Genomic DNA, 468682 nt, shown 5'->3' with positions numbered 1-468682 from the left:
CCTGGGCAACAGAGCTAGACTCTGTCAAAAAAGAAAAGAAAAGCAAAGCAGAATCTCAGATCCCATCCCAGAACTACAGAAAAATCTGCATTTTAACAAAAGCCCTGATTTGTGTGTACATTAAACTTTGAGATGCATAGTCTTAAGTGAAACTTTATTTTGCTTTTGTTCTCTGAAAATTAGTACACTTTGCTGAACAAGAGATGTAGCTAGAACAGTTTCTCAAGGAAGTGTTGCTATCATGTGTTACAAATTAATTTGAATCAATTCTCCCATTTAGGAATGGCACAGTTATACATTAATAGAGGAAATAGACCTATTTTCCTTCTTCAATGATATCCTCTGTCTATATGCAAAGGGAAAAAACAAGGTCAGGATTTCAGAAGGGGTTAGTTTCAGGTTTTAATTTTTTACTTTATTAGAGGGAATGATCAGAGTACACTTACATATAGCAAGTGGACAGATTGTTTTAAAGCAGTAGGAGATATGAGATTTAAAGCATATGAGATTTAATGTAAATAAAGTCCTTAAGTTCCCTATAAATTAATGTTTTCATGACAGTAATTTCAGAGCTCCTAGATTCACTCCTATAAACTATATAGTCACTCACTAATTATAATTTATTACTGGCAAAGTTACATAATGCAAAAGAATCTTAATAGTAAATGCCATAAAGAAACCTTAGGCCTAGGGAGGACTTTGAAGATAATCTCCCCAAGTTTTTCAAGTGAAGAAATTGAATGTCTTAGAGTAATACCTTGCAGAAGTCACAAGCTGCTTCATGGCTGAATAGAGACTTCATTCCATATACATGTCTTATTTAGCTGTGCTACATTATCAGCTAAAAGTGATTATTCCTATTTCTGAACTACAGCATTTAATTACTGTTCACTTTGATTCTCTTTCACCTCAGTTTCTGGCTGGCCTATTTGTCTTTTGAGCTTATCCCATGTCCCACTTCATCTATTAAGTTTTCCCCAGCGTTTCCACTAATTGATCTCTACCTCTCCTGAATTCTTATAACAGTTAGACTACAGACTTTTAGTGCTTAATTAATCAAGATAGTACCATGGAGAGAACATGGATTTTAATGACAGCCAAGTGATTACAAGATTCATTTCTGGAGAAATTGACCAACTGAGGAAATCAGACCTTTAGTTACTAACAGTTGGGTGTCCTCATTGAAATTACACAACTGGCCAGCTGCGGGGCACACACCTGTAATCCCAGCACTTTGGGAGGCCGAGGCGGGCGAATCATGAGGTCAGCAGTTCAAGACCCACCTGACCAACCTGATGAAACCCCGTCTCTGCTAAAAATACAAAAATTTACCAGATGTGGTGGTATGTGCCTGTAATCCCAGCTACTCAGGAGGCTGAGGCAGGAGAATTGCTTGAACCCGGGAGGCAGACGTTGCAGTGAGCCGAGATCACACCACTGTACTCCAGCCTGGGTGACAGAGCGAGACTGTCTCAAAAAAAAAAAGAGAGAGAGAGTGAAATGATACAACCACATCATCCTACAGTAAAGATCAAAGTTCCCACCTCTATATCCAAAACTTCCAATCAGCCTCTAGTACCCAACTTTTTTTTTTCAGGGCAGAAGAAGTTGAGGTGCCCAACTATTAAAGATGAACATCTAACCATAGTTCATTCTACATTTAAGAAAATCTTTAATTTGAAAATCAGGGACCAAAACAAACAAAAAAGGTGATTCAAAGCAAATTAACAATGCAGAGAACAGAAGAAAGCTTTTTAACTACAATAAATGTCTTTAGAGAGATAAGAGGAGATTTTGCTTCCACGAAACAAGAATATTCAGAGAACAAAAGTAAGCTGTTAGAAATTAAAAATATGATGCTAAATCTTGTGAAGATTACAGAAGTCCAGGCCACCATGCAGGAGCTGTCCAAAGAAATGTTGAAGGCTGGGATCGTAGAGGAGATGTTAGAGGGCACTTTTGAAAGCATAGAAGATCAGTAAGAAATAGAGAAAGAAGCAGAAATGGAAAGTGACAAAATGCTGTTTGAAATTATATCAGGGGTCTACGGCCATACCACCCTGAATGCACCTGATCTCGTCTGAAATTACAGCAGGGGCCTTGGGCAAAGCAAAGTGACTGCTGTCCTTCTAGAGCCAGAATCTTCAAGAGCGATGGCCGCCTCAGAGGACAAGGAGGAAGAAGAGGCTCTGGAGCCCATGCAGTCCTGGCTGGTTACACTCTGCAGCTAGGGGCTGCCCAGTGGCCTACCTGCTGGGTGCCCACACACTCCCCTGAAGAGCTGCCATTTTATAAATCTCTTGCATTATACTTCTGTCATGAGGACTTGCATTTTAGAAAAGGTTCTGTTTGTCTCTTTTTACTCTCTGCAGAGATTTTGGGATCACAGAGGGATTGTTCTTACACAGGTGGTGTAATTAAATGCACCATTTTTAGGAGTATAAACAGAAATATCTTACTGTGGGGAAGGCAAAGAAATTCATCTTCTCATGAAGTGCTTCTGAAAATAGAAGTCATTACCTGAATGTTGAAGACGACTTTTTTCTGTAAAACACTATATAAATGAATTTTAATAAACTTCTGCCTTGACTCTTGAAAAAAAATGATAATAGGCTGGGTGCAGTGGTTCATGCCTGTAATTCTAGCACTTTCAGAGGCCAAGGTGGGCGGATCACTTGAGGTCAGGAGTTCAAGACCAGCCTGGCCAACATGGCAAAACCCCAACTCTACTAAAACTACAAAAATTAGCTGGGTGTGGTGGCACGTACCTGTAATCCCAGCTACTCGGGTGACTGAGGGAAGAGAATCACTTGAACTCAGGAGGTGGAGGTTGCAGTGAGCTGTAATTGCTCCACTGCACTCCAGCCCGGGCAACAGAGCAAGACTCTGCCTCAAAAAACAAACAAACAAAAAACATAATATATATGAAAAATTCCTAAATGGACTGGAAGGTAAACAGAAAATTTTCCATAAATTAGAGCAAGAAGGCAAAGTTACAGACATAAGGGAAAAAAGTTAAGAAAATTGGTGAATTAAATTTTAACTTTTCTCTGCACCAAAGACAATAGCAGAGGGAAATCCTTGGGTGATAGCTGTGCAGCAGGCATAGAAAGAAGCTAGTTCAAATTGGATCAGGAATTTGGGGTTCCAAGAAGGATGTCACCAAGGGGGAAAATAGACATAGATTACTTAATTAATTTGAGTATACTGAAATATTTACATTTTTGGTGGAGTCTATAGATGAATTGGTGATACGTACATCAAAAACTGAGCAAAACAAAACCAAGACACCTTTAACTACAGGGAAAACAAAAAAGAAAAGAATGTTTTTGTAATATGCACCAAGTCTCAGCTGTGAACAATATTACCATAGTCATAATGACATAAACACCAAATATTGGTCTGATAAAAATGTACAGCAAATACACTGAAAGGAGAGAATGCATCTATATAGTAGGGTTGTGAAAATAAAAGGCCTAAATAATCTTCCACTGTCAATGGACAATTGAGAAATCAAGAAATAACAAGTATGATGATGTCCTTTGGAAGTCTGGAGATAAGTAGAACTAGCAGCAAAACAATTTATAAGTGGTTGCCCCTGATAAGCAGAAACCAGAGTGGAAAGGGAAAAGCTTGCGACTGATCCGTTTCATGATAAGCTTCATATAGCTGTTGTATGTATCAAATCTAAGATGCCACACTTGAAAGGTATATAATTATTTTATTATACTATTATTTTAATGATATTCTAAGAAATAAAATTCTGCCAATTAAATGAAGACATATTTTCTTTCACTTCAATTGTAAAACAATCTGCACTTCAAAGATTATAACATGAAAAAGTATGTCTTAGAATCTGTGAAATACACACACCCAAACATACACAACCCTTGATAAAAATCAAAATTCAAGGCCGGGCGTGGTGGCTCCCACCTATAATCCCAGCACTTTGGGAGGCCGAGGCTGGCAGATCATGAGGTCGAGAGATGGAGACCATCCTGGCTAACATGGTGAAACCCCGTCTCTACTAAAAATACAAAAAATTAGCCAGGCGTGGTGGCGGGCGCCTGTAGTCCCAGCTAATCAGGAGGCTGAGGCAGGAGATTGGCGTGAATCCAGAGGCGGAGGTTGCAGTGAGCCGAGACCACACCACTGCACTCCAGACTGGGCAACAGAGGCAGACTCCGTCTCAAAAAAAATAAAAATAATAATAAAAAATAAAATAAAAATTCAATTTAAAGATAAGCCGTTTCAACAACTTAACTTCACACCTAAGGAACTAGAAAAAGAAGAGCAAACTAAACCCAAAGCTAGCAGAAGAAAAGAAATAATAAAGATCAGAAGAGAGATAGAAAATAGAAAAACAATAGAGAAAATCAGTGAAACAAAGGGTTGGTTCTTTAAAAATAATAACATTGACAAAACTGTAATTGACTAAGAAAAAATAGAGAAGGCTCAGATTACTAAAATCAGACATAAAAATATGGATATTACTACTGATTTTACAGAAATGAAAAGGATAAGAGAGTACTATAAACAATTGTATGCCAACAAATTGGATAACCTGGATGAAATGGTATGCCAACAAATTGGATAACCTGGATGAAATGGACAAGTTCCTAGAAACACACAAACTACTAATACTGAATCATGAAGAACTAGAAAATCTGAATAGACCTATAATTAGTAAGGAGATTGAACCAGTAATCAAAACCCTCCCAACAAAGAAAAGCCCAGGACCAGATGAAGAACACTACCAAACATTTAAGGAAGTGCTAATATCGATTCTTTTCAAACTCTTCCAAAAAATAAAAAAGGAGGGAACACCTCAAAACTCATTCTATGAAGCCAGCATTACCCTAATACACATAGCCAAAAATACTACAAGAAAACTGTGGATCAATATCACTTATGAATATTGATGCAAACATCCTAGTGTTTGCAGAAAATACTAGCAAACCAAATTCAGCAGCATATTAAAAGGATTATACACCATGATCAAGTGGGATTTATTCTTGGAAAAATGCAAAAATGTTTCAATCTACAAAAATCAATCAACATTAAGAAGCCACTTTAACAGAATGAATGAATAAACCACATTATCATTTTAATTGATAAAGAAAAAGCATTTGACAAATTTAAACATCCTTTTGTGATTTAAAGAAACACTGAACAAACTAGGACTAGATGAAAACTACTTCAACATGATAAGGACCACATATGAAAAAACCCATAGCTAATATCATACTCGATAGTAAAAGTCTGAAAGCTGTTCCCCGATACCAAGAACAAAACAAGGATGCCCGCTTTTGCCTCTTCTATTCAACATAGTATTGGGAGTTCTAGTCAGAGGAATTAAGCAAGAAAATGAAATAAAGGGTATCCAAATTTAAATGGAAGAAGTAAAATTATCTCTGTTTTAACATTATATGATTTTATATTTAGAAAATCCTAACTGCACACACACACAACTACTGTTAGAAAGAATAAACAAATTTGGCAAGCTTGAGGATACAAAATCAACATTCAAACATCAATTGCATTTCTATACACTATCAGTGAACAATCTGAAAAGGGAATTAAGAAAACAATTCAATTCACAATAGCATCAAAAAATAAAATACTTGGCTGGGTGCGGTGGCTCACGCCTGTAATCCCAGCACTTTGGGAGGCTGAGGTGGGTGGATCACGAGGTCAGGAGTTCAAGACCAGCCTGGCCAACATGGTGAAACCCCATCTGTACTAAAAATACAAAAATTAGCCAGGTGTGGTGGCACATGCCTGTAATCCCAGCTACTTGGGAGGCTGAGGCAGGAGAATCACTTGAACCCAGGAGGCGGAAGTTGCGGTGAGCTGAGACCGTGCCACTGCACTCCAGCGTGGCAACAGAGCGAGATGCCATCTCAAAACATAAAATAAAATAAAATAAAAACTTAAAAGTAGACTTAAAATAGTTGTACACTGGAAATTATAAAATGTTGCTGAAAGAAATTAAAGACGTAAATAAATGGAAAGATATCCTGTGTTCATGGGTTGGAAGACTTAATATTTGTTAAGATATCAATATCACCCAAAACAAACTACAGATTGAATGTAATCCATATCCATATCAAAATTTCAATGATGTTTTTGGCAGAAATAGAAAAACCCATTCTACAATTCATATGGCATCTCAAATGACCCCAGATAACCAATACAATCTTGAAAAAGAAGAACAAAGTTGGAAGACTCACATTTTCTGATTTCAAAACACAGTACAAATCTACAGTAATCAAACCAGCATAGAATTGGCATAAAGACAGATCTATAGACCAATGGAATACAGTAGATAGCCTAGAAATAGACCTTTGCATATATGATCAAGTGATTTTTGACAAGGGTCCCAATACCATTCAGTGGGGGAAAGAACAATCTTTTCAACAAATGATGCTGGAAAAACTGGCTATCCACATGCAAAGAATGAAATTGGGCCCTTAACTTATATCATATAAAAATTAACTCAAAATGGGCCGGGCGCGGTGGCTCACACCTGTAATTCCCAGCACTTTCAAGGACGAGGCAGGCGGATCATGAGGTCAGGAGTTTGAGACCAGCCTGGCCAACATAGTGAAACCCCATCTCTACTAAAAATACAAAAATTAGCTGGGCATGGTGGCATGTGCCTGTAGTCCCAGCTACTTGAGAGGCTGAGGCAGGATAGTCGCTTGAACCCAGGAAGCGGAGGTTTTGGTGAGCCGAGATCGCGCCACTGCACTCCAGCCTGGCGACAGAGGGAGACTCCGTCTCAAAAAAATAAATAAATAAATAAAACAAATTTAAAAAAATTAACTCAAAATGGATCAAAGGTCTAAACACAGGAGCTAAAATTATAAAGTTCTTAGAAGAAAACATAGGGCAAAAGCTTCACAACATTGAATTTTGCAATGTTTTCTTAGATATAACACCAAAGGCACAGACAACAAAAGCAAAAATACACAAATTGGATATCATAAAAATTTAAAATTTTTGTGCATCAAAAGACACTATCAACAGAGTTAAAAGGCAGCCTACATAATGAGAGAAAATATTTGCAATCATATATTTGGTAAGGAATTAATATCTAGGATATATAAAGAACTCCTAAAACTTATCAACAACAACAAGCCAACATTCAAAAATGGGCAAAGGATTTGAATATATGTTTCTCCAAAGAAAATATACAAACAGCCAAAAGCATATAAAAGATAGCATTACTAATCATTAAGGAAATGCAAATTAAAACCTCAACAAAATATTATCTCATTAGAGATATTATCACCCATTAGAATTGCTACTACCAGAAAAAAACAGAAAGAAAGAAAATATCAAGTGTTGGTGAGGATGTGAAGAAATGGGATCCCTTGGGCAGTGTTGCTGGGAATGTAAAATAATGGTATGGCCACTGGGGAAAGCAGTATGGTGATTCCTCAAAAATTAAAACTAGAATTACCATATAATTCAGCAATTCCACTTCTGAATATATACCCAAAATAATTGAAAGCAGGATAATTCGTATACCTATGTTCATAGCACTATTCCCAATAGCTAAAATGTGCAAGTAAGCTAAGTGACCATTGACAGATGGATAAGCAAAACGTAGTATGCACATGCAACAGAATATTATTTAGCTTTTAAAAGGAATGAAATGTTTATACATTCTACAACATGGATTAACCTTAAAAACATTATGCTGACCGGGCACAGTGGCTCACGCCTGTAATCCCAGCACTTTGGGAGGCTGACATGGGCAGATCACGAGGTCAGGAGTTGGAGACCAGCCTGGCCAACAAGGTGAAACCCCGTCTCTATAAAAGATACAAAAAATTTTAGCTGGGCGTGGTGGTGCGTGCCTGTAATCCCAGCTACTCGGGAGGCTGAGGCAGGAGAATCACTTGAACCCAGGAGGCGGAGGTTGCAGTGAGCCAAAATCGCACCACTGCCCTCTAGCCTGGGTGAGAGGGTGAGACTCTGTCTCAAAAAATAAAAAAAAATTATGCTAAGTGAAGCCAAACACGAAAGTAAAAATATTGTATGATTCCTTATCTGAGGTGCATAGAAAAGTCAAATTCATAGAGACAGAAAGCATAGTGGTTACCAGTGCATGGAGAGTTGTTGTTTAACTCTATCATTTCAGTTTGAGATAATGAAAAAGTTCTAGAAATTGATAATAGTTCTAGAGATAATTTAAAAGTTCTGGATATGGTTACGCAACAATGTGACTGCACTTAATGACACTGAATTGTACACTATCAGAATGTCTAAAATCAAAAATAGCAATAATAACCTCAAATGCTGGCAAGGATATAAGAAACTGAATCAATAATACATTGTGGTGAGAATGAAACATGGTACAGCCACTCTGGAAAATAGTTTGGCAGCATCTTGCTGAACTAAACATCAACGTGAACCAGCAATTTTACCCTTGGGCGTTTATTCAGAGAAATGAAAACTATGTTCACACACAAGCTAATCATGAATACTTACGGAAACCTTACTTATAGTAGCCACAACTTGAAACAACCCAAACATCCTCTAACAGACGAATGATTAAATAAACTGTGGTATATCCATACCACAGAATATCACACAGCAATAAAAAGGAATGAACTGTTGCTACATGCAACAACTTGGACAGATCTCAAGAGAAAGATCCTGAGTGAAAAAAAAAAAAATCCCAAAGGTTACATGCTATATGATTCTATTTGTATAATATTCTCAAAATAGCAAAATTATGGACATAGAGAACAGATTTGTGGTTCCAAGAGTTAGGGATTGGGGATCAAGGAAAAGAGGGTGGGTGTGGCCGTAAAGGGAGAGCACAAAGGAGCCTTGTGGTGATGGGACAGTTCTGTATCTTAATTGTAACTATGGTTACATGAATCTACATATGTGATAAAATTGCATACTCTACACACTACACACACACACAAACATACACAAGTAAGTGAATATAAAATTTTTAAAATCTGAGTAAATTCTTTGGATTGTACAAATGTTAATTTCTTGGTTTTGATATTGTACTATCATTATCTAAGATGCTATCACTGGGAAAAACTGGTTGAAGCTACATGGGATCTCCCTGTACATTTTTTAAAATTATTTAAAAATGTTTCAAAATATGAAAAATTTAAAAACACACAAAATAACTCATAGGTCAAAGAAGAAATCATACTAAACTAAAAAATACTTAGAACTGGATAATAAATGAAAACACTATGATACCAAAACTTGTGAGATGCAGCGAAAGTGGACTTTTTGGGAATTTATAGATTTAAAAGTTTGTGTTAGAAAAGAAGAAAGGAAGACTATTAATGAGTTTAACTTAAAAAAATTAGAAAAAGAACACCAGAATAAACCCCCAAAAAAGTACAAGGAAGGAGATAGTGAAATAAAAGCAGAAATCAATAAAAGAGAAAATCTTAAGAAACAATAGAGAAAAGTAAGTTCAGAGATTGGTCCTATAAAAATATTAACAAAATAAATTTAAAAAATTTTTTCAAGGGGAAAAAAGCACAAATAAGCACTATAACAAATGGGAAAGAAAACATAACTTTAGTTACCCTTGGAAATGAAAAAGATAATTAAAACAACTTTTCAACAACTATATGCCCATACAGTTGAAATAGATTAAGAACTGAGAATATCTTCAATAAGACTGTAGATTACCTACATCAACTTGACTTAGCTGTTTGTTCAAGAAAATTTTACCTGGAAAGCATTATGTTGTAAACAATAAATAACTTCACTGCTTCAGAAAATTCCCACAGATCAATTTTTCTGAGACAATGGACTGCTCACTGTGGCAACTGGCTTGCCGGTATCATCAACAGTTTACTTATCAAGAGTCACTCCAAGACCCTCTCTTCTCTGTGTACACCAATCCTAAATGATTATATCTCAAATTTGCCTAATCCCAATCAGTTCCCTGCCTTGAAAGACTTTGATTCAAAAACTGTATCAATATTCCACTTCTGACTTCCCCTTCTGAGACAGTGCTGAAATTCTGTCAAGGTAGTGTTCTCTTTTATTGCAGTAAGTTCTAGCAACAGCTTTGCTCATATATATATATATATATATATATATATATATATATATATTTTTTTTTTTTTTTTTTTTTTTTTTTTTTTTAAATGGAGTTTTGCTCTTTTTGCATAGACTGCAGTGCAATGGCGTGATCTCAGCTCACTGCAACCTCTGCCTCTCAGGTTCAAGTAATTCTCCTGCTTCAGCCTCCCAAGTAGCTGGGACTACAGGCGCCCGCCACGACGCCTAGCTAATTTTTCTATTTTTAGTAGAGATTGGGTTTCACCATATTGGCCATGGCTGGTCTTGAACTCCTGACCTCAAGTGATCCACCTGCCTCGGCCTCCCAAAGTGCTGGGATTACAGGCGTGAGCCACCATGCCCGGCCCAGCTTTGCTCTTTAGTAACAGGTTTGGTGATGTTTGGGGAGTTCAAAAGGATATATTTCCTCTTTTTGTGAAACTCTTGATATAAAAAATAAAGATCCTAAAGGCTTTCAAATTTCCCCACATATTTACCTTTTCTAGTGCTCTTCATTCTTTCTGATACATTCTATATGGCAAAGCAAGTCACAAGGACTGCCTGGTTCAAGGAGTAAGGAAATATTAATAAACGTCACCTCTTGATTCAGGAAGCTGTAATATCAGTTTGCAAAGAGGCATGCATGTTGGAAGGCATGAAGAAGCGTGGGTATTTTTGCAATCTACTACAGGGATGAGAAAATCATCTAACTCAATCCCTGGCTTTCAGTGGTGAAGAAACCAATATACCTAGGTTAGAGATTAGTTGATTTGCCAAAGGTTACACAACAGTTAAGTGGTAGCACTTCCCTTGAATCTGTTTCTAGATGTTCTTCTTCAGAGCCTCTCTAAGGTGTTTCTGATTCTCACAGTTTGTAGTGCAGTATATTGATATAGTAGATATTTAGCAAATACAGCATTAATGGATATCTACATTTTAAAGGGAAGAGCTAAACCAGTTATTTAGAATATTTTACTCTGATATTCCACTCTTCAATTGAAATAGTCAGATTTATTTGTATAGAATAAATGGTATGAGTATTTGGGGGCTTGAATCCCTTGATTCTCCTCATAAAAGAAGATACAGAAAGAATCACCAAGTATAATGTCTTTAAAATATTCTGATTATTTTATGATTTGAAAGTAACGCAGAGTCAGTGCCACAGGAGCCTTCCTCTCCAGATTGCTCTTTTATTTTTTTTTTTTTGAGACGGAGTCTTGCTCTGGCGCCCAGGCTGGAGTGCAGTGGCACAATCTCGGCCTCCCGGGTTCACACCATTCTCCTGCCTCAGCCTCCTTAGTAGCTGGGACTACAGGCACCCGCCACCACGCCTGGCTAATTTTTTGTATTTTTAGTAGAGACGGGGTTTCACCGTGTTAGCCAGGAAGGTCTCAATCTCCTGACCTCGTGATCTGCCCGCCTCGGCCTCCCAAAGTGCTGGGATTACAGGTGTGAGTCACTGTGCCCAGCCTCTCCAGATTCTTCTTAACCTTTGACCCTATGGGAGCCTCGTGGGTTTCCTGGAGGAAAAGCCCAGGGTGGAGCGGGTAGGGGGAGACCTCCCTTTATGGGACCCTCCAGCAGCTTCACATTCTGGAGCTGGCCTCTTGTTGGCCTCCAGGAATTCATCAAGATTTCTGGTTTGAACTTCCTGGTGGCTGTGTCCCTGTTAAGATGCTGGCCTCCTGACTCATAAGAATGTAAGTTCAGGAGCATATAAACCATCACATTTGAAGACAAAGCTTCTGATAGACTGAGGAAACAAATGTCAGAAGGTCAAGTTTCTTCTCACCTACTTTTAAAAAAAGTGATACATTGTGATTTTTATTTCAACAATTATGTATTTTTCATGTACATATCATTTGTTTGTAATGGTATATATATTAATTTAAAAATTTTAAAATTTTTTATAAGATAATTTCTCATGAACATTCATCATTGTCACTGCATTCTATATTTTTTAAACATTTGTTAAGTAATAATCAACAATCTGTATCTGACAGTTCCAACAACAAAAATCTATGAGTCTAAATCTGTTATTTCTCTGTCTGAAGATGGATTGACTTTTAGTGTATTCGGTATTTTCTGTCTGTGAACCTATTGTTAAATGTTGTCTTAGTCTATTCTGGCCGCCATAACAAAAATACCATAACCTGGGGGATTATAAACCGAAAACATTTATTTCTCACAGCTCTGGGACCTGGAAAACCCAATATCAAGGTGGTGGGCAGATTCAGCATCCAGTGAGGGACTGTTTCTCATAAATGGTGCCTTTTCACTGCATCTCACATGGCAGAAGGTGCAAACAAGTTCCCTCACACCTCTTTTATAAGAACATTAATCCCGAATTCATGAGGGCTCCATCCTCATGATATAATCACCTCCCAAAGGCAACACCTCCTAACACTGTCACCTTGGGGGTTAGTATTCCAACATATTGGGATGGGCACTGTGGCTCACGCCTGTAATCTCAACACTTTATGAGGCCAAGGCGGGCAGATCACGAAGTCAGGAGTTGGAGACCAGCCTAACCAACAGGGTGAAACCCCTTCTCTACTAAAAATACAAAAAAATAGCCAGGCGTGGTGGTGCGCACCTGTAATCCCAGCTACTCAGGAGGCTGATGCAGGACAATTGTTTGAACCCGGGAGGCGGAGGTTGCAGTGAGCCGAGATCATGCCATTGCACTCCAGCCTGGGCGACAGAGCAAGACTCTGTCTCAGAAAAATAAATGTACATATATATATGTGTGTGTGTGTGTGTGTGTGTATATATAATTCCAATATATTAATTTCAGAGGGCACAGTCAGACCATAGCAAATACCTTGTAATCTCACAAGAAACTTTAGAAAGCTTCCTTCCAGGAAGTTAATTTTGCCTATAGTTAGAGTGCAACAGTCAGGGCACTTACAGGCTGCTCTTGGCATTTTGGGCTGGTGCTAGAGTCTGTGGTTCAGCATTCCCAGATTCAGTATTCCACAGCAATGTTGGTATATGGACACAGCAACCATGGCCCTTAACTTTTTGCTCTTTTAGGTAGATTACCTGCTGGTCAGACTTGCTGCTGCTGCATCTTGATTTTCTTTTCTGCAGTCCTGATTCCCCAGACCCAGCCTGTCTTAGCTGCTGTAAACACAACTCAGGTGTGTTTGTTAGTCTGTGAAGGTGGATGCTCCTGGAGAACTCATGCACCTTCTGTGTGATCGGCAGTGCCTCAAATTGTATGGTTTAGTCAGTGTCTAGTTGTGCAGTGCAAGGATCCCTAATCTTTCTTGATTCAATGAGTGAAATTTCCCAGTTATTTCTAAAAAATAACCAACGAAGTACAAATAAATCTGGAATTAGTCCCTTTTAAGAGCTTGAGAGAAATAGGACTAAGTCCAAAGAAGTAACACATATTTTTTGTAAAATGTTTATAAAAATATTTCAAATTTTATTTTAAAGTGTAAGTATAATGAAATTCCTAATATTTCTTTGTGTCCTAAAAGTGCCTTGCTATTCGTTGCTTGAGGATAACTGTGTAAGGTCTAGGAAAACCTGATGATAAGTAAAACTGTTTATAGCCTTAGTTTTTTTTTTAGAACTAAATCTGAATGGCCATTTATTGCACCTGGTAATTCCAGGCCTAATTCTAGCCCTTCCAAATCCTTAATTTTTCCTTTCAATATCCATACTTGTAATGATGGCCAAGATTGAATTAGCTCAACTAACAGAAACAGTTATTGTATGAACAGGATTATGTTGAGCATTAAGTGTTAGGTACAAAGCACTTTACCTAAAAATTGAGTCTTTATCTGGAGAAAACACATATTCTCATAACGTATTTCACTAACACTAATGTTTAGTAGTCAAATAAATTTGGGAAATTCTTATTATACTATTACTCTCCCAAAGATTTACTATAAAAATTAGCACATTATTGTCCTGAGAAATCCTCCTCAGGATTTCTCCTGAGTAGCTTCATGGACTAGCCTTTAGATCTCTCGGTTTCCCATAGGACAAGAGTCCCATAAATGCATTTTGACAAATGCCAGTGTAAAAGAATAATGGAAAATATGTATTGTGTTGCTGATAAAATGTGTTACCCCCGGTCTGATGCGTGAGGAAGTTGATATTTCTTGACAACTCTTCTACGTAGGGTAAATACTACTAATAGGACAAATGAGCAAAAAGCATCATGAGGATGCTGCCTTTAAAGAACCCTAAAGATCTTTTAACTATCTGGTTCTTTTTTTTCTTTTAGACAGTCTCACTCTGTCACCCAAGCTGGAGTGCAGTGGCCCAGTCTTGGCTCACTGCAACCTCTGCCTCCACCTCCCGGGTTCAAGCAATTCTCCTGCCTCAGCCTCCTGAGTAGCTGGGATTACAGGCCTGCCCCACCACACCCGGCTAATTTTTGTATTTTTAGTAGAGATGGGGTTTCACCATGCTGGCTGGGCTGGTCTCAAACTCTTGACCTCAAGTGATCCATCCACCTTGGCCTTCCAAAGTGCTGGCAGGAGCCACTGCACCTGGCCCAAGAACACTTAAAAATCTCACAAGGTATGTTACCTTCCATTTGTAGAATACAGATAAAAACCAAATATTTAAAAATATTGCAAGTGCCGGGCACAGTGGCTCAGGCCTGTAATCCCAGCACTTTGGGAGGCCGAGGCAAGTGGATCACCGTGAGGTCAGGAGTTCGAGACCAGCCTGGCCAATATGGTGAAACCCCGTCTCTTCTAAAAATACAAAAAAATAGCCAGGCGTGGTGGCAGGTGCCTATAATCCCAGCTACTTGGGAAGCTGAGGCAGGAGAATCACTTGAACCTGGGAGGTGGAGATTGCAGTGAGCCGAGATCATGCCACTGCTCTCCAGCCTGGGTGACAGAGCAAGACTCTATCTCAAAATAAATAAATAAATAAATAAATAAATAAATAAATAAATATGAATTTTGTGATGTAGGATAAAAATATGAAAGTTTTGTGGCAAGAACTCAGGTGAAAACTGATGTATAGGTGAGTGGACACATGGGTGGAGATAGTTAGATGTGGAAACAGATCCTACAAAATTGCCCAAGACAAAAGGCTTACATTGCCTAAAAAGTGCCAGGTAAAGTGTGCTATTTTGTTGAAAGCCTGGCCTGTGGATGAGTGAAAGTCTCTCATTGCTGTATCCAGAGCCTAGAGAAGTCAGTCTTCAGTCTGAGCCTTGTAGAGAGATATGCTCCACATAGAGAAGCACTGGCTGATTGCCGAGTCAGATGATTTGATTTTGTCCTGCTCTTAGTCCATCCCATACGAGGACCTCCCTTATGACCCAGATACCTAACAATGTCATGAGAAGTATAGGGGGCCTTGAACTGAGCAAATTCAAGACTCCAGGCTAGGCAGTGGCTCATGAACATGCCTATTACACACACATATAGGAAAAAAAACTCCTTGACCTACTCACCAAAATTCAAGAATCTATCTGACAGGCATGGGGTCTGGAGGATTGAACACAGGAGCCTGGAAGAAAGACTAAGACAATAAAGAAAAGTGAAAAGGTGTCTATTTTATGTTCAAGTGCCTAGGGCAGTGACTTGAAGGAGGTGAGATACAGTCACATGGATATTTAGAAGAAGAGTATATCCTCACACCTATTAGGATGGCTATGATAAAAAAAGACCCCAGAGATAACAAGTGTTGGCAAGGGTATGAAAAAATGGAAAAGAATCTTTGTACACTGTTGGTGGGAATGTAAATTGGCACAGCCATTATGGAAAACATTATGGGTTCCTCAAAAAAATAAAAATAGAACTACCATATAATTTGCAGTCCCTCTTCTGGGAATATAATCAAAGAAAATGAAATCAGTATCTCAAAGAGATATCTGCTCTCCCATGTCCACTGCAGCATTATTCACAATAACCAGAGATGAAAGTAACCTAAGAGTTCTGTCAACAGATGAATGAATAATGAAAATGTTATATCTATCCATCTACACAGATGATAGACAGACAGGTAGATAGATAGATGATAGATAGATAGATAGATAGATAGATAGATAGATAGATAGATAGATACACACACACACACACACACACGCACACACACACAATGAAATGTTATTCAGCCGTTAAAAAAAAAAAAAGGAAATCCTGCCATTTGCAACAACATGAATGGACCTGCAGGACATTATGCTAAGTGAAATAAGACAAACACAGAAAGACAAATACTACATGGTTTACATACACGTGGAATCTAAAAAAGTCAAACTCATAGAAGCCAAGAGTAGAATGGTGATTTCTAGGGGCTAGGGGTGGGGGGTGGGGTTGGAGAGATATTGGCCAAAGGGTACAAACTTACAGTTATAAGAGGAATAAGTTCTAGGGATCTAATGTACAGCATGGTGACTATAGTCAATAGCACTCCATTGTATACTTGAAAGTTGCTGAGTAGATATGAGGTGTCCTCACCACACACACACACAGAGAGAGATAGTAACTATGTCAGGTGAAGGATATGTTAATTAACTTGATTGTGGTAATCATTTCTCAATGTATACATGTATCAAATCATTACCTTGCACACCTTGATTATATACAATTTTTATTTGTCAAGTACACCTTAATAAAGCTTTGGTGTGTGTGGAGGGGTGCAAAATCAAAAGAATTCCCAGGACACCTGGTAAGAAAGCATTAGATCTACCTTGTCCTAGTGGATGTTTTCTGATCTTTTATGCATGTGGAAATTCTTTATTTCCAGGATAAAATGTTTCCTTGGATTAAAAAAAAAAAGAATATGCCACACAGAGGGAAGTCAGTGCAAAGGCCTAAAGTGGGGTTATGTGTGGTGTGTCCAAGTGATAGCAAGTGACCAAATGTGACTGAGTAGAATGAGCAAGGGGTGAACAGAAGGAGGTTTCTTCAGAGAATATTGGGGACCAGACTGTGTAGGACCTTGTAGGCCACTATAGGAATTTCAGCTTTCATTCTCAGGAAGACAAGGAGCTATTATTGGAGGATTTTGAATAGAGGAATGACATGTCATAACCAATTTTGCCCAATCAGAGGCAAAATTGGGACTTGATGTAACAGAAACCAGGAAAATCCATCACCTTCTCTGCTGGATTTGAGTCTGTTGGAATATTGGGTCAGAACTGCTAACCACTATCTCGTTACTGAGTCCAAGAATAAAGTCAAATGGTGGGTAGACTTGGCAGATAGAGCAAGGTCCTGGGGACATTGGACTTCTCAGTTATATAAACCTATAAATTATATATATTTTAAGTGAGTTTGAGATTTTTTTCCAACTGGAACCAAGGAATCCTAGGCAATACAGTAAGGAAATTATAAAACAACTCAAATTACATTTGCTTCAGCCATGTTATTTCTTGGCCATGGAATTTGTCTACTCATTTATGAGTGTAATACAGCAGGAGAGTCTACAGATTTCATTATTGATGTGTAGTTCTTTACTTTTAGGGCATGGGAGCTTTAACAGCCAGAGTGGTTTTCTATGAAGTTATACAAAGAGTCTTACTCTTGGACAAGGAAATCTGAAACCTAGTTCCACTTCTGCCACCTCCTAGAAGGGTGGCTATTCATAGGTTTTTATGTATTACTTCAAAAAAGGTTTGAATAGGGAATCAAAGCCAAGAAGGCTTGACCAAAGAGCTTAATTTCTCTAGGTCTTTGTTTTTTATTTTATAAAATAAGAACACTGAACTACATTGTTCTGTGATTTTCTTCATTGATTCCTTTTTTTTTCTTCTTTTTTTTTTTTTTTAGACGGAGTCTTGCTCTGTCACCAGGCTGGAGTGCAGTGGCGTGATCTCAGCTCACTGCAGCCTCCGACTCCCTCGTTCGAGTGATTCTCCTGCCTCAGCCTCCCGAGTAGCTGGGATTACAGACACCTGCCACCAAGCCCGGCTAATTTTTTGTATTGTTAGTAGAGAAGGGGTTTCACCATGTTGGCCAGGAAGGTCTCAATCTCCTGACCTTGTGATCTGCCCGCCTTGGCCTCCCAAAGTGCTGGAATTACAGGCGTGAGCCACTGCACCCAGCTCATGGATTTCTTTTCGTGATCATCCTTTGTGATGTCCAGAGTTTGGTGACAACTGAACAGAAATAAAGGGACAGTTATTCACTTGCCAAGTTCTCTAAAAGTTTTGCTACTTGGAACACTTAGTATCATTAAGATTTTCTCATAAAATTCATAGCAAAATCTCATTTTATAGAATGGCATTTGAACTAAAATGCCAGTTTTATAGAACAGAAATGATTGCGGCAATCTTACATTTGGATCTGTCAGATGCCCAGAGGTGACGGTAATGTATATCTTAGCCACTTTATGGCAGTTTGTGCATCCTTTATACACCAATGTACCTTGTAAACTTTCAAGTCCCTGTTTAACAGCCTTGCTGGTTTAATAGTGCTCTACTAGCTTTCCCTGATGTGAAAAGTTGCTGAGAAATGTAGTCAATCTTTTTCCTTCTGACAGTTTTCTTGTCCTCCATAGGCTTGCAGGCAATTAGAACACTCTCTCTGATCTCTGAAAGTCAAGACGATATAAAAGAAAGTAAGACAGGACATGGGCGAACTAAGGGAGTAAGAACACAAGCTTTTAAAAAATTTATTTAGGAAATTGGTTTATTTTTTAATTGAGAAACAAAAAGTTGTATATATTCATGGTGTACAACATGATGTTTTGAAATATGTGTACATTGTGGAATGGTTCAATTGAGTTAATTAACATATGTATTATCTCACATACTTATTTTTTTGTGGTAAGAACACTTAAAATCTACTCTCAGGCATTTTCAAAATACCTTACATTATTAATTATAGTCACAATGTTGTTCAATAGATCACTTAAACTTATTCGTCCTATCTAACTGGAATTTTATACCCTTTGGCCAGTATCTCCACAGTACCCTTTCCCCAAACCCTAGTAACTACCATTCTTCTCTCTACTTGTATGAGTTCAACTTTTTTAGATTCTACATGTGGTGAGATCAGACAGTATTTGTTTTTCCCTTTTTTTTTTTTTTTTTGAGACAGAGTCTTGCTCTTGTGGCCCAGGCTGGAGTACAGTGGCATGATCTCAGCTCACTGCAACCTCCACCTCCTGGGTTCAGGCAATTCTGCCTCAGCCTCCCAAGTAGCTGGGATTACAGGTGCCCACTACTATGCCTGACTAATTTTTGTATTTTTAGTAGAGACGGGGTTTCACCATGTTGATCAGGCTGGTCTCGAACTCCTGACTTCATGATCCTGACCTATGTAATACAAGGCCTGCCTCAGCCTCCTAAAGTGCTGGAATTACAGGCGTGAGCCACCGTGCCTGGTCTTTTCCTTTTTTTTTTTTTTTTTTTTTTTTTGAGACAGGGTCACTCTCATTCAGGCTGGAAGGCTGGAATGCAGGGACACAATCTCAGCTCACTGCAACCTCTGCCTCCTGGGCTCAGGTGATCCTCCTGCCTCAGCCTCCTCAGTAGCTGAGACATCAGGCACCCACGACTATACCCAGCAAATTTTTGTATTTTTAGTAGAGACGAAGTTTCGCCATGTTGGCCAGGCTGGTCTTGAACTCCTGACTTCAGGTGATGCACCCACCTCGGCCTCCCAAAGTGCTGGGATTACAGGCGTGAGCCACCATGCCCAGCCGATTTTTCTGTGCCTGGCTTATTACACTTAACATAATGTCCTCCAAGTTCATCCATATAGAATGCAAGGTTTTTTTTAAAAAAAAAAAAGATTTTTCCTCATAAGACTGCAAAGCTTTCTCTTCTAAGGAGTGTGTTCTGGGTTTCTTGAAGGAATACTGCAGGTTTTGTCAACAGCTTTGAGAATGATTATTGTGAAACATCTGCAGTGAATGTCAAACATGAAGTGGTGAGAGGAAAAGGGCAGATGAGGAGCAGGGAAATGTTCTTTCCTTTTTATCTTCATAGTTCATTTTGCCTTTATTGGAAGGAATTTCAGTGTCCTGGAGCTTCTTTGTAGCACTTGCTACATGTTGGTAGGGTAAATCAACTTTAGGATAAGTCAAATTTATCATTAAAATAAAATTTCCTTTTCATGAAATAACCTTTACAACAACATGTTCTGTAAACACAAACCTAAAGTACTATGAAGTCCTAAGTTACAAAATTCCATCTACAGGGATATTGCTGTGCATCAACTTAATAAAGCCTAGAAGTTCTCTAGGAAATAGAGGACCCTTTTCCCTCCCCTTCCCCAATCAAATCCATTATCAAATCACATCTATCTCTAATATATGTCTTGATTCTATTTACTTCTCCCTATCTACACTGCTACCATCCCAGTTGAAGCCATTCACATCTCTTGCCTGAAAGCCTGCAATTGTTTCCTGTCTCCAAAATGTATTTTTGCTCCCATCCAATCCATTCTGTACACAACTGCAAAGCTGGTCTTTTAAAAATATAAACAAGATTATTATCTTCCCCTACTTAAAACCCTCCAGTGGCTATGTATTGCACTTAGAATAAATTAAAAATTTCCTACCATTTCTATGTTATTCTTTCAGTTATTTGTTCCCACCTTGAAGTCTTTGTAGTTGATGTTTGTACTACCTGGAGTTTTCCTTCTTTGGCTCATCTCATGACAGGCTCTCTCTCATTATTAAAACTTCAGCTTAAATGCTAATACCCTCAGAGAAATCTTTCTTGACCACTCTATTTAAAAAACAACTGCCCCCCACCACAAATTTTGCACTTGCTAACACTTTCTTCCTATACTTCCTAGCACTTATCATACTCTCAGATTACCTTGTTTGTTGATTTGTTAATTTCTGCCTTTCCACATTAGAATTGTATGCTTTCAAAGGGCAGAAACTTTGTCTTTCTCACCACTGAATCTGCAATGTCTAAACCAATAAAGGCACTCAGTAAATATTTATAGAATGATTGAATGAATAAAAGTAGCTAAATTTACCTAGAAATATCATAAAAAATGATGAATAGGTCAGGCATGGTGGCTCACACCTATAATCCCAGCACTTTGAGGGGCTGAGGTGGGAGGATCACTTGAGGCCAGGAGACGAAGACCAGTCTGGGCTCTTCACACGCAAATAGCCCAGCGTGGAGGCTTGTTCCCGTACTCCCAGCTACTGGGGAGGCTGAGGTGGGAGGATCAGTTGAGCCCAGGAGGTCAAGGCTGCAGTGAGCTATGATTGTGCCACTGCACTTCAGCCTGAGTGACAGAAACAAAAACAAAACAAAACAAAACAAAACAAAAAATGTTGAATGGAAACAAATATGAGAAGCAAAGAGAGAATCCAAAAGACAATTGTATTTTGAAAACTAGAATTACCACTGAAGCATGAGAGTGGAAGAATGGTACCAGAAATACCACAGCAAATCAGTCAGTGATCAAGGATCATGTACCAGAGTAACATATATCATGGAAAAGAGGAGAATTTGAGATGGACAGGCATTACACAAAATTCATGTTATTCTATTCCATGGTGATGCTTCAGTCTGAGGTTCTTCTTGTTTGTACAAGTTGAACTATAAAAATTGTCTCTGCCAGGGGCCGGGCACAGTGGCTCACGTCTGTAATCCCAGCACTTTGGGAGGCAAGGTGGGTGGATCACCTGAGGTCAGGAGTACTTCCTAGCACTTATCATACTCTCAGATTACCTTGTTTGTTGATTTGTTAATTTCTGCCTTTCCACATTAGAATTGTATGCTTTCAAAGGGCAGAAACTTTGTCTTTCTCACCACTGAATCTGCAATGTCTAAACCAATAAAGGCACTCAGTAAATATTTACAGAATGATTGAATGAATAAAAGTAGCTAAATTTACCTAGCTAAATTCAACACGGTGAAACCCCATCTCTACTGAAAATACAAAATTTAGCCGAGTGTGGTAGCAGGCGCCTGTAATCTCAGCTACTCGGGAGGCTGAGGCACAAGAATTGCTTGAACTCGGGAGGCGGAGGTTGCAGTGAGTGGAGATAGCACCACTGCACTCCAGCCTTGGGCAACAGAGCAAGATTCTGCCTCAAAAAAAAAAAAAAAAATTGTCTGTGCCATAACTGTACAGTGAGCAAATGTAGCCAACATATTAGTGATACTTATTATTTGTGACTTTGAATACTAATGGTGAATTTTACATTATTGTGAAATTTGCACATGTACTGCCTGCTGCACATTGCACAGCTTTAATTTATAACTACCACTTTGATCAGACCCAAAAATGGGATGCCGTTTCTTCTATGACCCATTAATTACTAGATTTTTATTGTTGTTGTTGTTCTTTGAGCAATGCAAAACATTTAAGAATTATTGTATTAACATAACTACAATGTTATTATCATACCTAAACAGTAATAAATCCTTCATAATAATATCCAGTCAACTTTCAAATTCCCCATGTTCATCATTTGGTCCATATTTTGCATGTGTTTATGTCTCTTAAATCTCTTTTAACCTATAGGTTCCTCCTCCCTCTTTATTTTTTTTTCTTACTATTTATTTATTGAAGAAACCAAGACATTTACCTGGTAGAGTCTTCCACATCTGGATTTTACTACTTGCATACTTATAATGTGTTATCTATCCCCTAAACTTAGTGTAACTGGTGAATACATAGAGAGGCTTGTTCAGATTTAGGTTTGAATTTTTGGTGAGGATACGCCATACCTAGTTTTTCTGTATATCTATCAAGAGGCATATATGTCTACTTGTCTCTTTTTGTGTGAAATTAAGATTGCTGGTTTCAGTTGTTGTTACCCTTATCTATTTATTATAAAGTTCTCCATCACCTTTCATCTAACAGTTCTGGCAGCCATTGATGATAACTGTCTGAAGCTATTATTTCATTAGCAGTTGCAAATTGGTGCTACTCTGTCATTCCTTCATTATTTAATAGCTGAAATTCTTCAATAAAAACACTTTCCCTCACGTTCCTGTAGTCCCAGCTACTCAGGAGTCTGAGGCAGGAGAATCACTTGCACCTGGGAGGCAGAGGTTGCAGTGAGCCAAAAATTTTCCCTCACCAACTGTTTAGATCCTTTGAAGTATAGCTTGCTCGAGAAAGGCTTGACTCTTTTACTCTATTAACCAATCTTCAGAATAATGAGTTATTTCCCTGCTATCTTAAAAAGATGACAGTGAGGGTTTTTCCCCCTGTTTTCTGTTATTATTAACTCACAAACTTTAACAGATCAGATGCATTCAAATCCATTGCAGTTATTCTTTCAAAGCTTGGATTGCCCCATCTTGGCCAATGAGTCCCTTCAAGTTGGTCTCTGCCTTCTGACATAACCTTAACTAGTTATTGGTAGCTTCCTTGCTTTCCGGATGTCAAGATGTTCAAGGCTCACCCCTAACCTAAACCTGGAATCAGCATTTTTTCCAAGGACCCTGGGTTCATTTCAGAGTAGAACAATATTTAAAGACTGTAAGCTGGGTGCAATAAGTATGCATTGTTATTTAGTTGGTCAAGATAATTTCTAGGCCTCTTAAACAGACAGAGGTAGGAATTTTTTTTTTTTTTTTGGACAGAGTCTCGCTCTGTCACCCAGGCTGGAGTGCAGTGGTGCGATCTCGGCTCAGGGCAACTTCCACCTCTCGGTTCAAGCTATTCTTCTGCCTCAGCCTCCCGAGTAACTAGGACTACAGGCACGTGCCACCATGCCTTGCTAATTTTTGAAAAGAACATTATGAGTTCACACTGACATTTCGCATTTAAATTTAGGATTACAAGGTTTCTACTGAACTTACTGGATTTTATATTTATATCTTTATCCTATAATAAAAATCTTGGCTCCTAACATCATTACCATAATTACTTATATTCTTATATGTCCTCTAAAATACATACTAGTTTAAGAGAATAGTGTCACCACCTCTAAAAACAGTAAGTCTTTTTTGAATTATTCCACTAGGGAAGTACAATCAAATTACCATGTTTATGTCTTCTCTTCATTTGTTTCATTTTCCTTTCAATGTGGGTATTGGGTATTATTTCATCTGTATTTTTGTTTAATAATTGTGTAAATGATTTATATAATCTTAAATTACTATTTACAAATCAGGACATACTAAAAACATTCTAACTTCTATTTCTGTTCTCTTATTTCTTTTATAGATAAACATTTTTAAATGTTTGATTTTGGCTCCTTTTTTTTAAATGAGAAAATAGGCTGGGCATAGTGGCTCATGCCTGTAATCCCAGTACTTTGGGAGGCCAAGGCAGGCGGATCATTTGAGATCAGGAGTTCGAAACCAACCTGGCCAACATGGTGAAACCCCGTCTCCACTAAAAATAAAAAAATTAGCTGGGAGTGGTGGGTGAGCCTGTAATCCCACCTACTCGGGAGGCTGAGGCAGGAGAATCACTTAAACCCAGGAGGCAGAGGCTGCAGTGAGCCATGATCACGCCATTACACCCCAGCCCGGGCAACAGAGCAAAACTCTTGTCTTAAAAAAATAATAATAAAATAGGTTGGGTGCGGTGGCTCACGCCTGTAATCCCAGCACTTTGGGAGGCTGAGGTGGGCAGATCACTTGAGGTCAGGAGTTCCAAACCAGTCTGGTCAATATGGTGAAACCCGTCTCTACTAAAAATACAAAAATTAGCCAGGCGTGATGGCGGGCGCCTGTAATCCCAGCTACTTGGGAGGCTGAGGCAGGAGAATCACTTGAACCCAGGAGATGGAGGTTGCCGTGTGCTGAGGTCACGCCATTGCCCTCCAGCCTGGGCAGCAAGAGTGAAACTCCGTCTCAAAAATAAATAAATAAATAAATAAATAAATAAATAATATGATAATAAAATGAGAAAATAAAACATGCTATAAGTACAATTCTAAAACTTGCCCTTTTTCACTTAATAATATATCCTGGAGATCACTCCATAGCAGTAGGTAAAGATTGTTCTCATAGAAATTCTATTGAATATTATCATTTCTTATAGATTGGTGTGGAAATTTTTTTTTCCTGTTAGTGGACATGAGCAATCTTGTTAGGTTGCTGTTTCAGTATCATAAGGAGAGCAACAATATCACCTCTCATAAGTTGGTTTCAAAGCTCATAAATACCTTGATCACTAAGTAGAAAAAGAACCACCTCTTTCAAACTTTGAGTTTTATTGCACTTGCCAAATGAGATACATGTCTAAAATATTTAAATTTTATTCAGTTTGTAAACCATTCAATAGTAGAATTTTTTTTTTTTTTTTAGACAGAGTCTTGCTCTGTTGCCTAGGTTAGAATACAGTGGCAAGATCTCTGCTCACTGCAACCTTCGCCCCCTTGGTTCAAGCGATTCTCCTGCCTCATCCTTCCGAGTAGCTGGGATTACAGGTGTGCCCAACGTGCCAGGCTAATTTTTGTAATTTTAGTAGAGATGGGGTTTCATCATGTTGCCCAGGCTGGTCTCCAACTCCTGGCCTCAAGCAATCCACCCGCCTCGGCCTCCCAAAGTGCTGAGATTACAGGCGTGAGCCACCACACCCAGCTGATAGTAGAAAAATGTTTAATACCGCTAATGCCTAGCATTGTGTTTACATAGCATTCAATTAATGTTGATCATAAAATTATAAATACTTCTTCCACTGGGGCCTTCAGTAAACTGAATATATTTTTATTAAGTTATTTTTGTTTATTACAACTCTAATACATAATGAAGTTTTCTAAATTTGTCTTCTTCTAATGAAACCTAAATAACAAAATTTTGTTGCTGTTGTTATTATTTTACTAATTGACCTGTTGTTACTCACAAAAAGGGGTTTTCCACAAACATTATGTGTTAGGTTTTGAATAAATGATACTAATGTTAAAACACATAATCTATTAATCTTCAACCATTTTTCTTGTTTCTGTAGTCACAGTCACATTTTTCATAGGACTGATTAAAAACTTGGCTAAGTAAAAACATGATCTGAATGTTTTCATAATTCTAGTCATAATGATGAATCAGGAAATTGGAGCCTTTGCACACGGAATTAGAGGGTAGTAACCTTCATGTGATGTCGTTTTTATACATCATTTATCTACCAAAAGGAAGCTCTGTAATTCAGCCCATATGCTATTTGAAGAATTATATCCTTTCATTTCCTTCTGTACCTTGCCCAGATCCTAGGCATAATATTCTAGCACCATGATCTAGCTTGATAAACCTGTCTTGATGAAGGTGACTCATTGGGACAATCCCTAAGATAATATAACATGATTATGAAACCTCAAAATGTTAAAACCTCCTTACCTATATTTTTGGCTATTTTAAGAAGAGGAAAAGAGTTGCCACGGCTTTTGAAAGATTATCCTCAGTTTTATGCAGAGCAACACGCTCCTCTATTTTCACCCCTACATCTTATGTACTCCGAATATGAAGAGGAACAAGGCTATTTTAGGTACAGTGTTTCATTTACTTGGTGTTTCCTTTTATTTACAAATAATATCCTTGAATGTGCCCTAAATATTAAAATTAATTAAGCAGGAAATATTTTTCAGGTTGTCCAAATTAATAGTATGAATGTCCTATTTCCAGAAAAGTTCTACTAAATAGCCATTGTAACAGAACATGAGCAGCAGTGGACCCAGGAAAACTCTGGAGTGGTTAGATTCAGAGCAAATCAAATATTCCAGACTAATTCAGATATAGAATATTAAGGGTTATGATCTCTGGGACCTATTTCGACCCTGAGAGATCTTGATTAGTAAAATTTAAAAGTGGTAAGTTCATAAGATCTGGTTTCTCAGATACAGAAACCTTGAATTTGCCATGCTCTCTCCCAACCCAGGCTTTGTTTCACTTTTGTCAAATTCATCAATAACTTCCATATTGCCAAATTAAGTGGCCAGTTCTCAATCCTCATGTTACTCAACCTATCAATAACATTTGGTTCAATTGATTATTCCTTTCTCCTTGAAACACTGTCTTCTTTTGGCTTCCCAGAGCACCCCACTCTCCCATTTTTCTTCCCACCCAACTACCCATTCCTTTACTATCTTCAGCAGATGCACTCCTTTTCCCAATGTCCAAATGCTGGAGCTTCCCAGTGAATCTCTAGTGCTCTTTTCTAACTACATTCCTTTCTAAGGGAATCTCATCTAGTCCTATGACTAGACTATCTGTACATTCTGAAATTTCCTAAGTGTAGTGCATCTTATCAAATGTAAGAAGTCATCAGTTGTTAAACCTCACCATTACTTTACTTAAAACTAGAAAAGGAAAAAATGCTGCCAATTATTAACTTAATGCCTTAATGATAATTCTGCATGATGAGTAAATCAATTACACCATCTTTATGTTATTTTGACATTTCCCTCATCTGCTCCAGGCAATTTGTTAATTTCTCCCACCTTCAGCTGTATGACTTGGCATGTGATAGGCAATTGGACACGTATCTCAGTGCACATATTTCAGCGCATAGCTTCATCCACTTGTGGGTATCTTGATCTCTGAGATCACCGTAAAGTCCCTAGTTGTTGCTTTGTGGAAAAATATGGAATTATGATTGATCCTCTAAGAGCAAATATCTATTCAATGATATTGATTTTTTGCTTCATTGATTTGTTTGAGGCTTTTCTAAATAGCAAATGAATTTTAGTTTCACTGATGAATCATAGTGTACTTTTAAAAATCTACTTAGTGGCAATTAAAATCAACATGTGTAATACCAACAATATACACAATTCAGTTGAAATGATGACAATATAGCAACTATGACCAATTTATAAATAGTCAATGAAATTACATTACTATCTCAATGATGGTGATTTATAATCAGAAGATGCCTCCTAACTTCTAGGAACATATGTATGTCTTCACATTAATGAAATAAGGTTTATTTCCAGAGCTAACATTCACTCCATTGCTCAGGCCAAAAACCTTGTAGTCATCCTAAATTTCTGTTTCTCTCATGTCCTAATCCTTATCCTCTAATCAGAAAATATCATCTCTACTACCAAATATATTCGGAATCACCACTTCTATCACCAGCATCCTAATCCAAAGCACCATAATATCTCACCTGTACTACAGCTGTTGCTGCTTTGTTTTCAGGTTTGCCTACCTAAAGTCTATTTTCCACATATGGCCAGAGTGGTCCTTTTAAAATATTGTAATGCCTTTGCTCAAAAATCTCCAAAGACTTCCCATTCTACTTAAATAAAGCCCTAAATTCTTACTATGGTCTTAAATGATCTCTCTCTCCAAATTCATCTCCTATCACTCTTCCTCTTGTTTTCTGGTTGAAAACCACATTGTTCCTCAAATATTTCAAGTATGGTCCCAACTCTTGCCTTGAAACTTGGTGTTCCTTCTGCCTATAAGCCTCTTCCCTCAGATAGAATAGCTAATTCTCTTACTGTATTCAGGGGAAACTTTACCACTTGGAATTGCCTTTAATCTGGTTGATTTTTCTTCATATCACTTATCTGACATATTGTATTTCTATTTGCTTACAGTTTTTCACTTCATTGACATTAAAGACTGCATACGGGCAGAGATTTTGTCTGTTCGTTTGTTTTCTGTAATTGCTGTGTCGCTGGCATCTAAATCGGTGCCTGGCAGACAGTAGTAAGCAGGATAGATGATTTGAATGAATAGATATACAATTGAAATACACATAACCAATGAGTCTGTATAACAGACTCTCACCAATTAAAAAGATAAACAATTTAACAGAAAAAAATGGGAAAAATATAAATAGGCAATTCACAGGAGATCCAAATGGCCAATAAATGTATGAAAATGCATTCATACTCATTAGTAACTAGGCAAAAGAAATTAAGCCCAAAATTAGATGCCATTTGCATCCATCAAATAGGCAACATTTTTAAATCTGACTAAAGCAAGGATGTAGAGAAGTGAATGATACTTCCAACTGAAGTGTTAGCAGTGGAAGAGATCCAAGAAACCTCCAGTTACTGGTGCCATATACCTACCAGTCCATAGCAACTTCAGCCCTTGCCTCCTCAGAAGAAAGAATTCAACTGAAGGACATAAAACAGAAAAAGAGACCCAGGCAAGTTTCAGAGCAGGAGTGGAAATTTATTTTAAAAGGCTTTAGAACAGGAAAGAAAGGAAAATTCTCTTGGGAGAGACCCACGTGGCACCTGAAGGTCCAAGAGAGAGGAGAAGACAGCAGGAAAAAAAGGGCCTGTAACCTTGATCCGAGGACTTTCTAGGCTTGTCTCTTTCCCCAAATTCTTCCCCTAGGGTGGGCTTCCCGCATGCTGTGCTTTCCTTACCCTTTGGAATTGAGCATGCCACAATGTATTTAGGGAGCTATACGCATGCCCATCTGAGGCTTTTTTCCTTTTTCAGGTAGCAGGTGCCCCCGGAACATCATACTTTACCATTGTGTCTCTTAACTCGCATGCCCAATAAGCAATTTCTCCCTGGGACCTGCATTCAATTAACAATTTTAATGTTAACAGGTTTGGACCATCAGAGGATTGTCTCTCCCTGGCTGCTGAATTATTATTTTTAGAGAGGCAATATGATAATTACCAAACCATCACCCAGCATTTCTAGTGGGCGGGGGGAAAGCCCTCTCCTGCCCTGCTCATGTCTATCTATCTACCTATAACAGAAGTATAAGTTGGTATAACAATTTTGAGAAACCAATTGGCAACAACAAGTAAAACAGAGGATGTGTATACTCTACAACCCAGAATGACCACTTGTAAGTATATTCCCTAGTGAGTGTTCTATATCCATGAAGGGTGATGTACAAGAATATCCACTGAAGCATTATTTGTAATAATAAAATCTTATAAACAATCTGAATGACCATCAAGGAAAGAATGGAAATAAATAAGCTGCAGAATATTATATGGCTGTCGAATGAACAAGAGCAATTTGTATGAGTATGAATAGATTTCAAAAATAAAGTTAATTTTAAAAATATTTTTGTAATATTTTGTTTCAAAATGCTTTCAGAAAATTCATGGCTTATGTTTACGCATTGCTAGAAAATTGAAATCTTTTTGTGTCTTTTTCATTTTTAAATGAATTCTCTTTACTGTCTTATCATCACCTTCTCCTTTCATTTGTTAAGAAATAATTCTATTGCCGTTATAATAGGAAGAAAGAACAATACTTGTTTCCTGGATTGTTACAAGATTGTATTTCCATTCACAAATTCGTCATGGTATATTAAAACACAAATGAGGTAGCTATAATCAATGGCAGTAGAACTCTAAAATACAATTACAGTGTTTCACAATTTGACTGGAAATGACAGATTGTAATTTGGATTACGGCGTATTACAATTAATGCTAAATTGCCAGCAGCAAATACATTTAACCCTCCTTCACACTTGTAATCAGTCAAGCATGAGATAAAGCATATCAGGGAACATAAATCATTACAAAATAAAACATACAGGCCCTTGCAAAAGAAATAATGCAACATCCATTTCTGTTAAAGTCAACTTGTGTTTAATGCTTTTGTTTTGGAACTTAAAAGGCAATTCTTGTATAAACCATTTCCTCAAATTTACTCACCAAAAACAGTTAATTTGAAGGAAAAAAAAACTTCCAATATATCCCATGAAAATAGCCTTACTCTTTACAAAGAATTGGATTATAACATGTCCTTTTTATATGGAGAGTTTTTGCAATTGAAATGTATTGAATATTAACAAAACAAGGTGCCTGTGACCAAAATTATTTAACCTTTGATTAACCATACTTATCTTCAAATGGGTCAAATGTGGCTAAGTTGTTAGCATGCCTGAGGTAGTGCCAGTAAAATTTGTTTATCCTGTGGCTATATTGAATCACAGAATATTGGAAATTTCCCTTAGGAATAATAATACTATACCATGAAACTCATATACTCTCTTTCCAAGATATTAAGTTTCGCTCTATGAATTTCAAATTGCATTCCAAGAACAAATTTTTCTTTGCATTGAATTGTGCCTGTTATAAAGGTTATCATTCTACATGCAATTATCCAGAATTGCTCAATATCCAAGCTCAGAATAAGGATTAAGTTAGCCTCTTTGTGGTGAAAAATGAACAACAGGATACTGTTTAATAAGAAGAATTAATCTACAGTGGTACCATAATCTCCTAATAGAATTCATGCGCCTCTTTCTAATTTACTCTCAGAAAGTAATTTAAGGGTTGAAAGAACTGGTTGATAATTAACCTTTTAGAAAGCTTCAAGGAAGGATTTTTTTTTTTTTACTTTTGAGGTTGTTATTAGTGTCCCATAAACTAACCATTAAGTACTTGGTCTCACTCTTATGTCCCCTCAAGTGGCTGGATCCAATTACTGGTCACAACTACAAAATAACAATAACAGGGACTGTTTATGGTCCCGTATTACTAAAGAGGACCTTAAGCAATTGTTGGGGACAGTCTGCCTCTCTCACTGCATTTGCTTTTATTTTCCCTTGTAGCCTTCCCTATTCCTCAAGAATTACCTATCCCAGTGGTTCTCAACCCTGGTTGCACATTAGAATCATGTAAAGAGTTAAAATATGTATATATGTCTATGCTCAGCCCCTAGCCCTAAATAATACTGGGGGCGTGCCCTCCTGATATCAGTATAGAAACTCCCCTAAATGATTGTAATATGCACTCAGTGTTGAGAACTATGCCTTCTGTTCTTTCTTTGTACTTCTTTCCTTCCCGTCTTTAATTTAAACCTATAATTTCAAACTTACTTTAGCATAGAATTATTTCAAAGAAATCTCAATAAATAATAGAATTTAAAAGGATAAACAGTTTTTTTAGGCAACTTAAATCACCATTGCTTGCAAAATCCTAATATCACCTCTTTGGAGATCTAAAAAGTAGAGTAGAATTTAAAAACTACTTTCTCAGGCCTTTGAGTATCATCCAGAAGCATTTACAAAAGTGCTGGTACCAAGTGAAGTAACTCAGGAGTGAAAAGCCAAATACCGTGTGTTCTCATTTATAAGTGGGAGCTAAACTATGAGGATGCAAACACATGCAGAGTGATATGATGGACTTTGGGGACTTGAGGTGGGAGGTTGGAAGAAGGGTGAGGGATAAAAGACTACATTTTGAGTACAGTGTACACTGCTCAGGTGACAGGTGCACTAAAATCTCAGAATTCACCACTAAAGAACCTATCCCTGCACCCAAAAACCACCTGTACCCCAAACACTATTGAAATAAAAAAATACTGGTACCATAATGACTCCCCATGCACTCATCACTGTCACATTCACCTGCAGCCAGACACTGAGCCAAAAGGACTAATAAAGAGATAAGAACAGCAGTTCCAGTCTTCAAAGGAGTTCCTGCTCTAATTTAGAAGACAAGAAAACAGATCATCACAATTCAGTATTTATTCAGCAAATATTTTGTGACAGTCTAGGATGTGCCAGACATTATTCTAGATGCTAAGGATACAGTAGTGAACAACGTGGACAAAATCACTGTCCTGAAACATGAGAGTTCCCTGACCCCCTTCGCAGGATGTGTGACAGGGATGTGGCTTGTCGTGCTCAAACCCCTTGCAAGAAGGGGGAGCATGTAGATGGGCAGGTGCAGGAGCCAATGAGAGTGCTTTTGGCTCCGGCCCCATGGTAGCATCTAGGGGTGAGTGCCTGCAATTCCTGAAGCCCCAGTGGGCGTGTTATGGTGCTCTTTCAGCTGTGCTCTCCACAGACAGCTTAAGTGTTAACCAGCTCAGTGCCCTCTTGATACCTGGGTTCTTGTCCAGCGTCCAGGAAGAATCAGGTCATACAGACAAATTGAAGGATGGTAAATGTAGGGGATTTTATTGCCAGATGGAGGTAGCACTCAGCAGGATAATTGGGGAGCTGGAAAGGGAATGGAGTGGGAAGATGACCTTCCCCTAGAGTTTGGCCATCCCGTCACCGATCTCTCCAACCGTCCCCAGCCGAACTCCTCTCAATGTTCACACACTCCTCATCTCTCCTTCTTTGCTGCACTGCCCTTCTGACTCCTCTGTTCTTCTGCTCATGGAGCCCAGGGTTTAGGGTTTATTTGGGTACAGGAGAGGGGGGTGTGGCAGACCAAAAGGCAACATTTGGGCCTGAAAACAGAAATGCCTGTTCCCATTTAGGGCCATGGGTTTCCAGACTTGAGGGTGGGGTCTTTGCCAAGGAACCGCCCCCTTGTACCCAGTATCTCCCTACCTCCTGTACATATCACTTCCTGATTTTATCTTCCAACCAGGGAAAACAGACGTGAAAGAATGACTAAAAAGTACACTATGTTAGAGGGAATAGGAAGTGTTGAAGAAATTATAATTTTAAGAAGGGTGAACAGGAAGTTATGGGGTTCAACGGGATGACACAAGAGTTATCAAGAAGAACGTTGTAATTGACCTAGGTAAAAGCAATTTAGTGGAGTTATGGGATCAAGTCAAAAATTGTGGTAGGTTGAGAAGAGAACAGGAGAACATGGAAACAACAGTGTGAACTTTCATAGGAAGGAAGAGAGGTTCACAAAGATGAATTTTGTGGAAGGAACTTGATCATGTTTATAATTCTAGAAAAAGGGCCAGTAAAGAGACAGTTTGTTCAATATACTGTGGGGAAAATGGGAGAATCTATAAAAAGACCACCAGGTAGAAAGGGGTGGGATACAGGTAGTAGAGAGTGTTAACCCTGGAGGGAAAGAATGATATAAGCAAAATCTTCTGTTAATAGCAATAATTGCTAATATTTATTTAAAATTTACCATGTGTCAGAGTATTCTAAGCACTTTGTATGTAATAACTCATTTATTATGAGAAACCTTATAAGGTACATTATTATCCCCATTTTATAAGTGAAGAAACTGAGACACAGAAAGTTAATTGTCCACATCACACAGAAAAATATAAGTAATATTTCAAACCCAGGCATCTGGTCTTTAAGTCCATGGTCTCAATCCCTACTGTATATCGATAAGAGAGAAAGGTGAGGAAGAGGGAGTTCAAAGAGTTTAAAGAATACCTTGAATTTTACATAGATGATGGTAAGAATAGACAAAGGGTTAGGGATTTTCAGAGAATGTCAGACTGAATATATAGCCAGAATTTTGGAACAAAAAGGATCATAAAGGTTGCTCATTTTCCTGAGGCCCAGAAATGCCCACTAGACTAAAAGCTTTATTAGGACAGGGATCATGTCCATTTGGTTTACCACTGTGAACACATGCAGCACCTAGCACTCGACCTGATGAATAACAGGCACTTATTAAATATCTATTGGCCAAATTAAGAAAGTTGAAAGTAAATATGTGCCTGAGGTATCGGGTTGAACCATATGAAATTGCCATTTAGGTTAGTCTTGATTCTCCTGCAAAGCACCTGCTCATCTTTCCTTTTTATTTCCCTTACCAAGCCCAGTGACCCAGCCAAATTAATTTGCTAGTTAAAATTTGCTGTTTCCCATTTCTATGACTTTGCATATATCCTCCTCTTAAAATGTTACTTCTCTTAAAATGTTACCATTGATCCATGTTTCTCTTCTTTCAAAGTCCGTTGCAAATACCAAGTATTCTTAAATGATTAAATTTATCTTTGTTAATTTATTACTCTGTCATTTCCTTTATCCCATTTTTCGTTTTCTTTGAGTAAAAATACTCAGTTTTTTAGTATATGCTGTTTACACCTAATCTTTCTTTAAGTTTTATTTTTATTTATTTATTTATTTATATTTTTATTTATTTATTTATTTTTGTGGAATAGACAATATATTGCATGGCTTCTACTTAAAAAAAAATACAAACAGGGCCAGGCACGGTGGCTCATGCCTGTAATCCCAGCACTTTGGGAGGCCAAGGTGGGCAGATCACGAGGTCAGCAGTTCGAGACCAGCCTGACCAACATGGTGAAACCCCATCTCTACTAAAAATACAAAAATTAGCCAGGCATGGTGGCAGGTGCCTGTAATCCCAGCTACTCAGGAGACTGAGGCAAGACTATCATTTGAATCTGGGAGTTCAAGTGAGTTGCAATGAACCGAGATTGCACCCTGCATTCCAGCCTGGGCGACAGAGTTAGACTCCATCCCCCCGCAAAAAAAAATACAAACAGGTATCCAGTTATTAATAGAAGTTTGCTTCCCACCCTTTCCCCTATCACACTCAATTTCTCACCACCATGGCTCAGATATGAGCCACCATGCCTGGCTTTTTTATTATTTTATAAAAATTAACAAGCTGATTCTAAAATTCATATGAAAATGCAAAGAACCTACAATAATAATAAAAAACAATTTGGAAAAGAACAAAGGTGGAGGGTTAGCACAATTTGATGTTGAGACTATAAAGCTACAGTAATCAGCACAGTGTGGTATTGGCATCAAAATAGACAAATCAGTGGAACAGAATAGTGTTCAAAATATAACCACTCAAAGACAAACAACTCATTTTTTTTAAAGGTGTAAAAGCAGGCTTGGCACAGTGGTTCACACCCATAATGCGACTACTTTGGGAGGTTGAGGCAGGTGAATCTCTTGAGCCCAGGAGTTTGAGACCAGCCTGGGCAACATAGAGAGACCTTGTCCCTATAAAAAATTAAAAAATTAGCCAGGCATGGTGGTGCATGCTTGTAGTCCCAGCTACTCCGTAGGCTGAGGAGGGAGGATCGCTTGAACCCAGGAGGTGGATGGAGGCTGCAGTGAGCCAAGATTACACCACTGCATTCCAACCTGGGCGATAGAGCAAGACTCTGTCTCAAAAAAAAAAAAAAAAAAAGTGAAAAGCAATGCAATGGAGAAAGGATAGCCTTTTCAACAACTAGTGCTGGAACAAAAAAAATGGACTGCAATTCTTACCTTGTACCATATACAAAAAGTAATTCCAAATGAATCATAAACCTAAATGTAAAACCTAAAACGATAAAACTTTTAGAATACATAGGAGAAAATCTTTGTGACCATGAGCTAAGCAGAAATTTCTTAGAAACACCACCAAAACACAATTCAGAAAGAAAAAGATTTAGCTGGACTTCAACTGAATTAAAAACTTTTGTTCTTCAAAAGACACTCGAGAACCAGTTGCTGTGGCTCATGCCTGTAATCCCAACACTTCAGGAGGCCAAGGCGGGCGGATCATTTGAGCCCGGGAGTTCGAGACCAGCCTGGCCAATGTGGTGAAATCCCATCTCTAGTAAAAATACATAAATTAGCCAGGTGTAGTGGCAGGTGCCTGTAATCCCAGCTACTCAGGAGGCTGAGGCAGGAGAATCGCTTGAACCCGGGAGGCGGAAATTCCAGTGAGGAGAGACAGTGGCCACTGCACTCCATGGGCAAAACTCTGTCTCACAAAAAGAAAGAAAGACACTGAGAGAATAAAAAGACAAGGCAGACAAGAAAGAAAGATTTGCAAATCATACATGTGATAAAGGATTTATACCTAAAATATATAAAGAACTCTCAAAACTAAATTTTAAAAAGCCTAATAAATGCACAAATATTTGAACAGACATGTCACTGAGAAGATATACAGAAGTCAAAGAAGCACATTTAAAAAATGCTTAACGTAATATATCATTAGGAAAATGCAAATTAAAACCACAATGATAAATGCATCTATTAGAATGATTGTAATTGAAAAGACTGATCATATTAAGTGTTGATGAGAACGTGGAGGAACTGAAACACTCATATACTGCTGGTGGAAATGTAAAATGGTACAACTACTTTGGAAAACAGTCTGGCTGTTTGTCAAAAAGTTAAACATATACCTACCAAATAATCCAGCCATTCGCCTGATTAATAAAGTAAAAGCATCTGTCTTTATAAAGATGTGGGCACATAAAAGTTTACAGTAGCTTTATTTGTAATAGCCCCAATGGGAAATAATACAAATGTCTATCAACAAGTGAATAAATACACAAAATATAGTTAATCCCTACAAAGGAATATTACTTGGCAACGAAAAGGAATGAACTATTGATACAAACAACAACATGAGTGAACCTTAATACAGTCGTGCAGAATGAAAGAAGCCAGACTCAAAAGTATACATGTTATATGATTTTATTTATATAAAATTATAGAAAATTCAAACTAAACTATAGTTTAAAGAAAGCAGGAATGGGAGGGAGAAGGGATTACAAGAAAGTGTAAGGAAATTTTGTGGAATGATGGATGTGTTAATTATCTTCACTGTGATGGTGGTTTCACAGATCGAACTTGTATACTTCATGTGCAATTAATTTTTTTTTTTTTTTTTTTGAGATAGAGTCTCACTCTGTTGCTCAGGCTGGAGTACAGGGGCATGATCTTGGCTCACTGCAACCTCCGCCTCCCGGGTTCAAGCAATTCTCCTGCCTCAGCCTCCCAAGTAGTTAGGATTATAGTTGCTTGCCACCACACCCGGCTAATTTTTGTATTTTTAGTAGAGATGGGATTTCACCGTATTTGCCAGGCTGGTCCTGAACTCCTGACCTCATATGATCCGCCCATCTTGGCCTCCCAAAATGCTGGGATTACAGGTGTGAACCACTGTGCCTGGCCTGTGCAATTAATTTTATCTTTACTATACTTCAATTGTCTACTATACTTGTTCAATTTTAAAATATACAGTATACAGACTGTTCTGCCCTGGCTTTTTTTAAAAACTTAATATTCCTGTTGATGGTTTCTTTTAAATATGCAAAGCTTTCTCATTCTCTTTTTTATAGCTACCTAAAATTTTATTATATGCATGCATAGTAATTGATTTTACTATTCCCCTACTGGTGTCAATTTACAAACAATACTGCATTGAAAAACGTTGTACAAACTCATTTCCTTCATACATAAGCATATTTACAGGATATATTCCAAGAAGTGAAACTGCTAGGTCAAAAGAAAAGACAATTTTGATTGCTGTTGCCCAATTGCCCTCCAGATCAGTCAGCTTTCAATGCAGGAAACAGAAGCCATTATAGATATTTTAAACAGGAAGGCACTTTTTAAATGGAATTTGGTGCTTATAAAGTTACTGGAAGGGTTGAAGGAGCAGGGTTTAGGAATCTAAGTTGAGCCTATGGGAATGAATCCCACAGTGACACAAACATGATTCACTGGGGGAACTACAACCTCTGGTCACCATGGAGCCCTGCTGGGAACCAGAGGCCAGCCACTACAACCTTTCACTCCTGGGAAGCTGGAGAAAGAAGATGTAACACCACAATCTAGGGGTTGGAATGTCAGATTAAGAAGCTGCTGCCACCACCACAGCCTATCCATATTCAGGAAGCTGAACGATAGACACTTGATCACTGCTGCATGGAAACGTTTTTCACTACCTCGTAACATTCAAGAACTTCAAAACTTGGCCTCTGCTTCACTTTTGCCTTTCAAATCATGAGGAGAGAGCATATAGTTGAGAAAACTTAATTAGCATTCAGACTGCCCCCCCATCTGCATAAAAAGTTCTGGGTAACAGTTTAATAATTTCTCAGCCTCTGCAACTTGAAGAGTACATTGGGTAAATAAATTCAGAATTCACTGTCATCCTTAGCGGTTGTTCCAGTTTACCCCTCTATCAGCAAAAATACTTGTTCCCTCCATTCTTACCAATAATATCTAGAATATTACAATGTTTTATAAAACTAAAAAGTCTTTCTTGATTAATAGGTTAAAAAACTGGTATCTCAGTATAGTTTTGTCTTATACTTCTCTTAGTAATAAAGTTGAACTTTTTTTCCGGCTTGAATCATTTTATTCTTTTCTGTGAAAACTGTTTACAATTTTGTACCTTTTTCTTTTTGGATCATTGGACTTTTTCATTTCTAGGTGTTCTTTATAAATTAAGCAATGCATGATATGATTTGAAAATATTTTTTCCAAATTTGTCATTTTTCTTTAGACTATGCTTATGGTGGTTTTTTGCTGTGAGGAATTTATTTTATATAGTGATATAATTTATTGTTATATGTTGGGCATGGTGCCTCACACCTATAATCCCAGCACTTTGGCAGGTCGAGGTGGGCAGATCACTTGAGGTCAGGAATTCAAGACCAGACTGGCCAACACTGTGAAACGCCATCTCTACTAAAAATACAAAAATTAGCCAGGTGTGGTGGTGCACACCTGTAGTCCCAGCTACTTGGGAGGCTAAGGTAGGAATAATTGCTTGAACCTGGGAGGCAGAGGTTGCAGTGAGCCAAGATCATGCCGCTGCCCTCTAGCCTGGGCAATAGAGTGAGACTCCATCTCAAAAATAATAATAATTTATTGTTACAAATTTATAGTGAAAACATTATCATTTCTTATTGTAAATTCTATTCCAAATTTTATATCAAATTCAGGAAATCCTTTACCACACTAAAATCTTTAAAAATTCTCTGACAACCTCTTTGGGTACTTTAAACATTTCAGTTTTCATATTTAAACTGGAATGCATTTTGGTTTATGAGGTATGAATCCAGCTTTGTTCTCTATAGCTACCCAAGTGTCCTACTACCTTTAATGAATAAACCATATTTTCCCCACTGAGCTGAAACATCACTTCTCCTCCACTAAATTCCCATATCTGGGTTCATTTTCCTTCTGCTTGAATGATCTGTCTAGTCATATGCCAGTTCCAGACTGTTTTAATTATTGGAGCTCTCTTGTTTAAATATTTCATAAGGCCAGTCTTTCCTCATTGTTTTTTCAGTTTTCCTGGCTAGTCTTGCTTTTTTTTTTTTTTTTCCTCAAAGAAACTTTGGAATCAGCGATCTAGTTTTTTTTTTTTTTAATCCTTATATTTTTATTGGGATTGCATTCAATTTAGAGAACTGAAATGTGTATGTTGTCTTCCTATCCAAGAATATGATATGCATCTCCATGTGTTTGAATTTATTTTCATGTGAAATACAAAGTTTTGGTTTTGTGGTCACGCATATAACTTGTTTATTCCTAGGTATCTTCTCTCCTTTGGTCTTACTTTAAATGGGGCCTTTTCTTCTATTATATCTTCTAACTGGCTGTTGTTTTTATAAATGAAAGCTTTTTATTTCTGTGATGAATTTTATACCCAGTGACTGTATTCGTTTTAAGAGACTTTCAGTTGACCCTTTTAAGCTTTGCACTATCATCTACAAATACTAACTTTACCTTTTCCTCCATTTTTAATGGGTCCAAATTCTCTTACCTCTGTTAAATAAATCTTCCAATAGGTTTTTAAGTTCCTTGAGGACATTAATTATAGTAGTACATTTTGTATACCTTTCAGAGCCCCTGTAAAATGCTCCACATAGAATGGTTTATGACTAACCCCCATTATGAAAATGGAAACACGAAGTGTCTATTAAATTCTGAATCTGCTCAATGTATTTATTTCCACCACTTTTCTCAATACCACCCACAAATGAAATAAAAACTAATTTACTTCTAAAAAGAGATTATTCCATTCTATCGCATCTAATGCTTTTTTCCTCTCACAAATCTTTAAAATGTTATGTACTTTTTTTTCCGAACGAAACAGGCTTTTTAGCTTACAAGTCTTTTTCTTGGATTTACATATGAAATTGTAAGCCAAACTAAAGCTCTTAGTCAACAGGTTTGATTAAATGTTCTTGATGATACTCAACATTGTCTCTAGCAGTTTCCTTGAAATTATGTATGATTTCACTTAAAAACTACACACTTATTAGGTACAACATGAGGGGGACAAATGACCAGTAAAGCTTAAAATTAAGTAGATCCAAACCAATCACTGAAATAGAAGATTAAATGCTACAAACTATACAAGATAATAAGTCTTACTTTATAGTCAGGGATCTTATGTTAACGTATTTCCTAATGACACCAGTTTCCTAGATAGGAAGGATAAGCCAGACACATGTCCATCCTAATATTACAGAAAATCAGAAGTTCCACTTTGATAAAGCACATATTTATTCCTCAGGCTATTTGCAAATGTAAGCATTCTAACCTCTAAGTTAATCTTTCATAAGATGAAGTAAAAGCTAGAAATAATATGAAAATTAAGGAAAGTACAGACAAAAAGTAGCTCTTAAAACTGCCCAGCAAAATGGATAAAATTTGTAGAGTTCCCTCACAGGGCCATGAGACACTATCCCAAGAGTAACTCTAAAGCTATTCTCAAATCTCATGATGAGGTTCTCTACTTCAATAACCAATTCCTCCTTGGACCTTATATTTCTTGGATTTTACATTGTCTGTGTGTATACCACAGAGGCTATTCTATGCTTTGCCTCTTTTCCTGTCCATTTCCTGTTTAATTCTCAGAGTGCCCCATCAGGCATTTGCAGAGAGGCTCCTTGTAGCATTTCTTGGCGAGTATGTACATTAGAATGTCATAAAATTTCATTTGAGTTTATATGGTAGTTTTAATGGTTTGCTTTGAATCTCCCATTAGATGTATTAAATTAAGTAACTGGCACATGCAATTTCTAGTTGCAAATAAATAAAAAGCAAAAACAGCAAAATTATCTTGAAAAACTGAAGAAGTAAAAAACTTCACATATACTTTAAAAAATTCCATCACAGACTAAGGATTTTTGGACACAAAATTCTACTCAGTTTTCAACAATGTAGCAAAAAATGGGGGTGAACACCTCCAGTTCTCTAGTTCCAGTGTTTCCAAGAGATGACAGGTATCATCCTAATGAGCTTCAAAAAACCAGAGCAGAGATGTAAGTGAATTCAAGGACAGCATTACTAAAAATTATGGCATATAAAAAATTTAGAATTCTTCATGCAAATACCAGGTAGCTGGAAGCTTCTGTGTAATTTATAATTTACTGATCACAAATAAAGGCTTTTTTTTTCTTCTTTTGCCCAACTCTGAAAGAGGTATTAGTTAACCTTAAATTAGTTAAATTTGTGACTAGAGGTCATAGAAACAGTCATAGTCTTCCCTAATGATGTTTAAGCTGACTTTAAATGTCAGTAGAAGGCATTATTACGCTAGGGACATTCCCAAATTTCTCCATTTTATTAAATATAAGGTTTTGTTCTGTTTTGTTTTGTTTTCAAGCAGTGCTTGGCTTAGAACAGCTGCTGCTGCTTCTTTTTTAAGCACCACTACAAATACCATGATGCTTTGACAATATTTTTAAGGGGCTATTCATGGATTCTTAACTTTTAATATTCTGAATCACAAATCTTGCTCATTTTTATTTCTCTAATGAAATCCATCCATATTCCTAGAATTCATTATCAATAGAAAAGGACAAATAAAAGTCACTTGCCAGACTAGTGGTCTTAATCATCATTGAACTCTTTAGCTCTTAGTTCCATATTTAAGAAAATTCCCCCCAATTTTCAATAATCTTATCCCTGTCAAACATTCCACAGATGAGAATTGCTTACACATGGTGATTACTATGAAAATAATTCGACATCTAGTTAACAACTTTTAACTTTTTTTTTGAGACAGAGTCTCACTCTGTCACCGAGGCTGGAGTCCAGTGGCACCAGGTCTGCTCACTGCAACCTCCGTCTCCTGGGTTCAAGCAATTCTCCTGCCTCAGCCTCCCAAGTAGCTGGGATTACAGGGGCTCACTACCATGCCCGGTTAATTTTATATATATATAATATATATATGAAATATATATAAATTTATAAATATAGCTGGGCTCGGTGGCTCACGCTTGTAATCCCAGCACTTTGGGAGGCCGAGGCGGGCGGATAACAAGGTCAGGAGATAGAGACCATCCTGGCTAACACGGTGAAACCCCATCTCTACCAAAAAAATACAAAAAATTAGCCAGGCGTGGTGGCGGGCGCCTGTAGTCCCAGCTACTCGGGAGGCTGAGGCAGGAGAATGGTGTGAACTCGGGAGCCGGAGCTTGCAGTGAGCCGAGATAGCGCCACTGCACTCTGGCCTGGGACAGAGCGAGACTCCGTCTCAAAAAAAAAAAAAAAAAAAAAAAAAAAAATATATATATATATATATATATAATATATATATGGTTTTGTTTTGTTTTGTTTTTAGTAGAGACAGGGTTTCACCATGTTGGCCAGGCTGGTCTCGAACTCCTGACCTCAGGTGGTCCACCTGCCTTAGCCTCCAAAAGTGCTGGGATTACAGGCGTGAGCCACCATGCCACAACTTTTAACTTTTTTTTTTCTTTTTTCTTTTTTTGAGACAGGGCCTCACTCTGTCGTCCAGGCTGGAGTGCAGTGGTGCGACCTCAGCTCATTGCATCCTCTAACTCCCAGGCTCAAGCAATCCTCCCATCTCAGCCTCCTGAGTAGCTGAGACTACAGGCACACACCACCACACCTGGCTAATTTTTGTATATTTTTGGATAGAGATGGGGTTTCGCCATGTTGTCTACACTGGTCTTGAATTCCTGGGTTTAAGGGATCCATCCACCCACCTCAGCCTCCCAAAGTGCTGGATTACAGGCATGAGCCATGGCTCCCAGCCAGCTTTTAACACTTTTGATTGGAAAGGGCCAGCTTTAGTCTTAGCAGAGCAGCAAATGTCAGCCTCAAGGCAACATACCAAAGTAGTAAATTATTAGCCTAGAACCTAGAACCCAGAACCCAAAATCTACCATCTCCTTCCTTTAACAATGCCCTTTCTGACCATCTTCAAGAAAGTTCACCCAAAATTATGTCTTTCGCATAAATAAATTTCTTATGCCACTACTTTTGGCTAAAATCTTTTGATGGGGATGAATTACTCCTCTCACATCCTCTAGCTTTTCCTTTACAGGACTTTTATGTTTTGAAGAACTCATTAAATCACTAAATTTACTAACCTTTTGTGAACTAGTAAGAATGAAAGTAACTTGTGTATAACCAACTAATGGGATAGTTTGTGTGTGTGTGTTTAAACGGATGATTTCGCTCTATTTTCTAACCAGAAGGGCCAGGAGGACTAGATGATTTAACTTTATTATATTGTAATATCAAAAATATCCTTAAAAGACACTGAAAAGATGTTTAGAAAATTCATATTCATTAAACCATCTTTCTGACCTGTATCTTCAATTTCAGATAGAAAAAAAGGGACCCACACTCTTAAACTGGAGAGTGCATTTAGAATTACACAAACTATCCTACTATGACTCAGGAATGGATTGTGTTCTGGCTTACTGTGTGGTGACAAGGCCACATCTGTCAAAGGCAAAGAAAACAACATGATTGCTTTTTAAATTGTATTTTTTCTAGGTTAAAAAAAATCACCGCAAAACCAAACCAAACCAAACAAAAATGGCTGCTGTCTAAATAAGCAGGAGGCATCAGTTTATTCACTGCTACCACAAAATTTGGAAAAGCAATTTGGGTTAGAGGATCACTTAATTACCCCCTTGAAGCTAGAAAGTAAGTTATTCAATTTTAATCTGGCTTGAAAATGTATTATTTGCAAAATTCAAAAACATTCTTTCCAGCTTTACCTCAAATTCACTGTCAGCTTCAACTACTGTCATTCTAATTATCTCACTCCAAAAGTTTGGCAGGTACATATCTGATCAAACACAGAATGTGAACATGTGTGCACAGGTGACCTTATATCCCCAGATAAATTACTTATATCTTGGACTATGTGCAACAGGTATCAGCTCATCTCTAGGTTCCAACGATAAAGGAAGGCACTTTGGCTATCTGGTTCTCCCATGTATGTACACTGGGCACATAGCAGTTTGTGCACTGGGCATACAGAAGGCACTCAACAAATGAGTGAAACTAACCAAAGTCATAAAAAGCTGAATGTTTTAAAATTTTTTAAAATACAGAAACAATTATTAAACTCACATATATGCTTAACCTGCTTTCTGAATTTTCATTTAAAGTCAAACATGAATAAATGCATTTGTTCTGGGGCACACGTTTAACCTTGTGTCATAGCACACATATGCTAAGCTATAGTCTTGACAGTGCAGAGAAGCTCCTATAAATTGTTGGACACTGTAATGCTCTCCAAGTAGGAAAATACACCAAGAGGATGAGCCCAACCCAGAGTTTTATGTGTATTAAGGAGCTTGGACTTGTACATTGCTCTTTCCCAACCCTATTTCCACAGAGGATAGCATTCAAGAGTTTGACTTGACTTTCCCAGAACGCTACAAGTTTTTAAGCTTGATGTATGGTAAACTTACATCTCAAAAGTCCAGTAAGTAGTTAACTTCTAGTTCCAGAACTATTACTGCTGATTTAACTTGCTTTAAAAGAGTATGATTCTAGGGTGGGCATGGTGGCTCATGACTGTTATCCTAGTACTTTGAGAGGCCAAGGCAGGAGGATCACTTTGAAACTAGTTCAAAAACCAGCCTGGGCAACAAAGTGAGAGCCATCTCCACAAAAAAAACAAAACAATTAGCCAGGCGTGGGTGGTGGTGTTATGCACCTGTAATACCAGCTACTTCGAAGTCTGAGGTGGGAGGATTGCTTAAGCCCAGGAGTTTGAGGCTGCAATGAGCTATGATCATGCTACTGCATTCTAGTCTGTGCGGCAAAGCAAGACCCTGTCTCAAAAAAAACTTCCAGAAAAAGAAGTATGATTCTAGTTGGCCTTGGTAAATTGGTCAGTTGAGGGTGGAATTTGATATAGGGTAGAAGTTCCATTCAGGGAATGGAAAATTTACAAAGGCCAAATATAAATATAAAACTGCATAATAAAGACACAAACCAAACTGTTAACAATGGTTACCTCTAAAAAGGGATGTGGGATGATGAGGGAAGGGAGATCTAAAAAGGAACTTTTGTTTTTACTCTATATTAAAGGCACAGATCAAATACAAGTTTGAATTTTTGGTAGCATCATGTCCTGTTATGGGAGTTGCTGTCAGAGTTGTATAAAGACTTGTTTTAGTTTATCTTGTACTTTTCCCCATCAGTTATACCTTTCCTCTTTTTCCTTCTTCCCTCCAATAAAAAACGTATTCTGATAAAAGAATCTGCTAAAGTTAACTCCTAGATTTTATACACTAAGCAGTCAACCGTCAGCCAAAAGTAATGAACTTCAAATACATTACAAGAGGCCTTCTAGTTTCCTGATTCACATGCTTAAAGCAGACCCTGATTCTGTCTAAGCATTGGCTTGCATTTAAATTCTATGATACTGACTGGGCCTAGTGGCTCACATCTGTAATCTCAGTACTTTGGGAGGCTGAAGTGGGAGGAATGGTTGAGGCCAGGAGTTCAAGACCAGCCTGGGCAACACAGCAAGACTTCCCATCTCTACTAAAAATGAAAAATACAAAAATTAGCCAGGCATGGTGGCTTACACATGTAGTCCCAGCTACTCAGAAGGCTGAGGCAAGAGGATTGCTTGAGTCCATGAGTTCAAGGATGCAGTGAACTATCACTGAGCCACCACACTCCAGCCTGGGTGACACAGCGAGACTGTCTCAAAAAAATGAAATAAAAAAATAAATAAATTTGGATACTAATGAAATCCACCTAACAGACCAGATTCCTTTTCAGGTTTCATGGAGTCAGAGGCTATTTTAAAAAAGAAAAAAAGAAAGAAAAAAAAAAGAAAAAGGCAAGACACATCCATAGAAATGTGGGAGGAAATAAAATGAAAAAGTCTGTATTTACCAAAGAGCTCCTAGACACGTTGGCAAGAGAAAAGGCAAATGGCAAAACACATGGGTAAGACACAATTTATGTGAAAATTTAAAACCCACAACACTATGTATTTCTATATGTAAACATATAGATATATTAATACATAGCAAAAAGATATTTGAGGAGTATATACTAGAGACCAATAGTTACTACCATTTGGGAGCACTACCAAAGGGCACTTTGACAATATATGTTTTTTATTCTTTTCCTAGAACATTTTCTTACATAATTAAATACAAAATGAGGAACTTTCATATTTCTAGGAAGTACCACATACAATGATTTCCTTAAAATAGCTTGCTACTAAAGCTAGAGTTTAGCAGATACCACTTCTTTCTACTTTTCAACATTATACTTTATCCTTGCTATCCCTCACCATTCTCTCATTGATCTACACATGTTCAAATGTAAAGAAATCACCTTAGCTTTTTCTTAAAATACGTGATAGTGAAGAGATGATACAGTTGCCAGAAAGTATCAAAATCAAGACTGAGAACTGGTATAGTGGGAATAAAGGCCACTGAAGTAGGCAACTCCACCTCCTCTTGACTTGTGCCTTTAATATGATGCATTTGAAAATATGTGCAGACTTCTAAAGAAAGATGCTTTAAGAATAAGAGACCTAACTGGGTATGCTGTGTAACATTAACTCATCATGTTTACTCATATATCTACTGAAGAGAAAATGTTGCAGTAGAAAGGTTAATGCGCCAAAGCAGTTTTCCAGAAAAGCAAAAATGTATAAATCCTAGATAGCACAAGAACTGCTAAAGGTCTATCAATTAAGTGGTATTTATTTAGAAGAGAAGCATTTCTGCTTGAAATTGAAAACTCTTAGGAGTATTTCTAAATTTTTTCCAATACATAACACTATTAAAATATTACAACTAGGAAAATTTTGCTCAAAATTGCAACTGTTTTCTTGAAAAGGTAAAGGCCATCAGACATATGTGTAGCACGAATTTTGGTCCAGAACACCAAATATATTACTCTGTTATAGTTGATTACAGATAACAGAACAGCAACATACTAAAATCAATGCATATTATGAAATCAAGTAGATGCGGTTCAATAAATTCCAGCTTTTAACTATTAAAGCCTAGGTAATGCATTTTATAATTTAGAGAAGAGTACTTAGGGATCTACTCAGTTTATATCTTTAGACATTATTGTGAGGCTCCTGCGGGTCACTACTACTATCTATATCCTTTTCCAGAAAATATCAGCATCTTAAATGGTCACAAATTATGTATTCCCTCTTTGTCACACTGAATCTACAGAGAAAACTGAAAACTCTACAGTGGCAAACAAGTCAAAAGATGAATTCTAAAAGTTAAAGGCACAGATCAAACTACTTTTAGAGATAACGTAACGGGTAATTATAAGAGTAAACTATACTATCTGAATATGTAAGATCAACTATCTAGAATCCTGGTAGCACTTATAATACAGAAAATTGCAAATTATATAATTAAAGAAATAAACAGTATCACAATCCATTTTTAAAATGTTCTTAATATTTGGCATAATGCATAGTTTGCCTTAATTAGAAACTCTTTGATAAAAGTAATGTACTTTTCAAAGTGATTTAAAAAACTGTCAGGTTGTAGTTTTTTATTTACTTGACTTCCATTCTATTCCTCCCTATGCTCTTTCCCTATTTTTCCAATTTTATCTTTCACTACTAAAAACCTAAAAGTGAAGTACTACTCTTCTTCTTCACTTTAATGTCAAATATAAAGTACTCCACTAATAACATATGGCTACTATTAAAAAAAAAAAAGATTTCAATGCAGTAACAGCCATAGCTTTAGGGTATTCTTAGGCAACACCCCAGACAAAACAAATCTGAACACTTATATTTCATACAATAACATAATGCTTTTTTCTTTTCACATTACTGCTTACCCCAAAAGCATGGCAATATACATTTTCAAAAACAATCTTCCCCTGTAATTACAATGAAAAACAAGAAGCAGAATACCCATCATCATTACAGAAACAATGATTGTATACTTTTAACATAATATTCAGGTATTTTTAATCACTATCTTAAACCAATTTTTAATTATATAAGTTAACTGTATATGCTTACTGGCTGAAAAAATACTGGCACAACCTACCTACTGCTTTTAATACACAACGTGGTAACTTGTGTCTTCTGCCTAATAGCACAATTATCAGAAAAAGAATGCAAAAGGTATATTAGAGAAATGAAGAAAGCATCAGAAAAATTTCCTCAGCCTTGGTTTATCATCTCTTTGTCTTTCCTTTGTATATATACTGAAGTTGACTGGTCCTCTTTCATTACTCTATTCCTACCCAAAGACCTTTTGGGTTTCAAAGTGACAGCAGCCATATCATGTTGTCTATTGTTGCTATTGAATTAGCCTCAATTACAGGCCCCCACTAAAAAGGATAAAGAAATACGTGAGGTTAAGAAAGATAACACAGAAACCAAAGGAGAAAAAAGAAAAAAAAAATATGAAGAATAGTTATGACCCACCAATAATTATCTGGCAATTCTGGAGCAGAGGTTCCTATCTAGCTGTTTCATTAAAGTAGGATGAAAAGCTGAAGTATAGCTCTCCAATTATCAGGCTTTAGAACGTTTTTTTAAAATAAAGCTCAATTTCATCTCTAACTAGTTTTTGTGCCTTTTACGAGATGGAGGTCTCAGTGTTACCTAGGCTGGATTTGAAATCCTGGCCTCAAGTGATCCTCCTGCCTCACTCTCCCAAGTAGCTGGCCCTACAAATGCATGCCTCTGTGCCCAGCTACTCTAGTTTTTAAAACATATTTCACTGTAATGAGAAAAGCTTATTTCCTATCTACTTCTACAACAGTAAGAATGGAAAAGCTTTCTTCACTCTGTCTGAAAGAGCCAGGAGGTCAAAAACAAAGTACCGTGATACCCATGATTCTTGCTACCTTCCCCCACCCCCACATAAATACTAACTTCACAGGAAACCAAGAGACTACAGAGTACAATTACCCCATAAAAGAAGACAATTTTAGCTTATCTCCCTGACTCTTCCCACCCCAACTTCCTCAAAAACACATAACAGAAAAGTCTGTGTTGAGTTTAGCAAGGACAATAATTAAAGAAGGTAAAGTGAAGGCTCACAGAATGCCTCCCAGTTTAAGTTAAAATTCCAACATCATAACATCAGGGTGTCAATTCATTCAACTTTTAACCCATTTGAGAAGGTTTAAGTTATTAACTTAAAAATATGGCAGTATTTCTTTTGTAACTATAATCTCTTTATAGCCTCTTAATTGCTCATGCTAATAGCTTTATTACATACTACTGCTTCTTATAAGAAGTAAATCCAGGGGCCATTCCATTTTATCTTAGACATAATATTTACTAGTTTTCCAAGCACGACAGAAATGAAAAAATATATATATTAGAACAAGAACAATTTATGTTAATCTCTACAATCTGTGTTCCTTCTGCGAGCAGTGCCTGATTCTACTAAAATTAACACATTTAAGTTCAGTCTTATGCTTAAGAAAAAAAAATCTAATGAGGGACTAATTTATAAAGTATACACAAATATAATTCTTTAATAAATCTTTCCAGTGTTCACTATATCTGCATTACATGTAATGTTTCCATCCACAGAAACTCAGGATAGTTCTTGTAAAATGAAACAGAACATTCTGTGTTCATCTCTGGCAAGCAATGAACAAATAGAACTTGCTCACAAAGGATCTAAAAGTGCTGCCTCAGGAACATAAACTACGTGCTATATGAATGAGTCTTGGTTAACTGGCTACTATCTGGGATCTCTTCCTCTGCTCATACCACTGAACCCATCTCTTATAAAGCCTATGAGAAAATGAAAGCTATTGCAGAAGTGAAATTCAACATGAGCCACCCAAATTCTTCTAAGGTAACCATTCTAAAGCAAAATCAGCAGAAGTCATCTCTTCTATAATAACAAACAAAAAACCCAAAAGGCAAATGCTACTGCTCAATCATCAGATGAACTCACAGAGGCAAAAATATGTGACAACAGCAATAATTCAAGTAAAGTATGTATGAAAATTTAAACACGCCATGTTCAAGTTAAGACAGAAGTGAAGGGGAGCTATGATCTTTATATTAGTCAAAAAAGCTAGGCATAATCACCAAATGTTAATTCACTTTACAGTCATCAATGAGACTATTGTATATATTTTTGCACCTTGCGCTTGTAAAAGCAGATAAAATATTTAATATGTAATTTACAATGTATTTTACCAGCTCAGCATACAGGATGTATACAGATTATATCAAAGTAGTAGACAGTTACGGGCCTGTGCAAACCCTGCAAAAATAGTACTTCAGATATCTGCTAATTAAAAACAAAAACAGTTTGCTGTTTAGAAGTGATACAATTTCAACTACCACAAAATACAAAGGGCTGCAAAAATGTAACCATTCCAACAACATATATAAGTTATTAAATAAAGATTTGATTTGAAAGAATATAAATGAAGACTTTAAGTAGGTCTTTTCTACATGCATATTATTCCTCATTAAAGAAAAAATATGTAAAAAGGCCATTGGTAATTGCTTTGTTAACATTTGTAGGCCGGGCACGGTGGCTCACGCCTGTAATCCCAGCACTTTGGGAGGCCGAGGCGGGCGGATCACAAGGTCAGGAGATCGAGACCATCCTGGCTAACCTGGTGAAACCCCGTCTCTACTAAAAATACAAAAAATTAGCCGGGCGTCGTGGTGGGCGCCTATAGTCCCAGCTACTCGGGAGGCTGAGGCAGGAGAATGGCGTGAACCTGGGAGGTGGAGCTTGCAGTGAGCCGAGATCAAGCCAGTGCACTCCAGCCTGGGTGACAGAGCGAGACTCCGTCTCAAAAAAAAACAAAAAAAAACAAAAAAAAAACAAAAAAAAACATTTGTAGAAAATGCCAATTCTCTGGTCACAAACTCCACTAAGTTTAGCACTTAAGGTCTCTGCAGTGTTATAAACGTAATTTAAAATACTGTTAATTCTATAATTCCATTGGTAAAATAATGTGACTTGGAATATGGCAGTCTTCATGTTGAGGGCAATGATCCACAGTTTTGTTCTGTCTTTTAATTTCTTAGGCGTGAACAGTTATCCAGAAGAACAGCACCCTCCACCACTGGTCTGGGCTTGAGGTTCATCATCAATAATCTGTACACCTCGCCTTGCAGTTCCCGGCTGACTAGAGCCATTGCCTTTTGCTCTCTCATCCACTTGTGCTGTTTCTATCATCCCTAAGACAGAGAGAAAGCAAACATTATTAGGACCACAATATTTGTGTTTTCTCTTTCTAAAATTTCAGTATAACACTATGATAGCTATTTCTGACTTTCGACCAACAAAGAAACTAAATATAATGAACATTGGGTCAGCTCACTAAAACAGCTTCACCTGCATGTTTTAAAAAACTAGTGTCAAAAACTAGTATCAAGTAGTAAGCTTATTTATCCAGTGGTATAATGGCCACAGTGATATCAATAAAGAAAAAAATTTTTTTGCTCTGAACAATTGCCTGCGTACAAGTATAATCCTTAAGATTTTCCAAACACACTTAGAAATATGTCAAAGAAGTTCAAATTATTCCAAGTAATATTTAGGGGGCAGGATTTATTCTTCAACTAGAAATGTAATACTTTTAAGTAAATGATTCTTTTTATTTTAGTTTTGAGAGACAGGGTCTCGCTTTGATACCCAGGCTGGATGTGCAGTGGTGTGATCATCACTTACTCACTGCAGCCCCTAACTCCTGGGCTCAGTTGATCCTCCTGCCTCAGTCCCTGAGTAGCTGGAATTACAGGTATGCAACACCATGCCTGGCTGAGTTTTTTTTTTTTGCTAGAGATGGGGGTCTCACTATGTTGCCCAGGCTGGTCTCAAACTCCTGGGCTCAAGTGATCCTATGGCCTTGGCCTCATAAAGCACTGGGCTTATAGGTGTGAGCCACTGTCCCTGACCACAGCGATATTTGAAGAATAATGGAGTTTAAGATGAGGGAACTTCGAAGAACACAGCAGAAAGACTCACACCACCTGATTGCAAGAACTAGTATAAAGCTACACTAATCAAAACAGTGAGACAATGATAGGAGAAATAGATCAGTGGAACCAAAAAAACACAGTCCAGAAATAGACCCCGTAGATATGGTCTCTTGATTTTTGACATGGTTGCCAAGGTTATTCAATGAAGAAAGAATATTTTCAAAAAACAGTAGTATTAATAGAACTGGACATCTATTGTAAAAAAAAAAAATCAACCTTAACCCACACCTTAACATCTTATGCAAAAAACAACGAAAAATGAATTATACACTTAAATGTAAGACATGAAACAAAATTTCCAGAAGAAAACACAGGAGAAAAATCTTCATAGGAGAAAATTTTTGTGACTTTGGCTTACACAAAGAGTTCTCATGTAAGACATAAAACATGAATCATAAAAGAAAAATAGATAAACTGGACCTCACTGAAACTTAAAACTGCACTTTAAGAGACACAGGTAAGAAAAATGGGAATACACAACACAGACTGAGAGAAAGTATTTACAAAACACGTATTTGAGAAGATGAAGGAAGAAAAGAGGGTGTCCTTAAAATACAAAAGGGCTCTTAAATTAGAGACTGCTCTTGATTAATGGTTTACAATTTGAGGTATGTGGGACAATCCAACAAGAGGAAATAAGAAAACATTATAAATTCTATATCTACTTATTTTTAACTTTCCAAAATTTCTATTTTTTAGGTATGTTTTAAAATGTACATATTAGTACTTGTACATGTTATATAATTTCTAAATAAACATGTGGAGCATGCAAAAATTGTTTTGAAGATGTGATATTTATAACATTTGTAAGCCACTGACTTAGTGCATTGTTATTTAAAAGCATTATCAGAAGGAAGGAAGGGAGGGAGGGAGGGAGGTAAGGAAGGAGGATATCCTGATGACTAGCATCACCACCACTTGGGTGCTTGTAGAAATGAGGACCTCAATCTATCCCACACCTATTAAATCAAAATATGCATTTAATAAGATCCCCAAGTTGTTATGTACAGCATTGGCTCTTATATTTTAGTGTGCATTGGAATCATATGAAGCGTTTGTTAAAACACAGATTCTGGGCACCATCCCTAGAAATTCTGATTCGGCAGGCTTGGAGAGCCCAAGAATTTGCATTTCTGACATATTTTCAAGTGATATTGATGCTGCTGATCAGGGGACATCACTTACATAATCAATATTTTAGAAGAATTATGAATGACTTGAGGGTTTTATAAAACTAATTTATTCCAAAATGTGTGTGTGTGTGTACACACACACACACATATCAATATTCTTTTCTAGAGAGAAAAACCATGATTTCATCAAATTCTCAAAAGAGTCTAAAGTCCATAAACTCAGATATGCATTTTATTGGTAATATAAGAAATGATTTTCAGAATATATATAAATTTATTTTCCTTTTTCTTTAAAACTATAAACTTTTTAATATGGAAAATTTCAAACATAAAGTAGAAAATACAGCATAATGAAAATCCATCACCCAATTTCATGAATAACCCTAAGCATCCCTACCATTATTTTGAGTCAAATCTCAGACCCATAACTTTATTCCTAAATTATTTTAATGTGTCTTTAAAAGATAAGAACTCCTTTTATAAAGCATAACCACAATACCATAATCACACCTAAAAAATTAATAGTATCTTAATATCATCAAATATCTTGTTTCACAAACACTCTTTTTCACTAGTTTGACAAATCAGTGTCCAAATAAGGTCCATTCATTGCAAGAGGTTGTTACAGGTCTTAAATCTGTTTTAATATGTAAATTCCCCTTCCACTTTTAATACTTATGCATATATTATAATATATATTTAGCCCACACCATACTTATGATTTCATAACCATTAATTACTGCTTGAAACAGGGTTAAAGTAGGTATTTAAGCATTAAAAAAAATAGTTACAGCACTTCAGAAATACTACCAATAGTCAATAGTTTAAAAAGAACCAATTCTTTGAAAAGTAACACTGGTGTAAAATACATACTATTTTTTAAAAAATAAAAACCAAAAACCATTTCTAAACAAACTAAATCTGAATATACCTACTTTTACAAAGGTCAAGAAAGAGTTCCTCAATTCCTTTGTTCTGTTTGGCTGAAGTATGATAATGTTTTGCTCCCACAGATTCTGCATACCTTAAAAAAAAGTAACATCGGTGATTGATGTAAAATATTATTCATGATTTTGTCTTAACTGCTTTTTTATAGTAACAGTTTTAGTGACATATTAATTTACTCAAGTTTAGTGAAATTAAGTTTATATAGCTATTTAAATTCTCTATACATTAAATCAAATTTTAAATAACACAAATATAACAAGCCTCGAAATTTTTATAGATTAATTTGGGACTCAAATACTTCAAAAGTTTTTCTGGCTTACTGCCTATTTGATCATGATAGTTTTGTTTTATATCACTCGTATTTTTCACTGAAGTCAAAAAGGGAAGTAAGGGCTTTATTGCCACAAGCCCAGAAATTACCATGTAAACATGCTTCACTGAATCCAACACCTCAATCCATGCTAAGAGATTTGAGTAATACCTAAATGGTAAAGCAAAACGTATAAAGAGGAAGATTTCTACTAGGGAGTGATGGGGAATGGGAGGGTCACAGTACTTACGACTCTGCTTCTTGAATGGAAACATGTCTCTCCTTTTCCAAGTCTATTTTATTACCTATTTTGAAAAAAGTAAATATTTATCTTTATACTGATTTATTTTCATAACAAAATTAAGCCAATTCTAAATATAAAATTGCCATTTTAATTACCAGCAAAAATAATGCAAATCCCCACCAGACTTCTAATGTCTTGAAATTATAAAGTTAAGCCTTGTGATCTGAGGGTTGATCATGCCTCATCCTCCTTCAAATGACTCAATTCATACCTTTCCTGAATCTGCAGCCTCTGACAAAGAAAACAACTTTTCCAAAGAGACAGGCACTCTTTTTTGATTTTGGGGGATACCAGAGACCTAGAGATAAACCTATGATTCTTAGGCAAGTGTAAATGATCAAAAGTAAGAGCAAAATTTTCTACAGTTCCCATTAACTTAGAGCCGGTCAATAAGTATGGCTATCTTAGTGTTTACTAAAATATATTAATCTAGCCTCTTGGATCCTACAAGTATTTTGGTTTCCTGGATGATATAAACCAGTTAAAGTAAAAATTAAAGTGTACAGATTTTTAAGTACTCCACAATCATAAGGGGAAAAACTGTATTCTCTTTTTTTTTTTTTTTGACGGAGTCTCGCTCTGTCACCCAGGCTGGAGTGCAGTGGCGCCATCTCGGCTCACTGCAAGCTCCGCCTCCCGGGTTCACGCCATTCTCCTGCCTCAGCCTCCTGAGTAGCTGGGACTACAGGTGCCTGCCACCACGCCTGGCTAATTTTTTGTATTTTTAGTAGAGATGGGGTTTCACTGTGTTAGCCAGGATGGTCTCGAACTCCTGACCTCGTGATCCGCCTGCCTCGGCCTCCCAAAGTGCTAGGATTACAGGCTTGAGCCACCGCGCCCGGCCGGAAAAACTGTATTCTTTGTTTAAAAAACAATTTTAGTGAGTTATTAAAACTTAATATATGTATATCATGCAGATTTAAATTATAAGTTTAGCTCTCCTTAAACAACAGAACCAAGCTGGGATTATACTTTTAAAAAAAGCCATCAGAACAAAAATGAAGAAACTGCAAAATACTGATTCCTTGAACTTAAGATGAGTTGGCTGGACACCCAGAGTGCTAAAGGTAATAAAAACAGTAGATAACGATAAGGAAAAATACCCTATGGAAGGACACTTCAAACAAACATTTTTATTCTTCTACTATGGCTTTTAGGGAGAAAAGAGAAATCTTATAAATAAGGTTACTTTTTTTCTTGGAACCATATAGATTCTAGGAGACAATTTCAGATAAATTTCAGATAAGGCATTGAAATAAGCACCCAATAAAAGATAAAATGTTTAGCACTGAGGTGGACAAGTCCAAAGGTTCTATATACTGAGGACCTCGAATAATCTGAGAACCTAGTTGCTGGCAACTGCAAGAAACTATCTGCCACCATAGCCTAAGAATCAGAGAGAGGGAAGCAGACAACACTAAAGCTCAGTGGATACCAACAAATTCAGTAACAAACTCTTCCTTCTTTGAACAGCTATCTACCACAGCAAGAAGTTTCATATTAGTTCTAACTTCCTACATTATATTTGTCATTGGAAATTTTAATTAGCTAAATATGACAATGTCTGACAGTAACCAGAGGAAAAACCGTCGTGTTATTCTGTAAAGAATGCAAAAAGCACCACCTGGTGGCCAGTGGCTCCAACAAACAGGAAAAAGATTCTGCCTCACAAAGGCAAAATAAGATAGTCTCCTACTAAAAGTAGCAATATTAATTTTGCTTCAATTACCTAAAACCCTATGGAATTTTTTTCTAGGTATTTAATGGCTCATGTTCCAAATTCCATCAATATCATCAATACCTATAAAAAGAGTGAAGAGAGGAAAAGCAGGCAATCACCTTACTGCCTCAAATGAACATTTAGGAGAAATAATTCAGACACTGCTTTATTATTTGATAATATTTTAAATGACTAATTTTAATAAATCAGGCCATTAATAAATAGCTATCTTAATAACCTATTATTTTAAACTTAAAATATTTTAAATCTAAATAACTATTATTTCTTTGAATAATCAGTGTTCACAATGGATTGACAGCACAGAATACATTGCAGAAACCTGACTGGCTAGTGACTGACCTCTTTCCAAAGCTCAAAAACCCTTTTAGTTTCTATATTTTTTCAAAAGCAAGACAGCTAAGGAGTAAGGCTTTGAGACTCATATCTGCTTCAATACTACTGTGCAGCTACATACGGAACTTTCTGATAGGCTTAAAACACCTGAAAACAAGGACAATAACCAAAGCAAGCACCTACTTAAAAGTATAGTACTATAAAGAATTAAAAACATAAACAAATAGGCTGACACTATTGGAAAGGGAGGGAAAAAGCTACCCTCTAAGTTAAGCAGATCTTCCTTAAAAATACATATTTGAATTAAGAACATAGAAGGGGCATGTCCACTGCTAAGGGCAAATGGCCTAATGATATAGAACTAGAATCATATTATGCTTAGACTGAATGGTTGTGGGGCACAGTGGAAAGAAGCTTTCAGAAAGCTTTTAAATGTGATAAAACTTGTTTTTAAGTCCTTGCTTACTCCATAACTGTAATTTTTTTTTTGTTTTACCTTTTTTTGAGACAGGGTCTTGCTCTGTCACTCAGGTTGGAATGCAGTGGCGTGAACACGGCTCTCTGCAGCCTCCACCTCCCGGGCTCAAGCGATTCTCCTGCCTCAGCCCCGAGTGGGACTACAGGCACACACCACCGCATCTGGCTAATTTTTGTATTTTTTTGTAGAGATGGGGTTTTGCCATGTTGCTAGGCTGGTCTCAAACTCCTGGACTCAAGCAGTCTGCCCACCTTGGTCTCCCTAAATGCTCGGATTAAAGGCCAGAGTCACCACGCCTGGCCATAACTGTAATATTTTGGACAAATTAGTTAACCTCTGTTAGTCTCACTGTACGCATGTGTCGCTAACAAACCTTGCAGGGTTGATGTGAAAATAAGATATATGTAAAAGGCCTAGCATATACTATATGCTCAATAAGGAACAGTTATTAATATTAATGACATTCATCACAGTGAATGATCAAATGGAAAGTCAATATTGTTGTAAGACAATTAAAGTCCATGACAGGTAATACAAACTTACTCCTGACCTCAAATGATCCGCCTGCTTCAGCCTCCCAAAGTGCTGGGATTACAGGGGTGAGCCACCACGCCTTGCAGGTAACGCACTCTACCATCATCCTACTGGCTTCATCTAGCTAACTTAGTTTATCCAACACTTGGTCTAGGAAATGTTCCCTTATCTCCCCCTTGCACCCCAAATCTAGTTTGTTTGCTTTTGTGCTCTCATAGCACTCCATTCTGCATTTCCCTTCCATAGCATTTATTATAACATATAATAGTAGCTTGTTTTCCTCTCTTTTTCCACACAAGAGACTCTGGGAGGACAAGAACCGTATCTATTTTGTTTACTTATTCACTACACTATTCCCAAAGCCTGGCACATAGTAAGCAATGAAGTGTTTATTAAGGATATGGGCTTGAAGTGGCAGGCAGATCTGAGTTAAAATCCCAGGTCTACTTCTAACAAACTATGTGACTTTGGGAAGTTTCAAGGTCTCTAAGCACATTTTTTCATCTGTAAAATGAAATGGTCTTCCCCTCAGCATTGTCAGGAGGCTTAAATGAAGTAAAAAATGTGTACTTAAAACAGTGCCTGGCACTCAGTAAATGGTGACTACGATTAATAATAAATATTTGTTCAAGAAACATACAAATATTAAGGATAGACTAGATGCAGAATACTATCAACCACAGCCAAGGGTGCCTATCAATGGATTAATGACAACCTAGAGGAAAAAGTCTCTGCTATTGAAACATGTGGTTCTCTATTACTGGTTAGCACATGGATATCAGGGACTTAGATAAGGATCTAGGAGGTTAAGTATTCAATTTACACATGAAAATGCTAGTAGACTGTATATCAAACATAAAGATTCAAAAACATGACAAACTGAAATTTCTACTTAGCTTTAAATAGTTACATGAGAACAAGCTGGGAAACATCTGGCTGAATAGCAATACTTATAAAAAAGGACTTGAGATTTTAGATAACTATAACCTATGTAAAAGAGACTAGTTGACATGTCTGCTAAAAAATTTAAGCAATCTCAGGCAATCCTGATAGAAGGCCAGTGTGAGGAGAGAGACAGGGTCTATAAGAACATACTAGCTCAACAACATTTGGATTCTATGGTTTATTTCCAAGTGTGGGAGACATACTGACACAATAAAATAAACCTAGGAGAGAAAATGATCAGGATGATCAGAATGTCTGGAAGGTAGGCCACATAAAAAAACAGCTGATCTAGAGAATTTAAGACTTAAAGTGAGCCGTTTAAGTAGTCTTCAAATGCTTGAAAGGTTATCTTATGTAAAGAGAAAAGAATGAATTCTTGTCAAATGTTTACCTCTATGCCAAGTATTTTTCAAATCATTATATAATCTTCATCATAACCCTGAGAAGTAGTAGTATTATTTCAAAGTTACTAATAAAACAGAAGAGAGAATAAACACTGAACTACTACAACAGAGAATAAAAATCAAGAAGTGGGAAAAACAATGCAAATGTCCATCAATAGCAAAACAGATAAACTGTGGAGTATTCATAGATTAAAGTATTAGACAGCAATCAGAATAAAATGAACAACTATATACAACATAAAGGAATCGTAGGCACATAATGTAAAGTCAAAAAAGCCAGACCCAAAAAGAGTTAATATTATATGATTCCATTTATATAAAATTCAAAACAAAACTAATTCATGCAGTAAAAAGGATAGTGACGGGGGTGGGGAATGGTGAGGGGAAAACAACTGTGAGTGTTGGGATGAAAAAGCAACACAACTCAGGGTCCTTAGGTACTGCTTACACCGTGCAATTTTCATTTTGTGAAAATTATGTTATTGAAGATTTGTACACTTTTCTGTACATATAATGAAAAACTCACTTTAAAAATCAGTTAAGTGAAGGATACAGGGAGTATGATTTCAGCTAAATGTGAAGAAAAATTCGTTTATTGCACTGTGTCAGAAAAAATAAGTTGTTCTCCAACACCAGCGTGTATGTACACTAAATCAGAATTAACAGCACACAGTGCCTGGTACAAAGAAGCCACTCAAAAATACTTGTAGAAGGAAGAAAGATGGGGTGAAAAGAAGGAATTAATTCTTAGTCCCATCCATAGAGATTTTGATTTAGTGTATCTGTAACGAGGCCCAAAATACTTTTTTTTTAATCCTTTAAGTTATCCTAATAAGTTTGGGAAAAGTAGTAAATAAGCTCTCAGAATTCTTTTTTTTTTTTTTAAACGGGAGACTGGAGTTTTATTATTACTCAAATCAGTCCCTAAGTTCTCAGAATTCTCCCAACTCTGAATTCCAAGTAAAATTCCATGTCACACTTGTCAACAGAAGAAAGTGAGAGCTTTCTATACTTCACACTAATAATTAATAAACATTATATAATATTAAATGGGGTATTTGACCCTACCTGAGGCAATAGGCTACCAGATCCAATATTCCTAAAACGTCTTATAATATGAACATTAAAAATATACACTATATAAACATTTTTAAAGAAACCAATTCACTATCTGGCAACCACTCTCTCTGATGCTCCAGTGAAAGTATCTTCCCTGAGGTTCAATTTAATGTTATGCCTTCAACTTTTAGAGAGGGGCAACATAAAAGGTACTTCATTGAACATTAAAAAAAAACAAACACACTTTAAACTATTCATGAGCTTGTTTAACTTAGATGATTTTTTAAATGTTACTTTGTGACCTTGGTCAAGTAACAAGCTCTTGGGGTTTCCTTGACTTTATGTATGTGTTAGTAATTTCTATCTTCAGAAAGATGATCAGAATCCCAAAATATTAAATCTTCAGTCATTCATCTACTGTGGCCACTTCCACTCCTAGTAAGTCCATATACCACACAAAGTTACACAAAACTCAGTACTGATTAGCTGTAGCTTTGGTTCCAAATCTCCAAGTAGCCTACTACTTCAGTGTTCCAGTCTGAAATATTCCTGCCTAGCCTAACATCTAGCATCTAGACCAAAACGCAGGGGAAATCATCTCGCTTTTTTCCCCCAAGACTTGCCCCTGATCTGGTACTATAAAGCTACCAATGTAATGGTGGCAAGAGATAAGAAATGTAAACTCAAGTTAAAAAAAATTCTTGGCCGGGTGCAGTGGCTCACGCCTGTAATCCTAGCCCTTTGGGAGGCTGAGGCGGGTGGGTCATGAGGTCAGGAGTTTGAGAACAGCCTGGCCAATATGGTGAAACCCTGTCTCTACTAAAAATACAAAAATTAGCTGGGCGTGGTGGTGCGTGCCTGTAGTCCCAGCTGCTCGGGAGGCTGAGGGAGGAGAATCGCTTGAACCCAGGAGGCGGAGGTTGCAGTGAGCTGAGATCACACCACTGCATTCCAGCCTGGGTGACAGAGCGAGACTCCGTCTCAAGAAAAAAAAAATTCTTAAGGCTAAAAGCAGAATTTGCCCAAACTGACCATTCCATTCTTTCATTTCCCCAGATACTACCCTTGTCTTCCACTGAAATGATCCTACCCTGGCTTCTCCCATATTGCTTTTAATATTATCAGGTATGTAGAAAGAAAGCGAGAAAACAGCATGAGGCTATACATCTTAAGGATTAGTAACCTAAGAGTCAGAACGACTTCATTTCAAATCCCATCTCTGAAAGCTACCTGACACTGGGCAAGTTATTATCTCCAGGACTCACCTTCCTCTATAAAACCCTCATAGGATTATGAGGATTACATGAGATAATGTCTGTGAGTACACAGCACAGTGTTTAGTATACTTTTATTGTTCAATACTTGTGATATCACAGAAATAATAATCTAAAGAAAAAGGGAACCAAAGAGAAATTCCAGAAGTCCAAAAGTGAGTTGCAGAGTTCCTTTATACCCATTAGGAATATTCCTCCACCCTGGGATCATGATCTACTTGTATCCTTATGGCCAAATCTGACCATTACTCAAAAATGTATAGTTAAATGTACAGAATAAGAACACAAGCCGAAGTCATTTCCTTAATTTTATTTTAAAGTAGTTACTAAACTTTTTTTCTAAGCAAAATCATACAGTGAAAAAGAAAGGTCAAATTGAAGCAAGGCTGGGAAACTTGAAGCCCCAACTGTTTAGTTTCCAATTTGCTCCCCAAGGCATTCCTTAGAGTTTGAATCTCCTGGAAAATCACTTCTAAATCCTAAATTATTCTTTTTTTTTTTTTTTTTAAGACACAGTCTCGCTCTGTTGCCCAAGCTGGAGTGCAATGGCGTGATCTTGGCTCACTGCAACCTCCACCTCCTGGGTTCAAGTGATTCTCCTGCCTCTGCCTCCCAAGTAGCTGGGATTATAGGTGCCCGCCACCACGCCCAGCTATTTTTGTATTTTTATTAGAGCGGGGTTTCACTATGTTGGCCAGGCTGGTTTTGAACTCCTGACCTCAGATGATCTACCTGCCTCAGCATCCCAAAGTGCTGGGATCACAGGCGTGAGCCACTGTGCCCAGCCTATTTTTTTTTGAGATGGAATCTCACTGTATCACCCAGGCTGGAGTGCAATGGTGCGACCTTGGCTCACTGCACCCTCTGCCTCCCGGATTCAAGTGATTCTCCCACTTCAGCCTCCCAAGTAGCTGGGACTATAGGCATATGCCACCACTGTCTGGCTTTTTTTTTTTTTTTTTTTTTTTTTTTGTATTTTTAGAGAGACAGGGTTTCGCCATGTTGACCAGGCTGGTCTTGAACTCCTGACCTCAAGTGATCCACCCACTTTGGCCTCCCAAGGCGCTGGAATTACAGGCATGAGCCACTGCACCAGGCTAAATCCTAAATTATTCTAAAATATTTATATTAATATGCCATTCTTCCTTTCTCATATAACTTTAAAACAAAAATTACTTGTCTTCAATAAAACATTAAGGAAACAGAGGACTTTTTTTTTAGAAAAAAGTAATGATGCTTACCAACTATACATAAACAGATTTCATTTCCCAACATTTTCCGTAATTCTTTGACCCAGTTTTTTACCTGTATATACAAAAGAGCACATATTAAAACAAATCCTGTTGGAATTACTACTATCACAACACCCAAAAAACTCAACACTGTCAAAATACCTCAGAATTTTAAGAGTCTATATTATTTAGTTATTACTAGAAATGATTCACTGAAGAATCATTTATTGCCAGGTTATATTGCAAACTATATACATATAAACATACAATGGAAAAATACACAGAAGCAACTCTAATTATAAATTTGCATCAGTCTTCCACAGAGCCAAGCAAAGCTATTCACTAGAGCAAAAGCATATCAACTCCAGCTTCTGATAACAGATGCTTTAACAATATAGATAACAGTGTCACTTTGGACTTAGGAACATATGGGTTTAAAACAGTCTTTTATACCCTAATTGATTCCTAAATAGAGGGCAAAGGAGCTTCAGTGTCACACACTTAAAGACAAAGAAAAAAAAATGTATATAAGCACCAAAAAAAATTAGAGTGCTAAAATAATTCAATCATTTAGTGTACGACAGGGTTTTGCAACCTTGGCAATACTGACATTTTAGTACAGATAATTCTTTGTTGTGAGGCACTGCTCTGTGCAATGTATGTTTAGTAACATCCCTGACTTCCTACCCACTAGATGCCAAGAGCATCCGCCAGTTGTGACAACCAAAGATGTCTCCAGGCATTGCCATCCCCGGTAGAGAACCAATGATATACAGTAACTCCAGTTATGAACTGATTCTCCAGTATGAGTGAAGCATAGTAGTAGACACAGTTGGCAGTAAACTGGAATTAAGTAGATGAATCTTTTGAACTCATGATTTTAAATGTTGATTATAATAACAGAATAAAAGGCAAACTTGGACACCTGCCTTCATTCTTTTCAATGAAATTTAATCTGGATGTAATCAAATCACACTGAACTTATAAAACCTCCTGAAAAAATACACATATATCTGTAAATTCCAAAAATTACATTAGCTATGTGGTAACCACTTACTGTGCATCTGGTCTTATGGTGTACAAATGTAACACTTCCCCATTCCTATTCTCTACAGAATGAAGAGGAACTATCTTTGGCAACCCAAAATCCTTATAAAAGCAAAGGTAGTTATCATCACCACATTATCTTTATAACAGCACTGAATGACAGTTTTCTCAGTATAGCCCCACCTTTTTGTTTCATTCACATATATGTACAAAGTTTTCAAAGCATTTAACTTCCACTTTATTGATTTCACATAAGAAAAATTTGACTTAAAATTTTATGCCAATACAATTGGCATAAAATATACATCTTCACCACCTCAAAAGAAACACAGCAGAATCCAATTACGTATCCCTCTCTTCCATGTGCATATAGTATCACAACCTACTAATCTGATCAATTTTTTTAAAAAAAAGCTTGTTAGTCATTTCAAATTAGATACCCCTCCACAAGCACTCTATCTATTCTTTACCCCCATACATTTTTGTTGAGTTAGAGATGGTCACAAATTCTTTGCTAATCTTCCCATTAAGTGGTAGAGTCAAATTCCCCACCCTCTGAATTTGGGCTGGCCTTGTAACCTGCTTTGACAAGAGAATGTGGCAGAAGTAATGCTGTGCCAATCTCAGACTTAAGTCTTAAGAAGGCCTGGTAGCTTCTACTTTTAACTCTTGGGATCCAGTTGTCATATAAAAAGCTTAAGGTAGAATACAGAATAATGAGAGAGCACATAGAGAGAGTACTGGATGATAACACACCAGATATAGTGAGAGGCCAGATGGAGAACTAGGCCTTCTTGGATATTCCAGCTCCAGCCAAACTCCCAGTTCAGTGCAGCTCTATGAGTGACTCCAGTGACATCACAAAGAGCAGTGGACCTGCCTGGTCAACCCACAGAATCATGAGAAATAATAAATTATTGTTTTAAGTCAAAAATTTTGGGGGTTTTGTTACACAGTAGTAGACAACTGGTCCCTTTCAACCTAAATGACTCGATCTTTTTTTTTTTTTGAGATGGAGTCTCACTCTGTCACCCAGGCTGGAGTCCAGTGGCGCGATCTAGGCTCACTGCAACCTCTGCCTCCCCAGTTTAAGCAAGTCTCCTGCCTCAGCTTCCCAAGTAGCTAAGATTATAGGCATGTGCCACCAAACCCAGCTAATTTTTTTGTATTTTTAGTAGAGATGGGAGTTCACCATGTTGGCTGGGCTGGTCTCTAACTCCCGACCTCAAGTGACCCGCTGTCCTCGACCTCCCAAAGTGCTGGGATTACAGGCGTGAGCCACTGTGCCTGGCCTCAATCTTCTCTTAATAAAATACTTAAACTATGTCTTTTCATGCAAAACGCGAGAGGGAGATAACAAACAGCAGCACCAAAATAACTTTTAAAAATCATTAAATCTACAAGGTACCTATCGTTTCATTTTCTACTTTTGGATTAAGTTTTTCCATTTATCATTAATAACCCAAGGGCTAACTTGTATATCTGCTCTATCAGATTTAACTGGGAAAAAAAATAAAGAGAAAAAACAAAACAAACAAGGTAAGTAATTTTACCAAGAACAAGCCTGTAACTCAAGGCAAGAAAAGCTTCTTCCTTGGCATTATTCCCTGTAGTTACACATTGTTGACATATTCCAAGAAGAGCTTTAGGAGAAAAGGTCAAATAAGTAACCCATCTGATTGTGATGAAAATTCAGAGGTAATTAAATGGTAACTCATTTTTGGTCCCAAACAACTTTAAGAGTCATACGTATGTGGTGTGTTTTTGAAGGGAAGTAAACTAATGAGATAACTTTAAGACTGTCCTTTTAAAACTTTTATTATATTTGGCAAGGAGAAAGCTTAAATGTGATGTTGTTCCTCCTTTTTCCTCTTCACAATAAAGGAACCCGTCCAGCCACACCAAGTTTAAGAGCCCAATGCGTATGGAATTAAGGAAATATGTGTGATTTTTCCTTAAGAGGGAAAAACAAAAGCCCCCATATTTTTCTGAAGCTCAATTTCAAATATTTCCCTTCCCTAATATTTGAGAAAGCCATGTAATAAGGCATTAATTATTCTAACGTAAATTAATTCATATGAATCAAATATTTCATTAAACATATGAGTACACCACCATGTTGTAGGTGAAAAGAAAAATAAAATGTAAGTGGTCACCAGTTATGCACAAATTATATACTTTATTTTTAAAAAGAAAACTAATCACATTAGTGAATAAAGGTATATTAATGGAAACTTGAAAAATTACTATTGTTCTTCTAAGACATCTACCCATGAATAGAATACCTTCTGAAAAGAATCTTCATCTGTTATGTCATAAACTAAAATCGCTCCATTTGAATCTCTGTAGTAAATTGGACCCAATGCATGGAATCTCTCTTGACCTGCCGTATCCTAAAGAAAGCAACAAATGCTTATTAGATCAGAAGAAAAATACAAATCTGCGATTGCAACTATGGTGAACTTTTTGATTAATTGGAAAATATGGCATAAAGTCAAAGACAACCACAAAACCCTATTAACAGAAACAAAACAGCAAAACAGGCCACACACAAAATTTTTAAGTTATGACCAATATGTAATGTTTTAGTGATATACAAAAGTTACTTTTTCCCTCCCAACCTTCCTCCTCCTCAGCACTTCCCCACCCCCATTAAAATACCAGTTTCAGTTGCCAGAGGGTCAAAACAACCAACACAGTATTATAAGCCAGGAATAGGCTCTGCCCTAAGTTTAAGTTCCCACACTGGGAGAGACAGGGAAATGGCACGTGCATCAAGATCACCAGTCAAGAAGTATCTGCTGCATTATCCTCACCCACCAGCCATTCTCTTAGAAGGCTGGAATATGGAGACACAGGGTGGGGAAAAAAAGGCCAGGCAAGCTGTCCACCCACCCTGTCCTCTCTCTGAAGTGGAACCCCTCTGAGTTGACCCTTCTCCAACTGAAAAGTTATGACAGCAATATTCAAATATACAATTATATTCCAGATATAATTCTCAACCAGATTTTAAGATTCTTTTTAATTAAAAAAAAAAAAAAGTGTTGGCTAAGCTCCAATTAACTTTAAAAAAAAAGAAAAAAGGAAGAAGCCTCCACGCATAATAGTTGAAAAAGTTCACTTACCCATATGGCAAGGTTTACTCTTTTCCCACCAATATTTAACTTCTTTGTTAAGAATGATGCCTAAAAAGAGAAATAAACATTAAACAATGTTTCTTATAAAATAAGGTTCTTTATCCTAACAACTATAGATGAATGAATCATCTCAATGTAAAAGTTATCTGGGAGAAAAAGTAATCACCGAGTTTTAAATTAATGATCGAAATTGTTTCATTAAAGATAAGACATTATTTACATTTTTATCTAAAAAAAAATCTTGTTTTCTGAAAATAGGTTATACAAAACACACAGAAAATAAGTATTTTTTTCTTAATATTTTTCCTTATCTATGTGGAACAAAATTTTCCCTAGAGCATTTAATTTGATGCTACCTTATCACAGAAAGAAAGAGTCTAAGAGATTTCTAAGATAAAATAAATGTTTACTGGTGGTTTACTTAATGTACAAATATCAATATTATTCAAAATGATTCCACAGTTACTTCATAACTCAATTGTTTAACATATATTCAATAATTATCCTAAGTATTAATGTCAGAGAAATGAAGGGACACGGTTCTACCCTTTATACTCTACTAGAGAAATAAAAATAAAGAGAATTACGATTCCATGTGATAATTGCTAAAATGGAGGGTCTTGCCAAATACACTGTAAAGATAGTACTGAGAAAGGAAGTATAACAGTTGTCTGAATGAGTCAAAGAAGGCTTCAGAGAGAAGGTAATGATCTCCCCTTTAGGAGCAGTAGGGACTGTTCCTGATAGATGAGTGAAGCCACTGAAGCCTCAAACACATGACTCCATCCCACAGGGAACTCCAAGTGGGTATGGTCAATACCAGAGATGAAACTACACAGATGGACTTTACCTTGTGGGTCTCAACAAAACCTGTTCTAAGACACCAGACATGTATTTAGACACACACACACACACGTCAAGTATACTTTGGAAATACTATGTATTGATTTTTATACACCAACAATGCACATTAACACATTAGGATGCTGCCAAAAGGAAGGCTAGCTGACTGTATTTATACAAGCATTTCCCAAACTCATTTGAACTTTTTTTCCCTGATTTTCTTCTGTATAGCACTGAACCTTTTTTTCCTGGAAAAATACCAAATTCATCCTAAAGAACAACTGTTTGAAGAAACAGGACTACTGACAAGGGAGAATCACTGAATGGTTTCAAGCAATGGGGAAACAGATCTATATTTTAAGAGAATGACCCTGGGATAGGAAGGGAGGTTGGACTAGAAAAGATAGGTAGAAAGAACACTTACAAAATTGGAGAAAAATATAAAAAAGGAGATCTGAACTAAGACCATGAAGATAGGAAAGAAAGAAGAGTATCAAGAGTTACTGAAGACAAAATATATCCAGAATCCAGAGTCAGCTGACGTGTTTAAAAAAAAGGAATAGAGAGCTGAGTTCAGACCTGTATAGAGATAGTCACATTTAGGTGTTATTTATATAGAAGAAAGTGCAAAGAAGGTGAAACAGATAAAAGGTCAGGATGGTGAATTACTGAAGGAAAGAAACAATTGAGATTTCTTTTACCTCAATTTCAGGAAGGTCTTTTTGCTATGGGCACACCACAGAAAATTAGAACTAAGAAAAGGCCACTGGATGTAGTGATTAACCAAGGAGTCTACAGATAAATATAAATGGCAGAGCTGGGTTCAAACCCATGTATGTCTGCCTTCAAGGCCCAAGCTATCCTCAAGATATTTTGTAAATAAAATAAAAATTATACAGAAAAGAAGAAAAATTAAATGCCAAAACAGCAAAGTAACCTGAAAAATGAGAAGACCAAATACATGTTATGACAATAAATGTCTTCTCCCATTCATGCTAGCATAGGAGCTAAGAATATGAACTTTGGAGCAGAACCTGTGGATTTGAATCTCAGCTTTGCCACATACTAGCTGTGTAATTTATTTGAACTCAATCATTTTCATGGTTTCAATATCAATGCCACATGGAAAAAAAACAAAATCTGAATCCTATCCGAATATTTAATGGATAGGTCAATTTAAGTGCCTCTTTTTCAAACACATGTAAGAAAGACTGAACCGATCTTCTCCCCAAAATTGGATTTTCATTCTGACTTTAGTATTTTGATCACATTCGCCTTCTCATTGAAGTTTAGAAACTTGGAAATATCTTCTTAAGCCCTTGTCAGTCTATATGCCTCCAAAATCTACCAAGCCTTGTCTTCACATTTCCTCTGGGGTCTATGACCACCAGTCTCTTATTATATCGTAACATAAATACCTCTGGTTCACCTTACACCCCGCTCTGCATGCCATATTATCTTCCCAAAGCTTCCCTGGTTAAAACAAAAACAAAAACAAAACAAACAAAAAAAACCCCACAACAACAACTTACAACTCATCGAAGGGTTCCCTAACAGGTTATCATTTTTAATAAGTATGCTTGAACATCCCTGCTGACAGCTAATATCATAACCTTTTGGTCATGAGTGTTGTGGAGATTTCTCAGAAGAAGGGAGTGCATCAGAGTTGGTAAAGCTGCCTCATTTCTTTTCTACCATCCCCTCTGAAATTTCCCACCACTCTCCCACGGCAAATTTAAAGGACGGTATTAAGTCTCCATTAAGGAACTATGGATACACAAAAACACTTGTACGGAAAGGGTACACATGACAACACTGATTATATAGAAAAACAAAAACAATGAAATTATCTGTGTTCATTAATAGGTAAGTAGTTAAAAATTCACAAAAATAGCCATCCATGCAGTAAAAACACTACACAGTCATTTCTACTACTGCTGCTAATACTAGCTAACATTTATTAAATGTTTATTTTGTGCCAAGTACTGTGCTATGCACTTTTCACAAAATCATTCATAAGCTGCTTCTTTATAAAAGTTGGGGAGCCCACATTTACAATTAAAAGTCTCAAAGCCTTATCTTTATATCCAAAGACTTCCACAACGTGTCCACATCTATCTTCTTAGGACAGCTTCCAATATTTCTTTACTTATTCTCCAACTTATATGGCTTTTTTGCATCCTCTTCAATTCTTCTGTCCATAAAATTCCACTCTAATTTGAGCCTATTCTCTGTTCTCTATCTGAATTCCACCTATCCAAATATGGCTCTTTTTCCTTGAAATTTCATGTTCTCTTATACTCATGCACGCAATGCACACAAATTTTTCTAGCCTGAAGAATTTTAGGGAATCAACTCTGCATTTACTGCAGCTTATACTGTCTTATACTATAAATTATCTTTTCATGGGTATAAGTATTCTGTTAACTAGACTACATATTTTTATTTAACGTTTCTACAGCACTTACAATGAAATGGGCAGTGTTCTAAGAGCTTCTCAAATATTAATTCACTTAATTCTCAGGTGCCAATAACACCCTGTGAGTCAGAGATAATTGTTACCCATGTATTACAGATGTGGAAAATGAGGCATAAGGAGGGTAAATATCTTGCCCAAGGTCACACAGTAAGTGACACAGTGCCACTTGAAATCCCAGGCAGTTTGGCTCCAGATATTAATTATAACTACTATGCTACGATACTTCTCAGACTGAGATCTGAGCTCTCTAACACTTCCACTCTTGTGGAAGAAGTGGGTGGAAGTCATAGTACCCTGCCCATAATTGACAATCAAATACTGTTATTATAGATAAGCACATCTACAATATGCCCAGGTAAATCAATGCAGGTATAACTCAATTTAGTAGGAGATATGCTCCTAAGTTTCCTTCTTAATCAAATTATTTTAACTCATATATATGATGCACTAGTAAAGCATATTATCAAAGGATCCCTAGTAAATATTTTTTTCCTTCATAATGAAAAACTTAAGCCCTGCTCTATGGAAAGATTCTGTTTCGTAAATCATCTCATTTGATATAAATCCTAAGTTTTTAATATTTTATAGACATTTTCTTCAAGGGAGAACTCTTTTTAAAAAACTTTAGAAAACTTTTTTAAAAAATAAAATTATGAATATATTTAAGAAGAAAGCTGAAACATCAAGATAGCAACAAACAGGTATAAAAATAGGCACGTAGACCAATGGAACAATAGAGAACGCAGAAATAAAGCCAAATACTTACACTTACCTGATCTTCGACAAAGCATATAAAAACAGAAATTTGGGAAAAGATAGCCTATTTAACAAAAGGTGCTAGGAAAACTGGCAAGCCACATGTAGAAGAATGAAATTGGATCCTCATCTCTCACCTTATACAAAAATCAACTCAAGATGGATCAAAGACTTAAATCTAAGAACTGAAACCATAAAAATTCTAGGGGATAACATTGGAAAAACTCTTCTAGACATTGGCTTAGAGAAAGAATTCATGACTAACACCCCAAAAGCAAATGCAACAAAAACAAAAATGAATAAATGGTACCTAATTAAACTGAAACGCTTCTGCACAGCAAAATAAATACTCAGCAGAGTAAACAGACAACCCAGAGTGGAAGAAAATGTTCGTAAACTAAGCATCCAACAAAAGACTAATATCCAGAATCTACAAGGAACTCAAACATATCAGCAAGAAAAAAACAACCCCATCAAAAAGTGGGCAAAGGACATGAAAAGACAATTCTCAAAAGAAGATATACAAACAGCCAACAAACGTATGAAGAAATGCTCAACATGACTAATTATCAGGGAAATGCAAATTAAAATCACAATGACATACCCCTTACTCCTACAAGAATGACCATAATTAGTCAAAATAACAATAGATGTTGGTGTGGATGTGATGAAACGGGAACACTTTTACACTGCTGGTGGGAACGTAAACTAGAACAACCACTAAAGAAAACAGTATGGAGATTACTTACAGAACTAAAAGCATTATAGATCTATCATTTGATCCAGCAATCCCACTACTGAGTATTTACCCAAAGGAAAAGAAGTTGTCATATGAAAAAGACACATGCACACATGTTTACTGCAGCACAATTCACAACTGCAAAGATATGGAGCCAACCTGAGTGTCCATCAACCAACAAGTGAATAAAGAATATGCGGTATATATACGCCATAGAATACTACTCAGCCATAAAAAGGAATGAAATAATGTCTTTTACAGCAACTTGGATGGAGCTGGAGGCCATTATTCTAAGTGAAGTAGCTCAAGAATGGAAAACCAAATATTGTACGTTCTCACTTATAAGTGAGAGCTAAGCTATGAGGATGCAAAGGTGTAAGAAATGATATAATGGAATTTGGGTACTCAAGGAGGAAGGTTTGGAGGAGGGTATGGGATAAAAGACTACATATTGAATATGGTGTACACTGCTCAGGTGCACCAAAATCTCAGAAATCACCACTAAAGAACTTATCCATGTAGCAAAAAAACACCTATACCCCAAAAACTATTGAAATAAAAATAAAAATTTATAAAAAAAGATAGCAGCAAACAATCAAAAGGCTGAAATTTGTCTTTTCTTTTTTAACCACCTCTACTAGGCACATTTAATTTGGCCAGACTACTGAGATACCACTGTAGTTATAATAATTACTCTGGAGCAGTGGTTCTTAATTCTTACATGGTACTGAGGGGGGAGAAGTAATTATAAACTTCTTTAAGAATATGAAGAAATCCATGAACCTACTCACTCCCCAGAACACCACTCATACGCACATACTAAAAACAATTCCCACGTACTTCCAAGAGATTTATAAATGCCTGGCAACATCTCAGTAAAGAACTCCCAGTCCACAAACGGAAGGAGGGAGAGTAACATTAAACAATAGCCAATTCAAAAGGTTCTAGGACTATAGGAAGGGGAGAAAAATCATACTATGTGCCAAGCACTGTGCTTGGGCTTTTTCATTTAATTTTCAACAACTCTGTGAAGTAGATATTTATCCTTACTTTACAGCTGTGAACCTGATTTTTTTTAAAAAATACAGTGATTCACGGAAGGTCAGACAGCTCAGCTGGGTGCTGCAGTGGGTGGAAGCCTGTCTGACTCCACAATGGTTTTTCCATTGCACAAAGCTAACTATTCTAGGACATACACACATTTCTTAATCTGGCACTCCTCCACTTGGACAGTAAGTGTTCTTGGACCCTAACCTCCCCAAATATTCTCAGGGTAGGCACAAAGTATTACTAGCAAGGATCCATGTAAGTTATGGCACATTCTCCACCCTACCTCCTTCAAATCCTGAGTTATTTCACCAGTACATCTTCTAATCTCAATTATTTCACCTTCTATGCTTTAGTGATATTACAAAATTAACAATCTTATTAGCTCATGTTGTCATCTGTAACTTGTATTAACACCTGATTCTTGTTTATCCAACAGCTCAGTGGCTATCATAGTGGAAGACAAAAAAAGAAAATGCTATTTAAAAAAAAATCGACAGGTAATCACAGGGAGGAGGAAAAAAATTAAAAATTTAAAAACTTAAAAAAAGGATTATAAGAGAGAAATAACAGGGAAAAAATATATCTGCCAAATTAAAGTCTTTTCATAACTTGTTTAATCAATTTTTTGGTTCTCTGTTAGCGGGACCATTTGCTGTGCTTGCTAACTACCGTTCTGTCAAAGCAAACCACCTAAAGTAGTATTTGATAATTATAAGGTATCTGTTGAAAGCAACATAGTAACTACATTGTGAACAAATACTTTCCTGGCTTTATCTAGTATCAACTAAATTCAACAGACTTCATTAATTGGGGGCCTGCCGTTGGGGAGTGTATGAGTAAGATAGTAAGATTGTGTGTGTGTGTGTGTGTGTGTGTGTGCGTGCAAAATAAATATTCTTGCTAGTTGCTAACACTGGTGCAGGCTTAAGTATTTAAATAATGTACAACTATTTGTTAATTTTTAAAATAAAATAAAAAAATAAATGAGTAAAGCATTACCACTTCCATACTTAAGAGATGACAGAATTCAGGCAGGTTAATTTATAAAATTAGCCCTCTCTAGCAAGGCAATAAAAATTAGCTATCAAAAAACTAAGCTAGGCCGGGCATGGTGGCTCACGCCTGTAATCCCAACACTTTGGGAGGCTGAGGTGGGTGATCACCTGAGGTCAGGAGTTCGGGACCAGCCTGACCAACAAGGTGAAACCCCATCTCTACTAAAAATATAAAATTAGCCAGGCGTGATGGTGGGCGCCTGTAATCCCAGCTACTCAGGAGGCTGAGGCAGGAGAATTGCTTGAATCCACGGGGCAGAGGTTGCAGTGAACTGAGATCGTGCCATTCCTCTCCAGCTTAGGCGAAAGGGCGATACACCATCTCAGGAAAAAAACAAAACAAAACCTATCCCAGCACTTTGGGAGGCCGAGGCGGGCGGATCACGAGGTCAGGAGATCGAGACCATCCTGGCTAACACGGTGAAACCCCGTCTCTACTAAAAATACAAAAAATTAGCCGGGCGTGGTAGCGGGCGCCTGTAGTCCCAGCTACTCGGGAGGCTGAGGCAGGAGAATGGCGTGAACCTGGGAGGCGGAGCTTGCAGTGAGCCGAGATCGCGCCACTGCACTCCAGCCTGGGCGACAGAGCGAGACTCCGTCTCAAAAAACAAAACAAAACAAAACAAAACAAAACAAAACCTAAGCTAGGTGCTTGAATATTTTCACATTTCTTCTTAGTTTCTAAAAACAAGGATTATAATTAGTTTAGGAGTCCAAATAAAGACTTTCAAAAGGAAAGTCAAAGAATCATGTTTAAAGAGTAACTCAAAGCACAAAGCAGAAAATGGCAGTCAGATATAGAAATTTGTGGCCACATTCACAAAAACTCATTTCTTAAGTAAAATCACCCAAACTTCTATAAAATACTAATTAAATACTAAGCAGAAAAAGATTTTAAAAGAACTTCAATTATTATACTGTATGAAGATATTATAATAAATCACTTAAATTAACAGTAATATGGTTTTCAAGGATACTTACAAAATACTTTGAACACTCAAAATATTCTTTATGCAAACAAAGAAACCAAGATTCCTAGACCAAGACTATGATGCAAAATGTAAAACCACTGCTACAACCTGAATGCCAAGTGTTGCTCAGGTTAAGGTGTGTTTAAAAAATAAATAAAAGCCAAGTGTCTCAAAAATAAAATAAAATAAATTTTCTTTTAAGAAGTAGTAGACTAGGCCAAAAAAGCCATACCATTTCTATTTTTTAAATTTATTTATTTTTTATTTTTATTTTTTTGAGATGGAGTCTTGCTCTGTTGCCCAGGCTGGAGCACAATGGTGCAATCTTGGCTCACTGCAACCTCTGTCTCCCAGGTTCAAGTGATTCTCCTTCCTTAGCCTCCTGAGTAGCTGGGATTACAGGTACCCACCATCATGCCTGGCTCATTTTTGTATTTTTGTAGAGATGAGGTTTCACCATGTTAGCCAGGCTGGTCTTGAACTCCTGACCTCAGGTGATCCACCCACCTCAGCCTCCCAAAGTGCTGGGCTTACAGGTGTGAGCCACCATGCCCGGCCCTTGTATTTTTATTTTTTAAAAACAGGGTCTTACTATGTTGCCCAGGTTGGTCTTAAACTCCTGGGCTCAAGCTATCCTCCTGCCTGCACTTCTCAAAGTGCTGGGATTACTGAGCCACTATGCCCAGCTGGCACACCATTTCTATTTGTGGGACCTTGGAAATTTAATTCAAGTCTTTTTCATTTTTTAAGAGACAGGGTCTCACTCTGTCACCCAGCTGGAGTGCTGTGGCACAATCATAGCTCACTGCAGCCTCAATCTCTTAGGCTCAAGTGATCCACCAGCCTCAGCCTCCTGAGTACCCAGGAATATGAGTGTGCATCACCATGCCCAGCTATTTTTTTTTTTTTTTAACTAGAGATGGACTCTTGCTACATTACCCATGCTGGTCTTGAACTTGTGTCCTCAAGCAATCCTCCCACCTCATCCTCCCAAAGCATGGGATTATAGGTGCGAGCCACTGCACCCAGCCAAATCCAAGTCTTAGTTTCCTCATTTGCCAAACTGTTAGGATACTACCTGCCTAGCCAACCTTACAGCACTACTTTGTTATTCACCCAGACACCTATCCTAGACTTCAGGAGGCAAGCAGAATTCTATAGTTGGGACTCTAAAAAGAAAGGGGACTGTTGATCTTGATTAATCTTCAATAAGCACCTTCAATAAGGGAAAAAAAAAGGGGTACATAACCCAGGAGCACAGATATAAAGAAGGCACACCAAATTGAGGAAGTGGTTAAAACCAAAATGGCACAATCCTTTAAGAATAAAGTCAAGAAAAGTAACTGATAGTTAAAGTACCTTGCTCATCGTTATATTCCCCAGCTAATACAATGTTTGACATATACCAAGTATAAAATAAACGTTTCTTGAATTTAACTGCATAGATTCAACAGTATTGCCTTCGTAAATTCCAGAGAAACAGTAGTAACTCCCTCACTCCAATTGTCTTTCTTATTTTTCCCAAGTTTATCAAAGCCTCAAATCAGCGAGGAAATCACACGAGAGCTTGGGGACTCTATATAAGTTAAGAGAGCTTACGTACAGGATTACTCCGTAACTATCAGTAACCTTGGAGCAGCTCTGGAAAAAGAGAGCCACACTAAAACACCAAAGTATGGCAAATGTCACAATTAAAAAACAAAAAAAAGAAAGTGAATTCCGGAAATGTAGATCTCAGTGAAAACACTAGAATGGATTTGCTTTGTTTTAAAAATATTTAACCTATAAGCAATTTTAAATATAATGACCCCTCAGAGACAGCATGAGTTCTCAAAATAATTCATGTGAAAATAATCCCATTACCCTTTTTGACTGAATTGCCATGAAAGAAAAACATAAATCCCGCATCATTTATTCATTTAACATCAAACAGCAAACATTTATTAAACAAACATGTGCCAGGCTCTGTGCTAGTAGCTTTACATATGACGGCTGTCTATGTAATAATCCACATAAAGTCCTATGAGTAAGGTACTCCCATTTTAAAGAAAAGGAGCTTGCTTACAGGCATTAGAATATCCTGTCAGGATCACGATGGCTATGAAGTGGGAGTAAGAATTCAAACCCCAGTGTAACTTCAAAGTCCTTTCTCTTTTCACCACATTATATGGCCTCCTAATAGATTTGAGTACTGCAGAAACACAGCCTATCTTGTCTTCTGCAAGAATTTGACAAAGCATCTCATGATAACCTTGTGGGCAAGACAGATGTAGCTTGGGCAAAAAGGAGAACTGTAATGCTGGAGTAAATGTTTACATTTTATTAAGGGATTTGTGTCCACTAGGTAGTAGCCCATAGCAGTCAGTCTTCCATTATCATTAATATGTATAGCACTCCATTAACAACTGTTTCTTACTCAAGGGAAGGAGGAGGGGATGGCCTGTGGCCCATGCATGGCCCAAAAAAGCCCCTAAGATTCTATATGTCTACAGAAAATTGCACTTCTGGTCATGTATCACTGGACTACAGTAAAACTTGCTGCAGAGCTTTGCACTTGGCCCTCTCTCTCTGCTTTCTTTCATAGTCTTTAATAATGACCTGTTGAGAACATTAAAGGCATTCTTACCTAACTTTCAGATGACAAAGTTAAAAAGTAGCTAATCCAGACAGTAGATTCCACACCTTATTCTTTGCCATGTCCAGGACCCAACCCAGTACCTGGCCCAAAGGAGCCCAGTCAGTGTTTTGTGAATTACAGAATCCAAATTAAAAAGGACATTAACAGGCTTAACTATTGGAGCAAATCTACCAAAGCCAACCTTAATGGGTCAAGTATATTAGAAACAAAAGAAAAAGCTTAACTACAATACCAAAGAAAAGAGAATCTGAGAGATACAAATAATGCCTTTTTTTGAAGCAATTAAGACTAAGATGTTTCAGTTGACAGCAAATTCAATATTTATCAAAGAGAAATTCTGAGAGCTTCCCTAAAAGCTCAGAGAATCTCTTCTACTTCAGTGTTGGAAAAGGATTCTCAACAGGAGAGGTGACAGCCTGCACTTCTCTGTTCAGTTCAAACCACCACACCTGGAATTATTTCTACAGCTCAAGGAATCACACTTTAAGGAAAGGACAATGATTACATAGTGCCTAGAAGAGATTCAAAATAGTGAAAGGGCCAGGCACAGTGGCTCATACCTGTAATTTCAGCATTTCAAGAGGCCAAAGCAGAAGGATTGCTTGAGCTCAGAGTTCTACAACAGCCTGGGCAACATAGCAAAACCTCAACTCTACCAAAAAAAAAAAATTAGCCGAGCATGGTGGCGCACGCCTGTGGTCCCAGCTACTTGGAGGCTGAGGTGGAAGGATTACTTGAACCCAGGAGTTGGAGGCTGCAGGCAGCTATGATATCACCACTAGAGCAAGACTCTGCCTCCAAAAAAAAAAAAAGTGAAAGGATTTAAAACGATGTCACTGTCACTGGAGATCCAGTTAAGGGAGCCAGAGTTGTTTACCCAAGAGAAGACAAGATAGCTATCTTCAACTATCAGAAGGAATGTCATATGAGACACCAAGACTCAGTGGGGAGAATTAGGACTGAAAACTACTAAAAATAAAATAGGACCGGAAGTGGTGGCTCACACCTGTAATCCCAGCACTTTGGGAGGCCGAGGCAGGTGGATCACCTGAGGTCAGGAGTTCGAGACCAGCCTGGCCAACACGGCAAAATCCCATCGCTACTAAACATACAAAAATTAGCCAGGCATGGTGGCACATGCCTGTAGTCCCAGCTACTCGGGAGGCTGAGGCAGGAGAACCACTTGAATCCAGGAGGCAGAGGTTGCAATGAGCCGAGATCGCACCCCTCCACTCCAGCCTGGGTGATAGAGTGAGACTCCATCTCAAAAAGAAAAAAAAAAAAATTTAAAAATGAAATGGGACACCTTAGGACAAAGTGAGCTTTCCACTTTCCATAATACCAGTTCATTTCACCTCCAAGATGTTAAAAAAAAAAAGGGGGACAATCACTTGACTAAACATTAGAAGACCAAAATAGTGATCCATACATAACTGTCTTAAATTCCTGTCAATCCTGCAATTCTTTGAAATGTATGAGAATGTACTTTATAAAATACAAAGTAGTTTACATAGACAGGTACTCTGTTGACGAGAAAAAAGGTGAACTCTTCCTCTCATATCTTCTGACATGATTTCCTCTCCATTTGGAAATTAAAAGAATACAAAGTTGTGTCTTACAAGTCACATAAATCAAATTCCTCTGAAAAATTGTTAAGAAAGATGAGGTTAACTGGTATCTCTGAAAGAGATTAGACACATTGCTGTTTACATACATTGGTGTACAACAAAATCCTAAATTCTATAATATAATTCAGATATTAATACTGGATATCTACTATAACTTCATCCTCCCCTCTGTGGAGTACAGTGGCTTTTCATATATTTAAAAACCTTTACTCTGCTTTCAGTTTCAAGAATGTTTTAGAAATTTAAAATGGAAGTGTAATTTTTAAGTTGAAAGGGTATGGCCAGGTGCAGTGGCTCACCCCTGTAATCCCAGCACTTTGGGAGGCCAAGGTGGGCAAATCACCTGAGGTCAGGAGTTCGAGACCTGTCTGGACAACATGGTGAAACCCCGTTTCTACTAAAAATACAAAAAAATTAGCCAGATGTGGTGGCGTGTGCCTGTAATCCCAGCTACTTGAGAGGTTGACGCAGGAGAATCACTTGACCCAGGAGGTGGAGGTTGCAGTGAGTGGAAATTGCTGCACTTCAGCCTGGGCGACAGGGCAAGACTCAAGTTATCTTTTGAAAAAAAACGTGGAGACCTCAATTACAATAGTTTTCTTTTATCTTAGATCTTTGCATAAAGGAAAACACTAGATGGGTTATTTATCAATATACCGAGGTAATGTGATTTAATTGCTCAAAATCTGAAGTCAGACAGGGGTTCAAATTTGAGCTTGGACACTCCTGCCCCATTGACTTGTGGTAATATTACTGCCAGCAAAATTACTCAACTAAACGTTTTTCCTCAGCTGTAGGGCTATCCACTAAACTATCCACTTCATAGGGTGTTATAAGAATTAAAGCAAGCAGACAGAAAGCAAGCAAAATAATCAGCACAGTAAGAACTCACTAAATGTTAGCTATTGTTACTACTTTACCTAAGTAAATCTCTAAACTTCCAAATGATCCTAGGTATTTGTCCAGTGAATTTTCTTGATCTAAAACACCAGGCTCTCACTAATGACACTGAACAATAACAATTCATTATTAAAATTTTGTCAGTGTTCTGGTACAAGGATTTTTTAAAAATGCAGTTTCCTGGCACTCACTTTTTCAGATATGCTTTACATACGAGTAAAATCAGAGGAGTAAAAATAGAACATGGAATCAGAGCCAGAGCGTCTTGTAAATTCTAGACTCAGTAGTTTAATAATAGCATCAAACATCCAATGTCACAACAATTAGGAGATTACGCATTCTATTAAGTAGTGTCGATGTTCTCACATACTACACATTTACTAATTAAGACCTATTGTGCAAGTTGGGGCGGTAATTAAAGGCAGACAACTTACACTGGACCAGGTCATCAGTGCTTTTTCTGTATATTTATCCTGACAACCCTATGAGCTAGATACTACTATTATGGCCATTTTAACAGAAGAAACAGGCACAGACAGGTTAAGTAACTTACCCAGTATGACACAGCTAGTTAAATGGATGGAGGTGAGACATGAACCTGGACAATCAGGCTCAAAAGTCCACTAGACTTTACTGCCTTTGACCAAATTGGTAAGTCAAATTAGTAGGATAAATTTCTCCTAATAACATCAAAACTGATTTCTCTGGGAGAGGTGGGGTGAGTACAACTCCCTCAAAGGCCTGGCTTCACTCTCAATCAATGATAACATTTTAACACCTTTCCAATGTACCTGTGGAAGAAAGCCGACCTTTTATTTTACAGGTAAAGAAACTGAGTAACAGCAGCGGCTTTTAGTCTGGGGACCAATTGTTGGCCAGTATTCACTTGATGTTTCAGCGTGGGTCAATCGACCTCGCAGAATATGAGTGACCCGCAAGTCAGACCCACGCAGGCTGCAATGAAACTGCGTAACACGCCTAGGCAAGCGGTCATTTCAAAAAACCTCCAGAGATGGCTCTTTTGCCATTCCTGTTACTCAGGACAAAATGGAACTTGCATAAACACTTAGTCATCAGTAAGCGCTGAAGTTACAAATCACCTAATTCGCAAAATCAAATACGCAGCTAAGTTCCTAATTCTGAAAGAAAGAAAAGGAGCTAACATTTGGAGACTGCAACACTGACACCTGGGACCCAGGAACTGCAGTAAATGGGAAAAAACAGCCCACGGACGGAGACCACAACGTGCGCAGCCACCACGGGGAACACTGGGGACTTTTCAGGGCCCTTCCACTTCCCTCCCAACAGCCTGTCCTCGCGTCTACAGGCTGCCCCGACCTGGTGATTCCCCAGGGCGAATTCGGAAAGGTAAACCGAAGGCGGAGATGACAGGCCTGAGATTTGCCAGCCTACATCCAGGGGACCAGGGCGGCAAAGTTTCCCCAGCCCCGGAGGGGTAGGGGCCCTGAGGCGCCCCCTCCCGCTCCCCGAGGTCCGCACCTGCAGAGTGGTGATGTGCTTGTCGTTAAACTTGTTCTCGCAGTAGCGCAGCACCAGCGACGTCTTCCCCACGCAGCCTTCCCCCAGCAGCACCACCTTGAACGAGTAGGCTCGGCCCGCCGCCGCCGCCCCGCCGCCGCCGCCGCCGGCCGCAGCCATCCCGTCGCTTCCCGGCCGCCCGAGCCCGAGTGTCGCGCCGCCCTCCCGACAGCCGCGGCAGCGCCTTCACAGCCACGGCCGGCTCAGCCCCCACCGCCCCGGCCCCGCCGACCCGGGCGCTGTCCCCACGCCCTCCTCGGGCGAGGCCTGGAAGGGCTGAGGGAAAGTCCGAGAATGAAGGGCCCCAGCCCACCACGTCAGGCACCGGAGGAAAAGCGAAGAACGATCCCTCTCTGCCTCCCTCTAATGGCGTCTCCTTCCTCCTACGTCACACCTCGGGTCACGTGAGCGCCGGTGCCGGGGCGGCCCCTGCGACTAGCCCCAGAAGAACGTGCCTGGACGTGGGCGGGGCTTCTGGGGCATCTCCCGGGGTGGAGCTGGATGTGAGTCGAGCGCCTACTGGCAATCTAGGGCAGAGCCCCGCCGCTTGCGAGCCACCTCTGCTTTTCAGTTGGTGGGAGCCAGCGGGAATAAGGAACCAGGAATTTGAGGCGAGCCCAGCTCTGGTGAAATGAAGGGCAGAACTTCATCGTTTTTGCATGTTCACAATGCTAATGATCTGTCACACCAGAGGTCACTGTAAACCATATCTGCCAAGGTGCCCTTGAATCTCTCTCTGTGGGATCCCGAATCATAGCGCTTCCAAGTTCCTCTGACCGCCTGGTCAACTACTCCATCATCTTTCAAGTCTCAGCTTAAACCGCGTCCCTGACCACCCAATCCTTCCCCCATCCTTCCATTCCCCCACCTCACAAAATTAGGTATTTCTTACCACCAGTATACCTCCTTTACTAGGGCTTTACACACTCCATGGATATTATTAATACTTTGCTAAGTGTTTATCGACTCTCATTAGACTATAGGTTTGTTGAGGGCAAGGTCTGTATAAGAGCTGCCCACCTTTGAATTCCTAACCCCAAGTGCTCTTCAGTTTTTCTGACTTTCATGAAGCCTCTGACGTTCCATGGTACTCCACCTTGAGGTGGCTTGTTCGATGATTGCTTGTTTTTTCTCATCTGCATCCCCATTCTTTTTTGTTTGTTTGTATTGTTAGTTTTGAGATGGAGTATCGCTCTGTCGCCCAGACTGGAGTGCAGTGGCGTGATCTCAGCTCACTGCAGTCTCTGCCTCCTGGTTCAAGTGATTCTCCTGCCTCAGCCTCCCGAGAAGCTGGGACCATAGGCGCCCACCACCGCGCCCCGCTACTTTTTGTATTTTTAGTGGAGACAGGGTTTCACCATGTTGGCCAGGCTGGTCTTGAACTCTGACCTCAAGTGATCCACCTGCCTCGGCCTCCCAAAGTGCTGGGATTATAGGTGTGAGCCACCACGCCCGGCCTGCCTCCAAGAAACCATACTCCTCCAAGAAATCATACTAATATTTCTGAAAATTTACTGGAAACCTGGTGTCAGGTAAACATTTTTTTAAAAATCAAACTTCTTTCACACTTCAAACCAGGTTAAAAAAAAAAAAAGAGGCCGGGCGTGGTGGCTCATGCCTGTAATCCCAGCACTTTGGGAGGCCGAGGCGGGCGGATCACAAGGTCAGGAGATCGAGACCATCCTGGCCAACATGGTGAAACCCCATCTCTACTAAAATACAAAAAATTAGCTGGGCATGGTGGCACAAGCCTATAATCCCAGCTACTCGGGAGACTGAGGCAGGGGAAGCGCTTGAACCCGGGAGGCAGAGGTGGCAGTGAGCCGAGATCGCGCCACTGCACTCTAGCCTGGCGACAGAGGAAGACTCCGTCTCAAAAAAAAAAAAAAAAAAAAAGAGAGTCGGTTAATTCATTCAACAAATATTTAAATGTGCCCACCATATGCCAGGCACTGTGATCAACAAGATAAAATGTCTCTGTCCTCACAGAGCTTACATTTTATCAGGGAAGACAGACATACTCAATTGTACAATAAATGCTTTCATCTTGATGAAACAGTTCAGAGTATCTTGCAAGCATATATGAGAACCCAACTGATTTAGCATGCTAGAGAAGCTTTCCCTGGAGAAAGTTATCTTTGGGTAAGAGTAACCTAGTCAGGAAGGACAGGAGAGCTCTGCAAACAGAGATAACAGCATGTTCAATGGCTTTAGATAGGAAGGAGCATCTAAAGTTGAGCAACTGTAAATGTGACTAGAATTTAGGGAGGAAAAAAAAACTCCAGAAGAGACCATGAGGAAGTTGGGGATCAATACTGAAAGGGTCTTTAAGCAAATGAAGGATTTTCGTAAGATGACTGACATAATCAGATTTGACCACTCTGGCTATCATTTGAAAAGTGAATTGGAGAAGGATAATATTTTAGATTTGTTTAGAACCAACCATTAAAGAGACTCTATGTTTTATAAAATATCCTCATGATTGTATCTAAAGATATATTTTCCAACTCTCTCCTCCACATTCCTCCCCTTAGGGTCTTTGCACATTTATAGACACTTCCAGAACTAGAAAAGAACTTCATTTTGAGAGAGCACCTTCCATTGTTCTTTCTGAGCACTTCCTCATATTGGATTGAAATCTGCCTCTCTTCACCTGCAATTAATTATTTCTGTTTATATTTATACATTATATATCGAATCCCTATTCCCTATAAACATATGAAGAAGGCTGTGTGTTCTTCCTTTAAGCCTTCTCCTTTCTTCTTTTTGATACAGCCAATCCTTTCAACAACTTTTCAAATTGTGTGCATTTGATTATTTAACAGCTTGGTCATCTTAGAAACTAAATGCATTACTTTGCATTTATCACTAAATCAAAGCAATTAAAAATTTTTTTATTGTAAAACAAAATAATTTTTTTGTGAGACAGGATCTCACTCTGCTGCCCAGGCTGGAGTACAGTGCCACAATCACAGCTCACTGCAACCTCAACCTCCTGGGCTCCAGCAATCCTCCCACCTCAGCCTCCCGAGTAGCTGGGACTGCAGGTGTGTGCCACCACACCTGGTTAATTTTTTAATTTTTTTTGTAGAGACGATATCTTGCGTGTCTTGCTGTGTTGCCCAGGCTGGTCTTGAACTCCTGGGCTCAAGCAATCCTCCAGCCTCAGCTTCCCAAAGTGCTGGGATTACAGGTATAAGCCACCACACTCAGCCAAAATAATTTTCGAAGTTAAAATAAGTTTTTACATTTAGCTTACGTTGACATTTAAGAAGGTAGTGCAAGTTTTCATGGGTTACAATAAGTAGGTTGGCATACTTTTGAGCACAGAGTGGGTAAATATAGATGTAAATTGTAATAGGCTGATAACGGCCCCTAAAGATATCAGCTCCTAGATTCCGGAGCCTGTAGATGTTACCTTATTTGGGAAACAGGTCTTTTTGATTTAAGTTAAGGATCTTGAGATGGGGAGATTATCTGGGTGGGCCCTAACTGCAATCACAAGTATCCTTATAAGAGAGAGGCAGAAAGAGATGCTTCACACCCAGAAGAGGAGAAGGCAGTGTGACCATAGAGGCAGATTATGGAGCAATGTAGCCATAAGCCAAGGAATGCTTACAGCCACCAGAGCTGGAAAAGACAAGAAGCCCCTAGAGCCTCTGGAGGGGGTTCAGCCCTGCAGATATGCTGATTTTAGCCTAGTGAAACTAATTTTGATTCCTGACCTCCAGAACTAAAAGAGAATAAATGTGTGTTGTATTAAGCTACCAAGTTTGTGATCATTTGTTACAGCAGCCATAAGAAACGTACTTAAGTATGTTGTGAGAAAACAAGTAGCCCATAACAGTCAAAGCATTGAAAGAGATTCAGGCCAATTCTGGGATAGATTCTACGCCCTTAAGAATTTAGGTCAGTCTTAGAGTCAACTATGATTGGTCTGTATAAACTTAACACGGACTGCCACAAAAAAAAAAAAACACTAGAGCTCCAGTTCCTCCGTAGAGAAGAGCTGCAAAAATATGGGGACACTTCAGTGAGTGCATAACTCAAAACATATTCCTGAATGGTGAGGACTGAGGCATGATAGGGTGCAAATTCATGTAGCTCCTCTTCCCCCAGTAAAAAACAGGAATAATTATACAGGTGAAATCAAGTTAACAATGAACATGCAGCACAATATCAAATGGGGAAAAATTGTTGCACAGAGGTAAAATGCAGCTTTAATTCTGTAGGCGGGAAAGAACAACCTCACCCATTTTGTGGTGGTTATAAAGTTGAGTTTATGGACTACTTATAATGTATATGAGACCTAGTTTTTGGAATGACTCTTCCTTTCTCCCCCTGTTCTTGCACTACGTTTGTGAATTAAGACCAATGTCCTGGGCCGGGCATGGTAGCTCATACTTGTAATCTTAGCACTTTGGGAGGCTGAGGCAGGAGGATCGCTTGAAGCCAGGAGTTCAAGACCATCCTGGGCAACATAGCAAGATCCTGTCTCTACAATATTTTTTGTTTTGAGACAGAGTCTCACTCTGTTGCCCAGGCTGGAGTGCAGTGGCACAATCTTGGCTCACTGCAGCCTCGACCTCCTGTGCTCAAGTGATCCTCCCCCCTCATCCTCCTGAGTAGCTAGTACTACAGGTACACACCAACATGCCTGGCTAATTTGTTTGTATTTGTAGAGATGGGGTTTCACTGTGTTGCCCAGACTGGTCTTGAACTCCTGGGCTCAAGTGATCCGCCTGCCTCAGCCTCCCAAAGTGCTGGAATTACAGGAGTGAGCCGCTGTGCCTGGCCCTGCAATACATTTTAGAAAATAAGTAGGCATAGTGGCATGCACCTATAGTTCCAGCTATGTGGGAGGATCACTTGAGCCTAGAAGTTCAAAACTACAGTGAGCTATGTTCATGCCACTGTACTCCAGCCTGGATGATAAAACAAGACCCCATCTGCAAGGAAAAACAAAAAAAAGACCAATATCATGAATCCCAGTATGATCATATAACCATGTAGAGACCTCAATTGTTGAATTTTGATGAAATAGCTAGAGTCAAGGAGTCAGATAATTCTTATTTTTCATTTGGAATGGAGGATTGTCAATGGCCTTTGTATATCTCTGGTTCATTCATCCTTCACTCATTCATTTACCATTGAAAAAATATATGGTGAGAGATGAATGTAAAGAGGTAAATAAGATTCTATACAACCTTGAAAGTCATGCTTGGGCTTTACTATAGGAACAATGAGAAGTCTTTTAGGACAGTGTGACATAAAATGCAGTCTTCAGGGCAACAGCAGCAGTTAGAAGCTTGTTAGAAATACAATTCTGCCATCCCCCACCCCCATTAAATCAGAATTTCTGCAACTGAATCCAAGAAGAAACTTTTCTTTCACAATCCCTCCTTGTGATTCTTATTCATGGTAAAGTTTGTAAAGCACTGACTTGGAAGGTAGAGTTAACAAGACTTGGGGAACAATGGTTACGAAAAGTGAGAAAGTTAGAGACAGGGAGGAATAAAAAATGAATCCTGCAGTTTTGGTTTAGTCAACTGGTAAATGGTGATGACTTTCACTGGAATAAAAAACACAGGAGGAAGAAAACATTTTTTGATTGTACTTTCTTGGTTTTGTACATTTTGATTTTGAAGTGCCTGAGGTATTCTCAAGTATAAATATCTAGTAGGCAATTGGTTTTATGAACCAGCAGCTTAGGAGAGAGATCTGGGCTTGAGAAAAGGACAAAGACATCATCAATGCACAGAGAGAAATAGCTTCCACAGGGGTAGAGGAGATCACCCAGGGAGAGTGTATAAAGTGAGAGGGTCAGAGGGCCTAGGACAGAGCACCTGAGAACAATGACTTTTAAGAGATGGGTAGAGGAACAGGAGCTGCAAAGAGATACACAAAGAAATTAGAGGAAAACTGGGGAAGTTAATGTCAAGGAGAGAAGAGAACATTCTAAGAAAAAGGGAATCATGAAATGTTTTGGAGAGGTGAAGTTAAGTATGGACTGGTCTTTATGTGTCTTAAGTATCTACTGGTTTAGCTACAAGAGAGCAATTTGAAATTTTGATTTGAACGGTTTCAACTGAGTGGTAGGAGTTGAAATAAACTTGCTCAGGAACTTAACTAAAGATGGTTGATTTAGTCTACTAGTTCTTAACCAGGGGTAATTATGCTCCTCAGGGAACATTTGGTAATATCTGGTGATATTTTGTCTACTGGCATTTAGTGGGAAGAGGCTAGAGATGCATTTAAACATTTGACAATGCACAAGACAGTGCCCCACAACAAGTGCCCCAGCCCAAAATGTCAATGTTGCCAAGGTCAAGAAACCCTACTTTAGCCTAATGAAGTGTGTATATTTTTACAGCCCGTCATAATTATAAATCCACTGGTTATATTAAGTTATGGAGGCAAACAGAGAGTAGGGCTGAACAAGTAGTAAAAGAATAAGAAACTCAAAAGCTCGAAGAAACTATTTCCAACTTTGCCAGTATTATCTATGCATGTCTTTCACATAGTCATTTAAGTATTTTCTCAGCTTCATTTCTCCACGTAGAATTATCTTGTATCCCCAAGGCACTTTTAATCCTCCATTGAACATTGGTTCCTTTTAGCAACTGTTACAGAAAATACATTCTTATTCTAATTAGATTTTTCCTCAGAGACAAAAGGAGAATTCAAAAACACTTTTATAACTACTTGGAGAAATTCTAGTACTTACAGATGCACTGTTTCTATATCACTTTTCTACAAGTACAAGAAATTTCAAGGAATTTGGGTTAATATACTATAATATGCATCCTTTCAAAAAAGAATAAGTTGAGTATTAGGAGCTAAAGTGTAGAAAAACAGGAGTACAACAGGAGAGATAAACGAACCTGAAGAAAAACAAAACAAAACACGATTCCTGCAGCTGCCACAGTGGAGGGAGCTGAAATTGGGGGTTTGCCAGCAAAGCAGGGATTTTGTCTGCTATGCGCTAGAACTGTGTCTGTCACATTTTTGTATCTCCAGTTTCTGGAATGTAGTGCTCAATTAATATGTGTTAACTGAAACAAAGGAATGAATGGAGCTAAGCCTATAAAATACTGTGTATTAAAAATGAGGTTTGAGAAATACTCCTGGGCATATGGAGCATTGTTAAATAAAATTTACTCAAAGCAGCCGGGTGTGGTGGCTCATGTCTGTAATCCCAGCACTGTGGGAGGCCCAGGCAAGTGGATGACACGAGGTCAGAAGTTTGAGACCAGCCTGGCCAACATGGTGAAGCCCCATCTCTACTAAAAATACAAAAAATAAGCCAGGCGTGGTGGTGGGTGCCTGTAATCCCAGCTACTCGGAAGGCTGAGGCAGGAGAATCGTTTGAACCGGGAGGTAGAGGTTGCAGTGAGCCGAGTTCGCACTACTGCACTCCAGCTTGGGCAACAGAGCAAGACTCCATCTCAAAAAAAAAAAAAAAAAAAAATTTACTCAAAGCATTTTCCATCTTAAGCCTCTAATAAGGGTAATAGAATAGCAGCTATCAACTAATGTGTAATTTCTATGAATGAATCCCATTTATTCCTTTATTGCTCAATCATTCAGCAACCTTTGTTGTTGAGTGCCTGGCAAGATGTCTCTGCCATCATGGAGCTCATATTCTAGTGTGGGAGGCAACACAGAAACAATTACAATATGTGTAGTGATCATGTTTGATATCTACCCAGCATGCACACCCCTTTCTCCTTTCAATCAAAATCCAGTCCCTGCTTAGCTATCTACCCTCCCCGGTGTAGCCCAGGTCCCCACAGCTTTGGGTCAGTTCTAATCTCATTCCCCTAGGTTCTTTGCAGCTTTTTTTTTTTTTTCTTAATAGAGATGGAGGTCTCACTATGTTGTCCAGGCCGGTCTAGAACTCCTGGGCTCAAGTGATCCTCCTGCTTCGGCCTCCTGAGTAGCTGGGATTACAGGTGAATGCCACCATGCCTGGCCTCTGCAGCTTCCAAAGCCACTATTTGTACATCTGAAGCAATCTTTCAAATGCTTCTCACTGGCAATAAACTGAGCTGTAATTGTAGTCACTGGCCACAGAGAGGCACTAGCAGCCCAATAAAATTTACCAGGTTGGCCAGCATACATTTAAAGCTGCCAGCGTAATTCAAAATTTAGGTGTCCTTCAACATTAAAAAGAAGGAAACCATGGGGAGATTTTTTTCTGAGTTGTAGAAAACAAGAATATTCCAAAATCCTATGACTCTTGGGTGGAAAAGGGGAGAAGATACAGTTCACAAGCCATTTTTCCCTAAGTTGTTAACTAAAAGTGTCCCAAGAAACTTTACATATGTTTGTCAAAGAAGGAATTTAAGTCCAATGTTCAGCTTCTCAGATCTTTCCACCAGTTTCTACTAAAAATATACACTCTCAAGAGTTAAAAAGGGAAGGCAAGTAAAGAAACCGAAAACGTTGTTTAGTCATAAATATGTAAAGTCGTTCCTCAGTATTCATGGGGGATTTGTTCCAGGGTTCCTCATGGATACCAAAATCCATGAATGCTCAAGTCTGTTATATAAAATGGTGTAGTATTTGCATATACCCTATGCACATCCGAGTTTCACTCTGGTTGCCCAGGCTGGAGTGCAGTGGCGTGATCTTGCCTCACTGTAACCTCCACCTCCTGGATTCAAGTGATTCTTCTGCCTCAGCCTCCCGAGTAGCTGGGATTACAGGTGCTCACCACCACGCCTGGCTAATTTTTGTGTTTTTAGTAGAGATGGGGTTTCACCACATTGGCCAGGCTGGTCTCAAACTCCTGACTTCAGGTGATCCACCCACCTCAGCCTCCCAACTTTCTGTATACTTTAAATCATCTGTAGATTACTTATAATACCTAATACATTGTAAATGCTATGTAAATAGTTGTTATACTACATCGTTTAGGGAATAATGACAAGGAAAAAAGTCTGTACATGTGGAGTACAGACATTTTCTTTCTTGAATATTTTCTATCCTCAGTTGGTTGAATCCACAGGTGCAGAACCCACAAATGGTGGGCCAATTGTATTTTATTTTGCCTTTAGAAATTGTATTTTGAAATAACCATGGCATGAAGCTTACCTAATTATATCAGATGGAAGTGTATGTTTGAGATGATTGGTAATAGGATGTATAACAGCAATTTTTTTTTTTTGAGATGGATTTTCACTCTTGTTTCCTGGGCTGGAGTGCAATGGTACAATCTTAGCTCACCGCAAACTCCGCCTCCCAAGTTCAAGCGATTCTCCTGCCTCAGCCTCCCAAGTAGCTGGGATTACAGGCATGTACCACCAAGCCCGGCTAACTTTGTATTTTTAGTAGAGACGGGGTTTCTCCATGTTAGTCAGGCTGGTCTCGAACCCCCAACCTCAGGTGATCCGCCCACCTCGGCCTCCCAAAGTGAACAGCAATTTTTTAATTACTAAAAAGTTTCAGTTCAGAATGGTAACAGTCTCAATGAGTCAGTCTGCAGTATGTTGATTTTTAAAAACTAGATGCCACTAGTCATATGAAACTGGAAATTCTAGAGATATTTGTCTATTTGAGATGGGCCTGAATGACTATTCTTTCGCATCTTCTTGAGAAATCAGTCAGTGTAGAGAATTTTAAAAGCCTCTTTAATAAAGAAATTGCTTTGCCCTGGTGAAATAATTTGGCTGAGGATTCTTACAGATTTGTGATGTTGAGATTGGAGAGCTTTGGGATAGCTGTAGTCGAATGGGAAGTTTGTAAGTATTAATACTAGTGTATACTGAGAATTATACCATTCAGTACCACTTATTTGAGTGTTTTTTCCTATTGGTTACTCATTCCTACTTGGAAAAGATTTTAATTAAAATCCAGCTGTTGTTAGGCCAGGCGCAGTAGCTTGCACTGTAATCCCAGCACTTTGGGAGGCCAAGGCAAGAGGATCACTTGAGGCCAGGAGTTTAAGACCAGCCTGGGCAACATAGTGAGACCCCCCCATCATCTCTACCAAAAATTTTTAAAAAAATAAAATCAGCTAGGCATGGTGGTGCGCATCTGTAGTCCCAACTACCTTCAAGGCTTAGATGGAAGGATCACTTGAGCTTAGGAGTTTGAGGCCACAGTGAGCTATGATCATGACATTGCATTCCAGCCTGGGTGACAGAGCAAGACCTTATCTCTAAAACAAAACAAAATCTTACCATTCTCCTATACCCCTTTTTAAGTACTTCCTAGCATGTATTATTGAGTATTATAATTACTTATTTATCAGTACTAAAGATGTAAGTTCCTGAACTAGTCGAGATCTGCCTGTTTTGCTTACCATTATATCCCATGTATAGAATAATGACTGAAACACAGTAGGTGCAAAATAAATGGCTAAAGGTATTATTCTTATGACTTCATTTTCACTATTTTTTTTTTTTTGGCTTTTGTGCAAACTTCCATTTCCTTGAACTTCCAAGCGCAGCCTCCCTCCCCAGTCCATCCACCAGTCCTCTCTTGGTCTCTCTCCCTCTCCCTGACTTCTAGCTGCCTCATACTCCCACGCTGCTCACAACCAGGTTCAGACTCCGCATTGAGTATCTAAACTCTTACCAGCACATTTCATTTTCATATATCCTTATATTTACACTGCATCATCACAAAACACCAACCTTAAAGTGAACTTCTGGAACAATTTTCTAAGCCACCTGAATTTTGTGCATCAATACAAATTCATAGTTACTAACTTCATTCTCAGGGCTATCAGTCCCTATATTCCTCTGGCTTCAGCTTCCTCTCTTATTCTCCTTTACCACTATTATGAACTTTCCTCAGTCTACTTCTGGTCCTAATTAGAGTTGTTCATAGCATACCCTTATTATCCTTTAGTGTCTGTGGGTCTGTAGAGATCTTCCCTCTTTTATTCTTCATATTGGTTATTAAGTATTCTCAGTTTCTTGGTCAGTCAAGTTAGAGATTTATCAATTTTAATTATTTTTCTAAGAGTCCACTTTGGTTTTATTGATTTTTCTCCACTATTTTTCAATTCTCAATTTCATGGATTTCTGCTGTTTATTATTTCTTACTTCCTGCTTGCTTTGGGTTTAATTTGCTCTTCTTTCTCCAGTTTCTTAACATGGAAAATTAGATGACTGACTTGAGATCTTTATTCTTTCCTATTATAAGTACTTAATGCTATATATTTCTAAGCACTGTTTTAGGTGCATCCATAAATTTCAACATGGTATATTTTCATTTTCATTCAGTTAAAAATATATATATTTAGTCAGGTGTGGTGGCTCACGCCTGTAATCCCAGCACTTTGGGAGGCTGAGGTGGGCAGATCACCTGAGTTCTGGAGTTCAAGACCAGCTTAGCCAACATGGTCAAACCCTGTCTCCACTAAAAATACAAAAATTAGCCAGGCATAGTGGCACAGGCCTGTAGCCCCAGATACTCGGGAGGCTGAGGCAGGAGAATTGCTTAAACCCAGGAAACAGAGGTTGCAGTGAGCTGAGAGTGTGCCACTGAACTCCAGCCTGGGTGACAAAATATATATAATTTAATATATACATACATATATTATATATATAATTTAATATATACATACATATATTATATATATAATTTAATATATACATACATATATATTATATATAATTTAATATATACATACATATATATTATATATAATTTAATATATACATACATATATTATATATAATTTAATATATACATACATATATTAAATTATATGTAAATTATAATATACATACATATATTAAATTATATAGAAATATAAATATATATTTATATGTTATAAATATAATTCAACATTTAAAAGATGTATTTATTAATATATCTGTTAATGAATATATTTATTAATAAAATATTTATTAATAGGTATAGTGATATATTTATTACTAGATATCTATCGATATATTTATTAATAGATGTATTTATTGATATAATATTTATTAATAGATATTTATTGATAAAATATTAATAGATGTATTGGCTAATATATTTATTAATAAATATATAATTTATATTAAATATACTATATATAATTTAATTTCCCTTGAGACTTTCACTCTGATGGTTGGGTTATTGTAGAAAGCAGAATAATGCCCTCCCCCTGCCCTGGCCACAAGATATCTACATCCCAATTCCTGGAACCTGTGAATATGTTAAGTTATGTGGCAAAGAGGGGAATTAAGGTTGCAGATAGAATTAAAGTTGCTCATCATCTGACCCTAAAATAGTAAGAGTACCTTGGATTACCCAGGTGTTTCCAGTAATTACACGATTCTTTAAAGTGGAAGTGAGAGTTAGAGATGTGATTACAAAAGCAAAATCAGAGTTATGGGATCCACCATTGTGAGCTTTGAAGATGTAGGAAAAGAACCTATGAACTAAGGAATGTGGGTGGCCTCTGGGAGCTGAAAAAGGCAAAGAAAATGACTCTCCCCTATATCCTCCAGACAGGAATGCAGCCCTTCCTATACTTTAACTTAATTTAATTTAATTTATTTATTTTGATACAGTATCTCACTCTGTCGCCCAGGCTGGAGTGCAGTGGCGTGATCTCGGCTCACTGCAATCTCCATCTCTGGGGTTCAAGCAATTCTCATGCCTCAGCTTCCCGAGTAGCTGGGATTACAGGTGTGTGCCAACATGCCCCACTAATTTTTGTATTTTTAGTAGAGACAGGGTTTTTCCATGTTGGCCAGGCTGGTCTCAAACTCCTAATCTTAAGTGATTTGCCCACCTTGGCCTCCCAAAGTGCTAGGATTACAGGGGTGAGCCACCGTGCCCAGCCCCTGTACCTTCATTTTAACCTAGTGACACCCATGTTAGACTTCTTACCTACAGAACTGTAAGATAATAAATTTGTGTTTTTTTAAGCCACTAAAATCATGATAATTCCATTACAGCAGCAATAGAAAGTGATACAGCGATGTTAAAATGTGTCATTTAATTTCCAAATATTTGGAGATTTGCCATAACATCTCTTTCTGTCATTGATTTATAATTTGATTGTTATGGCTTGAGAACATACTTCATATGATTTTTATTCTTTGATTTGCAGTCTGACCTCTGTATCCACTGGTTCCATATTTGAGGATTCAACCAACCACAGACAAAAAATATTTTAAGAAATAAAAAGGGCAGGTATGGTGGCTCATGCCTGTTATCCCAGGACTTTAGCAGGCCAAGGCAGGAGGATTACTTGAGCCCAGGAGTTCAAGACCAGCCTGGGCAATGTAGTGACACCTCATCTCTAAAAAAAGAAAAAAAAAAAAACCAACAACAACCAGAAAAACAACTAGCCAAGGATGGTGGCATGCACCTGTAATCCCAGCTACTCAGGAGGCTGGGGTGGGAGGATTGCTTGAGCCTGGGAGGTTGAGGCTGCAATGAGCCGAGATTGTGTCCCTGTACTCTAGCCTGGGCAACAGAGCCATACATCGTCTCAAAAAAATTAAAATTACAAATTACAATACAACAATAAAAAGTAATACAAATAAAAACCAATACAGTATAACAACTATTTACATAGCATTCACATTGTAGTAGGTATTATGAACTCTCATTTGAAGTATATAGGAGGATGGGCATAGGTTAGACACAAACACTACTCAGATTTTTGTTTCCTCTCAGGTTCCTGGAACCAATCTCCTTTGGATGCTGACAGATGACTGTAGTTTAAGTGTCTCATTGCCAAGATTTTGATCTATCTTCGTGAACGTTTTAAGTGTATTTGAAAGGAATGTGCACTATGCTGTTGTTGAATGAAGTTTTTTATAAATGTCAGCTAGGTCAAGTTGATTGATAAAGTTGTTGAGATCTTTTCTATTTTTATTGATTTTCTGTCTCCTCAAATCTCCAACTTCAATTGTGGATTTGTCCATTTCTCCTTCCAGTTCTGTTAGGTTTGTTTTTGTTTGTTTTGTTTATCTGTTTGTTTGTTTCTTTGAAGACAGGATCTGGCTCTGTCACCCAGACTAGCGTGCAGTGGTAGGATCTCAGCTAACTGTAACAACCTCTGCCTCCCAAGCTCAAGCTATCCTCCCACCTCAGCCTCCCAAGTAGCTGGGACCGTAGGTATGCACCACCATGCCCAGCTAATTTTTGTATTCTTTATAGAGATAGGGGTCTCACTTTGTTGCCCAGACTGGTCTTGAACTCCTGAGCTCAAGTGATCCACCTGCCTTGGCTTCCCAAAGTGCTGGTATTTCAGGTGTGAGCCACCATGCCTGGCCAACAGTTCTATTAGTTTTTGTTTCACGTATTTGAAACTCTATTTTTAGGTGCATCCACATTTTGGATTTCTGTCTTCTTGGAAAATTAATCCCTCTATTATTATGTAATGTACCTATTTATTCTTGATATTATTCCTTGTTTCGAAGTCTACTGTGTTTGATATTAATATAGATATTATAGCATTCTTTTCATTGTTGTTTGCAGGGTATATTTTTTTCTATCCTTCTACTTTTGTTTGTTTGAGATGGAGCCTCGCTCTGTCGCCGGGCTGGAGTGCAATTGCACGATCTTGGCTCACTGCAACCTCTGCCTCCCAGGTTCAAGGGATTCTCCTGCCTCACCCTCCCGAGTAGCTGGGACTACAGCATGCGCCACCACACCCAGCTAATTTTTGTATTTTTAGTAGAGACGGGGTTTCACCATGTTGGCCAGGATGGTCTCAATCTCTTGACCTTGTGATCTGCCCGCCTTGGCCTCCCAAAGTGCTGGTATTACAGGCGTGAGCCACCATGCCTAGCTATCCTTCTACTTTTAATCTATGTCTATGGGTTTCTTATAGAAAGCATATAGTTGAGCCTTGCTTTTTAATCTGGTCTGAAAATCTCTGTCTTTTAATTGGTATTCCCAGTCCAAATTAAGCCCATTAACAGGTACTGTCAGTAGATGACTTTGCCTTCTTGATTACTAAAAACTAGATTGATAGATATGTTCTCCCTCAACTTTCAATTCTCCTACTTAATAATAATGGCAATGGTTGCAATTATTCAGAATTTTCCATGTACTAGACTTCTTTTTACATGTATTAACTAATTTAATCCTAATAACAATTTTATGAGCATTATTAGTATTGTCCCAATTTACAGATTAAGAAAACCAAGTGACAGCCAGGCATGGTGGCTCACGCCTGTAATCCCAGCACTTTGGGAGGCGGAGGCAGGTGGATCATGAGGTCAAGAGATCGAGACCATCCTGGCCAACCTAGTGAAACCCTGTCTCTACTAAAAATACAAAAATTAGCTGGGCGTGGTGGTGCGCACCTTAGTCCCAGCTACTCGGAGGGAGGCTGAGGCAGGAGAATTGTTCGAACCTGGGATGTGGAGGTTGCAGTGAGCTGAGATCGCGCCACTGCACTCCAGCCTGGCAACAAACCAAGACTCCATCTAAAAAGAAAAAGAAAAGAAAACCAAGTGACAGAGAGGTTTAAGTAACTGGATCAAGATCACACTAAGAAACATTAGAGCAGTTTCCAAATGCAAGCACTAGGGCTTCAGGTATTAATCCCACACTATATTTCTTCACCACCTTTAACGGGGTTTCTTCCATTTCTTCTTCTTCTTCTTTTATTTATTTATTTATTTTTTAGATGGAGTCTCTGTCACCCAGGCTGGAGTGCAGTGCAGCGGCACAATCTCAGCTCACTGCAACCTCCGCCTCCTAGGTTCAAGTGATTCTCCTGCCTCAGCCTCTGAGTAGCTGGGATATCAGGCACGCATCACCAGGCCTGGCTAATTTTTATATTTTTAGTAGAGATGAGATTCACCATGTTGGCCAGGCTGGTCTCGAACTCCTGACCTCAAGTGATCCGCCTGCCTCGGCCTCCCAAAGTGCTAGGATTACAGGCTTGAGCCACCACGCCCGGCCTCTTCTTCCATTTCTAATCCACATTTCAAGAAGGATGTCTTCATGCATTGTCTCTACTTTTTTCACTTCTTAACCATGCCATCTGCTCCCATAGTACTATTCTGATATAATTAACCATAATCTTCATATTGCCAAATCCAATAGACATTTCTTAGTTATTCCTCTGGCATTTTCTGCTGTATTTGACTTTACAAATTTCTCTCCTCTAAACTGCATTAGATATTTCTTCTCTGTGTTCCCATAATGCCCTATATACATTCTTATTTTTGCAGTTATATAATGTATCATAATGAAATGCTCAGAAGTATTATGGTCTAAATGGGCCCCTTAAAATTCTTATGTTGAAACTTAATCGGCAATGTGATACTAAAAGATGGAGTCCTGTAAGAAGTGATTAAGTCATGAGGGCAGAACCCTAATGGATGGGATAGGGCCTTTAGAAGAAGACTTGAGAAAATGGATTCACTCTTCTCACTTTTTCCACCATGTGAAAGGACATAGTGTTCATCCCCCTTTTGCCCTTCCATCCTTTCTGACATGTGATGACACCTAGATGGTGCCATCTATGAGGAAAATGCCCTCACCAGACACAGAACCTTGATCTTGGACTTCCCAGCCACCAGAACTGTGGGAAATAAGTTCAGCTCTTTATAAATTACCCAATCTGTGTTATATTGTGATAGCAGCACAGGTGGACTAAGACAAGGAGCTGGACTGTTCACTGTGTCATAAGCTCCCTGACATCAGATGCTGTTTCTTCTCTATATTTGTATGTCCAGTGCCTACTATAGTGCCTGGCACATTGTAGGCATTAAAAAATAGTTTGTTAAATCAATAAATAACTGAAAACCATTTATTAATAATGGGTATATTATTTGTTGTCACTTTTACAGCAGCAAACACGAAAATCTCTCCAGGCATAGATTTTATGAGCTATATTATTATTATTTTTTGAGACGGAGTCTCGTTCTGTTGCTCTGGCTGGAGTGCAGTGGCACGATCTCAGCTCACTGCAACCTCCACCTCCTGGGTTCAAGCAATTCTCCTGCTTCAGCCCCTCAAGTAGCTGGGATTACAGGCCCCCGCCATCACACCTGGGTAATTTTTGTATTTTTAGTAGAAACAGCGTTTTACCATGTGGGCCAGGCTGGTCTCAAACTCCTGACCTCAAGTGATCCACCCGCTTCGGCCTCCCAAAGTGCTGGGATTATAGGCATAAGCCACTGCGCCAGGCCAGCTGTATTATTTTTTATGATTCAATAAGGAGATAAAGCTTGGCTGAAACTCAACGATTCTTCTCTTCCCCAATAGGACCCCTTATGATGCTCTGTGGAAAAAGGGAAATTAAATATGTTAATTTGTCAATTAACAAATAAATAAATAAATTGATATTATGGCCTTATAATAATACCCCCGGCATGATTTTCATTAGAAAGACTATTGCCATGAACTATGGGCTTGACAGCATTAATATAGCATCTTACTGCCTCCATCCTCATGCGCTTTCTTTCATGTTCAAAAGCAAAGGAAGTTTCATCAACCATTTTCAATCACTGACTCTGTAAGTTCAAGAATTTCAGGGACTGCTACAAAGAATCAGTTTGATTATTAAGTCAAAGCTAGACTTTTGCTTTCATGCTTAAAGAAGTAACTACTCTGGGACTCCTCTCCCTCCTACTGTAGACAACAAGAAACAGGGTGGAGAGGGTGGAATTAAACAAATGGACAACAGGCAGCACAGGACTGTGATCTTTGAGTGAAGGGAAATAATCTAGATGAGCATTTTAACTGCACTGGCTTTCTGTCTGGGGACAATTTCTAACCACAGTGTAGGAAGGTCTCATTAAGATGGGATGATAGTAATTGAAGTTCAGGGGTTCCGAAGCAGCTAAAATTTGTGGGACAGTAAAAAGGAGAGAAAGGAGCTAGAAAAAGAACTCCAGAAATTTGCATAGGGTTTCCTCCCTTGAGTCTTTGAGACTAAATTCAAATCTGTGTGCCTGAAGGGTGAAACTCCATGAGGCTGGGCAAAGAACAAATGCTGTGGAATGAACATTTACAGAGGTGCTGTAATGTAGAAAATTTTTAGAACTCCCAAAAGCCTGGGGATCATTTTAGTGCCCATCAGAGAAAGTAGAGAGACCTCATTGAATAAATGGGCCATTGAGTAGAGATCCCAGAGGGTTTCAGCTTAATAGTAGAGCTAAACTAGTTCTACAGTAAAGGCTACCTCTACTTACCTTAAAACACGTAAAATCAAACCTTGAAAAGATGAAGTTGATCCAAAAGTCACTTAATTACCTTCCAGAATAAAGTTGCATACTCCATAGGAATACTACAATAACTTTAAAGGAATATTACAAAAAACTCATGAAGACAGAAATCACAGTTCGGGGAGATTAGGCTGCTAGAATTGTGAGACAGAGAACTAGAGGGTAGGGCATTGAGTAGAGACAGACTTCTGCAGAACTGTAGAGGGGTTTCATAAAATATTTGACTAAGTACTGATTTGCACGCGACTGAAAGGAATTTTGGAAGTAGACACCGGAAAAGAATGAGCAAAATAATTACCAGCATTCATACAGAGAATAATTTGTGTTCCCACCAGTTGGATTGGAGAGGCCTTGTCATAGACAGGGCATCAGGTACAGCCCTCAGAAGAGTCAGGCCTTAGGAGTGTGGACAAACAGCCAAGTAAAGTCTTCTCTGGACCCACCATAACAAGCTTAATACAAAGCCTCAAATGGTTCAAACTAATCCTCAGGTGTATTAAAGTGAACATCAGAACAAAAATCAAAACTCTTTAAAAGGATACAAAAATTCAGTACTTCACAATGTAAAGTTCACAATGTCCAGCATCTAACAAAAAATGGCTCAGCCTGCAAAGAAGCAGAAAATATGATCCATAACTAGGATAAAAATTAGTCAATAGAAATGGGACAAGAAACGACAGAAGTGATGTAATTGGCGAGCAAAAACATTAAAACAGCTACTATAAATTTAAAAAATACACAAGTGAATTAAAGGAAAATGTGAACATAAGGAGGAGAGAAATGGAAGACATAAAATATGTTAATAAAATTTTTAGAGATAAAAATATAATTTATTAAATGAAAAATAACCGGATGGGATTAAGAGCCCATTAAACATTGCAGAGGAAACAATCAGTGAACTTGGGTAAGAACAATAGAAACTATGCAAAATGAAGTATACAGAAAAAAGACCAAATATAAGTGAATTGAGCCAAGGGGCAATATCAAGTGGTCTAACGTATATGCAAATGAAATCCTAGCAAAAGATAGGTGAGCAAAAATATTTGAAAGATGGTCAAGTACTTTCTAAATTTGATAAAAACTGTCAATCCAGAGATCCAAAAAAGTCAACAGACCCAAAGTAGAAGCGGTATACAGAAAGCTCCATAAAAGGAAATCAGTTTCAAATTGTTGAAAACCAGTGGAAGAGAAAAGTAGCCAAAGGAACAAAGATTTTTTAAAAAGTAACAATTTTCTCATGAGAAGTTATGCAGACCAGAAAACAATCAAATGGTATCTTTAAAGTGCTAAAAGAAAAAATATTCAACCAGTAATTATCTACCAGTGAAAATGTCTTTCAAAAATGAAGTCATGTCCAATCCTGGAAGCTAAGCATGGTTGGGCCTAGTTAGTACTTGGATGAGAGTACTGTTGAGTGATGTAGGTTTATTAAAAACTAAATTTAAAAATTTTAAAATGAAGTTTAAAATGATTTTCAGATCAATGAAAGCTGACAAAATTCATTGCAAGTAAATGTGCACTATAAGAAAGCTCTCTAGGCAGAAGAAAAATTATGAAAATGTGGATCTGTGCAAAGGAATGAAGAGTACCTGGAATGGGAAATCTTTGAGAAAGAAACATTAAATTTATTCCTCATATTTTAATCTCTTTAAAAGATAATTATTTGTAGCAAAACAGACAAGTAGAGAAAACTCACAATGCCAAAAGTTGCCTCTTTGAAAATATTAAAACAACTGATAAACCTGGCAAGAATAAAAAGAAAGAAAACTCAAATTATTAATATGAGAAATAAAAGAGGGGATATCATGACAGATCTTATGGATATAAAATCCATGAAAGAAAATCTCATGTGAATTAATGCCTACATGAAGTGGAAAAATTCCTGTAAAGACAGGAATTTTAAAATTCCTGTAAAGACAGGAATTTTAAAATTCCTTTAACTGACTCAAAAAAATAGGAAATTTGAATAGCACTATAGCTGTTAAATAAAATGAATTTATGATTTATAAATTTTAAGCAAAGAAAGTGTCAGAGCCAGATGACTTCACTGGTGAATTTTACCAAATATTTAATGGAAGAAATAATACCAATCCTACACAAAGTTTTTCAGAGGATTAAGGACAAAGGAACATTTTCAATTCATTTTATTATGTTTTGTATTTTTATTTTTTATGTTTTTGAGTCAGAGTCTCAATCTGTCACCCAGGCTGCAGTGCAGTAGCATGATCGCATCTCACTGTAGTCTTGACCTCCTGGGCTCGTTTTCCTCTCACTTCAGCCTCCCAAGTAGCTGGGACTACAGGCATTTGCCACCACACCCAGCAAATTTTCTCTATTTTTTTGTTGAGATGGGATCTCCCTATGTTGCCCAGGCTGGTCTCAAACACTTGGGCTCCAGGGTTCCTCCAACCCTGGCCTCCCAAAGTGCTGGGGTTACAGGTGTGAGCCACCATGCCTGGCTGCAGCTGATTTTATGATGCCAGCATTACCCTAAAACGAAAATTAGGCAGAAATTACAAGAAAAAGAAAACCCTGCTGGTCAATATCCCTCATAACTCTAGACACAAGAGTGATTTTTTAAATTGGCAAATTAAATCCAGTAATATATAAAAGGATGATACGCTGTGATTAAGTGGAGTTTATCCCAGTAATCCAGAATAGATTTAACAACAACAATAACAAAAATCAAAGAATGCAACTCACTATACTAACAGAATAAAGGAGGAAAACAATATGATTATTTCAATAGATTCAGAAAAAAACAAAATTCAACACACACTCATGATTAAAACTCTCAGCAAGCTATGAATAGAAGGGACTTTTTCAATCTGTTAAAGAACATCTGTGAAAAACTACAGCTAATATGATAATGGTCAAAGAATGAACATTTTCCCTTTAAGATCAGGAACAAAGCAAGGCTATCTGCTCTCACCGCTTCTATTCAACATTATACTGAAGTTCCTAGACATTTTAATACACCAATAAGAAGAAATAAAAGGCAAAAAGATTGAAAAGAAGTAAAATTCTCTTTACTCATAGAAGATAAGATAGTTGATGTAGGAAATCCTAAGGAATCTATAAAAAAGCTAGTAGAACCACAAACTGAAGTTAGCAAGTCACAAAATATAAGTTTTGTTTTGTTTTGTTTTGTTTTGTTTTGTTTTGTTTTTTGAGACAGAGTCTGGTTCTGTCGCCCAGGCTGGAGTGCAGTGGCGCGATCTCGGCTCACTGCAAGCTCCACCTCCCGGGTTCACGCCATTCTTCTGCCTCAGCCTCCCGAGTAGCTGGGACAAAATGTAAGATTTTTAATGTTAAAAAATCAGTTGTAGGCCGGGCGTGGTTGCCCACGCCTGTAATCCTAGCACTTTGGGAGGCCGAGGCGGGCGGATTGCCTGAGCTCAGGAGTTTGAAACCAGCCTGGGCAACACGGTGAAACCCCAACTCTACTAAAAATATTTTTTAAAAAAATTAGCCGGGCGTGGCAACTTGCACCGGTAGTCCCAGTTACTCGGGAGGCCGAGGCAGGAGAATCGCTTGAACCTGGGAGGCGGAGGTTGCGGTGAGCCGAGATCGCGCCACTGCACTCCAGCCTGGGCGACAGAGCGAGATTCCGTCTCCAAAAAACAAAACGAAACAAAACAAAATCAGTTGTATTTCTTTATAATAGCAACATTTGGAAATCAAAATTAGAAAACAGTTTCTGTCTCTCTCTCTTTTTTTTTTTTGGAAACAGGGTCTCGCTCTGTCACCCAGGCTGGAGTGCAGTGACACGATCTCAGCTCACTGTAATCTCTGCCTCCCAGGCTCAAGCGATCCTCCTGCCTCAGCCCCCGAGTAGCTAGGGCTACAGGTGCTCGCCAACATGGCAGACTAATGTTTGTGCTTTTAGTAGAGACAGGGTTTTGCCATGTTGTCCAGGCTGCTCTTGAACTCCTGGGCTCAAGTGATTCTCCCACCTCGACCTCCCAAAGTGCTGAGATTACAGACAAGAACCACTGCACCCAGGCTCTTTTTTTGTTTTTTATTTTATTTCTTTTCTTTTCTTTTTTTTTTTTTTTTTGAGATAGGCTCTCACTATGTTGCCCAGGCTGGAATGCAGTGGCACAATCATAACTCACTGCAGCCTCAACCTCCCAAACTCAAGTGACCTTCCCACCTCAGCCTCCCAAGTAGTTGGGATCACAAGTGCATCCCACCATGCCCGGCTAATTTATTTTTATTTTTTGTAGCGATGGAGTTTCCCTATGTTGTCCAGGCTGGTCTATGTTGTTCTGGGCTCAACTGATTCTCCCACTTTGGCCTCCCAAAGTTGTGAAATTACAGGTGTGAGCCGCTGGCACAGGCCTCTCTCTCTCTCTCTTTTTTTTTTTTTTTTTGGAGAGATGGGGTCTGTCTTGTTGCCCAGGCTGGTTTCAAATTCCTGGCCTCAAGAGATCCTCCTGCCTCATCCTCCCAAAGTGCTGGGATTACAGGTGTGAGCTAGTGTGTCTGCCCACAATCTCATTTATAATAGCATCCAAAAAAATAAAATACGTAAGACACATTTAACAAAATATGAGCAAGATCTTTGTGGAGGCCAAAGCAACTCCATCTTGGATGCTAATCCACCATGTTGACTTCTGATTAACTCCTGTTCTGGGAAGACCTCTACCATTTCGAGTTTATCTATTGTTCCTTGTGTAACAGCATGTACTTACTGTAAATCTTGCCCTTGGGTCAAAACAACCTTGATGTTGGAACGGAAAGGTTCCTTTGTCCCCCTCACAGGGTGTGCGATGCGGGTTTGGCTCACTTCTTCAGTGCCCCGCTGCTCAGACCTCTAGGGGAGCATACAGACTGGCAGGCTATGGGGTTCCAATCCCACGGCAGTGTCTAAAGGTGAATGTTTGCAGCCGGAGCCCCTGTGGGCGTGTTTTACAGGGTGCTCTTTTAGTTTGCCATCTACTGGCGGCTTGTGTTAAACAGCTCAGTTATACCCTCTACTTTGTCGCAAAGACAGATGGCTTTCTGTATCCTGGGTTCTTGCCTTGTTGCAGTGGAATAATAGGATCACACGTGAGCTTGGAGAATGAGTGCAAAGTTTTATTGAGTGGAAGTAGCTCTCCACCGATGGGGGAGCAAGAAGGGGGATGGTTTTCCCCTGGAGTTGGGCCTCTGAGCGGTCTGGCTCTTTTCCGACTTCCTGGGCCAAACTCCACTTCGTCTGGTTGGTCGATGGCCTGCTGGCATGCCAGCCCTTATCCAGCCGCTTGTGTCTTCTTCCACAGATCTGCTCCTCTCCACGTCCAGCAGCTTGTGGGTGTGCCTGCTAGGATCTCGGGTTTTTATAGCCACAGGACTGGGGGCATGGTGGGCCAAGATAGACTTGGGAAATGCAACATTTGGGCTCCAAGGCAGGAGTGCCTGTCCTTAGCTAGGTCCATGGGGGTGGAGCCCTAGTCAGGGACCTTGCCCTACACTACCCAGAACTTTCCTTCCTCCCTTCCTCCCTTCATCATTTAAAGGACCACGCTCTTCCCTTCCCAGAAATTCCGTAACAATGTTATCATACTTCAGTTGTCCCACACATCCTTCTGAGTCACGCTTTTCCTATGGTATGTAAGTCCTGGGTGGTGGGAGTAATGATGCCAGACACTATCTTTTCTCCCTACCGCCCAAGACATGGACATGGCTTCTGTTCATAAGTCTCTATGAAATGTTCCTTTCTGAAAAACTGGATACATCAGCCTCTTTCTTGGCCTCTTAGCTTCTTCTTGTTAGATATAAGTTCTAAATTTATTTTCGAAGAATCAATATGTCAGTATGTTCAATTATTTGCCTTCTGCTTTTAAACTTAACTTCCTGGTAAAGCAACCTTTTTCGATTACATGCTCCACCCTGACTCATTCCGATTACCTGCTCCACCCTGACTCATCCTGTCATAACCATTTTTCCCACCAAACCACTCACCCCCTCACTCTCTTTAAATTAGCCAATCGGAATTAGTTTAGCCTGTGCAGTCTAACCCTAGCCAATAGGGGAACAATATAGCAGCAGGGGCCACGTGCGTCAGGGATAAGAAACCCTTCCCCTCCCTTGTCCAAGTGTGTGCTCACCATTCCTCCATCTGTAAGGGCGCACCCTGCTATAGAAGTACCTTGCCTTGCTGTGAAGTAAAAAGAAAATTTTACATTCGAGTGAGATTTCTTTTGCGGCACTGAAACTTTATTTATAACATTCTGACTTTGGGGATAGGTTTGCATAGACCTGTTCACCTTGGAACAACCTTTTCACTGAAAACTACTAGGTATTTCTGAGAGACAACAAAAACTTAAATAGTGAGACATACAATGTTTATGGATTAAAAGACGAAATATTGTTAAGATGTCAATTATTTGAAAATTGCTACATAGATAAAACACAATCTCAGTCAAAATTCCAGTAGATTTTGCCAACTGTATGTAGCATATTGTAGAAATTGACTGGCTGATTTGGAATTTTGACCATTGAGGGGATTTTTTGTTTTTTATTTTTATTTTTGTCATCTATCATCTATCAATCTATAATCTATCTATCTATCTATCTATCTATCTAGCTATCTCTTTATTTGAGACAGAGTGTCACTCTGTCATCCAGGCTGGAGTGCATTGATGTGATCACAGCTCACCAGTCTCAACCTCCTGAGCAAAAGCAATCTTCCCATGTCAGCCTCCCTAGTAGGTGGGACTACAGGCTGTGCCAGCATGCCTGGCTAATTTCTTATATATATTTTTTAGAGACTGTGTCTGTTGCCCAGGCTGGCCTCCCAAGGTGCTAGAATTACATGTGTGAGCCACCACCCCTGGCCTATTTTTGTTTCTTTAAATTCAAATATGTTTACCATTTCTTGTATGGTTTCAGAGTTTTCATTTGTAGTTAAGAAAGTCTCTCCCCTCCTAAATCGTAAATACGGTATTTGATTTTCTTGAAATATCTAGAAAAAAATGTTCTATCATATTCTATCTACAAATTATATTTGAATATGGTAAATAACTGGTTTAAATTTATTTTATTCCAGATGGGCAACCAGTTGTGCCATGCCATTTAAAAAATAATCCACCCTCTCTCCAGGTAAACTATCATCTTTTTTATATATTTTTATTATTTATTATTTTTTTGAGACAGAGTTTTGCTCTGTCACCGACACTGGAGTTCAGTGGTGCCATCTCAGCTCACTGCAACCTCCGCCTCCCAGGTTCAAGTGATTTCTTCTGCCTCAGCCTCCTGAGTAGCTGGGATTACAGGCACATAAAACCACACCTGGCTAATTTTTGTATTTTTAGTAGAGACAGCGTTTTGCCATGTTGGCCAGGCTCGTCTTGAACTCCTGACCTCAAGTGATCTGCCCACCTCAGGCTCCCAAAGTGCTGGGATTACAGGCGTGAGCCACTGTGCCCAGCCTTTTTTATGTATTAAATTCATATAGAGAGAGGGGGACATTCTTTGTATAGGTTATTGACTTTTTTTGTGTTTTCCTACTGTAATATCATATTGATTTGATATAGTATTTGTATCAAATGTTTAAAATATAATAAGGCAAATACCACTTAATTGTTTTTTTTTTTTTTTTTTTTTTTTTTTTTTTTTTTTTTTGAGATGGAGTCTCGCTCTGTCGCCCAGGCTGGAGTGCAGTGGCACGATCTTGGCTCACTGCAACTTCCACCTCCCAGGTTCAAGCAATTTTCCTGCCTCAGCCTCCTGAGTAGCTGGGACTGCAGGCACCCGCCACCATGCCTGGCTAATTTTTTTGTATTTTTAGTAGAGACGGGGTTTCACCGTGTTAGCCAGGATGGTCTCAGTCTCCTGACCTCATGATCCGCCCACCTCGGCCTCCCAAAGTGCTGGGATTACAGGCATGAGCCACTGTGCCCGGCCCTCATTGTTCTTATTTCTTATATTTTTTGGCTATTCTGTAGCATTTCACCTTTCATATAAATGTTACAGTTATTGTTATCCTTTTCTAGAACAAACATAACTGGATGACAACTATTAATATATTACTTTTGAAAAGACTGCCATTTTTATTCTGTTATGTTTTCTCATCCAAACATATAATTTATCTTCCCCTTTCTCAGGTCTAATGTTCTTAAATTGTGGCTGTCAATAAAATTTTCTTTTTCTTTTCATAGTTTTTTTTTTTTTTTTTCAATTTATTCTGAAGCACTTTATATGGTTTTTCCATTATTATGAATGGAATATTTTTTCTCATTTTTTATTTCTAGGTGCTTATTGCCAGAAAATTGAAAAACCTATTGAATTTAGTATATTGCTTTGATATATAGCCACCTTACCAATTTATCTTGTTAACTCTACAAGTATTTTACTGGCTTTCTTAGGTTTTCTAGGTATATAACGTCATCAGCAAAAAGAGATCATTTAAACTGTTCTTTTAAAATTTTTATGCCAGTTCTTCCATTTTCTCATCTTATTGTATTCATGAAAACTTCTAAGACGGTGTTAAATAAAGATGGTGAAAACATGATTCTATGCCTAGTTTCTGATTTGAACGTAAATTGTTTACTTGGCCTGCCATTTAAAAAACTATTTGCCACTGTAGTTTGCTAAATGGTCTTTGTTATATTTAGGTAGTTTCCTCCTATTTTTATTCACTTAGAATTTTTGTTAGAATGGTGATCTAGTTTGAATATATGTCCCCACCAAATCTCACGCTGAATTATAATCCCCCATGTTGGAGGTGGGGCCTGGGGGGAAATGTTTGGGTCATTGGGGGCGGTTATAATCCCCCATGTTGGGGGTGGGGCCTGGGGGGAAATGTTTGGGTCATGGGGGCAGATCCCTCATGGCTTGGTGCTATCCTCGGGGATCGTGAGTTCTTGGGAGATCTGGTTGTTTGAGTGTGTAACACCTCCCCACCCACTCCCTCTCTTGCTCCTGTTTTCACTATGTGACATGCAAGCTCCTGCTTTGCCTTCCGCCATGAGTCAAAGCTTCCTGAAGCCTCCCCAGAAGCAGATGCCTGCACTATGTGTCCTGTACAGTCTGCAGCACTGTGAGCCAATTAAACCTGTTTTCTTATAAATTTACCAGTCTCAGATATTTCTTTATAGCAATGCAAGAATGGCTTAATACGGATGGCTAGTAATTTAGTCAAATAAATATTTTGGCATTTGTTGATCTCACTGTATATTTTTCTCTCTTTAAATTGTTATAGTAACGGATTATGTTGGTAGATTTCCTGATGTTCAAACATTATTGCATTCCTGAAACAAATCTTGCTTGAATTTTTTTTTAATACCAGACTACAGTTTTTACTTTTATTTAGAAAATGGATTTTCAATTTATTCTGACATCCTAAAATAAATTGGGAAGTGTTACAATCTAAGTAATACCTTAAAAAAAAGCAATTATCTGTTCTTTAAAAGTTGTCAAAGGCTCTGGTACCAGAGCCTTTTTCAAGTGGTAGATTTTATTTTATCATCTTCATACTGGGCATGGTGGCTCATGCCTATAATCCCAGTACTTTGGGAGGCCAAGGTGGGAGGATTGCTTGAGCCCAGGAGTTCAAGACCATTATGTGCAATATAGGGAGACCATGTCTCTACAAAAAAATTAAAAGTTAGCTAGGGGTGGTGGTGTGCACCTGTAGTCCCAGCTACTCAGGAGGCTGAGGTGGGAGGATTGCTTGAGCCCAGGAGTTCAAGACCATTATGTGCAATATAGGGAGACCATGTCTCTGCAAAAAAATTAAAAGTTAGCTAGGGGTGGTGGTGTGCACCTGTAGTCCCAGCTACTCAGGAGGCTGAGGTGGGAGGATGGCTTGAGCCTGGGAGGTCAAGGTTGCAGTAAGCTGTGACCATGTCACTGCACTCCAGCCTGGGTGACAGTGAGACTCTGTCTCCAAAATAATAATTTAGCCAGGCATGGTGACAGGTACCTGTAGTCCCAGCTACCCAGCAGGCTGAGGTGGCAGGATCACCTGAGCCCTGGCTTATAGATGGCCACCTTTTCACTGTGTCCTCACATAGTAGAGAGAGACAGCTCTGGTGTCTCTTCTTTTAATAAGTCACCAGTCCTATTGGATTAGGTCTCTGCCCTTATTACCTTATTTAACCTTAATTACCTCCTTTTAGGCCCTGTCTCCAAATATAGTCACATTAGGGGTTAGGGCTTCAACATATGGATTTTGGGGAAACAAATCAGCTCATAGCACTCCACCCCTAACCCCCAACATTCATTCCCTTATTACATGCAGAATATGTTCAGTCCATTCCAACAGCTGCAAAGGTATTAACTCACTCCAGCATGATTTCTAAAGTCTAAAGTTCAGTCTCATCTAAACATCATCTAAATCTGATTGCGCTATCATAACAAAATACTGCAGACTGGGTGGCTTGAACAACAGAAAGGTATTTCTCAGAGTTCTGGAGACTGGAATGTCCTAGATCAAAGTGCCAGTTGGTTCAATTCCTGGTGAGGACTCTCGTGTAGATGACTGTCTTCTCACTGTGTCCTCACATGGCAGAAAGCAAGAGAGAGCTCTGATGACTCTTCCTTTTCTTTTTTCCTTTGTTCTTTTTTTTTTTGAGATGGAGTCTCACTCTGTTGCCAGGCTGGAGTGCAGTGGTGTGATCTCGGCTCACTGCAACCTCTGCCTCTCAGGTTCAAGTGATTCTTCTGCCTCAGCCTCCCAGTTAGCTGGGATTACAGGGGTACATCACCACACCCAGCTAATTTTAGTAGTTTTAGTAGAGATAGGGTTTCACCATATTAGGCAGGATGGTCTCGATCTCTTGACCTTGTGATCTGCCTGCCTCAGCCTCCCAAAGTGCTGGGATTACAGGCGTGAGCCACCAAGTCAAGCCCCCTTTTCTTATAAGGCATCAACCCTATCATATTAGGGTCCCACTCTTAATTCCCTCCTTATAGGCCCTTTTTCCAAATATTGGGGATTAGGGCTTCAATATATGAATTTTTAGGGGACACAATTTAGTCCATAGCACTATCTCTTTTGTAAAGATTGTAATTTTTTACAGAGTACCAATTTTTGGTAACATATTTAACTAAAAAATTATTCATTTGCTTAAGGCTTTCAAATTTGTTGCTGTAAAATTGGCGGTAGTAAGACTTCAAAAGATTCATTAAAAAATGCATATTACAAAAAAAAAACTGTGCACAAATTCCAAAATTTGTTTCCACCGAAGCAAACTTGTACTAACTTGTTATAACATGTGAAAGATACAACATCAGGTTGAAAAGAGCCCCAATCAAAGCAACATGAATTCTCCTAAAATTTAAGCAAGAACAAACATCAAATTTATGGGGAAGCTTGAGTGGAAGAATGGTGAAATCATTGATGCTTTCCAAAAAGTATATGAGGACAATGCCCCAAAGAAATCAGCAGTTTACAAATGGATAGCTTCTTTTAAGATGGGAAGAAATGATATTGAAGATGAAGTCTACGGTGGAAGATCATCCAATTTTTGAGGAAAATACTAATCATGTTTGTGCCTTAACTGAACAGGACTGATGAATAACAGCACAAACAACAGCCAATACCATAGACATCTCAATTGGTTCAGTTTACGCAATTCTGACTGAAAAGTTGAGCGAACTTTCCATTTCATGGGTGCCAAAACTGTCGCACCAGATCAGTTGCAAACAAGAGCAGAGGTGCAAACAAGAGCAGAGCTTTCAATGAAAATTTTAAACAAGTGGGATCAAGATTCTGACGTACTTCTTCAAGGAATTGTAACTAGAGATGAAACATGGCTCTGCCAGTACACTCCTGAAGACAAAACACAATCAAAGCAATGGCTACCAAGCGGTGGAAGTGGTCCAGTCAAAGCAAAAGTGGAGTAATCAAGAGCAGAGGTCATGGCATCAGTTTTTTGAAATACTCAAGGAATTTTGCTTGTTGGCTTTCTGGAGTGCCAAAGAACAATAACATCTGCTTATAATGATAGTGTTTTGAGAAAGTTAGTTAAAGTTTTGGCAGAAAAAAACATCTGGAAAAGGTTTACCGAAGTCTTTCTCCACCACAATAATGCTCCTGCTCATTCCTTTCATCAAATAAGGGCAATTTTGTGAAAGTTTTGATGGGAAATCATTAGGCATCCACCTTACAGTCCTGATGTGGCTCCTTCTTACTTATTTTTGTATCCTTATCTTAAAAAGTCTGTAAAGGGCACCCATTTTCCTTAAGTAAATAATGTAAAAAAGCCTGCATCAACATGGTTAAATTCCCAGGACCCTCAGTTCTTTAGGGATGGACTAAATGGCTGGTATTATTGCTTACAAAACTGTCTTGGACTTGATGGAACTCATGTTGAGAAATAAAGTTTGTAATTTTTATTTTTATCTTTTTTCTTTTTGTAGAGACAAGGTTTCTCTTTGTTGCCCAAGCTGATCTTAAACTCCTGGCCTCAAGTGAGCCTCCTGCTTATTTTTATCTTTTAATCCATTTTTTTCCATAAACTTTTTGAAGTCTCCTTGTAGCCTCATAATTATTTTCCTCTTTGCTGAATATGTAGTATGTCTTCTTTTTCATGCCTAATTGTGTCTATTTTTGCTGTATCCATTTTACTTTATTAGACACATGAGTTTACTTATTTTGTTTTCAAAGAACCAGCTTATTTAATTATGCATACTTTCTATTCTTTTTGTTTGTTCTCTGTTTCACTGATTTTGGCTACTAGATTATTTTTTAAAATCCTCGTGTCTCAGTATACTTTGTTAATTTTTAATTTTTAAGATAAAAAATTAGTTCCTTTTTGTTTTTCTTATTTAATAATAAATTTATTTAATGGCGAACATTTCACTCTGGATTCAGCTTTCAAATGTCCTGTAAGTTTTGGTATGCAGTCTTCTTTTCACTGCATCCAAAGTAGCTTATAACTTCCTTTGGTTTTCCCCTAATTTTTATTATGTTATTATCTGAGAAGGTAGTTACTAGTATCTCTACTTTTTAAAATTTGTTATTTTTTAAAAAAATGTTCTTCGTGAGAAAATACATGGTATATGTAAATGTTCTAAGGACATACAAAAAAAAGAGAGAATATTGTCTGTTAGAGTAATAAAAGATTCTAAATGTAGCTATTAAAGCAAGGTAATTTATTGTGTAGTTGCCCTAGAATTGATCAATTCTAACAGAAATATATTTATGTCTTCCACTAAATACTTCTCTATATTACGCATTTCTAATGTTTTTGCTTTACATAATTTACCAGCATGATGTTTGGTGTATAGAATTTAAAAATTCTACCTTTTTCAGGCCAGGTATGGTGGCTTATGTCTATAATGCCAACACTTCAGGAGGCCAAGGCAGGAGGATTGATTGAGGCCAGGAGTTCAAGAACAACCTGGTCAACATAGCAAGCTCCTGTCTCTACAAAAAAAGAAAAAAAAAAATTAAAAATTAGTTGGGCATGGTGTCACATGCCTGTAGTCTTAGCTACTTGGGAGGCTGGGGCAGGAGGATCACGAGTTTAAGAGTTCAAGGTTGCAATGAGCTATGATGATGCCAGTGCACACCAGCATGGGTGGCAGAGTGAAACCCAGTCTCTAAAAAAATAAATAAAATAAGTACAATAAAATTATACCTTTTTCATAAATTGTACCTTTTATTTTTTATTTTTTTTATTTATTTTTGAGACAGAGTCTCCCTCTGTCACCCAGGCTGGAGTGCAGTGGTGCAATCTCGGCTCACTGTAACCTCTACCTCCTGGGTTCAAGCAATTCTCCTGCCTCAAGATCCTGAGTAGCTGGGATTAAAAGCACATGCCACAGTGCCTGGCTAATTTTTGGATTTTTAGTAGAGACAGGATTTCACCATGTTGGCCAGGCTGGTCTCAAACTCCCAACCTCAAGTGATCTGCCTGCGTTGGCCTCCCAAAGTGCTGGGATTACAGGCATGAGCCACTGCGCCTGGCCATATTGTGCCTTTTAAAAAGTACATAATGTCAATCTTTATCCTGTTTAGTGCTTTTGATCTTAAATTCCACTTACTCTTATATTATTGGTGTCATTTCTGCTTTCTTGTTTGCATTTGCTTGAGATATTTTGCCTATTATCTTGTTAACTTTATCATTTTAATCTTTTGAACAGCTTTTATATTTACTTTTTTTTTTTTTTTTTGAGACAGAATCGCGCCTTGTCGCCCAGACCGGAGTGCAATGGCACCATCTCGGCTCACTGTAACCTCCACCTCCTGTATTCAAGCGATTCTCCTGCCTCCCAAGTAGCTGGGATTATAGGTGCCCGTCACCAGGCCTGGCTATTTTTTTTTTGTATTTTTTAGTAGAGACAGGGTTTCAGCATGTTGGCCAGGCTGGTCTTGAACTCCTGACCTCAGGTGATCTGCCTGCCTTGGCCTCCCAAAGTGCTGGGATTACAGGTGTGAGCCACTGCATCCGGCCTCAGGTAGTTCTTTATAGCAGTGTGAGAACAGACTAATACATCCAGTATATTCTTATTCATTTACATATAACTATGCACATAGATGGCAGGGTGTATTTTTGCTCATTCTGTTTTTTCTCTCTTCTCACTATTTTGAAGTGCTTGTACATCTCAAAATAAATTGTTGTCTTTTCTTTAATATCTTTCTCAGATGAGTCATGTGAGTGACCCTCTGAATTATTGCACATTCTCAAAGACCTTTTTTTCCTTTGACAGATTAATTATATCTGTCAACCTAAAAAACATGAGATCTATAAATCCAGAAAGGAGAACTTTATTTCTTGAGTAAGGCTGCAACCTGTAGGCTGGGAAGCAGAGCCTCCAGCTAAGACCAAAAGCAGACACTTTGAGGGAGGTAGGGTGGGACAGGAGTTCTATGCTAAATGGGTTGGCTAAACACATATTTAACAGGCTAAAGGAGAAACTATAAATATCCATGAAGGGGGGTTGTGGTCATGCATGGTAAGCAAACATACATGTTACATATGTTTCATGTTCACTTTGGGGTGGAGACTTAATGTTAAAATGCACTAAAATTAGGCTCTATACATCAAAATGTGAAACTTAGGACACAGAGGTGCTGTGTGGATAGCCGCTGTAAACCGGCCAGAAACAGCCCATGGTCAGTGGTTATTTATCAGGAAGGAACACTTTGTGAAACTGGTAAGCTGCCATGTCTCAACTGCAAAAGGGAGGGGAGTCTGGCCATAGTGTCAGGTGGTGGTTGCAGCTGAAGTCAGTGGAAGGGTTTTCCATTCTTTGTTTGCCAAGGCTGCTTTCTGTTTAACTCTTAAGAAAAGATCCAGGGCTGGGCGTGGTGGCTTACGCCTGTAATCCCAGCACTTTGGGAGGCCAAGATGGGTGGATCATGAGGTCAAGAGATCAAGACCATCCTGGCCAACATGGTGAAACCCCATCTTTACTAAATTAAAAAAAAAAAAAAATTAGCTGGGCATGGTGGCGCACGCCTGTAGTCCCAGCTACCCAGCTACTTGGGAGGCTGAGGCAGGAGAATCACTTGAACCCGGGAGGCGGAGGTTGCAGTGAGCTGAGATCATGCCACTGTACTCCAGCACAGCAACAAAGCGAGACTCCATCTCAAAAAAAAAAAAAAAAAAAAAAAAAGAAAGAAAAAGAAAGAAAGAAAGAAAAGATCTGGTAACAGTTAATGAACAAAGGGGTATACTGAGGTGTGACTGACTTCCTGTCTTGTCATGGCCTAGAAATTTAACTTCTAGTTTTTCTGGGTTCTCCTTGGCCAAGAGGGGTCCATTCAGTCAGTCAGGGGGCTTAGGATATACTTCACATAGCATAGCTAGGTAGAGAATCTTGCCTTTTCTCTAAAGATGATATTCCACTGCTTTCAAGTTTCCAACAAAGTACAATGCAAGTCTGATTCTTTTTCTTTTTTGACAACTTTTTCTTTCTAAATGGTAGCAAATAATATTTGCTTTTCAAAGTTCAGGAATTTTACCTGATTTTATATATATCATTTTTCATCAATTTAGTCTATCTTGGATTTCTGGGAGCTCTTTTAATTTATAAAATTAGGTATTTAGCCCTCCTGCAATGTTTCTTTTGTGTATCTAGAATGCCTATATTTTATGTATTAGACCTCTTGACTTTTTCCTCCAGTTGCTTATCTTTTCCCTCCTAATTTCCCTATCACTTTTTTTTGTTGTATGCCTTGGGAGAGTTCTTCTACTTTACCTTCTAGGCCACTACAGTGACCTACTTCTTTTTCAATTTACCTACCAATATATTTAATTGAGGATTAATATTTTTTATATTTCTAGTAATTTTTCTTTATAGCACTTGAATTTCATTATGTGGTTTAAAAATATATAAATATAAAATTTCTTCCCTTTTGGTGGAGATTATTATTTTATGACTTTTTCCCGTTGGGCTTGGGTCTGGTTTTTGGAGGACGTGAATTACAAGAAGCAGTTCTCTTTCTTTGTGCTGGCAATGTAGAAAGCAGGCAGGTTGTCATCTTCATTTTGACTCCATAAATAGAGGTTTGGGAACAGTAGATGCAAAAGAGGACTTAGGAGCCATACTTCCTGAGTTCAAATGCCAGCTCTTCTGTTTATTACCGATGAAGCCTTGGGCAAATTATTCAAATTCTATATCTCAGTTTCCTTATCTATCCAATGGGGGAAAATAAGATTAAAAAAATTTAATTGTATGTAAGAAAATTCTTGAGGGGTTGTCACGACAATTTAAAAAGTCTACCTTTTTGAAGCACTAAGTATAGTTCCTGGCCAACATATTGACTATTGTTAAAACTTGTTTCAGAAAATGAATGCATACATGGTAGAATACAAATTATTAAAACTGTGAGCATTCTAGCTTCCCTGCTAATGGTTCTCAACCTTGGCTCCACATATGAATCACTGAGAAGCATTTAGAAATCCTCCTACCTTATCTCAGACAAGTTAGATCAAGTCTCTAAAATTAGGGTTTCAAGGAAGTAGGAGCTTTCAAAACTCCCCAGGTGATTCCACTTTGAGGCCAACATTGAGAACAACTGCTTTAATACCTGTGCCAAAAAAAAAAAAAAAAAATCAGTGTTTGCCTGTTGATCTACTCGCGTATTAGTCATTGCTGAATTTCCCCAGACAGATTTTTTGGCTTTGCAGAATGAAGATCTTAAAGAGAATGAGGACTTCAGAATGTGGCTACATCTCAGATTCAAGGAGATTTGTAAAAGCTGTCAGTGATTTCCCATTGCCGTAAGATAGAGTCCTAAATTCTGACAAGGCAAAGCTCATCGGTCTAGTCTCTTTCTGCCTGATGCTCCCACCTCCTTGTCTCACTCTCACTATGGCTCACTAGGGTCCAGATAAAAGAGCCACTTTTCCCTTACTTTAACATGCCAAGCTCTTTCCTGCCTCAGGGCTTTTCTGCTGGTTGTGTCCTGTTCCACCCTTGACCTGGCCATTGACCATTATTGCATAGACACAATCTACTAAAACTCACACAAGGAAAAAGAGATAATCGGAACAGGGCTTTCTATTTTAAAAATTGAATCAACAATTAATAACCTTCCAAACAGAAATTACCAGGCTTAGATGGTTTCATTGGTGAAGTCTACCAAAGATTTAAGGAACAAGATACCAGTTCTTTACAAACTGTTACAGAAAACAGAAACAGAGGGAACACTTTCTAACTCACTACTTTATAAGGTCAGCATTTCCCTAATGCCTAATTATAAGAAAGAAAAACTGCAGACCCATATCTCTCATGAACATAGTTTCTGTAGGTCATGAATTCAGGAGCAGCTTTGTTGGGTGTTTCTGGCTTGAAGTCCCTCATGAGGATGCAGTTAACATTTTGGCCAGGCTGGAAGCTTGACAATGACTGGAGATCTATTTTACACAGTGCTGGTTGTTGGCAAGAGACCTCAGTTTCTCCCCATATGGGCCTCTCTGCTGATTGCTTTAGTGCCCCCATGACACGGTGACTGGCCTTCCCCAATATGAGTGATCCCAGGGAAAGCAGGTGGAAGCGGCAATGTCTTTTATGGCCTAGCCTCAGAGGTCACACACCGTCATTTCATCTATGTCCTATTGGTAACACAGACCAATATTTAGTCCCCCATTCAATATGGGAGAGGACTAAAAAGGAGCCATCCTGGAGGTTGTGGATGACATCATACAATAGAATACATTTCAGCAATGGGAAGCCATGAATTACTTATACATGCCACCATGCACAGAAAGCTCTGATATTATAGTGATAAAAGCCAGACACAACAGAGTACATCCTACATAATTCCATTTGTATGTTGTTCTAGAACAGGCAAAACTATGGTCTTGCCTCTGAAAAGAGGAGGGATTGATAGGAAATGACACAAGGGAATTTCTGGGATGATGGAAATGTTCTATATCTTGACAGGGGAGTGCTTCACATAGGCATATCATTTGTCAAAGTTGCACAGTTAAAAATATGTGTGTATTTCAATGTGGAAACATTCACCTCAGAAAAATAGGACCATAAAAAAAATCTAGCTGGGACTGGGAATGAGTGGTGGTCTAGATAAACAAGAATGGCAGCATGCCCATAATGGTTGAAGTTGGTATATTATATTAATCTGTTTGTATATGTTTAAACATTCCAAATGAAAAGCAAAAAAAAACCCAAAACAAAACCCAAACTGTTTTGTGTAATAAGCTTCTTATTCCTTTGTGTAAGAGTGTATCTTCCCTTTTGTTTTACCATGCTAATTAAAAGAGCATTTATATCTTGTGAAGGCTGCATTATTAATTACACACCAACAGGGTCAAGTCACCTTAACAATCTTAATTATAATTGAGAAGCCAAAAGTGGCTTCTTAACCCACTTCTGATAGGTGGGTAGTGAAAAAATCCTCCGACAGCCCAACTCTCCAAAATGTCATATTACTTACGTAAAAACTGGTGAAATCCATTCAGCTCTTAGGGAAAAATGGGACAGCAATCATGGCACAAAGATGGCTCAGAGACCATGTGTCCTCTCAAGTCAGTTGACTTTTCCCCCTTTCTACCAGAGGGAAGCTGAGCAGGCAACACAGTGATCTAGACATTCAGAGAGGATCTCCTACTTTTTTGTAATACCTCCTGTTTCTTCCCTTAAGGGCTCTAGGGGCATTTGGAGGTCGGGGTGGAGGTGAAAATTAAATGAGAGGAAAGGAATTTGTAAACTGGCACACAGGTTAGTTTACCATTCCTGAATCACTCCAGGATCTAATTCTAAATGCAGAAGTACATATACATTCTCACAGACGCCAGTGAACTTTCTGCCAGTACAAAACCAAGAGCCCTCTAAAAAGAATGTGCAGAACAATGTGGTGATATTAGAAAGCACAGAGTATATCCTGGAACCGGTAATAGTCTAGATGGCCTGAATACATGAGGCACGTTAGGAGAATAAATATTGAAAAGGCTAAAGAAGCATAGTGAGCCTTGTGCCTATTAGTATGCCTTATCTTATTAGGAGAAAAATGACCCCAAAAGTTTAAGAATGAGGTTTGATTAATATAGCTTGGTGTAAAAAAATTATCCTTCTTACTTTTTGCGAAATGAATTACACAAACACTTTATGCATATCAGATTGGGACTCATCTTTTTTCACAGAATAGTAACAACAATAAATGTAAAAGGAACAGAAGTACCCTGCAGTTGTATGACACTTTAGTCATGTTGAATAGTATAGTAATGGTAAAACATATTGGCTACTTACTGTCTACTAGAAACTGTACTAGGTACCTCAGGTGACTTAACTGCCTTGATCCTCCCAACTACTTCATGAAGTACTATTAATAACCCCAATTTATGTGCCAGACGTGGTCTTACGCCTGTAATCCCAGCACTTTCAGAGGCCGAGGTGGGTGGATCACCTGAGGTCAGGAGTTCAAGACCAGCCTGACCAACATGGTGAAACCCTGTCTCTGCTAAAAATACAAAAATTAGCTGGGCATGGTGGTGGGCACCTATAATCCCAGCTACTCGGGAGGCTGAGCAGGAGAATTGCTTGAACTCGGGAGGCAGAGGTTGCAGTGAGCCAAGATTGCGCCATTGTACTCCAGCCTGGACAACAGAGTGAGACTCCATCTCATAAAACAACAACAACAAAAACAGGCCAGACGTGGTGGCTCATGCCTGTAATCCCAGCACTTTGGGAGGCCAAGGTGGGTGGATCATGACGTCAGGAGATCGAGAGCATCCTGGCCAACACGGTGAAACCCCATCTCTTCTAAAAATACAAAAATTAGCTGGGTGTGGTGGCGTGCACCTGTAATCCCAGCTACTCAGGAGGCTGAGGCAGGAGAATGGCTTGAATCCATGAGGCGGAGATTGCAGTGAGCCGAGATGGTGCCACTGCACTCCAGCCTGGCGACAGAGTGAGACTCCATCACCGACCCGCCCCCCATCCCACGAAAAAAAAACAAAACAATTTATGGATGAGGAACCTGAGACACAGAGAGGTTAAGCAAACAGGTTCACAAAGCTAGAGAGTGGCAGAGCTAGCATTTGAACCTAAGCAGTTGAGCTCCAGAGTCTGTGCTTCATTACTCTGCCACTCAAAGCTGACATGGTGTATTAGTTTTCTGTGGCTGCTGTAACAAATTACCACAAATTTAGTGGCTGAAAACAACAAAAATTTATTATCTTAGTGTTGTAAGTCAGAATTCCTAAAATCAAGCTGTTAGCAGCACTGTGATCCTTTCTGGAAGCTATAAGGAAGAACACATTTCTTGGCCTTTTCCAGCTTCTAGAGCCCACCCATGTTCCTTGGTTCATAATCTCCTGCCTCCGTCTTCAAAACCAGCATCTCTCTGACTCCTCTGTAGTTGCATCACTTTCTTTGACCATAGTTAGGAAGAGTTCTCTTTTGTATTTACCTATTTTATTTGAATTGTGGTAAAAAAACATAAAATTTACAATCTGAACCATTTTTAATTGCACAGTTCAATAGTGTTAAGTATATTCACATTCCTGTGAAACGGATCTCTAGAAATTTTTCACCCCTCAGTCTGAAACTTTGTACCCATTAAACATCTGTTTTCCCCCTTCCCCTTATCTCCTGGTAACCACCATTCTACTTTCCGTTTCTATGAATTTTAGATACCTCATATAAGCAGAATCATATAGCATTTATCTTTTTGTGACTGGCTTATTTCATTAAGCATAATGTACTCAATGAAGCTTCATCCATGTTGTAGAATGTGACACAATTTCCTTCCTTTTTAAGGCTGAATAATATTTCACTGTATGTATATAACACATTTTATTTATTCATTCATCCATGAGGGACATTTGGGTTGCTTCCATCTCTTGAGGGTAGTGAATAGCAATGCCATGAGCATGGGATTGAGACCCTGCTATCTCTTTGGGACCCTGCTTTCAATTCTTTTGGATATACATCCAGAAGTGGAATCACTAGATCATATGGTAGTTCTATTTTTAATTTTTTGGGGAACCTCTAAACTGTTTTCTATAGTGGTCACACTGTTTCACATCCCAACACAGTGCACAGGTTTCATTTCTCCACATACTTGACCACATTTGTTATTTTCCTTTTTTTTTTTTTTTTTGAGTTGTCATCCTAATGGGTGTGGGTGACATCTTTGTGTGGTTTTGATTTGCATTTCTCTAAAAATTAGTGATGTTGAGTGCATTTTCATATGCTTATATATTTGTATATCATCTTTGGAGAAACATCTATTCAAGTTCTGTGCCTATATTTTAATTGGATTTTTTAATTTTTCAGTTGTTGAGTTGTAGTTCTTTATATTCTAAATATTAGCTCCTTATCAGAGATATGATTTGTAATTATTTTCCCCATTCTATACGGTGTCTTTCACTCTGATTGTATTCTTTGATGCACGACAATTTTTAAATTTAAGGTAGTCTCATTTGTCTATTTTTGCTTTTCTTGCCTGTGCTTTTGTTGTCATATCCAAAACATCATTGCAAAGTCAAATGTCATGAAGCTTTCTCCTGTGTTTTCTTCTAGGAGTTTTAAAGTTTTAGATCTTATGTTAATGGGCTTTTTTCTTTTTTTTTCAGATGGGGTCTTGCTCTGTCACCCAGGCTGGAGTGCAGCCAGTGGCACGATCTTGGCTCGCTGCAACCTCTGTTCCTGGACTCAAGAGATCCTTCCATCTCAGTCTTCTGAAGAGCTGGGACCACAGGTGCACGCCATCATGTCCAGCTAATTTTTTGTACTTTTTGTAGAGACAGGGTTTTGTAATGTTTCCCAGGCTGGTCTCAACCTCTTGGACTCAAGCGATCCACCCTTCTTGGCCTCCCAAAGTGCTGGGATTACAGGAGTGAGCCACTGCACTCAGCCAAGATCTTATGTTAATGTCTTTAACCCACTTTGAGTTAATTTTTGTATACAGCGTAAGGTAAGGATCCAATTTCATTCTTTTACATGCAGATACCCAGTATTCCAATATCATTTGTTGAAGAAAGTATCCTTTGGCATTGTCTATTATTGGTACCTTTGTTGAACGTCATTTGCCCATATGTAAGATAATTTATTTCTGGGCTCTCTATTCTATTCCCTTGGTCTATTTGTCTGTCTTTATGACAGAACACATCCGTTTGATTACTGTCTCATTGTAATAATTTTTGAAATAAGAAAATGTGAGTCATCCAATTTTGTTACTCTTTTTCAAAATTGTTTTAGCCATTTAGGGTCCCTTGAGATTCCATATGAATTTTAGGATGAATTTTTCTATTTTGCAACAAATGTCATTGGAATTTTTTTCCTTTTTTTGAGACAGGGTCTTGATGTGTTGCCCCGGCTCGAGTGTAGTGGTGGAATCATGGCTCACTGCAGCCTCAACCTCCCAGGCTCAATAGATCCTCCCAGCTTAGTCTCCTGAGTAGCTGGGGCTACAGGAGTATGCCACCATACCCAGCTAATTTTTGTATTTTTTTGTAGAAATGAGTTTCACCATGTCGCCTATGTTGGTCTCAAACTCCTGGGCTCAAGAGATCCGCCCGCTTTGGCCTCCCAAAGAGCTGGGGTTACAGGTATGAGGCACTGTGTCTGGCCCCCACTGGAATTCTGATAGGGATTGTACTGAATCTGCAGATTGCTTTGGGTAGTATGAACATCTTAACAATATTGTCTTCCAATCCATGAACACAAGATGTCTTTTAATTTATTTGTGTCTTCTCTCAATTCTTTCAGCAATGTTCTATAATTTTCAGCATACAAGTGTTTTACCTCCTTGGTTAGGTTTATTCCTAAGTATTTTATTCTTTTTGATGCTATTGTAAATTGCGTTTTTCTTAATTTCCTTTTCAGATTGTTTATTGATAATGTACAGAAATGCAACTAATTTTTGTGTTGATTTTGTATCTTGCAACTTGGTGACTTCATTTATTAATTCTAATAGTTTTTTTTGTGAAATCTTTATGGTTTTCTACATATAAGATCATGTTAACTGCCAACAGAGGTAGTTTCACTTCTTTCCTTCCAATCTGGATACTTTTATTTCTTTTTCTTGTCTAATGGCTGTGGCTAGAAATTCTAATACTATGTTGAATAGAAGTGGCCAGAGTGGGCATCTTGGCCTTCTTCCTGATTTTAGAGGAAAAGCTTTCAGTCTTTCACCATTGAGTATGTTAGCTGTAGACTTTGCATAAATCGCCTTTAATAGTTGAAGTAGTTTACTTCTATCCCTGGTTTGTTGAGTGTTTTATTATGAAAGGGTGTTGAATCTTGTCAAATGTGTTTCCTACATCCATTGAAATGATTGTGTGGCTTTTGCTCTTCATTTTGTAAATGTGGTGTATTACACTGACTGAGTTTCACCAGCTGAACCATCCTTGCAGTCCAGAATAAATCTTATTTGGTCGTGCTGTATAATCTGTTTCATGTGCTATTGAATTCTGTTTGCTAGTATTTTGTGGAAGATTTTTGCACCACTATTTATCAGGGATATTGGTGTGTAGTTTTCTTTTCTTGTAGTGTCTTTCACTGTGGTATCAGGGTCATGATAGCCTCATAGATTAAGCTTAGAAGTGTTTCCTCCTCTTCAATTTTTTGGAAGACTTTGAGGAAAATAAATGTTAATTAGTCTTTACATGTTTGGTAGAATTCTCCAGTGAAGTCATCTGGTCCTGGACTTTTCTTTGTTGGGAGGTTTTTGATTATTGACTCAATCTTCTTATTTGTTATTGGTCTGCTCAGATTTTCTATTTCTTCATGATTCAATTTTGGTGGGTTGTATATTTCTAGGAATTCATCCATTCCTTCTAGATTATCCAATTTGTTGCTGTACAATTGTTCATAGTATTCACTTATACTATTCTCTTTTTATCTCTTCGGCATTAATTGTACCATCTCTTCTTTCATTTATATTTAGTTATTTCAGTCTTCTCTCTTTTTTTAAGTTAATCAGCTAAGGGTTGTCAATTTTATTGATCCTTTCAAAAAGCTACTCTTAGTTTTGTTGATTTTCTCCTACTGTTTTTCTGTTCTCTAATTTCTCTCTGCTCTAATCTTTATTATCTTCTGCTAGCTTTGGATTTAGTTTGTTCATCTTTTTCTAGTTTCCTAAGATGTAAAGTTAGGTTGTTGATTTGAGATCTTCTTTTTTAATGTACACATTTATAGCTATAAACTTCTCTTAGTGCTGCTTTTGTTGCATCTCATAAGTTTTGAAATATTGTTTCCATTCTAATTTGTCTCAAGGTATTTCCCAATTTTCTTTGTGACTTCTTCTTTGACCTATTGGTCAAAAGTAGTATGTTGTTTAATTTCTACATATTTGTAGATTTTTCCGTATTCTTTGTGCTATTGCTTTCCAGTTTAATCCATTGTGATGTCCATTTTCTTGAATTTGTTAAGACTTGTTTTGTGGTCTAACACATGGTTTATCTGGAGACCATTTTATGCGCCCTAGAAAAAAATGTATATTCTACTGTTGTTAGGGTGGGGTGCTTTGTATATATCTTTTAGGTCCAATTGATCTACCGTGTTGTTTAATTTCTTTATTTCCTTATTGATCTTCTGCTGGTTGTTCTCTCCATTTTTTTTTAAGTGGGGTATTGAAGTCTCCTACTATTATGTGGCTATCTAATTCTATCTCCAATTCTGTCAAAGTTTACTTCATATATTTAAGTGCTCTGAGGTTTGGTGCATAAATATTAATAATTGTTATATTTTCTTAGAGCATTGACTTCTCCATCACTATATAATGTCCTTCTTTTCCTATCCCTTTTGCTGGTACTCCCTTTTTGGTTTTGGTTTTGTTTTGTTTTGAGATGGAGTCTCGCTCTGTTGACTAGGCTGGGGTGCAGTGGCACGATCTTGGCTCACTGCAACCTCTGCCTCCTGGGTTCAAGCAATTCTCATGCCTCAGCCTCCAAAGTAGCTGGGACTACAGGTGTCTGCCACCATGCCTGGCTAATTTTTTAATATTTTTAGTAAAGATGGGGTTTTGCCATGTTGGCCAGGCTGGTCTCGAACTCCTGACTTCAGGTGATCGGCCTGCCTTGTCCTCCCAATGGCTGGGGTTATAGGCGTAAGCCACCGCACCCAGCCCCCTTCTTAGTTTTACAATAACTTTGGCGCACCCAGCCCCCTTCTTAGTTTTACAATAACTTTGGTGCTGTAGCTTCTCAACTGAACTTTAGCATCCCCACAGAGGTATTCTGGTCGGTATACTGCTATTAACTTGGTGACTCTGTGGGAGAAGGAGGGCCTGTAGCTTCTTAGTCCACTATCTTGCTGACTGGTCCTCCGCTTTGAAGGACTCATGATTAGGTTGGGTCCACTTGGATAATCCAGGTTAATCTCCCCATTTAAAAGTTCTTAACCTTAATCATGTCTGCAAGTCCTCTTTGCCATGGAAGGCAAATATTTACCATTTTTGAGGATTGGAACATGGACATTTTGAGGGGACCCTTACTGTCTACTATACATGGTTTCTCCAAAGGATTTTCACATATATTAACTCATTTAATATCAACAATGTGGTGGAATAGAAATTACAGTACTTTTCCTTACAGGAAGACTAATAGATTTGTTTTTTGCCCCAGGATTATACTAGTATTAGGGCCTTTACAAATGGATCTCATCATACCTCTCTAGCTTCATTTCACACAACTCCCTCCACCTAATTTCTAGTCGCAGTCACTCCTCACACGTCATGCCCCTTCACAATTCAGTCACCAAGCAGTCAGGTAGAGAGGTCTCACTGAACTTTGTCATATCCTCTATTATCATACATATACACTAGTGTATAGTGTTTTGCTACACATTAGCCACACATCATATGTGTACACTGCTAACAAATGGGGTTTTAGGATAGAAATGACTCTAATTGCCTAGTTTTGCTTGAGAAGTGGTATAACAGACAACGGGAAACTGAACTGAGGGTGAGACATACATCTCTCTATGTAGAACTTATAAAAAGAATGGTTTAGACACAAGTCTACAAGGTGTTGCACAACTTATAGACTCCTTAGCCAGGTAAGGATCATAAAATGGAATCTGAGAGGAAAAAGCTTTTGTAAGAGTAGGGAAGAGTTTCTTTAGAGGGAGTGGTAGTCAGGCTGTAAATCTCCAACCTGGGGAGGAGTGGGAGATTGCCGCCTTCCAACATCAGGCCTAGTGACGGGGCATTAAGTGTACCTTTGAAGAGTGTTTCCTTTAGTTGGAGACAGAGATGACTGGTGCCTGACTCATGCCTGAGAAAATTAAATGGACTGTTACCCTGGGGGCTGACTCATGGCCAGGGATTCCAGAAAACACAAAAATGCTTGCCTCTCTGATGGTGAACCAGAAAGGTGCTGCTACACTGAGATCGACTAGCACTCTCAGGGACTGTCAAAGCAAGGGATTTTTCCCATGGAGCATGTGGATGACCCGGTGAAACCCTATCATGAGGTTGTCTTAAATCTTGGCCAAGATCACTGCCGGAGAGGTGAGACTGCCTACCAGAAGAGGATAGATACCCAGGGGCTGAGAAAGCAAGAACGTGGTATAGTGTTAGAATAAGAACCCTCAATCCATCATACCTCTCTGCCACCTTTCCCCTCTGCACCTAACTTTGCTACTGCTTCCATCAAGAAGTGGAATATATTGTCTTATACCTTGAGTCTTCCTGGCCTTGTGACTTTTATGATCAATAACTGCAGCAAAAATGACATTGTGAAAACTGAGGAAGAGAACTGGTATGGGTATTTCGTTTGAGAATATGCCCTCGGCATGAGATCAATGGGTCAAAGTGTATGTGTTCAACTTTAGCAGATACTGCTAAACACTTTTACAAAGTGGTTGTACTAAACATATTCCCTGTAGCAGTACAAGAGTTCTATTTGAACTGCATCTCCTCAACAATTTAGTATTTTCTATTGTTTTTCACTTTAGCTATTCTGGTAGGTGGGGTATCCAGTGTGGTTTTAATTTGCATTTCCCTGATGACTAAAGATGTTAAGCACCTTTTCAGATGTTTATTGGCCATTTGGATATCCTCTTTTATGAAGTGACTGTTTAAGTGTTTTGCTCATTTTTCTATTGAGTTGATGGGTCTTTTCTTATTAATTTGCAGGTGTTTGCTTTATACTCTGCATATGAATCCCTTGTTGGACCTACATGCTGCAGATATCTTCTACTACTCTGGAAGTAACTTTTTCACTCTTAATAGAGTCTTGCTTTAGAAAAAACAAAAACTTCAGTCAGAGGGCAATTAGAGGGGCTGCTGAATGGGAATAGTTCAATTCTCTCAATTCTCCTGTCCCATTAGCACAATTACCCACTGGATTTTTTTTTTGTCTTTTGGAAAATCTCAGTGCTGGCTGAACGAGCTATAGTTTTGCTATTACAACACAAATAATAATTCCCCAACTGCTCAGTATTTTCTTCTATCTTTAGTTAATCTGAGTGTCTATCACCTATGCTTTCTTACTTAACCTTTTTGAGCTCAGTTTTGTTATTGGTACAAAAATGAATAATGTACTTACCTCATATGGTTGTTGTGAGAATCAAGTAAGTTAATGTATGAAAAGTGTTTAAAACAGTACCCGGCACAGCATAAACTACTACTATTATATTCCAAAATGCTTTTCCTTTGGAAGACTACATAGACTGTGCAGTTTTCTGTGTCCTCCTTCAAGATTCATTTCTTAGAAATTAAAAACAGGACACCATTTTTTAATCTAAATGGCAAAGATTAAGGAAGCAATAATATTCAGTGCTGCTGAAGCTGCAGTGAGACCAGTACGCTCATACACTGAGTTATTAGAAACTGCTGAAATCTTTCCAAAGAGCAATTAAGTAATGCTTAACAAAAGCCTTTGATGCAACAATTACACAAGGTAGTCCAAGACTTTTCCATAAACCAGTCATCACTATGCTATTTATTATAACACATATAGAATAAAAAACTAAATGCCCTCAAATAACAAATGAAAGTATGGTGATCTCTAAGCTGGATTGCCCAGCCATTAGAAATATGTTCAAATAATTTTTAATGGAAAGAGAAAATTCTTACACTCTGGAAAAGCTTCTCAGAGGAAGTGTTATTGAGCTGGTTTTTTAAGGATCAGTAAGGGAGTAGAAAAGAATTCCAGCCATAATGGATGGGTATATAAAGGAAAGGAAGCATTCAAGAGTTGGATAAGATTATACTCACCCATATGAGATAGTATATGTATTTTTTAGCTTCAAGTCTGGGCAATGAGGTAAAAAGGTTCCTCAAGGTTCTTTATTCTAGAATTCTATGACAATGTGTTGAGAATCTTGTCATGCAATAAGGTGTTTGCCACGTATTATTCCAAATGCAAATAGCTAAACAAGATCAGAAGAATTTGAAAAATTTGCCAAAACCCCAGTCTCATACCAGATTCGCTACATGGGCAAGAAGATATGTGATACTTACATTAATTCCTACAAGAATCTGAAAGTGAAGGTGATACAAACAGGAAGCAGGGAAATACTAGGTAGAAAAGGGTGTGGTCCCTGGTGAGGGCTCCACCCTCAAGCTTGGACCAGAGGCCTTAAATGAGAACTTCACATCCCTGTTTTCCCACCCAAATGTTGCCTTTTCCAAAACCACCCTGGCCTGTCCCACCCCCTACCCTGTACCCATAAAACCCCCAAGCTCCACTGGCAGGAGAGCAGAGCGGAGCGGCAGAGGAGGAGAGAAGAGAAGCAGCTGGAGAAAAGCAGCTTGACTTCAGAGGGATGGCTTGATGGCAGGACTTCAGAGAAGAGTTTGGCCAGGCATGGCCAAACTCCAGGGGAAGATTATCTGCTCACTCCATCCCTCTCCAGCTCCCCTTCCCACTGAGAGCCACTTCCATCTCTCAATAAAATTATCCGCATACACCACCCTTCAACTGGTTCTTGTGACCTGATTCTTCCTGGATGACAGACAAGAACTTGAGTACCAAGAGGGAAGAGTATAAAAGGCTGTGACCCTCACCCTCCACTGAGGTGGTGAACACTTAGCCATCTGCGAACAGCAAACGCTAAAAGAGCACTGATTGTAACACATGCCCTCTGGGGCTCTGGGGGTCACAGACACCCCCTCCCGGAAGGCAGAGCTAAAAGAGCATTGTAACATGCTTGGACTCTGCCGCGAGGCCTGCTCAAAGCTTGATCCTACCAGAGAGGAGTGACCAGATGGTTCCAGCATTTGTTCGCCCCGGCTCCTGCACCTGCTCACCTGTGTGCTTCCGCTTCTTGAGGGGTTCAGAGCTTTGGGCTGAGTAAATGAGCTACCCCTTCACAAGTCCTGTGAAGAGGTCAAGGGAAATATCCCGTCTTAAAGGTATCAAAAAATTCCCTTGAGTATCCACTGTTACTTTTATGTTATACTAAAATTCCATTTTACTCTTTCAGTTCATTGTTAATAAAGTAGTTTATAAAGAGAAGAAATAAGATTTGAAATAATGAGGAGGGGGTGGAAGGGAAAGAAGGGTGATTCCCAGAGATTATTTTGTTTACTTTGAGCATGTTTTTGATTCATAGAAAAAACAAATTTGATTACAGACTTTAGAAAAAACCTAAAATTAGTTTTGTATGTGTATTTTTAATAGCATTAAATACATCTGTAATTATCTCAGATAACAAGAATATTTTGGTGTACATCCTTCTAATCTTTCTTCCTAGATTTTTATTTTATTTTATTTCTGAGATGGAGTCTTACTCTGTTGCCCAGACTGGAGTACAGTGGTGCAATCTCAACTCACTGCAACCTTTGCCTCCTGGGTTCAAGTGATTCTCGTGCCTCAGCCAGCCAACTGAGTAGCTGGGACTACAGGCATGTACCACTACACCCGGCTAATTTTTGTATTTTTTAGTAGAGAAGGGTTTCACCATGTTGGCCAGACTGGTCTCGAACTCTTGACCTCAAGTGATCTGCCTGCCCCGGACTTCCAAAGTGCTAGGATTACAGGCATGAGCCACCGTGCCCGGCCTTCTTCCTAGATTTTTCTAGGATGTAAGCACCTGACTTGAAGCAGCAAAAAGACAATACTAATTATAACAATTTCATTGAGTTTAAAATGTGTTAAAACACACTTAAACAAATTATGTACAAAATATTGCAAATTTATTTATTTTTATTTTTTAAAGATAGGGTCTCACTCTGCTGCCCAGATTGGAGTACAGGGGTACAATCATAGTTCACTGCTGCCTTGAACTCCTGGGCTTAAGCAATCCTCTTGCCTTAGCCTCCTGGGTAGCTGGGACTACAAGCACACACCACTACACCTGGTTAATTTTAAATTTTTTTGTAGTGATGGGGGTCTTACTATGTTGACCAGGCTGGTCTCAAACTACTGGCCTCATGCAATCCTCCTGCTTCAACCACCTAAAGTGCTGGGATTATAGGCATAAGCCACTGTGCCTGGCCCATATCCCAAATTTATATCAGTAATTAGCTTGGGGAAGATAGGAGGAGCTCAGAGTTGCTGAGGAGATAGTGGGGGCAAAAGAATACTGGGCGTGGTGGTGCACGCCTGTAGTCCCAGCTACTCAGGAAGCTGAGGCAGGGGAATCACTTGAACCCAGGAGGCGGAAGCTGCAGTGAGCCGAGGTTGTACCACTGCACTCCAGCCTGGCCACAGAGCGAGATTCCTTCTAAAAAAAATAAAAAAATTTTAGCTTTATGTCTAATGTTGTAATTTTTATTTATTTTTATTATTACTTTTTAAATTGAGACAGAGTTTCTGTCACCCAGGTTGGAGTGCAGTGGCGCAATTATGGCTCCCTGTAGCCTCCAACTCCCATGCTCAAACAATCCTCCCACCTCAGCTTCCTGAGTGGCTGGGACTACAGGTGTACACACCACATTTGGCTAATTTTTTATTTTTTGTAGAGACGGGGTCTTGCTGTGCTGCCCAGGCTGGTCTCAAACTCCTGGCCTTAGGTGATTCTCCCACCTTGGCTTCCCAAAGTGCTGGGATCATAAACATGAGCTACCACATCTGGCCTAATGTTGTAATTTTTAAAAAGGAATAGTCAGTGTATTATTTAATATTAATAAAAATTTAAAAATCCAAACTTAAAAAAAGAGTTGCCATATTTATAAAATAAATTTTTGGCTGGGTGTGGTGGCTTGCACCTGTAATCTCACACTTTGGAAGGCTGAGGTGAGAAGATCACTTGCGCTCAGGAGTTCAAACCCATTATGGACAACATAGGACATAGTCTGGATTCATCTCTGCAAAAAATTAAAATAAAAAAAAAAAGTAGCCGGGTGTAGTAGTGCAAGTCTGTAGTCCCAGCTACTTGGGGGCTGAGGCGGGAGGATGACTTGAGCTGAGGAAGTTGAAGCTGCAGTAAGCTATGACTGTGCCACCGCACTCCAGCCTGGGCAATAGGGTAAGACCCTGTCTCAAAAAAATAAAAAATAAATAAAAATAAATCTTGTCTAGATTCACGATTAGATCTACAAAAAAAAATTTTTTTTTTGAAGAGGGCAGTTATGATAAATGGAGAGTGAAGTCTTGTCAGAGAAAATAATTTCAAGCCTCGCCCTGCCACTCCTTCACTTCTTCAATAATTTCCTGGCTCATTAGTTTCAAAAGCATTAATATTGTTTTGCATGATTGAAAAATGCTGGAAACATTCCAGTTCTCAGAAATTCAGGTAGCCAAACTGGTTTTTCATTTTGTATTTTCCTCCAGGAATATGGTGCTGATTATCACCTTCCAGTCATTCTTAAAAGAAACAATGATTAGAGTCAAACAACTTAATTCAATGAATACATATTGAATGCTTAAGTATTTTTAAAATATCAAGAACCACTTGGAGTTATAAAAACAGATACTCCATAAAGGAGATTAAATAATTAAGCCACATAATTGTGTTTTCCTTTTTTTTTCAAGATGGAGTCTTGCTCTGTCACCCAGGCTGGAGTGCGGTGGCACGCTCTCTGCTTACTGAAACCTCTGCCTCCTGGGTTCAAGTGATTCTCACGCCTCAGCCTCCTGAATAGCTGGGACTACAGGCATGCGCCACCATGCCCGGCTAAGAGATGGGGTTTCACTGTGTTGGCCGGGCTGGTCTTGAACTCCTGACCTCGTGATCTGCCCGCCTCGGCCTCCCAAAGTGTTAGGATTACAGGCATAAGCCACCTCGTCCGGCTGTGTTTTCATTTTTAAAGCACACCACAATTCACCTGAGATCTGGTGGCTAGTATAGATCATTCTCATTGTGATAGCACTGGGAACATTACATAAAACTTCAGGAAGATCAGATGATTGGGCCCTAGTATACCCACTGTGCCTAACAGGCAGCAGCTGTTCATATCACAGGTATGCGGCAAAGTTTAAAACATCATTTCACATGCTTTTTCTCTATACTAGTCCTTTATCTAATTGGGGCGGGGCTGCTATTTCTGCAGGCAGCATCCTATGTGTACAGCAGCTAGAAACAGGAAAGATATATGTGAGAAACAGATAACTCAAGTAATGAGAAAAGCTAATAATAGAATGACCTGCTGTATCAATTCTTTGGTCTCTTGGTGGCTCCATTTAATGAGTTTTCAACATGCTACTCCTGCAAGTCTTCTTCAGGAGCTGCCCCAAGCCACATATATCTGCTCTCTTCTATCATGGAACAGTATGATAAGAAACAGTACACCTTTATGCTGCTAGGTAGGCAGTTTTATTATGCTGTTACATAGAGCTCTTTCCATGAAAAGTGATTTTAACATGAACTGCCCATTCTGCAAAGAGGAAAAATATGTTGAATTAGTTAAATATCCAATTCAAAAGATGTTACAGTAAAATACATGTAAGACTTAACAAAAAAAAAAAAAAAGGACAGAGACACAATTTCTTATCCTCAATTCTCATCTCCAAAAAGCTATGAAAACCAGTTTATTTACAAAGCTTGGTGACAAAACCTGACCAAACTTGATCTGAGGCTCTTTATGATCTTTAGTTATACTTAGTGGGGATGTTCATAAATCACCACAAAAATAGGAGTATATTTGATAATGAGCTGCCATCCCAGACTTTTTTTTAGTAGTTTTGAGTGAAATATTTTACACAGATCCTATTAGTTTTTGAATAGCTCAAAAATTTTGATGCAAAACACAGCTAGACCTAAGTTTTCAAATAAAGGACTGCAAAGCAGTACTTCCCCAAACTGTTAATGATACAGTGATTCTACTAAATTCAAAGACAGTCCCAATAAATATTTTTGTCCCCTTGTATGTCATGAGGATAAATCTCCAGGGAAAAAAAGGGCATGTCAGAACGATGTGCAGGCTGTGTGAAAACTGACACATGATTTTATAAATGATGTAGCTGTAAGACACTGTGTCATTACCAGAAGTTATTCATCCATAAAGATAACATATTGTGTGGTTGCTAATAGTTATCTCCCTAAAACCGAAAAGTCCCATTCTTTTCAAGTGCTTAGATACAGTGCTTTAGGACATTCTTATGTAGTTCTAGTGCTTAGAATATTCTTTTTTTTTTTTTTTTTTTTTTTTTTTTTTTTTTTTTTTGAGATGGAGTCTAGATGGAGTCTCCCTCTGTTGCCCAGGCTGGAGTACAGTGGTGCAATCTTGGCTCACTGCAACCTCCACATCCCAGGTTCCAGCGATTCTCCTGCCTCAGCCTCCTGAGTGGCTGGGAATACAGGCACGCACCACCACACCTAATTTTTTGTATTTTTAGTAGAGACGGTGTTTCACCATGTTGGCCAGGCTGGTCTCGAACTCCTGACCTCAAGTGATCCACCCGCCTCGGCCTTCCAAAATGCTGGGATTACAGGCATGAGCCAGTGCGCCCGGCCCAGGATATTCTTATTCAGTGCTTCTCAATTTGGTTAAGCATTAGAATCTCCCAGAGAGCTTTGTAAAAATACCCATGCATGGGCCTCATTGTCCAACATTCTGACTAACTTGGTCTAGAAAGGGGCCCTGGCAACAATGTTTTAAAAACTCCTTACATGATGATTCAATGTACAGTCAGAGCTTTAAAAAGTCTCAATATCCAGGCTGTACCTTAGATCAGATAAATCAGAATTTTGCAGTGTGAAACCCAGACATCAGTACTTTTTTAAAAACATGCCCTGGTGGCTGGGCACAGTGGCTCACATCTTGTAATAGATCTTTGGGAGGCTGAGATGGGCAGATCACTTGAGGTCAGGAGTTCGAGACCAGCCTAGCCAACGTGGCGAAACCCTGTCTCTACTGAAAATACAAAAATTAGCCGGGCGTGATGGTGCACGCCTGTGATCCCAGCTACTTGGGAGGCTGAGGCATGAGAATCACGTGAACCCAGGAGGCGGAGCTGAGATCATGCCACTGTGCTGGAGTCCAGCCTGGGCCACAGTGTGAGACTCTGTCTCAAAAAACAAACACATAAACAAAAAAAGCAAACATGCCCTGGTGCTTCCAATGTATACCCAAAGTTTAACCCAATTGTTGCAACCCCCTGATCTAACTGGCTTAAAGGTTAAGGGTGTGATTGTTTTTTCTTCTGTCCTGAAGTAAGTCAGTTCTAGATCATCACCATAGTAGGGCCACCAATAAAGAATTCTAAGCATTATCCACTCTGGTGGTGGTGTATTCATAAATCCTTCCCCAGTTTCTTTAAAAAAGCAAAAGGGGCAGGAGGAAGAAGGTACAGAAATCACATGAGAAACATTTAAAAATACTTTTAGTAAAATACTCTGTACCCTGTCAAAACTCCTTTGGCACACAGTAAATCATAGTGAAGAACAAACATAGCAGAATTGCCTTAGTTGAGGCTACAGTGTAAGAGAGAATACAACTTAGAAGGTAATAATAGAAAAATCATAGCATTTTCCAGCAATTGATATGACAGTAAATTTATAAAGAAATACAATAATTTCCCAGTGACTCTTAACTGTTCAGGATGCCAGTGCTAAACCAGGTTGCCATACATAATTCAAAGAAAGCTAGAAAACACATTCCACATATTAAATTGAAGATAATTTTTGTTCAGAGAGCAACTGAAACATATAGTAAGTTATATATTTTTTAGATATAAGATAAAATTCTTTTGCTTTTAGTTAAAATGATTTTTTTCATACATTCTAATGGACATATGAAAAAGATATTTACTTTTTTTCATCACTAACCCTGAGGAAGGAAGAACAAATGTGGAGTAGGCCACAAAACTCACTAGGAACCAATCTCCACACTTTTCCCAATTGTGAATAGCAATTAATGGGAGAAGTTCAGGATACTACACTTGTTTAGGCTCCCATACACATCAGCTTAAACTATTTAAAATAGATACAACATTTGGGCAACTAGCACAGTGGCATTTCTCTGCTTCAACTGAGAACTATTTTAAATATCATCACTTTTATTTCCTACACTGGTTTAAACAAACAAAACAAAATAAGACAAAACTTGACATTGATTATGTAAGAACTTTCAGTTCAATATATAGTAATATGTAGGGACAATATAGCTTCATTGCTCAAGACTTCCATTCAGCAGGAAAAAAATGCATAAGTTCTAGGAATTCTTCTCTTTCACTAGAAAGACGCTAGCTATTACAGGGGAGTTGATGAGAGGAAAATGTGAAATCCCATCTCAATGGAATACAGGAGGAACTGGCATTTCCGCTTTGCCATTACAGTTATTATTCTTAGGATGAAAGTTGGAATTGCAAATTTAGCTGGACTCACCAGTTTCAACCTGTGGAAATGAAATAAAGTTCACCCCCTGGGCCAAAAACCCCAAGCAGCAGTTGGGAGCAAGAGGGCAATAAGAACAGAAGAAAACAGATTCACTGCGTTGTTATCAAGAATGGGTTTCCCTGCTATGTGCCTTGCCTTATTTGTTGGGCTGTTGACCACCATGCCAGTGCTTTCATCCAACCCTGGAATGGAAAAAGAAGCAAGTGAGATAGAAAACCCAAATGACTTCATTTTTTTTCTTTTCTTTCTTTTTTTTTTTTTTTATTATACTTTAAGTTCTAGGGTACATGTACTTGATTTTAAAAAAAGAACAAAATAGGCTTTTTCCTCCAAAGGAGACAATCTTTGAAAGGTTCTAAGTGACTTGCTAAATGACTTTAATGGATCATTTATATGATGAGAGACATGGGACCCTTGATTACAAATGGCCTCTTTGAATAAATGGGTTCTCAGTAATTTTCTGTCAATACCTCTGGAATTGCTTCAGAAGTGGAAGAGAGAACATGAAAAGCAGAGAGGGCATGAAACTGGCAGGTTGGGCCTGCCTTCCCAGTGGTTCCCCTCCAAGACTGATCTATGACGTCCTTGGGAGTAGGGATCATGTCTGTGGCCACAGTACTGTAAACGCAGGGTTGAGCATGGGGCTGGCACAAAGGAGGCACACAAAGATTTACAAAATCTCCCCTACTGCATGCATTTCTTTTCAACCCACTCAATGCAATCAGAAACTTCCCCAGTTAGAACCCAATTTAGAATAAAACCTACACTCTTTAAAAAACATGTTTACTGTCTGTGTGTGCGTGTAGAGTTATTGACCCTTTAGTGAGAATTAAGATCAGATTGCTTCGTCCTTAAAATCTAAATGAGACTAACAAAATGGAGAACAAATATTCTGACTGATGGAGAGGGGGAGGAAGGGCACATAGATTTTCTGAGGCATGAAGAGTGCTGGGAGGACTATACTGAGAGAACCCTTCTCTAGCCTTCCAACCTCTTCCTGATGTCAATCAAAGGAGAAACATGGTTGATGAGAGTGTGGAGCAAATACACACCTAACAGAATATGTGAGTACACTGATAGGATGGGAGAGCCTTAGAAACAAAGCACAGAAAATTTTGAGAAAAATATCTACCACTCTACCATATATCTTTTTTCTTTTTTTTTGAGATGGAGTCTTGCTCTGTTGCCCAGGCTATAGTGCAGTGGCATGATCTCGGCTCACTGCAATCTCCGCCTCCCAGGTTCATGCAATTCTCCTGCCTCAGCCTCCCAAGTAGCTGGGATTATAGGCAGGCGCCACTACACCAGATAATTTTTGTATTTTTAGTAGAGATGGGGTTTCACCATGTTGGCCAGGCTAGTCTCGAACTCCTGACCTCCAGTGATCTGCCCCCCTTGGCCTCCCAAAGTGCTGGGATTATAGATGTGAGCCACCGTGCCCAGACATCGACCATATATCTTAATGAAGCAAAAAACTCAGGGGCAAGAATAGCAAGCATGATACCACAGTAAGAAAGTAGGTCGTGTGTATAGTCAGATTTGTACAATTACTCCTCAAATGGAATAGGAAAATGAATGGAAGGAATTGTATTAAAATGATCTGATCCCAAACGTCTTGCTTTTCTGGGATTAGGTAATGGCTCACACAAAAACGTCTGTTCTCTGCACTATTGTATCTTCCCCACATGGCTTCTAATCATTGCTGCGCGGGACTAATTCTCTTTCAATTAATTTAATACAAAAGAATAAGAAAACCAAAATTGTGAAAGAGACTTTGCCCTATCATTTCTAGTCCCTCAACACCCTGTGTCTTTGGATTTGTTTTCATTGTTAACATTTTTTTCTTTCTTTTCCCTATTTCTTTAACATACCAATAAGTTGCAAGAATGAAGGAATGTTCTTACCAGTATACTGCATTGTAGCCCCTAAGTATGAGTCCACAATTGATCCTAGTAATCCAGCTAAACCACCAAATGCAATAATTGGCCACTGCGGGGCAGAAATGTCTAAATCATTCACAAAAATCAGCTGTGTGAGGAAGTATGCAATGCCCACAAAGGTACCACCAAGGAGACTGGAGACAAGGCCCACCACTGTAACTCCTCCATTGGTACCTGAAGAAGAAACATGCAGAAAATCATCCGGTTAATAATCAGCAAACACATAAAGGCAAGGACAGCAAGGTACCTATCTAATCAAGACTAATTTAAAGAAAGCATTCTCTTTAATGCAATCTAAAGACTGTAGCTTTTTAGAAAACAGTATTTTCTCCTCGGTAACTCTTGACATTTTAAGCAATGAAGCAGAATGGTTCAATGAAGCCAGACTGCCTGGTTTCAATCTTGGTTCTGCTTCTCTCTCTCTCTCTCTCTCTCTCTCTCTCTCTCTCTCTCTCTCTCTCTCTCTTTTCAGAGACAAGGTTTTGCTCTATCAACCAGGCTAGAGTACAATGGTGTGATCATAGCCTACTGCAGCCTCCAACTCCAGGCTCAAGTGATCCTCCCATCTCAGCCTCTCTAGTAGTTGGGATGACAGGCATGAGCCACCTTGCCAGGCCCAATTCTGCTACTCTTAAGCCATGTGACTGTAGTTAATTTATCTAACTTCTTTGTGCTTTAGTTTCTTTATAAGATATAAATAATAAAAGAACCAATTTATATGATTATTAGGAGTACTAAGTGGCAATCCGTGTAAAGCAGTTAGAATAGTGCTCTGTAGTAGGTATCTAAAATATGCTAGCTGTTACAATGATGATGAAGAAGAGGAGAAAAAAAAGGAGGAGAAGGTGATGATGGGGGATAGGATGGGTAGAAAGAAAAGAAGGGGACGAAGAGGAAGAGAAGCATCAGAGGACAAAAAGAAGCAGTATAGGTTGAGTATTCTCTTTACTTGAATTGCTTGAGACCAGAAGTGTTTTGGATTTCAAATTTTTTCAGAGTTTGGAATATTTGCATTATATAGACTTAACAGTTGAACATCCCGAATCTGAAAATCGTAAATCTGAAATGTTCCAATGAACATTTCCTGTGAGCATCATGTCAGTGTTCAAAAAGTTTGAGATTTTGGAGCATTTTGGATTTTGGATTTTCAGATTTGAGATGCTCAACCTATGTAGTTGTTGATAATGTTGATAATGGAGAATTGAGATATATCTTAAAGCACTGATATCCTAACAGGCCCTCAATAAATATTCTATTGTTCCCTCTCTTTTCCTTCCCTACTGATATGTTTGCAAATCAATCTCTATGTTCCTGTATTGCTTATCTAGGTCTTGCTAACATTTCCTGCAAATATTATTTATTATTACCAATTTAATAGTCGACAGAAATTTTCCAATTATTATTTAAAGAGACTAAATAAAGTTCTTAAAAGGCTCTAAAATACATTACATCAAGAGGTTTTTTGGTTTTTTTAAAGAATCTCAAATCAAGACTCACCAACTGTGTCTACCAATGGGTCAAAAAGAAGAAAAAACTCACCAACTGGAACTTTCTCCCAGGTTGTTATCAGTCTTGGAGAACTTTTACTCAGAACTGGGCCAACTTCTGAAGCCCATGTGTCTCCAGCAGAGCAGGCCAGTGCAGCCAAGAGAGACAAACACATCCAGGAAGCGGAGTACTGCTTGGAAAAATCGACTGGGATTTCCCCGGGGCCATTTTCTATCATGTACAGCAGGGCCAGTTCTGTGGGTACAGCTCCATTACAGAACACCTGAACCCAATTCCTTTGCCCACCTGGAAACAAACAGATGAAAAGGACAAACAAATGATTCCTCCTTAGAAGAAAAACCATGCAGTTATAGGTGTTTATGTTTTAAAGTTTAAGAAAAGAAAAACAACAAAAAAATTTAAAAACAGTAAAAGTGTTATGGTACATTTGCCCAGATTTTATACTGTTATTAACAAATCTGGAAAAATCATGATAGACTCTAGTGCTTCTAAAATTCTGCTGTCATTTCCCATTGTTGTGAAATAAATTATAAACTCAATTTGGCTACTAAAGGAATTCTCATATAAAATTGATGTGTTTTGACAGTTTAAACAACATTCTGATTAAAAGCTTATGTTGGCTGGGCGCAGTGGCTCACGCTTGTAATCCCAGCACTTTGGGAGGCCGAGGCAGGCGGATCACGAGGTCAGGAGATTGCGACCATCCTGGCTAATACGGTGAAACCCCGTCTCTACTAAAAATACAAAAAAATTAGCCAGGCATGGTTGCAGGCGCCTGTAGTCCCAGCTACTCAGGAAGCTGAGCCAGGAGAATGGTGTGAACCCGGGAGGCGGAGCTTACAGCGAGCCGAGATTGCGCCAGTGCACTCCAGCCTGGGCAACAGAGCAAGACTCCGTCTCAAAAAAAAAAACAAAAACAAAAACAAAAAAAAACCTTATGTTAGGATTAAATGAAGTTTACTATTTTGAATGATATCAAACATAATTTTACCTTCCTTATATTCTGAATCTAGACGCTTCTTCACTTCTCCCTTCCATTTAGTGAGTTTCGAAGAAGACAAGAAAAACATCAGCAAAGAGGTAAAAAAGCTGAAATTTGCAATGGTTAGGATAAATCCAACGACTAGCCCTGAAAGAAACATATATAAACACAGAATTATATTCAATTCATACATCAATGCTGTGAAAAAAGAATGGATTTTTTCCATTATTTTTATATTATAACCTGAAATGTACATTTCTAGCAATTTGCATTTTACCAATTAAATTCTTAGCAAGCAGTAAACTGAATGCCATTTTGAGTACACATTTTTTACCATATTTTAATCTCCTTTCAAGCAATGCCATATGAATGTAAGATAATATTTTAGATAATATTTTTAAAATTATCTTAATTTAAAAAAATTAGAAATAGAGATGGGGTCTCACTATATTGCCCAGGCTGGTCTCAAACTCCTGGGCTCAAGCAATCTGCCCAGCATTGGCCTCCTAAAGTGCTGGGATTGCAGGAGTGAGCCACAGCACCTGGCCTTCTTTTTCTATAATAACCCTTTCCATTGCTTAGCTCAAAGTTCAGATATCATAACCAATGAGATAGTTACTCATTGACCCTTCCAGAGATACTCAATTACTGGTATTTAACTTTGGTACCTTTTAATCGAGAGTACAGAAACAGGGTAACTTGATATAAAGTATTAATAATAACAAAGTGCTTCAGCTCTGGAGTTGAACAGTCTAGAGTTCAAACTGTGGCTCCTTCACTTACCTCTTCAAGATTAGGATAAGTTACCTAACCTCCTTAAGTCTCAATTTTGCATTGGTGAAATGAGAATAATCAGAATTCTGACTTTACCGGCTTGCTGTAAAAAGTCAGGGATAATTTTTGTAATATGCTTATTATATTATCCAGGATGTAAGAGGTCCTTAATAAGTGTTACCTAATATCATGGATACTAATAACAGCAACAGTTCCAGTGGCAAAAGCTCAACAATAATAATGATAAATATTACAATATTGTTATCCAACCTTTAAGTTTTTTCAACTGATTTTTAAAACATTACAAAAGTTGTATGCAACTACTGAAGGGGAAAGTCAAAACACATGGAAGTATACAAACTGAAAGTCAAAGTGTCTCCCCTCCTCCTCTTCATGAATATTCACTGTTAACAATTTGTTCCACCGTCTCTAAACAAACCCAAGGTAGAAGAGCCCTACACAACCTACACTGAGATGTTACAAATGGCATCTATATCCTTTTTACTTCAGCCACCTTAAAATACCACATGAAGCAATTAATGTTCATGTTGGTGACAGCTTCAGATTGAGGAAATGAACAAGACAAGCTTTGAGGGAATGGTTTCTTTCATGCAGTGTAAAGATCGCTTGGAACTTTTGGCAACTCCTACCTATGTCTACATTTTAGATTAGTAACTGCTATCTCCTGTTCATACCTTTTCTACCTCTCCATCCTGCAGATCTCTAAATATCATTGATAAGGGGTTCATATATATGACAATAGGGCACTCCCAAATAATTTGAAGACTTGAGGACTATGGTTGCCTTGTGAGCCTAAAACAGGTAAATTCTGTACCTAACAGATAGCATTGGGGGAGTAAAATGACACTGTCTACAAATTTCTGACAATGGGAGTAGAGTTATACCCCAAATTCCAACCAGGGTGACCTGGGTAATCTCCAGGAGGCATAAAAGAGAAAGGCAGGACTGGAATTTCATAGTAATTTAATAAACTCAAAGCTCACCTATTGCTTCATACATATTCTATAATAATTTACTTGGCTAGCCCAAAATGTAGAAAGTGAAGGCCAAAAGAACCAGAGGTTGGCAGACTTCTTGAACCATGTCCAAGGGAGGGGAACCTTTGATTTGTGGATTTGCATAACTGTTTCTCAGACTTTGTACTCACCAAAGCAGCCTTCTAATTATAATCTGACTTCTCAAGTGGCCTGACTACAAGAATAGGGCATGCCTGAACAGTGATGTTTGTGTTCTTCTGCCTGGTAGTTCTTCTATCTGATTAATGAAGTGGCATTCTGGCTCATATAGCAATCCTTTATGACAATGAGCAACACTCAACCAGTTTTCTAGGCTCTAATCAACTCTGGGTACATGACAGAGTGAGGCTTCTACTTCAGAAAGACTGAAACCAGACCCAAAGTATAGTGACCAAAAAGAGGTCAGGCCACCCTTGTGAAACCACACAGAGCACCACCAGTGGCCTTTCCTGACAACACCCCCTCTTGCTGTGCTCTTCCACAAACACTTTGCCACAAATCCCCCTCATGTGACCCTCTCCTTATTCTGGCAATGCTCGCTCTCTCTCCAAGAGACCAGAGCCCTCCACTTCAGTGTGCAGCTTAGAGACTGACTGTGACTGAACCCCTGCCTAATCCTCTTAACACTGAGGTATATGTTTCTGTCATGAATGGTTCTAAATACCCAGATCCTGAGGAAGTTCTGTAACTCTTACTTCTAAATCCTAGACACACTAAAGTCATGATGTAGCAAAGTAAAATTTCTTATAACTGTGTGTATTAGTCTGCTGTCACGCTGCTAATAAAAACAAACCTGAAACTGGGTAATTTATAAAGAAAAGAGGTTCAACTGGCTCACAGTTCCACATGGCTGGGGAGGCCTCACAATCATGGCCAAAGGCAAATGAGGAGCAAAGTCACATCTTACATAGCGGCAGGCAAGGGGGCTTGTGTAGGTGAACTCCCCTTTACAAAACCATCAGCTCTCGTGAGACTTATTCACTATCACGAGAACAGCACGGGAAAGACCTGTCCCATGATTCAATTACCTCCTACCAGGTCCCTCCCTTGACATGTGGGAATTATGGGAGCTACAATTCAAGATGAGATTTGTGTGGAGACATGGTCAAACTATATCACTGTGAATAGCAGTAGTGGAAGGAAAACAGTAATAATAACTAACATCTATAAAATATTTGTATGCCAAGTACTGTGCTAAGCATTTTACATGGATAACACTTCATGATAATTCATTGCTATAGATACCATTATTCCTTCACATTTTATAGACAGGACAAGTACAACACTGAGAGTTTAAGTGACTTGCAGTCATACTCTAGGATAATATTCCCAACTACTATGATATACTTTAAATCAGCATTAGATTTTTTTTTATCCTTAAGGAAACAAAAAGTTCCAAACAGTAAGAAAAGCTGGGTGTGGCGGCGCGTGCCTGTAGTCGCTACTACCCAGGAAGCTGAGGCAGGCGAACTGCTTGAGCCCAGGAATTCAAGGCTGCACTAAGCTATGGTTGCATCACTGCACTACAGCCTGGGTGATAGAGCGAGACCCTGCCTCTAAAAAAAAATTTTTTTTTTGGGACAGGGTCTCGCTCTGTCACCCAGGCTTGAGTGCAGCAGCATGATCTCAGCTCACTGCAGCCTCTGCCTCCTGGGTTCAAGCGGTTCTCCTGCCTCAGCCTCCCAAGTACCTGGGATTACAGGCACCTGTCACCATGCCTGGCTAATATTTGTATTTTTAGTAGAGACGAGGTTTCACCACGTTGCCTAGGCTGGTCTCAAACTCCTGGGCTCAAGTGATCTGCCTGCTTTGGCCTCCCTAAGTTTTGGGATTACAGGTGTGAGCCACCATACCTGGCCATAATTTTTTTTTTTACAAAAAAGAAGAAAAGATAAACAGTTCATAGAATGAAATAATTAGGAAAAAAGCAAAGGTTTTTAAAAATCAGACTACATCTATTCCTAATCATCTATTATGTATCTAGCACTATTCAAAGAAACATGGGACACAGAAGCATAAGATACTCTTTGTCCTCAAGGAGTTTATAATCTAGCAGATTTCCTTTATGCTCAAGCAGATCAAGTGGCATGTTATAGCACTAGGATAATTTTTAGAAACATGCATATTATATTTTTGCTACCTGACTTTAGAACTATCAGTTACTACTGAAAGTAAGTTAAGGACATGCTTCCATCTACTACTACATTTGATCATTTCCAACTCTAAGGGCTGGCAGCAAATAAATGACTTCATGAGATTTGAATCCTATTCAATAAGAATACTTCATTAAGCACTAAGAAGCCTAGAACCAGAAACTTTTTAAGTGAGAATACTTCATTTAATTTTATTCTGCAAGTGTTAGTTTCAGTTTTCTGCAGTTTTCATTGTTTTCTGCCCAGAACTGTCTCTTCATCCTTCAAACCTCTCTATATACTTCTCTATTAATGCAGATGATAATAATAATAATCAGCATATATAATGAGGTAGGAGAGAGGTTGAGGGGGAGAAGTAATGTGAGCAGAGGTACGGAGAAAGAAAGAAATGTTTGTGGCAATGCCAATTTAATAGTCATTCACGTATAAAAATATGGTTGAAACTACATAATCACTAACAATGAACATTTTTGTATAGTTTACAAAGATGTGTTGCCTCATATAATATCTTGTTTGAGATTTACCAATAAGTCCATAAGATATTACTATTGGAGGTATTTCATAAGAGATTAAGAAAGTGAGTCTCCTAGGAGTTAGGCAGCATGCCCAAGTTTGCACTGGTAACAGGTGGCAGTGTTAGGTTTCATATCTTTTAATTCTAATCAACATAGGAGAGGAGCAGATGTCCAAGGGCTACAAGGCAGCCCTTCTAGCAGCAGGAAAGAAACAACAGTAGAGATCGTAAAAGTCAGAGAAGCAGGACAATATACAGCACAGAAGCCCAAGGAAGACAGAATTTCAAGAAGGACTTGACCTTTTTTTCTATAAGAATAATAAATTCCAAGGCAATGATATCTAAGAGCTTTTTTTTTTTTTCTTTTTGACACAGGGTATCACTCTGTTGCCCAAGCTGACTGAAGTGGCACGATCAGCCTCCTGTGTAGTTGGGACTACAGGTGTGCACTACCACGCCAGGCTAATTTTTTTTTTTTTTTTTTTTTTTTTTTTTTTTTGTAGAGGTGAAGTCTCATTATGCTGTCCAGGCTGGTCTCAAACTCCTGGACTCGAGTGATCCTTCTGCCTTGGCTTCCCAAAGTGCTGGGATTACAGGTGTGAGCCACTGCGACCAGCCCAGAAAGAACTTTTTTTAGCAAAGCATAAGTCCATGTTATTATATTTAAGCAGAGATTGTTCAAATTATGTTATAAATGATTTAATACTACCAAAGTGCTAACAGCAGTGCCTGGTACATAGAAAGTGTGACATAAGCATTTGTTAAATAGATAAAATATAACCACTCCTAATACTTATTGATTATATGGTAAAATAAAATTCATATAAAAATATCAGTATGTCTAGTTAACTTTAATTCTCAATTACCCCACAAAAGGAAAAGAAATCTCACAATATAACTTAAACAGTATTTCTTAATTATGAAGAGAATTGGCATGATTTTGAAGAACTCTGCCTAATAATAATAGTTACAAGCACTGAATAAATGTTGGCTATGTGTCCAGGCAATGAGGTAAGGACTTTAAATTATCGCATTTAATTCTCTCTATGCCCTAAAAATGAAATAAGGGGGAGATCCAGGCCTTGTGGAGCCCAAAGTTTATATAATTTGGGGTTCCCTCTTTAAGAAAAAGAGTACAACAGTTTTGACCTTTGCAAAATTGACAAAACCATAGGACCACGAGAGCACATTGCTAGAGTTTATTCAATTTTATCTCTCACTTCTTTTCCTATCGTTACTATTTTCTAGTCAAATGAGCCCTATTATTCTTACTCTCAAATAAGCCTCTAAAATATCTGGACTTTTGCACTTGTTATTCTGTCAGCCTGGAACATGATTCTGTCAGATCTCATTGCTAGCTTCTTCAGATACCAGTGCAAAATGACCTCCGTAGAGAAAAGCACCTGACACCATTTACAGAAGAATGCACTACATCTTCCAACATACACACTTTACAATTATCTTTTCATTTTTCTCATAAACTTCATCATTACCTGAACAGTTTTATATATTTTATTTATTATCTATCTGCCCTAAAGAATATAAGTTCCATGAGAACTGACACCACGTTCTTTTTGTTTACAGATCTATCCCAAGTTTTTAGAACAGTAGTACATACCAGTAAGTGTTCAATAAAAATTTGCTAAAAGAGGGGTCAGGCATGGTGGCTCATACCTGTAATCCCAGCACTTTGGGAGGCCCAGGCAGGTGATCACTTGAGACCAGGAGCTCGAGACCGGCCTGGTCAACATGGCGAAACCCTGTCTCTAATAAAAATACCAGAAAAAATTAGCTGGGCATGGTGGCACACACCTGTAGTCTCTACTCAGAGGCTGAGGCACAAGAATCGCTTGAATCCAGGAGGAGGAGGTTGCAGTGAGCCGATCATGCCACTGCACTCCAGCCTGGGCAACAGAGCAAGACTGTCTCGGGAAAAAAAAAATTGCTAAAAGAATGAATGCATATCCTGTTCTCAACTCAGTTTTGGAAAATTAATCCAGAACACTAAGTTTGGACTGCTCTGTTTTGAGATTACTAACAGCAATTTCCAAAAGTTATTCTCTCCAAATGCTCTATTTTACATATAGGAGGAGTGCTCCAGTGTTTCTGCTGGTAGAAGACTAATCAAACTAAAGGAGCAGAATAGTCAAGGTTCATCTATCCTATTAATCTACTTTGTATCAATCACAGAGTTTAATTTGTATGTTACACTAAAAGTGTACGTTAGTTTCTGAAATTTTGACAATAGGAATGCTGAGCAAGATGTAACTTTATCATTGTCTAAAATATATAACTGTGATTTGTAGTCAGTCTCATATATTCAGAATTTAGAAAACATAAATTTAAATTATATAAGCAAGCACTTAGTAGTTACTGTAAACATTCAAAATAAAAACATACCTCCTAGAGCCCCACTGTGATCTAGACTTTTCTTTTTAAGGCCATTAGAGACGATCAGAACAGGAACAACAACAGAAAACAGCCAACGCCACGGAGAAATAGGTCGTAAGTTACCTGAAAAATTATAAAGGTGGAGCACAAATTGTGTGAAGTTTGCACAGGTTAGTTTTGGCAGTAAACTTCCGTTACTGCTTTTAGACTAAAATACTGTCATAAGTACAAACACCAAGATGAAGTCACCAAAGAAATATATAGTCATGCATCACTTAAAGATAGGGATATGTTCTGAGAAATGCATCCTTAGGTGATTTCATGGTTATGCAAACGTCAGACTGTACTTACACACACCTAGATGGTAGAGCCTACTACACACTTAAGCTATATGCTATAGCCTATTGGTCCTAGGCTACAAACCTGTAAAGCATGTTACTGTACTGAATACTACAGGCAATTATAACGTATTTGTGTATCTAAACATAGAAAAAGTAGAGTAAAAATATGGTATTATAATCTTATGGGAACATGTTGTATGTGTGGTCTGTCATTGACGAAAACATTGTTAGGCAGAGCATGACTGTATTTATGTTGAGACATGCATGCATATTTTCGGAGAAACAGTCTTACTGGAGAATGGCCAAATAGGTTATGTCCAAGTTTTGAAAACCTTTTACTGCTATTTATGATAATAATGGATATCTAGATATTTAAAATGAACCTCTGGTTCATTTTTTTTAAAGGGGGCACGTATTAAATTTCAAGGACTACCTAGAACGAACTCTTTTTGTAACAGGATCTTACTCCTCTCTGCCTGTCAGAGGACAGACACCTCATTCAATGGTTAGAAATTGATTATTCCAGAGGCTGCATCCAGCTCACAGATGTTTGGCTAGCAGAGTGTTTTCAAATAATTTTAGTCAATATTTAAAGATTAGGAGATATCATATAAAAATCCAGATTCTTGGCTTCTGTTTTAAAATTGGGAAGTTCTGGCCAACATGGCAGAATTGACTTAAGGTAAAGAGAGGTGCCCTCCTTTAAACAGGCCGTGGCTTTCCCATTTAAAGTTCCCACCCCTCCTGATAGGCTCCTAAACGCCAAGGCAAAGTGATTTCCTTATGGTAAAGAAAACTGTGAACCACTGCTTGTATCTATGTTTCTATCAAAAATGAGAAAATGGGCCGGGCGCAGTGGCTCATGCCTGTAATCCCAGCACTTTGGGAGGCCAAGGCAGGAGGATCCTGAGGTCAGGAGTTCGAGACCCAGCCTGGCCAACATGATGAAACCCTGTCTCTACTACAAATACAAAAATTAGCCAGGCATGGTGGCAGGCACCTGTAATCCCAGCTACTTGGGAGGCTGAGGCAGGAGAAACCAGAAGGCAGAGGTTGCAGTGAGCTGAGATCGTGCCACTGTACTCCAGCCTGGGCAAAAAGAGCGAAACTCCGTCTCAGAAAAATAAAGGGGAAATGAAAGACAAAGAGGGCCCAAGCATTCAACAAAAGATGAGAAATATCCTATTTCTGGAAATGAAAACTATTACCACAGGTCTAATACACAAAAACGTACACAGATTCATTTGCATTAGGTGACTGGCCCCAGAGGGATATTTCAGTTTACAAATCCTGATTTATTCCATTTAGTTCAAGTCATAGTAAATACTGTCACTAACAAGAATCTTTTCTTACACCCCTCCCCTAAAACTCTGATGCCCCACTGTGAATCATTATGAACGAACTGCACTGAGAGCTTCTGTAGCCTGGAGAACCCTTTCCAACTATTCACATGTCTCTTTGCAAAAAGCCTACAGTCTGAAATGGCAATCCCTTACGATACAAGCATTCTCATTCTCCTTTTCATTTTTCCTTTGTTGCAAACTGACCAGTATTTTGTTTTCATAGGAGAAGGAAGTTTGTGTAAATGGAGGCTTATGCTCTAAAGCACCTTTAAAACTTTAAAGATCTGAGTCCAGAGTACCTTATATTTAAGCAATGTAGCTTTAGGCTTTAAAAGGAGTCTATTCTTTTGAAGCAACCAAATGGCAGATAAGTCCTTCAGCTCTCCAAATGTAAATAGTATACCGTTTTTAATTCTTATTATTTTTACAGAACATGTGAAACTGATAAACTACATTACTACTTTTTTTTTTTTGAGACGGATTCTCGCTCTGTGGCCCAGGCTGGAGTGCAGTGGCTCAATCTTGGTTCACTGCAACCTCCGCCTCCAGGGTTCAAGTGATTCTCCTGCCTCCATCTCCCAAGTAGCTGGGATTACAGCTTTTTTCTAGTTTTAGTAGAGCTGGGGTTTCACCGTGTTGGCCAGGCTGGTCTTGAACTCCCGACCTCAGGTTATTTGCCCGCCTCGGCCTCCCAAAGTGCTGGGATAACAGGCGTGAGCCACCGCGCCTGGCCCATTACTAATATTCTTATTCAAAATTAAAAGCATCACTGTAATTGCTTTACAAAGCTATATTCGCCTCACTTATCTTTTACCAAGACAGATGGAATAGTTACATAAAATATAAAGACATTTTGAAATAGGTGTAACTAGTCCAGAAGTGGTGGCCTGTATTGCCAGCACTTTGGGAGACACAGGTGGGAGGATCACTTGAGCCTAGGGGTTTGAGACCAGCCTAGCAACACAGAGGGACCCCTATCTTATACAAAATAAAAATTAAAAAAAAAAAGAAATAGGTATAACTCGAATTATCACAACAAGCATTTATTAAAGGCATTGTTTATACTATCATGTTAGTAAGTTAAATCAGGCTATGGAAGTTAAGTAAACACAACCATTCATAACCATTCAGAGGATATGAGTTTTGGATTTCACAATGGTATGGTTTTAATTTCCTCTGACTAGATTACAGAGAAACAACTTAGAACACTCAGACTTACCATAATAGGTGCTTGCAGTCATTGATATAATCCAGAAAGCTAACGAAATGCAAATGATCAGGCTCAGTATAACTATATTAGTTATCATCTTTATATATCTTTTGCATATATTGTCGTTAAGATCTGTCATGGAAAATAAGGATATGAGCTCCTGCGGGAAAGAATATTTAGCGTTTCGGAGAGAAAGTCATTTACGATGTGAGCAAGACACTTGTTCAGAGGCAAACATAAATCCCAACATATTCCACCGACCAAACAAGCATAAAAATCACAAAAATTCAAACTCCTTCCGGAAACTCCTACTGGCGGAGAGCTCCAATTCATATGGGCGTGGTCAACGCCTCACCGCAAAAGCAGAGCGCAACCCGGCGGACGGTGAGGGCCGGTCGCCGGCTGCCGGCCGCTTCAGCGCCTCACGCCGGAGCCCACGGGGAAAAGAGAAAGCCGAGGCAGCCAATCCGCGGTCCCGGCGCTGGCGAGTTCCACCCACCTCCCGTCGCAACCTTCTCACCCGCGGGCCGGGTAGGCCAGCGGCTGCAAAGGGGCAGCTAGGGCACCCGAACTTGGGCAAGTCTGGGAAGCACGCCCGACGCGGCTGAACGCAGTCACGTCCCGACAGCTGCGCAAGCCGCCCTAGGGTCAGGTCCAGCCGGCCAAGGCCGAGACCCCAGGAGCAAAGCCCGCGCCTCCCGGCGCCCCCGCCTCTAGCGCCTCGCCCGCTGTGGGCATGCGCCGCAGCCGCTTAGGGGGATGTCGCCTAGCTCACGTGGGCAGGCACTGCTGGCATCCTGGCCGGCTGCGTTTGCACTGCTTCTCCAAAACCACATTATAGGTACTAAACAACATTGTTTAGTACCTATAATGTGCTAGACTCCTGGCTGCTAGCGAGGTAAAGTTAAACATAGTTTCTATTACTGAGCTCTCGTAATTATTGTCATAACACCACTTAGATTGTGGAAATATCTGTCCTCACACCCCTTATATTAAAGGTGTGTGCATTTAGAAAGCAAAACGTCTTGTTAGCATTAAAAATCTGAATCGTGGCTGATTTCTTTTCTTTTCTTTTTTTTTTTTTCGAGACAGTGTCTCTCTCTGCCGCCCAGGCTGGAGTGCAGTGGCACGATCTCTGCTCACTGCAACCACCGCCTCCCAGGTTCTAAGCGATTCTCCTGCTCCAGCCTCCGGAGTAGCTGGGATTACAGGCGCCACAACCACGCCCGGCTAATTTTTATATTTTTAGTAGAGACGGGGTTTTGCCATGTTGGCCCGGCTGGTCTCGAACTCTTGACCTCAGGGGATCCACCCACCTCGGCCTCCCAAAGTGCTGGGTTTAATGGCGTGAGCTACAGCGCCCGGCCTGATTTCATGTTTTATGTGAAATTAACTTGTTTGCCTGGGTTAACAGTAATTAACTGATAATTACATAATATTTATCAATTTTTTCAGTTAATTGCTGACAGTGTAAGAAGAGGAGCCAAATCCATTTCAGACACAGTATGCAATTGTGTTTTAAGCCCCAAGAGTAGTTACTTTAAAAAAGCTCACATTATTTTAAATTTCAAAATACATGCCAAGACAGCTTGTCATTTTCTTTGGTAAGACATCTAATTAAGTAGTTAACTAAGAATCAAATCTGTGAAGTAGGACTAAATAGTAGTGGGCTTCCTGTACTAGATAATATACATATATGGTCTTTATGCTGAAATGTATTATGTGCCTACTTTATTTTTGTCTTAGTCTGTTCTGCATAGGTAAATGTTTGGATTATTTCACCAAGCTGACTGGCCAGTATCAATGTTACCAGACTACTGGGTAAAATTATTAATAATGAAAGCTAATGTTTTGTGGTTTGCACAGTCGCATTGTTTTTGTCTCTGCTTAGACAAAATTATAAACTGGTCTTTTTTTTTTTTTTCTTTTTTTTGCCTTGCTTCACCACAGTCACAGAGTGACCCTCTCTGATTAGTTGGTGTTCGATAGGAAAATCATAGCCTAGTTGTGAATGTCAAGCTATCTCCCAACACTGTGGTGTAGCTGTGTCAGGTCAGTCCCTGGATGTCAGGGATGATTTTCTCATGACTATTAGATCTGGCTAAAAAATGCATATTAAATAGTAGTGTCAGTGAACTGACCCTTTAGATGAATATTTTCCCTTCTATTTTTTTCAGTGACCAATTATAGATGTTTTTCTCCATAAAAGTTATTCTAGCTTAAGACCAAAATAATTTAGAGGAGTTAATATAATTAAAATACAGTAGTTCTTATATGCAATAGGCAGTTTCAGTTACCAAGGGTTAAACATGATCTTGAGGCAGGAGAATAGGGTCTCCTATTGAGGCAGGGAACCTAAGGCCGATTCATGCTGACTTCCTAGAGCTAAATCAAAAGGAAAACCCCAACTTCCCATACCTAAGTAACAAAAGGACCCAAAGCTACGCCCTTTGCAAACCCCTCTTTTTTTCTGCGTGGCAGATAGAAAATTGAAAGTATCTCTGCTTGGTAGCTTTCTGCAACCAATCAGACGTTTGCGTAGGAGTGTAACTTTGTAACTTTGCTTCAGCCTCTAATTGGTTGTTTTTCACAACCAATCAGACTGATTGTGGGCTAGTACTTCATTTACATTTACATAAGGTGTACACCAAGTAACCAATGGGAAACCTCTAGAGGGTATTTAAACCCTAGAAAATTCTGTAAGGAGGCCCTTGAGCCCCTATGCTCAGATGGTTCCCACCCTGTGGCGCGTACTTTTGTTTTCAGTAAATCTCTGCTTTTGTTGCTTCATTCTTTCCTTGCTTTGCTTGTGTGTTTTTCCAGTTCTTTGTTCAAAACACCAAGAACCTGGACACCTTCCACCGGTAACAATCCGAAAATATTAAAAAGAAAATTCCAGAAATATTCATAAGTTTTAAATTGCATGCCAAAGTAGCATGATGAAATCTCATGCCATCCAGCTCCATCCCACCTGGGACGTGAATCCTCCGTTTATCTAGCATATCCATCCATGCAATAGACATTACTCTCTTGTTAGTCACTTAGGAGCCATTGCAGTTATCAGATGGACTGTTGCAGTATCACAGTGCCCTTATTTTAGTTCTATTACAATATATTGTTATAATTGTTCTATTTTATTATTAGGTATTCCTCCTAATCTCTTACGGTGCCTAATTTATACATTAAGCTTTATCATAGGTATATAGGAATTGGAAAAAAATAGTATATATAGGGTTTGGTATTTTCCAGGGTTTCAAACATCCACTGAGGGTGTTGGAATGTATCTCCAAGGATAAAGGGAGTGGGAGGGGCTCTTGTATACTTTTAAAAAATCACGATTTTACTGTTACAATTTTTATAGACTATCAATCTTAAAAATTTCAACAAAGTCTTTGTTTTTCTATTTACTTTGGAAGCCATTTTCTGGCAATGGAAAATTTCTGGTTAGGCATTTCCTAAACTATATTTTTTAACTTAATAGTAGTTATTCTTTGTTATTAGTAGGCATCCCTACCACTCAAAAGATACCTGTGATCAAATTTAAGGTTGAGAAATGTTGTCTCTACATGGGATAGTTAGAGTGTATTATTAATGACTCTAAGAAGTTAAGAAACAAACACATTTGTTTAAATGGTTCCAACAGTTAATTGTCTTCATCAGATTTATTTCCTGTAGAAAACATGCAGTTTGAGACTTACTATAGCAATCATAGAATAAACTGAAAGTTCATTGTTGCGCTGATCTTTAAATTTCACAATATAAATACCCATTTATGGTTAAGTGCTCTTTGATATAAAGTTTGGATTTTTCTATGATAGACATTTATATTCAATACCAATCACAAAAATTATCCTAATGTCAAAAAGCACTTACTGTGTGATAGGAAATTATCAGATTTTATTTACAATCCCTTTGAATCTAATTCAAAGGGATTGGTTTAGATTTTCTGAAATGTGCGAATATTTGAGTGATTTGAGTGCCAACACACATACACCACATGTGTATGTGTGGTGAAGGAGCATAGCAGATGAAAATGGACATGTAGACAATTACATTATAAAAAGATGATGACTTTATCCAAGTCATATATAAACAGGACTCAAGGAGAAAAGCACTTATGTCACTCTGGTATGTTTAGGGATGGTGTCACACAAGAGAGGGGAGCATCCAAGGTAAGAATTGAAAGATGACAAAGAGTTTGCTCAGTGACTAAGCTAAACAAGGGCAATTTGTAAAGGTTTGTTTGGTGGTTAAAAAGAACATGAAAATAGGAAGTTCAAGAGAATGGAGAAGAGTTAGAAATAACACATTTTGGAGTGTTTGCTAAATAATTTATTAAACTGAAAATTCATCTGAGAAATAGACACCTCTTTTAAAAAATTTTTAATATAAAAATAGAGGTGAGGTCTCACTGTGTTGTCCAGACTGGTCCCAAACTCCTGGCTATAAGTGATCCTCTTGCCTTGGCCTTCCAAAGTGTTGGGATTACAGGTGTGAGCCACTGCATCCAACCAGTATATGCCTTCTTGACATTAAACCCGAATATTTTGTTTTTTAAATGTTTGTAGTATAGATTTTAAAAGACTAGGGAGCAATTTGAAGATGGATTTGTTGTATTAGGTTGAGCTCATTCTAAAAGGGCCTTAGGGAGAGGGTGGGGAGCAATTGAGGGCAGGAATAAAGAAATGGAATACTGTTTTCCAGTAACCTTGAGGACGGACACCATGTCTGTCTGGCACATCCTAGTTTGATCAGTGTCTCTTAATGAGTGTTAAGATAGTATTTTTTGGGCTGGGTACGGTGGCTCACGCCTATAATCCCAGCACTTTGGGAGGCCAAGACGGGCGGATCACCTGAGGTTGGGAGTTCCAGACCAGCCTGATCAACATGGAGAAACCATGTCTCTACTAAAAATACAAAATTAGCTGGGCATGGTGGCACATGCCTGTGATCCCAGCTACTCAGGAGGCTGAGGCAGGAGAATCACTTGAACCCGGGAGGTAGAGGTTGTGGTGAGCCGAGATTGCGCCATTGCACTCCAGCCTGGGCAACCAGAGCGAAAATCCATCTCAAAAAAAATAAAAATAAAAATAAAAAAGATAGCATTTTTTGAATTACAGTATTCGAAACAAGTTTTTTTTTTTTTTTTTTTTTTTTTTTTTTTTTTTTTTTTAAACAGTCTCACACTATTGCCTGGGCTGGAAGTGCAATGGCACAATTTCCGGCTCACTGCGAACCTCTGCCTCCCCTGGTTCAAGCGATTCTCCTGCCTCAGCCTCCTGAGTAGCTGGGATTACAGGCACCCACCATCACGCCTGGCTTATTTTTTGTATTTTTTTTTTAGCAGAGACGGAGTTTCACTATGTTGGCCAGGCTGGTCTGGAACTCCTGACCTTGTGATCCGCCCACCTTGGCCTCCCAAAGTGCTGGGATTACAGGAGTGAGCCACTGCGCCCAGCCCAAAACAATATTTTAATCAGAAGAAATTAATAAAATATTACAATCTTTCCCTTTTGTTAGTAAGATAGTGCTTTGATAATGTATGCTTTTTTTTTTTTTTTTTTAAAGAGACAGGGTTGCACTCTGTTGCCCAGGATGAAGTGCAGTGGTGCGATCAGAGTCACTGCAGCCTTGAACTCCTGGGCTCAAGCAGTCCTTCTGCCTCAGCCTCCTGAGTAGCTAGGGTACTACAGCCACATGCCTCTGTGCCTGGCTAATTTTTATTTCATTATTTTTGTAGAGATGGGTGTCTCGCTAAGTTGCCCAGGCTGGTCTTAAACTCCTGGCCTTAAGTGATCCACCCGCCTTAGCCCCACAACATGCTGGGATTACAGGCATGAACTCCTGTACCTAGCCTGCAAATACATTTTTGTGTGAGCCTCAAATTATGGTCAGGATAGAGATAGACTGTTACCATTTTCATAGCCGTTCATATATCTTGTCTAGATTGCCTATTATCTGAAACAGTGCAAATAAACTATAATGTACATTTAGATATAATGTGAGCAACAAAAATGAAAATAATTTCTCTTCAAGGCTTTACATTATCTTTGTTCTACCATTTGCTTCAGTTTAGGGAGAAGGACTTCACAGAAGTCTTTCAGGGGGTCAATGTAAAAGAACTTTCACAGAAATATTTATGTACATTTTTTAGAAATAACAGGCATGACAGTAATTTCCTTGGGGAAAAATGTTTAATATCACCATACTCAGAATACATTTTTTTGAATATGCAATTATTTAGTATACACTACAAAATCCTCAATTTTAGAAAGTTTCCAACTGTCTAAATATCAGAAGAATGCAATATTTTGGTACAAAGATGAACCATTTCCTATATTATAGCAAAATTAAAATCTACCCGTATTCTAATATTGAGAAATGAGATAAAACACAATATTATAAAGTCTACTTAGAGAAGATCAAGTGACCTCAAAGACTTTACTATTTTCATATTTTAAGACACATGATTTATCCTATTTTAGTAACCTGGTTCATACGTTAAACAAAGGATAATGTGAACAGCAGAGAGGATTTGTTGGCAGAAAATCTATGTTCAATCTAGAACTATCTAGATCACAGACATTTCTATTCCTTTTGCAAGTTGGCACACAGTAAATGCCCGAATGAATAAATAAATTGCATTAACAAGGATGTCTTCATGTGTAAATCAGAGATAATACCACCTACCACACAGAATGTAAGGGAAAAGAGAACAAATAAGTACCAAAGTGCTTTATACGATTCTGAGTTATTTTAAAAATCTGTGTTAATAGGTTTGTTATTTTACACAAAATATCAAATTTCAAATGAACTCCAGTGCTGGATTTCGATGTAGTATTTTATTTATAGCTATGTTTTCCTTTTAACAAAGATACCATTAACACATTTGTTCAGTGTTCATTTTAAAGGGTAAAAATGTTGTCTTATAGCTCATTCAATAAAACACCATAATTCAGGTCAAATGCCAATGTCCTTGTACCTCCTTTGCTAAGTCAATATAAGGAGGAATCTGTTTTGTTTCAAGACAAAAGCATTTGATTATAAAAAGGTCTACAGTTTATAGTTCTTACTGAATTCCAATTCAACAGCATTTACCAAAGGACTTTACAGCTATTTCTTTTGTAGCATTTATCATATTGTATTATAAATATTACTTGTTTCTTTCAGGAGATAGAGCAACTTGAGGGCAGAAAATAATGTAATATTCCTTTTTATATCAAGTACCTAGCCTTTGGCTGGTTCTTTGTAGAGGTTGGTGCCCAGTAGACAGAGAACAAATGAACAGAAGATCTGTGTTGTGACCGGGAGAGGAAAAAAAATCCATTATAATTTCAGTTAGTTTATGGTCAGAGTGATTAAAAAAAAAACTATCAAACTGAAAGCAGCATTTTAATAGACTCCTTTTAGGTTTTTCTCTGTGAATAAAGCTAGTTTTAAGGTAGACAAATGTATGTTAATAAAACAATTTGATGCAAAGAGTTTGGAGCATGTTGTCAGGACAGCACAATGAAAATCACGGAGAAAACACAGAAAAGTTTACTCTAAAATTATTGAGTAGTAGTTTAATACTGTCAGGTAATAATGAATGAAGATGAAGTAACCTTGTCCAAAATTTGTTGTATTTTACAATATTTTATTTTTATGATTTTTAAAATTTATTAAGGTTTCAAGGTATTACTGTAGATGGGAACTGGGCTACACAAATAAGTGTTTTGTATCTGGGGTGAAGGGTGAACCACATGACAGTGGTTATACTTGGAAAAAATAGTTTTTATTAAAATGATTATTTGTCCAACTTATTTTGAGTTATAAAATAGATATGGTCAGTGAATGTTTGATGATGATTATATGTTGGCAAAAAGTTATTTGAAACCATACTAGAAAAAAATAAATATGTAATGACAATTCCAAGGAACTACATCTAATACTTAAGATAAAGATAAAATAACTAGCAAGATTTATAACATTCACAAAAAGATTTTCATAAATATCTGTTTTAAATACCTCATGGGCATTCTAAGAGACTTTTCCTACCTTTGCATTTCCTTGGGAGGCATTCCTTAGTAAAGAGAGTGCTAATACTGTAAAAGAATTGTTACTAGGAGCCAAGCAAATGCAATCCTAAATAGCAAAAAAATGAAATTTTTAAAAAAATCATGAAGTAGCTATTACTTTACAGGAAAGATTACAGCAATTTATGACTTGGTTTATGCTACCTTTGTATGTTAGTATCACAAGCTTGAATTAAATAAGTTGAGTTAAATAACTTGATTCTCTATTAACAAATTTTTACATGATTTCAACAAAGCTGTTTGAAGCAAAGGGTTCCTATTAAACATTAGTGAAATAAAGCAAACCCTTTAATTGTTCAAGTGGCAATGATAAGAATAGTTCTGAACTTTTATTTTATAAAATAATTAGCATTTGCATACCACTATCACAGACATACACATATTTCTATAGGGAACATTTAATTTCCCTTATGCACTATGGTTGCTTTATTTTTGTTGTTGCTGTTTTAGAGACAGGAGTCTCACTCCATTGCCCAGGCTGGAGTGCAGTCGTGCAATCACAGCTCACTATAGCCTCAACCTCCTAGGTTCAATTGATCTTCCCACCTTAGCCTCCCAAGTAGCTGGGAACACAGGCATGCTAGTTGCTCTATTTCACTCACTAAAAAAGGAGATAAAAAGCAAGCTGATGTCTAAGATAAACTGATGCCATTTTAAGTTATCAATACAAAGTGTGAAGATATAAGTAGTTTCCTGTGATTAAATTTTACTGTGGGTTTATGAAGAGGAAAAAAAAAGCCCACTATATTGATACACTATTTCTGAGGTATAGTATGCATTTGGAAAGTAGTTAAAAAGAAAACAAAAAACCTTAGGAGTTTTGGTTATCAACAAATATGGAAGCACCAATTTTGAAGTTGGAAATGTAAGATTTTTATTATGAGAAAAAGAGTAGTATACATTTATCTAAGCTAGGTCCTGAACTCTGAATTATTTTACAACACTTACTTAGGTGAATATTATCAGCTACTAGATTTTACTAGTTTAAAGTACTTGAGGCCTTACCTAGTTTGGATGACTCAATGGTACTTCACATTCAAATATTTTCAAAATATTTTACAACCTATTTTAAAATCATTCTTATGAGAGAGGCCATGATAAGCTCACTTTTACTGGTAAAACAAAATATAGAAAGTTTTAATTTAAAAACTTGCCCTGTACCTTTTTTTCTATAAATTTTTCAAATCACAGTGCCAATTATAATTTAATTAATACAAAACCCAGCAGTTTTAAGGTCATGTTGAATGTTGGTTAACTCTTATTTAGCATCTTATTTAGAATGCAATATGCCAACTTTGGTACAGGAAAAAATTCTTCTCTAAGTTAAACATATTACTTATCATAAGCTGTTCTTTTAACAGTAGTTTAAAAAGACAAAAACAAAAAACACCTTTCAAACACACAATTTATTAGCAAAATTTTTAAGTCCGTAATTCTAATGTAAGGCACTTCCACTCATTTTCAAATAAAATTTCCATATGAAGTTTTTTATTCTTTTGTAATCAAGTCTTCACAAATTCAGTAATGTTACTTCAAGTAAAACTTTATTAAATAATGAATTTTGGCATAAGTGCCATAATTATCTTTACTTCTGAAAAGAATGAAGGATAGGCATCAAGCTCTGTGCAAGCTAAATTTAAATGAAGGTACTCTTGGTCTGTTTTAGATTTAGACTTAGCAGTGTTTTATCTTGTTGATCTTGTTCAAGGATCTTAAAATCTTCCAAAGGAAGACTGCTTAAGGCAGTTGGTAACATGTGTTCTGATGTACCTTTAGGTAATACACTATTTGCTTCTAAATTCTTTACCAAACACGTGGCTTTGATCCATCTTCGAGTTGCTCTGCGTTCCTTTTGTAGGCAAGTTTTCATTTTTCTTCTTAAGCTTGCTATTTCTTTTTCCAGTTTAATGATCCTCTTTTTTGCCTCCATAGGATTCCTAAAGGCATAGCTGTGTTCAAGTAGTACTTGCTGACTACTAATGTTTGATTTTAAATTAGATGGTCCAGCTGGAGAACAACTGTTGTTTTTCTTCAAAAGATTCCTTGACTTGAGTTTCTGAGCCGAATAAAATTAGAGGGTTGAACATAAATTATGAAATATCACAAATAAGCACATAGTGTCCAGTTTTGGATAACAGTATTTAAACTGCTCTTTTAAAAGTCAATTTTAAAACTTTAATAGGAAACAGCAGCAGCCATCTCATGTAATCCAAGATTAAGTTTTTTAACTGGTTGAATTAACTCTAGTCACCTATTTCTTTTTGTCCCATATCCAGAGAGATTCAAACACTGATTTGGAAATAGACAATGGACGTCCAAGGTTTCTTCCAAATTATTGACTATGACTCTATAGAGACTTTAAAGATCCTTTGCAATTTACTAAGGTCAATTTACAATATATGTAGATATTATTTATGATATTAATTTGATCCCCTTTTAATTAAATACCCTTTTCTCAATTTGATAAATATTTTAGACCCAGGGTCCTATTTAATGAAAACTGAAGGATCTGTAGAAATGTATTCTTAAGTACCAAGCTTCTAAACAGATTTACCTATTAATTTTTGATGGTTATATCTTCAAGGATTTAAAATCTGGCTAGGAACATTTGCCAAAATCAGGAGACTTTTTTTGCTTTTATCTCTTTCATTCAAATGGTCATCAAGTCCTATTAATTCTACCCACTAAATATTCCTACCATGAATCCTCTCCTCTCCGTCATTCTTTTTTTTCCTTTCTCTGTTCCACAATAAGGCTGAACACTGTCATTCTTAATGTCACTACTTACACTGGGCCCGTATCATATCTGTTCTGACTATATTATTCTTTATTGATCTCTCCACTTCATTTTGATCCTCATTAATCCACATTCTGCCATAAGAATAATTTTTCTAGAATATTTGACTTTTCCATTCTGGCCAAATTATTCTTTGCCTATCTATTATCTAAAGGAAAAATAAATCTTTAGATGGCATACTATACAATTTAGGATCTCACCCCATTCTGCAATTTACCATCTTGATTTATACTCCAGCAATACTAAGCCACTGGGAGTTTCCAGATTATATCATATCCTCATAAGTCTGTGTCTTTAATTCATTAAACATTTATTGAAACACATACTATGCATTCCTGGGGACACAACACTGAACAAATAAGATGATGTGGTTCCTATCCTCATGAAACCTACAGTTAGTCCCTCTGCCTAGGGAATTGACAGGAACTCTTTTTTGATCTTTGTATCTCTAGCACTGAGCTTAGATTCTGGCATAATGGAAAGTTTAGTTGTATTTATTAAATAAATAAATTATCAAAATGTCAAAAATAAGGTGTATTTCAAATTCAGTAAGTATTTGAGTATATACTATGTCCCAGGCACTGTTTGAGGTGCTGAGGATTCACGTGTGAAAAAGACTAAGTTCTTGTCCTCCTGGAGCTTTTCTAACATCAGTGGTAATTAGCTTACCACAACCTCGTCTCCATTCAGATAATAACTCATATACATTTAAAAGTTTAACAGTTACAAACAAGAGAAACAGTAGTTTTTCCTCAGAGGAAAACATGTTTGTCCTCCCTTTCAAAGCTAAACTATTTGTGTTCATTTTACCCTTTCTTACTCTTGGTGACCCTGTCTTTCCCAGCTAGGTTTTCCTCTCTGGTCAGATCTTCCCTAACTAGATAAAACATTGTTTTAATTCATTCATCTTATACCTTTATTCTTTCGTTTTTTTTAATTTACTTTTTTTTGCTTCATTTTTTCTTCATTCTTTCCTTTAAATATCACTTGCTAACATTTCCTACTCACGCCTCAACCCACTCGTTTTTGTTCTCATTATGCAACTGTAATTATTCTGTGCAAAGCCAAGTTCCCTTTCCTCTATTTTAAACTCCCAAGGCTTCAAAAGCCCACCCTGAATGCCCAAGCTCTCTGAAGATTTCTGTCATGCCTGCCTCCCTCTGAACTTACATTCTTTGGTTTAATTCTGGCTGTGTGCTCTTAAAGTACTTTGCACATGTTATTTGTATGTCATTTTAAAATCAGAGCACAGTGATGCTGGAGGTTTCATTACTCATATGATTTTTCAGTTTTACCAATGGTGCAATTATTAATAATAATGGGTAATAATGTAAAATTCCAATATAGTAAAACAATTTGGATTGGGGAAAGAATATTGGAGTCAGGAGACCCAAACTCTGATTCTAGCCTGTACCTTTACTGTACAAGAGGAAGGTCTGCAACTTTTTTGAGGCATATCACTATAAATGAATTTCAGTTAATAACTGCATAAACAAAAAGGAATGAGTTCTAAAAATGGTTTTAACAAAAGGAGAGTAACATTACCTACCATAGACTTTATATGGGTACAAAAATCAAAAATGGTTGGAACAGCATCCATTTTAAGTCGTCGAGTTTGTCCTGTTAGGTCAAAACAGGAGGCTTCAAAGTGCTTTGAACAAAGAAAAGTGTGTTTTCCTGGCACAAAATTTTTGCGCCTAACCAGGCGAACCCATTCTTTTCTTCTTTTAGGATCCAAAGGAAACCTTAAAAAAAAAAAAATGCAACTCAAATTCCAACTATCATAATTCTGGCTGCACCTAAATGATTAAAAGAAATTTCGAAGATGATTAAAAGTGTGTCCCATTTACCTAAAAAATTTTAAACTAACAATATCCAGACACTGGAACAGAAACCAATTCATGGTAATGTTTTATAAGTTTGAAAAACTTAGTCAAAAACTGACTTGAGTCGTTTATTTTTCAGGGCTTTTAAAAAGAGACATTTCTTCCCAATTAGCCCTTAATCTGGGCAGTAAATAAAACATGACTAAACTGATTTAGATCAAGTTTAAGTAGAACAATTATAAGCGGGAGTAATTTCACCACGCTTTAATCTGCTGCTGATATATGTAGTCAAGAAAAATCAGATATCTAAAGATTAAATTTTGTCAAGGAAAGCCTAGGCAGATTCTGGTACTCTTTCCTCTATGTCCCATCATTAAGACACTTACCACCTTGTTTTGTAATTTTTCCATTTTAATTTCCAGTGACATAAAGATTATAAATTTCTTGAGGACAGGGATCATTATATCTTGTTATGTATTTATCTTTGACACTTAGCACAATGCTTTGCAAACAGTAGGGATTCAACAAAATTTGCTAAATTAATACAAATACAGAGTAATAATATACTGTATGTAAACAGCAAATACTTTTAAAAAGTCAACTCTTTAATTATGTAGTGCAGCAGAAAGTAAACTTACAAAAAGGTAAAATGCTTTGTAGCAATGTTTTTCCTTTCATATTTCAAATATAAAGTACAGTTGACCCTTTAACAACATAGGTTTGAACTACACAGGTCCAATTATATGTGTATTTTTTTCAATAAATATATTTGAATTTGAAACAATTGGAAAAAACTTGCAGACAAACCATGTAGCCTGGAAACATCAAAAAAATTAAGAAAAAGGTATGTCATTAATACATAAAATATATGTAGATACCAGTCTATTTTATCATTTACTACCATGAAATATACACATACTAGTCTATTTTGTCATTTACTACCATGAAATATAAACAGATTTTTAAAAGTTAAAATTATCAAAATTTACAGAGACCATACATGGCATCATTCAGTCCAGAAGAATGTAAACAAATGCAAAGATGCAGTATAATAATAACTGCATAAAACCAACTGTAGTACATACTGTACTACTGTAATAATTTCATAGCCATCTTCTATTGTAGTGAGCTCAATAACTGCTGTGAGTACCCACTTAAAGTGCCATGTGATGCTAATTATCTCTGTCTAAGCAATTCGTCTCTCCAGTAAGTTGTGTATCATGGCAGAAAGTGATCTCTCGCAGTTCTCGCATATTTTTCATTGTATTTAGTGCAATACCATAAACCTTAAATAATACCATGATACCCATATGAAGTGCCATTAGTGATGATGGATGTGCTCTAAGAAGCAGAGTCATGACAATACAAGAAAAAGTTGAATTGCTTGAGATATATATATATATATGCCACATAGATTTAGGTCTGCAGCTGTTGTTGCCTGCCATTTCAAAATAAATAAATCCAGGACCACTGTAAAAAAAAAAAATCATCAAGCTGTTGCTACAGCTGTGCCAGCAGGTACAAAAACCTTGCACTTTTTGTGAAATATCTTTCTATTCTGTATTGGAAATGCAGCTTTTATGTGAGTACACAATTGCTGTAAGAAAGCCATACCTGTATTCCAGGACTAGAGGTAGTTTTTTTTTAGAAAGAAAATTTTTTAGAAAAATCATATTAGAGTTTATACAGAACTCTGGAGAAAAGGTGAGGTTGTTATATGATAAAACAAAAGGAAGGTGAATGATCTGAAGCTGCAAATTTAATGCCATCAGAGGATGTTTGATAATTTTAGAAAGAGGTTTGGCTTAAAAAATGTCAAGATAACAGAGAAACAGCTTCTGCTGACCAAGAGGCTGCAGATGTTCCCAGATGCCATTAAGATCATTCAAGAGAAAGGCTGTCTGAACAGGTTTCTGATGCAGGCAAAAGTGCCCTTTCTTGAAAAAAATGCCACAAAGGATATGTATTAGTAAGGAAGAGAAGCAAACATCAAGACTTAAGGCAAGAAGGGATAGGCTAACACTGTTTTGTACAAATGCAGTTGGGTTTATATCAGTTCTGCCCTTATCTACAAACCTGCTAAACCCTGAGCCTTGAAAAGGAAAGATAAACACCAGCTGCCAGTCTTTTTGTTGTAAAATGAGAAGGCTGGGACAATGAGAACCCTTTTTCTGGATTGGTTCCATTGAATTTAGGAAGTACGCTGCCAGTAAGGTACTGCCTTTCAAAGTTCTTTCCATTTTGGACAATGCCCCTGGCCACCAAGATCCAGTCCAACACAGAATGTGTCAAAGTGGTCTATTTGTCCTCAAACTCAATGTCTTTAATTCAACTTCTAGATCAGAGGGTCAGAAGTTTTAAGGATCATTACACATGGTACTCTATGGAAAGGATTGCCAACGCTATGGAAGAAAACCCCAACAAAGATAGAAAACATCATGAAAGTATACAAGGACTGCACCATTGAAAATTGTTACAGAAAAAGTGGTGAAAGAAACCAAGCCCAAAACAATAAATTCCTGCTAAAGAAAAGTGTGTGTGTATGTTGTGCATGACCTCACAGTCTTTGTGACAGAGCTGATAAGGGAAATCATGAATGAGATTGTTGATATGGCAAAAAAGGTGGGCAGTGACAGGTTTCAAGATATGGATCTTAAAGAAATTCAAGAGCTGATTTAAGACACCACACCAGAGGAATTAACAGAAGACAGCTTGATGGAGTTGAGTGCTTCTGAACACTGCCAGATGATGAGGAAGAAGTTGTAGAAGCAGCAATGCCAGAAAAATTGACATTAGAAAATCTGGCAGAAGGGTTCTGATTATTCAAGACTGCTTTTGACTTCTTTTATGACATGGACCCTTCTATAATAGGGTCTCTGAAACTAAAGCAAACAGGGAAGAAGGATTGGTGCAATATAGAACCATTTTTAGAGAAATGAAAAAGAGTAAGACAGAAATTATGATGTATTTCCATAAAGTTAGACTGAGCGTGCCTGCCTTTCCTGCCTCCCCTTCCACCTCTTTCACCTTTGCCATGCCTGAGGCAGCAAAACCAACCCCCTTCTTCCTCCTCCTCCTCAGCCTACTCAATGTAAAGATGACAAGGATGAAGACCTTTATAGTGATCCACTTCCACGTAATCAATAGTAAATATATTTTCTCTTAATTTTTTTTTTTTTTTTTTTGAGACAGTTTTGCTCTTGTTGCCCAGGCTGGAGTGAATGGTGCCATCTCGGCTCCCTGCAACCTCCACCTCCCAGGTTTAAGTGATTCTCCTGCCTCGGCCTCCTGAGTAGCTGGGATTACAGGCGCCTGCCACCACGCACGCTTAATTTTTGTATTTTTAATAGAGACGGGGTTTCACCATGTTGGCCAGGCTGGTCTTGAACTCCTGACCTCAGGTGACCCACCTGCTTCGGCCTCCCAAAATGTTGGGATTACAGGGGTGAGCCACCATGCCCGGCAGGATTTTCTTAATAACATTTTCTTTTCTCTGGCTTACTTTATTCTAAGAATACTGTACAGAACACATATAACATAAAAAATATGTGTTGATTGTTTACGTTATTGGTTAAGGCTATTAGTTGAATTTTTGGGGAATCAAAAGTCATACTCCGATTTTCAACTGTGTGGTGAGGGAGCTTCTGCACCCCTAAACCCTGCATTGTTCAAGGGTCAACTGTACACTGATATGCATCCAGTGTGTACCTATTAAGGAAGAGACAAATATAAGGGGCTGTCTCTAAGAATTCTACTGGTAACTTGGAAATATAAGAATCAACATTGACATGTAGTAAGTTTGTGTAAAACTCTTTAGTTTGACTACATTATCCTTTAAATATTAATTATGAAATGACTAGTGTTTAAAAAGAACCACAAAATCCAAGTTAGAAGATCATGTGGTTCAGAAGACCCAAATGCAGCCTCATTAGGTAACAGCTTTGGGTATATCGCATATACTAGGTTGGCTAACACTACCAGCAATGAGGGGCACAAAGAAGTGAATGTCTGGATTTACAGTCAACACTCTCCCATCTTCTGTCCCCATCCCCCTCAACCCTATACGTACCCTGATCTGAAGATACTAACATCTGTATATCACTCCACAATTCACATATGCATTTTTTCTATTTTACAAGAAAATAGAGTTTTTTTTTTTTTTTTGAGACGGAGTTTCGCTCTTGTTGCCGAGGCTGGAGTGCAGTGGCAGGATCTCAGCTCACTGCAACCTCTGCCTCCCAGGTTCGAGAGATTCTCCTGCCTCAGCCTCCTGAGTAGCTAGGATTATAGGTGCCCACCACACCTGGCTAATTTTTTTTCTATATTTTTAGTAGAGACGGTGTTTCCCATGTTGGCCAGGCTGGTCTTGAACTCTTGACCTCAGGTGATCCACCTGCCTCGGCCTCCCAAAGTGCTAGGATTACAGGCATGAGCCACCGCAGCTGGCTGAATAATTTTCTGTAACTTATTTACTCTGCCTAGTCTCACCTCTTAATGACAATCTAGTCTCATTTCAAAGATCTCTGTCCCAGTATTTGATGGTTTGGAAATATTTCCTAAAGGCTAAGCTAAAAATCAGGCTTTAAACACATTTCTTCTTGTCAGGGCCTCAATAGAGACTCAGAATAAGTACTATCATTGTATTATTATTTGTATAAGACTCTTCCACTATAAGACTGTCTTTCAGATACTATTTTTCAGGTCCTTAATTCTCTCTTTTAAAGCTCTTTTTAAAACTAGCTCCTTAATTAGGAAATCAATGCCTTGAATCAAATCTTAAGTTGACCAAATTCTACTTAAGACTGTTTAGGAATCCTATCTTATTAAGGAAGTTTTCCATGATCAGAGGACTGGGTTAGATGTCGCTATAGCACTGATAGCACAGTTTTTTGTTTACTTTTCTATCTTTCCCACTGGACTGTAAGTTTCTCTAGGGTAGGAGCTGTGTTTTTCACTGCTTTGTCCCTGGGTCTAGCATAGTATCTAGCATAGTATCTGTTAAGCACTCAATGAACTTTTCTGAATCAATGAATGAATGAACTAATGGGGTTAACTCAGCACTACTAGTCTTTAGATTTTCTGTGCTGAACAATATGAATAATCAATGATTTTATACTTAATTTTGGTGTAATGTTTTTGTACAGCACTAACCTTGATCATGTTTTGGATGTGTTGTTTGGATTTTTCTCAGCACATTCAAAGGGTGGGAGATATAGCCCATAAGCTAAATTTAAGTTCACCTTAATTTAATAATAAATCTTCACATAAATACAATAAAATTAAGATGATGGTAACAGGATATATTCTTATCTAGACAGTAATAGAACCAGGCTCTTATAAATATTTGATGTTTTGGAAAATCACTCAGTAGTTTAAACAGTGCTATTCTGTGTGCATCTTCAATAATTAGTTGAATGCCTCATACATTCCAAGCACTGTCCTAGGCACTGAAGACACAGTAGGAAACAAAATAGACATAGGACTTCTCTTCCATGAGCGTATACTGTAATGGGGAAGGTAGGGAATCAAATAGCTGGATGCAATAGAATAGAGTGGCCACTGTCTCTGGACTCAAACCAGGGCACCAATCCTGGCTCCTTTGCATAATATCTGGGTGACTTTAGGCAAGTTAACCTTTTTAGGTCTCCTTTTATCATATGTAAAGTGGGGATAAGAATGGCACCTAGTGTGGTCATAAGGATTAAATGAAAAAATGTCAGTAAATGCTTAGCCCAGTGCACAGTACATGCTAAATATTAAATAAATGCTATTTATTATTATAATAAAAGTAACTACAAGTGTCGATGAGTCTTATAAAAGCATAAGTACAGGGTTGTGTGGAACCGTAAAACAGGAAGAGCTAGTCTAGTCAGGAGGCCTTAAAAATTATAGGAATCAGCTAGAGAAGTTAGGGTGGGACAGTAGAGTGTTAAGAATATCTTGGGGACAGAGAATAGTGTTATGAAACAATGCTGGAGGGCCTTCTAAGTCAAAGAGTAATTTTGAACCTTATCCACCTTATCCAAAATGGCAATGGTAAGCCATTAAAAGGCTGAATTGTGGGAGCTGATTGTTAACAGAAAATCTGTAAGCCAGTTGTTAAACACAGCCATTATTAAAATTAAACTAATATAAAGTTGCAATTAAATAAATTAAAATGAAAGGTAATAAATACCAAAACCCCCAAATTTCCTAGTGATTTTACTGTTACCTTTACTCTTAAGGTTGTCTGTTGTATCTGTATGGTGGAAATACTAAAATAGTGTGAAACTGCACATCTCTTTCCAACTCCATAATCAGTGATGTCATATTGATAGCTTGAAACTAGACTTGGTAGTAGTATTTACATCATAGAAGGTGGGGAAACACTACAAATCAGGGCTTTTCCCCCTCCCTAGAGAACATTTATTAAATATTTAGCAACATACTATTGATTACAGAAGAGTGCCTAGGAGTGCATGGATGGAAGCAGTGAGCCAGTTAAGAGCCTACTGTAATAATCTAATCAAGGGGTAATGGTGAGAAGTCAAGGGAGGAAGACTTCCAAGTTTCCAGATGGGTAGATCTTCATTTACTGAGAAGCAGAGTACAGGAAGTGGGGGTAAGTTTGGGGAAGGGCAGTTTGTTAATATAGATAATGAATCTGGGTAACTAAAAGGAGACCAGAGAAATACTGAGTAGACACTTGGCCTATAGGTCTGGAACTCATTAGACAGAGATGGACTGGAGATACTGATTTGGGAGGCATCAACAAGTAGATGCTGAGACCACAGAACAGCTGAAATTATTCTGATACGAATGTGAAGACCTGGCTTAAGGAGTAGAGAGAAGAGTAGCAAAAGAGATTGAAGACAGGCCAAAAAAGTCAGAAGATAATCATAAAATTAGTGTCATAGAGAGTATTTCATGGAGGAAATGATCACATACCATGAAAAATGAATGTAGAGAGACATTAAGGTCATGTTAGCAAGAGCAATTTCAGAAGATTACTGGGGAGACTTAAGACTTGAGTTGGCTAAGAGGTAAGAAAGATAGAGACAGTAAGTTTAGGCAAAATAACTTGCACATAGAGATACAGAAGTCTACTAATGGCCAGGCGTGGTGGCTTACGCCTGTAATCCCAACACTTTGGGAGGCCGAGGCAGGTGGATCACAAGGTCAGGAGTTCGAGACCAGCCTGGCCAATATGGTGAAACCCCATCTCTTCTAAAAAATATAAAAATTAGCCAGGCATGTGGGCATGCCTGTAGTCCCAGCTATTCGGGAGGCTGAGGCAGGAGAATTGCTGGAACCCAGGAGGTGGAGGTTGCAGTGAGCGAAGATCACACCATTGCACTCCAGCCTGGGTGACAGAATGAGACTCTGTCTCAAAAAGAAAAAGAAAAAGAAAAAAAAGTCTACTAATGTCCCAGTAGAAAAGGAGTGAATCAATTAATCCTTGTTTGTATTTACAAAATAGGAATGTATTTTTATTATAATGAATACTATTTTAAGACCTAAATTTCTGAGGTTACACATGAAAATGTTAAATTCATAGTAGGCAAATTTTATGCATGTTATTGTACCACCATCCATCTCTTTTTTTTTGTTTTGTTTTTTGTTTTTTCTTGAGACAGGGTCTCACTGTATTGCCCAGGCTGGAGTACAGTGGCATGATTATGGCTCAGTGCAGCCTTAACTTCCCCAGTTCAGGTAGTCCTCCCACCTCAGCCTCCGGAGTAGCTGGGACTACAGGCATGCGTCACCAGGGCCAGCTGATTTTTTTGTATTTTTTTGTAGAGACGAGGTTTCACCATGTTGCCTAGGCTGGTCTCAAACTCCTGGGCTCAAGTGATCAGCCCGCCCTGGCCTCTCGAAGTGCTGGGATTACAGGTGTGAGCCACCACACTGGGTTAAACATTGTTATTGGTGTCTGGACTCCCCTCTCTCATCTATCCAATCAAATTACTAAATTCAGTAGTTTCTCCTTGAACATTTCTCCAATCTGTCCCCTCCTCTCCATTTCTACTCTAATATCACCCTAGTCTAGAAATTTGGGTGGACTTTCCTTGTTTTATTTACTACAGCTTCCTAACTAGTTTTTCTCTGTCAGCTCACACATTCCCTAATTCAATGCTGATTGTGCCAGCAACTGAGTAAAGGGTTTAGTTTAGTTGACATTGTAGCAAGATTTCCCTGTGAAGGAAAAAAATAGGTAAATTAATATTCTGTAATAAGTTCCTTTCTCATCAAGTTCATTCCCGATGATGCTTGACCAGCACTTTCAGTAACACTACGATTCTCTACACTGCAGCCAGAGGACTTTTCAATATGCAAATCTAATCGTGCCATTCTTTTTTAAACCCTCCATGGTTTCTCAAGTACTCTTAGGATAAAACAGAAAATACTTAAGTAGCACACAGGACCCAATCTGTCATCCTTTGGTCTCATTTGAAATGTCACATCCTTTGAAAAAGTGTTCTTTGACTTTCCAAGACTAAGTTAGGTCTCTGAATGTTTCTTCTGTGGCACTTAATTATTTATGTCTTTCTCCACCATTAAATTCTAAATTCCAGGAGGGTTAGAACTTTCTGGATCCTTAGCACAATGTCAGGTAATTAGGAACTCCGTACATATTTGATGGATGAATGAACAAAGCACTACATATGCATGAACTAGTTTAAAAACAGAAACATCACAAGATTTTTTTTAAGTGGCAGCTTTTAATAAAAGTACAGTTCGTAATAGGTAGGGAAAAAGGTCAAGGATATAATTTCTACATACTAACATATACGTTGTTAGGTATATAAAATATATAAAATCAGGACTGGTGTCACTTAACTTTTTAATGTGTCTTTTCTTCGGGCACGTGGCAGGCACTTGCAGAGAAGGTAAACATTTACAGAGTACCTGTTATTTTCCAGGCATTGTTCAAAGTGCTTTCAAGAGTTCTGGTTTGACAGAACTAAAGAATTTTGATTTTTCTTCCAGCAAACAAAAGAAAACCTAGGTTCTTTTTATTACTCTATTCTAGTAAGAACAGAAAGGTTATCTTTTGCACTTTAATTAACATCGCTTAATTCCATGGCTATCAAAGATGACTCAATTCCTCCGCAGAATTACTATGTGACTATTAGAAATCTAAATGCCTCCCATGTCAATTCATCTAGTGAGAATTTCCTAATTTTAACGGGAACACAGCAGGCTTTTACGGTGATTGCTGATTGGGAAGATCTCTTTCTCCCTTACGGCGTCATTCATGTCAAGGCCCGGTCTAACAGAGGAATAAAACAGTAGAAAATTACGATATCCTCCTGTTACTTTTTTTTACTAAGGGGTAATGACCAAACAGTACTTGGATTTCTTTTAGAAAATGAGTAAAGCTTCCCCGAAAGCAGAGAACAATTGGGCAGATTTGAGAAACACAAAGGACATACGATGCTTCCCTGCTACCAGCTGGGAAAGTTATTAGAATTAGCAGAATCCTCCTGTTCCTTCCACACAAGCGATAGCCACAATAGGAACTCCAGTTTCCGTCACCCCCACTCCCTGCCCAGGTTACCTGTGGAAGCTGATGTTAATGTGCTTGTTGTAGGTAGTGGCACAGCCCGCCGCAGCGCAATTGGTCGGCATTTCCCTTTCCCACTCATTCAGCGCCCTTAGGTCTCTACTGAGGCGCTGGCTGCTAAGCTTTCTTCTGGCAGAGGCTGGACAATCGAGGCAGGCGTGCCTTAATCGTGAGAGCTTAGTCGTGAGAGCGGAGTGGGAAGAAGGGGTGTGTATGTGGGGGCGGAGGCGAAGGACGGTCAGCCTTCCCTTTCTCTTTATTAATATGGCCGACTAGAGCCCACAGAACTGGCCCTCCTGGAGCTCTAGTCGCCTTCGCTTGACTTCACCAACATGGCGGACACAACCCGTTCTTTCTCCCCGCCCCCAAGAGGGAGCGGATCTACTGCGTTTCTTTGGCAGCGGTCCTCAGAGCAATTAAAAGGAAGAGGTGTTTTCCCCTCCGATTACTATAAATTACAAGAGTTTTACAATAAAACTCTCTCAAGGCTGCAACAGCAGCTCCACCTACTTCTGCATGCACCCAACTGTACCAAGCCAGACCCTGCGGTGGGTGTGACCCTAGGACCGGAAGAGTAAACCCGAAGAAAGACGAAAGACTACAAATCCTAGTGAGTATCGAGTTGGTCTTATTATCGCGTGAACTGGGAGCCTTTGTTTCCTGCGTGTCGCAGGAAGTGACGTTTCGGGTACAGCCGCTACCAGAGTCCCTTTCTCGCGAGGCGGAAGAACCCCGATCGCTGAGGAGCAAGGGGGCGCTAGGAAAGGGAACTGGGTTGCGACGGTCCGGCGAGAGAGAGCTGGGGTGCTGGGGTGCGGGGAAGTTGGGGAGCAGAGGCCGCTTGGTGTCCGAGTAGGGTAAGACCGCACCGACCCAGTCCGTTAGGAAAGAAGGGAAACGAGGCAATTGTCGGGCGGATCCCCGGACGGAGGGCTAAGGTTGTGTGGAAGGCGCTGCTCCCCGGATGGCGACCGCAGATACTCCGGCCCCGGCCTCCAGTGGCCTCTCGCCGAAGGAAGAAGGGGAGCTTGAAGATGGGGAAATCAGTGACGACGATAATAACAGCCAGATACGGAGTCGGAGCAGCAGCAGCAGCAGCGGCGGCGGGCTGTTACCCTATCCGCGGCGAAGGCCTCCTCACTCGGCCCGGGGCGGTGGATCTGGCGGAGGCGGTGGCTCTTCCTCGTCATCGTCCTCTTCTCAGCAGCAGCTGAGGAATTTCTCACGCTCGCGGCACGCGTCTGAGCGGGGCCACCTCAGGGGACCCAGCAGCTACCGACCCAAAGAACCGTTCCGGTCTCATCCGCCTTCTGTACGGATGCCTTCGAGCTCACTGTCCGAAAGCAGTCCCCGGCCGTCTTTCTGGGAGCGGAGCCACCTCGCCTTGGACCGTTTCCGCTTTCGAGGCAGGCCTTACCGGGGTGGGAGTCGCTGGAGTCGGGGGCGAGGAGTGGGTGAGCGAGGAGGCAAGCCGGGGTGCAGACCTCCTCTGGGAGGAGGAGCAGGATCCGGGTTCAGCAGCAGTCAGAGCTGGCGAGAGCCCTCTCCACCTCGGAAGAGCTGTATCCTTAACGTGGCGGTCGGCGCTGGGTGTGTCACTAAAGTTCCCTTTAGCGTCATTACTAGGTCTGTGAGACGAGTGTAACTTTGAATCATCAGAACCGCTTATTTCTCCCTGTGTCAGTATACTTTAAGTTGTTCTTTGGTAATTCCCCATGTGTCACACTATAGCGTTATTCTTAAGACTGCTTCATTGGGTATATTAACGTGCTGTGGATTGGGTTAAGCTTATGAAATCTAAGACAGTTAAGTCTGATTTGTAATAATACCTTAGAAGCCCAAGTTTCATTAGCATTTGTATTTTTGCTGGTACAGAAACTTTGTGTTTTATATGAAGTTGACTTGGATTGTTAGAGAAAAAATATTCATAAACAGTTTAAGTAATATTGTTGCTTTATCATATTGCAGTTTGACGTTGAAAATTGTAAAGTTTTAATCTGCACAGTCCTGCACTATTTTTGTGATTCTGTTTTTATCTTGATTTATTCCGGTTGCTGCCTTTTAAAGTGGGGGGGGGAGGGGTAAAAAAAAAACAACTCTGGTGTCTTTACCAAGTCTGTTTCAGAGCTTTTTGATTCATTTGATCTTTTTGGAACACTTTACCTCCTTTACGTTTCTATCTGTGTTCACTTTTGCACATTGTGTAACTTCGTGCTGACTAAATGAGGGCCAGAGAGAGAAAGATAAACTTATCAGCATTTTTATTTTAATACGTTAGAGTGGAGGAATGTGTATGCGAGGGTGGAGATTACGGGTAAGTTGAGAAAGGAAATAGTAACATTCCAGATTTTTCCTACTTCTAACCTTATTCTCAGTTTTAAACATTACTGAGTTTACTCAGCATTTATACAGAGGAATCAATCATCCGAAGGTTTCCTGTTTTATAATGGGTTTGTAAAACACTATCTTGACTTAATCTGTGATCATTGCAAAAATTGTTTAAAGACTTTCATTACTGGTTGTAATTCACATAGTGTGATGATTTTTAATTTCGTTATTATATATGAAACTTAAAAGTAATGACAGTTATTTGGAAGACAATCAGAATTACTTTTATAGAACACTTAGGTCCAGAATAGGTCTTTCTCAAATGTCATGATGTAAAAGGGGCAAGGAATGTACATTTAGGTGAGAAACAGCAGCTTCTGATGCTAGTTCCCTGAAAAACCTTACTTCTGCAACCAAAAGTTGGGTTAGGAGTATTTCAGGATTGTTTCGGAGAAAATCATGTAGGCGCCAGGCGTGGTGGCTCACGCCTGTAATCCCAACACTTTGAGAGGCCGAGGCGGTGGATCACTTGAGATCAGGAGTTCCAGACCAGCTTGGCCAACATGGTGAAACCTTGTCTCTACTAAAAATAAAAAAGTTAGCCAGGCGTGGTGTTGGGTGCTTGTATTTCCAGCTACCCGGGAGGCTGAGGCAGGAGAACCGATTGAACTCGGGAGGCAGAGTTGTAGTGAGCAGAGATTGCACCACTGCACTCCATCCTGGGCGGTAAAGCGAGACTCCGTTTCAAAAAAAAAAAAAAAAGGAAAATTATATAGATATTTAACTTTTTAAAAGCCAGCAAATGGTTCTTCCAAGAAGGTTAGAAAACCTCTGCCCACGGTGTTTCTTAATCCATGGATTTGTGGTCTATTTTGAATCCAAAAGCCAGAAAGGCTATTTAAGCATATATATGTGTATGGTTTTTATTTATTTATTTATTTATTTTTGAGACAGAGTCTCGCTCTGTCGCCCAGGCTGGAGTGCAGTGGTGTGATCTCGGCTCACTGCAAGCTCCGCCTCCCGGGTTCACGCCATTCGGCCTCAGTCTCCCGAGTAGCTGGGACTACAGGCGCCCGCCACCACGCCCGGCTAATTTTTTATATTTTTAGTAGAGACAGGGTTTCATCATGTTAGCCAGGATGGTCTCGATCTCCTGACTCCGTGATCCGCCCACCTCGGCCTCCCAAAGTGCTGGGATTACAGGCATGAGCCACCGTGCCCAGCCAATGTGGATGGTTTTTAAATTTTTTTAATTAAAAAAAATTTTTATTAAATTTATTTAAAAAAATTTTTTTTTGGGGAGACGAAGTCTTGCTATGTTGCCCAGGCTGATCTTGAACTTGTAGCTTCAAGAGATCCTCCTTCCTTAGACTCCCAAAGTGCTGGGATTTATAGGCGAGAGCCACCAGTTTATATGTGTTTTTTAAAGGTACAAAGATGAAACCTGTAGTTTGTATTAGGGAAACAAATGAAAATAAGTAGTTGCAGTTTAGTATAAAAAGTTGAAACTGAAGTATGTATATAAAAAAGTACTATGGGAGCTCAAAGGTTTTTCTTAAAATTTTTATTCTGTATTAGAAAAGGGGGAGGTGAGTGGGCTTTCTGCTTTTGTCCTCTTTCTGCGTGTTTATTCAATACTATTTTGGGCCTCTACCATAGACCTTTATTAATTGGTAAGCTTGCATGTTTTTATTAGTAAACTGGCATATGATGTTGCAAAAAAAAAAAAGTACCAGAAAATATCCAGTCTGCTTGTGTGACTTTGATTTCCGTAGTAACTTGTCATAAATAAGATATCTTGTTGTTTTTCTTTTCACAGATGCTGCACTTAAAAGGATGCTTGTTTTGATGTCCTGCTCATTGTTTTCCCTATGAAGTATCAGTAATCCATCCTAGAGGTGGTGTTCTTTTTAAGAATTTGAGAAGGAAAACGTAGTTCCCAGCTACTTTTATATAATGTGAGCAAACAAAATATTTGTTACAACACTTCATTCAAATTTATTTAATATCAAGGTTGTACTCAGTTTAATTCATATTTCCACTATGTGATTATAATAATACCTTTTTTATTTTACAAATACTGTATAAAGAAAGAATGCAGGTTACTCTGTGGCATATTTCTGTAATTTAGAAGTAAAGTAGCCTGAGTATAGGGTTTATTTCTATTTTTGCCATAACTCCTTTCACTGTAATAACTAAGATATGCTAGTTGCAACTTTAAAGAAATAGAATAAACTAGATTCAATTGCAGTTCTTATTTTCACCCTTAATTTTTCTTAATGATAGACACTTTGTCAGTACATCTTAGCATGTCTCCCTTGAATGACTACTCTTTTAAACTTTCAAATCTGAGGAGAGCTAACATAATTAGGCTAGTGTCTCTCATCAGTAAAAAGTCATTCCATTTTCAGCTGCAGCTGAAAAGGTTGAATAGCACTTCTTTTTGTTTAAACCAAGGTTCAGTTAGAAATTGTATCTTGACAAGCTTAAAATTAAATCTGGTAAGTGTTGGTTTGATCTTAGGCTTCTGTATAGATAGGGATAGATTTTCTTTAGCCTTGAAGGAGATTAGTCAGTTATAGTTGTAACTCAATTGCTTTTCCTTATTTTTCTATTTAGCATTTTTGTTAGTGTATTTAATCATTTCCCTTTCTTTTCTTTTTTTTTTAATTGCAGTTGTGCCTTTAAATGGCTCCAGTGAAAAGTAAGATGTAAATGCAGATAATTACAGAACTTACATACAAAGAGTGTGTAAGAGGGGAAGGGAGAGTGAGAAACTCAGGCTTCACAGAGGTGACACTTGAATTGGGGTTAAGTTGAAGAACAGACAAACTTAGACACAAAGCTATGCAAAAATTGTGATGAACAAGGAAAAAGTAAGTTTGGAAAGGAAAGCACAGGTCAGATTATATTTATTCTCAGGATTTTGGACTTTTTTATTAGGGAAATTTAAACAAGGGGAATGATCTTATATTTGTATTCTAGAAAGATTACTCTGGCAGCAGCAGTATGAAGGATGGCTTGTAGGAGATAAGAGAAATATCTTATCACCAGGGTAAACTCTCCTGTGGTAGGTAAAACTGTGGAGGTGCATTAGAATGCTCAAAATGAGAAAGAGGCTAAGTAGTGCTCCCTGAAGAGCACCATTATTTCACAAGTTAGAGAGAAAAGACTCAATGGAGACTTAAAAGACAAAACACAAATAGGGAAACAAAGGGAGATGCGGAGTTATGGAAGCCAAGAGAGAAGTGGTTTATGGTGTCAGATTCTCAGAGGGGTCAGGTAAAAAAAAATAAAGTTTGAAAACATTGATAGGGAAACTTAGCCACAGCAGTCTCTCTAGATTAATGGGACAGAAACCAGATTCCATTTGGTAAGAAGGGTACAGAGAAACTAGTTTTCTTTCAGGATACTTGGCTTTGAAGAGATCAGAGAACCAGAGATTTACTAGAACAGTTTTGCTGTAGAACTGTTAAGATTTTCAGATGTACTTATTGCTTATTTTTGTTTCTTAGATGATGGTAATTCTCATTTTTAGAACTGGTCATCAGGAGAGTTTAAAAACCTTTTCTGCTGCTTGCCCTGTGAGGTGTTTAAACAGAAGAACCGTATTTGGGGTACTGTATTTTACATCCTAGCCAACTGAAAATAATCTATAGGCTGGGTGCAGTGGCTCACACCTGTAATCCCGGCACTTTGGGAGGTCAAGGTGGGCGGATTACCTGAGGTCAGGATTTCAAGACCAGCCTTGTCAACATGGTGAAACTCCATCTCTACTAAAAATACAAAAATTAGCTGGGCATGGTGGCACGCACCTGTAATCCAAGCTACTCAGGAGGCTGAGACAGGAGAATTGCTTGAGCCTGGGAGACGGAGGTTGCAGTGAGCCGAGATCGCACCACTGCACTCCAGACTGGCTGACAGTGCGAGACTCTGTCTCAAAAAAAAAAAAAAAAAAAAAAAATCTATAAATGATGTATTAAAACCACAGGAGGTACTGTCTTTTCTCTTGCTAATATCTGGCCTGGAAAAATGAGGTATAACAATTCTCGTGTATGAATTGTTTAGAATAAAAATTGTAGTTTGAAATTTTGTAGCTGTTTCTAAGGAAAAAGTTACCTTTTGTGTATCACTGTGTTAGAGAAGAAAGTAAGAACAGTTGCTTCAGATTATTTTCATAACATTTTCCCTTGTCTGTAGGAGAAAAATAGATATATTTTGAGTACTATTTTAAAGTGTTTTTTTTTTTCTTTTTTTTGAGATGAGGTCTCCCTCTGTTGCCCAGGCTGGAGTGCAGTGGTGTGATCTTGGCTCCCTGCAACCTCCGCCTCCTGAGTTCAAGCAATTCTCTTGCCTCAGCGTCTCAAGTACCTGGGACTACAGGCCTGCACCACCACGCCTGGCTAATTTTTTAATTTTTAGTAGAGATGGGGTTTCACTGTGTTGGCCAGGCTGGTCTCAAACTCCTGACCTCAAGTGATCCTCCTGCCTCGGCCTCCCAAAGTGCTGGGATTACAGGCGTGAGCCACCGCGCCTGGCCCCCTGAAGTGTAAACTATCCGCATCTGTGACAAAGCATTCAGTTTCTCCCCTCTTCCTTCAGAAAATAATCTCTAACATACAGCTAATTATGGACTTTCCTGGCACAGAAGGAATGATGCTATAACCTAACTAGGTGGACTGTCTGTGGATACTACTGGTAATTATGACACTAGTGATTTTGTAAGTGGACTGTTTATATGGTACTTACTAAATTCAAATATGGGCACGTAATGAAAGTGGGCATTAGCTGCACATACATTAAATGGAATTTAGTAATTTAAAAATATCGATTCATTTTTCTTGAAAAATTAAAAAGGGAGAAAATTCATCTATAATCTAAGTTTTTTTGTTAAATTTAACTGTGGAAAATTTTTGGAAACTGGTTTCCTTAATATGCTGTTCAGCCAAAAGTTTTGGAAGGTCTCCATCAAGAAAACAAAATTATTCATCAAAAAATGAAAACTGTGTGGAAGAAACTTTTGAAGATTTGCTTTTAAAGTATAAACAAATACAGTTGGAACTAGAATGCATCAATAAGGATGAAAAACTAGCATTGAGTAGCAAAGAAGAGAATGTGCAGGAAGATCCTAAAACATTGAACTTCGAGGACCAAACTAGCACTGATAATGTCAGTATTACAAAGGATTCAAGTAAAGAAGTAGCTCCTGAGGAGAAAACACAAGTCAAAACTTTTCAGGCATTTGAATTAAAACCACTCAGGCAAAAATTGACTTTACCAGGAGATAAGAACCGTTTGAAAAAAGTTAAAGATGGAGCAAAACCACTTTCCCTGAAATCCGACACTACTGATTCTAGTCAAGGTAATGGAATTAAATATTTCAGTTAGTAATGACTCTTCTTCCTCTAAAGTAGTAACTACTTGTTTTGGCAGTGTACTTCATTGAAATGATTGTAATTATCTGTAAATTCTTTTGTACTTTCTATGTAGACATTCATATCATTGAATAATTACTAATTTTGTTTACTTTTAGTCTTTATTTATTTATTTATTTTTTGCCTGACATTCTGGCCTCTATAATAGAATGTTATACATAAGTGATAATAGTGGACACCTTTGTTTCCTAATTTAAAGAAAATGGTTTTGACATTTACCATTAAATATGATGTTAATTTTTTTGTAGGTATCCCTTATCGGGTAAAGGAGGGTTTTACTCCTATTCCTGGTTTGAAATTTTCAGCGTGAATGGATGTTGAAGTTTACAAAATCTGTTTTCTTCATTATTGGGATGAGCATCTAATTTATTTTAATTTGTTAGTGTAATGAATTATATAATTTATTTCTAGTATTAAACCACCCTTGTATGCTTGCGTTTAATACAGTTTATGATATACCATTTTTAAATCATGGATTTGGCTTGTTTTTTCTTTTCCTCTTTATTAAGATATAATTTATATACAGTAAAATTTATCTTTTAACATTATAAATGAATAAGTGTGTAGTTCTTCAGGTTTTGACAAATGTAGACAGTGGGTAACCATCACCAGCTACCATTAAGATACAGAATTCTTTCATCAACCTCAAACAGTTTCTCCAAGTGTCTTTGTAGTTATCCCGTCCCTCAGCCCTTAGTTCACCTGGTAACCACTGATCTGTCCCTATAGTTTTGCCTTTTCCAGAATGTCACACTAATGGAATCATACAGTATATTGCCTTTCATTATAGCTTCTTTCATTGAGCATAATGTGTTTGAAATTCATTCATGTAATTGTATATGTCAGTAGTTCTGTGTATCCCATCATACTGTAGTTCATCCATTTCCCAATTATGTTTGGGTTTTTCCAACTTTCGGCTATTACAAATGAAGGTTTGCTAGTGTTTTGTTTAGAATTTTTTATGTGTTCAGAGCCTGTAATTTCCCCCCCCTCTTTTTCCTTGACAGTTTTTAGTGTAAGGTTATAATACTCAAATTAGTTGGGGCTGTTTTCATCTTTATTCTCTGTAATAGTTTAAGATTGGAAACATTCTGAGATACTTGGTAGATCTTGCTGATAAAAGTGTCTGGGCCTGGGTGGAGTTTTTTTCTGAGAAAGTTTTAATCTAACTTCGTGTTTTCTATTTCTGTTAAGACAGTTTATGTAAACTCTATATTTTTTGTAATGTGTCTATTTCCTGTAAGTTACAGAAGTTATAAAAATTGTTCTTAAGAATCCTTTACTTTTTTATCTGTAGTATTTATAAGTTGTACCTTTTTTTTCCCTGCTCTCTTCTTTAATTTACCCTGAAATAAGTACATAAGTTTTTAAACTCAGTTTTCAGCCTCTCTCCTATTAAGATCATTTTAGGCCATAAAGTTTGACTTTAGTTCTGTCTCAAGTTGGGTTATTTAACTTTTTTCATTCATTCTGAATATTTTCTAATTTTTATTTTTCATTGACTTGTAGGCTGCTTGGAAGTATGTTTCTTCTAAACATGTAGGTTGTCTAGCAGTATTTTTTATTGATATCTAAGTCAATCATACTGTCAGAAAATAAGATTGCTATGATAACCAATCTTTTGAAATACTTGGAGACTTCCTTTATTGTCCAGTATGTAATCAGTTTTTTGTAAGAGTTCTGTGTATGTTTGAAATGAATTTATAGATTACTTGAGCTTTTTGTGTTGTTCACTTTTTTTATTTTTTGATATGCTTGATCAGTTACTAAGAGGAGTTTGTTAAAATTTGCCAGTATGATGATGGATTTGTGATTTTTACTTTTTGCTTTAAATACTTTGAAGGTGGGTAATTGAGTCATTATGTAGTGACTTTATCTCTGATGTTTTTGCCTAAAAGACTATTTTGTCTTATATTAATAGCCACATCATCTTTCTCTTTATATAATTTCCCACTCTTTCAGTCTTTCTGTATCCTCATGTCTCGGATATTACTTGTACATAGTATAGAGCTGGTTTTAATTTATAATTCAGTATGACAATCTTTGTCCTTTAGCTTGAACGTATAGTCTACTCACATTTTTTATGATTATTGACATTTGGTTTTATTTCTTCTTCTTTTTTTTCTTTTTAGGCTCTTATTTTTCTTCACACAATTTTTTTTCATTTGCTAGTTTGGAAGTTGGATACTAAATTTCTGGTCTTATATTCCTACCAGTGTTTAAAGTTAATCAGGAACCTTACTCTTTCCCCGAAATACAAAGAATGATATTTGCTTAGCTTTGCCTATATATTTAGCACTTTCTTGGCTCACTCTTTGTATCATGTCTGGAATTATATATGTATAAATATATTCTCTGTGTGTGTGTGTTTTAGATAAGATCTCACTGTGTTGCCCAGGCTAGAGTGCAGGAGTATGATCATGACTCAGTGCAGCCTTGACCTCCTGGGCTCAGGTGATCCTCCCACCTCAGCCTTCTGAGTTGCTGGGACCACAGGCATGTACTACCATGCCCGGCTATGTTTTAAAAATTTCTGTAGAGACGGGGTCTCAGTATGTTGTCTAGGCTGGTCTCAAACTCCTGGGCTCAAATGATCCTCTTGCCTTAGCCTCCTAAAATGCTGGGATTACAGGTGTGAGCCACCATGCTCTGTGCTTAAATACATTCTTTAGACTTTTTTTTTAAAAATGTGTTTTTGCTGGGTGGAAAACGATTTCCGTTTACTCTTTTTAAAAGATATTTTCCCTGGGTTTAGAATTCTAGGTTGTTTAATTATATGCTTTTTGTTTGTTTGTTTTTGAGACAAAGTCTTTCCCTGTCATCCAGGCTGGAGTGCAGTGGCACTATCTTGGCTCATTGCAACCTCCGCCTCCTGGGTTCAAGTGATTCTCATGCCTCAGCTTCCTGAGTAGCTGGGACTATGGTACATGCCATTGCGCCCGGCTAATTTTTGTATTTAGTGGAGCTGGGGTTTCGCCATGTTGGCCAGTCTGGTCTCAAACTCCTGGCCTGAAGTGATCCGCCTGCCTTGGCCTCCCAAAGTGCTGGGATTACAGGCATGAGCCACCACACCCAGCCCCTAATTATATTCTTACTGACAATATTTTCTGGCTTCCATTGTTGATTTTCAAAACTCATCTATCAGTCTTAATGGTTTCCAATTTGAAGATAATCTTTTTTCTTTGGTTGTTTTAAAGATCCTTTTTGTCTTTGATATTCTGTAGTTGAACTGTGTGATGTGCTGATTGTAGATTTCTTTTTATGTATCCAGCTTGGAATTTGTTGTTTCTTGAATCTGGATTGGATCTTGCAGTGGTTCTGAAAAAATGATCATTATCTCTTAGAATATTATCCCATTCTCTCTCTTTTTTGGAACTCTGTATAGATGTATGTTATGTTAAGTCATCATACTTTATCTTTCATGTCTCTTCATTTCTCTAAGTTTCTGTCACTTTGTAATTGACAAATTCTGGAAAATTTCCTCTGATACATCTTTCGTTTTACTGATTCTCTCTTCTGCTGTATTCGATTTGCCTTAAGCCCACTTACTGAGTTTTACATTTCAATTACAGTTTTTGTTTTACTATTTCATTTTTGTTTTGTTTTCAAATCACTTTGATCATTCTTTCCACTTTTCTTCTCCCTGCTTATATTTTCAGCTTTATCTTTGTTTCTTTAAACAAATTAACCATAGGTCTGTTTTGTTTTATCTCCTATCCCTGCTAATTTTCAGTATCTCAGGTCTTTGGGGGTTTGATTTCTGATGTTTGTTTTGTTATTACTCATTTTTGGTACTTTCTTTTCTTGAACATTTAGTGATTTTGTTTTGTTGTAATATGAGATGGTCGTTGTTTTTTTTTGAATTTTAGTGGTGGGAAGTTTTTGAGACCTGGGACAAAGATGCATTCCCCAGAGAGAATTTGCTAAAGACTTCAGCCTTGGAATCAGTTCAACCCTCACTGGCTGTCCATATGGTGTGAATTTGGTTGCAGACCTAAGTGATGATTATTTTGGGTTGCACATTCTCAGGGAGATGCCTTTCTTTCCCCTCTTCAATTTAGTACTATGATTCTACACAAGCAGTTTTGAGAAGTATAACACAGAGGGATAGAAAAGACACAAATCTCTATCATGGAGTATAATATGAGTTATGTGTGAAAGCCTGGAGTAACACGGGAAGGATTAAATATCCTCACCTGGATTTAGAAAGGTTTCATAGAGATGTAAATGTTTGATATACATCTGGAAAGATGAATCTTTTCCACTGGGGAAGTCAGAAGGAATCAAATGAGTAGACAGGCACAGAGGGCTTTTTAAGGGCATTGAGATTAATCAAATATGTGTGCAGTGTGAGAGATAACGGTATTTTTTTGGTGAGTGGTTGGACATAAAATTATAAAAGGACAGGTTAGTGTTGGATTGGGAAGGCCTTTAATATTTTGCTAAAGAATTTGAATTTTGTCTTTTAAACGTTGGGTGGGCTATTAAATATTTTTAAGCAAGAAAATGATGTGATCAGATGTGTGTTTTGGAAAAATAACTGGCATCAGTATGGAAGAGTGATTGGAGGAAAATCAAAGGAACTAAAATGTCATCTGAATCAGTAAATTATATATATAAATGTTTCTACATGTATATTTCCCCACCAATCCTCAGCAAGACTCTACTGTCAAACTTATGTTATTGGTGAGCCTTTTTTCCATATCTCTTGACAACTCTTCTATACCTTCATAATTTTTGCAGGCCTTTTACTCAACCTTTATTATTGTCCGTATACAAGCTTGCTTCTTATTGGAGGTGATCACACTCAATTCCAGCTTTTCACTTTCTGACCATAAACTTGTTTGTAATCCATATCAGTTTTCACTTCAGTTCTTTCACCCTGAGGGTAACGACTGTCTTGTTCATGGCCATTTTGTTTTAACTTGTTCTCCTGGCTCTAACTTCTGCCTTCTCTGGGACCTTGCTTTATTTATTCTGCTTTATCTTGAACCATTGTCTCCTTAGGGTGTTCTTAATATATTTGACTTTTCCATCCAAAAATGGAAATCCTCTTCCACCTCATCCTACATTCTCTCTTAAATTATGTCAAGTATTCTTCCTCTTTTCAATAAGACTTCTGAGAGGTCTAGTCGGTACCAGCTTTTGACTTTACTTCTCATTGCCTTATTAGCCCAATACAGTTTGCTTTTCTACCCCCATCACAATACTGAAACTACTCATGGTAGTTTTCTGTGACCTAATTGCAAATTTTAGTGGATGTTTTTTATTTCATTCTTCCATTTATTCAAAAATTAGTTGAGCACTTTATTCCAGGCTCTTGGAAATAAATTGGTGAACAAAATAGTCACTTATGTTTTCATGGGCTTACATTTTAGAAGGCAAAACAGTAAACATGATGTGTAAATTAACTGTTATGAAAGAGAAAAAGTATAGCAGGGTAGGTAGGAAAGGGTTATTGAGGATACAGGTTGCAGCACTAATAGGGTGGTCAGCATGGTGTCTATTTGAAGGTGAGATTTAAAGAAAGACTTTGAAGACAGTAAAGGAATAGCCAAATGGATATCTGGTGGAAGAGGCTCCTATGCAAAAGGAATAACTAGAGCAGTGATTTTCAAAGTGTGGTTCCTGGGGACTGCGTTATCTGGGAACTTGACAGAACACAAATTCTCAGTCTCTACCTTAGATCTATTGAACTGGGAGCTCTGCAAATGGGGCCTAGCAATCTGTATTTAACCAGCCCTTCTGTTGATTCTGCTACATGCTGAAGTTTGGGCATCGCTGAACTAGAGAAATGACCATAATACAGAAAGATGCCTGACATGTTTGGGGAATAACAAGGAGTCCTGTGCTAATACAGGAGAGTGAGGGGAATGAATAATGGGAGAGAAGGGATTAGAGATGGCAGGAGGGGGCAGATCTTATAGACAGAGCCTTGTAAGAACTTTGTTTTTTTATTCCTAATGAAATGGGGAGCTCTTACAGGGTTTTGAGCAAAGGACTGACATAATCTGTTTTATATTTTTAAGGCATCACTCTGGCTGCATTGCTGAGAATATTCTATTGGGGGTAGACATCTCTACTATATTCAGTGATATGTTTCTTCCCTTGAAATTTTGGGATTTCTGCAATGGATTTTAAAAATAACTTTCTGATTTTTGTTTTCTGTCTTTTGTTTGTTTTAAATAATTACTTTTCCTGTGTAATTTCTTAATTCGTCATGTCCTCAGTGTCCCATTTTCTAGGGATATTCTCATTATTATGGTTTTAACTACTACCTGTGTGCTGGTGACTTTGGCTCACATTAGACTTTCAGTTGGTAATATTTTAAATACTGTGTGACAAGAACAGTGTTCATTTTGGAGGTTTTGAGTAAAACTTGAGATAATTTTATTGTACAGACCTATGACAGTGGTAGAACAATGTCTAGCTACCCATTTGATCAGTTTAAACCTGCATTTATAATCTTTGTGTAAAGTTATATTTATTGTCTGAAATTTGTATTTATTGAATTTATTGTATTTATTAATTTTTTTTTGAGACGGACTCGCTCTGTTGCCCAGGCTGGAGTGCAGTGGTGTGATCTCAGCTCACTGCAAGCTCCACCTCCCAGGTTCACACCATTCTCCTGACTCTCACTGTGTTGCCCAGGCTGGAGTGCAGTGGCGTGATCTCGGCTCACGGCAGGCTCCACCTCCCAGGTTCACACCATTATTCTGCCTTGGCCTCCCGAGTAGCTGGGACTATAGGTGCCTGCCACCACGCCTGGCTAATTTTTTGTATTTTTGGTAGAGACAGGGTTTCACCATGTTAGCCAGGATGGTCTCGATCTCCTGACCTCGTGATCCACCCGCCTTGGCCTCCCAAAGTGCTGGGATTACAGGCATGAGCCACCACACCCAGCCTATTGTATTTATTTTTAAGGTAGCAATGTAGTCATAAGGTACCTGCTATGTTAATAGATACTTGCCTCTATGCTACGTTAAAGGGAGGTGCTGCCATTTTTTATAGACAAGTGAGATCCTAATCAACCAGTAGATTTCTCATGACTTAATGAAACTCATAAGTTTCTCATGTAGGAGAATAATTTAGTGTTTAATGTTTCCCTGTTTATTTTTGTATAATAGTTATTACTATTCTGTTGTTTTTAAAAGCGTGATCATTTTTTCTACAGTGGGACATATGCATTTCCCAAAATTACCACACTGCAAAATTATGCAATAAAAACAATAGGGTGTGTGGAGAAAATGGGGTTAGAGGAACAACACTCAAAAACTTTGTCCGTGGCATATAAAAAAAAGATAGGAATAAATGAAAAATGATAGCACAGCTTTGCATGTGAAATGGAGAAAAAAAGTGTGAAATATTAAAGTAAACATGTCAGCATTCCATAAAATAGACCTGAAGTACACCTGTGGAAGTGGAATATTTGCTACTTATGAGTTATTATGAAGTAAAACAAGGAGTGTTACCTGAAATCAGACAGTAAATTGTAATACCAGATGTGGATGGCTGTGGCTTATAACACACGCAATGAACTTGGGTATTTGATAGATGTTTGAAGTATATGTTGTTTGTGTATTCCTACATGGCTCAGATCACTTGGGTGCAGTTTTCTGCATTCTTAGTGTTTCTCTGAGACAAATCACACATAAGTAAATATAAATTTGTGTTATGCTCAAATTCTTTTCTTTTCTTTTCTTTTTTTTTTTTTTTTTTTGAGACAAGAGTCTTGCTCTGTTACCCAGGATGGAGTACAGTGGTACAATCTCAGCTCACTGCAACCTCCACCTCCCGGGTCCAAGCGATTCTCCTGCCTCAGCCTTCCGAGTAGCTGGGACTACAGGCGTGCACCACCATGCCTGGCTAATTTTTTGTATTTTCAGTAGAGACAGAGTTTTGCCATGTTGCCCAGGCTGGTCTTGAACTCCTGACCTCAGGTGATCCACCCGCCTCGGCCTCCCAAAGCACTGGGATTGCAGGCATAAGCCACTGTGCCTGGCTGCTCGAATTATTTTCTAATGTATCAGTCATGTTGCAACAAATTCACATTTATAGACTAAGCCTTTCAACAGAACTCATTTGTCTTGAAATTTGGTCATTGCCTTCTATTTACATTGATTTAGATGCTAGATTAGTCATTTATTTATTGAATAAGTCACGTATTCTTTGGTTCACTTGAGCAGTCAAATTAGGATGTTTGGAACATTGACAGGTGTGGTGTTATGGTAAAAACACCAGACTTAAAATTAAGATCTAGTTTAAATCCTAGCTTTGCAATTTCAGTTTTGTCATCTTAAGGAAAGATTTCTGAGTTTTTAACATAATCTGTTTTAGCTACAAAAGTATCTCAACAGGATTGTAGATATTCTGTAACTTTATCATGTGATGTTTAAAGCTGTTGTAGATTAGGTAATATATAAATGTAAGATTTTGTACATTATTTCATCAGTCATCTGGGCCCAAGGCTAGATATCTGGAAAAAATGTATGGATGGACTTAATTTTATTGATACTTAAGCTGCCTCTACTGATGCTTTTCTAGGTAAATGACCAATTCTCTAATGCACAAATCCAATACAGTCTGTAAACATTGCATTCATTCCAATTTAGAGGACTGGATTAATTTAGTCATCATTATATTCTATCAGTGTGGATAATCCACTTGGTAATTAAGTGTTGCTGCTTGTTTCTATGCTTTATAAATTCTCTTCTCATTTGAAGTGACTATTTCTAGTTCAGAAGTCATTTTATTAAAAGTGTGGCTTTATTTTAATATTTTGAATCATTTTGCCTTATAACTTTGAGGAATGAGGCTGATAAGAGTTTGTTCAGATTTTCATTCTCTTTAATGGTATTTCCTTTTGGTTGAGAGATTGAGAAAATGAGACCCTTTAATGATCTCTTTTAAAATAATTACCAGATATTATATAGGATTATTTTATTTTAGATTGTGGCTATCTTTTGGATTATTCAAAAGATATTATTTTATTTTAAAGGATTACAAGATAAAGAACAAAATTTAACAAGAAGAATTAGTACCTCAGATATTCTGTCTGAAAAGGTAAGATACTGCTTTGTGAGACTATCATCTCTGTAAGACCCATTTTTGCATTGCTTTATTTTGTTCTTTTGTAAGGGAAGTCTATCTTACTTTCACTTATTTTCTTTCATCATTCCTATAACTCCATTTGGACATAAGCCTTAAAGAAATTCTGGATCGACATCTTGCAGTCTCTTTTCCCTGGGTTCTGCAAATTATGTTTAATTAAAGTGTTATATATATTCATACGGGATCTTTTTTTTAATCATTTGTTTTTTGAAACCTTTAATTTTGATCCAGATATTTTCTCCATTTTTTGTGTGTTATCCTGTGTGGGTAAGCTTTTGGAGTAAGGTAGACCTTCACCTGGTGTCAAATTCTACCTCCACTTCTTGTTAACTGAGTGACTTTGTATAAACTATTTAGCCTTTGCTTGCTTCTATATTCTTTTCTACAAACTGAACTTAATGTCTTCTGTTATCTGGGTTGTTGTGAGGTTTCAGTAGAATGAAACACAGAAGCCTCAAGCACTGTGTTTGACGTATAACAGGCACTCAATAACCCAAGCCTTTTCAATTTGTTGAATTAGAGATCTGAAATATCTGTAGTTTTTTTCTTTTGAGATTTCAGTTTGTTTTTTTGCATAAATTGAAATGATTTAAATAGTCTAGGAGCTTTAGGAAAAAGATGGCCCTGAATTTAGAAATGATAATATAACGTACACATACACATTTTTTAATACCCTCACAATAACCCTATGAATCAAGTTGACATTATATACATTTTGTAGATGAAGTAAGAGTCATTTGAGTAGATTAAGTGACTTGCCTAAAGTTACATAGGAATTAAGTGTCAGAGCAAGTAATTTAATGAGCTTGTCTGACTAGTGGGAACTAACGAGCTTAGCTCTGTGCTCTTGCTGTTCAAGTAGCTACCTCACGTAGCATATAGGTGGGTGACAGAATCAGTGGTTTCTTTCATTCCAAAGAGAGTAGTTGCAAAAAGTAATCAAAAGTGTCACTGGGCGTGGTGGCTTATGCCTGTAATCCCAGCACTCTGGAAGGCTGAGGTAGTTTGATCACTTTAGCTCAGGAGTTTGAGACCAGCCTGGGCAACATAGTGAGATCCAAAGTTGAAAAAAATTAAATAATTTAAAACAAGAAAACAAAAAGACTTTGTCTCAATGGAACAGTGAGGATAGCTTTATTTTAGTTAAACTCTGTACATGAGTACTGTTTAATAGAATTTTCTACAATAATGGAAATGTTTTATAGCTGAATTCTCCAATATGGTAGCTGTTAGCTACATGTGGCTATGAAGAACTTGAAAAGTGATTAGTGTGGCTTAGGTACAAATTTTTAAATTCAGTTTTGGTTGATTTAAATTCAGATAGCCACATGTGGCTCATTGCTACCATATTGAACAGCACAGCTCTAGAATTTCAGTACTAGGTAATAGAATTTGATACGTTTAAGTGACGTAGAATTTAAAAAAGAACCATAATAATTTTAAAATTATTGCTTACATGTACTTACCAACAGTGGAAAAGGTAACTGTCTTGGTTTGGTTAAACTGAAGTACTGAAGTGTATGACAGTAGTTTAGGGCTTATAGTAGTTCATATTCAGGTGAAATCATTAGTTAGTATCCACTGTTTTCTTTATGTTTAACAATAGAAAGAATTTAATTGGATTTTAGGAGAAAATATAATTACAATTTACCTATAAGAAAAAGTTATTAGATAAGTGGGCCTTAATCTTTTGGAATCTTTTTTGACTCTTCCTTTCCCTTCCATGCACATACATAAAGAAAAAAGAGGGTTTGTGTTTAACTTCAGGGGTGGGGAAGCCAAAGCTATCCTCCCACCCCTTATTAAAGTCCATGGACTCTAATTAAAAACCTCTAGGGAGCCTGACATTTTTCAGTTCTATTTTTGCTATAATGGAGAGAACAGATTAATTTTTTAAACTATTTCGAAAGTGAAATGCAAAAGTTATTTCAATTGGAAAAAAGTTCTCAGACATCTGCTTTTAACATTATTGTCCTGTTTTAGCTTTCCTGAAGAAAAGTCTTGTCTGTTCAAAATATATAAAATATTCAGATAAATATCTGTAGCCTTAGAACACATAACAGTCAGCTGTAAGCAAATCTCTATAGATTTTTCCCTTCAATAGTAATTTAAAGAATTAAAAAATATACACATAAAAGAAAATTTGTAAGTTTGAATCTTGACATTCAGTGTGTCTGTTGTTCTCTATTACTGGTGAGGCCAGCAAATCACATGATCAGGGAACCACTTCCTTCTTCTTTCCTTACCTCTCCTGGGTCTTGATTTCTTCATTGCATTTGCTGCCATCAGACTTTTACTCTTTCCGGTTTGGGAAGCCCTTTTAAATGTTAGCTACTAACTCTTTTCTTTTTTGCATTATCGTGTTCTATCAGTTGTACCGCCTTACCAACCCTACATTACATATATACACATACCTTCTGCAGACTCATCTTCTATTCGTATTTTAGGAATTACATTAGAGTCTCAGGCTGTGGGAAGTAAATTAGTTTACTTATTTTATCTGTATTTGCCTTGTCATATTTGCCTTCACACTTCAAATTTTTATCATAAAGGATTTGACTTGATGAAATGTGTAAGCTAAATAATAGAATTAAAAAATTTTAGCTCTTTCTTTTTGCTTTAAAGAAACTTGGTGAAGATGAAGAGGAACTATCTGAATTACAGCTTCGCCTTTTGGCTCTTCAGTCAGCCAGTAAAAAATGGCAACAAAAAGAACAGCAGGTGATGAAAGAAAGCAAAGAAAAGTTGACTAAGACGAAAACTGTACAGCAAAAAGTTAAAACAAGTACAAAAACACATTCGGCCAAAAAAGTTAGCACTACAGGTGATCATTTTTATTAAATTCTTGTGTTTTTGTTTTGTTTTCTTTTCTTTTGTTTTTTGAGACAGAGTTTTGCTCTTGTCGCCCAGGCTGGAGTACAGTGGCATGATCTTTGCTTACTGCAACCTCCACCTCCCAGGTTCAGGCGATTCTCCTGCCTCAGCCTCCCAAGTAGCTGGGATTACAGGCGCCCACCACCACGCCTGGCTAATTTTTTGTATTTTTAGTAGAGACGGGGTTTGGCGGTGTTGGGCTAACTGGTCTCAAACTCCTGACGTCAGGTGATCCACTCGCCTCAGCCTCCCAAAGTGCTGGGATTACAGGCGTGAGCCACTGCCTGTTAAATTCTTTTAGTTGAATTTATGTGTAAGTATAGTTTTGAGATTTTAATTCAGAGTTTTGAGTTTGGGGAATTACAGGGCCCTAAAATGGAAGACAATCTTATATAAACAACTTAGGAGCATCATCACTGATTAATCAATAATGAAAATATTTTTTAAGACTCTTATTTTTCTTTTATCTCCTAACAGATGCTAATGTTTATGTGTTTTTTATTTAAAGCTAAACAAGCATTGAGGAAGCAGCAAACAAAGGCATGGAAGAAACTACAACAACAAAAAGAGCAGGAAAGACAGAAAGAAGAGGATCAGCGGAAACAAGCTGAAGAAGAAGAGAGAAGGAAAAGAGAGGAAGAAATCAGAAAAATTCGAGATCTCTCAAATCAGGAAGAACAGTACAATCGATTCATGAAATTGGTTGGTGGCAAGAGGAGATCAAGAAGTAAAGTAAGAAATGCAAAAATATAAAATCAAAACGTTACTCTAAGTTTCCTTAAAGTCATATTTCATAGATTCTGTCAAATAAGGAAGTTTATTTTATAAATAACTCTTGGAAAAAAGGAAGGTAGGTTATAATTGGGAAAGCATCTTTTATAGTTGTAGGTATTGGAAGAAGAAATGAAGGCTAAAATTATTATTAGCAGAGACTGCTTTTAGGTTTTTTACGATTTTCTGTTTAGATGAAAGTAGGATTACTAAATTGTGGTGAAAACTTATTCTGAAAATGGCTGTTAAGTCTTAAGTACAGGGGTAGAATTTCATTAGTTTTTCATTGTTTAGTAATGTAGATTGAGAAGTGTGTCATGACTAGTATGGACTACCTTAATAAATGTTAAATCATGATATAGTAATAACCTTAGTGCATGTGGCTATTTTGTATTTAGTGGTCAAACATTTGTTGAACATTTACTATGTATATAAATATACTTGTCGTCTTGTCTTTTTCTCTCTCCCTCCCTTCTTTTACCCTCTCCACCCAAAAAGAAGAAAAAAGCCCAAAAAGAGTATACTTGAGAATGTATTAATGAAGAGTAGAGGGATATTAAAGAGTAAATTCGTTAATTGGAGTTAGGTTTGCTTAAGCAAGGAATATTGTAAATATTTATACTTTGAAATTTTTTTTTTTTTTGAGATGGAGTCTTACTCTTGTTGCCCAGGCTGGAGTGCAATGGCATGTTTCGGCTCACTGCAACCTCCACCTCCCAGGTTCAAACAATTCTCCTGCCCCAGTCTCCCGAGTAGCTGGGATTACAGGCACCCACCACCATGCCTGGCTAATTTTTTTGTATTTTTAGTAGAGACGGGGTTTCACCATGTTGGCCAGGCTGGTCTTGAACTCCCGACCGCATGAGCCACCGCGCCAGGCCAATAGAATCTTTTTCTAGAGATAAATATGGTATTATTTGCACATTATTCTTTACCTCCTTCTCGAGAGGTTTTGCGAGTTTTTAGTTTATTATAAACTGTCTCTGAGTGAAACATAGTAAGAAGTAGACAAGAAAACAACATACAATAGATAAACACATTTACCCAGAATTTATAGCTTTCAGGTATCATTAATTTATTTATAATTAAAATGTTTTTGAATTTTTGGGGAAATATTCTGTATGTAGTCGTGATGACATAAAACTTGTTTTTGTATTCCTCTAGTTTCTTAATCATACAGAAGTCATAAGTGTACAAGAGTTTGGTGTCATTTTATACAGGAAGAGCTAATTATTTAGTGGCTCAGCTAACAATGGGGGATTTCGTCTGTATAGCTCGTACTTTGGAAATTCCATTTTCTATCTGATTATACAGTTATAAAATGTCAACCAGTGTACCTATCATTTGAATTGAATTTCCCAAAGATGTGATAGGCACATCTAACTGAATCACCATGATTTTTGATACTCTTCCATAGAAGATAACTATCAGTTCTTTTGTGATTTGTAACCCAAGACAGAAAATGCTTTGAAACTAAAAAAGTGTTGTATACTTAGTCTTCAGATCCTGACCTGAGGCGATCCTTAGATAAGCAACCTACTGATAGTGGAGGAGGCATTTATCAGTATGATAACTATGAAGAAGTTGCTATGGATACAGATAGTGAAACCAGTTCTCCAGGTATGAGCCAAAACTTGAAACCTTTGTGTATTTACATGTATTAAATAGAGAATAGTCATTATGGTACTCAAAACCTTTAAAGAAATGTGTAATGAAAGTGAGATTTGCTGATGAACTGTATGGCGATAGACATTATTTGTTGTTGTAAATACTTAGAGAGCAAACCTCAAATAAGTAATATTAACCTTTATTTCCGAGTGTTTCTAGATAGCCTTTAAATTAAAAAACAAATAAATAAGACATTGTTTAAACTCTGTTAACTGTTTGCTCTAGAAAGTGAAGATTGGGCCGGGTGCAGTGGCTCACACCTGTAATCCCAGTACTTTGGGATGCTGAGGTGGGCAGATTGCTTGAGGCCGGGAGTTGGAGACCAGCCTGGCTGACATGGCGAAACCCTGTCTCTACTAAAAATACAAAAATTCGCTGGGTGTGGTGGCATGTGCCTTTAATCCCAGCTTCTTGGGAGGCTAAGGCATGAGAATTTCTTGAACCTGGAAGGTGGAGGTTGCAGTGAGCTGACGTCGTACCACTGCACTCCCGCCTGAGTGACAGAGCAAGATTCTGTCTCAAAAAATAAAAAGTGAAGAATGGGAAAGATGAGAACATTACTCTTTAAAAAAACAAACTCTTGATCTTTATATCCAAGATACTTTCTGCTTTAGTCAAAGAACAAAATTCCTTTTTTGCTATTTGGCTTCCTGTCTCTTTCTAGTACGATAATTTGTAGAAATTTTGAGACAGAAAGTGATAGTACTAGTGGCATCTCAGGAAAGGCTGGTTAGAACTGGTCAGGGCTGTAACTCTCCTTTAGGTTGCATAGTCTAGAATCTGACTTATCTTTGAGGGCCAGAGACTTGATTTTGTTGATGTTCAGGGGTGATTGGCTGTGAGAGACCTATTCCTTCACAAATAATTTAAAACACTTAAGACTGAGGCAGATAACAGAACGCAGTTGGCATTCCAGGAACTGGAGAATTTGGAAGAACACATGATCAGTGTATTTCTCCCTATAGTCACATAGTGAGACCAAATCAAAACTGGAATCCTACTTTGGTGTATCTAGACTAGAGACAAAACAAAATATGTATTATTTGGCTAGTGTTTACCAAAATGCTCATTTTTCAGGTTGTTACTTTAAGCTGGTGTTTGATAGTCTTATATTATGTTTTGATAACACAATTTAACTTGCTTTGGTCAATCTTTAATTTTCTTATTTTCAGATTCTTGGAGATGATTCATTATAATTCCCAAGTATTGACAATATTATTAATACTTTATTTCTATAAAATAACTTTATGATCTATGCTTTTTAAATGATTTTGTGAAACATATAGAGAACATACTCTCTAAGCGGCTTTGTCAAATTTTAATTTTTTGCCACGTTAACTGCGGATATTTATATATATGTATTTTTTTCCATTCAAGATCAATTTTTTTCTCAAATTTTGCCAACACAGACATATTATATTTGAAGAAATGTGCATTAAAAACATCTTTTAATTCACTTTATCTTGTATTAAAAAAGAATGTTTTCCATATAGAGTTTTTCGCCGGGCGGGGGAAAAAAAAAACCAAGAGAATTCAAATACGGTAAAAAACTAGTTTAGGATCTGAGGTTTCAGGCAGTTCAGAAATTGCCAGAAGGTTATTTATTTTTTTTCACTAGGATACCACAGTGGCAGAACAACTTAAAAATCAGAATACTAAAATGATGGGGTGGTCCCGGCAGCTGCCCCTGGCCAGCTGGAGCACACAGTGCCACCAAGGTAGAGAGGCCAGAGGCAGTGGGCATCCCAGTGCCAGCCTGCCCGTTCCCTGTAATGAAAGCAGAGCAGGAACTGCAGTTGCATGGCCTTGGGGGTGGGTGGACTTGTGGAAAGCCAAGCTCTGAGGCTGCAAATACCTTGAGCACCACTGGTGGTCCCAGAGCAGGTTGAGCCTGTATCTGCACCTCTGTTCCAACCAGCCTTCTGGCACAGGGCAAGGCCCACATCTTGGCCTCTGCATCTTGATCTGGGCTGGGGCCAGTCCACCTGGTCTTTCTGGCCAGTGCTCACACTGTAAGCCAGTCACAAGTTCTGTCAGCTTCTTTCCTGTGTTAAAAAACAAGAATGGCTGGGCACGGTGACTCACACCTGTAATCCCAGAACTTTTGGGAGGCCGAGGCGGGAGGATCACCTGAGGTCAGCAGTTCAAAACCAGCCTGGCCAACATGGTGAAACCTCGCCTCTACTAAAAATACAAAAATTAGCCAGTAGTGGTGGCTCACCCCTGCAGTCCCAGCTACTCAGGAGCCTGAGGCAGGAGAATCGCTTGAACCTGGGAGGTGGAGGTTGTAGTGAGCTGAGATGGTGCCACTGCACTCTAGCCTGGGCACTGAGCGACACTCTGTCTCAAAAATAAATACATAAATAACAAGAAAGCTTGACACAGAATCAAGAGCACAATAAAACTGCACTCTAGCCTGGGCACTGAGTGAGACTCTGTCTCAAAAATAAATAACAAGAAAGCTTGACACAGAATCAAGAGCATAGTAAAAGTGGCTGCTGTTAATACTATTAACTGAATCAAACACCAGCAAACACTTGCCTAGTTCTTTGTCCTCCTGGATGATCCTGACATGGTGGGTAGCATGAACCAGCACATAATGGACTTCATCTTTCCTACCACTAGTTTCTAAAATTCATGAATGAAGGCTACTCTTGCTGAGGGCACCCTCTACCTTCCCACTGTCCTTTCAGACCCCCTAGTGGCTGACCCAACACAAAGGTCAGAAAGTCCTCAGAAGCCTCTCCTGGCACCTGGCAGTGAGTCAGGGCTGGTTAAATCTGGATGAGGATAGTGCAGCCTGGAGGGCTTTCCTCGGAGATCACTGCACTCACTAGGTCCACCCTCTCTCCCAGATACTAGGAAGGGAAAACATGCCAAGTCCATAAAACAATAGCACCATCAAGTGTCTGACTATTAAACATTCAAATGTTCATGGGGCAGAACACTGAGCATAGACATAGCCTCTCTTCTCTCTGCCACCTAATAACACAAATGTGACACAGCAGCCACATCTGCAGCGCTATGTAAAATGTTCCAAAGATTAGTGTATATTCAGATTATCTCATTTGGGACTCAAGTCAACCCCATATAAGGCATGTGGATAATAATGTATTGACTTGTGAGACAACTGGGATAAAGAAGAAATGTTAGATTTTCTCTGATTATATAGTTAGTGGGTAGGGTAGTAAGAGTAGTCTTTGAAACTGCTGTATTTCAGTGAGCCTAACAAGTCATTGAAGATAAAATACACAATTATTTTTATCTGCTACCAAGGAAGAAAAATGCTGAGATGCATCAATTGTAATTATTTCAAAATTAAAATGTGAAAAAATGTGCACCTTATTGACTAAATACACTAAGTAATTCTTCTCATTCCTAGTTTTATTTACTTTCAACACAGCTTATATGGTCCATGTCCTCAACTTTCTTTTGCTCCACAAGAAGGGAATAATGAAGTCACCACATCATTGTTTTCCTTTGGCTAGGGCACTTTGGCAGAATTTAAGGGAATTTTTTGTTTCATTATTTCTTAAAAAATATGCTTGTGTTTTTTTTTGTTTGTTTTTTTAAAGTATGTTTCTGTCTTTTCCTGCTTTATTCCCTGTTCTCATCATTAGGTTAAAAGTGGAACAAAGTGAGAGTTTTGAGGGACTAATTATTAGTTTAAAGTGAATGGCTGACTTTATGATGATATGACAATTTTAAATGGCTGGAGGTGGACTCATGAGGGGTTTAAAGATTTTATCAGAGGTTGATAAAATCTAATTTGCACTCCACCTAGATGTATTTCTTCAAACATAACATAAACTTAATATATTCCTGATGAAGTATTTCTGTTATTAAACTCTTAACAAAAAATTTTTTTACAGCTCCTTCACCAGTGCAACCGCCATTTTTCTCTGAATGTTCATTGGGGTATTTTTCTCCAGCACCATCTCTTTCTTTGCCTCCACCACCTCAGGTTTCTGTAAGTCAGAATTGATTTCTAAGAAAATTATTTTGTCTTGTCTTTTCTAATTTGTTTTTAAAAACGAATGGTTAGGTTTGAAGAGGGCTTAAAAAATCAGAATTGCTTACCAAGAATTAATAGCAATGAAATACGTAGAATAAACAGTTGATTATACCAGCAAGCTATCCATTTGGTAGATTTTTTTCATAGCTAATTTTTAATTTCATGTTGACTTTTCGGTACCTATCATGTTTCCTTCTTCACTTTACTCTCAGATAGTAGCTACTCAGAAAATTTATTCAAAAACAGAAGTTATCTACTGTTTTGGACTGTCTCTTTTTTAGGGAATTGGAATTTACATGCATTAGGATGCTTCTAAAAATTAATACTCTCCTTTCTCCTCTTTTCATAAAAATGGTTATTTTTAACTTGAAAATCCAGCAAAAGAAAAGCATTTTCTATGAAGTTAATTTCTTTTCCCCCCCATCTCCAGTCCTCCCACTAAAAATAAAACAAAAAAATAAAAACAATAAAAGGAAAAGGAAAAAAAGGAAGTAGAGGAATCACACATTAAAAGTTTTGACATTATTTTTAGATTGAGAGGACCTAGAGATCAAATTGAGTATCTCTCAGTAGGTGTAAGAGGGAACTTTTCCGTTTCAGGAAAGACGTCTAGTGTCTTTCTAGAACATATATGGTGAGGGGAATATTAGAGCCGATAGTGAGAGAGAAAACAGCACTTTCTTCGTTGTAATGTTTTCTTTTTGGGAATGAATAAATGAACTAAATGCCAAGGGAAATAGTGGAAGATCTTTGATGCAAATACATATCCAAATTTAGGGATTTGTGTAAAATTAGTTTCCTTTATAGATATTCTTTAAGAAGCCATTTTAAGAGAGTAGTGGTGATTCTTCTTGATACTTAATTAATGATTAAAGTACTCTGGACTATTATTCACAGAATCCCTTGGTTTCTAATTTTTATTTTTTACTGAAATATTATGTCTTGGGTTTCAGTACCTCTACTTGCTTTCAGGTAGTCATCTAGAAGGAAGGACCCTGTATAGTTTGATATCTATATCTTCTAGAATGCTAAATGGATATAAGAATTGGAACAGAGAAGTTTCTATAATTTTCCTTGAAGTTAATAAATGTTTCAAATATTGTTGATTTTTTTTAAAATTGTAAAAATAACACTTTTTCGTGGTTGGCTATTGATTTCTGGTTTGTTTTGAGGTTAACATATACTTAGCTTACTATATTTACAGCTAAAATAATAATGTAAAGTTTATTTTTTTCTAGTTTAATATTGCTGCAGAGAGAAGCATTTGAGTTGATAAAATTTGCGTTGTAATTCTTTCTTTTTTTAAAAAATAGTCTCTGCCACCTTTGAGCCAGCCTTATGTGGAAGGCTTGTGTGTTTCTCTTGAACCTCTACCTCCTCTACCACCATTACCACCTCTCCCACCTGAAGATCCAGAACAGCCTCCAAAACCACCTTTTGCAGATGAGGAAGAGGAGGAAGAAATGCTGCTTCGAGAAGAACTACTTAAATCTCTAGCAAATAAAAGAGCTTTTAAGCCAGAGGTAATTTAGGTACCTAAACCTCTAGGTGGTGCTCTTGAGCTTAGCTTTACGGTAGTCCTACTTTTTTCTGGTTACTTGGGCATCATTGGGCTTTTCAGCAAAGTGGGGATAATTCTAACATGCTCAAGATTTTTAAAGGTGGCAGAAATTTATTTTTATTTAGGAATGTTTAATGTCTTTCTCTTCCTTATGTAGGAAACATCCAGTAATAGTGACCCACCTTCACCTCCAGTTCTGAACAATTCACATCCTGTGCCAAGAAGCAATCTATCAATAGTCAGTATTAACACAGTGTCTCAGCCTAGGATACAGAATCCAAAGTTTCACAGAGGACCCCGTCTTCCACGAACTGTGATCTCGGTAAAAACAAAAATTTAATGCTACTTTTATTCAAACAGTTATGATAAATTTCTATGAAGTTTAGCTGTCCTGTTTTCTACCCCTTGGTTTATTTATATACACACATATATTCACATATAAATACAAATTTTTAAAATTTATTTTTAATTTATTAATGATAAAATGAGAGCAACACCTTCACTTGAAAACTGGTAAGAGTTTGGTGATAGTGTGTTGGGGGAGGTATTGTTTTCATCAGAGTGGTGTACTTTCCTCTGACATTTCTTCAGCTTTTTTTCTATAGAAATGGGCTCATTCAGATTTTCTATCTTTTTGGAGTCAAAATTTTAACAAATTGCATGTTTTTTATTTCTCCCATCTCTTTGTATACTTTGTGTATGTTTTCCAACCAATGACTACACTATGATGGAAGAAATTATTTATGATGTTTATTAAGGAGGTTGAAATGATAGTTTGTTTCTACCTTGTTTTGTAATGGCTTCAAAGTAAAATAAATAGAACAAAGACAAGTTGAAATCTTTCCTGTTAGGTAAGCCAGTTTTGGCAATTTACCCTCTATATGTAACCACAAAGTACAGAATTTTGATAATTATTATGTAAAATTAACAAAATTTTTCTTTGGTTTTAAAAGAGTTAATTTAAATTGCATTGTGGTTCTTTATAATAGAAAGTTAGTGAAAATAAAATTTTAATGAGAGTAATTATAGAATAGAAAGTCTTAAAGAATATACAACATTTTATGTCTCAGTCATATAACCAGTATTGGTCGACTCAGTGGATTATGTAATACAACCCTAGAAGGAGCCATAGACTGTCTACTTGGAGCCCATTATTTTTGTGGATTGAAATTGAACAAGGTTAAATGACATCCTTTTGTTATCACGAGTAATAAATATATTGTCTTTGCAGCTTCCAAAGCATAAATCAGTGGTTGTAACACTAAATGATTCAGATGATAGTGAATCTGATGGAGAGGCTTCCAAGTCAACAAATAGTGTTTTTGGTGGATTAGAGTCCATGATTAAAGAAGCAAGACGAACTGCTGAGGTAAGTGCAATAATTAAAGGTGGAAAGAAAGATGACCTTTTGATGATCAGTAAAGTTTATTTTTTCCTGAAAATTAAACCATAAAGTTATAGATTTTTAATAACATTGATTTGTGGAAATATTTTAAGTATTTGTGCTATTAGGACTTTATATAATGAAGCATGTATCAATGTAGATTGATTTTACTATTAAAAGTTTCCATTATTTGTGTTTCCTATTAAGTATTTCCTTTTTCAAAATAGTAAAATTGGTTGGATAATTGTTCTGTGTAGTAAGGAGACTGTTGTTTTAGAGTTGTGTTGTGTTACCAGAAAACAGTTTTTATTAAAATGTATTCTCTAAGTACAACTTTTATCGTTTTTTCCCTATTTCAGTAGTTGTTTAGCTGTGATTTAATTCAATGATTTTCAGACTGTAGATCTTCACTACTTGGTGGCGTATACAATTTAGTAGTTATCAACCAACATTGTTTTAGAAAAAAGAATAGAAAATGATGACATTCAGGTATTTCTAAATAAATTCAGTATACACTGGGTTGCAATGTAAAATATAAATCTTAGTATGGAATTTTGGAAAGCTGATGATCTAGTTGACTTCAAATGTTTTTTTTTTTTTAGCAAGCTTCAAAACCGAAAGTACCTCCAAAATCTGAAAAAGAAAATGATCCTCTGCGAACACCGGAGGCTTTGCCTGAAGAAAAGAAGATTGAATATAGATTGTTAAAGGAAGAGATTGCCAAGTAAGTGTAATTTTATGTAATTAACATTAAAAGTATGTGATGTTTTCAAAACTTCTCTTATAGAGTTTCTTGGCACTGGGGAATGAGTGATGATAGTTTTATCCAAGATACAGAGTTAATGTTTTATAACTCACACAGAAGATGGTGCTGGATGGTCATACATACACTTGAATAGAGTGATGTGCTAGGACATAACCAGCTTAGAAAAAAGATGAAAACACTCAAAGAGAAGGACTCCACTATCAACTTTGAATGCTGACTTGGGTCTTGCATATTGGTCATCATCTTTATTATTAGTCGGTGTGATTAATATTGTTACTGCATGAAATAGAATACATTTTAAAAATAGTTTAAGTTTATTCTTGGGTGTAATGCATATATCCTTTTTGATAATTTTAGCCGTGAGAAACAGCGTTTGATTAAATCAGATCAGCTGAAGACAAGTTCATCATCCCCAGCAAACTCTGATGTGGAAATTGATGGTATTGGCAGGATAGCAATGGTTACTAAGCAGGTTACAGATGCAGAATCAAAACTGAAAAAACATAGGTGAGCCTTGTTATCTTCACATATCTAATTGTTCCTGTGGTAGAGAAATACATTTTTGTGGTGTATGTTATTAATAAGCGTACTATAAGATTATACATTTTCTCACTTAAACTTTGTAGAATGTAGAAGTCTGTCATTTTGTTGAATGACACTACATTTACATAAAGTAATGAAATTAATGTTTAAATAAAAATACCGGCCAGGCGCGGTGGCTCACGCCTATAATCATAGCAATTTGAGAGGCCGAGGTGGGTGGATCACTTGAGATCAGGAGTTTGAGACTAGCCTGGCCAACACGGTGAAACCCTGTCTCTACTAAAAATACAAAAAAATTAGCTGGGCATGGTGGTGCATGCCTTGTAATCCCAGCTACTTGGGAGGCTGAGGCGGGAGAATCGCTTGAACTAGGGAAATGCATTCCCACTGTGCCTGGCCCAACGTTGAATATTTACTACAAGTTTTCAACAGTAATTCACGTTACCTCAGGCTTAAATTTTTTTTTTTAAAAGATCAGTCTCATAGTTACTATTATCAGTGTAGCAATGTTAATTTAAATACCTGTGTGATGAATATAAAAATATTCATCCCTTTACATTTTTATCTGTGTCTCGTAGATGCATTTTTAAAAATTGTGTTATTACTTTGAAAATTTTTTTATTCTGACAGTCTGCTCTTGTAGGGAAACATTAACAAGAATTTTGTTATTTCTCATTTAGGATTCTCTTGATGAAAGATGAATCTGTTTTAAAGAATTTAGTGCAACAAGAAGCTAAGAAGAAAGAATCTGTTAGAAATGCTGAAGCAAAGATTACAAAACTTACAGAACAGCTTCAAGCAACTGAAAAAATTCTTAATGTTAACAGAATGTTTTTGAAGAAGCTTCAGGAACAAGTAATTATTTTAAAATACTGTAGTCTCCTGTTTACTACACATTTTTATAGGCCAAATTTTCTGTAAGACAAACCACTGTATACTAAAGCCAGCAAAATATGCATAACCTATAGTTTCTTGTTGAGAAATAATATTGGAATATTTTTATTTTCAGTTGAATGCTCAAAAGCCACGGTGTTTGAGAAGAAGAAATTTCCTGTTTTAAGGTTTTCATTTACATTTTCAGGATTATTCTATATTTTTCAGATTCACAGAGTTCAACAGCGTGTTACAATTAAGAAAGCTTTGACTCTAAAATATGGAGAAGAGCTTGCTCGGGCAAAGGCAGTGGCCAGTAAAGAAATAGGAAAACGTAAACTGGAACAAGATCGCTTTGGGGTGAGGGTTTTATAGAAATATTTTACTTTTGGAAAGCAGAAAGTTTTTATGATAGTTTTAAGGGTAAGATGTATATATAAAGTAACTCTTTGCTGTAAATTCCAAGAGATTAAGATTAAAGCTTTGTTTTTAAATGACATCCACATTTTTGGATGTCTACTTTATTATTTTGTCTTGACTTTGTTTTTGTCATAAGTCATAGATTAACTAGCAAAACTTTTGGCTACTTATGTTAAACTCTGTTTTATTCTCCATATTGATTTAGTTTTATAATGTTGGCATTGTATGGTGGGGATAGCACAATTATCTTACCAAAAATTGTTTATAAAATCACAGTGATGTAAAATACGTGTATCATTTTTCTCCCTTAGCCAAACAAAATGATGAGACTGGACAGTTCTCCAGTATCAAGTCCAAGAAAGCATTCAGCAGAACTAATTGCTATGGAGAAAAGACGGTTACAAAAGCTAGAATATGAATATGCCCTGAAAATTCAAAAATTAAAAGAAGCCCGTGCCCTTAAAGCAAAGGAACAACAAAATATCTCTCCAGTTGTGGAAGAGGAACCCGAATTTTCTTTACCTCAACCCTCACTTCATGATCTGACACAAGATAAATTAACCCTGGACACTGAAGAAAATGATGTTGATGATGAAATTTTGTCTGGTTCAAGCAGAGAGCGAAGAAGATCTTTTTTAGAATCCAATTATTTTACTAAACCTAACCTTAAGCACACTGATACTGCTAACAAAGAATGCATAAACAAACTTAATAAAAATACTGTAGAAAAACCAGAACTTTTTCTAGGGTTAAAAATTGGTGAATTGCAAAAATTGTATTCAAAAGCTGACAGCCTAAAACAGCTGATTTTAAAAACCACCACAGGCATTACAGAGAAGGTTTTGCATGGTCAGGTAACTGAACATTTCATATTTTCTTTAAAATCTGGAATTCACCCAGCCTTATTTGCCTTACAGAATTATTATTTTCTTTTGCAGGAGATTTCTGTAGATGTGGATTTTGTCACAGCACAAAGTAAAACAATGGAAGTGAAGCCATGTCCTTTTAGACCCTACCATAGTCCTCTTCTAGTTTTTAAGTCCTACAGGTATAAAAGAAAGATTCAATAAGCTTGAATTTCAGGATTTCTGTTTGGTTTTTAATATTTTATCTTGAATATTTGATGATAATGAAAAAGCAATTGAATCATTGCTATTGATAACCAGACTTACCCTTTTAAGGAACATAAAAATTAAGTGTCCTGCCGTTGGGCTCAAACCACACTCTTGGATTTATCAGTTCGTATCAAATTCCAGTTTCTGGCTATTGGTAGAAGTGTGGAGAATTTTGGATTTCTGTTTGTTAGGAATTTTAGGAAAAATAATTGGAATCTTAGAGGTTTTTTTTAATTTTTGATTTTTAATTTTACTGTTATTCAGTCTAAGAAGTGCATTGGCCAGCCTTCATAAAATTTATTTAGACATTTTCATATGATTAACTTTGTGGGTCCCCCATTTAGACTTTTAAAAGTTGTGAGAATGTTAAAGGGTTGCATGTTTTTATCTTAAAATTGTAAAGCACCTTCCAGGTAATATAGACTTTTTCCAGATTTTCTTGTCTTGGCTGGTAATGTGTGTAAGAAATACCGGTATTATATAGTATTTTATTATGTGGTGAGAAACTACTTTTAGAATACAAGGTTTTTTTTCTGTTTAAACTATTTTATGTTCTTGGTATAAAAGCAACTTGTTTCTATCCCTTGATATTCTAGGTCTTTTCTCGAATTAATTTTGGCATTAATTTAATTAGATAAATAGCTCATAAATAGTAAGCATGGAAATTTTAACTTGAGAAAGAAAAACTAAAGTTTTCTTAGTTTTCTGAGGAATGTTTGTTGGGCATAATATACCTGTTCACTCTCTTCACCTTAGATTTAGTCCATATTATCGAACCAAGGAAAAACTTCCCCTGAGCTCAGTATCATACAGTAATATGATTGAACCGGATCAGTGTTTCTGCCGTTTTGATTTAACAGGAACATGTAATGATGATGATTGTCAATGGTGAGTAGTTTTTGTGAACATTTTGTAATTTGAAAAATGGTCTTGTTTGCTTAACTTTGATATGTACATGATTATCTTTTCTGTGTTTTTTTTTATCTTAGGCAGCATATACAAGACTATACACTTAGCCGAAAACAGTTATTCCAGGACATTCTGTCATATAATCTGTCTTTGATTGGTTGTGCAGAGACAAGTACTAATGAAGAAATTACTGCTTCAGCAGGTTTTTAAAGACTTCCTATTCTCTCCCAAATGAAAATTGAATTTAGGCAACTTAAAAATTCTATATTAGTTGTTGACATTGTAAAATACTTACTATAATTCAGTGTATTTACCCATAATACTTTATCTAGATTTGCTGTATCCAGTATAATTACGGTAAAAATTTACTTCCTCTGTTACACTAGCCACATTTCAAGTACCCAATGGCCACATGTGGCAAGTGCATGCCAGTAGGACAGCACAGATTTAAGACATTTCCAACATTTCAGAAAGTTCTTTGGACAGAGCTCATTTAAATATTTAGTTCCATTTATTTAAAAGAAAATATTAAGCTATTTGTATAGAAACTTTACTATTGATTTTAACATAGGAGCCTATTTTTACTTATTGTTTTCAAAAAATAGAGGAAGGCTGGAAATTACGATGGCTGTTGTTTCCAATTCTATAATGAAATAAGACTTGATACACTTGTGAGCAAATATTATTAAGCTTTTTCTCAGATTTGGTGCCAAGTAATAAACCTCAAGCTACAAATCTTTTGGAAGTAAAGAAAATAATAATTACTAAATTTGGTGTTATCACAGCCCAGAGTGATTGTAATGTCACTGAATCTATTTTATCGCTCCCAATTTGGGACTTTAACTTAATTACTTAGTTCATTTTAGGAACTACTTTTTTTTTTTTTTAATCCCAAATGGGGTATATGATGTGGTAGGATTTGCCATAGTAGTTAAGATAATACAGGCTTTGCCCTTTCAAATGCCATAGGTGTTATTGACTAGTACCATATAATCGCCTTTAATTCTTAAACTAGTTCACGTCATACATTTTAATTATCCTAGTCTCTGTAATTGATATTTATCATGAAGATTGCATTGCTCTTATTTCAGAAAAATATGTTGAGAAACTTTTTGGAGTAAACAAAGATCGAATGTCAATGGACCAGATGGCTGTTCTCCTTGTTAGCAATATCAATGAAAGTAAAGGTCATAGTAAGTACATATATAAGTGTGTGTGTGTGTGTGTGTGTGTGTGTGTGTGTGTACTGTATCTCTTTCTGAAAAGGACTTTTTAGTTTCTGTATGACAGAAATTTTGTTGGTATTATGTTCTTAATGTAATACATATCATTCCAGGCTGGGTGCGCTGGCTCACGCCTGTAATCCCAGCACTTTGGGAGGCTGAGGTGGGCTGATCACTTGAGGTTAGGAGTTCGAGACCAGCCTGGCCAACATGGTGAAACCCCGTCTCTACTAAAAATAGAAAAATTAGCCGGGTGGTGGTGGCGTGTGCCTGCAGCCTCAGCTACTTGGGAGGCTGAGGCAGGAAAATCACTTGAACCCGAGAGGCGGAGGTTGCAGTGAGCTGAGATCGCGCCACTGCACTCACTGCACTCCAGCCTGGGTGACAGAGTGAGACTTCCATCTCAAAAAAAAAAAAAAAATACGTATCATTTCTAAGATGGAGTGAATGTAGTTCTTCTCAAATATTATTTGAGTATCCTTCAAAATGTTAAAAAAAAAACTAGTTATATCAATTAACAATCTTCTCCTATCTACTTTAGCTCCTCCATTTACAACCTACAAAGATAAAAGAAAGTGGAAGCCAAAGTTTTGGAGAAAACCTATTTCAGATAATAGCTTCAGTAGTGATGAGGAACAGTCTACAGGACCAATTAAGTATGGTAAGAAGTTATGTAATTTAAGATCCAGAATTATTAAATTGTGGTGTTCCATCTTTATTTAACACTTTGCTAATCCTTTGGTGTATCAGCCTGCCTGGTTAAAAAAAAATTTTTTTTAAAAACGATGCCATTGGGTTTTTAGACAATACAGTTAATTCACTGTGCAGGATTGCCTCTGAAATTGCGGGATATTTGTGTTCATGGCTCCTCTCCAGTAAATGCAAGGAGCACTGCTTAGTTAATAATTATGACTGCTTCAGATATTTCCAAACATACATTAGTTGGTGGGGAAGGTAGCTCCCGTTTGAGAACCACTGCCTAGCCTGTGTCCTCCTTAAGGGCAGGTGTTCTATTTTACTTCATCTTTGAATATGTTTTCTGACATGCAGAAGGCTCAAAAGATGAGAATGAACAAATGATGAATGAACTAATGAACAAAATAATGTATGAATGAGTGCCTGTATGTTAGGCACATTTTACTTTCTAATTTCAAGTTTGCATTATTTGTGAATTAGCAAGTATCCAAGAGATGTATGCTATTATGTACTTATTTACACTAACGTAACACTGTTTTTCTAGTTTAGATATAGTAGAATAATCTTTATAAATTATGACTTTTAATTTCTTAATTATAATTTGCAGTTTAACAAATGTGAATTCATTTGATAATAATGAAAAAGCAGTTGAATCATAGTTACTGTTAAGTGGACTGAAAAGGTAATGTCACTTAGCCTTAAAATAGCAGAGTTCTAATTACTCCTTTTGTTCTGGTGTAATTTTTAGTAGCACCTCTTTCCACTCAGAAGGGTCCTGGTTTGGGTGATAAATTATGTCATAGCTCTACCTTAAAGCTGTGAGCTAGTACATGTCATTAGAATCTTTAGGTTTTTAAGTTACTTTAAAGATGAGACCAATTGTTTTCTTTTTCTTGCATCTGTGGACTAAAGAAAATGTGAAGCTAATAATACTTTTTTTTTAAATAGCTTTCCAGCCAGAGAACCAAATAAATGTTCCAGCTCTGGATACAGTTGTCACTCCAGATGATGTCAGATACTTTACAAATGAGACTGATGACATCGCTAATTTAGAAGCAAGTGTGCTTGAAAATCCTTCTCATGTACAACTTTGGCTCAAGCTTGCGTACAAGTACTTGAATCAAAATGAGGGGTAGGTCAACTTCAAATCTTTGTGTAAACAGTTGCACATTTATATTTTTATGTTTGAGGTTTTTTTACCTATGGTAATCAGTCAGGTTTCTTTCCTAGTATCAATGGAGTCTTTGTTTTTTGACAAAGCCAAAAGCATTTTATTGTTTAAAAGCTATTAGACAAGTTTAAGATTAGATCTTGAGTTTGTGTGCATGGCTCAGTGTATGGGTAATAAATTATACTAAAGTTTTTTACTCCAGTAGGCTCTTATTTCAAAGTAGGATTAGTTAAAACAGTAAATTCTGACTAGTGGAATGGTTGATTGTTTTTTAAAAAAATCATAGTAGTCATAGTTTGTTAATAAAATTATGATAAAATAATGGTGGAACAGGTTAAATTTTGTTAATTTGTAATGGATATTTAAAGCTTATCTGAGAACTTCCAAATTATGGTGAATTTTCTTTCTGTCTCTGTCATATTAAATTATATGTATTTAAATAAGGTAAATGGTAATAACTTATACAACCAATAGTTTGTATTGCAAATGGCATCTTCTAACTTCTTGGTAGTAGAAATAAGCCAAGAATAATCTTTTCATAATTATAACTTTATAGTTACAATAATTCAAGGGTTTTTTTTTTTTACACGTTTCTTTGAAATATTTGACTATCTTAAAGCTTTTAAATAAGGCAGTGCTGCAGAGTGCTAATAAACCCACACATGCCTGGATGTGTTGCTTATTTAACTTTCCTGTGTGTCATTTCCATGTTAATGGGATAAGTTACAGTGTTTTCTTTTCTGACTCATTTACTGAGTGAAGGCCAAAAGAACCATACATTATTTTATGAATAGGATCATGAGAAAGAATTATCTTCTCCAAGAGATAGCAAGCCCTTGACCGTTGAAAAGAACTATTATACTGAAAGCTTTGATATTTTGTACTTGCAGTAGCTGGCCTTGAGAGAGAGTTGTTTAACTTTTCGCATTCCCAAATGGTGTAAATCATAAAAGGTATTGCTGAATATGGACATAAAGCACATTTGAAGTTGATAATCTTAGTGGTTTTATAACACTGTACTTTTATCTGTGGTAAATGCTTACTGAACATTCACTTAAAAAAATTGTTGGGTCTGTGGAAAATCAGAAACTTTTAGGCATGTGATTTAAAATCTGAAATCTAGTACCCCTTTTCATAAGTGATCCTGACTTCTTGGTAAATTCTAGTAGAAAATGGAATTTTAAAATTGACTCATTGGATTAGCCCTATTTAAATTTTCAAGCAGGTTCTAAAAAGCACTTCCACCTTTTCTTTTATATATACAGGGAGTGCTCAGAATCCTTGGATTCTGCTTTAAATGTTCTGGCGCGAGCATTGGAAAATAACAAAGACAATCCAGAAATTTGGTGCCATTACCTCAGATTGTTCTCAAAAAGAGGAACCAAGGACGAGGTGCAGGAAATGTGTGAAACAGCTGTTGAATATGCTCCAGATTATCAAAGCTTTTGGACTGTGAGTAGAAAAGATAACGTACGTGTGTGTGTGTGTGTGTGTGTGTGTGTATAATTATTTGGATCATCTTAAAAATTGATAAGTAGCTTAATAGAGCATATGCTTTATCTGAATATAGACATAATAACCTTACTTTCAGTTTCTAGTAACCACAAAGCCACTTCTGGATCAGAATTTAGACTAAGCAAGAAGAAAATATTTAGTGAAGAGGTGATTTTTTTGTTGTTGTTAACTTTATTGGTAAAGAAAAAATGTAAAATTGTTAAAAATTTCACACTTACCTATTTTTACACAGTTTTAGTTTGGGCAAAGTTAAGTGTAGCTTTTGCAAAACACCTGAAAAAATTGTTTCTTTTAAATTTATCTTAAATTGCCTCTATAAAATTATAATGACTGCCAGGAAACATTTTTGTCTTTTTATTATTTGTTTCCATTGCTTATAGAAATAATCCCAATCTGTAATTCACACTAATATCTAAAATTGCCAAGCTAAAAACATTTGATTGAGAAAAAATGGCCTCTTCCTCTTTCTCCAAGAGAATGAGATGGTTTTTTTGGCTGTCAGTTTTTGAGGCAGGGTCTCTCTATGTCACCCAGGCTGGAGTGCAGTAGTGCAGTCGTGACTCACTGCAGCCTCTACCTCCTGGACCCAAGTCCTCCTGGACTCAGCCTCCTGAAAAGCTGGGGCCACACATGCGTGCTACCATGCCTGGATAGTTTTTAGATTTTTTGTAGAGATGGGTTTTTGCTCTGTTGCCCAGGTTGGTCTTGAACTCTTGGGCTCATGCAATCCTCCTGCCTGGGCCTCCTGAAGTGCTGGGACTATAGATGTGAGCCACCATGCCCAGCCAAGAATGGGATGTTTTTTACCCAGACTTAAAATTATAATTGATCCACTTGAGAAATAAAATAAATATTCACCTGAACTTTTATCACCTGAACTTGGGAGCCATTAGTTTCAGATAAATTTTTAAATAAATCTATTGCTGTCAAATCTGTCATTTACTTACCAACTGAAGTTGTGAACCAAATAGATTTGGATAACATGATACCGCTTAATAAACTTGCTACTCTATTTCTTACTCTTTGAACTCAGGTAGTGAACAGATTTGGATAGTAAAGCATGCTTGATTTTTTTTTAACCTAGAGCATTGTACCTAAGTGAATGCTGTTATCACTACAAGATTTTATAGGGTGTGGAATATTCAAAAGATGTAATATTTTTCTTTGAAATTGCTTGGTCTTTAATGTGTTTTGTCATGCATTTCCTTTCTTTCTTTTTAAATCTTTTTTGAGACGGAGTCTCGCTCTGTCACCCAGGCTGGAGTGCAATGGTGTGATGTTGGCTCACTGCAACCTCCGTCTCCTGGGTTGAAGCGGTCCTCCTGCCTCAGCCTCCCAAGTAGCTGGGACTACAGGCATGCACCACCGTGCCTGGCTAAATTTTGTATTTTTAGTACAGATGGGGTTTCACCATATTGGCCAGGCTGGTCTCAAACTCACGTGATCCACCCACCTTGGCCTCCCTAAGTGCTGGGATTACAGGCATGAGCCATCGCGTCCAGCACATTTCTAATACAAATCTATTCTCAAAACTTTTATACAGTCACACACCTAAGCAACACAAATTGTATGTGATAATAAATGTGTACTTTTGGATATTCATCATGATCTTGCTGCGATTTACCTTTTAAGTCAGGGAAAAGAGAAATGAAATTGCTTCAGTGATATCTCTAAGAGTATATCTGTATTGTTTTAGTTTTCATCTGATTCCACTTTTCGATATGTGATAGAAGAGGGAGTCTAGGTTGTAGTACTAGAAGATGGAGTTATACATTTTTACAGTAATCCTTTTTGCAGAAGTTGAAGATTTACTATGAGATGGTTTCTTAATGAAATGTGAAAAGTCTGTAGTTTTGGTTTATTCCTGAAAGGCAACATTAATAATATAAAGGCCCTTTGGGCAGTTTCTACACCTAGAAAGTACCTTTGAAGAAAAGGATTACGTATGTGAGAGAATGTTGGAGTTTCTGATGGGAGCAGCCAAGCAGGAAACATCCAATATTTTGTCCTTTCAGCTTTTAGAGGCTCTTTTGTTTAGAGTTCAGCTGCACATATTTACTGGAAGATGCCAAAGTGCACTGGCAATTTTACAGGTAAGCACTTGGTACAGCATTTAATTGCATTTTGCAGAAAAAGTTTAAAAGGTCTACACCGTTATCCATAGCATTATTTAATGGTTGAAAGCACAAGATTTGGATTTGAATCCTTGTTTTTCCACTTACTAGTAAGTCATGTGACATTGGGTAAGTTTATGACTTTATTTCCTCATTTGCCTGATGGGTGTAATATCTTTAGAGTTTTTATAAGTTTTCAATGAAAATATTTTATGTTAAGTATCCACAGGTAAACTTCAAGATTTAAGCCATAAAGGAAAAAAATCAGTCTGATGAAAATAATCTATATGGGTGTGGTTTAAAAGATTTTTTTTCTTTTTACTGTTTTGTCTTTGTCTTATTAGATTTTAAGTATCAGGACACTTAAAATGTACAAATAAATGTGACCTTTTTATTATTTCATAAACTTTAGCATAGTAAAAATTATGTTAATCTGGTACTGACATCTCTAATTTTTTTATCAAAAAATTTTAAATTTTGCCTAGAATGCATTGAAATCTGCTAATGATGGAATAGTAGCTGAATACCTTAAAACCAGTGATCGATGTTTGGCATGGTTGGCCTACATACATCTTATTGAATTCAACATTCTCCCTTCAAAATTTTATGATCCATCTAATGATAATCCTTCAAGAATTGTTAACACTGAATCATTTGTAATGCCATGGCAAGCTGTTCAAGATGTAAAGACTAATCCTGACATGTTGTTAGCAGTTTTTGAAGGTAAGTATAAAGTTTATAAATTGTAATATCAACTGTTATAACATCAGTGTTTAGAACATTAACTACCCATTATTGTGATTCTCTGTAATTAAGTGGAACAAATTTATATCTCTATATTGCAAGTTTTAGTTTCACAATTTATTAGGCAAATTAAGTCTTGAATCAGAGAAGATGGACACTGGCATCTTTGAAAACCAATAACTGCACGATATTACATTGTTTATCTTTCTGATTGTGGCAAAGGATATCTGTTAAATGCGTAGAGAAAATAAATTATGTAAGTTTGATGAATTGATTAAATCAGAGAACTAGGTACTTTTTTTTTTTTTTAGCAGTCCATTAAGGTGGAAGTTTAAAGATTTCTATCTTTTCAACCAATTAATATTTTCTCCATCAGTCAGTGAGTTTGGTTGCTTCTCTATATTAAATGATACGACTATTGTGGAACACATTACAAGATATAAAGCCTCTTCCTGAAGGAAGTATATAGCCTAGTCAGAAGATAAAATCTATACATTTGTCATAATTATTAAACATACAAGGCCATATAACTGTGTGTTAGTATATAGTCTAAATTGTATGCTACGTAAAAGAGACTAGGGCCGGGCACAGTGGCTCACGCCTGTAATCCCAGCCAAGGAGGCCAAGGTGCGCGGATTGCCTGAGGTCAGGAGTTCGAGACCAGTCTGGCCAACATGATGAATCCCTATCTCTACTAAAAATACAAAATTTAGCCGGGCGTGGTGATTCACGCCTGTATTCCCAGCTACTCGGGAGGCTGAGGCATGAGAATCGCTTGAGCCCAGGAGGCGAAGGTTACAGTGAGCTGAGATCATGCCATTGTACTTCAGCCTGGATAACAGAGTGAGACTCAGTCTCTAAAAAAAAGAAAAAAAAAAGAGACTAGGATCTGTGATTTATAGAATTATTTGATACAGGCCATGAACCCAAAGGGAAGAGATTATTATAGATTGGCATGATCAAGGAAGTCTTCATAGAAGAATGGGGACCTGGAGCTAGATGTCGAAGCATGGCTATCAGTATGACAAAGTGGGTCTCATCAGAGATGGGGTGGACCCTTGTCTTATTTATCATTTTACTCCTAAGGGCCTGTAAGGATGTCTGGCAAATTATTAAGTGCTTATTAAATACCCTGTGAAGGAAGGAGAGAAAAGAAAGGACATTACTGTTAGGGGAGTTAAATAAACAAAAAGCAACAGGTAGAAGGGAATTTATGCAATGGATTTGAAGTGAGATTGGGAAAAGGGATAGGTCTTATCAGACTGAGAATTCTGTGCTGGACAATAGTAGTGATTAAGCTTGATAAGTAGAATGATACTTGATTGTCAAGAATCTTGAAAATGTGGTAGACTGGATGGCAGTAGAGGTTCTTTAAGAAAGAGAATGTGCTTGAAGAGAAATTATACCAATGGTAGGAAAACCAACCAGAAGCTGATGGCAGTAACTGAAGTACAAGAAAAGTATTCTGGTAAGGAGGATATTAGAGATATTTTAAGTTATCACATGGAAATACATGGGGGTGAGGCGGGGGGGTTGAAGATTAAATGTCAGGGAAGAGGAGGAGGAGTAAACAAAGATTTCAGGGTTTTGAGACTGGGAAAAGGAAAGTGTCATTAATAGAAAACTGGTAAGTTGGGAAGACTGATTTTGATGGTAGGAGTAGTATTTGTGATTGTAATTGGTCATTCAAGTGGAAATGATTGTTGGCGGTAGGAAATAAGGAAGTGGACCTTGGCCGTGCGTGGTGCCTCACATCTGTAATCCCAGCACTTGATAATCTGCTGAGGCATGTGGATCACTTGAGGTCAGGAGTTTGAGACCAGCCTGGCCAACGTGGTGAAACCCCGTCTCTACTAAAAATACAAAAACTAGTCGGGCATGGTGGTGTGTGCCTGTAATCCCAACTACTCGGGAGGCTGAGGCAGGATAATTGCCTGAACCCAGGAGGCAGAGGTTGCAGTGAGCCGAGGTCGTGCCACTGCACTCCAGCCTGGGCAACAGAGCAAGACTCCATTTCAAAAAAAAAAAAAGAAAAGGAAGTGGACCTTAATTGGACAATTATCAATACATAAGTGGATTTGAGTGTTATTCACATAGAAGTTACTGTGTTACAGGGTGCTTTACAGTTTTTATAATGTGCTTTTGAAGTAAATTATGCAGTAGTTGAGGCTATGAGATATTTTTTCTGAGGAAATGAGATTTAAGAGCATAACAGTAAGGAGTAAAAGGGAGAGTAGAGTCATTAAAATGGGACTAAGAGGAAATTTAAACAATCTATTGGAAGCAGAGGCAAGAAGAAATTAAAAAGAAGGGAAAGAACACTGTCAAATGTTAAATAAAATGAAGGTAGAGGTGAGCTTTTATGTTTGGTTAGATATGAGTCCTTATGAATGAACTTCAAGAAGACAGTTTCAAAGTGATTGCATTCACTTTTAAACTCCACAGATCTGGGAAGCTGTGGTACCATTGGGTAAGGAGGAAATGGTCACAGCTGGGCAAAGTAAAACATTGTACCGTTTAATAAGTGGCAAAAAGATCAAGAAAGAACTCTTTACAAGGGGAAAAGTGTGTTTTGATGGAGTAAGGAAAGGATCTAGTTTGGAGAGACATTCAAATGGCTGTGGGGCAGCAGAGCAAGACCTCCTTTGCAGTGGTCAGGGAAAGATGAAAAGATAATTTATTCTGTAATTTTTTTTTTGTTGAGATGGATTTTAAAGAATTTAGGATAATTGCAGAGATACTTGTTTAAATGAAAACACTGATAGATGCAAAAGCTCATATGGGATGGCTTTATTCTTACCAGGAAAGTTGAGGGTAAGGAATTGAATTTTAGGATTTTGGAGATTACTTGAATTACTTCCTTTGAGTAAAAGCCAGCTCAGTAAAGGTGAATAAGATGATGGATGGGTAATCAAAGGGAGGGGTCATCTTTTCCCATTGGTCTCTCAGAGTTGAAGTAACACAGTCAAATATTTCATTTTTATGATTGACGTGATTCATGTTGTTGTGATGTTTTTGGGTAGATGCAGTGAAAGCTTGCACAGATGAGAGCCTTGCTGTTGAGGAAAGAATAGAGGCCTGCCTTCCACTTTACACAAACATGATTGCTCTGCACCAACTCCTGGAGAGGTACAACTTAATTGCCAAGCAGCTAACCTTATATTAAAAAGTGATCTTTTCATGTCTTTAGCCTTTTTTTTTCTTTTTTGTTAAGGTATGAGGCTGCAATGGAGCTTTGTAAATCTTTATTGGAATCATGTCCTATTAACTGCCAGTTGCTGGAAGCTCTTGTTGCATTATATTTGCAAACAAATCAGCATGACAAAGCCAGAGCAGTGTGGCTTACTGCATTTGAAAAAAATCCTCAGAATGCAGAGGTTTTTTATCATATGTGCAAATTCTTCATCTTACAGGTAAAAATGATGCATAATTCTTAAATATGATGCTTTTATGTTTCAAATTTTGCTATTGGCCTCACCAGGAAGTGTTTCCTGGTCCTTTTACCCTTTGCAAGCAGTGTTAGGTGTTCCTTCTCTCTTTGCCATAGCACTTAGTACAGTGCTTTGTAATTTTATTCCTAGCTGCTTTAATATATACTATACTAAACTTCTTGAAGGCAAGGAACATGTTTACTCATATTTGCAGCCCAACGCCTACCATGGTGCTAGATGGCTAATACATAATTGGTGGATGAAATATGAGCCTGTGGTAATACTAGAAGTTAAGCTGTTTAATCATTAGTTGAACTTAATTCAGAGAGTAAAATATAAAAGTTTTCTGAGTATGTCTCAAACTTATCCCCTCCGCCCCTTACCCACTCAAGAAACTTAATCTAATGAGTACTTTTTTAAGGCTTTTTTTCTCCCTCGTGACATTTTAATTAAACATTGTAAGCCTGATATATATCCCCCTCCCTCTTTTTAAAATAGAATCGAGGCGATAATCTTCTTCCATTTTTGCGGAAATTTATTGCATCCTTCTTTAAACCGGGGTTTGAGAAGTATAATAACTTGGATCTGTTTCGGTAAGTTGTAGAATTCTTAGTTTGTAGAGGAATGAGAGAGAGCACAGTTCAGTAGAAAGATTACAGTTTTTTTCTTATATGATGACATTTTAGACTGACTTTTTAGTACTTGAATACCCACTTAACAGAATACTTGAAACAGAATAAATAGAACAATAAAAATGGAGGCAAGATGGAAAATTCTTTAACATTCTGTGGATTAAACACACTGTACAAAGTAAGGCATATACTAACACCATAGTAACTCATTCTTTTACTTTATCGTTATTGTTGTTAATTTTAGTACTTAATATTATAGCACTTAATTATCCCAAGGCAATCTCAGTGATTTTTTACAAAATGTATTTTCATTTATTTGATAGGTCATCAAAGTGACTATAAATAATACGCCTTTTTCTTTTTTTAATTCTGAAGAGAACTGCTCTAGCCTCTGAAATGTTATAGAGTAAGACGTTTCAGAGGATTCTTTTCTCAACCATTAATTTCTTAATAGCTCATATAGAGCTGTGCTTGCTGTCTTTCCTGAGAGTTCCTATTCCAACAGTAAGAGGTCATGGCAGATTTTGAATAATGATTTTTTGGGGGGAGGCTCTTAAAATTATCTTTCCTTTGTCCTCCTCATCTCTTTATGGGGTTAGCAAACTTTTTTCTTAAGAGCCAGAAAGTAAATATTTTAGGTTAGCAGGCCATGTAGTCTATTACCACTACTCTACTATGTTGCTTTATTGAGAAACCAGCCATAGATGAAATGCAAGTGAATGGTTATGACTGTGTTCCAGTATAACTGTTTACAAAAATAGGCATGGTTTGCCGATCATAAGTAAAACAGCATCAAAAGGAAAATATTTTATCACAACATACTCTATTATTTTGTATTAGGAAGAACAAGAGAAGAAAGACCTAAGCTGAATATCTCCCCAAAAAATTTCTTGTAGAAAATACAGATGAGCGAAAATAGAATCTTAAAGCCCAAATTTTGTTAAGTAAGTGATCTATTCAACCTAGAACTTGTTTTTTGTTTTTGTTTTTTTTTTTTAATTTTATTTTAAGAGAACGGAATCTTGCTCTGTCTCCCAGGCTGGGGTGCAGTGGTGCGATCTCACCTCATTGCAACCTCCGTCTCCCAGGTTCAAGCAATTCTCCTGCCTCAGCCTCCTGAGTAGCTGGGATTACAGGCGCACACCCCCACGCCCGGCTAATTTTTTTATATTTTAGTAATGACAGGTTTCACCGTGTTACCCAGGATGGTCTCGAACTCCTGAGCTCAGGCAATCCGCCTGCCTTGGCCTCCCAAAGTGCTAGGATTACAGGTGTGAGCCACTGCGCCCGGTCCACCCTAGAACTTGTTGTGAACATGGCAGTTTTATTTAAGATTTGGGGACACTATTCCCTCCCAGACTTGAGTCTTTATATATGTCCTCTTATGGTAGCCAGTTTATTGCCATAGCGATTTTAGTGCCCTTCCCAAAGGGCCCTTCTTTCTGCTCTGTTACATCCAGATTAATATTTACAAATAATTACAAATGAAATAATTTTAAATGCAAATTAATAGAAAATAATTAAACTTCCATAAGGGATTTAGAGATTTTTCAGCTTCTCCATACTCAGTTTCTTCCTCGTTTAAATTAGTTTGCTTTAACATCTCAAGCTCAGGCAAAGGGCTAATTCAAGGCTGAACCAAACTCTTTAGAGACTTGCTGGTTCTGGTCTTGGGCACAGAGATAATTGGTTTAGTTTAAAAGAAAATGCTACCAATTTCTGCCTTGGTAACTAATGAAAGATCTTCAGATCTTCTTGATGCCAGCTTAATTGGCAGAATAAATAAGCATCAATAAAAATTTGAAAATGAGTTGTCTCCAAATATATTCTCATTACTAAGTCATCTTTATTAAATTCCTTTGTGGAAATAGTCATAATTCACTGAGAATTAAGAGAAAAAGGTATCCTGTTTATAGCTTATTTAGACAATAGTGAAACTCTTGGTTACACAAAGATTGTGCATTTCTGTTAGAGAGTCTTTTTCATCAGATATTAGGAGAATGACGATAGATGAGACCATTTTTGGCATTGCCATACTTATTGTATATTGATATAAGTTTTTTAAATTCATAAGTTGTCAATGTTTATTAATAGGAGAAATCTGCTCTTAATTGGTTCAAAATACTTTTAAAATTTCATGAGTAGAAATTGTTAAGCAAAATGCTTAGCACTATAATTTTTACCTGGAGTTGAATTCTGTCAACTCTCTATGTGACATTTAGTATAAAGATGGCAGGCAGAAAGAACTAGATAGGGTAATTTTCATGTGTTTCAAGTCAATTTGAAGATTAAGTAGATAGCCAGAAAAATTAATTTGGGGATTTCATTTACTTTAGTAAAGTTAAACTAGGGATTATAGTCTTAAGTAGATTAGATTTGAAGTCATCTCTTCTGACCATCTCAGTTTTCAGTGAGGAAGTTAAGGGATTAACTCATGGTGATGTAGCTTGTCTTGGCAAAGTCAGGATGATAACCTAACTTCTAGATGTTCTATTTCTTCTCTTTCTTGTGTTTGCCCCCCATACAGCCCGTCTAATTCATTAAGACTTGTTCCCTTGCAATTATTTAAAAATTTAAGATAAATAGTTATACTAGATTGTCATTTTTGCGATCAATGTATTTCCTTTAAAAACATTGTTCTTAAAGATGGTGGTAAGTATCATACACACAAATTAAAATACATTGGAAGGAAGATGGACTTAGTCAAGTAGAATTCTATACTGATTGACTTCTTAGAGTCACTGGGATTGACCTATAATCCTAGTAAGTATTGTGGCTTTTCAAGATGGGGCTATAATTTGTAGTATTTCCCAACCTTATTTGATCATAGATCTTTTGACAGGTACCTTACAGGCTAATGTGTTATAGAATACACTTTGATATCATGTCTAAAATTAAACTTAAATGGGTTGTATGTGTGTATGGCTGTATGTGAGAGAGATTACTTTCAGATATAAGGTTTAGTAAATCTTTTTTTTTAAGAAAGGGTCTCACTTTATAACATGGGCTGGAGCACAATGGTGTGATCTCAGCTCACTGTAACCTCTGCCTCCTGAGTTCAAGCTATTCTCCCACCTCAGCCCGGGAGTAGCTGGGACTGTAGGTGTGCATCACCACACCTGACTAATTTTTGTATTTTTTTGTAGAGATCTTGGGGTTTCACCCAAGTTGTTAGCCAGGCTGATCTTGAACTCCTGACCTTAAGTGAACCACCCGCCTCAGCCTCCCAAAGTGCTGGGATTACAGGTGTGAGCCACAGCCCCAGGCCTTGTAAATCTTTTTTTTAACAAGAAAGTACAGATTTCATTGGAAAATTTCAGATACTTGGTAGACTCATTTGTTCTTTTTAAACTAGGTTTATTTAGAGGATTATGGTGTTTTGTTTAATCTTGGGGATAGAATAAAAAATTCATTTTAGGAGGAGAGTTTTTCATATAGGTATAAAATAATAAAACTGTGGCCAGGCGCAGCAGCTCATGCCTGTAATCCCAGCACTTTGGGAGGTTGAGGCAGGAGAATTACTTGAGTCCAGGAGTTCAAGACCAACCTGGCCAACATGGTGAAACACCATCTCTATTACAAATACAAAAATTAGCTGGGTGTGGTGATGCATGCCTGTAAGTCCCAGCTACTCAGGAAGCTGAGACATGAGAATCACTTGAACCTGGGAGGTGGAGGTTGCAATGAGCTGAGATCATGCCACTGCACTCCAGCCTGGGTGACAGAGCGAGACTCTGTCTCAAAAACAAACAAACAAACAAAAAAAAGCATTTTGAGTAATGTGTAATCCTAGAGATGTGACCAAAGAGGTATGGTATACCTATGAAAAGAAAGTCTCATTGCTTTCTAAAAAAATATTTCAATGAAATTTAAGTGAAACTAACGATTTTAAAAAATATGTGTGTAATTCCTGTGTGGGTAGGTGTAATTTAAAACAATATTTGGATTTTTTTTTTCAGGTATCTCTTAAATATTCCAGGACCAATTGACATTCCATCTCGTTTATGTAAAGGGAATTTTGATGATGATATGTTTAACCACCAAGTTCCTTATTTGTGGCTGATTTACTGGTGAGACATCCACTGTGGAGAGATATTGCATACTAGGCCTGCATTTGCTATTTATTACTGAATTACACTGTGTTTGTTATAATTAACTTGATGTTAAAGTCATTGAAGCACAATTGAAGAGATGCTAAGGTTTAGTATATACTAGAGAAGAAAGGTCAAAAGAAGGATTCTATTGTAATAACATCTGTAATGTTTAAAATACTTTGTCATTCCTTCACCTGATGGAAATGAATGATAGACATATGTTTTCCTTCATTTTTTAAACAGCCTTTGTCATCCTCTTCAATCAAGTATTAAAGAAACAGTGGAGGCATATGAGGCAGCATTAGGGGTGGCTATGAGATGTGATATAGTACAGAAGATATGGATGGAGTAAGTTTAGGTTTTCTTGATAAGAATGAGATTTGGGGATAAAGGGGTATGATCGGGAAAGGGGTGACCAGCTTTCTTGGTGAGAGAACTACTGTCTTAGTTATTCTAAATTATAATATTTTTCTTTTGGCAGTTATCTTGTCTTTGCAAATAATAGAGCTGCTGGATCCAGAAACAAAGTTCAAGAATTCAAATTTTTTACTGATTTAGTGAATAGATGTTTGGTTACAGTCCCTGCCCGATACCCCATTCCTTTTAGCAGTGCTGATTACTGGTCCAACTATGAATTTCATAATAGGGTAAGAACTCAAAACTTTTTTCTTTAGATATTTGTGTAAAACAAAGAGACTTTAAAAATGATAGCAAAACTCCTGTTTTATATCAAGAGAGCTTTTCCTAGGACTACTTTCTTAACATTCACTATTATTCTTGACTATGTTTCTTATTTATCTATTCAGAGTCTAGCAATAGAGCCCTTTAAGGCACAATTAAAATGTGCATTAATTATTATGTTATGGTTATGAAAATTTAACATTTGAAGCAAAATGAAGGGATATTAAGATGTAATACATATTAATGAAAAAACACGTCAAATGAAAGATTCTATTGTAATACCTGTAATGTTTTGCTTGAGTAGTTGAAAATTCTACTGAATGAAAAATTTAGTAACTTCAAAATAAATAAGAATGGACTTATACATTGTAGCTGCTCTCTTTGTTAATATTTTGTCAAGCAAATATAGCTATACACAAGGCATAAGAAAGTTTAAAATTAGGTGCTGCTTATAATTCTAAAAGTAGAATCTAATTAATGATATAGTTTTGTGATTATCTTTTAAAAAAATTTTTTTTCAGACACCACTTTTATTCAGTGCATTATAGGCTAAAAAGCTCCTTGCTAAAGCTCATTGTAGACTAAAACATATATATGTTTTATTTATTTATTTTTGGTGGGGTGGTTTTGTTGCTAATCAGGATAACCAATTATTATGCTTTGTACTTCTATGCCATTCTTTATCCCAGGATCTCAAACCACTTTATGGACATTAAGTCATTTACACACGGGCATTCCATGAGCAAGATGTGGCAGGTATTATTAGCCCTATGACTTGCCGAGCTATACAGCAAGTAAAGGTAGACTCAGGAATGAAAACCCAGACTCCTGGCTTCTTGTCAGTGTTCTGCCCATGGCTCTCATCACTAGACCATATTTCCTAATTCATATTTGGAAAGTCACTAATAAAATTAATGGTAGGAACTGTAACTCACAACATCATACATTATTATAATTTATACATTCATATCTTAAAGACCATTTTGGTTTTCGTGTTAAAACACATAGGTAATTGGATTTCACATTTTGGTTGCATTCATTTTTCGCCCCCCTCAACCTTTACAGGTTATTTTCTTTTATTTGAGCTGTGTTCCAAAGACCCAGCATTCCAAAACCTTGGAACGGTTTTGTTCAGTTATGCCAGCTAATTCTGGACTTGCATTGAGGTAAGAAAAACTTAACATTCTTTTGGTCCTCTGCCTAATGGAATAGGCTCTTTATATAAGATTATTCTTGAAAACTTGATAAAAATAGTCTGTTGTTCCACTATGTCCTCATGAATATATACTGCTTAATTTCAGAGTTGTTAAGCCAATATTTAGCTATTCATTCAAAAGTCAGTGTAAAAATTCTGGTCGCTTCAGAAAACTTCAGGTTACAAAGGGGCAAATAATTCCATTCAAGTAAAGTTCATCTGTGTTCCCTAAACACACACCATCTGTCCTTAGCATGTGCATTATAAGCAGTAAGCTTGTTTTCCACGGCAAGGGAATATTATTTAAGATGTTTTCATATTTTCACCTAGGTCAGTTGCTCTCAAATATTGGCAAACATTAGAATCTCCTGGGATGCTCATTTAAAATGTAGATTCCTGACCTTGAGCCCTCACACTACATTTTTGAAGCACTGATTAGGGATTTCATATATTCGATCAGAACGAGATTTCTCAGCCTTTCTTTGTAGTTTCTCTGCTCTGATACAGCAAATCCACTTTCATCCGCAAGAATTATGCTTTTTAATTCAAAAAGGTACCCTGCATGCTAATGCACTGGCTTCCACGTTTGCAGTCATTCCCACTGCATCAGTTGTATCTTAATGTTTTATGGATCATAAGATGCCTAAAATATTTATGAAATGTTCCCTTATGTTTTAAAGGATTTACATTTCATTTAGCATGTATGTGGGGAAAATCGTATAAAAGTTTAAAAACTAAAGTTGAGACAAACATAATGGTAGTATTTTACAGTTTTCTTAGCAAGCCTGCCAATCTGTAGAAGCTCATTACAGAAATGTTAATTATGAAACACCTTTGATAAAACGTGAAATAGAAAATGTCATATTTTGACATGATTTTCTATTGTGATAGGCATTTTAGAATATAGGTAGTTTACTTGTTTATTTTGTTGGTAAATCCCTACATCTGTGTTTTGATACTTATTTCCTCTGGTCATCCCTGTTCTTTTTTTCCAGGAGAATAAAGAACTTTAATAGTTACTATACATGCATTTTAGTTCAAGAAACATTCAAGACTGATCATACTCTAAGAAAGAAAAATACCAGGAAATTGCATTACTATCAAGCCATTACTTTAAAAAAAAATTGGGGTGGGAAACAGGGACTGTTATTTGGCGGGAATGCTTTCATGTCCTATAGAAATACATGGACCTTAGTGTAGTTTGGTAAGATGAGCATAGATCTTGACTTGACCTCTTCGTAGTTTGCACATTCCTGTCCCAGGGTAATTTTTGTAAGAGGCATTCTAAAATATTTGCTGGGTAGTCTTGATGGAATTTAACTAATCAAAATTTATACTTCGTCATTGTGCTCATAGAGCACATTTGGGGTTCGTTACACTTGCAATGCTTTGTTCATTTTCCTGAATGTACTTTACAGGTTACTTCAACATGAATGGGAAGAAAGCAATGTTCAGATTCTGAAACTTCAAGCCAAGATGTTTACATATAATATCCCAACATGCCTGGCCACCTGGAAAATGTAATGCAACAATCATGTACATGTTTTTATAGCTATTGCTTTTATTTATAAGGTTTGCTCCAGACAGGTAAATCTGAAATGACATCTATATATATATATATATATATATTTTTTTTTTTTTTTTTCCTGGACAGATTGCTATTCTTAATTTAGATTTGTTTTTAGCATTTACTGAGGTTTAATGAGAGTGAGTACTCATTGAATAGCCTCTAAAAGCAAAAAGCGTAGACTTTTAATTTTCTTTGAAGGACAACATTTAGGTGACAGTACTGTTATCAAACAAATCTGCTACAGACATTTTAAGACCACCTCTTGAAATGGTGGTGTGTCACCTGTTGTAGTCTGATTTCTTCTTTCTTTTAAAGGTGTTAGTGCTAGGTATTTTTGACTAGTAATTATGAGGTGTTTTTTTTTTGTTGTTGTTGTTGTTTTTTTTTTCTCCTGTGAACGTTATTTATGTTCAAAACACTGGTCTGCTTTTTTCTTGTAAAGTTGATAAAAATTGTTGAATTTTTCTTTTCACTATAGGTTTTCCTCCTTGGAAGTTTAGCCTGTTAACTTTCAGGAAGTTTTGTACTCAGATTCCCACAGTCAGTATTCTGCCAGTGGTGGTGTTTCATTTTGTTCAAAGATATATAAATTTTTCTTTTCCTTTTTCTATATTTCTTTTTTTTTTTTTTTCTCTTAGAGCCATTGCTGCTGAGATTGTTCTAAAGGGACAAAGAGAGGTAAGCCATGGTTGAATCTCAGATGGGTCACTTTTAAAAAGTTTTTCTGTCTCTTTTGTTGACTTCTCAATTTAAAAGAATTAAAGCACAGAAGTTAACATTTCATGCACACTAAGAACCAAGTGGGGAAACAAAAGTAGTTAACATTTTAAGAGTACCAAATATTCGGAAACTCCAAAACTCAGCATAACCATTTTGTCTCAGATGTTATTGTGAATTACCATTCTTTAAACAGATGGAATTATGAAGGTGTTTTTCATTATATTTTCTGATGGAATTGTGTGTATATCTATCTTACAGGTCCACCGTTTATATCAGAGAGCCTTACAGAAGTTACCTCTTTGTGCATCACTGTGGAAAGATGTAATGCTTTTTATCTTTTATTTTATCTCGATGTTTTCCTGTAAATTTTCTGCATGTGCCATATCCATTGATGTGGTAATGCTCAAACTCTAGCTAAGTCTTACTTCTATGCTTCCCTGTCTTTTACAGCAACTCTTGTTTGAAGCATCAGAAGGAGGTAAAACTGATAACCTGAGAAAACTAGTTTCCAAGTGCCAAGAGATTGGAGTCAGCCTAAATGAGCTCTTAAATTTAAACAGTAACAAAACAGAAAGCAAGAATCACTGAACACTGGGTGCAGTCAGTTCTAAGTCCTTATAATAATTGCCAAAATTATTTGAATGATTCTTCAAGATTAGGCTGATCCCTGGCTAAGGTCTGTGTAAGGCAGACAAGCGTTATTGATCATATCAAGTTCCCTACAATATCCTGTCCTCAAAACCGGAAGCAATGAACATGATCCTCTTCGGTTGGATAAATGAACTTCCTGTTTGGCCTGCTTCTAGGCCCTGCCAGATTCTCATAACATCATATACGTAAGTATAGTTCCTCAAAGTGACTGACATTTATTTTAATTTTGCTTTGTTTTTTTTTATTTTCTCCCCCATTCCTTTATTTTGTGTTATTCCTGACTCACTTGACACTCTCTGATGCCTGAGAGATTCCTGTTTGGGATTTAATATCCAGGGCTGTGTTTACAGTAAAAAAAGCAGGCAGTCCCTTTTAGTTTTTCCTTTTTAAATTTTTTTGAGATTCTTCATTTCAGGATTTAAAACTATAGCAGTCCATCTTAAGGAAAGTGTAACTGCCATGGCCACAAGTCTGCTAGTTGCACTTGAATGCTCTATCAGGGTTGTTTATTACCCTTTCTACGTTCTGGACTCCTTGCCGAGACTGTTTAACTTGAAGATTAAAGAAACTATTGCAAATGCCAGTGCATCAGAACCTAAGAGTGGTCAAATATTATGTGCAATTTTTTTGTAAAGAAATTTTAATTTATAATAAAGTTTAACAGTTTAAAGAACAGTTAATATTTGAACTGCTTTGTATTGAAATACTACTTTGTAGTATTGAAATTGTTTATATACTTTTTTAATATAAGTTAACTTTCTAAAAACTCTTGCTGTCTTTATTCACTTTTCACACTGGTGGGAAAGGGTTGAAGTCGGAGATACGGATATTCACCATAACTTATAGCAATACTTTTTTATCTTGAAACTGCTTTCCCATTAAAAAAAAAAAAATTAATGACTTTTTAATTCATGAGAAGATGGATACTGTTGTGAGGACAGTGAACAGAGAGGTTTGCACTACCATTAAATTCCTTGTTCTCAAATTCTCAGTGTTTAGAAAGTGCCTCCCAACCGTAGTTTGAATGATTTGCCTAGTGACATGCCATCTTATGTTGAATATCAGTGTGATTGAATGCAAAGGAGACCTTGCTTTTTATTTTGTTTTCAGTTTATATTTGGTTGTTTTAACCTTGGCAGGAAAAATGTTAATGACACAACGCACACTGGCACAAATCTGATCTTAGAACTACATGTGCTTGAACTGTTAGAGGCAGAGCAGCAACCCCATGAAATACTAGGAAACTTGTACATGTTTACATTTGTATAATGCTCACTAGAAATAGAACCATATTTTGAGTCCCTATTCTGTACCTACCAGACAGGGCGATTTGGCTAGTAAGTGCTGTTTGATGGGGCCAAGAATGGAATCCATTTGTCTAGTGTCTTTCATTTAATCAAAAAGAAAGCTGGAGGCTTACTGGTTTTTCCCTAAAACCAAAAAAAATGTGGGTGGAAGATAGTAATCCCAGAGGAATAGATATCTACTCACTGTATGCATTTAACTTTATATAACTTTGAAAGCTTTTCCTCCTCTGATTTTTTGAAAACAGTTGTTGGGTACTTAGTAAAATATTTCCAGTGTGTGCCTCCATACATAGTGTAACAGTTTTTATGTTAACTGAAATGTCTCAGAAGTTTTTAGGAGACAATGCTAAGCCTGAACTTTTGTTGCATTAATATTTCCATCAGCAGTAACTATTTTGTCTCTGTCTTTTTTTTAATGAGTTCTTTGCATTGGTGTATGTAGAACTCCACTCAGTGCATGCAGTCACAGGGTCCGTCCATGGAGGCTGTACACTAACAACTCTAGGGATGGCCATTCACATGTTCCGCACAGTCATGTAGGAATAGGCCCTGTTTCCTCTTTGATCCATTGTCATATTGCTATTTAAAGGTACCTTATACAAATGATATTGCCTTAAAGATAAATTCTGATATCTTTTCCTGTCAGTTTATAAACTCAACTTTAACCTTCATGTAAAAAAAAATCACACACACTGCTTAAGGGTGAGGTATATGTTCCTGTCATCCTTCCATTGTCAGTTTTACTTTTTTTTTTTTAATGAAGTACTTTCAGTACATGATAATTAAAGTATTAAACAAATTTGGGTTAAAGTTTTTATGGTTATTGTAGAAACATGAATATAAAAAGATTTCACATACTGTGTGACTAAAGTCTTTCTTTTGGACAGAGAAAAGACTAGTCATTGAGAACTGCAGTCCCTTGTATTCGCCACCCCTGCTGGGGGACAAAACATGCACACAAAAGAGGCCTTTTTAGGCTGTGGGATTTTATCTCTGATAAAGGAAATGGAGTGGTAGATTATGATGTATTTTTATGTGTTTTTGTTCATTTTAGAGAACAGCCTAATATTTCTATTTGCCTTTTAACGGAAAGTGGACCTTGTAACATTGTTTTTCACTCTATTATCTAAGGCGGTTTGCTTTCAATTAAAGGGTGTATAAACCTACATCATAAAGTAAGCAAGAATCTCCAGGTGCAACATCTAAGAGCTAAAGGCACTAAGCAGACAAGAAAAAAGTGATTAAGACTGACAACAAATGTAGAGGGACTTTATTGAAGATTGTAGTTCAAATATTTATTTTTCAAGGTTGTTGAAAAAGTAGGAACATGTGGCTAGAATACAAAGCAGGGCCAATATTCTTGGTTAAAGCTGTCATGTGTTCACAGATAAGTCGTAATTTCCTCAAGTCTGCTTTCATGTCTATGTTAACATTAATGTGAGGGAAGAATGGGGAAATACAATTTTAATGACCTTTCAGGTTTGAGGATTATGCCTGCAGGTGTATCATTGCCCTTCAGTGCATATTAACAGTAATTATTATACAGAACATTTTGAACAAGAGCTGGTCAAGAAAAGGCAAGTTCTGATTAACATTTCTGATATTGTTTCTTTTTTGTTCAAAATTAGGACTGTGTCTTTCCAAGCTGTGATGCTTCTTAATGCAGGTGTTAGAGTCAAGCTGAAAAAGAGCTTTTTCTTTCTTTCATCTTTTTGGGGGATAGAGGGGTTTATTCCATATGCCATCAGAATGCTCTCTTTCTACAGGTGTTCCATCTTTCTACGTGCTGTTCCATCCTGTCCTCATTCCCATCTTCCACCATCATTCACATAACCTTCCTCACTACTTTTTCAGTACTACTTGATTTAGATTATGATAAATGTGAAAAGATTTTTCAATTTTTTCTGATATCTTTGAGGTAGATAATGGAAACTTGCCCCTGTCTTCCACAAATGGTAAAATGGATATGGAGTTTGTCTCCACTTCTCATTTGGTGACCTTCACAAGAGGGACCCCACAACATGTTTTTCAGAGGCCTCATGAAGAGAATCAGGCATTTTTTCATTTCAGAATCCATTTGAGCTCTGTGCTAGGCAATCTCAATACAGAGAAGAGTAAAGGGATCCCCTTTTACATTCTAACAGAAAAGGAACGTATGCCAAGGAAGCATCTTCAAAGGGTATCTATCCTAACTTGAGTTAGAAGTTGGGAAAGGCTCCCTGAATGGAAGTGAATCATTGGGCTAAGGGATAAAATGGAGGAAAAGTTGAGCTCAATAATATTTTCAAAAATTGTGTCACTTCTATCTGTACATTTGGAATCCTGTGCATTTTTAAAAAACGTTCTGAAAAGCTTTAACTTTCCAAATTCATTCACAACTGAAAATTCATTAAACATGGTAACAGATGTGTAAAACTACAGAGCAGCCTAACTGTTCAGAAGAGAGTGCCTTTGGGGGCACCCTGTGCTTCAAAATCCACATGAGCATGACTGACTAGGAGTAATCCTATTAGAAGACCCAGTTTAAATGCCTTGATATCCAAAGTCTGATTGTAATTGCAGCTGCTGCTACTAGCTTTTCCTTTTTTCCCTCTCTCTCTCTAACTTCTTGGGTAATGCATGAATAAAATGTTACTTTCAACATTTATTATCTACAACTTGCAGAGCACTATTTCAATTCCAGTCTACATGGTTTTCCATTAATTTTTTTTAACCTTTCCTATGGTGTTGATCCATTATATTTTAAGAGTCATGGTTATTTTTCTGTTTACACAGAACTACCCAAAGATGGCCCAAAGTGGGCCAGGGGCTGTGGCTCACACCTGTAATCCCAGCACTTTGGGAGGCCGAGGCGGGTGGATCATGAGGTCAGGAGATCGAGACCATCCTGGCTAACACGGTGAAACCCCATCTCTACTAAAAATACAAAAAATTAGCTGGGCGTGGTGGTGGGCGCCTCTAGTCCCAGCTGCTCAGGAGGCTGAGGCAGGAGAATGGCGTGAACCCGGGAGGGGGACCTTGCAGTGAGCTGAGATAGTGCCACTGCACTCCAGCCTGGGTGACAGAGCGAGACTCCGTCTCAAAAACAAAGATGGCCCAAAGTGTCTTCACTGCTTTAAAGTGATTTTTCTATTTGACCCAATACCAGAGATGTTTGCAACCAATGTAAAGCTAATTAAAGCCAGGAATAAAATGACTCTGTTGAGTAACAACAATAACAAAAAAGTTTTAAGCTTAGAGGAATGTGTGCTTCCTAGTTTGATCAAGAATACAGAGGTTCCAGAATATCTGAAGCCAATATGACTCTTAAGTGGTGGGTGCTGTCATGGATCTGAATTTTCCCTCCAGTTTAAGAACAAAACAATACAAAACAGTGAATAGAATGTTAAGAATATGTGAGTTAATTGTATTTCAATTACCATAGAATAACATGACGATTTTATGCAAGACTAATAAATTTTGAAGACTATCCAATCTATAAACAAATATGACTTTTCAAGGGCCATCTTCTATGAATTAAGTAAAATTTTAAATAAAACATGAAAACTATTTGCATAGCCTTTCTTAAAAAGTATATACATTTGCCTTTTGGGAATCTGAAAGCCTCAAGACTGATTATCAAGTCTGCTGAAATCAAAGGTAGGTTTATAATGTTTGGTTGATCAAGCAGCTTAAATCTTGGAAAAGTTCTTACCTAGCGAAAGTAAGCCATATGAAAGAGAATGATAGCCAACGGTGTAAAGGAGCTGAATCAATTAGGAAGAGTGATAGACTGGTGAGCTGTTTGCATTAGTGGACATAATCAGGGCATCTGCTGCCAAGGCCAAAACAAACACTTAACTTGGCACATCATACAGTGAAATTTATGAGATTGCCAGGAGATAGATTTGGCATTTCATACTGGTTGAAATGGAGCTACAAAGAAATAGTTTCAGGAAATTGAGAAGTGTGAACCAATGTGAGTGATGAAAAAGCGTGTATTTAAAAGATCTGGGTATTAGATTCAGCTCTACCATAAACTAGCTATGTAATTGTGACAGGCCATTTCACTGCCCCCGTCTCTTTTTCTGCATCAAAATGGGGAAATATGTGTACTTACCTCAGGGGTGTTGAGATCAAATAATAGGAATTACCCTTAAAAAAAAAAAAAAGTATTTTGAGTTTGGAATCGTGTTCCAAAATTTTGAAAGCAGAGATGCTACAAAATAATAGTTTGCTTCCTCTGGACCTAATTTCTTTTCTTTTTTTTTGTTTTTGTTTTTTTGTTTTGAGACAGGGTCTCTTACCCAGGTTGGAGTGCAATGGTGCAGTCATTGCTCACTGCAGCCCCGACCTCCTGGGCTCAAGTGATCCTCCCACCTCAGCCTCATGAGTAGCTGGGATCACAGGCACACAGTATCGTGCTTGGCTTTTTTTTTTTTTTTTGTAGAGACAGGGTTTCACTATATTGGCTAGGCTGGTCTTGAACTCCTGACCTCAAGCAGTCTACCTGCGTAGGCCTCCCAAAGTATTGGGATTACAGATGTGAGGCACTATGCCCAGCCCTGGACAGAATTTCATTGCTGTCACTTGATGAAGAGCATATAACTCTACCAATGCTCAAGCATGAATTAGTTGCTGTTTGTAAGAGAGACAACAGAAAATTGTAGTCTAGGCCAGGTACCGTGGCTCAGGCCTGTAATACCTGCACTTTGGGAGGCCAAGACAGGAGGATTGCTTGAGAGCAGCCTGGGCAACATAGCGAGACCATGTCATTATTAAAAAAAAAAAAAAAAAGTTGCTGTCTAAATTCAGTGGCTCATTCCTGGCATTACCAAAATAACAGATAAAAATATCAGTTAAGAGATGGTCTTGAGACAGGCGTGGTGGCTCATGCCTATAATCCTAGGACTTTGGGAGGCCAAGTTAGGAGGATCTCAAGTTTAAGAGTTTGAGACCATCCTGGGCAATATGGAGAGACCTCATCTCTTTAAAAACATGGTCTTTAGGTTTTAAAGTCAAAAGGAATCAAAATTTAGTCTGCTTCTGTTTTCAGTTCTGAGGATTCTCAGCATGTTGGCTGGATTCCCTTTGTGGTGAAATAGAGGATAAAAACTACCCCTTAGTTCAGTACTCAGAATTTAAGTGTAGAGAGTATCTTGATAATCCAAGCCACTTTCCACACTTTTTTGGAGTTGCCTATAACAGGACATGAGAATATTGACCAATTAAGTTTACTTATTTTGTAGGCAGCAGTCATAAAATGACCTAACCAGGCAAGAGGACTTGCATAGAGTTTGCATATAAGATAATCCTCCAGGAACATACTTTTAAGAGAAAAGAATTGCTGGATTTTTTAAACCACAATTTTATCACAGTTAGACCAAATTTGGCTGAAGCTGTGGCCCAGTGGTGAAAAATCACAGAATGCAGAACAAGGGGTCCATTGGTAGTGTTCACTTGGTGATTAATGCTGTTCTAAATAAAAGTAATATCTAATTTGGGGGTGGGGAGGAAAGGATGTGAGTCAAAATAGCCAGTTGTAAAATCCAAGGCTTGCAATTCAGTGTGAATGACCCTTTCTATATTAGGATTGACAGATGAAAATAGCAGTGGCTTAAAAGTTTAAGTAGGGTGGACCAGGGCTGACTGTATGATACTCCGCTGTAACAGAGACCTAGACACCTATCTGTTTGTCCTGTGTGACCTCCTTTCCCAAAAGGGGTGCTACCTATGGTTGTGTTAAGTCATGTCCTGTACAAGGATACATGGCCAAAAGACTGAAATAGCAGGGGATGAAATTAATCCCATGATCAACTCATCAAGCACCCGAAGGCACTCGTTGAGTCGGCATGGAGGAAGGGTGGCCTTTTTAAAATTCACACAAAGGGACCATTAAGAATCCAAGTTCTATGGGGAGGGTTGGTGTTTTTCTAAATTGCACAACAGCACCACGTGGGCTGGTGGTCCTGATGATTCTAGATGGCTGCTCCACACCCAAGCTTTTTTGTTCACATTGTATTTAGCAGGAAGGAAAAATGAAGGGAAGCATGACCCGCCTCGCTTCTTAGGAGGACTCAGAAGCTGAACATGCCACATTTGCTTTTGTCCGATTGTTCAGAACATAGACACATGGCCACTGCAGGGAGGCTGGGAAATGTAGTCTTTATTTCGAGTAGCTATGTGGACTACATAAATTCAAGTATGAAAGGGAATACGTATCTGAGGAACAACTAAATATCTGCCACACTACCATCAAGTGGAGTAAACAGACTATAAAGTGAAGTTAGTGGCTTCAACCTAGCTTGTTTAGAGGTCTAAAAAAGTTTTAAATAGTGAACCTCTAAAATCTCTTCTAGTTCTCTAATTCTACTCTATAATCTTGAGTTTGGAATAGGGAAGCTGAAAGCACATTTCCCAGACCTAGCTGGTCTGGAAACTTAATAAATGGTCATTTAATAACAACTAACACTTTGTTGAGATGTTAGTCTGTCACACCATTGTAAGTGCTCAAGGAATATTTATTTAAATTTTCACAACAACCCTATGAGATATTGCTGTAATCTTCATTTTACAAATGTAAACTGAGTCATGAGAAATTAACTTAGCCGGGTCACAAAGATAGTAAATGACAAACCCAGGAAGTTGACTTCCAAGTGCATGCCCTTAATTTGCAACCTAAAAATCCCCTAGAGTAAAATTGGTCCACTGAGAAGCAATCCTGAGAACTTTGAGGGAATTATTGAGAAAGAGGCGCTTTCTTTTTGTTACACAGCTACACTAAGTTAGGGGAATGTAAGCCTGGAACAGTGGGGTAGTTGCCTTGACACAGCACTGTTAAGAGCCCACTGGAAGTGAGGCCCAAGAGGAAAGCAGAGCCAAGAGGTGAGGAAAGACATATTCTTGGTAATAGCAGGATTCGTTGTGTCTGAAATCAGATAACCATGAATTCTTCAGGCATTCAAACTTTTTCATTCTTACTGACTACCTCTTCTGCCCATTTGAAAAACTGACCTGGCTCTGCACAGCATCTCACACCTGTAGTCCCAGCTACTCGGGAGGCTAAGGTGGGAGGATCACTTGAGCCCAGTTCAAGGAGGCAGTGTGCCATGATCACATCTGTAAATAGCCACCAAACTCTAGCCTGGGTAACATGAGACTTTGTCTCTAAGAAAAATTTAAAAACTAAAAATTGAGCTTCTGAGACTCAGTATAGGTTCTTGTCCTCTGAAAACACTAAATTTACACATTTGTGGGTGTATGCCTGCAGAATGTAACATCACTGATTAAGTCATTGGACAATGAGGACAAAAGATGGTATGAGTTCTTACAATTGTATGAATTGTGATCTAAGTTGAGAGGTATGAAAGCAAGAGAATTGCATGTTTAGATAGGTAGGGGGTAGGGCTGAGAAGTTTCAGGAGGGAAATAAATATAGCCATAGTGCTTAAATTCTTTTTGGATTTTCCTTGGATAGAAAACTTGGCTGTATAATCAGCAGAAAGTTCACTTAACTCTTAAGTCAACATTTCTTCATTTTTAAGATGGGATTACTACTAGTGCTTATTTCACTTGGAGTTGTCAGGATAAAATAAGAGCATACTAGTAAAGGGCTTAGCCATAAGAGATGTGAGATAGTAGAAGCTATTTGAGGATAGAAAGCTTGGAAATGTGGGTTAGGGTAGTGTTTCATAATAATAAGAAAAGGATGGACAGGTGCAGTGACTCATGCCTGTAAATCTCAGCACTTTGGGAGGCTGAGGTGGGCAGATCACTTGAGATCAGGAGTTCGAGACCAGCCTGACCAACATGGTGAACTGTAACTCCTTGCTTACTCACAGGAAGATCGTATTAGTTATCTATTGCTGCATAACTTGTCTCTACTAAAAATACAAAAATTAGCCGGGCATGGCAGCTTGCGCCTGTAGTCCCACCTACTCAGGAGGGTGAGGTGGGAGAATTGCTTGAACCCAGGAGGCGGAAATTGAAGTGAGCCGAGATTGTGACACTACAGTCCAGCCTGAGTGACAGAGCAAGACTCTGTCAAAAAATAAAAAAAAGGAAAAAAACGACTTATTAGTGGTGGGGTCTCATTGCTTGTTAAAACTTCACTAGAGGAAGAAGAACAAGTAGAGACAAAAAGTGGAATAATTGAGTTTGAACCTTTATTTGGCAAAAGAAAGTTACAATAAAGGTTTGGAAACTAGTATTGATGGATGGGATGGCACTTGCAGAGAGATGAAAAGAAAATACGGCTTTTTCAGTTGGAGCTTCCCTGGTGTAGGGAATGTGCTAAAAAGATTATAGTGATCTAAGCCTTTGCCGCTCAGTGTGGTTCTGGATCTACAGCATCAGGGTCATCTGGAAGCTTGTTAGAAATGCAGAGTCTCAGGCCCTACCCAGACCCACTGAATCAGAATCTGCATTTTAATAAGATCCCAAGGTGATCTCATGCACATTAAAATTTGAGAAGCACTGCTCCAGGCCAGAGAGAAATGCATGGATTTCCATTGTTTAAAATACAAAAGAATAAAGAAATGTGGTCCCAAATCACTGGGACATCTGTCTTAATGTCTGTGATACAGTAGCAACAAGTTACATAGTTTTCTTTAGGCTTACTGTTCCATTATGCGGTGTGTGCCTGCCAGGTTTCAGAAACACAAAACTAACCACTAAATTTCATCCTTACCAATGCTCTTTACTCCAAAACTGATGCTAAGGAATACTTCTGGCTTCCCAAGTTTTAAATATTGAAGTGCTCTTGAAATTTAAGTGAACTATAACTCCTTGCTTACTCACAGGAAGATTGTATTAGTTATCTATTGCTGCATAACTATCCCAAAACTTACCAACCTAAAGTAACAAACACATATCACAGTGTTGGTGCTTAGCTGCGTGATTTGGCTAAGGGTCACTTATGAAGTTGAATCAAGCTATAGGCTGGGGCTTCAGTCAGTCATCTGAGGCTCCACTGGGGCTGAAGGATCTATTTCCAAGCTTGCTCATACAGTTGTTTTCAGGCCTCAGTTTGTCACCATATAGATGTCACCGTATAAATGTCTCCCTAGGCTGCTTGAGTGGTTTCATGGCAGGACAACTAGCTTCCCTCAGACTTAGTGGGCTAAGAGAGAGAGAGAAAAAAACAGAAGTTTTGGTCTGATAACCTAATCCTGGAAATGACATATGTATTAATCCATTTTCACACTGCTATAAAGACCTGTCTGAGACAGGGTGATGTATAAAGGAAAGAGGTTTAATTGACTCACAGTTCAGCATGGTTGGGGAAGCCTCAGGAAACTTACAATCATGGCAGATGGAGAAGGGGAAGCAAGGCACCTTCTTCACAAGGCGACAGGAAGGAGAAGTGCTGAGCAAAGGAGGAAGAGCCCCTTATAAAAACATTAGATCTTGTGAAAACTCACTCCCACGAGAACAGCATGGAGGAAATGGCCCCCATGATTCAATTACCTCTACCTGATCTTCTCCTTGACATGGAATTATGGGGATTATGATTCAAGATGAGATTTGGGTGGGGACACAAAACCTAACCATATCAACATACTGTCACTTCTGCCATATGCTATTAGTCACACAGACCAAACCTACCTAATATAATATGGGAGGGGATTATACAATGGTGTGAATACCAGTGAGTGAAGATCACTGGTAGGTTGTCTTGGAGCCTGGCTACTACAGTGATGGGAAAAGCACTTTGCTTTGTGCAACCAGACTCTTCAATAGCTCCAGGTGCAGCTTATACAGCTGGGAGCCTCTTCAGTCTCTATGGAGAGGAGGGAGTGAAACAATGAGTGACTTGCAGATCTCACACCCATATTCACATTACTTCTAGGGCTACTGATCCAATCAGAAATGGATTTTAATCTTGCTTGGATGGGGGAAATAGGGGAGTATGAAAGCAAAGAATACTTATTCAGTTGCGACTGCCTTTACATTTCAAAAAAATTAATGAAGAGTAGTCTTATCAGTTCTTTAATTCATAATTGTATCAAAATTGGGGAAAGATGTTTTGCTGGAGAGTGGTCAAACTAACTCTTTGAAACAGGCCATATCTACTAGGCATACTGACTTTCCCATGTCAAAACTCATTTTTTTTTTTGTCTAGAGCCAAAGAAGCAATGAATGATGTGTATAACCAAATGCTGGGATAACTCCTTTTATCAATAGGCTTGCATCCATTTCTCTTTATCCTGATGCTTCTTAATCAGCTGTGTGCAGCTTTACTCTCTGCAATTCTCCATATTTAACCATGCACATATCCAGCCCAACACACTGTACATCGTATGGTCCATAAACTCTTAAAATTAGAAAAATAAATTGTATAGAAGAGTCGTCAATCTCCACTGAAATTTGGCTGGGATAGATAGCTCCAGTCATACATTAAAAATATTTAAATTTTCCTTCTATTACAAACGTATTCAGAGAAAAATCTCTGAATATTCCAGAGATTGTAGAGTGTAAAATCAGCTAAACAATCTTTATCTAATTGTAACAAAACGACATATCAGGAATTCTTATTTTGCCATTGGGAAATAAAGTTATGTTGGCAAATAAAATTATGTTAATCTGAAGAAATTACATTTGGTCCACTTTAGATCAAAGGCCCTCTGTACCCCAGAGGGCCAATTCTGCTCTTCTTAGGACAAAAGTCTTGGGTAAAAAGTACAAGTTTTTCTTTTTCTTTTTTGTGGGTCACCTCCTTGTTGTTGCTTCCAATAAACCTCTCAGTTGTTAGCAAGTTTTAACCAGAACATCAAGCAAGATCATTTTCTTACTATGAAATGGAGATGTAAAATTTGAGAAGTTAGATAAGTATCAGGTATACAGGAACAGCATATTCCTCCAATGAAAATAAAACCTTTCCTATAATTAATATAGCTCCATGACCTATATTACTTTTTTTATTTTTATAGTTAATTTGTGTCTTAGTTCATTCCAGATGCTATACCAAAAATACCATAAACTAGGTGACTTATAAACAACATTTATTTCTCACAGTTCTGGAGGTTGGGAAGTCCAAGCTGGCAGATTTGGTGTCTGCTAAGGGCCCACTCTTCATAGATGGTACCTTCTATCTGTGTTCTTATATGGTGGAAGGGCTGTCTATCTGGGGTCTCTTTTAAAAGAGCACTAATCCCATTGATGAGGGTTATGCCCTCATGACCTAATCATGTCCCTAAAGGCCCCACCTCCTAATTCCATGACCTCAGGGATAAGGATATAACACATGCATTTTGGAGGGACACAAACATGCAGCCAATAGCAATTGGAAAGTGAACTTTGCTGACAGATACAGTATAATATGATTTTATCAACTCCATTTTACTGATGAGCACTCTGAAGAAAGGGAACTAAAGAAACTTGCCAGGATCACACAACTTTTGAAAGTTGGAGTTGGGATTGGAACCCAGGTGTATTGGTTCATTTTATGTTGCTATAACAGAACACCACAGGCTGGGTAATTTATAAACAATGCAAGTTTATTGGGCTTATGGTTCTTGAGGCTGAGAAGTTCAAGATTGAGGGGCCACATCTAGTAAGGACTTTCTTTCTCTGTCATCCCGTGGCAGAAGGCAGAAGGGCAAGAAAGCACAAGAGTGTGAGAGAGAGCCCAGAAGGGGGCCAAAGTCATCCTTTTATTAGGAATTCACTCCCTTGATAAACAGCATTTATCTCTTCAAGAGGGAAGAGCCCTCATGATTTAATCACCGCTTAAAAATCCCACCTCTCAGGAGGGGGACAAGGGTTAAAAAACTAACTATTGGTTATTCTCCTCAGTACCTGGGTGATGGGATCAATTGTTCCCCAAACCTCAGCATCACACAGTATAACACAGGTAACAAACCTGCACATGTTCCCCCCTAAATCCAAAAAGAAAGTTGACATTTTTTTAAATGTATATATTTATAAAGCACAATGTAATGTTTTGTTATATGTTGACAATGTAGAATGACCAAATCAGGCTAATTAACAAAAAAGCCTTATCACAGTCTATCTTTAAATAATACACTACAACACCTATATTATAAGAACCCCATGGGGGGAGGGAGGAGGGATAGCATTAGGAGATATACCTAATGCTAAACGATGAGTTAATGGGTGCAGCACACAAGCATGGCACAAGTATACATATGTAACAAACCTGCATGTTGTGCACATGTACCCTAAAACCTAAAGTATAATAATAATAAAATTAAAAACAAACAAAAAAACAAAAAAATAACCCTATAGCAGCTTATTTGCATTTTTTCTTTGCCATCATTTGCACTATTATTCTCAAATATTTTACTTTTACATCTGTTCCAAACCTCAAAATACATTCTTAATATTTTTGCTTTAAATAATTATCTCTTTGCCAGATTTATTGAGTTATAATTGGTATGCAGAAAACTGCACATAATCAACATATACAATTAGGCGAGTTGGTGTACATTACCATCACTGCAATCCAGATAATAAATAAATCCATCATCTCATAAAAGAAAAAAAAACTCAACTCTCAACATTTGCATTGGGGATTAAATTTCCAAAACATAAACTTTGGAGGATATTCAGACCATGGCACCAGGCTAATTGGATTCAGCATCTGAATGCTCAGTCACTGTATTATATTACCCCTGAAGGTACCCACTCAATGAATGTTTACTGAATAGTTACATTTTTCTAAATGTGTGCTACATAAATTTTGTATAGACAAATGTAAAAAAAAATACAAAAAGATATTTACCCAATTCTATAAATATTTCTCCTAGTCAATGCTTTAGCCAACATTTTTACTCATTTTTTAAAAATATGAAATAAAATTTCACTACAACCCTTTACCACTACAACCCTTTACCCTGGACTCAGGATAACCACTTTTAATTTCCTATTCTCCCTTGCCCTAGGAATGATAGCTCAATTCTCTCTTAAGGTCTACTCCTGTAGTCAGTAAAATGGTTCTTAAACTTTAGCCTGCATCAGAATCACCTGGAGGCCATATGAAAACACAGATTGCTGGACTCCACTCCCAGAATTTCTGATGCAGTAAGACGGGAGTGATGCCTGTCATTTCTAACAAGTGTGCATTTCTAACAAGTTTGAAAATCACTAGTGTAGCTGTTAAAAGAAATGTCTCTGAGACCTGTCTCCCCTATTTACTACGTGAATGATCTTAGGCAAGTTAACAAATCTTTGTGCTATTGCTTAATCTACAAAATGGCAGTGATAACAAGACACATCTCATAGGCTTGTATCCTAATTAAGTGACATATTTTGCATAAAGCACCCAACATACCACCTGACATGGATCAAGTCCTTATAATAACTATTATGACAGGCTGGCTTTTCCAGACAAGCATCCACTTAAAATATACTTAATAATAAAATAATAGTTATTAGCAGTAAAAAGGTATTCTTCATTTTTTTGTTTGTTTGTTTGTTTTTGAGACAGTCTTGCTCTGTCACCAGGCTGGAGTGCAATGGTGTGATCGTGGCTTACTGCACCCTCAACTTCCTGGGCTCAAGCTATCCTCCTACCTCAGCCTCCTGAGTAGCTAGAACTATAGGCGTGTACCACCATGCCCAGCTAATTTTTACTGATTTTTGGTAGAGATGTGGGACTCATGTTGCCCAGGCTGGTCTTGATCTCCTGGGCTTAAGCATTCCTCCTGCCTCAGCCTCCCAAAATGCTGGGATTACAGCATGAGACACCACGCCCAGTTTATATGCCTCATTCTTGATACTTCCTTCTCTGTAGAGGGAGCTCCATTAATGTCACTATCCCTGCCTTTTGGTATATTCATTCACCGTCTTCTCCTAGGGGAGCAGGAATAATAGATTTTATTGGAGCATTTGGGAAAGGAATCTGGCCTGCTTGGGTTAGCCCCTTCCTCTTTTTTTAAAATTTGGAACGAGGCTGTCCACTTGGATCGTGAGTTCTGCAGCTCCAGGATTATAGGGCGTCTTGCCTCCCTGTGGGGAGGCTGTGGCCATCCAATGCTGCCTGTGACTGGGAAAAGAATATGACTAGCTCTGGAGAGCTCATTGCTGAGATATTTAAGGCACATTCTAAATATTAAGTTTATGATTAAGAAATGTGGCAGATTGATACATATCTGCCTTATTATTTTTTCTTGTTTCTCACTGTTTAGAACTCAGGCCAAGGGAAAGGATGCTATTTGTCAGAACCTTTCAAATCCAGTATGAGGTTTGAATCTTCAGCTATGTGGTATTTTTGTCTTGATAGATTATTGAGGTTTATAGAGGCTGTGTCCACAGATGAGTGTATGTTTTCATATAGACTACCCTGATCTTAAGCAAGTCTAAGATATTTGAAAGCTGAGAAAAAAACAGGGTATTTTGGTAACATGACATCACAGAGCCTTCTAGAGACCAAATCTCCCGCTCCTCCTGGTCCCAGGAAGATAACTCCAGAAGCTGGGAAACAGCTTTGTGAAGGTGGAATAAAACTGTTCTGTCTGCACTTGAGATCCTCCTCTGAGAGGACAGCCACACTTCTGGCTTATCACAGTCCCACAGGGTGAGCCTCATAGATTACACTGAAAGAACAAAACGTAATGAAGTCTAGGGGAGAAATCACACTCACTCCCTGATGTTTCCTTCCATAGGAGGGAGCTCTATTAGAGTAACACCCCTGGCAGCATGCCAGCCTCTTACTGATTTTTCCATAGGGAGGATACGTGACATATCTTATTAGAATTTAGAACTCTATTTTTTCTTCCTTCTGTTACTGTCCCCAACATGGTTACATTTGGCTCTGTTCTCCCGTGCTGTTATTTTATAGAAGCACACTTCCGTGTGGGGAGGTCTGTGGTGTCTGATGTTCTCTGTGTCTCAGTGGACAAATCTGCGGAATTCTCACATTAATTATTAGGAAGCTTACTTGCCGGTGGATAAAAACCCTGCCATCTTCGATCAGCTTTATTGGTAATGAAGGTGATGTTTTACCTCTGTTGCTTTTCTGTTTGTCCCATTTTTAATAGGTTTGGGGCAAAGGCATAGAAAAGAGGTTCTATTTATTGTGCCAATCCAAACTCTAGATAATGGCTACACCTTTATTGAGCATGTATGGTATACTAAACACTTTGATATTAATAATTCCTCAGTAAGGAGTAAATAAGCTGTGAGGAAATAAGCCATTATTATTATTATTATTCTCATTTTATAAACAAAGAAATGACCACTTAGAGGAATTAAGTAATATGCCTAAGGTTATCCAGGTGGTAAATGGTGGTGCTGGCACTCAAGCCTAGGGGTGTCTGATCCCAGAACCCTTGCAGTTATTTCTACCGCTCTCTTTGTCCAAATTTCTTACTTGAAGACAGAAAGGAAGTTTTTAAAAATAGAGTTTTAGGTTGTGAACCCCAAAAATCTGAGACAGGTCTCAGTTAATTTAGAAAGTTTATTTTGCCAAGGTTGAGGACACGTGCCCATGGCATAGCCTCAGGAGGTCCTGATGACACGTGCCCAAGGTGGTCAGGGCACAGTTTGGTTTTATGCATTTTAGGGAGATATGAGACATCAATCAACATATGTAAGATGTACATTGGTTCCGTCCAGAAAGGTGGGACAACTCAAGCAGGGAGGGGACTTCCAGGTCACAGGTAAGTGAGAGACAAATGGTTGCATTCTTTCAAGTTTCTGATTATCCTTTCCAGAGGAGGCAATCAGATATGCATTTCAGTGAGCAGAGGGATGACTTTGAGTAGAATGGGAGGGAGGTTTGCTCTAAGCAGTTCCCAGCTTGACTGTTCCCTTTAGCTTAGTGATTTTGGGGTACCAAGATTTCCAAGATTTATTTATTTATGTATTTATTATTTACTTTTCTTTTCACAAGGTAAAAAATTCCATCTGTATGTACTGTATGTATTGTATGTAACTGCCTACTTTGTTTTGGATGTTGTATAAATATATCTAATGTAATAAGCAGAGTAAATGACCATAGAAAATGAGGGATAGAATGATGATTCATGGAAGGGTTAGTGGGTTCCTGCTGTATTTCCCCTGTGGCAATGGAAACTGTACCTGAGCTGGGAAAGAGAGGCTAAGAAGATCTTACCCAGACGTTTAGGAAAGACAATACAGCTATACTTACAAACGTTTTGGACAGTCGGGGGTGGGTATTTTGTTGGAGAGTGGTTTTTTTGTGAGGCACAATAACAACTATAGAAAGTTCTTCAAACTAGTTCAAGTATAAAAGAGGTTTCTTGAAATAACACAACAGGCAAATTCCTAGACACCTAAAAATAGGACCAAAAAACATGACCAAGCCACCCAGGGAATGGAACTGTCTAGAAACTTTATCATTCATGGAGCTGCTTGGCATTTTCAACTCCCTTTTTCTTGCTACCCCAGCCTTTTGTTTTTCTCACTATAGTGGCCATTTCTGCTTCTCAAAACTTAAATTTACACATAATTTTGGCTTCTCATGGTGTCATTGCCAGCCAAAATTCTGTTTGGTCTTTCAGTTCAAGCACCTTCCCCTCATGATCTGACTGAGTTAGTGTCTCCCAGTGTCCCTAATTTTCAATTCTTGGAAAAAAGAATCTGATTGCTCTGGCTTAGGTCAATTCCACAGAGGATGTGTTAGGGGTTGTGGCTGGAAAACAACTGCAAATATGGGGTCATGGGCTGGATTAGTACCCCCAATCTGCCTCCCTTAGTAAGGGAAATCAAAATTAGTCTGTCTTGGTCCCTTGGGTTGCTATAACAGAATGGCATCAATTGGATGGCTTATAAACAACAGAAATTTATTTCTCACAGTTTTGGAGGTTTGGAAGTCCAAGATCCAGGAGTCAGCAGATTCAGTATTCAGTGAAGGCTTACTTCTTCATTCATAGACACCATCTTTTAAATGTGTGCTCACATGGTAGAAGGGCTGAGGGTGCTCTCTGGGGTCCCTTTTTATAAGGGAACTAATCCCATTCTTGAGGTTTCTGTCCTTACAACCTAATCACCCTCCAAAAGCCCCATCTTTAAATGCCATTGCACTGGGGATTAGGCTTCAACATATGAATTTGGGGTGGGGGACATAAAACATTCTGTCTATAGTGAGTCATATGTACAGAACAGGCCAATAAAGAGCCTGCTGCCCCTAGAAGCTTCCAAAAGATCCTTGCCCATGGTCTCCTGGAGAGAAAAGTGAAAGTTTAGCTAATCAGGGTTTTGCCATGTGACCCTGACCTCCTGCAATCACCTACCTGTAGTCTGAGCAGTGACTTCTACGAACCTCCAGCTGGCCCAGCCCCCAGGGCTCTGTCCCACAGGGACAAACAATGAGCAACCAGATTCTTTCCCTGTTAGAGAAGCAGAAGATTCGAATTGAGGCAAGGCAATTAGTAGGAAGTGCATGCCCTCAGGGAAAACCTTGTAGGGGAAGTGTTGGGGAAATGGGCTGAAGTAAACAAATAAGCACCAGCAAATTAAGTTATGCCATAGAGAAAAGTTACAGAATTTAGACAATTGGGCTGGGTGGAGTGGCTCACACCTGTAATCTCAGCACTTTGGGAGGCCAAGGCCAGGGGAGCGCTTGAGCCCAGGAGTTTGAGCCCAGGAGCTCGAGACCAGCGTGGGCACTGGGCAACATGGCAAAACTCTATCTCTACGAAAGAAAAGAATACAGAATAGAGATGATCAATTGGAAGCAACAGAAGTGTTTGAAACAAAGACAAAGAAAAACTGGGTCACCATACTGGTGAGAAATCCATAAGGTGAAGGGGACAATAAGAACACTCTATCCCAGAGCTGGGTTAAAGCCTTCCACTTCTTATTTATTTATTTTGAGACGGGGTCTTACTCCCTCACCCAGGATAGAGTGCAGTGGTATGATCTTGGCTCACTGCAACTGTCAAAGCTGTTGGAACCACAGCAACTCCGTCTCGACTAGGAGCTGGGTAAAATGAGGCTGAAACCTACTGGGCTGCATTCCCAGATGGTTAAGGCATTGTTAAGTCACAGACGAGATGGGAGGTTGGCACAAAACACAGGTCATAAAGACCTTGCTGATAAAACAGCTTGCAGTAAAGAAGCCGGCTAAAATCCACCAAGACCAAGATGGCGACAAGAGTGATCTCTGGTTGTCCTCACTGCTACACTCCTGCCAGCACCATGACAATTTACAAATACCATGGCAATGCCAGGAAGTTACCCTATATGGTCTAAAAAGGGGAGGTATTAATAATATACTCCTTGTTTGGCATATTATCAAGCAATAACCATAAAAATGAGCAACCAGCAGCCATTGGGGCTGCTCTGTCCATGGAGTAGCCATTCTTTTATTTCTTTCCTCTTTTTTTTTTTTTTTTTGAGACAGAGTCTTACTCTGTTGCCCAACCTGGAGTGCAATGGCACCATCTCGGCTCACTGCAACCTCCACTTCCTGGGTTCAAGCTATTCTCCTGCCTCAGCCTCCTGAGTAGCTGGAATTACAGGCACATGCCACCACACTTGGCTAGTTTTTTGTATTTTTAGTAGAGACAAGGTTCACCATATTGACCACGCTGGTCTCAAACTCTCGACCTCAGGTGATCTTCCCGCCTCGGCTTCCCAAAGTGCTGGAATTACAGGCGTGAACCACCGTGCCCAGCCAGATTCCTGTTTTTCTTATTTCCACATGTGTCCTCCCAATAACTCTCTACTCTCCATCATGACTTATGATCAAAAGAGGCTAACTAACCACAGTCATTAAATATTTCACCTCAGTAATCTAATATTTACAGCCTTGGATCAAAAATGATATGAAGGAAGAAGGAAGGCAGGCAGCAAATAGAGTGACAGGTAGACATCTGAGGACTGTCAGCAGCTAAAGAGACAATCTGATGTGTGATGTCTTAACTTTGCCATCTATTGCTCTTTGGTGATGGTATTTCTGTGATTTGGGACTGTGGCTCTGGCTTACTTGACTTTTATCTGTATTTCTCACTACGTGGGGAGAGAGAGCAGTAGAAAGAACAGACATCAAACCTGCTAGAACCTTAAAGAGTTGATATTGTTTCATCAGTAGTTTGAGGGCAAAGATCAGAGTCAGTCAGGAGCTGAAAAAATGAAGGGGCTTTTCTAGTGTTCCACAGCAGGTCTGTAACAAGTGGGCTTAAATCTCACGTCTTTATCCTTCACCATGCTGAATGGACTGAGAAATGCCCACCCACTTGTGACACAGAACTATATACCCTCTCGTTTCAGGATGTTGATATAAGGTCTCATTGCCTTCCTCAGCAATCTTCTGAATCTGGCATTCCTTCTGAGAAGACTAACAAGCATTCATCCAAAATGTTCGTCATTGGAAAGTTAGCTGTAATTTGATCTAACTTCTCACTCAATATGATAGTTTTTTTTTGGTATACAAGAGACCTGATGGAATCTTTCTTAGGTAAGCCAAATCTGTCTCTCTGAATCGTTCACCAGTTGGTTCTTGTTCTCTTAAAGAGTAAGTCAGCTTACTCTATGACTGTTTTTCAGTGCTATTAAGCGAAACTTGGGTTTTAGTCCTAGTTCCTCATCTGTGACCTTCGCAAGTCACTTATCCTTCTGACTCTATATTTTCATTGGCAAAATGACAAGGCCTGCTTTGCTCATTCCATAAGGCTGTCAAAAGAGGGGGAAACACAGGATCCATTAATTAAATACGTACTATTCAATGCTTTTCAGGTAGTGTGATGGTAACTTTATATACACTGAGTTATTAGTATTTCCAATCCTATGAGGCTGGTGGTGTGATGCCCATTTTTTTGAGGAGAAATTTGAGGCTGAAAAAAATTAAATACCTTGTCCAAGGATTACACAGATAGTAACAGAAGTAGGATTTGAACCCAGGTCTGTCTGGCAGTTGAGCTTAATCATTTTACTATTTGGCCTACTATAGGCTCGTACTTAAGAAAGCACTTAGTAAATTTCAATTATTCAAATATTTTAAATATTTTCCTTTAGCCTGCTTTTCTCCAGGTGACACATTCTCCATTTTTTAGACTATTATTTGATAGGATATCATTTCCCTATTCCACTCACTGTTTCATTCACTATTCTCATGGAGTAGCATGTTTTCAACATTCCCATAAAGTACTGTCTCTAGAGTGGAAAGTCATGTCCACAATGAGTATGAACCTGTATTCCATAATGCTTCTCCAGCCTATCACATGCATTTTCTGCCCGTTTCTGAAGTTTTATCATCCTACCCAATAGGCTTCAGGAACTTGTGTATGAGATGAACGAGTCAGTGTAGAATCTGAGTTCAACATCTTTAGAAATGTTCATAAGGAGGACATCGAAATGGGGATATGGCTACACAGCCCCTCCCCACTTCACTTGCAAGGAAAAGTGACCATAACCTAATTGTAGTTAAGGGTCTCTGTGGCCTGAGAGAGAAAATAGTTAGTGTTTAGTGGCCCATAGGAAGATAGTCTCTTTTATCTGCATAGTGGAACTGTAAAATCAAATCTCCAGTACTGAAGAGCATGAATGGAACCAGTAGGGTCACAGCAATCCCATCTATTTATCTAGGACTTCTTTCTCATCAGATGGGCCTCTGAACTAAATGTGATAAGATTAACAAAAGAAGCAGGACATTGTTACTTTTTCATATGTTAGAGTTTTTCTGGTTCTAAATGAAGAAGGTGTTGCTAATTTTATTTCCTTTTACTGCTTTATTGTTATATTTTTAGCCAAAACTAAATGAGTAGATGTTTTTTATTTCATATAAGAATGATTTTCTCTTCTGTAACAGTTGAAAAAAAATGATGTGCAGTAACAGCCACCTAATATATTTTTCTATTAAAATGTCCCTGAAAATAGTTATAGGTGACATATGAAGAGAGGGACTAGAAATGATGAGTTTTTTGATGTAACTGGTTAAATTCAAAAGCAAAGGTAGCTCCATTGTGAGCATAAGGTCTTAGCCTAAAAGGTGGCTTTCCAGAGAGGCCTTTCCGGAGCTCCATTTCTAAAGCACCACACTAATTATTCCCAATAGACTATTTAAAATAGCTTCATTTCCTTCATTTATGTTTCTATCGGATATTTCCATGTTTATATTTGTTTACTGTCTATCTCCCCTCCGCTGGAATGCGAATTCCAGACCTTGTTTTGTTATCCGCAGTGCATAGAATACAGCACATAATGGTGCAGAATACTTGTTGAATGAATGAACCTGTTTTTGGAAACAAAATTGTTACTGCCTTACTTTAAGCTAGTTCACAGTTTATGGTTTTTACAAATTTGTTCCATGGTTTGTTCTTTACTGTTGTTCAATGTCTGAACAGTACATCTTTCCCCTTCTCACTGTAGATTTATTTATTTGTGGATGTAATTCAAGTTCTTTCTGATTATGCTATATTAGAGTGGAGAACATTTATCAGATGGCAGTGTTTTGTGTAAGGTGTATTATAACTAGTGTTTTGTCAATAAAATAATAAAGCCTGTGGATTTATCTAAAGAAATAAGTTGGAGTGAATTTAAGTGTCTTTTTTTTTTTTAATTACATTACTGACTTGTGTTTTCTTGAGCGGGAGACAAAGGGGCTGCCAGGACTTGTTCCTGACTTTGGGCAAGTATATTGAAAAGAAAGAATGAGATGCATTCCTCTAGAGGCGACTTTTATATCTGCTGCCTGGGTTAAGAGGTGGGAGAGTAAGAGGAGTGAGCTCTTGTTTCAGCTGAAGATAAGCCAAGCCAAGCATGGACTGCACAAAAGAGGATCCCATTTGATGCCTGTTAATTAGGTTTGGGCATGTGGTTAAGTCTGATGGGTAGGTGGAAAACTCAGTGCCAGGTGCCCTGTGGGTGCTCTGTAAACGTGTTAATTTTAGCAATAATGCTGTGCCTCCTACTAGTACTTGATGGTTTCATTTTGCAATCCATGCAAGGAGAGCAGGAATCACCACTGGAGCTGGTAGGGTCTGGCACAGGTGTCTAGAAAAATAATTTCATTTCTCATGTTTTGGGGGATGGGGACCGAAGGGGAACAGTGTGTTTCTTTGTGCCCTGGGAATTGCATGTCCTCATGTTTTGGCCTTGACATAATCATCAAATGAATTATTTAACAAGTACATGAGTTTTTAAACTCATGTTTAAACTCATGTCCATGTTAAATAATTTAAGGTTGATTTGTTATTCATATATTTCTTTCTAATTGTGAGGATTTTTCTTATATTGCAAAAGAAGTTTGAGACCAATAAAAGTTCTAGCTTATAAAATCCAAACTATCATAACCTTCACAAAAGTCAGGACAAAATGGCTTATCAATCATAAACAATTCAGGAGTTGGTAATGATATTTTGATTCGTTTTGTGAAAGATTGCTTTTTTTATGATAAGTGCAATATATTTAGAGTATTAAGTACAAATATTAATACTTAAATAGCAGGCCGGGCGCGGTGGCTCACGCCTGTAATCCCAGCACTTTGGGAGGCCGAGGCGGGCGGATCACGAGGTCAGGAGATCGAGACCATCCCGGCTAAAACGGTGAAACCCCGTCTCTACTAAAAATACAAAAAATTAGCCGGGCGTAGTGGCAGGCGCCTGTAGTCCCAGCTACTTGGGAGGCTGAGGCAGGAGAATGGCGTGAACCCGGGAGGCGGAGCTTGCAGTGAGCCGAGATCCCGCCACTGCACTCCAGCCTGGGCGACAGAGCGAGACTCCGTCTCAAAAAAAAAAAAAAAAAAAATACTTAAATAGCAAAGGTACTTATACTCCAAAACTTAAAAACATTTAGGAGACTATATATCTGCCTGTGGGCTCAATAAATAGACTTGAAAATATTTTGTTTCATAGTCACACATTTTATTACAAATTTATTTTTTACCCAATAGAAAAGCAAATTTGGAATCTATTTACAAGTACTATATATTTACATATATACAGTTAATGAATTTAAAGAAAATGGGCAGAGAAACACAATATAAATCAAAGAATATGCCACTGTACAAGGTTTATTATCATTATCATGGTCCTTAATGTTACTGAACCTTTACTATAGTAATAAATACAGTTCTATATTTACACATCTTATAAAACATCTCATAAATGTATTTTTTCAAATCCAAGTTAAAACATCTGATCAAAATAAACATGCTTATATAAAAATAAATCTACCTAACAGCCATTTGGTTTGGATGTATTGAAGCTAATATAGGATAATAGAAGGTAAGAATTAATACTTTGACTTTTCTTATTTAATAACTTGCTTCTTAAAATACCTAACACAGTATTAATATGGAATAAGCAGAGAAGTAATGTTCCTAACATCAAGTGGGTTATCCAGAGAGAACACAGCTAAAACCAAGCTAAATAAACAGGATAATACGTTACTGAGTCTCTTGAGTCCAAAGTGGTGTCAGATATTGGGTTTGCCAGAGCTACTAGAGATACATGTGTAAGAAGTTGTATCAGTGGACTTAATTTATGTAATGTGCACATTTGATCATTAAGATGCACATCAGTTTGAATCAACTGATAAAACTTATTGCAAAAATTCTTTACTAACCCAGAAAAAAAATCCCAGATTGCTTACTTTCTTTTCCAGGTATGTTCATTGCTGGCAGTGGAATTCCCTTCTGAGCTTTGGGCACCAAGGAGTTAAAAACAAATCAGATAAGACATACGTCACCTGTGCATGATTGCCTTAGTAACAATTTAAGAATTTTGGTCAGTTTTTCTTTCAAAATACTTGTAAGCAGTTTTATCCCATGAGGGTGGAACCATCTAGTGCTGATACATAAAACCTGGTATCTCTAAAAATGATCTCAATATGAGTGAGTTAACAATACCTTACATTATCCATCTAAGGGATTTGTGCCTTAGAAGGATTCTTTCTGAGGAAAGGCAAAGGAGGACTCAAACATCTTCACATGGTCATTAGAATGAAATCCCATGGATCACAGCCTCTACCTAGCAATGTAGGTCATTGAAAACCCTTATTTTCCTAATTCCCCCAACAACCTCTTGAGTTTGTGGGTTTAAATAAACCCATTTGGAAAGCAAGTGGGTTCTCCCTCCTCCCAAAATGATTACATTGGTGAGTTTAAAGAGAATGCAATTCAAATCATGGAGAATCTTTTCTAAAGAAAATTTCAATCTGCTTTTTTGATCTGGGCTCACTTAAATAGTGTGATCGATCTATCCCTTAGCTGAACAAATTATACAAAGCAGCATTTAGACTTATATTCACTCTCAAGTATCAAGAGGTTTTCAGCCTTTTCTTACTAACTGAGAGATTCTTTTTTGGTTTTTAAACCGAGTTTCACCTCAGCTCTTCTTATTAATTACTGCTCTGATATACTCAATCTCACATTTTCAGGTTCTCAACCTTTGAAAACATTTTCCTTCACATATTAATTAGAGACATGGGACAAATGCCACAGAGGAAAGATGGCAGCTCTCAGTCACTGGATAAGCTGGTGATGGCACGGAACTGGGAGGCAGGTCATAAGTGATGCTGGAGCTGGTAAAGGTTACCAAGGCTTGAGTTGAGTCACAGGACTGTTTTTCGACATCATCAGAGTTAATTGACATCAAGCTTGGGTGTTTTGATCTTGTCCAGACGTAGGTTTGCTTTCTCAGGCTCACCAGATCCTCCTTAAAGTGAGGATTGAACAAGATGTAGAGAAGGGGATTGAGACATGCAGGAAGTGGGACTACCACCAGAAGGATAAACTTAATTACTTCAGGACTGATAAATGTAAGGTTTATTAAAGAGGAGAAGGACAAGAAAGCCACAGGGCAGTTTAGGATGCAGTTGGTGAAGAGCAACAGGGCAATGTGTTTTACCATAGAGCAGTCCCAAATATTCTCCAGGTCTCCCTTGTCCAAATTGCAGTAGAGCTTGGTGTAGGCAATGGTCATCATGAGGAAGCAAAGGGAATTGAGCAAGATGAGAGCGACCATGTAGCCCATGGTGCTGGGCTCCCCAAAAGGCAAAGGCAGGCAGAGAGGGGAGGCGCCATACTTGCTGCCACCCAGCAGGGGAACTGCGGCCATGGTCAAGGCCAGCAGGGCACAGAGCAAAATGATTACTTTCAGGCTAGAAAATGGAGCTTTCGTTTCAAATTTTGCAGAATATTTCACAGAGAACCCACGCTCCAGGGCTGCCAGAGTAAGCAGGAAAACAGATGATTCTGAAGCAAAAATGGACAAAAAACCAATGACATGGCAACCAACCCCATTCTCCCACCAGGCACCATGTCGTGCAAAGCTGCCAAAAGTGAACGCATCCACACCAGCCAGCACGGCACTGGAGACTCCCGTGAGCATGTTCACTGCTGCGATGACCCCAATTAACAGTTTAATGGGGGAAATGTACAGAGGGGATCTGAAAACTGTTGAAGTCACCAAAGCATTACAAGTAAGTGCCAGAACTGCTATGGTCCACACTCCAATTCTGATCAGCCAGCCATCAAGCAGGTGTTCACAGGGTTTGAAGGGGCCTAGAAGTCCAAGGAAGGCAAAGATTGAGTATCAAATTAGGGTTTACAACTTTTGCTGAATTACCCTTTTGTCTCTTTATTTAGGATGCCAAGAGATAATGGTCAAAAACAGCCTAATAACACACAGTGCCCATGTGCATGCTCCACTATCTCAAGCCACTGTCACCCTGGATCTTCTGCAGCACTGGCTGGGTGAGTACACCCGGTGCTCCTGTTCCAGGGTATTGATGGAGAAATGAGAATGGAGAATTTCGATCACTTAATTGAAGTCTCTAAGATACAGCTGTGTTGGAGCCAGGTAAAAAGCCAGATCTCCTGGACTTTTCATTATATAAGTTTTCAGAATATTTCCATAAGTTTCCATAGGCAGACAAGGAGAATCCTAGGGAAATACTCCGTAATATTATGAATGTGAATTTCATGAAAATCTCATCTTAGTTTTAGATTAAAATTTGAGGTTAGGGAGCAAGGGACAATCTATTCGTTAAAAATAAAATATCAACTCTTCCTAGCTATCTTTTTTTCAACTGGCTCATCCTGTTTTTTGGAATGAGACAAACTATTAAGAATTCAACTTCACTTTCCTCCCCTCCCTTCCCATCTCTTCCCCTCCCCTTCCTCTTTCCTTCCCTTCCCTTCCCTCCCCTCCCTTCCCTTCCCCTTCTCCTTCCTTCCTTCCTTTCTTCCTTCCTTCCTTCCTTCCTCTTATCTGTACAAACTATTATTTGCTTTTACCAAATAGTTATTTATAAGAAAAACCTAAGTCACTTTCAAATGTCGGTGATTACACAAAACAAGATTATAGCATACTATTTCAGGGTAAATTGCTAATATCATTTTAAAAATTACATATGCCTCTAACAACATACTTGATTCTTTCGTTTACATTAAGTTAAATCAAAAGTCCTCCCACCTCAATCCTATTGGCAAGTGAAAAACAACTCCAGGGAATGAACATTTGTATTTGACAGGCCACTATGGGGAGGGTTACTGATGAGCTGCAAAGTTGGCACAGATTCGGCTTTTAAAGTATAGCTGTATTGTTTTTCATGGACTCAGAATCAGTGGTGGATACTGCCGTTGAGGAATTTTTGATGCCTTTCTCACCTGGGGAAGGTGAACACTGCACTGAATGAAGGGCTTTCAGGTCTTCCTCAAAGTCAAGCAGGAAATCTTCAAGGTCACGTTCATCTGCAGCACAAGAAGTCCTGGAATGATTAGTTCTGACTCTCTTTTCAAGGGACCAAATCCCAGAGTGGAGAGTCCTGGGTTATTCTGGAGACATGAACTGTCACAAATTCCTTGTGCTCTAGCTTTCTTGCAAGTTATTATAAAGTTGCCTTTGGATGTTTGACTCAAGCTGCTATGACATACTATTCTAGTACAACTGGGGGTGAGGGAGAGTGACCCAAGACGCCGGGTGTAACATCTAAACTCTCATTCTGCTCGTGTTCCCTGCAGCTCATGATGTCCCCACATTGCAGAGCTAAATTAGAGGAGGCTATGGGCCTCTTCGTTCAGAGTAGGAACCGCTTTATCCAAATTTCTAACACTATAAAAGCTATACTGCAAATGTTCTAGGCTGTGTTCTCTGAACACCAGAGAATCAGACACAGTAAGTTTCAGTCTTCCCTGGGGAATTCTGTGTAACAGAGGACAAAACAAATAACTACTTGGTGCTTGGTTTAGCTATCCATGAAATAGGAGTTTTGTGATCTAACATATTTCCCCAAAGATACAGATTTAATTGGTCTCATGTGGGAATTGGGGACCAATATTTTTTAAAAGTTGCTATGTGAGTGTAATATGTGGTCCAGGGTTGAGAATCACTGCCTTTGAAAATAAACTCCATGAATGACCTTCTCTCTGTGTTGTTCATTGTGTACTTTCAAGGCCTAGAACAGTGCCTGGCACAAAGTAGGCTCTCTAATAACTTTTTGCTTGTGTTTTTATGTTTTGAGTGAATAATTTTGGAGAGAAATTAGAGTGGGTGAGGCAGGAAGAGCAAAAACTGAAGCAAGAACAAGAACAAGACACATGCTGTGGCCTAAAACAAAAAAGGCAAGGACCAAGATATCAGTTCCTTAAACAGATACACATGCAGGAAAAACTGGTAAGGTTATCTGCAGACAGACTGAATCATACTTGCTTTGGAATCAACAAATCATTAAGGCCCAAAGCATGAGAAGCCATCCTTCTGTTTAGTCTGTTTAGACTTTGTGCAAACTCGCAGGGTTGGCAGGGAAGGCAGGGGGTGGTGCCCAAAGCACCTCCTCATTACCACAGGTGTGGTTTGAGAGGCATTGTTGTCTGTTTAGGTAACGTCTTAATTCAAGGAAAGCCAAGCTTTACAGACATTATCTCATTTCACCTTCCAGACAGATACCCCGGGGTGGGGTAGGTGAGGAGAATGATTTAGAATTAGTTGGACAAAAAGCAGGATTCTTTAGCCCTTCTGCTGAAATATGAAGGAATCTAAAATGTTTATATCTTTCAATCCTTCCAGGCCATAAGAATGAAAATGGATTTTGTCTTCTGGAGAAAAAGTTTCTGAAGTACGTATGAAAAAGACATCCTCAGAAACAGACCCTTTAAAAAGCTGATGGAAACATCATGTCAGTAATCACCCCTGAGGACAGTATATGCTAAGGGGGAATCTAATTATACATATAAATATAAGAATTCACCTACAGAACAGATGAAATTTTAGGATAAATCCTGAGCTAGTTTTCTCTTTCTCAAGTAGTCTTTAAAAAGTGGGATTTATTCACAATTTGCTGAGGTACAAGGACTTGTCTGAAGTTCAGATAATCTGTTTGATAATTTTTTTTCCTTTTTTTTTGAGACAGTCTTGCTCTGTTGCCCAGGCTGGAGTGCAGTGGCGTGATCTCAGCTCAGCTTGCTTTGGAATCAACCTGCCTCCCGGGTTGAAGCGATTCTCATACCTCAGCCTCCCAAGTACCTGGGATTACTGGCATGTGCCACCATGCCTGGCTACTTTTTTGTATTTTTAGCAGAGATAGGGGTTTCACCATGTTGGCCAGGCTGGTCTTGAACTGCTGACCTCAAGTGATCCATCTGCCTCGGCCTCCCAAACTGTTGGGATTACAGGTGTGTGCCACCACACCCGGCCTGTTCGATGACTTTTCATCAAACATAATTCATTTCCATGTGTTCCACTGAACACAACACAATTTCATTACCATGGCATAGCAAGTCCTACCTTGAGCCTGAAACATTCCAGCATCTTTCTTATGAAGGTCGTCCATACTGCTGTTGTCACCTTTATTCCATTGATTAGAAATCTTATAGGCATTCTCACACACTCCAAATGCACAGCACTGGTAAGCATAAGGCATTTCTATAACCCTTTAAATGAACAAAACCCAAACAAAAAACACTTAAAGAAACGGATAATTAAATATAGTGTTCATGTTCTTTCACCCAATTATTCTACCTTTGGATTTTAGCCTAAATAAATAATCCAAAGTATAAGTTATGCACATAAAGGTGTTCATTACAGTGCTATTTATAAAAACAATGAAGTTATTAAAAATGATCACTATGAAATGTTAATTGCTGAAGCTGAGTGATGCAACTTCCATTACTCAAATGATGGAAAATTTCCAAAATAAAAAGGTTAAAAAAAAGGCTGCTAAGAAAAATTGTAGCAACATGAAAAAGTGCTTATGGCAGAATAAGTGACTACAATATGACATATATTTCTATGCACATTTTGAGTCTAACAATAAAAAATGCACTGGAAACAAAGCTTGGAAAGAAGTAACTTAACCATGTTGTTTAGAGTGGCATTTTTAAGATTTTTGTTCCTGGATGCTTAATAGAGACTGGGAAGGGTGGACTTGGGGGGAAGTGGGGATGGTTAATGGGTACAAAAAATAGAAAGAATAAATAACACCGACTATTCAATAGCACAACAGGGTGACTGTAGTCAATAATAATTTAATTGGGCATTTTAAAATAAAGAGTGTAATTGGATTGTTTGTAACTCAAAGGATAAATGCTTGAGGGGATGAATACCCCATTTTCCATGATGTGCTTATTACATATTGCATGCCTGTATCAAAACATTTCATGTACCCCATAAATATAAACACCAACTATGTAACCATAAAAAATAAAAACATTAAAAATTAAAAAAAAGATTTTTGTTCTCTCTTATGCTTTCCCAACTCTCTTTTGGGGTTTTATTATTTTCATAATTTTAAAAGTATGTAAAAACTACCGTGGGTTAAAAAATACATAATCTTTCAAGATACTTCTTTGTCAATAATAAGCATAACAGATTTTAAGCAGCATTACTTCCTCAAACAAATATTAATTTAGTACATTTTATTAGGTACATACAAGCTAAATTAAAAATTGTAAACAAGAGTAGAATAATGTTATAATGTTATTTAATTACATGCCCTAGTTTATTTTTATATATATTCCATGGATCAATTGTTTTCAAACTCCTCCTATGAACTCTATGATTCTGGGAGGCATCTTTGAGAAGGAAAGGAAATATGGTCAGGAGGACACATTTTCCCACTTCAGGGCTTGTCCTAACAATGCTCCAGGGTTAGGAGACTTGAGGGCATGAAATGCAATTCAAAAGTGTCTCACGACCTCATAAATTTAGAACACCACTATAATACATCTATTATTTCACATGACCACAAATGTATCTTATTAGTTTTAATGACAAACTCACTTGAGTTCTGGAAAGTTTTCAGATGATATCAAGCTCTGTAAGGCATGATTTCCTGTTAATTTTAAGTGAGTTAAACCATGTAACCCAGTTATAGGAAAAGACGACAGGAGGTTGGACGATAGGTCCCTGCAAAACATCAAACAACAATTGGCTTTTAGTCTATGTTAGCATAAAACGTTTATGTTAAAAAAAACAACAACCTAAAGATCGTTAAACTACTCAATAAAAACTTCTAAGCAGGGTCCTTACTCTTAATGGTAAAAGTAACCATTTTGGTTTAGCTCTTGATAACTTTTCTATTCACAATCAGGATTGTAGGGGAGAAAAGGTTTTAATTGTATTCAAATTGTTCTATATTCAGCTTCATTTTTTCAGGTGGGGACATCTAAAATCAAGGGGAAGGTGCTATATTTAATTTGAAAAGTGATGCTGACTAGATTAGGAGTGAGAGGTAAAAAGTGTAGGGGGTGTATTTACTCCCCTTCCTCTTCTCCTAACTTCTGTCTAACCAATTTCTTCTTTCTTTGTTAGATAAGAGATGGGGAGAGGAAGGAGCAAGAGGTGGGAAGTTGGCGTGGGGGGAAGGGACAGGAAGATTCTCTATCAGTCAAAATGGCATAAAATAAAATGGAAGCCCTTCAGACCTGAATTGACATCTTATTCCATTCCACCTGATTACAAAGCACAAATAAAAAACTTCAGCTGAATAATGAGAACCAGGTGTCACCCAAATCTTCAATTATCCACTTAATGGCCCATGTGGCCCTGGAGGAGCAGAACTCCTCCCTGGCTCTGACAAGCTCTAGGCATGGAGAACACAGAGGCAGGTAATCTGTGCATATCCAGCTTCTTCAACAAAACCAACTTTTAAAATTAACTAGATGGTCCTCAATTATTAAGAGACATACCATAAACAAGTTGTGGAATACTCACAGCTTTATTAGGGATGGCAAAGTGGAAAATGCATTGGGGTGAATAATAGCAATTTTGTTCCAAGCCAAATTCCTATTGTAAAAAAAGGCAAATGAGAGAATTATATAGAATAAAGAACATGTGAAGTTTTATCATATGCATTTAGTCTTCTACCAAAATTAATTTAATTTCCATTCAGATCAGAAACAATTAACTTATCAAACTGCCCTTCAGATTATCATATTAGTGGTATAAAATGACTAATGAGAGAACTTTAAATCAAGCTTGTTAAAACCAATCAAGGAAACATCGTTCAGGTGGATATTTTGGTTTTACTCTTGCTAAAAGGTTGACTTTAACATGGTTGTAAAATTTTATTAGGGCCTTTCTAAAATGAGTGGTTGTAGCACTGTGGGAAGGGACAGAAACTTCTGAGTCTCTTCTTCTGACAAGTAAGTGTTAAATTATAAAATGTCCTTGGATATGTAATGAAACTCAAAAAAATTTGGGCACATCACTCATATATGTTAGGCCTTGAAAGAAACACAAAGATGCTTTCAAGAAAATTTCCAGGAAGGATACTGACAAGTAAATTATTAGCCAGGATATGAATAAAATAGGGGCCAACATATGTTAGAAATAAAATTCTTTGATAGTAAAGAAAAAGTACAGTTTATGGGGAAATAAAATTCACTTCCCATGGACAAGTAATGAACTGCAGATAATTAAGTAGGAGTAAAGCATTTTGCAAAAACTTCTGTAGATAATTTATCAGGAATAAGAACTACATTTTTAAAAAGGAAGGATGAATTTAAGATTTTTAATTTTTGTAAATGACTAACAATGGTAACTAAGATGTAGGCATTTGAGAGAACTGAAAGTAAACAAAGTCAACTTTTCTTAAGTGTAGAAAAGTTTATGATATTGGGCTCCAGGGTTACCTTAATAAATGGTATTCACAGAATATTTACATTCTCATTTGAAAGGTTCCTTAGGGACCTGTCCTCCTTTCCTGGAGGAAACTGGAAGTCTTTTCCTTGATCCCAGAACAGAAGAAAATTGCAGCTAACAAGGGGAGGAAACGTATGGAAGGTAGAAAAGCTACAAATGGCGGCTGGGCTTTGGGTAATTGAGTGAGAAGACTGTCTTCTGTTGAGCTGCTCAAGAAATACGTGTCACTGAGGTGAGCAAGTAATACCATCTGTCAGAGTCTTTTTGGCAGCTTTAAGTAGATCATGGTGCCCTGGGAGAGCTTCACAGAGCAGAATATCTGGAATGTAGGCCAAGTCCTGCCATGGTGCTTAGAGTGATTTGGCTGGGGTTTAAGTAAATATGTGAGAATTTATATGTTCAAAGGCCTGTAATTCCTTTTCAATTCATGAGCCCGTGCGCTGGAATCCTCCCAGCAGCCCCAGAGGAGTCATTTTCTGCTTTGTGCCTGGGGCTGATCCTGCAGGCTGCATCCCCAGAGCTCCCTAATGGCCTCAGTTGTTTTCTCAGGAGAAGCCCCAGAAGGAAAGGGAGGTCAGGGCCCTCATGGTCTTCTCTTCCCTGTTTTGGAATCATGTCTTTCATGGCAGCTACAGACTTCTCAAGGGCTGCAACACTTCTCCATGCTTAAGCTCTTTCTTTGTCCTGGAAACATCATTTCCTCCCTGTGACTCTAGCCCCAGATGTTACTGGTTTCTGCACACCCATCCTTTGCTTGCTCCCTGCCAACACCTATGTAAGTGTCTTTTCATTTGAACCATCTTTTAAAAAAATTTAATTTAATTTTAAGTTCCAGGATACACGTGCAGGACATGCAGGTTTGTTACATAGGTAAACATGTGCCATGGTAGGTTTGCTGCACCTATCAACCCATCACCTAGGTATTAAGCCCTGCATGCATTAACTATTTATCCTGATGCTTTCCCTCCCCCTGCCACCCTGATAGGCCCTGGTGTGTGGTATCTCTCTCCCTGTGTCCATGTGTTCTTATTGTTCAGCTCCCACTTATAAGTGAGAACATGCAGTGTTTGGTTTTCTGTTCCTGTGTTAGTTTGCTGAGAATAATGGCTTCCAGCTCCACCCATGTGCCTGTAAAGGACATGATCTTATCCCTTCTTATGGCTGCGTAGTATTCCATGGTGTATATATACCACATTTTCTTTATCCAGTCTATCATTGGTGGGCATTTGGGTTGATTCCATGTCTTTGCTATTGTGAATAGTGCTGCAATGAACATATGTGTGCATGTATCTTTATAATAGAATGATACACACACACACACACACACACACACACACACACACATATATATTTTTTGAGATGGAGTCTCACTCTGTCGCCCAGGTTGGAGGGCGGTAGTGCGATCTCAGCTCACTGCAAACCCTGCCTCCCAGGTTCAAGCGATTCTCCTGCCTCAGCCTCCCGAGTAGCTGGGATTACAGGTGCCCACCACTATGCCCAGCTAATTTTTTTGTATTTTTAGTAGAGACAGGGTTTCACCATGTTGGCCACACTGATCTCGAACTCCTGACCTCAAGTGTTCTGCCCACTTCAGCCTCCCAAAGTGCTGGGATTACAGGTGTGAACCATCACACCCAACATTATGATTTACATTTTGGGGGGTATATACCCAGTAATAGAATTGCTGGGTCAAATGGTATTTCTGCATTTCAACCATCTTAAATGACTTCTGTTTCTTGCTAGAACCCTCAAAAGCTATATACTTATTTTCATAATAATAATAAGGTTGCATAGTTACAATGTGCCAGGTATAGTTATGAGGTTTTTGTTTGTTTGTTTTGTTTTGTTTTTTACAGGTTTTAGTCTCATAACCCTCACCACAACCCTAAGAGGTAGGTATTATCATTACCTTCATTATACTCATGAGGAAAAATAGAAACTGTGTGACAAGTCACTTGAGTAATAAATTACAGAGTAATCTCAGGCGCTGCAATTCAAACGCAGGCACACTGACTTCACAGTCCCTGATCTTGTGCTCAGAACATGTTTAAATTCTTAAGCAAATAATAAAAAAGCCACTGCACTAGACCCTGGGCTAGAAGTTTTACTGAAATTTTAATTTATGGGAACCTGAAAAAGTTCTTATTGTTTTCAGGTATGGCATAGTCTACCTGATGACAGTGCTAAGTATTAAGTTCTATAGTAGAAAATGTGCAAAGCGCATCTGAGTGAAGTGGGCCCAAAGATAGAAGATCTTGTTCTTGTGAAATGGGCAGGGGGACAAGTCATGGGTGGGGAGGAATCCTATAGGCAATGGGAATAGGAGAAACACTGGCTCGTGTGTCAGGGACCTGGAGTGTGCTGAGGAGAGATGACACTGTACCAGGAGGCTGGAATCAGATTTTGAAGAGTGTTGCTGGGAAGTTTGGTCTGATCTTGAAGACAACAGGGAAATAATTAGAAAGTTTTTGAAGCAGGGAAATAACATGATTAGATATTTATTTAAGAAAGAATAAGATGAATGGGTAGAGAGATGATAGAAGGACTGGTTGGGAGGATGATGGTGATCCAAACGAATCATTAATGGGCCTGCGGTAGAGGAGTGGAGAGGATGAATTGGAGTTGGCACAGTTTGGTGAGTGACTGAATGTGAGGTCACAGGGGAAGAAGGAATTCAGGGGGATTCAGACATTTATTCTTCAGAGTCTGTGTCACATTCTTTTGGTATCTATAGAGATCAGCCTTTTTTTTTTTTTTTTTTTTTTGAGACAGAGTCTTGCTCTGTCACTCAGGCTGGATGCAATGGCGTGATCTCGGCTCACTGCAACCTCCGCCTGCTGGGTTCAAGCAATTCTCCTGCCTCAGCCTCCTGAGTAGCTGGGACTACAGGCACATGCCACCATGCCCGGCTAATATTTTGTATTTTTAGTAGAGATGGGGTTTCACCATGTTGGCCAGGCTGGTCTCGAACTCCTGACCTCGTGATCCGCCTGCCTTTTAATATAGAACTGACTTGGGGCAGCCAGACATCAAACCGGGTGAATAAGACAGGTAAGTCTTATTCACTTACCTGAATAAGGGTTAGGGTTAGGAAAATAGTAACCCTTAGTAAAAGGAAAATAAAAGTATTTTCCTTTTACACTTTTTTTTTTTAAGTAAAAGCACTCCACAAGTAGATTTCAACCAAAAGTGAGAGAAGGGCAACACAACGAAATTCAGAACAAGATGTTATTCTGGTAAACTTTTGGGAGGAAATTATTAAGGTTATTAAGGTAAACTTTTGGGAGAAAGTGACTCTTAAAAGTAAATTTAAAGTCTTTTGAGGAATAGTATTATTTTACCAAAGGTATAGTCTCTTAAGTACAAAAAAAATACTTTAGATGTCAGCAAAAGAGAAAGGTTTTTAACAAACGTACTATAGTTTAAACATTACCTATCATCACCGTTCATCAAAATCATATTGAAATCCAGTTTCAGTATAGAAAAGTTTTAACTGTTATTTCATAAAACAATCTGCTAGTAAGTTTTTTAAAAAAATTTAATATATAACATTTCAATCATAAAATGGAATTAAATACAAGTATTTACAAATCTTAGTTGCCTGAGCAACAGAAGTGATTCTAGAACAGCTGTGTTCAAACCTTAGTGTACTTGTTAAAATGCAGATTCCCAGTCCCCACTCCAGAGATTCTAACTCATGAGGCAGATAAGGTTCTGGAGTCTGTATTTTTTAGTTTCCTCGAGGTGATTATTAAGCACTTTGAGACACACGTTGAAAAAAATGCTTAACCAGGAAAAAAAGCAGGCAGATAGAATTATGTGATCATCCCATTTTTGCATGTAAAATGTTTCTTGTCGATTCCAGGTTGTGGACAGAAAACACAGTAGGCTAGTCAACAGCTTAGCTTCCTTCCTCTTCATTAAAACTTCCTGCCTGCTGACTGGTAGAGAGCATAATTGCAAATTTACTACTTTTAGATTTATTCCTGGAAATTACCAGAAGCAAAATACTTGATGTTTCATAGCAAATATATGCACAAAAGTCCCACCACAATAGTACACAATGAAAAGAAAACATTAGGGGAAGGCCCCAAAGAGAAAGAAAATGCTCTGTGCTGGGGAACGCACTGGGAGGTGATACTCACAGCGATCGGAGGCTAAGCAACTGCTGGAAAGTGTCAACTTTAATTTCGTAGATTTCATTATGTCTTAGGTCACTGAAATGACAGGGTTCCAAAGATTGATTTCAAAGTTACTGGTTTCAAAGACTACAGACTTCAGATAACTTTTATAGAGGGACTACCTGCCCTTAATCAAAGGAACACATGAAGTGTATCTATCAAGTGACTGATTTTTGTTTGTTTAAAAAAGAACATTACCATTTACACACTCAAGTATTGTCTCTTTCAAAGGAGCTAGTTTGCTTGGGAGGACGTAAAACCATATTCCAAACATGCAATCATCATTCAAAACACTGGAGGACTCTTCTAGTGCTGCCTTCTGAGCCTCCCTTGGATTCTTTGAGGGTCTTCAGGAGGGTAAATTCTTTACCTTTTACAGATGGATTTGCTTTGTTTTTTTCCCTTAAGCACCCAAAGGCATTGAGAGAAAAACTAAATGTGAAGGGATAGATGGTGAATATTGTTTTGATCAAAACTGAAGTGTGACTATAAAACAACAAGTTTGGCCGGGCGCGGTGGCTCACGCCTGTAATCGCAGCACTTTGGGAGGCTGAGATGGGCAGGTCATGAGGTCAGGAGTTCGAGAGCAGCCTGGCCAACATGATGAAACCTCGTCTCTAGTAAAAATGCAAAAAATTAGCCAGGCATGGTGATGGGTGCCTGTAATCCCAGCTACTCGGGAGGCTGAGGCAGGAGAATTGCTTGAACCCACAAGGCAGAGGTGGCAGTGAGCCGAGATCACGCCATGCACTCCGGCCTGGGCGACAGAGCGAGACTCCATCTTGAGAAAAAAAAAAAAAAAGGCTGATGTTTTGTAGGGGAGGCAATGTTAAGAGAGGAATTCTAAAGAGTTTCATGCATAAGTACCATCTGTAGCACTTTAAATATGACAAATATGGCCTTCCCCTAAAGTTGACTATTGTGAAACAAACACACCAACAAACCCAAGTCCCCACATATTAAAAAATAACACCACTCATTGGATATGTAAGTTTGGTTGTACTTCTAAAATAAGAAAAATTTCAAAGCCCAAACACACCCAATTCACTAGTACCCTGAGTTAGGGGGAGAAAAAAGCGGATATATAATAAATGTTTTACTAATATGGTACAGTGCATGAAAAAATAATATTATCTATGTTTCTCAACTTTCTAAGCACACTGCACAGTCACACCTTGTGTGTGTAAGAAGGAAAAGGATCACATGTCTCCCCAGTGAACCACAGGGTAAATGAACCAGTGACCCTGAGAAATGTGAGTTTTGATTCTTGATTTTTGCTAGGTGACTTAGAGACTTCTAGACTTACATTTTCTGAAGCTTTTGGCAGACTGAAAAACTGGGTAAATCTTCTAATAGGTTGTAAGACAGATCTCTGAAAAACAGAAGGTGCAAAAAGGGAAAATCTGTTACAAATAAATCATAAAGAAACATGCTTTGCTCTCCTTTTCCCTCCAAGATGTTATATCTCCCAAAGGCAGACTCTGAACATTTTCATAGCCCTGACATGGAGCAGGTAGTCACAGCCATTATTGGATTAACCAGTAGATTCAAATGTTTACTGAAATGTAACTGTTATACTTCTTTAATTGATTTAAATAGTTTACTTAATGAATTCATTTATATTTTGTTAGTACTTCTCTAAATGCTCTAGCTATTATCTTACTGCAATGAGAACAAATTAAATTAAATAATTGTGCCTCTGTCTCTAAGAGCTGCTACATCTCTACAGCTCAGACAAATCATTGTTGTTTCTTTTCTAATCAACTCTTTAAAAAAACCTAACAATTCAAAACATAGCAGGAGCTTTGAAATCAATCACTACAAGAAGGAGGTGGGGGAACGGAATCTAAGAAAATCTTCAGCCAAAATTCAACAAATTACAGAATAACAAAAACATCTGGACATATTTATAGTATAATATAACTAATCTAAAGCAAGCCATCATAATTTGCGAAAGCTTGAAAGAAAAGAAAGTTGGTAGATAACGTAACATAGATATATAAGAACAATTTTGTTTCATGTTTTAAAAGTTATCAGCTAATCAACTAACACATTTTCATGCCTGATTCTAATTCTTAAAACCAGATCACCACTATGCAATGGGAAAAATCATACTTTTTCTAAGGGGCTTCAAATTAGTCTTATAATTGATCACTTTATCCTACATTTATTGAATAAATGGGATTTATAAAGGAATAAAGTCCATTTACTCCGCATAAATAGTACAAATGAAGCTGCTTGTAAATCCAAATTTGTAACTTTCTGAAGGTTTGAAAGATACCCCCCCACCCAATACCTCCAAAATCTCACACCTATGCACAAATATACCTGATTATTAATATGGTATGTATTTTTGAAAAATAGCGAATATAATAAAATGGACACACATATTATCAAAGCTGATAATTGGTTTACTCATCTCTGCAGGCTGCAAAGGGGATACTCCTTCATTGTCTACCTCTTAATAGAGGGAACAAAAGACCTTCTACATAAAGGCATAGTGTTGCCTTCTACCTAATGATTTTCAGGGCTAACACTGACCAAGCACTTTAAAAAAAATTATTTTATTTTTTTAAAATTCTGGGGTACATGTGCAGAATGTACAGGTTTGTTACGTAGGTAAACGTGTGCCATGGTGGTCTACTGCACCTATCAGCCCATCACCTAGGTATTAAGCCCCGGACGCATTAGCTTTTTTCCTTAATGCTTTCCCCTTCCCACCCTCCCCCGGCAAGGCCCAGTTAAGTGTGGTTTCTCTCCCTGTGTCCATGTGTTCTCATTGCTCAGCTCCCACTTGCAAGTGAGAACTTGCAATGTTTGGTTTCTGTTCCTGCATTAGTTTGCTGAGAATAATGACTTCCGGCTTCATCCATGTCCCTGCAAAGGACATGATCTGATTTCTTCTTATGGCTGCATAGTATTCCATGGTGTATATGTAGCACATTTTCTTTATCCAGTCTATCATTGGTGGGCATTTGGGTTGATTCCATGTCTTTGCTACTGTGAATAGTGCTTCAATGAACATACATGGGCATATATCTTTATAATACAATGATTTCTATTCCCTTGGGTATATACCCAGTTATGGGATTGCTGGGTCAAATGGTATTTCTGGTTCTAAATATTTAAGGAATTGCCATACTGTCTTCCACAATGGTTGAACTAATTTATATTCCCACCAACAGTGTAAAAGCATTCCTATTTCTCTGCAACCTTGCCAGCATTTGTTGTTTCTTGACTTTTTAATAATTGCCATTCTGACTGGTGTGAGATGGTATCTCATTGTGGTTTTGACTTGCATTTCTCTAATGATCAGTGATGTTGAACTATTTTTCATCTGTTTGTTGGCTGCATGTATGTCTTTTTTTTTGAGAAGTGTCTGTTCATATCCTTTGCCCACGTTTTAATGGGGTTGTTTTTTTCTTGTAAATTTGCTTAAGTTCCTTGTAGATTCTGGATATTAGCCCCTTGGCAGATGGATAGATTGCAAAAATTTTCTCCTATTCTGTAGGTTGTCTGTTCGCTCTGATGATAGTTTCATTTGCTGTGCAGAAGCTCTTTAGTTTAATTAGATCCCATTTGTCAATTTTTGCTTTTGTTGCAATTGCTTTAGGCGATTTCATCATAAAATCTTGGCCCATGCCTATGTCCTGAATGACATTGACTAGATTTTCTTCTAGGGTTTTTATATTTTAAGTTTTACATTTAAGTCTTAATCCATCTTGAGTTAATTTTTGTATAAGGTGTAAGGAAGGGATCCAGTTTCAATTTTCTGCATATGGCTAGCCAGTTCTCTCAGCACCATTTATTAAACAGGGAATCCTTTGCCCATTGCCAAGCACTTCTTATATAAAGGTACCATGTTTATAGCTTTACTTGAATTATCTGGTTTAATTCCTGTGGCTACCTTATGAGGGAGACACCATAATTCTACCCATACAATATGAAATGACTTGCCTAAGCTGACCAGCTAGTAAGTGGGGAAAGTTACACATAACCTACAGAATGGGCTAAATAATTCCCATGCACATGACGCAAAACTAGTCATGTACAGTGAAATTTCCTCATGTAACAAGTACTCAGTGGATGAGTTAGCCAAAGGGGAGAGCTCTCAGATCTATACCCCCAGGAGAACATAAAGCACCTTGTACTAGGGGTGAGGCTCTGGGGTTCTAGTCTCAACTTCAGCTAATTCTACTTGGTTGATACACTAGCTAAGCATTGGTATCTTTCTCAGTTCTCCTAAATGAGAAGACACCATTTTGCAGGGTCATTGGGAAGAACAAATGAATATTATAGGTGAAAATGCTTTGAAAATGGCAAGATCTACTATGAATGTTATGTGTATTCCTCCCGGCTTTTCAAGTTCCAACTCAAGGAAAGAATAATGGTTCCAGGGAAGTGAGAAAGATGATAAAAGTTAACACTGACTGAGAGTTACAGTGTCCCAGGTGCTGCTGTAACTGTTTGACATGTAGTCATTTAATCAGTCCTCATGAGAACCCTCTGAAGGAAGTGGCTACATCTCCTTTTATAGACTGGGAAACTGAGCTCCAGGAGGAATAATAATGTGCTCAAGATCCTGTGCTGGCATATAGAGAGCTTGGATTTGAACCAGAAAAGTTGGCTCCACAGCCTTTGCTTTTAAAGTCATTTTGCCAGTGAGCCTCCATTCATGCAGTTCTAGACCTGAGTGGTTACCACTCATTGTGTGACATAGCAGAGAGAGATGCAGTTTAAACACTGGTTCCTTACTTACTAGCTCCAGTATGTAAAATCCTAATCATATAACTGCGCCAGTTTTCTGGAGAAATGGGGATGATTATACCTGTTCTGGGTGTGGTAGGCAGAATTCTAACATGGCCCCCCAAATTTCTACCACCTGATATACACACACTTTCTCCCAGTTATTCAATCAAATTGATTGTATTTGAATTCAAACTCGCTTCTTTCTTGCTTTGTGATTTTAACAAATTAAATTCTCTAATACTGCTTTCTTATCTGTAGCTGCACTTCATGGGGTGGGATGGGGTAGGGCAAAGAAAGATTTGCTCTATACTCCCTTTCTTCAGATGTGAATCACTGACTCCAAGGCTACCATGTGGTGTCACTGCACCCACATATCATTGAGCAACTGGAGTCTGAAGTGACACGGCAGGCTGGGGCTGGGGAAAGGCAGAATCACAGAGGCAGCCATTCCCGTTTATCTACTTAACATTCTGAGTGCTGCTAAGTAAAGCTTATAGTGAAATTGCAGGCGCTCAATTGCCACAGGTGCCTTCTATGTGAGTGCAGAGCCATGGCAAAAGATTAAGAGTCCTTTTATTAAGTCCCAACATGCTTGAGAGGACAATGATTGTGTTGAGTGGAAGTTGAGGGAGAAGGCTGAAAAATGGAAGGTCAAAACAAGTCTCCTTGAATCCATGTAAACTACTTTTTTTCATAACACATGGGAAAGGCAGAGGAAAAAAGTCCCAAGTCAATAGAAATAACATATGCAAGCTGTTTAACCATTACAGGAAACATTAGAACATGGCATTGACAACTATACTGGAAGGATGTTTGATCACCTTTATCAAGGATTGTGTGGATCTGAGATCTCAGTTTTTGATTTTGGCATCCATATTGGGTGGTTGATCCATTATGTTATTTTGTTCTGCTCTGCAAAGCCTTTAGAGGGGGAAATAAAGTGATTTTGGCCTCTTCATATCTTTTCTGAAAGAAAACATGTGCCAACTGAAAGTCTAGTGGGAGCTTGTTTGGGACTTAGAAAACAAAGGGTACATTACCATTTGTTACCAGGATCATGTCAGAGAGCCTGGACCAAAGAGGGCAAAGGAGGCTTGACCTCCTGCAGACCTGAAAGGAAAAACTTTCTCCTCTTTTAAAGAGATTATTGAAATCATGTCTGCCATTTCACCCCTAAATGGAAGTTGCCTGTTTACACAACATTATTGCCTTACTGATACGCACAGCACTTGGAGATTAGGTAACTGATTGCAGACGGTTTGAGGAAGAGATGAGATCTGTGCTCCAGTTAAAGTCCTGTTAAAACACAAACCAGACATAATTCTTTCATTCAGGCATCACACAGTGACATATTTTGACTCACTGATGTTAAGACTGATCAAGCTCTAATGGCAGTGTATGTTCTGGGCAAAGTCAAGAGTCTACTCAGTACTTACAGACTCTCCAGGTTTGCAGTTCCAGTTAAATCAGGAAATTCAGTTATTTGTGAGGCACCATTCAGAGTCCTAGAAAGAGGAGTATATAAGTATTACTGGTAGAAGATTCTAGACAGGGGTAATTTTTATTGCCATTTTCAAAGCACTTCAACCTATAATATTCATTTGGTTTTTCACAGCAACCCTGTAGAGGGAAAGTGATCCATAAGAGACATAGAAACTTACAGTGTTCTTAGTTCAGGTAAATGTTGAAAAGCAGATCTCCCAACAAACTGGATGGGATTGTCATAGAAATGTCTAAAAGAAACCCAAACAGCAATTAATATCTTAGTATAAAATTTGAAAGATGAATATCTGTTCAAAATTTGAACAAATACAGTAAATGTACTTATGTAATTTTAATTATACTGTATTACATAACATTCCCAATTCCTTGGTTTCAGGCAAGCCTCAAAAGTGTTTTGACTCGCAGTATGAGATTTTTGGTAAGGAATCTGTACTATATAAAATTGAAGATTTCTGACAACAAGGGAGATATGAGTGATAGTTACTAAGGAGAAAAGCAAGTAAATTGAATACTTAACAGTTTCCTCTCCCTCCAACATCTGTAGAATATCCATTGAGTGGCAAAAAGGTAATTCAAAGTACTGGCAATCAGATCATTACTTAATGAAAGACGAAGTCTATCTATCGATATCAACTGAAGGTTATTATATCTGCTGGTCACCATAACATACACAAGAGACTCATCAGATTATTGGAGAGGAAATGAGCTATTCTGGCATATGTCTAAAATTAGAATTTTCTTGAATTAATTATTGTTTTAAAAGGTGAGACATTATTAGAGATTAAAAAATATTTTGTTTTACAGATGTTTTCAATGTAGTGGTATTTGAACTGCCTGGTCAATGGAGTGCCATATACTTTTTAGCTGAGTCATTCTTCTAGTCCAATTAAACTCAACAAATATTCACTAATGTCTACCACGTTTAAAGTATGAGGGTAGGTATGTGAGGATTTAAAGATTGATTCATTAAAAAGCTGTCATTGGGTAACTACTTTGGACTTGGCATTATACTAGATGCTGGGGGTTTGAAGAAGAATGATAAGATGTTCCTGTGGTAAAGGAGCCTGGATTCAGTTGGGATAAAGCAAATAAATAACAGCATATCACTTTCTACTTAACAAAGCTCTTGCATATATGTATGTGTTATATATATATATATATGTATATGTATATATGTCTATATATGAGCTATATATATATATATATATATAGCTCAATTGATCCATGCAACAACTTTATGAGATTCATAGTGTAGATACTATTTTCTTCACTTTTGGAAGAGAAAATTGAGGCTCAGACACCTTGGCAAGCTCATTACCTCCTAGAGCCTCAATTTTCTAATTTGTTAAGCTGAGATAATAATGCTTAGTGGTAGGGTTTGGATAAGAATTAAAAGAGCTAATGCATGTGTAACATTTGAAATAGAACCTGGGATACAGTTGCTACCCAACAAACCTAAATCCTCTTCTGTCCTACCCACTGAGCTCTTCTTTTCTCTTGGGATTAATCAGTAAGAGAAAGAGCTAGAGCTGGAATATGGGCCTTATGATGAAAAATGGAGCTTTCCTCTTAATATCTTATCAGCTCTTAGCTATACCATGTACTTTATGCATATAATTGTGTTCACATACATGTACGTATATATATATACACACGTATATATACACACATACGTATATATACACATACGTATGTATATATACACATATATGTATATATAGTGTGTGGGTATACATATATTTATATATGTATATATACAGTGTGTGCACATATATGTGTATATATACACAGTGTGTGTGTACATATATGTGTATCTATATACAGTGTGTGTACATATATGTATATATGTATATATGCAGTGTGTACATATATGTATATATGTATATATATACAGTGTGTGTACATATATGTATATATGTATATATACAGTGTGTGTACATATATGTATATATGTATATATACAGTGTGTGTACATATATGTATATATACACAGTGCGTGTGTACAGATACGTATATATGCATATATACACGGTGCGTGTGTACAGATACGTATATATGCATATATACACGGTGCGTGTGTACAGATACGTATATATGCATATATACACGGTGCGTGTGTACAGATACGTATATATGCATATATACACGGTGCGTGTGTACAGTTACGTATATATGCATATATACACGGTGCGTGTGTACAGATACGTATATATGCATATATACACGGTGCGTGTGTACAGATACGTATATATGCATATATACACGGTGCGTGTGTACAGATACGTATATATGCATATATACACGGTGCGTGTGTACAGATACGTATATATGCATATATACACGGTGCGTGTGTACAGATACGTATATATGCATATATACACGGTGCGTGTGTACAGATACGTATATATGCATATATACACGGTGCGTGTGTACAGATACGTATATATGCATATATACACGGTGCGTGTGTACAGATACGTATATATGCATATATACACGGTGCGTGTGTACAGATACGTATATATGCATATATACACGGTGCGTGTGTACAGATACGTATATATGCATATATACACGGTGCGTGTATACAGATACGTATATATGCATATATACACGGTGCGTGTGTACAGATACGTATATATGCATATATACACAGTGCGTGTGTACAGATACGTATATATGCATATATACACGGTGTGTGTGTACATATATATGTATATATGTATATGTATACACACAGTATATATATACACACTATATACACACACACACACACACACACACTGGGCAGGTATGAATATACATGCTTGTGTGCATAAGGCAGAAGTATCATAAACACACATAAGGAGTTTTAGGGTTCTCAGGAGGGAACTCTCTCATATGTTCGGGAGAGATTATAAAAAACTTCAAGAAATGGCTTTTAAAATGGGCCCTGAAAGAATTTCAAGAAGCATAGTGAGGGAATGGGATCGTAGGAGCAAAGGAAGTAAGAAAAGAGCTTTGTTCCGTGAACATAACTTAGTCAGTCTGGTTTATGAATTAGGGTGAATGAGGAGAGCTTTGGGGAACTGGTTGACAGGGTTGGCTTAGGCCATGTGTGGCCTTAGACTGTGAATGTCAGGATGAGGAGTTTGCATTTAGTGTAAATAGACATCCTGAACGCACATTTCACAGCAGAAGTAACAAGATGGTTGCCGTGCTTCAAGGAAGATGAGTGCTGCCAACGGTGAAGGGAGGGAGGCCAGCCTCACGCAGACTGGTGAAAATCTGGATGTCATGGTTGGCAGAGAGGCTGGTGCAGTGGAGGTCAGGAGGTATGGATAGGATGGGGACTACAGAGGTGGAAATGAGGAGTGGGTAGCCAACTGGACCTGGAAAGCATTCACAGAAATGCGGGCTTTGAAGAGATGGAAACAGATGCAGGAGCAAGGAGAGGAGAGTTTATGGGAGAAAGTGGTCACCACTGTCAAATAGTGGATAGGAGGTCTAATATATATAGAGTTGGGGTTGGCGCCGCTAGTTCCTCAGGGAGTATTAGCATATCAAAAGAGTGATGAAAAACCAGTACTGTGGCTGCAGAAGGAGGAGCAAAGGCAATGTAATTTGCCAACCTCTTAATACGCAAATACGCTCTAATGAGGGCTAATGTTTATTGTCAATGTACTTTAAAACTCTTAGTTTGCCAAAATATTGCCAGAACATTTCAGAAACAATGAATAGTTTTTTTCTTCTGGTTGTCAAGGCTAATTGGGACTCCTGCTCATTTGTGACAAATACCACATGGTCCCAGAAAGCCCGTCACTCCAGTTGGCACAGGACCAACATCTGCTGAGAAGTGCCCCTAGAGTCATGTTTAACAGTTGTCCTTACTCTCCTCCTCTATATTCAGGCTTCTCATTCACAACCTCAGGTTTGATGGTGTCCCAAATCTGCCTCCGAGAGGAGCCTTTTGTCTAAGAGCCAGCCTCATACTCAGAACTGTATATCATCATTCTACTGTATTAAATATGAAACATAAAATTAGTTATACTTTGTAGTTGTAACTCTATTTTATCCTTTTGTTGGAGACAGGGCTCTGTTGCCCATGATAGACTTCGGAGGCATGATCATAGTTCACTGTAACCTCCAACTCTTGAGCTCAAGTGATCCTCCTGCATTGGCCTCCCAAAGTGTTAGAATTACAGGCATGAGCCACAGTGCCTGGCCGATTTTATTCTTTTATGGCATATAAATCCTCATACACACCTTTCTAAAATGTTATTTATCATTCTAGAATTACATCCTAGTTTGTATAAATGTGAATGTTTGGGCATAATAATGAATGGAGATAGAGGCTTAGCACAAAACAGTATAAAACCCCTACCATCAATTTAGGCTGGAGTCTATTGCTGTAAAAGACATCCATTTGTATATAATAATTTATATTTCTAGTATACTCGGGTTTAAGTTCAGAATGACTATGCAGACTTGACATTAATGCTCTAAAAATCAGTTTTATTTCTTAGAAAATAGAGGTAATCAAAAGCATTTTACAAGATTATTTTAAAGATACCTAGCACATCTGGAGATACCAATCATAATGTGATCTTTAAAAAAATCTTTTATATTATTTCAGTGTTCAGCTAGAACCTGGCAAAATGCATGTGTATATACCTTTCTGTATGAACTCTTAGATTGACTAAGACAAAACTCAGGCAAATATAGAATATTCATTGTATTTCAAAGTATAATATATGCTATATTTCAGGATGGAGAAACCGAAAAGCATTATGGTCACTTACATTGTAATAAGAGAAGGGTTGCCTACAAATGCTTTCTCAGGTATCGACCTGATATTGTTGCTATGAAATCCTCTAGAAAGAGAAAAAAAATTATAAAAAATCCTGTGTGGGGTAAAATTATTTAATAGAGGCCCCCACCCTGACCACAGTGGCAATAATCAGAACCTTTAGTAACCAGAGGACAATATTAAATTCCTCTATGCATCTTGAAACTTAGGTGCCGTTATTTACTCTCTAGAGGATAAAAAAAGTCATGTGCTGTCATCTTAAAAGAGAAATAAAGAATCTGAAAATAATAACTGCACTTCATGGAAACTTACAATCTAATGTTATAAGAAGAAAATCTGTTAATATCCAATAGAGCATCATTGTATAAAAGCCTGAGAGAGTGGAAACCATTTTTGGAGAGATTATGATCACTCCTACTGACCCCATTTGAAGCTAGAAGAGAAAATTGACTTAAGCTGCAGTGAAGTAAAGATTTAAGTAGTCTCCTTATGAGGACAAAATTTTCTGACTTGAAGAAAGGTGCCCTGGCTCAGTGAATCTGTAGTTATAAGCTGATTGTCATCTGTTGTTGTTGATGTTGTCTGAATGGCTGAGAAGCAGGTTCAATGATCTTTGGAGCTTATTTGGGCCTGTGGCTGTATGAGGTGACCCCATGCCATGAAGCCACTGCCCAGCTAAGCCACACATGGGGTTTCCTAAGTCAGAACACCCTAAGGGTTTTTCTTATAAACAAGCTCCTCTGTGTCTCCTTTAGCTGTATGTCTTATTTCTCACTGCTAGGGGAATGAGGTTCAGTGTTTATTTTCCTTTCCAAGTGTTAGAACATTACTAACATAGATTATTTATCTTTTTAGATATGAAAAAGCTAATTAAATTTTATCATCTAAAAGGCAGTATATGCAAACCAATGGCTGAAAGTCAGCTTTTCTTTAGTAAAATTGTGGGGTTTTAGAATTAAATAAGATTCATTGAACATTTACAAATGAAATACAGCTGACCCTTGCACAAAATGGATTTAAACTGCCTGGATCCACTTTTCTTTGTTGTTGTTGAGACAGAATCTTGTTCTGTCTCCCAGGCTGGAGTGCAGTGGTGCAATCTCGGCTCACTGCAATCACCGCCCCTCTGGTTCAAAGCAATTCTCGTGCCTCAGCCTTCCAAGAAGCTGGGATTATAGGCATGTGCCACGAGGCCCAGCCAATTTTTGTATTTTTAGTAGAGACGGGGTTTCACCATGTTGGCCAGGCTGGTCTCGAACTCCTGGCCTCGAGTAATCTGCCTGCCTCGGCCTCCCAAAGCACGGGGATTACAGGCATGACCCATTGAGCTGGCCTGCATGGCTCCACTTATATGTGGGGTTTCTTCTGCCTTTGCCACCCCTGGGATAACGAGACAAACATCTCCTCTTCCTCTTCCTCCTCAGCCTCCTCAATGTGAAGATGACAGGGATGAAGACCTTTATGATGATATACTTCCACTTAATAAATAGTAAATATATTTTCTGTTTCTTAGAATTTTTTAAATAACATTTTCTTTTCTCTAGCTTACTTTATTATAAGAATATAGTTCAAAATACATATACAAAATATGTGTTAATAGACTGTTTATATTATTGATAAGGCTTCTGGCCAACATTAGACTATTAGTAGTTAAGTTTTTAAGAAGTCAAAAGTTATACATGGATTTTCTACTGTGCAAGGGTTGTTGTCCCTAACCCCTAGTTGTTCAAGGGTCAGCTGCAATGTATGTGAATGCATCTCATACTTTACTAGGCACAGACAGTTTGATTCATTTATTTCTAGACTTATGCAACCCAGAAATGTTCAAGTTCTCAGAAATGCTCAGCAATTAAATTCCATTTTAGTTCTACTACTAAAAATCTACAAATCTATAAAGTACATAAATGGTGGGAGAGTATGTATGGCTTAGAAAAAGAGAAAAGAATATGACTTACAGAAATATATGTTTTTTTAATATATATGTTAGAAAAACCCCGCATAAATAAAAAATATTATCTGGTATTTGCTAGAGATAGAATCAATTAAAATATATTTCAAGTGTACTTTATCATTATTTATATAAACTTAAAATTTTCTAGCAAGTCATATTATGTAAAACAATCACATGTATTTTTAAATAAATTCACAAAAGGATAAAGTTCTCCCATTAAAATTGTCCTAAATACTTACAGTTCTTTAAGGTTGGAGAGTGTCCTAATTGCAGTGGGGAATTCATCAAGGTTATTGTAATTTAAATCTCTGAAAATGAGTACATAGTATTTTCAGTTTTTTATTTAAAACTTCATATATACTCTATTTACAAGGAAAGTTAACATGCTATTCCAAGGAACCCATATGACTAATGGAAGTTCTCACTGCTTTTCTTTATGGAAAGAGATTTTCTTGGCTTGCTGACTACCAACATTCTATAAGTATCTGCGTTAAAATGGTCATTTGACTAATCATGAGAAATTTGAGAGTCAGGACTCAATGGCACTGGGGCGTCTAAAAAAGAAAGGGAGTGTGCAGGAGTATTAACTTCTAAGTAGGAGAGATGTCTCTTTGGCCAGGTGTTGACGGCTGGCGGATGGAGCTCTTCAACTGAACCGGGCTCACTAATTGGCCAGCGTGAATTTGCACTCCTCAGGGCTCCTGGATCACATCCCTTTTCTTGTTCCCTCCTTCACTCCCTTGTGACATGAAATCTTGCAGGGCTGCTTTGTCCTTGACTTTCACAGGGTTCCCACATCCCTCCTAGCCTGAAGTCCAGGATGAACCTTGCTTCTGGAGAGGTTTATGTGAGACAGGGTAATCTCAGAAAGGACATTTGGTCTAGAATTTCTTCAAGGAGTCACAAATAATTCAGAAATAGGATGTTTTCCTTGATCTGTGCAGCAAAGCTCTATGTTATCCCTCAAGGCCAGAGATGAAGTGGTCAAATTATCTCAAATCATTAGTTTCTGTATCTGTTATAGCACAATTGGCTTTTCAATTTCATTACTCACAAGTGCTTTACAGACTTACTCTACCTTATATCTAGATCTTCGTATGAAAAAGTAATTGCCTCCTGGTCTCTGGGAATGGCAGATTTCCCAGATGACGCAGAAAAACCTTTTCGTCAGGCAATCAGATGTGGTTAGATCCTCCTCTGTGGAGAATTGCTATTTAATTTAAAGAGAGAGATAATTTGACTGAGTTAAACATGAATCAAGGTTCCTACTTGTCTGGCACAAACCATCCTTAAGCTATACTGCAGGCAGGAAATGCATGTCTTTTGTAGACATAAATTTTCTTCCTGTTTGTAAATCTCTCCAGATGCTCTGTTTTGATTAAACAAGGATTGGACCCTTATAAATTACTTGGATTTCTAGTAGGGAAAGGAAGAGGCTGGGAATAACCAAATTGCTTATCCTCTGTAGCCCTGGGCAAGGTAGAGGAAGGGGAGACAATAAGACTCACATGAACTTTTCCCTGACATGTTTTGCTCTATGTTATTTACATGCAATCCTGGGTCCTTACCCCAAACATTGAGGGGAAAAAAAAGACTATTTATGGAAATACCCATCAAAGCCCATCTTGTTTTTCATTCCTGTTATTGTTCAAAAGGGCTGGAAGGTGATTTCCATTGCTGAGATTTCTGAGCCCAGCGTTTTGTAGATAAGAGTTCTAATTTTTCCTAGCAGCTGATGGGAACTGCTTGTCTATGCCATTAAGTTGACATAAAGGTCCTCCCTGGACAAGTCCATCTTTGCCACGTAAGAAGAAACACAGGGTGACTTAACCCTGGAAAGAGCTGTTAGTGCTCATAGGCTAGAAGAATACCACCAACACAGGGTCCCTCAGGAAATTAGTAACCCAGATCTGGTTAGAAGCTGAATTGATCATGAACAAATTCCTAAGCTCTGTGTGCAAATGAACAGTGGGCCCCAAGGGCACAGGAGAAGTGGTCTTTGGTCTTTTCCTTTTGCAGTTCTGGTCAGAGCCAGCACTGCAGATTCAGTGACCTGTGTGGTTTATTGCATTTGAGCATTAAAAATGTGAGGGTAGGGATGGTGTCATGGCTGCAACTACCCTCCTCTCCCAGCACACTCAGGACCCTCCCTGCCTATCACCTCAGTCTCATCACACCTTTCTCAACAGGGCAATGAAGAGCAGCTCCTCCCCTGGGAAAAGCCTGGGGCCCTGGTGTGGCCCACAAGAACCTCTACCTTGGCTCTGTGAGAGTGTCTAGGATATGGTCCGCTGGCTTGACTCTATTTTTACTATAGGTACCAATTAAGAACTGAACTTTTGACTTATTCTTTGGAAGTAGTATGTAGTAGTAAACATGGATTTCAGAATCAGACTAGAGGAGAAAGCAAATCTCAGTTCTGCTACTGACTAGATATGTAATAACTTTACCTCACTAGAGCCTAAAATGGGATAGTAATATCTGCTCTCATAGGATGGCTGTAAGAAGTAATTAAAACAATGTATGCCAAATGCTCAGTGCAATATTTGATTATAGATATATTCAATAAATAGTAGCTACTATTACTTTTCACTCTTTTTTCTTTTTTTGAGACAAGGTCTTGCTCTGTCACCCAGGTTGGAGTGCAGTGGCATGGTCACAGCTCACTGCAGCCTCAAATTCCTGGGCTCAAGCGATCCTCCCGCATTGGCTTCCCAAGTGTTAGGATTACAGGCATGAGTCACCACGCCCAGTCCCTTTTTCATCTTTTGAATTGCTTTAGCATGAGCCATCACTGTTTCCTAAAGAGATGCCTGTTCATCTGAGATTGAAGACGCAGGCATTGGCCTGGCCTGCATCCTCTCATTCAGCAGGGAGTACCAGACTCATGAACAGTGAGCCTGAGTGATCCTTGACAGAGACTACACATTTCTAAGCAAATAGTCACTGCTTAGTAGAGAACATCTCATTTAATTTATAATGATTCTAACTAATTTATCACTCTCATTAGATTAAAATAAAATCCCAGTTTTATTGTTTAGCTCTGTGGGGGTTGTGTGTGTAAGATAATGCCACTGTAAATATCTGTTGAAAGCTTAGGCAATTAACCAAACCAAACAAAGTCTGGCTTTAAGGCTATTTTGATTCTTCAGAATATTCATGAAAATACTGAAAAAAGGGAAACAAATAAAAGGTCAACTCACAAAGTCTCTAGGCTGTGGAGCCCATCAAAGCATTTCTTTCCCAGGGAGTGGATTCTATTGTTATGGAGATGTCTGCAGTAGAACATTACAGATAGTTAGGAAGGCACACTGCACAGACCACACTTAACATTTTGATAGCTTAAATCCAAAGAAACATATACTGAAGAATGCACTACTTATAAGAAGCCAATGTAAAAAATGGCTATATGCTGCATTCACTCATACCACAGATGATTCTATACCACAGAATTTAAAAGACAGTCACAGTTTTTTACCTTTTAGCTTCAGGACATCAGGGTGTGTATAATAATATGAGGAACATAATTGATATAAGTAACTTTGGGTTTCAAGGCTGTTTTTTTTTTTAATTTTTAAGTTCAGGGGTGCATGTGCAGGTTTGTTATGTAGGTAAACTTGTGTCATGGGGGTCTATTGTAAAGATTATTTCATCACCCAGGTATTAAGCCTAGTACCCATTAGTTATTTTCCTGATCTTCTCCCTCCTCCCACCCTCCACCCTCTGAGAGGCCCCAGCGTGTGTTGTTCCCCTCTGTGTGTCCATGTGTGCTCCCATCATTTAACTCCCACTTCTAAGTGAGAACATTCAGTATTTGGTTTTCTGTTCCTGTGTTAGTTTGCTAAGGATAATGGCCTCCATCCATGTTCCTGCAAAGGACATGATCTTGTTCTTTTTTATGGCTGCATAGTATTCCATGGTGTATATGTACCATATTTTCTTTATCCAGTCTATCATTGATGGGCATTTCAGCTGATTCCACATCTTTGCTATTGTGAATAGGGCTGCAGTGAACATACACATGCATGTGTCTTTATAATAGAATGATTTCTATTCCTTTGGGTATATACCCAGTAATGGGATTGCTGGGTCAAATGGTAGTTCTGTCTTTAGGTCTTTGAGGAGTTGCCACACTGTATTCCACAATGGTTGAACTAATTTACATTCTCAAGGCATATTTGTAAGCATAGTTTGTTCAGCATGGCTTTGGGATATAGGATGTTAAGCAGAGATACTGACCATCATTGACACCTGGAGGATAGATGTAGCAAGCACATTTTCTAATAAAGATGAAGGCCTATAATGGCTACCTTCCCAGGGCGGGAGCACAGGTCAACAGGAAACAATGATTTCAGTCACAGGCAATGGTAATCAGATTTTTCTGCTGCCCAAGGAGATTAGTTATCTTGACACAGTATTAGTGTATATAATTATCATCTTTGGTTCAATTGGTAAGTCAGTTAGGTCAGAGCCAGTGAGAACAGCTGTGCACAACTGAAAACTGGACCAACTCTCAAAAGGATTTTAGAAAATGGGCTTAAGGAGGATAGGGTGAAAAAGTACAGCTGGATCTGTGTAAATCCATTTCCTCTAGTGGAGGAAAAGAAATTAAAGCACATACCCAGCTTCTGGTGGGTCAGTAGCATCATCTTTATATGTGAAATTCAGTGTAGAAATTTTTTAATATCACAAAAAATTCTTTTCCTTCCATACTAAGATTTTTTTTCTAATAAATAAATTTTGGTTTTAGGTGAGATTTATGTAATATTCATTGAGGATATTCTACATGCAGCATATAAGGAAGGAGATTGAGGGGAACCTAAAACAATAAATAAGATATTGGCCAGCCCTCAAAGGAGTATATACTACAGTGCAAGGGACAGACATGTCATCAAGTGGAATGATTGAAGAGAGCGGTGGGCCAGTGGGTGGGCATGAAGCAAAGAGAGAAATAGTGAGAAGAAGCCTTCCTCATTGATTGGTTATTATATTATACATGTGGGGGTCATACTGCTACATTTTTAAAGAAAACTGATTATTTTTCAAACTATTACTTGTTTGAGAATCATTTTGGATTTACTAAAATAATGAAATCTAGACATATGGTGGGAAAAAACTGTGCAAATGCATAACATGCTGTCAATTAAACCACTTCTGCAAAAATACAACAGTGAGAAAAATATGACAATGAAAGAGATCTGACCTAACCGACTCCATCTTGCCTTTAACCTCCAAGCTGCCCTTGTCTATTCCTGGGCATAGGCTGAACTAACTTTGGGAGGAATTTAGTTTATAGTTTATCTTTGAAACAAAATGATAACAGTCTTTTTCTGAAACAAACTCCCTCCTTGCCTTGGGACCAGGCTACCTTTGTAGAAGTAACAAATTAGCCACAGATTAGAAATTATGGTTTAGGAGTCAGGCAGCCAGAGGCCACAAGACTCCTAACCTCCCCAGTTGCTCCTATAGATAACATCGCTATTGTAAAACATAAGATTGGTGTTCAAGATATTTTTCAGACCGTGCATTCTGATAGATCAGCTGGAACCACCCAGATGGGTAAACTGGCCCATGTGGTCTTAAGGCCCTCATCCAGGACTGACTCAGAGCAAGAGGACAACTTCAATCCCTTATGATTTCATCCCTGACCCAACAAATCAGCATTCCCCATTCCCTAGCTCCCTGCTAGCCAAACTATCTTTAAAAAACTCTTGCCTCTGAATTTTCAGGGAGGCTGATTTGAGTAATAATAAAACTCTAGTCTTCCATTGAGCTGGCTGTATGTGTGCTAAACTATTTTTTCTTTTTTTTTGAGACAGAGTCTCACTCTCTTCCCCAGGGTGGAGTGCAGTGGCACAATCTTGGCTCACTGCAACCTGGGTTCAATTGATCCTCCGGCCTCAGCCTCCCTAGTAGCTGGGATTACAAGCATGTGCCACTACGCCCAGCTAATTTTTGTACTTTTAGTAGAGGTGGGGTTTCACCATGTTGACCAGGCTGGCCTCGAACTCCTGACCTCAAGTGATACACCCGCCTTGGCTTCGCAAAGTGCTGGGATTACAGGTATGAGCCACTGTGCCGGCCTTGTGTGTTACTCTTTATTGCAATTCTCTTGTCTTAATAAATTGGCTCTATTTGGGCAGTGGGCAAAAAGAACTCATTGAGCAGTTACATCATTTGTTCTCACTTCTCTTTCCTTGGTAAGGGTTCACAAAGTTCTTATTAGATAATAAGAAGAGCATCTTTCAATTTGACCTGAATTATCAATTATTTTTTAAAATAAGGAATGTTTAACTTAGGTTACTGTACTAACTGTACAGTGCGGTGACTCCTTGTGCAACATGCAAGGGGCTTCTCTAAGGCACAGGTCATATTTCATTATCTTTGTATGCCCTGCTGTGCTTGGCATCTAGCAGGTAATTGATAAGTATTGTTTAAGTCATTTACACAATTGGAGCATTTATAAGTCATTTTGGGGAGGGGCTCAGGAGGTTTTCCTCCCTTAAAATGTCCCCATTTGAGCTTTGAAGAGCCAGCATTTTAAGGCCAAGGTCTTCCAGTGACATTAGAAACTGTTAAAAGAGAGCAAAATCAATAAAACTTACAGAACTACCAAGCTGGAGAGGTTTCCAAAGGCATAGTCTGGTATGTGGTGTATTTTGTTCAGGGCCAAGGTCATGGCTTGCAATGCCGATAAACTTCTAAAAGCCTGGACGGGGATTTCTGTTAACGCATTGTCATCCAGCCACAGGTGCCTCAGGGAATGCAGGCCACTGAAACAGCTTGGGGGCACATAGCTGATGTGGTTAGCATCCAGACGCCTGTGGAAGAAAGAAAGCAAGAATGGAAAAGAGAGCAAAGCCCAAGCAGAAGGTCAACTTTGCAGGAAAACCCTCCCCATGCATGATGAACAAGAGTGGAACAGGGCCTGGGGTCCCCGAGAGCCCTGACATCTGGAGCATTTTCCTCTCCAGATGATCTCTCCTTCTCATTCATGTGTAGACTGTTGCTTCCTAGGTCCTCTGGCTCTAAAATTCCATGGTGCTATAATTCTCTTCCAGGCTTGTAGGTAATGTTCTCTCATGGATGGAAGTGGCCTCCCCTGAGGTATGGAGTTTCAGTGTGATGATCTTTTAGTTTCTTTCTGACACTAGCATAGAGATATCCTTTTCCTCCTCCCACCCTAAGCCAAAGGAATGTTTTTGCTTTCCCTGACTGTTTTGAACATACTAAACATACTAGTCTAATAAGCTGTTCAGTAAGCTCTGGGAAAAGATTATTTCATTTCAGTATTTGAAGGAACTGCGTAATTTTTTTTTTTTTTTTGAGACGAAGTCTCTCGCTCTTGTCGCCCAGGCTGGAGTGCAATGGCGCGATCTCGGCTCACTGCAACCTCCACCTCCCGGGTTCAAGCGATTTTCCTGCTTCAGCCTCTCGAGTAGCTGGGATTACAGGCGTCTGCCACCACACCTGGCTAATTTTTACATTTTTAGTAGAGACAGGGTTTCACCATGTTGGCCAGGTTGGTCTCGAACTCCTGACCTCATGCGATCTGCCCACCTCGGCCTCCCAAAGTACTGGGATTACAGGTGTGAGCCACCGCACCTGGCCGAGTAATTTTTTTTTAATTTTTAATTTTTTTATTTTACTTTAAGTTCTGGGATACACGTGCAGAACATGCAGGTTTGTTACATAGGTATACATGTGCCATGGTGGTTTGTTGCACCTATCAACACATCATCTAGGTTTTAAGCCCCACATGCATTAGGTATTTGTCCTAATGCTCTCCCTCCCCTTGCCCCCCACCTGCCGACAGGCCCCCATGTATGATGTTCCCCTCTCTGTGTCCACGTGTTCTCACTGGAACTGAGTACATTTTTAAAGACTGTTAGAGACATGCCTCAGGGAAAACAGAGAAGGGGCCCTATCCTTTTTCTTAGGACAACACTGAAAGGCCTGAAAACTGCTGGCTTTCTTGCTTATCCTAACCATTTGTATGAAGCAGATGTTTGTTTTTCTGACATTTTAAATGAATAATAAAATTAACAACTTTCCAGCTTTTGCTTCCTTTTCCCACACTCCATTTTTATCTGTTTTAAAATGGGGAAATACATCTAAAAATAAGTCTGGTTAATGAGCTGTTGCCACCTAAAAGCCAGCAGAGGGAGTGCAATACATTTATTTTGCCCCAGTCCAACATAAACAGTGGCTATAATTTAAAGGTCCTAACTTTTCGTATGGAAGTGACAAAACTCACATCGTTTGCAATGTTCTGTAAGATGCATGAATACTAGAACCAACATCACTCAAACTATGCTTCCAACAGCTCTCACTTGTTTTTTTTCCCAATCTGCTTTTAAGACGCACACATTTGCATTTTCAAAGGTAGGATTAAAAAAAAGAAGAGTTGTATTTTAGTGGTCCACGTATTAGGAAGGAGTAGAAAATCAGAAGTGGATTTTGAAAAATGTTTTTGGAAGCATTTAAGACTAAACAGATGCAGGAAGCACACCAGGATCACAAAATAATCTCCTGCAAACCAAAATTAAACAATTTAGAAATGAAATTCTTTGTTGGGAGGAAGCTCATTTCTATAGAAAGCAGCTTCCTCACTTTTGGCCACTATGCCACTTCAATCATCTTCTGATTCCTGCTTCTACAGACTGAATGGGAAGGAACAAGCGATGCCTCAAAGGCCCTCCTTGGGCCACATTTTGATAATAGCTGAGATAACGTCACTTGGAGCAAATTTTAAGAGTTGGGTGTCATACCCCATTTACGATTAAATTTCCAATAGAACAACTATCATTGTCAGCAACAGAAACACAGCTTTCAAACATCTTAAGGTTTTGTCAACAAATGGAGCCACAAATGTTTAGAAAATTCAACACCATCTCTCTTTCCTTTCTCTAGCAACAATGTGCCTGGCTTATGCTCAAATAAGGTATAATTTCATCAGGAGATAAAGAGGTGATTGCTTTTGTTTGACTAGAAGTAAAGCACACATGTAAACTCTCCTTAACTATTGCACTGATTAAAGGATAGAGACTTAATAATATGAGCTTCTATGTTTTTGTTGATATGTTGACTGATCATTGCCAGTCGTTTATGCATTGAAAGTATGAGTGGTGGCTGGGCCCGTTGGCTCACACCTGTAATCCCAGCACTTTGAAAAGCTGAGGGGGGCAGATCACCTGAGGTCAGGAGTTCCAGACCAGCCTGGCCAACATGGAGAAACCCCATTTCTATAAAAAATACAAAAAAAATTAGCTGGGTGTGGTGATGCACATCTGTAGTCCCAGCTACTTGGGAGGCTGAGGCAGGAGAATCGCTTGAACCCAGGAGGCAGACGCTGCAGTGAGCCGAGATCATGCCACTGCACTCCAGCCTGGCCAACAGAGTGAGACTCTGTCTTAAAAAAAAAAAAAAAAAGAAAGTATGAGTGGTTTCTAAAAGTCTTGGGCTGCGCGCAGTGGTTCATGCCTGTAATCCCAGAACTTAGGGAGACAGAGGTCAGGAGATCAAGACCAGCCCAGCCAACACGGTGAAACCCCATCTCTACCAAAAATACAAAAATTAGGTGGGTGTGGTGGTGCATGCCTGTAATCCCAGCTACTTGGGAGGCTGAGGCACGAGAATTGCTTGAACCCAGGAGGTGGAGGTTGCAGTGAGCCGAGATCTTGCCACTGTATTCCAGCCTGGCCAACAGAAAATAAAAAAAAAATAAAAAAATAAAAGTCTTGAAAATGACAAAAAAGTTCATTGCAAACACTGGGATGCATTTATGGAAAAGGCTCTTTCAGCATGAAGTCATAGGATTGTCTTCTTTGGTATTTTATGTTCCTACCAAAGTTTCTGCTGTATCTTGAAGTGACCCAGGTATCAGTTCCCAACGTTAATATAGCCATTTCTCTGGACAAATATCTTTTATGAATCACGTTTCTTTTCCCCCCAGAAAAAAGGATATAATCTGGCCTCCACACTATTATCTTATACCAATTTGCTATCTGAAATGAAATGAGTAAGACAGGAGAATTCTTCAGAGATCGAACACTCTAAATACTAATATTCCCAGATTTAATGCTCAACAGCATAGACCTTCAGATGTCCTGAGTGAAGCATTAACACATCTCTCTACTAAACAGTTTCTTCATATAAGAAGCTCTCAATAAATGATACTCCTTCTAAATGCAGTGTTTTAGAGTTCATATCCACCTGGCCTCAGTGGTCTAAACCTAATTCAGGTATATTGTTCACACTCAAAGGCATTATCTGATTTAATTTCCTCCTCCAGCTTTGTTAAGGAATAATTGACAAATAAAAATTGCATATATTTATGGTGTACAATGTGATGTTTTGATATATGTATACATTGTAAAATGATTAAATCAAGCTAATTAACATATCCATCACCTCACATACTTAACATTTTTTTGTGGTGACAACATTTAAGATCTAATCTATTAGCAATTTTCAAGTATACAATATATTATTATTAACTGTAGTCACCATGCCATACAATGGCTCTTCAGAAGTTATTCATCCTGTCTAACTGAAGCTTTGTACCCCTTCTCCAACATCTCCCCACTCAACCACTCCCACTCCCAGCCCCTGGCGACCACTATTCTACACTCTGCTTCTATATGTGATTTACTCTTAACAGAAGACCCCAAGGGTAAACAGGAGTATAGAATTAACTATCCAGTCACTCACACAGGTGGTTCTTCCACAACAAGGTTAAGACTGTGGACAAAGCAGCTGACAGGGCAGAAGCTGTGTCCATTCAGCAAGTAAACAAAGAGTTCATATTACGTCAATCTGGTCTTTTCAGGCAGCTGAACATTCTCTATTCATATGCTTGAAAAATGCAATATTTTAACAGTCGGGTATAAGATAAACATCACTATCTGGTACAAGAAGACATACACATATAAAATATGGTTCCATAATAGACTTATTATCAGTAGCAACAAAAATAACTACACTATATAGTTCTGCTTTTAAGTATGTCTTTGTTATTTCCATTTTGTGCAAGTCACAGAGGGTGTGTGTGTGTGTGTGTGTGTGTGTGTGTGTGTAGGCACCTTAGAATCCATAAATTAGTGCAGAGATTTGGAATGGGAAGTACCAGGTTCCAGCCAATTCTAGAAGCTGTATGACCTTGGCCAAATCAACAGACCTCAGCTTTCACATCTGTAAAACAGGGATAACTCCCATCTTATAGGGTTGCTTTCTGATTAAGGAAATAACACAACAGGACTTTGTAAATCTAAAGTACCTTAATGATTTTAAATATTATTATGTGAAGCTGGTTAACACTTTGTATTTTTGTCTTTTGACCATTGAAACCATTCAGAAAAATAAAGGTAAATTCAAATTTTGCTTAAGCAAAAGTGGCCAAAATGAGTGCTGGATTGTCAGTGAATTTCAGTTCTGAGAAATGCAGGCTATTTCTTTCAACCCTCATAATAGAAATAACTTAGAGGTGCCTGCAATTAGACTTATAGAAGTCACCCTTATTTTTTCAGCCTTTACTATTATTGCTATGCATGTGTATATGTATCTACGCACACACACACACACACACACACAGTGCAACAAGGCAAATAGTTTTGTTCCTGATACACCACTGATTATAATATCTGCATTTTGAAGGTCAAAGAAGTGATGGCATTTTCAGAGAAAGTTTCTAGCAATGATCTTGGCATCTTGGCCATTTACGCATCCATTGAAATTGTGACAGAGGCAGCCCCAAACCTGTCTGCAGTTATGTGCAGCAAAGTAAAACACTTTCAATAATGAGTGGCCTTGCCTTCATTCAGATAAAAGCTCTTAATTGTGATCTTGAAATGCCATCTGAAAAGTGATCACTATATCGGAAATAGCACCCACTTTATGGTCCTTTTGGGGGGGGTCTGTTACATATAGTTTATAGTATATAGTATATATAATTTATAGGTAAAACAAAAATTTTCCCTACATCTTATGCCATCTACAGCCACCTACATAATTGAGGCCTAGCACTTTGGGAGGCCAAGGCAGGCAGATCACCTGAGGTCAGGAGTTCAAGACCAGCCTGGCAAACATGGGGAAACCCTGTCTCTACTAAAAATACAAAAAAATTAGCTGGGTGTGGTGGCATGCACCTATTACCATGTGGTAAACTGGAAAGTGCACTGAATCAGGAGACTTGAGACACAGATTTAAGTCAAGATACTGTCATTTAATTCCAAGATTTGAGGGCATATTGATATCTCTCTTTGTGGGTCAATGTTCACATGTATAAGGCAGAATCACATGTCACAGAATTGCTTTGGGAATTAAGTGAGAAAATACGAATGTGTTTTGTAAACAGTAAGCATTCTACTGTTTAATGACAGACTTTATTATTTGAGGAAAACCTTCAAATTTAGGAAGTGGTATCATATTTTTCCCTTTAAAAATTTATTTTATTCTTCCTGAAGTTTCTTAACCCTTTGTCATTTCACATCTGTCTATGGGAGATTGCCATTTTCTTGCCATATGGGCTGGTGTTTCTCTATTTACCATACATTCTTTAATCTATGTTCAGCAGCTACACTGCATGTTTTAATTAGTATTATAGCAAGGTTTCCATCACAGAGAAAAGAGGATGCACATCTTCTGTGTTAGGCCAGCAATAGAATAGTTGGTGTCCAAAAGGCTAAAATGGCTGAGGAAAAATATTATAACACCTGGTGCAAGAACGGAGTTTTTATTAAGTATGAGTCTTTGCAATGTTACTTAGAGGGCTACAACTGATGAGGAAGGGTCATGGTATGACTTTCGGGTGTGTGTTGAAATCACTCCTTCTCTGGAGGGAGGGCTTGAGGTTGAAGACTCCGCAATTACTCAAGAGGCGCTGCTGCTCAAGCTGCTTGGCCAAGGGGACTGTCTCTTACGGTCCCAGTGGTTGCCTCTCCCACCACTGGACCTGGTCAAAACCATCAAGTTCACCCTGAGGGGCCTCAATAACTTTGAGTATCCAAAGTAAGTGGAGTCTGGATGACATCACTCCCAGGTTTCTGGGCTACCTGCCTACAAGAAATGACTTATCCTCTCCCAGCAGTCTTCAAGGTTTGCATGAAAGTGTTTCTCTGAAATGGGGGTGTTGTAGGCTTTCTGACTGGAGGCCCTCATAATACATGTGCTGTAGAAAGGTCACTCTAATAGCAGTGTGTAGGAGGGCCTAGTGGGAAAGTACATTACCAAGGCAGTTGCAGTCATCAGGGTGAGAAAGATCAGTGCCTGAAGGAAGTGTGAAAATGGTGAGGAAGGGCCTACTATGAGAGATGTTAAATATGTGGGCCTGGCAGAACTTGGTGACTCCCCAGATGTGGCCAGAGAGGAAGGTGAGGAAGCTATGGTGATTCAGCATTCTGGCCTGGGCAACTGGATGGATGCGAGAACAGAGATGAATGTCACCCAGTATTAGGTAAAATAAAAATAAAACATAACTCCATGTTCACTGTGAATGCGGTTCTGTCATATCAATGTGTTCTATGTGGCAAAGAGCTAGAAGGTAACAGGCAAACAGTTAATATATATATATATATATTTTGAGACTGAGTCTCACTCTGTCTCCCAGGCTGGAGTGCAGTGGTCCAATCTTGGCTCACTGCAACCTCCACCTCCTGGGTTCAAGCAATTCTCCTGCCTCAGCCTCCTGAGTAGCTGGTATTATAGGTGCATGCCACCACACCCAGCTAATTTTTTTGTATTTTTAGTAGAGACAGGGTTTCCCCATGTTTGCCAGGCTGGTCTTGAACTCCTGACCTCAGGTGATCTGCCTGCCTTGGCCTCCCAAAGTGCTAGGCCTCAAACAATTAATCTTTTATGTTCAGGCAACCCCACCTGCCCCTGCCACCAAATAAAATAAGCTCATTTTCTTTGTGTTTAAAGTTTTCTTCCTAATATTTCTATGTGAAAAGGTTAATAATGCAAATTTTCTCTTTTACAAGAAACATTTTGCCAATCTGCTCCATACTCCCTGAAAAAACTTTCCACTTATAAATGGTGTTATTGTAAAGATTAGAGAATGTATCAGATCATTATTGCTATTGTTGTTCCAGAAAATGGCCCTTTATACATATCTCATATATGACACCTTGTCAATGTATCACACAAATCTGTATCTTTGTTTAAGAATGTCTTTGATGAGCCATTAACTATAAGAAGTAAAGTGTTAGTCAAAAGATAAGCCATTGATCTTGGTTAATTCCATATCTGAGATGACTGTAATAATGTCAATTATTAACATGGATGACTTGGAGAAAAAAAAAAGCCAAAAGTGTGAAGAATCTTGCAGCTGCATAATACAGTTTATAGGGATTCTTGTAATAAACAGAGTTATGAAGCAATGCATTTTTATGACTGATACTGCTATTTTATATTTGGATGAGCATTTTATTTATTTATTTTTTTGAGACAGGGTCTCACTCTGTCACTCACGCTGGAGTGCAGTGGCAGGATCTCAGCTCACTGCAACCTCTGCTCTTGGGTTCAAGTGATTCTTCCATCTCAGCCTCCCCAGCAGAGCAGCTGGGACCACAGGTGTACACCACCATGCCCAGCTAATTTTTTGTATTTTTTGGTAGAGACAGGGTTTCACCATGTTGGCCAGGTTGGTCTCAAACTCCTGATCTCAAGTGATCCTCCCGCCTTGGCCTCCGAAAGTGTTAGGACTACAGGGGTGAGCCACTGTGCCCGGCTGGATGAGCATTATAAAAAGATTTATTTTTATTTTTATTTTTATTTTGTTACTTTTGTAGAGATGGGGTCTTGCCATGTTGCCTAGGCTGGTCTTGAACTCCTGGGCTCAAGCAATCCTCCTGCCTCGGCTTCCCAAAGTGCTGGGTTTACAGGTGTGAGCCACGGCTCCTGGCCTGGATGAGCATTTTAAAAAAATAAGTTTTAAAGAGGTGACCAACCCTCTTAAACAGTACATTGTACATTTTGTGAGACCACTTTGAACAAGTCAGGAAAGCCAAAAAACCACAGCAATATAGTTCATTTATAAATTTTAAGAAATAAAAGCATTCTTGATTATTATTTTACTTTTTCAATAAAGTGAAAATCGTGTGGTTCTGTATCTGCATATATTACAGTTTAACAAAGTACATACATTTTTTGTTGTGATAAAATTTTACTGCATTGAAATTTTATTGCCCTGGAATCAGTGGATCATTGGAGCTAAATTTGTCACAGAACTATTATAATACTATCGGCCTATTATTTAATCTATATGTACTCTTACAGCTTGAATCCATATTGATTTATATTAATTCTTTGCAATAACACCAGGGTCACTTTTGTTGTGGTGGTGGTTTTTTTTTTTTTAATATTTATGGAGACCATAATGTGTGATTCCAAATTAATATCCAGGGAGATATTAAGCCTATCTAGGAAGATATTAAATAACATGATTGCTTATATGGGAAATTTGTGCTTTTGTCTTTCTAATCACCATCTTATTTACTGGTAAACTTAATGAGGCCAGTAGGAAGAAAAATTATTGCTTTAGACTTACCTCTGAAATGGTTAACAAAAAAAAAAAAAAGAAGAAGAAGAAAAAAAAAAAGACGAAGAAAAAAAAAAGACAAAGAAAAAAAAAAAAGAATTTCCCCTTTCTCCCTCTCCAGGTTGGGGAGAGATAAAGTCTACAGGTTCATTGAAGTGCAGTAATTTAGAGACTAATCAGCTGTCTTGACTAGCAGCCAGATGAAATGTCTAAAGGAACCAAACCTCTGTCTCTCTGGCGTCTTTGAGGAGTGCAAGACTCCAATAAGGAATATATTTTAAAGTCAAATCACATTAAAAGTTGCTTGGTGAGCTCAGAGATCACCACTGCTGTGAATACTGTAGCAAGGAGATGATCTACAGCCAATGTAATGTGAGCAATAACTTCTTCAGTTTTATTTTTCTTCATAGAAAACGAAGACCCTTTTTCTATCAGGGGCACTATTAGTCTTCCAGGTATCACCAGGGTTTAAAATCTAGGGGTCATTTTTGAATCTTCCATTGCCTTCCAGCCAATCATTCACTAAGTTCTTTCCATTTATCTTCATCTCCGAGACTTTCCATTTCCACTGTCTAGTTAATTCTCTTATCTCTTCACACCTGCATTACTGCAACAGCCTCTGAGCTGGTCCTTTTGCCTTTGATCTCTTATCTCTTCAATTAATCCTGTAGGCTGCTGCCAGATTAATCTCCCTGAAGTTACGCCTTAAATAATTTCCCTGTTAGAAATCTACAGTTCTTCCACATTATCATTCCTTTTAAACCCTAACTTTCCATTCTGATATTCAAAGCTCTCTACTTACCTTATCTGGCCAAACTTTTACCTCATTTCTCTGTCCCAGTCAAGTCTCTTTTCTGGCTCTTTCCCACAGTACTTCTGGGCCTTTTGTTCATGAGCATCCCCTACCCACTGCCTATCTGAATCTCATTAACCTTCCAAGACTTAATATCATGGTTCTTTCCTGTGTCTTACTCTTGGAATGGGGAGTCCTCAGTTGAGACAATGGGAAAACTAATTCTGGCAGATAGATCAACTCTAAAATCTCTGCAGGAACCACTGGGTCCAACTCCCAGCCCAGGAAAGGCATGTGGGAAAGCCAGGGTACAGAGGTAAGAGTTTGGAGCCAGGGAGATGAATGAATGCAGGTTACAGTTAAACTAGGGGAGATGAACTGATCTTGAGTGGCTGTCTAGCCTATGGCCCTATCACCTTGAATGTGCCCGATCTTGTCTGAGCAGCTGTCTAGATCAACACTTAAGAGTTTGAGGTTTCAGTTCAGTCTGATACGTATGTCCTAGTGCTTTCTTTGTCCTAGCTACTCTACTGGTGCTGAAGATTTAGCAGTAAACCAGGGAGGCATGGTCCCAGCCATTATGGAGCATGTTTTCTAAAGGGTAGTCAGACAAATCAATCATTATAATGAAGTGTTAGGTGAAGAGGAATGCATGGTTGGGGAACCTAAACTAGATTTTACTTTTTTTTTTTCTTTCCATCCAGATCTGGATTTCAAACTATGTGACATCTCTACTTAGTTGTTCCTCCTCAAACACAAGTGCTCAAGACCAAACTCATTATCCTGGAACCACACACTCCCCAAATATGTATAGCCGTCTCCCAGTGTGTCTTGCCCAGTGACTGGCTTCAGTAAGCACATGGCTGTATAAATCAGAAACTTAGAAATTATTCTCCACACTTCTTTCTGCTTCATTCTTCATAGCCAATTCATTACCAAACACTGGTAATTTCATCTCCTAGATATTTCTCGAATCCATCTCCCTTTCTTCATCTCCACCGTCCCTAACCTGATGAAGTTCTCCTTTCTCTCCTAGACTATTGCAATGACACAGATCTGAGTACCCCCACCTGCCAGCCTTAAAACCCTCCAACAGATTCCCATTGCTTTTACAGTAAAGACTGAAATCCTTGACATGTCCCAAATATCTTTCAAGGGGTCTGGCCTCCACCTGCCTCACTAGATGTGCTCTTCTTGCACGTCTCTCCACCTCACTTCTGCTTCAGCTGCACTGACCTTCTGTTTCTTGATATACCAGGCTTCCCCCACCAATATAAGGAGTTGCACACATAGTTCCCTCTGTCTGGAATGTTCTTCTTTCTTGTCTTTGTCTAATCAATCCTTACTTTTGCATTAGCAGTAGGATGCCTTTCACTTTCTCACCTACGGTTTCCTCATCAGAAAAGTGGAGACAGTTTCTACCTCATAGGTAGTGAGGGACCAGACAACTAAATGCACAGAGAAACACTTGAAAAGGCTGACTGGCTCACGCTTTGATATTGTTGCCTTCCCTTCTTTCATTTATTTCTTTCTGTTTTCCAGCATTCCAACTTCCCTTTCTTTTTATAAACATTCACAATTATATGTCTACAGGTATAATATGTGTTTCTGTTAAGCCTTTCCTTCTTTTCATCAGTGCCCATTTTCTGCAGAGGATTCTCTGAGGGAGGTAAGATAATGTGGTGGTGAAATGGTCAGATTCTGGAATCTGGTGGCAAACTAGGGTTCTTATCCCAGACTCACCTCTAGCCTGACTCCGTTACAAATCATGTGACCTTGGGAAGATCAGCTGACCTCTCTGCACTCTTTGCTTCCTCAGTACTAAGGAGGGAATAATCTCAGCACCTACTTCATGAGGTTTCTGTGAGGATAAAGCATGATGATGGAAGTAAAACTGTTTAGTAAATATGGGAGGCTGCTGCTTTGATAACCATGGAAGTGCATTCAATTCCACATTCTGATTTTGTCTTTGCAATATTCACATTCTCTGCTGCTTTCCTTATGTGTCTTTTCACAACTGATCACAGACCGTGTTTATCCTGAAAAGGCAGAAAGACTGTGCCTCACTTATATGGTAGTCATCTCTGTAACCAAGAGTTCAATCTACTTTCCAAAGTTAACCTTCATTTTACACCACAAGCTTTAAAAAAATTTATTTTACTTCTCATTCCATAATACCCATATTCTCTTTATTTCTCTGATATGACTGCCATGCATGCAATTTATCACAGGACTGGCAGGTAACCTGATATAAGAATCTTTCATGCATGGCTATTGCATAAAGTATTCACTTTTCCCTCCTTATATGATTCTGTGGACAATGCTCCAATTTTAGCTCTCTCTTCTTGTAAACATTATGTAGAAGGAGCTTTTCCTGTTAAAATAATTCTCCCCAATGTTCAAATTGGAGAAGAGTCCGGGCAAAACTTTTCCTCCTCATAAGAATTCACTGGGTGCTGATCTGCATATGGTTCCGTGAAGTGAACGCTTCACTGTGCAATAGACAAATGCTTTGGCCTCTAGAACTTCTAAGTTCACCTCCATCCCAATACGTACCTAATACCCTGGCACTTTTGTGAAGAAAGCAAAACAAACTAAAGTCACGGTTCATTTTTATTGTATAGGCTTGTGATTTCTGTTTCTGGAGACTATTTTAGTGGAAGGAATATCACCAATACTAAAACCACTGTTTTTTTAACCCCTTTGATCCTTTAATCTTATTCTTTTGGCTACCTCATCTTCTTTCTTTTGGTCTGCTTACACTTCCTTGTCTTCTGTTACTTCCTTCCCATTCTATATCCCATGTCTGAAGCCCAATAGCCTCCTGGATATTAATGGGAGAAAACTGCTCCTGGTTCTAGGCTTGTCTTACCTCCTGCTCAGCACAGTGAGCCCCATGTCTTCCTCCTCACCCATTCCTCTCACTTATTTTCTCTCTCTTTTTTGACTACTGTAAGGAAAAGATTACCATGCAGAATCCGATGAAGTTATTGACATTTTATAGAGTCCAGGGGTGGGTTCTATAGCCCTGAAGATGATATCATAATAAGATGTATGGGCAGCTGGTGTGCCAGGCAGAAATTATACATTATTCTTGAGTTTTAAAATATAGTCATATTCTGAAGATGAATATTAGTTAATTGGAGAATAGAGACAATAATAAAGATATGTTTAATTCTTCTTTCATTTTCTATTTGCCAACCTATTACCTTTGCGATTATGCAAATTCCACAGTTAGCTTCACTTGTGCACACTTGGAATAAAAACCAACAGGCATTAAATAGTACTCTGGTTATCTGGACAAACATGAATATGCAACTCTCTTTGGTCATCTTGAACTTCACTAGTGACAGTGAGTTGCTTAAAATTCATTAATGACAATCACAAATGAAGCAATTTTTTAAATAGATTGATTTCTTAACTATTAATATAAAAGTGTGAGGGTATGGGAGGGTTAAGTTTTGAGTTTCCATCAAATCACTGTAATCTGATTCTAGTCCTCAAATGTCTATACTCCCAAAAGTTTTTTGGTAAAATACAGCTTACTGTGAATTCTGATTACATTTCCTATTCCCTTCCAAAAAACAGAAAGGAAATTAGGTTATATTTGATTACATTACAAAAAATCTAATTGGTGTCTGGGAAGTCATTGCCATGTCAGAAGCCAAATGTACATACTGTACAGGGGCAGGCTCTGGGCTTCTGGGCTCTGGCTTGTGGGCCTGCACTCTTATTCCTTAGCCCAGCAATTTGTTAGCATCAGAAGAGTTAAAAGAACACAAGTGGCCTGGGTACTGTGGCTCACTCCTGTAATCCCGGCACTTTGGGAGGCCAAGGCAGGCAGATTACTTGAGCTCAGGCATTCGAGACCAGCCTGACCAACATAGTGAAACCCTGTCTCTACAAAAATACAAAAAATTAGCCAGCCGTGGTGGCAGGTGCCTGTAATTCCAGCTACTTAGGAGGCTGAGGCAGAAAAATCGCTTGAACCTGGGAGGTGGAGGTTGCAGCGAGCTGAGATCGCACCACTGTACTCCAGCCTGGGCAACAGAGTGAGACTCCAACTCAAAAAACAAAACAAAACAAAAAAACCACAAGTGTACCTATGTGTTTCCATTATGAACAAAACATCTTTTGTATATGTGGAATAAGTGGAAAATTAACATTCCTTGAAACATGAGCACAATTTGTTTCTTCCTGACAGCAATGTTACCAATTTCAGTGTATCAAATTTCCTAAACTTTATTCAAGGAAGCCAAGTGTATATGGGTGGAGCAAAGAATGCAAATGATCTACGTCAGTCGTTTTCAACCATTTTTGATTTGTAGACCACTTTGTTAGTGTTATAGAACACTAACAATTTTAATTTCTCAAATGCATTTTGCCTACGAATCACCTAGGATTTTGTTAAAATGAAGATTTTTTTAAGTAAGACAGAGCTGAGACCAAGTGTTCTGCATTTCTTAGGCAGTGCTGATGCTGCTGGCCCACAGAACAAATCTGAATAGCAGGGTGATAGAGCATGTGGCCTCTTAACTTTATCTCCCTGGGTTATCAGTGGAATGCATAGGCATGCAAGCTGTTTTCAATTAAACACAAATAAGACAATGCCTGACTTTTATATTTTAAGTATATTATTAGCTCATAGAAGAGTGCAAAGTATGGATTTTGTTATTATTTCAGGTATTTCTTTTCCTTTTTTTCAGAGACACGGTCTTGCTCTATTGCCCGGGCTGGAGTGCAGTGGCAGGATCATAGCTCACTGCAGCCTCAAACTCCTGGGCTCAAATGATCCTCCCACCTCAGCCTCCAGCATAGGTGGGACTACAGTCATGCACATGACGCCCAGCCAATTTTATTTATTTACTTAATTATTTTTAGAGACAGCATCTCACTGCATTACTCAAGCTTGTAATTTCAGGTTTGAAAAGAGTTCTGGAGAATACTTTGCAGATCATCTGAGGGAATGCTCCAGGTCAGGTCAATAGTTTTCCTAATTTTCACTTAGGAAATACTTAACTGTGCAATTAAGCCAGTTAGAAAACACTAGTGCATGCATGAGTCCTATCCTCAGAGAGTGCAGTGGCATGATCAGGGCTCACTGTACCCTCGAATTCTTCTTGAGTTCAAGTGATCCTCCCACCTCAGCCTCATGTGTAGCTGGGATTATAGGCGCAGGCCACCATGCCCAGCTAACTTTTTAATTTTTTATAGAGAGACAGGGGTCTCACTATGTTGTCCAAGCTGGTCTCAAACTCCTGGGTTCAAGTGATCCTCCCACTTCAGCCTCCCAAAACGCTGAGATTACAGGCATGAGCCACCATACCTGGCCAGAGATTCTGATTTTAATTGTTCTAGGCTGCAGTCTAGGCTTTGGGTCTTTCCAGAAGAATCTTATTTGTAGCCAGTGTTGAGAAGGCCTGCTGTAGAAGTTATTCAGTTGGTACAAAAGTAAATGTGGTTTTTGCCATTACTCTTTATACAAGGCCAGGCATGTATAAAGACAATGAGCTCACAGCCCCTATCAAGGGTAGAGTGCTTCTTAAAGAGTGAATGTATAATCCAAGAAAAATAATAACGTGGAGAAAAATAAAGTGAATTCAAGAGAGTGAAAAGAAAAAAAAAGGGAAACCATGTAGAAAAAAAGGCTAAGTGAAGATCTAAGGGTTGACTCCAGTCCAAGAAGAGATGGCAATGGAGTGGAGACTTTCTAGGCATTGGCAGTGTGGATGAGGCAGAGTCCTACTCTCATCATTACTTTATTGATACGGAAGCACAGAGGCTAACGTATGGCCTGGAAAATGAATGGAGAATGGATAAGGAATGCATGTTTGTAATGATCAGTAAATTCAAACTAATGTTTTTATTTTTAGACGTGCTTAAAGGAAGAAGGAGAAGTACAATTAAATACTTTAAAACCAGGACAATAGAACTTTAAAGGGGCACAATATACCCTAAACCTCCAAACTGGCCTTGTGTATGTATGGGTAGGGCACTCCTTTTGTTGGTACAATATGGTATCTGCAGAGTTGGTGGTTCAGCCTATGTTTATCATGCTCTTTTCTTTTTTCTTTTCTTTTCTTTTCTTACTCTGGAGTGGTGCTCTGTAGCTCAGGCTGGAGTGCAGTGGCATGATATAGCTCACTGTAACCTGTAACCTCAAACTCCTGGGCCCAAGTGATCCTCCTGCTTCAGCCTCCCGACTAGCTGGGACTGCGGGCACATGTCACCACACCTAGCTAAGTTTTTTAATTTTTATTTTGTAGAGATGGCAGTGGGGGTGTCTCACTATGTTGCCCAAGCTGATCTCAAACTCCTGGCCTCCAAGTGATCCTCCCACTTTAACCTCCCAACATATCATGCTTTTTTTTTTTTTTTTGACAACTCTTAAGTCTTGCATCAAAGCTGCACAAAAAATATCAGTGAGAAAAAGTGGGACACTGGCACACATTGTCAACATTCAACACTCACACTGGTCTGTCTGTGCTCTGGACAAAGGGGCCCCTGACAAACATTGCATAACCCAGCTGATACAATCCAGTGTGAACTGGGGGCCGAGTATCTATCTAGATCCTTTAGTTTGGATGTGGTCAGTGTCAAACCAGAAAGTTAACCCTTGACCTTTTCACAGGGAACACATAGTTATAAAGTTTCAAAATGTTATTCTTTTTGCAAAACCAGAAACCAAATGTAGAGACACCTGGTGAACAGTGAATATCTAGACTGTAAGAAACTAAATCTGAACACCTTTATCAGGCAGGCACCACCAGTTCCAGTGAACAAAAGATTCATGGTTTTCTTTTTCTCAAAGAGTTCACTTCTGTTTGTGTTCTGTTTGTGATCTTCTTTCAGCTGATAGTGGCTTTTGGTTACAAACTCTTATCCTTCTATCTACTGCCTGCCTTGCAGCTGTTTAAAGTTCCTACTGGCTACCGCCATTATCACCATTTCAATTTTGCCACACAGATACCCCAACTTGAGGCTGTTTTGCTTCTCCAGCTGTTTCTTCTTTCCTTCAGGTAAAGGCTTGTGCAACAAAGGAGAAGTGATACTGTCATGACATTAAGGAGCTCCAGAAAATACAACAGACCTATCTCATACCACAAAGGGGCCCTTGTGGGCTTGTTTATCTATAGGCTGGTGAAAACCTAGGAAGTCACTTTGTTTGACTGGAGTAAAAGGCTTGAAATGATCTCAAGCACAGATTTTCTTTCATTAAAAAGAAAAAAAGATCAAAGGACGAAAGTATCATCTTCAAATCTCACAGTCCTCCTTCTATGTTACCTCGGTAAAACGCATTAAGCAAACTATATGTAATTATTAACCGAAGGATTCTTTACAACAATTTTCAGCTGGAGTCCACAATATTTATCAATATTTATTTGCCCTTTTAATGCATTTATCTTCCTCATCACGAACTACAACCCAGTATTTTGTTTGGCAGATGTGCATCTCCATTGTAAGTAAAATTACAGCATATATCACACGTGTGATATATTGGACATCATGCAGTATATTGTAAACACTTATACATTCTAATGGGAGGAAGATTTACTGACTAAATAGTAGTGGTATAGACTTGCCAAGTAATCACTACAATCAACTGCTTACAATACAAGTTCCAAAACATTTAGCTGGGAGAATGTTCTTTTGTGAGTAATTTTATTTATTCAGAAGTTTTAAATCAGTGTGTGTAGGGGGGTAGGAAACTCCTGATGGAAAAGTTGTGGATTCAGAGTAGGGAACACCAACACCTCTGTGAGTCCATGTGTCTGTGTGTGGTGTGTGAATCTAAGGTATGTTTGTATCTGTGGGATTGTTTATGGCCATGTCTGCACATCTGTGTTCTGTGATGGGGAAGCTTCAGGATATACCAGTAGATCTTAGGCTCCTGACTTGAGGATCCCTAATGTATTATATAGGCAGTACTAAAATAGTAAGCCTTTATTTGACTCGAAAAAACTTGATTACAAGGCAACTCAAATAATCCTAAAACAGAATAAATCAAAGATGTCAAAATGTCTAGATTACAGCATCTATTTTTTTTTTTTAGGTAAAAGGAAAGCACTATTTCTTATTCGAATTCAGAAGCAAGAATATTACAAGGGAATGTAGGACAGGATCTTGGAAGTAGTGCTTTGGACTGGAGATGTTGCAATTAAATGTCCACCCTAAAACCCCAAACTCCAACACTGGTTCCTCCCATACATATTGCTCAATGAGGCTATGAAGAGTTGTTACTCTAATGGGCTCTCATTCACAATACATTTAGGTATGACTCCCAACCAAGGAACATACTAAAATGGTCAACTGAACATTTCAATGCTTCTTCCCAAATTGATCTTAAATATATTTTGCAATGTCTACTATACTTACAGGGATTGAAGGCTTCGCAAATTCTGCAGAGCTTCTGTGGGTACGTGTCTTAGCTGATTATTCTGCAGCATACTGTATGTTAAAAGAAATAAAGAAAAATGTTAAAAAAAATGAACAATAACAGGCCTAAACAAGGCCAGGCACTGTTCCAGGTGTCAGAAAAACAACAGAGCATCAGACAAAGTCTTGTCTTTTGGGGAGCTGAAATTCCTGTGAAGAGTGAAGATAATTAAAGATGAACAAATGAATATATTAACATGAGACAAGTGATAAGTACTATGAATAAAAAACAAAACTATGAATTTGGGATAGATGGTATCAGGGGGTGAGATTTTTATTTTAAAGGTGGTCAGGGAAGGTCTCTCTGAAAGGTGATATTTAACTGGAGACCAGAAGGAATACAGGGAGAAAATCCTTGTGAATATTTGGGAAAAGTTACCAAGGAAAAGAGAAGAGTAAGTACAAGGGCTGGAGGCTGGAGGGAGCTTGCTTGACTTGTTAAAGGAGCAGCAAAGGACCAACTGTTTCTGAGGAATGAGTGAGGACTCGAGGTTGGGAGAGAGAGCCTGAGACCATCTCATGGAGGGCTTTGCCAGCCACCATAAGGCTTTATTTTATGTGTGATGAGAAACCACTGTTGAAGGGCATATGTAGGAAAATGACATGCTCTTATATATGTTTTTTAAAGGATCTGCTACTTGTATAAGTTACACCAAATGGAAATAAGGATAATGGTAGGAGGCTAAAATTGTCTCCCTTCTCTGCATGGCTTTATTTTGATATAAGCTAAATTCTTTTTGTGAAGTATTTGTGTTTTTGCACTTGCACTTGAAAATCTTGAACAGTTTTTCATAATATGGGGACTACAGAATGGAAACGCCTGGAAGCTATGAAATAAAAATATATCATTGCTAATGAGGAAATAGCATGGAAACAAATTCCCATGAGATTCCTTATATTTTGCTACCTTATTCATAAATGTTTATAACACAAGAATTCTGCAGCACATTTTTTTTCTCCCAGTATTTTGTAGTCCATGTAAGCCTGAGGCAGAAGACTATTTTAGGAAAGCAGAAGTTTTAAAGAAATATTTCTACTTATTAAGTTGCAAACTTGTATTTGTGTTTCAGAAACAATCTGCCTGGTTCTTTCATCTCTGCAAAGGAAGTTTCTTTCTGTTCACTACTTGACTAGCTGGAATTCCACCCAGGTGTGTCTAACTCCAAAGCTTGGTGTGTTTTCCAGTGCACCAGGCAGCATTCTCTTGAGGCATATGTGCTGACTGTGTAAATTCTCAGATTGCATGTGAACGGTATGGTTAAGAATATGGATTCTCAAATCTGACCACCTCTTCTCTGCCACTAGAGATTGGAAAATCACCAAATCTCTCTATGCCTCAGCGATCAGTAATAACACCTACCTTGCAGGGCTCATTGTGATGATTCAATGAGTGAAGGTTCATAGAACAATGCTTGCTACATGATAAGCATTCAGTAAAAATTGGCCCTTTTAATGTACATTAATAGGCCCTTTCTCGAAACTAATAATTTTTGTACTGGGTTTGACAATTTAATGAGCCAGAGAAAAAGAAAACTCTATGCCATTGGTTGTCAAACTTTAGGGTTCATCAGAAGCCATTGGAAGGTTTGTTAAAACAGAATGCTGGGCCCCATCCCAAAGTTTCTGGTTTAGTAGGTCTGAGGAAGGGCCAGGAAATTCACACTTGTAACAAGCTCTCAGGTGACGCCAATACTGCTGAGCAGGGCACCACACACTGAGAACTACCCCATGCTGTGCTAAATATTTATGTATTTAGTTATTTAATTATTTATTTATTTATTTTGAGACGGAGTCTCACTCTGTCACCAGGCTGGAGTGCAGTGGCGCAATCTCGGCCCACTGCAACCTCTGCCTCCTGGGTTCAAGCAATTCTTTTGCCTCAGCCTCCCGAGTAGCTGGGACTACAGGCATGCATCACCGTGCCCGGCTAATTTTTGTATTTTTAGTAGAGATGGGGTTTCACCATGTTGGCCAGGCTGGTCTCAAACTCCTGACCTCAAGTGATCCTCCCACCTCAACCTCCCAAAGTTCTGGGATTCTGTAATCCCAGGTGTGAGCCGCCACGCCCAGCCTATGTATTTATTTATTTAGAAACGAAGGGTAGGAGAATCTTGCTTTGTTGCCCAGGACTGGACTCGAACTCCTGAGCTCAAGGGATCCTCCCGCCTCAGCCTTTAGAGTAGCCTGGTCTACAGGTGTGAGTTACTACACCTAGCTATCTAAACATTTCTAATAGGATATTTTCACTTGGGGAAGTGAGAGTGGTTGCATGTACTTATAGTCCTACCTACTCTGGACAAAATGAGACCCTGTCTCAAAAAAAAAAAAAATCTTCATTTGAACTTGAGGAAGAGCTGCACTGGGTTTGCAGACAAGACCTAAGCTTTTAGTCTTGGAGAGGAAACTCATTTAACCTCCTGACCCTTGGTCTTTTATCTGTATAATGGGAATAATATCATCTGGTTGAAAAGGTGTTGGAGGATTAAAATATGAAAGTATTTATAGTACTTTTATGTATATAAATACGTGCTCATATACAAACAAGACTTGAAAAATATTTGGAGATCATAAAAATTATGCCTTTAACACCATGCCTGAGAGTTTTTTCTAAGGAACGTAATTACGTTTGTATTACAATAGTTCTACTCAACTAATTTCATTATGTTAAATTTAGATTCAATTAAAATTTCATAAATCAAGAGTCTCAAATGTATTGGTTCCTTAGGAATAAAGGTGAGTTTTAGGAAGATCCCCACACTTCACTTACCAGTTAGGGAATTAGGAGAATTGAAACTTGAATTCTATGTTTTGCATAATTTATCTGAATATTAAAAGTTTGGATTTCTGTGTTATTTTATTGTTATTTTACATTTTTGTTATTTTACATTTTCCCAAGCAGTTTCAATCCATCATCCAATTTTAAGTTCACAAAAATGTTTTCTAAGTATTTCTTTACTTTTGTGTTACATTTAAATAAGATAAAGATAATAGAATTAATTGATGTCTAAACTTTTTATTAATAAATAATATATTACTGGTACAAGGTATGTATTGCATTGTCCTTTGCCTTACTAACCAAACAGTGGAACTCTTAAAATATGATTTCCCTAAAATATCTGAAAAATTGAGGTGGAAGATGAGAGTTTCAGATAGCTTTTTGTCATTGAATAGTTGCGAACTTTCTCTGCTGCTTTATATATCTTTCTTCAGATAATGGAACTTAAATGAACTTTAGTGATGATAACTTTTTTTTGGAGGGGGGACAGGGTCTCACTCTGTCGCCCACACGGGAGTGCAGTGGTGCGATCTCGGCTCACTGCAACCTCCGCCTCCCGGGTTCAAGCGATTCTCCTGCCTCAGTCTCCTGAGTAGCTGGGATTAGAGGCGTGCGCCACTACCGCCGGCTAATTTTTATATTTTTAGCAGCAACGGGGTTTCACCATGTTGGCCAGGCTTGTCTTGAACTCCTGACCTCAAATGATCTACCCACCTTGGCCTTCCAAAGTGCTGGGATTACAGGCATGAGCCACCGCACCTGACCGATGATAACTTTTAAAGCTACCCCCACGTTACCTCCTAATGATTTAAATTTTCAACTACGTCTACCAGTAAAACACCAAGAATATAACTTAAAAAACAAAAAAACAATTTAAGCCCTGATCACTCCCTAAATAAGGAACTTTTGTTTAATTACTTTCAAATGACAAAACAAGAGCAAGTTATCTTTATTATATCATTATAAGTCTCCAGTGGGTTAATTAGAACATTCTGTTTTTGTTTAAGATATTCCAATGGGAGGGAAAACAATTACAAGGTTTATAGTGCTAGGGGGTGCAATTGAAACAAAACATTTACACATGGCTGCTGATTTCTTTTGAAAATACTCCTTACTGAGTACATGCAATATAAAGATACTGAATATAGGTGTAGGCACTTAAAACTTCATTTTTATCATTCACATATGATTAGGAAAAGCAAATGGAATACTTTCTCTAGAGACAAAAGATGACTTCTATATTTTCTTAATTTCTTTGCCCCAGGAGCTTTAAAATAATCACTATTTCATACAGCATCCCCATGCTACTCTACACAATTTTTTGGTCCCTCCCCCACTTTTTTTTTTTTTTTTTCCCAACAGGACTAAGTAAGAACAGGTACAGTGAAGGAGAGGGAGATTAAATAACCTGCTGAGTGGGAACTTGGTTACAACTGATGGCTCAATTCTTAGGTATTCCCTTGGCCTATTTGTCCTCTGTGTAGATATCAAGTAACCATCAAGGCTCTATTCTGGGTCTACATGAGAACAGGGGAATTCTGCCTAATTGTGACTTTTCTATGGTTAGTTTTACCCATCACCTCCATGTGGCTTTGGTTTTGGTGTTGAGTGGCAGAAGGATGAGCCATTCTTTGATGGAATGGCTTACACTAGAAAATGAACCTTTGTTGAGGACAGCCTGGTTCAGAATTCCACGGACTGGGTATTTTGCCATACAGAACCAATTACTTATTTTTTTTATTAGGGCCAATATTTACAGGAAAAATAACTTTAAATATTAGTGATGTTTTAGCATTCACAGTAAATGTAAAACAGACCTAGCCAAGGATGGCTGCTGCTGTCTTCATTCTCCATCTTAATAGACTGGATCAAGATTATTTTTCTCTTCTTTGTCCATATGCCCTCTTTACCATCCTTACTCAGGTCAGGGCCCCAGACAAATATTACTCTCACATTATCTTTCTCACCATATCACAATACCATTAGTTATTTCTTTTCTCCAACCACTTTTGGACTTTATAAAACAGTTAAGAGAGTTTTCATGAGAGTAGGGGACAGGACTATCTTGTTCAGCATTTTACCTCTAGCACTGTGGTTCTCAACTATATTGGATTCAACGTTCCCTTTAATAACAAATATTTTGTAATGCCACTTCTATTATACTTAAGTAAAATTCATAGAATTATAGCCTATTTACACACATTATTTCAAAGAAAAAATCAATATACTTTATTGTTGTGCCCTAAATGTATTATAAAGAAGAAATATAAGAAAAGTAATTTATAGTAAGATGATGTAAGTGTCATTATATACATGATGCTCATATGCAACTACCTCAGGAAACATTTTTATGAATGAATCAGATGTTTGCTTCTACTTTTTTTTTTTTTTTTTGGAGACAGAATCTCACTCTATTGCACAGGCTGGAGTGCAGTAGCACTACCTTGGCTCACTGCAGCCTCTGCCTCCCAGGTTCAAGAGATTCTTGTGCCTCAGCCTCCCAAGTAGCTGGGATTACAGGGGTGCACCATGACACCTAGCTAATTTTTGTATTTTTAGTAGAGATGAGGTTTCAGCATGTTGGCCAGGTTGGTCTTAAACTCCTGACCTCAGGTGATCTGTCTGTCTCAGCCTTCCAAAGTGCTGGGATTAGAGGTGTGAGCCACCACACCCAGCCATTTGCCTCTACTTTTAAAGAATAAGGTTGGGTGTGAGAAAAATAACGTGATCAAAAGCCATTCTGTATGAGAATGGGAACATGAGAGTAGAGATCTAGATGGATACTAGAATAAAAACTAGTTGAGACACTGATATGGTTTGGCTTTGTGTCCCCACCCAAATTTCATGTCAAATTGTAATCCTCACAGGTCGGGGGAGGGACCTGGTGGGAGGTGATTGAATCATGGGGGCGCTTTCTGCCATGCTGTTCTCATGATAGTGAGTGAGTTCTCACGAGATCTGATGGTTTAAGAGTGTGTGGCAGATCCCCCCTCGCTCTCTCTCTCCTGATGCCATGTAGGACATACCTTGCTGCTTCTGCCATGATTGTAAGTTTCCCGAGGCCTCCCCAGCCATGCAGAACTGTGAGCCAATTAAAGCTCTTTTCTTTATAAATTACCCAGTCTCAGGTAGTTCTTTACAGCAGTGTGAAAATGGACTAATACGATATGTAATAACAGATCATACTTGTTATATATTATAAGGGAAAGAAGGAAATAACCTTTATTAAAATAAATATAACATGCCAATCAAATTACAAACGTCATAGTGGAGAAAATCAGGAAGTGTGACACTCACAATTGAGCATGAATATTCTCCCAAGTGAGTGTTCCTTACAGATGAATAGTGTCAAAATAATTCTCTATGTGTTAGGGTAAGATAGTGTGGAAATATCACAGAGAATATTTATCCTGTCTCAAAATTCCATAACATTCTGAAGCAAGCATTAATTCCCCAGTACTTTAAAAGGCCCTGGAGATCCCTCCATAGGCAACAGAGAATTGAGGCTGAATTGGACAAAGAAATAGTCACAAAACTGCCTTCTCAGAAGTTGGGTGGTAGACTTTGCTAGGCAGTAAAACAGTAAGATTAAAAAAGCAACAAGCTGGCCACCCTCAGATAAATAAATCATTATATAATTATCACAACATAAATTTCATATGATTGTGCTCTAAAAACTTTAAAAGGCAATAATACAAAATATTTATAAAGCAAACTTTGTTGATGAAATTCAATGAGATCCTGTGTTTCTTGTTACTCTGGTAATTTAATGATAGTTATTTTAAAAAGGTTGCACATTTCCATGGCTATATATTTTTAATTTGGTTTGTGGCTTTTGAGGTAATTCTTCTACTGCACTAACACTATTTTATTTTATTTATATATTTTTTGAGACAGGTCTTGCTCTGTTGCCCAGGCTACAGTATAGTGGTGCAATCTTGGCTCACTGTAGCCCCAACCTCCTAGGCTCATGAAATCCTCCCTCCCACCTCAGCCTCCTGAGTAGCTGGGACCACAGGTGTTCGCCACCATGCCAGGCTAATTTTTGTATTTTTTGTAGAGATGGGGTTTTGCCATGCTGCCCAGGCTGGTCTTGAACTCCTGAGCTCAAGTAATTCAGTCACCTCTGCCTCCCAAAGTGCTAGGATTATACAGGCATGAGCCACCGTGCCCAGCTACGAACACGATTTTAAACTAAATGTGTGGCTAGAAATCTTAAAATATCAGGAATAGACAGGATGTATAAACTAAGTTACTTATTTAATTATCTTGAGAGAAACTGTTTATTCCATTTAATTTTTCCTGTGCAAATTATTAAGCATATGCAGAACATCTTATAAAACGTTTCAATACAATTACACATTAAAGTACTGATTTATAGTTGGTATGGAGGGACAGTAAGAAGCCAGAATAAGGGAGAATTCTTTATGCTGGGCTGTGCAGCACATTGCAGGACAGCTTGCTACACGCCAATCATCTGGACAACCAAAGATGCTCCCACAAATTTCCAAAACACTCTGTAACAGGCAGAACCAACATTGCTGAGAAAAATTATTCTAATGCTGTTATGGTTTGAATGTTTTTGTCCTCTCCAAAAATTCATGTTGAAACTTAATCCCCAATGCAATAGTGTTGGGAGGTGGGGACCTTTGGGAGGTGTTGGGTAGAGCCTTTGGGAGATGTTTTAATTAAATTAGCAGAAAAATAAGAAATGGTGATCTCAATGAATTTCCTCAAAAGTTTGCTTTATAAATATTTTGTATTATCGCCTTAAAAATGTTTGGAGTACAATCATATGAAATAGATTAATTCCATCATAAAAAGCCTTGTTGGAAGAAGTTTATTCCTTTTTTGCCTTTCCACCTTCTGCCATAGGAAGACACAGCATTCCTATCCTCCAGAGGATTTGGCTCTCAAGATGCCATCTTGGAAGCAGAAAGCAGCCCTCACCAGATGTCAGCACCTTGATCTTGGACTTCCCAGCCTCCAGAACTGTGAGAAATAAACTTCTCTTCTTTATAAATTACCCAGTTTGCGGTATTCCGTTATCATAGCACAAACAACCTAAGACAAAAACCAAAATACTTTAAAAATATTTGACAATTTGAGTCCATTCATTGAATATTAGTCTTTAGGTCAGCAAAGTAAAAAGAAGAGTGAACACAATTTCTGGCAGGATCTTGTTCCTCTTGAACTCTCCTCACACTGACAGGGACCCAGCTATAGTGCAAAGTCTGAACATGGCCTTCCCTCACTTATGTACATCTTTTCCTTGACTCCTCATCATGCCTCCTCATAATGTCCACCCATGTGACTTAACATATGGGATCCCTGCAACTGGGACTCCTTCTGTCTTTACAAGCTCTTCTCCAAATGCTCTGTAGCTTCTCCTGAATGCTCAAGTACTAACCTGCTTGGAGCTACCTGTTCATCCCAGGTCCTTTCTGACTCTGTGTTGCTGTACGTATTGTCCCCTCAGTCGGCCATCTTATTTGGGTGGCTAATTCCTAGTTGTGCTTCAAGATTCAGCTCCTGGGTCATCTCTGGGAAAGCCTCTCTCCTAGGAAGCCAAATCTGAGCCACCAGATGGGACGACATCAACTCCCCAACCTCTGTAGTTTCACAGTACCCTGCACAGATATCTAGATACACTTTCCACAAAAATCAGAAGTGATCTCTGTTTTTCTGTCTTCGTCCCACTATCTTGGTCCCACAGTCTGTCACTAGATTATAAACTCTTCAAGGGCATGAACAATATTTATTGATCTTTATATTTCTAGTAATAATTTGTTTAATGCTAATTTGAGTATCACACGCACTAGGCTTTGCTGAACCCTTGACTGTACAGGAGACAGGAAACATTGGTTAGTAGGAGTGGATAAAAGAGAGGGTCTAAATACCATTTTTTTTTTTCTGATGGAAAGGGTACATTTTAATAGTTAGCATGAGAAATAATCTATGCTTCTCATTTTTGAATCATATTAATCCACTCCACTCTGGAGTCTTCAGGTAAAATGCACCTTAAGAAGCAGCAAAGTGTGTGCAGGAGCATTCTGGGTAAAAAGCCTCTTTGTAGGTAAAAGTACATATCAGATATGAAGGCACAACTTTTTTGTTTAATACACAATAGATATTCCATTAATAAACATACAGCATTGGGTCAATATCATACAAAAATGAAGAAAAAGTTGAAAAATCTAGAACTCCCTTATTCTCTCTAGATCATCAGCCTGAATCATTAATTCAACAAATATTTATTGAATGTCTACTCTAAGTAAGGAAGTGTTCTAGGAGCTGGGGATATACCAGTGACCAAGACAGATGACATCTCTAATTTCATAGATCTTTAGTGCATTGTGGGAAACAAACATTCTCTAGTAATGCACTAGTGAATACAATTAGAAATATATAATGGTATAACTATTAATATAAAATATAAAAATATGATAGAAAAATTAGTATAAGACTTGTATAATTCATATTTAAGAATTCAAGGATTTAAAATTATAATTATATGTAATTATAATAACTAGCTTATATATAATTCATATATATCCATATTAATTTAAATGTATTCATTTTACTCATTTATAATTAAAGTATAATTTGATGTCTGGAGATACACACACACTGGCTTATATATCCAATATACACTTTGTTAAGTGAATTAAAATACTTGATTCTAGTAAAATTTATTTCACAAGTATCCCAAATACTTAGTGGTACATAGCTCAACATGGGAAAAAAAATCACTTTAGTTGTCTTATCTAAACTTGACTCTCACGATACATTTTGAATGGTTCCAAATTTTTTTGGGGGGTTTGTGAAACTATATGCATCGGAGCTGGTGCTACAACTCTGAATTTTACCACATAAGGAATTACTATTAGGATTTGGCAACATGACAACTTAAAAGCATTTCTTCTTAGTAGCAAAAAAAAAAAGAAAGAAAAGAAAAAAATTCAAAGAGAGGAAGGGAAACCAAACCCAATCTCCTAAGGCGATCAAATAACGGTTCTGCTGTTGAATTTCACTTTTAACAAAATATTAAATTGAATAAACTGTTTTTTTAACCTATGTGTCTTTTAGGTCACTGAAATGTAATTTTCAATAAGCAGAAATATATCAAAGTTAATAACTTTTATGTCAAAGAAAGAAAATCAGGATTTTTTTTCTGAGATAAACTTTTCCTTGCATTATCTGTTTTATCTACGTAAGTGCCTCTTTTTTCTACACAGAACAAACTAAAAGAAAATTAAACAATGGGTACCAGAAGAAGGAAGTATTCAATAATAATGATTTTTCTGATAAACAAATTGAGAAATTGGACATTAAATAATGAGAAACCTCATATTTACAATTTTCAATGAATTAACAAATAAACAACTGTTCAGTGTATCTGCTCTACACTAGGCTTTACCCTATCTATTCACAGGTGGAACACAAACTTGGTTTTTTTAGCTGATGCTTATTCACTCCCCTTTGAAACCGGTTTGAAGCTGTGGTCTCATTATGTCAGCATCACAGTGATTTATTCATCCTGTCATCAAAATGCTTTTGAAGACACGCACCCCAATTTCATAACACAAAGGGAAAGGGAAATACTCTTTTAAAAGTCTGAGTTGATAAGGTAGTTATTTAAAGGCAAAAATTTTAGATATTAAAATTAGAAAAGGAGAGATGAATTTTTTTTCACATACAAATTTAGCCAAGTGTGATATGGCTGTATGGTACCAATGAAGTAAACTTGAATTTAGATGAATTATCCCATGGATTTAAATAGTGTATTAGAGACACTCAGCTTTTACAAGTTAATTAGCAGCCATTTGACACTAAAATCAGAAATATATCCAACAACACTCAGTTTACTTACAGAACTTTAAGACTGTAAAGGCCAGTGAATGCTCCCTTGGGAATGTATGTCAGAGCGTTTCCCGCAAGACGTCTGTGGGTTTCAATGGAGAGGAGAGAGAGTGAGCATACCTCTTCATGTGGAAGTCATTTAGTTGTTAAAAAAATGCAATACAACTATGTTTAAACCACAAATATCAAAAGCAACTGTAAACAACTTTGTTTTGTTATATTTTGCAAAAAATATCTATAAATTTCTAATTAAAATGTTGGCAAAAGTGCCTAAAAAGAAATGTAATAAATTACCTACTTTACAATAAACAATTTAATAGCTTATACCATATGTACATATATATAAAACTGTCCTTTAAACAATTTTTAAGCAAATGCTAACACCATATGATAATTTGCAAAAAATTGTAATGTCAAAATGTGACTGTCACGAGTTTTACAACTATTCTTTGTAAGATAAAATAGATTAGATAAACATTAGAATATTTCTGTTGCAACTATACCTCAAAATACCCAACTTTCTTACTAAATTTGTCAAATAAGAATGTAGACTATCACAATCAATTTTTTCTAAACTCTACCAGAAAAGGATAGAGTACCTTAATTTAACATGATTTAATAGAGCAATGCTTAAAAAAATTGAAAACAAAGAGAGATTAGTATGAAGGACATTAACATGGGTTATTTAATGGAAAATTCTGACATTATTAACTGGTAAAATTTTAGAAGTTTACTTTATAATATTTTTCTAAGTAGAAGATAGCCAAGGTGAAAAATTGTGCAAAAGACCAACAAGATGTGGTACCTGAAACATGTGATTCAGTATTTTTTTGGCAGCCACATCAAAGCCATAACCTCATATACTAAAGGACAAAATGAAAAATGCAAAAACAACAATGTGACTCCAAAGAGCACAGTATTTTGAGGAGCTGATCATATCTGAGACTGGTGAGTAGAACTGGGACTCAATATACCTTTGCCCTTTTTTCTTTTTCTTTTTTTTCTTTTTTAGAGATGGTTTATTGCCAAGGCTGGCCTTGAACTCCTAGGCTCAAGCAATCCTCCTGCGTCACCCTCCTGAGTAGCTGGAACTACAGGGGTGTGCCATAGTACCCAGCCCCCTGCTGGGTACTATGATGGAGATGGGGATTTGGGGATAAGGATTTTGTTGGTCCAGTTGACTAGTGCTTATTTCTGAAGGACCTAAGAGCCTCAAATGTATACCTTTGATACTATCTTTAAAGGAGAGAGAATTCAGTCACAGAGATCCACTGACTGGACTGAAATAAGCCATTTCTTATATAACTTTAAATGTGTGTCCCATTGCCACTTCACACCACTGATAATATACTATAAATGAATATTTAAAGAAATGCTACGCTTATCAAATGAATAGAACTTCTGAGTAGTATTTGTGGTATGTGTATTTAAAGCATTATTTACTCAATGCAAATGAAATAAAATTAAAATACAACACACTTTAAAAAATTATGCTTAAAAAAATTAGCAACATAAGAAGGTCCTAGGACCTCTCCAAGAGGCTCTGCTTATCTTGGGTCTGCAGCACTAACTTGCTTTGTGCTGTTGAATTAGTTAATATTGCTGAGCTTTGCTTTCCCACTGATTACAAGAAATGTTAAGATAAAATGTCTTCTTGGGTCCCTTCCAGATCCAAAACTCCACGATTTCCCTACCTTGTCTTGTAGTCATTTGTGTTTGTGCCTGTTTTTCCTTCTCTTGACAGATATAATCTTTTAAAAGACTTGGATAGCTACTGTATTGTATTCCTCCTACCTATCTCGTGGTACCTAAAGAAGTGTTTTTTCAAGTGATAAATAATTTAGTGGCTGGTCTAAAATTAAGAAAAAAAAATAGAGTAGACAAACAGCAGAGTGAATTGGCTGAAGTATTGTTTTATAAAAACCTTTGTTTCCAAATATATTTGTGAAAATGGATTGGGGGAGGAAATTTGTTTCTTCCTATACATGGTCAGAAAGGTTTGAGAGCTGCTAGCCTAAGCATGGTGTTGGCACTTAATAAATATGTGTTATTAACATGTAATTCAGCATAATATTTGACCAGGGCAAAGGTATTTTATTTCTTTGTTTCCTATAAAACTGTCTTATCAGAAAACTCTCTTTAGACACTAACTCTGACCTTCCATCTTGTCTCCCCATATTCAGTCTCGACCTACTCCCACCCCTTCCATATTCACTGATGGTCTTTATAAAGACAACTCTGACCATATTACTGCCCTATTCGAAAACTCTCTGTCAGTTTTCATGCCAGGTAAATAGAAATGAAAAGTCCTCAGACTCTTTTCCGAGAATTCCCTGATCCCTAGTGGGTGCTAGAACTGAACCAGACTATGAGGTTTGCTTTTTTTAGACATGCCCTCCACATTCCCCCCTCTAGCCCTTTGTTCCACCTAAAATGCTCTCCTTTCACTCCCTGTTTTTCAAAGCAACCTCAGTGCTACCAAAGGACTTCAAAGTAGAGAGATTGACCATCAGTTTGGAAAGCATTTGGACAGCTCAGTTTCTGATGGTCAGTGTCTCTACTTTGAACTCCTTTGGTAGCACTTTGTGTCTTACTATGAATTTTATAGTCTACCTTGTGTTATAGTGTGTACTTGTCTTATGACACATGAAAGACTGGGAACTACTCAAACCTGGATATTCTCTTGGTATCCGTATAGGGCCTTGAATACTGTCTGAAAGTAGGTTGCCCCAGTAGTGCCTGACTAATCAGTTGAGTAGAGACTACTGACTGTCCCCCAGTATCCATTCTCCCCTTGTAGAATAATTTCCCGACCCAGAATTTTAGCAGATTACATGGCCACCCAGCTACAGTCCGATTTTCCAGTCTTCCTTGCATCTAAACCTGATTAAGTGACTAAACTCAACTGTGATCAAAAGTGATATGTGAAACACCTGTATCACCTCCTTAAAAAGACATTGCTTGTTCTTAATTTCTTCAATTTCCCCTTCCTGCAGAAGTGGTACTGGTGAGACAACATCAACAATTCTGGTTTGGAGAACCTTCCACAGAAGGCAAAACAAGAACAACAAAAAACCAGAAGGAACCCAGGCTGCTGGATGACCCTGTGGAACTGAGCTGTCCCAAAGCCCTGAAGTCTGTTTTGGATGAATAATCGAATCAGGATGGACCCCCGCGGTTTCCTCTGAAAGTCAAGGATTGAAGGATTATTTAGCTGTCTGGGCTGGTAAACCTCCACTGCAGGAGAGAAAGGTATGGTATCATACTTGCCTAGATATTGTCCCCAATGCACCATGTTTGCAAAGCTGTTTCAATGTACAATATTCTCTGTCTCTCTGCTTTATTTCCCTTTCGTCTTCCTATTGTTAGCTTGCAATTGGTGCACCTGAACTATCACAGACATCGCATGTTGCTGTTTTCCTAAAAGTCAGTGTAAGTTGGGAAGAAATGTTATTCTTTCAAGCTATCTTTTTTTCTGGTCTTGGCTATGCATATTTTTACTGTGGTAAAATATACGTGAAACAATATTTACTATTTTAAACATTTGTATGTGTAGATTCAGTAGCATTTTTAAAATTTTCCTCCCACACTAGCCTGCCTGTCTAGAGATTTTTCTTTTTTATTATACTTTAAGTTCTGGGGTACATGTGCACAATGTGCAGGTTTGTTACACAGGTATACATGTGCTGTGTTGGTTTGCTGCACTCATCAACTCGTTATTTACATTAGGTATTTCTCCTAATGCTATCCCTCCCCCCGTCCCCCATTCCCCGACAGGCCCCGGTGTGTGATGTTCCCCTCCCTGTGTCCATCTGTTCTCACTGTTCAACTCCCACTTATGAGTGAGAACATGCGTTGTTTGATTTTCTCTTCTTGTGTTACTTTGCTGAGAATGATGGTTTCCAGTTTCATCTATGTCCCTGCAAAGGACATAAACTCATCCTTTTTTATGGCTGCGTAGTATTCTGATTCAGTAGCATTATATGTATTCACAATGTAGTCTAACCATCACCACTATCTATACCCAAATTTTTGATTATCCCCAACAAAATCTCCATACCTGATTAGCAATATCCCTCCATTCCCCTTATTTCCAGCCCCTGGTAATTTCTATTCTACATCCTCTGTCTATGAACTTGCTTTTTCTAGGTATCTCATATTAGTGGAATCATATAATGTTTTCTTTTTGTATCTGACTTATTTCACTAAGCATAATATTTTCAGTGTCCAACCATGTTACACCATATATCAAAATTGCTTTCCTTTTTGTGATAGAATAATGTACCATTGTAGGTATATACTGCATTTTGTTTATCCCTTCATCTGTTAATTGAAAGTTGTGTTTTTCCATCTTTTGGCTCTTGTGAACAGTGATGCTATGAATATTAGTGTACAAATATCTGTTCAAGTCCCTGGATTCCATTCCTTTGGGTATATATCTAGTAGTGGAATTCTTGGGTCAAATGGTGGTTCTATGCATAACCATTGGAAAAATGATTACACTTTTATATATTCCCACTAATAATGCACCAGGGTTATAATTCCTCCACATCTGAAGCTATTTTTTTAATATCCCATGGTATTTATTGAGGGCCTGCTCTGTGCTGGTGCCACTTTATTATTATTATTATTTTTTATATTTATTTATTATTATTATTTTTTTGAAACAGGGTCTCACTCTGTCACCCAGGCTACAGTGTAGTGGCTCAAGCTTGGCTCACTGCAACCTTGCCTCCCAAGCTCAAGCAATCTTCCTGCCTCAGCCCCACAAGTAGCTGGGACTACAGGCACATGACACCATGCCTGGCTAATTTTTGTGGTTTTTTTTGTTTTTTGTTTTTTGTTTTTTTTGGTAGAGACAGGGTTTCACCATGTTGTCCAGGCTGGTCTCAAATTCCTGAACTCAAGCGATTCACCGCCTCAGCCTCCCAAAGTGTTAGGATTACAGGCATGAGCCACCGTGCCCGGCTTTGTGTTAGTACCACTTTAGGTGACAGTGATACAGCAGTGAATACCAGGATAAAGCCCCTGACCTCATGGAGCTGGTATTCTAATGTGACAAGATAGTCATTAAATAAAAACTCAAGTGAATAATATAACATGAAAAATGCTCTGAAAAAAGCAAAATCAAGGCAAAGGGATAGAGAGCAATGGGTGGTGGTTGTGGCGGTGACGTGCTATTATTTCAGATAAGATGGTCAGAAAAATCTCTGCTGAGTAGGCATTTCAGCAGATGCCTGCACCATGCAGGTATCGATATAAAGACAACAGTAGGACAAAATTCCTGAGGTAGAGAGTGCCTGGTGTGGTCCAGAAGCTGCAAGGAGGCGAGCATGGCTGGAGTGGAATAACAGGAGGAGGATGGCAGGAGGTAAGGTTGGAGAGGTGTCCAGGCCCATCCCATAAAGGTCTTTGGAAGGACTTCAGATCAGAGAGTAATGTGATCAGATCTGTGTTTTAGAAATGTCCTTCTGATGGGACCCTTTTGTTATATATTTATTTAACTTTTAAGTCCAGGGTACATATGCAGGTTTGTTATATAGGTAAACTTGTGTAATGGGGGTTTGTTGTACAGATTATTTCATCACCCAGGTATCAAGCCTAGTACCCATTAGTTATTTTTCCGGATCCTTTGCCTCCTCCCATCCTCTGATAGGCCCCAGTGTGTGTTGTTTTTCTCTATGTGTCCATGTGTTCTCATCATTTAGCTCCCACTTATAAGACTATGTGGTACCTGGTTTTCTGTTCCTGTGTTAGTTCACTGAGGATAATGGCCTCCATCCATGTTTCTGCAAAGGACATGATCTTGTTCTTTTTTATGGCTGAATAATATTCCATGGTGTGTATGTACCACATTTTCTTTATCCAGTCTACCTCTGATGGGGATTTAGGTTGATTTCATGTCTTTGGTATTGCGAATCGTGCTGCAATGAGCATATGCATTCATGTGTCTTTATAATAGAATGATTTATATTCCTTTGGGTATATACCCAGTAATGTATTGCTGGGTCGAATGGTAGTTCTGTTTTTAGGTCTTTGAGGAATAGCCACACTGTCTTCACAATGGTTGCGCTAATTTTCACTCCCACCAACTGTGTATAAGCATTCCTTTTTCTCCACGATCTTGCCAGCAACTGTTATGTTTTGACTTTTTAATTACAGGCATTCTGACTGGTGTGAGATGGTATCTCATTGTGGTTTTGATTTGCATTTCTCTAATGATCAGTAATGCTGAGCTTTTTTTTCATATACTTGTTGGCTGCATGTATGTCTTCTTTTGAAAAGTGTCTGTTTGCTCACTTTTTAATTTTTTGTTTTTTTCTTGTAAATTTGTTTAAGTTTCTTATAGATGCTGGATATTAGATCTTTGTTAGATGCATAGTTTGCCAAAATTTTCAATGGGACCCTTTTAAAGGGGAGAATAGACCAGGGGGTCAAGAGTGGAAGCGCAGGAGGGACTAAAGTCTCCAGATGGGAGATGGTGGGATAGTGTAGCAGTGGCAGAGGTGGCATGAAGTGGTGGGATTTGGTGTGGAAGAAAAGTCCAAGCTGATGAGCCACTAGGGTCGAGGTGGAATGTAGGCAGTCAAAGAGGAGCAACGTTTTATACTTATGGTTACATTATGTATAATCCACATGCATTTGATTAGTTATCCAAAATGCGATGTATAATGTATAATACTGAAGCAAATGAAATGGGCATGATGTGATACAAAAAAGTTGCTTTTTGAATTAAGACAGATTCAGGTTTGGTTGACCATGATAGACAGCTTAATTGATCAGACTCAACTGACTCATAACTGTTATTTTGGTCAAAATGTCCCTAACTATACTGGTCACAGTCAGGACTTCAACAGTGCATTTGTGAGCTCTAAAACATAGCCTTCAACTAGGTGTTTATCAGCTCTCACTGCTGTGACAGTATCATCAAGTAGCTGGATGGTTTTTGAAACAGTGACTTTGGAAATGAAGAGGAGAAAGTAAAAACTTTATTTTTTTAAATTAGTTTAAATTATTGTTAGGATGAATGCCTTTCTGTTACATTTCCTGAAACTCACTTCACACAAATTGGTTTTCTTTTTTGGGCAGGGACTTTCAGTCCCCTGAGTCTGTATTCAGAACTAACCTGTGGAACCACTGACCTGTGTTATCAGGGCAGTCTGTCTCAAAGCAAAGGAATTTATGATCTGCTATTGGCTGTTTGCTGGGCTAGTGGCAGATCTGTCTCATTGACAAAAACAACAATTTAAGGAAATCATTCCCCTTTTATTTCTTTACCATGTGGGGTGGCTTTAGTACTTTTGAAACCGAAATGCATACAAACATAGGAATAAAACAGGCTTTCAAATGTGTTCACAATACACAAATAGTAAGAAACACACACACCTTTGTTGTGATGATTTGAACTACAACAGTTTGCTAAACAACTATTTTCCAACCCTAGAGAGCAACATAACATTTGGTCAGAAGTTTTTTTTTTTTTTTAATGCTGTTTCTAAAATTATTATTTCATGGCAATGTCCCTTTCATTATCTTCACTTCTGTAACAAGATGTAACTCGATTAAAAAAAACTTGTCTTTCTACATAAAATATTTTAAAAAGTTTTTATCCCTTAAATAATTGCTCCAAATGTGACTCATATTGTCCCACCATTGTTAGTTTTACTGACTTAATTGCTATTAAAAGAAAAAACCCATTAAGTTACAAGAGAAAATAGACACATTCCTTTTTCGATAAATCAAACAGGTAGATGTTTTGGTGCTGTAAAAACCATCTACAGTATTTTGGAGAATGTACAATTTTCTTTGAATTGTTAAAGTAATTTGAATCTTTAAAGTAATATAAAAGATTTTATTTTATATTTTGTAGCTTCCTTTTTAAAATGGAGGTATGAGAGCAAAGCAATTGTATATAGGTCTAATTTTTCCTCTCTAAACATAGGGAGAGGTATGTGTACAAGATCTGGGGAGTACTGAGGATGGAAGCGGGCATTTGACCTTGCATTTGAGACCCTTGGGAAATTATTGTGCAGGAAACCATGGTCCGACAGGGGTCCACTTGGCTGAGTAGCATTTTCAGAGTTAAGCGAGGGGGCCTGGCTAGATCTACCAGACCTCCTGGGTCAGTTCTTGCACAAATTTCTTCTTGAGTTCTAATTTAGTTATTTTTTTCTTTCCCTTTTTGATTTTCTTTCTTCTCACCATTAACTTGCTGTGAGACAACACAAGTTACTTAACTTTCCTGGGCCTTATTTCCCTTAAATTAAAAAAAATGAAACGGTTCTTTCATGAAGGTCTTTTTCTACGCTCAAATTTAAAAAAAAATTACACTTGCATTTCCTACTGTTATTTTTTCCTCCCTCATTCTCCTTTTCCTCCCTTTTTCTTCTTGTTTATTGTAAGATTACTTTATTATAACATGTCATTAACATTGTAAAAAGCACTCTCTCATAATTTATATCATAGAGATAGGTCAGGGATTATTATTGTCCACATTTTGTAGATGAAGACACCAAAGCTCCAAAAGGTTTTATGGAAAGTGAAAAACATTGTTGCTTTCCTTATTTATTTAAATGTAGTCTAGTCTTCTTATGGAGCATGGAAGCCATGTAATAGCAGTGCTACTTAAATAATTGGAGTAGAATGAACTTGAACATGATAATTCTTGTGATTTAAAAGAAAACATTTCATCAGACTACTTAGTAAATTCATGCTGGCTCCTAGAAATTGCCGCTTTATTTTCTAACTTTTACAAAGCACACGAGAGTGAGAGGGCATACAGTCTATAAATGTTAAATTAATTTCTTCTAGAAATTTGATGAGGGCTATCAGGCTTAATGGTAATAGTTTTCCCTCTTTTTCCATTCTAAAAATCTGGATGATATTTGCCTATTTCCAGTTTTCTGGTACTGTTTTCCTTCTCTGTGATTTTCCAATATTGATTTCAGCAGTTCTGTGACTATTTCTGAATTTTCCCACTCTTTGGAGTTGTAATTTACCTGAACAATTAACTGCTGTTAAACTATCATTTAAATGTAAAATTTCTGAAAAGTCTTTTATTCTTTTATAAAGTATCAAAATATTCTCATTTGGAAAAATATTGTCCTAAATAAAGTTAGCCAAAACTATGATAATATAATTAGTGACTCTCAAAAGATACATAAGTGATGAAACCAGTATAATAGTCTATTAAAATTGATATTCATGATTCAATTCAATTAATTAATTTGCTTTTGTTGCTTTTAGGGCCAACTACATTTATAGGTTTGGCTTTGGTTTATCAATACAGGAGCCAAGTATCTGAGTCATATCAAGAATTAGAAATATGATGAAACTTATAGTAAGATGTAATTTGCCTCAACTTGCAGTAATGCATGACAGCAGCAATTGACTGAGCCCACCATGGTAGGTTTTCTTTTACAAGGTGCCCCTGCTGGTCAGATGGGACCAGATACGTAAGAGCTTAACCTTCTTGTGTTCATCTTTGGTAAGATTTGCAGAAGCCAATTTAGTGCCTTGGATATAAGAATCATGACATTTCATCAACTAATTTTCTCCCCATTTGAGAAAAAATATCTTTCCTAATACTCCTTGAAAAATTGCAATTTTCAAAAACTGTATCTACCCCCTTCCATTGTTCTAGCCAATGCCTCAAGTGATGCCGTCATTGTGTTAAGCATATCCAATTTGTCAAATCCAGCCAAAAAGCTTTCTTTCTTAAACTGTGTATTCATGAGCTGTGCATTTTGCTTTCATTATTTGATATAATAAAAACATTCAGATTTCAAGGTTCATGGGCTAAGAATTGTTAAGGACTAAGACCACTGGACTGAGTAAATGAACTCTTTCAAGTCAATAAGGAGATACTTTAATGTGCATAGGGCCCTGTGGTTTCTTTTTTTCTTTCTTTTTTTTTTTTTGAGAGGGAGTCTTGCTCTTTCGCCCAGGCTGGAGTGCAGTGGCGCGATCTGGGCTCACTGCAAGCTCCGCCTTCCGGGTTCAAGCCATTCTCCTGCCTCAGCCTCCTGAGTAGCTGGGACTACAGGCGCCCGCCACCACGCCCGGCTAATTTTTTATGTTTTTAGTAGATACGGGGTTTCACTGTGTTAGCCAGGATGGTCTCGATCTCCTGACCTCGTGATCCACCTGCCTCGGCCTCCCAAAGTGCTGGGATTACAGGCGTGAGCCACCGTGCCCTGCCCCTGTGGTTTCTTTAACCAGACTAAGGAAGTTCAATTTTAATTCCTTTATGGAATCTTCCTTAACCATCTCGGTTAACAGCTCTCCTATAAGATACATTCTATACAATGTAGCCTATAATGGTTGATTTTCTACCCTCTACCCTTTCTTTTAAAGGTGTTATTTTTGTTTGTTTGTTTGTTTTTGTTGTTGTTGTTGTTTTTTAAGATCCTGGGCTTAAGTGATCCATCCTCCCAACTCAGCCTCTCTGGTAGCTGGGACTACAGGTACGCACCACTCTGCCTAGCTCATTTGGTACCCTTTTATAAGTAGTCTGATTATAGACTCCTAAGCTCAAGAGTCTTATTGCATGCACAGAGTATGGAGCTCAACTGATATTTATTGATCGTTTGATCTTGTTTCCAAAGGCAGCTGGCCATACTGCCTCAGTTGCTTCAGATCTGGCATAACTATTCCAAGATAGCTAGTCACAAAACCAGACTAGAAACAGCTGAGGAATATTCCTTCTTTGTTACATATCAAACTTAAATTCAGCAATTTCTTAGAGCACTTTCAATATGCCACATATAGTGCTTTTGGACATATAAATAGTAGCTACCATTTATCAAACAGTCCATAAATGCTAGGGCACAATATTCAGTACTTTATGGGCATGATGCTATTTGTTTATAACAATCACATTAAACAATTGGCATCATCTCCATTTACAGATGGCAGAATGGGCCAAAGGGAGGTTATTTGCTCACACTATGTAGAAAAGTTCACAGAAGAAAGTTTGGTTCAAATATAGCATTTTGACCCCAAATTGGGGGTTTTTAATTATTACTCTGGTTAAAGGAAGGCTGGTCTTAAGCTTAGGTTGGTCAGGAGCAACCCTGACCTAAAACAGGAAAATGCAGGGACACAATGGCTGTATCACTTGAGGCATTGGCTATCAGAAAACCATTGCCCATTGCTTTTTATTTAAACTCCTCTCACTGCCTTTCAGATTCAGCACAATCTTACTACTCTTACCACTATGACTGGTCATCTCTTCTTCCTTTTGCTAGGCTCTCTTTTAGTCTTCATTGCTCAACCATAGATGTTCCTCAAGTTTCTGTCCTCACACCTTTTCTTTTTTTCTGCTCTGCTTAGTGGTACTCAAATTTTAGTGTGCATTGCCATCACTTTAGAAGCCATAAAAATTCAGATCCCCAAGGCCCCAATCCTGACCCAGGGAACCAGACATTCTGGGAGAAGGACTTGGAAATCTGCATTTTTAATAAGCAGCTCCAGTGATTTTATTGTAGATTGAAAAACTACACTGGGAAACACAGAGCCTCTCTCAAGTTTCTCTCTCAGGGTTCTCATCCACCCAGCACCTTCAACCATCACCTCTTTGTAAACCACTCTCCAATCATTATCTCTAGAACAGACCCATCATGCTTCACACTTACATTCCAACAACGTTACTGACATTCCCATTTAGATGTCCTGCTGCCTCCTTGCACTTAGTATATCCAGAACTGGGCATCCTCTTGCCTCCAAAATCAGTTCTTCCCTTGAATTCCCTGTTTTTGTCCTTCACCAGCTCCTGACACCCGATTTCATAACCCTATTCAGAGTCATCTCTCATCTTTAGACCTCCCCTTTAGTCCCTATGTTCAACCAACTGATGAGTCCCTGACTGCCTTTGTCTGTTGGGGTGCTTTCATATATTCCAGTGGTTCTCAGCCCACCTGTACAGCTTTGAAATAAAAGATGTCTGGGTTCCCAGTGAGACCCATTAAATCGGAATCTCTGGGGACAACCGCTGGTCATTAGTAGCTTTAAAAAGTGTGCTAGGCGATTCTAATGCATATTCAAGGATGGGATACTTTGAAGTAGTTCTCTCTGTTTAATATTTATAAGATCACCTGAAGACCTTCATGGTCTCCATCCCCAGAAACAATGATTAATTCATTAATTGTTGACAGAATTAGGACAGGTGATTTGTTAATGGATTTTAACAGGTACCCAGGCTAGGCGCGGTGGCTCACTCACGTAATCCCAGCGGTTTGGGAGGTCAAGGCAGGTGGATCCTTGAGATCAGGAGTTCGAGACCAGCCTGGCCAACATGGTGAAACCCCATCTCTACTAAAATGCAAAAATTAGCTGGGCATGATGGCGGGTGCCTGTAATCCCAGCTACCTGGGAGGCTGAGGCAAGAGAATTGCTTGAATCCAGGGGGTGGAAGTAGCAATGAGCTGACATCGTGCCACTGCACTGCAGCCTGGGCGACAGAGTGAGACTTTGTCTAAAAAACAAACAAACAAACAAAACAAACAAACCAAAAACGAGTTACCCAAATGAGACAATGAGAACCTGAACTAGGTGGTGACAAAATAGAGTGAACAAACAGGAAAGACAAGGTGGAATTATGAGCTTTAAGACTTGAAAACTGGCTGAATATAGGAGGTAAGAGAAGAAAATGACAGGGCAGGCACAAGTCTGGATAATAAGAATGCTGGTGGCAAGCAGGCAAGGTAGGAGAAAATGCTTGTGGGCGGCTGGGCAGGTGACACATGAATGAATCTGGTTCTGCACATGTTGAGTTTTGAAGTATTGATGGATAGTTGGTGGAGGTGTCACTTAAGTAGTTGGGGATTTTCAAAATGTGGTAGCTAAACGAGCAGTATTGACATCACCTGGAAGTGGTTTATAAAGCCACTTGACTTTCTCCTCCCAATCCCTGGCCTGCTGAAATTCTGTGATGGGGCCCAGAGATGCGTGGTTTTACAAGCACTACAGGTGATCCTGATGTCACTAGATTTCGAGAACCACTAGCCTAGAGTAGTGGTCCTCAAGCTTTACCATGCATCAGAATCACCTGGAGAGCTTGTTAAAGGCAGTTTTCTGAGTTTAACCCCCAGAGTTCCTGATTTACCAGGTTGGGGTGGGGGCACATGAATTGTATTTCTCAAAAGCCAACTCATAAAGAACAAGTTTAGATAAAGAATAAATAACAAGGTGGTGCCAGTGCACCACTGTCCAGGGACAATATATTGAGAACCATTGGTCTAGCAATCAAAGGCAAAAGAGATCTGGTCTGGAAACATAGATTTGGGGGTCATCTATATGAGTTTCTCGCCCAGACACCTATCGTAGCCTCCTACCAGGTCCTTCGGCTTCCATAATTCCCCAATCTATTTTGCATGCAGAAATCAGAGAAATCTTTTAGGTTTATAAATCCTGTTGGTTCACTAGCTGCACACAATCCTCCAATGGCTTCCCATTGCTCTTATTTGAATTCCATACATGGCTTAACTGGCCCTGCACGATCTGGTCTTTTCCTTCCTCTCCAGCTGCATCCACCTCACTTCCCTCTCTCTTACTCTGCTCCAGCCATACTGATTTTTTTTGCAGCTCCACAAACACATCACGTTCTTCCCACCTAAGGCCTCTGCTCACACTGTTCTCCTGCTTGAAATACTGTATCTCAGCTCCAGGCTCCCAGTCCCTCCTCCACCTTCTCATCAGTTTAGACATCACCTTCTTAGGCCTTCCCTCCTTCTCACTCCTTGTTATTTGTTCCTTATCTATACCATGTTTGTGTTATTCACTGCTCTTGTCACAATTAGCAAATATCATATGCAGTTGTGTCCTTGCTTATTATCTGTCTCCTCCACTCAATTGACAACTTCCTGAGGGCAGGGGCTTGCTGAATGAATGAATGGAACAAACACAGCAAGTCGTATTTGCTCTTATGTTCTTAGTGGCTTCATAAATATGTGAATGGAGGAAGTATAGAGAAAGGAGACAATAAAGTTAAGTGGAAATATATGAGGGATGTCTACATTTTATAGGTGGTGGGGGAGAATGGAATGCTAAGGAGAAAAAGGAGGCAGAGAGGTAGGGCACTTTCAAAACAGTGGCTTCATTGTCATAACAAAAGATATACACCACAAACATATATATATACACAATGACCGATATCTAAATGTCTATATCTAGCTGGATGGATAGTCATTTGGAAGACTACCCATACAAAATAACTGCCGTGAAATAACACTTGAGTTTCAAGGAGGCAGTGTTTATAATCAATGGGCAGATCTATGAAGACAGGAGACGATCACTGTGAGAAGGCCAAGGGGCCTGAAGATTATTCATGGGCATGAAGATGTTTTCATTTTATGAACACAACTCAATATGTGGATTATAGTTTACCAAAGTTCTTTGATCATTGTTTCATTTGATCCTCAGGAAGAAAAAAATCTCAAAAGACAGGCAGGACAGCTATACAGATGCTATTTTCAGTAACATGCTGGGGAAGTAGAAGTAACAAGCCTAGATTATGCTTTCAGGAAGTTTAGTGATCTCTCATTACAAATTTCATCTGTAATAATAGATATCTACTATTTATATAGAGATTCGTCATGTCCAACCATAATATGAGCAAACGGTTCCAGGGAACAATAGTAACTTAAAAACAGACCCCCCTAGAGCTTCTCATGTTTCTTTTCTAAATCGAGTATTTGATTCCAATAGCACTAGAATCTGGGAAGATTTTAAAATACTACTTGGAAATAAAGGCCTTTAACTTGGACAATTTTAAATGGTAACAATTCATTCCCCCCTCCTTATTTAGTCAGACTACCAAGCTAAGTTTAATGTAACTTGTAGACGCCAGTAATAGTCACCATCTGCCATTAGCTCCCAACATCTCTACTACACTCTGATGGCCCAAATGTAGGATCTTTTATTTGTCTACATAGCAAGCGTTAACGGAAGTTCCTAGAACTGAGTAAATAGAAGGAGGAGAGATACTGCTGGAGGGAAATGCAATGATTTCTCGGGTTATTAAAATAGTAAAGAACTATCTGCAATCGTTGCCTATATCCATTAAAGCTCAGAATTGGAAACAGTTTTTCAAGTCCAGGATCCCTGAGATTCCTGCAAAATCAGGCTCATGAAAAAAGAAAAGAGGGGGTTAAAATCTTTTTGAAGGTGTTTTCATTTTACTAATACAACTGTATATACAGAATATAGTTTACCAACGTTCTTTCATCATCCTTTCATTTGATTCTTGGAAACACCTTAAAAGGCAGACAGCACCATTCTCCTCTGAGGCCTAGTGAGCATTAAGTGGATTATCAGCTAGTAAGTGGCAGAGCCAGGATGGGAATCCTGGGCTTCTGAATCTAGATTCTGAGCTTTTCTTTCTATACAGCACAGCTTCCCTAATTTCGACCTGCTTTTCTTTCTTTTTGCAAAAGAAAAAGACTCCCCTTCTCTATGCACGGGCACATTGCCACCAGAAGGACAATTGGCCTCTGCATATCTGGTCACCTTGTAGAGTCACAAAAACAAAACAAAACAAAGCAAAACTAAACTAAACAAATAAAAAACAAGACTGAAATGTGTCAAAAACTTGCGGCATAGGTAGTAAGTGTTCTAGAATGTCAGGAAGGAGAGAGGAAGACAATTTTCTGTAATAGCTGTTCTTCTGAAATACTTTCTGTAACTCATCATTCAATCAAGAGTTACAATGCTTTTTTTTTTTTTTTTTTTTTTTTTGAGACTGAGTCTCACTCTATCACCAGGCTGGACTGCAGTGGCACCATCTTGGCTCGCTGCAATCTCTGTCTCCCAGGTTCAAGCGATTCTACTGCCTCAGCCTCCTGAGTAGCTGGAACTACAGGCGCGCGCCACAACACCCAGCTAATTTTTGTATTTTTAGTAGAGACGGGGTTTCACCATATTGGCCAGGATGGTCTCGATCTCTTGACCTCATGATCCACCCACCTTGGCCTCCCAAAGTGCTGGGATTACAGGTGTGAGCCCCTGTGCCCGGCTGAGTTACTTGCTTTTTTAAACATTAAGTCAGTGTATATCTCTAGCGCTTTATTGATTCTTACAGGATTTTGAACTTTGACACCTTTGTTAAGGCTTAGCCATGGATGAGAGATGAACCATGGCTATCTACACAGTTTATAACATAGTTAAAGGAATTAAATGAGAGAAATGATATATCCGGTAATTAGAGCTAAGGGGAAGAGTGATAATGTGGCTTTATTAATAGTGATTTTTTTTGTTTGTTTTTGAGACGGAGTCTCGCACTGTCACCAGACTGGAGTGCAATGGCCCAATCTCGACTCACTGCAACCTCTGCCTCCTGGGTTCAAGCGATTCCCTTGCCTCAGCCTCCCGAGTAGCTGGGACTACAGGTGCCCACCACTACTCCCAACAATTTTTTTTTTTTTTTTTGTATTTTAGTAGAGACAGGTTTCACCATGTTGGCCAGGATGGTCTCGATCTCCTGAACTCGTGATCTGCCCGCCTTGGCCTCCGAAAGTGCTGGGATTACAGGTGTGAACCATTTCACCCAGCTGATAGTGATTTTTAAAGACTGAGTTTTATGATGGGAGGTTTCTTAATATTATTGATAGTGTCAGTGGCAGTTTCCTATTTAACGTATAAAGAGATAAAGCACAAAAATGAGCTGAATAAGCTGAATGAAAGACTTAACACTTTCATAGTGTCCTAATTGTCATAACACACACACAAACACACACACCCAGAGAGAGAGAGAGAGAAAGAGAGAGTTAACATTTCTAGCTGTATGGGTGGTCGTTTATTAGTTCAAGTAAAATATATACTGCATAAACATGGTGCTTAAGTATATGTACTTACATGTAAAAAATATTATCGAAGACTATTTTGGACCTATTGAACAATGCTAGATTGGTGAAATTCTACACCTGAAAGTTCTGATGATACTTTTCTCATAGATAGTATATCATAGTCGTAGATTAATAACCTGAATATCCAATCTCTTCCTCCTGGGAAGACAGCTCTTCATTGCTTTCTTTCACATTCCCAGACACATGCACAGACACAGACACATATATACACACTGATCATTACACAACTCAGTTTATAGAGCATTTAAAAGTGTTCAACTATGCAAACTACTGTGAAATCACAGTGCTAGGTGCTATTGGAGAAAAAAAAAGCGCAAATAAACCATGCACAATTCCAACCGTCCCTCCACTTTCCAAGCATGGCTTTGAAAGTCATTTTGAATCTTAGCTTTGACCTAGGTTTGAATCTTGGCTCTGATACATACCAACTCCATTATGTTGGGTAAGTTCCTTATTTTCTCTGTATTTAAGTTTTCTTATCTGTTAACTGGGAATAATAATATCTATCTTTTTGGGGTTGTTATAATTCACTGAAATGATGTGTGTAAAGCACTTTCAACAGTGATTGGCACACAGTAACCTATTATTGTTGTTACTGCACTTATATTATTATTTTTGAAGATTGTATAGCCTAAAAGAGAATATAGACTTAAGCATATGTCTAACAGAAACAATCAACAGCATAAAAAAAATGTTCTGTTAAAGGGATATTTTTTAAACAAAAAAAATAGAACCTCCCCAAACCCCTAAATTTAGCTTTGGGAACAAAGGAATAAACCAAGAAGAGCTGATCATTTTTCCAGGTTTTATAAATACTAACTTCTTTTGCCGCTAAATGAATAATGATGTCTTTAAGACATCAGTTAGGTGCAGCACAGAATTATATATGGAAAAGCAGTCTTGATTTTAAATTCAGCAAGTCAGCCAGCTTAGCAGAAAGAATTCCAGAACAGAATGAGGCAATGGAATGAATAGTCTTTAAAGGGTCTCCTCTATTTCTGAAATTTTGTGATTCTATGGTCAAGATATTTGATGAAGTTTCCAGAGAGATAAAAATAAGACAAGGCAGAAAAGTATTAATAGTAGCATTTTCAAATGGTAGTTCTCTCCGCAAACACCATTGCTTTTTTTGTGATTTTTTTTCAACTATCTTTTTAAAAACTGGCCTTAGAACAGAATTAATATTCACCTCATGAAGAAAGAGGAGTTATTTTGAATGAGTTGGGTCACTGAGGGAGGAAATCTATTAAACAAAGTCCTTGGGGAAGTGAATTATTTATTGATTCAGCTTGTGGTCTAAAGTTGAGGTGTGTGTTGAGGGAGAAGGGAAGCATTTTGCCATGAGATATTATATGGGAATTAAAGGGAAAAGGATAGGAAGGGCATACCTTAGAAATATGGGGGTAAACAGGGCTGTCTATTCTATATTAATTGTGGAAGTATAGGGAGAACAAGATGGATGTAATTTTTTAAAATTCTGATGTTTGAAAATTATTTAAAATAACCTTTAAAAATGTTGACTAATGTCAATGAAAATCTGTTACTTTTTCTTAGGGAGTTGACATGTGTAAGAAACTCCTTTTACATATTTTGCTTTCTCATTAGTTTATTCATTAAAAATTTACAGATTATTTATTATGTACCAGCCATGACTAAGACAGACATTGTTCCAGCTCCTATGAAGGTTAAATCTTAGCAATGGAAATGTCCTGAGACAAAAGAGAAGATGGAAAAAAAAGGCCTGGGACCTAGAGTGAAAATCTATTCCATGAATGACAAAACCTTCTATACAATCTAGAAATCTAAGATTCCCTACCATAACCCTTGATACCAATTTTATCACATGCAACTGATTTTGGTAGTAAAACAATAGCATTTCATAAAATATAATGCCATCAAAAATAAATATAGATAAAACTCCAGAGGGGAGAAATTTCAAAATGTTATCCTCTTATTCTCTTGAGAAAATGGTCAACGTAGTGTAATTTGGTTATGATGAAACATTCTTTCCACCTCCCATGGTGGATTCTGTGGTGCATTAACAATTTAAATTACTCCCCAAATTGGACTCTGACTTCAGGATTTATAAAGAAAATATTTTCAAAAGAGGTCATTACCTAAACAATTCCTTTAATCAACAGTCAGAGGATTGACTCAACTGATGGTGCCAAACGTTCTACACTAGGGCTGTGATGGGGTATCACCTCCTTATCCCCATCATTCAAAAGCGTAAGAGGATCAAATGAATTTTTAAATGCAGATTTTTGATTTATACAGTTCTTTTTCATCTTCTGAAAAGTGGTTACTAGACTTAATCAAAATTCCTCTGTGTATCATTAACTAATTTTAGCTTCCTCCTTTTTTAGTTTTTATTTTTAGTGTTTGGAAGAGCCCAGTTTTAAATCTTCTGTGGATTTCACATTTTTCTACTGAAGCCTTGAGGGAAGCTAAATTTAAAAGTAGGGAAATAGTAATTAAAAGTGATTAGGACAAGAAGTTTTGGTGCTATGCAATGTGGACTCAATTCTCCCTGTCATAAGCCGAACCAAGCAGCAGTTTTTGGTTTTGATTATAGCTTTACTTGCGATTTTAATAAACATGAACCAGTATTCAAACTTTTAATATCCTGCTGCTTAACTATTTCCAAAGAGCTATCCAGCTCTTTTAAACAGGCTTTGTTTTAAAATTTTAATTTGTTTGGCTCAGTCTCACCTTAGAAAGTTGTAGCCTTATGGTAAACTCTTTTATAAGTTGATTTCCAGAATCATAAGCAATTCTATTTTTGCCCCCTCCCAACTAAGTGTTTCCTCATGTTCTGAAATTGTTGGTGCTGACAGGTTTTCTGCCTTGTTTTATCTGGTTCCCACAGTAAGTATGAGAGACAAACACAAGAATGTGCCCAGTGTTGACTGGATGCATCAAGACTACAGTGATACTTACAACTCCTCCAGGAAGCGGAGACTGGGCAGGGGATTCGGGAGCAGCTGACTGATGTTGTTCATACTGAGGTCTCTGGGGGGGAAAACAGACAGCGTGTGAGGAGCAGCAAATGCCACCACAAGGAAATCCAGCTGTTCAATTCACACATTTCCAAACAATACAGTAAAATGAACTCATTCCCCTGCTTGACAAATGAATTGCTATTCTACATCTTAAATATTAATTCCTTTTCTCCAACATTCCCCACAACATCATGGGCTCTCTATCAAATTAGAGACCCTAGGAGGAACTTACATGGAATTCAAAATGATTTAGACCATTCATGGGCATGGTTGTAATTCTTTATGCTTAAATTTATGTGAGTAGGACAGCAAAGGAAACAGACATAACTCAACTCTAGACATAACTCAACTTTGTGTCTTGCTTTAAATTGTGTGACAAAGAGAAATGTCTTCACTGTGCAACTCTAGAAGTCCTGTTTCTCTGGGACTTTAAGCACCTTGTAAAAACAAATGTTTTGATTCAAAGAAATTTAAAACAACAACAACAACAAAACAAGACAAAAAGCCTATTCCCTCCTTCTAACATGTTCCTTTTGCAGGTTCTCAGATTGCATTAAATAAGTGAAATGAACCATAAAACGAGGGTGTAAGGTGATCCTGCTCTGTAGCACACTTCCTGCTGGGCCTGCACAGTAGTTCCTGGCACAGGAAACAACAAGCCACTTTAAGCAGAACTCAATCAATTTTTGTTTTAAACGAAACTCTGTGTAATTACATTTTATTCTGTTTTTTTCCCCCCTATTTCTTTACTGTCTCTTACATAACCCCACAGCATCATGGGTATATGCCCTCTGTATCTCAGAGGCCAAAAGACTGACAGCTGGACAGATTCTAATCAAGACCAATTCAGATTTTATGTAGTCAGCTGAAGGTCACTTAAGAAATGACTTGTTGCACGAACCTGAAGATTCAGAACTTATGGCATTGTATTCTCAGACCAGGCCTCCATTAAAATTTATCTTGAGAAAAGATAATGAAGTTCTTTTCAACCTGAATTATTGCTTTTATTAAAGTGGACACATCCATTGCACCTAACCAGCTGATTTCATTCACAATATAACTTGGTTCTTTTATCAAATATTGACTTTACATCAATGACGCTAAGAATTGAGGAATCATTCACTCTTTGCCTTTAAAAAATCACAATAATGTGCAAAGAAGAGAAAATATTTTATTAATTGTTTCAGAGTATGGCACCACCCCCAAATTGCTATTAATTTTATTATCTGTTAGTGAACAGTAAATAATGAAGCCAAGTAAATGCTGTGTTCTTAAGCTAAGACTAGACAATGCCATAAATATAGACTAAAATTTTTTTGCATTGTCCATATTCCAAAAATCTGGATTTTTCTGGCGTTGTCTAGATAAAAAAGTCAAGTAATTGATAAACAATTTCATTTTTTTTGGCAAACATTCCTGTGAAATAGCACAGTCATTAAGTTCACTGAACAGCCATGTTTTAAACTGATCAATGCAGTTTCTGGATTCCTCACAGTGATTATAGAATCTCTGCAAAGACTTGATATTTCTCAGGAATATTCACTTTTTAAAATTTGATATCCTACTTATTTCCTAAAAGGATCAAGGTGGTTTGATTTTGGGGCATGTCTATTGGTAACACAGATCAAACCAGTCTCGACATCAAGACATATGGTGTGGAGAGCATAGATTTTCTCTCATATTTTTCTGTGTGATGTGCAAATCACTTCAGAACAAACATTGATCTTGTTTATCTGCAGAAAGTTCTAAATAGAACATAGTCATTTACATATTAAGGTGATTCATAAGCACTCCACATTATTTTTAATATTTGTTACCCTATTTCAAGCACCTGGAAGTGAGGCTTATGCAAGCATTCACTCTCTGGTTCCCACCTGAACACTTTTTATGGTGGAGGAGACTAGGGCAGCAGAGAAAGCACAGGCAAGCCTGAGAAGAGCATCTTGGGTGGGAACCTAGACTTTCCTATTTATTAGCTGCATAATCGTGGGAAAACTAACCTCATTATGCAGCCTTCCTTATTTTTAAACAAGGGTGTCTCTATGTTAATAGCTTGAGACCCTATGATTAGCCATTTCCAATCAAAAGGGAGTGACTTAATTCTTTTCTTAAAAAGGAAAGTACCTGGCTGGGCATGGTGGCTCACGCCTGTAATCCCAGCACTTTGGGAGGCTGAGGCAGGTGGGTCACCCGAGGTCAGGAGTTTGAGACCAGCCTGGCTAACATGGTGAGACCCCATCTCTACTAAAAATACAAAAATTAGCCGGGCATGGTGGTGGGCACCTGTAATCCTAGCTACTTGGGAGGCTGAGGCAAGAGAATCGTTTGAACCCAGGAGGCAGAGGTTGCAGTGAGCTGAGGTTGTACCATTGCACTCCAGCCTGGGCAGCAAGAGCGAAACTCTGTCTCAAAAAAAAAAAAAAAAAAAAAGGAAAGTACCTATCTTTTCCAACAGGAATTAATAACTTTACTGTGCTACCTGACATATCATATTGTAATTCCTCTTAGATAATGACCTAGTACTAGAAAACCAACCCCTTACCACCTGTTTTCTAATACAGGCTGTTTTCTTTTAAAAAGCCTCTAGCAGTTCATATAAACTTGTAGCAGAAAATAACTTTTAATAGCAATGATCTAAGACCAAATGAAATGGGCCTCTAAAATAAAATTCAAAATGGACAAGGTAAAAATTAATTTGCCTGCATTTGCTTTTTTCCCTTCTGTGTGCACTTTTACATTGATGTTAAAATGTAATTATGGTTCTCCAGCTCAGTGTATTCCAAACTATCCACGGTGAAAGACGAAATTTTTTAAATTTCTAATTTGCTGTGGACTTACACTATTATAAACTATAATAAAAATTGATTACTAAAAAGGTGAAATAAAAATACAAAGATATACAAAATACAAGGCTCAATATTTTATTATGTGATTTAACAGAAATAGTTAAATGACTACAAAAGTTTCCAGACTTTACTCTGAAATTCTTATCCTTTGTGGATCAATAAAAACAGCTGTGGCCTGGGGTGGGTCCTTGACTTCTCTTTGGTGAGCGATGCTCCTCTTGCCTTCATATCAAGAATGGTGAGGCTTAAATTACTTTTAGCCTGCTCATCTTTGACTTACCAATGATAGAATTAGAGAATGTTTGGCTGTTAGAGAGGACTGAAACTCACCAGGGTGAGAATGCTCATTATAGGTGAGGAAAATGAGGCTCAGTGAGGTGAGGTGGCCTCTAAGTTTCAGTGCAATATTTAGGGGGAAAGGCCAGGCCTAGAACCGAGGTCTAGGCCCTAGGGTTTTTTGTTTTGTTTTGCTTTCTTTATTTTTGTGTACCACCTTTCTAATTTATGCAAAATATCTTCATTCTGACCCTTAAATTATTTTTAAACCATTCCTTTTATTTTTCTATAGCATTTGGTCTTTTTGACACCTGGTACACACATAACCTTAGCAGCAAATGAGGGGGTCTTAAAATAATTTCCAAGCCTGTGCATTATTTACTCTTTAAGTAATGATTTTAAAATGCTCTGTTTTTTTAAAACATATCTTGCCCATAATTCAGTTTCCTAAAAATCAATGAAGCCACATAATGAATTTCTTGATGTTTTGTCAAGATGTAGAAATTAATTTTGAAGAACTGGTCACTATGTAAAAGGATTTTGTAAGAAATGGATGATTGATTTCCGTTGTGACAAGATGGTCAAATAAGTTAAACCATTCTGCCCTGTCTCTGATCCACCTCTTATCTATGCTATATTACTGATCACGTCTAGAAATCTAGAATAGAGATTGCAAATTCCATGAGAGCAGTTGTTATATATAGGAACCAACCCAGGAGCTTTAAAAAATGTTGATGTCTGGACTGGCACAGTGGCTCACATCTGTAATCCCAGCACTTTGGGAGGCTGAGGTGGGAGGATTTCTTAAGGCCAAGAGTTTGAGACCAGCCTGGGCAACACAGGGAGACCTCATCTCTACAAAAAAATAAAAAATAAAAATAAATAAATAAATAAAAATTAGCTAGATGTGGTGGTGTGTGCCTGTAGTCCCAGCTACTTAGGAGGCTGAGATGGGAGGATCACCTGAGCCTGGGAGGTTGAGGCTGCAGTGAGCCATGGTCACACCACTGTACTTCAGTCTGGGTGACAGAGTGAGCCTCTGTCTTAAAAAATGTTGATGTCTAAGTTTCATCCCCAGGATTTTGGAGTTAACTGATCCAGTGTGGGCACTGGAGTTTTTAAAAGCTTTTCAGGTGACTCGAATGTTCAGCCAGGGCTGAAAACAACTGTCTGGAGTAACTCTAAATTTCTAGGCCAGTTATCTGACCTCTACAACTCGAAACTGAGGAAGCTTAAGATAATTAAAGGTACTGTTTCTTATGGGTTCCTATGGGTTCCATCCCAGCAGACAGTATCTTTCCCTTAAAAATGTTTTTGTTACTTGAAGCTCTATTTTTTTTTTCATTTTACAGATGTTAACTGAGCATTAATGTGGTCAGGTTTTATTCTAGGAACACAGTGGAGAATATATCTGAGTCATCTTTAACTTTTCCCTTTCCCACCATCCCTATGTCCATAAGCCCCCTGGTGTTAATTGTACTACAGAGTTCGCTTCCGGATCTGGCCCCTTTTCTTTCTTCTTGGCTGCCTTTGGTTAAGCCCTTGTACTGCTGAAAACTGTTCTGCTCTCCATGTTTACTGTGTCTCCTCATTCTGGGTCATCTTCTACACCACGGCCAGAAAAGTCGCCCTGAGAAGTCTGTCTGGTCATCACTCTACACAGAGCCACTGCTACCCAAAAAGGAATGCAGCCCCTCAGGTAGATGAATTAAAAGAGGGCTCCCTCTCTTGAGGGGCTGAAGAATTAAAGAAAATACCCTCTTCCTCCTGGGGTAACAGCTACAGAGCAAGCAGGATGAATGGCTTGGCAAGCAGAGCTCGATCTAGAGTTTAGACCCCATGAAGGAGACTCTGTGCAGGATACAACCTGTCCAACGGTAGCCATACAGGACAGCACTATCTGAGAACTTCCGTTGGCTCCTGCCTCTGGGAGGAAATGATGCCCAAACTCCTTAGGCTCTTCACAATCTGGTTTAATGTGGGTTTCTATCTTGATCTCATGCCACTTTCCTCCATGCAATGTGTGATCTAGTTACATGGAAATTCTTACCGTTTCCCTTTGCATGTGTCTTTACATGTGTGGTTCTCTTCCCTGGAATGCATTATCCTCTCCATTTCCAAATTACCACTCCCCCATATCTCTTCCAAGGCCATTCAAGATCTAGTTCAACAGACCCTTGCCATTATGACACAACCTCTTATCTTTCCATCTTCATTGTTCTCTATTTCAACCTCCAGTCCTTTGATATATCCTGTATCAAAGCTCATCTTAGCCCCAAAACCTAGGCTGTTGCTCTCCTGGATCACCATGTCACCAATACTCTCAACTCCCTAGCCCCTGTCTTTTGTTTTACTTTCCTGGAAAAACCTCAGCTCTGGAAAAACACCATGATTCCTTTATCTTCTCTGTTATTATCCCAGGATACTGAGTGCTACCAGAAAATAAAAAAAACCTCATAAATGTGCAGATCGGTGACTATAAATTCACGGTCTTCGTGTGTTTGTAACACCAGTGCCCAATTCTGTGCTTTGCTGTTGCTCAACTTACTCCCATGGGAACTGCTGCGAGCCTTTACCACTTGCCTTGAACCTCTTCATCAATGACCACTCCCATCATGCCCATGGGGCACCTGTCCTCTTACTGCATGGAAATAACTGGGATTCTTCGGACCACCAAGGATGTTCTCCTTTGTCCCCTGCTTACCATACCCATACCTTCCTCCTTATTAGCCTTCCTTATGGATCCCTTCCCCTTTAGCATAATACAGCACATTACTGTGTGTTATAAACTGAAGGTTTGTGTTCCCCCAAATTCATATGCTAAACCCTGAATCCCTAAAGTGGTGATATTTGGAGATGGTGCCTTTGGGAGGTAATTAGGTCATGAAAGAGGAGCCCCCATGATGAGATTAGTGTCCTTACAAAAAGAGACATGAGAGGGCTCCACTGTCTGCCACTTAAGGATACAATGTGTGTAAAACAAAAATGCTAACCACTACACTATGGAACCATGTTAAGGATACAATGTGAAGTTGGTCAACTGAAAACTGAGGGAGCTGACCCCCAGAGGACACTGGATCTGCTGGTACCTTGATCTTGGACTTCCCAGCCTCTAGAACTGTGAGATATATGTTTTTGTTGTTTAAGACACCCAGTTTATGCTAATTTGTTGTAGCAGCCTGGACAAATGGCTATACTGCCTCTAAGAGCATGAGGTATAGAACTCTTCTGAAATAAAATACTCTTGGGAGCAAACTCTCTTTGTGTTTTGCTCACCTTTCACAGTGATTGTTTTTGCTTGTAATTAAATTTTCCTTTTCAGTCGATCCTATTTGTTTTCTTTCCTAGGGATTCCTCAAAGATTCTCATTCATTGAAAGGTGCCCTTCTACCCCCATGCCTAAGTGCCACTAACTGCTGCTTCTCCTCCTCTTTTTCCTTCTGCTCCCCCCTTCTTTTCTCCTTCTTTTCTCTTTCTTCTTATTCTTCTTCTGAAGTATGTTTCCTATCATTTCTATGGATTTGTTGTGAGGGAGATGACTAAAGTAGGTACTTTGTTCATCATCTTAAAATTCAGCCATAGTTGAGATTTGGTATTTGAATCAGTGAACAAGGAAGTCCTTTTTACAGTGTTACTATTTTAAAAAATTAAGGAAACAAAAAAAATTGATGCTCTTTCTTTAATCTCTGCCACAGTCGAAGACAAATATTTACATCTTTAGCAGCACAGTGCAATTCCTATTTCTTCTAAGTATAATCATTTTAAATTTGTCTTTGGAGATCCAGTAGCATTTAGCTCTCTGCCAGATACCTTTGACAACAATGGATCTTGGCTGGAGCCATTCCAGCACTTTTTAATCGATCACTTTTCACATATACTTCTAGAGATAATATACTTCTTGTGAATCTCAAAAGGCAAGGTGCAGGCTTGAGTAGCATTTTATTATAGTATGAATAGTATTATTTCCAGGTACTTTAAAAATGTTATCATTTTTAACTCCAAAACACTGTATCCTTAAGAATTTTTTTTATTGAAGTATAACATATACAGGAAAATGCATAAATTCTGTGTCCGGCCGGATAAATTTTCCTTCCTCCCTCCCTCCATCCCTCCCTTCCTTCCTTCTTTCCTTCCTTCCTTCCTTTCTTCCTTCCTTCCTCTTTCTCTCTTTCTTTCTTTTCTTCTTTCAACTAAGGTTTCACTCTGTCACCCAGGCTGGAGTGCACTGGCATGATCATGGCTTACTGCAGCCACAACCTCCAAGTCCCAAGTTATCTCCCCACCTCAGCCTGCCGGATAGCTGGAACCACAGGTTTGCACTACCATACTTGGCTAATTAATTTTTTTTTTCGTAGAGATGAGGTCTCACTATGTTGCCCAGGCTGGTCTTGAACTCCTTGGCTCAGTTGATTCTCCCACCTTGGCCTCCCAAAGTGCTGGGATTACAGGCATGCCACTGCGCCTGGCCCCTGATGAATTTTCACAATATGAACACACCTCATTAACTAGCACAAATCAAGAAATAGAATATTGACATCACCTCAGAACCCCCTCATGTTCCCTTCCATTCATTGCTCCCCACCAAAAGTAACCATTCTCCTGACATCTAACGTTTCATATTAGTTTTGCTTCTTTTTAATCTTTCTGTAAATGAAATCATTTATAGACATTTTTGTGTCTAGCTTCTTCACTCATTATATTTGTTAGATTTATCCTTATGTTGTGCATAGCAATAGTTTGTTCCTTCTTAATGCAACATAGTGTTTCATTTTATCATTACACCACAATTTATGTACCCACTCAACTGTTGATGGAGATTTGGATTGTTTTTAGTTTGTGACTATTATGAACAGTACTGCTATAAGTATTCTTAAACACATTTATTGAACATTCATATGTGTACATATTTGTTAGGTACATATCTGGGAGTAGAATTGCTGACTATTGGTGTATGCATATGTCTGCTTTAATAGATACTGCCAAATAGTTTTCTAAAGTGGTTATATCAATTTATACTCCCACAAGTAGCCTATAAGAATACCAATTATTTCATATCCAGTAGTTTCCATTTGTTGTCACCAAAATTGTTATCATTTCTCTCTCTCTCTCTTTTTTTTTTTTTTTTTTTTTTGTTGAGATGGAGTCTTCCTCTGTTGCCCAGACTGGAGTGCAGTGTGATCTCAGCTCACTGCAACCTCCACCTCCTGGGTTCAAGTGATTCTTCTGCCTCAGCCTCCCGAGTATCTGGTACTACAGGCATGTGCCACCACGTCCAGCTAATTTTTTGTATTTTTGGTAGAGACAGAGTTTCACCATGTTAGGCAGGATGGTCTTGATCTCCTGACCTGGTGATCTGCCTGCCTTGGCCTCCCAAAGTGCTGGGATTACAGGCGTGAGCCACCTTGCCTGGCTTTTTTCTCTTTTTTATTTTAGTCATTTTGGCATGTACAGTGATGTCACATCGTGGTTATAATTTGCATTTTCCTCATGTCTCATAGAGCTGAGCATCTTTTCACGTGACTTTGACCATCAGGATACCCTTTTTTTGCAAAGTGCCAGCAGAACATTTTATCTTATTTGATGACCTTTGAATTAGAAGTAAAACATACTTGCTGTAACAAGTGAAACTATACACTGATAAGTAAGGAAAGGGCTAATAATCTTTCTTTTTCTAATATTACTCTCATTTTCTAATATTACTTCTCCTGGGGTTTCAAAGGAATTCTTTTGAAAGAGTTAATAGTCTAATAGTTAAAAGTGTGTATTCTGTAGATATTTTGTCTTAGTTTGAGTCCTGGCCTTGATATTTCAGAGTTGAGTAACCTTGAGGAAGTTATTTAACATCTTTGTACCTCAGTTCCCTCATCTGCATCATCTGTGAAATAGAGATAATAGTAACTACTTCATAAAATTGTTATGAGAAATGTTAAAGTAAAATTAAAATGGAGACCAGGCCTGAAAAATTTCTGAGCAAGCAAAACCAGCTAGGGCTTAAAAGTAGCTTTCATCTAGCTTAAATTGCAAATATAGGTGGAACCTGACTGGGGTCACACTGCAGATATAAGCTAAACTTAACTTGGGACGTTTCTGGTAAATGTTTATGTTGAACAGAAATTAAACTTAACTCTAGTCAATCATAAGCAGCCAACTAAGATATAATTATGTGACTAAGAACTTCCCAAAAAAGTACCCCCAAAAGGATAATTATGTAACTGTAAGTCAATCTGATTTCTTTGTTTTACTTTTGCATCTTCCCATAAATGCTTGCCTCTGATGTTCTGCACTGGAATGCGAAATCTCTGTTGGTCTGGTGTTCCCCAACTCATGAATTACTTCTTACTCAAATAAACTCTAAAATTTTGCTGTGCTTTAGATTTTCTTTAAGTTTGGTGTCAGAAGTGGGATTCAAAGGAGACCCCCCCCGACTACGCCCCAAATCCTTGGGCCATGCCACCGGGTGTATCAAGGAACCAGGCAAAAGGTACCTGCTGAGTCCATGGAGCTCACTGCTTTCTCACTGCATCTGGAGGTCCTGGTTAAGTCCCTCTCAGATTTCAAGCTCCACAATTTGTGTCCTGAGCTCTCCAAGTTTATCTGAATCATTTTATTCCCTGTTGTAACCAGAGATCAAATTTGAGTGCTTGACATAAACTAGACTAGGTCCAGTCTAGTGCACTAGTTTCCAGAATAGATCTGGAATCCAGATTGGGATCTCGAGGTTAAACTGGGTATTCAATAGGAACTAGACTGAGTTTGTAGTTGGAAGCCTCAGGTAGATAGAATTTTAAAAAGACAGGATATTATGGGTTTGTCAATATCTAAGGAGCCTGGGACTCCTCTGCTGGGAACACCAGCAAATTTTTTATTTAGAAATTATAGACCACAAACTTGTGCCATTCTAGAAAAATGGGTGTGCCTACAAGAAATAATTTGAAGTTGCAGTGGCCACAACGGGGAAGTTTTAATCTAGATAAAATTGTTTATTTATGGGGCATAATGGAAAAGAATGGATCTTAAATACCTCAGAAACAATGGCATGCATTTTTTGATTGGCATACAGAGGCTTACAAAGAACTAGCTGATCCAAAATTGCCTCTCTAAAAGACTCTTTACTCAAGCCAGGCGCAGTGGTTCAGTGGTTCATGCTTGTAATCTCAACACTTTGGGAGGTCTCAGTGGGAGGATTGCTTTAGCCTAGGAGTTCAAGACAAGCCTGGGCAACATAGTGAGACCTAGTCTCTACAAAAAAAAATCAAGGCCGGGCGCAGTGGCTCACGCCTGTAATCCCAGCACTTTGGGAGGCCGAGGCGGGCAGATCACGAGGTCAGGAGATCAAGACCATCCTGGCTAACACGGTGAAACCCTGTCTCTACTAAAAAAAGTATAAAAAATTAGCCGGGCATGGTGGCAGGTGCCTGTAGTCCCAGCTACTCAGGAGGCTGAGGCAGGAGAATGGCGTGAACCCGGGAGGCAGAGCTTGCAGTGAGCCGAGATCACGCCACTACACTCCAGCCTGGGGGACAGAGCGAGACTCCATCTCAAAAAAAAAAAAAAAAAATCAAAAAATTAGCTGGGCATGGTGGCCCATGCCTGTGGTCCCAGCCACTTGATAGGCCGAGATGGGAGGATCACCTGAGCCTAGAAGGTCACCGCTTCAGTGAGCTGTGATGGCACCACTGCACTCCAGCTTAGGCGACAGAGCATGACCCTGTCTCGAAAAAAAAAAAAAAAGCTTATTTACTAAAATCAAATAAGACAACTGAAAAGCTTAAGCAATAAATTGAGGGCAACAGTAAGGAAATTATGTGGTAACTGATGTGACTTTGTTTCCTGCCTTTATTCTCCTCTACCTAATTATTCTAAATCCACAAACTCATTTGTGAAACCATCTCTTTCTCCTAAGCCTACTAATCCTTTTGCTCAATTACATTTTTATCTGGAGCATAAAGAGAGGAAGGAAGTTAAGTAAATGCCTCATAAAGTTAGGCCCTCAGAATACCCAGGTTTGGCTCCTATAAATAATTTTATTCCTTGGTCAAAAACTGAACTCAGAGCCATAGCAAAATATTTTCCAAATTGCAAAGAAAATACACAAAAATTTTCTGAGGAATTGAGAATCCTCATAGGAGTCTATGACCCTGTGTTTCCTGATTTATATCAGTTTATACACATAATATTAAGACCCAGAGACGTACACAAATGGATAAAAAGAGCAGGATGGGATAAGCCTGAGGAAAGGACTGCTGACTCTTCAATAGTTACTTCTAGGGATGGTAAAAAAGATGCCAGAAAAATAGCCGAAAAACTGCTGGAAACGATCCCTATTGTCTTCCCACAAAAGATTGGTCCGTTATTCAACTATGTATACAAATAAAAAGAAATAAATTAGTTTCTGATTACAAGGCTAGATTTGTTAAACATTCTGGTCTTAAAATACAGCAGGGAAAATTTTCTGCTGAAACTGAAATAGCTCTTACAGACTTATTCATTCATGGGCTCTGACCAAAGCTTGGTGACCTGATTAAAAAATGAAAGATTGGATGGGAAGTTACTGATACAGCTGAATTAGTCATCATGGTTGAACATTTTTAGAGAACTTTAGAACAAGAAAAAGGTGAAACGCTAAAAGAAAAAATATCAAAGGCTTCTATGTTTACAGCTGCAACAGCTACAGGGACAAAGTCCAAGAGGGCCTCTTCATGCATATCATAACTCAAAATCAAGAGGTCCTGAACAAAGAAACCTGTACCTTAAGATGTCTGCCATCATTAGAAACAGTCAGGCCATTGGAAAAAAGATTGTCCACTCTAGTATCAGTCCCTAACTTCCTCTGTTAGAGAAAATTCCCATCGGTTTGACTCTCAAGACAATAATTAACATGAATGGGGTTCTGAGGGATTCTCTGGTAAGTTACTTCCTATAATACCCTTATGTTTATAAGGAAACTCAGATCAAGATCAATGGGGAGTCATGTATACACAGTGTTGGTGGATACTGGAACCACCTTATCCACTTTAAACCCCACCCTAATAAACCAACACATCTCTTGGAGTGAAAAAATATTTCTGTGGTGGGGGTTTCAAATCAAATTCAGAGAATTCCTATGTCTAAACCAGTTGAAATGCTGAACTAGTTTCAGAGAAGCATGCCTTCTTACTATGTGACACCACTCCAGTAAAGATACTGGAATGAGATTTGCTTTCTAACCTAAGAAGACACATAAAACTCTCTTCAGAAGGAAAAGTAACCCTAGAGGTCTCTGATCCTCCTGAACCTAAACTGCTTTGTTCTTACGAGTGGGAGTTGATAACGTTGAAAGCCAAACTTATACCAACCCCAACCTTTCTGGAGTACCCCAATATCTGTGGGCTTCCTCCTCAACTGACAGAAAAAATGATAAGTCCTGAACCTATAAATATCCAACTAGACCATTCTAAGCCATTGCCTAAATTTCCCCATTTACCCCTAAAGTTAGAGGCAATCCAAGGACTTTCACCAATTGTAGAGGAGTTAATAAAACAAATATTTGTAATTACTTGTACTAGTCACTATAATACTCCAATTCTATTAGCTAAAAGAGCTAATGGATGAGGTTGGAGATTTGTTCAAGACTTATGTGCAACAAATTCAATTATAATTCCAAAATTTCCTGTGGTTCCAAATCCTAACACTTTGTTATCTAGTGTGCCTACAGCTGCCAAATGATTCACAGTGATAGATGTCTGCTCTGTCTTCTTTAGCATTTCACTTGATAAGAAGAGCCAATACTTGTTTGCCTTTATTTGGAAAAAACAGCAATACACCTGGACTGTAATGCCACAGGGGTCCACTGATGCCTCATGTTATTTTTCTCAGGCATTACACCAAGACCTGTCAATCTCACAATTTCCTAGAAATTCTACTACTATTTAATATGTAAATAATTTATAGTTATGTTCTTCTACCAGATAAAACTCTGTCATAGATTCAACTTCTTTCTTATAACCATTACCTTACAAGGGACATAAAGCCTCCATGGAAAAACTTTATTCTCTAAAGAAAAGGTCTATTACTTAAGACATGATTTGACTGGAAAGAGAATTTCCCTCTCACCTGAACAAAAAAAAAGTCAATCTAAGGTTTCCCTAGACTCATGACTAAGAGATAATTAAAAGGATTCCTTGGACTTTGGGGATACTATAAAACTTGGGTCTTCAACATTTTTCTGTTGGCATCCCCCTTATATAAACTTACAAAAAATCTGTCTTAAAGTCTGTATTAGTTCATTTTCACACTGCTATGAAGAAATACCCAAGACTGGGTAATTTATAAAGAAAAAGAGGTTTAATGAGCTCACACAGTTCCATATGGCTGGGGAGGCCTCATAATCATAGCAGAAGGCAAAGGAGGAGCAAAGGCATGTCTTACATGGTGGCAGGCAAGAGAGCATGTGCAGGGGAACTGCCCTTTATAAAACGATCAGATCTCTTATTCGCTATCAGGAGAACAGCATTGGAAAAACCCACCCCCATCATTCAATTACCTCCCACCAGGTCCCTCTCATGACATGTGGGTTTTATGGGAGCTACAATTCAAGATGAGATTTGGGTGGGGACACAGCCAAACCATATCAAAGTCTTTGCTATGGGAAGGTAATCATGAACAAACTTCCCATCAAATAAAACTGGCCTTACAACAGCCTTCAGCTTTAAGCCTTCTGAATTATACAAAATGTTTTACATTGTTTGTTTACAAACATGATGGTTAGGCCTTGGGAGTCCTGGCTCAGGAACACAGGGAAAGAAAGCGACTGATTGCTTATTAGAGTCTCCAGTTAGATCTAGTGGCCAGAGCATATTCAAGTTGTCTGAAAATAGTTGCAGCAGCAGCTAAATTAGAAGAAACCTCATCTGACCTAGTGTTAGGAAATGAAACTTTACCTACGAGTTCAACATACCGTTATACATTTATTAGATTCCAGTCAGACCCAAGCAGACTAACATCTTATGACATCTTTCTCCTGTAAACTCCAAATCTCCATCTCGAATATTGTAATCTCTGATTAGCCCTGTCACTCTGCCTAATGATGGAGAAAACCATAAATGTGTGAGTGTGGTATCACAACTATTGACCCCTCACACTGATTTATGGGAGATTCTATTAGATAGTCCTGAATTAATACTTTTTGTTAATGGGTCTTATGCCAAAAAATATACAAAGGAGATACGAAACAGAATATGCTGTAACCACTCAGTATGAACTAACAGAAAAGGGAACTCTTTCACAGTTTAAGTTAGCACAACCTGCAACATTATATTCTCTTAACTAGGCCTTGTCATATAGCCAAAACCAAATAGTTACTATTTGATTTTTATGGGTTTTTTTTTTTTTTTGAGGCTGGGTCTCAATCTGTTGCCCAGGCTGGAGGATAGTGGTGTGATCATGGCTCACCAAAGCCTCAATATCCTGAGCTCAAGTGATGCTCCCACCTCAGCCTAAGTAGCTGGGACAACAGGCATGTGCCACCATTCCTATAGTCCCAGCTACTTCGGAGGCTGTGGTGGGAGGATGACGACCATTCCATGACCTGTCTAATTTTCTTCTTCTTCTTCTTCTTTTTTCTGCAGAGATGGCTTCTCACTATGTTGCCCAGGCTGATCTCAAAGTCCTGGGCTCAAGGGATACTCCCACCTCAGTCTCCCAAAGTGCTGGGACTGCAGGTGTGAGCCACCATGCCTGGCCTAAGTTAACATTTACACAGACAATAGATACACTTTTGGAGTGGTCCATGATTTTGGAGTGTTATTGAAACAAAAAGTATTTCTCATTTCTAGTGGAAATCCCATCAAGAAGGGTCACAGGTAGATTAATTTCTTTTGGCTCTTCTACTGCCCTGATGGGTTGCTATTACTAAAACTGAAGCTCATATTCATAAAACTAAACCTAAATATTAATGGAAGGGATTAGAAGACTTTCATGCCAAGTTGACTACCACTGAAATTGTTAAAATATGCAATCTGTATGAACTCTATAAAATCAATTCAAATCAAATTACTTATGATCATTTGTTCAATAAACAATGCTGTGCACCTGAATTGGAACAACAAAAATGTTGTCTAAAAGGATGCAAATTTAATGCTAAATAAGGACTCACCAAGAGCTTGGATAGCTGCCTAATCCTTCCTGAGGCCCTGAAAATGCCACTCTTAAAAGTCCTGTACGCCATTACTCATCATTGTATGGATAAAATGGTTCAAATTGTTAAAAAGTACTGGTGGGATGGTTATTCTAAAACAACAAAAATGTTTTATAACCATTGTGTGGCTTGTCAAACCAGTAATCCCAGAAAGACCCTTAAAGATTCAAGTGGTATATTTCCATCACCTGCTGGGCCATTTAAACATCTACAAATGGATTTCATTTGATTGCCACCCTTAGTGGGATAACAATATATTATTGTGATAGTGTGTCTGTTTTTAGAATGGATTAAGGCTTTCCCTTGTAGAAAAGCTGATGTCACAACAGTAATAATAATTTTATTTAAAATCATTTTTCCTCTGTGGGCATCCCTGGACAGATTTCCAAAGATAGGGGAACTCACTTTACTAGACAGGTTATGAAACAATTAAATAAGATTTTACAAATCCAATGGCATTACCATTGCCCTTATCATCCTCAGTCCTTTCAAAATGTTACAAGGATGAATGGCATCTTGAAACTAAAATTACCTAAATTAATAAAGTTTATTGGATTAACTTGGCCAAAAGTTTTACCACTGGCCTTAATTGCAATTAGATCAACCCCAATGGGAAATTACAAATTGGCCCCTTATAAAATAATAACAAGGAGACCCGTGTCTTTGAAAATAGAGCCTCATGTATCTCCTGGACTTATTTACTAATATAAATCAATGCTGCAAAACATTGATGCATTTTGCCAAAGTATATTTTCACCAGGTGAAGAAAGCTTCCCATGACCCATCTGCTGATGATCAAACCTTCCATGGCCTAGAACGTGGAAACTGGGTCTTTTGAAAATGACACCAGAGAAAAACTGCCCTTGAGCCTCATTGAAAGGGACCATACTATTTCTTCTTACTACTCACACTGCAGCAAAACTTCAGAGTCTTGAAACTTAGGTCATGTCTCTCAACTAAAGAAAGCTCCCTTAGACTTTTGGGCTTGTCAACCTATAGGTGACTTAAGTAGATGGCATCACACAGTAGACAGCTTTCCCAAGATCACCAAACAAGACTTCATGTCACTATTTTCCATTGGCTAAAGACTTGTTTTTGTTTTACATTTAATACAAAATGTTCAAACTTGTACTCTTACTTAGTTGGGGACTTTCACTCCTCAAACTGAACATCCTCTAAAGTCTACTGTTCAAAGTATAGCTCACTAACCAAAGCAATTGCTGCCTATATAGTCATCTGGATGAACAGGAAAAAACACAGTTAATATTAAAACTTGCTCCCACACATACCTGGGTGAGCAATTCAGGAAACTGGCTTTCTAAAAAAGCTTGGTACCCTCCTCTTGGCAGTTCAGTTCCTATTTATAATAGACTAGCATTAGAAAGAAGCTATTAAAGAAAAGGGGATGGCGTATAACTACTGTTGATTTTATTACTGCTAATTTATCCTTACGCATAGAAAACCTTCACAGAATTGGGTTCAATCTAGGGAGTATTCTAGACTCCCTCTGTAATCAAACCCTTTGGTTTGACACAGATTATGAAGACTGGACCCCTATGTATAATAACACAGATACGACATGAAAACATGACCATGATATCCTTGAACATATCATTAGAAAATTCAGCCAGGTGTGGTGACTAACACAATCCCTCGGAGGCTAAGGTGGGAGGATCGCTTGAGGCCAGGAGTTAGAGATGAGCCTGGGCAACAAAGTGAGACCTCGTACAGAAATAATTTTAAAATGAGCCGGGTGTGGTGGCATGGGCCTATAGCTCCAGCTACCTGGGAGGCTGAGGTGGGAGGATTGCTTGAGCCCAGGAGTTTGAGGCCGCAGTGAGCTATGATTATGCCACTACATTCCAGCCTAAGTGACAGAGTGAGACCCTGTCTCTAAACAAAACAAAACAGACAAAAATCACTAAAAGTACTGTTCAGTGAAAACACTGAAGACAAATGAAATTCCCCCATGGTTTCACTGTATAAAATTAATACTTTTGTTTATTGAATAGAGCAATATTTGAGACATGTTTGAAAAGAAAGCCAATCATCCTTGTTTAGTGATGGTATGCATGGGTTACTTTATCACATTTATAAAATTATTTTTGTTCCTATTCTAATTTAAACCATAACCATTCAACCTGGTAATGTACAAATGTAGAGATGACAAAAAATAACCATGACATTTATATTACTCCCAACTGGTGAGTCATGGGATCCCCTTTGACTTTTTCTCTCAATAATGCTGGGTTGTTCATCTTGTGTGACAACAAAATATATAAAGGTTTTCCACCTAAATGGTCTGGATACTGTGGTTTGGGCTATCTCTTACCCGAAATGACCAGATATGACTCTTTAAATGCTAGTGAAATCCTTAACTTAGGGTCATTTGTACATGAAGTGGCCCTCATAAAGGAGCCCTCTGTGGTCTTCCAAACCTGAGCATACAAAGGCGTTTTCAAATTCCATTCTATTGTAAGAGCCCCTCTTTTTTTTTTTCTCAGCTAGAAGTCTCCGAATTGAAAAAATAACTTATTAGTATTTCAACAACTTTTTAAAGAAGTTTTAATGATACTTTAAATTCTCTTCAAGGAGTACAATCTGAGATAAATAATTTGACCTCAGTGGCACTCCAAAATAAACGGGTTCTTGATATTTTTAGCTGCTCAACACAGCACAACACAATTGTGCCCTACATGGTAAAAAAGACAAAAAAAGTTGTTTTTATGTTGACGAATCAGATATTGTTGCCCAAAATGTAAAGAATATTAACAAATAAATCCAGATTTTACATCAGATAAGCACTGCCTCCTCCATTGATCTATGCAGTTGGTAAAATCATGGCTCCTGGAAATTTTGCTCAGAGGAATTTTTCAACCTTTGATTTTTATTTTCTTTATAGTCATGATGTTGACTCCCCTGGTGCATTTTATCCTCTCACAGGTTTTTAATATTTTTTAACAGCCACTCACATGTCAAACGATTGCTGTCGGGCTCAGACAACTCGAGGACACTGACTATGTACTTCCTGATGGCAGCGATATGACTCTAATGATGATAACAACATCTACCTGACTTTATATCCCAGTAACTGTGTCAACAGCGGCAACTGAGAGTAACAGTATGCTATTTGGTCACACTTTCAGCTTGTTGAGAGGATGAGCAAAAAGGGGGAATTATTAAAGTAAAATTAAAATATAGATAAGGCCTGAAAAATTGTTGAACAAATAAAACCAGCTAGATCTTAAAAAGCAGCCTTAATTGGCCTGGCGTGCTGGCTCACGCCTGTAATCCCAGCACTTTGGGAGGCCAAAGTGGACGGATCACAAGGTCAGGAGTTCGAGACCACCCTAGCCAACATAGTAAACCCTGTCTCTACTAAAAATACAAAAAATTAGCTGAGTGTGGTGGCGGACACCTGTAATCCCAGCTACTCGGGAGGCTGAGGCAGGAGAATCACTTGAACCCAGGAGGCAGAGGTTGCAGTGAGCCGAGATTGCACCACTGCAGTCCAGCCTGGAGACAGAGTGAGACTTCCTCTCAAAAAAAAAAAAAAAAGATAATTGTGTAAGCCAATCAGATTTCTTTTTTGTTTTTGAGACAGGGTCTTGCTCTGTTGCCCAGGCTGGAGTGCAGTGGCACAATCATGCTTCACAGCAGCCTCACCCTCCTGGGCTTGAGCAATCCTTCTGCCTCAGCCTCTCCAGTAGCTGGGAGTACTGGTGAATGCCACCACACCTGGCTAATTTTTATTGTATTTTATTTTATTTTTTGCAGAGATGGCGTCTCAATATGTTGCCCAGTCTAGTCTTGAACTTGTAACCTCAAGTGATCCTCCTGCCTCAGCCTCCCAAAGTCCTGGGATTACAGGCATGAGCCACTGTACCTAGCCCCAAATTTCTTCATTTTATTTCCTCATTTTTTTAAATTAAATGCTTGCTTCTGATGTTCTGACATTGGAACACTAAATTTCTGTTGGTCTGGTATTCTTCAATTCATAAATTACTTCTTACACAAATGAACTCTTTAAAATTTTATTGTGTTTCAGATTTTTCTTTAACAGAAATAATTGAGCTAATATATGTAAAGTACTTAAAACAATACCTAGTACATTATAAACACTACATATTTGCTATTATTATCATTATAATAACATAGACTTTCCCTCTCTTTCTCTTTTTTACCTGAGATATTTACTGTCTGGCATAGAATCCCTTAATGTTTTTACAAATTACAACTCTTGCCTATACAGATATATCAAGAGTATGGTAATGCTAGCATATTGATGTTTATAGTTATCTTGAAAATTTGTTTTTAAATTATAGGATAATTCTAAAAAATGTTTAGAGCTAGCTGGCTTAGGTTCTACTGGTCACGTATTAAATGGTTATATTAATAGCATGTTAATTTTTTAGTGGGAACTTCGAAGAGACACTTAAACCAAAGCTCGTTTGAAAATTTTTACATTATCATTCTAATCTCCATAGATAGAAATAGTTAATGTGACTGGGCATTCCTCTGCCCTATTTATATTATGTCAACAACAAAATGATAGATGTAGATGTAGTTATTTGTGGAGAGGTCACTTTCGTAGGAACCGTGTGTACTCAGCTCACATCCCAAAATAGAGAAGGAAGCAAGCAGTCAACACAACAAAACCAAAGCAAAACATACACAGAAAACAATAATGACAGCAAACCAAACCCTTTGTGAACATCCAGAATCAAAAGCCTGTAACCTCGGGCACAAAGGTTTATGCACTTTCCTGAAGAGGAAAAGACCCCACTCAGAGGGAAGTATTCCTTATTTAAGCGCTCTTGGTGTTTGTTTCGGTTTTAAATCCATAGCAGTGAATTACCAGTAGGAGGTGGACTCAATAGGGCTGGCAATAATGTGGGAAAACAGATTTAAAAGCTCAAATATTAATAGTGATATCAACCATATAGCTGTTTGATCGTTTAGCATAACAGTTCTACATATCTCAAAAACTCTCAAGGGCAACCAGTTTCTTTCCCCCAAGATAGTGTAGTGCTTTATAAACTCTAAAGGACTGTACCATTATTAAAATCATCAGAAAAGCTTAAGCATCCAGGAATACCCTAAGGTTCTATTTCTCCTGCCTCTGTTTTTTCTCTCTACATGTTTTTCTTAGGAAATCTTATTTAGCCACATGACATCAATAAGCACAAGAAATTATGAACAATTTCTAGCCTTGAACTTTCATCTGAGCTACAGATTCTTACCTGTTCCTGAAGGAACTTCTCCAGGTGATTAACTGACCAGTTACCTAACACATCTCAAATTAAACTCATTATTTTCTCTTTTTTCTCCAAACCAGCTTTTCCCTTTCTGTTTTCTCATTTTGATTAATACATCTCCATACTCTCTATTGATCAAGCTAGAAACCTCTGGTTTACATCATCCTATCATTCATCCCCACTCTCATCTAAATGGCCATCAGTCCTATTGATTATATCTCTGAAATGTTTCCACAGTAGTCATAACTGATGTTATTTATGCTAAGCACTTCACATACACGTACACACACACACACCACACACACAAACACACACATGCAACCTAATTAATCTACAGACAACAGTCCATTTTAAAGGTAAAGAAACAGAGGCATGTAGAACTTAAGTAGCTTTCCCAAGGTGACACGGCAGTAAGCAGCAGAGTCAGAGTCTGAACCCAGTTGTGTGACTCCAAGGCTTGTGAGGCCAGCCCCTTTGCTGCTATGCTGCACATTGAAATCCATGGTCTAATTTCCACTTTTTTGCTGCTGTAGTTTAAAATTCAGGTTCTTTGTGTGATCATTTTCACTCTTAAGAAGTACCATACACATGAGGAGGTACCCCAGAAAAAGTCTCCTCTCCACTTTTCTGGTTTCTCATGCCTTCGTGGCATTTCTGGCTTTCCTCTTTGCCAGTCCCTTTGGAGTGACTCCTTATTCAGTCCCCTTCTCTGAACAGTCTACTCTGCTTCTACCTAGCCTTTGGATCTCAGTTTTTGGGTCCTTCTTGACTCCACCGGTTCATCTCTCTCCCAGCCCCAGATTCCACAACTCCAGTTGGAATCCTGAGTTTCCCACTTTTCTGGGAGTAGACACGCAATAGCAGTGGGATCTTAGTGGACTTCTTCGCCTCAGTCTTTCCCTCTTTGCAATCCATCTGGAGTTAATTTTTTTCTTTAAGGATAAAGGTGCTAATATTTTATATGGTGGTTCCTTTTTTTTTCTTATAACAGTAACTTATTTGCCTGGAACTTTACAGTTTACAGGGCTCTTTGATGCCCACAAATTTTCCCAAATTTGTCTTAGGGGTGCAGTAATGTCAGAACCCAATTTACACTATATTCCCAAGAAGCTGCTTTGAAATCTGGAGAAGAAATATTGTTTGTGTGTGTGATATATGAAGATGGATATTTGCAGAGTCCTAACGAAGACTGTGCTATAATTCATGATATGAGTATTCACTAGAATAATATATTCTGCTCTTCTTTATGCATAAAAAATATCAAACTACTGGCTTTGGAAGTAGGAAAGAATTTCCCAGTCTTGACACTATTGATATTTTGAGATGGATGGCTCTTTGTTATGGGGGCTGTCCTGTAGATTGTGGGGGGTTTAGCAGCCTCCCTGGCTCTACCCGCTAAGTGCCAGTAACACCCACCCTCCTTCCAGTTGTGACAATAAATACTTTTCTAGGCTTTTATAGGGTGAATTGTGTTCCCTCAAAATTTGTATGTTGAAGTTCTAACCCCTACTAACTCAGAATGTGACTTTTTTTTTTGTAGATAGTGTCTTTAAGTTTAAATAAGGTCATTAGAGTGGGCTCTAATTTTATATGGCTGTTGTCCTTATAAGGAGAAAATTTGGACATAGACAGGTGGAGGGAAGGCCATGTGGAGACACAAAGAGAAGAGAGCCATCTACAAGCCAAGGAGAGAGCCTTCAGAGGAAACTAACCCTGCCAACACCTTAATCTTGGAATTCCAGCCTCCAGAATTGTGACAAAATAAATAAATTTTAGTTGTTTAAGCCACCCAGTCTGTGGTACTTTGTTATGGCAGTCCCAGCAAACTAATACATACATTGCCAAATAAATGTCCCCTAAGATCAAATCACAGTTGGTTGAGAATCACTGGACTGGTACACATGAATTTCACACAGAAAACTATTAGGTTTGCCTTTTTGATGAAAGAAAAAGTAAACTTCTAATGACTTTTTTTCCCTTCAAAAGAGGGAATCTGAAGTACCTTCCCTCCCCACTTTCCTTTTATACCATAAATCTCTTTTAGCAGATAATTTCATTACTTTATAATTGGACAATGAAAAGAAAAAATAAAAAGCAGACCAAAAGGCTAAAGTGATGCGCTGCATCTAGGAAGTGACTCTGGTGTTGTGTCATTGAGTGTCTGTTATGTCTGTTAAATAATTCTGAGCTGTGGCTGCACCTAATGGTTCCATAATAATTATACAGAAAATACCCCCCAGGCAACATTTCAAAAAAAAATCTTCTAAAAGTTTTAATTAAAATAATGAGGTCTATTTCATTTCTCTCAGGCAGAAACTCCCATTGTTGTCCCTACCTTGTGCAATAATCAATAAACTGAAATATCTTGCAGTTAACATCGTGTGACCCTGGGACCCTTTCATGCCAACAGGATGAAATCTTCCTTTCCCCACCCACATTTCATCGAATATCCTGAAACACATGCAAAGGCTCTGAGTATAAATCATTCTACTATAAAGACACACGCACACATATGTTTAATGCAGCACTATTCACAATAACAAAGACTTGGAACCAACCCACATGCCCATCAATGATAGACTGAATAAAGAAAATGTGGCATATATACACTATGGAATACTATGCAGCCATAAAAAAGAATGAGTTCATGTCTTTTGCAGGGACATGGATGAAGCTAGAAGCCATCATTCTCAGCAAACTATCACAACATCAGAAAACCAAACACTGCATGTTCTCACTCATAAGTGGGAATTGAACAATGAGAACACATGGACACAGGGAGGGGAACATCACACACTGGGGCCTGTCAGGGGGTTGGGGGTAAGGGGAGGGATATCATCAGGACAAATACCTAATGCATGTGGGGCTTAAAACCTATATGATGGTTTGATAGGTGCAGCAAACCACCATGGCACATGTATACCTACGTAACCTGCACGTTCTGCACATGTATCCTGGAACTTACAGTATAATAAATGAAAAAGAAAAAAGGTCAATTTTATCTGTCATCCCATCCCATTTCATGGGTTCAAAAAGCCGTTGCTGGTTGCCCATGATCTGAAGAATGGAGCCTAAATGTTGTTATCTAGCTATCGTATGAGGAAAGATAAAATGAGTTACTGATTTAGGAAAGAGAACAGGGTCTCAGATGACAGTTTTGCCACCCTATTGTTGTTAGACCTTGATCACTTTTATGCTTTTGTGGCCTTAACGCCCTAATGTACTGTAACACTTATTTTATGCCACCATGTGAGGATTAAATGAGATAACGTAGGCAAATGCCCTTAGTGCAGCATCTGATACTTGAAAGGATCTCATCAGCTGTTGGTTGAAGTCTCCATGGTCCAGTCCTAATCCACTGGATTAGGCTTATTTCTCTCTAAACCTTTCCATAGAGTCTATATTCCAGTCAAACCAGACTGCCTTTTATTCTCCCAATGGGTCCTAAGGTTTCCCCCTTCGGATTGACACAAGAAGTACATTTCCAGTAAAATTTTTCTTCAAGAGAAGGGATCTGGAGAATGCTTGTCCTATGGGCTTCTGCTCCCAGGCTTTGCTGGGGTTGTGCAGACTTGAGACACTACAGGTCAAGTGTCTGGTACAAGGTTCTGTCCAGAGGAAGCGTTCACCAACTCTCTCTAGTCACACCTCCCGGCCTGCCTGCTTCATCCCACTTGTTCCTCATTCTCTTTTTTTTTTTTTTTTTTTGAGACAGAGTCTCATTCTGTCATCTAGGCTGGAGTGCAGTGGCATGATCTTGGCTCACTGCAATCTCCACCTCCCAGGTTCAAGCGTGTCTGCCTCAGCCTCCCGAGCAGCTGGGATTACAAGCACAAGCCACCACATCCGGGTAATTTTTGTATTTTTAGTAGAGACGGGGTTTCGTCATGTTGGCCAGGCTGTTCTCGAACTCCTGACCTCAAGTGATCTGCCCGCCTTGGTCTCCCAAAGTGCTGGGATTACAGGCATTAGCTACGGCACCCAGCCTCCTTCCTCATTCTTAAGTGTTTGGCCACTTTCTGCTTCCACTCCTGCCCGCTCTATAGATTGTTCTACATGGCAGCCAAACTTAGATTTCCAAAACAGAAATAGATAATTCCCTGGCACCACCTAAAATTCTCCAATGGATTCCTGTGCTTTCTTAAATGTAATGCAAATGCCTAAGCATGGTTGACAGGGCCCTGAATGCTTGAACAGTGCCTAACTCTCCATCCTCATCCTGAGCCACTGGTCCCTCCATCCCTCCATTACCTTGGTTGTTATACCCACCACTGTGAAGTTCCTCCTACACCCCAAGCCCTTTCCTTTCTCAGGGATTTTTCTGTACATTAACTTCTGCCCATAATGCTCATCTGCACCCCACCGTCCCTTCCAATGGCTGGCTCCTCTTCATTCTTAAATATCTTTCCCCACCCCCCCAGATAAGTCCTCTTGATCTTCCAATATAGAATATGTCCTCTCAAAGAATATGTCCTTTCCTTGCTCTTCTTCCTGCCTCTCCCTGCCTCCCTCCTCTCCATTCTTTTCACTTAGAAAAGTTTGTGGTCACATCTTTCATTACTTACTGACTTACTTTCTTGAATGCCATAAGGGCAAGGGGGTGCTGAATCGCCAGCTTTTAACAGCATTTGGCACGTTGTTGAAACACAGTAAATACTCCAGTTGATTGACCAGCTGAATAAATGCTGCATCCTCTGGCACTATTCCCTTCCTTTCTTATTCTAGGAGGCTTATTTTTAACAAACATGTTTTTTGTAGGTTTGGGAGGATAGTACAGCAAGCAGGTTAAGGATGTTAAAGATTACTGTATCTTCCTTGTGTTTCCTTTAAACAGTTAGCTAAAATGCACTTCTAAAAATGATTATAAATGCTTATCTATTTATCAAGGAGACATTAATGAACAACTCATAGAAAAAAATAAAAGGAAGCCAATAAAACGTATTAATTTTTTAGTTAATTTCCCGTTGAATGTAAAAGATGTAGAAATATGATTGTATTTTAAAATCAAATTGAGAGGACACAGATTCTACTCTGATTCGCAATTGAATAGTATGTGAGCCTGCACAGACACATAAACTTATTCTTAAAGTGAAAATGTCCTTCGTGAAATAGAACAATCTTCACTTTCTTACCTTAGTGATATGGAGAATGTGAATGTAATGCTTTTAAAGTGTATTCTGAGCTTCTTTGAAGTGCCCAGAATATAATTAACGAGTTCTTGTTATTTTTGCAATGCTTTCAAGCATTTTAAACCCAAAACAAAGGAGTAAAAACAGAAATGTAATTCTCCAAAAGAATAAAATATTACAAGATAGCCCCTGAATTGTATTTGATGACCTATGTGTTTATTTTAAACATTCCCTTTCTTTAAACTAAAATAATCCTATGCATACTGATGTGCATTGGAAAAATGAGAGACAAAAATTTCCCCATGCCATAGTTAGCACTTTTAAATTATGCTATGGGAATAATTTTCTAGCTAAAGTTTGTCTTTACTTCAATCTGGGACTTATTGACCAACACAGAAAAGACATTATTCAATTTCAAGTAAACAGTTTTCCCATTCAATTTAACCAAGGTTCCAGAAGAGGGAGCAGAGTCAACAATTAGAGAAGGGAGATTTTCAAAACTCAGATACCAGTGAAAAGACCAAATGCTGAATTAATTTGAGAAATATGTAAGACTTCATTTTAGCTCCCAATAACATGGCTTATTTATTTGCCTTCCAAAAGCATAAAGTTGGTCATCTGTCTTTCCTTAACGTCTGCCATAGAACATTCATTTATATGCTGACAAGCCTCTCAAGAGCCAATAAGTCACTGATGCACTTTCAAAAACTGAAGGTATAATAATTCACTGTTATTGGTTAATAAGTTACAAAGTGTAAGAAAATATAAAAATAAGTATAAAATTTAAAGTCTTTTTAGAACAAGTCTGACTACATATATAATCAGAAATTCAAAATGTCAGTGTAAGTTATATCCAATGTAAAATCAATTATTAACTAAGAAAAGATGCAAGAGAAAAAAAATGAGGATATCTCAAAAAGGAGAAGACCCATGCTTATATCTTTATAATGAACCTGTTAAAGTAACTGAGGTATGGGTGGGAACTCAAGAAGCGCATATTGATGATTACGCTAAAGGAGCCTCAGAGGCAAGGAGTTGTATCCACCATGAGAGTGAGTTTGCAAATATTACTATAAGTGAAACAGTAAGAAGTGGAGAGCTAACACTCATGGAAATTTACCACTAGTTGACACATGGCCAACTCCAGCTGCCCTAGAGTTGGGGCATGCACAGCTTGTGTGGCTGTGTTAGTGCTACTTACTATGTCCCTGGAAGTTAGTGTCATGAAAGGAGACCATTATTAAAAAGAAAAATTTCCAAGGCAGTTAGTAGACTACATTATCAGCAGTAAGATAAGGATTTTATCAATTCATACAAAAGGGTGTAGTTTTAAATCTGTTTAATGAGTATGAAGCTTTTTATTCTTTTATTTTACTTTTTAAAAATTTTATTCTAGGTTAAAATGATATATATGTACAATGTATATTTTATTATCACATATATAATACATAGTATATTTCATATATATTACATTATCACATATAATATATATTATATTATTAAATGTATACATTTTCATGTTTTTTTAAAGAACTACAAACCTTATAATGAAGAAACAAAAAAGCCATTAGGTCCGTGTCCCACCCTTTCCACTCCTGATTCCCATTTCCCAGAGGCATCCATTTGCACCGTTTAGTGTGGAGTCTCAGGGGTCACTGTCTTCAGATTGTAAATCACCAGTCTTCTACCAGGGTTATTGTTTGTGGTGAGAAAACGGGTGGTGAGGAGACAGTTGCCTGGCTGTGTGAGCTAAGGGATGTGTTTAACTGCTTCTTATTAAGACTTTCAGTGGATCTTCCTATTTTTGCCAGTACTCTGACCTTCCCTTTTTAGGGTTTTATGGCAGGAATTGGCTTGCTTCTTGCCTTATTCCATGTCATTTTCTCTTAAGACATTTCACAAATTTGTTAATGTACCTGTCTACTATAATTTCTTTCCTGTTTTCTTTATCTTTGTAGGTTTATGCTTTTTAAGTTCCTTTTCTGTCACTTGAGATAAACATTTGTTTAATCGGCTATATTTTTCTTAAGCTGGGACCACATAGCAGTTATGCAAATATCTGCTTGTTTAGGTATAACGTTTTATTTTTCTAATCCATGCCAACCTGATTAAAAATAGCCACAACATATTCTCTCCATAACTTTGCTTGTAGTCACACTTAGGAACTTAGTTCCCAACAGATTTCTTTCCCAAAATCATGCTGAAAGTTCCAGCCTTGGCTGGGATGACTCATCTCCCTGCCAAGAACTAGTTCTTTTGACCATAGTGTGGTGTCTGCTGTTTACCTCTTCTCCTGCCCTGATTTGGCTGTGGTAATGTGTCAAGATGCCATCAACGATCCACCAGTCAGCTATTTTAGATGCTTAACTTTGGCGTTTTATATCTGAGACAAAAAAGTATTCAGGGCTCCACTGGTACCACTGTCACCCATGCTACCACCATGGCAAATCCCACTGCCCTTGACCCAGACTTCTCCAGTTAGGCACAGTTCCTTTTAGATACTTCCTAGAAGTAGATGGATCATTCCTCAGTCAGGCTTGAACCCTAGAGTAGACACACATTGGGGAGAAGTTAAGCAATTTACTCAGAATGATCTCACTTAGAAGTTTGTATGCCTATGAAGAACATGTCCTTAACTACTGCATGTCAACAAAACTGTCAATACATTTTCCATTAGTTAGGAAGAGCTTCTTGAAGCAGATGGGATTTCAGTAGCCCTTTTTCAATATCAAATGAAGAATAGTAAGGTCAGGTTGGTATTCAGACGAAGTGGTTGGTGTTCCAGCGAACCACTGGAACTGGTGGGTTTGGGTGAATTTACTGTCCACCTATTAATCTGGCTGGCTGGATAGTGTCCTAATATTCCCTCATATGTGAGCCCCCATTTAACCTTCTGCTCAAAGAGGACAACCTTCCTTAACAGAGGAACCCTGCGTGTCAATCCCCAACATATCAGTGATTTTTCTATCCTGTTAGAATCTCCAAGCTAACTCTCAAGGTTCGTCCAAGGAGGAAAGGATGTATAGAATAAAGATCTTCATTTTCTAAGTAAGATAAAAATGGTAAAAGTTTCATTGTCCTCTCAGATTTAATATAAAATCTATATTCCCATAAAAATCTCTCCTAGATCTTAGCTGATTAGGAATTAATCTCTTCTTCCACTAAACTCTCTGAGAATTTTCTTTTTACTTATATTAAACTGTTAATCACAACCTTTCTTTTGTTAGGGTTCCAAGAGGCCCTGACACTTAAACTGAGTCTTGAAAAGAAATATCAGCTATGATAAGGGGGGGATGAGTGAGAGAAGGAAAAGCATTTCTGGTAGGAGAACAGCATGTACAAGAGCGTCGCAGCATAAGAGAGCAGGCTGTTCTGCAGAAACTACAATAGATTGGCATAGTTGAATGGAAGTGCTTGTGTTGCAACACGACCCATTAGGAGGCCTGAAAAGCATCAACAGCCAAGGCCAGATCAAGCTGGCCTCATATGTCACGTTGAGAAGTTCAGACTATCCTGGAGGCTCTGGGAGCCACTCTAGGACTTTAAGCAGGGAAATGACATCATCTTTGGATTTAGTAAATCTCTTGGGTGGCAGTTCTTTTTCTTTTGTTTTAAATTAAAGACGTATAAAGGGAACAGTGTTTTAATTTTGGAGATTGTATAGTATATTTTAGTTTATTTTCCTTCTTTCTTGATAGCCAACTTTTTTTTGTCATTTTTGTGTCATTATTCCATATTAATTTTGAATTAGATGCACTAACAGGCTTAAATTAGAACAATTCTTCACACGTTCTTTCATTTGTGGTCAAGCAATCTTCCTAGATGCATTTTTGGGAGACTTACATGTCTGCTAGCCTCAGATTGGCTGAGAATCTTCTTGAACCCTACTTGCAATTCCAATTAGTCACAGATCAAAACATTAATGTGGACAGATTAAAGCAGAAGCCCTCATGCTTTATTTCCTAATATCATCTGTCTTTGCTTTGAAAAGCACACCAACGGAATCTTCTGCATCTGTACACCCCAAAGGCAATTTAATCTCCCTTGGCCAACATTAAAGCTTTAAAGTAACTCTATGCTATGATGTATTTTTCCTCCTTTTCCAAGTTCAAGAATTACATAATTCACTTTTTATCAGACTCATTCTAGAAGACGATCAGTTGCTACATTGTTTATAGTTTTGAACATTATCTAAAAGAAGCCCTACAAGCTTAAAATTAAGTAAATTGATTTTTCCACATACTGTCATGTGAAATTGAATACAGGCAAGGACATAATCTAGAGAGTATTAACATATGTTGCTTTGTAATATATTTACTAATGGTAGTATTTTAAAAGATTGGGGAACTAAACCATCCGTTTATAAACTTTAAATACCAAAATAACTTCTCCCCACTTACTGGGTCGATTTTAAAATAGATTTTTCTGTAGGTGTGGGTCTCCCACCTAAACTGAAGCTTATCCTTTAAAGTGCCAAGACAGTTTCAATGTTAAAAATTGGTATAGGAATATTTTAGTAATTTATTCTATACTTTACTGTCTTAAAAAGAATTTTAATTTTTCTTATCATTCATGGTCACCATCTTATAAACACCAGTACCTGCTCGGGAGCAACTTTTGAAACTAATGAGTGAAAACTGTGGGATTCCTTGTTAACACACCAAATGGTGATAGATAGCTTTGCTTTATTTTTTGGTTCTAATTTCTGAATTGTTTATCCTTTGCTGTTTTTTGGGTTATTAGTTGATAAGTCCTGCAGTTATCAATGAAAAGTGAAAGGGATTTTTTTTTTTGTATTTAGTTTTTATAGAATTGAAATATATATTCAACGTACATTCAAAAGCCAAATAAGAAAGCTTATCTGGATTATATGTAAAAGAAAACAAATAGGATGTGAAAGAGATCCCAGGGCTCATTTTTGAAGAGATTTTAGTGCATGAGATTTGTACAGTAATATTCGACACTCAGCATCCTTTTTCAACTCTTGGATTTGTTTTAAGAGGCTGAAGTTGCAAGAAGACTGACCTCTGGGAAAGCGAGGTGTTGTTACTTAGCTACTTGGTAGGATGGTAAACTGACTCTAAATTTTTAATGATTGCAAATGAATACAGAGTGTATTACTTCAGGATCTAAGGATATATAGATAATTGTTCTGTAATTTCATTTGTTTTATATATAATAATAAAACACTAGTAATCTGGTAAATTGAATAATCATATTCTTAAAATTAAGGATGACTTAAATTATCACTGCAAATTTATCCCTCTTTTTAAACCAAATTCTAAATTTTTATATTTATATTTATTTATTTATTTAATAAAAATATTTTGTAGTTACAGGATCTCACTATGTTGCCCCGGTTGGTCTTGAACTCCCGAGTTCAAGGGATCCTCCCACCTCAGCCTCCTGAAGTGCTGGGATTAGAGGCATGAGCCATTATGCCCCGACTTAAAATTTTTTTTAAATGAATAAAACAGACAGGGCAGTGGAAATTAACCAAAATGCCATTCATTTTTCAGTTTCTTTCTGAAAACTCAGCTTGTCACATTAATTCATTTAAAGTCCTGCCATTCATCATTCAACAAATTAATAATGAATATTTTTTTAAGTGTTGAAAAGATGATAATTTATAAACCTACTACACAATTTCCTCCCAAATCATAATTCATTCACTTATTTATTCACTCAACCAACATTTCTATGAATGTTGATTGTTAGAATCTTCTGTGTGCCAGATCCATGATGTGCTGGGAATGTAAGATCCTGTAAGACATGGCCACCGTTAAAATCTTTCAGACTAGATTGTAATCTCTTTGAGGGTGGAGATTTAGCAATAATTAAATACTAAAATCGATTATGTTCATATATGAATTATTGATAGCATAGTATATGTGCACTGAAGCTTCTATCACTCTATTCATTGAATACTCACTCTTGGGGAGAGAGAATTTAACCTAAAGCCATAAAGGTTGCTCCCAGATATTCCAAGTGAATTCTACTATCCACTTAGGATTAGGTTTGCATTGTCCTTTTTGATCATAGAATGTGCTTTATACAATCAACGTGTGCTGTGGAATTCATATGCCATGTGTAACACATATTTTGCTACTGACTAGAGTGATGGAAGTCAGATGTTAGAAGCTCTTGTTTAGCCAGTATTCTTAATAGTGTTACAATGCCAGTGTTGAGAGACAAGGATCACACCCTTGTGGTATGGATCCCCCAGCCCTATCCTTTCTCAGGTTATGTTTGTTTAACAACATTCTTGAAACAAAGGCTTTGCCTATTTTCCATTTCAAAAGAATATTTCTTCTTGTAAAATCTCACACAAGATAGGAGGACATGTTGTGGTTGTTTGATGTGGGAGATATGTTTGAATAAGGACAGCTTTGTGAAACCTATTATATCTATTGGGGCAGCTCTCCCTTGGAGTGATTTCCCTGTTTACTGGGTATGTATCTGTGGGCATACTTGCTCCGGGGAGAGCCTGGTGTCCTGGAAAGAACACTGACCTGGAGGTCAGACGGCTTCTGTTCTGCCATGTATGAGGCATGGAAACTTGAGCAAGTTACCTTTTGCATCAGTTTCCTTGTTTATAAAATGGGGATAATAATAGTTATCTCATAGGGCTATTCTAAGGTTTAAATGGCATTATAATGTATGTATATGCATGCATTTTGTCATGAATTGTACATGGTATATAAAATTAGTATATGAGTAAGTAAAAAGTATTCTTATTAACTAAGAATGTTATATATGCTGCAGGCACATCACTATGTTTAAAAAAATTTCACTAGGTTTTTGAGGAACAGGTGGTGTGTGGTTACATGAATAAATTCTTTAGTGATGATTTCTGAGATTTTGGTGCACCCATTACCCAAGCAGTGAACACTGTACCCAATGTGTCGTCTTTTATCCCTCACCGCCCTTCTACCCTTTTCCCTGAGTCCCCAAAGTTTATTTTATCATTCTGAAGGCATGTCACTAAGACACAAAGACTATTACAAGTATGTTAGAATATGTTGTTTTTTTCCCTCATGATTCAGAATATACTACATACTCTTTTAGTAATAATGATAGCTAATATTTATTGAGTGCTATTATGTCACAGGCACTGTGCTTGGCCTATTCAGTCTCCATAATGATCCTTTGTGGTGGGGGCTGTTATTACTCCTGTTTTATAGGAAGGAAACTGAGTCACAGAGAAGCTAAATATCCTGCCCATGATCACTAGCTGGTAAGTTGCGGAGGATTCAAAACAAATTTTCTTAGAGCCCTCACTCTTAAAAAAAAAAAAACAAAACAGCTTTATTGAGCTATAATTCATATACCATACAACTCACCTAAAGTATTACAATTCAGTGATTTTTAGTATATCCACATAGTTCTCCAACCATTACCAAAATCTAACTTCAGACATTTTCATCACCCAGAAATCCCATGTCCATTAGCAGTCACTAACCAGTCCAACATCCTCCTACTCCTCAGCTGTAAGCAACATAATCTGCCTTCTGTCTCTAGTTCTGTCAGAATAGATTTGCCTATTCTGGACATTTTGTACAAACAGACTCACACACAAGGCTCATTCATATTGTATCATGTATCAGTACTTAATTTCTTTTAATTGCTGAATAATTTTCCATTGTGTAGATATACCACACTGTATTTATCCATTCATCAGTTGGTGGACATTTGGGTTATTTCCACATTTTGATAGAGCCCTTATTCTTACCCATTATGGTTGACTTCATTATTTATTAATCATTTACTATATTATTATTAAAAAGTTTTGATTATTAGGTAGCTCTGATAATTTGCCTTCCTGATAAAAAGAATTTGTTAATTCATTAAACATTTACTGAACAAATACTGTACACCAGATAGGTGTGTCAGGGATCTGAACAACATTCCTGTCCTCATGGGGAGGGGAGACAAACAAATAGTTATGAATTTGGTAAGTGCTCTAATAAAGATGTAACCAAGATGCTGCGGGAGCTCATTGGAGGGGAGCATACTTCAGACAAGGGGAACATGGGTAAGATGGGGCAGAAAAGCTCCATTGAGGGGTGGCCTAGTGCCTAATCTAGGGATGAAGAGGGATCATCTAGGTAGAGTAGAGTGAGGAAGACAATCTTGGCCTCACGTGCAGGGACAGCACATGTTCTGTCAGAGATGGTTTGTTGTAAGGTGTCCATGAGGCAGTGCAGAAAGTTGAGCCTGCCTAGAGATGGGGTGGGAGTAAGATTATAGCAAGATTTATAGGCTGCGTTTGGATTTTATCTCATACTCTAGTGTTTCCCAAACTCATTATTTTGCTATAAGGACAGTAACTTAAATATGATTCTATACACATTTGTGTTACGTATGTGTATACACACATCTACATACATAAAGACATATATGTGTGTATGTAGACATATCTATAGACCTATGGATATATATTATTGGACTCAAATTACCTAGGGAAGTTAAATAAAAGTGGAAAAGATCCATCATTACCTGTAAATAGAAAACCAGTATCATCTGTCATACATGGAAGGAAACTGTTAAAGTACATACAATGAAAACCAAACAATGTTAATAAATTCTAGTTATATTCCTAGTTAGCTGCTGCCAAGTCAAACTGAGCCTGAAGCCTGTTCTCCCTTTGATAAAAAGGGAGTTTAGTGAGAGCAACAGAGGTGTGGAAGACAAACTAACCCTGGCTAAGACTTTCTCATTGATGAAGCCAGAAGGGCTGAAGGGAAATTGAAAAGGGAGCAACTTTCCCTTTAGGTGATAAGATGTTTTAGATTTCATGACCCAGTATCAACTAAGATCACTTTGGATACTGCTGGTGGTATGGATACCCCCAGGAGGCACTGAAGGTTTTTTAGCAGAGGTAGAAATGTCTCCCTGGTGGTGGCCTGGGAATGAATTAGAGGACAGTCAGCCCACAGCGGGTCACTTCAATAATCCAGGTGAGAAGGGAGGACAAGAAAGGGCCCTGCACACTGGAATGTGTGTTGTGCGATGGTACTCTGCCTAGAGGTGAGCCTTCATTAGGTTCCTGCTTTTAAAAGAAAGAGCAGGAAACTCACTACAAGACTTTCTAGGTGTTGGCGGGTGGGGCGGCGGGGAGGCAGTGGGATTTAAGGCACTTCTGTAAAAACCCTTCCTTCCTTCATGGCACTGGGCCTTTAATTGTTACCAAGGCAGTTAAGTGGGGGCATTTCTTCCAGGGTTTGGGGGAGGTGTGGCCGACTGAAGTGGGCCGAGAAGCGGCTCTAAGCCTTCATGCGTTTATCCTTTCAGCTTCCACTTCACTGGATTTTCTCAGTTTCTCCGCTTTGACCTCACCCCCATCTCCTGCCCCTCTTGGCTTCTTTGTGTCAGTGTCGCTTTCTGTCAGATCACTGTCAGCGGCCCAGGGAAATGGGCAAACAAGGCCAGAGCGTGCTGCTCCTGAACCGCACTGATTCCCACTCCCAGCGCCCACGCGGAGGCAGGCAATTGGAGTGACAGGCCCGCCCAGCACACAGTGACTCATCTCAGCCTCCAGGATCAGGCCAGAGGACGCCAGGAGTTTGCCCTGTTTATGAAATCACCTCGAGATTCCACTGAAGTTAGTAGAAGAAGGCAATGACAAAGTGTGAAGTGAGGCAATTCTAATCCACATTATGACTGGGTAATATTTTAAAATTGCATTCAGATTTTTACCCTATGAAGAAATGTTTTAAATATAATCTCTTTGGAAGTCGGTTACTTTTCAGGCTGAATAAATTCACCTGGCCAAAAACCAATGGCAAAATGCTCAGAGAATGAATGTAGAAGGAAAATGGTGCCCATAGTCATTCTGGAAGTAGAAAATAATCTCCACATTAAAACTAAACATAAATTTAAACTAAACGAAAATACAAAAATTGAACAAAATCTAAACACATTTAGAAAGCATCAATTCTCTTTTCGAACAATGTGACATTACACTTTTAATATTTGGGGGGCTATTTACAGCTCTTATATTAATACAAAGGTAATTGAGAAAGATATTCTCAACATACACAATTGTTTGGCAAGAGTTTATCTAATTCTCACTGACAAACAAAATTATGAGTACCTTCTGAATACAGAAATATATTATTCCTTTTCTGAGCCCCACGTTTTAGGAATTTAGCAAAGATGTGGGAAAAAAGGAAGGAAAGAGAAAACTCAACATGTCCACGCACCAAAAAAAAAAAAAAAAAAAAAAAAGAGGCTACCACAGAGATCCTTCAAAGTTGTCTTCTGTAGTGGGAGGATTTCCTTTAAATCCTTTTCAAAAGCATATGGCTGGCTTTGAAAGCTTAAATGGCATTTGTCAACCATCAGTAAATCTTTAAAATTGTTTCTGCAAATAGGCCAACTCAGAGTTTCGGCTTTTCCCATTAATCTTTAGGTAGGACCACTGAAGACTTTTTCAGAGCCTAGATAATGCCTTGATTAAAAGGCTCATTCAAGAGGGAAGGCTTTAGCATTCACCTTGGGTACATAGTCATTTCTCCAGGGTATTCATGGGCTGTTATTTCAACTCTGCAATTGTGCCTCAAACAAGACATTTTTTTGCCACAAAGCTTTGGGTAGAGACATTCTTTAGTGAATTACTGAAACTTTGCCCTTCTATTTGTCACAGCTTGTTATTTTTTATCAAGTGCAATCAGTGCAAATAGGAGACTCAGACTGACAACTTTACAACTGTTGCCTTTAAAAACAGACAACATTTTATTTTATTTTTCCAAATGTCCCAGTAGTCTTGCTAAAACTACATGTACCTGTCTGGGTACTGTCTTGCCTACCAGTTTGTCATTTACAGCACAGCTTCTGGCCATCAAAATAAATATAGAAACAAATTAAATAGATGAAGGCTAAAGCATTAAAAATATTCAATTACCCTTTTAAACTCTCACAATGTTTAGTGAAAATCAATCTGCTTATCCCACATTAATATGACATAATGTTCCTTAGCCTATGTAATATTTTTAAAAGCATTTCTCTCAACTTTGTGAGAATTAATAAGGAATCAGATAAGGCTCTGTGAAATTCTTAGATGGAATGTGCTTTGCAAGTTTAAACAATAAAATACTTTGGATTTTCATGAGGTTAAAATACACCCATCTCTAGAACTTACAGCATTCCTATGGAAATGACATGAAAAGAACAAGTACTTTCTAGGCAGAATATTCAGAATTATGGCAACTAAAATTACTGTTGCATGCAACCTGCCAAATCGGCATTGTTTGTCCACTGAAAATATTAGTTTTGATCTCTACCATCATTCTAAGATATTTTTTGATATTACTAATTATTACTGAAGTTACATGTAGCTAATACTTTCCTTAGCAAACACTACCTGGCAAACAAACAAACAGACAAATGAAACAACTTTGATTTCCCCAAGAAAGATAGTGATAATCAGAAACAGAGGAAATGACAACCAGCCATTCCTGATGCAGATGTTAAAAATGACAGCAAAGAGGGAGTGCCTACTATCTTCAGTACTGGGTTCCTGGTATTTATTATGTCCCCAGTTCTTCAGGCCAAATCCCCTCCACAGGCACTTTCTCATCAGTGAAATCTTGAACAAGTCTCTCTCAAATGTACAATTATCTTCACTACCTTTTAAAGTAACTTTAAAACTCCAGCCTTCTGGAAGCAAATTAGAATGGCCATCATAGCTGAAATTCTCTTAGAGTCCTGGGGAAAGTACAGGCTTTGGAATCAGACAGATCTCTTTTCAAATCCCCTCACTCCACTATTTATTGGTTTTGTGACCTTGGAAAATTCCTTAACTTCTCTGATTTCTTTATTTATGGAATAGAAACAAACCCCACCGGTTTGATGTCAGGATTAAATAAGTTAACATATGGGAAGTCTGGCAGATTATAAATGATGACTATTTTTGTTAAAAAAAAAAAACCTGGTCCACATTATTTGCCTTTTTGCCTTCCTCATCCTCCAAGCATTCATACCCTACCTTACATAACTTCTTGGTAACTCTCATTATCACTGAAGATTCACTACAACTTTAAAGTCAGATGCATTCTGCCTATTTCCAAGGAGGACGTGTTACCAATTTCACAAAATCAATAGCTCCCAAAAGAGCCATCGTTATGTTCCTATCTCCTCAGTTTTCTTAAATTTAGAAAACCTGAAAATGACAACCAGACCTTAGATACCAAAGAAAACCTTTTAAGTTTTCAATTCTTTATAATTTTCCAGCTCTTCCTTACCTACTACTCATAAAAAAAAAAACATGGAAGACAGAGGAAATTATTATCACATGTATTATAGGATCAATTTTTTTTGGCAGGGAATCTAACTGCAAAATAGTATGATCGTGAAGAATCATGGATGCAGAACATTCTTTTTATCCCCCAAATAAGTGAATTTTTTATTTAATCTGCTACATTTACTTTTCATTTCTTCATCTTCTTCCCATTCAATTTAAAGAAGTCAATGCAAGGTGACTTCTTTACATGATATTCTCACAACTTTACACCATCTAATATTTTACCAAGCAAGGAATCCTAAAGAACTATCAGTTTAGTAAGAGCACCTTAAATGTTTGAACTCCATTTAATAAAATAAAATCTTTGCTAAAATGAAATGATGGAATGTTAAGCCCTTTCAGAGTTGATGATACAGAAGTAACATAATTTCATAATCCTCCTTGCTCCTTCGATTTGACTCTTGATTCAGAAAGAAGGATTATGCTAGTATATTTTGTCCTTATTCTAAAAATACAAACAAAAAAACTGTCCTATTCAATGGATAATCCTCATAGCAGTTTGTCTAGATGGTGTAATTCATGACTTTCTATGTCTACATAAAGGCACAGGAATCACTGAAGTACACCAGCCATCTAGTTGGTGGCACTTTGCCAGTCTTCCCAGGTGCAGTGCTGGATAAAAAATTATCTCATTCTATTGAGTTCTAACAGTGTGCTAGACATTGTGCAATGGAAAGGAGTATGGAAGAGGTGCAGTTGCTGCCTTTTAAGAGTTCACAGTTGAAGACCAACAAAATACAGTGGCTGCTGTTGTTTCACTGAATTAGTTTTATTTAGACTTTTCTGAGTGGTTAGGAAGTGGCCATTTGATAATTTCTGTGCTTTGGATTACCAGACACTGCTTATTTTCTCATTTCCAGTTAATCAGTTTATGTTACCTGAAAAAGGAATCCTGAGGTAAGTTTCTAATAGAGGAAACTGAAAAACATCCTTCTGCCAGGTGTTAAATAGCAGGCGTTTACCTGATGGACATGGAAACTATAAATGCAGGAAGAAAGGAAGTTTATGCAGCTGGATGGGAGATGGAGTTGAGCTAGCATGGTAGTATTCTGAGGCTGTTCTGTAATTCCCTGAGGAATCCTAGTACTAGGAAACTGAGTTTTGTTTAAAGCACAGGGGGAGAAAAGCCAAGGATCATAAACATTCTTTGGAACAGTAGAAATGCACGCACATATGATAAAGACAGGAAAGGAACTAACTAGAAAGTTAAAGGAGCCTTTGAAACAGAAGAGCAGGAAAATGGAAAAGAAAAAGTCGAAATAATTTAAGGATCCTACTGAGGGTTGGCCATTTTCAGAGTAGCACCGCCTTACTGTGGTGAGTCCACTTTCATGATTCTCCTAAGAACAATGGCAGTCTTACCTGTTTACTCCTTCTTCCCAACTAAATCATTTCAGACCAGTTTTAGGAGATGTTAGGGTATGCTGCCCAGTTACCTCTGCTTCAGGATTGAATCTCTCATTCGTGCAGCTGGAGCTCCAGCTGAGCTGCCTTGGTGAACGATTAAAGAGAGGCTCCTTGCCCAAGGTCATACTTCGAGGAGGCACTAGGGAGGGGGACGCCTGCCTCCAATAACTGGTCGGTCTGAAGGTATGAAGGGACATTTCTGAAGGGCCACTCCATGCCAGAGCTCCCTGTAGTATTAGCAGAGGATCTTATGACCTCATCTCAGTTTAACTTCTCCCTCTGCCCAATCCTGCCTTCTTCAGTCCTCCATCTCTCTGCAGGTTTGATCCTGAAGGTACACCCCAGGATATTCTTTACTCAAATCTCTAACCCCAAGTCTGCTTCCCAGGAAAACTTTTTTAACCTACACCCCTGTTTTCTGAACATAAAAATCTCATGCCAACTTTGAATGTTCAAAGACATTTTAAATTAAATATCACTATTAAAATCAAAGCAATTATGATATTGAATGTATTTATTCAAACAACAGATGTATCCTGTAGCCGGTTGAAACTCTCCTTAATATAGACTTACGATTATTTCCCTTCTGTCTACTCTAGGGCCATAATTGTAGCTTATGTGATATAATTCTGATTTTTCTTAACTCAGTTCATTTTTTTGTCTCTTTCAATCCATCTTCTAGATCAGCCTGTGGCCCTGTGTCTCCTCTATTTGTGTTTAACCCTTCCGGAAAGTCATCATTTTCCTAAAACACTTATTAAGTGTATTTCATGTCATGTACTTCTGAATATGTCAGATACCCCTAACCAGATTGTATATTTCACTTGTAGTTCAAAGTTGATTCTGGGCACGGCTCCTGGGTCTGTGATAAATATGTGGACATACAAAGATTCATCCCTCCCTCCCTCCTATCCTCCTTTCTTCCTCTTATTCAACAAATATTACTTGGCACTTATTATGTGGTAGGCATGGTATTAAGCTCAAGGGATTCAACAGTGAACAAGACAGATATAGTTCCTGTCTCTTTAGAGTCTTCCTTTGAGATATTTTTCATGGAAATAAACATTAAGCTGATAATAATACAAGTGATTATTTAATTACATTTGCAAGTATTGTGAAGGAATACAACATACATGATTTAAAGAATCTTTTATAAACTGACATTTAAGTCCACCCTACAATAACATATTTTTGCAGAGGTTTCTATATTCCTTTGGCCAAAAATTAGCACTTCAAAGAGTTATCAGCTAACCTCTGAGACAGTGCTTTTTTTGCCTATACTGACAAAGGCCTCCTTTTAAACTTTTGGTTTAAAAGTCAGGCAGGATCAAGACCTTTTACATGGTCATTTGATGTACTAGAGATTATATATATACACACACATATATATGTATACATATATGTATATTATAATTTATATATGCTAAAATATATGCCAATAACCTGTAGATAAATAATAAAGGCAAGAGAGCTGTTTGTTGCAGAGATACTAATCTTTACAAGTATACAGTAGAATGATCAATTACCTTGTGTTAATATTTTCTGTAGTACTATCGTAAATTGGTCTCAAAGCTACTTAGTCAAGTAGGGATTTGGAGAGACGGACTTAAATAATCATCATTGTCATCATAATGGTTGACATTTACTGATTGTTTGCTATCTGCTAGGTGCTGTACTGAGTACTTTGTAGAACCAGTCTCATTTTATCCTCTACAGTGAGTACTATCACTGTCACATTTTATAGATGTGGACACTGAGGTTTAGAGAGACTTAGTAATTTGTTCAAAGTCACACATCAAGTAAGTGACAAAGCTAAGATCTCAACCCAAATGTTTCTAATGCTAAAGCCTAAGTAAACCTCTCGACTGAAGCTAAGAGAATATACAGTCTGAGTCTACTTTGGGCCACTTCCTAAAGCTGTGGAGCTGTGCACTGCACAATTCCTTGAGTTGTGCAAGCCAGCAGTCTTAATCACCTGTGTCAATGTTCAAGAACAGATGCTCAGGTTTTTCTGGAGGTGGTACCCAGGAATGTGAACTTTAAAAAAATCCCCATGAATGATTCTGATTTTTGCCCCAGTTATAAACTACTGGGCTGGAGTATAAATGCACTCAAATATTTATATAATTTTACTTTATCTATTGTAAAGTGACTAAATGTGCTAAAACCATAATACTAAATTTTTAATAAAATACAATCACAGTTGAAGTTTTTATACTAACTTGTAAGGGCATTTGTCTAGTTAGCGACACAATTAATATTAAAAATTCAAGCCCCTTAATGCCCTATCCATATATGATATGACTACTTTGGTGTGAGTTTTCCCTGAAGAGCAGTGGGCAGATGAGAGAACTAAGATTATCTGGGATGTATTAATGAAGTGTTTTGAAGTCTTGGATAAAGATGTTGGATTTGAAGCACTGGACAATGTTGCAGCATGATGGGTCCTTAAGTGAGGTGTGGCACAGCCAAAACTGGCAAGAGGAAGACGGAATTAGTCAGAGTGCAAAGCTTCCACCAGAGGGGCAATGGGAAGAGTGAGGAGAAAATTGCAGTGGTCCAAATGAGACTTGCCTGGCATGAATGCACCATAAAAGATGACTGGCATCTATTGGGTGAGACGATTACTCCCAGCCATTGATGAGGAGACTGTAGTTGAGAAGAGCTTGCAGGAAGGACTTTTGCCCATGGGAGAAACTGGTGAGAGCAAAGACAGGGGGAGGAAAGCAGAAATAGGTTAGAAAAATGGATCCCAGTCCAATTTTCCTGAATAGAAAAGTTGAAAAGAGAATATGGAAAAATAAGGCCAGAAAGGTCAAATCTTAGCATTTTATAGCTAGGAGGAGCTTTAGCTTTAAATTAACCTAGGATTTCAATCTGCTAATGAAGACACTAGATAAGGAGATATTAAATGACAGCCATTCAGAGGCCTAGTTGACAGAGGAAACTCTCTCCAGACTCTCAGTCCTGCATGAGTCCTGCTGTTGGAGCACAGCTGGGTATGACTTGAGGTGATTGTAGAGATCTTGCATGCAGGACTATGGATTTGGAGTTTTCCCATCCCTGGGTGTTGCTGGAGCTTTCTGAGCAGGGAAGTGACACGATCAGCATTCAATTTAGAAAGACTGATTTGGCAGTGGCACATGCATGAGATGAGAGGGAGATAAGGAGACCCATTAGGAGGCTGAGCAGGCATGTGTCAAGCACAGATAACAGGGTCTATTAACCCATTTTACAGATAATGAAACTGAGCTTTGGACCATGGCCAAATTCACACCCGGCAGATTACAAAACCTGTGCATTTAAGGCTGGATTCTTGGAGTATTTACCCCACTTCAGATGGGACAAGGGGATGGTCATCAGAGTGCAATGCTGGAGAGTGGTCCAGGATGATTGAGGACTAAGAAAAGGCCATTTGGACTAGACAGTAGGAGGTCATTGGTGGCATTTAAGACAGAGTGATTTAAGTTGAATGGTGGAGGTGGCAGGCTGATTTCAAAAGGGATGAAAGAGTGACTGGGTGGTAATGAAATGGTGGCAATGAATATGGCCTTCTCTTTCAAGAATGTTGGTAGAGAGGGGAAGGAGACAGAATGGAAACAGTTTGAGGAAATTGAAGAGCACAGGAAAGACCCTTTGCTTTTTGAAGTGAGGAATCTATCATTCCCCCAATAGAAAATATGTATATAACACTTAGATGTGCCAAGTGCTATGCTAGTGGGGAGCATGATAATAAATAGACTAAAAGGCGGAAATAGAGGATGCTATGGTGATATCTTCAAATGGAAATCCCTTTATCAAGTAAAATGCCAAGTTAGCAAATTTAATACAGTATGGAATGATACTGACATTTTAGATTTCATATGTCTGGAAGATAATTAACTGATATTTTCATTTGTGTCCTCCATAGCACCTTACATAACTCATTCTCAATAAAAATTTGCTGAATGAATAAACTATCATTCCCAGGAGATAAAAGGGAATGGAATGACAGATCATAGATGCATGATAACTTTGGAAAAGGGGCAAACATGTCCCTTCTGAGATATGAGGGAAGGGGGCAGGGCAGACACATAGGTCATCAGAAGCCTGGAGATCTAGATAAGGCTAAACTGTGGTTTCTGGCTGCTGTGCTTACTACCAGAAAAGGTGCAAGACAGATTATAACCTCCAAATGTGGATGCTGTGGCAAGGAGAGTGGATAAGGAACAATTCCTGGGAAGATCTGTCATGGTTCTGTTCTCAGCAGAGCAATGATTTCTGAAAGCCTTTTGAAGTGGGTGGGATTGAGTTTCAAGATAACAGCCTAGTTGAGAGTGCTATGCAGAAACCATTCATTCATTCACTTATTTTGCAGGGGAAGGGTTGAGCAAAGATGTGGAGAAGTAAGAAAACTAGCCCTGTTTTACAATAGGAAATGGAGGCGCTGTGTAAGGCGGGATGAAATGGAAGTCACTATGTAGGAGAGGAGGAAGAATGGGGCTGGATGATTCCTGAGAAAATAAACAAGTTATAGAGGAATCCCAGTCTGATTCTGCCTCCACTTTTCCACCGGTTCAGGGACACGTAATGTCTGTGGGTTAAACATGGCATTAATTTGCAAGTTAAGCATCCCTTACTGTATATAAAGTTAAGCCAGGGGGATGCATTCACTAAAATGAGCACCGGATGAATTATCATTTAGCAGAAGATATAACAGATAGTAGAAGACAAAACAGATCAGTAAGAGTTAAATGGTACCTGCCAGTCATATAGTTAATCAATAACAGAGTGAGATGAAAACCCTGAGACTCAGAAGCTTGATGTGCTGTGAAGGAAAACTTGAAGAAGGACCTTACGCTTTATTTGGCAGGCAGAAGTCATGATTGGAACTGAGAAGTAAGTTTAGCCAACTTCTCCACACTAAACTTTTAGTGTCTTCCCATGAGTCCTTGTGACTCTTAGGATCCTTTTTGTATTTCTCTCTTCATCATTTTTTCATTTCCAGTCACTGTTGTCTCATGTTCAGCCAATCTGAAAATTTCCTTCCACATGCTTTCACACTCTTGTGCCTGCACTGATGTGGGTCCTGACTTCTAGAGGGTATGCCCCATCCCTCTAGGTGAAAACCTCCCCATTCTTCAAGAGCAGGGCAAACATGACCCTCTCTGTGAAGTATTTTCAACTCCAAGTGGAGTGAATGATTTTCTTCTCTCTGCTTCCACAGGACATTATACCAACCTCTGTTAGTAATAATAGCTAACCTTACCTTGTCTTTACTACCTGCCAGGCACTGTTCTAAGTGGTCTGCAGATAAACCTTGGAAACAGCTCTAGCCCAAACATTCTATTTCACAGATGAGAAAAATGGAAGCCCCAGAGGAGTAATAATTATTTATAACAATATCAATAATTATAAATTATTATAATTTATAGGAGTAATAATTATTCTAAATTATCAGTACAAATAATTTGTCCAAGCAAATAAGGGGCAGTACCAGGATTCCAATACCAAGTGATTATCCCAGAGGAAGGCTCTTAACCACTACACTACTTTTGTTTTCTTGCCTGTCTTCCTCAATTAAATTGTGAACTCCAGGGAGCAGAGGCTGTTCCTTAATTCATCTTTGTTTCTTGGGCCTGGTCTAGAACTGGCCTGATAGTAGGTGAGGAACAAATATCAGTTGAATAGTTGAATTAATAAACTTAGGTTTGGCCAGCTCCCCCTTGTGAACAAAAATTGGGAGAGTTTACCATGAATGTGAGAAGAATAGAGGGGACTCATGCTTTCTACTTCCAGTGGGGAGTGGGGCTCAGCGTATGTACCTGGCCCTCAGCTTCTGGCTTCCCCATCAAATGCAGGAAAAATGTACAGGCTCATATGCCATGATTGCTACCTTCTCCTTATGTTATTATTAGGGGTGCAAATAAATGAATTCATAATTGTATTTCAGAAGAATTGAAAATGAATGAGATATGCCCAGTAAAACTATAAGCCAGTAAGGCAGAAGGTACATTTATGAAATCAGAACACAACTGCAGAGTGCTTTGCCTTATGAGAGGGCTCCTAGTAATTATAGGTCAGATCTCACAGGAGGATTCTGCCTCTTAGGGACTGCATTAAGGCCTCCTTTTGTATAAGGTACATACTGGTCTTACTAGGTCATGCTATATATTAGAAGTACAGAAAGCACAGAGGAGAATTCAGCCACTGCTCAGACTTAAATGGGAAAGTCTAGAATACTCCTTCCCTCTCCTTTCCTTGGCTAACTCTAACTCATCCTCCAAGTTTCAGATTAAATGTCGTTTCCCAAGGGAAGTGTTCCCTGACCACCAAGACCAGGCAGGTTCTCTTTTAGTGCACTCCTGTTTGCCATCAGAGCTCTTTCATCTTAATAATTTACATTTAAATATGCATTTAAAAAATTTCTGCTGCCATACAAAGGCAAGGATTGTGTACATCTTGTAAACTGCTATACCCTCAGCATCTAGCACAAGGTGGGCAGTTGATAAAAATATTAATTGTGTGAATAAACGGATAAATGAACGAATAAATTTGCAGGAACACGAAGCTGACACTATGAAAGATCTCTTCCACAGTCATAGATTGACTTCTTACTCATAATAGTCGCCATCTTTTCTAGACTTTATAAAAACTAGCAAGAAAGTACAAACAGACTTACATTTTAAAACACTGCTTAAGGACTTTTAAAACAATGAAAGAAGAGTTAAAATGTTTGTTGACTGCAGCTTTCCAAAAAATAGTAGAAAAAAATCAGAAAACTAAATCCAATTATTTTAAGTAATTTTAAATGTAAGGTAGAATATTGGTCTTTAAATATTCTCTAGTTTCCTTTATAATTATTCCACAGTAATAATTTCTCTATAACCTTGAAGCTTGTTGAGCTCCAACCTCACAGAGGCCCTTTTAAAAGATCTTCTCATTTTATAAGGAACATTAAATCTGACTTGAAATACACACTTTGGTATCTAAGAACCCTAGCGCAGGAGATTAGTAGCCAAAAAAGCAATTAAGTTTACAGTAGGGTTACAGATACCATATCTACTACAACAGTTTGAAAAGGGAAGTAATGCAAAGGTCATATCAACAAGAAAAAAAGTAACACTAAATAGTAGATTTTTTTTAAGAAACAAAATCCCGTATTTCAAAATCTTTCCTTCTCATCTAATGACTACATGTGTTTGGGAGCTTAGAAAAAAACAAGAAAGGAGGAGGCGGCACTACTGAAGTTGGTAACTGGCACAAAAACCATGAACCAGGCTGTGAAATTGAAGCATCTGTGGCGTCAGGTTCCTGACTAACTTTTTCAATTTGATCTTAGATCCCATTCTAGTATGTCCAGGATTGTAGGATCCCAAGCTGGCTGGGTCTGTGTACATGAGAGAAGCAGCAACAGCTTGGGGTTCAAATAAACACAGGCAACTGCCTCCAACAACTCACATGTGAAAGGCTGAGCTTCAGGGAAAAACCAACAATGCTTTAGGACCAGACAATAATTGCACCTTTTTACATGAAGGTAAAGGTGTTCCCACAAAACAGCAGGACTATATGACACAGACACCAATTATAAGTCACCTTTGGTAACCTTGTTTAGTTACATAGCACTAACTATGTAAATCCCTGGATTTACAATGGTTATGCAGCCCATGAAACTATCTTTAGCTGGAGTTTCTCTTCTGTGTCAGTATCCTATTTTGAATGAACAGTGCTCTTAGATGAGCAGAAAAGATGTATTTAGCTCCCAGCATTACAATTTCTGATCCCCTTTACTTTAGCTCTTTTGAAATAACATGAAAGCTTTGGCTTGCTAATTACTTTTAACCAGCCCATAGAAAAATTAGTTTATCTTCCTGATCAAAGCAAATTAGGCAGATCATGGTTGATTAGAATGCAACAGTAAAATCTCCATACTTTCTCTTCCATCCCCTTTCTCTCAGAAATAGGGTCTGTGTCAAATATGTAGGTATTTCCCACGGCCAGGCCGGACTCTGTTTCCAACAGGGACTGCGGCTTGGACAATGGTTCTTACACAGACACTAAAGTTCTTTAGTTCAGTCATTGTGTTCGAAAAGAACTAGTAACCCCTTAGCTAGCATTTGATGAAACATCTAGATTTACATATTTCCTTAATTGCATTTTTGAATGTGAGTGAGATTTATCTGACCAAAGTTAAATGCCTCCTTTATTCCCCTACCATAGGCAAAATTCAACTCCATGGTCTTAAAAAAAAAGTGAGATGGGGGTGTATGGAATCTTATTCAGTTTCCATCTGAACAAATTTTAGGGTTTCAATAAAGTGGGACGAGGGAGTTACGTTACCCAAGACAGGAAAGATATATCTTTACCTTTCAAAGTGGAAATGTCAGCTTCTAAAGCTTTGGCTTGCTCAGCTCTTTCAAAAAGCCTATTTTGATTTTAAATGAATGCTATTCCTTGTTGCCGAATTCCCCAAATTGGTTGCTAAAAAGCTCTGAAATGATTGTCCTTAATAATTTCTAGCTAAAATGTCTGTTCTGTGACTGTAAAAACTGGAAAGCTAGGTTTTATTTTCTTTATTTATTTACTATAAATTAACAGTAAATCTTGCATTTAGCTCCATTTAAACCTCCCTCTGCAGCTGCCCATTTGAAAAATAAAATGGTTGCCTTCTTTCACTTCAGTGGGCACAATACAAAACATCCATTGAGCTTTCCCTTTATTGCAGCTGCCAATGCCCAGCCGACTTTTAACAAACCAACCAAGCGGAATCACAATGCAGCTGCAACATTTTATGGTATTTCTGTTGGTTCTCTTTTGAGACTGAAGGTGTTAATTAGGAATCAAAGAACACAACCCTGCCAGCTTTCTTTCACAAACCATACCCTGGTCACTGCAGTTTTCAGAAGAAAAATAAATCTAATAAAGGGATAAAAATGTTGTTTGTCACACCAGTAAAGTGTACTTAAGACCCTTTGATCAAAAGCTTTTTATGTAGTCTTGTCAGATGGGCTGGAAATATTGTATTTTTTCCTTTTCTCCCCCGTCTTTATGTGGACTTATCTAAATTTGAATTTAATGTAAGACTGGAATAAAAAAGTATAAGCATAGTCATGTGTGGGAATGCTTTATAGGTGATAACTGGTCTCATAGAGTAGAAAAATTTTGCTTCTTAGAAAATTTCTCATAGTCAATGTTCCATCATGTGAAACTGGGTCTTCTATCAGTATATTATAATATTCTAACCATAAATTTTTATGCTTACAATTTACAAATACATTTGTCAATACTCTATTTACTATGGTTATTTATTACATAAATCTCTCAGTGTTTTAGAGGATCTTTTTATATATACAGAATTGAGTATTTTCATAAGCATAAAAACCATATCTATATGCACATATATATACAATGTTAATTTATCAAATAGTTTGTCATTTTTGTATAATTTTTTGTGTATATTGAGTATCATACATCCAAACAACAGCGTGCAGTCATTACCTTTAATCTTTAGTCAAAGTTAAAAGCTTAAAGTAAGTTTATGAAGTTAGCACTACTGGGAATTAGTCAAGCCTGCTAGCTTTCTCAGCACGAGGTTTTGCTGCTAGGTGCACAAATCATGCCAAAATCCATTAATCCTGCTAGAGAGAGGCAGAAAGAAGGTCTGCTTGTTGATTTAATGTTAATGAAATGAATGGGCTCCTGAGGCTACCTACAGAGGCTCTGTAAACTGTAAAACAAATAAAGTCATTTTAAATAATGCTCAAGGCAGGAGAGTAAACAATGTTTCCAGATTTGTTGCCCAAAATGGGAGTGGGTGTGGGTGTGTGGAAACCTCCCATTTTCTACAATCCTGCTACACCTGCCCTATTGCAATACACACAATGTCAAGCTGGTAGACTCCTAGAATGACTGAATTAGGAGAGACTTCAGAACATGTATTTACCTCTCTTATTTTACAGATACAAAAATTGAGGCAGGGAGGATATGCATCTTGCCAGAGATTCTGTGGCTGATTAGTGGGGTAGCTGGGCCCAGATCAGTGGTTCTCAAACTCGGTCGCATATTGAATTTGCCTTGGGGAGTTTAAATACATTCTGATGCCTAGCTCCTTCCCTCAGAAATTGTGATTTAGTTGGTTTGATGTGGGATCTGGACTTTAAGATAGTTAAATTAGCTCCCAGTTGGAACTAATGTGTTGGCAAGTTTAAGAACTACAGACCTGGACTTCTAATCTAGTGTACTAGTCTCCTGCATTTTTTTGGTTTTGTTTTTTGTTTGCTTTTTTTCCCCTGCACCGTAGTGATAATCATTTCCCAGTTCCCAGGAGTATTCCGGTTGCTTTATCCTATAGGTTAGGTATATATTTTGAGATTTTGAGGGTATTTCCACAATGAGTGTTTTTTTTTTCTTGTTCTTTTGTGTATATGCAGAGATGTGGCCGTGGGGTTTGTGTGTGTGTGTGTGTGTGTGTGTTTGTGTCTATGCACGTGTGTGTGTGCCTTGTGGATCTCGAAGGATTGTACTCTACCCATGGGGTGAGCCAGCTCCACAGTGGAGCCAGTAACCAAGCTCTGTGCTATGCTTGGCAGGTAGTCCTCTTGACTTACTCTTCTCCCTGACTTGAACTTCACCTCTCCTTTGAGTTCCTTTGGGTATTGTTTTATTTCTTTCTAATTTGCCACAGTCTCATCTCCTCTGGGCTGCCACTTTCCTCCTACCATCTCCTCTCCACTTGAAGGATTTCCCTTTGTCTGAGAGAGATCCTCTGACTCTTCATTGGAAATTATTCGACTTTTGCTGCCTTCTGCTTCCCTTGGTTTGGTGATTATTTACACTGTTTGATAAAGGTGGGCTGACAGAGTTTACTTCTCCAATCTGTACTGCTGGATGACATGTAGTAGATGTCTGACGGTTTCTTCCATGTTGGATTTAGAGTGGTAAAATAAATCAGCTTCCTGGTTTATTAATTCAGTAGGCACTCGGGAATTCCAGAATCATCTTTTTACACGTAGTAAGATATAAGGAGATTTCCCTTGTTTTTTCCAGACCTGCTCTCTTGATTTCATCAGTTATGGGAAAAGCCAGCTTGCCTCTTTTGCAGAAGGGTACAGAACATCTGCAGAGACAATAATACAGGCTCATCCAATAGGATTAAAAGACTGTCTGCTCCAAGAACTGCTCACCTAGCTCTCTTCTCCCCTGTGGATCACTGGACCTAATTCCAGAGGCTTCCTGCTTGAAACACAAGTCCAAGTGGTACTTTGACCCCCTATTTAACTTTGAATCCCCTCTCCTACACAGAGTCACATCATTGATACCTACTATTCTCAGGGAATGATATTAGCCTCATCGCCATCACTGACTGAAAGATCCTTCCTGCAATTATGTTGAACCAACTGCTTCTTATCAAAGATGAGTACTGAGGTGCCTCATGAAAATTAGATTATTTTGGATGTATTTTCAGGTAGACACAAGCCCATTCTTTAAATCAGTTTTTGTTCTTAAAGTAGAACTATTTTTTCAGTTAATATAAAAAAAAAAAAGAAACACATTTTTGTTGTGTTGAAATCTTGGGTTTTCCTGAATGTATTTTTGGCTCTGAAGGAAGGTTGAATTCCCGACCTTCTCTCAGTCCCCTGAAATCCATCATCTCTTGCCTGCCACTGTAGCAAATCAACGGCTGATACTGGTGCTTCTAAGAGCACAAGAAGCTATCAACCTGAATTTTTCTTTCACAGTCAGAAAAAGTCATGAGGGTGGATGAGATTAAAAAAAAAAAAAAAAAGGAAAGGATAAAAGCAATTCAAACCCAGGACTACAAATTCTGGGTCATTCATTAAATTCTATCTGAGGAGTAGACTCCTAACATTGTGCCATCAGCCTACTCTCTGTGACAAAGTGTTCACTCAGCCCTCAGCTATCCTGGAGATTTGTGCAGTGTCTTCAAAATGCTACATACTCATGTGCAAATATGAAACCTCATTTAAAACTCATAATCTTTTGTCTATTTGATACCAAGGATCAGAAACAAAAGTTAGAATATTTTTATTTATAACAGTTGTTGGGTGATGCCAAATTCATTTGAAGATGCCCCTTCTTTCTCCTCTAGTTCTTTACCTAGTAGGTGCCTTTCTGCTGTTCTTTTCGTTCTTTTCTTGTTTTTAACATTAAGAAATCTTGTTTAATGAAAATTACACTTATACTTTTAAACATTCAGGGCAATTAATTTAGCTAATTTAGGGAATAACAGTAACAGACAACATGGCATACTTGAAAAGCATGAGTTTAGTGTGATAATAACTGCACCATCATCAACAGAAATAATTACACCTAACATTTAATGCATCCTACACAAGTAAGGTGCCATGCAAAGTGCTTTATGTGCATTATCTCACCAGTCTTCACAACAACTTAGTCAGGTAGATGTCATTATTATTGCCATCTTACATATGAGAAAACTGAGGCATTGAGTAACTTGTCAAGGTCACTGAAGATAAGGCTGAAATAGTCATCAAGAAATGTTCTCATTTCTAACATCAAGAGATGTTCTCATGTTGATAGTAACAACTATTTTACTGTTTGTTAGGAGGGTCAAATGAGGAACTACGTGTAAAAGCATCAACAGCACTTTTTGAATTTTTTTCCTTCTGTCTTGGGATATTCCAAACAATCAGTCTGCCAAATTTAGAGGAAAGAATCTCTCTGTCATCACATTATAAGATTATATCAGAAATTATATCAAGTAGTCTCACTCCGTTGCACATTTTGTAGCTAGAAAATGGCATCTTATGTCTTAGGTATGTGGACAAAGTTTGAGTTTTACGTAGAGTTTAGGGGAACAGAAGAGTGCCCTCCAGAGAGAAAACTGTGCTGACTGTCCTTCAAGTCTGCCTGGGCTATGTGCCCTTTTGAAGTTGCCCAGATGCAGACATGCATGGACACAGGGTGTTTTAAAATGTAGGTGTTAATATTATTCAGGTGTGATGAGGCCAACAGATCAGGAGGTGACTGCCATTAAACAGGGAGTTTGTTACTCACAGTTCCCAAGAGGAGAGGGCCCACCATTCCATGCAGAGCCACACAGGAAAGCTCTGGGCTCAGTCTGGAGACAGAAGGAGCAGAAGAAAAGCATGGGCAAGGTCCTTTATTGTGGTTTCCACGGGAAGGAATGGACAAGGCAGGGTAAGCAGGTTTAGGATTGGCTAGTTGAATAGTTTCAGTGTGCTGTGGGATGTAGGGGCTATCCCAATTTATTGAAATCTGAGCTTGGGGTGAGTAGAACAGGAGAATATTGACCTAGAGTCAAGAGCCCTGAAAGAGCCTGGGAAAGGGAGTGGTTGTGGGGTTGTGGGTTTTGGATTGGTTGGTTTGCATATGAAAGGTGCACTCCCAAGAAAATCATTTGCTATCTCCAGGAATTCCCTAGCCCTAGGAGGGGCAGTCTCTCTAGGAGCAGCAAGGCTCCAAGATGTCAAAGCACCATAAAATAGAGAAAATGAAAAACATGGTCAATATACAAGAATTCTGTGTTCTGATCCAATTTTCAAGGGGTATATAGTCCAGTAGTAGAAACGGACAAGTAGATGAAATATGGTGATCAAGTGTGGTGAGCACTATGATCAAAGTGGGTTCAGCATGATGTGGGAGCATCAAAGACAGGTTTCTAAAATGTGGGGTTACAGAAAGCTTCCCAGAGGAGGTGACATTTGAGCTGAGTATGGAAAGACTCATAGAGGTTAGCAAAAGAAGAAAGGCAATCCCAGCAGATGGCAACACATGTGAACACCTGGAGGCATGAAATAGGGAAATTGTAAGATGCAGTTTGAAATGGCTGGAGAGAAGAGAGCTTGGGGTGTTAAATTCAGACTAAAGCTATCTCTACATATTCTAAGTTTGGCCTAAAAGTTCCTCCATACATTGTAAGCTGCAACCTAACTGGATGTGAAAAGAGACTGTAACCTCCTCTTGTCCCAAGCATCGAGTTTTGTCCAATCAAAGATGGCTAACTATTCAAACTCTGTTCAAATAAGGCAAACATCAAGCTGTAATCAACCCATCTGATCTGCACCCCACTTCCATTCACTGTTCTTCACTTTCCCTCTTCTGTCCATAAATCTTCAAACCACATGGCATTGCCAGAATCTCTCTGAACCTATTCTGGTTTGGGGGCTGCCCAATTTGTTCTTTGCTCAATTAAACTCTGTTAAGTTTAATTTGCCTAAGGTTTTTCTTTTAACAGGGAGCTAGGGAGGGGGGATTGGCAGCAGGGGTTGCAGGTTAGGGATGAGGTAAAAAAAGTTGGCTTTGTGGGCTAAACTGAGGTGTTCAAAGTTATTATGAAATCACAGGACACCATTGAAGGATTGAATATAGGTAAGACATGACCAGAGGTGCATCTTGAAGAGAGTAGCAGGATAGTAGGGAGTGTGTGCGTATGTGTTCGAGGTCTACGTAGACCATGACAGGAAACTGCTACAGTCATCCAGGAAAAAAGTGAGTAGACCCTGGACTAGTGCAATGTCACTGCTAGAAGAGAAAGAGAACAGTTAGAAGAGACATTAAGGCAACCAAAATGTGATCAAATAAAGTCATAAATGAAATTTTAATTACAATAATCACATATTTAACTACTATGAACAGAGGCTGGGCCTGGTGGCTACTGCCTATAATCCCAGCACTTTGGAAGGCTGAGGTGGATAATTACTTGAGGCCAGGAGTTCGAGACCAGCCTGGGCAACATAGCCATACTCCCATTTTTACCAAAAAAAGAAAAAAGAAGTAAATGACAACTATGAACAGACATTTGGGGAATTAATTATGCTTAATTATTCTTCAAACTAAATCTGAGTGTTCCTTTTTGCTCTGCAGATTTTTAGGTAATACAGAGACACTGTGTCTGTATTTACAGTGGATCAAAATAAGATGATATTGTTAAAATTCAGGTATATATCTAGATATGGACATACACAACATGTGTAAACAACGGGCTATTTGGCAACATCTGGAAAAGTAACTGGGAGTTTTTGAGTTCATTCGAGTATTTGACATTGAAATATAAAGGTGACCAAGAAGTAGTACTGGGCTGGGGTTTTCAGGAGATCTGGAGTCCAATTCTGTCTTTGCTAGCTGCGTGATTTTCAGAATGTCATTAACCCCTTATGAATATAAAATTTCATCATCTATGAAATAAAGACGTTGGATTAGGTAAATTCCAAGGTTCTTCCCATTCTAAATTCCCTGGGTAGCCATAGCTTTTGATGCACTGAAATCCTTTGTAACCCATCTAAGTGATTTTAATTCTGTTTATTTGGGCAATTAGGGTAATGCTCTAGCAATCACGATTAAATTTCAGTCTTGCATTGTGTAATGTGACCTTAGATATACAGCTTAGTCATTCTGGTAATTTGTGGATAAAAGATTGTCCTTTTAGTTCTTCACAGAACTTACTCTAAATGTAGTTAGGTATTAGCTCAAGCTCTAAATTAAGTTTATTATAATTAACATAAATCTCCCCAAATTTGCTTTCCTTTGTAATATACAACTAATTATATTCTGAAATGTTCATACAGCTAAGGCAAAGAGGGCTTCAAATTACTATGTAGTAGTCATTCAGGACCAGAACATATCTACCTAACACTTATGACTATCAGACTCTAGGGAAGTAGATGTTTTCCTGGAAGGCCAGCAGCTGGGAGGTGGAAGGTGGACACTTGCTGTCAGTTAATCATGCCGCTAGACCTTTTAAGATCTTCAAATGAGATATGCTCACATCCTGGGAGAATCTGGTTTAACTAGGATTTCCTTTTGCTACCCAAGCTTGAAGACTCAATAAAAAAAGATCTTGAACTTCCTCCTGTACTATATTGCACTGAGTCCCAGAGAACAACAGCTGCTGAAGAACAGGGGCTGCGCATGAGTTAAGATCTTCCACCACAGGAACAGTAATGTAGCTTTTCCAAATTAAAATCAGAGACCCCAATTTTGGTGACTGGAGTTGATACTTAAATCCCAAGGACTCTTTTTTCTAAACTTCCCTTCATCTTCTAGTTTGACGCCCTTGGTGGGAAAAGTGTCTGAGATAAGGAAAAGGCATCCTTTCAGTTCTCTGATACTATCTTGAAGCGAGGGATGGAGAAAGGCAAAGAGAGACACAGGAGAAGCGTATCCCCTGGGAACAGGTGTCTAGTGGAGTCCAGTAACTCACAGTCTCTCAGTTCCGTCAGCACTGTCCCTTGGGTCGCAAATTTCTTCCATTAGCCCTTCCACCTCTCTTGCCATTCTTTTTCTAGGCTTTTCTCTATTGTACAGTTAACACTGTAACAATGATAGAGTAGGCCTATTGCCAAATGCAGGCATGTCTGCTAAGGGTCCCTTCAGGACAGGAAGTACAAAGACAAAATAAAGAGGAAGATCCTTTATTCTCAGTCTTTACTAGAAGACTCCAAATTCACTTTGTAGATTCACTCAACAAATACTGTGAAATAAATGTTTATTGTGAAAACTTCAATATATATACAAAATAGTTCATTAAGGAATATAACATCTTCTATGGAAATTTTTATTTGGTTTTCATAATCACATAATAACAACCATATATGTAAAAAACTGAAAGGTTGTATTTTGTGCGGATAGATTTAAAGACCAATTGATTATGTAACAGAGTTCCTTCAAGTAAGTGCCTCACGAGAAAATTTATAACCTAAAACCTTCAAGCACCATGTGGTGTTTTGTGCATCGAACCAATAAACTCATTAAAATAACATTGCATCAACCCAAACACAACACATTGGAAGTTCTAACACAGCCCACATTAACCAACCAACTTTAAAATAATATCCTTGTTATGTACTAAGGTTAAAAATTCAGCAAATTCTTTATATTTTTTCCACTTGAGATCATGTGTGGTTTTCTACTTTCCTGAGAAGTACACTTTTGTGGCTTTTTTGATTAAAGAAAGGTTATTTTTACAAATCGACATCTTTTGTAGAGGTCTCTGCTCCACTTAATCAAGGTTTCAAGAAAAAAGGAGAACAAAAGTATTTACCAGTGTTTCAGTGAAACTTAAAAATTCTAAGGTTATTTTCTCAGTGTAGGCTTTGAAAAGAAGGCACGCATGTAAGGTTAGTCACCACAGTTTGTGTGTGTGTGTGTGTGTGTGTGTGTGTTTGTGTGTGTGTGAGGGAGACGAGGAGGAAGGGGGAAATAAAGGAATTTGGCTGCAAACTGAGGAACAGTTTGAAACACTTGGCTTCTAGTTGTGAAAGATGAGCAACACGGAAAAAAGGACAGGCTAACAAGGGACCACTTGAGGAAAGCTTAATTTCGCCTGGCAGGCTGAGGAGGGAGGTCAGCTCCATGCACGCGTTCTCAGCTGGAGTTGGGCTCCCTTTGCCAGGACGATTGTCTTCTGCATTTCAGTTTCTGAACCGAACTGAAGGTGCCTTCAAGCAGCCAGTTCCACAGTCTCTCCCTTGTAAAGGGTCGGCCCTTCACGGCTATGCCCTGCCAATGTTTGTATCATTTCTGCCAAGCAAGTGGCACAAAGGGAATTGTTTCTTGTTGGTGTGTGTATTAGTGTGCACGAGACACTTTCTTCCCCCTTGGCCATCACAGTCCTTGTTTGAAGAAGAAGCAAACACTCCTTCTGAAGGCAAGAAGGATAAAATGAGTGTGTGGAAAATGTGCATATAGAAAAAATAGGACATTTGAAAATTAGAGATTGTTGAATAAATTGTTAAGTCAGTAAAAAGCTGGAGTATGAGAGTACTATTTTAAAACATTCTAGAGACTGTACCCCAAACATATCCTAATTTTTCTAAACATCAGTACTGTTTTTTCTGTTGACTTTGTAATACAATAAATGATTAATGTATATCAGGTTAATAAGCTGAATCAAGGGACTGAGGAAATTAAATGCATAGTTCAGAAAAGGTTTTTCATTATTTGAAGGAGGGGACTTTTCTATGACTTATGCAGATTTCTAATTGACACATAAGTCTGTATCACTAATTGTCAAAGCATGCAAAGTTTAAAAATATGTTGGGGGATTTGATAAAACTTTGAAACAATTTTCTATTGTGAATCAAATGAATAACATTCTGATACCTTCGTGACAACAATGTATCGCATCTCATCCATTTTAAAGGTGAATACAAGCTCAAATAGAATTTGCCTGTTAAGAAAGTTCATGTCTGTCTGAACTGAGAAATAGTTCCAAAGAATGCAGCTACTTAATTTGACACATAGATCTGGTTATAGGAAAAAAGTTTTATTCTTGCCTAGGTGGTTACTAATCTATTGATCCCTCTTCACAATACTCTGGCAGCTACTGCAACTTATCTCTGATTTGAAGACAAGAAAAATTGTTTCTGTGGTAGTAAGAAAATGGATATATAAAAAGATGTCTACTAAATTTGTAATATTGGCCCTAAACTATATAATGTAATGCTCACATTATTGGAAAATTGAAAACTGCATTTTGCTCTGGAATTCCCTGAAAAAATATTTCTGGTATTAGGGCTTCATAAATTGTGTTCCTGAAAAGAAAAATGGGCCAAAACATTTCAGCACCAATTAAAATGATTACAAGGCATAAGTATAAATTGGAAAGCCTGTTTTCTTGGGTTGCTGTAAACTGGCCCTGAAGATAACTTCAAAGGAAATCCAAAAATATTTTGAGCAATGGAAATACTTGAAATAAGCTTACAGTAAGCTTACCTAATAAGAGGTACTATTATCATTCCTAACGTCACAAGTTGCCCCACCACAAGGGGGGTATTGACTGAGTAAAGTATTTAGTATCTTTGTGGGGCCTATGACTGAGTGAAGTATTTAGTGCCGAACACTTAGGAAACACAATACAACTATCAGTTATTATGACTATTGCTATTACAATAATAAAGTAATTTATACATGTAAATCATGGCATGTGTTAAAATAAACAACTCATTGCATCATTTAAACTGAACACAATTCAGCTGTATTTCAAATGGGGCTGGACAATAATTGTGGCCAGTGGCCTTGTGTTGTTTGTACTTGCGGACTAGTAGTTCTCACCTGTCTTTCTCTGACTCCTATTAGCCACTGGGATTTCAGCAGCTGGTTCAGCCAATTCTACTCAATTCAACATTACTGGTATTTACTGAACTCCCTTAAGAGCCAGGCATTGGTATGGGCACTTGGGGTATAAAGTGGAAAATGCCCTACCCTGGAGGAGCTCACAGCCAAAGAAGAAGAATAAGCCCTGAAGGAAAGAGCCCACCATGAAACCCTAGGGTGTTATTCCATCTGACTTTCAGGAAGTTGTTTACACGGTCAGGAGTTGGTTCCTTTGCATACTCTCCAAGTAAATCTCAGCGTCTCCAATTCCAGACTTAAACATTAAAAAGAGAAGTAATACATGAGGATATACGGAAGCACTTCTGCTTATGAAACATCTTTTGAATAGTTTTCCACTAATGCTAACATCCTGTTAAGAGCCTTTTAGCATTACCACTAGATACATTATTCCATTTCTTGAAATCAAATGACTAACGTTTTTCTCCGTTCCAGTTTCAAGCCAGGCATTCCCATTGGGCTTAATCCATTAAACAGAAAAATGCCACAGATTTTAGGAACGGACCTGCTTCCCACCATATAACTTATGGATAACAAAATCAGTTTTGAATTATGAGAATTTAATTAAAAATTCCACATTATAGACTATGAAATGTCTCCTTTTGGCATAGAGTTCCATAGGTGAAATTGGGCATGTAGTTGGTTATTTACAATGGTTAAATTAAAGTGTGGATTAAAGCTGACAGATCTGGGAATGAAAGAGTTGCAGTGGGCTAGAACTCATGGGCCGATTTAACAAGTGAAATTCTACCAAGATACATCAAAAATAGCAACAGGACTAGATACTCAGCTCATTTTGTTTTATTTGTAATATACCAGTTGTGGCTTTAGTGCCAGTCTGATTCATCTCTCTACTACAAAATGAGGCTCTATAAAGGAAAATATTGCAACTGGAGTGAGGAATTTGAATCTTATAGGAAGGAATTTGTCTTCTCATGAAGACTTCAGTTTACCAGAAGTATCTATTGAGGAAGTGTTTACAAGAAAATGTGCCATTTAGCTTTATTCTAAATTTGCATAATAACTGAACCAAACAAAAACATTACTTCACAAAATTGCTCATTGGACAACCCACTACTGTTTTTCATTTCTGTCTTATGGCCTGTGATTTAGATCATTCAGAAACATACTTAAATTTGTAGCTAAAATGACTTAAATCCATGAATTTGATAGAAGAAATATAAAAAAATGCTTTGCTAAGGTAAGTCAAAATTAAGTATCAGTTATAAAATTATAAATATTCTATAATGTCTTTAATTTTGATAGCTTTATTGGGTTAATTGTTTGGTCTGAAATTTCTATGCCTTTGATAGATATATATTTTGAAAACTGAAAACAATAAAATAGTTCAGATAAAATACTTAACTCTCAGAAATCATAGACCAGTTTTGTGTTTCTAAACTTCTTTAAACACACCCAAGTGTGACTGGTCTATTATCAAAACATGATGTTGTTTAACTACACAGGCTATTTCTTGATTCCGATCTTCTAACTCATTTATGATTGCTACCTTTTGTTGCTACATCAGAACTCCTTTACTTTGAGGAAAATGCATAAGGAAGAAAGAAAAAAACTGAAGATCATGTTTATTATATGTAAAAATTCATTCTTGTCACACCAACTCTGCCATGCATATGTTAAATATATTCAGTAAATATTTATTTTAAATTTATGCCACAAAATTGTTTGAATGAGCTCACTACTTTAAAAAATTACTTAGACTAATTATCAGTTAGTTTTAATAATTCACCCTATAACAAAAACACTATGGAAAAAATCCCCAGGAATCCTGGAGAAAAAGAAAGAACTTCATTAAAATGAAGAAAATTTACTGGCATCATTATATTTTAAACAATTCTAAAAGTACATTTTAGAGCAAACTGTATAATGTTTGTAATTGATCTAAATGTTAAGGCTGTTATAAGAGTTACTATTTTTGTAATCATTTCTAAAGTACATTTTCTTTTATTTAAGATAAGAGAAGCAGAACTATATTAACTCATTTTCAAAGAAGATCCTAAAAAGGATCTTTCATCTTGAAACTGCATCTTAAACACTTAAAACACATTTATGATATTAAGGCGGTGCCTGATTTAACTAATTGTGGCTTTTGTTCCATTCTTATTAACATTAGTTTTAGGAGTTATGTGTAAAATTAAATTTTGTTTCAAAGTTACATATGAAAAAGTAACCAAACTACATATAATTAAAAAAAAAAATCTTTTCTCTTGGTCCCTTTGGTTTATATAACATACATTTGCTTGTGGATGAAATGTGAATGCCTTTAAGGAACAGCAAAGAAAAATTCAGTTTTCTTTTTAAAATAAAATAGCTGTTCTGGACCAATAAAGAAAAGTATATTTATTATATTAGGATCTTCATTAGGATTCAGTTTTCTATCTGAATGTCACACTAACTAGACAGACACATCAAAGTAGCAGAGAGGAGTTTACTTTTAAGACCCTATTAATAAAAATGTCCACATTTGATGCATTAAAATAACTTACCTATACTAAGATTAGATGTTAGAACTACTTTATTTAGGACAGATCACAACTGGTATTAAATGTTGTAAACCATTATTGTCTGCTTTTATATCTCAACCTTGGTGCGTTCCTTATTTTCTGCTAAGTAAACTTTATTAGCCCCTGTTAGTAAAATCAGAGCCCATAACCACTTGCTGGGGCAGCAGGGGGAGAGAAGAGATGAAGACTGAGATTTTTCCAGCGTTTTCACTCGGTTTATTGGTCCAGTTAAAGACCTACTGTGGAAGGCAGCTCAGTAAGAAAAGAGAATCAATATTAATATTTGCACTGGCTTAAAATTTTGCTTTTCTGGGAAAAAAAGATTACAAAATGGCACATAAATAGTGTTTGCATTCTGTGAAGAGATGTAGGAAACTTTCTTTACCTACAAGTCTGACTAGCCAGCTCTCAGATTGTGGTAAATGTGTACAGCTACTTGCCAAATGTGTACAGCTGGAACTTGCCATCATCAATCTGTTTGAAGAAAAGGAAATGCTTGTTCTTTTTTTGAAGGGGATTGGGTGATAACATTTTGACTAAATAAATGATGATAACCTCTTACAAATAATAAAAGATAGTAGTTCTGGCTTTTTACCACATCAGTCTTGGTACACTGCAACTTTTTCATCAAGGCTTAATTTCTACTGGGCCCCAGTGGAGTGGAGCTATAACTTTGTGTTCCCTTTCAACATCAAAGGGAAGTTATTCCTTCAAATAAGAAAATCAGTAGAACACATACTCATTTATTTGAATATGAATAAATCAAAATTCCTCTTTTATGTTTTGGCTGCACAAGTGAAGACAGAAATGGTCAGAGAATACTAGGTGTAACCAAAAGAGGGCATCATCTACCCTTAATGTCTGCACAGCGTTCCTCTGGTTGTAAGAAACCAACAAAGCCCCCAAACCCTCAATACCTGCTCAAAGGGCATCCCATGGGCCCTGGCATTTTTTAGTATATAGGGACACCAAATTATGAAATCACACATTATAAAGAACACCACATTGCTTATTTACTTCAGGACTGACTTCTATATTCAGCACTCATATTCCCTGAACTGTGTTGCATTAGAAATAAGTATTTAACATTTACTGTATCACTTTTTACAGATACTCTGAGTTTAATATTTCACAGGGCACTGGGAAAATGTCTTCTTAGGCCAGGGTACAGGCTGTCATCACATGAGAATAATATGGCACTTAATTTCCTAATAGTATCTTAACTTCAAGAGGTTATCTATAATATAGATAGATAGATTGTTCTATCTATAGATAGATAGGGAACATTGGCAGTAGGTGGCAGTAAGTTCCCCTGAGCACATGGAGGACACAGTTAAATGCATTTGAGGTATGTGGGAAATGGTTTAAAGCAGAATTTTATGCCAACTTTTAGTAACGGAAGCCTAACAAATGTTTGTTCTTTCAAGTGAGAGAAGCAAGCAATCTGGAACTATTCATAAGCTTATTTTCTGTATCCTTAAACATATTTTATAATGAATGTATGATTTAAATAGTAAGTTAAGTGTCTGGGGGTACTGCACACCTCCCTTGCATACAGTCAAACTTCTTCAGGGTGATGGGGAAGAGGAGTTATAGGCTGCCAAGCAAAATTGCCAAACTGGTCTCAGAAATTCACTGCATTGGAGAGCGCGGGATCCTTGCAACACTGACTTTAGCAGTTAAACTAGAGTGGTTGGGGATGAGTATTCTGCTTTGTAGTAGAGATAGCTGTTCAGGAGGAGGAAATGTGAATTCTGAGAGCGTGATCATTTAGGAGAGATTTCCATTCCTGGAACGATATCACTACCACATGCACGAGTGCAATTGAAGGGAAACCTGGTGGGGAAACAGTTTTAACATTCTTTCAGGTAAAAAAGAAAAAGCAGTCAAAATAGCTTTATGGTAGAGGAGGAGGCGACCTGCCATCTACCAATCCTAAAATCTAGCAGAATGGTACCTTTCTTTAAAGACAATATTAAAGCAAGTAAAAGATGTTTTTTTCTTCCTCACTCTGTCTCCAGAAAAAGAATCACTACCTAGTGGAAAATGTTGTGCAAGCCTCTTCATGTTTCTTCCCTCCAGAAAACAACTAAACAGATGGAAGAACTGGTTCACAAACATCCCAACTCTCTCCTGCCAAGGTACATCAGAGAAGCCGAAAACTGGGACTGCATGGGCTTGGGGTGGGCTCGCTGCAATGTCTTGATCTAAAACCTAAATGTTTCACCTTGTGGTAAGGAGCACCTGTTTCCCAGAGTGGCCTAGAACCTGGCCTCTCTGCTGGAAGGAATGAAGCCCCAGATGCTTTGCACGGGGGTGGAGAGAGTAGTCGCCTTGGTCTCCGAGAATAGGGTTCCTCCTGGGTCACCGCGTTCACCCAACTACCTGTTACCTTCGGGCCTGGGTTTTCCACAGAAAAAATTACGCAATGAGCCGCCGCCTCAGGGCTTTGGAAGTTGCAGTGGGGAGAGAAGGGGTGGGAGAATCCCCCAGGGATGATAGAGAGCTTCAGGTCTCCCTTTGGGTGTCGGTGCCGCTGTTTACCAGCCCAACAGCCTTCAGCCCACTTCCCCTTTCCTCCCCGGGGGAAGAGATGGTTAAAGATTACACAGCGGCCGCGGGCACTTCAAAGGGCGGCGCGGGCAGCCAAAGGTAAAGATAACGTTCTGGCAGCTCTAATCGGGGTTTGTGGTTGCCACATTTTAATCACGCCGTTAAAAAAGAAAGAAAATAAAAAGAAAGGAGGGAGGGAAGGAAGGAAGAAGGGAGGAAGGAAGGGAGGAAAAGAGGAAAAAACCCCAAAAAGGTTACATCACGTCACAGTGCAAGGGATGCAGACTAAAAACCCTTTGGAGCTGGGCAAGTTGTTTCTCCTTTGGGGAAACTTTCTACAGACCATCTTTTCGTGGAATGCGACTAGACGCAGAGAGGCGGTTGGGGCGGGGACCAGATGGCAGCCTGCCTTTGGGTACCAGGCTCTGGGTCACAAATGTCCACTCCGCACGCAAATGCCTGCATTTGCAGGAATTCGCCCTGCGATGTTTCTAGCGCTGGACTGGGAAGCTGCGGCGCAGCAGCGCTTTCCCGGGTTGCACTCGAAGCCATTTCTCTGCGGGTCCAGAAAGTGCCGGCACGCTACTCCCCGAGACACGTGCATTTCTCTGGGGGCCCTAACAGGCCTGGCCAGGATGCCCTTGACAAACTCGCCCCCCTCCCCCACGAGCAGGCGGGCGCCGAGGAGCCTCCAGCCTCGCCTTGGACGAACCTTCCTTCCCCTCTTAGTCTCTCTCCCGGAGTGACGTGGGGAAGTACTTACAGGTAGGAGGTGAAGACGCTGAGGTTGGAAGGCAGCTCCGAGAGCCCCAGGTCGGAGCAGTCCACCCTGAGCAACATCCTGCCGTCGGGCTCGCAATGACAGTGTGTGGGGCAGCCCCTCAGCAACACACCAGACCTGGGAGAGCTGCCCCCGGTCGCCAGCTGCAGCAGCACAGGCAAGGACAGGAGCACACCGAGCCGGGAGGTGTCCATGGTGCCCGAAGTAGGGGGCCACGAGCCGGACGCGGGCGGAGAGCAGCACCGGACTGCTACGGGCCGTGGCGCGCCGGGCGCCGCTCCGTGGGCTTCTGCAACTCAGCGGGCGTCTGCAGCGCCAGACGCCGCGTTCCTGACCCCACGGCGTGGGCGGCGAGGAGAAGCGCGGCGGGGACAGAGGTGCCGGTTGCCGCCACGCCGGCCTTCGGAGCAGCCCTGGCTGCAGCGGCGACAGTGGCGGTGCGCCTTGCTGCTGCTCGCGGCCTGAGCGGTGTGGAGCAGCATCTCTGCTTGCACGCTCGTTTTTTAAAGCGCTCCAGCCCGAATTGCGCGCCCAGTGACGTCAGCGCAGCCTGGCTTCCCAGGCACCCCCCGCCCGGCCCCACTTTCCCTCCACTTGTCCCCTCCCTCCTTTCCCAAGTCCTGGGCTGGGAGGCAGCAGGCAGCAGGCAGCGCGCGGTACTGGCGAGTTCTCGGCGCTCCCACTGAGCCTCCGCCTGGAAGATTCAGTGCTCAACGCCGCGCGCCGGAATAGGGGACCCCCCCACCCTTACCCCTTCATGCGTGCTGGAGACCCAGATCTAAGAGTCGAGAGGGACCTGCTTCGGAGAGACCTAAACAGACGCACAAGGACTGGAGGATGCGGCACGTTTCCTCCGAGCCCGCTTCAAATAATGGATGAGATACTTGAAGTGATTAAACAGAATAAAACAAAACAAAAACACAAAAACTAAAATCCTATGCAGAGAAATAGTTACGTTATCAGGGTAAGGAGGCAGGCGTCCCCGGCGAATGATAGGTGGCCTTTTTGATCCTTACGTCTGCCGCACTGTCTGGCTCGCTTTTGCCCTAAAATCAAAGCTCTAGGCTAATCGCTAAACAAATACAGCTCCTGAGCGAGCACTCCACTGCTGCCTTCCTATCTCTTGCGGGGTGAGGAAGTCGAAGTGACTCATTTGTTTTTTAAAAGTGGTTTAGAATACCCTAGAAGTCACTTTTAGTAAATCGATGCCAGAGTGACAGATGGCTGTTTGCTAACTTCCAGGGACTTTTCATCTTAAGTGTCCCAGCGCTCTCTGAACTGAGAGCAGTCCCACCTATGTGAGTGACACTGGGCTCTGAGAACCGCTGCAGAGCGCCAGGGGGAAAATGCATGCTCTTGCTTCAAAAAGTGTCCTATAGTGAATCTGCAGGAAAAAGGAGGAAAAGGATTCAGGGCTTTCTTGGAGAGAAGCCCTCGTTGAGGTACAAATAGCCCTCGCCAGACCTGAGTGAGCTGCTGAAAGAGGTGGTATTCCAAGCCTGCCACACCAACTCACAAAAATGCAGTTTTCACTCTGGGGCACAATGCCTCACAGCATCATGAAGGCAGGATACCCTGTTGATTTTCCAAGTCCTTTTTAATCTTCCTGCATTTAGACTGCCCAACAAAATTTCCCAAATAAACGTCTAAATTTTAGAGTTGGGAAGAGCTGTTTCTCTGTGCAGTGTATGTGCCTTCCTTCATGTCCAAACCTCGCTGTTTGTTCACCTAAAATATATAATTTCTTGACCACAATCTGTAGTCTGAACATCTTCCTTTCTTGGGTGAAAAAACAAACAACAAACAAAGCACTTGACAGTGCTAGTGCCACTGAAAATTGTGAGTTAACTCCGGTTTCCGCACAATCAGTACAGAGAGCCCGCGTCTCTGGACACCCTTTTCCTTCACTTTTCCCTATGTATACCACATTCACTGCTACTCTGTGCTTATTCTCACATTATTCTTGCTTCCCTTAGCCATTCTTTCCACATTTAAAGAATGCCTACCTTGTGTCTTTCTTCCTTTTTTTAAACATTTTAAAAAAAATTTCAATGGCTTTTGGGGGTACAAGTGGGTTTTGGTTATATGGATGAATTATACAGCGGTGAATTTTGAGATTTTAGTGCACTCATCACCCAAGTAGTGTATGTTGTACCCAATATGTAGTTTTTAATCCCACACCCTTCTCCTACCCTCCCTTTTTGGGATCTCCAAAATCCGTTTTAACACTCTGTATGCTTATGCATATTCATAGCTTAGCTCCCACTTATATGTGGGAAAATATGGTATTTGGTTTTCCATTCCTGAGTTACTTCACTTAGAATAATGGCCTTCAGCTCCCTTCAAGTTGCTACAAAAGACTTTATTTTATTCCTTTTTATGGCTGAGTACTCTTCCATGCTGTATGTATACCACATTTTCTTTATCCACCCACTGGTTGATGGGCACTTACGTTGGTTCCACATCTTTACAATTGTGAACTGAGATGCAATAAAAATACGTGTGCATGTGTCTTCTTCATATAATAACGTCTTTTCCTTTGAATAGTGATATGGTTTGGCTCTGTGTCCCCACCCAAATCTCATGTCGAATTGTAATCCCAAGCATTGGAGGAAGGGCCTGGTGGGAGGTGATTGAATCATGGGGGTGAATTTCCCCCTTGCTGTTCTCATGATAGTGAGTTCTCATGAGATCTGGTTGTTTAAAAATGTGTTGCATTCCACCTTTGCCCTCTCTCTCCTGCTTCCTCATGTGAAGACGTGCCTGCTTCCCCTTCTTCTTCCACCATGATTGTAAGTTTCCTGAGGCCTCCCCAGCCATGCTTCCTGTACAACCTGTGGAACCATGAGCCAATTAAACCTCTTTCATTATAAATTACCCATTCTCAGGTAGTTCTTTATAGCAATGTGAGAATGGACTAATACAGAAAATTGGTACCAGGAGAGAGGCATTGCTATAAAGATATCTGAAAATGTGGAAGCAATTTTGTAACTTGGTAATGGGCAGAGGTTGGAACAGTTTGAATGGCTCAGAAGAAGACAGGAAGAAGAGGGAATGTTTGAAACTTCCCACAGACTTGTTAAATTGTTGTGATCAAAATGCTGATAGTGACATGGACACTGAAGTCCAGGCTGAGGTGGTCTCAGATGGAGATGAAGAACTTGTTGGGAATTGGAGCAAAGGTCACTTTTGTTATTCATTAGCAAAGAGGTTCTAGGCATTGTGCCCCTGCCCTAGAGATCTGTGGAACTTTGAACTTGAGAATGATGATTTAGGGTATCTGGCAGAAGAAATTTCTAAGTGGCAAAGCATTCAACATGTGACCTGAGTGCTTCTAACAGCATAAGCTTATATTTGTGAGCAAAGAGATAATCTGAAACTGAAACATATTTAAAAGGAAAACAGAGTGTAAAAGTTTGGAAAATTTGCAGCCCTGCCAAGTGGTAGAAAAGAAAAACCCATTTTCTCAGGAGTAATTCAAGCTGGGCCTAGGAAGGAAGAATGATTTTGCAGGCTGGCCCCAGGGTCTGGGTGTCCCACTTCCTTAAGCCCCACTGCCCTGACCAACCTCAAGACACTGCTCCCTGCATCCCAGCCACTGCAGTTCTAGCCATGACTAAAAGGGCCCAAATATGTCTGAGGCAGCTGCTCCAGAGGGTGTAAACCCTGACCCTTGGCAGCTTTCGCTTGGTGGTAAGCCTGTGGGTATGCAGAGGGCAAGAGTTGAGGCTTGGGAGCTTCCACCTAGATTTCAGAGGATGTATGGAAATGCCTGGATGTCCAGGCAGATGTCTGCTGCAGGGGTGGAGCCCTCATGGAGAACCTCTACTAGGGAAGTGCAGAGGGGAAATTTGGGGCTGGAGCCCCCACATAGAGTCCCCACTAGGGCACTGCTTGGTGGAGCTGTGAGAAGACGGCCACCATCCCCCAGAACCCAGAATGGTAGATCCACTCACGCCTTGCACCATGTGTCTGGAAAAGCCTCAGGCACTCAACACCAGCCCATAAAAGCAGTCACCACAGAAGCTGTTACCTTCAGAGCCTCAGGGGCAGTGCTGCCTGAGGCCTTGGGAGCCAACTCCTTGCATCAGTGTTGCCTGGATGTGAGACATGGAGTCAAAGGAAATTATTTTGGAGCTTTAAGATTTAATGACTGCCCTGCTGGGTTTTGGACTTGGATGGGGCATACACCCCTTTTGTTTTGGGAAATTTCTCCCTTTTAGAATGTGAGCATTTACCCAATGCCTGTACCCCCATTGTATCTTGGAAGTAACTAACTTGTTTTTGATTTTATAGGCTCATACACAAAAGGGTACAGGTACAGGCTCTTTTGGACTGTAGACATTTGAGTTAGTGCTGAAATGAGTTAAGACTTTGGGGAACTGTTGAGAAAGCATGATTGTGTTTTGAAATGTGAAAAGGACATGAGATTTGGGAGGGGTTAGGGATGGAATGATATGGTTTAGTTCTGTGTCCCCACCCAAATCTCTTGTTGAATTGTAATACCCATTGTTGCAGGAGGAACCTGGTGGGATGTGATTGAATCATGGAGGCCGACTTCTCCCTTACTGTTCTCATGATAGTTCTCATGAGATCTGGTGGTTTAAAAGTGTGTAACACTTCCCCATTCACCCTCTCTCTCTCCTGCTCTCCCATGTGAAGAGGTATCTGCTTCCTCTTCACCCTCCGCCATGATTATAAGTTTTCTGAGGCCTCCCCCACTATGCTTCCTGTAAAGCCTTGGAACCATGAGCCAAGTAAACCTCTTTTTTAAAAAAATAAATTACGCAGTATCAGGTAGTTCTTAATAGCAAAGAAAGAACAGACAAATATAGGTAGGTACCAAGTACTGGGATTGCTGAATTGAATGGTAGATCTACTTTTAGTTCTTTAAGAAATCTCCATACTGTTTTCCAGAGGCTGTACTAGTTTACATTCTCATCAGCAGTGTATAAGTATTCCCCTTTTACCACATCTATGCCAATGTCTATTGTTTTTTGACTTTTTAATAACGGCCATTCTTGCAGGAGTAAGGTGGTATCTCACTGTGGTTTCAACTTGCATTTTTCTGATGATTAATGATGTTTAACATTTTTTTCATGTGTTTATTGGCCATTTGTGTATCTTCTTTTGAGAAATGTCTATTCATGTCTTTAGCTCACTTTCTGATGGGATTATTATTTTTTTCTTGCTGATTTGTTTGAGTTTCTTGTAGATTCTGGATACCAGTCCTTTGTCAAATGTATAGTTGCAAATATTTTCTCCCATTCTGTGGGTTGTCTGTTTACTCTGCTGATTATTTCTTTTGCTGTGCAGAAGCTTTTTTTTTTTTTTTTTTTTTTTTTCTTGACACAGAGTCTCGCTCTGTCACCCAGGCTGGAGTGCAGTGGCATGATCTTGGCTCACTGCAAGCTCTGCTTCCTGGGTTCCTGCCATTCTCCTGCCTCAGCCTCCCGAGTAGCTGGGACTACATGTGCCCGCCACCACGCCTGGCTAATTTATTGTATTTTTAGTAGAGACGGAGTTTCACTGTGTTAGCCAGGATGGTCTCAATCTCCTGACCTTGTGATCCACCCGCCTCGGCCTCCCAAAGTGCTGAGATTACAGGCATGAGCCACCGTGCCTGGCCAAAGCTTTTTAATTTAATTAGGTCCCATTTTTTTTTTGTTTTTGTTGCATTTGCTTTTGGAGTTTTAGTCATGAATTCTTTGTCTAGGCCAATGTCCAGAAGAGTTTTTCCAAGGTTATCATCTAGAAGTTTTATGGGTTTTGGTCCTAGATTTAAGTCTTTGATCCATCTTGAGTTGATTTTTGTACAAGGTGAGAGATAGAGATCCAGTTTTATTCTTCTACATGTGGCTCGCCAGTTTTCCCAGCACCATTTGTTAATAGAGTGTCCTTTACATTTCTGTTTTTGTAAGTTTTGTTGAAGATCAGTTGGCTTTAAGTATTTGGCTTTATTTCTGTGTTCTCTATTCTTTCCCATTGAGCTAGGTGCCTACTTTTATAGCAATACCATGCTGTTTTGGTAACTACAGCACTGTAGTATAACTCGAAGTCCAGTAATGTGATGCCTCTAGATTTGTTCTTTTTGCTTAGGATTGCTTTAGCTAGTTGGGTTCATTTTTGGTTTCATGTGAATTTTAGGATTATTTTTTCTAATTCTTTGAAAAATGATGTGGTATTTTGATAGGAATTGCATTGAGTCTGTAGATTGCTGTGTGCAGTATGGTCATTTTCACAATATTGATTCTTCCAATCCATGAACATGGGTTATGTTTTCATTCATTTGTGTCATCTATGATTTCTTTCAACAGTGTTTTGTAGTTTTCCTTGTAGAGATCTTTCACCCCCTTGGTAAAGTATATTCCTAGGGATTTTGTTTTTGTTTTTGTTTGCAGCTGCTGTAAAAGAGATTGAGTTTTTGATTTGTTTATTGGCTTGGTCATTGTTGGTATATAGCAGGGCTACTGATTTGTGTATATTGATTTTGTAACCTGAGACTTTACAGAATTTGTTGATTAAATCTAGGATTATTTTAGAGGAGTCTTTAGGGTTTTCTAGGTATACCAACATATCTTCAGTGAACAGTAATAGTTTGACTTTCTCTTTTCCCATTTAGATGCCCTTGATGTCTTTCTCTTGCATTATTGCTGTGGCTAGGACTTCCAGTACTATGTTGAATAGAAGTGGTGAAAGTGGGCATCTTTGTCTTATTCCAGTTCTCAGGGGGAATGCTTTCACCATTTCCTGTTCAGTATGATGTTGCCTGTGGGTTTGTAATATATGGCTTTTATTAATTTGAAGTAAGTCCCTTCAATGCTAGTTTGTTGAAGGTTTTTTATCATAAAGGGATGCTGGGTTTTACCAAATGCTTTTTTTTTTTGCATCTATTGAGGTGATCATATGGTTTTTGTTTTTAATTCTGTTTATGTGATATATCACATTTATTGACTCCAGTATGTTAAACCAGTGATCCCCAGCCTTTCTGGGGGAAAGTGGGGGATGGGGGAATAGTTTCATGATGAAACTCTTCCACCTCATAAGGAGTGTGCAACTTAGATCTCTTGCCATGCACGGTTCACAATATGATTCACGCTCCTATGAAAATCTAATGCCGCTGCTGACCTGACAGGAGATGGAGCTCAGTGGTAATGCTTACTTGCCCACCACACACCTCCTGCTGTGTGACTCATTTCCTAAGAGACCGTGGACCAGTACCAGGGCATGGCCCAGTAGTTCATACTGCATCCCTGGTATGAAACCCACTTGATCATGGTGTGTTTTATTTTTGATGTGCCGTTGAATTTGGTTAGTTAGTATTTTGTTGAGGATTTTTTGCATGTTTGTTCATCAGGGATATTGGTCTGTAATTTTCTTTTTTGTTATGTCCTTTCCTGGTTATCTATTTCTCTAAGTGTGTTTTTTACTTCCAGCAGTTGGGATTGTTTTTTCTTTATGATATCTATGTCTCTGGAGAATTTTTCATCCATATCCTGCATGTAAAAAAATTTCTTTAAGTTGGCTTTCACCTTTCCCTTGTATCTCCTTGAGTAGCTTAACAATCAACCTTCTGAATTCTTTATCTGGCAATTCTGAGATTTCTTCTAGGTTTGGATCCATTGCTAGGGAGCTAGTGTGATCTTTTGAGGGTGTTATAGAACCTTGTTTTGTCATATTACCAGAATTACTTTTTTGGTTCCTTCTCATTTGTGTAGACTATTTATTCTAATTATTCTTGAATTTGTGATTTCACTGTGTATTTTTAAAAATTCTTTTTTTCCTCCTTAAGGATGTGACTTTAATGTTTATAGTTTATTGTAGCTTAATTTGGCTCTTGGTGCTTTCAGGAGTGAAGCCTCTGTATGAGTTCCTTGGTTATAGAGAGTCTTTGTATGATGACTTTCTCAGTTTCTGGTTGTAGTAGCAATACGCTTAATGTGTGAGCAAGTTCACAGTCTGTTAATAGGGTTGGAATGGTAGACGTTTCTTGAAGCTTATCTCATTCCCCCATGGCATACACTTTTTTATTTATTTACTTTCCCTATTATTTTATTTACTAGGTTGAATAGTTCAGGCGTCATGCCAATAGGGGTATGGTGTCCATGGGTAATAACAGGATGTGGCTAAAGCATGTGGTTAAACACAATACCAAATGGTGGGCAGGGGTGGCTGGGGGAGCTCTCAGTGAAATGCACTGAGGCCTTATCAGAGGGAAAGACTGCACCCACCCCTACCCTTGCCAGGCCAGCAGGAAAGCCATCTACCTCTCAAACACCCCTGAGCCAATGTTCTGGCTATTCTGATCAGATAGACACCTCTTTTTATGTACAAGCCTGTTGATGTTCCAAGTAGAGAGGAATTGTGACTTTACTTCTCATGCAAGCCTGCACCTGGAGAGTGCGCCTCCTGTGGGGATGGAGTCACCCTGAAGTATTCCAGAGAGGCTTCCTATAGGTGCACACATGCCAAGCTCCCATGGGAAAAGCCCCAGCTGTGTCTGCAGTGATGGATGACAGGGAGAAGACGTCCCCTTCTCTAAGACCCTTCATGAGCACCAGGGTTGCCTGACTTTTGGAGTAGGGCCTAAGAGTTTCTCTGCTGAGCCTAGCACTGCAGCTGTGCCTTTTCTGAAAGAGACTTCCCACCAGGGGAAAGATCAAGGACTTAAGGCCTACTCTCTGGGTCCCTTTGTCCCACTGGGTATTCCCTTGATGTGGTACATTCCCCCTTCTCCTATGAGTAGGAGTCCCTGAGAGCCAGACTACTTGAAAATGCTACTGCTCCTCCGGGTCTAGCCACTCAGTGTGGCTGTGATGCTCCAGGCTGGTGCTGGGGAATATCTGCAAGAGCTCCAGAGGTGTAGCCTGTCCTCAAGTCTTCCAGCTGCAGGTACCAGCTCTAGCTCTGACGGGGGTGCCAGGGGAGTGATGTAGACTCTGTGAGATTCCTTGGCTATGGATAATCTTAATGTGTTGGCTTTTCCAATGCTGACTATAGTAGCAATGAACAGGTCATATGGACAGACTCAGGGCCTCTTGGTTAGCCAGGGTGATGCAGACGATGCTGATAGCTGAGGTCACACACAAGTTTTCTATTTTCTGGGTGAAGTGTTATCTTTCTACCTGCCTTCCCTTTTTAAATAAAAAAAAAAAACCCACCCCAACCATACCCCCACATTATTTATTTTGTGAAGGCAGCTCAAGACTTATTCTTTCTGTGACACCTCCCATGAGCATAGTCCGCATTAATCACCAATCAGCAGATATTTAAACTACAGCTGTGATGCAGCAGTGTCCTGGTAGAGCTTGCAGTCTACAGGACATGACACTCTAAACAGGAATCCCAAGGGTGATGAGTCTCACTGAAATGTATTTATAAGTATCATATGGTTTAAAGCTAAAGTTTTTTTTGAATGCATATTTGTTTTGTTTTTCCAACTTAACCACTTTGGAGGCAGGGTCTAGACCACTTGTCTCTTCTTTACCTGTAGGACTCATATTAGGGACTCATAGTAGTGAGTACTTAACAAATATTTGTTGACTGATTAGCTCATACACATAGGCATCCAAATATGGTTGTGCCCACCATCTGTTTAAAGACATTAAACAACACTTTCTCTGACTTCAAAGTTGCTAAAAGAAGCATAACACTTTCGTTGTGGAATGAATCAGGTAGAACTGTGTTTGAATCTAGGTTTTGCCAGTTTCAGGTTGATTGATCACAGGTACAGAATGAGCCTAAGTGTCAGTTACCTTCTCTGTAAATGGGGGATATTATTAAAACAACCTAGGTTGTTATAAATGTTAAAATATCTAGAAATTGGCCTAGACCAGAGTAGATTTTCAATGTGTGTCAGTGTGTTCCCTCTTCTTTTCAGTAATTGGAGTTTGTTAACAAATTTATGTATAGCAGAGAGATTTTTTAACTCAATAAGTAGAGAAGATGGTTCTGCTGGATGAGGTTAGGCATAGTAAAAATCTGTTGCTTTTCTTTTCCTTCTTTCTTTTTTTTTTTTTTTGGTATACCCAACATTTCTCTCCTCTCCTTTTGGTAAGAGTGCCCTTTGGGAAACTTTCCCCCACACCTTAGGACTGTACGTCATATGACCCCATCTCCCTGTCTCTGGTGCAGGAATATAACAGAAGCAGAACAATCTGAATCTGGCTGGGGGATTGTCCTAGACCCTGGGATGAGAGGGTCTTCTCTGGCTTCATGAGCTCTAAGGACAAGCAAACCTGAAGCTTATGGGGACTGCTGTTCTGCTTCGTGAAGAAGCTCACTAGAAATGGAATATTAGCATTAGAAAGGAGAGAAGCAAAATCCTGAGGTCATCTTCTAAACAACTAAATCTAAAGCCACTTCTGTTCTATCACCTCTCCATTGGATAAACCAGTTAATTTTGTTTTATTTTGTTGTTGGAACTGGTGAGTGAAAATTCATCTGTGATCACTTACAATCAAGCATATTCAGTAAAAACTCAAAGCACAGGAAACATGAACATTTGAGAGTGGCCTGATGAATCTTCAAGGTCTTGTAAACCTTATTTCATAGAGAATGATATGGAAACTAGGAATGGTCCAGCTGCTGATGATTTTGTGGCCTGAATGAATGCATGTTAATCACTTTATCTTAGCTAATAAAGATAGAAATACAGCAAACCAAATTCCTTTCACTTGAAAATAAAGTTTCAGCAAGGCTGTTGAGCAGTGGTCTCTGTTTGGTGACAAATGCCATTTAATTGATAAGATCAGGTTCTTAAATTGCATGATAATGACCATCAACATTGACTCAGCCCTTTACACAGCCACATGTTCTTGTTGGGTCTTGATAAGAGGTAGGTACGATTCTTACCCTACATTTAAGGATAAAAAATGCAAGTGGTTTTCCTAATGATGACCAGAAAGTTTGTGATGGACCCAAAATTCCAACCGAGCCTTTTGACTTGAAGTGCTGAATCCTTTTCAAAATCCCTTGGGAATTCTAGTCACATAGAGACTTAAACTGGATAGAATATGGGTTTATTATTATTTTATTGAGAAAGAAATTCACTTGTTTTTATAAAGAAAATGTGATCTTTGTGAACTGCAGTAGAACCAGTTGGAGCAAAGAATGGTGATTTATTATGTGAATGGTAGGGCCAAGTGATATCTTAAACATTCTTTCACCTGAAATATGTATACTTCTGGTTTCTTTCAATCAGTTACTCACAGGCATGCATCCTGGTGAGACATCAGAGAAAAAACATCACGAATCTTACATGTAAGGCGAGTAGGCTAATGTGATATTCATTTAGTATTTTGTTTGGGAGAGATGTTCCTATTTATAATTTTGGAATGTATTTCTGTGTTATTAAGCTGTGGTATAACGGACTATCTCTGGCCAGGATAGAAACCACTCTTTATTCTTTTGACTCTTATATTGCAAGTTCTTAAAATTGACTCTGGTGAAGTGTATTCTGCTACGTGTCTACTTTCTGGGCTTGCTGAACGGATGTTTTCCTAATTCTTTAATCTTTGATAAAAGTCCACAACTAAAAACATTCACATACACCACAGGAATTATTAATAAGCTTAGTTGAAGCATGCCAGGGTAATTTTAGTTAACAGGTAAGTCAATATTTCTTTTACAAGTATAGTGAAATAGTGTTTACACAACTGGTGGGCTATTATGGACTTATTTAACTTGTTTGAAAGAGTATAGAGCCCATTATTTGCCCTGCTCATTTTACATTCATGATATAATCAGGCTTATGTGGAATTTCTTAACTTCCTTTCACCAACAAAATCTAATTAATTGAGAAAGGAGGAGGGGGATTTAAGAATAAAGATCTATTTTCTTTCAGAATTATTTATTTTGCGAGAAAACGTTAGTTCAGCTAATTCATTACTTTGAAATAGCCTATTATGTAAAATCAATCAGATCTGTCCTTGATTTTATCCAACATAAAGGAAACCTTTAAATATATCCACATGTTCACAACGTTCGAAAAGAAAGGACAGTGGTATATGATATTATCAATTGTTTAACTCTGTTTGATCCCCTTGTCTAATTCCATGTATGATAATGAACATGCTCCTACTGGTATGCAGCCTGCTTCCTGAGAACATATGCCCAATCAAACTCACATGTAAACTAGGGGTAGGTTTTCTTTTAAAACCAGGAATAAAATTAATGAGAAAAAAATAACAAAATACTTGAAATTGCATGATCTTCCTGCTCATTTGTGTGCTTTATTTAATTCTGCCAAATATTACCTTCATTTCCAGACGTGGATACTTCCATATGCCCAATGTGATGGATCTTTTTCTGGTCTTGTTAGAACTTCACTTTTAGGATTTTTAACCATCTATCATGTCCATGTGTTCGTACTTAAATGGCAGGGCACAGACAAACTTGGGCTGTGCTCCAAAATGATGAAGTGCTAACAGGTTCCTTTTTTGCAAAGCTGCTTCCCCCAAGTCCTGCAGCTAGAGTATGTATAGACCCAAAATCCTTCATCTGCAGTTTTGAAATCCTAAGAGTTCTGAAAAGGGAAGGTTTTTTTGAAACATATTTGGTGGCATCATTTAAACTGAACTGATGTGAATCTATTTATAAGCTTTCTCTCATGTCATGTAAATATTCATTGAAGTTGCTGCAGAAATATGGATGTGTTTGATTGTAGGGTATTTCCCCAAACCCAACTGAAGATTTTATGTAATATATAGGATATCACTCTTAATATATTCTATTTCTAAAATCCTCCAAAATTCCGAATTCTGTAACATCTGTCACCCTGATGTTTTTGGCTAAGGAACTGTAGATCTGTAAACATCACCCAACCATGGAATACCTATCCAATAAACTATTTTTTGAAGAAAAAGAAGACAGAAAAGCAACAGAACTCATTGTATGAGGAAAAGGTGGAAAGTGTCATTGAGAGGAAAACCTAGAGAGAGAAGAAAGGAAGTAGCCAGCTCAGATGAGATGAGCAGCCATTACTGGGCACAGTCCCCTTTGCAGAGTACAGGTACAGGGCACAGTCCCCTTTGCAGAACTCCCTGTATTCCCACTCTTGACAAACATTTGTGAAAAGGCTAGTATAAAGCATTCTATATGTTAGGGCTTAACTCTCTCAAACGCTAGAGAATAAATACAGTGGGTAAGCATATTTCAGAATAGAGAAAATCAGAAGTGTTGAGCAGAAATAGTAAAAGTAAGGAGATGGAATGATAAAGCTCACCTAGAAGAATAAATTTTGTGGATTTTATCCCAAGGACATGCAGGATTTATAAAGTAAATAAGTAAAAACATGCTATTTCCCAAAATGTTGTATTTTGATAAGTCTGGTGTATTTTAATTGAGTATGTATAGTAGCATTTCACTGCAATTACAATCTCATAAAGCAGGGTAAAACATATTGCATAAACACTGCGGCTCTAGTCAATGAGTCATAGTAAAACACTGTCCAGATTACCGCAATTAAAATTTACAGAAACCTTTTGTCGAGTATTATTATGGTTGTGGATTAACAAAATGACCCTGCTTGCTTTCATTGTTCTTTAATAAGAAATAACATTTTGATTTTAAGTTTCATTGATTTTTTTGCTTGGATTTTAGATGGGCAGTTTGCCAAGATAAATCTCATTGCTGTTTTTAAAAAAGTCTGAATACATTTTTAAAGAGATGATCCCTTTTGTTTTCTTACCAAGCTTTATTTGTTTTGCTCATATCTTTTCTGCTTTTCTCACTCATATTTTCTCCCTATTTTCCCCTCAGGATTGCTGGAAATGGGTGGGATGGGGTGAGGGTCATTGGCTGAGTCACCTAGTAGAAGGGGAGTATGGCATAATAGCACAATATAGCCTTTGGATTCCCACAAGCCAGGATTCAAATCTCTACTCAGTCATTTATAAGCTATGAGACTTGGAGAAACTTATCTCTGAGTTTCTTCATCTGCAAGATGAGGATAATTGCACCAAGTCTGTAGAACTGTTAGTAGAATGAAAGCTAATGTGTGTTAAAGGGCTTCGCATGAAGTAACACTTACTATATAACAGCAATAAGGGACTTTTCATTCTTTTCCTTAGGGGTTTTCCCCTTAAGAGAGTCTTTACAACTCTACAGAAATGGGAGGACAGAAACACACAAATAGATCCTTTCTCCTTCCTCTCTTCCTTCCTTGCTTCCTTTCTTCTTTCCTAATGATATGAGTACTTTGAACATTTATCATGATTTCATGAAAGCAGAGTATGTCACAAAATTTTGGGGCCAACTCTGTTGGGAACATTTGTTAGTGAAACATTCTTACTGAGTTACATTTAACAGGCCACAGTTTCCAGTTTTAGTGAAGCTTCAGTTCCCAATCTTAACCAGAATGCGTTTATTCAAAGACATTGATTGCCCATCCAAATAGATGCCAAGCACTGGGAATGTGGGAATAAATACATATGGAACCTGCTTTCAAACAGTTCACTGCTGAGTTGAGAAGAGACATGGAAAACAAATAATTAAAATGTTGCACAATAACCAGGATGAAAACATATGCTGTTAGGGAAAGAAGGAGGTGAAACTAACTCTGCTTCAGAGAAAGGTTTCATAGAAAAGGTGTTGTTTAGAGTGAGTTCCCGAAAGATCAGCAGGAGTTTGTTAAGTGACGAGGAATAGTAGTGCATTCCTAGGAGTTGGATGGAGACAAAATATAATTTTTAGATAATGATTAATTAGCATGGCTGTAGCTTAGGGTAAACATGTGTGAGTCTTGGGAGACTGGCATAAGGTGAACCTGAAAAGATATGCTAAGGCAGAGGGGTTGTTAACATGGTGCTGTATGCTGTGTTATTAAGCTTGGACTTGGTTCTGGGTGCAACAGGAGGCCAGGGCATCTTTACGCAGGGGAGTGGCATAGTCTTATTTTATCTCTGAGAAAGTAGAACTCTGGTGTCAGTATGGGGAAACTGTGGGAGAAGTCAGAAATGAGTGGTAGAAGCAGGAGTCAGGATGTATTACTGATTTGATCAAGAGGTGAGAAATGCTATAATGTATGTATAATGTATAATGTATAATGCTATATGTAACAGTAGACATGAGAGGAGGCATGTGTTAGAATTTGGAGATATTTCAGGGGCAGAATTGGCAGGATTTGGTGATTGTGGTACACACAGGGCACAGAATGGCTGTAATGTCTCCATTGCCTTTAGCCTGGGAGGTTGGGTAGGCTGTGACTATTTCCTGCAAAATAATTACCATTTCTGAGTCCTTATTTTTGCCAGGTACTATGCTAAGTACCTTAAATACATTTTTCCCCATTTATTTCTCTCAAGAACCCTGTAGGATAAATATAATCATCCTCTTTTTGTAAAGAGAAAACAAGGCTCAGAGAAATCAAATAACTTTCCAAAGTCACTCTGCCAATAAATGGCACAGTTAACATTGAATGTGTGGTCTCTACTTGACTCAAGCCACGTTTTTAAGACCTGGAAGGAGAGCAGGCTTTGAAAAGAAGACAATAAATCTAGCTTTGGACATGTCAAGTTTGCAGTTGAGAAGAGTTTCTAAAATAATGAAGGGTGCTGACTATAACATGTACCTTTGCAGCTTCAAATCTTTCTTGACACGGATTTTTGGATTTGAGCCAGACATAAATTCTTGATCACAGACTTGATGCAATTGTCTCTATATTCGTGTTTTTCTCTCCCAGTGGTAGACCAGTTTTGGCTCTAAAAACCCAAAACTCAGGAGCTGTGTCAGTATCCTAACAACTTGTGATGGCATATATTTTTGGCAGGTGATTTCCTAGGTTCTTTATTCTACTTAAGCTTTTTCCAGTCACATTATGACTGAAATTTGATGCATTTTGAGGCAGAAATGTCTTTTTTCCTTTTTTTGGATGCTACTGAGAGCCATATATCACACTAGTATTTTTAAAATGTTTCCTTTTATAAAAACCTTTTATAAACTGGCTTTTTCTTATTTTTTGTATCATCAGATCATAGTATAGTCTCTGAAGGTATTCTATAAATGTTTGTTTGATGGGTCAGTTACAAGAGGAATACAAGTGAGTTGTAGAAACATTGGAAAGCAAGCAACCATAGAACAAAATGAAAATCATCTGCAATCCACCACTCGAAGATAATTACTGTTAATATTTTTCTTCTGTTTTCTTTCAATCTTTTTAGTGTCTTATATATTTTTACCTAATTGTGATAATTTTTCACTTATAATGGGAAAAATATTTTCCCTTATCATCAAATGTCTTTGTAAACACCAGTTTTTATGTCTTCATGAGCTTTTATTCTCCCCATACTATATATAAGGAAGTTGATGCTCAGAGAACTTGAGGAAATTGAGGCTCAGAGAACTTGAAAGACATTCCTAAATATATAGTAAATTTGGCTCCGTCCTATACATTATGTGACTTCTCAATCTGGCAAGGAAGATTCAAAGTTTAGGCAAATAACCATACTAACGTGTAGCATATGAGAAACTCATTAGGAACGGTTCAAAGAGTTATAGGAGTTTGGAGGCAAGGGGAAGTACATCCTACTGATGGAATCAGGGAAGGTTTTATGGAGCAGGCTGCATCCGAGATGGGTCTTAAATGATTGGCAACAATTTGACATTGGAGAAAGACATTTAGGAGCAGGGGACAGTGTGAGCAAGAGGATGATGGCAGAAAAGCTTAGAATCCATTGAAAATTTTAACTAATACAATGTGGTTAACTCTTGGGCTTTTGGAGAAGATTGCATTAAGTTCACATGCTTTGTAGATAAATGGGAAACTTGATTAAAACTATGTCTTAGAAGGATTCCTCTGGCAGCAGGGTCTGGAACTGATTGAAGGGAGAAAGTGACCAAGAAACCACTGATTTTGCACATACTTACGGATTCAGCACATGCTTCTAGCTGGCTATGCCAGCTAGAAGAATACAATAATGAAAATTTCCAAGTGGGCTGGTTAGAAGAAAGGTGGTGCTATTAAAAATGAGGATATTTCGGGAAGAAGAGTCGAGATTTGTGTGTTGAGTTTGAGTGGTTTGGACTCAGCTGGGTATTCAGGTGCATTAGAGAGAGGGCAAGGATAGATGTCCTTGCACTTGGGAATTTTGGTTAGTGAAGTGGTCATGATTGACATTGATATTAAGAGGTGATGGATGTAGTGTGAGAACTGATGAAATATCAGAGGAAGAGGTTATAGATAAATATCCAACATTTATTGAGCACTAAATATGTATCAGGCACTGTTTGAAGAACTTTACAAGTATTAGCTCATTTAATCCTCACAACCCCATGAGTTAGGTATTATTAACATCTACATTTTATAGATACCCTATCTTATACATGAGGAAAATGAGGCCTAAGATCACACAGCTAGAGAGTTTTAAATTTGGGATTTAACCTCAAGCAGGCTGACTCTAAACGCATGTTGATAAACCCTATTTTATGCTGCTTCCCTGACAGAAGAGAGAAAGAAGACCAACCTGAGAAATATCAATAATAAGGGGACAGACCAGGAAGAGGAGTTTGCAGGACCAAAGAGGAGTAGTTACAAAAGGGTATTAGAAAGAAGCCCAGGAAGGCTGTGGCCAGGAGGACAGGTAGATGGTGTCAAATACTACAGGTATTTTCTCAGTTGAAAGGTATATCAATGTTCGTATGAAGCAGGCATGTAACAACATAGTGTCAAATTAAGCACATGCCTGAGGGAATAGTTACAAATGACTTATAATTATTGTTTCAGTAGTTTAATTAATAAACTCCTAATTCTAAAACCACCTTCCTCAAGACTATTCTCTTAATGCAATTCGTTAACAATCTATTGACCAGTACTACAGATTTAAACTATGCTAGGCACAGAGAGTGCTAGAAAAGGGACATTTATTTATTCATTGGCCAAATATTTATTGAGAACTTACTCTGGGCTAGGCACTGTGTTTCATGCTGAAGATATACTGACTAGGAAAATAGAAATGGTTCCTGACCTCCTGGAGCTTTTGGTCTAGTGGGAGTGGCAGGCCTTGATAACACACACACACACACACACACTTGCACACAAACACACAGTATATATTTACCAACTGTACTAAGTTTCACGAATGATCTTTTTTGGAAACAAAATTTACCAATGAGAAAATAAAGTGGCATGCACAAATGAGCCACATTCCTTAGAATGGTTTTTTTTCTACTTATTTGTTTAGCAATTCTTCTTTTCATAGATAGATAAAGTTATTCTGAACACTAATAAAATTATTATCTTTCTCAATTAGTGGGATGCAGTTTTACTTTTTATCTGCCTTTTTTCTTTAGGCATTTTTCTCTCCATTTTTCCTTTACTTGTGAGGTTGTATAATTGTGGCAACAGCTTGTTGGTTGAGGTTTATTCTTGTGCAAGCAAAGAAAATGGATCAAGAGATCATATTGATAAATGGGGGTGGGGCCCATCATGGGTTTTGGCATCTCAATTTCAAGGCTGCTTTGAGTGTCATAGAAGGTGTGTGTCATCTCCAACATATAGGCAGGTTGCTATATTAATTAGCTCGACTTCCTTAAATATTTATTAAGTTGAAGACTTTTCAGAGCAAAATCAATGTTTTCCATAGAGTGTTAAAAAAAAAAAACCTCTTGAGTGAGCACTCCAGTGCCAATTCACTGTGGACATTCAATTGGTAACAACACAAACGTGGATTTCTAATTTTTGTTTATACTGTTGATTTGTCCATATATGAAATTGATGGCAGTGGTGGCCCATTTGGAGCAGCCACTGTGGGGATGCCAGCTGCAGCAGGGGACAGTGTGGCTGAGGCTGTGCACTCCACAGAGCTGGCAGGGGCTGGGAACAGGTGGGAGCCTGCCCGTTAACAAGTTAAAGTGGTGGGAGCCCTGCGTTCCTGGGCACATCTGAGGCAACCAGCTGCAGCTCTGGACCTGGTCATCTCTGAACTCTCAGGGGCCTGGGAAGCCCCCCTGCCCCTGTAGGCTTGGAAGTGCCTGCTCCCACTCTGTGGCCTCTCCCCACTCCTGGTGCCTGCTCTGATTTCTGGGCAAAGTTGAAGCCGAGCCTGGGTGCTGTCATGACCCAGCCAGGTGTGCACATGCTTGGGTGGCACTGACACACCAGCCCCCTGCCACCTTGGCCCCCGTTTGAAGATTTGGGCAACAATGAGCTCAGGGAGGGATGTCAGGGCAACTGAGAACTGCTCTGCATGGGCCTGCAGGTGCCCCTTGTTGTGAGCAGCCTGGGCATGGTGGACAGCATGTTAATGAGGGCAGGCAGACATCTGGACAGAAAAGGGTGGGTCCCTAGTGAAACTGCACCTTCAAGCCAGTGACTGCCTGAAGCCTGGGGCTGGGCTGCTGGTTCTTCTGGGCCTGCTCATGGCCACCCATGGACCAATCAGCATGTACTTCCTCCCTTCTGAGCCCATAAAAACCCTAGACTCAGCTAGACTTGAATAGATGTCAAGATGACTTGCCTATGGAAAGGAGCTACCCACTGTGGGTGTCCTGAGAGCTGTTCCATTGCTCAGTGATGCTCCTCTCTGCCTTCCTTGCCCTCCAGTTGTCTGTGTACCTTGTTCTTTCTGGACATGGGACAAGAACTCAGGACCTACTGAATGACAGGACTGAAATAGCTATAACACAACAGGCCTGAAAAACACCCCCACATGCCTCTTGCCATATTGTGGGTGATGAGAAAAACAGAAGAACTATGGCCTTTTGGGGAACCCAGACCTAGGGGCTCCCTGAGCCAGAGCTGTGACACCCTCTTTGGGGCTCTGCAGTTCCTGGCATCTCCAAGCTTCTGGGTGCCATGGTGTTCCACCCATCCAGACACGAGTGACTGCAGTGGATGTGTGCAGTACATCTCTTCCAGCCACAGCCTTGCACAGAGCCAGCACCTGTGCTGGTGCCTGGAGCTGCCCGCCCCACTGCAACAGCCAGTGTGACTGGCTGTGTGCAGTGGCCAGACCCTGTGTTCGCTTGCCCACACACCTCTCACTGCTCTGTGCCTGGCTTACCTTTAGCAAGTATGGGATCTGGGCCAGTATTTTTGTTAAAAAAATTTTTAGAGACTGGGTCTCACTATGTTTCTCAGGCTGGACTCAAACTCCTCGGCTCAAGCGATCCACCTCAGCCTTCTGAGTAGCTGGGACTACAGGTGGGTGCCACTGCACCTGGCTTGGGACCAACTATTATGTGTGCTATACTAGATTTTGTTTCACAGGCACATTAAAATATTGTTTAAGTTTAAAATTGAACTACTTAAGTGCCAGAAGGCTTAAGGCTTTAACAATGTTTAGGAGGTCAATTAACATCTATTTTTGGCTTTCCTTCGTCATTGCCACTTATTCAACAAGTAGTTATTGAGTGCCTGCTATGGCAAGATCCTCTTGGTTCTGGAGGAATAGCAAGCAAACAAAAACAAATAAAAATCCCTGCCCTTTACATTCTAGAGTAAGTTTACATTCTAGAGAGGCAGACAATAAATAGAATAAAATTAATAAAATATAACATATTCTAAAATCTAAAATATATAGAATGTCAGGTGGTAATTAAAAAAAGCAGTGATGGGAAGGTAAGAAGTGTGAGGTCAGGGAGGGTGAATTTCTGTTTTAAGTAGAATGGCCAGGGGAGGGCTCACTAAGATGTGATGTCAGATAAAAGACCTAAAGAAAATCAGAGAGTGGGCTGTGCAGGCATCCATGGGGAGGAGCTTTCCAGACAGAAGAAACAGCAAATAGAAAGACCCTGAGCTGGCTGGAGCAGGCTGTCATGTCTGATGGGCAGTTGGAGGCCAGTGTGGCTGGAGTGCACTGAAAAGGAAGGAGGACTTCAGGATGGTCTCTGACTGGCTATTGCAAGGACTTTGGATTTCACTTTGAGTGTGATGGAGAGTCACTGGAGGGTTTGAGCAGAAGAGTGATGCAATCTAATTTATACTTAAAGGAATGTTTTTGTCTGTTGGGTGGGGAAGAGATGAGTTATGAAGAGGGGTGGAGGAAAAGGCAAGGATATCTTAGTCCAGGTGGTGGCTTGAACTAGGGTGATAACGGTGGAAGTGAAACCAGCGGCTGGATTAGGGGCTGGATTTGGGATATGTCCTGAAAATAGATTGGACAGAATTTGCTGATGAATTGGATTTGAAGTTTGTGACAGGGAGGGAATAATCAAGGAAGAATTCAAGGTTTTTGTTGTGATCAACAGGAAGGATGAAGCTGTCGTTAACTGAGATGTGGAAGACTGTGGGAAGAAAAAGTTTGGAAGAAAAGAAAAGGAGGCAGGAATTGAATGTGTTAATTTAGAGAGTATATTATGTCTGAATGCAAACAATATGTAATTGAATATATATGTCTGGTGTTCAGAGGAGGACTCTAGGATGGATATTAAAATTTGGTAATTGTCAGAATGTACATAGTATTAAAAGCCACAATACTTGTTGAGATCACTAATGGGATGGGTAGAGGTAGAATAGGGAAGAGGTCCAGGTACTGAACCTGAAGTGCTCTGAAAGCTAGCCTATAAAAGGTCAACTGCAGAGGCTGATGCACAGAATCATTACCAGCAAAGATTAGGGAGAAGTGGCCAGTAAGAGTAGAGGAAAATTAGAAGACAGCAGTGTCTGGTAGCTATGAAAGAAACTATCTCAAGCGACAAGGAGTGATCAATAGTAAACTATACTCATAATTAATTTAAAATGAAGAGGGAGAACGTCTATAAGGTTTAGCATTGTGGAGGTCTTTAATAACCCTTAGAAAGAGTAATTTTTTTTTTTGAGACAAGGTCTTGCTCTGTCACCCAGACTGGAGTGCAGTGGCATGATCGTGGCTCACTGCAACCTCAACCTTCTGGGCTCAAGAGATCCTCCCACTCAGCCTCCCACGTATCTGGGACTACAGGTGCATGCCACTACACTTGGTTAATTGTGATGGAGACTGGGTCTACTTGGAATGAATTCACTTATTCTATTTGAAAATATCTGAAATAAACACCCCAAAATATTCTCTAAGCAAAAAACCTAGAACATACTTTCAGATATTGAGACAACAACAATAATATCAATGACAACTGACATTTATTCAGTACCTACTTGTGTCAGGGACTGTGTTAAAGTGCTTTACAAGTACAATTTTATTTGACTTTTCACAATCAACCTATGAATTAGGTTCAATTATCTCCATTTCATAAATGAGGAAGTTGACGTTTATAGACTTTTAAGTGTGTAAAGTCACATAATGAGTAAGTGATGGAACTGAGATACTGGAAATATTTTCATAATGCTTTTACACTGAATGATTATTTTGTTTCCAGGGTATATTGATATGCCTTTGGAAATAAGTAGTCTCATTCTTTAGAACCTAAGGTGGTATTTTTTACATTCCATTTATTTCATGTCCCTTTATTTTCCTGATATCTAGCACTTCTACAATAATGAAAAGTTATAACTAGTTCCTTTATAGTTGTTTGTATGGTACTTTTTTGATGCAGAGAACTACCTAACATATTTCAATTTATTAAATTAGATTAATATGTTCAATCAAGTTAAATGTTATTAAGGAAAATGCTATTTTCTAGAATGATTTCTATTTTTAATAGAAATTTATTTTGAGGAACTTGATTACATTTTTGGAAGTATATTCTTAAAATAATTACATCGAAAAGCCATTGAACATTTAACATACTCATTTCATGTTCATAACCTTTCTGTGTGGTGGACATTATTATTATCTACATTTTACACACAGGGACCTGGAGGTTTAAAGAAGTTGAGTAAATTGCCTGAAGTCACAGAGCTTGTAAGTGGTTGAGTAAGGATTGACCCCATGTCCTCTGAAATTACATTCCCTGCTTTTTCCACTACAACATGCATGTAAATTTAGTTAATTCCAATGCTCAGCTTGAAATATTATATCTTTACTCATCTGTGTTAAATTGATTACCCTCATTTGATGCACCATTGTAACTCTAACAGCTGGAGCAACAGGGGCCCACAGTTTTAGGAAAGCACGTATATATTTTTAAATTAGGCGTGTTTTCTCAGGGAAGCATGCGAGTAGTTTGTTATTATTTTTCTTTTTTAGGATTGATTCTACATAACCTGAGAGAGGGAAAAGCAGAATTACTGTTGCTTGGCTATGCTCTTCATAGTTGCTGATCCTTTTTTGAGGATGTAGCTAGGAGTGGTGTTAGCAGGGAAATGGAATGAACACAGACTGTGCCATGAATTCTGGAGCCTGCCCTGAAATAGGCTGGGGACTGTGTCATTGATTTTCTAGAATGACTTCCACAATTTCCCAACCCTCCTGAATCTCACATTCAATTCACAAAAAATTGTTGATTTCCTTACATTAGCATGCCCTTTTCACATTTACTTTTGAGCCTCTTTGATCAAGCTTCTACTCTAGGGCCAGAATGGTTTATTAGACATGCAACAATGATAACCCACGTATGGGTTCAAAATTCTTCAGTGGCTCCACATTACATTTAATATAGAATATCAATCCCTTAACATGGCCTACAGGGTCTGACCTGGTCTGGCCCTCTCCCTACTCTTCAACCTCAGCCAGTACCATTTTTCATCACAGGCCCCAGGCTTTCTTGAAGTTCCTTTAGTCTTTTCCTTCCTCAAGGCTCACGGAATACTATTTCCCCTGCCTAGAATATTATCTTCTCCATTCTTAGGGGTAAGTGCTTCCTCCTCAAAGACCTTCCCTGACCACCCAATCTAAATTAGGTCCCCCCAGCCCCTGTTATAATTTCTCTAATTATTTTCTGCCTTTCCTTCAAAGTGTTTATTACAATTTGGTGTTCCATTTTATTCGTATGTTTATTCTATATCAAGACCCCTCCCCATATAAATGTAAGTCACACAAGGGCACTTTCTATATCTGCTTTTTTTCACCACTGCCTGGTAACATAAAAGACATTCAATAACATTTCTAGAATAAATGAATGCCCTTTCATAAGCTGTTTTATCAACCTGGGATATAACAAAAATAGCCAATGTTTATTTTGCAGTAATATCCTAAGCACTGTAATGACATTACAAATTGGTTGATCCTGGAGCAGGGGTAAAGCTGGGAGATGCATGTATGTAATGATTAGGTTTCATGGGAGGATGTAAATTTTTTGTTTTGCTGCATTTTATTGACTGTCTAAAAAGCAAGTGATAAGGAAAGAGAACAAAAGGATTTGGTCAAATGTCGAATTCTATCACATTATATCTAGATATTCTTATGGAGAATATTGTGCAATCAAGAAGCTGTGATGTATAAGTAGATCAATATGAACTTGTTTTAAAGAGACGAATAGTCACATCAACTTTTCAATCCTTTTGATAAGTAGAAATAAGTAGGGACAAACTCAACTGTCCCTAATTTTCTTTAAATTTGAAAATAGTCTTTTACTGTCTTCACAGGATGCGTGATTGGGAGCAGAGATTGGTTAACACTATCATTTTAGCTCCCTCTGCTGGTAGTGAATGATGCGTTTAGCAGAGGGCTGACGAAAAGTGCAAATGTTGCTAAAGATAGGGATGAAACACCTTTGCTGTTGTTGCTAGTCTCCTCTTGGTCAAGGTAGGAAGCAAACATGCTGTTTTTAAAGCAATTTTTAACAGTCTTATTGATATATACTTTATATACAATAAGATTCACTTGTTTAAAGTGTACAATTAGTTTTTACTGTGTTTACAGAGTTGCACAACCATCACCATAATCTAATTTTAGAACATTTTTCATCGCCCCAAAAGAAATCTTCTATCCATTGGCTACAGCTCTCTTTCTTTTACCCTACCTCCTCTGCCACTAGCTCCTGGAAACCACTAAATTACTTTCTGTCTCCATAGACTTAACTAATTTGGACTCATTTGATAAATGGGTTCATACAATGTATGTTTATTTGTGTCTGCCTATTTCACTTAGCATACTGTTTCTAAGGTTTATTCGTGTTGTGGATCAGTATTTCATTAGTTTTTATTGACAAATAGTATTCAATTATATGGACATACCACATTTTGTTAATCTATTCATTATTTGATGGGCAATGAGGTTTCTGCTTTTAGGCTATTATGAATAATGCTGCTATAAACATTAGTGTTTAAGTTTTTAGGTAGACATATGTTTCAATTATCTTGAGTAGACAGATACCTAGGAATGCAATTGCTGGGTCATATCTACACTGAACATTTAGAGGAACTGCCAATTTTTTTCTAAAGTGGTTATACTATATTACATTCTCACACATGCTCTTTTGGATAGGTTTACAAAGTAGCGCCTAAGAGAAAGACAGCTTAAATTTAATGTGTCTTTTGTCATTTATTCTTTTAAAAATTTTTAAATTTTATTTCAATAGTTTTTGGGGAACAGGTGATTTTTGGTTACATGGATAAGTTCTTTAGTGGTAATTTCTGAGATTTCGGTGCACCCGTCACCTGAGCAGTGTACACTGTACCCAATGTGTAGTCTTTTATCCCTCACCCCTCCCACTGTTTCCTCCGAGTTTCCAAATTATGTCATTCCTATGCCTTTGTGTCCTCACAGCTTAGCTCCAACTTATAAGTGAAAACATATGATATTTGGTTTTCCATCCCTGAGCTACTGCACTTAGACTAATGGTCTCCAACTCCATTCATTGCTGTGAATGCCATTATTTCATTCCTTTTTATTCCATGGTGTATATATACCACATTTTCTTCATTCACTCATTGATTGATGGGCATTTAGGCTGATTCCATATTTTAGCAATTGTGAATTATACTGCTATAAGCATGCAAGTGTCTTTTTCATGAAATGACTTCTTTTTCTCTGGGTAGATACCCAGTATTGGGACTGCTGGAACAAACGGTAGTTCTACTTTCAGTTTTTTAAGGAATCTCCATAGTGTTTTCCAAAGTGGTTGTTCTAGTGTACATTCCCACCAGCAATGTAAAAGTGTCACCACATCCATGCCAACATCTATTATTTTTTGGTATTTAAGTAATGGCCATTATCTCAGAAGTAAGGTGGTATCTCACCGTGGTTTCAATTTGCATTTCCCTAATAATTAATGATGTTGAGTATTTTTCATGTCTGTTGATTATATATCTATTATGTTTTCATGTTTTTTGCCCACTTTTTGATGGGATTATTTGTTTTTTTTTTCTTGCATATTTGAGCTCCTTATAGATTCTGGATATTAGTCCTTTGTCAGACGCATAGTTTGTGAATATTTTCTCCCATTCTGTGGGCTGTTTACTCTGCTGATTATTTCTTTTGCTGGGCAGAAGTCTATTTATTTTTGTTTTTGTTGCATTTGTTTTGGGGTTCCTGGTCAGAAACTCTTTGCCTAAGCAGATGTCTAGAAGAGTTTTCCCAACATTATCTTGTAGAATTTTTATGGTTTTGGGCCTTAGATTTAAGTCTTTGATCCACCTTGAGATGAGTTTCATATAAGGTGAGAGATGAGGATCCCATTTCATTCTTCTACATGTGGCTTGCCAGTTATCCCAGCAGCGTTTGTTGAATAGGGTGTCCTTTCCCCACTTTATGTTTTGTTTGCTTTGTTGAAGATCAGTTGGCCCTAAGTATTTGGCTTTATTTCTGGGTTCTCTATTCTGTTCCATTGGTCTAAGTGTATTTTTATACCAGTACCATGCTGTTTTGGCAACGATAGCCTTTTAGTATAGTTTGAAGTTGAGTAATGTGATGCCTCCAGATTTGTTCTTTTTGCTTAGCCTTGTTTTGGCCATGCAGGCTCTTTTTTGGTTCTATATGAATTTTATGTTTTTTTTTCTTGTTCTGTGAAGAATGATGATGGTACTTTGATGGGAATTGCATTGAATCTGCAGCAATTTTGAGCATACTGCCAAAAGCAATATGATGCTTTGCATCATCAAAGCAATATATTGCTTTTGGCAGTATGGTCATTTTCACAATATTGATTGTACCCATCTATGAGCATGGGATGTATTTCCATTTGTTTGTGTCATTGATGATATCTTTCAGCAGTGTTTTGTAATTTTCCTTGTAGAGATTTTTCACCTGGTTCTGTATATTCCTAAGCATTTTATTTTTTTTTTGCAAGTGTTGTAAAAGGAGTTGAGTTCTTGATTTGATTCTCAGCTTGGTTCTTGTTGGTGTATAGCAGTGCTACTGATTTGTGTACATTGATTTTGTATCCTGAAATTTTACTGAATTTATTTATCAGATTTAGGAGCTTTTTGGATGGACCTTTAGGGTTTTCTTGGTATATGATCATAACAACCGCGAACAGTGACAGTTTTACTTCCTCTTTACCAGTTTGATGACTTTTGTTTCTTTTTCTTGTCTCATTGCTCTGGCTAGGACTTCCAGTACTATGTTGAATAGAAGTGGTGAAAATGGGTCATTCTTGTCTTGTTCCAGTTCTCAGGGGCAATGCTTCCAACTTTTCCCCGTTTAGTTCAGTTTTCAGTCCAGCTGTGAAACCATCTGGTCCTGGACTTTCTTTTTGTTGGCAATTTAAAAAATTACTGTTTCACAGTAAACTGAGATCACGCCACTGCACTCCAGCCTGGGCGACAGAGCAAGACTCCGTCTCAAAAAAAAAGAAAAAAATATTACTGTTTCAGTCTTGCTACTTGTTATTTGTATGTTCAGAGTTTCTGTTTCTTCCTGATTTAATCTAGGAGGGTGATGCATTTCCAATAACTTAGCCATCTTCTGTATGTTATCTAGTTTGTGTGCATAAAGGTGTTCATAGTAGCCTTGAATGGTCTTTTGTATTTCTAGAGTATTGATTGTAATATCTCCTATTTTGTTTCTAATTGAGCTTATTTGGATCTTCTCTCTTCTTAATCTCGCTAATGGTCTATCAATTTTGTTTAAGTTTTCAAAGAACCAGTTTTTTGTTTCATTTTTCTTTTGTTTTTTTTTTTTTTTGTGTCAATTTCATTTAGTTCTGCTCTGACCTTTGTTATTTTTTTTCTTCTGCTGGGTTTGGGTTTATTTTGTTTTTTGTTTATCTGGTTCTTTGAGGTGTGACTTTAGATTGCCTATTTCTGCCGTTTTGGACTTTTTGTTGTAGGCATTTAATGCTATGAACTTTCTTCTTAGCGCTGCTTTTGCTGTGTCCCAGAGGTTTTGATAAGTTATGTCACTATTATCATTCAGTTCAAAGAATTTTTAAATTTCCATCTTGATTTCATTGTTGACCCAAAGATCACTCAAGAGCAGATTATTTAATTTCCATGTATTTGTATAATTTTGAGAGTTCTATTTGGAATTAATTTCCAGTTTTATTCCATTGTGGTCTGAGAGGATACTTGATATAATTTTAATTTTCTTAAATTTATTGAGACTTGTTTTGTGACTTATCATATGGTCTGTCTTGGAGAATGTTCCATGTGCTGATGAAAGAATGTATATTTTTCAGTTGTTGGGTAGAATGTTCTGTAAATATCTGTTAAGTCTATTTGTTCTAGGATATAGTTTAAGTCCACTGTTTCTTTGTTGACTTTCTGTCTGGATTACCTGTCTAGTACTGTCAGTGGAGTATTGAAGTCCCCGCTATTATTGTGTTGCTGTCTATCTTATTTCTTGGGTTTAGTCATAATTGTTTTTATCAAATTGGGAGCTCCAGTAGTAGGTGCATATATATTTAGGTTTGTGACATTTTCCTGTTGAACTAATCCTTTTATCATTAAATAATGTCCCTCTTGATCTTTTTTTTTTTTTTTTAACTATTGTTGCTTTAAAGTCTGTCTTGTCTGATATAAGAGTAACTACTCCTGCTCACTTTTGGTTTCTATTTGCGTGGAATATCTTTTTCCACCCCTTTACCTTAAGTTTATGACAGTCCTTATGTGTTAGGTGAGTCTCCTGAAGACAGGAGATACTTGGTGGGTGGATTTTTATTCATTCTGCCATTCTGTATCTTTTAATTGGAGCATTTAATTCATTTACCTTCAGGATTAGTATTGAGATGTGAGGTACTATTTTATTCATCATGTTAGTTGTTGCCTTAATACCTTGTTTTTCTTTTTCATTGTGTTTTCATTGTATTGTTTTATGGGCCGTGTGAGATTTATGCTTTAAGGAGGTTTTACTTTGGTGTACTTCAGAGTTTCATTTCACTATTGAGAATTGTTTTACAGCATTTCTTGTAGTGTTGGCTTGGTAGTGGCAAATTCAGTGTCTGAAAAAGACTTTATCTCTCTTTCATTTATGAAGCTTAGTTTTGCTGTATATAAAATTCTTGGCTGACAATTGTTTTGCTTCAGGAGGATAATCATGGAATCCCAATCCCTTCTGACTTGTAAAGTTTCTGCTGAGAAATCTGCTGTTAATCTGATAGGTTTTTCTTTATAGGTTATCTGATGCTTTTGTCTCACAGCTCTTAAACTTCTTTCCTTTGTGTTGACTTTAGAAAACCTGATGACTATGTGCCTATGTGATGATGTTTTTGCAATAAATTTCCCAGGTATTCTTTGAGCTTCTTGTATTTGGAAGTATAGATCTCTAGCAAGGCCAGGGAAGTTTCACTCAATTATTGGCTGAAATAAGTTTTTCAAAGTTTTAGATTTCTCTTTTTCCTCAGGAACATCAATTATTCTTAGGTTTGGCTGTTGGACATAATTTCAAAGTTCTTGGAGGCTTTGCTCATTAATTTTTTTTCTTTGTCTTTGTCTGATTGGGTTAATTTGAAAGCCTTTTCTTTGAGCTCTGCAGTTTTCTCTTCTACTTGTTATAGTCTATTGTTGAAACTTCCCAGTGCATTTTATATTTCTCTAAGTGTGTCTTTCACTTCCAGAAGTTGTGATTGTTGTTTCTTTATGATATCTATTTCTCTGGATAATTTTTCATACACATCCTGTATTTAAAAAAATTCTTCAAGTTGGTTTGCACCTTTCTCTAGTATCTCCTTGAGTAGCTTAATAATCAAGCTTTTGAATTCTTTATCTGGGAATTCAGAGATTTCTTCTTGGTTTGATCCATTGGTGGGCAGCTAGTGTGATCTTTTTGGGGTGTTGTAGAACTCTGTTTTGTCATATTACCAGAATTACTATTTTGGTTTCTTCTCATTTGGGTAGAATATTTCAATGGAAAGGTCTGGAATGCAAGGCCTGCTGTTCAGATTCTTTTGTCCCATGGGCTGATCCTTTGATATGATGCTCTTCCACTTCCCCTAGGGATGGGGGTTCCTGAGAGCTGAACTACAATGGTTGTTATTGTTTTTCTGGATCTGGTCACCCAGTGGGGCTACCAGACTCTGAGCTGGTGCTGGGGAATATCTGCAAAGAGTCCTGTGATGTGACTGGTCTTCAGGTCTGCCAGCCATGGTTACCAGCACTTGCCAGTTTTTCAACTGTCTCATGGAATACGCAGTGGTGTGCTGCTTCTGTCAATGCATCTGTGAACTATTTTGGTTTTCCTGGTTCATTCCTGCAGTGCTTCTTGGAGCAAAAGTTAACGGTGTGAGTCTCCATGCATTGTTCTGTTTGTCCAAGTGAGAGCTGCACGTTAACCCTGTTTTCTATCTGCCATCTTGTCCCTCTACATATTATCGTTTATTCTTTTATATTACTTATGTATTTTCATATTTCCTCATTTGCTTTAAAAAGTTTTTGCTTGGCTGGGCGCGGTGGCTCACACCTGTAATCCGAGCACTTTGGGAGGCTGAGGCGGGCGGATCACGAGGTCAGGAGATCGAGACCATCCTGGCTAACACGGTGAAACCCGGTATCTGCTAAAAACACACAAAAAATTAGCCGGGCGTGGTGGCGGGTGCCTGTACTCCCAGCTACTGGGGAGGCTGAGGCAGGAGAATGGAGTGAACCTGGGAGGCGGAGCTTGCAGTGAGCCGAGATTGCACCACTGCACTCCCGCCTGGGCGACAAGAGTGAGACAGTCTCAAAAAAAAAAACAAAAAACAAAAAAACAAAGTTTTTGCTCAATCTATCTATTCTCCATTACCACTGTGAAATCTCTCTCTGTCTCTCTCTCTCTTTTTTAGAAATGGGGTTTCACTATGTTGTCTAGGCTTGACTCAAACTCCTACGCTCACGGGATTCTTCCACCTCAGCCTCCTGAGTGGCTGGGACTACAGGCATAGTCATTGTACCTGGCTCCAATTTCTTTAGTTTTCTTCTCTGTAAAGATGTACAGTAAGATGATTTCCATGCTCTCACTCGGCTTAAATATAGTAGGATAGGATGAAAAACCTAAGTATTGTGCTGATTTCTAGTTTCCTCAGTGAGATTGCTGTAAAACTCCTTTTGGAGAAGAATATCATGATGGCTTAGAGTATTGGATCTGGAAACAGACTATTTGGGTTAAGATCCTTGACCTATCATTTTCTGATTGCATAACACTGGGAAAGGAATTAATTTTTCCAGCTTTATTGTTTATAACTGACAAGAGTTATATATATAAATAATTTTTTAATAAATAAATATAGTATACAATGTGATGTTTTGATTTACGTATACATTAGAAATGATCACAATCAAGCTAATTAACATGTCTATCACATACGTAATTATCTTTTTTTTTGGTGGTAAGAACATTTAAGATCAACTTCTTAGCAAATTTCAAGCATGTAACACAGTATTATTGACTATAATTACCATGCTTTGTGTTAGATCTTCATAAGTTATTCATCCTGCCTAACTGAAGCTTTGTACCCTTTGGTTAACACTTCCCTATTTCTCCACTTCACAGTCCTTGGCAACCACAATTCTACTCTCTGCTTCTATGAATGTCATTTTTAAAGACTCTACATATACGTTGAGATAATGCAGTATTTGTCTTTCTGTACCTGGCTTCTTTCACTTAGCAAATGTGCTCCAAGTTCATCCATGTTGTTGCAAATGACAGGATTTCCTTCTTTTAAAAGGCTGAATAATATTCCATTGTGTTTATATATATATATAATAACATATTCACAATGACATATTATATTATACACACATATATTTTTCATTATCTATTCATCTGCCCATGGACACCTAGATTGATTCTATATCTTGGCTATTAAGAATAATGCTACAGTGAACATGGGAGTGCAGATATCTCTTCAAGGTCCTAATTTCAATTATAGTGGATATATACTCAGAAGTGTGGTTGCTGTATTATTTGGTAGTTCTAGTTTTAATTTGTAAATATAGTTTCATGTTGTTTTCTATAATGTCTATACCAATTTACATTTTCACCAACAGTGTGCAGGGTTCCCTTTTCTCCACATCCTTGCCAATGTTTGTAATCTTTTGTCCTTTTGATATTAGTCATTGTAGTAAGTGTGAGGTGATATCTCAATCTGGTTTCAATTAGCATTTCCCTGATCATTAGTGATGTTGCACATTTTTAAATATGTATGTTGACTATTTGTATGTCTTCTTTTAAAAAATGTCTATTCAGGTATTTTGCTTACTTCTCAATAAGGTTTTTACTTTTTACTATTGAGTTGTTTGAATTCCTTACATTTTGATATTAACCCCTTATCGGATATATAGTGTACAAACATTTTCTCCCATTCTGTGAGTTGTCTATTCCCTCTGTTAATCATTTCCTTTGTTGCACAGAGGCTTTTTAGTTAGATGCAATACCACTTGTCTGTTTTTGCATTTTGTGTCTGTGTTTTTGGGGTCATATAAAAAATTATTGCCCACACCAATGTCAAGAAGCTTTTTCCCTGTGTATTCTTTCTTGTAGTTTTACAGTTTCAGGTCTTATATTTAAGTCTTTAATCAATTTGGAGTTGATTATTGTATATTGTATGAGAAACTACTTTCATTCTTCTGCATATACATATCCAGCTTTGCCAACACCATTTATTGAACAGACTGTCCTTTCCCTGCACGTGTTCTTCATACTTTTATCAAAGATCAGGTAGATTTTGTGGAAACCAGGTAGTGTGATGACTCCAGCTTTCTTTACTTATTCAAGGTTGCTATGGTTATTCAGGGTCTTTTGTAGTTCCATATGAATTTTAGAATTGTTTTCCCTATTTCTGTAAAATGCCATTGGAATTTTGATAGGAAGTGTATTAAATTTGTGGATTGCTTTGGGTAGCAAAGACATTTTAACAATATTAATTCTTCCAACCTGTGAACATGAGATATCTTTCCATCTATTTGTTTTCTTCAATTTCTTTCAACCCTGTTCTACAGTTTTCAATGTACAGATCTTTCAGCTTCTGGTTAAATTTATTCTTAAGTATTTTTAATTTTTTCTGATGCTATTGTAGAATTTTTATTTGATTTCTTTTTTCAGATCGTTTGTTCTTAGTGTATAGAAATGCCACTGACTTTTGCATGTTGATTTTGTAGTGACTTTATTGAATTTACTTATTGGTTCTAATAGTTTTTTGATGTAGTCTTAAGGGTTTTCTACATATAAGATTATGTTATCTGTAAACAGGAACAATTTAACATCTTCCTTTTCAGTGTGGATGCCTTTTCTTTCTCTTGCCTAATTGTTCTGGCTAGAACTCCCAGCACTATGTGGAATGGAAGTGGCAAGAATGGGGCATCTTTGTCTTGCTTTTTTTTTTTTTTTTTTTTTTTTTTGAGACGGAGTCTCGCTCTGTCGCCCAGGCTGGAGTGTGGTAGCGTGATCTGGGCTCACTGAAAGCTCTGCCTCCAGGGTTCACGCCATTCTCCTCCCTCAGTCTCCCAAGTAGCTGGGACTACAGGTGCCTGCTACCATGCCCAGCTAATTTTTTTTTTTGTATTTTTAGTAGAGATGGGGTTTCACCATGTTAGGCAGGATGGTCTCGATCTCCTGACTCGTGATCTGCCCGCCTTGGCCTCCCAAAGTGCTGGGATTACAGGCATAAGCCACCATGCCTGGCCCCTTGTTTTGTTCTTGATTGTAGAAGAAAAGTTTTTAACTTTACACTGTTGAGTATTATGTTAGCTATGGGCTTGTCATATATGTTTTTGTTGTGCTGAGGTACATTTCTTCTATACCTAATTTACTGAGAGTTTTTATCTTGAGAAAATGTTGAATTTCGTTGTTTTTGTATGTTTGTTGAGATGATTATATAACTTTTACTGTTCATTCTGTTCATGTGGTGTATCATATTTATTGTTTTGCATGTGTTGAACCATCCTTGCATCCCAGGTATAAATCCCTCATGATTATGGTGAATAATCCTTTTAATGTGCTGTTGAATTCAGTTTGTTAGTATTTTGCCATTACGTTCATCAGCAATATTGGACTGTAATTTTTTTTTTTTTACTATTGAGGTAATGCTGACCTTGTAAAATGAGTTTGAAAGTGTTCTCTCCTCTTCAATATTCTTGAGTTTGAGAAGGATCAATGTTAGTTTTCCTTTAAATGTTTGAAAGAATTCACCAATAAAGCCATTAGGTCCTTGGGTTTTCTTTGCTGGGAGGTCTTCAATTGTTGATTTAATCTTCTTACTTGCTATTATTGTGATCATATTTCCTATTTCTTCATATTTCAGACTTGACAGTTTGTATATTTTTAGGAATTTATCCATTTTTTTTTTGAGATAGAGTCTCGCTCTGTTGCCCAGGCTGGAGTGCAGTGGTGCAATCTTGGATCACTGCAAGCTCAAATTTATCCATTTTTTTAGTATTCAATTTGTTGGCATGTAACTGTTCACAGCAGTCTCTTTGATCCTTTGTATTTCTGGGGTATCAGTCGTAATGTTTCTCATTTACAATTTTAATTATTCGAGTCTTTTCCCTCCTACTTATTCTAGGTAAAAATTTGTCAATTTTGTTTGTTCTTTCAAAAAAACCGTATCTTGGTTTTATTGATCTTTTTATTGTTTTTCTAGTCTCTCTTTCATTTATTTCTGCTCTGTCTTTCATTATTTCCCTTCTTCTGCTAACTTTGGGCTTAGTTTGCTCTTTTTCTAGTTCCCTCAGGTATAAATTTAAGTTGTTGATTGGAGGTTTTTCTTTTTTCTTACTGTAAGCATTTATTGTTGTAAACTTTCCTCTTTGAACTGCTTTGGCTGTATTCTATAAGTTTTGTTATGTTGTGATTTCCATTTTCATTTGTATAAAGATTTTTTTTTAGTTTCTTTTTTGATCACTTGGTTGTTCATCAGTGTGTTGCTTGATTTCCACATATTGTGAAGATTCAATTTTTCTCCCTTTATTGATTGGTCAGTAATGGTGCTCAATATAATCTCAATCTTCTTAAATTTCTGAAGACTTGTTTTATTGCCTAACATATGATCTGTCCTGGAGAATGTTTCATGTGTGCTTGAGAGTAATATATATTCTGCTGCTGTTGGATAGAATGTTCTGTATATGTCTTTTAGGTCCATTTGGTCTACAGTGTTGTCAAAGTTTGCTGTTTCCTTACTGATTTTCTGTGTGGATCATCTATTCATCATTAAAAGTAGAATGCTGCTGAAGTTTCCTATTATTATTGTATTGCTTTCTATGTCTCCTCTCTATTCTCTTAATATTTGCCTTATATATTTAGGTTCTCAAATACTGAGTGCATATACATTTACAATCATTATATTGTCTTAATGAATTGACCCCTTAATCATTTTATAATGGCTTTCTTTGTCTTTTGTGACAGTTTTTTTTTTACTTCAAGTCTATTTTGTCTGATATAACTACCCTGATCTCTTTTGCTTACCATTCACATTGAATATCTTCTTTTTCCATCTCTTCACTTTCAGCCTGTGAGTCCTTAAAACTAAAATGAGTCTCTTGTAGGCAGCATATTGCTAGATCTTGATTTTGTTTATCCATTTCATTACTCGAAGTATTTGATAGGAGAATTTAATCCATTTATATAAATAAATTATTGATAGGTATGGATTTACTATTGCCATATTATTAATTGTTGTCTATTTTGTAGTTCCTTTGTTCTTTTCTTCTTCTCCTGCTGTCTTCCTTTGTGATTTGATAACTTTTTAAGAGTGGTATGCTTTGATTTCATTCTCTATCTCTTTTGTATCTACTACAGGTATTTATTTTTGTGGTTACCATAAGGCTTACATAAAATATCTTATAATAGTCTGTTTTAAGCTGATACTAACTTGACTGCATACAAAACCTCTACACTTTAACTTCTCACCCACATTTTATCTTATTGATGCTATAATTTACATAATTGAATTTTGTTTATTGCTTATTCACTTACAAATTATTGTAGCTATAGGTATTTTTAATATTTTATCTTTTAACTTTTATCCTAGAGTTAACGGTGATTTATGAACCACCATTACAATATTAGAGTATCTAAATTTGATGATTTTTTACTTTTACAGAGAGTTTTATACATTCATAGGTTTTCATGTTGTTAGCATTAATTTCAACTTGAAGAAATCACTTTAGCATTTCTTTTAAACAAGTCTAGTGATGTTTCATAAGTCCCTTAGACTTTCTTCAGTCTTTTTCTTTTATTTTATAACTTGTTCCTCTGACTAAATAATTTTAAATGACTTGTCTTTGAGCTTGCTAATTATTTCTATGCTTGATTGAGTTTGCTGTTGAAGCTCTTTATGGCTTTTGTTTTCTTCAATTCAGTCATAGTATTCTGCAAATCCAGAATTTATGCTTGCTTCTTTTTTATTGTTTCTATCTCTTTATTGAACCTCTCATTTTCTTCATGTATTATTTTCTTAATGTTGTTTAGTTGTGTATCTGGATTCTCTTGTAGCTCACTGAGTTTCTTTTAGATGATTATTTTGAAATCTTTCTCAGGTGATTTGTAGATCTCCATTTCTTTAAGGTCAGTTATTGGTGACTAATTTTGTTCTTTTGCTGGTGTCATGTTTTCCTGATTATTCATGATCCTTTTGGTCTTATGTCGATGTTTGTTTGAAGAAGCAGGCACTTCTTCCAGTCTTTACAGATTGGCAAGCCCTTCACCAGTAAGCTGTTTAAGAGATTCTGGGCAGGTTGGCTAGTGGGGTCTATGGAAAGCTTGCTTTTGGAATCCTTGGGCAGCTAGCCTGGTACTTGGGTGAGTAGGTGGGTGCGCCTAGTGCTTGTAATGTTGGGCATGGAATCTGAGTCCACTGGAGTGTGCCTGGATCATGGATCCACTAGAGCCTGGGGCTGTGGGGGCCGGCATGGAGTTGTGGTGGGCTTAAAGCCTGAGTCCACAGGTGCCATCTTCATTCCTGAGGCTATAGAAGCTGGTGTAGAGCTTGAGCTACATGGGATAGCTGGGTGGGCCTGAAACCTGGGACCACAGGGTTTGGCCTGGAGCCTGGGGCTGCAGGCAATAGCTCAGAGCCTGAGGTATGGTGGTTAGCCTGGTGCTGGGAAAGACCTGGAGCCTGGGGCCAAAGGGGTTGGCCTGGCCTAGCATTGGGCCTGGATGCTGAGTCTGTGGGCAGGGACTGGAGATTCAAGGTAGAGGGGTGCTCATGCCTTCTGCTGGCTCTGTGGTGAAGCTGTGGGTATTATTTCATAGTCCTTTTCCCGTGCAGAGGGTACCACTTTTCATCCTACCGTCTTAAATGCATATTTTTTTGTTTATGTGCTCTACTCAGGTTCTATAATCTCTCACTTGGATTCCTTAGCTCTTATAAAGATATTTTTGTGCATAGATAATTGTTCTAATTGATGATTTTAGGAGAAGGTGTGTGCTGGAAAGCCTTATTCCACCATCTTGCTGATGTCACTCTGGCAAGGACTTAGTTTTTTAAGTCTTATGTGTAAAATGAGAATAATAAAGGTAGTAATCTAATGGGATTGTTATAAAGACTAGAAGAGGCAAAGTGTTTTGCACAGTGCCAGGTGTATATATAGGGAGCTCTCTGTAAAGGTTGGCTGTTATTGTGAGTCTACCTCATTCCTTGTTAGCTCTCTGAACCTGGCAGGGGAACAATGAATAAGTCTGTAGTTGTTGAGATAGCTCCTGAAAGAAGATGGGTTCCTCACTAACACAGGGGCCTTTTTAAGAAGCAGAAAGAGAAAAAGAAAAGACAATCAAAATGACTGCTATTATATCTGTGTCTACATATACAGAATACTGCATCTATATCTCTATCTTCAGAAGCAAAGGGCTGACCCCTGCCAAAAAAGTTCATGGCATTAAAAGGCTGAATAGTAAGGTGAGATAAAAATTTTGAACTTTTTATTAATTTATCTCCCCTAAAACTTTTTTTGATGCATTTTCCCTATTTAAAATATTATAAAAGCGATGATGCCTACATAAAATTCTCATATATGTATACACCCGAAATTTCCATAAGTAGATGTATATGGACACATTCTGAGTAGACATATGCTGACACATTGATAACCATAACAATTCATGGACCCAGTGTTAAAAAGCACTACATTGGACATGAAGGATTATTTATGTAGTTCTCCCTTTATGCATTCTGAAATTTTTTGTTTTTACTTTAAAAAAATTCTACTTCCATTCTTCTCAGAAAGCTTGAAAAAATGAATATAAATCACTATGATATCACCATTAAAATGGCCAATGACTTTTTCTTCACAGTTTAGAAAATATTATACTAATAGAATTTAGGAGAAAATTAGTTTTAAGATGTGGTACAACAGAAGCAGAAAATGATACTCAGAGAACAATGCCATATATAAAGACTCTCGAGCTCAGCTGTGAGCACATTGGAACTGTATTTATGAAAGCCCTGAGAATTTTGTACAGGGAAGGTCAGAGAGTGTGATGGTCCTTCCTCTAGCTGGAATGGGTAGAGGGGACAGCACTGAGGGGAGCTCTGAGGTCTCTTCTGAAGTTTTTAGGAGCGGTGAGATCTGTGAATAGTTCAAAATCTTCTCCCAGATTTGGAGCTCTGTCAAAATCTTTGTGACTATGAAGACAGAGTAGGTGGAGAGAACCTAGTGCCTTGGGGTTCATTCCTTATGGCTGAGGAGTCTCTACCTCATCTGTAGTACTTGCTGCAATGTGGGGGTGAGGTCAGATAAAGAATTATGTGGAATGAACAGAGATTTCTCCTTATGTTCTGCCCTTCTGCTGGACTATTTCATTAGGTGCTCTATTCCTTTCTGTTGGCTTCCCACATCCCCAAATTCTCGGCCCTGTGCTTACGATGTTGAGTACAACTCTTCCTACACCTAGGAGCTCTAATTGGATTCAATGTCTAGTGTCTACTCCACAGACGTGAAGTTTCAGCTCTTCATTCTTTCATCCATAAATTTAAAATGAGAGTGAACTCTAAATTAAGAAGCTGAATCTCTAATATGGAAGTTGATTGAAAACATTGTATGGTCATTTATAAACTAATTTTTTATGGCTAAATTTACTCTTGGGAAATTGAAAATTATTAACTGCAAATCCAATATGCTACTGTGAATAAAATGATAACCAAAGATTTTATTTTATTATTTCATGAGGGCTATTTGGATCTGTAATGCAAGAAGCATTTCAAAGTTTGGACTGTGCTTTAAAAAAGTTGCCAAGTATGTTAAATTGTGCACTTAGTTTTCAATGTGGAGGAACAAATCCCAGATTCAATAATTCAATGAACTAACACAATTCTTCAGAGCTTTAAGTGTATTTGCAATTAAGACACTAATTGCTGTTCATTGGCTGATTCTTTCCCCAGAAAGCTTTGTTCTTCTGCAAAAATGCAAAGTCTTACTATTGATCTGTACTCTCAAAACCCTGTTGATTTAAGCAGGACTCTCTGAGGTGAGAACAACAACAAAACCAAGAGACTTAATTTACTCAGCTTGGGTTTCAGGAAACATATCTAATAGCAGACAGTTCCTGTTTTCATTGTTTTCCATTTAAGTCCCTGCAAAATCAGATTGTCTTCAAATAGATGCTGCTGCCATTGGTATAAGACTCATTTTCACATCCCTAAAGAAATAAAGAGTTTTGTAAAAATTCACTCGTTTAATGGGGCCTCACGTATAATGGGCCTAAGTCAAGCCAAAAGGATAAAGATGGATATCGTGCAAAAGCAGTGATAGAATGACAGCACCAAAGATGTAAAATGTATACTCTTTAGACTCTTTAATGTAGCCCTCAATCACCAAGGAATAATTGCAGGTGGATGGAGGTGAAAAGGAATTTCCTTTGAGAGCAATTCTATTTTGTCTGTTTTGGAAGCTTAATACAGGTTGGTATTAAAAACTTCTGAGGAAAGAAAGCAGGGGATGTAGTTTGAGAAAACTACTACCTGTGATTGTTCTCATTGTTTGGAAAGGTCCTGGGCTTGGCTGTTTTCCTGGAGTTTTGCCTGGAAAGAGATAAATTCTGACCAATCATTAATAATGCTAATGATAATAATAATAATGATGATGACTAATGTTTATTGAGCACATAGTATGTGTTACAGGTAGGTTATACACTAAGCATTATATGTACATATGTATATCGTTTATACATATAATATATATAAAATCTAAGTTAATATAGCAACAGTTCATAATGGTTTGAATTAATGCTTTCATCCTCAATGGCTGCATAGTGTGATGGTTAAAAGAAGCTACAGGATTTTATTTATTTCTTCTTCCACCTCCAATTAACTATGTGACCTTAAGTAAGTTTCTCTCTGAATCTTGGTTTATTAATCTATATAATGGCATAATAAGACCTATCTCATTGGGTTTTGTGAGGATAAAATAATGCTATCCAGTGGCAGAGACAGACGAACCACCCTGCAATACAGTATGATTAATAGGATATATTGAACGGTGCTCAGAGCACTTGCAGGAGGACTTTCTGTTCTCACGGGACTTTGGAAATGCAGGACTTTCTGGAGAAGCTGCCCTTTAAGTGGTAGCTTGAGTTACAGATGGGAGTAAGTCCTGAGAAAGTGAGGGAAGAGTGTTCCAGTTTGAAGGAGTAGAGTGTTCTTGGGGAATTGCATTTTGCTGCACAGCTGTGAAGGGAGTGGGGGCATGTTGAGAGTTGATGCCAGAGAACTCAGCAAACCCAGCTCATAAAGCGTTTTGGATGGCATTTTGGGATTTTGGACTTTCTCCTGAGATCAGAGGGAGGGTAATGAAGAGTTTAAGCAGGAGAGTGACGTAATTAGATTTGTTTTTTGTGACTTTCACTCTCTTTGAGATTAAATGTACTAAAACAGAGACCCTTCCCTGACCCCATCTTTGAGCAAACCCATGAACCCTCTTTGGTTTGTGGACTGTCATCAAGTGAGCTCACAGGTATTTTACTCCAGCTGCACTGATTTCTGTGATAGCATTTTCTTGCACTGAATTGTTTCCTTATCTGAGATAAGTGACATGGTTCAGAGGATAGTAAAATAGCATATCTACTCACAGACATGGCTAGGCCAAATGAATACTTTTTTTCTTCAGTTGCTTTATTGTTTGTTTGTGGATTATATACTTACTATATTAAATGCAGCTAAAATTTAATTTTAGAATGACTTTCAATTGCTTTCTTATGAATTGAAACCATTTACTGAGAGTTGACATGTACTTAGGCAAAGCAAGCCATTTTCTAATCACAGTAAAGTAAAACAATAGTAAAGAACATTTGCTTTGGGAGGCCGAGGCGGGCGGATCACGAGGTCAAGAGATTGAGACCATCCTGGCTAACACGGTGAAACCCCGTCACTACTAAAAATACCGAAAAATTAGCCAGGCGTGGTGGCGGGCGCCTGTAGTCCCAGCTACTCGGGAGGCTGAGGCAGGAGAATGGCGTGAACCCGGGAGGCAGAGCTTGCAGTGAGCCGAGATCGCACAGCTGCCCTCCAGCCTGGGTGAAAGAGCGAGACTCCGTCTCTAAAAAAAAAAAAAAATAACATTTGTAGATATTCTGCCTTTTCTTGTTTCCAGTCTGGAAGCTTGCTACTCGAGCAAAACATTCAATAAAATCCAATTGGGTGTGTGATATATATATATATATATTTTTTTTTCTGGGGGGATTATCTGTGCTTCTAGTCACTTTGAATAGAAAATTGATTTTATTTTATGATTACAATCTTATATTCCCAGAAGATTCCAAGAATATTATTTTTTTAAAATAAATTGGAGAATAATGTATTTCTAGATCATATTGATTACCAATTACTATTTTATAAAATATTTATGAAAATGTCAACTCATACATAGTTAGGTATAACAAAAATAAGTCACATTGGACAAAAATATTTCTGCTTTGGATTTCTGGTGAAGCAGGCATTAAACATGTTGAAATTCATTGAGAACTTGATATGTTCTATATTTATGGTAAAATTATAAAGTTGTTAACAAAACCACAAATACTAATCTATGCATAGTATCCAAACGGTAGATAATTATAGTTTAACATTAAGAGAAATTAACTGTCAGAGGACTATGATAAAACTTTTACTGGAAAATTTTAGAATTTCTTAGGAAAGAAAAATATGTATAATGGAAATCAAATATATTTTTTTTGAGTTGTTCACAAAGTGACTTAGCACTTTTGGAGCATTTAATGTTTTATTAACGCTGTTAAATCCCATCTGGTGTTTGTAAAGTCTTTTACTATCCCCTGCTGGGACAGGCAGACATTGGTTTGCATGACTGTGTGTTCCCAAAATATTTTTTAAAAGTATCTAGTGGATTTATACCAACTGTAGCAGGATGATAGAAGGCCACATTTCCATTATAATACCTTTAAAAATGGAGACAAATGTCATCAAGTCACAAAAGATCCATTAGTTTTATACTGTGTGACATTTGAGGGGAAATGTGAATGATTAGTGGTTTTAAAAAGTTGTTTGGAATTCAACATCCTGTGTCAATATTACTTGAAAAATATTTATAGGTTCTGAGTCAGTGAGATGCAATTTACTCTTCATGGAATTCATTCTAGAATGTGTGGAATACTGCCTTGAACCTTAGTCATTCCAATAAATTCCCTGGAATTATCTTTATTGTCAATAAACAGGTTGTTTTGTCTCCTTGAGTGATTTTTATTGTATTGTGAGAGACTTATATCTCTGAAAATCAACAAAATCTTTGCATAGAGAAAAAAATAACTTAATTCAGCAAGAATTTATTGACTAAATTCTATGCTCAATGCCTTCTATGTCTGATGGGCATTGGGAAAAATGAAAAAGAGTTGACATGATCTTTATCTTCAAAGAACTTATAGTCTAGCTGGAGAGGTAGATTTAAAAACCCAAGGTAATCTAAGTTTCAAAAATAAAATATAATAAAGATTTTATACTAATATTGAGAAAGGAGTGATTAAACTTGATTGGGGTATGAAGAAAAGTGCCATAGTGAAAGTAAAACAGGCCTTGAAGGATAAAGATAATTATAATTTAAAGGAGATAGAGTTCAGTGTATGTAAAGTGAATAGAGATCAGTATATGTAAAGTGAATAGAGATCAGTATATGTAAAGTGAATAGTAAATTTTACAATGTATAATATTCTAAGATAAAGTCATGGAGAAGTCAAAATATAGTAGAAAAAATTTGTGGATGGATACCTGAATTTTAACCTTGATCTGGGAATTAACAGTGTATACTTAGGCATTTATCAATTACTTATAATGTCCCAGACACTGTTTTAAGTGCTGGAATCACAGTGCTATATGTGACAGGCAAGGTATCTTATAGCATGCATTTTTGTGGGAGGAGACGGAAAGAAAGAAATAAAAAAACTTTTTTTCTCTTAAAAAAGAGAAATTAGCAGACAGCAGTTAGTACTATGGAGAAATAAAACTGGGTGATACTACAGGGTGTGATGATGGGGGGCTGCTTTAGGTTGTCAAGAGAAAAGATCCATCTAAGGAGGTGACATAGCAGCTGAGAACTGAATGACCACAAACTTCTTTGTGAAGATCTGTGTGAAGATAGTTCCAGAGCAGGAGCCTTAAAGTAGGAACAAGCTTAGTGTGTTCCAGGAACAGAAATAAGTTCTGATTATTGGAGAGAGGAAAGATAAGAGCATGAAGTTAGGGTTCTTAGCAGATCATCCAGAGTTTCGTATGCAGGGTAAAATAGTTTGAATTATATTGTAAGTATGGTGGGGAATCATGGAAGTGTTTAAGTCAGTTTGTTTTATGGTTTATGTTTTACAAAAATCATTCTGGCTGCTGGGCTTAGAGAATGGAGTGGGCAAGTATAAAAGCAGAGAGATGAATTAGGAGGCTATTGCAGTAGCCCAGGTAATAATGATAGTTATTTGAACTGGTAGGAGCAGTGAAGATGAAGACGTGTCTAAGTGTTAAGGATGACACTTAGATTTATAGCTTGAGCATTTGAAAGGCTGGTGGTGACATTAACTGATTGGAGAAGACTGGGAGATTAGGAGGTTAGGAGGGCAGGCCTCTTGAGATCACTAAATCTGTTTTCTAGTTGCAAAATGGCAGTGATGATACCTATTTTACAGGATCAATGTTGTAAGAATTAAAACAAATGAAGTCACTGGCTTCATAAAGTGTCTGGCACACAGTAAGGGCTCAGTAATTGTCAGTTACCTTTTCTGTATAAAATAACAATTCTCGATAGTTTCCAAAAAGATGGGAATATAGGACCCATTTTTCTTGACTCCAGACTTCAAAATGTAGTATTTAAAAGAACTACCATTTCATATGTTTTATACAGGACTGGCTATTTTATGCCTTGTATTGGATGTGCTTGCAGCCAGGAAATGTTCTGTTGAGGCAATGACTCCTGGAAGAAAACATGAACGGAGTCATGAGTGTGGCAGGTGATATCCTACATTATGGAACCCAGTGGGGCAGAATGTGAGTTGTTTTCTGTAGACCTGCAAGGATATTCCCTTCTAAAGACATGCTTGTGATGGTTGAATTAGACTGTATTGTGATGCCCAAAGGCCCTAATTCAACCTTAAATTACAGTAAGACACTCATGTCACCTTATTAGATGGTTCTGAGGCTTGGGCCTGCAACAGAATCATTTCTTCAGTATTTTCTGTGTGCCATTTTTTTTTTCTTTTTTGAGACGGAATCTTGCTCTGTCCCCCAGGCTGGAGTGCAGTGGCGTGATCTCGGCTCACTGCAAGCTCTGCCTCCCGGGTTCATGCCATTCTCCTGCCTCAGCCTCCTGAGTAGCTGGGACTACAGGTGCCTGCCACCATGCCAGGCTAATTTTTTGTATTTCTAGTAGAGATGGGGTTTCACCGTGTTAGCCAGGATGGTCTCGATCTTCTGACCTCATGATCCACCCGCCTCGGCCTCCCAAAGTGCTGGGATTACAGGCGTGAGCCACCACGCCCGGCCCTGTGTGCCATATTTAACAGAAGATAGTAAGACAAGCTGATCACAGCTGACATCCTGGATACTCACCATCTTCTTGCTTCACAGCCAAACTAACTGAAAGCAAGTAGTTTTACTTAGGACCACAAATTGCCTCCACCTTTCAATCCCATAAAGCAATTTTAAATGTGGTGACAGCAAGCTGTGAGAGCTGAAGAAATTTTATAGAGGCTTGCTATAGAATTTCAGGCATTGTAGCCTGGTTATAAATAGCTGAGAGACAGTTTCTACCATTAGATCACTTTAACATCCAGCAATTGATCTGTATCTTTCAGTACTTGAAGTGAAAGAGGGAGAACCACAAATTGTGATGCGGCATCTAAGAATAGTTAATTAGTGCATGGATTATGTTTTCAAACTGGAAAACAGTGGGCAATGCTCAGAAGTTAAGAGGTGAAATATGGAGGCATTAATTCATTTCTCTGACTATAACTTATGAGTACTTAATGTGTGCTCTGCACTGTTTTAGGAGCTGGGGAAACATCAGTAAACAAAACAAGTTTGTGCCACCACAAAGCTTATCTTCTAGTGCAAGATACAAATAATAAAAAGTTAACAAATGTGTAATATAATGTAAGGTAATAATAAATGCTTTAAGAAAAAATATGCAGGATGAAGGGATAGAATGATAGGTGTTCTAATGTAGATGAAATAGAGACTGCTTCTTTGACAGGTGACAGACAGTTGAGCAGAGACCTGACTGAAGCGATAGAGCCACTTATTGGAATACTGGGAGGAGAAATCTGTTCAGCAGAGGAAACTGCATAGACAAAAACCCCTAAATTGGGAAAAAGCATGGCTTTTTCAAGTAGCAGCAAGGAGGGCAGTGTAGAGTGGGATGAACAGGACATGCAGTTGGAAAGTAGAGCCAAGGATCATATTAAGATGGGCTTGTAAACTAAGGTAACAGGTTTGGATTTTATTTTGAATGTGATAAAAAGCCACTGGAGGCTTTAAACACAGAAATAATTAAATGTAGCATTTTTTGGGCTATAACAGACGAGTGGAAGCAAAGTATTTGTTATGAGGCAGTTGTAGTAGTTAGCAAAGTGAAGGTTTATGAAGAAAAGGATCAAAGTAGTAGCTGTGTAGTTGGTGAGAAGTGATGGGATTTGGAATGTATTTTGAAGGTAAATTCAGAATTTGCTAATGGTTTGGGTATGGAATATGAAAGACATCTAAAGAGACTACAGGTTTTGGGTCTAAGCCATTGGGCCAATAGTGATGCCATTAAATTACATATCTACAGATTTAAGAAGAGATGGCAGGAGGTAAACTGGAGGGAAGGCAGAATGACAGCCAAATAACTCTTATCAGGGCTGGACTGAAAGCAGGAAGTGGGTGAAGGTAGTCTGATGGGTTGGCTATGGAGTAAGTACATTAACCCGGTTTCATCATTTGCCTACATTTTTTCACATATCAATGTCTAATTACTGATGTTTCAGTAAGATGTGAACTCGCCGATGTTTTGCTTTCACAGTGGTTCTTCCAGTATCTTTTCATTATAATCTTAGCGGTTGTGTTAATCCATTAACTGCCTACAAAAAGTGGTTAATTGTTGCCATGTCTGGAAACTATGTTGAAGAAGCAGTTGGTTTCTTGGTTCCCTCTGCACTGGAGTGTGATCTGTGGTGACTTTTATGGATTGGGAAGAAAAGTGAAATAAATCATATGATAAATGAGCATTGGACTGGGAGTTAGGCCTACTGAGTTTCAGACAATCCCAACTCTATTAACTGTGTGACCTGGGATAGGACATCGAAACTCTAAGGGCCTTGGTTTTCTCATCTACCTAGTTAGTGGCTTAGATAATCTATATAATAGAATAATCCTTAGTACACTAAACTCTAGCCTGTAGTAAGACTGCACATTCTAATCTAAAATATTTATTTATAATAGTCAGTGTATTTGTAGGATGGCAATGGCTGAAAATAATAGTAGAAAACACACATGGAAAGCAGCTTTAAAAGTGAGGATAATTTATTATAACATAAAAAAAGATTCTGAGTTAAGGTGGCTCCAGATTTGATTAATATTTATTACCTTATAGGATTATTATGAAGCTTATCCTATGAGGTAATAAAGTTATCTCCACTTTACAGATGTGTTAACTGACAAGCAAAAAGTTTAATTCATTTTTTCGGTCACGAAGCGAGTAAGAAGTACAGCAAGGTTTTATTTACATAGGCTGCCTAACTCCTAATCACGCTTTTAATTGCTAGGCTCTACCGCCTTTTTTGGCCACTAAATCAGGACACTTTTAATGACCTTGTTTTCTTTGTCTCCTGATATCAAGATAAGTGGGAAACCATTTATATACTTGAAAAATAATAATCACCAGATTAACTACCCAGTACCGGTGAGAGCTGATTCATGGTCTTACAAGAGAAAGGTTGCTATTTTTAACATGCAGTGATAGCCTTTGACCACTAGAGGACACTTTGTAGACAACATCTTTTAGGACACAGCGACTGCCTTCACTAGCCTTAGCTCTTCAGTCAGTACCATGTTTTATGCCTCAGAAAAGAGGGTCCTCTGGCTACTGCTGAAAGTCTGCGTCATAAGCTCCTCGTGGCCATTTGGGGGTTCTAGCTTTGTCTCAGAGTGGCTCCCACGTTGGAGCTATCTTCCAAATTCTGTAAGTAATATAGGCTAGGTATTATACTTTCTACTTATGCTAAATGTACTCAGCTCTCCATTGGCACATCTGTTTCAGGTAAACACCTATGTTTAAATTAAATTTAATTAAATTATTATTTTTATGCAATATTCCTATGATCCTGCTCTTGAGTTATCATAATCATTTAACTATTAGAAAAAAATTCTAGGATTGGCTAATGTTTTTTGTAAGTCTAGGCTTGTCCATGTTGATATCACCTGATAAACATTTTTTTGGGTGAGGGTACAGGGTCTTGCTCTGTCATCCAGACTGGAGTGCAGTGGCATGATCACAGCTCACTGCAGCCTTGACCTCTCTGGCTCAGGTCATCCTCCCACCTCAGCTCCCTAAGTAGCTGGGACTACAGGTGCATGCCACCATGCCCGGCTAATTAAAAAAAAAATATTTTTTGTAGAGACAGGGTCTCACTATGTTTCTCACTATGGGTCAAACTCCTGGGCTTATGCAATCCTCCCGCCTTGGCCTCCCAAAGTGCTGAGATTATAGGCATGAGCCACCGTGCCTGGCCAAGTCGGTACACTTTCTAAAAGCAGATCTTTCTCTCTCTCTCTCTCTTTTTTTTCAATGAAGTCTCCAACATATATGGGTACTTACAATGCCACCCAGTGATGAAGTTGATTAATATTTGTAGTTGTAATTAAACTAGACAAATCAGAAACACAAAGTTTTTTCCAAATAATAGACTTAAGTCCATTTCTAGGTTCACAAATATACTTGTCATATTAATAGGGTAGTAGTGAAAGACAGAGTGACCATAAAACTCTTGGTGGTGCCTTCCAGTTCATCGAGATGTGTGGTTCCCTGAGGGTTTCAGGTATTTATACTAGTACTAACCTTAGTTTTTAAAATAATTTATCTAATTTTAAGCTCCTATTGTTAAACATTTTTGAAATCATAGTTTCGTATATAGAGTTCTTGAAGAATGGTATCTATGAAATAATTGAGATAACTTGTGATAATAATACCACAGTTTTTAATATATTTATAATTTATAACATCTACAGAAACCTATTGCAGTAGTTTTTACTATTTATTTATTTATTTTAAATCTTGAGACAGAGTCTCACTCTGTCACCCAGGCTGGAGTGCAGTGGCATGATTTTGGCTCATAGCAACCTCTGCCTCCCGGGCTCAAGCGATCCTCCCACCTCAGTCTCCTGAGTAGCTGAGACTACAGGCTCATGGCACCATGCCCCATTAATTTTTGTAGAGACAGGTTCTCACTATGTTGCCCAGGCTGGTCTCGAACTCCTGTGCTCAAGTGATCCACCTGCTTTGGCCTCCCAAAGTGCTGGGATCACAGGTGTGAGCAACTACACCTGGCCTGCAGTAGATCCCTTTTTCATTTAAATTCAGGCATTAAATGGGATATTATTATAACTTAATTCTTAAGTCTCTCTTTTTTTTTTTAAGAGAAGCCCAAACCTTCGATTATACCTATTTATGACCTCTTATTAATGACTTTGCAAGTCACCTTGTGTCTTCCTTCCACCAGATTCTTTCCTTAATGATTGTTGGTTTAAAGTAAACATGAGCATTTGGGGAAGCTTCCTGTTGTAAATCCTTCACTTTTGCAGTTGTTCAGTAGGACAGTAGGCTTGCTATTGGTGGAAGAGCACACCTAGGCACAATGTAGGGTAATGTAATGTCGCCCACAGTGAGGCACAGGAGCATAAAGGGATGGAAAATGATTCTTCAGTCTGTTTGACAGGCTTTTAGGCTTTAAAAAGCATTAAATCAGACAGTGGGTAAATCATTCTTTTGAATATATATAAAGAAGTTTGCTGCACATTTTAGAGTCAAACCATTATAGAAGTGAGGGCATGAAACGGCAAGTATAGTGATTTTCTGCTTTGTTCACAGAGGTATACTGCTTGCATCCACCCAAAAGAAGAAATGAATTTATCATTCCATGCAATAAACTGCAAACTCTTTATAGAGTGGAATTAATTATAAAGTGACTTAATTAAAATGCCACATTGATATGGTTTGGCTGTGTCTCCACCCAAATCTCATCTTGAATTGTAACTTCCACAATTCCCACGTGTCATGGGAGGAACCTGGTGGGAGGTGATTGAATTATAGGGGTGGGTCTTTCCTGTGCTGTTCTCATGATAGTGAATGAGTCTCACAAGATTGGATGGTTTTAAATATGGGAGTTTCCCTGCACAAGCTCTCTCTTAGCCTGCCACCATCCATGTAAGACATGACTTGCTTCTCCTTGCCTTTCACCATGATTGTGTGGCCTCCCCAGCCATGTGGAACTGTAAGTCCATTAAACCTCTTTCTTTTGTAAATTGCCCAGTCTCTGGTATGTCTTTATCAGCAGCATGAGAACAGACGAATACAGCCATTAAGTAGGGTGTTAAGACCATCCGATGGGAAAAGGTCAGTTTTATTAACAAAAGTGTTGAAAAAATTGGGTATCTACATGAAAAATAATAAACATGGACTTTTACCTTACACTATATATATAAAAATTAACTCGAAATGGATCAGAGACTAAACATAACAGCTAAAACTATGAAATTCTTAGAAAAAAAATAGAGAAATATTTATGATATTGGGTTTGGCAATTATTTATTGGATATGACACTAAAGTCACAGGCAATAAAAGAAAAAATTAGTTGGATTTTATTAAAATAAGAAACTTTTGAGCATCAAAGGACACTATCAATGGAGTGAAAAGTCAACCCAAAGAATAGGAGAAAATATTTACAAATCATCCATCTAATAAGGAATTAATATCCAGAATATATTAACTCCTTAAATTAACAACAGAAAAAAAAACAGGTTAAAAAATGGGAAAAGGACTTTGCTCCAAAGAAAATATACAAAGGGTCAATAAGTACATGAAAAGATGTTTAACATCACTGATCATTAGGTGAATGCAAGTCAAAACCACAGTAAGACATCATTTCATTTCCATTAGGATGGCTATTATAAAAAAACAAACAAACAAACAAATCACAGCACAAAAAAATGCATGATGAGAATATGGAGAAATTGGAATCATTGTGTATTGCTGATAGGAATGCTGAATGGCACAGTTGCTATTGAAAACAATATGAAAATTCTTCAAAAAATTAAACATATAATTACCATATGATCCTGAAATTTCACTTCTAGGAATTTACCCAAAAGAAATGAAAGCAGGGACTGGAATAGATATTTGTACTTGCATCTTCATAGCAGCATTATTAACAATAGCCAAAAGGTGGAAGCATCCCAAGTGTCCATTCATGGATAAATGGATAAAGAAATTGTGATATATACATCCAATAGAATATTATTCAGCCTTAAAAAGAAAGGCACTTCTGACAACACGCTACAACATGGATGGACCTTGAAGACATTGTGCTAACTGAAATAAGCCAGTCACAAAAGGACACATATTGTATGATCTACTTATGTGAGGGTACCTAGAGTAGTCAAATTCATAAAGACAGAAAGTAGAATAGTGGCTGTCAGGGGCTGAGGAGAGTAGGGAATGGGGAGTTAGTGCTTAATGGGTCCAAAATTTCAGCCTGGGAAGATGAAAAGTTCTGGAGATGATAGGTAGTGGTGATAGTTATACAATAATGTGAATGTCACTGAACTGTATGCTTAAAAATGGTTAAGATGGTAAATTTTGTGTTATGCATATTTTACTACAATAAAAACATTAAAAAATGCCATAAGTACATGTTTAGTGCCTGCTCCATTTTTAGTCCTGAGCTGGGGGTAAAAAGACATTTTCATAGGCCATGCAAGATCCAGCTCTGCCCTCAAGGAGCTTAGTGAAAGTTCCTATATCTGTGTCATAGTTGCTAAAGGTAATTCTGTCAACTTCATTTATGTCACAATCATTTACGGGGTGCTTGAGTGCCTGCTATGATCCAGGTGATATTTTGGCTGTGAGATAGTTTTGATTCTTGTGGGAGAAGAGAGAGAATCAACAAAATAAGAAAAATAGAGTATGTTGAGAGATAATTAGGGCCATGAAAAATAAAGAAAAGTAAAGCTGGAAAGGAGATTAAAGAGTGCTAGGGGTTGGAGTTGGGAACATTCAGTTCTAAATAAGAAGGCAAAAGAAAATCTTATTTAGAAAATAATATTTGAGGAAAGACATGGAGGAGCTGAGAAAGACAGACAGGAATATCTGAGAGAGGCTGAGCATGGTGGCTCACGCCTGTAATCCCAGCACTTTGGGGGGCCGAGGTGGGCTGATCACTTGAGGTCTGGAGTTCGAGACCAGCCTGGCCAACATGGTGAAACCCTGTCTCTAGTAAAAATACGAAATTTAGTTGAGCTTGATGGCGAGTGCCTGTAATCCCAGCTACTTGGGAGGCCAAGGCGGGAGGATCGCTTGAGGCCAGGAGTTTCAGACCAGCCTGGCCAACATGATGAAACCTCGTCTCTACTAAAAACACAAAAAGTAGCAGGATGTGATGGCCCCACCTGTAGTCCCAGATACTCGGGAGGCTCAGGTAGGAAAATCTCTTGAACCTGGGAGGTAGGGGTTGCAGTGAGCTGAGATGGCACCACTGCACTCCATCATGGGCAACAGAGTGAGACTCCATCTCAAAAAAAAGAGAAAAGAAAAGAAATATCTGAGAGAAAAATATTTTAGACAGATGGACCCCTAAATGGCAAAGGTCTCAAGGCGTAAAGGGTAAAGGAACCTGAAGTACACGGGCGGGCTGCAGTGAGGTAGGGGAAAGTGGAGTGCAGAGGATGAAGTGTCAGGGAGGTATTGCGCAGGGGGTGAAGAATAGACTGTAGAGTCCTGAGCGGGGGCTATAAGGTCTTTGGTTTTTTAGTCTGTGGGAAGAAAGGCAGCTACTGGACTGAAGTGTTTAACGAAATAACTGATATCATCTGACTTATGTTTCAGTAGGATCCCTCCAGCTGTTAGATTGAAAATAAACTGTAGATGGGTATAGTAATTTCCTGTTGCTGATGTAATAAATTACAACAAATTTACTAGTTTAAAACAATACAGGGAGGCTGAGGCAGGAGAATGGTGTGAACCCGGGAAGCGGAGCTTGCAGTGAGCCGAGATTGCGCCACTGCAGTCCGCAGTCTGGCCTGGGTGACAGAGCGAGACTCCGTCTCAAAAAAAAAAAAAAAAAAAAAAAAAACACAAAAAAACAATACAAATTTATGATCTTAAAGTTCGTAGGTCAGAAGTTTTTATGGGCTAAAATCAAGGTGTCTGCCGATTGCATTTCTTCTGGAGGCTCTAAGGGATAATATCATTTAGTGTCTTGTATTTTCCAGCTTCCAAGGGCCATCTATATTTCTTGGCGTCTGGCTTCTTTCTCCATCTTCAAATCTCTCTCTCTCTCTGTCTCTGTCTGTCTGTCTCTCTCTGTCTCTCTCTCTCTCTCACACACACACACACACACACACACACACACACACACACACACACTCTGTCTCTCTCTCTCTCTTACAAAGGCTCTCATAATTACATTAGACCTACCAGGATGATCCAGGATAATCTTCCTATTTCAAGGTTCTTGACTCAATCACATCTGCAAAGTCCCTTTTGCCATGTAATATAACATATTCGTAGGTTTCAGGGATTAGGACATAAACATCTTTGGGGAGCATTATTTTGCCTACCACAGTCTACCCTCAGGCTCCCAAAGTTTCACATCTGTCCCACATTCAAAATGCATTCAGCTGGCTCCAATATCCCTAAACATCTCAACCCATTTCAGCAGCAATTTGAAGTTTAAATAAATTCATCAACTCAAAATCCCCCAATCTCATAATATAATCAGCTATGGGTGAGGCTCTAATCCATCCTGAGGTATAATTACTCTTCATCTGTTAATCTGTAAAACTTAAGAAGCAAGTTAGTTTCTCCCAAAATACAATGGTGATGGTATAGGCATAGGATAAAAGTTATAGAAGTTCCCATTTGAAAAGAGAAAATGTAGAAGAAAAAGGAGTCACCAGTTCCAAGAAAAATTGAAATCCAGGTGGGCAAACATTATGCTTTTTGGACCTGAGGATGATACTCTGTAGTTTTTGGCTCCACCCTCTGGGCTTGTGGCTCCATCTTCAAGGTCATCCTTAATTTTTCAGGAAGGGTAGCATGAGCACAAAACTGGGTAGTTTGATCAGTTTGTTTTCTGCCTGTAGAATTTTGGGAGTCAGCAGTGTTCTTTTATTTGTTGTTGCTCTGTTTGTTATTGTCCAAACTGGTCCGAATTGGTTCTGCTGGTGTAAAATTCTCAATGGATTTACTCCATTAGACAAGAGGCTTTCCACAGGGTTTTCCTAAATAACCCCATCCCAATTTTTGGTTTTTGCTTAGATGGTTGGGAGAATCTGAGTCACAGCTTAATCTTTTCAAAGAGACTTCTGTGTGACTAAATACACCACCTTTTGACCCTTCCAAGGCAATAGAAATATATGTTCTATACATATTAATACTTACTTGAGGGATGATTAATATACAATAAAATTAATAATTTTTAAGTGAACAACCTAATGGATTTTAACATGTGTATGCATCCTTGTAACCATCACCCAGATCAAATAATAGAACATTTTAATTCTCCCCAAATTCCTTTGTGTGTTTTTAGCCAATACCCTCAGTGACTCCCCAGAGAAAATGATTATTCTGATATCTATCACCACAGATTGGGTTGGCCAGTTCTTGAAACTCACATAAATGGAATTACACTATGTATAATCTTTTGCCTCTGGCTTCTTTGACTCAAAGTATTTTGGACACTTTTACAAGTATCTGTGTGTGTGTATGTGTGTGTGCACCCTTTTTCATTGACAAACAGTATTCCATTGCCTATATTTTGAAGGTGGAGCCTTTGAAAGAGTTTCTAATGCATTGTATATAGGATGTTTCTAACACATTGCAATAGGATGTGATAGAAAGAGAATTAAAGATTATGCTGAGATTTTTGGCCTGAATAGCTAGAAGTTACCATTAATTGAGCTGGGGAAGACTATGAGAGAAACAGCTTGTGGGAGAGAGGAGGAGGTTAAAATATAAGGACCTTAATTTTAGACATGTAAATCTTGAGATGTAGATTAGATATCCAAATGGAGATATTGAGTAAGTAGTTAGATATATGAGTGTGGAGGTTAGGAGAGGTGTCCAGACTAAATTTGGGCATTGTCAGCATTTTGATGGTCTTTAAAGTAATGAAAGTTGAGGTGATGGAGCATACATAGAAGTCCAAAGACAGAGCCCGGCAACACTTTAATGAAGTGCTGAGAGATCAGGAAGTTGAGCAGGAAACAGCAAAACAGACTAAGGAGCAATTGTTAAGTAGGAGGAAAACCAGTTGTATATGCTATTCTGGAAACCATACTAAAGTTATATGTAACATTATGATAATGCTAAATATTTATTATTTATTTTAATATGAAAATAATTTTTGTGGCTCTTTAAAAAGATTATGAACAGCTTCCATAATATTTTCCAGGAATATAAGTAGTGAACTGTTGGCTATTACAAAAGTGGTCACAAATTGTATCACTAATAATTTTGAAATGACCGAAGATCTAGTACTCAATATTCTTTTATGATAACTGCTTATTTTGGACTTAAATTTAGTGTTTTGGGATTTGTTAGTCCTCAAAACAGAGCTTCTCTCATAAGAAAATTGGCCATGTAAGCTTCACAGGAAACAGATTATAAAACTAGAGACCCAAGAAAAATATCTCGAATCCATACAGCATCGAATAGGGGTTTTTAAAAAGTCTTGTAATTCCACACAAACCACCAGGTCACATCTACTTTTAGAGAGAGTAAGACATTTCTCTTCAGTTATCATCTAAAAATTAGGCTTTAACAGGAATAAACTCAAAAGATGCACTGAATAAGCCAGGACTAGTCTAATTTCCACCCAAATATCCTCTAACAGTCAGCTAAGTGACACCACAGTTGTTCTGACTTTCAAGTAGTGATTGTCAACCCTGCTCATATCCTGCATTTGTTTGCTGGCTTTGGTTTTCTAATGAGAAAAAATGACTCCTGGAACTAAACTGCTACCATGAAAACTGTTTTTGATGTGACTATAAGCAAATTGCAACCATAGACCCTTGTATTACTTGTGATATGTTTATGGAACTTCTGATGCTAATGATGAGAATACCATGTGTGCTAGTCTGATAGTATAAAACTGGAAATATCCCGTAAATGGAAAATAATACACCATGTCATACACTTCATCTTAAATGTTTTTTAGATTTCCCTGAGTTATTTAATATAATAGTGCTGTGTGACCCCCATGCATTCAGAGAGGAAATGATATAGGAAAGGACTCTCAGCAGATTGACTGATGAGTTGTTAATGATGGTAGTTTAACCTGCTCTAATGGAAGATTTGTCAACAGCATCTCAAATGGCTGATCACATGGTATTATGGTTTTAGTTACAGTTCCTGGTTGGGTTGGTTGGCAAATGCTTGTTATTTTAAATTAACTTTTGGAGGTGGGTCAAATAGGGCACTAAATTTACTGGAAGAGCTTTCCCTCCTATTTTTGAATATGATTAGAAGCCACCTTTTAATTTATTGAGGAGATTGAAGTTGTGGCCAAATAATCAAAGATTTGAGCAGTAAACTAAGCGGCATCAAATTCAGGTATGATTTTAGGTGTCTTATTGTTTTATAAATTTTTCCCTTAGTTTTCTCTCTCTCTCTCTGTGTGTGTGTGTGTGTGTCTGTGTCTGTGTGTGTGTGTGTTTCCTGAAGAGTAGCTCTACAGATGTGGAGAGGTATTCTCTTTCATGCAAATTTTAAATATCAAATAAAGAATTAACAACTTTTTTTACTCTGGAGATGTGAGAAATCAAAATGCATTAGAAAATACCCAGTATGAGTGCTGATTAGATGAACTGATATTATGGTGTAGGTTTTGTATTTTTTTAGTTTAAGGTGCCTGGCCCAGTGTGGAGGATCAAAAATATTTATTGAATTTAATTGGAGAATTGAACTGGGCTGGTCTAGAAATCTGACCATCATTAATTAATTTCTTTTTGCTACTTTGTTTATTAATTAGTTAATCTACACATTTGTTTTATAGTTAATGCCTGCTAGCAATAGAGTGTGCTACGTCTTCTAGGAAATATAAATAATATAACCTGAGACTTGATTTAAAAGGTTTTACAAATTCAAGTGGGAGGTGACATATATGCAAAGAACCAGGAAATATAGTAGAAAATTATAGCAATGGAAAAATATATTCCGAGTTCCAACTTACCAGTTTATAGACTTTTGGAACCTAAAACTATGGTAAGCTCAAGGTCTCCTGTGAACATTTATTTATTTTTGCCTATTTACCTATTATAAGCTCTTTGATAGTGATATAATAGGAATTTTTATGTAATGAGATAACTTATTTTTAAATTTCACTCCTATGATACAGAGGCTATAGTTTCTATAGTGAAATCGACATGAAATTGAGTGAAATTGACATGAAACCCATAAGAGGTTGGTCAATGTTGTCTATTGCTTTGTAGTTACCGAGGGTCTCTGAATTAGCTCTGTCTACTTTCTCCTACAGGTAATTTATATTTTAAACCGTTTTTAATATTGAACATGTAAAGCATGGTAATATGGTTTTATTGTTTTTTATTTTAGAATTTTTCTTAAATTTTATGCTGTAAATGCAACTTTTCAAAATTAAAATGTACAAATAAACAGGTGGTTGTTACTGTCATCCTAACTGCCTTTGCAGAATGTTCCTAAGGTTTTGATATAACAAAATCATAAAAGCAATACAAGTTCATATTTTATTGTAAAACATCCAATTTTGCTACAAAATATAAAAAGGACCTTATAATAAATATGGCATATGCATATTTCTATTAATGTTCAACCTTCACTATATTGAACTTTTAAAACCTGTTACTCAGATGATTTAATTCTATCAACCAGACAGCATTACGAATATTCTCTCCCCTATTCTGGATTTTCTCCCATTTTTTACTTAAGAGAAGCTTATACACTGAAACTATAGTCTCATGTTTTTCTCCTTATTTAGTCTATTATGTAAATTAGAACTCAAATGACCTGTTAATCTTAGGTTTGACATTTACAAAAAACAAAGGTTATATTCAAAACACTTAATAATTGGGAATTTGTGGTCACCAGCCAAGCTGTCCTCAAGTCCTCCTGCTAGTTGCATGTTAGCCTTTCAGTTGCTGGATCATGGAATGGGCAATGGGTTCCAGGGGAGAAGCTGGAAAAATGGTCCTTGGGGCACTGGCAGTAACTATTTACCAGCTTGTATGGAAGGATCTTAACATCTTGACATCTCATAACAATGTATCACTGTATACCCACTGAATATAGTCCTGTCTATGAATTTAATTTCTCTTTCCTCATCTGTACAATGAGTAAAAAATAATAGTCATTATAAGCTCCACCTGGCTCGTAGAGTTCTTGAAGAGACTCAAAGAAAAAGTTTGTGAAACAATAACATGATAGTCTTGTTAGGCATTGTTGTAAATTTTGTCATGATCAGATCATATAATTCTCACAAAACCTTTTTTTTTTTTTTTTTTTTGAGACAGAGTTTCACTCTGTCGTCCGGGTTGGAGTGCAGTGGCGCAATGTCGGCTCACTGCAACCTCCACCTACTGGGTTCAAGCGATTCTCCTGCTTCAGCCTCCTGAATGGCTGGGACTACAGGCGCACGCCACCACGCCTGGCTAATTATTTGTATTTTTAGTAGAAACTGGGTTTCACCGTGTTAGCCAGGCTGGTCTCAATCTCCTGACCTCATGATACACCTGCCTTAGCCTCCCAAAGTGCTGGGATTACAGGTGTGAGCCACTGTGCCAGGCCTCTTACAAAACCTTTTAAGATAAGTGTTATTATTCCCATTACAACAACCCTATGAGCCAACATTTATATACTGCACATTTTACTGAAGCAGAAAGTGAACTCAGTGAGATCTGATAATTTGCTTACAATTGCTTAGCTAGTTTGTTCTTAAGTAGAGATAGAATTGAAACACTGATGTTTCCTTAATATATGAATGTGAAAACTTAATCTGTAATAGTAAAAACCAGCTACATTTGTTACTTCATAAGCAGTGGTACAGAACCTGTATATCCATAGTTCAAACCATAAATTATTTTAATCCCTTGTCAGATGGCTACTAATAGTACTGTTACACTCTATTCCCTGGGCCAAAATTTGGCAAAGAGAAATGAGAAAACCGGGAGGTAAAAGCACAATTAAAACTATTTTAAGTTGGAAAAATATGTTCAGACTTTAAGTTTAGTTTGGAGCTTAGTATTACATTGGCAAGAAATTCTGTCTCTCAAAATGAGGTTTTCAATTTCTTTATTAATAAACACACCATTAAACATCGTATTGCCTCAGTGGTAGATATGGTAAAAATGTTCAAACATCATACTTAATGGAGAAACCTTAGAAGTCTTCCCTTTAATGTCAATAACAAAAAAGAATGCCTGCTATGATCCCTTCTTTTCTACAAAGGACTAGGTGTCCTGGCCAATGAAATATGAGAAGTAAAAGAAATAAGGGATAAAGCTATAAGGAAGGAGACAAAACTGTCAGTACGCGTAGATGATTTAAGTACATAGAAAACTCAAGAGAATCAACAGACAAATGACTAAAGCTAAAAAGAGAGTTCAGTTTGCTTGCTGAGCACAAATCAGTACGTAATGATAAATAGACTTATTTTACACCAACAGCCGTTAAAAAATATAATAGACGATAAGATACTGTTTACAATAGCATATATATATATATATATATATATATATATATATAAACTGACCTAAAATGCAAAAATTATTTTGGAAGACATTTTAAAGCATTATTAAGGGACATTAAAAAAAGAACTGATTAGGTAGAAATACCAGATTTGTGGAAGGAAGATTTAACATAAAGATATAAATTCTTCCTAAATTAAAATATAAATTTAATGTAACTAAAATAAAAAATCCAATAGAGGTGAATTGGTCACACGCAAATCCACAAATAGCTAAAACAGTTCATAAAAAGAAGAGAGAGGTTGGGAAATATCTTACTAGATATTAAGGTATATTACTAAGCTCTAGTAATTCAGTGTGATACTGACACTAAAAATGCCAAATAGACAATAGAATAGAATCTAAAATAAAATAGGATCTAAAACAAATCCATGTGTATATAAGAACTTGGTAAGTAGATCATTGAGAAAATGGTAGATTATTTAAAAAACATTATTGTGAAAATTGGCTAAACACTTGGAGAAAATACAGGCCCCAAATTCATACCACATATAAAAATGATCCCCCATTGTAATGAAGATCTCAAAATAAAAGACAAAACTATAAAGCTATGATAAAAAATGTTAGAGAATGTCTTTGTAACAATACAGTGGGAGAGCATTTCTCAAATGAGGTAAAGCCCAGGGCATACAAAAAAAATTGGTGAAATTGAAGTCAAAAGTAAGGACTTCTGTTTTGTGTAGGACACTATAGACAGACTGGGAGAAGATATTTGGGGTGTGAACAATTAATAAAAGATTAAAATATAAAGAAATCCTACAAACCCACAATTAAAAATCCCAGGCAATCACATAGAAGAATGAGCAAAGAATATAAAGAGACAATTCAAAGAAGGAGAAAACTAAAATGACTAAAAGGCATAATGAAAAGAATCTCAATTCAGATAATTGCAAACTAAAACTTTAACAAGAATGGCTAAATTAAAAAGTTGGATAATATCAAGTATTGTCAAGTCTGTGGGAAGCAGCAACTCTTCATCTACTGGATGGAGTATAAACTGGTGGGTGCATCCATTCTGGAGACCAGTTGGCGAGTATGTGGGGAAACTGTATATGCACAAATGCATGGATCCAGCAGTTCTAAAGCGGGGCATATCCCCTAGAGAAAATATTGCACGGGGGAACAAGAAGACATAGATGAGAATAAACCTTTCTGTACTGTTTGTGATAGAATTTTCTAAACTTATTGACCATTAACTTCTTTTACTCTTATAACATCTAATTGGATTGGTATTCTGTGACACACATGTTGGGAAACAGTGATTTAAAAGAATAACTTTTAAATTTAAGGACATGGCTAGGTAGGATGCCAATGCATCCAAGTGCCTTCATGTATCACTATCAAAAGGAGCTTATTGGCATAATATGACCTATTTAGTATGAAATATTGTGCTCTTAATAAAAGTACTCAAGACTTGTGCTGCATTTAAACTATGGAAAGATATCAAACAAACTGAGACTTAAAAAAATAGAAATGGAGTGTTTGTGAAACCATTTTTGTATACGTCATTTAACATTGTGTTAAGCAGGATCTTAGTTAATATACCTCTACAAATCAAGATTATGCCCGGGCATGGTGGTACATGCCTGTAGTTCCAGCTACTTGGGAGGCTGAGGTAAGAGGATCACTTAAAGCCAGGAGTTTGAGACTAGCCTGGGCAACATGGTGAGATCCTGTATTAAAAAAAAAAAAAAGATGATGAACCAATTACTTATTAGTAGTATTTCTGGAAATGAGATTGCCTGTGATGTTTACTTTTTTCTTTACACTTTTCTGTATCATGTAATTATTTAAAAACTAGTCTTTATTAATTTTTTTTTTTTTAGACAGAGTTTCACTCTGTTGCATAGGCTGGAGTGCAGTGGTGAGATCTTGGCTCTCTGCAACCTCCACCTGCCGGGTTTAAGCGATTCTCCTGCCTCAGCCTCCCGAGTAGCTGGGACTTACAGGTGTGTGTCACCACACCCGGCTAATTTTTATTTTTTAGTAGGGATGGGGTTTCACCATGTTGGCCAGGCTGATCTCAAACTCCTGACCTCAGGTAATCCGTCCGCCTTGGCCTCCCAAAGTGCTGGGATTACAGGCGTGAGCCACCACACCTGGCCATATTTACTAATTTTTAATCAGAAACATAATAAAACTATTTTCCTTTTGAAAATAAATTAAATATGAATTTATCAATGTCAAGAATGAAATAGTAACTATTTTCATATTCCATATAAGTTGAGAAATGCATTACACTTTTAATTCTTTCTTCTCTTACTTTTTTTTGTCAAAAGAATCTGGAGTTTTAGTTCTGAAATATCGTTAACACATTTTGTTAGAATCCTATATCATATATTTTAAGACCTATGTTTTACATTTGAACAGTTTTATTGTAAAATTAATTACAATTAGGCAGCACATTGTTTTACTACATTAATTGCCGTTTGGGGATTTATTTCTAGTGTCTTTAAAAAACACCAATTTGTATTTTCTTTCATAGTTTTTTGAATTTACTGGACTCATTTGGGTAGTTCTCACTTGGAGTATCTCAGGTGTTCACTGTCAGATAAAGGCTGAGGCTGGAGTCATTGAAGGCTCCATTGGGCTAGAAGTCTGAGGTGCTCCATGCTCCTCTATGTGTCCTCTTCCTCAGAAGAACCACTTGCCCTTTCTTAAGCACAACTCACAGCTCCAACGGAAGCAAAACAGAAGCTACCTGGCCAATTAAGGGGTATGTCTAGTCTGAGCATAGCTTTATGTTTGCAGGGTGGCATTGGCCAAAGCAGTCACAGCTTCAACCCAGATTCAAGAGGATGGAATAGACTTTTCATGGAAGAGTAGCAAGGCTGCATGACTGAAGAGCTTGTGGGAGGGGAGGTAATGTTGCAGCTACATTTGGAAACCTGTCACAGTTGTTCCCTCATTTTTGTTGTTGTTGTTGTTATGCTTTTTGTATCTGCTGGTTCAAATCTCAGTTGGATATGCTACCCAAAACAGAATGGTACTGGTATAAAAATAGATACATAGATCAATGGAACACAATAGAGAACTCAGAAGTAAAGCTATCTACTTACACCAACTCACCTTCAACAAAGTCAACAAAAATATGCAACAGGGAAAGTGTGTCCGGAATTGGTGGGTTCTTGGTCTCACTGACTTCAAGAATGAAGTCGCGGACCCTCGCGGTGAGTGTTACAGTTCTTAAAGGCGGCGGTTCGGAGTTTGTTCCTTCTGGCAGGTTCGTGGTCTCACTGGCTCAGGAGTGAAGCTGCAGACATTCGGGGTGATTGTTACAGCTCTTAAGGCGGCGCGTCTGGAGTTGTTCGTTCCTCCCGGTGGGTTTGTGGTCTTGCTGGCTTCAGGAGTGAAGCTGCAGACCTTCGTGGTGAGTGTTACAACTCATAAAGGCAGTGTGGACCCAAAGAGTGAGCAACAGCAAGATTTATTGCAAAGAGCGAAAGAACAAACCTCCCACAGTGTGGAAGGAGACCTCCTCAGGTTGGCACTGCAGGCGCGGGCAGCCTGCTTTTATTCTCTTATCCGGCCCCACCCACATCCTGCTGATTGGTCCATTTTACAGAGAGCCGATTGGTCTGGAGGGGGGAGAAGGGGAGGCTCATGGCGGGCTGCAGGTCCTGAGACTTGACCCGCAGGGAGGCAGCTAAGGCCCTGCGAGAAATCGAGCGCAGCGCCGGTGGGCCGGCACTGCTGGGGGACCCGGCCTACCCTCCGCAACTGCTGGCCCAGGTGCTAAGCCCCTCACTGCTCGGGCCGGCCGCTCCGAGTGCGGTGTCCGCCAAGCCCACGCACACCCGGAACTCCAGCTGGCCCGCAAGCGCCGGGCGCAGCCCCGGTTCCCGCTTGTGCCTCTCCCTGCACACCTCCCCGGAAGCCGAGGGAGCCGGCTCCGGCCTCGGCCAGCCCGGAGAAGGGCTCCCAGGGTGCAGCGGCGGGCTGAAGGGCTCCTCAAGCGCCGCCAGAATGGGCGCCAAGGCCGAGGAGGCAACGAGAGCGAGCGAGGGCTGCGAGCGCTGCCAGTATGCTGTCACCTCTCAAAAGGACACCCTGTTCAATAAGTTGTGCTCGGAAAACCAGATAGTCATATGGAGAAGAATGAAACTGGACCCCATCCTCACCATATACAAAAATTAACTCAAGATCAATCAAAGGCGTAAACGTAAGACCCGAAACTATAAAAATTTTGATTGAAGTACTTCTTATAGTAATTATTTTACAGAAGTAACATACTTCCTGAATCTTTAGCAGATCTTTTTGCCCTTAGATGTGAGTGATAATTTGAATGAATACAGAATCCCTGGATCACAATCTTTGTTTCTAAAAGCATTTAGAGTTGTAGAGGTGACCTCTGTTTAGGAACATTTTTCTGTTTGCGTATTATATTCTCTCTTCCCATCATGCTCACCCCACTTTCTCTTCTATTTTAGATATATGTAGTTTTCCCAAAGCCTTCAAATTCAACAATTTCAGCGGTAAATGTCTGGGTTTGGGTTTTCCTTCTACATGAATTTGGCCTGGTACTGATTCAGTTGGGCTGAAAAAATAAGACTTCTCAGCTAAAAGGAAAATCTATTCTATAATTTCTTTCTTTCTTTCTTTCTTTTTTTTTTTTTCAGACGGAGTCTTGCTCTGTCTCCCAGGCTCGAGTGCAGTGGCGCGATCTCGGCTCACTGCAAGCTCCACCTCCCGGGTTCACGCCATTCTCCTGCCTCAGCCTCTGGAGTAGCTGGGACTACAGGTGCCCGCCACCACGCCCGGCTAATTTTTTTGTATTTTTAGTAGAGACAAGGTTTCACCGTGTTAGCCAGGATGGTCTCGATCTCCTGAGCCCGTGATCTGCTCGTCTCGGCCTCCCAAAGCACTGGGATTAGAGGCGTGAGCCACCGCACCTGGCCTATTCTATAATTTCTAATAATTATTGCTTTATCTTTATATGCTCTATTTCTATATTGAGCTTCTACCGTAAGTAAATTATATTTCTTAAATGTGTTCTTCATAGCTCCTGTTTTTTTTTTGCATTTTTCAACAAGTACACTGATTCAATAGTAACCCAGTATAAAATTTGATGTCTCTATAGTAATAAAGATTTTGATATAAAATAATATTTATGGTACGTTAGATTATTCTTCTTTTATAGTTTCAGTGTATTTTCAATTCTTGCTAAGAATACAGATAAGAGATTCTGTAATCCCTTTTCCCATTTACTTCAGTAAGTCTGTTTGAAGGGAGATTTTTATCTAGTGCTTCAGATTGATCCCTATCTTTTTTCATAAGTCTTTTCATAAATTCAGTGACTTTGCCTGTGAATTTTCACACTGAGGATACAGGGGTTGATGTCTATCTAGCATTTGGAATGATCAATTTTACAGATTATGTGGGTTGTCATTCAAGTCTTTTAGAGCCAAACAACAGAAAAATAAAACATTTGTTTGTTATCTTTGCCAGTTGAAAGGCTAGTGGGCTGAGGGAAGTAGGTGTGGCTCTTTCTTTCCTTCAGATCTTGGCTCAAGTGCTATTTTTTCAAGAGGCTTTCTTTGATCTTTGTATCTAAACTGACCTACCCCAACTTTTCTCTATTTTAAGAGTTGGCAAACTATGGCCCACAGGCCTAAATCTGGTCCATTGTCCTTTTTTTTTTAATAATGTATTATTGAATCACAGCCACACCCATTCACTTATGTGTTGCCTCTAGTTGCTTTTTTTGCTTTACAACAGCAGAGTTGAGTAGTTTGCAATAGAGTCCATATGGCCCAAAAAACCTGAACTATTTTCTGTGTACCTCTGTGCAGGAAAAAATTTGCTGACTTCTGCTCTATCTCGTCATCCCATTTGTTCCCTTAATGCCACATATCACACATTGTAATTATCTACTACATTTCTTTGGTTATTTCTTATTACAACCTCACAAAGATGGAAGCTTCATGAGGTCCAGTACTTAATCTATCTGGGTCACTACTGTATCCCTAGTACCCAGCACGGTGTCTGGAATATAATAGACACTTAATAAATGTTTGCTGAATAAATACATGAATTAAATAAATGTTAAAATGTTATATTATTCTATTCATTTCACTGGGACTCTGGGAGCAGGATGGGGTGAATTAAACGTATTTTGGTTCAGTTAACATTTTAATGAATTAGTTAATTGTGGTAAGAACCGTTAGCATGAGATCTACTCTCTTAACAAATTTTTAAGTGCATAATGCAGTGTTAACCGTAGGTATAATGTTATAGAGCAGATCGCTAGAACTTATTCATCTCTCATTACTAAAACTTTATTCCCGTTGAACAGCAGCTCCCTGTTTCCCCATCTTCCTAGTCCCAGGCACCCACAGTTCTACTCTCTATTTCTGTGAGTTTGACTATTTTAGATCCCTCAGATACGTGGAATCATGCAGTACTTGTTTTTATGTGACTGACTTATTTCACTTCAGTTAATATGTTATATTGGAAGAAGGTAACATGAATATTTAGGATATGAGCCAAAACAGAAGAGTTAAAAAGGAAAGTTGAGGTGAAATTCCCTGGGAGATATGAGGAAACCAGTAGAGTGGTGTCTTAAAACCAAGGGCAGAAGGATTTCAAGGGCAGGGTGTGAGGAATTTTGTCAAATGTTTTAGAGAGATAACAAATTTTGAAAGTTCTGACAAGTGTCCCCTGGATTTAGCCATGAAGAGACTATTGTGACATTAGTAAAGGATCTTTCAGTGGGGTGGATGGGGCTGTGTTAGTTCCCTAGAGATACCATAACAAAGTACTACATATATAGTGGCTTAAAACAACAGAAAGTTATTCTCTCACAGTACTGGAGGCCAGAAGTCCAGAATCGAGGTATCAGCAGGACCATGCTCTCTGCTTTAGGGTAGGTGCCACCCTTGCCTCTCTCTTGGTTTCTGGTATCTGCTAGCAATCTGTGATGTTTCTTGTCTTACAAATGCATCACTGCAATCTGAGCCTCCATTGCCACATAGCATTCTCTCTCTGTGTGTGTGTCTCTGTGTCCCTTCTCTGTGTCACATGGCATTCTTTTAAGGACAAAAGTTATTTGATTTAGGGTCCATTCTTATCTAGTATAGCCTCATCTTAACATGATTACATTGGCAAAGACACTATTTCCAAATAAGGTCATGTTCACAAGTATGAGGGGTTAGGGCTTCAACATATCTTTTTTAGGGGGACACAGTTCAACCCACAATAGGGGCATACATCAGATTTCAACAGGCTTAGGAGCAAATGCAGCAAGAAGGTGAAGACAGTGAGAGTAAAGTCTTCATAAAACCTGGTGCAAGAGGGGAAAGAAGCAGAGCAGTAGCTAGAGACACAGGATTTAGAAAGATGGTTGAACAGATTAAAGAAAGACCCAATAGAGAGGTGGAATTAGAAGACAGAGGGAAGAGGAAATGTGAACAGAAAGAAGAACATGAGGAAGCAGGAGAGGACTGTGGTAGAGACTGTTACTTGTTCACTAATATTCATTCTTCCACTCACCACTTCTCTTAATATTTAGCTGGGCTTACCATTTTCTGTAACAGAGAATGCATTATTTTGTCTCCCCTGCAGCTAGCTAGGCCTTGGGATTAGATTCTAGTCAATGGGAAGAACGTAGATGCATTTGTGTGGACTGGAATGCACACATGTTGGCTGTAACTTCAGTAGTAATCTTAAACCATGGGGTAGAAGCCATATGTTCAGATTAGTGGAGACCCAAGTCAGAAGAAGTCATACCTCTGATCGTTGTAGAGTCATCATACTAGCCCTGATTTAATTATGTAGAATCCTAATTTTTGCAAAAAAGAAACAAATTTCTATCCTGTTTAAGCCACTACCATTTTGTGTTTTCTTTCACTTGCAGTTTAACATAATTATGACTGAAACATAGGTAGATGTCAGGACATAGGACATGGTGTGGAAGTTTCAATTGAGGTGGAAGATAACCTAATTCAGTGAGGCAGGAGGGAATAATGAAGTTATGGTTGCAGCTACAAATGTACTGATAAGTAGATAGTGGGAAGTTTAGAGAGTTGTTTTAAGGCACTGACTTTTAAAAGTAGGGTTAGTTGTTGAGAATAACAGAAGAGGTTTTAGTGGAGCATGTTTGAGGTGAGTCGTGAAGATTTAACAAAAATTATTGTGAGGCATGAGAGAGAGTGAGCTGAAAATATGGGTTTGGGATTGGCATTTTGGTTAGAGACAATACAATTGTAATGGTCAAGCACCATACATCCTATGATGCTCTATGGGATGGAAGAACATTCTCAGTTCTTAGAGGCATCCATTAATCCATTATTAGACTTCTGCATTATTGGAATAAAGAAGGGAAAAGGGAGTTTTGCAGCAATACTTTAGCCATATTTTATTAGACCTTTCTTATGTGATAGATGGGCTATGTGAATGTGCCAATATGCAGTAACACAGACTTCACTCCCACTGTAAAAGGAGCTAGTTTGGAAAGTTTGATCCTTGAAGACAGCTCTTAAACACAGTGGTCATGTATGGAAAGGTTGGTGGATACCATTTCTGAACACGTTGAGAAGTCAAAAAATTCCCTAACATTTCAGAGGTTACACCGTAATTGGCATCTTTAAGAAAAAAGGCGGTAATTTTAATTGGGCCGCTAACTCTTCACTGTTGATGTTTGATTCTGCCTAGTGTTATTAGGGCTGTTATGCAATAGCACACAGAAAGGGAGTGAAGAACCTCTACTTCAAGCCTTTTTTTTAAACTTAAGTAAGACTTTAGTAGACTAATATTTTGTTTTGATTTTATTGCTCTGGTGAAAAAATCATATCATTTAGTGATAAAATGAAACTTATGAACAAATGGTGTCATAATCATAATGAAATTTGTGTCACTGGTTTAATACTTGGCAGTTTTCAAGATACATCCAGAATATATGTTATCTAATTTAATCTACAAACAACACTGTAATGTAGGTTAATTATACCTACCTAATTTCCAAATGAGAGCATTGAGGCTCAGAGGGGTTAATGATTTTTGCAGAATACCAAACAAGCAAACATTGGAATTTAATTTTGACTCCAGGGTCCAGTGAGTGCATTATGCTGTGTTCATCTTCAATATGATGATTACTTACAATAAGTAATTAATCTGGACAGCTGCACTGTGAAGTAGGGGAGGTTTTCATTTTCCATGAAGGTTCTCCAAGTGTCTGAGACTTTTTCAAATTATTATTTAAAACTTCAATTTGCGGTTTGTGGTTGTTAGTTCAAGATAACATATCCACCTAAAATGGAGCTTCTCTTCTCTTGCATTTGCTCAATTTTTTAATGCCTATAAATCTTAAACTCTTGAGGATTGTCTTTGGAGGCACTGTTGAGTGAATAAAATATATCACTTCCCGTTGGCCTCTAGAGGTCACAAATGCAACAGAATCTTGCTCTCTTCTCTTCAAGAGTGTTTTAGACAGCCCACAAACCACTATGGTTTTGATGGGTGTGTGTGGTCACCATAATTCTTATGATTCTAATGATTACATTATAAAAATAAGGTTGCTTATGAATATGTCCAGAACATTACTTTCTTCACCAGAATTTTCAGAGTATCCATAGCCTTGGATAACAGAAAAAGGCAGTATGAAGATGTTTTTGTAATCTCTGGAAACTATTCTTTAAGCCAAGTCAGGATTATTTGCTGTTGCATTTCAAAGCTGGTTAATCAGTATACCAATGATAAACTTAAAAATAGTTACTTTATAAATATAAGCAATAACTAATCTTTAACAAACATTTTGTTATGTTTTTGTGTATAAAAATAAGAGGGAAAAGTATTGTTACTTTGCTATCTATGTGAAATAGTTAAAATTTACAATTTTCATTGGTTAAAATATTATGAAAATATTTTAAGAAGTAGTAAATTTGTGGTTAGGAGTACTTTGATTTTTTAAAAATATTTAGATCTATGGCATTTTCTTAATAAAAATCCCTACCACTTATTGGTCATTTATAACCCACCAGACATCATGCTAAGCACTCTCTAAACATATTATCCCATTTATTTTCACAACAACTGTATGCAGACTTTTAAAAGTTTGTGCTTTTTATTTATTTTTTCTTAGTAGTGTTTCTAACTCTTTCATATATATATATATACACACACACACATACACACACACACACACACATACACACACACACACACACACATATATATATATAGAAAGAGAGAGAGAGATCTGGAGACAATAAGCATAGCCATTTCAAATTTGAGTGACTATTTTAAATGAAAATACAGTCATATGTTGTTTAACTATAGAGACATGTTCTGAGAAATGTGTTATTAGGTGATTTTGTCATTTTGCAAACATCAGAGAGTCAATCCTAGATGGCACAGCCTACTACACACCTAGGCTATATGGTATAACCTGTTGCTCCTAGTCTACAAACCAATACAGCATGTTACTGTACTAAATACCATAGGCAATTGTAACACAGTAGTAATTATTTATGAGCTACACATATCTAAACATAGACATGATACAGTAAAAACCAGGTATAAAAGGTAAAAAATGGTACATCTGTATAGGGCACTTACCATGAATGGAGCTTGTAGGACTGGAAGTTGCTCTGGGTGAGTCTATGAGTGAGTGGTAAGTGAATGAGAGGGCCTAGGGCATTACTGTACACTACTGTAGACTTCATAAACACTGTACACTTAGAATACACTAAATTTGTAAATATTTTTTCTTAAATAATAAATTAATCTTAGCTTACTATAACTTTTCTACTTTATAAACTTAATTTTAAAAAAATTTTGACTATTTCATAATAAAATAGCTTAAAAGACAAACACATTGGACAGTTGAACAAAAATATTTTCTTTCACATACTTATTCTATAAGTATTTTTCCACTAAAATTTTTTTTAAAATTTTCTACTTTTAAAACTTTTTTGTGTGAAAAATGAAGACACAAACACACACATTAGCTAAGGCCTACATGGGGTCTGGATAATCAATTTCACTGTCTTCCACCTCCACATCTTGTCCCACTGGAAGATCTTCAGAGACAGTAACAGGCATGGAGTTGTCATCTCCTAGGAAAACATAGGCTTTCTCCTGGAATGCCTCCTGAAGGACCTGCCTGAGGCTGTTTTACAGGTAACTTTAAAAACTATATATGGCCAGGTGCGTTGGCTCACACCTGTAATTCCAGCACTTTGGGAGGTCCAGGTGGGTGGATCATGAGGTCAGGAGATCAAGACCAGCCTGGCCAATATGGTGAAACCCCATCTGTACTAAAAATACAAAAAAATTAGCTGGACATGGTGATGCAAGCCTGTAGTCCCAGCTACTCAGGAGGCTGAGGCAGGAGAATCGCTTGAACCTGGGAGGTGGAGGTTGCAGTGAGTCGAGATCATGCCACTGCACTCCAGCCTGGGAAACAGAGCGAGACTCCATCTAAAAAAAAAAAAAAAAAAATATATATATATATATATATATATATATATATATATATATATATATACATGCACACACACACCCACATATATATACACATATATATATGTAGAAGGAGTACGCTCTAAAACAATATTGTCATGTATTAAATACATAAACCAGTAACATAATTATTTATTATCATTATTAAGTATTGTGTACAGTACATAATTGTATGTGTCATACTTTTATACAACTGGCAGGCCAGTAGGTTTGTTTACAACAGCATCACCACAAATACATGAGTAATGCATTGTGCTACAACATTATAACAGCTATGATATCACCAGGCAATTGGAATTTTTCAGCTGTATTATAATCTTATGGTAATCTTATGGGACCACCACCATATATGCAGCCTGTCATTGACCTAAATGTCATTATGCTGTCCATGACTGTATTTAAAATGAAAATATATGTCAATCAAATATGTTCACAATCACGTTCACAGTGATAAACACTTAAAAGAATTTCAGGTCTTTTTTTCTTACGTTTGTTGGCCACATAAACGTCTTCTTTTAAAAAGTGTCGTTTCATATCTTTCATACACTTTTTGATGGGGGTGTTTCTTTTTTTTCTTGTACATTTGTTTAAGCTCCTTGTAGATTCTGGATTTTAGCCCTTTGTCAGGTGGATAGACTGCAAAAACTTTCTCCAATTCTGTAGGTTGCCTGTTAGTTTC

At 38.1% G+C, this 468682-nt stretch overlaps 5 protein-coding genes, 6 long non-coding RNA genes and 1 other non-coding gene across 19 annotated transcripts, besides 24 other annotated features; 6 read left to right on the top strand and 6 right to left on the bottom strand.

Moving 5' to 3' along the window:
* Positions 1 to 36971: 36971 nt before the first annotated feature.
* Positions 36972 to 82395, bottom strand: RAB21 (RAB21, member RAS oncogene family). Of its 2 annotated transcripts, NM_014999.4 has the most exons (7): positions 81970 to 82395; positions 67399 to 67458; positions 66559 to 66666; positions 63236 to 63299; positions 55173 to 55227; positions 54600 to 54688; positions 36972 to 51727 (listed from the first exon to the last, which is right to left on the bottom strand). In NM_014999.4, the coding sequence occupies exons 1-7, from the start codon at positions 82126 to 82128 to the stop codon at positions 51585 to 51587; spliced, it is 678 nt and encodes a 225-aa protein (NP_055814.1). In that variant the 5' UTR covers positions 82129 to 82395; the 3' UTR covers positions 36972 to 51584. The 2 variants fall into 2 exon arrangements, with proteins under 2 accessions (NP_055814.1, XP_047284497.1); XM_047428541.1 differs by lacking the exons at positions 36972 to 51727; positions 54600 to 54688; positions 55173 to 55227 and having other exon boundaries at positions 63236 to 63297; positions 66556 to 66666.
* Positions 81504 to 81693: an enhancer, noted in NCBI's record as "active region_6664". NCBI's record gives its function as "activates an Ori minimal core promoter by ATAC-STARR-seq in GM12878 lymphoblastoid cells {active_cell/tissue: GM12878}" and the evidence as "EXISTENCE:reporter gene assay evidence [ECO:0000049][PMID:35858748]".
* Positions 82074 to 82353: a silencer, noted in NCBI's record as "silent region_4659". NCBI's record gives its function as "represses an Ori minimal core promoter by ATAC-STARR-seq in GM12878 lymphoblastoid cells {active_cell/tissue: GM12878}" and the evidence as "EXISTENCE:reporter gene assay evidence [ECO:0000049][PMID:35858748]".
* Positions 82334 to 82623: an enhancer, noted in NCBI's record as "active region_6663". NCBI's record gives its function as "activates an Ori minimal core promoter by ATAC-STARR-seq in GM12878 lymphoblastoid cells {active_cell/tissue: GM12878}" and the evidence as "EXISTENCE:reporter gene assay evidence [ECO:0000049][PMID:35858748]".
* Positions 89184 to 89393: a silencer, noted in NCBI's record as "fragment chr12:72141645-72141854 (GRCh37/hg19 assembly coordinates)". NCBI's record gives its function as "represses an EF-1alpha promoter that drives an FKBP-Casp9 reporter gene in an ReSE screen in phorbol 12-myristate 13-acetate-treated (for megakaryocytic differentiation) K562 erythroleukemia cells {active_cell/tissue: K562(+PMA)}" and the evidence as "EXISTENCE:reporter gene assay evidence [ECO:0000049][PMID:32094911]".
* On the bottom strand, positions 106209 to 128793 carry LOC107984530 (uncharacterized). The gene is made up of 3 exons (XR_001749202.1): positions 128737 to 128793; positions 117017 to 117135; positions 106209 to 106305 (listed from the first exon to the last, which is right to left on the bottom strand). It is a non-coding gene; the product is annotated as an uncharacterized LOC107984530 (long non-coding RNA).
* Positions 110791 to 111990: an enhancer, noted in NCBI's record as "MED14-independent group 3 enhancer chr12:72119048-72120247 (GRCh37/hg19 assembly coordinates)". NCBI's record gives its function as "activates an origin of replication core promoter dependent on BRD2, BRD4, P300/CBP and CDK7 cofactors, and independent of MED14, by STARR-seq in HCT116 cells {active_cell/tissue: HCT116}" and the evidence as "EXISTENCE:reporter gene assay evidence [ECO:0000049][PMID:35650434]".
* Positions 110791 to 112003: a biological region, named in NCBI's record as "MED14-independent group 3 enhancer GRCh37_chr12:72119048-72120247".
* Positions 111803 to 112003: a silencer, noted in NCBI's record as "peak1823 fragment used in MPRA reporter construct". NCBI's record gives its function as "represses an SCP1 promoter by STARR-seq MPRAs in K562 erythroleukemia cells {active_cell/tissue: K562}" and the evidence as "EXISTENCE:reporter gene assay evidence [ECO:0000049][PMID:32103011]".
* Positions 126380 to 127579: an enhancer, noted in NCBI's record as "P300/CBP strongly-dependent group 1 enhancer chr12:72103459-72104658 (GRCh37/hg19 assembly coordinates)". NCBI's record gives its function as "activates an origin of replication core promoter dependent on BRD2, BRD4, P300/CBP, MED14 and CDK7 cofactors, with strong dependence on P300/CBP, by STARR-seq in HCT116 cells {active_cell/tissue: HCT116}" and the evidence as "EXISTENCE:reporter gene assay evidence [ECO:0000049][PMID:35650434]".
* Positions 129316 to 129521: a silencer, noted in NCBI's record as "fragment chr12:72101517-72101722 (GRCh37/hg19 assembly coordinates)". NCBI's record gives its function as "represses an EF-1alpha promoter that drives an FKBP-Casp9 reporter gene in an ReSE screen in HepG2 liver carcinoma cells and K562 erythroleukemia cells {active_cell/tissue: HepG2 | K562}" and the evidence as "EXISTENCE:reporter gene assay evidence [ECO:0000049][PMID:32094911]".
* Positions 132211 to 151176, bottom strand: TMEM19 (transmembrane protein 19). Its single transcript, NM_018279.4, has 6 exons — positions 150448 to 151176; positions 147554 to 147667; positions 140685 to 140822; positions 139724 to 139978; positions 138149 to 138358; positions 132211 to 136426 (listed from the first exon to the last, which is right to left on the bottom strand). The coding sequence occupies exons 1-6, from the start codon at positions 150575 to 150577 to the stop codon at positions 136263 to 136265; spliced, it is 1011 nt and encodes a 336-aa protein (NP_060749.2). The 5' UTR covers positions 150578 to 151176; the 3' UTR covers positions 132211 to 136262.
* Positions 142628 to 142727: an enhancer, noted in NCBI's record as "active region_6662". NCBI's record gives its function as "activates an Ori minimal core promoter by ATAC-STARR-seq in GM12878 lymphoblastoid cells {active_cell/tissue: GM12878}" and the evidence as "EXISTENCE:reporter gene assay evidence [ECO:0000049][PMID:35858748]".
* Positions 149211 to 149280: an enhancer, noted in NCBI's record as "active region_6661". NCBI's record gives its function as "activates an Ori minimal core promoter by ATAC-STARR-seq in GM12878 lymphoblastoid cells {active_cell/tissue: GM12878}" and the evidence as "EXISTENCE:reporter gene assay evidence [ECO:0000049][PMID:35858748]".
* Positions 150629 to 150844: a silencer, noted in NCBI's record as "fragment chr12:72080194-72080409 (GRCh37/hg19 assembly coordinates)". NCBI's record gives its function as "represses an EF-1alpha promoter that drives an FKBP-Casp9 reporter gene in an ReSE screen in K562 erythroleukemia cells {active_cell/tissue: K562}" and the evidence as "EXISTENCE:reporter gene assay evidence [ECO:0000049][PMID:32094911]".
* Positions 150835 to 150904: a silencer, noted in NCBI's record as "silent region_4658". NCBI's record gives its function as "represses an Ori minimal core promoter by ATAC-STARR-seq in GM12878 lymphoblastoid cells {active_cell/tissue: GM12878}" and the evidence as "EXISTENCE:reporter gene assay evidence [ECO:0000049][PMID:35858748]".
* A 17-nt stretch (positions 151177 to 151193) lies between the features above and the next one.
* LOC124902965 (uncharacterized) lies at positions 151194 to 165668 on the top strand. Its single transcript, XR_007063367.1, has 2 exons — positions 151194 to 151336; positions 165476 to 165668. It is a non-coding gene; the product is annotated as an uncharacterized LOC124902965 (long non-coding RNA).
* On the bottom strand, positions 156614 to 172957 carry THAP2 (THAP domain containing 2). The gene is made up of 3 exons (NM_031435.4): positions 172678 to 172957; positions 162860 to 163055; positions 156614 to 160569 (listed from the first exon to the last, which is right to left on the bottom strand). Exons 1-3 carry the CDS (start codon positions 172746 to 172748, stop codon positions 160150 to 160152), a joined length of 687 nt encoding a protein of 228 aa, NP_113623.1. The 5' UTR covers positions 172749 to 172957; the 3' UTR covers positions 156614 to 160149.
* Positions 172757 to 173315: an enhancer, noted in NCBI's record as "NANOG-H3K27ac-H3K4me1 hESC enhancer chr12:72057723-72058281 (GRCh37/hg19 assembly coordinates)". NCBI's record gives its function as "activates a minimal SCP1, AML or CMV promoter by ChIP-STARR-seq in primed H9 embryonic stem cells {active_cell/tissue: H9 hESC(primed)}" and the evidence as "EXISTENCE:reporter gene assay evidence [ECO:0000049][PMID:30033119]".
* Positions 172948 to 173307: an enhancer, noted in NCBI's record as "active region_6660". NCBI's record gives its function as "activates an Ori minimal core promoter by ATAC-STARR-seq in GM12878 lymphoblastoid cells {active_cell/tissue: GM12878}" and the evidence as "EXISTENCE:reporter gene assay evidence [ECO:0000049][PMID:35858748]".
* Positions 173410 to 227659, top strand: ZFC3H1 (zinc finger C3H1-type containing). Of its 2 annotated transcripts, none has more exons than NM_144982.5 (35): positions 173410 to 174245; positions 179957 to 180373; positions 189445 to 189509; positions 192183 to 192381; positions 192940 to 193163; positions 194699 to 194822; positions 198743 to 198840; positions 200199 to 200408; positions 200604 to 200768; positions 201678 to 201815; positions 202433 to 202554; positions 202954 to 203103; positions 203820 to 203994; positions 204241 to 204372; positions 204744 to 205286; positions 205371 to 205480; positions 206304 to 206435; positions 206537 to 206658; positions 207548 to 207649; positions 208221 to 208340; positions 209324 to 209507; positions 210812 to 210998; positions 212966 to 213154; positions 213661 to 213898; positions 216943 to 217048; positions 217134 to 217332; positions 217849 to 217943; positions 221942 to 222052; positions 222320 to 222424; positions 222558 to 222723; positions 223823 to 223923; positions 225371 to 225472; positions 226161 to 226200; positions 226501 to 226563; positions 226693 to 227659. In NM_144982.5, exons 1-35 carry the CDS (start codon positions 173648 to 173650, stop codon positions 226828 to 226830), a joined length of 5970 nt encoding a protein of 1989 aa, NP_659419.3. In that variant the 5' UTR covers positions 173410 to 173647; the 3' UTR covers positions 226831 to 227659. The 2 variants fall into 2 exon arrangements, with proteins under 2 accessions (NP_659419.3, XP_047284441.1); XM_047428485.1 differs by lacking the exon at positions 173410 to 174245 and adding an exon at positions 174436 to 176887.
* Positions 173668 to 173787: an enhancer, noted in NCBI's record as "active region_6659". NCBI's record gives its function as "activates an Ori minimal core promoter by ATAC-STARR-seq in GM12878 lymphoblastoid cells {active_cell/tissue: GM12878}" and the evidence as "EXISTENCE:reporter gene assay evidence [ECO:0000049][PMID:35858748]".
* Positions 197775 to 197903, bottom strand: LOC124900332 (small nucleolar RNA SNORA17). Its single transcript, XR_007063634.1, has one exon. It is a non-coding gene; the product is annotated as a small nucleolar RNA SNORA17 (small nucleolar RNA).
* Positions 235663 to 235863: a silencer, noted in NCBI's record as "peak1820 fragment used in MPRA reporter construct". NCBI's record gives its function as "represses an SCP1 promoter by STARR-seq MPRAs in K562 erythroleukemia cells {active_cell/tissue: K562}" and the evidence as "EXISTENCE:reporter gene assay evidence [ECO:0000049][PMID:32103011]".
* On the top strand, positions 243706 to 249628 carry LOC124902964 (uncharacterized). Its single transcript, XR_007063366.1, has 2 exons — positions 243706 to 243802; positions 247380 to 249628. It is a non-coding gene; the product is annotated as an uncharacterized LOC124902964 (long non-coding RNA).
* Positions 245200 to 245715: an enhancer, noted in NCBI's record as "NANOG-H3K4me1 hESC enhancer chr12:71985323-71985838 (GRCh37/hg19 assembly coordinates)". NCBI's record gives its function as "activates a minimal SCP1, AML or CMV promoter by ChIP-STARR-seq in primed H9 embryonic stem cells {active_cell/tissue: H9 hESC(primed)}" and the evidence as "EXISTENCE:reporter gene assay evidence [ECO:0000049][PMID:30033119]".
* Positions 247403 to 247603: a silencer, noted in NCBI's record as "peak1819 fragment used in MPRA reporter construct". NCBI's record gives its function as "represses an SCP1 promoter by STARR-seq MPRAs in K562 erythroleukemia cells {active_cell/tissue: K562}" and the evidence as "EXISTENCE:reporter gene assay evidence [ECO:0000049][PMID:32103011]".
* A 1319-nt stretch (positions 249629 to 250947) lies between the features above and the next one.
* LGR5 (leucine rich repeat containing G protein-coupled receptor 5) lies at positions 250948 to 398129 on the bottom strand. 6 transcript variants are annotated; one of them, NR_110596.2, is made up of 20 exons: positions 396966 to 397460; positions 332573 to 332644; positions 312781 to 312852; positions 302072 to 302143; positions 283970 to 284185; positions 280568 to 280639; positions 277604 to 277672; positions 275406 to 275477; positions 270783 to 270854; positions 270558 to 270626; positions 270162 to 270417; positions 269943 to 270042; positions 265679 to 265744; positions 264337 to 264408; positions 259262 to 259333; positions 258329 to 258454; positions 256835 to 256980; positions 254719 to 254802; positions 253346 to 253611; positions 250948 to 252763 (listed from the first exon to the last, which is right to left on the bottom strand). NR_110596.2 is itself a non-coding variant. In XM_047429800.1 (18 exons), exons 2-18 carry the CDS (start codon positions 332632 to 332634, stop codon positions 252524 to 252526), a joined length of 2502 nt encoding a protein of 833 aa, XP_047285756.1. In that variant the 5' UTR covers positions 332635 to 332644; positions 397939 to 398129; the 3' UTR covers positions 250948 to 252523. The 6 variants fall into 6 exon arrangements, 5 of the variants coding, with proteins under 5 accessions (XP_047285756.1, NP_003658.1, NP_001264155.1 ...); XM_047429800.1 differs by lacking the exons at positions 269943 to 270042; positions 396966 to 397460 and adding an exon at positions 397939 to 398129 and having other exon boundaries at positions 250948 to 253611; positions 270346 to 270417; NM_003667.4 differs by lacking the exon at positions 269943 to 270042 and having other exon boundaries at positions 250948 to 253611; positions 270346 to 270417.
* On the top strand, positions 253728 to 260315 carry LOC124902963 (uncharacterized). Its single transcript, XR_007063365.1, has 3 exons — positions 253728 to 253803; positions 256118 to 256166; positions 260227 to 260315. It is a non-coding gene; the product is annotated as an uncharacterized LOC124902963 (long non-coding RNA).
* LOC105369833 (uncharacterized) lies at positions 262063 to 309850 on the top strand. Its single transcript, XR_001749200.2, has 4 exons — positions 262063 to 262083; positions 265529 to 265625; positions 303202 to 303281; positions 309783 to 309850. It is a non-coding gene; the product is annotated as an uncharacterized LOC105369833 (long non-coding RNA).
* Positions 290583 to 290783: a silencer, noted in NCBI's record as "peak1818 fragment used in MPRA reporter construct". NCBI's record gives its function as "represses an SCP1 promoter by STARR-seq MPRAs in K562 erythroleukemia cells {active_cell/tissue: K562}" and the evidence as "EXISTENCE:reporter gene assay evidence [ECO:0000049][PMID:32103011]".
* Positions 315622 to 316123: an enhancer, noted in NCBI's record as "NANOG hESC enhancer chr12:71914915-71915416 (GRCh37/hg19 assembly coordinates)". NCBI's record gives its function as "activates a minimal SCP1, AML or CMV promoter by ChIP-STARR-seq in primed H9 embryonic stem cells {active_cell/tissue: H9 hESC(primed)}" and the evidence as "EXISTENCE:reporter gene assay evidence [ECO:0000049][PMID:30033119]".
* Positions 364323 to 364523: a silencer, noted in NCBI's record as "peak1816 fragment used in MPRA reporter construct". NCBI's record gives its function as "represses an SCP1 promoter by STARR-seq MPRAs in K562 erythroleukemia cells {active_cell/tissue: K562}" and the evidence as "EXISTENCE:reporter gene assay evidence [ECO:0000049][PMID:32103011]".
* Positions 386426 to 407184, top strand: LOC124902962 (uncharacterized). Its single transcript, XR_007063364.1, has 3 exons — positions 386426 to 386501; positions 395671 to 395790; positions 407118 to 407184. It is a non-coding gene; the product is annotated as an uncharacterized LOC124902962 (long non-coding RNA).
* Positions 421469 to 421518: a silencer, noted in NCBI's record as "silent region_4657". NCBI's record gives its function as "represses an Ori minimal core promoter by ATAC-STARR-seq in GM12878 lymphoblastoid cells {active_cell/tissue: GM12878}" and the evidence as "EXISTENCE:reporter gene assay evidence [ECO:0000049][PMID:35858748]".
* Positions 444415 to 444709: a silencer, noted in NCBI's record as "tiled region #3574; HepG2 Repressive DNase matched - State 12:CtcfO". NCBI's record gives its function as "represses a minimal TATA promoter and a strong SV40 promoter by Sharpr-MPRA in HepG2 cells {active_cell/tissue: HepG2}" and the evidence as "EXISTENCE:reporter gene assay evidence [ECO:0000049][PMID:27701403]".

Source organism: Homo sapiens, chromosome 12 (assembly GCF_000001405.40).
Source record: "Homo sapiens chromosome 12, GRCh38.p14 Primary Assembly".
NCBI classification, from domain to species: Eukaryota; Metazoa; Chordata; class Mammalia; order Primates; family Hominidae; genus Homo; species Homo sapiens.
The sequence above is the reverse complement of the archived record's forward strand: the minus strand, read 5'-3'. Positions and strand labels throughout refer to the sequence as shown.

Excerpts from the sequence above, each read along its gene's own strand:
- LGR5 (NM_003667.4), bottom strand. The coding sequence starts at position 397,177 with ATGGACACCTCCCGGCTCGGTGTGCTCCTGTCCTTGCCTGTGCTGCTG. Across the intron at positions 312,853-332,572 it reads CTCCGCTTCCTGGAGGAGTT|ACGTCTTGCGGGAAACGCTC; the intron begins GTAAGTATCACT and ends TGAAACCCACAG. Across the intron at positions 280,640-283,969 it reads CTCTCCAGCTTGGTAGTTCT|ACATCTCCATAACAATAGAA; the intron begins GTAAGTTTTATT and ends GTTCTACTGCAG.
- THAP2 (NM_031435.4), bottom strand. The coding sequence starts at position 172,748 with ATGCCGACCAATTGCGCTGCGGCGGGCTGTGCCACTACCTACAACAAG. Across the intron at positions 163,056-172,677 it reads ATTAACATCAGCTTCCACAG|GTTTCCTTTGGATCCTAAAA; the intron begins GTAACCTGGGCA and ends TTTTTTTTTAAG. Across the intron at positions 160,570-162,859 it reads GTACCCATATAAAGTCTATG|AAACTCAAGTCAAGGAATCT; the intron begins GTAGGTAATGTT and ends TATTCGGCTCAG.
- ZFC3H1 (NM_144982.5), top strand. The coding sequence starts at position 173,648 with ATGGCGACCGCAGATACTCCGGCCCCGGCCTCCAGTGGCCTCTCGCCG. Across the intron at positions 206,659-207,547 it reads AGAAATTACTGCTTCAGCAG|AAAAATATGTTGAGAAACTT; the intron begins GTTTTTAAAGAC and ends CTCTTATTTCAG. Across the intron at positions 213,155-213,660 it reads GTGCACTGGCAATTTTACAG|AATGCATTGAAATCTGCTAA; the intron begins GTAAGCACTTGG and ends AATTTTGCCTAG.
- RAB21 (NM_014999.4), bottom strand. The coding sequence starts at position 82,128 with ATGGCTGCGGCCGGCGGCGGCGGCGGCGGGGCGGCGGCGGCGGGCCGA. Across the intron at positions 66,667-67,398 it reads GAGTAAACCTTGCCATATGG|GATACGGCAGGTCAAGAGAG; the intron begins GTAAGTGAACTT and ends TGCTTTCTTTAG. Across the intron at positions 55,228-63,235 it reads AATCTGTTTATGTATAGTTG|GTAATAAAATAGACTTGGAA; the intron begins GTAAGCATCATT and ends TTTTCAAAATAG.
- TMEM19 (NM_018279.4), bottom strand. The coding sequence starts at position 150,577 with ATGACAGATCTTAACGACAATATATGCAAAAGATATATAAAGATGATA. Across the intron at positions 138,359-139,723 it reads CTGGGAGAAAGTTCCAGTTG|GTACCAATGGAGGAGTTACA; the intron begins GTGAGTTTTTTC and ends TTTCTTCTTCAG. Across the intron at positions 136,427-138,148 it reads GGCTACAATGCAGTATACTG|GGTTGGATGAAAGCACTGGC; the intron begins GTAAGAACATTC and ends TTTCCATTCCAG.